At 41.8% G+C, this 556,429-nt stretch overlaps 7 protein-coding genes, 2 long non-coding RNA genes and 1 pseudogene across 13 annotated transcripts in view; 7 read left to right on the top strand and 3 right to left on the bottom strand.

The window, feature by feature from the left end:
- LOC120033782 (ferritin, middle subunit-like) overlaps positions 1-1,462 on the bottom strand; it is a 6,540-nt gene extending 5,078 nt beyond the window's left edge. Inside the window, exons 1-3 of the mRNA XM_038980234.1 lie at positions 1,179-1,462; positions 641-787; positions 294-419 (exon numbers count right to left, since the gene is read on the bottom strand). Of these exons, the coding sequence (XP_038836162.1) occupies positions 294-419; positions 641-787; positions 1,179-1,280 (375 nt within the window). The 5' untranslated portion in view covers positions 1,281-1,462. The remainder of the gene's footprint in view (positions 1-293; positions 420-640; positions 788-1,178) is intronic.
- Positions 1,463-3,875: 2,413 nt separating this feature from the next.
- On the top strand, positions 3,876-6,553 carry LOC120044441. The gene is made up of 2 exons (XR_005476551.1): positions 3,876-3,977; positions 5,865-6,553. It is a non-coding gene; the product is annotated as an uncharacterized LOC120044441 (long non-coding RNA).
- Positions 6,554-31,220: 24,667 nt separating this feature from the next.
- Positions 31,221-61,263, bottom strand: LOC120043955 (glutaredoxin domain-containing cysteine-rich protein 1-like). The gene is made up of 5 exons (XM_038988551.1): positions 60,864-61,263; positions 55,346-55,353; positions 35,737-35,976; positions 34,914-34,979; positions 31,221-31,400 (listed from the first exon to the last, which is right to left on the bottom strand). Exons 1-5 carry the CDS (start codon positions 61,261-61,263, stop codon positions 31,221-31,223), a joined length of 894 nt encoding a protein of 297 aa, XP_038844479.1.
- A 12,238-nt stretch (positions 61,264-73,501) lies between these two features.
- LOC120043954 lies at positions 73,502-202,922 on the top strand (annotated as a pseudogene).
- A 4,076-nt stretch (positions 202,923-206,998) lies between these two features.
- Positions 206,999-211,326, bottom strand: LOC120044440 (protein shisa-3 homolog). Its single transcript, XM_038989089.1, has 2 exons — positions 210,641-211,326; positions 206,999-208,430 (listed from the first exon to the last, which is right to left on the bottom strand). The coding sequence occupies exons 1-2, from the start codon at positions 210,909-210,911 to the stop codon at positions 207,844-207,846; spliced, it is 858 nt and encodes a 285-aa protein (XP_038845017.1). The 5' UTR covers positions 210,912-211,326; the 3' UTR covers positions 206,999-207,843.
- A 2,657-nt stretch (positions 211,327-213,983) lies between these two features.
- LOC120043953 (BEN domain-containing protein 4-like) lies at positions 213,984-262,470 on the top strand. The gene is made up of 5 exons (XM_038988549.1): positions 213,984-214,503; positions 237,205-237,801; positions 238,180-238,271; positions 259,202-259,442; positions 262,304-262,470. The coding sequence occupies exons 1-5, from the start codon at positions 213,984-213,986 to the stop codon at positions 262,450-262,452; spliced, it is 1,599 nt and encodes a 532-aa protein (XP_038844477.1). The 3' UTR covers positions 262,453-262,470.
- Positions 262,471-278,673: 16,203 nt separating this feature from the next.
- On the top strand, positions 278,674-279,824 carry LOC120044439. The gene is made up of 3 exons (XR_005476550.1): positions 278,674-278,904; positions 279,008-279,106; positions 279,235-279,824. It is a non-coding gene; the product is annotated as an uncharacterized LOC120044439 (long non-coding RNA).
- Positions 279,825-281,619: 1,795 nt separating this feature from the next.
- Positions 281,620-314,595, top strand: LOC120033722 (rab11 family-interacting protein 5-like). Of its 5 annotated transcripts, none has more exons than XM_038980166.1 (6): positions 281,620-282,357; positions 299,479-300,020; positions 300,283-300,904; positions 301,840-304,515; positions 305,504-305,654; positions 312,911-314,595. In XM_038980166.1, the coding sequence occupies exons 1-6, from the start codon at positions 281,978-281,980 to the stop codon at positions 313,169-313,171; spliced, it is 4,632 nt and encodes a 1,543-aa protein (XP_038836094.1). In that variant the 5' UTR covers positions 281,620-281,977; the 3' UTR covers positions 313,172-314,595. The 5 variants fall into 5 exon arrangements, with proteins under 5 accessions (XP_038836094.1, XP_038836127.1, XP_038836103.1 ...); XM_038980175.1 differs by lacking the exon at positions 281,620-282,357 and adding an exon at positions 286,179-286,361; XM_038980184.1 differs by lacking the exon at positions 281,620-282,357 and adding an exon at positions 287,134-288,152.
- A 29,036-nt stretch (positions 314,596-343,631) lies between these two features.
- Positions 343,632-355,372, top strand: LOC120043952 (sideroflexin-5-like). The gene is made up of 14 exons (XM_038988548.1): positions 343,632-343,637; positions 346,671-346,739; positions 347,121-347,198; positions 347,394-347,420; positions 348,908-348,962; positions 349,062-349,087; positions 349,315-349,368; positions 349,516-349,572; positions 350,129-350,194; positions 350,505-350,595; positions 351,473-351,588; positions 354,008-354,093; positions 354,396-354,513; positions 354,716-355,372. Exons 1-14 carry the CDS (start codon positions 343,632-343,634, stop codon positions 354,791-354,793), a joined length of 927 nt encoding a protein of 308 aa, XP_038844476.1. The 3' UTR covers positions 354,794-355,372.
- Positions 355,373-358,016: 2,644 nt separating this feature from the next.
- On the top strand, positions 358,017-372,120 carry LOC120044437 (SET and MYND domain-containing protein 5-like). Its single transcript, XM_038989088.1, has 13 exons — positions 358,017-358,121; positions 358,886-358,994; positions 359,218-359,357; positions 363,018-363,139; positions 363,434-363,503; positions 363,771-363,875; positions 364,172-364,234; positions 365,897-365,967; positions 366,077-366,183; positions 366,485-366,541; positions 366,685-366,779; positions 367,270-367,340; positions 371,043-372,120. Exons 1-13 carry the CDS (start codon positions 358,029-358,031, stop codon positions 371,173-371,175), a joined length of 1,236 nt encoding a protein of 411 aa, XP_038845016.1. The 5' UTR covers positions 358,017-358,028; the 3' UTR covers positions 371,176-372,120.
- The last annotated feature ends 184,309 nt before the right edge of the window (positions 372,121-556,429 follow it).

Here is a 556,429-nt window from a genome sequence, read left to right as displayed (position 1 = left end):
ACGCCTGCCAGGTGCAGAAATATTTTGACCTTGTCAGCTAGGGGATTCAATCCAGCAACCTTCGTTACTGGCCCAAAGCTCTAACCACTAGGCAACCTGCCACCCTTCATGCAAACTTATGTATTAGCTGCATTGTGTGTATAGTGTGCATCTGGACTATTGTGTGCGTGTGAAGAAGCAGGTCACACAATCCTGTGTCATTAGTTATCAGAGCTACAACCTGATCATCTCCTGAGACAGTACCTGTCTTCTATGTGATACATAGAAGTGATGTGCGGTTCCTCATAACTTACATGGGGGTCAACCTTGTCGGAGGCAATCTTGTGCAGGTCCAGCAGGGCCTGGTTCACATTCTTCTCCAGCTGCAGAGCACACTGCATGGCCTCCAGCCCATTGCCCCACTCATCTAGTTCTGGCTTCTACACAGGACAGAGTGAACACAGAAGTGTTAAGGACTACTAACAGACTTTACGGTTTGGATAAAGTGAACAGAGTTACACCCCTCAAAATCAATTCAGAGGTTAGTTCAGGACTCCAGGTTCTATAGATCAACTTAACGCTGTAAACACTCTCCTCCAAGAAGTAAAGACATTTATATCAGTCTACAATCTAAATGGTTGTTCGATGCTCAGGGGCTCACCTTGATGTCCTGGAGTAAAATGCGTCCACCTCTCTTGTTCTGGAAAGAGAGTAGCTTGTCGGCGTGCTCGCGCTCCTCGTCGCTGTTCTCCTTGAAGAAATGCGCGAAGCCAGACAGAGCCACATCGTCACGGGAGAAATAGAAAGCCTGGGTGGATAAACAAGACAGTGTGGTTAAAAGAAAACAATTACAACCTGAACGTGACTCGGCATTCTGTTATTGTTGTTGCAAATATGCTTGATGACAAAGGCATGGATCCCTCTAGTCCATAGTCTACTTGGTAACATGCCAAATAACGATGAGTTGTTACGCGCTCTGTCCAAGGTAGGATAGATTCCCAACTTCATTTGAACGTTATATCTACCTGAAGGCTGTTAATGGCCAAGCCAACTAAAACTCAAATATGTACTTCACGGAGTTGAGTTTATCGGCTATTAATTGTCTAGGACTACAGAAAAGGTGAAAAAAAGGCATTTAAACCCAGGCATAATAATAAACAGGTAGATCAACAAAACGGTAATCTTGGTAGACTCCTTACCATTGAAGTGTAGGTGTAGGAGGCAAACATCTCCATGTTGATCATCCGGTTGATGGCAGCTTCGCAATCGTGGTGATAGTTCTGGCGGATCTGAGACTCCATCTTGGCAGATTCTTTTATATCTAAATGAATGTTACAAAAATAGAGTTTCTTAAACTATTTTGGTATTATAGTTCAAGTAAGTTTTATGTTATCAATCCGGAATGTTCTATACTGCGGGACGAAGGCAGAGGAGTTCCGTTCAATCACTGTTGAAGCAAAAACGTCTTCATGCGTCTTCCCAGACTTGTGAATTGGAAGGAGCTTCGTTCGCTCTATTTATTGTTCCCGAACGGAACGCGTCAGTGAAATTCACCCTCATAGAGCGTAGCCAATCACCTTTAGAATTACAACAGAAACTAGGCGGATCATTTGATGACGAGCCCACTCCTCAGGAGTGAATGTAACATTGTGTGTTCTCATGAATTCTTGATAATCATATAGTTGGCCATCAATATTCAATAATTGTTTAATCCAAATAATGTTGTTGTCAAACCAGTCTTGGAAAAATAAAGACTTGTTTTTGTGTTTTAAGTCTTTCTTATTCCAGATTGTATACTTATGTTCTTATGTCAGAAGATGTTGGAGTGTTAGAAGATTTTATCTTAAAAGAGAAGACTATTAATGTTAATCTGAGAGACTCTGATATTATGTTTTATGATATGGACCCTGATTTAACATTCATTGTTCATTTGTTTATCTTTCATGGAAGATTCTTTATGCATAAAATGAAGTGGGCAGAGAACAAACCCCTCTTCACATTATTTAAGATAGAATTTAATTATTATTTTGAAATTATCAGTAAATGTAACAACAAAAAAGCAATGTGCACGATAGAGAGACTCATATCTCCCTCACTAACTTTAAACATCAGCTGTCAGAGCAGGTCACAGATCATTGCACCTGTACATAGCCCTACCTCCCTAATCATACCTCATTTGCACACACTGTATATAGATTTTTTTCTATTGTGTTATTGGCTGTACGTTTGTTTATTCCATGTGTAACTCTGTGTTATTGTTTGTGTCGCACTGCTTTGCTTTATCTTGGGTCAGGTCGCAGTTGTAAACGAGAACTTGTTCTCAACTGGCCTACCTTGTTAAATAAAGGTGAAATAAAAAATTTAATAAAAAGTGTTTAACAAATTGAAAAGGAATCTTGATATGTAATACCCCTCCCTGTCTGTTAGGTTCATGTACTCCTCTTTGTATATTTTTTGTATTGTTGTGTTCATAATAAAATAAAAAAATAAAAATATATATATATAAAAAATAAAAATAAATGATGATCCCACTCATTCACATGACCTAAAGCAAAGATATTTATTATATTGACAAGAAAGCCGAGTGACCCATCTAACAATGGAAATACATGTGCTCAACGATTGAAGACAGGCAAGATCAACACGCAGCACTAAACGTTGTTTTTTTTCAAAGTTGCCGGAATGCCACGTGCATCCACATATATTAGTACATTTGTTAAAGCGTAAACATTGCGAAACTTCTATTCGATCAAATTTCTCTTTTTCTTTTTCTCCTTTCTCCATTACTCTTTCTCCTTTTCTCTTTCTTTCTCTCTTTCTCTCTCTATCCTTTTCTCATTCTCTTTTTACTTCTCCTTTTTCTCTCTTTCTCTTTCTCCTTTACTCTTTCTCCTTTTCTCTTTCTTTCTCTCTCTTTCTCCTTTTCTCGTTGTCTTTTTATTTCTCTCTTTTCTCTTTCTTATTTCTCTCTCTTTCTCCCTCTCTATCCTTTTCTCATTCTCTTTTTATTCCTCCCTTTCTCTCTTTCTTTCTCCTTCTCTTTCTCTCTCTTTCTCTTTCTCCTTTTCTCTTTCTTTCTCTCTCTTTCTCCCTTTTTTCCCTTTCTCTTTTTCATCTTTCTTTCTCTCTCTTTCTTTCTTTCTCTTTCTCCTTTTTTCTCTTTCTCCCTTTCTCTTTTTCTCTCGTTCTCTTTTTTCTCTTTTCTCTCTCTTTCTCTCTCTTTATCCTTTTCTCATTCTCTTTTTATTCCTCCCTTTCTCTTTTTCTCTCTCTTTCTCCTTCTCCCTTTCTCCTTCTCTCTTTCTCTTTCTCCTTTTCTCTTTCTTTCTCTCTTTCTTTCTTTCTCTCTCTTTCTCCTTTTTTCTCTTTCTTTCTCTTTTTCTCTCTTTCTCTTTCTCCTTTTCTCTTCTCTTTCTCCTTTACTCTTTCTCTTTTTCTCTTTCTTTCTCTCTTTCTCTCTCTTTATCCTTTTCTCGTTCTCTTTTTATTTTTCTCTTTCTTATTTCTTTCTCTTTCTCCCTCTCTATCCTTTTCTCATTCTCTTTTTATTCTTCCTTTTCTCTTTTTCTCTCTTTTTCATCTTTCTCTCTCGTTCTCCTTCTCTCTTTCTCCCTTTCTCTTTCTTTCTCTCTTTCTCTTTCTCTCTCTTTTTTCTCTTTCTCTTTCTCTCCTCTTTTTCTCTTTCTTTCTCTTTTTCTCTCTCTTTCTCCTTTCTCTTTCTCTCTCTTTTTTTCTCTTTTTCTTTCTCTTTTCTCTCTCTTTCTTTCTCTTTCTCTCTCTTCTCTTTCTCTTTTTCTCTTTCTTTCTTTCTCTCTTTCTTTTTCACTTTCTTTCTTTTCCTCTTCTCCCCCCCCCTGGTTTTGTCTCCTTCCATCTCTCCGTTGGTGTGTGCTGCTCAGAGGATCGTGAAAGCTGAGCTGGTGGACTACCATCAGGACGAAGTCCCCGTTAGACAGGAGACCAATCAGAGCAAAATCTGTTCGGTTCAGTAGTTGGAAGTATGTCAACACACAGTCGCACACAGATATATTTTTCTCCTGAAATATACTGTATCTATTAGTACCTGGTACAAAACCGCAAGACCCCTTACGAAGTGGTTGTGGTAGAGGTCGTCGTTGTATTTTAATTGTGGGAATTAAAGTGGAACTGACAGCGTTTTAGCAACATGAAGTCTTATTCAAATATTTTTCTGTACACCCCCAGGTGTATAGAGAAGCGAGCACTTAGATATGGTCATTTTCATGTTTTCGTACTTTCAAAGAATGTTTGAGAATACTGTAGCTCTGAATGGCAAGGGCACAACGGTCTGTGTAGAGTCCAGTCCTGGATAAGAATGACATGTTTTTATTCGGTTTTATTTACTGCAGTGTCTATAAATTGTCCAAACGCACGGCCGCTTTCCCACTCTATATTGCTATAGAATTTTCACAAATGCCTTTAAGGTATTTTAGCTTGCTAAGTAAATAGCTACATAAATGGATGTTAGCCTATTAGACATGTTATGACTGACTTGTGATGATTGCCCTTGCTAGTTTGATTGTATTGATATTACCAGCCTTAGTTACATTCGTCCGTTTTTGTCTAAAACATTGAGTCATTGAAACTGAAACAGTGCATCCCAAAGGGCTGGAGGCAGCAAAACATTTACCAGGCCAGCTGTGATTTACAACCTGATAGCAATAAGTTTTGGTCTACCAAGTAAAGTATTGGTGAATTAGATATATTTATCACGCACTGAACTGCATCCATCTATTCTGCCAACGTTGCCTTACTCTACTTCATGGAATTTCTAGACAAACATAACCTATTTTTAATATAACCTCTTATAAAGGTTTGATATTATGATTGTCTGTTTTCATATCTGCAAAGTAGTTAACGCTGTCAGTTCCACTTTAATTGAGTTATTAGTTAGTTTGATTATTAATGGAGAAAGTCTTTGGTTGGTTTCGACTGGTCCTACAGTAGTTTGGCACAAACATTTTGTTGGGAGTAATATATTTTTAAGTCGCGTCATTAAGAGGAAAAAACATGAAATGACACTTGTGTAGAAGCTGTTGCCAGGGATTCCCGACTATTTTAGTGGGCTGCATCAGTATGATCCAGAGAAGTGGGCTTGGCCCCCGGACAGAGTTTGTGTCAGACTGACCTTTGTTTGACCTGTTTCTATGCTTGTGATTGGCGTTGAGCAAAAAGACTTGAGCAGATTCTCCATATTTTATTTTTACCACAACATTCATCCATTAACTTGTATACTTCAGTTGACATGTTTTTCTGAATGCGACAAATGAAATGTATTTGAATTATATAGGTATGGTCTGGGGCCTGGGAAGGGAGACCTGGGGCCTGCTTTGTGATCCATAGATTTCTGGACTATGCAGGAACAAATAGCAAATATTTTGTAGTATCAATTAGGTACATTTAATCTTAAATTGTATATAATTAGTGTTTAAAGGTGCACTTTGCAGAAATCGCTCCATTTCCTGGTTGCTAAAATTCTAATAGTTTACCTAATTTCAGTTTATGTGACAAAATAAGATGGTGTAGAGAATCACTGTACCTTCTAAACCGCTGTGAAATATATTTTCCATAACCCAAAGTATTGTTTCAGCTATTTGAAGCTGGTGTACAAAACCGAAAGTAAAAGACACGAAAACTCATTTTAGGAATGGAAGCATAGAAATAGCGCACATAGAACTGATATACCGCTTCTTAGACTTGCTTTCAAGTAGAATGATAGATCATAGATCAACAGTTCTATGTGAATTTGGTCAGGTCGCCCAAAAAGTTACATATTGCCACTTTAAATCAGATGGATTTTCTAGTGTGGTCGCAGCTTTCTCATATTTTGCCTCTGTTTATGTCTTTATGTTCGTGTGTTTCCATAGCGTGTGGTGAAGGCAGACATCGTGAACTACAGTCAAGAACCTGTGGCGAGGACAGTCAACCCCCCGCGCAGCTCCATGTGTGCGGTGCAGTGACCGCCTCTCTCCCCCACCTCCCCTCTTGCTCCTCCACAAACTGACTATAGCAGTGAGGGCTTCTGACCAGCAGGCTGCCCCCAACACACTGGCCCATAGCCAAAGCAGGGGAATTGAGCCAGCTTTTATTCTGCTACACACACACACCTTCTCTCTCTCTCTCAACGCACAAGTCTTTAGAAAGGCTTTATATCAGTATTTCCTTTTTTGAGGGTTTTCAGGGTCATCAGATATTTTAAGATTTGAATGTGAGGATCTCTCTGTATGTACAGTTTGTATATGTAAAGGGACCCCACAGTATATTCATGGCTTCAATACATTTAATCTATTTTCATGAATGGATTTCTTGAGTAGTAATCAGCTTTGGTTGCAGCATACGTCTGTTTAAATATGAAGTTATGCTGAAAGCAAATGGGCCCTCCACTTTTTCAGCAATATATTTTGAGCAACTGTTATATTCTTTTGTCATTTTTTTTCTTCTACTGTCTTCATTATTCAATTATTCTTCAAAGGACCATTTTTGATTGTGTGTGTGTATGCATGTATGTATTCAACAAAAATATAAACGCAACATGTAAAGTGTTGGCCCCATGTTTCATGAGCTGAAATTGAAGATCCCAGAAATTGTCCATAGGCACAGAAACGTATTTCTATCAAACGTTGTGCACAAATTTGTTTACATCCCTGTTCGTGAGAATTTCTCCTTCGCCAAGATAGTCCGTCCACCTGACAGGTGTGGCATATCAAGAAGCTGATTAAACGGCATGATCATTACAAAGGTGCACCTGCTGCTGGGGACAATGAAAGGTCACTCTAAAATGTGCACTTTTGTCACACAAAACAATGCCACAGATGTCTCAAGTTTTGAGGGAAGATGCAATGGGCATGCTGCCTGCAGGAATGTCCACCACAGCTGTTGTCAGATAATTTAATGTGTATTTCTCTACCATAAGCTGCCTTCAACGTTGTTTTAGAGAATTTGGCAGTAAGTCTAACCGGGCCTCACAACCACAGACCACGTGTAACCACTCCAGCCCAGGACCTCCACACCCAACTTCTTCACCTGCGGGATCGTCTGAGACCAAACACCCAAACAGCTGATGAAACTGAGGATTATTTCTGTCTGTAATAAAGCGGGGGAAAATGTATTATTATTGGCTGGGCCTATGCCCTCCAAGACCCACCCATGCCTGTGCCCCTGCCCAGTAATGTGAAATCCATAGATTAGGGCCTAATGAATTTATTTCAATTGACTGATTTCCTTATATGAACTGTACCTCAGTAAAATCGTAGAAATTGTTGCGTTTCTATTTTTGTCGACTAGATTTGGCATTTTTAACCTTGACAATGGACATTTAAGTATGTATTGGTGCAGCTTAAAGGTATGACAATTAATATATCTGTATCTTTGTAGCCCTTTTCATCTGTCTGTTGTAGAACAGAAAAGTCTGCAATGAAGAACTGCTTTGACACAAAGTGCTTCGTAGGATCTTCGTTTTTACCAAACAAGGTGAATAATAGCCAACCAACACTCTTAGAAAAAAAGGTTCTAAAAGGGTTCTTTGGCTGTCCCCATGAGAGAGTCCTTTGAAGAACCCTTTTGGGTTCCATGTAGAAAGGGTTCTTCAAAGGGTTCCCCCATGGAGACAGCCAAAGAACCCTTTTTTTCTAAGAGTGTACATAAATTATAGGCATGTGTTTTGTACGGATACTCATCCCTCAAGACAAGAAAATACATGACAACAATGTGACATGGTTGGATTTTACTCTGTAAACCATGGCGTTCGCCTTATGTGTGAATTGTCTTTATAAATGATAAATGCATTGCTTTGTGAAAGATCTTATTTTCAATGCTGCTCACATTTCAGTAAGATGTAAGGAGCTTCCCTCATTGGATGGAATAGCCTCTGTACTCCCTATAACTTTTGGTCATGAAAAGAAAATATCTGAAAGTTAAGTATGAAATCATAATGTTATATACTCTGTACACTTAGAAAAGGGTTGTCTAGTAAACATTCAAAAGTAGTACAGACTTTGTATATGAAAAATAAAAATGCCAGTAATTACTGGGCTGCTCGTGTATAGTTTGTGCAACGTTGTGCCTCCTTGGAATTCTGGAAATAAATATTATGTAAATGTGTGTGGTTGTGTGTATACTTCTTTACCTGTGTGTATGTGCGTGCGTGCGGCGCTCGCACTCCTGCATGCACACACACTTGTAATTCCAGCTTAGCCAGGTGTAACAGTGGTAAGGTGTCTGGACTGCTGTTGGGACAGCTTTATGTAGGCCCTAACAGTTTGCGGGCACCGTTTGTCACCGTTATAGTCCAATTATTGTATTGATTTGTGTTGTGTAGTGGCTTTGCTGGTATGCATCCCAATTAAACAATGTCGAGTTGGCCCCACCAAGGTTAACATCCTAAAATCACTGGTCATAGAGCAACGTGTGTGTTTATGCTTTTCATATCTGTCAAACTTCATAGTTTGCAGCTAAAACCATTCGGACTCTACAGATGTTTTTGTAAAAAAGACCTGGCCCCCTCCAATGGTACAACCCAGAAGTCTAACTCAAACACAATGTTTAAAAGCATCCAAATCACGCCAGCGTCATGGTGGGACTCATTGGGTTAAATAGTTGCTATGCCCTCGTAATGGCCGGTGCGCATTTCCATATCATATCAAACTTTATTTGCCACATGCGCCGAATACAAGTTTAGACTTTACCGTGAAATGCTTACTTAACCAACAATGCAGTTCAAGAAGAAGAAAATATTTACCAAGTAGGCTACAATAAAAAGTAATAATAAAAAGTAACACAATAAGAATAACAATAATGAGGCTATATTCAGGGGGCACCGGTACCGAGTCAGTGTGCAGGGGTACAGGCTAGTTGAGGTAATCTGTACATGTAGGTGGGGGCGAAGTGACTATGCATAGGTAACAAACAAACAGCAAGTAGCAGCAGTGTACAAGAGGGGGGGGTCAATGTAAATTGTCTGGTGGCGATTTTTATGAATTGTTCAGCAGTCTAATGGCTTGGGGGGTAGAAGCTGTTGCGGAGCCTTTTGATCCTAGACTTTGGCGCTCCGGTACCGCTTGCCGTGCGGTAGCAGAGAGAACAGTCTATAACTTGGGTGACTGGAGTCTATCTCAAAGCAATATCAAATATCTTGGTTGTAAAATAGTTGCGATTGAGTTGAATATTGAAAGTTGAGAAATAGAAATAGCTACAGAAAGCAGATACCCTCATCTCTTCGACAGGGACACGGGGACTAAGCTTCCAAAGCTGGGTTTTTCTCGCACATTTTGAAATGTTATACAATCAACACATTTTTCTCTTGAGGTCATGGTGGGAGAAATACTTGCTAATCAAAGCAGCAGATTCTTAACAGGCCAATGGGCCTCCTGCCCATGTCACATTTATTCAATTTTTTATAAAAAAAAAACAAAAACATTTTGGTGTGTCAATTTCGACCAGCCTACCCAACAAAAGAAGGACATCTTGTCCCCTATGGAGACAGTGATTAATGAACATGTCCCTTTCTGTGGTGATAATGGAGGGCTCTCATTATTGAGGAGGGCTGTGTGGGTAGTGTGTTTGATTAAGATCCTCCATTGGACAGAGCCACAGCGGTATTATTATTTAAAACATGACTGTAATTACAAAACTCCTGGGCACTTGTCCACTTCGGTGTGTCTTTGGCGCCAGAAACCAACCTGAGGTGGCGTGTCTGAACAATGAAGACAATTGCAGAGTGGCACCCGAGTTGGATGTCACTCCATGGATGTCCCATCCATAAGCAGAAAGACACAAAAAAGTGAATATGTGTGGTTAAAATGTCAGGAGTGAGGCAGATTACAAGGTCTTGTGCTTTGTGATTCCTTTCATACTGTTTCCAAAAATACTGTCGATCCTAAACATGATACTGGAGCCATTCAGTGCTTTTAAAGTCGAACTGACACTGTTTTAACTACTTTGCCGATATAAAACACAATCATACCAGGCAAAAATATCAAAATCCCAGTTTATGCTACAAAACCAACTTTATAAGAGGTTTTAAAAATAGGTTATGTTTGTCTAAAAATTCCATGAAGTAGAGTAAGGCAACGTTGGCAGAATAGATGGATGCAGTTCAATGCGTGATAAATATATTTAATTCACCAATACTTTTCTTGGTAGACCAAAACTTATTGCTATCAGGTTGTAAATCACAGCTGGCCTGGTAAATGTTTTGCTGCCTCCAGCCCTTTGGGATGCACTGTTTCAGTTTCAATGACTCAATGTTTTGGACGAAAACGGACGAATGTAACTAAGGCTGGGAATGTCCAGTGGTGTGTATTTATGGATGCCAAGGGAAGCCAGGCTTCCCCAAATATTTAACCAATAAAAATAATAAAATAATTTATCTTTAATTTCTCTGTGTTTTCAAAATTTTCCATCAATTCCTAAGTGGTTGAATCTCACCGGAGAAATCATCAGAGCGAGAGAAACAGCTCACCTCTGTCTCAGTATATGTAGTATCTGATGCTGTCTGGAACAAAAGAGGATGACATATTGCCTCTGTAGCATTTGATTGACGCCAGCAAACATTTGGCCTCCCTCGATCATTTATTTTTAAATAAAATAATTAGCCAATTAGCTTTGAGCTGAGCTCAACTGTGGGTTGTCCTGGTGCAGCAAAACGCCCCCCAAGGGAGGCCAGTTTGGATTTGGCTTCACACCAATCAAATCACATCCTAAGCTAAACGTCATCAATTTCAGACAAATGTTTCTGGTCTGCTTGTGTTGATGTCCTACAGTAGCTAGCTTGCTAAGTCGGACCTTTCCTAAGCCATGGATGGAGATGTGGATTTGGATTTGTGGTTTTGACTGAATTCTCTGTACAGGCCAATGATTACGATGGTGATTCTGATCTAACCCTAAATTCATACATTGTGCCTCTGGCCTGAGACGAATTAAGTTCAATTATGTAGCCTTGATGTAACGTAGTAGGCTCACGTTAACTAACTAGCTATCTTAGCTGATTCGTTTTTGCCCAAGCGAGGAAGTTAGGCTAGCAAGCATTTTAGGTAGCCTATGAAAACACAAACTAAAAGCGTACTGTATGACAGAGTCATAGACCGTTCTGCCAACATGAAAGAGAGGAAGATGGACATACACACACACAGAAATCAGTATAATGGACTGCCACATGATGTGTAGCAACATTCATTGGACTAAATCATTTTTGGTATCTTTAAGTTTGTTTTCAGTGTATTAAACTAAGCATATATAGCCTTGTTGATTTGATGATGTTGAAATGTTTAAGTTGAAATGGTGCTGGAATAGCGGAGCCAGTGCTCCTGTTGCCTTTGTGCTGACTTGCTTTAACTCTGTGGTTCTAAATCAGTAGCTAGTTTTTTTGTAAAATGTTGAAAAACATTGACTTGCTTGACCATGATTCAGGTCATATAATTGTTTGTTATGTGCAATGTTTGCTTTGTGGGCTTCACCGGACAGATATTGGTCTCCGGTTTTGTGAAGAAAAATATATGTGTAGTTCAATTTATTCCTCCACTGTGTGACTGTTGTCTTTTTGTTGTCACAGCCTTATTGTATATCACGGTGGTGTATGAACTAATGGGTTATAGAGCAAACAACGCAAATATCACAACATATTATGGCTATTTTATTGGTTTGGTTTCCCCAGTGATTTTACCCACACACCCCCACTGGGAATGTCAATACAACAAAACTAGTAAGGGCAATGACAACAAGTCTGTCATAACATGGCTAATAGGCAACCATACCTATTTAGCTATTTATTTAGCAAGCTAAAAACATGGAGCCTAACGCTATCTGCAGGGAGGAGGCCATATTATTGTACGAGTGCATGAGTGGCTGACTTTTCCCGCATATCGTTTTTCGGTGGCTACAGCTAAGAGATGCAGGTGTCATTTGGTTAGCTAGCAAGACATGTGAATCACTTTGCTAGCTAGCTATGCTGAACTTGAACGACTGTTATCCACAGTTAGCATATCCCTTAATCAAATGTATTTTGCATCGATCAAATGGGAGTGTAGGCAAGTTCCCATACAGTTGTCCAAACGTGGATTGGGACAAGCATGCATTGGCAGGCAAGTTGCAGAAAGGCGAGCAGGCTACTTTTCCCCATTGTTTTCAGTGCAATTTTGACGGCCAACTACAAGCTTTGAGAGAGTTTATCTACTGTTTCCTTGTTAGATTTGAACCAATCTCGTTCTGGCTAACATTAGTTGTTGATCTTGTTGTTGATGATGTGCAACTGAGGGATAGAGCCTACCTGTTCATGGCTGTTTGATCAATAGGACTGTAAAGTTCCCAAATGTAAGAGAATTACAGTGGTATTTACATATTTGCAGAAATTCATGTGATATTTGGCAAACTCTTTCTAATGATCTAAAGTCGCACAGTCGCTACTGCCTGTAAACACATAGTCCAGTTTAAAGTGAAAGATGGCAGGCCCCTGATTGGCTGTGGCGCACCGGTCTTTGTAGAGCCCGGTCCTGGACAAGACTAACATAGTTTTTATTTACTGCTGTGTCTATCAATTGTCCAAACGCACGGCCCCTTTCACACTGTATATTGCTGTAGAATTTTCACAAATGCCTTACTCTACGTCATTCACAAACATTGTACGAGAGTATGAACATGTAAAAATGACCATATCTAAGTTGCTTCATGTTGCTAAAATGCTGTCAGTTCCACTTTAAAACGTCTTAAGGCTAGGGGGCACTATTTTCACATCTGGATGAAAAGTGTGCCCAAGGTAAACTGCCTGCTACTCAGGCCCAGAAGCTAGGATATGCATATAATTGATCGATTTGGATAGAAAACACTCTAAAGTTTCTAAAAAATTATGTCTGTGAGTATAACAGAACTTATTTGGCAGGCGAAACCCCGAGGACAAACCATCCAGGAAAAAAAACATTTGAGGTCACTCTCTTTTCAATGGTTTTCTATGTGGATCTAGATTTCTAAGGCACTTGCTTGCAGTTCCTATCGCTTCCACTAGATGTCAACAGTCTTTAGAAATTGGTTGATGTTTTTTATTTTGAGAAATTAAGAAGTAGCCATTTCCTTTCTGGGAGTCGAGCCAAGTGTACTGTTGTGGTTGGGGCGCTCACAACCTGAAAGCTTGCTCCACTTTGTTTTGTCCGGTATTGAACACAGTTTATTCCGTCTTAAATTTTTATCAATTATTTAAGTTTAAAAATACCTAATGATGAATTAGGAAAGTTGTTTGAAATGTTTGGATCAAGCTTACAGGTAACTTATTAGATACTTTGTAGTCATGTTGCGCAAGTTGGAACCGGTGTATTCTCTGAATCAAATGCGCCAAATAAATGGACATGTTGGAGATATAACGACGGAATTTATCGAACAAAATGACCATTTGTGATGTTTAATGGACATATTGGAGTGCCAACAGAAGAAGATCTTCAAAGGTAAGGCATGAATTATATCGTTATTTCTGACTTTTGTGTCGCGCCTGGCGGGTTGAAATATGATTTTCACGTGTTTGTTTGATGGGGTGCTGTCCTCAGATAATAGCATGGTTTGCTTTCGCCGGAAAGCCTTTTTGAAATCTGACACTGGCTGGATTAACAAGAAGTTCATCTTTAAACCGATGTATCACACTTGTATGATTTATGAATTATTATTATGAGTATTTCTGTTTTTGAATTTGGCGCGCTGCTATTTCACTGGGTGTTACCGGGATTGGCGCGCGAAGCGATCACTAAGAAGTTAACCTCTCTGGGGTAGGTGGGACGCAATCGTCCCACCTGGCCAATAGCCAGGGAAAATACAGAGCGCCATATTCAAATAAAATGATATAAAAATCAAACTTTCATTAAATCACACATGTAAGATACCAAATTAAAGCTACACTCGTTGTGAATCCAGCCAACATGTCAGATTTCAAAAAGGCTTTCGGCAAAAGCATAAGATGCTATTATCTGATGATAGCACAACAGTAAACAAAGAGAGTAGCATATTTCAACACTGCAGGCACGACACAAAACGCAGAAATAAAAATATATTTCTTACCTTTGACGAAATTCTTTTGTTGGCACTCCAATATGTCCCATAAACATCACAAATGGTCATTTTGTTCGATTAATTACGTCGATATATATCCAAAATGTCAATTTATTTGGCGCGTTTCATCCAGAAAAACACAGCTTCCAACTTGCGCAACGTCACTACAAAATATATCAAAAGTTACATGTAAACTTTACCAAAACATTTCAAACTACTTTTGTAATACAACGTTGGGTATTTTTAAACGTTAATAATCGATCAATTTGAAGACGGGATGATCTGTGTTCAATACAAAAAGAAAACAAACCGACGCAACTTTTTTGGTAATGTGCCTCTCTCAAACAATATACTTCAAGTGACCCTCATTTAAGATGGCCGTACTTCTTCATTACACAAAGGAATAACCTCAACCAATTTCCAAAGACTGGTGACATCCAGTGGAAGTGGTAGGAACTGCAAACAAGTCCCTTAGAAATCTGGTGTCCCAATGAAAGCTCATTTAAAAGACAGTGACCTAAAAAAAAAAAAATCTGAATGGTTTGTCCTCAGAGTTTTGCCTGCTACATAAGTTCTGTAATACTCACAGACATCATTCAAACAGTTTTAGAAACTTCAGAGTGTTTTCTATTCAAACATACTAATGATATGCATATCTTATATTCTGGGGAGGAGTAGCAGGCAGTTGAATTTGGGCATGCTATTTATCCTAAAGTGAAAATGCTGCCCCCTACCCCGAAGAAGTTAAGTGCTATTCGTTATACCAATGAAAATAGCATTTATCTGTAGAAGGAGCTTTGTAGTTGTTCAAAGGGGATGTTGAAGTGTTTTCTTCGCTGAGAATTTTTTTTGAAAATCATGCTGTGGTGTTCACTCACATTTTGTTCTGGGAATAAAACACTTCAATCAGTTAAATGTATGCCTTTACTACTTATTGGAGGGCACAGCCTTTTACAGATTTGCACAAGTATGCTAATTCAATGTTCACTGGCACCTCAAAAACATCCCATTTCACTTGTGACAGGGTGGAACATTTGCTCCACGTTCTAATTTGGCGTGGTGTAGTCTACCAAGACTGGCCTTATGCAGTGGTGTAGTCTACCAGGAATAGCCTTTTACAGTGCATGCGTCCCATGCAGTGCATGCGTCCCAAATAGGCTGGGTTCTGGTCAAAAGTAGTGCACTATATTGGGTATCCACTGCAGTGTCTGTCTATTCTCATCTGTTTTGGAGGAGGAGGAAGAATGTAACATTAACACGACATCATGTCAAAACCAGCGTTGACATTGATGAGTGACGGGGCGTGCGTGTCCATTTCTGTCATTGGTGGGTGTAGCTGGTGCATGGAAGTCAGGCGCAGGAGAGCAGAGATGAGTGGACAAGGCACTTTACTTAGGCAATCATAATACAGAACGCAACCACGTCACAAAACAAATGCCCAGAGAACAAGTGAGGCAGCACAAAGTACAAAACCCAAGTACAAAGTACCGGCTGCCACAAAGCACGGGCATGAAACAAAACCCTGCGCAAACCAGCCAGAAGCCCGCCAACCTTAACAAATCAACAATACCCCTCACAGACATGGAGGGAACAGAGGACTAAATACACATAGTAATGATGATGAGATGTAAACCAGGTGTGCAGGAAAACAAGACAAAACAAATGGAAAATGAAAGGTGGATCGACGACGGCTAGAAGACCGGTGACGTCGACCGCCGAACGTCGCCCGAACAAGGAGAGGAACCGACTTCGGCGGAAGTCGTGAAAGTTTCCCACATGAGACAAGCTCTTATTAAGCCACTAAAATGTGTGGTCTGTCTGTACCCTCCCTATAACAAACTCGCTATAACAAAGACCGGGGTATCAGTGTGTATTCAAGTGCTTTGGGGAATGCTCTAGTTTATAAGGGTACACTAACGGTTCACACTGTTACATTGAATCTACTCAATGATTATCATTATGTGTCTTATTATGTGATGGATAGGAATCAAAATACTATCCTCAATACATTTTGAGACAGCTCATAAGTTGCCTATAACATTGATTGTTTAATAAGACATGTTCTTCCACTCCGCTGTGTTTTAGACGTTGACTGAAATGGAATTGAATGCAATTGAAAGTAACATAGATTGTATGTTGGAAAATGTAATTGCCTCCGTCATATTGAGAGTCAATAAACCCTTGACATAATGTGAAATTATTATTAATTCCTTTTTCTGTCCAACACAATTTGGGCAGTGTGGAAATGAGATTCTATATTTTGAGTAGCCACCTTTTTCCTTAATGACAGGTTCGCACACTCTTGGCACTCTCTCAACCAGCTTCACGAGGTAGTCACCTGGAATGCAGGTGTGCTTTGTTAAAAGTTAATTTGTGGAATTTCTTTCCTTAATGCGTTTGAGCCAATCAGTTGTGTTGTGACAAGGTAGGGGCGGTATACAAAAGTTAGCCCTATTTGGTAAAAGACCAAGTCCATATTATGGCAAGAACAGGTCAAATTAGCAAAGAGAAATTACAGTCCATCATCACTTGAAGAAATGAAACATTTCAAGAACTTTGAACATTTCTTCAAGTGCAGTCGCATGAGAACCGCCACAGGAAAGGAAGACCCAGAGTTACCTGTGTTGCAGAGGATAAGTTCATTAGAGTTACCAGCATCCGAATTTGCAGCCCAAATAAATGCTTCACAGAGTTCAAGTAACAGACACATCTGAACAACTGTGTGAATCAGGCCTTCATGGTCGAATTGCTTCAAAGGAATCACTACTAAAGGACACCAATAAGAAGAGACTTGCTTGGGCCAAAAAACACGAGAAATGGAGATTAGATGAGTCCAAATTTGCAATTTTTGGTTCCAACCGCCATGTCTTTGTGAGATGCAGAGTAGGTGAACAGTTGATCTCCGTATGTGTGGTTTCCACCGTGAAGCATGGAGGAGTGATGGTGTGGGGGTGCTTTGCTGGTGACACTGTCAGTGATTTATTTAGAATTAAAGGCACACTTAATAACCAGCATGGCTACCACAGCATTCTGCAGCGATACGCCATTCCATCTGGTTTGCGCTTAGTGGGACTATCCTTTGTTTTTCAACAGGACAATGACCCAACACACCTCCAGGCTGTGTAAAGTCTATTTGACCAAGAAGAAGAGCGATGGAGTGCTGCATCAGATGACCTGGCCTCCACAATCACCAGACCTCAACCCAATTGAGATGGTTTGGGATGAGTTGGACCGCAGAGTGAAGGAAAAGCAGCCAACAAGTGCTCAACATATGTGGGAACTCTTTCAAGACTGTTGGAAATGTATTCCAGGTTAAGATGGTTGAGAGAATGCCAAGAGTGTGCAAAGCTGTCATCTAGGCAAAGGGTGGCTACTTTGAAGAAAATATATTTAGATTTATTTAACATTTTTGCTTACTACATGATTCCATATGTGTTATTTAATAGTTTTGATGTCTTCACTATTATTATACAATATAGAAAATAGTAAAAATAAAGAAAAACCCTTGAATGAATAGGTGTGTTCAAACTTTTGACTGGTACTGTATCTTATTTTGAATATATAATAAATATACATATTTCCTTTATTATTTTCTCCTAACCCCACCACCCCTCCCCTAATTTGAGTAAACTAATGGACAACAACACTTAGGCTTCTACTTCCATCTTATAAATACTATATACATTTCAGGGACACTATATTTTACATTAGTTATCTGTTGTTTGTTGTGAATTTGAAAGAATGTGCTTTCTTTCAAAAACAAGGACATTTCTAAGTGACACTACCGTTTAAAAGTTCGGGGTACCTTAATTTTTTGGGGGGAGATGCGATGGATCTTTGGGATCATTCAATATTCCCTTTTGTTGTTCAGTGAAATCATCCCATGAGAAGAGTCAACTCATTTAATTAAAGTTCTATTTTAACTAGTCATTTTATTTCTATTGAAAGGATTGAATAATTTGCAGTTATGTCTACTTATGATAGGGTAAAAGGTTTATGTTTCGGTCTCCATATGTTATGGTAAATATATCCAATGCAAAAAACATTGACATTTTAAAAGGGTATTTATGTGTATGTATTTCGGTTAATTCCTGTTTGATTCCCTCTGAATATTCCCCAAAATGTGCAACCCTAGTTGTTAGCCCTAGTTTTGCTTAGCCCCGTTTTATTTTTCAATACACAACATATTCAACATGTGTCATATAGTCGTGGTTGTATATGAGTTACACCTACTGTAGTTGATTAAAGCTTGTCTAGTTTTCCAATTGTCTACTGGGTTCAGTTCTGTATTTCATCACTAGGTGGAGACATTGACCACAGCACATCACACCTTTAGTACTAATGTATGGTCTACCACTCTCTCTCATTAGCACTACCAGCGGAAGAGATTTTTTTCCCCTAATTCTTGTCCATGCCCTATATGAACTTGTTCATTCCCTTTGTGATTATTCTGAAGAAGGCCGAAACGTTGATCTTTAAACTTGTCTTAATAAAACAATTTTTAATAGTGAGCGAGCGTTGCGCTTTTCTCTGTCTAATGATGGTTAGTGATCAGAGCCAGAAATATCACTCATGGTATCACATTATCTTACAAGATGGTGGTTGTCAATTCATTCAATGCTAAAAAAGAAGTTGTAAGATTTAATGCGTCCTGTTTTTTTGTCCCTCAACAGCAACGTAATCCAGAGGTATGGCACGTCGACCTGAAGATTCTATAACACTACGAATCTATGAGGGAAAGTTGTGCTACAGCAAGAAGGAACTTGGGAGAAGAGCCAAGCCAACCTCTGCACTCTGCCTCCAATCTCCCTCCCATCCTCTCCAACCGACTCATCAAGTCTTACTGTAGAATAGTCCTGCATCACATAAGCATCAGACACAGGTGCTGGGACAGTGATTTTATTTTTTCCATTTCTTTCTATGTTTATTTAACCATGCCGTTATGCGCCTTTGACCAGAAACAGAGACATCAAAAACCCAAGGCATACCAGGTGTGGCAGTGAAGACGGCGCTCTCAGCACTGTCTTGAAATTGGACGTGGTTATAGTGCGTTGTCACGCAGGGAATGTACAGATTTACCTTTGAATATCGTTTTCGTTCGTTGACTTTTGTTCATGTTTCTGCGTGAAGTAAAACAATTCAGTTGAAAAATCATGTCTTTGGACTATTCAGAGTCAAACTGACCAGTATCATGAAGCAGTTACACATAAAGCTTATGAATATACATAGAACCACACTCTCGCTGCAACAATTCCCTTATGATTGCAAATAATTATACAAGTACACTTAACAAAAGCAGCATGGATGAGTTTTCTTGAGTATAAGTTTGAAGTATGTCGAGTGTATATATATTTTTTCCCCTTTATATTTTGGGGAAAGTACCCATGCACACTGCAAAGCTGGCATCTCACCAGTTCATTGATTGGCATTTTGAATTAATGTTCTAAGAATTGTGATTTTATATGTTAAAGAGTGAGCTGACTGATCTTGTGTACAGTAGCACTTAATGAGAAATCAAACCAGTCATCGCTGGTGTTAGACACCCTTAAAGATGCATACTTTCCTCATTCGTCGGTGTTGTAGGAAGTGGTGTCCCTTGCTTTTACCTCACTCCCTTTTGCTAGCGCTGCGGACCTCTGCGTGTTGCTATGACGTTCTGCAACTGTGGGGATGGTCACTCGTTCGCCGTCTCAACGGGCTTGTCAGCAGACAACAGATTTGTATGTTTTTTTGCTCCAAAGATGAAGTGGTCTTCGAACACCCAGTCCGAGCGAATGTCCCCTCCTTTACCAGTGTAAATAATAGTGGGCTGGAGGCAGCCATTTTTGTTTCAGCCTTTTGTGACATAATACAACTCTTTGTTTTACCATTGACAAGTTCAGTGTAAAAACTAAGACAAGCACAAATGATACATAATATTAATGCTCTGACTATCCACAAAAGATTGATGTTTGTACAGCCATTGTCCCAACTTCGACCTCCCCACAGCTTGATATTCCTGCTCCAACCCGGGGTGTATTCAGTGAGGTAAAACATTCACAACATTGCAGTTAAAAATGTAATGTATAGAGCTGACATGACTTCTATTCATTATGACAGAAAATCATAGCTGTGTGCTATAAAATTCATTTCTGTCTGAACGTTCTGTAAAATGTCACCCTCCTGAACAGACTTGTTGCATTCAGTGACTGCTTTTTTTTAGAATTCTGTGCTCATGTCTGTGTTTGTAACAGACAGTCTGGCCAATATACAGCAGGTTGCAGGGACACTGCTGTTAGCAAATACCCCAATGGTGAATACATACTCGGCTTTCTTTGGAAGCGGCCTGGAGTTGTTTCTGATTTGTCGGGTGTGTGTGTGCGCAGATGAAGTCGGAAGTTTACATATACAGTCGTGGCCAAAAGTTTTGCGAATGACACAAATATACATTTTCACAGTCTGCTGCCTCAGTTTGTATGATGGCAATTTGCATATACTCCAGAATGTTATGAAAAGTGATCAGATTAATTCCAAAGTCCCTCTGCCGTGCAAATGAACTGAATCCCCCAAAAACATTTCCACTGCATTTCAGCCCTGCCACAGAAGGACCAGCTGACGTCATGTCAGTGATTCTCTTGTTAACTTCTACTTGCACACAATCCCGGATCCGGGAGCACCCCCATCAGTAAAAAAGCTGACTAACATAGCCTAGCATAGCGTCACAAGTAAATACTAGCATCTAAATATCATTAAATCACAAGTCCAAGACACCAGATGAAAGATACACATCTTGTGAATCCAGCCATCATTTCTGATTTTTAAAATGTTTTACAGGGAAGACACAATATGTAAATCTATTAGCTAACCACGATAGCAAAAGACACAACTTTTTTTTCCACCATTTTTTTCCTGCATAGGTAGCTATCACAATTTCGACAAAATAAAGATATAAATAGCCACTAACCAAGAAACAACTTCATTGTCACGTTCCTGACCTGTTGTCTGTTATTTTTGTATGTGTTTAGTTGGTCAGGGCGTGAGTTGGGGTGGGCATTCTATGTTTTGTGTTTCTATGTTTAGGCCATTGGTAATTAGCCTTATATGGTTCTCAATCAGAGACAGGTGTTTGTCGTTTCCTCTGATTGGGAACCATATAAAGGTAGGGTGTTCACACTGTTTGTTTGTGGGTGGTTGTCTTCCGTGTCTGTATTGTATGTTCGTACCACACGGGACTGTAGCGTTTTGTTTGTAGTCTATTCCTGTTCGTGAGTTCTTCGTGTTATATGTAAGTTCTCTATTTCAGGTCTGTCTTCGTTCGTTTTGTTATTTTGTAATTATTCCAAGTGTTGTTTCGTGTTCGTCTTCGTGGTTGAATAAATTCATTATGTTCTCAAAACCCGCTGCATTTTGGTCTGATCCCTACTCCTCCTCTTCGGACGAAGAGGAGGAGAACAAGCGTTACATTCATCAGATGACAGTCTGATAACATATTTATTGTATAGCATATGTTTTGTTAGAAAAATGTGCATATTTCAGGTATAAATCATAGTTTACCATTGCAGCCACCATCACAACTCTCACCAAAGCAACTAGAATAACTACAGAGACCAACGTGAATTACCCAAATACTCATCATAAAACATTTATGAAAAATACACAGCGTACAGCAAATGAAAGACAAAGATCTTGTGAATCCAGCCAATATGTCAGATTTTTTAAGTGTTTTACAGCGAAAACACAATATAGCATTATATTAGCTTACTACAATAGCCAACCACACAACAGCATTGATTCAAGCCAACAATAGCGATAACGAATAAACCAGCAAAAGATATAAATTTTTTCACTAACCTTCTCAAACTTCTTCAGATGACAGTCATATAACATCATATTACACACTACATATAGAGTTTGTTCGAAAATGTGCATATTTAGCGGCACAAATCGTGGTTATACAATGAGAAAAGTAGCCAAGCTGCCAACAATATGTCGGGAGAAATCTTGGGAGAGGCACCTAATCTAATCAGTAACTAAATTTAAACTTGACTAAAAAATACAGGTTGGACAGCAAATGAAAGATACATTAGTTCTTAATGCAATCGCTGTTAGATTTTTAAAATTAACGTTACTACGACATACAACGTGCGTTAAAGCGAGACCGCACCGAAATTAATGGCGGAATATGAGTTTTACATTTTTCAACAGAACAACGAATTAACATCATAAATAGTTCTTACTTTTTGATGAGCTCCCATCGGAATCTTGTGCAAGTTGTCCTTTTTCCAAAAGAATCGTTGCTCGGTTGTAGATTGTAGCCTTCAACTTTGGAATTAGCAGTAAACATTAGCCATGTGGGCCAGACGTGCCCAACTCCCTAGAACGCAGCACAATTAAATACCCGAAAATCGCAATATACTGATATAAACTGATATAACTCGGTTTAAAATAACAACATTATGATGTCTTTAACACCTATATCGAATAAAATCAGAGCCGGATATATCTAAGGGCTATAACGGGAGCTTTCTAGAACGCCATCCTGAGGTCTGTCTTGCGTCATGGCGAAGGGAAGAAAGAAAGGACCCCACGTTGCCAGCCCATTTATAAGGCCTCAGATCTGCCTAGCAACTCCATTCCAATTCTCACTATTTGCTGACATCCAGGGGAAGGCGTATGCAGTGCATCTCAACCAATAGAAGACATGCAAATTAATAAACTGACCTCAGAACAGCCTGCAGATTTCAGCATTCTCACATCCTCATAGGAAAATTGCTCCAACTCGAGTTCTGTTTTACTCACAGATATATTTCAAACGGTTTTAGAAACTAGAGAGTGTTTTCTTTCCAATAGTAATAATAATATGCATATTGTACGAGCAAGGATTGAGTACGAGGCAGTTTAATTTGGGAACGAAATTATTACAAAGTGCAAACAGCACCCCCTATTGAGAAAAGGTTAACGCAGGTGTGAGTGTTGACGAGGACAGGTTGGCATCATTAAAACTAGTTTTTCAACCACTCCACAAATTTCTTGTTAACTTCTCTAGGATAGGGGGCAGCATTTTCACGTTTGGATGAAAAGCATACCCAAATTCAACTGCCAGCTACTCATCCCCAGAAGATATGCATAATATTAGTAGATTTGGATATAAAACACTCTGAAGTTTCTAAAACTGTTTGAATCATGTCTGTGAGTATAACAGAACTTATTTAGCAGGCGAAACCCCGAGGACAAACCATTCAGATTTTTTGTTGTTGTTGAGGTCACTCTCTTTTCAATGGATTTTCATTGGGAATCCAGAATTCTAAGGGAACTTCTTGCAGTTCCTACCGCTTCCACTGGATGTCAACAGTCTTTAGAAATTGGTTGAGGGTTTTTCCTTTGTGTAATGAAGAAGTAGCCCTGTTCAGAATGACGGTCGAGTGAAGTGTACTGTTTGTTAGAGGCGCGTAACCAGAAATCATGCTACAGTTTGTTTTAATCCTGTATTGAACACAGATCATCCCGTCTTCAATTTTATCGATTATTTACGTAAAAAAATACCTAAAGTTGTATTACAAAAGTAGTTTGGAATGTTTTGGCAAAGTTTACAGGTAACCTTTGAGATATTTTGTAGCCACGTTGAGCAAGTTGGAACCGGTGTTTTTCTGGATCAAACGCGCCAAATAAATGGACATTTTGGATATATATCGACGGAATTAATCGAACAAAAGGACCATTTGTGATGTTTATGGGACATATTGGAGTGCCAACAACAGAAGCTCATCAAATGTAAGGCATGAATTATTTTTTTATTTCTGCGTTTTGTGTCGCGCATGCAGGGTTGAAATATGCTTCTCTCTCTTTGTTTACAATGGTGCTATCCTAAGATAATAGCATCGTTTGCTTTCGCCGAAAAACCTATTTGAATTCTGACATGTTGGCTGGATTCACAACCAGTGTAGCTTTAATTTGGTATCTTTCATGTGTGATTTAATGAAAGTTTGATTTTTATAGTAATTTATTTGAATTTGGCGCGCTGCATTTTCTCTGGCTTTGGCCAAGTGAGACAGTAGAGTCCCGCCTAAACTCAGATTTTTGGATATAAATATGAACTTTACCGAACAAAACATACATGTATTGTGTAACGTGAAGTCCTATGAGTGTCATCTGATGAAGATCATCAAAGGCTAGTGATTAATTTTAACTATTTCTGCTTTTTGTTACTCCTGTCTTTGGCTGGAAAAATGGCTGTGTTTTTCTGTGGCTATGTACTGACCTAACATAATCGCAAGGTGTGCTTTCGCCGTAAATCCTTTTTTAAATTAGACACTGTGGCTAGATTAACGAGAAGTTTATCTTTAAAATGGTGTATAATACTTGTATGTTTGAGGAATTTTAATTATGTGATTTCTGTTGTTTTGAATATGGCGCCCTGCAATTTCACTGGCTGTCGGTTAGGTGAGACGCCACATATCCCAGAGAATTTTTTTAACAAACTGTCATTTTTTCAAGTCGGTTAGGACATCTACTTTGCATGACACAAGTTATTTTTCCAACAATTGTTTAGACAGATAATTTCACTTATAATTCACTGTATCACAATTACAGTGGGCCAGAAGTTTACATACACTAAGTTGACTGTGCCTTTTTAAACAGTTTGGAAAATTCCAGAAAATTGTCATGGCTTTAGAAGCTTCTGATAGGCTAATTGACATCATTTGAGTCAGTTGGAGGTGTACTTATTGATGTATTTCAAGGCTTACCTTCAAACTCAGTGCCTCTTTGCTTGACATCATGGGAAAATCAGCCAAGATGTCAGGATTTTCTTTTTTTAGACCTCCCACAACTCTGGTTCATCCTTGGGAGCAATTTTTAAATGCTTGAAGGTACCACGTTCATCTGTACAAACAATAGTACGCAAGTATAAACACCATGGGACAATGCAGCTGTCATAATGCTCAGGAAGGAGACGTGTTCTGTCTCCTAGACATGAACGTACTTTGGTACGAAAAGTGCAAATCAATCCCAGAAGAACAGAAAAGGACTTTGTGAAGATGCTGGAGGAAACGGGTACAAAAGTATCTATATCCACAGTAAAATGAGTCCAATATCGACATAACCTGAAAGGCCGCTCAGCAAGGAAGAAGCCACTGCTCCAAAACCGCCATACAAATAGCCAGACTACGGTTTTCAACTGCACATGGGGACAAAGATCATACTTTTTGGAGAAATGACCTCTGGTCTGATGAAACAAAAATAGAACTGTTTGGCCATAATGTCCATCGTTATGTTTGGAGGGAAAAGGGGGAGGCTTGCAAGCCGAAGAACACCATCCCAACCATGAAGCACGGCGGTGGCGGCAGCATGTTGTGGGGGTGCTTTGCTGCAGGAGGGACTGGTGCACTTCACAATATAGATGGCATCATGAGGGAAGGAAGTTGTGGATCTGTTGAAGCAACATCTCAAGACATCAGTCAGGAAGTTAAAGCTTGGACGCAAATGGGTTTTCCAAATGGGAAATGACCCCAAGCATACTTCCAAAGTTGTGGCAAAATGGCTTAAGGACAACAAAGTCAAGTTATTGGAGTGGCCATCACAAAGCCCTGCCCTCAATCCCATAGAACATTTGTGGGCAGAAAAACTTTAAAAGCATGTGCTAGCAAGGAGGCCTACAAACCTAACTCAGTTACACCAGCTCTGTCAGGAGTAATGGGCCAAAATTCACCCAACTTATTGTGGGAAGCTTGTGGAAGGCGATTTTTAAAATGTTTTACAGGGAAGACAAAATATGTAAACCACGTTAGCAAAAGACTCCACTTTTATTACTCCATCAGTTTTTGACTCCATCAGTAGCTATCACAAATTCGGCCAAATAAAGATATAAATAGCCACTAACCAAGAAACAACCTCATCAGATGACAGTCTGATAACATATTTATTGTATAGCATATGTTTTTTTCAAAAAATGTGCATATTTCAGGTATAAATCATAGTTTACATTGCAGCCACCATCATAACTCTCACCAAAGCAACTAGAATAACTACAGAGACCAACGTGAATTACCCAAATACTCATCATAAAACATTTATGAAAAATACACAGCGTACAGCAAATGAAAGACAAAGATCTTGTGAATCCAGCCAATATTTCAGATTTTTTAAGTGTTTTACAGCGAAAACACAATATAGCATTATATTAGCTTACTACAATAGCCAACCACACAACAGCATTGATTCAAGCCAACAATAGCGATAACGAATAAACCAGCAAAATATATAATTTTTTTCACTAACCTTCTCAAACTTCTTCAGATGACAGTCCTATAACATCATATTACACAATACATATAGAGTTTGTTCGAAAATGTGCATATTTAGCGGCACAAATCGTGGTTATACAATGAGAATAGTAGCCAAGCTGCCAACAAAATGTCGGGAGAAATCTTGGGAGAGGCACCTAATCTAATCATTAACTAATCATAAACTTGACTAAAAAATACAGGTTGGACAGCAAATGAAAGATACATTAGTTCTTAATGCAACCGCTGTGTTAGATTTTTTAAATTAACTTCTTATGGCTGCAAGGGGCAGCACTGAGTAACCTGGAAAGAGGTGGCCATTTCAAACGGCCTCCTACTCAATTCTTGCTCGTACAATATGCATATTATCATTTCTATTGGATAGAAAACACTCTCTAGTTTCTTAAACCGTTTGAATTATTTCTCTAAGTGAACCAGAACTCTTTCTGCAGCCCATTTCCTATCCGGAAGTGAGATTTCCAAATGCGAGGTCTTTTTTCAAGAGCTTGTCTATAAAAGGGCATGTCACTTGGGACCATAGAAACACGTCATACGCCTTCCCCTGGGTGTCATGCGGAAGTGAGAGCAGAAAGGACTTGAATATCTCGTTCAGGGATTGAATACAGCCTCTTGGAGTGAGAGGTCCGCCATAATTTTTTTTCTCGAAGGCGCGAAGTTGGACCTTGTATTGCCTCCTGGAAAACCGTCGTTATAGGTGAATATAATCTCCGGCTTCGATTTTACTTGATACATGTCACAATATCATCCTAAAGTATGTTTTTTCAATATAGTTTAATTATATTATTGAAATTTATTCGGGACTTTAGACGTGATGCGTTGGAAGAATTTTTTCAAGAAGGAGAGGTTAGCGCCGCACGGCCAGTGTGCTTGCTAATTCAAGAGGGAAATAGTTCGTTCTGGATCCATACAAAGACCGTTCTGGACAATGGACCCCTTTACAACATTCTGATGGAAGATCAACAAAGATAAGGACCCAATTTGGGATGCTATTTCATATATCTGTCGAGCTGTGCTATCGCTACCGATTACTTGGAATCAATGCTGTTGTGTGTTAGCCATTGCAGTAAGCTAATATAACGATGTATTGTGTTTTCGCTGTAAAACACTTAGAAAATCGGAAATATTGTCTGTATTCACAAGATCTTTGTCTTTCATTTTGCTATACACCATATATTTTTCTGAAATGTTTTATGATGAGTAATTAGGTAGTTGACGTTGGTGTCTGTATTTACTCTGGCTACTCCCGTGCTATTTCTGACTGTAGCTATGATGGTAGCATCAATGTAAAACTGATTTATAGCTCAAATATGCACATTTTTCGAACAAAATATAGATTTATTGTGTAACATGCTATAGGACTGTCATCTGAGGAAGTTGTTTCTAGGTTTGTTTGGTTGGATCTTGGTTAGTTAGGTTGGCTTTGTGCATGCTACCTGTGCTGTGAAAAATGTCTGTCCTCTTTTGTATTTGGTGGTGAACTAACATAAATATACGTGGTGTTTTTGCTGTAAAACATTTTAAAAATCGGACACGTTGGCTGGATTAACAAGATGTTTATCTTTCAAATGCTGTATTGGACTTGTTAATGTGTGAAAGTTAAATATTTAAAAAAAAATAGATTTTGAATTTCGCGCCCTGCAATAGAGCTGGATGTTGTCATAAGTGTACCGATGTCGGGACAGCCCGCCTAACAGGTTAACGTTACTACGACATACAGCGTGCGTTAATCTCTAACGCCTCCCTAACCCGGATCCGGGATCCCCCCCAACACAAAAGCTGACTAGCATAGCCTAGCCTAAAGTTACAGGGATATCATAAAATAAAATGTTCATGAAATCACAAGTCCAAGACACCAAATGAAAGATACAGATCTTGTGATTCAAGCCATCATCTCTGATTTGTAAAATGTTTTACAGGGAAGACACAATATGTAAATCTATTAGCTAACCACTGTTAGCAAAAGACAACAATTTTCTTACTCTACCATTTTCTTACTGCATCAGTAGCTATCACCAATTCGGCCAAATAAAGATATTGATAGCCACTAACCAAGAAAAAACCTCATCAGATGACAGTCTGATAACATATTTATTGTATAGGATAGGTTTTGTTAGAAAAATTTGCATATTTCAGGTATAAATCATAGTTTACAATTGCACCCACCATCACAACTCGACTAGAAAAAATACAGAGAGCAACGTGTATTACCTAATTACTAATCATAAAACATTTCTTAAAAATACACAGCGTACACTAATTGAAAGACACAGATCCTGTGAATCCAGACAATATTTCAGATTTTCTAAGTGTCTTACAGCGAAAACACAATAAATCGTTATATTACCATAGCACATGTGCAAACATTACCCCAGCATTGATTCACGGCAAAAAGAGCGATAGCATTATCACCACCAAAATGTATTAATCTTTTCACTAACCTTCTCAGAATTCTTCAGATGACACTCCTGTAACATCATATTACAACATACATATCGAGTTTGTTCGAAAATGTGCATATTTAGCCACCAAAATCATGGTTAGACAATGAGAAAAGTAGCCAAGCTGGTCAGAAAATGTCGGGCGCCATATTAGACAGTGATCTAGTCTTATACATAAATACTCATAAACTTGACTAAAAAATACAGGGTGGACAGCGATTGATAGACAATTTAATTCTTAATGCAATCGCTGAATTACATTTTTTAAATTATCCTTACTTTTCAATACAGGTTGCGCCAAGCGAAGCTACACCAAACAAAATGGCGGCATAAGCGTTTAACATTTTTCGACAGAAACACGATTTATCATCATAAATAGTTCTTACTATGAGCTGTTCTTCCATCAGAATCTTGGGCAATGAATCCTTTCTCCGGTCTAATCGTCTTTTGGTCGAAAGATCTCCTCTTGTCCCGTCGAAATGGCCACTAACGTTCACCATGCACTCGAAAAGTGCCCAGCTCTTCAAAGTGCATCACACAGAAATGCCATAAAATCGCCCTAAACGGATATAAATTGCTATAAAACGGTTAAAATTAACTACCTTATGATGTTTTTAACACCTATAATGAGTAAAAACATGACCGGAGAAATATTACTGGCTAAACAACAGCTTGGAAGGAGGCAAGTCCGATGTCCATCGTGCGTCAGGCGCAGGCAGGAAAAGAAAGCTACTTCCGGTCTTTGGTGTTTTATAGAGGCCCTGATTGCGCAATCGACTCCATTCAAAGCGTCACCACGTACTGACATCCAGAGGAAGACGTAGGCAGTGTTTGTTTCTCCATAGCATTTACAGGGACTTTACAACCGACCTGGGAACAGGGGCCAAGATTTCTGAAATCTCACTCCCTGTCATGAAAAGTGCTGTAGAAGGAGTTCTGTTTCACTCAGAGACAAAATTCCAACGGCTATAGAAACTAGAGAGTGTTTTCTATCCAATAATAATAATAATATGCATATTGTACGAGCAAGAATTGAGTAGGAAGCCGTTTAATCTGGAGCCCGATTTATGCTAAGTCGAAACAGCACCCCCTATATTCGCAAGAAGTTAACCTGTTTGGCAGAAAGTCAGAAATTGCACCTAAAGCAGCCATAATATTTACAGACACCAACGTCAAATACCTAATTACTCATCATAAAACATTTCTGAAAAATACATAGTGTACAGCAATTGAAAGACAGGCATCTTGTGATTCCAGACAATATTTCCGATTTATCAAGTGTTTTACAGCGAAAACACAATATAGCGTTATATTAGCGTAACCACAATAGCCAAAAACACAAGCAATTTCCCAGTAGCAAAAGTAAGCGATCGTAACAAACAGGCAAAAGATATATAATTTTTGACTAACCTTGATTTTCTTCCTCAGATGACAGTCCTATAACATCAGGTTATACATACACTTATGTTTTTTTCAAAAATGTGCATATTTAGAGCTGAAATCAGTGGTTACCCATTATGCTAACGTAGCTACTATTTCCCACAACGTTCGGATATTTTACTGACACTTTTTCTGACACACATATTCTGACCAAATAGCTATTCATAAACATAACTAAAAAATACATGTTGTATAAGAAATGATAGATCCATTAGTTCTTAATGAAATCGCCGTGTTAGAATTCTAAAAATAACTTCATTACGACATACAACTTCGGTATAGCTAGAGAGTACCCAAAAGCTGGGCGCCCACGACTAGTTCACATGTACGACAGATATATGAAATAGCGTCATAAAATGTTTCCTACTTTTGCTGATCTTTCATCAGAATGTTGGACAAGGGGTCCTTTGTCAAGAACAATCGTTGTTTGGATTTAGAACGGACTCTTTCCCTCTCGATTTAGCAAGCACACTAGCCAAGTGGCACGAATCTCTCCATGTCAACAAACGGAAGAGAACGGAACACGGTAAAACTCCCGAAAAAATGTCAATAATCTTATTAAACTATATTGAAAAAACATACTTTACGATGATATTGTCACATGTATCAAATAAAATCAAAGCCGGAGATATTAGTCGTCCGTAACGACAGCTTATCAGAAGGCAAATCCAGGTCCCATGACGCGCTTGATACATTTTAGGACAGGCTGATGAAAATGTCATATCATGAAGGAAAATTCAAACTTAAAATGTGTAATTGATCAACTAAGTGTACATGTGCCACAGATAAAAACCAATTTAAAGACTTATATTTTCTTGAAAACACAATTTTATTGACAATCTCCCATGGAGGATAAACCATGGTGTGAAAAATCAAGTCTTATCTCTGACACAGTCCAATCCGTACAGTGTCCATATTAGGACAGCCAGAAATACAAACAAGTCCTAGTGAGACTGAGGCTGTCCTAATATGGACACCATACATTGTGTGGCCTTGGTGAAGGGCCTGGGGAAGGGGGATATTTCGATCAGGCACTTAGTCATCATTGGCTGCAGCTGGAACAGGGCTGCAGGCCATTCTCGTTGCACCAGGTGCACTTCAGGGCTTTGAACGACTCTGTGAAGCAGTTGCGGAAAACTGACAACTTGCTACCATGGCACATGGGGCACGGGACGAAGGCAAAGCCCCCACAGGTCTGGCATGTGTGGGGGTGCTGTACCCTCTGGGGGGAAAACACACACACACACACAAACAATCATTGTGAGAGCAAAATTGTTAAAGTACTGTAATTGCATCAAATGGTTGGTTTATGCAACGGAATAGAGGGTTCTTATAACTCTATTGTGTCTGTGTGAACTGAAATTGGGCCTCTGGGATATTTAACACTGACAGAAGATTTACTATGTCTTTGGGTGATAAGCCTAATGAGTTAATGTGTCTTTACTGGGGTACCAGGGGGAGATGGCTCCAGTATGGAGTTGGGGGGCCAGATCCTGGTCTCTACACAATGAGAATAGTCTTTACAGCAGATACTGTCTGCTGTGAATTATTAGTGACCCATTCCATACATCTGTTGTTTGTCATGAACATCCAGGAGGATGGACTTTGGTATAAAATGCTAAGGCTCAAATCCGCTCGTTGGGCTCTCAACGAATCACCTATGGAAGGGTCGTTGACAAGCTCCATTACTGCAGTAATTAAATAATAAAGTTTGATTGTTTTGAAGAAATTTTAAAGTCTCCTTTTGATTACAATAATTCCATGACACAAGTCATGCCACTAGCTGAATTGAAAACTAATTAGCATAGTTCTGTAGTGTATGTAAGGGTTTATGTGCATCGTTGTATGCCTAATTGGGCTTTTTACTTTGAAAGCTTGTCAACATGGCCTTGTATTCTGCTGTTATTTTCCCTGATAGGAAAGGTGTTACGAATTCCCTGCCGGTGACCTCACAACCCTGAGCTGCACATTCCACTCCCCATCCCCCACACTTGGAGCCTGAGAGTCTAGGGGGTACCATAAACCTGCCTCTCAGACTCTCCCTGACCTGTGTGACCTGTGCCACGATACGTTGCTAGGGATGTTACTAGGGGGCCGGACATCTGCCCATCCTCTTGACCTATACAGGTGACACAATACTTTCAGTCTCCCTCAAGCAGCATCTCTGTCTCTGCCCATCAACAATTCACTCATATCTCTGGACTTGTGGGATGGTGTGTGTTGTGAGTTTTGTGACATGTATATATTGTTCTAAATAGTTAGTTCAGGGATTATATATAATTTATACAGTCCTTTATTACTGCTCTTGTGATATCATATGTACAGTATATTCATTGCCCTTCATTTCCTTCAACAGAACCACTACTTTTACCACTCTTCATTCCCATGTCCATCTTCCTCAGTGGGTTTAAATACAGTGTCTTGCGAAAGTATTCATCTCCCTTGGCGTTTTTCCTATTTTGTTGCATTTACAACCTGTAATTTAAATTGATTTTGATTTTGATTTCATGTAATGGACATACACAAAAATAGTCCAAATTGGTGAAGTGAAATGAAAAAAATTACTTGTTTAAAAAAAAATGAAAAATTTAAAACGGAAAAGTGGTGCATATATATGTATTCACCCCCTTTGCTATGAAGCCCCTACACAAGCTCTGGTGCAACCAATTACCTTCAGAAGTCACATAATTAGTTAGATTGCACACAGGTGGACTTTATTTAAGTGGGACATGATCTGTCACGTGATCTCAGTATATAACGGTAACTGTAAACTTCCAATCCATCATCCTTAAAGTTTCTCTTAGAAGATGTATGGTTATTGACTATTGTGATGGTTTTTGTTTGCCAGTATCATAATGTAATTCACTCAACATCACTCCTCACGGTTCTTTTTAAGTCTTTTTATATGTCAGCTCTTTTTACCTGTTCTGAAAGTCCCCAGAGTCTGCAACACCACAAAGCAAGGGGCACCACCAAGGAAGTGGCACCATGAAGACCAAGAAGCTCTCCAAACAGAGGGGAAAAGTTGTGGATAAGTACAGATCAGGGTTGGATATAAAAAAATATCAGAAACTTTGAACATCTCACGGAGCACCATTAAATCCATTATATGACACCACAACAAATCTGCCAAGAGAGGGCTGCCCACCAAAACTCACGGACCAGGGGGCATTAATCAGAGAGGCAACAAAGAGACCAAAGATAACCCTGAAGGAGCTGCAAAGCTCCACAGCGGAGATTGGAGTATCTGTCCATAGGACCCCATTAAGCCGTACACTCCACAGAGCTGGGCTTTACAGAAGAGTGGCCAGAAAAAAGCCATTGCTTAAAGAAACAAATAAGCAAACACGTTTGGTGTTTGCCAAAAGGCATGTGGGTGACTAACCAAACATATGGAAGAATGTACTCTGGTCAGATGAGACAAAAAATTTGCTTTTTGGCCATCAAGGAAATCGCTATGTCTGGCTCAAACCCAAAATCTCTCATCACCCAAGAACACCATCCCCATAGTGAAGCATGGTGGTGGCAGCATCATGCTGTGGGGATGTTTTTCATCGGCAGGGACTGAGAAACTGGTCAAAATTGAAGGAATGATGGATGGTGCTAAATACAGGGAAATTCTTGAGGGAAACCTGTTTGTCTTCCAGAGATTTGAGACTGGGACGGAGGTTCACCTTCCAGCAGAACAATGGCCCTAAGCATACTGCTAAACCAACACTCGAGTGGTTTAAGGGGAAACGTTTAAATGTCCTGGAATGGCCAAGTCAAAGTCCAGACCTCAATCCAATTGAGAATCTGTGGTATGACTTAAAGATTGCTGTACACCAGCGGAACCCATCCAACTTGAAGGAGCTGGAGCAGTTTTGCCTTGAAGAATGGGCAACAATCCCAGTGGCTAGATGTGTCAAGCTTGTAGAGACATACCCCAAGAGACTTGCAGCTGTAATTGCTGCAAAAGGTGGCTCTACAAAGTATTGACTTTGTGGGGGTGAATAGTTATGCACGCTTAAGTTTTCAGTTTTTTTGTCTTATTTCTTGTTTGTTTCACAAGAAAAAATATTTTGGATTTTCAAAGTGGTAGGCATGTTGAGTAAATCAAATGATTACAACCCCCCCAAAAAAATCTATTTTTATTCCAGGTTGTAAGGCAATAAAATAGGAACAATGCCAGGGAGGGTGAATTCTTTTGCAAGCCACTGTAAAGTTCCTGTGGGGGTAACTCTTGGTCTGCTTTATTCCCCTCTAACCGGGGGCGGTGTCAATGAGTCACAAACCAGTAAAATACATAGAGCCGGGTTGCTCTCTTTCAAAAACTTTTTCACAGTAGTATGTCTGTCAGTGTCTTTGCTCTGTTTGAAACACTTCAGTTCACACAACCCCAATTTTTGATATGACCCTCACACCAGTGTGTGAACAAATTTGTTGGATGCAGAATCAATAACAAGCTTTCCATTATCGATGCCCATTCATCATTTGTCAGTTCACTGATGTATTATTGATGCCATATCACTGTCGGCGAGTAGGCCTATATGGTATATCAGAATGATCAATACTATTTTCCTATCCTGTGTTTCATTTCTGTTTATTTTAATCATATTTAATTGCAAACATATTGGATTATTTTTGTAATTTGAGGCATCAGAGGCATCAGTTGAAACATGACATTGAATTTGTTAATAACTGTGTTATTACTGAATATATTGTCTCTGTTTGGTGGTAGTTGATTAAAAATTACCTCAATTTTGGCCAGACGATCCTGAAGTTCTCCTGATTCATTCATGTCCAATATTTTCTCAGCACCCTGTAAAGTTATTATCATAGTGTAAGATGCATCATATCAGTACTAGACCTTTGATAATTTCATAGCTAATATATTCATAACACTTCGATAGGATCAAGGTGGATCAGTGCTTGACTTGGACCGAAATAGGGCCGGTACAAATTTTGCGTGTCGGTACTGTTTATACTTTTGAGCTAATATCAAGTTTATTTTATTTTATATAGCCCTTCGTACATCAGCTAATATCTCGAAGTGCTGTACAGAAACCCAGCCTAAAACCCCAAACAGAAAGCAATGCAGGTGTAGAAGCACGGCGGCTAGGAAAAACTCCCTAGAAAGGCCAAAACCTAGGAAGAAACCTAGAGAGGAACCAGGCTATGAGGGGTGGCCAGTCCTCTTCTGGCTGTGCCGGGTTAGAAGCTAATACTTCTATAAGAGGTGCAGGAACTCAATCAATTGAAAATTTGACGTGCCGGTACTCAGCTGCAGTGAGCTCCTACCCAAATCAAGCACTGAGATGGATTGTACATTTCTTTTAAATGGTAAAACATGCTATAATGTTTCACAATAGGACGTTTGTCATTTCAAATGTCAACATTATTCATAAAGTGTCTCAGTGTAGGAGTGATGTATCAGGTCCCTCTGTACATGTAATCTTATTCATTATGATATAAAAGACCATACTGATTCTAAATCAGCACTCCTAGTCTGAGATGTTTTATGAATACAGGCCCAGGAATTGTAAAATGAACTGTATGACCAAGTGACCATCTCTGACCCCGAGATAGTGTCCATCGATGAACACGACTGGTAGAGAGGGAGGTTCGCCCACACGCTTGCATCGTTCCTCCAGGTCCTTCCCATACTCACAGTCCAGGGCTATGTTCTTTTCCAGAAACTTGACCCTGTGGTTTGAAAAGATCTTCCGGACCAACTCACACCGCTCAAACGTGGTCCTTACTACTCGAAAGCTGGTGGTGTAGATCACTACCCGCCCAAATTCTAGTGTCAACTCGGGCTTGTAAGGAAAACACACAAAAAATTAGATACTGTATGTGATCAACCTTATACTCTCCCCTACATACAGTATTTATTTGGACAGTGAAGTTAAAACATTTAATTTGCCGCTCTACTCCAGCGTTTTGGATTGTACATCAAATATTTTATGCGGTGACAGTATAGAATCTCACCTTTTATTTAACAGTATTTTCATACATATCTGTTTTACCAGTTAGATATGAATGCACTTTATGTATCTAGTCCCTCAATTTGAAGGTGTCATAAGTATTTGGACAAATTCACTTGTAGTGTATTAAATTTAGTAAAAAATGTAGTATTTGGTCCAATATTTCTAGCATGCAATGACTACATCAAGCTTTTAAAAGATTGGCATGGGCCCTCAACCTCAAACAGTTATACAGCTGCACCATTGAGAGCATCTTGACTGGCTGCATCACTGCTTGGTATGGCAACTGCACCGCCCTCGATTGCATGGTGCTACAGAGGGTGGTGCGGATAACCCAGTGCATCACTTGGGCCGAGCTCCCTGCCATCCCGGCCCTCTATATCAGGTGGTGTGAAAGGAAGGCCCGGAAAATTGTTAAAGACTCCAGTCACCCAAGCCATAGACTGTTCTTTCTTCTTCCGCACGGCAAGCGGTACAAGTCTGACACCAGCAGGCTCCTGAACAGCTTCTATCCCCAAGCCATAGACTGTTCTTTCTGCTTCCGCGCAGCAAACAATACAAGTCTGACACCAGCAGGCTCCTGAACAGCTTCTATCCCCAAGCCATAGACTGTTCTTTCTGCTTCCGCACAGCAAACAATACAAGTCTGACACCAGCAGGCTCCTGAACAGCTTCTATCCCCAAGCCATAGACTGTTCTTTCTGCTTCCGCACAGCAAACAATACAAGTCTGACACCAGCAGGTTCCTAAACAGCTTCTATCCCCAAGCCATAGACTGTTCTCTCTGATTCTGCACGGCAAGCGGTACAAGTCTGACACCAGCAGGCTCCTAAACAGCTTCTATCCCCAAGCCATAAGAATGCTAAATAGCTAACAAAATGGCTACACAGATATCTGCATTGATCCTAAATATACACATCCACACACACTCCACTGTATGCACATTCTACACACATACTCACTCACAGACACTCCAAAACAAACAGACACACACTTAATTTGCTCACACACACACACACACACACACACCACAACACGCACACACATTCTTACTGACTCTACACTCACAAACACACAGTCGCATACGATCATCATATATGGTACTGCTACTCTGTTTATCATATATCCTGATGCCTAGTCACCTTACCCCTATACATATAAATAAAAAAAACAATGTTTTAAGTGAAATATTAGCTATTGTCTGAAGTTTAACCTGTTGAGGATAGAGGGCGCTATTTTCACTTTGGGAAAAAATCGTGCCCAATTTATACGGCCCCGTACTCTATTCTTGCTCGTACAATATGCATATTATTATTACTATTGGATAGAAAACACTCTCAAGTTTCTAAAACCGTTTGAATTATATCTGTGAGTAAAACAGAACTCATTTTGCAGCAAACTTCCTGTCAGAAAGTGAAAAATCTGAAATCGAGGCTCTGTTCCAGGGCCTCCCTATAAATTTGCTTGAAATCTATTAGTATACATGCACTTCATACGCCTTCCACTAGATGTCAATAGGCTGTGAGAGGTGAAATGGGGTTTCTAGGTATATCTATGGTCAAAAGAGAGAGCTTGGAATGACATGACCCCAAATTCCTTTGTTCAGGAAGGCACAGAAAGGTCATCAGTATTGGCTTCTGAAAAGCATTCGTTATAGACGTCTAATATCTCCGGCTTTGATTTTATTTGATAAATGTGATAATATCATCGTAAAGTATGTTTTTTCAATATAGTTTTATCAGATTATTGAAATTTTTTCGGGAGTTTTGGCGTGTTCCGTTCTCTGCGTTTGTTCACGATGGACAGCTTCGCGCCACTTGGCTAGTTTTGCTTGCTAATTCGAGAGGGAAAAAGGACATTCTAAAACCAAACAACGATTGTTCTGGACAAAGGACCCCTTGTGCAAGATTCTGATGGAAGCTCAACAAAAGTAGGACCCATTTATGATGTTATTTCCTATTTCTGTCGAAAATGTGTTGTTGTGTTTTCCGCATTGATTTTTGGCGCTGTCTCGCTATAACGTAAGCTGTATGTCGTACTGAAGTTATTTTTAGAATTCTTACACGGCGATTGCATTAAGAACTAGTGTATCTATCATTTCCTATACAACATGTATTTTTTAGCAAAGTTTATGAATAGTTATTTGGTCAGAATAGGTGAGTGTCAGAAATATATCCGGAGATTCTGGAAAATAGTTGCTACATTTTCACAATGTATAACCACGGATTTCAGCTCTAAATATGCACATTTTCAAACAAACCATATATGTATTGTGTAATATGATGTTATAGGACTGTCATCTGATGAAGTTTATGAAGGTTAGTGAAATAATTAATATATTTTGCTGGTTTTGTCGCTATCAATACTGTTGCCTTGAATCAATGCTGTTGTGTGGTAGGCTATTGTAGTAAGCTAATATAATGCTATATTGTGTTTTCGCTGTAAAACACTTAAAAAACGGAAATATTGGCTGGATTCACAAGATGTTTGTCTTTCATTTGCTGTACACCATGTATTTTTCAGAAATGTTTTATGATGAGTATTTAGGTATTTCACGTTGGTCTCTATAATTACTCTGGCTGCTTCGGTGCTATTTGTGATTGTGGCTGTAATGTAAAACTATGATTTATACCTCAAATATGCACATTTTCGAACAAAACATAAATGTATTGTATAACATGTTATAAAACTGTCATCTGATGAAGTTGTTTCTTGGTTAGTGACTAATTTTATCTCTATTTTGTCGGTTTTGTGAAAGCTACCTATGCGGTGGAAACATGGTGAAAATATGCGGTTGTGTGTTTGGCTATTGTGGTTAGCTAATAGAAATACATATTGTGTTTTCGCTGTAAAACATTTAAAAAATCGGAAATGATGGCTGGATTCACAAGATGTTTATCTTTCATTTGCTGTATTGGACTTGTGATTTCATGAAAATTATATTATATGATATCCCTGTCCCGTTAGGCTAGGCTATGCTAGTCAGCTTGTTTGATGAGGAGGATCCCGGATCCGGGATGGGTATTAAGTAAAGTTAACATTGATTAATGAATTAAATGTGCTTTAGCAAGCTCATTGAGTCCAACTCCCACGTCACTGATCCAGTATTGATGGTTCATTAACGTTTTTAAATAGATTAAAATCATCTTTGCAGCATCCACCGAATAAAAAAAAAAAACTTTGAAAAAAACAAAAAACGTTTTTTTAAATAATGTGCAAGCTGTCAGAGGGGGTGGTTCCCAGTCCCCCGTTAATTGGTGAATCCTCACCCATTTAAGGATTTATCACTGACCTTATCAGCGATACAAACTCTAACTATGCCATTAGCGGAAAAACAGCAGAAATTGCGATAAACGTTCTCCAAAATCAACCATCGGGCGCAGCCATTGTAAAGGTTCTCTCCACTTTAGCCCTTATGTATCACCATCAAAGATTGGCATGGGTCCAGAACAGCAGTGCTCAGCGGAAGCACGAGCAAGAAATGACTGATATGATGGGATAGGTGGAGAGAACCGGCAACTAATGACAACAGCAGAAAATGTAAATATTCTGCTAGCCGAGGACCTGCGTTTGAAAACGGAATAATTAAAAGTAATTGCAAATACTTATGACGATGAACGAGCACAAACTCTTCAACAAAATTGTATTCTACAGGAACAACTTGATTTAGCCCAAACTAAATACGATGTAGTCCACTCCAAACTAGATACATCTGTCAAGTTATCTACAAACAGGAGCGCGCAATTTGATAACATGCATGCAGTTTTGGTGAACGTTACTCAAAGCAATAATGTTCGAGTCCAAATGCTGCACACCAAAGACGATCAGTTAATGAACACAATGACTAAATTGGATGACAAATCAGCAGAACTCATTGAAGTCGCTGAACAAATTAATGATGAGAGAAATCAAGGTGATGATGGAAATATTGATTTCTAAACAAGCGGAGGAAATCTCATCACTGAATCTCTTGCTCCGAACTCAATACCTCTACCTGCAAACCATGACAGATAAGTATGAGGCCGAACGGAGCAAGTGCGACACTCACGTTTCTAAAATCAGTACTCTAAGTACTCAAGTGGACTCTGCAATGCAGCAGAATACCACACGTAGGTACCATCTGGAGGAATTCCAGAACGGTCACGTGCTACAGCGTGACTACCCAACCAAGCAACCTGAGCTCGGTACTCAAAGGAGTGAAGTCGGAAGAAGGTTTCATACTTTGCCTTCATCATGTGTCACTCAGTCTTCTCCTTTTGGCCATTCGGCACAGAATAATATGGTCAGCCAAACGACACTGAGATGTTCCTAGCAGTCATAGAGGACGCCTTGGATGGCTACCCGAACTCTACGGGTTCTGACAGGCTTTAGCTTTTGAAGCGAACATCGAATAGACACTTGACGAGGTTAACTTCTTATGGCTGCAGGGGCAGTATTGAGAAGCTTGGATGAAAAGGTGCCCAGAGGTGCCCAGAGTAAACTGCCTGCTCCTCAGTCCCAGTTGGTAATATATGCATATTATTATTAGTATTGGATAGAAAACACTCTGAAGTTTCTAAAACTGTTTGAATGATGTCTGTGAGTATAACAGAACTCATATGGCAGGCAAAAATCTGAGAAAAAAATCCAACCAGGAAGTGGGAAATCTGAGGTTTTCAACTCATCGCCTATCAAATACACAGTGGGATATGGGTCAGTTTGCACTTACTACAGCTTCCACTAGAACAAAATTAACAAAAATTGTGGGAGTCCTGGGAGTGCATTCCGACGAAGATCAGCAAAGGTAAGTGAAGATGTATAATGCTATTTATGACTTTTGTTGACTCCACAATTTTGCGGGTAACTGTATGGCTTCCTTTTGTGGCTGAACGCTGTTCTCAGATTATTGAATATTGTGCTTTTGCCGTAAAGCTTTTTTGAAATCTGACACAGCGGTTGCATTAAGAACAAGTGTATCTTTAATTCTATGTAAAACATGTATCTTTCATCAAAGGTTATGATGAGTATTTCTGTAATTTGATGTGGCTCTGCAATTTCTCCGGATATTTTGGAGGCATTTCTGAACATGGCGCCAATGTAAACTGAGGTTTTTGGATATAAATATTAACTTTATCGAACAAAACATATATGTATTGTGTAACATGAAGTCCTATGAGTGTCATCTGATGAAGATCATGAAAGGTTAGTGATTCATTTTATCTCTATTTCTGCTTTTTGTGACTCCTGTCTTTGGCTGGAAAAATGACTGTTTGTCTGTGTTTTTCTGTGATTTTGCGGTGACCTAACATAATCGTTTGTGGTGCCTTCGCTGTAAAGCCTTTTTGAAATCGGACACTGTGGTGGGATTAACAAGAAGTGTATCTTTAAAATGGTGTGAAATACTTGTATGCTTGAGGAATTTTAATTATGAGATTTCTGTTGGTTGAATTTGGCGCCCTGCACTTTCACTGGCTGTTGTCATGTCGATCCCGTTAACGGGATTGCAGCCCTAAAAAGTTAATTATTCTTGTTAACGGGATTGCAGCCCTAAAAAGTTAATTTGTCTGCAACAGAAACACGTGAAAAATGACTACGCTAAACTTGCCAGAGCTTTGAGGTTAGAATTCAGGGGTTCTGCGACTTGCAAATACGATAGCTCCCTGACTAACACTGTCAAACAAGCTCGGAATGAACACTCACAAGCTTACTATCATAGGCTTCTTTCACCTTTCTTACAGCTTACTCACTGAAATAGGAATGGAAGAGCTGTTACCATTCAAACAAATGTTTCTGTCAAACATGTATCCCACCTTCCTTACCTACTTGGGCCCTACAGCCCACGTTGGCTTTCCTATTTTACAACTCAGAGAGCTTGCGAGCACAGCTTTTGAGGCATCAAAAGTACACAACGCTAAGAGCCCTGAAGTTTGACCAGGAGCACACACTCCAGTTAGAGAATGCATTATCAGGTATTGGAGCGTTTATAGATGACGCACAACATTCGAAGAAAAAGTTAAAAAGCTTTGCAAAAGCCAAGTCCACTCAAAACCCGATAAATCGATCTGCTTTCACCTTGAACAGAAATGACACATCACGTCGTTGCGAACAACCACTCCACTTTGTGGGGAATGTGTCCACTAAACAAAACTCAAAACAGCCATACCTGGAAACAGTCCTGGAAGACTACTGAACCCGTCATGCGCTAATTGATTCGGGCTCGACAATATCGCTCATCTCTCAAACATTGTTCAATGATCTCAAATGGGCTTTGAAGCCAACTAAACGTTGGTTAAAAGTGGAACGATGCAACACTACACTTCGAGGTTTCACCCAGACTACCTCTTCTCTCACATTGAGATTCATGCTGAAACTACACTTCCAGGACGTATCGCTTGTTCACCCTATGTGTGTTCTAGAGGATTAAGAAACGCACACCTATGTAGGCGAGGTGCTGGCTAGCAGAGTAGAACACTTAAAAGAACACTCTAGGAGCTCAGATGCAAAAATATTTATGTCCAATGTTTCGACAGACAAGCTGTCTTCATCAGGGTATAATGACAAACACTGCGAGATGACTAATTTATATAGTGTCAAAAGACACACACAGGTGTCTGTAATCATGGCCAGGTGTGGCCTGATATCATTGGCTAATTCTCATATATTAAAATAACATACAAAAACAATAAATGGATAGCGTACGATCATACAATTTGGCTACGTAAGCCTACAAACATTTACAATAGCGAAATCACAAGAATCACAAGAATGGCTTCAGATCAAAGTCTACGTTGAGACCGAAGGGAGCAAGGGTCTTTAAATGAAAGATCCAGGCAGCCTCTCGTTTAAATTAAAGATCCTGTGTATGTTATCAATCTGAACCCCTGCTTTTCGGAGCAGACTTGATGGATTGTTTACTCCCACTGATGGATTGGAAAACCAACCACGTATGGTCACAGTGCCTTCTCCACTGACCACACTGTCTTCCGCTAACGCTAGCTGCAATGCAGTCATCCACGAGGGGTATCTGTCGACAGCACCCCTTGGGAAAAATATGTTTTCGAAACCTTTTGGTGCAGAATCCGATCCAAGGAGATATTACGATATCTCAACACAATTCATCAGCAAACCTGATTGACCATTCTTTTCCTGATTTTGTAGGAGTAATTGTTACATATGTAGGTAGATATCACACTATTAAACAATAGACAGGTGTACATTAGAAAATAGTAGAAAAAGGCAGACATGAGTGCATTTGCCATTCTGGTAAACACAGGAAACCAAAGATTAGCAGATGGCCAAAGTCATACGTGCTTTAAAGCGCATTTATGGAAAGAGCAGGACACCATTATGCAGATAAAATAGACAGGAAAGGCCATAAGTGCTTAGGGTAAGAGAGACCTTCATTAATTTTAGGAGACAAGAGGGTCCTGCCTCCATTATAATCTAATCAAGAGCGAATACAGGCGTTATTGGGCGTAGACAAGCAGGAAGCCTGAAATGAAGGATAATGGTGGCAGATGACCATAGGAGAAGTAATTTAATTAATGTATGTAATGATCTAATGTGTGTGGATGTGTATAAAGAGAGAGCCGGTGCTCTGGGAAGGTGTGTGATCCGCGGATCGTTCCGGCTTGTGATACATTGTATTAAAAGTCTATTTGAATTTACAAGTTCTTGTAAGTGTTATGGTTTGAACCGATTTTCCACAACAATTTCAAGGCAGCAGTCTCTGTGAATGAGCAACTTACATCCTCCTTGAAGTTGTGCAATACTGTAGTTGAGATAAACTTCTCTTCTCTTGCTCAGTAATAAACTGATACATTTTCCGCTTTGTGGGGGTCTGTCACCCCTTACAATGACACTAACGGCGTCACTCCCGCAACTGACCCGATGACTCCTACTGGTAAAACACTTTGCCATATCACAGACAGATATCCTTGTCTCAGTTAGCAGGTACTGAAGAGGTTGCCACACGCGGACACTGTGGTGACTGACAGGCCTTGACAGCCGCTGAGTGGTTTGAAGCACAAACATCAGGAGACTTGGTTGAAAGGTTACAGCAAATCTAATAACAAGACTGCTAACAACTCGTACATAGGGTCCGATATTTTTGTTTGTGCCTCAGATACTAACACCAACCGCTGGTGGGGGAGGTCGAGACTACGTGCAACACAATTTGAGGCCGCAGGAAACAAATCTAGTTGTAAACTTCCCCATGAGAACAGAGAGGAGCAGACAGACCCCTCGGCAGGGATAACCTTAGAAAGGGAAAGGGGGATACCTAGTCAGTTGTACAACTGAATGTATTCAACTGAAATGTGTCTTCCGCATTTGAGTCAGAGAGGAGTGGGGGGCTGCCTTCGTCAACATCCACATCTTCTGTGCCCAGGGAACAGTGGGTTAACTGCCTTGCTCAGGAGCAGAACGACAGTTTTACCTTGTCAGCTCAGGGATTCGATCCAGCAACCTTTCGGTTACTGGCCCAACGCTCTAACCACTAGGCTATCTGCCGAACACATTTAAAATATTACTGAGGTGTATCACACTGGTCGTAAAAGAAGTCCAGTGGACTTTCCACCTCCAAAGCAAATGGCAACAATAATCATTCCTTGCCATGTGTAGTTTCAACTACAATGCAACTAGTAAGATGCTCTAATCATGTGGATAACTGCTCCCCCTGAGTACTAGTACCAATGCCAGCACAGTCAGTTCAGCAACAATCAGTCAGAGACCTCACTAGTCAAATTGCTATTGATAACAGCGACAGAGGAGTTAGTAGTCACTCAGATTACAACACGTGTAAGGGAATCTCCAGAACACTCTTCTGATGGTTAGCACACATGCCACTAATAAATAGAACCCTCCATTCAGGAGGAAAGTTATTAGGAGTCATAAACCATGACCGCGTATGACTGGTTCAGTGATTATGGAGTACTTCCGTTGTGAAGTTAGCTCCTCCGTGGATAACATAGCTATGAAATAGACTCCTTCATACCTATCACCACTACAATGGTGTAAGACATATTGACATGTAGTAAAAATGCTACAGGTCCCCTTAACATATGTCTCGAGGTCAACATCAATTCTTACTAACCTCCAGGCATCCATGATACTTGGTTCTTTCCCTTGGCATGTGCGCTTGTGTAAGCATAAACACACATGTACAACGGAACATTTAATGAGGATTTATGCTTGGATCAATTAAGGGTCCGAGCAAAATACCAGCCTTAGTAAAGTGGAAAATATACTCTGAGGCCTTTGACTCTACAGCTACAGAGAGTCATCCCTGTAGACTGCCCGAAGCTGGTGCCTTACAGCTGTAGACTTATCAGGTAATTATCAACTTAGGATAGTGCCCTAAGCAACACAACGCGAATTAGAAACATCCTAGATATGACATTAGATAATGCCATCATAGGTCATTTTGCCAAGACCTTGGACGTATACAGAATACAGTCCAATTAGATGTTTAAGGTGGATAACTATATTTTGTATATCTTTTGTTTATGCTTTTATTCCTTTTCGTTTCATTATCTTTGACACTTAGGTAGTGATAGAGCCATAAACACGTTCCCCATACAACCACCACTTAGCGCAACAACACCGCTCATTTGGGAAAGAAATGTAATTATGTATTTCGTGAGTGTGTGTGCGTTGTTAACATCTGCCCAAGTTACTTCCTAAATCCACCAGCCTGGACGACCACACAACGGGTCCGGAACGGCGATCCCAATCCGGACATCCGCTGCCCATCCTGGTGGTGGACTGCTCCGTTGGCAGAAGGCCAGGGTAAACCACCAGAGGGGGATGCAATGGCGATCACCAACCGAGACATCCCCTGGCCATTCTTGTGGTGCTTTGCAGCTTTCAGAAAGCCTACCCAGGTCAATCACCAGAGGGGGGCCGCAACGGCGATCACCAACCAGGACATCCCATGGTCATTTTTATGTTGGTTTGCAACTTGCAGGATAATCACAAGATTGAAACCACCAGAGGGGGACGGTCATGACTTGCCCTCTGGGGAGAGGATCATAGGCGCCAGATCACCCGCCCCCCCTTCCCACAATACTTTGTGGAAACTTTGCCTTTGGGCTCTGCAGGATTGAGAGGAAATAACCCTTTTGTTACAAGGAGATTCCTCCTGCCAAAACGATGACATCCAAAAGTGGAGAATGACACAATATTCCTAACACAAATAATGTGGGTAAATGGTTGGTGTGGACTTTAAGAACAATCATGTCCAATTCATGACTCATTTGTGATGTAACTAAGGACAGTAGAACAACATGTATCTCTGAATGTGCATATTTCCCAGTTATCAGATTAACATCTAAATGTTGTGTAATATGATTAAATACGAAACTATTTGTGAGAAGATGAAATGTGATCTTAGCTTTCTAAATGAGAAAAGGGTTTTTCATATGAAGTTTATCCAGTCAGTAACCACGCCCATGTAAGCACAGACATTATGCCAAACGTTATGGAACCACCCTTTTTCTAGTATATAAATGGATCTGTGACGAAATTCACATCAGACCAGTACATTGCCGGGTTGCTACGGGGTGTGTAAAATGGTTCTAGCTGTGCCCTGAATAATCAACCATTGGGGCCAGTATGGTTAGACTCTACATTAGACCAGCATGACCAACAGCGTGAGCTGAAAGGTATGAAATGGTTAGAAACTCTGAAACTCTCTCTCCAAGAAGAAGACGACACAGGAACATTCAATCTGCAGCTGTTTAAGTATTGTACTTTAGTCTAGTAAACTCAACCGAGAACCACCGGGTGGTACTTTGAAAAATCCATTCTAACGAACACTTCCTCTGGAAGATCTGTTCTAACAGACAGTCCGAGACGGAGAAGCTACAACTACAAAATACATTGTGACCTCTGGGGACAAACCAGAGACTTCTGTCGAACTACTCTCAGAAGATGGACCGGCGATTTCAACAGAGAGACAACTAAGACATACAATCGTAAATATGTACATTGCATTTCTAAATCCGAATGAGCTGTTGTTGGGGTGCTAAAGATCCATATTTACGATAAGCGTATTTTTCAGCTGTATGTACGATAAGTGAAGTACTTTGTCTCTTCTCCCGCTCTTTCTTACATGCCCCTCCCTTTTCATTTTGTAACAAGCCATCATATCGGGTTAGTCCACTAGGGACTTTTCATTGATTTATGTAGTAATCAATGTGTAAGCTATCCTGTTTATGTAATTATGTGTGATTACTTAGTTAGTTAGTAGGGTCAGACAGCCAGGAAAGACCAGTCTCCAGAGCTCAGGTGAATGTTGCAGTATATTATAACAATCAGTGACTGGATACAAAGTTCCATCTTGAGTTGATGGGTAGGCTACAGTCTGGGATCTGTGAATAAAAGGTAATTTTAATTATTGAACCACTGATTCAATACATAGATAATATAATGTATAAATGTACACCAAGGCAATTCTTTGTCATGCCTCATCTGAGGCGGATCAGATGGTGACAAGGGTCTCATCAGGGTCAGGCAGCCAGGGAAGCCAGCCTGTGACAGCGCAGAGGTGAACTTTTGCCGATACAACACTTTATTCTCTCTGTGCAGCAATCACTGGCAAGCAAGAGGCTTCAAAGATAGAAACTATTTTAAGGCAATCTGACAAACCTCTAAAGTTGATTTCCAAACTGTATCAATGGATGATAGAGTTTTTTCACGATGACACAAAACATGTCAAACAAAAATGTTAGGAAGACCTGGGAGGGCACTATTGATGATGATGAATGGATACAGATATGTTAGAATGCCCAGTCATGTTCATTTAATCTCAGACATAAATTACTGCAGTTTAAGACCATCCATAGAACCTACTACAGTGCATTCTGAAAGTATTCAGACCCCTTCCCTTTTTCCACATTTTGTTATGTTAAACCTTATTCTAAATGGATTAAATAAATGTTTTTTACTTCATCAATCTACACACAATACCTGTTACGTTCCCCAGTTTCTGTGTTGTAGTTTGTATATTTGAGTGTGTGTTTTTAAGGAAATGGCTTCCTGAAATTCTCCCCAAGCAGCTGATTGGTCGGCCCGAATTGATGATTGGAGAGCTGACCCCGCCCCCTGTCTTCAATTAGATTCCTTCTGAAGCTATATAAGCCAGTGTTCTGTTGCTCAGAGGAGAGAATGCAGAGAGAGATTGACTGTATATCCTGAGATCCTTGCTGAGAGGGATCATTGCAGAGAGGGATCATTGCAGAGGGTTATATCATATGCTGGTTGTGTTCTCAGAAAGAGATCATTGCTGATAGTGAGACAGGCAGTTGGTATGTACTATGTTAGTTGATGCTGGGAGAAGCTTTGGTATGTGCTGTGTTAGTTTGTTGCTCAGTCAGATAGAGCTTATTTGATGTCCTGTGTTTGTAAAATTGTTAAATATTCTGTTTCATTTGTTCCCAGGGGGAAAGGGGAAGGCACCTAGGGAGTGCTTAGGCAAGAGGCCACCCGTAGTATATTCACTGTCTAGGCACACTAGGTAAGACCTGGGCGGACCACCCCTTTTATTTTGGTTAGCGCTAAGTTAGGTAAGTAGTGGGTAGGTAGGAGAAGGGGCTTTGATATTTACTTTCTTTGCTTTGGTTCCGTCCAGCCCCTTTTCCCCATATTACCATGTGAAGGAATAAATTCCTAGTAAACGGTAAAAATTCTGCCTTGTCATCCTTACTCGCACCTACAGTCCCATACCTCTTTCACTTCACGGGGAGTTGAGTTTTAGCAGGGTGTTGCATTCCCTCGCATTCCCCCCCTTGAGAAACAAGATTCTCTGGTCTGATAAAACTAAGGATGAACTCTTTGGCCTGAATGCCAAGCGTCACGTCTGGAGAAAACCTGGCACCATCTCTACCGTAAAGCATGGTGGTGGCAGCATCATACTGTGAGGATATTTTTCAGTGGCAGGGCCTGGGAGACTAGTCAGGATCGAGGGAACGATGAACAGAGCAATGTACAGAGAGATCCTTGATGAAAACCTGCTCCAGAGCACTTAGGACCTCAGACTGGGGTGAATGTTCACCTTCCAACAGGACAACAAACCTAAGCACACAGCCAAGACAATGCAGAAGTCTCTGAATGTCCTTGAGTTGCCCAGCCACTCTATGTCTGGTACAGAGATCAAAATTCAAAAGTGAAACGTTGTTTCTGAGGTCGTATATTAACCCTGCTGTACAAACCCCACTGTACCAAACCAAATTGCTAGGCTAGAAGCAAGGGGAAATAATGTGCTAGTTGAGAAAAATACAAGAGATGATTTTGACAACAACATGAATATAAACATGATGATATTCTTATGAAAGCGCACTGTTCATTCAGATGGAATTGTTAGCAGGCAAAGTGTGCCTGTGACGGCCAGTACAGTACGGCTTGGAACACTGGCTCATCGTATCAGCATCCAGGATCCAAACAACCCATTTTATAATTATAAATCATTTGTACACTGCAAATTGACTGCAAGGAGCCGAAACAGATAGTATTTCACAAAAACATAATCATTTCGAACATTGATTACATTGGGAAACGATCACATATGTTTTTATAGTATTTTATGCTACTTTTTTGCTCTGAAAACTTGGGGGGCAAATATAACCACCCATGGTTCAAATTCGCCAGTTGGCGAACCCTGATACAAAGTGAAGTTAGTTCAGACAGTATGACCGGGAGATGTAGGTGAGGCCAAATGTAAGATTAAAGCCATTGCGATAGATGTGTGGCAGAAGACAGAAGGCACCTCTAATGTTTGATTGTGGAACGCCATAATACCATTGAAGAAGAAGACGAAAAGGATAACTTTTGCATTGTCATAAGAGATTGGATTATTGTACCAGGGTTGAATGTCCATACTGAAATAGCTAACTTGTCACGTTCCTGACCTTGTTTTCCTTTTGTATAGTTGTGTTTAGTGGGTCAGGACGTGAGCTGGGTGGGCAGTCTGTTGTTTGTTCTATGTTAAGTGTCAGGTTTAATTGACCTTGTATGGCTCTCAATCAGAGGCAGGTGTTTTACGTTTTCCTCTGATTGAGAACCATATATAGGAAGGTTGTTTCACATTGTTTGTTGTGGGTGGTTGTCTTCCGTGTCTCTGTATGTTGCACCACACGGGACTGTTTCGGTTTGTTCGTTCGTTTATGTAGTCTGTTCCTGTTCGTGTGTTCTTCATAGTTTGTAAGTTCTCAAGTCAGGTCTGTCTACATCGTTTATTTGTTTTTGTAGTCTGTTATAGTGTTTTCGTGTTTCGTTTTACTTTAATAAATATCATTATGTCAGAAAACTATCACGCTGCGCATTGGTACTCTGATCCTTCTCGCCTCTCCTCGTCTGAGGAGGAGGACGAAGTAGACAATCGTTACATAACTAGCTATTATGCTAAGGCAATAATTATTTGAGGTAAAAGTTGTTGCTTTGTTTGTTGAAACTGTCACTGGGAAATTACTTTGTTAATGTTAGCTAGCTAACGTGACCTTGGTTAAAAGATTCCTTGTGTGCCTTTTCCTGCAGATCATTCTATGCATCGTTCTGTTTGTGTCTAGCAACAGTATATGTTGAGGTAGGTACTAGCTAGCCACCTAGCAAGCTAACAATTGTCAGCTAAATTACCTAGATAGCTAGCTAGGTTAAGTAATGTTTGAACATTGATCGTTAGCTAGCTGCTGGAGCAAAGAAGCTATCCTGTTTGCTGACGTTACCAATAACGTTAATAGTTTTTCCTGTCCGTGAACATGTTTAGGTCCTAGCCAGTTATTTACCAATCAGAGAGACATTCAAGTCTTACCTAGCTACGACTCCTATTTAGTTGACTAACGCTAGCTGTAAACAGCCGAGTTTACTTACTATTACAATAGGCTTTGATGAGCAGAATAACTAGCTAACTAGCTAATCAACGTTAGTATTTTAAACCATCCAGTCCTATGATTAAGTGTCTATAATTTACAAAGTGTAAATTTTTTCTGGCAGTCATACCATACCTCATCTGACATAAAAAAAAATATATATAGAAATAGATCAAGAATATCCACCTGTAATCTGCCAAAACAGTACAACCCCGATCAAAGTATTGTACATTTAGCCTTTTCTCAATATTGTAATAGCATGATGTTCTACTGGAAACCTGTCTTTATCTATGTGCCAACACAAATGACTAAGTACTTACACAAATGACTAAGTACTTACACAAATGACTAAGTACTTACACAAATGACTAAGTACTTACACAAATGACTAAGTACGTATACAAATGACTAAGTACTTACACACATGACTAAGTACTTACACAAATGACTAAGTACTTACACAAAACGACTAAGTACTTACACAAAATGACTAAGTACTTACACAAAATGACTAAGTACTTACACAAATGACTAAGTGCTTACACAAATGACTAAGTACTTACACAAAATGACTAAGTACTTACACAAAATGACTAAGTACTTACACAAATGACTAAGTGCTTACACAAATGACTAAGTGCTTACACAAATGACTAAGTGCTTACACAAATTACTACGTACTTACACAAATGACTAAGTACTTACACAAATGACTAAGTACTTACACAAATGACTAAGTACTTACACAAATGACTAAGTACTCACACAAATGACTAAGTACTCACACAAATGACTACGTACTTACACAAATGACTAAGTACTTACACAAATGACTGATGATCAGCTGAGAGAAATTGATGAAAAGATTGTGGGAGCTGTTTTGTTTTACTTTAGTGCAGCCTTTTACATTATCAATCATAATCTGCTGCTGGAAAAAGATGTGTTGTGGCTTCACATCCCCTGCTATATTGTGGATCAAGAGTTACACCTTATGGAACAGTGGGTACTGTGAAGAGACACACACACTGGCACAGACACACGCATTCCCACACACATGATAACATACAGACACGTGCGCATGGATTTTGTGTTGTAAATATGTGGTAGTAGATTAGTGGGCTGATTGCACACACTTAATGTGTTGTGAAATATGTTTTGCAATGTATTGTAATGTTTTTAAAATTGTATATAACTGCCTTAATTTTGCTGAACCCAAGGAAGTGTAGCTGCTGCCTTGGCGGATGTGTTGTTGCCTACCCTCACCACCTGGGGGCAGCCCATCAGGAAGTCCAGGGGAGAGGTAGGCTACACCTGCAGTCAGACTGTTACTAGGAGGGTGTGTATGGCAACTACTCGGCAACTGACCGTAAGGCGCTACAGATGGTAGTGCGTATGGCCCATTACATCACTGGGGCCAAGCTTCCTGACACCCAGGACCTATATACCAGGTGGTGTCAGAGTGTTAAAGACTCCAGTCACCCGTCATAGACTATTCTCTCTGCTGCCACACAGCAAGCATTACCTGAGTTCCAATTCTAGGACCAAAAGGCTTCTTAACAGCTTCTACCCCCAAGCCATAAGACTGCTGAACAACTAATCAAATGGCCACCCGGACTATTTACATTGAACCCCCCCGACCCCCCTGCTACTTGCTGTTTATTATCTATGCATAGTCACTTTACAAATTACCTCGACTAACCTGTACCCTCGCACATTGCCTCGGTACCGGTACCCCCTGTATATAGCCTCGTTATTGTTATGTCATTTTCTTGTGTTTTTTTTTTTTTACTTTAGTTTATTTAGTAAATATTTTTTAAACTCTTTTTCTTGAACTGTATTGTTGGTTAAGGGCTTGTAAGTAACCATTTAACGGTAAGGTTGTATTTGGCGCATGTGACAAATAGAATTGTATTTTATTTTGATTTGTGTGGATGTGTATGTGTGTGGTCTTTCTTTATCTCAACTCTCACTGGTCATTTATCTCATATGCACTGGTCTCTCATTTCCCCTCTCTCTCCCTCCCCTACGACAGCAGTGCGTGATGGCGTAGCGCACACAAATATACTTTTTTGCTTAAGTTTTCATGTACTGAATACAAATCTAAAGTTCAATGTGTTTCCATCGCATTTTGAACTAAATAGCAAATGTGCCTACTCTGGTCTTGGCACGTGCGCTCTAGCCAACAGCTGTGAGAAGGCTAGTCTTGATGATGAGATTATTATGGATATTTCTATTTGTCAAATGGCAGTCAAGCATCGATCATTATCTCACCAGAATCAGACCCTCGATATTTATTGGAAAGGAGCATCAAGATCACAGTGCATTTTCATCATCCTGTGAAGTTCATCATAAGATATTTAATCTGTAGCCTAATAAACTGTATGGTTTCCCATATCACCGCGTGACTCGGTTTACTTCGAAATGATGGTTATTACATCAGTATTTGAGCATAAAGACTTTTCCACCGCCATTTCTCGCATAGTTCATTTTACCGACACAAAAGATCCCACCATGTCTAACTAACAAATTATCTGTCAACATTTATAAAGTTGTACTGAAACTTTCCATCACAGCTGTCGTGATTTTCTTTTAATACATTATGACCAGAGCTTGCAAACTGGTACAGGTTATCAGTCAACCTACCAGAGTAGCTACAAACAGCACAGGAATGCAATCATCAACATGTATTAATCAGATCTTTACTAATTCTGCAGAAATTTGCTTTAAAGCAGTATCCAGATCCATCAGATGTAGTGATCACAAAATAGTAGCCATATCTAGGAAAAACAAAGTTCCAAAGGCAGGGCTTAATATAGTGTAAATGAGGTCATACAATATGTTTTCTAGTGATTCTGATGTTGATGATGAAATTGCTTATTCCAGTTACAAATAAGCATGCACCCATTAAGAAAATGACTATAAAAACTGTTATATCCCCTTGGATTGACGAGGAATTGACAAATTGTATGGTTGAGAGGGATGAGGCAAAAGGAATGGCAAATAAGTCTGTCTGCACAACCGATTGGCAAACGTACTGCAACTTGAGAAATCATGTGACTAAACTGAATAAAAAGTATAAGAAACTATACAATGAAACAAAGATACATTATATAAAGAATGATAGTTAAATGCTTTGGAACACCTTAAATGAAATTTTGGCAAACTCGGCTCCATCATCCATTGAATCAGATGGCTCATTCATCACAAAACTCACTGATATTGCCAACTACTTTAATGATTTGTTCATTGGCAAGATTAGCAAACTTAGGCATGACATGCCAGCAACAAACGCTGGCACTACACATCCAAGTATAACTGACCAAATTATGAAAGACAAGCATTGCCATTTTTGAATTCCGCAAAGTGAGTGCGGAAAAGGTGAAAAAAATGATTGTTGTCTATCAACAATGACTAACCACCGGGGTCTGACAACTTGGATGGAAAATGACTGAGGATAATAGCGAATGATATTGCCACTCCTATTTGCCATATCTTCAGTTTAAACCTACTGGGAAGTGTCTGCCCTCAGCCCTGGAGGGACGAAAAAGTAATTCCGCTACCTAAGAATAATAAAAACTTTACTGGCTCAAATAGCCATCCAAACAGCCTGTTATCAACACTCAGTAAACTTCTGGAAAAAATAGCGTTTGACCAGATACAATGCTATTTTACAGAAAACAAATTGGCAACAGACTTTCAGCACGCTTATAGGGAAGGGCATTCCACAGGGCACAGCACTTACACAAATGACTGATGATTGGCTGAGAGAAATTGATGATAAAAATATTGTGGGGGCTCTTATGTTATACTTCAGTGCTGCTTTTGATATTATGGATCATAGTCTGCTGCTGGAAAAACGTTATGGTGGATAAAGAGTTACCTGTCTAACAGAACACAAAGGGTGTTCTTTAATGGAAGCCTCTCCAACATAATCCAGGTAGAATCAGTCATTCCCTAGGGCAGCTGTTTCAATATTTACTAACATTCATTCCACTGGCTTAAAGTAAAGCCAGTGTGTCTATTGAACACTTAACAAAGAGCTTCAGTTCGTTTTAGAATGGGTGGCAAGGAATAAGTTAGTCCTAAATATTTCCAAAACTAAAAGCATTGTATTTGGGACAGATCATTCACTAAACCCTAAACCTCAACTAAATATTGTGATATAAAATGTGGAAATTGAGTATGTTGAGATGACTAAAATAGCTTTAGGTAACCCTGGATTGTAAACTGTCATGGTCAAAACATAATGATACAACAGAAGCTAAGATGGGGAGAAGTCTGTCTATAATAAAGTGTGGCTATGCCTTTTAACAACACTATCAACAAGGCAGGTCCTACAGGCCCTGGTTTTGTCGCACCTGGACTACTGTTCCGTCGTGTGTTCAGGTGACACAAAGAGGGACTTAGGAAAATTACAATTGGCTCAGAACAGGGCAGCACGGCTGGCTCTTAATGTACACAGAGAGCTAACATTAATAATATGCATGTCAATCTCTCATAGCTCAAAGTGGAGGAGAGATTGACTTCATCACAACTTGTTTTTGTAAGAAGTGTTGACAGGCTGAATGAACCGAGGTGTCTGGTTAAACATCTCCAATCCAAAATCAAATCGGCTTTCTATTTCGCAACAAAGCCTCCTTCACTCACGCCGCCAAACTTACCCTTGTAAAACTGACTATCTTACCGATCCTCGACTTCCGCGATGTCATCTACAAAATATCTTCCAATACTCTACTCAGAAAACTGGATGCAGTCTATCACAGTGCCATCCGTTTTGTTACCAAAGCCCCTTATACCACCCACCACTGCGACCTGTATGCTCTAGTCGGCTGGCCCTCGCTACATATTCTTCGCCAGACCCACTGGCTTCAGGTCATCTATAGGTCTATGCTAGGTAAAGCTCCGCCTTATCTCATCTCACTGGTCATGATAACAACACCCACCCGTAGCACGCGCTCCAGCAGGTATATCTCACTGATCATCCCCAAAGCCAACACCGGCTTTGGCCACCTTTCCTTCCAGTTCTCTGCTGCCAGTGACTGGAACAAATTGCAAAAATCACTGAAGCTGGAGACTTATATTTCCCTCACTAACTTTAAACATCAGCTATCTGAGCAGCTGCTGTACATAGTCCATCTGTAAATAGCCGACCCAATCTACCCACCTCATCCCCATATTGTTTTTATTTACTTTTCTGCTCTTTTGCACACCAGTATCTCGACTTGCACATCATCATCTGCTCATTTATCACTTATCAGTGGTATAATCTGCTAAATTGTAATTACTTTGCTACTATGGCCTATTTATTGCCTACCTCCTCCATTTGCACACACTGTATATAGACTTTCTTTTTTTCTTTTGTGTTATTGACTGTACGCTTGTTTATTCCATATTTAACTTTGTTGTAAATGAGAATTTGTTTTCAACTAGCTTACCTGGTTAAATAAAGGTGAAATAAAATAAAAAAGTTTATTTTATTTTATGGAAGACGACTGATAAAATATTTTGTTATTCAAATGGTTTTTTATGTAATTTTTTAATGTTAAAATACCTTACACATTACACATTTAGTAAGGACAGAATTAGCTTTCCAAACTGGTCATTTTTCCCGCGATTGTATTTGGAAATTTGCGAAAGGCAAAATGTCAACCGCAACCAACCATAGACATATTATTCATAGATGGCAGTTCCCATTGAAGTCAAGACTGGCAGCCATTGCTAGTGTACCCATGAGTTTAACTTCTTCAGGATTGGTGGGACGGTTGATCTAACATAGGCTAATATGATTAGCATGAGGTTGTAAGTAACAAGACATTTTCCCAGGACATAGACATAGATATTGGCAGAAAGCTTACATTTATGTTAATCTAACTGCACTATCCAATTTACAGTAGCTATTACAGTGAAAGAATACCATGCTATTGTTTGAGGAGAGTGCACAGTTTTGAACATGAAAAGTTATTAACCTCTTGACGCTAGGGGTCAGATTTTTTAATTTTTAAAATAACGTTCCCAAGGTAAACGGACTATTTCTCAGGTCCAGATCGTAGAATATGCATATAATTTACAGATTAGGATAGAAAACACTCCAAAGTTTCCAAAACTGTCAAAATATTGTCTGTGAGTATAAAAGAACGGATTCTGCAGGCGAAAACCTGAGAAAATCTAACCCGGAAGTGATTTTTTAAATTTTTAATCTGTGTTTCCTGGCCCGTCTTTCTTCCATTTAAAGGGGTATCAACCAGATTCCTTTTCCAATGGCTTCCTCAGGCTGTGACCAGGCTTTAGACATAGTTTCAGGCTTTTATTTTGAAAAATGAGCGAGATTTTTCAAATGTAGTCAGGTGTCCTCAGAATAGTTCCTGCGCGCGAGAGTTGCGCGCCATTTCCTTTTTCTCTCTTATTGAGTAGGTTACGGTCCGGTTGAAATATTATCGATTATGTTTGTTAAAAACAACCTGAGGATTGATTATTAAAAACATTTGACATGTTTCTACGACCATTACGGATACTTTTTGGAATTTTCGTCGAACGGAACGAGGCTTTGGTTTTCTGAACATAACGCGCAACCCAAATGGCGTTTTTTTGTTATAAAAGTAATATTTTTCGAACAAAAAGAACATTTGTTGTGTAACTGGGAGTCTCGTGAGTGCAAACATCCGAAGATTATCAAAGGTAAGTGATTCATTTTATTGCTTTTCTGACTTTCGTGACCAAGCTAACCAAGCTAATATAAGGCTAACTGTTTTAGCATTGATTGATACACTCACAAAAGCTTAGATTGCTTTCGTTGCAAAGCATATTTTCAAAATCTGACACGATAGGTGGATTAACAACAAGCTAAACTGTGTTTTGGTATATTTCACTTGTGATTGCATGATTATAAATATTTTTAGTAATATTTTTGAATCTGATACGTTTGGGAATTTTCTTCTGGCTTTCAGGACCGAAACGAGGCTGTAGTTTTCTGAACATAACGCACAACTCAAATGAAGTTTTTTTTGTTATAAAAGTAATATTTATCGAACAAAAATAAAATGTATTGTGTAACTGGGAGTCTCGTGAGTGCAAACATCCGAAGATTATCAAAGGTAAGCGATTAATTTTATTGCTTTCTGACTTTCATGACCATGCTAATTTGGGGCTAGCTGTTCTAGCATTGATTGATACACTCACAAAAGCTTGTATTTCTTTCTCTGTAAAGCATATTTTCAAAATCTGACACGATAGGTGGATTAACAACAAGCTAAGCTGTGTTTTGGTATATTTCACTTGTGATTGCATGATTATAAATATTTTTAGTAATATTTTGCGCCCTGCCAGAGGTTGTTTAGGAAAATGATCCCGTAAAAGGGATCCGTAGCGCAGAGAAGTTAATAAACAAATTAGGCACATTTTTGCAGTCTTGATACAACATTTCAACAGAAATGCAATGGTTCATTGGACCAGTCTAAAACTTTGCACATACACTGCTGCCATCTAGTGGCCAAAATCTAAATTGCACCTGGGCTGGAATAATACATTATGTCCTTTCTCTTGCATTTCAAACATGATGGTACAAAAAAAATACCTTTTTTTTTAAAGTTTTTTCTTTGTAACCTAATGTGTTATATTCAACATGTCCCTGATTGAGTCTGTAATACCAACATGTTTCAGGCAGACCACCATAGTCCCTGTGCCCAAGAACACGGAGGCAACCTGCCTAAATGACTACAGACCCGTAGAACTCACATCTGTAGCCATGAAGTGCTTTGAAAGGCCGGTAATGGCTCACATCAACACCATCAACACCATTATCCCAGAAACCCTAGACCCACTCCAATTTGCATACCGCCCAAACAGATCGACAGATGATGAAATCTCTATTGCACTCCCCACTGCCCCTTCCCACCTGAACAAAAGGAATACCTATGTGAGAATGCTATTCATTGACTACAGCTCAGCGTTCAACACCTCAAAGCTCATCACTAAGCTAAGGATCCTGGGACTAAACACTGCAACTGGATCCTGGACTTCCTGACGGGCCGCCCCCAGGTGGTTAGGGTAGGTAGCAACACATCTGCCACGCTGATCCTCAACACTGGAGCCCCCCAGGGGTGCGTGCTCAATCCCCTCCTGTACTCCCTGTTCACCCACGACTGCACGGCCAGGCACGACTCCAACACCATCATTAAGTTTGCAGACGACCCAACAGTGGTAGGCTTGATCACCGACAACGACAAGACAGCCTATAGGGAGGAAGTCAGAGACCTGGCCGGTTGGTGCCAGAACAACAACCTATCCCTCAACGTAACCAAGACTAAGGAGATGATTGTGGCCTACAGGAAAAGGAAGACCGAGCACGCCCCATACTCATTTACGGGACTGTAGTGAAACAGGTTGAGAGCTTCAAGTTCCTTGGTGTCCACATCTTCAACAAACTAGAATGGTCCAAACACACCAAGACAGTCGTGAAGAGGGCACGACAAAGCCTATTCCCCCTCAGGAAACTAAAAAGATTTGGCATGGGTCCTCAGATCCTCAAAAGGTTCTACAGCTGCAACATCGAGAGCATCCTGACTGGTTGCATCACTGCCTGGTACGGCAATTGCTCGGCCTCCGACCGCAAGGCACTACAGAGGGTAGTGCGTACGGCCCAGTACATCACTGAGGCTAAGCTGCCTGCCATCCAGGACCTCTATACCAGGCGGTGTCAGAGGAAGGCCCTAAAAATTGTCAAAGACCCCAGCCACCCCAGTCATAGACTGTTCTCTCTACTACCGCATGGCAAGCGGTACCGGAGTGCCAAGTCTAGGACAAAAAGGCTTCTCAACAGTTTTTACCCCCAAGCCATAAGACTCCTGAACAGGTAATCAAATGGCTACCCAGACTATTTGCATTGTGTCCCCCCCCCAACCCCTCTTTTTACGCTGCTGCTACTCTCTGTTTATCATATATGCATAGTTACTTTAACTATACATTCATGTACATACTACCTCAATTGGCCCGACTAACCGGTGTCTGTATGTAGCCTCGCTACTTTTATAGCCTCGCTACTGTATATAGCCTCGCTACTGTTATTTTTCACTGTCTTTTCACTGTTGTTCACCTAATACCTTTTTTGCACTATTGGTTAGAGCCTGTAAGTAAGCATTTCACTGTAAGGTCTACACCATTATATGGATTTATTCAACTTTTTAAAGTGTACATTTTCCAAAGGTCTGCATCATTGGCTTGTAGGGTATGTGTGGAAGCCTGGACATGCTAAATATGTTTATGTTCATTAACGGTCAATTACCACGAGACCAACAGTTATTTGCTTGACAATCACAGGGTGACGAAATTTCGTGACCGCCACAGCCCTAGTATTGACGGAGAAAAAAAGGCGGGAAAAACTCACTTTAACATGCATTGGCCATTCAAAACTAATATAGCCACGAATATAGTCCCATCATACCACTCCAGTATCAGCAATTTGAGGGTTTTCTGTATATTTTATATCTACTCCTTTCACAGGCCTCATTCCATTACCACCAACTGGAGCTCTAGATGTAGGATCTTAATTTGATCACAGCTGCATCTGTTGTCAAACTGTGAAAGCTGTTCTGACTTTGTGGTTGTGTTAGCTCGTGGAATATCTAGTGGATTGCTAAAATACTACCCTAAAATACTACAAATGTCACTTTATGTGAGAAAACAAGCACTGAATAGTGTAGATAATGATTGTACCATCAAAATATTGTTTTTACAGCTGTTTGAAGCCAACCTAAACCTAAAGTAATTTTAGTTTTTTGTCCACCAGCTTCAAACACCTGTAAAAACTGAGAACTATGATCACACTGAAAATGTACAATACATATTCATCATACTTGAAGTGACCTAGATCACTTACCCCACATGCATTAGGGAGGTTTTCAAATAAGACCTGACCTGCACTGACTTTGTGCTTGACCCCCCTTACAGTCCCATTTTTGCTGAGGATGTTGACATGCTTGTGGCTAATCGGTGCTCTGTCCTTTGAGGCCCCAGCATACATGAGCAAATCATCCCGCTCGCTCTCGCTATCATCCAACTCGGAGCCCAGAAACCCATGTAGAAAACCATGTCCGTTAGCATCTCCACTTGTGGAAGGCGTACTGGCCCGGTCCACATCTGAACTACTAGTACAATCTGAATCCAACGAGTCAGATGGCCCCCTATCTTTAAAAATCTCCTTCAGCACCCGACCACTGTTCGCCGAAGCCACGCGGAACCTCACCCGCTTCTGGGGCTTCTCTTCGCCCGGCGGTGTCAACATTGTCTCCTCCATTGAAAAACCCAGTAGTAGATTACATGGTCCAGAAAGGTGCTTTGCAGTCCCCTTCTTATTTTCAATCAAAGCTTAACATAACCGCCTAGACTAGACTCACTATTTTTTCCTCATGGATTACTAGAGAGTAATCCTCAGAGTTTGAAGAGGTCTAAAAAAGACTGCCTCACTCTTGGAGTTACAGGACCAGTAAGTAATGCATGCATTTCTACCATGGTAACAGAGAAATCGACCTAAAGTAAACCGATAGCCCCTGCTGAATAATTCATCACACTTTGCACCGTTTTCTTAGAAGCTTTGACAAAACAGCTTTGAGCAAAACATGCCTTTTTTATGGGGTACATCAAACAACAACATTCTTTTTTCATTTTTCTTTGTAAAATGAATCAGTAAAGCAATAGGGTAGCTTATCTGATGGTCACAATTGGATATTCATCAACACTATGACTGTTGCAGTACTGTTTCGGGTCTCTAACCTGTCTCCAGCCTGCCAAAATTGGACAAAGTAACTTTTCCCTGAACAAGGTAAACTTTACATTGGACTTGTGTGACTGATTTTCAAAAGGGATCTGATTTGAACCGGTCATCATTCATTACATATTGTGTCTGTTTAGGAAAAACTTCCAATCTATTGTCTTACAGACGTCCCAAGTCTCCAACATGCACCCTGGATAAGCAAAATTGTGGCCATTGAATTGTGTGAAGGCCGGGGCATTGTGCTTTTCAGTAAGTACCTCCTCAGAATTCAGTTTTTACTGCATGAACACACCTGTTGAGCATGAATGAATGACATAAGGGGACGTCCGTTCATCCTTTGTCCTCATTGGTCTACATTTCCCTCCCTTTACACACAACGCAGGTGGCAGGGACAGGTGTTCGCCGAACACCCCTCACACAACAGTAGTGGACCAGACCATATAATGTGTCACGGCCACACAATACCACATCGTGTCTGCAGAGACACCTCAGCCAGTTATTGTGTCCCAGGTGAAGTGTCTCCCTGGAAATGTGACACGTCAGCTATAGCCTTAACAACACCACTCTGTTTGAGTGGCACAGGTTAGCCTCTAAAGTAAGCTGGGCCCTGCCCCCTCCAGCCCGTGCCCAGCTGTCCACCTCATGTCTTGATGAGGGGAGATGAGACAGACAAAGGGAAAAGTGCGATGGCTCAAATTAGGATCTACTGGCGCCTCAAAGGCAGAGTACTATTAGATCGGATGTGTTGCCAACAACTTACTGCAAGCATCTGAGATTATCCATGCACCCACTGTGCACAGACGTGAGTTCAATAACAAGCCAATATTTGATTGAGCTGTTAACTAACGTGAATTCGATGTGAAATCAACAAAACTTCCAGCCATTTTGGTTAAAAGTGGGTGGGGAAAAAACGTGTATGATATTTTGCAAACCTAATAGGTCTTCCATGTTGATACAATGTCATCACATGGACAATTTGCATAATTTTTTATTGAAATGACATGGGCCGTTATGGTATATTATTAGCCTAGACACAAAGTGTCCCTCCCTCTACATTCAACGGGAGTGTCTTTCCCTCTAAATGTCATGTTGGTTCACGAATGTACACAGCCGCAACAGTTGCAACTACGATTAGTCTCACTGCCTCTATGTCTTAGTTCGATCTATTGTTTGATGAGCATTGTAATTATAATGTCATTTTATTGTAACTGTAATATTTCATTTTAATACGTTTCAGAAAATATTTTGGGTTATTCAATTAACCAACTATACTCACAATATTGAACAGATGAGTGTTGCCTCATTTAGGGCTTGTGTGAGATAAACCATGTGCCATGTATCAAAGGGAAAGAGACTATAATCAATAATATCTATTATACTTGACTATATACTGTATTTTCTATTCTATTCTATTCTATTGCAATCAATTCCATTCTATTTTAGGTGTTAGGAGTCAAAGTCTGCATTCACTCAAAAGTCCCCTTTAGACAGCAATCAACCTGATCCATCCCCTAAAGGATAATGTAACGATGTCCACCAAAGGGCAGACTGGAATTACATTTGCCATGGAATGTCAGGCTGACCCATCACCTCCCAAAGGGCCAGAGAGACAAGGACTGATGGTTGTATCTATGAGCCTGGCTCAGCTCACTCCATGGGGCTGAACAAGGGATGAATATCCCTCAATGAGAAAATCGTTCAAACCCACTGAACAGGAGCTAGAAGAGAACACCCTTTTCCTTTCCCATATCGGTGAGAGACAACCATACTAAGAATCGGGAAGAGACTAAAATGCCAAAGATTTTCACCATGCATGCATGATGCCTCTAGCCTGGTTCCAGATCTGTTAGTGCTATCATGTCAACTCATTGTCATTCCAAACATTGGTATGGCAAGGAGTGGCACGATGGCACAGACTGGTTCCCAGGCTAGCATGCATCATGTTGTAGTATACTTTCTTTACTTCTTAAAATGAATGTCTTAGGTGTTTGTATCTCAGTCCTCTTGATATTCACATATTTATTAAGATCATTTGTCCTTCACTCCCTTACATTAGTTCAGCTCAGTGCTTGTCATTTACTGGGTTATTCTTATCTGATTATAGAGTAAGCTGTGAAAATAGAAGCAGCGTCCAGTGAACCTTCTACAAAAAGCTCTGAAAAGATGTGGCTTCCCATGTGTATGTATTACCATCACTAATCAATCTCAGGGAATGCAGAAAATAAAAAGTGAATCTGTTATCGTCATCATATAATTATACTTTACATTTTATCAGAAAAAAGCTTATATGGTTGTTTACCCTTTACAGTCTATCCTAATCATAACTGGCAAATGTAATGTATTACACGCACGCACGCACGCACGCACGCACGCACGCACGCACGCACGCACGCACGCACGCACGCACGCACGCACGCACGCACACACACACACACACACACACACACACACACACACACACACACACACACCACTCATCTCTTGAATCCTCATCCTCAGGTCTTCCTGTGTGATTTATGTTGCTTTGTCCTAGCTTGTGGTCAGTAGTGCTGCAAATGTATCAGACCCAAGACCTTTGACCGTAGCCAGAGGCAAAGATAATTGCAGGTCCAATTACAATGATAGAGGGCAGTAATGCCAGTGTAGACTGTGGTCAACCCGGCCAAATGGTCTCATGACTCTTTACAATGATAGGATGGTGCACTAGATTGAACTTTCTGCTTTATGGTAACTGTGTTTGTCTAAAGGATCATTCCTCGAATGGCACAGAATTTTCATTGAAAACCAGAAGTAACTGTAATCTCAAATCAAATGACATATATTAAATATTAGCAGTGGTGTAAAGTACTTAAGTAGTACTTCAAAGTATTTTTACTTAAGTAGCGTTTTTGAGTCTGTACTTTACTATATACTGTATATTTTTGACAACTTTTAATAATACTCGACTACATTCCTAAAGAAAATAATATACTTTTTACTCCATACACCCAAAAGTACTCGTTACCTTTTGAATGCTTAGCAGGTCAGGAAAACGGTCCAATTCACACACGTATCAAGAAAACATCCCTGGTCATCACTACTGAACATGTAGTGCAATAAAATGCAATAAAATGCAAATTAATTACTTAAAAATCATACAATGTGATTTTCTGGATTATTGATTTAGATTCCGTCTCTCACAGTTGAAGTGTACCTATGATAAAAATTACAGACCTCTACATGCTTTGTAAGTAGGAAAACCTGCAAAATCGGCAGTGTATCAAATACTTGTTCTCCCCACTGTATATAGTGTTGAGTCATCCGCATACATAGACACACTGGCCTTACTCGTTAGTAAAGATTGAAAAAAGCAAGGGGCCTAAACAGCTACCCTGGGGAATTCCTGATTCTACCTGGATTATGTTTGAGAGGCTTCCATTAAAGAACACCCTCTGTGTTCTGTTAGACAAGTAACTCTTTATCCACATTATAGCAGGGGGTGTAAAGCCATAAGACATACGTTTTTCCAGCAGCAGACTATGATCGCTAATGTCAAAAGCTGCACTGAAGTCTAACAAGACAGCCCCCACAATCCTTTTATCCTCAATTTCTCTCAGGCAATCATCAGTCATTTGTGTAAATGCTGTGCTTGTTGCGTGTCCTTCCCTACATGCGTGCTGAAAGTCTGTTGTCAGTTTGTTTCCTGTGAAATAGCATTGTATCTCGTCAAACACAATTTTTTACAGATGTTTACTAAGGGTTGGTAACAGGCTGATTGGTCGGCTATTTGAGCCAGTAAGGGGGCTTTACTATTCTTGGATAGCGGAATGACTTTAGCTTCCCTCCATTCCTGAGGGCACACACTTTCTAGTAGGCTTAAATTGAAGATGTGTTAAATAGGAGTGGCAATATTGTCAGATTGTCAGACCCCAGTGGCTTGTCATTGTTGATAGACATCAATCATTTTTTCACCTCTTCACACTGACTACAATGGACAATTCTTGTCTTTCATAATTTGGTCAGATATACTTGGAATTGTAGTGTCAGTGTTTGTTCCTGGCATGTCATCCCTAAGTTTGCTTATCTTGCCAATGAAAAATTAATTGAAGCAGTTGGCAATATCAGTGGGGTTTGTGATGAATGAGCCATCTGATTCAATGAATGATGGAGCTGAGTTGTTTTTTCCCCCTCAAATTTAATTTAACCTGTACATTCCACTGAAAAGGCAGCGCGCGAAATTCAAAAATTATTTTTTTGAAATATTTAAAACAGTCCAATCCAGCAAATGAAAGATTAACATCTTGTGAATCCAGCCAACATGTCCGATTTTTTAAATGTTTTACAGCGAAAACACCACGTATATTTATGTTAGCTCACCACCAAATACAAAAAAGCACAGACATTTCTTTCACAGCGCAGGTAGCTTGCACAAAACCCCCAAATAGAGATAGAATTAGTCACTAACCAAGAAACAACTTCATCAGATGACAGTCTTATAACATGTTATACAATAAATCTATGTTTTTTTTTCGAAAAATTTGCATATTTCAGGTATAAATCATAGTTTTACATTGCAGCTACAATCACGAATATCACCAAAGCAGCTAGAACAATTACAGAGACCAACGTGAAATACCTAAATACTCATCATAAAACATTTATGAAAAATACATGGTGTACAGCAAATGAAAGATAAACATCTTGTAAATCCAGCCAATATTTCAGATTTTCTAAGTGTTTTACAGCGAAAACACAATATAGCATTATATTAGCTTACCACAATAGCCAGAAACACAACACCATTTACCAGCAGCAAAGCTTAGCGATCGTAACAAACAGGCAAAAGATATATAATTTTTGACTAACCTTGATATTCTTCATCAGATGACAGTCCTGTAACATCATATTACACAATGCATATAGGGTTTGTTCGAAAATGTGCATATTTAGCGGCACAAATCGTGGTTATACAATGTGATTAGTGGCCAAAACTTCAAGCAATCTGTCCGGCGCCATCTTGGAGAGGCACCTATTCTAATCGATAAGTAATCATAAACTTGACTAAAAAAATACAGGTTGGACAGCAAATGAAAGATACATTAGTTCTTAATGCAACCGCGGTGTTAGATTTTTAAAATTAACGTTACTGCGCAATACAGCGTGCGCTAAAGCGAGACCGCACCGAAATTCATGGCGGAATTATTATTTGACATTTGTCAACATAAATACGAATTAACTTTTACCGAACCTCAACCCCGTATCCGGGATCACCCCCCACCCCCCACACACTGATTAGCATAGCTAGCATAGCTTCACAAGTAGATAGTAGCATCTAAATATCATTAAATCACAAGTCCAAGACACCAGATGAAAGATACAGATCTTGTGAATAAAGCCACCATTTCAGATTTTTAAAATGTTTTACAGGGAAGACAAAATATGTAAATCTATTAGCTAAACACGTTAGCAAAATACACCACTATTCTAACTCCATCAGTTTCTTACTCCTTCAGGTGCTATCACCAATTCGGCTCAACTAAGATATTGATAGCCAATAACCTATAAAAAAAACCATCAGATGACAGTCTGATAACATATTCATGGTATAGGATAGTTTTTGTTAGAAAAAAGTGCATATTTCAGGTAGAAATCACAGTTTACAATTGCACCGACCATCACAAATCGACTAGAATTACTAGATAGAGCAACGTGTATGACCAATTTACTCATCATAAAACATTTCATAAAAATAGACAAAGCATAGCAATGGAAAGACCCAGTTCTTGTGATTTCAGACCATATTTCAGATTTTCTAAGCGTTTTTCAGCGAAAACACAATAAATCGATAAGTTAGCATACTACATGTGCAAACGTTACCAGAGCATCGATTCCAGCCAAAGAGCGCTATAACGTCAACATCGCCAAAAGATATTAATTTTTTCACTAACCTTCTCAGAATTCTTCCGATGACACTCCTGTAACATCATTTTACAACATACATATACAGTTTGTTCGAAAAGGTGCATATTTAGCCATACAAAACCGTGGTTACACAATAAAAATACTAGGAAATCAAGCCTCAATATGTCTGACGTCATCTATCAGAGTGATCTAGTTTAATTGAAAGCTAATCATATACTTGACTAAAAAATACAGGGTTGACAGGAATCGAAAGACAAATTAGTTCTTAATGCAACCGCTGATTTACATTTGTAAAATTATCCTTACTTTTCAATACAGGGTTCGCCAAGTGAAGCTACACCAAACAAAATGGCGAAATATGCGTTTAAAATATTTCGACAGAACAACAATTTATCATATTAAATATTGCTTACTATGAGCTGTTCTTCCATCATATTCTTGGGCAATGTATCCTTTCTATGTTATAAACGTCTTTTGGTCGATAGATGTCCTCTGTCCTTCGAAATATCCACTAACGATCGAACGGGACCCCAAAACGTGTCCAAAGTTTCAGAGTGCACAACAAAGAAATTCCTCAAAATCGCACTAAACGGATATAATTTCCTATAAAACGGTTTAAATTAACTACCTTATGATGTTTCTAAGTCCTATATCGAATTAAATTACAGACGGATACATTTCAAGTTGATAACCGAGCCTGTGAAAATGGCGTCCGGAGGTCCCTTCCTGCGTAAGGGCGAGCGTCGAAAGGGGGGCTACTCTCACTCCTTGGTCTTTTATAACCTCTGAGAGCTACGGAGAAGGCCCATTCCACTTCTCATTGGTTACTGACATCCAGGGGAAGGCGGGTGCAGTTCGTGTCGTTCCATAGGATAGACAGAGACCTTAAAAACTGATCTGAAACCAGAGCTTCGCTCTCAGACCTTTCACTGTCTGTCATGGATTTCGCTGTAGAAAGAGTTCTGGGTCACCCACAGACATCATTCCAACTTTGTATGAAACTAGAAAGTGTTTTCTTTCCAATAGAATTAATAATATGCATATTGTACGAGCAAGAATTGAGTACTAGGCAGTTTAATTTGGAGACGACAAAATGCTAATTCGGAACAGCACCCCCTGTAGTCGCAAGAAGTTAACAGCATAAAGACTGCTTACTATTTGCTGAGCTTCCATCAGAATCTTGGGCAAGGTGTCCTTTCTCCAGAACAATGGTCTTTTGGTTGAAAGATGTCCTCTTCTCCTGTAGAAATAGCAGCTAACGATAGCCACCCACTGGAGAGGTGTCCAACTCGTGAAAGCGCGTCACAAAGAAATCCCAGAAAATCGCAATAAACTGCTATAAACTGCTATAAGTCGGTTTAAATTAACTACCTTATGATGTCTTTAACACCTATAACGAATAAAAACATGACCGGAGATATAGAACTGCTAAAACGAAAGCTTTTGCAGGACGCCATTGTGATGTCCCTCTTGCGCCAGGCGCCCCGTTGAAAAGAACGGTACTTCCGTTCCATGAGCTTTTATAGTCCCCCAGATGGTGCAACCCACTCCATTCAAATTCTCACCGCTTACTGACATCTAGAGGAAGGCGTATGCAGTGCATGTAGCCCCATAGCTTACATGGGGACTTATAAACTGACCTCAGAACAGGGACCTCGATTTCAGAAATCTCACTTCCTGACAGGAAATGTGCTGCAGAATGAGTTCTGTTTCACTCAGAGAAATAATTCAAACGGTTTTAGAAACTAGAGCGTGTTTTCTATCCAATAGTAATAATAATATGCATATTGTACAAGCAAGAATTGAGTACGAGGCAGTTTAATTTGGGAACGAAATTATTACAAAGTGCAAATAGCACCCCCTATTGACAAAAGGTTAAATTGGGCACGATTTTTTCTCAAAGTGAAAACAGCGCCCCCCTATCCCAAAGAAGTTTTAAGGGGCTTCAAAGCTTTTTACTATCATTCTTTATATAATTGATATTTGTTTCATAGTATAGTTTATTTTAATTTAGTTCAGTCATATGATTTCTTAATTTGCAGAAGGTTTTGCCAATCAGTTGGGCTGCCAGAGTTATTTGCCATACCTTTTGCCTCATCCCTCTCAACCAAACAATTTTTCAATTCCTCATCAATCCAAGGGTATTTAACCGTTTTTACAGTCATTTTCTTAAAACCTCTACTCAATAGGGGGAGCTGTTAGCACTTTTTTTTTCTGGACGTTGCCAAATTAAACTGCCCAGTACTCAATTCTTGCTCGTACAATATGCATATTATTATTATTATTGGATAGAAAACACTCTCTAGTTTCTATAACCGTTGGAATTATGTCTCTGAGTGGAACAGAACTCATTCTACAGCACTTTTCCTGACAGGGAGTGAGATTTCAGAAATCTTGGCCCCTGTTCCCAGGTCAGTTTTAAGGTCCCTGTGAATGCTATGGGGATACAAACACTGCCTACGCCTTCCTCTAGATGTCAGTAAGTGGTGACAATTTGAATGGAGTCGATTGCGCAATCTGGGACTTTATAAAAGACCAGAAGGCGGAAGTAGCTTTCTTTTGTTCCCTGCGCCTGACGCACGATGGACGTCGGACTGGCCTCCTTTCAAGCTTTGATTTAGGCACTTCTATATCCCCGGTCATATTTTTATTCGTTATAGGTGTTAAAGACATCATAAGGTAGTTAATTTAAACCGTTTTATAGCAATTTATATCCGTTTAGTGCGATTTTGAGGCATTTCTTTGTGACGCACTTTGAAGAGTTGGACACTTTTCCTGTAGATGCCGAACGTTAGTGGCCATTTCGACAGGACAAGAGGACATCTTTCGACCAAAAGACGATTAGACCGGAGAAAGGATACATTGCCCAAGATTCTGATGGAAGATCAGCTCATAGTAAGAACTATTTATGATGATAAATCGTTGTTCTGTTGAAAAATGTTAAACGCATATATCGCCATTTTTTTTTGTGTAGCTTCGCTTTGGCGCACCCTGTATTGCACAGTAAGGATAATTTTAGAAATGTAATTCAGCGATTGCATTAAGAACTAATTTGTCTTTCAATTGCTGTCCAACTTGTATTTTTTTAGTCAAGTTTATGAATAGTTTTCGATAAAAATAGGTGTCTTTCCAAGATGGCGCCGGGCAGATTGCTTGAGTAGTTGGACAGTATTTCCATTGTGTAAGCACGATTTGTCCCGCTAAATATGCACATTTTCGATCAAACTCTATATGGATTGTGTAATATGATGTTACAGGAGTGTCATCGGAAGAATTCTGAGAAGGTTAGTGAAAAAATTAATATATTTTGGTGATGATAACGCTATCGCTCTTTTAGCCTTGAATCAATGCTCGGGTAACTTTTGCACATGTGGTATGCTAATATAACGATTTATTGTGTTTTCGCTGTAAAACACTTAGAAAATCTGAAATATTGTCTGAATTCACAAGATCTGTGTCTTTCCATTACTGTGCGCTGTGTATTTGTAAGAAATGTTTTATGATGAGTAAATTGGTAATACACGTTGCTCTCTGTATTTATTCTAGTCGAGTTGTGATGGTGGCTGCAATTGTAAACTATGATTTCTACCTGAAATATGCACATTTTTCTAACAAAACCTATCCTATACAATAAATATGTTATCAGACTGTCATCTGATGAGGTTTTTTCTTGGTTAGTGGCTATCAATATCTTTATTTGGCCGAATTGGTGATAGCTACTGGTGGAGAGAAAAAATGGTGGACAAAGAAAAATGGTGTCTTTTGCTAACGTGGTTAGCTAATAGATTTACATATTGTGTCTTCCCTGTAAAACATTTTACAAATCAGAAATGATTGCTGGATTCACAAGAAGTGGATCTTTCATCTGGTGTCTTGGACTTGTGATTGAATGATATTTAGATGCTAGTATTTACTTGTGACGCTATGCTAGCTATGCTATTCAGCTTTTTTACTGGTGGGGGTGGTGGGGGGTGCTCCCGGATCCGGGTTTCTGAGGCGGTAGAAGTTAATGGGTGCATGCTTATTAGTAACTGGAATAAGCAATTTCATAAATGTGTCAAGTGCAGCGTCTGGTTGCTCCTCATTACACACCACAGATCAGCAAATATTCTTTACATCATCGTGCCATCTGGTTATATAAGGAATTTGGAATGATTTATACTTTTACTTTTGATACTTAAGTATATATTTTGCAATTACATTTACTTTTGATACTTAAGTATACTTAAAACCAAATACTTTTAGACTTTGACCCAAGTAGTATTTTACTGGGTGACTTTAACTTTTATTTGAGTAATTTTCTATTAAGGTATCTTGACTTTATTAGGATATTAAATCAAGTACTTTAAGGTAAGGTTTGTCTAGAGTGGCTCCAGCACTCTGGTTTTTGGTCTGTCAATACCATAGAATTAGGAATTAGAATACTACAATGGACATGAACCTTCTTATGATGGGATGAATGTCAGCCATTTTGGTCAGGGAGTTGGTCAACCATGGTTTGCCAGTGATGTGATAAGATATTGTGTAAAATAATATGTGAAGAATTATTTATCAATTTGCAAGTGTGTAACTGACGAGAAGTGACCATGAAAAAAACACATTTGTAGTTGTAATTATATTCGCAAACATTTGCAAAAATTGCATCTGTACACCTTCGCATGTCAATTTTGTACACTCAGACTTTTGCCAGTACTTTAGCATCCTAACATGACAAAAAGATTTGTAGATGTGCAAACAGTGATTTGCAAGCAAGGAGAGAGAGAGAGAGAGAGAGAGGAAGAGCTCTGGGAGATGGTACCTGTTTTGGATGAGGTTTTCATAGAGCAGCATACTCTACACTGGTTGGTGACAGCTCACATGTCGGTGCAACCACCTGTCAATCACGGTGGGTTACCAGGTTACCACTGAAGCTGATTGGCACCAAAGAAGCCAAGCTGGTAGCTGCCATGGCAGGTAAGTTTAAATGTCTTAGCGAGGCAGCAAGATTTTTTCTTCTTTGTAATATGTTTTTTGAAGCTATTGTCCAAGTCATTATTATAAAGAGTTTGTAACTCTAACGTTGTAGTCTGATGCTAGCTACCGAAATCAATTAGCTAAAGTTATTTTGCAAGCTATTTGATTCTGTATGGGGCAATGATGTATATAAACCCACAAGCACATATTGGCATTTCATTTAAATGTTTCAAGGGCAAAATTATATGTTTTTGGTATTATTTTGTTGTAGTGGGGACAGTAACATTAGCACTTTCAAAAAATACTTTAAAGGTCATCCAACGTCAGCGAGCTACGGAGTTTTCTAGGAATGGTGAACCAACTGGGAAAGTTCATCCCTCAGTTAGCAGAAAAGGACAAACCTCTCAGAGACCTACTCTCAAAGAAAAACCACTGGTCCTGGGGACCGACCAAGTCAGAGCCTTCAAAGAGCTGAAGGACGAGCTGACATCCACACCCGTGAATGTCTGGGGACGGCACTCTGACTCAGGCTGGCGCCTCAGTTAGTGTAGCTTAGACCCGTGCTGCGTTCAAGAAGGGCTGGAACGACAAGGTTATGTGTATGACCAACGTGTCGTTGCCCAGCGTTTCTCACAGAATGCGGCAGTTTTTCCTCCCCCTTTCGAGGGGGGCCACTGTGGGCTGTCCCACCACTTCAATGTTGGGGGACATAGAGGAATACAGGTCCTACCTACTGTCTGCACCACAGCGTCGCACTCTCCCGCTCTCAGAGCATTATTGGGAGTGGCATTAAAACTGCACCCTCTCCCCCTGGCTAAGCCAGACGCTGGAGAAGGGTTATGCCATCCAGTTTCACCGAACTCCTCCCCCATTTTCGGGAGTGGTGGAAACGGTGATGAAGACGCCAGAGAAAGTAACCGCTCTTATGAAAGAGATTGCGGAACTTTTGGCAAAGGAGGCGGTCACAGTATTTCCCCAGGAGCAACGGAACAAGGGATCCCCAGGAGCAACGGAACAAGGGATCCCCAGGAGCAACGGAACAAGGGATCCCCAGGAGCAACGGAACAAGGGATCCCCAGGAGCAACGGAACAAGGGATCCCCAGGAGCAATGGAATTTTAGCACTACTTCCTCGTGCCAAATACACGGGGGGGGGGGGGGGGGGATGAGGCCAATATTGGATTTACGCACTCTCAACGAGAGCGTAGCCAAACGGCCCTTTCCAATGCTTACGACAAAGCGTCTGCTGGACTGTATCCACAACATAGCATAGACCTAAATGACGCATACTTCCAAGTGCCGGTGCATCCTCGTCACAGGAAGTTCCTGCGTTTTGCCTTTCAAGCAAATGCGTGGAGGCGTCAATAAAGCCGTTGCGTCGTCAGATAATATAGCTGTTGGCCTACCTAGACAACCTACTGGTTCACACGGCGAAGGCGCATTTCGGCACAACACTCTTGAGTCTCATGTCGTCTGCCCACTTTGAGAGTCCGTTGGGACTCCTGCACATTGTCACCTCTACTTCCTCTCCGGCCTCTAGGTCATCAGGCTGCTGATTATCCCGCACACCTGTCACCATCGTCAAGCGCACCAGCGCCTCATGACACTCACCTGGACTCCATCACCTCCTTGATTATTTTCCCTGTATCTGTCACTCCCCTTGGTTCTTTCCTTTCCTTGGTTCTTTCCTTTCCTTGGCTCTTTCCTCATTGACTCTGTTTTCATGTCGGTGCGCTGTTTGTGTTACGTGCTTATTTATTAAAACACTCACTCCCTGTACTTGCTTCCCGACTCTCAGCGCACTCGTTACACACATGCGGTGAATGGAATGTGTTTTTCACATGCTAAGCAGCGCCCACCCTCCACCATTAAGGTGCTCGCGGTGGCGATTTCAGCTTGTCATGAGAGGTTTTTGGCAGAGACACTGTCTTCAGCCAACCCCTAGCGAAACGTTTCCCTATTGGGAACGCGGTGGCCTAGGCCGGTGTCTAGGGCCACGCTTCCTCAGTGGGATTTGACTTTGGTATTCGAAGCGCGTTGAGCCGCCGTTCGGGCAATTGAATTAAATCCCCCTCAAGATGTCAAAACTCTCTAGCTCAGTCTGTATTCAGGGTAACTGATGGAAGGACTTGAACTAAGAGGAAAGATGCAGGACCAATGGGCATGGTTCACATTAGGTCCGCTCTATTCTATGAGAGAGACATGTGAGTCATGTTTTTTACATTTTAAAATTGTATTTATTTTATTGAATATCCGAAACATACAATATACTTGCAGTGAAGCCGCTCAACAACTACACCATACCAGTCATCCAACAGATTCCCATTCAGAGCGACACACAGAAGCATCCAGGGTCAATGCCCTGCTCAAGGGCACGTTGAGAGATCTCCCACCAGGCCAAAAAACGTGAACCCGAACCCTCCAAGATCCCCACACAGTTCCCCAATAGCTGTCCCTCAACCATTCGAGAACCATTCGAGAAAGAATATTTTTTTTAAATACAATTAATTACATTCCCCAACCTCAAGAACCCCCAAATGCATCAACAACTAAGAGAATGAACTAAAGAGAAAAAAGAGACAGAAGAAAACAGCAATAAAAAAAATAAAATAACATAAAAACTAAAAAACAAAACAAAGGATATCAAGGACAACCAAAATCATAACAGCAATGCCAACTGTATATGATTGTGTGCATGTTTGGCACTAATACGTGTGTGTTCTTGTATGCGTTTATTTGAATGAGAGTGTGTGTATAAGCATGTGTACAAACACCTGCACGGCATCAGCCTCAGGCAAACTGGCATTAGCTGTAAAAACACTGCCCCTCAGTGTCATTCAAACATACTTTTTATTATGTTTTATTTTGACTTTATTTTGGACTTTTATCTTTGACCATCATTCTATCTCCCGCACAGCAACTATACTCCCACTTGTCTCCAATTCCACATCCCAACCCTCGGCTTCCCTCAGCCCATCCCACCTATCTCTGCAGGCCACTCTCTTCAGATTTCTACACAACATATATCTTTCAACTATGCTGTGATGTTTAACGTACAATTTCAATCTATCTAATCGAATAGAATCCACAGATTGCAAGTTGAAAATAAATAATTTAACTAAGAGTATTAGTAATTGACTGACCAGAAACAGGCTACCTAAGGGCAATACCAAAATAAATGATCTAATGACTCTGTATCCTCACAACAAAATCTGCAAAGCTTCGATGATTTTATGCCCCAAATATTCAACATTTTGTTGGTGGCAAGAATTCTACATAATAATTTTACCTGAAAAGCACGAAGTCTTGAATCTTACGTTTGAATCTTACGCTTTAGAAGCTTCTGATAGGCTAATTGACATCATTTGAGTCAATTGGAGGTGTACCTGTGGATGTATTTCAAGGCCTACTTTCAAACTCAGTGCCTCTTTGCTTGACATCATGGGAAAATCAAAAGTAATCAGCCAAGACTTCAGAAAAAAATTGTAGACCTCCACAAGTTTGGTTCATCCAATTTCCAAACGCCTGTAGGTAACCATGTTCATCTGTACAAACAATAGTACGCAAGTATAACCTTTTGTCAATAGGGGGTGCTATTTGCACTTTGTAATAATTTCGTTCCCAAATTAAACTGCCTCGTACTCAATTCTTGCTCGTACAATATGCATATTATTATTACTATTGGATAGAAAACACTCTCTAGTTTCTAAAACCGTTTGAATTATTTCTCTGAGTGAAACAGAACTCATTCTGCAGCACATTTCCTGTCAGGAAGTGAGATTTCTGAAATCGAGGTCCCTGTTCTAGGGTCAGTTTATAAGTCCCCATGTAAGCTATGGGGCTACATGCACTGCATACGCCTTCCTCTAGATGTCAGTAAGCGGTGAGAATTTGAATGGAGTGGATTGCACCATCTGGGCCACTATAAAAGCTCATGGAACGGAAGTACCGTTCTTTTCAACGGGGCGCCTGGCGCAAGAGGGACATCACAATGGCGTCCTGCAAAAGCTTTCGTTTTAGCAGTTCTATATCTCCGGTCATGTTTTTATTCGTTATAGGTGTTAAAGACATCATAAGGTAGTTAATTTAAACCGACTTATAGCAGTTTATATCAGTTTATTGCGATTTTCTGGGATTTCTTTGTGACGCGTTATCACGAGTTGGACACCTCTCCAGTGGGTGGCTATCGTTAGCTGCTATTTCTACAGGAGAAGAGGACATCTTTCAACCAAAAGACCATTGTTCTGGAGAAAGGACACCTTGCCCAAGATTCTGATGGAAGCTCAGCAAATAGTAAGCAGTCTTTATGCTGTTAATTCGTATTTATGTTGACAAATGTCAAATAATAATTCCGCCATGAATTTCGGTGCGGTCTCGCTTTAGCGCACGCTGTATTGCGCAGTAACGTTAATTTTAAAAATCTAACACAGCGATTGCATTAAGAACTAATTTATCTTTCATTTGCTGTCCAATCTGTATTTTTTAGTCAAGTTTATGAATAGTTTTCGATTAGATTAGGTGCCTCTCCAAGATGGCGCCGGACAGATTGCTTGAAGTTTTGGCCACTAATCACATTGTATAACCACGATTTGTGCCGCTAAATATGCACATTTTCGAACAAACTCTATATGCATTGTGTAATATGATGTTATAGGACTGTCATCTGAAGAATTCTGAGAAGGTTAGTGAAAAAATGAATATATTTTGGTGGTTTATACGTTATCGCTATGTTTGGCTTGAATCAATGCTGTTGTGATGTTTGCTATTGTGGTAAGCTAATATAACGCTATATTGTGTTTTCGCTGTAAAACACTTAGAAAATCTGCAATATTGGCTGGATTCACAAGATCTGTGTCTTTCATCTGCTGTACGCTGTGTATTTTTAAGAAATGTTTTATGATGAGTAATTAGCTAATTCACGTTGCTCTCTGTAGTTATTCTAGTCGATTTGGTGAGAGTTGTGATGGTGGCTGCAATGGTAAACTATGATTTATACCTGAAATATGCAAATTTTTCTAACAAAACATATGCTATACAATAAATATGTTATCAGACTGTCATCTGATGAAGTTGTTTCTTGGTTAGTGGCTATTTACATCTTTATTTGGTCGAATTTGTGGTAGCTACTAATGGAGTAAAAAAATGGTGGAGTAAGAAAGTGGTGTCTTTTGCTAACGTGGTTAGCTAATAGATTTACATATTGTGTCTTCCCTGTAAAACATTTTAAAAATCAGAAATGATGGCTGGATTCACAAGATGTGTATCTTTCATCTGGTGTCTTGGACTTGTGATTTAATGATATTTAGATGCTAGTATTTACTTGTGACGCTATGCTAGGCTATGCTAGTCAGCTTTTTTACTGATGGGGGTGCTCCCGGATCCGGGTTTGGGAGGAACTAGAAGTTAATTGACCCCCCATAAATGTAAAGGACATACAGTTGAAGTCGGAAGTTTACATACACCTCAGCCAAATACATTTAAACTCAGTTTTTCACAATTCCTGACATTTAATCCCTGTCTTAGGTCAGTTAGGATCACCACTTTATTTGAAATGTCAGCTTTTATTTTTTTTCATCACATTTCCAGTGGGTCAGAAGTTTACATACACTCAATTAGTATTTGGTAGCATTGCCTTTAAATTGTTTACCTTGGGTCAAATGTTTCGGGTAGCCTTCCACAAGCTTCCCACAATACATTGGGAGAATTTTGGCCCATTCCTCTTGACAGAGCTGGTGTAACGGAGTCAGGTTGGTAGGCTTCCTTGCTCGCACACGCTTTTTCAGTTCTGCCCACAAATTGTCTATAGGATTGAGGGCAGGGCTTTGTGATGGCCACTCCAATACCTTGTCTTTGATGTCCTTAAGCCATTTTGCCACAACTTTGGAAGTATGCTTGGGGTCATTGTCCATTTGGAAGACCCATTTCTGACCAAGCTTTAACTTCCTGACTGATGTCTTGAGATGTTGCTTCAATATATCCACATAATTTTCCTTCCTCATGATGCCATCTATTTTGGTTCACAGTTGGGATGGTGTTACTCAGCTTGCAAGCCTCCCCTTTTTCCTCTTAACATAATGATGGTCTGTAGCCCGATGGCTTACATGGGGACTTATAAACTGACCTCAGAACAGGGACCTCGATTTCTGAAATCTCACTCCCTGACAGGAAATGTGCTGCAGAATGAGTTCTGTTTCACTCAGAGAAATAATTCAAACGGTTTTAGAAACTAGAGAGTGTTTTCTATCCAATAGTAATAATAATATGCATATTGTACGAGCAAGAATTGAGTACGAGGCAGTTTAATTTGGGAACTCATTTTTACAAAGTCGAAATGGCGCCCCCATAGGCTCAAGAGGTTAAGGAAGACAATTTCTTCTGCAAACCTCTGGAAACCAGGACAGAAACCAGGACAGAGGATATTTTTAAAGTACTGGACAGTTTTGTGACATCAAATGGACTTTGGCGGTCAAGGTGTGTTGGTATCTGTACTGATGGTGCAAAAGCCATGACAGAGAGACAGTGGAGTGGTAACGCACGTGCAAGCAGTTGCTCCCGACGCTACTTGGGTACACTGCAGCCTCCACCGAGAGGCTCTTGCTGCCAAGGGAATGCCTGACAGCTTCAAAGATTTTTTGGACACTACATTGAAAATGGTTAACTTTGTTAAAGTAAGGCCCCTGAACTCTTGTGTATTTTCTGCACTATGCAATGATATGGGCAGCAACCATGTAATGCTTTTACAACATACAGAAGTGCGCTGGTTATCAAGGGGCAAAGTATTGACAAGTTTTTTTAAAATTGAGAGACAAGCTTCAAGTCTTCTTTACTGAACATTATTTTCACTTGTCTGACCGCTTGCATGTTGACGAGTTTCTCACACGACTGGCCTATCTGGGTGATGTTTTTTCTCGCCTGAATGATCTGAATCAAGGATTACAGGGACTTTCCCAACTATTTTCAATGTGCGGGACAAAATTGAGGCTATGATTAAGAAGTTGGAGTTCTTCTATGTCTGCTTTAACAAGGACGACAACACAGTTCTTTCCATCATTGTTAGATTTTTTGTGTGCAAATGAACTAAAGCTTATGGACAATGTCAAATATGATAAAGCGAAGCACCTGAGTGAGTTGAGTGCGCAGGTAGTTTCCCGAAACGGATGAGACAAACAACTGGACTCGTTATCCATTTCATGCCCTGCCTTCAGTCCACTTACTGATATCTGAACAAGAGAGCCTCTTGAAATTGCAACAAGCAGTTCTGTGAAAATGGAATCTAATCAGGAGCCACCGCCAGAATTCTGGATTGGGCTCCGCTCAGAGTATCCTGCCTTGTTGCAAATCGCGCTGTTAAGACACTGATGCCCTTTGCAACCACGTACCTATGTGAAAGTGGATACTCGGCCCTCATTAGCATGAAAACTAAATACATGCACAGACTGTGTGTGGAAACTGATTTTAGACTGAGACTCTCTCCAATACAACCCAACATTGCATAGTTATGTGCATCCTTTCAAGCACACCCTTCTCATTAACCTGTGGTGAGTTATTCACAATTTTCGATGAACAAATAAGGTTTCATATGTAAGATGGTTAAATAAAGAGCAAAATTATTGATTATTATTATATTATTATTTGTGCTCTGATCCTATAAGAGCTCTTTGTCACTTCCCACGAGCCGGGTTGTGACAAAAACTCACACTCATTCTTATGTTTAATAAATGTATCGTATGTGTGTGTGGCAGGCTTACAATGATGGCAAAAAACAACATTTGAGAGTGCGCTGACCCTGGTGCTAGAGGAGGTACGTAGCTGGAGGTTGAATGTTTGAAGGGGTACGGGACTATAAAAAGTTTGGGAACCACTGCAACAGGACAACAACCCTAAGCACACAGCCAAAACAACGCAGTAGTGGCTTCGGGACAAGTCTCTGAATGTCCTTGAGTGGCCCAGCCAGAGCCCAGACTTGAACCCGATCGAACATCTCTGGAGAGACCTGAAAATAGCTGTGCAGCAACTCTTCTCATCCAACCTGCCAGAACTAGAGAGGATCTGCAGAGAAGAATGGGAGAAACTCTCCAAATATAGCTGTGCCAAGCTTGTAGCGCCATACCCAAGAAGGCTCGATGCCGTAATCTCTGCCAAAGGTGCTTCAACAAAGTACTGAGTAGAGGGTCTGAATACTTGTGATATTTCATTATTATTATTTATTTTATAGATTTACACACCAAAAAAAAAGGTTATTGCTTTGTTATTATGGGGTAAAATGTGTACATTGATGAGGGGGAATTTTTTTAAATCAATTTTAGAGCAAGGCTGTAACGTAACAAAATGTAGAAAAAATCAAGGGGTCTGAATACTCCGAAAGCACTGTATATTCATGAACATCTATTCATAGACATACATATACACAGAGTGTACAAAACATTACTAACACCTTTCCCTAATATTGAGTTGCACCCTCTTTTGCCCTCAGAACAGCCTCAATTCGTCTGGGCATTGATTACAAGGTGTCGAAAGCATTCCACAGGGATGCTGGCCCACGTTGACTCCAATGCTTGCCACAGTTGTGTCAAGTTGGCTGGATGTCTTTTTGGTGGTGGACCATTCTTGATACACACGGGAAACTGTTAAACTTCTTATGGCTGCAATCCCGTTAACGGGATCGATATGACAACAGCCATTGAAAGTGCAGGGCGCCAAATTCAAACAACAGAAATCTCACAATTAAAATTCCTCAAACATACATGTATCTTATACCATTTCAAAGTTAATCTTGTTGTTAATCCCACAAGTGTCCGATTTCAAATAGGCTTTTCAGCGAAAGCACCACAAACGATTATGTTAGGTCACCGCAAAATCACAGACAAACAGTCATTTTTCCAGCCAAAGACAGGAGTCACAAAAAGCAGAAATAGAGATAAAATGAATCACTAACCTTTGATGATCTTCATCAGATGACACTCATAGGACTTCATGTTACACAATACATATATGTTTTGTTCGATAAAGTTAATATTTATATCCAAAAACCTCAGTTTACATTGGCGCTGTGTTCAGAAATGCCTCCAAAATATCCTGAGAAATTGCAGAGAGCCAAATAACATAAATACTCATCATAAACTTTGATGAAAGATACATGTTTTACATAGAATTAAAGATACACTTGTTCTTAATGCAACCGCTGTGTCAGATTTCAAAAAGCTTTACGGCAAAAGCACAATATTCAATAATCTGAAAACAGCGTTCAGCCACAAAAGCAAGCCATACAGTTACCCACCAAATTGTGCAGTCAACAAAACTCATAAAAGGCATTATAAATCTTCACTTACCTTTGCTGATCTTCGTCGGAATGCACTCCCAGGATTCCCACTTCCACAAGAAATGTTTGTTTTGTTCGGTAATGTCCATCATTTATGTCCAAATAGCTATTTTTGTTAGCGTGTTTGGTAAACAAATCCAACGTCAGGAAGCGCGTTCACTAAAAGCTGACGAAATGTCCAAAAGTTCCGTAACAGTCAGTAGAAACATGTCAAACGATGTATTGAATCAATCTTTAGAATGTTTTTAACATACATCTTGAATAACGTTCCAACCGGAGAATTACATTGACTTCAGATGAGCGATGGAACAGAGCTCCATCTCATGTGAACGCGCATGGTTAGAGCATGGTCAGGTCATGGCAGACCTGACTAATTCCCCTCTCATTCGGCCTCCCTTCCCAGTAGAGGCATCAGACAAGGTTCTACAGACTGTTGACATCTAGTGGAAGCCGTAGGAAGTGCAAACTCATCCATATCTCGCTGTGAATTCAATAGGATCTTGGTTGAAAATCGACCAGACTCAGAATTCCAACTTCCTGTTTGGATTTTTTCTCAGGTTTTTGCCTGCCATATGAGTTCTGTTATACTCACAGACATCATTCAAACAGTTTTAGAAACTTCAGAGTGTGTTCTATCCAATATGAATAATAATATGCATATATTAGCAACTGGGACTGAGGAGCAGGCAGTTTACTATGGGCACCTCTGTGCACCTTTCATCCAAGCTACTCAATACTGCCCCTGCAGCCATAAGAAGTTTTAAGCTGGAAAAACCCAGCAGTGTTGCTGTTATTGGCACAAACCGGTGCACCTGGCACCTACTACCATACTCTGTTCAAAGGCACTTAAATATTTTGTCTTGCCCATTCAACCTCTGAATGGTACACGTACACAATCCATGTCTCAATTGTCTGATGGCTTAAAAATCCTTATTTAAGCTGACTCCTCTTCATCTACACTGATTGAAGTGGATTTAACAAATTACATCAATGAGGGATCATAGCTTTCACCTGAATTCACCTGGTCAGTCTATGTCATGGAAAGAGCAGGTGTTTCTTCATGTTTTGTATACTCAGTGTATAAACTCAGATAATAAGATTGATAATGCTGTTATGAGTGTATACACTCAGATAATAACAGATTGATAATGCTGGCTAGATAGGTTACAGCAAACTATCAGACCACTACTTATGACAGAACTTTGATTACAATACAGCTACAGTATGTCAAGGGGCAGGGCTCCAGACTGCGACTATTTAATCCCATTTTGCGACCCTTTGACTTGGCTATGCAAGTAAAATGTTGAAATGGTAGCATCAGCTGAACATCCATTAGATGGTCACCTCTCTCAAAAGTTTCAAAATGCCTCATTTTTTGGGTGGCTAAAACATGATTTTGTCAAAAAGTAAACAAAGTGCATTATCCTCACAGTTCCTGTAATGAAAGTGTCTGCTGCTGCTGCTGCTGTGACTAGCGAGTCGCTCTCTTTCCCTCTCCCCCAATGTGCACCAGGAGAGAGAAAAAAGGCTTCTGATTGGATAACATTTCAAAATCCAATTGTTCGGGAAATTCACAGCTTTGGAAGCAACTACTGTTGTTCTCAGCTTTCTGTGGGTATATTTTTTATTTGTTATCTCTTAATATTGAGCTCAATAGCAACTATTTTACAACTGAGATATTTGATATCACTTTGAGATACAAAGTGCGGAAAATTCACAATTGCAGAACGGCCCCCAAAAAGTTTTTTTTAAGACGTTCATTATATTTAGTGTTAGCGAGTTAATGTGTTTTGAGTTTTCACTTCCTCATGTGTTTGAATTAGCCCCCAAATAAATGTACCTACGATATTAGTGCACATAAAGATGTAGGCAAATTCATCTCTGGAGCCCTATTTTAACAGTAAAATATAACAACAATAACCTATTGTCAAACCACAATTCATGACTATCACTAGTTTAGGTTGCACATCAAAATATCTTGAATCATGCATTCCTGCTTTCTTGAATAGTCTATAATCTCAGTAGTCTATAACACAGTCTAAAGCACTGTGAATGGCTTCATAAGGTGATTACAAATTGTTCCTATTGTGTGATGCTGAGGGGAAAAATTGGTGTGACCAAATCATGTGCTGCCACCAACTGAAAATGTGAGTGGCACCAGTGCCACCAGGGGAAAATGTTTGTCTGGAACCCTGTCAAGGGTATCATGTGTTCTTCTGCCAATTTGGCTGTTTGGAAGAGAATCTTGTGATAAGATGTTTTGCAGAGAAACATATTGGTAGGACAAGGCTATGTATGTTTGTGCAGTGATTTAGGTTTACTATAGGTTAATGAGGCAATCAAAATGTGATGTGACTAAAATGAAAGGGCATTTAGTTGACTAAAATGGCCCACTATTTTCATAATTTTGACAATAACTACACAGAATCATTATTCTAAAGACAAACATGTGAAAGTACAACCTTTTCTCTACGCCCCGTGGCAAAATGTTGTACTCGCAAGGTGTGCCAAAAGGCAAGGCTCTGACTGCGCGTGTGGGTATGGATATAGGTACACAGATTTTTTTGTGGCTCCCATCCCCAACAAAGTTGCCCATCCCAAACATACATCACTGGTGTTTGGTATCCAGTGATTTTACATTGTGGTTTGTTTACATGGCAGTTATTTGCTGGCTGTATATGTAATGACTGTGCTGTTTCCAACAGGACACGGTGGTCTACGACCGTTTGGCCGACAGTTCCAGGTATAAAGAGATCCCTCTGAAACACCTGGAGCAGTTTGCCACCGAGGCTGAGTGAGGGAACAGCTCCCCCTGTCTACCTAACACACATAGGACTGATTAAAAAAAGTTGAGAAAGGCATTCTTCCTTCCTTTTTCCATTGAGGTAAGCATAGATCTGTAAGTGATTGGATAGGTTTAATGTTACTACCCATTTCCTTTCACCAATCCACTCGATTATTTGATTACTTCAAGGCAGGAAGGTAGGAAGGAGGGATGCGTTTCTGTATTCAAACTTAATATTTTAGTAGATTGCATTGCTTTACCTCTATAAATATACTACCTTCTTGTGAGAGGTTGGCAGAATTGCATTAACATTTCCCTTGTGGAAAAATCTGCATATTTCTCGTTTCTGCAGCTTATAAACCACATCTTTTTTAAATGATGTAACTGAAGAGAAATGCAAAGTAATGGCACTCGCCATGAGCGGACACCTGTTGTGGAATTATTAGGTTACTTAAGCCTTCTGGGTTTACTCGGGTGAGTTGAGAAGTGACGATTATTGTGTAGATAGGGGAGATGGTGGATTGGGGTTAGATGGGGACTGATGTGGTGTGTGTGTCGTCTGTCCATTATGTCTCAGGGCTGCGTACTCTATGCTTTGCTGTGGCTGAGCTCAGCGAGTCATCCTATCAGCAGTGGCTGGAGGTGTTCCACTGGCCAGTGCCCTGCAGAAACGAGCCTTCAAACTGGAGGAGAGCTATGAGCTTATCGAGAAGGTCAGTCTCACACACACATGCCCGTTCGCCCTCGCACAGACACACACACCACATCAGTCCCCATCTAACCCCATACTAACCCCTATCCACCAATCACCATCTTCCCCTATCTCCACAATTATCCTGTAGGTCTGCACCACCAGGTAAAAGTTAGCACAGATTTCTTCACATTTTCAACCCTATGTGGGTCCTAGTGTGGACATTCAGCATATACCGGATAACATTCTCTTGTTCAGCTTTTTTGACAGCCCACTATACCAAGCAGAGCAGGCATAATCAACATGACACCGAATCAAGGTTGAGACAAGCAGTTTCTTAACTTTAATGTTAAAACATTCCAATTTCTTCGCCATTTTAGAAATAATTTTTGCAGCAATCAGGTCCCCAGAAAGGGATTGATCTAGGGACACACCAAGATAAGATACACTCGTTTTAGGTTAAATCTCCTTGCCTGCACAGTTTACCATTATCTTGTCTACCCTACAAACAAAATCGATTTAGTTTTTCCTCCTCTATGTAAACTGTATCCTTCCCTGATATCAGTATGGCTGAATCATATCAGCCAAGATATTCCAATGATGAGCGATCAGCTCTGCAAACAAGATAATTACTGCCTGCTTGGTTCACCCTAAGGACACCAACCCCTTACACAAGGCATCCATTTTAAAACTCTCCACCCATTCCATTGAGTGGTTTGCTGAACACAAATCAGTAGAACCGATTTCAGACCTTCAACTTGATTAAAGGTCCAACGTTTTAGAAATTGAGGCACACTTAACCAGTATGTCTACCACAGAATTTTGCAGCGATACGCCATCCCATCTGGTTTGCGCTTAGTGGGACTATCATTTGTTTTTGAACAGGACAATGACCCAAAACACACCTCCAGGCTGTGTAAGGGCTATTTGACCATGAAGAAGAGTGATGGAGTGCTGCATCAGATGACCTGGCATCCACAATCACCCAACCTCAACCCAATTGAGATGGGAAAGTAAAGTGAAGGGAAAGTAGCCAAGAAGTGCTCTGCATATGTGTGAATTCCTTCAAGACTGTTGGAAAAGCATTCCTCATGAAGCTGGTTGAGAGAATGCAAAGAGTGTGCAAAGCTGTCATCAAGACAAAGGGTGGCTATTTGTGTTATTGTGTTTTTTCATAATTTGGATGTCTTCACTATTATTCTACAATGTAGAAAATAGTAGAAATAAAGAAAAACCCTTGAATGAGTAGGTGTGTCCAAACTTTTGACCGGTACTGTATATAAAACACAGGAAAATAACGTTTTTGACTGCACTGGACCTTTAATGTGGCAGGTGTGATTGCCATAGGGGGAGTAGAACGGATGGAGGTGGACCAGCAGGAGAAATAATGTACATAGCGGGAGTAGCAAGTGAGAGTTGAGACAGTAGGAGGGAGTAGCGGAGGGAATGTCCATAGGAGGAGTAGCAGAGGGAATGTCAATAGGAGGGAGTAGCGGAGGGAATGTCCATAGGACATGATCTGGAAGTGCCAGTCAAACACAGGCGGCCACACTAGTAAATCAAGTGCAGGGCTCCACTGCCGCCAGACCTTCAGCTCTGCCCAAAACAAAATACTCAAATCACTGTGTCAACACAAAAGTTCTGAGAGGAGGGTGCAGGGATGTGATAAGTCCACTAGGTGGCAGTCTGAGAGAAGGGTCATGTCCCAAAATTCCCTCCTTCCTCCTGAAGTGTGCACTTGCTCACTTCTTCCCACGCCAAAAAGCATTGGATTGGTGGAGGAATGGGCTAATGGCAGTTTCCACCATATTTCTAATACCAGTCATTGCATACATCAGGTGAAGTAGAAAATTGGGATGTAGCTATGGTCGAAGGGTTTAGTAACTGTGACCTCAACATGTACTTTTAGAGCAAATCAAAAGGGAAGCACACCACCACATTACATCTCTTTGCAGAACACTCTTGACAAGCTACTCTCGGACAGCTATAACTTGGTCTTCATTGAAATAAGTTATGCACAAACACACCTTGTGGGGTGGCAGGTAGCCTAGTGGTTAGAGCGTTGGGCCAGTAACCGAAAGGTTGCTAGATTGAATCCCCGAGCTGGGCAGTTAACCCACTGTTCCTAGGCTGTCATTGTAAATAAGAATTTGTTCTTAACTGACTTGTCTAGTTAAATTAAGGTTAAATAAAATTGCAAATTAAACCTTATGCCTGTACATTTATTTTGTAGATGTTCGGGTGAATTTTCAGGGGTCGTCTTGATTGAAACCTATTTGCATTCTTGGGTTCAAATAGGCCTACTGTTTGAAATCTTGCTTTAGCCTGGCTGGAATACCTGCAACATTGTGTCAACGTTAAGACAATGTAGCAACATTCTTTAACGCATCCCTCCCCTCTCCGTGGGGTTTCATATGGCTAGTGGGTTACAGATATACTGCAGCTTGGCCTAGGTCACAAAAAGCATCGGGGTCTCCCAGGTACCCCAGGCCCTTTACTAGCAGATAAATCAAATCAAATTTATTTATAAAGCCCTTCTTACATCAGCTGATATCTCAAAGTGCTGTACAGAAACCCAGCCTAAAACCCCAAACAGCAAGCAATGCAGGTGTAGAAGCACGGTGGCTAGGAAAAACTCCCTAGAAAGTCCAAAACCTAGGAAGAAACCTAGAGAGGAACCAGACTATGAGGGGTGGCCAGTCCTCTTCTGGCTGTGCCGGGTGGAGATTATAATAGAACATGGCCAAGGTGTTCAAATGTTCATAGGTGACCAGCAGGGTCAAATAATAATAAATAATAATAATCACAGTAGTTGTCGAGGGTGCAACAAGTCAGCACCTCAGGAGTAAATGTCAGTTGGCTTTTCATAGCCGATCATTCAGAGTATCTCTACCGCTCCTGCGGTCTCTAGAGAGTTGAAAACAGCAGGTCTGGGACAGGTAGCACGTCCGGTGAACAGGTCAGGATTCCATAGCCGCAGGCAGCACGGCCAGGTGGACTGGAAACAGCAAGGAGTCATCAGGCCAGATAGTCCTGAGGCATGGTCCTATGGTTCAGGTCCTCCGAGAGAGAGAAAAAAAAAGAAAAAAGAGAGAAAGAAAGAAAGAGAGAGAGAGAGTTAGAGAGAGCATAACTACTCCAGATATAACAGACTGTCCCTAGCCCCCTGACACATAAACTACTGCAGCATAAATACTGGAGGCTGAGACGGGAGTGGTCGGGATAACGCGTCCCAAAGTCCCTCGCCCGTGACGGCCCCCTCTCTCTCTCTCACACAACCACTGTGCCGTGACTACAACTGGCCCCTAAGTTTCCCCCCTATTCCTGCCCCCCTCACCCTAACCCCAAATCCCCTAATCCATTCCCCAGCGTTGGAGGGGTGGAAAAACAAGCGCAGCAGACTCGAGTGAAAAAACAGGGAGTAAATGAATGAGTGACACAGTCCAACCCCTCGCATGATGTTGTAAAGCCCCTTCTCTTGTCAGATTTTCTCCTTCTTATTACCACATTTTTTGTTCTCTTCCTCTATAGAACGTGCATGTTCTAGGGGCCACGGCCATCGAGGACAAGCTTCAGGACAAGGTGCCTGAGACTATTGAGACCCTGATGAAGGCTGACGTCAAGATCTGGATTTTGACTGGGGACAAGCAGGAGACGGCCATCAACATTGGTAAGACTGGACAAAGAGTCGAAGTGGACCATAAGAAAGAGATCTGACCAGAAAACATCAAAATAACATCAAAATGATGTCCTTCCCTGACATTGTGAAATGAAACATCTATACCTGATTGTGATCTGGGTAGGTGATGTCTCTACGACCAGGAAGACAGTTGAGATGAGAAAATGACGCCATTAAGACGTTTCCTGTGGATATAATTCCCGCATCAGCCACATTGTTGTTGTATTTTATGTCCCTTTGGATAAAAGGATCCGATAAATGACCATATTATATTTTATTAGCTTACTTTTGAACAATATCCCAGGTATGAGTAGCTAATTTCAAGATTGGCATACATTTAGAGCACTCGAAAAACAGGCACGGATTAATTAATCATAAAAGTGTTCATTCAGATGTAGACACACAGGTGAGACGGTAAGGAAACGAGACATATCCTGGGCAGCCAGCGCAGTCAGCACTGTGGCCATTCCTCATGGAATGCAAAACGGTGTATTGACAAGCAGATTTTCTCTATAAAAGTTGGCAGCACAACTCGCTTCAAAATGCACGTGATGTGTTGCTACACCACATGGCATGGACAGGAATAACATAAGTATGTACACATACACACACACCCCCTCTCACATACATACCTGTCAGCCACAGGGGTTCCAACGTTACCGCTGCTGTCAACGCACCAGAGAGCTGACGTTAGGCATGTGCACCCTCCCCATGTTCCCCCTCAAAGCGCATGGTCACTATAAGTCCTCAGATGTGGCCGTTTTAGTAAAATGGCTAAGAATGTGCCGGCCTCGCTTAGCTAGCAAGTTAGCAAACCAAATGCATAGCTGGAGCCCTGAGCTGAAGATAATTTCTTTGGCACATCTTAGATAGTTAAGCAGTGTTGTAGCAACCACAAAAGTAAATAAATGCATGTTTTTGACAGTACTGAAAATCATACCGTGGGTATTTCAAAATGTATACGGTATTCTACCCAAGCCTGTTTTCTCCCTCCTCCTCCTCTTCCTCTGCCTGAAAATAAAACACCCTCTGCCTAGGTTGGTGGTTCACCTTTTGTGGCGAAGGGGGGCTGACGAACTAGACTCTGTCCCGTTCTCCGTGTTCTTCTGTTCCCAGCCTGCTTGTGGCAGCCGATGTCGTGAAAAGGCAACGCAAACACTGGCCTACCCTAACAACCCACTGGCCTACCCTAACAACCCACTGGCCTACCCTAAGAACCCACTGGCCTACCCTAACAACCCACTGGCCTACCCTAACAACCCACTGGCCTACCCTAACAACCCACTGGCCTACCCTAACAACCCACTCTCTCCTCAACTACACCCTAACCTCACCATGCCCAGATTAAGTTGAGTGCCACCCCCACCCTCCCCCCTAAAGCCCACTGCCCCGGCAGCAACTTTTTACCCCTTTTTTCTCCCCAATTTTGTGATATCCAATTGGTAGTTACAGTCTTGTCCTATCGCTGCAACTCCCGTACGGACTCGGGAGAGGCGAAGGTTGAGAGCCATGTGTCCTCCGAAACACGACCCTGCCGAGCCGCACTGCTTTTTAACACACTGCTCGCTTAACCCGGAAGCCAGCCTCACCGTACAGCTGGTGAACGAAGTCAGCTTGCAGGCACCTGGCCCCCCAGAAGGAGTCGCTAGAGCGCGATGGTACAAGGAAATCCCGGCCGGCCAAACCCTCCCATAACCTGGATGTGTATGTGTGTGTATGTGTGTGTGTGTGTGTGTGTGTGTGTGTGTGTGTGTGTGTGTGTGTGTGTGTGTGTGTGTGTGTGTGTGTGTGTGTGTGTGTGTGTGTGTGTGTGTGTTCAAGCACATGTGTGTGTGTGTGTAATTCTCTCTCAGACACAGTCCCACCCAAACACTCATGCAGATCTAGGTTTTATGGTAAGCCCTCAAATTGAAACAGGAGTCATTTCCAAGCTTGACGAAGACCACAGATGTTCCACTCTGATATTGCCGCTCACTAGGGAGCCATGTTTAACAAACAAAGGTCTAACTGCCCCCTTAAAACAGAAAACAGACATGTAACCCGGAGAATTAGTCTTGTCTTTATAGACTTTGATGGACTCAATACTGTTACTGTGCACCTAATGAAGTTCCAAGAATTTGTTGTCTTTTTCATCCCATTGGTACTTAAGCTAATAACATCGAAGTAAACAGAGAGCTCAATTTCAGGAGGGAGTACATATAACATATTACTTCTCCTACATTTGCTCTTTTGTATTAAAGTTTATTTTAAAAAGATAATCATAATACAGTAATCATAATACAGTGTATTCGGAAAGTATTCAGACCCCTTGACCTTTTCCATATTTTGTTACGTTACAGCCTTAATCTAAAATTGATTAAATCGTTTTTTCCCCTCATCAATCTACACACAATACCCCATAATGACAAAGCAGAAACAGGGTTTTAGAAATGTTTGCAAGTAAACACAAACAATAAACTGATTTCACATTTACATAAGTATTCAGACCCCTTTACTCAGTACTTTGTTAAAGCACTTTTGGCAGCGATTACAGCCTTGAGTCTTCTTCGGTATGACGTTACAAGCTTGGCACACCTGTATTTGGGAAGTTATCCCATTCTTCTCTGCAGATCCTCTCAAGCTCTGTCAGGTTGGATGGGGAGCATTGCTGCACAGCTATTTTCAGGTCTCTCCAGAGATGCTCGGTAAGGTTTCTAGTCTGGGCTCTGGCTGGGCCACACAAGGACATTCAGAGACTTGTCCCGAAGCCACTCCTGCGTTGTCTTAGCTGTGTGCTCAGGGTCATTGTCCTGTTGGAAGGTGAACCTTCACCCCAGTCTGACGTCCGGAGCGCTCTGGAGCAGGTTTTCATCAAGGATCTCTCTGTATTTTGCTCCGTTCATCTTTGCCTCAATCCTGACTAGTCTCCTAGTCCCTGCCACTGAAAAACATCCCCACAGCATGATGCTGCCACCACCATGTTTCACCGTAGGGATGGTGCCAGGTTTCCTCCAGACGTGACTCTTGGCATTCAGGCCAAAGAGTTCAATCTAGGTTTCATCAGACCGGAGAATCTTGTTTTTAGATCTTAAGGTGCCTTTAGTTGCCTTTTTAGCAAACTCCAAGTGGGCTGCCATGTGCCTTTTACTGAGGATCCTTCCGTCTGGCCACTCTACCATGAAGGCCTGATTGGTGGAGTGCTGCAGAGATGGTTGTCCTTCTGGAAAGTTCTCCCACCTCCACAGAGGAACTCTAGAGCTCTGTCAGTGACCATCGGGTTCTTGGTCACCTCCCCGACCAAGGCCCTTCTCTCCCGAATGCTCAGTTTAGCAGGGCGGCCAGCTCTAGGAAGAGTATTGGTGGTTCCAAACTTCTTCCATTTAAGAATGATGGAGGCCACTGTGTTCTTGGGAACCTTCAATGCTACAGACATTTTTTGGTATCCTTCTCCAGATCTGTGCCTTGACACAATCCTGTCTCGGCTCTCTACAGACAATTCCTTCGACCTCATGGCTTGGTTTTTGCTCTGACATGCACTGTGAACTGTGGGACCTTATATAGACAGGTGTGTGCCTTTCCAAATCATTTCCAATCAATTGAATTTACCAAATCAAGTTGTAGAAACATCTCAAGGATGATCAATGGAAACAGGATGCACCTTCGAGTCTCATAGTAAAGGGTGTGAATACTTATGTAACTAAGGTATTTCTGTTTTTTATTTGTAATAAATGTGCAAACATTTTGAAAAACCTGTTTTCACTTTGTCTTTATGGGGTTTTGAGTGTAGATTGCTGAGGATTTTTTTTGTTTTTATCAATTTTTTTCCATGTGGAAAAAATATAATGCATGATGGCATGAACAATCTTTTTCTTCATGACTTTAGTATGTTAGATGTTTGATGTTTGCACAAGATGACATTGCAGCTCATCTCTTGTTTCACTTGTCTCTCTCCAGGATACTCCTGCAAACTTCTGACCAAGAATATGGGCATTCTGGTGATAAACGAAGACACAATTGACGTGAGTACAGCAGACTGAAGATCTGTTTTCAATCTACATTATTATTATTATAACATTGAACAGGGGATGTGCTATAGTAACTGCGTAGGTCTATAGTGTGAACAGGGCCGTATGCATTTGTGCACACTGTAGCAAACCGCAGCAAAACTAGTGTCTTATCGGACAAGTTCAGGTAGTCCCTCTCCGTTTAGGTCATTTTTCTTCCATTTGTTAGTGAATAGAACCCTATAATACAGTCCCTTATTACTGTCACGCCCTGACCTTAGAGAGCTTTTTTATTTCTCTATTTAGTTAGGTCAGGGTGTGATTTGGGTGGGCATTCTATGTTTTCTATTTCTTTGTTTTTTGCCGGATATGGTTCCCAATCAGAGGCAGCTGTCTATTGTTGTCTCTGATTGTGAATCATACTTAGGTAGCCTTTTTCCCACCTGGTGGGAAAATTATTATTAATTACCGCAACCACGGTTGCGCCACGGTTGCGTCACGGTTGCGTCACATACTTAGGTAGCCCTTTTCCCACCTGGTTTTGTGGGTAATTATTATTATCTGTGTGTGTTTGTGTGCGCCACGGTTGCGTCACGTTCGGTTTCTGTTTACCTTTTTTTTTTGTGAAGGTTTCACTTTATTAAAAATGTGGAATTACAAGCTGCGCCTTGGCTCATCTATGACGGGGAGTTTGAAGACAGTGATCGTGACAATTACCCTTAAAAGTTATTTTGTTGAACTGTTTTCATGGAAATGTAGTTATTTTAGGATTGTTAGTGTTAATGCTGTCAATCTGCATAATCCAAACGCTCCATCTCAACCCCAATTATAATCATAATCCATCCCTGTGTGTGAAACAAAAACACGAATCTGGTTTGGCTTGTACCCTGGAGCCCGGTCAGAATGTAAAAAACACAGTCTTTGTGCCAAAGGTCGGTAAGTCACCACCACAATTGCCTTGACCGACAATGTAATCCCACTTAAACAGGGCTCGGTGTGTCCCCCAATCAGCTAGTGCTTTTGATGACTATTAGCGACGTATCCTGAAAACTCAGATGAAGGTAGTATAAATGACGGCTTCAGAAGGTTGTAATAGTGCAGAGTTCAGTTCATGCTAGGCACAACTAAGTTTGTTAATTTGTGTTTTTAAAAAGTTTCTAGAAGCGAAGAAGCTGGGTGTTCCATGATGTCATATCCTGTGTTTAATCGATTGGTTGCTTACTGTGTAATCAGTCATAACTTGCCATTGGCTAGTTATGACTGGTTAATCACTTTGTTTTTGTCATGATTTGTATTTGTCGTATTGTGGAATTCCCACCTGGTTTTGTGGGAACATTTACAAAAAAAGGGTCAAAATAGTTGACTAACAAACAATAATATGGTGCATTAAAACTCATTGCAGGAACAAGGCGTAATGTTAACTTTAAACCATAGTGTTTGCCTTAGTGTTTGAAGAAGACTAGTCCTGTCAGCGTGTTGTCAGACAAACTCTGACAAACCACAAATGTGATCTTGCATGTTGCTAAACCAACTACCGTCATAGTCGGTGACGTTGAACTTGGCTTTACTGTTGCTTTCTTTGTTCCTTAGTCTTTTTCTTCCTCTTCTCGTTGTCTTTGGATTCTCTTTCTCTTCTGTAACTGTCACGTTCGTCGTAATGTGGATGAAGAGAGGAAGACCAAGGCGCAGCGTGATACGAATACATTCTTCTATTTATTAATAACGAAACGAAGAACACTTAAACAAACTAATCAAAACAACAAAACGAACGTGAAGCTATATATATATATATACACTGCTCAAAAAAATAAAGGGAACACTTAAACAACACAATGTAACTCCAAGTCAATCACACTTCTGTGAAATCAAACTGTCCACTTAGGAAGCAACACTGATTGACAATAAATTTCACATGCTGTTGTGCAAATGGAATAGACAAAAGGTGGAAATTATAGGCAATTAGCAAGACACCCCCAATAAAGGAGTGATTCTGCAGGTGGTGACCACAGACCACTTCTCAGTTCCTATTCTTCCTGGCTGATGTTTTGGTCACTTTTGAATGCTGGCGGTGCTCTCACTCTAGTGGTAGCATGAGACGGAGTCTACAACCCACACAAGTGGCTCAGGTAGTGCAGCTCATCCAGGATGGCACATCAATGCGAGCTGTGGCAAGAAGGTTTGCTGTGTCTGTCAGCGTAGTGTCCAGAGCATGGAGGCGCTACCAGGAGACAGGCCAGTACATCAGGAGACGTGGAGGAGGCCGTAGGAGGGCAACAACCCAGCAGCAGGACCGCTACCTCCGCCTTTGTGCAAGGAGGAGCACTGCCAGAGCCCTGCAAAATGACCTCCAGCAGGCCACAAATGTGCATGTGTCTGCTCAAACGGTCAGAAACAGACTCCATGAGGGTGGTATGAGGGCCCGACGTCCACAGGTGGGGGTTGTGCTTACAGCCCAACACCGTGCAGGACGTTTGGCATTTGCCAGAGAACACCAAGATTGGCAAATTCGCCACTGGCGCCCTGTGCTCTTCACAGATGAAAGCAGGTTCACACTGAGCACATGAGCACATGTGACAGACGTGACAGAGTCTGGAGACGCCGTGGAGAATGTTCTGCTGCCTGCAACATCCTCCAGTATGACCGGTTTGGCGGTGGGTCAGTCATGGTGTGGGGTGGCATTTCTTTGTGGGGCCGCACAGCCCTCCATGTGCTCGCCAGAGGTAGCCTGACTGCCAATAGGTACCGAGATGAGATCCTCAGACCCCTTGTGAGACCATATGCTGACACATGCACATTTGTGGCCTGCTGGAGGTCATTTTGCAGGGCTCTGGCAGTGCACCTCCTTGCACAAAGGCGGAGGTAGCGGTCCTGCTGCTGGGTTGTTGCCCTCCTATGGCCTCTTCCACGTCTCCTGATGTACTGGCCTGTCTCCTGGTAGCGCCTCCATGCTCTGGACACTACGCTGACAGACACAGCAAACCTTTTTGCCACAGCTCGCATTGATGTGCCATCCTGGATGAACTGCACTACCTGAGCCACTTGTGTGGGTTGTAGACTCCGTCTCATGCTACCACTAGAGTGAAAGCACCGCCAGCATTCAAAAGTGACCAAAACATCAGCCAGGAAGCATAGGAACTGAGAAGTGGTCTGTGGTCACCACCTGCAGAACCATTCCTTTATTGGGGGTGTCTTGCTAATTGCCTATAATTTCCACCTTTTGTCTATTCCATTTGCACAACAGCATGTGAAATTTATTGTCAATCAGTGTTGCTTCCTAAGTGGACAGTTTGATTTCACAGAAGTGTGATTGACTTGGAGTTACATTGTGTTGTTTAAGTGTCCCCTTTATTTTTTTGAGCAGTGTATATATATATATATATATATATATATATATATATATATATATATATATATATATATTTGTTGCTTGCAGACACAAGCAACAAATACATAGACAATAACCCACGAAATACCCAACGGAATATGGCTGCCTAAATATGGTTCCCAATCAGAGACAACTATAATCAGCTGCCTCTAATTGAGAACCAATCTAGGCAACCATAGACATACAAACACCTAGACTAGTAAACACCCCATAAACATACAAAACCCCTAGACAAGACAAAACACATACATCCCCCATGTCACACCCTGACCTAACCAAAATAATAAATAAAACAAAGATAACTAAGGTCAGGGCGTGACAGTAACAACCCACTCTGTTGTGTAAGTTGCCTCTAGTGACCACAGTGCAGATGCCTCTATGTCAAACCCATAGTTGAAGAGATGTCTCGATCCAGAGTGAAGTGAACCCCAGCCAGTCACAGGGCCGGGGCCGAGGTTGGGGCTGGAGGCTCTGACTGTGCCCTGTGGGATGTCGGTCAGCACATAACCAGAGCCCAGAATGCCTTCTTTTGCATGATGTAGAAAACTCAACAGAAGGTGGCCCGGGTGGGCCTCCAGCCGAGCCCCTTTTAACCCTCTTTAAAAGCAGAGCAGTAGAGGGGGAAGAGGTAAGCGGGCCCCTGCAGGGACAGTCTTGTCTGTTGTCGTGGGGGACGGAAAGGAGGAGAAGAAACCACTGCTGCACTCCTCCAGGAGAGGAAGCGAGGGAACAGAGCCGTGGACGGAGGAGGAACCGCTCACTGTGTGTGTCGGAGCAGGAGGGAGGGATGAAGGGAGGGAATGTAGAAAGGGAGGAGGGGATACAGCGATGACGGACGGCCTTCACTCTGTCAACCGGCCGGTTGGCATGATAAATGAAGTGGAGGTAGAGAAGAGAGGACGGCCCCTTTGAAATGTCAGCTCCCATTCTCCTGTGGCTCAAGAGATGCTCATATAAGGTTGTTTGTAAAACATGGAGGAATTATGGAGGAATTATCTCACCCCACCCCTCCATTCGGGCTCAATGAACAGAGGTCCTGCCATCGGTGCTGCTGGGAATTGGAGTTGCTCTTATGTTGCGCCTGAGAGTAATTATTATATTTTTTCCCCCATGTTTACAAGCAGTTATCATGGAGATGGGGACGTGTTCGGCCGGTTGAAGCAGGCTGAAATCTCTTCAGTGCTAAATCTTCCAACCCCCCCGAGACCTGAAGTGAAATGTGCAGGAAGTAGAATCTTCAACTTCAGCTCAGTGACTGAGATAGTCAAAGAGAGTGAACGCGGTGCAAAGGAGCCTAGGATTGCGCTCACGCTTTCAGCTATCAGGGTTTCCATTAGCTGGTAATTGGCAGCTTTTGACTGATAAAATAAATGAAAAGCCGGTAAGTAAAATTATAGCCAGCCATATTGTCCGGAGAGAAAGCGAGAGAGGAGGCTTTGCCTAGGCTACTGTTTATTGCAAAGATTAACACCTTTTTCATTTAAGTAAAATGAACAAAAATATAAACGCAACATGTAAAGTGTTAGTTCCCTGTTTTTCATGAGCTGAAATAAAAGATCCCAGAAATGTTCCATGTGCACAAAAAACTTATTTCTCTAAAATTGTGTACACCAATTTGTTTACATCCTTGTTAGTGAGCATTTTTCCTTGGTCAAGATAATCCATCCACCTGACAGGTGTGGCATATCAAGAAGCAGATTAAATAGCATGATCATTACACAGGTGCACCTTGTGCTTGGGACAATAAAAGGCACTCTGAAATGTGCAGTTTTGTCACACAACACAATGCCACAGATGTGTCAAGTTTTGAGGGAGCGTACAATTGGCATGCTGACTGCAGGAATGTCCACCAGAGCTGTTGTAAGATAATTGAATGTTCATTTCTCTACCATAAACCATCTCCAATGTCGTTTTAGAGAATTTGGCAGTAAGTCCGACTGGCCTCACAACCGCAGACCACGTGTAACCATGCCAGCCCAGGACCTCCACATCCGGCTTCTTCACCTGCGGGATCGTCTGAGACAAGCCACCCTGACAGCTGATGAAACTGAGGAGTATTTCTGTCTGTAATAATGCTCTTTTGTGGGGAAAAATGAATTCTGATTGGCTGGGCCTGGCTCCCAAGTGGGTGAGTCTATGCCCTCCCAGGCCCACCCATGGATGCGCCCCTGCACAGTCATGTGAAATCTATAGATTAGGGCCTAATTCATTTATTACAATTGACTGATTTCCTTAAATGAACTATAGCTCAGTAAAATCATTGAAATTGTTGCATGTTGTGTTTATTTTGTGCAGTATAGTTCGGTCCTTGAACTGTTCTTGTCTATTAATGTTCAGTTTTATGTCATATTTCATGTTCTGTGTGGACCCCAGGAAGAGTAGCTGCAGCTAATGAGTATCCTAATAAAATTCCCCAAAAATACCAAATATTAATATTAAAGCCTTGAATCTTATAGGGATCTCACTGTGACCACTGGTCATCTAGCCAGCATGGTTGCATCAGTTTCCATTGGTATTAGGTAGGTAGCTAGGTATCTAACGCTGGCTAGCTAACGCAAGCTGATTATCATGTAGCAGCCAATGCTGACTAACGTCAATACACCATAGTCGTGGATCCGCAAAATCAAGCAAATGGTACTGAACTCATGACAAAATCATCTTTCGACATTGTAGTGGCTATTGGTGTTTTGGTTGTTTGTTTTTTGCTTAGTGACATTGAAAACATCTTTTTGGAATTTAACTCTGATTCACTATAAATACTGGTATGTATGTAATCCGGTTTTGGCATGAGAAAATTTGTGAAGTGTCAAAATACCTTCAAGTATTGCGAGAATTTGCGTAACTCCCTGTTATTAATGTATATCATTGTTGTTATTGTAGGCCTATTTATTAATCCAAACCAGTTCTTTAAATGTGACCGACCGGCTCAAATCGGTCTTATGTAGCAACATTTGAAATTGTGTTTTTTACATTGGATAAAAGTAGAGACTCAGAGCTACAAATGAACCCCCCACAAGGGTGCGTGCTCAGCCCCTTCCTGTACTCCCTGTTCACCCATGACTGCGTGGCCATGCATGCCTCCAACTCAATCATCAAGTTTGCAGCCGACACAGCAGTAGTATGTTTGATTACCAACCACGACCAGACAGCCTACAGGGAGGAGGTGAGGGCTCTGGGAGTGTTGTGTCAGGAACGTCTCACTCAACAAAGGAGAGGATTGTGGACTTCAGGAAACAGCAGAGGGAGCACCCCCCTATCCACGTTGATGGGACAGCATTGGAGAAGGTGGAAAGTTTTAAGTTCCTTGGCATACATATCACTGGCAAACTGACATGGTCCACCCACACAGACAGTGTGGTGAAGAAGGCGCAACAGCACCTCTTCAAACTCAGGAGGCTGAAGAAATTTGTCTTGGCACCTAAAACCCTCACAAACATTTATAGATGCACAATTGAGAGAATCCTGTTGGGCTGTTTCACTGCCTGGTATGGCCCAAAATCGCAGGGCTCTCCAGAGGGTGTTGCGGTCAGCATCACCGGGGGCAAAGCATCAAAGCTGGGACCGAGAGACTGAAAAACAGCTTCTATCTCAAGGCCATCAGATTGTTAAATAGCCATCACTAGCACAGAGAGGCTGCTGCCAACATACAGACTTGAAATCATTGGCCACTTTAATAAATGGAACACTAGTCACTTTAGTAATTCTTACATATCTTGCATTCTCATCTCATACTGTATGTATATACTGTATTCTATACTATCTATTGCATCTTAGCCTATGCTGCTCTAAATTGCTCATCCATATATATATATTTATATATTCTTATTCCATTCCTTTACTTAGATTTGTGTGTATTAGGTTATTTGTTGTGAAATTGTTAGATATTACTTGTTAGATATTGCTGCACTGTCGGATCTAGAAGAACAAGCATTTCGCTACACTCGTAATAACATCTGCCAAACACGTGTATGTAACCAATAAAATTGTATTTTTATTTTATATCTCGGCATGTCCAGCCCACTCATTATCTCAGCCAATCATGGCTAGCGGGAAGGTTTCTGACATTTTCTGTGGCTAAACCATTCTAGGCTTGAAATTTCACAAATGTATTTGTATTTACAGAGGGCATGGAAGTTTGTTATTAAGGCATATGAAAAGTTCACATGTTCAATAAGCCATTTCTGTAAAAAAAAAAACGCATTTTGATTAAACAAAAGTTTACGTTCAAACGGCTCTCCTGTGAATTAGTGAAACGGGTCACAAATATGCAAAATGTGTTTTGTTTCATTCTGTTGAGAGATTTTCATTGGCTAAATTACGTTCGATCTGTCTTAATTGTGTGGTCCGTATTTAGTTTAAGATAGGTTAGGTAGGCCTATTGTAAAATAAATGTCATTAGCATATTACTGTCATTTGTTGGGTACGATAGGCATTAGCCTTTCTTGGTAATTGATGCAATATAGCCTGTACAAAACTTTTGTGAATGTTTAAACCAGTTCACAAGTGTTTTGTTTCATTCTAATGACCCATTTTCTTTAGCCAAATTAAGTTCCAACTGTAATGTTGTGTTTGCCGCAATATAATATCCTGCTTGTATTTTCCCTATAAACAATTTTCCCCTAATAATGTTTAGAATTTTTGTGAAGGTTTGGTGTGGTGTGGCCTATGATATCACAAGGCACTGGTTCTCCAATTGACTCTGACAGTTGATCTTGAGATGAGGAAAAATGTTTTAGGTCTACCAGAGTTACTCCTATAATCTAGCAATATAATGCTTATCTTTAGATTCTAAATGAAAATGAACTAATTAGCCTCCTTCTGTACACCTATATCTGTATAGCAGACGCAGTAGCCTATCTGACAAGTATAAAGAAATGTATGCCGGTGTCGCAGCATGCCGCCGGCATATCTCTTCTCGCTTCCTCTCTCTGGGGCTATAGGCCTAAGCTTCTCCTCCTTTTATATACAGTATATATTCATATAATACAGTGGATGCCTAGGCCAATAGGCCTATGCATGCAATGCCCTTATGCATTTAGTCCTCAAATCTCTGACAGCTAAACCTTGAGTTGGACAATTATTGTTTTAGGAAAGTAAAAACGAATAAAACAATAGGCTATACGGTTTTGCATATGCTACAGTTTGAAATACAAGGAATTATGTTTTTGAAATTAGTTATAGGCTTTTTAAGGACATGTAAATGTGACTCAGTTAGCCAATATCCCTTGTTTATTGATTGTGCTGGCTGCGTGGATGGATGGCCTAATGGGTTACGCACCCAATGCATATGGATGACCGATACATTTCTGAAATGGCTGATAAATTAAAATCTTCCTGGTCACTTGTCAAGCGCCAAATGTTCCTGACGGAAACCCTAACTGCTATACACAATCACACAGTCTTTCTCACACTCTTCTAAAACTAAGGGTGTTCTTCTGACTTAAGATCCACTTGATTAATTTTTCGCAAATATCACATTGATTTAAATTCATGATTTATTCAAAAGTCTGAGTTGCACAACCTTATCTCCACTTTGAACTGGGCCATAAATGAGTCAACTGAATCAAAGCTTGAGTCAAGCCTATCTGAAGTTTTCTGTGCAGTGTGTGTGTATTGCAGAGAGAGGTCAGGGGTCAAACCAGAAGGGCAGAGGGGAATGTGTGTGAGCCACGGCTCATTGTTTTCTCAGACATCATTGACTGCTCTGCTTGATGCCCACTGACAGGTGGAGCTGCCGTGACTGAACACTGGGCCTAGAGGCAGCAGAATGACTGGGAAGTGTATGCGTTTGCCTGTGTGCGTGCATGAACGCACATGGGTTGTCGCTGTTGGTGTGCACGTATGTGCATAATATGTCTGTGCTTTATTTATCGGTGTATGCCCTCTTTGGGTGTGTCCACGGTTGTATAGAACTGTATGAGACTAATGGAGACACGTCCTCCAACTCGGAATGTCAAGTGTGTCACCTGTCAAGTGTGTCATGTCCTGTTTGCTACATTACTCAAGACTTACATCAACAATGGATCACAAAGTATTGATGGAATCTCTCGTGTTTTTTTGAATGGATGCCATCTAGCCACTCCTAAACCAAACACAACTGAGTCACATACATTAACTGGTCAGTCTATCCATAACTAAGAGGCTTTAGGAAGAGACACATAGCATTAGCACTAAAATACCTCAGTGGAAATGGGGACCCTACTTGAGCAAATGGCTGCACTGCTTGATTGCGGTTATCGTGATTTCGTGATGAATCGCTTGTACCCAAACATTCCCAGACATACACTGTACAAAGTCGGTACACTACACACACTTCCATACATTAGTGTTCAGTGGTGCCAGTTCACCCTGTGGTGCCAGTTCACCCTGTGAGGAATCACTGTTTTTGGTTCCAGGGTTGGATACATATGTCAAATGTGAGTCTATTCTTACTCTTGTGTGTAACACACACACACACACACACACACGTTGCTTGCCAGCCCGCATGCTGTTTTATGGCCCCCATCAGGGATTGACCACGCTCATGTGGAGAAGTCCTCACAGCTGCATTCCTCCCTGCCTCCTCTCATTCAATTTCTCTCCCTCTTTAGCTTCTATCTCTCTCTCTCTTCATCTCTTTCCCTCTTTCTCTTCATCTCTCTCTCTCTTCATCTCTTTACCTCTTTCTCTTCATCTCTCTCTCTTTTCATCTCTTTACCTCTTTCTCTTCATCTCTCTCTTCATCTCTTTCCCTCTTTATCTCTTTCCCTCTTTTTCTTCATCTCTCTCTCTCTCTTTCCCTCTTTCTCTTCATCTCTTTCCCTCTTTTTCTTTATCTCTTTCCCTCTTTCTCTTCATCTCTCTCTCTTTCCCTCTTTCTCTTCATCCCTCTTTCCCTCTTTCCCTCTTTCTCTTCATCCCTCTTTCTCTTCATCCCTCTTTCCCTCTTTCTCTTCATCCCTCTTTATCTCTTTCCCTCTTTCTCTTCATCCCTCTTTCTCTTCATCTCTTTCCCTCTTTCTCTTCATCCCTCTTTCTCTTCATCTCTTTCCCTCTTTCTCTTCATCTCCTTCCCTCTTTCTCTTCATCCCTCTTTCTCTTCATCGCTTTCCCTCTTTCTCTTCATCTCTCTCTCTTTCCCTCTTTCTCTTCATCCCTCTTTCTCTTCATCCCTCTTTCTCTTCATCTCTCTCTCTCTCTCTCTCTCTCTCTCTCTCTCTCTCTCTCTCTCTCTCTCTCTCTCTCTCTCTCTCTCTCTCTCTCTCTCTCTCTCTATCTGTGAAACTTGAGGCCCTTCTCTTAAAATATTGTCCTTCAAGCTTTGGTTTCAGAGCTTTGTTATGCCAGGAGAGGGTTGCATGGTCCCGTTCATGCCCTTAGTTATCTAACCCTCCTCACCTGACCCCTCCCAAGCCTCATTCATGACCACTAGGTCACCCCTGCATTTCATTATAGTCACACCCGGCCGAGCCATCTGTTCAATGTGTTAGGTGTGACCACCTTCGGGTGGAAGGGCCCACCTAGGTCTTGTAACCCAGCTGATACGCTCGCTCTCACACAAGCCCAGATGCAGATACTTGTGAGTCTCAACCTTACCTCACTCTTCAGACCACACCGGAGTCTGCCGGAGTCTGCGACTCCTATGGGGCAAACGGGGTGACTTTCGTCCCTTCTTTATGTGTGAGTTTACTTTTACAATCGTTTGAGTCACTTCTTAGTTATGGGCTGTTAGTCGTACAGGACAATTATTGAACTTCATATCACTATCCTCGCTCTTTTTAATACTCTCAATGTCTTTACATAGTAACCACAGCTGGTGTAAAGTTTAAATTACATGTTGGCAAGAACCAGAGTTATCCAGAGCACATCATGTTGTTCAAGTTGGCTGAATTCCTTAGCTTGGTTAGAAAATGTAGAAGGTCCTTTTCAGAGAGTGGGAAAGTCTGTCATTCAAAATTCTATTATAGGCATCTTTGTCGTAATCCAACTTGACCAAATATTGACGACCGCTGCACACAAATATTGTTATTTATTTTGTTTAATTCAATAACTACCATCACAAGGATGCATCTCAGTCACCAATTCCTCGCCAGACAACAACAGCAGCAGAAATTGATGGACAATTTATACCCAATTATACCCATGTCATTGATTAGTGTGGTCTGAGAGCAGCATGTCTGTCTCCAATCCCAATTCGAAACCTAAAGATTTAGTCTGTTTGGGGCATGTGCGACCTCTCCTGTAGTAATGTATGCACAGCCACATACTCTAGAAGATGTTATGTATCCTACTGCACAAATAAATATTACCAGAGCTGCGATCACATTTCATCCATGTTGTTTCAAGCAGTCTAATATCTTATTTCCATTAACCAACCCCTTGGCCCCAGAACCACATGCTCGCAATCCTCAGAACCCTCCCAACCCTCTTTTATAAGCACATCCATAGCTGTTCCGGTCTCTCTTGGAAATGGATCCTTGATTGGTTTTCTCTCCAGATGCACAGATGATGTCACCATGACTACAGTATGTCCATCTCCATCCTGGGCTTTCCTGAGTGCAGGATGTTGGCCTTAGCCGCTCCTATTAGATGGCACTTAATCTTACCCGCCATTTATGGCATTTCAACATCGCTTGTCATCGTATCACTATATCACAAACACAACGCGAGAATACATCCGTTCACATCCCAAACGTTTTGCACAGTTTGTGATTTGAGTAATCGTCTCTTGGCCAGGAGTCTGAATATGCTGTCCAATAGGCATGTAAAACATGGAGGACAGCTGCTATATGGCAGCTTAGTAAGAGAACGGAGAGTGGAGAGAGCAAGGGCTTATATTTTTAACCACCCTCATTGATTTAGGGACTTATAGAAGATGGAGCCTCCGAGGACGCTTGAAAGCCGGGTTAAGACTATGGACTTTCGAATGGGCTCTCCAGCACAGCGCTGAACAGAGATCTGTGGAAATTGTATCTAGCAGGGATGCTTTGTGTGACCCGTACATCTTCTTGGTTTTCAACATGAAACGCAAAGGATGACGAATCCCAATGACATACGTCTAGGGTGTCTGTCCTCACGGGAGCCGATACATTTACTAGCCCCGCTTATCGCTCCAGCAGATGATCCGGGAAATCACGTGGCTTTTTACGGGGAAAATGATATTGAGGTTCAGTGCATTCCCAAGCCAAACATGACCCATCCACCAGTACACCCTAACCCTTAGAATAACAGTCTCCTCTTTAAGGCCATAATTGCCATTTGAAGTGTAATTCTCAGAGTTTGAAACATTAAACTGACAGAGGGTTCATGTGAAGTATCCGTAGTATTCAAGTCAGCGGGGATTTAAAATAGTCCAAGTTTAGTCAGTAAATGGAAATATTCCTGGCTTTCAATTTGAACAAATTCAGATGGCTCGGGACATTCCTGAAAATTGGCTCGTAAACCCAGACAGCTAACTGTACAGTACTTGGTTGCTGAGAACTAAATTATGGAACTGCACAACGAGAGAATAGAAACACTTTGTTATTAATGCCCGATACCATGTGAAGGTATGCTTTTCCAAATGAATCATCAAACCGTTTCTAATGGAGCGTGCCTTATGTATTTTTGTGTTATTTTCTTATGTTCTATATTGCATGATGTTCTATCATCTGTAACAAACCTAAATTGTTTTGGCAAGCCTGAAAAATCTTTACCAAATGTAAAGATGATACTTGTCATATTTTTTGCACTGTAAAAATAATAAATGTATTGATGATAAGGTCAATGAAATCCCTGGAGAATAGGTTGCTATGTTCTCTTGCATTGAAAACATCAACTATATTTACTTTACTTCACTGTCACATTCACAGAATGTGTTCTGTTTAGATATGGTAGTCCTAATGATGAGAAAATGTGTGTCTTTACAGGCAACCAGGGAGACCCTCAGCCACCACTGTGGAATGCTGGGAGACGCCCTTCACAAGGAGAACGATTTTGCCCTCATCATCGACGGAAAGACTCTCAAATACGCCTTTACGTTTGGAGCACGGCAGTACTTCCTAGACCTTGCCTTGTATTGTAAAGCAGTGATATGCTGCAGGTAAGGCCCATTCACCCATAACAGCGTTACACCGAGTTTACAAAACATTAAGAACACCTGATCTTTCCATAACATAGACTGACCAAGTGAATCCAGGTGAAACCCTAAATCCACTTCAATCAGTGTAGATAAAGAGGAGGAGACAGGTTAAGAAGGATTTTTAAGCTTTAGACAATTGAGACTTGGATTGTGTATGTGTGCCATTCAGAGGGTGAATGGGCAAAACAAAATATAAGTGCCTTTGAACAGGGTATTTGTAGTAGATGCCAGGCGCACCAATTTGTGTCAAGAATTGCAAAGCCAATGGGTTTTTCACGCTCAAAAGTTTCCCATGTGTGTCAAGAATTTTTGCCTAATGTACCATAACAGCAAATCAGGACAAACCTGCACATTCAAAGGCTCGTGCACTGGACCTGAAAGGTAATCATTTAGTGTGTAGTTCGCTGTAGTCAAAATAAAAAATGGCAACGCTATAATTACGAAGGTGCGGTGTGTGTGTCGCACTGGCCACATAAATAAAAGGAAGTACTTAGGTGCTCAGGAGACCCTAACCACAACATCCAGTTTACAACACCTTCTCTCGAAAGTGTTTGTACTGTAGCTGTAGATCATGGGGTTGCATCACAATTGGCATAGGGAATATAGGGAATAGGGTGCCATTTTGTACACATACCATGTCTTAGACCCGGGCAGACGCAGAAGAAAGCTTGGAGCTCCAGGTGCCTATAAGACTCAGGCTGTCATTTCAGGGGTTAACGTTGGATAACTCGTAAAAGAGGGGCTACATGAAGGGGCAGATCCATCACATGACGAGTGGCTTTACAGGTGCAGGCAGCCAGGGAGGTCAGCCAGTCAGACAGAGGTCAGGGTTGGGGAGGTCAGTAGACAGGGAGAAAGAAAACATCTGTCGTTGAGAATTATCATCCATAAAATAACAAATTGCTTGCCTAATATCTAAAGCAATATTGTTGTAAAAGAGGTCGTCACAAAGTACAACCTTGGCCTCGTGTTTTGTTGTTAGTTGTCTTGCCACCAACCCACCTTGCAACTCCCTTTTTATTTTTTTTAAATGATTTCCTCACTATGTGCTTGGAACTCTACAGAATGCATTCTTTTTTATTAATCAGCATTGTCTATATGTCTGCGCCTAGCTTAGATTGGTTATGTTCTGAGAAATGGCTGAAAGTCTGAAGTTTGAAATGTGTATTGTGGACTTTCCATGAAAAATCAAGCATATCTTTAACGTATCTCATTCTAATGTCCTGCATCACTTCCTACTCTCCTTTAGGGTGTCCCCACTGCAGAAGTCGGAGGTGGTGGAGATGGTAAAGAAGCAGGTGAAGGTGATCACGCTGGCCATTGGTGACGGTGCCAACGACGTGGGCATGATCCAGGTGGCATACGTGGGCGTGGGCATCTCGGGCAACGAGGGCCTGCAGGCCGCCAACTCCATCGCACAGGTGAGGGTTCCGGAGTGAAGTTTCCCCTAGGTACAGATATAAGATCAGATTCCCCTCCCCCAATACTAACCTTAACCATTAGTGGGGAAAATGTCAAAATGACCCCATCTAGGAGCAACTCCTTACTCCCATACACTACCGGTCCAAAGTTTTAGAAAATCGACTCATTCAAGGGTTTTTCTTTATTTTTCCTATTTTCTACATTGTAGAATAATAGTTAAGACATCAAAACTATGAAATAACACATATGGAATCATGTAGTAACCAAAAAAGTGTTAGACAAATCAAATATATTTTATTTTTGAGATTCAAATAGCTACCCTTTGCCTTGATGACAGCTTTGCAAACTCTTGGCATTCTCTCAACCAGCTTCACCTGGAATGCTTTTCCAACTGTCTTTAAGGAGTTACCACATATGCTGAGCACTTGTTGGCTGCTTTTCCTTCACTCTGCGGTCCGACTCATCCCAAACCATCTTAACTTGGTTGAGGTCAGGTGATTGTGGAGGCCAGGTCATCTGATGCAGCACTCCAGCATGGAGGTGTGTTGGGTCATTGTCCTGTTGAAAAACAAATGATAGTTCCACCTAGCCCAAACTAGATGGGATTGCGTATCGCTGCAGAATGCTGTGGTAGCCATGCTGGTTAAGTGTGCCTTGAATTCTAAATAAATCACAGACAGTGTCACCAGCAAAGCACCCCCACACCATAACACCTCCTCCTCCATGCTTTACAGTGGGAAATACACATGCGGAGATCATCAGTTTACACACTCCACGTCTCACAAAGACACGGCGGTTGGAACCAAAAATCTCCAATTTGGACGCCAGACCAAAGGACAGATTTCCACCGGTCTAATGTCCATTGCGCGTGTTTCTTTGCACAAGCAAGTCTCTTCTTATTATTGGTGTCCTTTAGTAGTGGTTTCTTTGCAGCAATTCGACCATGAAGGCCTGATGGACTGTCGTTTCTCTTTGCTTATTTTATCTTATAAAATCCAAGATGGCGTAGCAGTTCAGACGTCTTTGTCTTTGTCTTGTCGTGTCCCGTGTATATATATATTTTTTCTTCGTATATATTTTGTTTACATTTTTTATATTTTTAACCTCAATTTCAACATATATTATATCTCCTGCAACCCGCCTCACCCAATGTGGTATGGATCTGCTATTTTTTACACTTTAGAACCGGAACCCCCAACAGAAGCTAGCCAGCTAACTAGCTAGTAGTCAGTTAGCCACTGCTAGCGGTCATCAGCTAACCTTAGCCGGGTCAACTCCTGCCAGTCTGCACAGCGCGATTCAAACCAGAGCATGCCGGACTGCTTTTTCTCCACCAAATCTCCACATCTCTAGATTCCTACCTCAAGCTCTGAACCTTTTCACCTGGATCATCGCAGCTAGCTAGCTAGCTGCTATCAGAGTGGCTACTCCGGGCTAATGTCTCTGTCCCGAAGCAAGCACCAGTTAGCCTGGAACTAGCCTTGTGCTAGGCTCATCTCCCGGCTAGCTGAAGAGGTCCATCAGCCACTCCTTGGGCTACAATACCTATTTTGCCATTTGGCCTGGACCCCTTTTACTGCCGACACGGAGCCCCGCCGATCCATCACGACTGGTCTACCGACGTAACCATCCGAGGGGGCTACAACAGACTCTAACATCGCTGTAGAGCCTCCAGCCCTGCTCAATATGCATTAGCTAGCCCTTTTGTTCCACCTCCCACACATGCAGTGACCTCACCTGATTTAAATGGTGTCTCTAGAGACAAAACCTCTCTCATCGTCACTCAATGCCTAGGTTTACCTCAACTACATTATGCCTTGAATCTATTCTTCCGCGCCCAGAAACCTGCTCCTTTTACTCTCTGTTCCGAACGCACTAGACGACCAGTTCTTATATCCTTTAGCCGTGCCCTTATCCTACTCCTCCTCTGGTGATGTAAAGGTTTATCCAGGTCCTGCAGTGCCTAGCTCCATTCCAATTCCCCAGGCGCTCTCATTTTTTTACTTCTGTAACCGTAAAAGCCTTGGTTTCATGCATGTTATCATGAGAAACCTCCTCCCTAAGTTTGTTTTATTCACTGCTTGAGCACACTCTGCCAACCCGGATGTCCTAGCCGTATCTGAATTCTGGCTTAGGAAGGCCACCGAAAATCCAGAAATTTCCATCCCTAACTATAACATTTTCCGACAAGATAGAACTGCCAAAGGGGGCGGAGTTGCAATCGACTGCAGAGACAGCCTGCAGAGTTCTGTCATACTATCCAGGTCTGTGCCCAAACAATTCGAGCTTCTACTTCTAAAAATCCACCTTTCCAGAAACAAGTCTCTCACCGTTGCCACTTGTTATAGACCACCTTCAGCACCCAGCTGTGCCCTGGACACCAAATGTGAATTGATTGCCCCCATCTATCTTCAGAGCTCGTACTGTTAGGTGACCTGAACTGGGACATGCTTAACACCCCGGCCGTCCTACAATCTAAACTAGATGCCCTCAATCTCATACAAATTATCAATGAACCTATCAGGTACAACCCCAAATCCGTAAACACGGGCACCTTCATATATATCATCCTGACCAACCTGCCCTCTAAATACACCTCTGCTGTCTTCAACCAGGATCTCAGCGATCACTGCCTCATTGCCTGTGTCCGTAATGGGTCTGCGGTCAAACGACCACCCCTCATCACTGTCAAACGCTCTCTAAAACACTTCAACGAGCAGGCCTTTCTAATTGACCTGGCCCGGGTATCCTGGAGAGTTCCAGCGTCGACAGAGATGGCCGCCTCGCGTTCCTAGGAAACTATGCAGTATTTTGTTTTTTTATGTGTTATTTCTTACATTGTTACACCAGGAAATATTAGGTTTTATTACATACAGTCGGTAGGAACAATTGGGTACAAGAGCAACGTCAACTCACCAACATTACAACCAGGAATACGACTTTCCCGAAGCAGATCCTCTGTTTGGTCCACCACCCAGGACAATGAATCGGATCCCAGCCGGCGATCCAAAACAACGGTGCCGCAGAAGGGGCAGACGGAGCGGTCTTCTGGTCAGGCTCCGTAGACGGGCACATCGCACACCGCTCCCGAGCATACTACTCGCCAATGTCCAGTCTCTTGACAACAAGGTAGACGAAATCCGAGCAAGGGTTGCCTTCCAGAGAGATCTCAGAAATTGTGACTTTCTTTGTTTCACGGAAACATGGCTCAATCGGGATACATCATTAGAGTCGGTACAGCCATCTGGCTTCTTCACGCTTCACACCGACAGTAACAAACATCTCTCTGGTAAGAAGAAGGGCGGGGGTGTATGCCTTATGATTATTGAGACGTGGTGTGATCATAACAACATACAGGAACTCAAGTCCTTTTGTTCACCTGAACCTAGAATTCCTTACAATCAAATGCCGACCGCATTATCTACCAAGACAATTCTCTTCAATCTTAATCACAGTCGTGTATATCCCACCCCAATCAGACACATCGACGGCCCTGAAAGAACTTAATTTGACTCTATGTAAACTGGAAACCACATATCCTGAGGCTGCATTTATTGTAGCTGGGGATTTTAACAAGGCTAATCTGAAAACAAGGCTCCCTAAATTTTAGCAGCATATCGAATGCGCGACCCGGGCTGGCAAAACCCTGAATCATTGTTATTCTAACTTCCGCGGCGCATATAAAGCCCTCCCTCGCCCTCCTTTCAGAAAATCTGACCACAACTCCATTTTGTTGCTCCCAGCCTATAGACAGAAACTAAAACAGGAAGCGCCCGTGCTCAGGTCTGTTCAACGCTGGTCCAACCATTCTGATTCGACGCTTCAAGATTTCTTCGATCACGTGGACTGGGATATGTTCCGCATAGCGTCGGACAATAACATTGATGAATACGCTGATTCGGTGAGCAAGTTTATTAGCAAGTGCATTGGTGATGTTGTACCCACAGCGTCTATTAAAACATTCCCCAACCAGAAACCGTGGATTGATGGCAGCATTCGCACAAATCTGAAAGCGCAAACCACTGCTTTTAATCAGGGCAAGGTGACCGGAAACATGACCGAATACAAACAGTGTAGCTATTCCCTCCGCAAGGCAAACAAACAAGCGTCAGTATAGAGACAAAGTAGAGTCGCAATTCAACGGCTCTGACACGAGCGGTATGTGACAGGGTCTACAGTCAATCATGGACTACAAAAGGAAAACCAGCCCCGTCGTGGACCACGATGTCTTGCTCCCAGACAAACTAAACAACTTATTTGCTTGCTTTGAGGACAACACAGTGCCACTGACACGGCCCGCTACCAAAACCTGCGGGCTCTCCTTCACTGCAGCCAGTAAAACATTTAAACGTGTTAACGTGAGTAAAACATTTAAACGTGTTAACCCTCGCAAGGCTGCCGGCCCAGACAGCATACCCAGCCGCGTCCTCAGAGCATGCGCAGACCACCATTGTTCCTGTTCCAAAGAAAGTGAAGGTAACTGAGCTAAATGACTATCGCCCCGTAGCACTCACTTCCATCATCATGATTTCCATCATGATGATTTCCATCATCAACATTTACGATAGCAAATTTCAATTTACAACAAAAAAAATGACGTTTTCGTCTTTTGAGCTTCTAATCATGAAATCTATGCAGCCTACTCAATCACTTTTTATAGCTACTGTTTACAGGCCTCCTGGGCCATATACAGCATTCCTCACTGAGTTCCCTGAATTCCTATCGGACCTTGTAGTGATAGCAGATAATATTCTAATTTTTGGTGATTTTAATATTCATATGGAAAAGTCCACAGACCCACTCCAAAAGGCTTTCGGAGCCATCATCGACTCAGTGGGTTTTGTCCAACATGTCTCTGGACCTACTCACTGCCACAGTCATACTCTGGATCTAGTTTTGTCCCATGGAATAAATGTTGTAGATCTTAATGTTTTTCCTCATAATCCTGGACTATAGGACCACCATTTTATTACGTTTGCAATCGCAACAAATAATCTGCTCAGACCCCAACCAAGGAGCATCAAAAGTTGTGCTATAAATTCTCAGACAACACAAAAATTCCTTGAAGCCCTTCCAGACTCCTTCTGCCTACCCAAGGACGTCAGAGGACAAAAATCAGTTAACCACCTAACTGAGGAACTCAATTAAATACCTTGCGCAATACCCTAGATGCAGTTGCACCCCTAAAAACGAAAAACATTTGTCATAAGAAACTAGCTCCCTGGTATACAGAAAATACCCGAGCTCTGAAGCAAGCTTCCAGAAAATTGGAACGGAAATGGCGCCACACCAAACTGGAAGTCTTCCGACTAGCTTGGAAAGACAGTACCGTGCAGTATCGAAGAGCCCTCACTGCTGCTCAATCATCCTACTTTTCCAACTTAATTGAGGAAAATAAGAACAATCCAAAATTTCTTTTTGATACTGTTGCAAAGCTAACTAAAAAGCAGCATTCCCCAAGAGAGGATGGCTTTCACTTCAGCAGTAATAAATTCATGAACTTCTTTGAGGAAAAGATCATGATCATTAGAAAGCAAATTACGGACTCCTCTTTAAATCTGCGTATTCCTCCAGGGCTTAGCTGTTCTGGATCTGCACAGCTCTGCCAGGGCCTGGGATCGGGAGAGACACTTAAGTGTTTTAGTACTATATCTCTTGACACAATGATGAAAATAATCATGGCCTCTAAACCTTCAAGCTGCATACTGGATCCTATTCCAACTAAACTACTGAAAGAGCTGCTTCATGTGCTTGGCCCTCCTATGTTGAACATAATAAACGGCTCTCTATCCACCGGATGTGTACTCACTAAAAGTGGCAGTAATAAAGCCTCTCTTGAAAAAGCCAAACCTTGACCCAGAAAATATAAAAAACTATCGGCCTATATCGAATCTTCCATTCCTCTCAAAAATTTTAGAAAAAGCTGTTGCGCAGCAACTCACTGCCTTCCTGAAGACAAACAATGTATACGAAATGCTTCAGTCTGGTTTTAGACCCCATCATAGCACTGAGACTGCACTTGTGAAGGTGGTAAATTACCTTTTAATGGCGTCAGACCGAGGCTCTGCATCTGTCCTCGTGCTACTAGACCTTAGTGTTACCTTTGATACCATCGATCACCACATTCTTTTGGAGAGACTGGAAACCCTAATTGGTCTACACGGACAAGTTCTGGCCTGGTTTAGATCTTATCTGTCGGAAAGATATCAGTTTGTCTCTGTGAATGGTTTGTCCTCTGACAAATCAACTGTACATTCGGTGTTCCTCAAGGTTCCGTTTTAGGACCACTATTGTTTTCACTATATATTTTACCTCTTGGGGATGTCTTTCGAAAACATAATGTTAACTTTCACTGCTATGCGGATGACACACAGCTGTACATTTCAATTAAACATGGTGAAGCCCCAAAATTGCCCTCGCTAGAAGCCTGTTTCAGACATAAGGAAGTGGATGGCTGAAAACGTTCTACTTTTAAACTCGGACAAAACAGAGATGCTTGTTCTAGGTCCCAAGAAACAAAGAGATCTTCTGTTAAATCTGACAATTAATCTTGATGGTTGTAAAGTTGTCTCAAATAAAACTGTGAAGGACCTCGGCGTTACTCTGGACCCTGATCTCTCTTTTGACGAACATATCAAGACTGTTTCAAGGACAGCTTTTTTCCATCTACGTAACATTGCAAAAATCAGACATTTTCTGTCCAAAAATGTGGCAGAAAAATTAATCCATGCATTTGTTACTTCTAGGTTAGACTACTGCAATGCTCTACTTTCCGGCTACCCGGATAAAGCACTAAATAAACTTCAGTTAGTGCTAAATACGGCTGCTAGAATCCTTACTAGAACCAAGAAATTTGATCATATTACTCCAGTGCTAGCTTCCCTACACTGGCTTCCTGTTAAGGCAAGGGCTGATTTCAAGGTTTTACTGTTAACCTATAAAGCGTTACATGGGCTTGCTCCTACCTATCTTTCCGAGTTGGTCCTGCCGTACATACCTACACGTACGCTACGGTCACAAGACGCAGGCCTCCTAATTGTCCCTAGAATTTCTAAGCAAACAGCTGGAGGCAGGGCTTTCTCCTATAGATCTCCATTTTTATGGAATGGTCTGCCTACCCATGTGAGAGAGACGCAGACTCGGTCTCAACCTTTAAGTCTTTACTGAAGACTTATCTCTTCAGTAGGTCATATGATTGAGTGTAGTCTGGCCCAGGAGTGTGAAGGTGAACGGAAAGGCTCTGGAGCAACGAACCGCCCTTGCTGTCTCAACGAACCGCCGGTTCCCCTCTCTCCACTGGGATTCTCTGCCTCTAACCCTATTACAGTCACTGACTTACTGGTGCTCTTTCATGCCGTCCCTAGGAGGGGTGCGTCACTTGAGTGGGTTGAGTTACTGACGTGATCTTCCTGTCTGGGTTGGCGCCCCCCCTTGGTTTGTGCTGTGGTGGAGATCTTTGTGGGCTATACTCGGCCTTGTCTCAGGATTGTAAGTTGGTGGTTGAAGATATCCCTCTAGTGGTGCGGGGGCTGTGCTTTGGCAAAGTGGGTGGGGTTATATCCTTCCTGTTTGGCCCTGTCCGGGGGTATCATCGGATGGGGCCACAGTGTCTCCTGACCCCTCCTGTCTCAGCCTCCAGTATTTATGCTGCAGTAGTTTATGTGTCGGGGGGCTAGGGTCAGTTGGTTATATCTGGAGTACTTCTCCTGTCTTATCCAGTGTCCTGTGTGAATTTAAGTATGCTCTCTCTAATTCTCTCCTTCTCTCTTTCTTTCTCTCTCTCGGAGGACCTGAGCCCTAGGACCATGCGTCAGGACTACCGGGCATGATGACTCCTTGCTGTCCCCAGTCCACCTGGCCTTGCTGCTGTTCCAGTTTCAACTGTTCTGCCTGCGGTTATGGAACCCTGACCTGTCCACCGGACGTGCTACCTGTCCCAGACCTGCTGTTTTCAACTCTTAATGATCGGCTATGAAAAACCAACTGACATTTATTCCTGATTATTATTTGACCATGCTGGTCATTTATGAACATTTTGAACATCTTGTTCTGTTATAATCTCCACCCGGCACAGTCAGAAGAGGACTGGCCACCCCTCATAGCCTGGTTCCTCTCTAGGTTTCTTCCTAGGTTTTGGCCTTTCTAGGGAGTTTTTCCCAGCCACCGTGCTTCTACACCTGCATTGCTTGCTGTTTGGGGTTTTAGGCTGGGTTTCTGTACAGCACTTCGAGATATTAGCTGATGTACGAAGGGCTATATAAAATAAACTTGATTTGATTTGATTTGATGAAGTGCTTTGAGAGACTAGTCAAGGACCATATCACCTCCACCCTACCTGACACCCTAGACCCACTCCAATTTGCTTAACGCCCCAATAGGTCCACAGACGACGCAATCGCAATCACTATGCACACTGCCCTAACCCATCTGGACAAGAGGAATACCTATGTAAGAATGCTGTTCATCGACTACAGCTCAGCATTTAACACCATAGTACCCTCCAAACTCGTCATTAAGCTCGAGACCCTGGGTCTCGACCACGCCCTGTGCAACTGATTCCTGGACTTCCTGACGGGTCGCCCGCATGTGGTGAGGGTAGGAAACAACATCTCCACCCCGCTGATCCTCAACACTAGGGCCCCACAAGGGTGCATTCTCAGCCATCTCCTGTACTCCCTGTTCACCAATGACTGCGTGGCCATGCACGCCTCCAACTCAATCATCAAGTTTGCAGACGACACAACAGTGTTCGGCTTGATTACCAACAACGGCGAGATGGCCTACAGGGAGGAGGTGAGGGCCCTCGGAGTGTGGTGTCAGGAAAATAACCTCACACTCAATGTCAACAAAACAAAGGAGATGATCGTGGACTTCAGGAAACAGCAGAGGGAGCAGCCCCCTATCCACATCGACAGGACGGTAGTGGAGAAGGTGGAAGGTTTTAATTTCCTCGGCGTACACATCACGGACAAACTGAAATGGTCCATCCACACAGACAGCGTGGTGAAGAAGGCGCAGTTGTTGGAAAAATTACTTGTGTCATGCACAAAGTAGATGTCCTAACCAACTTGCCAAAACTATAGTTTGCTAACAAGAAATTTGTGGAATGGTTGAAAAATGTGTTTTAATGACTCCAACCTAAGTGTATGTAAACTTCCGACTTCAACTGTAGAGCTGATGGAGGAAATTAAACTGGATCAGTCTGTATCTGGAGTTCAATATGGAAGTAACACCATCCCTACATAGGTCACTCAATAGTCCCTCATCAAGATTAATACCCAGATATTTTTCCCGTCTAAGTCGGGGTTTATCTAGCTCAGGCAGTGTTAGTCCTGACATAAGAGCATCGTAAACACAGGAAATGGTCTTGAACAGTGGTTGGTCTGCATGGCAGAGTTGTTCAATAGGTTACATCTTAGGTAGGTTCCATTGTCCTATGAGAGTCACCCTAATAAAATGTTGTAGTTGTAGGTAACTAAAGAAGTCCCTGTTAGACAAGTGGTATTTATGTTTCAGCTGTCCAAAAGACATAAGAACTCCCTCCTCGTAACAATGTTCCAGAAGAGTGATACATTTATCAGACCATCGTCTAAAATTTCTATTCTGGAAAAACATAGGAATCAATCTATTGTTCAATAAAGGGGTTTTAGGAGAAAGAAATCCCTCTCGTCTGAACAGCTCATGCAGTTTGCACCATGCCACGACAGAATGTATAATTTAAGGGTTGTCTGTGATGGTTTTATATAGATTTCCTGTCCCATTTCTAAATCAATTCTTCCCCAGTGTCCTCATCTACCTCAAACGTTTCAATGTTCAACCATGAGGGAGAAGGACCATTGTCAAACCTCTGAGCCAGAAATCTAGACTGCGCAGCCCAGCAGTACATTCTGAAATTGGGGAGGTTTAAGCCCCCTTGACCGTAATCAAGAAAGTCCATCCATTTACACAGGTCACCCTCCACCTTTTGCAACAAGCTGGCCAGATTGAGTTTATAGAGGTTGTTCAGGTTACCTTCCAGCATTATGCCCAAATATGTGAAGCCCATAGGCGACCATCTAAAAGGAAACCTATGCTTGATGGTATGATGTTTAAAGACAGATAACGGTAAGATTTAGCTTTAATCAAAATTGACCTTATATTCAGAGAAAGAACTATAATTCTGTAATAGGTTCTGTAAATGAGAGAGGGAATGTTCGGTGTTCTTTAGAAATAAGATAAGGTCTTCCGCAAAAAGTAATAACTTATGGGTATGGGGGCCCACCTCAAAGCCATGTATGTCAGGGCACGTTCTATTGGCCTCAGCCAACGGTTTGATGGAGAGGTGGGAGCTAATTGGGCAACCTTGTCTGTTCCCCCAAATTTACAAACACGGTGTCTAAACCAAACTTTTCCAAGACGCGAAAGAGATATGGCCGTTCAACCCAATCAAAGGCCTTTTTGGCGTCGAAGGAGACTGCGACACTAGGTTATTTGTTTTTGTTCGCAAATTGAATTATATCAAAGAACCTTCTGAGATTATTGGTGTACAATCTATTAATTATAAAGCCAGTCTGATCTGGGTTGACCAACAGGGGAAAACATGACTCCAGTCTCTTAGATAGCATCTTGGTGACCAGTTTACAATCTGTGTTAAGGAGAGAGATTGGTCTATAGGAGGTGCACTTTAGCGGGGTTTTCCCTTTCTTGTGAATTACTGTAATCACCGCTTGAGAGAAAGACTCTGGAAAGCAGTTGTCCTCCCCGGCTTTTTTAAGTACCTCCATAAGGTAGGGTACCAACAGCTCCTTAAATTCTTTATAGAAATCTGGAGGGAAGCCATCCTTCCCAGGAGATTTATTAGAATGTAAGGATTTAATGGCCTCCAACAATTTAGGGACTGAGAACTGTTCCCTCAGGCGCTCTCTGTCTTCCTCTGACAGGCATGGGAGGTTGAGAGGAGAGAAAAGAGTCGATCTCTGATCAATCAACGCTTGATTGGGAAGTGTAGAGGTCTTCGTAATATTTCTTAAAAGTATCATTAATATCAGTGGAGTTGAAAGATATCTCATTAGTAAGAGTTTCTATAGGATTAATTGTCCTCTTACTTTCCTCTGCTTTCAGTTGCCATGCCAATACTTGCTTTCTGTGTGCTTTCTCTCCAAGCTCGTAGTAATGCTGTTTTGATTTAGTGATGGCCCTCTCAGCTCGGTATGTGTTCAGAGTATTATATTTCAGTTTTTTATTTACCAAAAGCCTGTATAGGTCTTTAGTCGTGCCTCTTTGGTAGGTTTTCTCTAGCTAAGAGATTTCAGATTCAAGGACATTCAGTTCAGCACTGTGTTTTCTCTTCAACCCTTTAGTATAGGAAATGATCTTTCCCCTCAGATAGGCTTTCAATGCGTCCCAAAGAATGAAACTGTCAGGAGCGGAGGGTTTGTTTGTCAAAGTAAAAATATCGATCTGCTCATTGATGAATGCGCAAAATTCAGGTTGCTTCAGGAGTGTAGAATTTAGTCTATATGCTCCATTTACCTTGGTAGGAATGGAGATTGATAATACCAGAGGGGAATGGTCACATCAGTAATCTGGGGAGATAATCGGTATCTAACATTCTATGAAACAGTTTTGTCAATAGTAAAAAGTTATCTATGCGTGTGTGTGTGTTGTGTGGGTGTGAATAAAAAGAGTAGTTCCTATCCTGTGGGTGCATCTGTTACCAGATGTCTAGTAAATTGAGATCCTTCATGAAAGATATGGTGAGCTTGGTGACTTTGGTAAGAAGAGAGGGTTTATCAGAGGACCTATCAAGAACTGTATCTAAACAAAAATGTAAATCTCCTCCAGCCAGTAGCCATCCTGGTGGTGTTTGAGCAACCTGAAGGAAGACATTCTGAGTAAACCTATGGTCATCGAAGTTAGGAGCATACATATTCAACAGGGTCCAAGACTCCGAAAACATATGCCCCTGCACCAAAACAAACCTGCCTGAGGGATCAGAGATGGTGTTGTTGACGCAGAATGGGTTGTGTCTACTGATCAAAATTGCAGTTCCTCTTGCTTTGGAGTTAAAAGAGGATGCAAAAATGTGTCCTACCCATTCCTTCTTTAGTTTCTGGTGTTCACTGCCTAAAAGATGTGTTTCTTGTAAAAACACAATGTCAGCCTTTAATTTCTTAAGGTATGTATAGACAATTTTCCTCTTAATCGGGCTGTTAAAACCTGTTTGGGCTGCAAGCCCGACACCGGTACACTTATGACAACAGCCAGCTCAAAGTGCAGGGCGCGAAATTCAAAAGATATTTTAAAAAAATATTTAACTTTCACACATTAACAAGTCCAATACAGCATATGAAAGGTACACATCTTGTGAATCAAGCCAACATGTCCGATTTTTAAAATGTTTTACAGGGAAGACAAAATATGTAAATCTATTAGCTAACCACGTTAGCAAAAGACACCACTTTTCTAACTCCATCAGTTTCTTACTCCATCACTAGCTATCACAAATTCGACCAAATAAAGAAATAAATAGCCACTAACCAAGAAAAAACTTCATCAGATGACAGTCTGATAACATATTTATTGTATAGCATATGTTTTGTTCGAAAAATGTGCATATTTCAGGTATAAATCATAGTTTACATTTCAGCTACAATCAGAAATTGCACCGAAAGCAGCCATAATATTTACAGACACCAACGTCAAATACCTAATTACTCATCATAAAACATTTCTGAAAAATACATAGTGTACAGCAATTGAAAGACAGGCATCTTGTGATTCCAGACAATATTTCCGATTTATTAAATGTTTTACAGCGAAAACAAAATGTAGCGCTATATTAGCGTAGCCACAATAGCCAGAAACACTTGGGCGCCCACGACCAGTTCACATGCACGACAGATATTAGAAATAGCATCATAAAATGTTTCTTACTTTTGGTGATCTCCGTCAGAATGTTGGACAAGGTGTCCTTTGTCCAGAAGAGTCGTTGTTTTGATCTGGAACGGCAAATATCCCTCTTCATTTAGCATGGGCACTTGCCAAGTGGTACGGATCTCTCCAACGTAAACAAAGTCAGAGAACGGAACACGGCAAAACTCCCGAAAAAATTTCAATAATCTGATTAAACTATATTGAAAAAACATACGTTACTATGATATGGTCACATGTATCAAATAAAATCTAAGACGGAGATGTTAGTCGTTCATAACGACAGCTAAACAGAAGGCAATCCCACTGTCCAAGTCGCGCGCTTCAGAGTACCGGAAGTGGACGGTCACGTCAAAGAAATAGCTTTTATTCCACCTCAGACCAAGATAAACACAAAATTTCTTCTCTCACAGCCTCTTGACACCCAGAGGAAGGCGTATGAATTGTACGTAGACTCTTACGTATCATGACCATGTATAGGTAGGAAGTTAAACAGAGCATATATTTCTGACATTCCACTTCCTGGTCAGGAAAAGTGCTGCATAATTAGTTCTGTTTCACTCAGAGAAATAATTCAAACGGTTTTAGAAACTAGAGAGTGTTTTCTATCCAATAGTAATAATAATATGCATATTGTACGAGCAAGAATTGAGTACGAGGCCGTTTGAAATGGGCATCTTTTATCTGGCTACTCAATACTTTCCCTTGCAGCCATAACAGGTTTTAATTAAGACCCGTAGTGGATTAATCATAGGTTGGGTTTCAAATATATAACCGAATGGTAATCCCTCATATGTAAATAGTCAGGTAATGTTTCAACTTTAGTTTAACACAAGTGACCTATGTGTCTCTTTAGGAAGGAAACAACAATAAATATAGAAAAAAAACAGAAACCCCACCCACACTGATTATCGGACTAAAACCACAATCCCAACAATCAAACATGAAAACACTTGTAGAGATACGTTGTTGCTCGCTTTCCATCTTGCTCTTACTAGCTAAACCTTTTGGCGTAAACTAAAACCTACGAGATCTCTATATTGAAACAAACGTTGTGAATAGACATTTATGGCTGAATATTTACTGTCCACAATAAGGGCTGATTGAGTGTCTCTTTAGGAGAGGAGAAACATAAATGGGGGAAAAGCAGTGGGCCTAAGCCTACTAATTTGCTTCGCCCAGTGGATATTGACAAAACCACGATATACTCTCCTGTAAATGTAATAGAACTCACCATGGGGAAAAAACTGTTAGTTGAAAATGTCCAAATCAGCTGTAGCGACCGGATAGCAGGGTAAACATATCCAAATTACAAGAATACATCAGCAGTTATGTCCCAGGACAGCACGAATAAGAAGACAAAAACAATAAACTGCGTCTTATCCCACGGTAAGACCATCGTGAATCAAATGCGGTTCAGTTCTTTGAGAAAAGTGAACACTTCTCCCGGTGTGTCGAAGAGATGGCTTCGGCCATTGCACTGAACTTTCATCCGTGCAGGGTGAATGAGGTAGCCGGTGATGTTCCTCTCCTTCAGTGCTTTGGCATCTGGCCGGGGTTTCGGTGCTGGTTCTCTATCTGGTCTACCTTGTTTTTGAGATAGGCATTGTCCTTCTGCAGCTGTATTAGAACCTGGTCATGTCTAGTGACGGTATCTTCAACTGTGCTAATGCGCAACTCAGCCTCAGTCGTTCTCAAAAGGAGATAATTCAGGGAGGTTTTCAGGTCATCAATGGAGTTCAGCTGTTTTTTTGTCAATTTTCAGAAAAAGACCTTTGCTACCATTTTGAATTTCCTGGAGGAGAGTAGCAAGCATGTCAGCAGGCTCGGAAGAAGCTGCTGAGAGCAACAGTCTGGAACTGTCGTCTGAGTTATGAGGGCTAATGCTAATCTTGCTAGCTGTGGCGTTATCATTATCATGGGATTCAACAAAGATTTGGTCATCCTTCTTACCTTTCATGAAATCACAAGTCCAATACAGCAAATGAAAGATAAACATCTTGTGAATCCAGCCATCATTTCCGATTTTTTAAATGTTTTACAGCGAAAACACAATATAGAATTATATTAGCTTACCACAATAGCCAAACACACAACCTCATTTATTCACCGCAAAGGTAGCTTTCGCAAAAACCAGCAATAAATATAAAATTAATCACTAACCTTTGGACAACTTCATCAGATGACAGTCTTATAACATCAAGTTATACAATACATTTATGTTTTGTTCGAAAATGTGCATAATTAGAGCTGCAAATCGTGGTTATACATTGTGAATACGTAGCAACATTTTCCCAGAATGTCCAGAGATATTTTGGACACTCACCTAATCTGACCAAAGAACTCATCATAAACTTTACATAAAAATACTTGTTGTATGGCAAATGAAAGATACACTGGTTCTTAATGCAACCGCTGTGTTAGATTTTTTTAAATAACTTTACTACAACATACAAAATACATTATTGTGAGGCAGCGCTCACATATTCTCCGCCCTGTTGGATTCTACATATTCCAAAGAAATACGAAATAACATCATAAATGTTTTCTTACTTTTGATGAGCTTCCATCAGAATGTTGTACAAGGAGTCCTTGGTCCAGAATAAATCGTTGTTTGGTTTTAGAATGTCCATTTCTTCTGTCGAATTCGCGCCACAATGCTAGCCAAGGTTGCTAACATTCCCATCCTCTCTTGGCGCAAAGAACGGAAAACTCCAAAAGTCCCAATAAATGTTGAATAAACTGATAAAACTCGGTTGAAAAAACCTACTTTATGATGTTTTTCTAATATGTATCAAATAAAATCAGAGCCGGAGATATTCGCCGTGTAAACCGAACTCTTTTCAGAAGACAATGTGGAGCTCCTTCGCGCGCCTTGGAAAACTGACAAAATGGCAGACCTGTCACTCCAAAAGCTCTTGTTCAACCTCAGATCAGGCTAGACACCCCATTCCACCTTCCACTGCCTGTTGACATCTAGTGGAAGGCGTATGAAGTGCATGTATATCGATAAATATAAGCCAGTTGAATTGGCAGGCCCTGACACAGAGCCCCATTTTCAGAATTTTCGCTTCCTGTCTGGAAGTTTGCTGCCAAATGTTTTACTCGCAGATATAATTCAAACAGTTTTAGAAACGTGAGAGTGTTTTCTATCCAATAGTAATAATAATATGCATATTGTATGATCTAGAATAGAGTACGAGGCCGTTTAAATTGGGCACGATTTTTTCCAAAGTGAAAACAGCGCCGCCCTATTGACAACATTAACAGCCGATGTTAGAATATTGTTTCAGCGTTGTTATTTAAGTAATAATAGGATAACTTTGAGGAGCTCGGTTTGTCAACGTCTGCTCAGCTCCACGGCATCACGTGCTCTCCACAAATGAACTTTTAATAAGGCACACCTGTTATTTGAAATGCATTCCAAGTGACTACCTCATGAAGCTGGTTGAGATAATGCCAAGAGTGTGCAAAGCTGTCATTAAGGCAAAGGGTGGCTATTTTAAGAATCTCAAATATAAAATATATTTTTATTTGTTTAACAATTGTTGTTACTACATGATTCCATATGTGTTATTTCATAGTTTTGATGACTTCACTATTATTCTACAATGTAGAAAATAGCACAAATAAAGAAAAACCCTTGAATGAGTAGGTGTTTTTCACCTTTTCACCTGTAATGTAGGTGTTGAATTTGGAAGGAGTGTTAGGGTTAGGGCCAGTAGATTAGACAGGTCATCTTTGCTTACACAAGTGAGCAGCAGCAGGACAGGCATCTGTTGACACCGTATTCTACAGCCACAGTTAGGTAATTATAAAGAAACCAATTTTAAAAATGTCAACTCATTATTCTCTCTCAGTAACCAGTATCTCTGAAATTCAGAGATAACAAAACAAAACGACAAGGCTTCTATATCATGGATACATTTGGTCTCTTTCCATTATTTCATGGTATATACTGTCAATGCCTCACTGTACTGTTCATATAGCCAAGGGCTCTGTGAGCAAGGCAAGCCAATAGTTCATTAAAGCACAGTACAGTCTCTAAGCCGTAGCATTGGATTACTCTGAGAGCGACTCCGTCTTGTCTTAAGTGCCCCCACTATCTACATGCCATTCAGAATGACGAAAGCAGACGGCTTCATAGAACCGGTTTAGGTTGCAACCAAGCAATGTATTGAATTACCTTCCATGCCTCATTGGTGTGTAACAATTTGTTGCGTGATAAAAATCAATCTTCACAATTGCATAAGATGTTTTTATTTCCTTTAATTGTACTGTATAGGCTACAGCCCTGTCCAGACTCACTCCAGACAATGTATTTTATAGACTGTAGCATCATAGCTGTGTTAGCAAGTTATGTTATTCTTCAATAACACAAACTTCAAAGCAAATCGGGGAGAAAAATAGGTTTATTCAGAGAGGGCAAATCAAGATGTTGGGAGTCAGATGTTCAGTCTCCCTGTCCTCAGCTTTTCCCCCAGAACAAGGGACAGGATGCCACTTATAACCCCAGATGTTGAACTGAAACACAACTCCTATTTACAATTCACTATTGACCATGAGTACTATATTTAGTGTAGTACTCTCGTTGTAACGGCTTTCCTCCTCCTCCTCTGAGGATGAAGAGTAACAAGGATCGGAGAACCAATGCGCAGCGTGGTAAGTGTTCATGATGAAGTTTAATAGAACAAAACTGAACACTGAAAATACAAAACAATAAAGAGAACGAACTAAACCGAAACAGTTCCGTGTGGAACACACAGACACGGAAGACAACCACCCACAAAACACAACAGAAAACAGGCTACCTAAATATGGTTCCCAATCAGAGACAATGACTAACACCTACCTCTGATTGAGAACCATATCAGGCCAAACGAAAAACCCAACATAGAAACCCAAAACATAGATAACCCACCCAATTCACGCCCTGACCATACTAAAACAAAGAAAATACAAAATAACTAAGGTCAGAACGTGACACTCGTCCTCTCATTCTCTCAAACTCTCAAACTCTGCGTTGTGTATTTATCTTAAAAATATTCTTACATTCCCCCTAGACCATTTTAAAAATAAATATAGTTCAAATGTCTTTTTAGAAAACAATAGAAAACATGAAAAAATTGACAGAATAATAAACATTAGCAGTCAGCATAAAATCGTTCACATCAAACACCTTGCATTCCTATAAAACACAAAGGGCATATTCTACTTGCCGTTACAATAAGAAATAGATTTCACACAAAGTTATAGAAAGGGGTATTAACAAGTGTGATACCACATCTGAGAGAGCATGGTTCATTACAGCACCGAGGACAGTTACCACGGGCCCATTGACCACAATCATGAGGCTTGGTGTGATGATGGAGACCTTTATGATCCCCACCACATTCTGGTGGGACACCACTGACACCCATCTCCACAAAGACACAGGTGATGAATCTTATGATATCCCCTATCACGTAACCGTCAGATTTTAGCACACAAACGTCGGGCAATAACACACTTGATAACCTGGATGAGGATAAGAAAAATAACCACAACTCCCACTATTGGAAGTATCATGCCCACCAAAAAACTTCCCCATGTACCGAATGTGGAAGACAACCACACGACTAAGCCTAAATAATCTGGATTGTAATCATGATATTTAGCGCCCTAAATCCTGATCTTGTAGATTAGGTCAGTTATTTCCTCAGAATTATCAGGAATATAAGTTCAGCATTCAGCACCAATAACAGGACATGTAACCCTTGTGCGGACAGAAGATAATCAAGAGCCAAACGATTTTGCATCACCACAGTTCAAATGGCAACCATCTCAGCTGTAACTAACTCAAGACTCGCAGCTGTACTATTAACTACGACTTCCAAAGAGTCCGTGCTATTCTAGAAATAACGTAAGAGGAAAACACAAAAAAAGAATCTCTCCATTTCTGTAATCACATGTTTATGACGGTGTGAAAAAGGAGAATTCACAGAATGTCTTACGACGTATCCCAAATAACACAACCCTTGCCACAACTTTGGTAACCAGGAATAGGCATAGGATCCACAGATAAAGTCCCATTAGGAGCTATCATACCATCATTGATGATATTACCGAAGGTATTGGCATAAAAAGTAGTCATAGTGCCATTACCGAGAGTCAATTCAACAGACATTAGACATTCCTCAACCTTAGTACCGTCACAGGCAGATAGGTGGATATGTTGTCTGATCACACTGTCCTACTTTGACAAACGCGTCCTGGTGCAGTTGAGACAAATTCCCGAAAGAGTGACCTATTAAAACATAACCACCCAACAGGGGCATGTGTAATAACTAGGTAAGGTAGTCGCTGATTAGTGTTATTGGTAAGCTCAAGTGAAGGAAGGTACTGCAGAACTAGGTACTCTCGCATGTTGATACTCAACATTCTCACCCAAATCAGTACAAATAATCGCCTTATACCAATTAACATACCCAACATGTCACTCTGTTAAAAGGAATAGCCCCTAATGGAATACCTGCCCATGATGTGAATGGTGCATATGTACAAACCCAACAACTACTTTGATTGACTACTGTGACATAGTATAGAGAAAGAGCTAGAAATGTATTGACACCCAAGTGTCCCTCATCCTGCTGATGCATCTCTGTGTTAGAAATGGAAACACCACCCACATCCTGTATTAGGAGGAAACTCGCAAGGAAAATAATTTCAAACATCTTGCCTGCAAGACAATAATATTCAATCGTCCTATTGTCAAGGTAATCATTCACAAAGTCCTTTAAAAGTGACCATCTCTTCCACACGGGTATCAGTCCCACATAGATAACTATTAGAAATTATGTTGTGACAGTCTGCTGGTAGTGAGGAATTCTTCTTGATAAGGACTTCTCTAATGAACACTTCACCGGTGATCTTGTATCGTTTCAGGTACAGTCAAGGGATATGTCTGCAGCTTCAGACGGTAGATTCTCACAACCTGTAACGAAGGAACCAAAAAAGTGAAAGTAACATGTCCTGGTTTCAAGAGAAATGGGTATTTCACATGAATTTCCCAATGTCCCAATTTTCAGGAAAAGGTTGGACATTTCACCTAGATATCCCTAATATGATGACTGCGGTGTACAACATAGAAGCTTATCAGGTTCTGATCATCTTACTATGCTTCTTCACCCGAGATTGGCCCCTGATTGCTAATCAATCAGTTCTTTATTCTCCTGGCTCCACTTTGTCATCAACATGGACAACCTTGCAACGAATATGGACAACCTTGCAATGAATGACATGTATCCATCGTGATTTTCCCTGAACATTTACTGCTGACGTCGTTATGAGCAAAACTTGATAAGGACCTTCCCGTTTTGGCCCTAATGTGTCTGTCACCAATTTCTTTACCATCACATATTTTTTTACCTTCACCCACTACGCCACTACGTCATGTCCCCCCTCGGGAGTTATTCCCCATTAGAGAGTTGTATGCAATAGTTAAACATTGTGTCACTCATAACGTGAACGTCTGCTTTTCTTAATAAATATAATGTGCCTGTCAAGCACACTGGTTCCATATCCAAATTTCCACACAAATTTTTCTTCGTTGTCCAAATAGCATGGTTCTGAACTATAGATTCCGGTTCTGAACTGGAGATTCGTCCATCAATCTTCATTGGACCAAAAGAAATTGATAATGGTTTGGTCTGGTTCATATGTCTTCCCTCCCCACTCCTGTTGCTCTCATCTTCTTGCCCGTGTACTGAGGACATATATGTTTTGCATAAGATATGGGTAATACAGTGACTTCAGCACCCGTATCTACTAAAAAATCTACTGCAAAGTTGTTAACCATCATGTTCACATATATTCCAACCGATTTCATATGTACACCAGCTGAGATGGGACGTAAGAATTTAGTTAGTTTACCTCCACAGCATTTAGCAAACTCTGCTGCTGTGCTGGAGAGAGCTTCTTTAAATTTCTGCATCAGCATTGTGTATTGTGGCTGTTGTCTTGATTCCATTTTCCCTTAGACCCTTCTTCTCCTGGCCACTTCTCAAAAAAATCAAGTTTTCTTTTCCAACATTCTCCTTGCCAGTGACCAGAAATCCCGCAATAATAACATACACCAGGTTTCTTTTTACTGAACAAATAATGTTGTTGTTTTCTTTCGGGAACCTGCACAACTCTGATAACCACGTCTCGTGGATGCTTAAAAGCTTTCGACCATTCATCCATCTGTTTCGGAGATGCTGATTTATGTGTGATCACTATCTCTAGAAGTGTGTCTTCACTTCCTTTTACAGCCTGTGTTCTGGTTGTCCTAAACCATTGTTCGTCACTGCTGTCAGAATCTAATGAGTCAAAACCAAGCAGTGCTGACCAGTTGCTTGAAACCTGATCTGCCTTGCCCAATTCAGTGGGAGAGGGAACAGAGAGGCCACAGGTGGGAGTCACGTCTGACTTTTTCACCCGTGTCTCCTCCACTACTTTGAAATGGTTATAGACAGTGAGTTTCATGCTCACATCCGGAGGAGCTGATCCTCCCTTTTCCAGAGTGGTTTTCTCATTTAACAATGACATTACATTAACATCAAAAGTTGTATAATATATTTCTCTATGTTTATATATTTATTAACCCCCCCCCCAAAAAAAATATATATATATCTCTCTACATAGCACTTTTTAAGGACTCAAACCTCTTCTTGAACACATTGTTTCTGTAGGGCCTGGCTACCCATAACTTATGTTCACGCAAAGCTTGTTGAATGATTACAAGGCTTACATTAACCACATGTGTAAAAATTGCTACTCAACTAGCAATTCACTTCTATGCAACAAGGTTTCACCCCCCCAAAAATTGCTTGTCAACTAACAACTCACTTCTATACAACAAGAAGGTTTCACAAAAACAGAGGCCTCCAACCTTTCCATAGGGTAAGGACTCCAACCTTTCCATAGAGTAAGGCCTCCAACCTTTCCATAGAGTAAGGCCTCCAACCTTTCCATAGAGTAAGGCCTCCAACCTTTCCATAGAGTAAGGCCTCCAACCTTTCCATAGAGTAAGGCCTCCAACCTTTCCATAGAGTAAGGACTCCAACCTTTCCATAGAGTAAGGCCTCCAACCTTTCCATAGAGTAAGGACTCCAACCTTTCCATAGAGTAAGGACTCCAACCTTTCCATAGAGTAAGGCCTCTACCTTTCCATAGAGTAAGGACCCCAACCTTTCCATAGAGTCAGGACTCCAACCTTTCCATAGAGTAAGGACTCCAACCTTTCCATAGAGTAAGGACTCCAACCTTTCCATAGAGTAAGGACTCCAACCTTTCCATAGAGTAAGGACTCCAACCTGTCCATAGAGTAAGGACTCCAACCTTTCCATAGAGTAAGGACTCCAACCTTTCCATAGAGTAAGGACTCCAACCTTTCCATAGAGTAAGGACTCCAAACTTTCCACAGAGTAAGGACTCCAACCTTTCCATAGAGTAAGGACTCCAACCTTTCCATAGAGTAAGTACTGCAACCCTTCCATAGAGTAAGTACTCCAACCTTTCCATAGAGTAAGTACTCCAACCTTTCTATAGAGTAAGGACTCCAACCTTTCCATAGAGTAAGTACTGCAACCTTTCCATAGAGTAAGTACTCCAACCTTTCCATAGAGTAAGGACTCCAACCTGTCCATAGAGTAAGTACTCCAACCTTTCCATAGAGTAAGTACTCCAACCTTTCTATAGAGTAAGGACTCCAACCTTTCCATAGAGTAAGTACTGCAACCTTTCCATAGAGTAAGTACTCCAACCTTTCCATAGAGTAAGGACTCCAACCTTTCCATAGAGTAAGGCCTCCAACCTTTCCATAGATTAAGGACTCCAACCTTTCCATAGAGTAAGGACTCCAAACTTTCCATAGATTAAGGACTCCAAACTTTCCATAGAGTAAGGACTCCAACCTTTCCATAGAGTAAGGACTCCAACCTTTCCATAGAGTAAGGCCTCCAACCTTTCCATAGAGTAAGGACTCCAACCTTTCCATAGAGTAAGTACTCCAACCTTTCCATAGAGTAAGGACTCCAACCTTTCCATAGAGTAAGGACTCCAACCGTTCCATAGAGTAAGGACTCCAACCTTTCCATAGAGTAAGGACTCCAACCTTTCCATAGAGTAAGGACTCCAACCTTTCCATAGAGTAAGGACTCCAACCTTTCCATAGAGTAAGGACTCCAACCTTTCCATAGAGTAAGGACTCCAACCTTTCCATAGAGTAAGGACTCCAACCGTTCCATAGAGTAAGGACTCCAACCTTTCCATAGAGTAAGGACTCCAACCTTTCCATAGAGTAAGGACTCCAACCTTTCCATAAAGTAAGTACTCCAACCTTTCCACAGAGTAAGGACTCCAACCTTTCCATAGAGTAAGGACTCCAAACTTTCCATAAAGTAAGGACTCCAACTTTTCCATAGAGTAAGGCCTCCAACCTTTCCATAGAGTAAGGACTCCAACCTTTCCATAGAGTAAGGACTCCAACCTTTCCACAGAGTAAGGACTCCAAACTTTCCACAGAGTAAGGACTCCAACCTTTCCATAGAGTAAGGACTCCAACCTTTCCATAGAGTAAGTACTGCAACCCTTCCATAGAGTAAGTACTCCAACTTTTCCATAGAGTAAGGACTCCAACCTTTCCATAGAGTAAGGACTCCAACCTTTCCATAGAGTAAGTACTCCAACCTTTCCATAGAGTAAGGACTCCAACCTGTCCATAGAGTAAGTACTCCAACCTTTCCATAGAGTAAGTACTCCAACCTTTCTATAGAGTAAGGACTCCAACCTTTCCATAGAGTAAGTACTGCAACCTTTCCATAGAGTAAGGACTCCAACCTTTCCATAGAGTAAGGACTCCAACCTTTCCATAGAGTAAGGACTCCAACCTTTCCATAGAGTAAGTACTCCAACCTTTCCATAGAGTAAGGACTCCAACCTGTCCATAGAGTAAGTACTCCAACCTTTCCATAGAGTAAGTACTCCAACCTTTCTATAGAGTAAGGACTCCAACCTTTCCATAGAGTAAGTACTCCAACCTTTCCATAGATTAAGTACTCCAACCTTTCCATAGAGTAAGGACTCCAACCTTTCCATAGAGTAAGGACTCCAACCTTTCCATATAGTAAGGACTCCAAACTTTCCATAAAGTAAGGACTCCAACCTTTCCATAGAGTAAGGCCTCCAACCTTTCCATAGAGTAAGTACTCCAACCTTTCCATAGAGCAAGGACTCCAACCTTTCCATAGAGTAAGGACTCCAACCTTTCCATAGAGTAAGGACTCCAAACTTTCCATAAAGTAAGGACTCCAACCTTTCCATAGAGTAAGGCCTCCAACCTTTCCATAGATTAAGGACTCCAACCTTTCCATAGAGTAAGGACTCCAAACTTTCCATAGATTAAGGACTCCAAACTTTCCATAGAGTAAGGACTCCAACCTTTCCATAGAGTAAGGACTCCAACCTTTCCATAGAGTAAGGCCTCCAACCTTTCCATAGAGTAAGGCCTCCAACCTTTCCATAGAGTAAGGCCTCCAACCTTTCCATAGAGTAAGGACTCCAACATTTCCATAGAGTAAGGACTCCAACCTTTCCATAGAGTAAGGACTCCAACCGTTCAATAGAGTAAGGACTCCAACATTTCCATAGAGTAAGGACTCCAACCTTTCCACAGAGTAAGGACTCCAACCTTTCCATAAAGTAAGTACTCCAACCTTTCCATAGAGTAAGGACTCCAACCTTTCCATAGAGTAAGGACTCCAAACTTTCCATAAAGTAAGGACTCCAACTTTTCCATAGAGTAAGGCCTCCAACCTTTCCATAGAGTAAGGACTCCAACCTTTCAATTGAGTAAGGACTCCAACCTTTCCATAGAGTAAGGACTCCAACCTGTCCATAGAGTAAGTACTCCAACCTTTCCATAGAGTAAGTACTCCAACCTTTCTATAGAGTAAGGACTCCAACCTTTCCATAGAGTAAGTACTCCAACCTTTCCATAGAGTAAGTACTCCAACCTTTCCATAGAGTAAGGACTCCAACCTTTCCATAGAGTAAGGACTCCAACCTTTCCATAGAGTAAGGACTCCAAACATTCCATAAAGTAAGGACTCCAACCTTTCCATAGAGTAAGGCCTCCAACCTTTCCATAGAGTAAGTACTCCAACCTTTCTATAGAGTAAGGCCTCCAACCTTTCCATAGAGTAAGGCCTCCAACCTTTCCATAGAGTAAGTACTCCAACCTTTCTATAGAGTAAGGCCTCCAACCTTTCCATAGAGTAAGGCCTCCAACCTTTCCATAGAGTAAGGACTCCAACCTTTCCATAGAGTAAGGACTCCAACCTTTCCATAGAGTAAGTACTCCAACCTTTCCATAGAGTAAGGCCTCCAACCTTTCCATAGAGTAAGTACTCCAACCTTTCCATAGAGTAAGGACTCCAACCTTTCCATAGAGTAAGGACTCCAACCTTTCCATAGAGTAAGGACTCCAACCTTTCCATAGAGTAAGGACTCCAACCTTTCCATAGAGTAAGGCCTCCAACCTTTCCATAGAGTAAGGACTCCAATCTTTCCATAGAGTAAGGACTCCAACCTTTCCATAGAGTAAGGACTCCAACCTTTTCATAGAGTAAGGACTCCAACCTTTCCATATAGTAAGGACTCCAACCTTTTCAAGTATTGACTCCCGAAGTGGGTTGTGCACAGCCTTCTCTCTTTCTCTGGATAAACACACAGTTGATATGTTGTTGTTGTTGTTGTTCAGACCAATTCATCAATTCACCAAGTGTTAGCATTTTGTTATTCTTCAATAACACAAACTCCAAAGCAAATCAGGGGGAGAAAATGTTTATTCAGAGAGGACAAATCAAGATGTTATGCTGGGAGTCAGATGTTCAGTCTCCTCCCTGTCCTCAGCTTTCCCCCAGAACAAAGGACAGGATTCCACTTATAACCCCTCTACTCTCGCCTGGGGTTGACCAATTAGAAGTCTTTGCAGTACAACTTGGCCAATCGCCAAATAACAAGTATCCCACTCCAGACTCATTGTACAGACCAATGAAAATGTGGCCCACGTAGCTCTGAGTTCAGGAGTGACATTCCACAGATCCTAACAGATGTTGAACTGAAACCCAACTCCTATTTACAATTCACTATTGCCCATTAGTACTATATTTAGTGTAGTACTCTCATCCTCTCAAACTCTGCGTTGTGTATTTATCTTCAAAATATTCCTACAGCTGGATTGCAAGACAATTCAGCATTACACTACCTGAAAACGATATACAATATTATTGTCCATTTCCTTGGAAATCAATTTTGTCAGGTCAGCAATAAATTATAATGCTATGTGATTGAGCTCTACATACAGCACAGTGAAACTGTTTTGAGATCAGTTGAATGAAGTCTGAGGAAAAGTTCAGGGCCCAGGCGCCTCTGCTGTCCATCCGTCATCAGCTCACTGCTGTGGGAATACAGGCCGTTTAATCCCAGAATTCCCTCAAACATTTTCATTTACAAATTATACCGTCTCCTCCCTGCTGTTTCTCTGAAATATGACTTGGCCCTTCAAATAATCACAATTCTACATTGGCGTTTGACTTCATAAAGGCATGTACATTACATAGAAGTAAATTACTTAGAAGTTACATAGAACTCAATAGAGGTCCTTTTGTCGCCATACTGGAAAACGGGATGAGATATCATTGTTTGTAAAAGCTAAGCTTTTTAGTAATCAAGACTAAACAGTTGCCCAAGAGCAACCTGCTCAATCTAATCAACGTTATCAACAAGTGATTACATGATTATGACGTCCACGACATGCCCCAAATAGTAGGATTATCAAATAATCAAATTTTATTGGTCACATACACGTGTTTAGCAGATGTTAGTGCGGGTGTAGCGAAATGCTTGTGTTTCTAGCTCCGACAGTGTAGTAATATCTAACAAGTAATATCTAACAATTAATAATATATAAATATATGGGCGAGCAATGTCAGAGCGGCATAAGATACATTAGAATAGTATAGAATACAGTATATACATATGAGATGAATAATGCAAGATATGTAAACATTATTAAAGCGGCCAGTGATTTCAAGTCTATGTATATAGGCAGCAGCCTCTCTGTGCTAGTGATGGCTATTTAACAGTCTGATGGACTTGAGATAGATGCTGTTTTTCAGTCTCTCGGCCCCAGCTTTTATGCACCTATACTGACATCGCCTTCTGGATGTTAGTGGGGTGAACAGGCAGTGGCTCGGGTGGTTGTTATCCTTGATTATATTTTTGGCCTTCCTGTGACATCGGGTGCTGTAGGTGTCCTAGAGGTCAGGTAGTTTGTCCCTGGTGATGCATTGGGCAGACCGCACCACCCCCTGGAGTGCCCTGCGGTTGCGGGCTGTGCAGTTGCCGTACCAGGCGGTGATACAGCCCAACAGGATGCTCTCGATTGTGCATCTGTAAAGGTTTGTGAGGGTTTTAGGGGCCAAGCAAAATTTCTTCAGCATCCTGAGGTTGAAGAGGCGCTGTTGCGCCTTCTTCACCACACTGTCTGTATGAGTGGACCATTTCAGTTTGTCAGTGATGTGTACGCAGAGGAAACCCATTAAAGTATTATGTCGAGCCCTGGGAGAGCATACCCCTTTTCTGGCTCTCCCCTTTTCAACAACTTAAGGCAAAACTAACCCCCAAACTATGACAAAAAAATCCCTGTAATTTGTCCGTGAAGACCTTGTTCTCGACTGCCCTCTGGCCCTTCAGTTTCCTGCTGTCAAACGACGATAAGATTGTTTCTTTATTTAATCCAAGAGTTTCTCTCAAAAGCATTTTTTCCTCGAGGGACAGCCCTGGTCCTGGGTTGCCCAAGAAAACTCTGTGTACAAACTTTATCATGCCTGTGTTACAACTTTTGGGTTATTCATTTATCTTGGCCTTTCTCCTCCCTTTCCTCCCACGTAGTTCAAATAATTGAAGAATCTATTGCTGGTTCACGGTGCCTGGAATTACAACCGCGTCGCCAAGTGTATCCTGTACTGCTTCTACAAGAACATTGTCCTGTACATCATCGAGGTAAGTCATGCAGCCCTCAACACCAACAACCTTCGATGTCTCCCGTAGGGTTCCCATGGCAGTGGTAAGGCAGTAACCTCGATTGGCATAAAAAAAAATTGATTTTCCACATGACATTAACAAGTTGAAGTGAAGGGAATTTTTTTTAATGTTTTTATGACTAAGGCATATGCCCTATACGCTAGTTTGTCAATGTGTCCAAGTCTATATACAGATATATAAAACATGATATGATATGTAACAGAATCCGTGTATATTCAGCTTTACTGGAAGCCAGTCGTCAAGAATCCAACACCAGTTTCTTTGAAAACTGTAGTATAGATGGTAGGAATTCTGCTCCACTCGGTGTGTAGCTTCTTGGCCTCCGTGGCCAGTGATGTCATTTAACAGAAGCCAGGTCTTGTGCTAATTGCAGCTTCAGAGCTAAGACCAAGAGTGACCTGACAAGCTTTCAAGATATAGAACTTTAAAAATACAGGAATACAGCCAGTTTGCAAAATGCATCATACCAGCTGTATTTCTGTATTTTGAAAGTAATATATCTTAACTTGATTGTATGACATGCAAAACATTTTGGGACTATGTCAACAATGGACGAATGAAACAAATACCAAAAGATAGTTTTTGGGTGGAATTGTCCTTTAAGGCCTCTCGGATCATCCCAATTTTCATCATCCAATACTTTTTTCAACAACAGTTTTTCAACAACAGTTACCCCCCTCTCTTCTGACTGGCATTCCTTTGGCTGTAAACGTCTGCCCTCAGGCGCCAGTGATGCAGACATGGTGAATTAGATGCTCCCCTCTCCCCCCTGAGTGAGTCATCACTGTGTGCTCACTGGAGGATTGGACAAGGGGCTTCTGGGCCCAACTATTCAAGATCAGTGAAGATCATCCTGATGTCATGAGAATGTCACCACCACCACTGACTAAATGCTCCTGGCACATTACAGAGACCGAAGGGTTGCACGCTGTAAGCGACATAACCCGTACAGGAAATCTGAGCACTTAAAGATTACATTTTTTCCCCCCGCTCTTTTTCTGAGACACTTCACCTGTGAACTCCTCATCCTCGTTTTGGTGAATGTGCTACGGGAAATCTTGGCGTAACCTCAAGGATTACTGTGTATGTCTGTGCATAACCTCAAGGCCTCTATGTATGTCTGTGTCTATCTACACTCTGAGATAAAAAGGTGCTATCTATACTGAACAAAAATATAAAGTGTAGGTCCCATTTTTCATGAGCTGAATTAAAAGATCAGAGAAATGTTCCATATGCACAAAAAACATGTTTCTCTCAAATTTTGTGCATTATCCTATGCCAAGATAATCCTTTCACCTGACAGGTGTGACATATCAAGAAGCTGATTAAACAGCATGATCATTACACAGGTGCACATTGTGCTGGGGACAATAAAAGGCCACTCTAAAATGTGCAGTTTTATAACACCACAGATGTCACGCTCTGGCCATGGAGAGGCTTTTATTCTCTATTTTGGTTAGGCCAGGGTGTGACTAGGGTGGGCATTCTAGTTTCTTTATTTCTATGTTTGTGTGGTTCCCAATCAGAGGCAGCTGTCTATCGTTGTCTCTGATTGGGGATCATATATAAGTTGTCCTTTTCCTTTGGGTTTTGTGAGTAGTTCGTTTCTGTTTAGTGTCTGCACCTGACAGAACTGTTTTGGTTTTTCACTTTGTTATTTTGTTTGAGTGTTTTTGAGAAATAAAATATAATGAACACTTAACACGCTGCGCTTTGGTCCATGCCTTCCGACGAGAGACGATACAACAGATGTCTCAAGATTTGAGGGAACGTGCAATTGGCATGCTGACTGCAGGAATGTCCACCTGAGCTGTTGCCAGATAATTTAATCTTAATTTCTCCACCATAACAATTTGGCTGTACATCCTAATGGCCTCACAACCGCAGACCACGTGTAACCACACCAGCCCAGGACCTCCACATCCGGCTTCTTCACCTGCAGAAAAAATCTATAGATTAGGGTCTAAAAATTCCTAGAGTAGGGCCCAATTTATTTATTTCAATTGACTGATTTCCTTCTATGAACTGTAACTCAGTAAAATCTTTGAAATTGTTGCATGAATAAATGAATGAATGAGTGAAATTTTATTTTCGTGTCAAATCTCCAATTGACAACCCATCCCTTATGGGATTATTTGACACATAAACAAATATTACAGTAATTCACTATGGTAATTAAATGATCATTCTTCTTCTGGTGTTCTTTGCATTGAGCATCGGATAAAGAGTGAAAAAAAATCTATAAAAAAAATCAATACATAATAATAAGTTATCCAAACAATAATTACTTCCCTAGAGCAGTAAAATAATATACATACATATACTACCGTTCAAAAGTTTGGGGTCACTTAGAAATGTCTTTGTTTTTGAAAGAAAAGCAAATTTTTTGTACATTAAAATAACATCAACTTCATCAGAAGTACAGTGTTGACATTGTTAATGTTGTAAATGACTATTGTAGCTGGAAACTGCAGATTTTGAATGGAATATCTACATATGCGTACCGAGGCCCATTATCAGCAACCATCACTCCTGTGTTCCAATGGCACGTTGTTTTAGCTAATCCATGTTTATAATTTTAAAAGGCTAATTGATCATTTGCAAACCCTTTTGCAATTATGTTAGCACAGCTGACAACTGTTGTTCTGATTAAAGAAGCAATACAACTAGCCTTCTTTAGACTAGTTAAGTATCTGGAGCATCAGCATTTGTGGGTTCGATTACAGGCTCAAAATGGCCAGAAACAAAGACCTTTCTTCCGAAACGCGTCAGTCTCTTCTTGTTCTGAGAAATGAAGGCTATTCCATGCTAGAAATTGCCAAGAAACTGAAGATCTCGTACAACGCTGTGTACTACTCCATTCACAGAACAGCGCAAACTGGCTCCAACCAGAATAGAAAGAGGAATGGGAGGCCCCGGTGCACAACTGAGCAAGAGGACAAGTACATTAGAGTGTCTAGTTTGGGAAACAGACGCCTCACAAGTCCTCAACTGGCAGCTTCATTAAATAGTACCCGCAAAACACCAGTCTCAACTTCAACAGTGAAGAGGCTACTCTGGGATGCTGGCCTTTTAACCCTTTTAATGGTAATAAACTGCCTTTGTTGACACGGCAACAGGCAATCCTTTCATTTTCATAGGGCACAATAGACGCATAGATCATTGTGATTTTAGTGTCTCATTCATCATTCTCATTTTGCAAATGCAAAAGTACAGCTTGGATTTCCAACAAAGCATTTAGGTGTAAGATAAGGTACCAAATGTAAATGACAAAACAAAAATGTAATTCAAATTGCGATCAAGGGCCAACGGTGCCGAAGGCAAACACTAGAAATGAGACCTTTTAATGTAAACGCTGATGCCGTTCATGTAGTTGTCTTAGCTTTCGCGGTAATCTTGTTGCACCCACTGGGAAACACTGAAACAGTTGGCAAAACTTTTGACATGATGGCGAAAGGCCAGAGGTCCTCATCACACACCAGGCCATATGAACCTCTCTCTTTCCTTCATATAATTAAGAATAGACTTGTCTGGTGGCGGTGTGGATACTCTGAGCAAAGCACGCTCATTACAAAGTTTTCCTTTCTGAGTTCTTCTCCCACCTTATTTTGCCTCTCTTTGTGTCCAGCCACAAGCCCTCTTTCAAACATGTCAATTCCCTTTTGAAAGGACGCTGTCTCTCTCAGCATGCACAGTCTACAGTTCTGTCCGCAAGGCGAGTCCCTTCCCAGCACACCTTTTGTTATTCCTTGAAAATCGTGATTCAAGTACATAATAGGGGATTTCTTCACTGTTTTTGTTGCTTTGTAAAGTATCAAACACCCCTGTTTGTAAGGGCTTGACATCCAAGACACTAGCAACCCAGGAGAGGGCTCAAAGCTACATTTGTTTCTGTAATAGGTTTACTTCTGTGCACACATGTTTTTCCTTCTCCTCTCCCATGCCATGTCCTACCAGAAGAAACAGGGAGAAAAGAAGTAAAAGGGAATGTTCACCTTTTTCTGAGAACATTGTCTGTTACAGTGTGCATTAGAAATGAAATACCATGACTGGGACTGCTCTATAGCCTGGCCTGGCCTGTTCTGGCCTGGCTTGTTTTGTTTTCTCCTCTGTCTAGCATTTGCCTTTGGTTGTTTGAAAGGGTCTTTCCAAGGTCATTGTAGGGAATGTGAGTGTAGATGCAGCTCGCTCTTCTTTGGTGGTGGAATCAGCAGCTGTGTTATAATTGCTATTTTGCTGGGAGCCTGGATGGATGGAGGTTAATTGAGAGTCAGGAAGTGAGGCGGACACCGAACTGTCTGTTGGAGCAACAGGTTGGGCAGCCATGCAATGCCTCAGTCAGTTTTCTCATGGCCTGTTAGTCTCTCTCTCACTCAGTTAATGATCTGTCTTTTTATGACAGGGCACTCATTCAGAAGGAACATTCAAACTTCACAGAACTTAACGTTTTCATAACTTTGTGAGGTATAGTTGGAGGGAGATCATGATGGTCAGAAAATTGCGGGGGATATGAGGGAGCAGAAGATACTGAAAACAGTTATATATTACACACAAATGCCAAATGATATTTAACACAGCAGTCATACTTTATTTCCTTTGTCTATAATCTTGCAATGCTAAACAAACAAAAAATAACAATTGGACAAAATGAAAGGATTTGCCACATTTAAACTGAGAGACCTTTTCAATGATGTTGCCATAACGACCTAATTCAAATATTTGGTCCAGCTGGGCACGACTTTCCTTGATTGACGTATTGTCAAGCGGCCCCGGAGAAGCTGATTGACAAGTGGCATGAATGAGGTTATTACTAGAGGCTCAGAAAGCCTGGATAACACCTGGAGACCGAGAGACGTGGGCCTAGTGCTGAGCTGAGCACAGCCTGCCAACTGGTGCCACACTGTGAACATAACCACCACTCAGGGCCCCATTCAGTATGGTAAGACTGGGTGCCCTTCTCTTTCCAGCATATTTACTAGCTCCTCTTTCTTCATCCCTCTCTCTTTCTCCTTTGCCTACTTTTTTGAAGCAGGATAAGGACATCGTTTGCATTTTTTTCAGGAGCAAAGAGTACTGTCATTTTGTTGAGGACAAAATGTCACTCCTCTCTCTCCCTCCTCCACCCCCTTCCTCCCACACTGAGGCCTACGCATCTGTGGGACGGTGTCGCAGATTTTTTTATTCTGCTGATGAATATGCAACGGGAGCTTCTTTATTGGCGGGTCGCATTCCCTTCTTCCCTCTCCCTCCGTTTCCCCCTGCTCTGTTTTTCAGAATGTGCACTGGGGGAGAGAGGCCAGCCACACCCCTCTGCTGAGTGACACTCAATGAAGAGAGAGGGGGAAAAAAGACCCTGCCTGGTCCTTCTCCTAATGAGCAAATCAATGCATCTGTCTCTCAAGAGAGTGAGAGAGGGGCGCTAGCGGGACCCGAAGGACCAGGCCAAAACACTCACGCATAAGCCGTTACAGCATGCTCTGAATGGGCTTCTTTTTAAACTTAGCACAACAATATATCAGCCCGGAGTCCTTCATTGAGCCGGCCCTTAATTAATTCAGCACTTTGACCCCAGGCTAGTAGTGTTGTCACGATACCAGAATTTTGACTTCGATACAATACTCGATACCGTCACGATACTTGATACCAAAACATCACAGAATGGCACTTGATCCAGACAGCTAATTGCGCTAACGGTCTATTCAATCGTTGGGTATCTTTTGAGTTCAATATCATTACATTCAATATCATTACCCAATTTTTTAGAGACAGCCATGTACGCATTAACTGAATCAATTATACAATCATACAATCAATTTTACCTTTTTTTATCAATCTAACTACAAAACAACACAATGGTAGTAATTTATTTGAATGATAAATCTCTATTGATGAACTGGATAAATCAAGATGTAGCCTAGGTCTGTTCACAATACAGGTGAATGCATATTATTCAATAGGAGTGTGAGTATGCATTGAGTAATTTAGCTTGTTTTAGCTGATTTCATGGGGATACAGATGACAAATAATCCCTTCCTTTTAGGACTTATTTTATTGCTGACTGCAAAGAGAACATATTATTTTATTGTACTGATTAACAACATTTGCATAAAGTAATATTTTATTTCATAAAAGTGTACGCTGTCTGTTTAAGAAACATTTATGAACAGCAGGTGGCCTAGCGCTTAAGAGTGTTGGACCAGTAATCGAAAGGTTGTTGGTTTGAATCCCTGAGATGACTAGGTGAAAACACTGCTCGCTTAACCCAGAAGCCAGCCGCACCAATCGGTTGTAGGAAACACCATCCAGCTGGCGACCGAAGTCAGCTTGCAGGTGCCCAGACCGCCACAAGGAGTCGCTAGAGCACGATGGGACAAGGAAATCCCTGCCGCCCAAACCCTCCCCTAACCCCGACAACGCTGAGCCAAAATGGCCTTCAAACTGTATTTAGTTGCATTATTGAAGTGTGTTAACTTCTGTGCAGCATGAGTGGGGACTGGGGAGCTAATGGATCCCAGACAGCTTTAGCAATGAATGAGTAAGTGGAGCAGGCTCTTCGCGCTATAAAGGGGCTGCGCTGATAAACAGACTTGATGATCTCAATCAAGTGAGACACATTTTGACAGAAGTACCGAACATAACAACAATTCTAGTACCAAACTGGGGGGTTTTGAAATTTTGGTATACCGTGCAACACTACAGGCTAGCCACTCATTACCACGATGTCGGCCACACCACAGGTTTAACCTGCTCCATGTTCTTCAATTGAGGTGATTACCTTGTGTGTGTGTGTCTGAGAAAAAACGTAGTTGACCACCAGCGGCATCCCCTTTAAAAAACAACATCACGGTAGAATGCACCTGATGGAGGGAAGAGCAGGAGATGGAATGGGTGGGCGGGGTAGTAGGGTGGATGGGGTGGGGTGTATGGTTTAGGAGAGCGCATACACACACTTGCTTCTCTCTCCTTGCCCAAGGGAATGGGGTGTGCGGGAGGGGTGTGCGGGAGGGGTGTGCGGGTAACAGACATTTGTTTTGGGAACATTTTCGTGCATTCGCTTGCACGATTGAATGGGAAGGGCTGGTGGATTGGGAATTGGGCGTGTCCAAACCGAGAATTTGTAGCAATTCAGGCCTTCATAATGCAGTTAAATGAAGCAAGGAAATGTTTGCAGCCTGGCCATGGCACAACACAGCAACCCTGATGTCCCTTCAACAGCCATGGCCGATCCAACAGAGAGGGTCTGTTCAGTGCCACTGTCTGTCCACACAATAACACAGAGAGACGGCCAGACTGTTTCTCACACGAGCAGAAAATCTCACCCGGAAAATGTTCAGACAATAAGGCCTCTTTTTGCCTGACATATGCTGTTTTTGGGGGGGCTTTTATGTATCTCTGCAATGGTATTATAAAAAGTCAGGACAGGAATACATCAGTCTTCAATGCACCATCTGACAAGTTGTTCTATAGAGGAGCGTGAAGAAAAGTTAAACACATATCCTGTCTCACATCTCCAATACATTGCTAGATGTTTGTTTTTTTCCTTCATTTTTATTCAAGAGCGCATAAAGAACATGTACCATACATACACAACATATCTTTGCTGTCTTTACAAAGGAGCGTAATTACATTCACATGTTAAAACCTCTGCAGGATCGATGAGCTAACGTAGGCTAATGTGATTAGCATGAAGTTGTAAGTAACAAGAAAATTTCCCAGGACATAGACATATCTGATATTGGCAGAAAGCTTAAATTCTTGTTCATCTAACTGCACTGTCCAATTTACAGTAGCTATTACATTGAAAGAATACCATGCTATTGTTTGAGGAGAGTGCACAGTTATGAACTTGAAAATATATTAATAAACCAATTAGGCACATTTGGGCAGTTTTGATACAACATTTGTAACATAAATGCAATGGTTCATTGGATCAGTCTAAAACGTTGCACGTACACTGCTGCCATCTAGTGGCCAAAATATAAATTGCGCCTATATTCCCAAGTCATATATTGACCTTTCTCTTGCAAAGATGATGGGGGGGAAGAAGAAAAAAAATCATTTTTTTCTTTGTATTATCTTTTACAAGATCGAATGTGTTATATTCTCCTACATTAATTTCACATTTCCACAAACTTCAAAGTGTTTCCGTTCAAATGGTATCAAGAATATGAATATCCTTGCTTCAGGTCCTGCACTACAGGCAGTTAGATTTGGGTACGTCATTTTCGGCGAAAATAGTAAAGAAGGGTCAGAGTACATTTTATAGAGCAAATATTTCAAGAGTCTGAATAAGAATACAATTTGGATAAAGCCACAGAAAAACAACAAACAAACACAAAAAACTAAAATTACAGAATAAGACCAGGATCTCTGACCAGACACCTTCATTCCTATGCTGTCTATGTTACAAAATGTATGTAATTCTCTCCATGTTAGCAAGTTCCCTGCATAGACCTAACCACATATCTTTTGAGGGTGCATGTTCATTTTTCCGGCATTTTGTTACACATTTCCTTGCTGCTGCTAAAAGATAATCTATCAATTTAAGTGGAGATGATTGGAGTGTAATTCACACGAACAACACCTAGAAGGAGATGGGTCTGGTTGAATAATAATATCTGTGAAGTACTGTATAAAATTTAGAATTTCAGATCAAAAAGACTGGATTTTCAGACATTGCCAAAATATATGTGATAAAGTACCTTACAAAGTACCATGTAGAGCATATTCCTTTTTTCATTTTGAATTGAAACTCCCTTGTTCGGTTACTTGTAGTGGCTTTATTTAGTGTTTTCCATATATTCCCCCAGCTCTCCTCTGATATCTGCACCTGTAATTCAACCGGCCATGAGTTCCTAAGATTATCTAAAGATAATATTTGCATGTTAAGGATATTGTTGTAATATCTCTACAAAGCCCTTTCTCTTCCCATTCCCTAAATCCTTGGGCCATAGTAGTAGGAAGAAAGGCTGGGTTGTGGAATATAGGTGAGTGTCTAGACATGTCATTACTCAGTTTATATTGGCGTTGAACCTTCCTCCATGTCTTCAATGTAGGAGTAATAATTGGGTTTTGTTTAATCCTGTCAATAAAAATCTACTATGAAGAGAAGTCAATGTAAAGACATATCACAATATTGACTCTCAATTTCAAGCCATGACACATTTAGCAGGATTTTTAAACAGGAAGCATTGGAAACAGATAAAGCAGTCTTGGTAAGACATTCATTTTCACTGAAGCAACCTGACTTGCTAGAGATATAGGGAGGGTCTAGAACTTCAGTGATTTTACTAATCACAGGTGGGTAGTTCAAAGCATATAGTCTGACGTAATATTATCACCCAAGTAACGCATGCTTGTATCAGTCCACTTAAATGCATAGTTGTCTTTGATACTTGAGGGTGCATCACCAAATGTCATCATTGCAATAGTTTTACCAACGTAAATGTTACAGCCTAATGTAGCACCATACTCACCTAGTAATTTGAATATATTTTGAATCATTGTCTCAGCCTTATGTACAGGATGACATTGTCTGCATATAGAGATATCTTGTGTTCATTTGGCCCCACCTGCAGACCATGAATGTTTATGGCACTTCGAATAGCTTCCGCCAGAGGTTCTATACTAAGTCCAAATAACAGTGGCGAGAGACAACCTCCTTGACGATTTCCTCGTTGTAGTGAAAAGGAATGAGACATATTCCTATTCGTTCTAACAGATGATTTTAGACTTGAATATATCAACTCTATCCATTTCAAAAAGCACTCCCCAAAACCAAACTTCTTTAACGTTGCTAAAAGAAAAACCCAAAACCCCGTAATTCTTCCGGAAATTTTCCATGGGAAGTTAAGCTCGGGAATTTGGGGAATTTTGCTTAAATTCATCAAAAAAGTTAGCTTATAACAGCCAACCTTTTTTGTGGGATACACATAAGGCAATTCTAGGTCTTGTGGCATATTTTGGTTAAACTATCCCCAATTCAATGGAATTTCAACCTTCTGCATGCACAGTGCATTCTTCCATCACATGTGCAGTGCACTCTTCCATCACATGTACAGCTGATTCTCAAGATCTTGCACACACACCAATGAGATGCTATTGAGCCCACATTACTACACTGTCTGAGCCAAGGACTACATGCTTTCTGGTAAATTTTGATTACAATACTGGTGGGGTGAATATATTTTATATGACATACATTATTTTTTGTCAACTAGTAAATAGGAGCCTACAGCAATTTGTGTTTAAATCATTTCTAACTGTTAACAATTTCTGCTAGTTACTTTTTGCTACCATGTGGGTTTTAGCTTGCTTGAGCCTGCTAACTGAGGAGTGTTAATTCACCTGTTTCCAAACATGGTTCATTTTAAAACATTTTTCTTACAAAGGAGTTGTTTAATCTAACTGCTTAACTATTTATCTGTACATGGAATTGTATTTGTTGTTTTTTTACTCATTTTTTCCCTAATCTTTACAGGAAAATGATACAGGCTCTATCTGATGTGTGGAGACATTTCACTGCAGCTAATGTAGAAGGAAAAGCTGTGTACATTTGCAAATACTGTGTCAAATCATATGTGAAGAATGATTCTGCAACAAAGATGCAGAATCATCTGGCAAAGTGCATAAAGTTCCCTCAGCGCCCACAATAAGCAACCTCTGACAAAAGTCCTTCTACGCCTATTCAAGGTGAAATTTATGAATCAGACACCTTATCGATAGCAAAAGCTCATGGTCCTCCTGGAATCAGATGTTTTTTTGACTCAATGCAGGAACGTAGTCAAAAAATGCTGCAACTGGTTCACCTCTGATGCTCACAGGCAATGTGTATTGGAAGAGATTTCTGAATGTTCTTCGCCCAGCATACACGCCTCCAACCAGCCATGCTTTATCTACTCATTTTCTGGCTGCAGAGTTCAACAGAGTTCAAGTGAAGGTCAAGCAAATCATAGAGCAAGCAGACTGTATTGCGATCATCTCTGATGGGTGGTTGAATGTTCGTAGGCAAGGAATAATTAACTACATCATCTCCACCCCTCAACCAGCATTCTACAAGAGCACAGACACAAGGGACAACAGACACACCGGTCTCTACATTGCAGATGAGCTGAAGGCAGTCATCAATGACCTTGGACCACAGAAGAGATTTGCACTGGTGACAGACAATGCTAGGAACATGAAGGCTGCTTGGTCTAAAGTGGAGTAGTCCTACCCTCACATCACACCCATTGGCTGTGCTGCTCATACATTGAATCTGCTCCTCAAGGACATCATGGCACTGAAAACAATGGATACACTCTACAAGAGAGCCAAGGAAATGGTTAGGTATGTGAAGGGTCATCAAGTTATAGCAGCAATCTACCTCACCAAGCAAAGTGAGAAGAATAAGAGCACCACATTGAAGCTGCCCAGCAACACCCGTTGGGGTGGTGTTGTCATCATGTTTGACAGTCTCCTGGAGGGGAAGGAGTCTCTCCAAGAAATGGCCATATCACAGTCTGCCGATATGGACAGCCCCATCAAGATAATCCTCCTGGATGATGCATTTTGGGAGAGAGTGGTAAGCAGCTTGAAACTCCTGAAATCTATAGCAGCAGTCATTGCACAGATTTAGGGAGACAATGCCACCCTGTCTGATGTTCAGACAAATATGAGGTAGGTAGTTGGATGGATGGGCTATTTACAGATGGGCTGTGTACAGCTGCAGCGATCGGTAAGCTGCTCTGACAGCTGAGGCTTAAAGTTAGTGAGGGAGATAGAAGTCTCCAACTTCAGTGATTTTTTCAATTCGTTCCCGTCATTGGCAGCAGAGAACTGGAAGGAGAGGCGGCAAAAGGAATAATTGGCTTTGGGGGTGACCAGTGAAATATACCTGCTGGAGCGCGTGCTACAGGTAGGTACTGCTATGGTGACCAGTGAGCTGCGATGAGGCGGGGCGTCACCTAGCATAGACTTGTAGATGACCTGGAGCCAGTGGGTTTGGCGACGAATATGAAGCAAGGGCCAACCAACGAGAGCATACAGGTCGCAGTGGTGGGTAGTATATGGGGCTTTGGTGAAAAAACGGATGGCACTGTGATAGACTGCATCCAATTTGCTGAGTAGAGTGTTGGAGGCTATTTTGTAAATGACATCGCCGAAGTCAAGGATCGGTAGGATAGTCAGTTTCACGAGGGTATGTTTGGCAGCATGAGTGAAGGATGCTTTGTTACGAAATAGGAAGCCGATTCTAGATTTAATTTTGGATTGGAGATGCTTAAAACCTCTACGGACCACCCATCCCGGATCCGGGATCATTCTCATCAGAAAAGCTGACTAGCATAGCCTAGCCTAGTGCCACAGGGATATCATATAATATAATTTCATGAAATCACAAGTCCAATACAGCAAATGAAAGATAAACATCTTGTGAATCCAGCCAACATGTCCGATTTTTAAAATGTTTTACAGCGAAAACACAACATATATTTATGTTAGCTCACCACAATAGCCTAACACACAACGCCATTTTTTCACCGCAAAGATAGCTTTCACAACACCCACAAATAGAGATAAAATTAATCACTAACCTTTGAACAACTTCTTCAGATGACAGTCTTATGACATCATGTTATACAATACATTTATGTTTTGTTTGAAAATGTGCATATTTATAGCTACAAATCGGGGTTTTACATTGCCGCCATGGTCACAAATGGCACCAAAATGTCCGGAGAAATTTTAGACAGCCACGTAATCTAACAGAAAAACTCATCATAAACTTTGCTGAAAAATACATGTTGCACATATAATTAAAGATACACTGGTTCTTAATGCAACCGCTGTGTTAGATTTAAAAAAATAACTTTAGTACAAAGCACAGCATGCAATAATCTGAGACAGCGCTCAGCCATTGTCCGCCATGTTGGAGTCCAAAGAGTCCACAAAAATACGAAATAACATCATAAATATTCCCTTACCTTTGATGAACAGAATGCAGTGTCAGGAATCCTAGTTCCACAATAAATCGTTGTTTTGTTTTAGAATGTCCATTTCTTCTGTCGAATTAGCAACTTTGGCTAGCATGGTGTAGCTCACGTGTACATGAAGATTTTACGCATGAAGGAAAAATTCAAAAAGTGATAATAAAAGTCGAATAAACTGGTCAAACTCAGTTGAGAATCCATCTTTAGGATGTTTTTCACAAATATATCCAATAACGTCCCAGACGGAGCATTTCTTCGTGTCTACCTAACGCATTGCAGACAACGATATGAGAAACCTAAGTGCGTAGCCGAATACTGCCAATATGGCTGACCTCTCACTCCAATGACTCTCATCCGGTCACAGAGAAGGCTAGACACTTCATTCCACGTTCTACTGCCTGTTGACATCTAGTGGAAGGCGTATGAAGTGCATACAGATCCATAAATACAAGGCAATTGAATAGGCGATGCCTTTCACAGAGACCCATTTCAGAATTTTCACTTCCTGTTTGGAAGTTTGCCTGCCAAATGAGTTCTGTTTTACTCACAGATATAATTCAAACAGTTTTAGAAACTTCAGAGTGTTTTCTATCCAATAGTAATAATAATATGCATATCATATGATCTAGGACAGAGTATGAGGCCGTTTAAATTGGGCACAATTTTATCCAGAAGTGAAAATGGCGCCCCCTATTTCCAAGAGGTTATTAACCAAGAGGTTAATGTGAGTCTGGAAGGAGAGTTTACAGTCTAACCAGACACCTAGGTATTTGTAAGTCAGAACCGTCCAGAGTAGTGATGCTGGATGGGCGGGCAGGTGTGGGCAGCGATCGGTTGAAGAGCATGCATTTAGTTTTACTTGCATTTAAGCGCAGTTGGAGGCCACGGAAAGAGAGTTGTATAGCATTGAAGCTCGTCTGGAGGTTAGTTAACTTTTACCGCCTCAGAAACCCGGATCCGGGAGCACCCCCCACCACCCCCACCAGTAAAAAAGCTGAATAGCATAGCTAACATAGCGTCACAAGTAAATACTAGCATCTAAATATCATTCAATCACAAGTCCAAGACACCAGATGAAAGATCCACTTCTTGTGAATCCAGCAATCATTTCTGATTTGTAAAATGTTTTACAGGGAAGACACAATATGTAAATCTATTAGCTAACCACGTTAGCAAAAGACACCATTTTTCTTTGTCCACCATTTTTTCTCTCCACCAGTAGCTATCACCAATTCGGCCAAATAAAGATATTGATAGCCACTAACCAAGAAAAAACCTCATCAGATGACAGTCTGATAACATATTTATTGTATAGGATAGGTTTTGTTAGAAAAATGTGCATATTTCAGGTAGAAATCATAGTTTACAATTGCACCCACCATCACAACTCGACTAGAATAAATACAGAGAGCAACGTGTATTACCAATTTACTCATCATAAAACATTTCTTAAAAATATACAGCGCACAGCAATGGAAAGACACAGATCTTGTGAATTCAGACAATATTTCAGATATTCTAAGTGTTTTACAGCGAAAACACAATAAATCGTTATATTAGCATACCACATGTGCAAACGTTACCCGAGCATTGATTCAAGGCTAAAAGAGCGATAGCGTTATCATCACCAAAATATATTAATTTTTTCACTAACCTTCTCAGAATTCTTCCGATGACACTCCTGTAACATCATATTACACAATCCATATAGAGTTTGATCGAAAATGTGCATATTTAGCGGCACAAATCGTGCTTACACAATGGAAATAGTGTCCAACTACTCAAGCAATCTGCCCGGCGCCATGTTGGAAAGACACCTATTTTTATCAAAAGCTATTCATAAACTTGACTAAAAAAATAAAAGTTGGATATCAATTGAAAGACAAATTAGTTCTTAATGCAATCGCTGAATTACATTTTTTAAATTATCCTTACTGTGCAATACCGGGTGCGCCAAAGCGAAGCTACCCCAAAGAAAATGGCGGAATATGCGTTTAACATTTTTCTACAGAACAACGATTTATCATCATAAATAGTTCTTACTATGAGCTGTTCTTCCATCAGAATCTTGGGCAATGTATCCTTTCTCCGGTCTAATCGTCTTTTGGTCGAAAGATGTCCTCTTGTCCCGTCGAAATGGCCACTAACGTTCGGCATCTACAGGAAAAGTGTCCAACTCTTCAAAGTGCGTCACAAAGAAATGCCTCAAAATCGCACTAAACGGATATAAATTGCTATAAAACGGTTTAAATTAACACAGTGTCCAAAGAAGGGCCAGAAGTATACAGAATGGTGTCGTCTGCGTAGAGGTGGATCAGAGAATCACCAGCAGCAAGAGCGACATCATTGATGTATACAGAGAAGAGAGTCGTTCTGAGAATTAAACCCTGTGGCACCCCCATAGAGACTGCCAGAGGTCCGGACAACAGGCCATCCAATTTGACACACTGAACTCTGTCTGAGAAGTAGTTGGTGAACCAGGCGAGGCAGTCATTTGAGAAACCAAGGCTGTTGAGTCTGCCGATAAGAATGTGGTGATTGACAGAATCTAAAGCTTTGGCCAGGTCGATGAATACAGCTGCACAGTATTGTCTCTTATCGATGGCGGTTATGATATCGTTTAGGACCTTGAGCGTGGCTGAGGTGCACCAATGACCAGCTCGGAAACCAGATTGCATAGCAGAGAAGGTACAGGTACGGTGAGATTTGAAATGGTCGGTGATCTGTTTGTTTACTTGGCTTTCAAAGACCTTAGAAAGGCAGGGTAGGATAGATATAGGTCTGTAGCAGTTTGGGTCTAGAGTGTCTCCCCCTTTGAAGAGGTGGATGACCGCAGAAGATTTCCAATCTTTGGGGATCTCAGACGATACGAGAGGTTGAACAGGCTAGTAAGAGGGGTTGCAACAATTGTCTATCCCGGCTGATTTGTAGGGGTCCAGATTTTGCAGCTCTTTCAGAACATCAGCTATCTGAATTTGGGTGAAGGAGAAATGGGGGAGGCATGAGCAAGTTGCTGTGGGGGGTGCAGGGCTGTTGACCAGGGTAGGGGTAGCCAGGTGGAAAGCATGGCCAGCTGTAGAAAAATGCTTATAGAAATTCTCAATTATCATGGATTTATCGGTGGTGACAGTGTTTCCTAGCCTCAGTGCAGTGGGCAGGTGGGAGGAGGTGCTCGTATTCTCCATGGACTTTACAGTGTCCCAGAACTTTTTGGAGTTTGTGCTACAGGATGCACATTTCTGTTTGAAAAAGCTTGCCTTTGCTTTCCTAACTGCCTGTGTTTATTGGTTCCTAACTTCCCTGAAAAGTTGCATATCGCGGGGGCTATTCGATGCTAATGCAGTACGCCACAGGATGTTTTTGTGCTGGTCAAGGGCAGTCAGGTCTGGAGTAAACCAAGGGCTATATCTGTTCCTGGTTCTACATTTTTGGAATGAGGCATGCTTATTTAAGATGGCGAGGAAAGCACTTTTAAAGAATAACCAGGCATCCTCTACTGACGGAATGAGGTCAATATCCTTCCAGGATACCCGGGCCAGGTCGATTACAAAGGCCTGCTCGTTAAAGTGTTTTCGGGAGCGTTTGACAGTGATGAGGGGTGGTTGTTTGACCACAGACACATTACCGATGCAGGCATTGAGGCAGTGATCGCTGAGATCCTGGTTGAAGACAGCAGAGGTGTATTTGGAGGGCAGGTTGGTTAGGATGATATCTATGAGGGTGCCCGTGTTTGCGGATTTAGGGCTGTACCTGGTAGGTTCATTGATAAGATTTGTGTGAGATTGAGGGCATCAACCTTAGATTGTAGGATGGCCGGGGTGTTAAGCATGTCCCAGTTTAGGTCACCTAACCGCACAAGCTCTGAAGATAGATGGGGGCAATCAATTCACATTTGGTGTCCAGGGCACAGCTGGGGGCAGAAGGTGGTCTATAGCAGGCGGCAAGCGGCAATCATCACAACAAACTGTTGGTCAAAGATTGATGAATTAGTCCAGCATTAAGGTCCCAATTATAATCATAAATCCAGGTAGTTTTAAGTCCTTAAGAAGAAGGGGTCGCTTCAGTAGTCAATGTGGACTAGGCAATGTTCCACGGTTGATTTAGGCTACTTCTTGGGCCTTGAGTCCTTCTGTCTCTCACTCCTTCTGAGACCAACAATTTGCCACATAGTCGGCATATTTTTTCGTACCCTGTCCTTGGATCTGGAAGGTGGTGTAATCCCAATGGAGCGCGGGAAGGACTCGGAATCAGGTACAGAATCAAAGATGTGGGTCTTGCTCTCATGGGTGACACCCAGCTTCGCAGGGAACATCAGAGAGTATGTGATGTTTTTGGCAGCCAATTCTCTCTTGATCCCGTCGTAATCTTTTCTCTTCTGCAACAACTCTGCAGAATAGTGATTGAAGATAGACATGCGCTTGTCCTTGTAGAGTAGTTCTCCCTTGGTTCTCGACAGATGCATTATCTCGTTTCGTTGAGAAGGCGCACGATGATAGCGCTGGTTCTCTGTGTGTCCTTTGCTCCTGGCCTGCTCTGGGCTGCAGGTGCCATTCTGTGGGCCCTCTCCATGACAGCATCGATTTCCAAGACCTCCCTCGGCATCGTGTCCACAAATGTAGACAATTTCTGCACCCTTTCTGCACAAAAATGTAAACATTAATACGCCGCGAAAAGTTTTCCAACAAGTCTCCCTTCTTTTGCAATTCCTCTACTTGGCCCATCAAGTAATGAATAGCCTGATCTTGTTGCTTTTTGTCATGTTCTTCATTTTCTTTTCAATGTGAGTCATCTGTTTATAATTTTTCTCCAGAGTAGCCTTCATGCCATCGATAGAGATTTGCATTTTGTCGAGTGAGGTGGCCGTTTTCCTCGTCAAAATAACTTCTGTTCTGCCCTGAGAGATGAACCTCCGCCATCTCTGTCTCAACATCCAGCTAAATCTACACTTCACTGTTTTCCAAAGTGGTGTCTGTTTCTTGCCTGACAGGTGAAGCTGTGTCCAGACAAGTCTGACTAATCAAGATATCAAGTGATCAGCTGCATCTACCCCAGCATATGGTTTAGATACATGGTATCTTTACCTTCCCCTCTCCTTCATCGGCAAGCAGATCCAAGGCTGTCTTTATCCAGCCAGTCTCTCCACACCCATGGCTCCTGCCTCATCAGGCAGGATCAAGGATCAAGGAGGGAAGGATCAAGGGAAGGATCAAGGAGGGAAATGGCGGGCATTTGACATATGTTCAGATGTAGTGCTGGGCTAAATCCATGGGAAATATTACACTGTGGAAATGATATCTCTGAGGCTTTCCCACTCCCACTCGTCCCCACTAATTCAGTCCATCTCGGTCTTTGTCTCCCGTCCTCATCCCCCGAAAGTTTGAAAAGCTGCACTTTCAGAGACTAATGATGTGTTGAGCACAGTTCAGAACTTTAAAAAAACAAGATTCGATTTTCCACTCGTTTTATCTCTTTTTACAGTGCCTGGAACATCTCTTCCATTTTTTCCTTTAGTAACGATTCAATACGTATCTAGTTCCATGGGCTGCTATACGATACAGAAACAATACGTTTTAGTTTGAAATGATTTGGTAAGATTTGGTTTGATTAGAGGAACAAATCGATGCGATACACTGCGATAAACATATTCATTTTCCATTCTAAACTAAAATCGGCTGCTGATGGAGCTCATGAGCTGGGCCTCTGAGCTGGTTCTGTTTAAGCTAACGTCTGTGTGTTTGTGTGTGCCGCGTGCATGCATGCAAAAGTGTAAAGACCATTTGGAAGTTTTGACCAACTTGGAGTGAGCTTCTCTTCTTTTCCTGCTTCAACCATGCAGTGTGGGTAGCAAAAGTGATCGCTGTCCTTGTTATGAAATCCTCAACTTTGCCCTGTATATCTAAGAATGACATCTCCTTCTTGGTCAAACAGCCTTTACACAGCCTGGAGGTGTGTTGGGTCATTGTCCTGTTGATAAACAAATGATAGTCCCACTTATTTATGCTGCAGTAGTTTATGTGTCGGGGGGCTAGGGTCAGTTGGTTATATCTGGAGTACTTCTCCTGTCTTATCCAGTGTCCTGTGTGAATTTAAGTATGCTCTCTCTAATTCTCTCCTTCTCTCTTTCTTTCTCTCTCTCGGAGAACCTGAGCCCTAGGACCATACGTCAGGACTACCGGGCATGATGACTCCTTGCTGTCCCCAGTCCACCTGGCCTTGCTGCTGTTCCAGTTTCAACTGTTCTGCCTGCGGTTATGGAACCCCTACCTGTCCCAGACCTGCTGTTTTCAACTCTTAATGATCGGCTATGAAAAGCCAACTGACATTTATTCCTGATTATTATTTGACCATGCTTGTCACTTATGAACATTTTGAACATCTTGGCCATGTTCTGTTATAATCTCCACCCGGCACAGCCAGAAGAGGACTGGCCACCCCTCATAGCCTGGTTCCTCTCTAGGTTTCTTCCTAGGTTTTGGCCTTTCTAGGGAGTTTTTCCCAGCCACCGTGCTTCTACACCTGCATTGCTTGCTGTTTGGGGTTTTAGGCTGGGTTTCTGTACAGCACTTCGAGATATTAGCTGATGTACGAAGGGCTATATAAAATAAACTTGACTTAGCGCAAACCAGATGGGATGGTGTATCGCTGAGTAGCCATGCTGGTTAAGTGTGCCTTGAATTCTAAATAAATCACTGACAGTGTCACCAGCAAAGCACCATCACACCTCCTTCATGCTTTACAGTGGGAACCACATATGCAGAGATCATCTGTTCACCTACTCTGCGTCTCTCAAAAAAAAACTCAAATTTTGACTCATCAAACCAAAGGACAGATTTTCACTGATCTCATGTCCATTGCTCGTGTTTCTTGGCCCAAGCAAGTCTCTTCTTATTATTGTTGTCCTTTAGTTGTGGTTTCTTTGCAGCAATTCGACCATGAAGGCCTGATTCACGCAGTCTCCTCTGAACAGTTGATGTTGAGATGTTTCTGTTACTTGAACTCTGAAGCATTTATTTGGGTTTCAATTTCTGAGGCTCTAATGAACTTATCCTCTGCAGCAGAGGTGACTCTGGGTCTTCCTTTCCTGTGGCGGTCCTCATGAGAGCCAGTTTCATCATGGCTCTTGATAGTTTTTGTGACTGCACTTGAAGAAATGTTCAAAGTTCTTGAAATTTTCCACATTGACTGACCTTCATGTAATGATGGACTGCCATTTGCTTTGCTGTTTTTGCCATAATATGAACTTGGTCTTTTACCAAATAGGGCTATGTTCTGTGTACCAACCCTACCTTAGCACAACACAACTGATTGGCTCAAAGGCATTAAGAAGGAAAGAAATTCCCACAAATTAACTCTTATCATGGCACACCTGTTAATTGAAATTACTTCAAATCAAATTTTATTTGTCACATCTGTCGAATACAAGAGACCAATAGACCTTACCGTGAAATGCTTACTTACAAGCCATTAATCAACAATGTAGTTCAAGAAATAGAGCTAAGAAAATCTAAATCAAAAAGAAAAAAATCTAAAAGTAACACAAGAAATGAATATAACAATAACAAGGCAATACACAGGGGGTACCGGTACCGAGTCAATGTGCGGGGCTACAGGTTAGTCGAGGTAATTTGTTAAGTGACTATGTATAGATAATGAACAGCGAGTAGCAGCAGTGGGGGAGGGTCAATTTAAATCGTCCGGCCATTTGATAAATTGTTCAGCAGTCTTATGGCTTGCGGGTAGAAGCTGTTGAAGAGCCTTTTAGTCCAAGACTTGACGCTCCGGTACCACTTGCTGTGTGTGCGGTAGCAGAGAGAACAGTCTATAATTGGAGTCTTTGACAATTTTTGGGGCCTTCTTCTGACTCCGCCTAGTACATAGGTCCTGGATGTCAGGAAGCTTGGGCAGTACGCACTACCTTCTGTACCGCCTTACGGTCAGATGCCAAGCAGTTACCATACCAGGCAGTGATGCAACCGGTCAGGATGCTCTCGATGGTGGAGCTGTAGAACCTTTTGAGGATCTGGGGAGCCATGCCATATCTTTTCAGTCTCCTAGGGGGAAAAGGCATTGTCGCGCTCTCTTCACAACTATCTTCGTGTGTTTGGACCATGATAGTTCGTTGATGTGGACACCAAGGAACTTAACTCTCGACCCGCTCCATTTCAGCCCCGTCGATGTTATTGAGGGCCTGTTCGGCCCTTCTTTTCCTATAGTGCACGATCAGCTCCTTTGTCTTGCTCACATTGAGGTAGAGGTTGTTGTCCTGGCACCACACTGGCAGGTCTCTGACCTCCTCCCTATAGGCTGTCTCATCATTGTCTACGATCAGGCCTACTACTGTTGTGTCGTCAACAAACTTAATGATGGTGTTGGAGTCGTGCTTGGCCACGCAGTCGTGGGTGAACAGGGAGTACAGGAGAGGACTAAGCACACACCCCTGAGGGGCCCCAGTGTTGAGGATCAGCGTGGCAGATACATTGTTGCCTACCCCTACCACCTGTGGGCAGCCCGTCAGGAAGTCCTTGATCCAGTTGCAGAGGGAGGTGTTTAGTCCCATAGTCCTTAGCTTAGTGATGAGCTTTGTGGGCGCTATGGTGTTGAATGCTGAACTGTAGTCAATGAGCAGCATTCTCACATAGGTGTTCCTTTTGTCCAGGTGGAAAAGGGCAGTGTGGAGTGCGATTGAGAGTCTGTCATTTGTTTATCTGTTGGGGCGGTATTGGGAATTGGAGTGGGTCTAGGGTTTCTGACGTAATGGTGTTGTGAGCCATGACCAGCCTTTCAAAGCACTTCTTGACTACCGATGTGAGTGCTACGGTCCGGTAATCATTTAGGCAGGTTACCTTCGCTTTCTTGGCCACAGGGACTATTGTGGTATGTTTGAAACATGCAGGAATTACAGACTTGGTCAGGGAAAGGTTGAAAATGTCAGTGAAGACACTTGCCAGTTGGTCCGTGCTCGCTTTGAGTACACGTCATGGTAATCCGTCTGGCCCCGCGGCTTTGTGAATGTTGACCTGTTTAAAGGTCTTGCTTACATCGGCTACGAAGACCGTGATCATGCAGTCGTCCAGAACAGCTGATGCTCTCATGCATGCTTCAGTGTTGCTTGCCTTGAAGTGAGCATAAAAGGCATTTAGCTCGTCTGGTAGGCTCGCGTCACTGGCAGCTTGCAGCTGGGTTTCCCTTTGTAGTCCTTAATAGTTTTCAAGCCCTACCACATCCGACGAGCATCAGTGCCGGTGTAGTAGGATTCAATCTTAGTCCTCTATTGATGCTTTGCCTGTTTGATGGTTTGTCTGAGGGCATAACGGTATTTCTTATAAGCGTCCGGATTAGTGTCCCGCTCCTTGAAAGCGGCAGCTCTAGCCTTTAGCTCGGTGCGGATGTTGCCTGTCATCCATGGCTTCTGGTTAGTATATGTACGTACGGTCACTGTGGGGACAACGTCGTCGATGGACTTATTGATGAAGCTGGTAATTGAGGTGGTATACTCCTCAATGCCATTGGATGAATCCCGGAACATATTCCAGTCTGTGCTAGCAAAACATTCCTGTGGCGTAGCAGGTGACTACCTCATTGATTCCAGGTGACTACCTCATGAAGCTGGTTAAGAAAATGCCAAGAGTGTGCAAAGCTGTCATCAAAGCAAAGAGTGGCTGCTTTGAAGAATCTCAAATATAAAATATATTTTGATTTGTTTAACACTGCAGCTTATGCTTTCAGTGCTAGATTAATTATCTGATCCTTTGATTGGATGGACAACATGTCAGTTAATGCTGCAAGAGCTCTGATAGGTTGGAGGACATTCTCTGGAAGTTGTCATGATTACTGTGTAAGTCTATGGAAGGGGGTGAGAACCACGAGCCTCCTAGTTTTAAATTGAAGTCAATTTACCCAGAGGAGGACGGAAACTAGCTGTCCTCCTGCTACACCATTGTGCTACCCTACAGAATGATGTTGGGGCTACTGTAGACATTCATTGCAAAACTGTATGTTTGAATCAATTATTTGGTGACGTGAATATATTTAGTATAGTTTTATCTAAAAAAGATAACTTTTTTTATGTTTCACTATTTTTATGAAACTCACTGAGGAGGATGGTCCCTTCCTCCTCTGTGGAGCCTCCACTGTTGTAGGATCAATGACTGTCAACACAACAATTACATGCTTAGTTCGACACTGAAGGAGAGGACGCAGTTGTCACAAAGGGTGAGAGGTATTTTCGGAAGGTAGAAAGTAATTTGAGCAAAAAAATCTGTGAACCAGCGATTCGGAACATTTGACTCGATTTCTTGGCCAATGCATGCTACATTTGGACCAGTTTGGGGTCTCGTAGACCAATGCACCCGTCTGCACTCGTATCTTAAACATTTGAACATTTGAACATGGTGAATCGTTACATCCCAACCCTCTTAGAAAAAAATACGCTAAATAGAAGCATATAGGGTTCTTTGTTTTGTCCCCTTAGGGCAACCCTTTTTGGTGGGTTCTTCATTGAACCCCCTGTGTATGGTTCTGCCTAGAACCCTCTATAAAGGGTTCTACTAAGAACCATTTTATAATCTCAAGGTTCTTGCTAGAACCCTCTATGAAGTGTTCTACCGAGAACCATTTCATCTTTGGAGGGTTTCTCCTAGAACGATCTATCAATGGTTCCACCAACCTTATTAGCATTTAAAATTACGTTATTTATGACAATAATTACATATACCATAAGGTCTTTCTTTGAGGGCCTAGTTATACACTAACACAGTGGTGTTAGATAACTCCTGGTTTACAGGCCACATCAGGTCAACTGGAACAACCATCCCAGTATCGGGTCCAATGAATCCACAGAATGGATTAGTTTGTTATTTATCTTAGTGTAGCATATCATTAATCAACCAATAAATGTACATGCAAAAACAGACATTAAAACAAACAATTCTGAATATCACCCTGCAGTAGAGCATGCTGGGAAATATGGCTCTATGAAGATAGAACCCTTCTTGCCTTCCAAAGAATCATCAAAGAACCCTTTCTTCCAAAAATGTTTTTTTAGGATGTTAAAGGTTCTAGGTAGAACCCTTTGCCTTACAAAGAACCCTTGTATTCAGATCAAAGCGGTTCTTGGTAGAACGCTATCCCTTTTTTCTACGAGTGCAGTAAAGGGCATATTGCTTAATGTCAAGTGATGGAAAACATGCATCAAAACGGGAAGGGGATGAGACCAAATGCCTTCTTTGCTCTGCTCTTTTGTCTCCTTCAGATCTGGTTTGCCTTTGTCAATGGATTCTCTGGTCAGGTTCTGTTTGAACGCTGGTGCATCGGCCTGTACAATGTGGTGAGTGTTTATCCGATTTACTCTCCTCTCTCCATTACTGTGAAAGAGCCTGTTTTATAATTCCCCTCCCCTGTTGCTCTCTGGCAAGAAAACCCATTTGCTGTGGCACCCCAGACGTGTTCCCCTTACTGCAGGACCATATCATCATATCCTGAGACATTTCCCATAAATTTATGACCTGCTGTTAAGTCCATATTCCCCTCGTGCCCCGAACTATGTACTGACTGTGGAAAGAACAACAGCCCCCCAAAGAGTGTAGTTAGCGAAGGTGGTCATTTGTGAATGATAAAGGAACAGGTTGAATAGAGCAGCACACAACCAGCTCTGGGCAACGGATGTCCCACAGGGTCCGGTTTTGGATCTAACGAATCTATGTTTCCTGTCTGTCAAATGAAATGAGTGAGCGGGCGGAAAGAATGTGTATTTTAACACTGCAACAGAAAATGTGAATAATACATTGTTTCGGGTTTCAACGAGGTGACGTGTAGCTTTACACCCTCTGTTAAGGATATACCCAAGTCCATAAACAAAAGCGAGTGAGGGAAGTGAGAGGAGAGACGTGGCCCGCACACCGTTGACGGAACGCTAATGGCAGTGATTTCATCGCCGACCAAGAAATTAGAACATAGTCACCGCTCTGGCTGTTTTTTTAAAGCGACAACAGTGGTGGGCTATTCTTTCACGTTACCTAAAATGCAGGGAAATTCCACCGGCTCTGTGGTAGTCTGTCGGAGTCAGTGGGATGCTCGGCACCCTGAATGAGAAACGATGCAGTGGAGCATGTCCTCCTGCATCCCACCAGCTCCAGCCTGCAGTCTGGAGCCTGCAGATGGGCCAGTGGGGAACTCACACCACTGACCCGCAGAGTCCCCACTCTGTTCTCTCATTCCTCTCTCTCTCTCTCTCTCTCTCTCTCTCTCTCTCTCTCTCTTTCTCTCTCTCAGCAGCTGCTGCAGAGTGAAACGTTACAACAGCACATAGAAATTGCACTAGCTCCGCGAAAATACCTGCTAACTAGTCAAGGGCGTCGCAGATGTTTGTCTGAGATGGCTTTTGCATATGAATGGAGTGTGTCGAATCAAAATAAATCTCCAAAAGTGCTACACGCTCAACAGCCTCCACTCAATAGAATCAGGGCAAGTCATAACTTCAGCATATGGCAATCAATGGCAAAAGATAAGCAAAGGAAAGTTTTTTGTTTTCAATAGGCTGTGTTCACTGTTTACAAAACAAAAAACAGTTTACAATGTTCAGAAATGTGGGATGAACTGGCCATGAACTGTCTAATGGACAATGATGTATATGAGAGGCTTTGAAGCCACTTATTGTACACCTCCATAGGAATGAATGGAATTCTACAGTATTTCAATTACATATATTTAAGTATTTTTGTTGTTGTGGTGGGGACAGTAACATTAGTCATCGAAAAAAAAAAAGTAATGTATGGAAAATGTTTTTATATATATATTTTTAATATATGTTTAGATCACATAATATTATTTCAAAGTATATATTAAGGTGTCTGTAATAGAATAAACATGTAGACATTAAAACATTCATTTCTATAGCTTCCAAAATATTTTTTCCAATGGTGAGGAAGTGCCAAGATGGAGGCGTGGTGGCTTTAACATCTAGTGTATAAATCATTTGCTAATGGACCGGATTAATTGTATCTTATTGTTGATCCTTTTCTTGGTATTGTTTGGCCCATAGTAAGCAAACTGTTTCTTTCCAGACTTTTCCCACATTTTGTTACATCACAGCCTTATTCTAAAATAATTTAAATTGTTCTTCACACAATACCCCATAATGACAAAGCAAAAACAGGTTTTTAAAAACCCTTTACTCAGTACTTTGTTGAAGTACCTTTGACGGTGATTACAGCCTTGAGTTTTCTTGGGTATGACGCTTCAAGCTTGGCACACCTGTATTTAGGGAGTTTCTCCCATTCTTCTCTGCAAATCCTCTCAAGCTCTGTCAGGTTGTATGGGTAGCATCGCTGCACAACAATTTTCAGGTCTCTCCAGAGACGTTGGATCAGATTCAAGTCCGGGCTCCGGCTGGGCCACTCAAGGACATTCACAGACTTGTCCCGAAGCCACTCCTGCATTGTCTTGGCTGTGTGCTTAGGGTCGTTGTCCTGTTGGAAGGTGAACCTTTGCCCCAGTCTGAGTTCCTGGAACAGGTTTTCATCAAGGGTCTCTCTGTACTTTGCTCCATTCATCTTTCCCTTGATCCTGACAAGTCTCCCAGTCCCTGCCGCTGAAAAACATCCCCACAGCTTGATGCTGCCACCACCATGCTTCACCGTAGGGAGGTTTCCTCCAGATGTGACGCTTGGCGTTCAGGCCAAATAGTTCAATCTTGGTTTCATCAGACCGGAGAATCTTGTTTCTCATGGTCTGAGAGTTCTTTAGGTTTCTTTTGGCGAACTTCAAGCGGGCTGTCATGTGTATTTTACTGAGGAGTGGCTTCCGTCTGGCCACCCTACTATAAAGGGCTGATTGGTGAAGCGCTGCAGAAATAGTTGTCCTTCTGGAAGGTTCTCCCATCTCCACAGAGGTACTCTGGAGCTCTGTCAGAGTGTCCATCGGGTTCTTGGTCTGACCAAGGGCCCTTTTCCCCCGATTGCTCAGTTTGACCGGGCGGCCAGCTCTAGGAAGAGTCTTGGTAGTTCCAAACTTCTTCCATTTAAGAATGATGGAGGCCACTGTGTTCTTGGGGACCTTCAATGCTGCAGACATTTTTGGGTACCCCTTCCCCAGATCTGTGCCTTGACACAATCCTGTCTCTGAGCTCTTTGGACAATTCCTTTGACCTCATGGCTTGGTTTTTGCTCTGACATGCACTGTCAACTGTGGGACCTTATATAGACATGTGTGTGCCTTTCCAAATCATGTACAATCAAATTGTTGAAACATCTCAAGGATTATCAATGGAAACAGGAAGCACCTGAGCTCAAATTTGAGTCTGATAGCAAAGGGTCTGACTACTTATGTTTTTTTTATTTCTAAAAACCTGTTTTTGCTTTGTTATTATGGGGAATAGTGTGTAGATTGATGAAGGAAAAAAATATGTAATCCATTTTAGAATAAGGCTGTAACGTAACAAAATGTGGAAAAAGTCAAGGGGTTTGAATACTTTCCAAATGCACTGTATACTGTGCTGTGAAAAAGTATTTGCCCCTCTCTGATTCTCTTTTTTTTTCTTCATATTTCTGACAGAACGTTATCAAATCTTCAACCATAACCTAATATTAGATAAAGGGAACCTGAGTAAACAAATAACACAAAATGTTGATACTTATTTCATTTATTTAATTAACAAAGTTATGCAACACCCAATGCCCCTCTGTGGAAAAGTAATTCCCCCTTACACTCAATAACTGGTTGTGCCACCTTTAACTGGTTGTGCTCTGTATCAGAGAATTCTAAAGGAGAATGTCAGGTCATCCATCCGTGAGCTGGAGCTGAAGCGCAGCTGTGTCATGCAGCAGGACAATGATCCTAAACACACAATAAAGTCTACATCAGAATGGCTGGAAAGCAACACATTTAAAGTTCTGGAATGGCCTAGTCAAAGTCCAGATCTAATCCCGAATTGAGATGTTGTGGCAGGACCTGAAACGAGCAGTTCATGCTCGAAAACCCACAAATGTTGCTGAGTTCAAGCCGTTCTACATGAAAGAGTGGGCCAAAATTCCTCCACAGCGATGTGAGACTGATCAACAACTACAGGAAGCGTTTGGATGCAGTAATTGCAGATAAAGGCGGCACAACCAGTTGTTGAGTGTAAGGGGACAATAACTTTTTCACACAGGGGCATTGGGTGTCGCATAACTTTCTCACATTAAAAAAGTATCAATATATTGTGTTATTTGTGTTTATCTAATATTATGTTTTGGTTTAAGATCTGATCAAATTCAGTGTCCAAAATATTCAAACATTTTGAAAATCAGAAAGGGGGCAAATACTTAGCTGAATAGGCCATCATTAGTGTCCGTGTTTTCACTAATGCAGTAATGGAATCAATTATGTCTTGTGAAGGTCCTTGTGATTAGGAAAAGCCTGGCTTTCATTAGGTTACTCACTTAGGAACGATAAGACTGTTTTCCCATCCGAAGTTGTATCTGATAGCGTCTTTGCTAACAGGCCGTTAGTTGAGTCTACTGGTCTTTTGAGTTTACTACCTTTATCCTCACTTCTGGGTTTTGTGATGGGAAATGTTGAACAATGCAAAGCAGTGTAGTTTAATTTGACATGTGTGTTTGTGTGTTTAGATTTTCACCGCTCTGCCTCCTCCCACTCTGGGAATATTTGAACGCTCATGCAGGAAAGAGAACATGTTGAAGTACCCGGGACTCTACAAAACCTCCCAGAATGCCATGGGCTTCAACACCAATGTAGGTCTTGTGTCTGAACGTTAGAGGAACATTGTCTCAACGATTCCTTCATTTTCTGTCATTCCACTTTTACCCCTCATGTTGTTTGTCTGGGCCACATTTCCATTCATAGTGTAGTAAATTCTTAAGTATTTTCTAAGCTTAAATAGGTTTACTAAGGTTTACTTAGCATCAACAAACAACAAGGGAGATATAAGACTGCAATCAACCAGGCGTTTTTTTCCCTTCAAACCTCTGTTCTGTCTCCAAATTGACATCCTTTACACACAATGGAGACGAAATGCTCCAAACTGATTTTAGGTCAGTCTAATGAAAGAGAGTGAATCTGCTCGTCTGTCCCAATTGGTCTGTGTCTTACGCGTGGGGTCTCTCCACATAATGATCACCAGTCTTACCAGGTGCAGTGGTCAGAGGGTGTCTGCCTGCCTGTCTCTCTGTCTATTGGGGGGGGCTGTCTGTTAGCTTTCCCCTGCTGTCTGTTAACAAAGATGTCTCCCCTTCTCCATGCCTGCCCCCATTCTACGGCCTTTAACCCCCCCCCATCCACGGCACACCGAGCCCCCTTACTTTACAGGCGTGGAGACCCGGTTAGTGCCGCATGGAGACAGAAAAAAAAATAAAGCCTGAGTGGCCATGGAGGTCAGGGGCGACAGGGGGAGTGGGGAGATAGCGGGCCAGAGAGAGGGGCGGAGGAGGCGGAAGGTTAAAGGGAGAGAGTGTGCTCTGCTGTGAGGATGTGATGGCATAAACTGTGGGAAATTATGATTGTTTTTTAAGCAATGGGCTGTTTGAACTGGAGGCCTTCTGCCTGGTCGGGCTGGCTTAGCCTAAGTACTGTAAATAAGATAACCCCAGTCTACTGGTCTCTCCCCAGAGAGTTAGTCTGCATGGGGTCAGTCACCTCACAGTTAGAGTTGACCCATGGACCTCAGCCGGCATGTCCCCCTCACAGCTTTTATTTCTGTTTGGGTGAGAGAAGGGCTCCATATGGCCAAGTGTTATATGACCCTCCAGGGAATAGCAGGGTGACATTGTGCAAGGCAGGCCGCAGTCTCAGTTTTGTGGTTTCAAGTCGCCCTGCAAATCAAGACTGTCAAAAAAACAGACTTGTTGATTCAAATTGGTTTTCCTCCATTTTCGATTGACCCCTTGCTAAAGCCCTGTAATAACGACTTGTCCAGGTCACCGTGGTGTTTTCACAGACCTGTCCACTCTTTCCCTCTGAAAAATTTCCATGCCTCATGGCCCGAGGAAAGGTGCGAAAATCCAGCAGGAATTTGCCCGAAACCCCTTTCTTTCTGCACGCCTGTCTCTTTTGTACACAACAGATACTGTCTGAGCGAATTAGGAGGTGAGAGAGAGAGGGCCAGGGAAGGGTGTGAAATATTTCAGGCGTTGCCGCCTGCACCACTGTGTCCTTTCATTTTTAATTGCATTTTCCTGACACTTAAGTCACTCAAATAAACCTCAGTCCCCCGATGTGGCCCCCAGTAATTACACCGCCTCACCATTTCCCTCCATTTACTCCTCCCCCACTCCCTCCTCTCCTCCCTCGCTTTGCGCAACAGCATTAAAGAGGAAGGACAGGAAATATTTGGCCCGATATAAACGGCATCCTTTCATGCTTTTTTAAGCAATTAGGTGCAGCACAATGGGCCCGAATCTTTTAGCCAGGGCACGAACATGGACAGGCCGGCATTCATGCCAGAGTTCTTAGCAATCTGCCGGGATACAGCGGTGGGGGGAGGGGAGTGAGGCTTCACTATGACAAATGATTATGAACATTTATTGATTTAATTAGCATTCATTAGGGTGCTGGGCATTTATAAAGGCTTATTGTTCCACACTGGGTTGTGTTGGGGCAGAGTGAGGAGGGTGATGTGAGGTGGGGTTGTTGTTCCATACTGGGTTTTGTTGGGGCAGAGTGAGGAGGGTGATGTGAGGTCTGGGTTGTGTTGGGGCAGAGTGAGGAGGGTGATGTGAGGTGGGGTTGTTGTTCCACACTGGGTTGTGTTGGGGCAGAGTGAGGAGGGTGATGTGAGGTGGGGTTGTTGTTCCACACTGGATTGTGTTGGGGCAGAGTGAGGAGGGTGATGTGAGGTGGGGTTGTTGTTCCACACTGGGTTGTGTTGGGGCAGAGTGAGGAGGGTGATGTGAGGTGGGGTTGTTGTTCCACACTGGGTTGTGTTGGGGCAGAGTGAGGAGGGTGATGTGAGGTGGGGTTGTTGTTCCACACTGGGTTGTGTTGGGGCAGAGTGAGGAGGGTGATGTGAGGTGGGGTTGTTGTTCCACAATGGGTTGTGTTGGGGCAGAGTGAGGAGGGTGATATGAGGTGGGGTTGTTGTTCCACACTGGATTGTGTTGGGGCAGAGTGAGGAGGGTGATGTGAGGTGGGGTTGTTGTTCCACACTGGGTTGTGTTGGGGCAGAGTGAGGAGGGTGATGTGAGGTGGGGTTGTTGTTCCACACTGGGTTGTGTTGGGGCAGAGTGAGGAGGGTGATGTGAGGTGGGTTTATTGTTCCACACTGTGTTGTGTTGAGGAGGGTGAGGTGGGGTGGGGTAGGGGTGGTGGAGGCAGGGACAGAGGGGAAAGTTGTAGGCTACTTGCCAGTTGAGGCTAATTGGGTTTAAACGTGTAATTGTAACATTGGAGATAATCTATAACACATTGAACCACAGAGATGGGGGGGGCGAGGAGGGGTACATCCATCGGATGTAGTGATCACAATATACTAGCCATATCAAAGTTCCAAAGGGCATAATATTGTGTATAAGAGGTCATACAATACGTTTTGTAGTGATTCCTATGTTGTTGATGTGAAGAATATTTGTTGGTCCGTGGTGTGTAATGACGTTGCACTTGACACATTTCTGAAATGTCTTATCCCAGTTACTAATAAGCATGCACCTATTAGGAAAATGACCGTAAAACCTGTTAAATCCCCGTGGATTAATGAGGAATTTAAAAATTGTATGGTTGAGAGGGATGAGGCAAAAGAGAGGTCTGGCTGCAGAACCGATTGGCAAATGTACTGCAAATTGAGAAATCATGTGACTAAACTAAATAAAAATAAGAAATTACACTATGAAACAAAGATAAATGATATACAGAATGATAATAAAAAGCTTTGGAACACCTTAAAGGAAATTTGGGTCAAAAAGGCAAACTCGGCTCCATCATTCATTGACTCAGATGGCTCATTCATCACAAAACCCACTGATATTGCCAATTACTTTAATGATTTCTTTCATTGGCAAGATTAGCACATTTAGGCATGACATAACAGCAACAAACTACACATCCAAGTATATTTGACCAAATTATGAAAGTTTACGGAAATTCCGTAAAGTAAACGTGGAAGAGGTGACAGAATTATTGTTGTCTATCAACAAGCGGACAATATTGCCACTCCTATTTGACATATCTTCAATTTAAGCCTACTAGAAAGTGTGTGCCCTCAGACCTGGAGGGAAGCAAAAGTTATTCCACTACCTGTTACGTTCGTTGATGGAAGGATCGGACCAAGATGCAGCGTGGTAGGCGTACATTTTTATTTAATAAATGAACACTAAAAAAACAAGAAAGATAAACGACACGTAAAGTTTTGTAGCGCTAACACAGCAACTATACAAAAACAAGATCCCACAAACTAAGGTGGAAAAAAGGCTGCCTAAGTATGATCCCCAATCAGAGACAATGATAGACAGCTGCCTCTGATTGGGAACCATACTCGGCCAACAAAGAAATATAACACATAGATTGCCCACCCTAGTCACACCCTGACCTAACCAAATAGAGAATTAAAAAGGATCTCTAAGGTCAAGGCGTGACACTACCTAAGAATTGGAAATCCCCCTTAACTTCTAGTTCCTCCCAAACCTGGATCCGGGAGCACCCCCGTCAGTAAAAAAGCTGACTAGCATAGCCTAGCATAGCGTCACAAGTAAATACTAGCATCTAAATATCATTAAATCACAAGTCCAAGACACCAGATGAAAGATACACATCTTGTGAATCCAGCCATCATTTCTGATTTTTAAAATGTTTTACAGGGAAGACACAATATGTAAATCTATTAGCTAACCACGTTAGCAAAAGACACCACTTTTCTTACTCCACCATTTTTTTACTGCATCAGTAGCTATCACAAATTCGACCAAATAAAGATATAAATAGCCACTAACCAAGAAACAACTTCATCAGATGACAGTCTGATAACATATTTATTGTATAGCATATGTTTTGTTAGAAAAATGTGCATATTTCAGGTATAAATCATAGTTTACCATTGCAGCCATCATCACAACTCTCACCAAAGCAACTAGAATAAATACACGAGACCATCGTGTATTACCTAATTACTCATCATAGAACATTTCTTAAAAATACACAGCGTACAGCAAATGAAAGACACAGATCTTGTGAATCCAGCCAATATTTCAGATTTTCTAAGTGTTTTACAGCGAAAACACAATATAGCATTATATTAGATTACCACAATAGCAAACATCACAACAGCATTGATTCAAGACAAAAATAGCGATAACGTATAAACCACCAAAATATATAAATTTTTTCACTAACCTTCTCAGAATTCTTCAGATGACAGTCCTATAACATCATATTACACAATGCATATAGAGTTTGTTCGAAAATGTGCATATTTAGCGGCACAAATCGTGGTTATACAATGTGATTAGTGGCCAAAACTTCAAGCAATCTGTCCGGCGCCATCTTGGAGAGGCACCTAATCTAATCGAAAACTATTCATAAACTTGACTAAAAAATACAGATTGGACAGCAAATGAAAGATAAATGAGTTCTTAATGCAATCGCTGTGTTATATTTTTAAAATTAACGTTACTGAGCAATACAGCGTGCGCTAAAGCGAGACAGCACCGAAATTCATGGCGGAATTATTATTTGACATTTGTCAACATAAATACGAATTAACAGCATAAAGACTGCTTACTATTTGCTGAGCTTCCATCAGAATCTTGGGCAAGGTGTCCTTTCTCCAGAACAATCGTCTTTTGGTTGAAAGATGTCCTCTTCTCCTGTCAAAATAGCAGCTAACGATAGCCACCCACTGGAGAGGTGTCCAACTCGTGAAAGCGCGTCACAAAGAAATCCCAGAAAATCGCAATAAACTGATATAAACTGCTATAAGTCGGTTTAAATTAACTACCTTATGATGTCTTTAACAACTATAACGAATAAAAACATGACCGGAGATATAGAGCTGCTAAAACGAAAGCTTTGCAGGACGCCATTGTGATGTCCCTCTTGCGCCAGGCGCCCCGTTGAAAAGAACGGTACTTCCGTTCCACGGTCTTATATAGGGCCCCAGATGGTGCAATCCACTCCATTCAAATTCTCACCACTTACTGACATCTAGAGGAAGGCGTATGCAGTGCATGTAGCCCCGTAGCTTACATGGGGTCTTATAAACTGACCTCAGAACAGGGACCTCGATTTCAGAAATCTCACTTCCTGACAGGAAATGTGCTGCAGAATGAGTTCTGTTTCACTCAGAGAAATAATTCAAACGGTTTTAGAAACTAGAGTGTTTTCTATCCAATAGTAATAATAATATGCATATTGTACGAGCAAGAATTGAGTACGAGGCAGTTTAATTTGGGAACGTAATTATTACAAAGTCGAAATGGCGCCCCCCTATTGACAAAAGTTAACTGTCTCAAATAACCGACCAATCAGCCTGTTACCAACGCTTAGTAAACCTTTGGAAAAAAATGTGTTTGACCAGATACAATGCTATTTTACAGTAAACAAATTGATAACAGACTTTCAACACGCTTCTAGGGAAGGACATTCAACAAGCACACCACTTACACAAATTCTGATGATTGGCTGAGAGAAGTTGATGGGGGCTGTTTTGTTAGACTTCAGTGCGGCTTTTGACATTATTGATCATAGTCTGTTGCTGGAAAAACGTATGTGTTATGGCTTTACACCCCCTGCTATATTGTGGTTAAAGAGCTACCTGTCTAACAGAACACAGAGGGTGTTCTTTATTAATGGAAGCCGCCAACAAAATCCAGGTAGAATCAGGAATTCCCCAGGGCAGCTGTCTAGGCCCCTAACATTTTTCAATCTTTACTAACGACATGCCACTGGCTTTGAGTAAAACCAGTGTGTCTATGTATGCAGATGACTCAACACTATACACGTCAGCTACCACAGCAACTGAAATGACAGCAACACTTAAAGAGTTGCAGTTAGTTTGAGAATGGGTTGCAAGGAATAAGTTAGTCCTAAATATTTCAAAAACTAAAAGCATTGTATTTGGGACAAATCATTCACTAAACCCTAAACCTCAACTAAATATTGTAATGAATAATGTGGAAATTGAGCAAGTTGAGGAGACTAAACTGCTTGAAGTAACCCTGGATTTTAAACTGTCATGGTCAAGACATATTGATACAACTTTAGCTAGGATGGGGAGAACTCGGTCTATAATAAAGTGTTACTCTGCCTTCCTAACAGCACTATAAACAAAGCAGGTCCTACAGGCCCTAGTTTTGTCGCACCTGGACTACTGTTCAGTCTTGTGGTCAGGTGCCACAAAGAGGGACTATGAAAATTGTAATTGGCTCAGAACAGGGCAGCACGGCTGGCCTTGGATGTACACAGAGAGCTAACATTGTCAATCTCTCCTGGCTCAAAGTGGAGGAGAGAATCACTTCATCACCACTTGTATTTATGAGAGGTATTGACATGTTGAATGCTCCGAGATGTCTGTTTGAACTATGGCACACAGCTCCGACACCCATGCATATCCCACAAGACATGCCATCAGAGGTCTCTTCACAGTCCCCAAGTCCAGAACAGACTATGGGAGGCACACAGTACTACATAGTGCCATGACTACATGGAACTCTATTCCACATCAAGTAACTCATGCCAGCATTAAAATTTGATTTAAAAAACAGATAAAAATACACCTTAAGGAACAGCAGGGACTGTGAAGCAACACAACATAGACATATGCATGCAAACACACAATAACATATGCACTATACACACATGTACACATGGATTTTGTGTTATAGATATGTGGTAGTAGAGTAGAGGCCTGAGGGCACACACTTAATATGTTGTGAAATCTGTTATGAAGGTATTGTAATGTTTTTAAAATGTATAATTGCTAATTTTGCTGGACTCCAGGAAGAGTAGCTGCTGCCTTGGCAAAAACGCATTAACTTCAATAAGCCGGTCGGTTTTATAATTTGTCTTAAATTAGAAATTGTGTCTTCATAGACCAATTTTATGAAGTTGACAAGAGTGCTTTTTACGGAAGTGTGACATTCAATTGGTATTGTATCCTGCCAAACATGTATTAAAAAGTGAACATCTTGAGAGAGTAAAGTGATTTTTTCCCCCAACTCAGAATGTGGCTCCTTGCTGTTTTATAAAAATCTATTTAAAACTTTTCAGAATAACAGAGCAGTGAATGGAGCAGGGTAGGGGAACAAGGGGGCATGAATACAGACTTTTTTGGAACGGTTGATTACACGGCCATTTCATGCTACATCATCCTTTAGTGTTGTGTTTGGTGACATCTGTGCATAATGTACATTTGAATCAGTGTTTTTGGAAAAAGGACTATTGATTTAAACGTCTCATCCAAGGTCCACACACACAACAACAACGCGCACACATACTGTAGAGTCGCCTGTGTGGAAACGCACAACGCATATACACACACACACTACTGTTTTCTTACTTTCCCAGCTTCTTATGAATTACCGTAAAAACAAGTTCATCCACTTCAAACTTCTCTGTCTTTTTAGATTGATTTCTGCTTTCTGCTCTTAATTTATTTTTGTGCCATCTTAAATTCACATATGAAAGACTTTTGAAATTGATGAGGAAGTCTACAGGAAAGGAGGGGGAAAGGAAAACTACCCCCCACCACAAACCATCACACTGACATAGCCCACCCGACTTTCATGCACACACACACACACACACACACACACACACACACACACACACACACACACACACACACACACACACACACACACACACACACACACACACACACACACACACACACACACACACACACACACACACACACACACACCAAACCTACACACATCCCTGCACCCTCTCTCCTCCAGTACTACACCAACACACAGGAGGATATACAAAGTGTCTGTCAGCGGGGTGGCCATTCAAACAGGAGGCCCTACAAAACCGCCACTTAGCCGAGTGCTGAGCCAGGACAAAGAGCCCAGGTCAGGGGTCGCTAGGCAAGTTCAGTCAGCAACCGGGTTTCTCATGCTTTTTCTCTCCTTCTTTCACCCTGGAACCAACCAACCCACCCAACCCCCTCCCTCCTCCATTCCCCCCCTCCTTGCAGGTCTTCTGGGCCCATTGTCTGAACGGCCTCTTCCACTCTGTCATCCTTTTCTGGGTCCCCCTCCTAGCCTTCCAGCATGGTAAGCACCTGCCAGAGACTCATCTGTCTTTTAAGGGTGTTTCCCAAATGGCACTCTATTTGCTACAGTATATGGCAGGGTTCCCCAACTGGCAGCCCGTGGACCAAATTATTTTTTGATTTTATTTTTTGCAAATCAGCTCGAAGTGATTTTTGGGAAATCTGTTCCAAAGTATTCCCACGCATAATAGAGAGATATACTACTGTAAGTGATCATATACAAGCAAGGTTTGAAATGATTGTGTTTTAGTCAAATATTACATCTGTTTGGGATTAGTGCGGTCAATCTGCAGTCTAAAAATTATTTGTAATTATGTTCTGGCCCCTAACCATCCTCTGAAGAAAATAATTGTCTCACAGCTGAATCTAACTAAACAAAAATATAAACACAACAATTTCAATGATTTTACTGAGTTACAGTTCATAGAAGGAAATCAGTCAATTTAAATAAATTCATTAGGCCCTAATCAATGGATTTCATATGACTGGGCAGGGGTACAGCCATGGGTGGGCTGGGAGAGCATAGGCCCACCTACTTTGGAGCCTGGCCAAGCCAATCAGAATTAGTTTTTCGCCACAAAAGGGTTTTATTATACACAGAAATACTCCTCAGCACCCCACCTCCCCCTCCTCAGACAATCCTGCAGGTGAAGAAGCCGGATGTGGAGGTCCTGGGCTGGCGTGGTTACACGTGGTCTGCGGTTGTGAGGCCGATTGGATGTACTGCCAAATTATTTAAACGACATTGGTAGAGAAATGAAGGTAAAATTATCTGGCAACAGCTCTGTTGGACATTTGTGCATATGGAACATTTCTGGGATCTTTTATTTCAGCTCGTGAAACATGGGACCAACAATTTACATGTTGCGTTTATATTTTTGTTCAGTATAGTTAATGACCCCTGGTATATGGTGTACTGCTTTTGACGAGGTAGTGTTCTATATTGGGAATAGGGTGCTATTTGGGACTGAGGCAGGATGTCTCTACAGGCTCTGGGTGGAGTGGGATCCAGTTAACACACATACCTTGTCTCGATTACTGTTCTTTTCACCCACTAGCCTCATGAATTATAAACATTGGCATGCTTGAACATAAAAGTGCGTGCACACGTAGGCGCACGGACGTACACACGTAGGCGCACGGACGCACACACACACACACACACACACACACACACACACACACACACACACACACACACACACACACACACACACACACACACACACACACACACACACACACACACACACACACTTGAACATACACACAGACACTTTTAAGTTACACTGTTCAGCTCACACGGAGAGAATGGGGATCTCTGAGTCTATGTAGTCTTGGCTGCTGGACCCAGAGGACCACACAGGCTTGGGCCTGCTCTCCAAACAAAGCCCAGAGAGAAGCCCCTTCAGTCTGACTGACAGGTTGTCAGCAAGGCCTCAGCACACACATAGGCATGTGACTAGCAGGAAGCAAAGGGGAGCCAGACTCTCTCTCTCTCCCTCTCTCGTTCTTGTTCTCTCCCTCTCTCTCTCTCTCTCTCTCTCGCTCTCTCTCTCTCCCGCTCTAACACTCTCCCCAAGCACGCCCATGTGTTGAATTTGGAGGATATGTTTTATTTACATGTACATTTTATTCACTTGGCAGACACTCAGAAATTAGCGAGTGTTAAAGTAAATACTTCCAGTACAATCAAGGAGCCACATTTTTTGAAAATGTTCAAAAGTTGACCCTTTCCTTTACTGGTATTTGAGTAGCAGTTTGCTTTTATTTGAATACTCAATTTGTCAAAGATTATTAGACTAATTCTATTTCTCAAAGATTATTAGAGTAATTCTATTTCTCAAAGATTACTGGGGTCTTCTTGTTTTTGTTTTCAATAATAACCAGGAAAATTGGGTCATGTCAACCATAGTCCAGACTGCTTCCTGATTGCTCCATCAGGTTGCTCCATCAACCATATGCAATGGACATGCTTTGACACACACACACACACACACACACACACACACACACACACACACACACACACACACACACACACACACACACACACACACACACACACACACACACAGGACGGCAACTCAACAGTGCCGTTTTACTCCAGTGTCCAGTGTTACATCCCACTGCGTGCTCTAATGGGGCATTACGCTCGCCTGCACATAATGTACAGAGTACTGTACTCACAGTCTGCGCTCTTTTCTGTTTATAGTACACTGCTTTTGACCAGGGCCCATAGGGCTCTGGTCAAAAGTAGTGCAATGTATAGGGAATTGGGTGCCATTGGGATGCAGACACATTCAATGCCCTGGTTTGTTATTTGGGTTGTTTACTCCATAGCAGAGATTTCACATAATTCCCCCTGGTCTAATTGAACTCTGTTTCTTAATAACACGGCCCTGGTCCGAATTGGGAGGAGTCGTGAAGAGGGACATAACCACACATCTAAAAGGTTTTCATGTTGATCCTTTTCACAGATACAGTCTTTGGAAACGGAAAGACCCCGGACTATCTCCTCTTTGGCAATATGGTTTATACAGTAAGTATGCATCTGAAATGGCAATTTTCCCCTTTAAACAGTGCATTCAGAAAGTATTCAGACCCTTTGACTTTTTCCACATTTTATTACGATACAGCCTTATTTTAAAATTGATTAAAACAACTTTTCCCCCTCATCAATATACACACAATACCCCATAATGACAAAGCATGGCTGGGCCACTCAAGGATATTCAGAGACTTCTCCCAAAGCCACGCCTGCGTTGTCTTGGCTGTGTGCTTAGGGTCGTTGTCTTGTTGGAAGGTGAACCTTCACCCCAGTGTGAGGTCCTTAGCGCTCTGGAGCAGGTTTTCACCAAGGACTTTGTACTTTGCTCTGTTCATCTGTCCCTTGATCCTGACTAGGGTTGCACATTTTGGGGAATATTCAGAGGTGAAAACTTTCCATGGGAATTAACGGGAATATATGGGAATTAACGGAAACATATGCATATTAATATTAATACCCTTTAAATGTAGATGTTTTTTGCATTGGATATATTTGCCATATCATATGGAAACAGAAACATAAACCTTTTACCTTATCATAAGTAGACATAACTGCAAATGATTAAATCCTTCCAATAGAAAAAAAAAAAACGATTTAGTTACGATTTGAGCTTTAATTAAATGAGTTGACTCTTCACATGGGATGATTTCACTGAACATCAAAAGAAAGGGAATATTGAATGATCCCCAATGATCCATCGCATATCCCAATAACGTTTTCAACATACATCTGTAAAATGATAGTCTGGAAACTAAAGCTTTGGTTGTCTTCCTCTCAGGCTTCCATGTCTTCTCCCTGGACCTCCTCAATGTCCACCTTTGAACATCAGACTCTGAGGCCTCATCTTGACTGTCACTTTCCAACCTTATTGAGGATGGCTCGTTGTCAGGCTCAAAAAACCTCAAATTTGCCCGATTGACCACCAATCTTTCAATCCTTGTATTGGTCAGCTTGTTGCGTGCTTTGGTGTATGTGTTCCCAAACAAGGACCAGTTGCCCTCTGAGGCGGCTGATGCTGGTGGGATTTAGAGGATGATGGAGGCAAGAGGGGAAAGAGCCTCAGATCCACAAAGTCCCTCCCACCAGGTGGCTGATGAGATATGTTGGCACGACTGCCATATTGCATCTCCATCCCAAAGCCCTTGCTTGGAAGTGTACTTTGCCAGACTGCCAAGAACCTTGCCCTCATCCAGGCCAAGGTGGCTAGACACGATAGTGATGACTTGTTGATCTCTGCACCAGACAGGATGCTCTTGCCAGCATACTTGGGGGTCCAACATGTACGCTGTGGCGTATATGGGCTTCAGACAGAAGTCTTCACACTTTCTGATGTATTTCAGAACTGCAGTTTCCTCTACTTGGAGCAACAGTGAAGTGGGCAGGCCAGTACTGATTTCTTCTCTTACATCTGCAAGCAGAGTCTGAACATCAGACAGGATGGCATTGTCTCCCTCAATCCGTGCAATGGCTACTGCTATAGGTTTCAGGAGTTTCAGGCTGCTTACCACTCTCTCCCAAAATACATCATCCAGGAGGATCCTCTTGATAGGGCTGTTCATATCGGCAGACTGTGATATGGCCATTTCTTGGAGAGACTCCTTCCCCTCCAGGAGACTGTCAAACATGATGACAACACCACCCCAACGGGTGTTGCTGGGCGGCTTCAATGTGGTGCTTTTATTCTTCGCACTTTGCTTGGTGAGGTAGATTGCTGTTATAACTTGATGACCCTTCACATACCTAACCATTTCTTTGGCTCTCTTGTAGAGTGTATCCATTGTTTTCAGTGCCATGATGTCCTTGAGGAGCAGATTCAATGCATGAGCAGCACAGCCAATGGGTGTGATGTGAAGGTAGGACTCCTCCACTTTAGACCAAGCAGCCTTCATGTTCGCAGCATTGTCTGTCATCAGTGCAAATACCTTCTGTGGTCCAAGGTCATTGATGACTGCCTTCAGCTCATCTGCAATGTAGAGACCGGTGTGTCTGTTGTCCCTTGTGTCTGTGCTCTTGTAGAATGCTGGTTGAGGGGTGGAGATGATGTAGTTAATTATTCCTTGCACACAAACATTTGACCACCCATCCGAGATGATCGCAATACAGTCTGCTTTCGCTATGATTTGCTTGACCTTCACTTGAACTCTGTTGAACTCTGCATCCAGCAAATGAGTAGATAAATCATGTCTGGTTGGAGGGGTGAATGATGGGTGAAGAACATTCAGAAATCTCTTCCAATACACATTGCCTGTGAGCATCAGAGGTGAACCAGTTGCATACACAGTTCGAGCAAGACATTCATCAGCATTTCTCTGACTACGTTCCTCCATTGAGTCAAAAAACTTCTGATTCCAGGAGGACCATGAGCTGTTGTGATTGATAAGGTGTCTGATTCATCATTTTTACCTCGAATAGAAGTAGAGGGACTTTTGTCAGAGGTTGCTTGTTGTGACCGCTGAGGAAACTTTATGCACTTAGCCAGATGATTCTGCATTTTTGTTGCATTCTTCACCTATGATTTGGCACAGTATTTGCAAATGTACACAGCTGTTCCTTCTATATTAGCTGCAGTGAAATGCCTCCACATTTTCCTGTAAAGATTCGGGAAAAAATGAGTAAAAAAAACAACAAATACAATTCTATGTACAGATAAATAGTTAAGCAGTTCGATGAAACAACTCCTTAGTAAGATAAATGTTTTAAAATGAAACATGTATGGAAACAGGTGAATTAACACTCAGTTAGCAGGCTCAAGCAAGCTAAAACCCACATGGTAGCAAAAACTAACTAGCAGAAATTGTTAACAAGTTAGACATTATTTAAACACACTTTGCTGTAGGCTACTATTTACTAGTTAGCAAAGAATCATGTTTGTCATATAAAATACGTTCACCCCACCCAGTATTGTGTATTGTAATCAAAACTTACCAGAAGGCATATAGTCCTTGGCTCAGACAGTGCAGTAGTGTGGGCTCAGTAGCGTCTCATTAGTGTGCAAGATCTTGAGAATCAGCTGAACATGTGATGGAAGAATGCACTGTGCATGCAGAGGGTTGCAATTCCATTGAAGTTGGGATAGTTTAACCAAAATATCCCACAAGACCTAGAATTGCCTTGTGTATCCCACAAAAAAGGTTCGCTGTTATAAGCTAACTTTTTTGATAAATTTAAGAAATATTCCACAAATTCCAGGGCCTAACTTCCCATGGAATATTTGCGGGAAAATGCTGGATATTTACCGGAAAGTTTCCGACCCTTTGCAACCGTAATCCTGACTAGTATCCCAGACCCTCTGAAAAACATTCCCCCAGCATGATGCTACCAACACCATGCTTCACCGTATGGATGGTGCCAGGTTTCCTCCAGACGTGATGTTTGGCATTCAGGTTTCATCAGCCCAGAGAGTCTTGTTTCTCATGCTCTGAGAGTCCTTTCGGTGCCTTTTTGCAAACTCCAAGCGAGCTGTCATGTTCCTTTTACTGAGGATTTCGGCTTCCGTCTGGCCGCTCTATCATAATGGCCTGATGGGTTGAGTGCTGAAGAGATGGTTGTCCTTCTGGAAGTCTCTCCCATCTCCGCAGAGGAACTCTGGAGCTCTGTCAGAGTGACCATCGAGTTCTTGGTCACCTCCCTGACCAAGGCCCTTCTTCCACGATTGCTCAGTTTGGCCGGGCGGCCAGCTCTAGGAAGAGTGTTGGTGGTTCCAAACTTCCATTTAAGAACCTTGTGTTAGCCTCAGCGTCTTGCTGTGACACTATTTATCAGTTTGTTTTGGTTTCTTTATTTGCTGACCAAAGCGTCATTACTGTGTATAAGTAAAAAAAATAAAAAATAAAAAATAATCTAGTTCTAAGCCTAAGAATGCACCTTCAGTTACACATATAAATGCGATCTGTCAGTGCTTTCCGTGTCGAACTTCTGGTGACTTTGATTTGAACTTATTCTCAATGGCAGGGAAGATGTTGGTTTAGCATTTGACTTTGTGCTTTTCTGTTTCTGAGTTTGTGGTCATCACCGTGTGCCTCAAAGCTGGCCTGGAGACCTCGTCTTGGGCTATGGTAGGCTCTCTCCTCTTACTACAATATCTTGTCTATCCATCGTCTTTCTCATACCACAGACACCTATAACAATTGGGAAAAAAGGCAGATCTTAAAAGGTCCATAAAGATATGTTCCATCCATCTGTTCCTCTTCCTCCTTCAACTCTTTGCCACCATTCACATGACATAGGCCTTACACCAGAACCACTAGCAGAATAACTTAGTCATTGTGTAATTAATCTGTAATAAGATGGTAAGTACACTGTATTTACTATTGTAACCCTCACCTCCCACACTGTATTTATATATGTAGACAAAAGGATGTAACATGCTCTGTCTCCTCCAGTTCAGTCACATTGCCATCTGGGGCAGCATCAGCCTGTGGGTGGTGTTCTTCGGTATCTACTCCTCTCTGTGGCCGCTCATCTCTCTGGCTCCTCCAGTTCAGTCACATTGCCATCTGGGGCAGCATCAGCCTGTGGGTGGTGTTCTTCTGTATCTACTCCTCTCTGTGGCCACTCATCTCTCTGGCTCCGGACATGTCTGGCGAGGTAAACACTCAACTTAAACTCCACCCTCCTTTAAACCCAGCAAAACATGTCTGATAACCCCTGCATTCACAGAACATTAGTCAGGGCTCCATTGGAAAATAAACACGCATTGTAGAAATGTTCACTGTTTTCTGGGTATGCACCCAGCAGTGATAAACCCTTCTATATGATCACATCATTCATAACTCAACATAATGAACAGTATCTCCTATCTCATTGCTGTTACTGACTGTGGTTGGTGGGAAGGTTTCAATGTGTCTACTCCGTAACCCAACTGTCAGGACCCGGTTACGAACTCGGGTCTCCGGTGTGAGAAACAGTCACTTAGCAAACTGAGCCACTAATAGTCGGCAGAACCCAGAAGATGAGGCAGAGACAGCAGTACTTGAGACGGTGTTTTAATAAAGTAAAAAGAAAGATCTTCAGGCAGAAAATATAAATCCACAACGTCAAAAGTAATTCCAAGAAAAAAAGGTATATCCTCCAAGTCACAAGGTAAATCCACAAAGTGAAAAGTACAGCTGGGAAAAAACCTCAAAAGAAATAATCAAAAAATAAATAAATGAGAACAAAACCAGAGTACCTCAAGAGAATCCAACTGGTGAAACAAATGTTCACAGCATGGCTGGGGCTGGGTGCTAACATTCAAACACAGAGCAAAGAACTGAGGAAAACTAAGGGTTTAAATACATTCAAGGGAAACGAGGCACAGGTGCAAATAATAACAGGAAACAAGGGAAAACAAAAGGGTCAAAAAAGCACAATGGGGGCATCTAGTGACCAAAACCGGAACAATCCTGGCCAAATCCTGACACCAACAGTGTGTTTTTGAACGGAGGGCCAGAGTAAAAGGGCACAAGGCGAGACCCATATGCAGACACAGGAGGCAGATGGTTGAGCTCCGATAGTTATTATAACACAAGGGGGTAGGCAAAAGGAAGGTTGGGTACAGGCAAGAGTTCGTTAACCAGCTCTATCTGCCCCTCTCCATCACTCTTGCTCTTTGTTTTAATCTCTATTGATCTCACTCTCGCTTGATCTCTCACTTACTCTTTGCCCTCTCCTCTTTTTTCCCCGTCTTCTCTCTCCCTCCCTCTCTCTTTCTCTTTCTCTATCTCTCTCTCTCTCTTTTTGCTTGGAATGCCTGAGGACCATGGTGATATAGACATCACTACACCACTACTTGTTCTACAGTTTCTGCACACACTGACTCCACAATTCACCTCCTCCAAGAAGAGAGGTTGAGAAATGGCCGACTTGATGCAATAGCATTTGTCGGTGTCAGTGAGTTGACTGTAAAAATATTATTCAAAATGAAACGTTCTTCCAGGAGGTTGATTATGTGAAGTGAACTCTCCGTCTCCTTGGGCTCTGGTCAAAAGTAGTTCACTATGTAGGGAATATGGTGCCATTTGGGATGCACCCCTTCACTCCCTTCCTCTTTACTAAGATGTGTTTCGGGTTGGAGTTATTTATATTCAAGTGCACCTGCAGAGGCTCCAGCCCAGGCCGCTCATCAAGACTCACTTGCTTTGAAGCACAAGAATGGCCCTTCGGAATGGCACTGAGAAGCCAGCTCCACCTACTGTATCGCTAGATAACCCAACCTCTCTCCACTCACATGCCAGCTCAATACAGCCACCCTAGGACCCACAGAACAGAGACTCTCCGTAGTGTGTGTGTGTGTTTTGAGTGTGTTTTGAGTGTATGCGCGTGGGTGCGCGCCAGTGCGATGTGCGTTTGTGCGTGCGAGCATATCTACGCTTACCTGTGTGAGTGTGCTGTCACCAGTGCCCCCGCGATTGAAGTAGCAGGGCCGCAGATGACGGTTCTCCTCGCTATTTCTCCGCTCTGCCATATCTTTCCAAAACCACCAGGGACCCCTGGAAACTCCAGGGGGTGGATTGAAACATCAGACACCCAGTTCCCCGTGGTTTTATAGAAACCCACAAGGTTCCTCACTATTAGACCTGTGAACGACTCCATGTTGGAATTCGAGAGGCACTTCAGCGTTGCTGCTGAGATGACTTTGTACCCCTACGCTGTTTTCCCTCTGTCTCGGTGTTTTCGGAACACTTAACTTCTTATGGCTGCAGTCCCGGTAACGGGACCGATATGACAACAGCCAGTCCAAGTGCAGGGCGCCAAATTCAAAAACCAGAAATCTCATAATTAAAATTCCTCAGACATTCATGTGTCTTATATCATTTTAAAGGTAATCTTGTTGTTTATCCCACCAAAGTGTCCGATTTCAAATAGGCTTTTCAGCGAAAGCACTACAAACGATTATGTTAGGTCACCACAAACCCAAAAATAATCACAGCCTATTTTCCCAGCTAAAGATAGCTTCACAAAAACCAGAATAGAGATAAAATGAATCACTAACCTTCGATTATTTTCATCAGATGACACTCATAGGACTTCATGTTACACAATACATGCATGTTTTGTTTGATTAAATTCATATTTATATAAAAAAATCTGAGTTTACATGCAAAAACATCAAGTGACTTTGCATAGCCCATCGTTTCAACATGAATACTCATCATAAATATAGATGATAATACAAGTTATACACATTGAATTATAGATATACCTCTCCTTAATGCAACCGCTATGTCAGATTTCAAAAGAACTTTACGGAAAAATAATTGCACGCTATAATCTGAGACAGCGCTCAATAGTAGCATACCACAGCTGCAAAGATGGCGTCACTATAAACAATAAAATACATGATAAATATTCCATTACCTTTGATGATCTAGATCAGAAAGCACACCAGGAATACCAGGGCCACAATAAATGTTTGTTTTGTTCAAAAAAATCTGTTATTTATGTCCAAATACCTTCTTTTGTTAGCGCGTCTGGTTTACATATCCAAACGCTAATTCTGGTCAGCGTTATATCGGACAAAAACTTCAAAATGTGATATTACCGGTCGAAGAAACATTTCAAACTAAGTACTGAATCAATCACTAGGATGTTTTTAACATATAGCTTCAATAAAGTTCCAACCGGATTATTCCTTCTTGTCTGCGTGAGCAATGCAACGTCAGTGCCTTGCATGAAGAAAAGGCATGATCAGGACATGGCTGCTTGATGGACACCTGACTGATTCTGCTCTCATTCTCTCCCACAACATCATAGAAGTCTCATTGGAATTTCTATTGATTGCTGACATCTAGTGGAACCCCTAGGCAGTGCAACATCATTCATAACTCAATTGGATTTCTTAAGGGACTCTGGTGAATACAGACAAGCTCAGATTTCTGACTTCCTGTTTTGATTTCAACTCAGGATTTTGCCTGCCAATATGAGTTCTGTTAATCTCACAGACATAATTCAAACAGTTTTAGAAACTTTAGAGTGTTTCCTATCCAATACTAATAATAATATGCAAATATTAGGAACTATGACTGAGGAGCAGGCCGTTTGAAATGGGCACCTTTCATCCAAGCTACTCAATACTGCCCCTTCAGCCATAAGAAGTTTAAAGGCCGCGCATGTGTCGTAAGTTAGCCCCCTCTGTGATTAAAACCACACACACACACGGATCCATTAGCAGCCCTGAACCAATGATTTATGGAAGACTAAAGTGGCTGTGGAAGGCACAGGCTCATCCATGGTGTGTGAGACTTTGCACTGTGTGTGTTATTTGAATGAGTTGATGCATTATAATTCAAATGGATATGGGCGTACTTGTCGTGATCTAATTACATGTCAAACTAACCCTTTTGTCTGTCGGCTAATTTATCTCGCCACCATTTGAATAATTATCGAGATGCGTTGTAAATCACTATTGTACAGTTGCACCTGGATGACTTCTGTTGTGCTGTACCTGTTTTTGTTAGCATTCTTTCCCTCTGTTTTTTTCCCGGGATATCTCAGGGCTATTGTGAGGCGACACACAGAGCGTGTGGAAGCAACTGAGCAAGTCCAGTTTTTGTTTTCCAGAGTAAAAGCTTAGTGCGGTGGGGGTGTTAAGGGATTGTGAACTCGCCATTTGCTTTAGCGTTGCAATGACGTCGTGGGGAATTTTGTAGCGTTGTGGGCCGCATCCGATCAAGGCTCCTCTCACACACTCGTGCTCTCTTTCTTTCTCCTTCTCTTGCTTTTACTCACGTTTTCTCTCTTTCTCTCTGTCTTTCTTGATCCCACTCTCTCTTTTTCTCTTTCTCCCAACTCTCTCTCTCTCTCTTTCTCCTTCCAGGGCATTAAGTGAGCCGCCTCCATCTCTTTTCTCTTCCATCAAATCCTCAGGGACTGGCTTTTCTTTCTGCGGCTATGTTTACAGCCTGTCCAACAACACACTGACCCTAAGGATTTTGTTTGGGGAGGTAGCATGGAGCTGGTCATGAGGGATTGGGGGTCATTTTTGGCCACAACAAACACATCCAGCCTCAATTAGGATACAGTAGGATACAACTCTGAACCCTCAAATCACCCCATTTCCCGTCCCCTAGCTCCTTAGCGCCATAGCAGAACGGTCTACCCCTCTGTTCTAACTTCCATCCAAATTGTACAGTATGGTCCGGTAGAGCCAGTAGAATTTAGCCAAAGGGACATGGATGGAGGTAGACCAAATCACTCACTGGGACTGGATTTTACTTCAATGAATCTCATTTCATCGGGCCCAATAAAAAAGAGACGCACAAAGAGAGACTGCGCCCAGGCTCCTAGTGTCTGAATATTAGCATCCAGAGGCTTTGGCTTTGGCAACAACCAGGCTCATACAGAGAAAAGGGCAGAGGCTCAAATTTGACACCCTTACAGATATGACAGAAAGAGACGTGGTAAGAGTGAGGTGTGTGTGCGGTGCACACGGCTGTGGAAAGTTGACTTTTCTTTATCTATGCTTTCTAAAGTCAAAAGGTCTAGGAACAGGGTGAAAGCCAAGGCCTTGATTGTCCACCCTTCATATTTACCATCACAATGGCAGGCATTAACATTCTTGGAGTCTCACTTTCACTGTGGCCTGTCAGGCATGGTCAGCCAACTGCCGCTGCTGTGAGACCCCCTGATCAATGCATTCAGGCAAAGTAATCACACGCCGCTACTCTGAGCCGATTGGATCAGTCTGTCCCTTTGCCATCGCATGAAGGATGGCGTTGAAAAATCTATTTTCTTAGACTAAGACACAGTTTCAAGAATGTCAAATATGACAAACGACTGTATTGGCGTGTCCATATCATATTCAGAGTGAAACAACAGTCTTATTTGTATATATAAGTCAATTCCAAACTTGTACAGCAAACATGAGACTTACACCTCTATACGATGTGTACAAAACTGAGCTCTGCAACAGCAACAAAAGCTTACTCGTCTGCTCCAAACAAGATCTTAGGCCGTGTTGAGTGGCAGACTGAATGCTCTATGGCTATGAACGTTTCTGACTTGTTAGTGATAGACTGTGTGTGTGTGCATGTGTTTGAATGTGTGTGTCTGCGTCTTTGTGTGTCTGTGTCTGTGTCTCCAGTGGCTGTGAGAGGTTGACAGCCTGTCAAAACACTGCGGACACCACTGTCTGCCTGCCCAGATGAGTTTATTAGTTTGTCCTAAAAATACAATCACACCCCCCTGCACTCCAGCTCCCATAGGCCTCCAGGAATGAGCCATTGCTCGCATCTACCAAACACTGCTGGCTCGGCCAGGATTGGGTGTATCTGTCATCCAAATCTTTAACAGATAAACGTTTATTAAGATTAAGTTAAGCGTTGAATTTACAGATTAGCAAAGTAGTCAGACCTTCGATGCAGTTCATAAAATTTGTAACAGTATTTTTCAGAAGTTTGTTGTAAAATTAGAAGCTGGTTTATTTTTCATGCTCGTTGACTTAATTTAATGTACTTAAGGTGCTGAGCCTATATGCGCAGTTCATTTCCAAAATACTTTCAAGACAGTTTAAGTGCGGCTATTAAAATGTGTGATACACTGGATGAAAACGAAAATATTTACAGTGATGTTACGGGGGAAAAAAGTCTAGGTTTCTACCCGGGACTCTGCCGAACTTCAAACTTGACGTGAAAATGTCTTGTGCGCGCGCCTATGTTCTTTTCCCTCAACTTATGTATTTTGGTCATTGCCGGGGCAACATAGATAAAACTCCATTCATTCCAATACCATTTCAAACATTAGGAAAATGCCATTTTGATTTCCAGTTATTTGGGATTTCCTCTTTCCCAGATGTTTTGTCAGACATTAAAGTCCATTTCTAATAGCTCATTTGGGAACACCTGAACTCTTTGATATCTTTCACACTGATCCGTGTGTGTGTGTGCGTGTGCGTGTGCCCTAAGGCACCGTCCCAGGGTCCAGCTTGTTTCGTATTACAGGAAGACCATTGTCTTGTAAGGCCCAAATTGCTGATGCGAGGGGACGTGTGTTTTGCTCGTTAACATGTAATGACAGATAGTTTCAATGCAGCCGGTCCAAAGCAAACACAGCCCTGCGGAGACGACTGTATGGGACGGCCCACGGCAAGAGTATCCCTCCCTGTCTCCCTCTGACTTGCCAGACCAAATGGAACCTCCCGAGTCCTGGAGTTCCGACAGGGCCAATGCGTTTTGAGACTTTCGTCTAAACAGCAAACTGTTGTCTGACGATCTGTGTGTTTTTGATGACCAGGGAGAAGATGCTGTCTCCTAAAATGTCAGAGTTACGATATCTAGAGAGATGTAGGCCTACATCAGAGGTGGATGAAGAAGAGTTTCCTCCAAGCTTGTGTTTTCCCAATGATACCATATCAGTCTCAATGCACTCTTAGGGCTGCATCCTAAACGGCACCCTTTTCCCTATATAGTGCAATGCACTACTTGTGATCAGAGCTCTATAGGGCTCTGGTCAAAAGTAGTGCACTAAATAGAGAATATGGTTCCATTTGAGCCTTGGTTATCTCATGTCTCATCTGTGGATTTATCTTGGCACTCTGTAGACAATGAGAGCATTTAGAATATACTGCACACAAAAACATTGGGACAGTGTTTATTATTTGAAGGTTATAGAGCATAACAAATAGCTCTTTCTCTCTGTTGGCTGTCCTTACTACTACAAGTCAACGGGCATGAAGGGCAATGGTTCCAATGGTACACATACACAGCTGTAGTTGACCTCCATCTTTTTATAGGTCAATAAAAGACTACCTTTAGAACTTATATCAGTGGACTTTAATGTGTAGCTGCTCTGCCCTTCTCATGTTTCGCTGGAAAATGTGACGACAAGGGTGAATACGTGTATCCTACTGTATTTCCTCCCCTCTGGCTAGAAGTTGCCACAGATCTATAGGATTAGCTACTTGCTCACCTCAATCATTGGAAGGTTGAACGCAAAACTGACCTTATCTTTGTCTGAGGTCAGCTACAGTACATCCTACTCCATCCCCCTCTCCACTGGTATGGTGTGTGTATAATGCCTCTTCCTAGTCAGACATGGAGCAGTCAATCAATCAATCAATAAAAAAAATTATAAGGCCCTTTTTACATCCGCAGATGTCACAAAGTGCTTATACAGAAACCCTGCCTAAAACCCCAAAGAGCAAGTAATGCCGATGTAGAAACACGGTGGCTAGGAAAAACTCTCTAGACAGGTAGGAACGTAGGAAGAAACCTAGAGAGGAACCAGGGGTGGCCAGTCCTCGTATGGCTGTGCCGGGTGGAGATTGTAAGAGTACACGGCCATTAAGGCCAGATTGTTCTTCAAGATGTTCATCGATGACCAGCAGGGTCAAATAATAATCACAGTGGTTACAGAGGGTGCAACAGGTCAGCACCTCAGGAGTAAAAGCTTCCAATTGGCTCATTCTTCTCCCCCTGTAACTATTCCCCAGGTCATTGCTGTAAATGAGAATGTGTTCTCAGTCAACTTACCTAATAAAATAAGGGTCAAATAAAAAACGTCAGTTGGCTTTTTGAGACAGCGTGTGCTGTACCCAAGGTTTCTTCACTGATAGGGAATAGTTGGAATAAGGGGCTTGGACATACTTCCCATTTGTGTCGTTTGGAATGACCCCATTAAAGAGTGTAAAGGATACGACAGTACTGACTGACTAGCATAGTAAAGGACACTACAGGACTAACTAGCATAGTAAAGGACACCACAGTAACTAACTGCACAAAGCTACTTCCTCAGCCCTAGGGGGGTTCTAAGGATCATAGTTGAAACCAAAACAACACGAGTGTCATTTAGTCACGGTGGACTACCAACTATGGTCAAATTAGGTTGACCCATCATTTTATTGTTTGGAAATGCCATTTTATGTAATAGAAATGCCTAAAGCAAGGTGACCCTTTTATGTTCTGCTGAGGACCTCCTTTACTGCTTCACAAACTATTTTGGTTGCAATGACCCAAGGAATTTGTTCCTGTTGTTCTGTGTGTGTGTGTACATGTGTGTCTCAGGCGGACATGATGTTCAGTTCGGGAATCTTCTGGATGGGCCTGGTCTTTATCCCTGTCACCTCCCTGGTCTTTGACATGGCCTACAAAGTGTGCGATCCCCTCCATGCACCTCCATGTCCTGCTTTAGGACACCTTTTGAGGAAAAACTTCTTAGATCACAAATAGATCACATGCACTCTAACACATTTACATATACAGTTGAAGTCGCATTCCGCATTCCGCTTCGCTCCACAGGTAGTATTACCATTTCATTTTCATTTTCATTACAGTACAACGGTTTGATTTGTTTGATCTTAGCTAGCTACATAGCCGTCTTTGTATCAAAGATAATTGTGTAGTTATTGAGGTTCGCTAGCCAGCCATTTTCGTCCTAACGTAACGTAACGTAGTCAACACTGCTAGCTAGCCAGCTAGCCACCGAATAGCAGCACTGTAGAAACGATTACATTACAACGGAACGACTTGATTAGTGTAGTGTTAGCTAGCTACATAGTTGTCTTTGCTATCTTTGTATCTAAGATAATTGTGTAGTTTTGAGTAATTATCGGTTAGCTAGCCAGCTATTTTCGTCCGCCGCGCTGCCGTTCTCCTACCTAGTCAACACTGCTAGCTAACACTGCTAGCTAGCCAACTTCTACCGAATAGCAGCACTGTAGAAACTTACATTACAACGGAACGACTTGATTAGCGTAGTGTTAGCTAGCTACATAGTTGTCTTTGCTGTCCTTGTATCCAAGATAATTGTGTAGTTTAGAGAAATTTAGAGAAATTGTCGAGGTTACCTAGCCAGTTAGAGGTTACCTAGCCAGCTACACTTTCAAACAAAGTCAACAACGCAGCCACTGCTAGCCAGCCTACTTCACCAGCCAGCAGTACTATATCATTTTAGTCAATAAGATTTTATTTTTTTTTGCAACGTAAGCTTAACTTTCTGAACATTCGAGACGTGTAGTCCACTTGTCATTCTAATCTCCTTTGCATTAGCGTAGCCTCTTCTGTAGCCTGTCAACTATGTGTCTGTCTATCCCTCTTCTCTCCTCTCTGCACAGACCATACAAACGCTTCACACCGCGTGGCCGCCGCTACTCTAACCTGGTGGTCCCAGCGCGCACGACCCACGTGGAGTTCCAGGTCTCCGGCAGCCTCTGGAACTGCCGATCTGCGGCCAACAAGGCAGAGTTCATCTCAGCCTATGCGTCCCTCCAGTCCCTCGACTTCTTGGCACTGACGGAAACATGGATTACCACTGATAACACTGCTACTCCTACTGCTCTCTCCTCGTCTGCCCACGTGTTCTCGCACACCCCGAGAGCTTCTGGTCAGCGGGGTGGTGGCACTGGGATCCTCATCTCTCCCAAGTGGACATTCTCTCTTTCTCCCCTGACCCATCTGTCTATCGCCTCCTTTGAATTCCATGCTGTCACAGTTACCAGCCCTTTCAAGCTTAACATCCTTATCATTTATCGCCCTCCAGGTTCCCTTGGAGAGTTCATCGATGAGCTTGACGCCCTGATAAGTTCCTTTCCTGAGGATGGCTCACCTCTCACAGTTCTGGGTGACTTTAACCTCCCCACGTCTACCTTTGACTCATTCCTCTCTGCCTCCTTCTTTCCACTCCTCTCCTCTTTTGACCTCACCCTCTCACCTTCCCCCCCTACTCACAAGGCAGGCAATACGCTTGACCTCATCTTTACTAGATGCTGTTCTTCCACTAATCTCACTGCAACTCCCCTCCAAGTCTCCGACCACTACCTTGTATCCTTTTCCCTCTCGCTCTCATCCAACACTTCCCACACTGCCCCTACTCGGATGGTATCGCGCCGTCCCAACCTTCGCTCTCTCTCCCCCGCTACTCTCTCCTCTTCCATCCTATCATCTCTTCCCTCGGCTCAAACCTTCTCCAACCTATCTCCTGATTCTGCCTCCTCAACCCTCCTCTCCTCCCTTTCTGCATCCTTTGACTCTCTATGTCCCCTATCCTCCAGGCCGGCTCGGTCCTCCCCTCCTGCTCCGTGGCTCGACGACTCACTGCGAGCTCACAGAACAGGGCTCCGGGCAGCCGAGCGGAAATGGAGGAAAACTCGCCTCCCTGCGGACCTGGCATCCTTTCACTCCCTCCTCTCTACATTCTCCTCTTCTGTCTCTGCTGCTAAAGCCACTTTCTACCACTCTAAATTCCAAGCATCTGCCTCTAACCCTAGGAAGCTCTTTGCCACCTTCTCCTCCCTCCTGAATCCTCCTCCCCCTCCTCCCCCCTCCTCCCTCTCTGCAGATGACTTCGTCAACCATTTTGAAAAAAAGGTCGACGACATCCGATCCTCGTTTGCTAAGTCAAACGACACCGCTGGTTCTGCTCACACTGCCCTACCCTGTGCTTTGACCTCTTTCTCCCCTCTCTCTCCAGATGAAATCTCGCGTCTTGTGACGGCCGGCCGCCCAACAACCTGCCCGCTTGACCCTATCCCCTCCTCTCTTCTCCAGACCATTTCCGGAGACCTTCTCCCTTACCTCACCTCGCTCATCAACTCATCCTTGACCGCTGGCTACGTCCCTTCCGTCTTCAAGAGAGCGAGAGTTGCACCCCTTCTGAAAAAACCTACACTCGATCCCTCCGATGTCAACAACTACAGACCAGTATCCCTTCTTTCTTTTCTCTCCAAAACTCTTGAACGTGCCGTCCTTGGCCAGCTCTCCTGCTATCTCTCTCAGAATGACCTTCTTGATCCAAATCAGTCAGGTTTCAAGACTAGTCATTCAACTGAGACTGCTCTTCTCTGTGTCACGGAGGCGCTCCGCACTGCTAAAGCTAACTCTCTCTCCTCTGCTCTCATCCTTCTAGACCTATCGGCTGCCTTTGATACTGTGAACCATCAGATCCTCCTCTCCACCCTCTCCGAGCTGGGCATCTCCGGCGCGGCCCACGCTTGGATTGCGTCCTACCTGACAGGTCGCTCCTACCAGGTGGCGTGGCGAGAATCTGTCTCCGCACCACGTGCTCTCACCACTGGTGTCCCCCAGGGCTCTGTTCTAGGCCCTCTCCTATTCTCGCTATACACCAAGTCACTTGGCTCTGTCATATCCTCACATGGTCTCTCCTATCATTGCTATGCAGACGACACACAATTAATCTTCTCCTTTCCCCCCTCTGATAACCAGGTGGCGAATCGCATCTCTGCATGTCTGGCAGACATATCAGTGTGGATGACGGATCACCACCTCAAGCTGAACCTCGGCAAGACGGAGCTGCTCTTCCTCCCGGGGAAGGACTGCCCGTTCCATGATCTCGCCATCACGGTTGACAACTCCATTGTGTCCTCCTCCCAGAGTGCTAAGAACCTTGGCGTGATCCTGGACAACACCCTGTCGTTCTCAACTCACATCAAGGCGGTGACCCGTTCCTGTAGGTTCATGCTCTACAACATTCGCAGAGTACGACCCTGCCTCACACAGGAAGCGGCGCAGGTCCTAATCCAGGCACTTGTCATCTCCCGTCTGGATTACTGCAACTCGCTGTTGGCTGGGCTCCCTGCCTGTGCTATTAAACCCCTACAACTCATCCAGAACGCCGCAGCCCGTCTGGTGTTCAACCTTCCCAAGTTCTCTCACGTCACCCCGCTCCTCCGCTCTCTCCACTGGCTTCCAGTTGAAGCTCGCATCCGCTACAAGACCATGGTGCTTGCCTACGGAGCTGTGAGGGGAACGGCACCTCCGTACCTTCAGGCTCTGATCAGGCCCTACACCCAAACAAGGGCACTGCGTTCATCCACCTCTGGCCTGCTCGCCTCCCTACCTCTGAGGAAGTACAGTTCCCGCTCAGCCCAGTCAAAACTGTTCGCTGCTCTGGCACCCCAATGTTGGAACAAACTCCCTCACGACGCCAGGTCAGCGGAGTCAATCACCACCTTCCGGAGACACCTGAAACCCCACCTCTTTAAGGAATACCTAGGATAGGATAAAGTAATCCTTCTAACCCCCCCCTCCCCCTTAAAAGAGTTAGATGCACTATTGTAAAGTGGTTGTTCCACTGGATATCATAAGGTGAATGCACCAATTTGTAAGTCGCTCTGGATAAGAGCGTCTGCTAAATGACTTAAATGTAAATGTAAGTCGGAAATTTACATACACTTAAGTTGGAGTCATCAAAACTAGTTTTTCAACCACTCCACAAATTTCTTGTTAACAAACTATAGTTTTGGCAAGTCAGTTAGGACATCTACTTTGTGCATGACACAAGTAATTTTTCCAACAATTGTTTATAGACAGATTATTTCACTTTATAACTGTAACTGTATCAAAATTCCAGTTTACATAGACTAAGTTGACTGTGCCTTTAAACAGCTTGGAAAATTCCAGAAAATTATTTCATGGCTTTAACAAGCTTCGGATAAGCTAATTGACATAATTATTGACATAATTTGGAGGTGTACCTGTGGATGTATTTCAAGGCCTAGCTTCAAACTCAGTGCCTCTTTGCTTGACATCATGGGAAAATCAAACGAAATCAGCCAAGACCTCAGAAAAAAAATTGTAGACCTTCAAAAGTCTGGTTCATCCTTGGGAGCAATCTCCAAATGCCTGAAGGTACCACGTTCATCTGTACAAACAATAGTACGCAGGTATAAACAACATGGGACCACACAGCCGTCATACCACTCAGGAAGGAGACATGTTCTGTCTCCTAGAGATGAACGTACTTTGATGCGAAAAGTGCATATCAATCCCAGAACAACAGCAAAGGACCTTGTGAAGATGCTGGAAAAAACAGGTACAAAAGTATCTATATCCACAGTAAAATGAGTCCTTTATCGACATAACCTGAAAGGCCGCTCAGCAAGGAAGAAGTCACTGCTCCAAAAAAAGATCATACATTTTGGAGAAATGTGCTCTGGTCTGATGAAACAAAAATGGAACTGTTTGGCCATAATGACCACCATTATGTTTGGAGGAAAAAGGGGGAGGCTTGCAAGCCGAAGAACACTGTCCCAACCGTGAAGCATGGGGGTGGTAGCATCATGTTGTGGGGGTGCTTTGCTGCAGGAGGGACTGGTGCACTTCACAAAATAGATGGCATCATGAGGCTGGAAAATTATGTGGATATATTGAAGCAACATCTCAAGACATCAGTTAGGAAGTTAAAGCTTGGTCGGAAATGGGTCTTCCAAATGGACAATGACCCCAAGCATACTTCCAAAGTTGTGGCAAAATGGCTTAAGGACAACAAAGTCAAGGTATTGGAGTGGCCATCACAAAGCCCTGACCTCAATCCTGTAGAATATTTGTGGGCAGAACTGAAAAAGTGTGTGCGAGCAAGGAGGCCTACAAACCCGACTGTTACACCAGCTCTGTCAGGAGGAATGGGCCAAAATTCACCCAATTTATTGTGGGAAGCTTGTGGAAGGCTACCCAAAATGTTTCACCCAAGTTAAACAATTTAAAGGCAATGCTACCAAATACTAATTGAGTGTATGCAAACTTCTGACCCACTGGGAATGTGATGAAAGAAATAAAAGCTGAAGTAAATCATTCTCTCTACTATTATTCTGACATTTCACATTCTTAAAATAAAGTGGTAATCCTAACTGACCTAAAACAGGGAATTTGTACTCTGATTAAATGTCAGGAATTATGAAGAGCTGAGTTTAAATGTATTTGGCTAAGATGTATATAGTCTTCCGACTTCAACTGTACACTGAGTATACCAAACATTAGGAGCATCTTCCTAATATTGAGTTGCACCCCAATTTGTCGGGCATGTACTCTACAAGGTGTCGAAAGCGTTCCGCAGGGATGCTGGCGCATGTTGACTCCAATGCTTCCCACAGTTGTTTAGAATTGGCTGGATGTCCTTTGGGTGGTGGACCATTCTTGATACACACAGGAAACTGTTGAGCATGAAAAACCTGCAAGATCTGCAGTTCTTGACACAAACCGGTGCGTCTGGCACCTACTACCATACCCTCTACAAAGGCACTTAAATATTTTGTCTTGCCCATTCACCCTCTGAATGGCACACATACACAATCCATGTCTCTATTGTCTCAAGGCTTAAAAATACTTCCTTAACCCATCTCCTCCCCTTCATCTACACTGATTGAAGTGGATTTAGCCAGTTACATCAATAAGGGATCATAGCTTTCACCTTGTCAGTCTATGACAGGGAAAGAGCAATGTTTTGTATACTCAGTGTAGAAAAACATTTATAATATTAACTTACATATACAAGCAATTTATATTTATGAGGATTTATAGGATATCTGTGGTGTAACATTTATAGTGTTTGATTAATAACAAATTCTTAAGTTTGTAATAATTATAGTTATTTGATTTACAGCAAGAGATACTGACTGATTCCAAGTATAGATAAGTGTGTACAACTCTGACTTAAATCATTCATTGAAGTAAGTATAGGGATCTCAATCTTAATCAGCCTAATAGTCCTGGGAAAGACAAAGGAATTCAACTCACAGCAGATACAATTTGTTACAGACAACTGGCAAATTAAGCTAATAGGGTTTTTATATACAGTTCCTTTGGTAAAGTATTCAGACCTCCAGCCTTATTAAAAAATGTATTAAATAAATACAAATGCTCAGCAATCTACACACAATACCCCATGATGACAAAGCGAAAACAGGTTTTTAGAAATGTTTGCTAATTTATAAAAATAAAAAAAACAGAAATACCTTATTTACTTAATGGGATAGCCCACTTTTTTTCAATTTTCGCCTAAATGACATACCTAAATCTAGCTGCCTGTAGCTCAGGCCCTGAAGCAAGAATATACATATTCTTGGTACCATTTCAAAGAAAACACTTTGAAGTTTGTGGAAATGTGAATTGAATGTAGGAGAATATAACACAATAGATCTGGTAGAAGAAAATACAAAGAAAAAACCAACCAGTCTTTTTATACCACCATCTTTGAAATGCAAGAGAAAGGTCATAATTATAGCCATCACTCTGGTTGTAATTCCAATAGTGCCCACCTGATGGCAGCGGTGTATGTGCAAAGTTTCAGATGGATAACTTGACGTATGAGTGAACAACAAGACTTTTAGTGTGAAGTCCCCAGGCACATTTGGGCAAATCGTGAAGGAGACATTCGCATTCATATTCCATTTTTCTGCAAGAATATTGTCAAATCTCTATACTTGAACTTTGATTTAGCTTTCCAAGTATTTGTAGCCATATTATAAGTTCAACATTTGCAAAACAACAAGTTTTCATAACTTCATAACTCTGAATATCCTTATAATTTTTGTCCAAAATGAAAAGGCATGCTGTCGTACAAGGTTAGTAGCTACATTTTACGACATATACATGGTTTCCGGATACTCCCGTAAATCCCAGCTTATTGGCTATCTAGCTAGCTTTGTTTGACAAAGATTGGTGCTTATTTGACAAAGATAGTCGTTCAAGTGATGGCCGCCCGCGTCATCGGCGTGCCTTGAAGGCATCTCTCTCTCACAAAATATGGTGTCCTATAGGATATACTACACCCTTAATGAAATAGTGAAGTCTTGTTACCTTCTAGGATCTATGAGGAATAGACACAAATTTGATTTGACTCGTTGAAACAATGTTTAGCGTGAGATTTTCACAGATTCCTTTCTTTGCAAATTGAACGAGTGGAAATACAAAATCGATCGTGCATGCTATATGGACCTTTTTAGGATATGAAAAATAATTTTATCTAACAAAACGACACTTGATGTTATCTCTGGGACCCTTTGGATGATAAATCAGAGCAGGATTTCAGAATGTAAGTACACATTTCACCTTCAGAGGTGAACTTATCAAACCTATCGCATTGAAAAAAGTGTTTTATTGTTAGGAGCTCCCCTCAAACAATAGCATGGCATTTTTTCACAGTAAGCACCTGTAAATTGGACAGTGCAGTTATATTAACAAGAATTTAAGCTTTCAGCCGATATAAGACACATGTTTCCCGACATTTGTTGTTTCTCTAAAATCTGCGATCTTGACATAACGCGCTGCATGATTTACAACTGTCCAGTTGACGGAACGCCAATCCTTAATTAAGTATTCAAACCCTTTGCTATGAGACTCAAAATTGAGCTCAGGTGCATCCTGTTTCCACTGATCATCCTTGAGATTCTTCTACAACTTGATTGGAGTCCACCTGTGGTAATTCAATTGATTGGACATGATTTCGAAAGACACACACCTGTCTATATAAGGTCCCACAGTTGACAGTGCATATTAGAGCAAAAACCAAGCCATGAGGTCAAAGGAATTGTCCGTAGAGCTCCGAGACAGGATTGTGTCAAGTCACAGATCTGGGGAAGGGTACCAAAAAATGTCTGCAGCATTGACGGTCCCCAAGAACACAGTGGCCTCCATCATTCTTAAATGGAAGAAGTTTGGAACCACAAAGACTCTTCCTAGAGCTGGCCACCCATCCAAGCTGCGTAATCGGGGGAGAAGGGCCTTGGTCAGGGAAGTGACCAAGAACCCAATGGTCACTCTGACAGAGCTCTAGAGTTCCTCTGTGGAGATGGGAGAACCTTCCAGAAGGACAACCATCTCTGCAGCACTCCACCAATCAGGCCTTTATGGTAGAGTGGCCAGACAGTAGCCACTCCTCAGTAAAAGGCACGACAGCCCGCTTGGAGTTTGCCAAAAGGCACCTAAAGACTCTCAGACCATGATGAACAAGATTCTCTGGTCTGATGAAACCAAGATTGAACTCTTTGGCCTGAATGCCAAGCATCAAGTTTGGAGGAAACCTGGCACCATACCTACGATGAAGCATAGTGGTGGCAACTTCATGCTGTGGGGATGTTTTTCAGCGGCAGGGACTGGGAGTCTAGTCAGGATTGAGGCAGAGATGAAGAGAGCAAAGTACAGAGAGATCGTCAATGAAAACCGGTACCCGATAAAACATATCAGGAGAGACCTGAAAATAGCTGTGCATCAACGCTACCCATCCAACCTGACAGAGCTTGAGAGGATCTGCAGAGAAAAATGGGAGAAACTTCCCAAATACAGGTGTGCCAAGCTTGTAGCGTCATACCCAAGAATACTTGAGGCCGTAATCGCTGCCAAAGGTGCTTCAACAAAGTGCTTAGTAAAGGTCCTGAATACTTATGTAAATGTGATATTTCATTTTATTTTATTTTTTAATTAGCAAACATTTCTAAAAACTTGTTTTTGCTTTGTCAATATGGCGTATTGTGTGTACAGTCGTGGCCAAAAGTTTTGAGAATGACACAAATATACATTTTCACAAAGTCTGCTGCCTCAGTTTGTATGATGGTAATTTGCATATACTCCAGATGTTATGAAGAGTGATCAGATGAATTGCAATTAATTGCAAAGTCTCTCTTTGCCATGCAAATGAACTGAATCCCCCCCCAAAATTTCCACTGAGTTTCAGTCCTGCCACAAAAAGACCAGCTGACATCATGCCAGGGATTCTCTCGTTAACACAGGTGTGAGTGTTGGCGAGGACAAGGCTGGAGATAACTCTGTCATGCTGATTGAGTTCGAATAACAGACTGGAAGCTTCAAAAGGAGGGTGGTGCTTGGAATCATTGTTCTTCCTCTGTCAACCATGGTTACCTGCAAGGAAACACGTGCCGTCATCATTTATTTGCACAAAAAGGGCTTCACAGGCAAGGATATTGCTGCCAGTAAGATTGCACCTAAATCTACCATTTATCAGATCATCAAGAACTTCAAGGAGAGCGGTTCAATTGTTGTGAAGAAGGCTTCAGGGCGCCCAAGAAAGTCCAGCAAGCGCCAGGACCGTCTCCTAAAGTTGATTCAGCTGCGGGATCGGGGCATCATCAGTACAGAGCTTGCTCAGGAATGACAGCAGGCAGGTGTGAGTGCATCTGCACGCACAGTGAGTATTTTTTGGGGGGGAGGATGGCCTGGTTTCAAGAAGGGCAGCAAAGAAGCCACTTCTCTCCAGGAAAAACATCAGGGACAGACTGATATTCTGCAAAATGTACAGGGATTGGACTGCTGAGGACTGGGGTAAAGTCATTTTCTCTGATGAATCCACTTTCCGATTGTTTGGGGCATCCGAAAAAAAAGCTTGTCTGGAGAAGATAAGGTGAGCGATACCATCAGACCTGTGTCATGCCAACAGTAAAGCATCCTGAGACCATTCATGTATGGGGATGCTTCTCAGCCAAGGGAGTGGGCTCACTCACAATTTTGCCTAAGAAACACAGCCATGAATAAAGAATTGTACCAACACATCCTCCGAGAGCAACTTCTCCAAACTTTCCAGGAACAGTTTGGTGACGAACAATGCCTTTTCCAGCATGATGGAACACCTTGCCATAAGGCAAAAGTGATAACTAAGTGGCTCGGGGAACAAAACATCGATATTTTGGGTCCATGGCCAGGAAACACCCCAGACCTTAATCCCATTGAGAACTTGTGGTCAATCCTCAAGAGGCGGGTGGATAAACAAAACCCCACAAATTCTGAAAAACTCCAAGCATTGATTATGCAAGAATGGGATGCCATCAGTCAGGATGTGGCTCAGAAGTTAATTGACAGCATGCCAGGGCAGATTGCAGAGGTCTTGAAAAAGAAGGGTCAACACTGCAAATATCGACTCTTTGCATCAACTTCATGTAATTGTCAATAAAAGCCTTTGACACTTGTAATTATACTTCAGTATTTCATAGTAACATCTGACCAAAATATCTAAAGACACTGAAGCAGAAAACTTTGTGGAAATTAATATTTGTGTCATTCTCAAAACTTTTGTCCACGACTGTAGATTGATAAGGTAAAAAAACAATTGAATCAATTTTGGAATAGGCTGTAACCTAACAAAATTTTGAAAAAGTGAAGGGCTCTGAATACTTTACGATGGCACTGTACTTGGCACCTACTGTACTTTGCCTCTGTATATAGTCTTATGCAGAACGTTTGAGAAAAGCCTCGTGGACTGATTTGGGATGTTGGGTACATAGGCATATAATAATACTGTATAATAATATCAAATAGTGTTGTATTCAATTGTGGTTGTGAATGCCTGTTGGTGACGTCTGCTCCTTTTGACCAACAGTCTGAAGGGGTGTACTTTAAGACCATGGTGGATGAGGTACAGGAGCTGGAAGCCTTGTCCAAGGACCCCGGAGCCGTGGTGCGCGGGAAGAGGTACTGTACCATCTCAGACACTTTTCTCACCTTCCTTCTTTTCCCAGGGGTGTGTCCCAAATGGCACCCCTTTCCCTATATAGTGCACTACTTTTGACCAGAGCCCTATTGGTCCTGGTCAAAAGTACTGCATTAAATAGGAAATATGGTGTTTTTTAGGACTCATGCTATGTTTTATTCTTCACAATGCCTCATAACTCTAGGATATCTGAATTACTTTTCTTAATACCATACATTCCTGAATACTCGTTGTATTTCTTCTTACACAGCATGTACAACACATGATTTACAGTGTCATACAGTTTATAACTTCTAAACGTATACAGTGTATAGCTTATATTTGCTCCTTGTGGATTCACAAATATTTATCCTGGCTTCCCTATTGTTAGTATTTTGGCATAATTACTGTCTGCCTACTGTACACATACGGTACAGTTCACTCTGTACCGAAATGGCTGATTTTTAATGGAATATCTACATAGGAGTACAGAGGCCCATTTTCAGCATCACTCCTTTGTTCAAATGGCACGTTGTGTTAGCTAATCCAAGTTTATCATTTTAAAAGGCTAGTTGATCATTAGAAAACGATTTTGCAATTATGTTAGCACAGTTGACAACTGTTGTGCAGATTAAAGAAGCAATAAAACTGGCCTTCTTGGATTTCTATTTGCCGTATATGTTTTTGCTTGGAACATTATTCTTTCCCTCTGAAAGTGTGTGGCGAGAGGCTGTACTGTACTGTACTGTACTGTAGCACCTCCAGTATATTCAAGACATGCATCTTGAGCTGAGCTCCCGGAGATGGGGGTTGTCCCAAATGGCACCCTATTCCCTATATTGTGCACTACTTTTGACCAAGGCTCTGGCCAAAAGTAGTGCACTATGTAGGGAAATGGGTGCCATTTGACACAGTAATGGGCTCGTATCAGTAAGCCGGGGACGGACCCCATCGAAGGCCCGTGGAGTTCATTAGCATGGATCAGATCAGTGTGAAATCTCCTGCCGGCTGAAAGTCTTCCCCCATTGGCCAGAGTCCAGGGCCCAGCAGGCTAGGAACCTGGCCCTGGAGCTGAAGACACATACACTCAGTTCCTTTCTCACATGCACACACAAGTATATAAACACACATACATACATGCACGCAAACCACCATTGCCACCGCTCTCTCTTTCTCCCTTTCTCTCTTTTTCACACACACACACACACACACACACACACACACACACACACACACACACACACACACACACACACACACACACACACACACACACACACACACACACACACACACACACACACATCCTTGTTTTACTATCCTTGTGGGGACTTTGGGGATTTCTGGTACCCACGAGGATGGTACTACAAGCACACACAAACAAACACAGAATCCTCCCCTTCCTCCTCTCCCTACATGGTCTCTCCTCAGCAGGAAGTGCAGTTGGCTGGTCTCTCTTCTCTGGTCATGTGGAGTACATGCCTCACACACTGACCTGGAGGCAAGCCCTCATGTTGTTTTCTTAGAGAGAGAGACACATTTTCTCTCAGCACTGGTCCAAAGACTCAAGACAGGCATTTTGTATTGAGTATAGTTCCTATGTGGATACATAGCGCCATATTATGGGGATTCCATACATAGCTCTGAAGGGGACTCTGTGTGTCTCTTAAATGGCACCCTATTCCCTGTATACTACACTACTTTTGACCAGAGCCCTATGGGTCCTGGTCAAAAGTAGTGCACTGCATAGGGAATATGGTGCCATTTGGGATGCAAGCTCAGCATTGGGGATGTGCTAATACTCCGCTGATCCCAATGCTCTTTAGAATTCGATATGCATGTTCCACGTTAGCCAGATGCAGGAAATCCACATACATAATCCTGTCGTTAACCCCATTAAGTAACACAAAAGTGCTCCACTGTTCCCTGTTGGTGTTCCTCTGCCTGTTATTACAACCCCCCTAACACTATGTGTGTCCCAAATAGCACCTTTTTCCTTTTATAGTGCACTGCTTTTGAAAAGGGCCCAAATACTATTTGGGATGCACCCTAATGGACAGTCTTGTCCCATCTAGTACAAATTACATAGGCCTAGTAGTCTAGATAGAAGCTTCAAGACAATACAGATGGAATGGGTTTCATTTGGTTTGTTGGATTTGATTTATTTCTGTTCTTTTCGCCAACAGTTTATTTATTTTTTGTCTCGTTGGTGGGGATGGGATCGGTTTTGTGTGATCCATTTTATTTTTGCCTCCTTACCTGTAGAGAAACCATACCCCCGATCCCTATTAGAAACCCCACCTATGCCCTTTTCACAGTATCGCGCCGACCCGAAACACATTGTCCTTTACAACAGGCTTTCAGCAACTATGATGGATGTGTAACCAGGCCATCTCGGTACAGCTTGGTTTGGTTCGGCTCAGCTCGGTTCGGCTCAATACTGTGAAAAGCCCTCTATGTACCCACCTCTCCTTCCCTGTGTGCTGTGCCCTGTGTGAGTGGTGGTTAGAGCGAAAACCATTCAATAATCGTGTGCGATATTATTCCCACAATGCACTCCTCTCACTGGGCCTTTTGAACTCATCTGCTGGCCTGCAGGTAGTGACCAAGTCATTTGAGACCTAAAGGTGAGCTAAGGGATCAAAGGTTAAGGTTGCGATAAGTAAAGTAAGTAAAGATGGTAGGTGTCAGGTAACATGACTGACCCTCCCTCGCTTAGCACTGGTCAAGCTTTTTAGGGAGCATGTTGTTATTTTTCATTAATGTTGTTTTCATTCAATTGAAACTTACGTTGATTCTTGGTTTATTTAGAAAGTCATTCTTTAATTTATTTTTATTCAGTTAAAATCATTTTTATGAATTTTTGTTTTGAAATGGTTTACTTTAAACTAAGTTAGTGTCTTTCTAATCATGGTTAGAATTTGAACGTGTCAGCCATCGTTTCTCACTCTGTTCATCTGTTCTGCTTGCAGATGGATACGCCTTTTCTCAAGACGGAACGGAGTGGTCTCCCAGTCTGAGGTCATCCGGGCGTACGACACCACCAAACAGCGGACCAACGAGTGGTGAAACCACGCCGCTCTCGGCCAGGACAGCCAATCACGATTCACAGTCGTTTTCCGACAGCGATTTGAATCTGAAGGGGGCAGCCTCCAGATAACCCTAGCCCGAGCATCTCGGGAATTTGGAGATGACAGAGGGATATCTTGTACATCAAAAATGGAAAATAACTAGAAACAAAAAAGCATTCAAAAAGTATTCACTATGCTGTAGTTGTGTGTCCAGCAGACATAAGCACTGTGCTTGCATTTTTAACAGAGTCTGTGGTCTGAAATTCCTTATGGTTCCTGCTCAGTTAAATGTGTTGAAGTATAACCATCTTAATGTCTCCTCCTTTCATATTCATAGAAAAAATATGAGCATTGAGCCAAAACAATCTATCATTTTGTCAAAAACTGTCAACATTTTTAGGTATGTGTACTCCAATTGGTGACAGAATAATCCAGATTTGTTTTTGATAAAATATTTAAAAAATAAATGTAAATGCAGATTTAAAAAATATCCACCAAGCATATTAACAATTGACCACTTCAGAACAGACATTTTGTTTGTTTTGTTGTTCTTTTGCGTTTTGAAAAAAAAGTATCTTCTGTATAATAAGGCCTTACATTTGTTCATGCCTTCAGCCATCCATGTTTCTTTTTCTTCAAAATGTTTCTTTTTTATTTAAGAAGTATGTAGTTACCGTGCCTAAATTGCCTTGTCTTTTTAATGATAGAGTCCTGAAACTTCAAATTCCAAAAATGTTGTACAGCAGTTTGATTGCTTTTAACAAGTAATTGCATTCCACACATTACTCAGCTGTAACAATCACAATGGTGCCGAACTAGACTTTTTCCCTGATAGAATGCGTAAGATATCCTAGTTAGCTAGTTTAGAACAGTGCTCTACCCCTCGATTGGCAAGATGAGCTCACCACCCGTATTGTACTCGTGTATACAATGTGGTAACAAGTGCGGCACATATAAAATCAAGGTTCCGTTGTTACTTTCTACCGAGTGTTTTGGGGGGGTGTGGCTGTATGACGATCCTGTTGAATTTCCGTATGTGGCAACTTTTCTTTCACAATCTTATATTCCCTTGGAATAGAGAGTTAATTCTTCTAACATAAGTGCCATTAGCTTAAGAGAGAGAGAACATTTGCCAGAAAACTCCACACAGTATCAAAACTACTTTGTCTCTATAGTTATTCTGTGAATTTGTATTTTTATATTGGAGAAGTACGAATTTTGCATTGACCGGCTTTGTAATGAATTTTTGTCTTCTTTTTTTTGACAAACAAAAGAATGCTAGAGTGATGAGAAATATATTTCTTAAATGTCTTGTTGTTATTAATATTGTTCTAATAACTGCTTGGTTTATTTATTATTTGACTGTATGTTTGTTCTCTTCTCCCTATGGGAGATCAGTTTCCAGACTCTGTGTGTGCGTGTGTGTGTGTGTGTGTGTGCGTGCGTGCGTGCGTGATCTGTCGTCTGCATGTGCATCTTCTACTATGGATAACTTCTACGTATGCATGTCTGTGTCCTTAATGTGAGACTGGGAGCCCTTGGAACCTCAGGTCTTATTTTGCATTATTTGAGTGTGTGTTTGAGGATCTGTATGGGTGGGTGACTGACTGAGTGACTGAGTGTGCAATACATGGTTGTCCGTGTGTATGGCGCTGCTTGCTCCTCGTCTGTCTGCACGACTCCAGGTATAATGATGGTGTGCTGTCTGCTGCATGGCTCTCTGCGTGGCCAGACCTCAGCCGTGATAGCGTCAGGGCCCAGGACCAAGTCTCTCGCTTGACAGGAGATGTTGAACAATGCACAATGTTACCTTTCCAATGGTGGATATTTTGGTATTATCTGGTTATTGTCATTTCTCTGGGTGTACATGTTTGTAACTTTTTGTTTCTCTCGTGCAGTGTACCTCTTCTTTACAATAACTATTTTTGTGGTTTTTCCTGGTTTTAGTGAGGGTATCAGTAAAAATGTATTTGTTATGCTATACTTTCGTGTTTCGATTGATTAGTTATGAACTGCTGTCATAATTCCCAAATGCTGAATGTGGTTCTTCTGATGTGAAATTGGTCATGGAAGGCTTGGACTGTTGCTTTTTCAAAAACTGTTGTCTGTGATAATTGTGGGCTGCATAAATGTAAAAAATAAAACTTATTTGGTTTATTCTACTACAACACCCTCAAGTGTTGGTCACTACAGAAAAAAAATCACTTTTCAATTTGTTTGATTATTGTTTATTTTTAGGTCTTTCATTGAATGATTGTTCTGCATTTTGGGACTGCAAACGTAAGTGTTATGTCTTGGATGTCGATGAAGGTGGGGTTAAATGCAGAAGACACATTTCAGTTGAATACATTCAGTTGGACAACGGACTAGGTATCCCCCCCTTTCCCTTTCCTTTCCCTGCCATGAAGGACTACTACTAAAATACACTTTACAAACAAGGAAATCAACCTTTGGTCATCATCTCTGACCTACCGTCATAGAAATGGAACATTCCACTCCAATATCTATGGCTGTCTACGCTGCATCTCAAATGGCGCCCTAGATATAGTGTACTACTCTGGTCAAAAGTTTGGGCACTATGTCGGGAACAAGGTGCCATCCTTCATTTCGGACTTTGTAAACGTCCAAAATGAGGGGAGGCAGCTAGTTGTTTCCCCCATCGAATCATATGCCTATGTGTGTGGTAGCAAACAGGACCTGCAGAGCAATGAGAACCTAAACAGGAAAAGGCAGGGGAGACGGAAAACATAGTTCCCTTCCATGCGTGACAAACAAACAAATGTCGTCATTATGGTGACGTTGTACTCCCTGGTGACTGGTGATCTGAGGTTTACTGTGGGGCCGTGTGGTAGAATATCCTTTTTGTTATAATTACAATAATTTGTCTCTGTTATTGACAAAGTATCCACTATCATAGCAGTATCACAAAACCAACATAGATGGTTTCTCTTTAGTCGTTAGTTCATGAAATACATATTTTTCTGACTAGGTGTACCCTTGCTAGAGTATTCATACAAGAGTCCTTGGATTACTGTCAATGTAACTTCAAAAAGATTCAATCTGTGAGGTATTTTCTTTGAGTTCTAAATAGATTTAGAGCAGTATTATACAGGACCATCTAGAATACAGTATCTGAAAGAAGATGAATTTTTCATGTGTTTTTAAAAACCAGAAGTGTCCAAGCATACCCAAATGTATAGACAATGTGTTGACATCTGCGCAACTATAGCACAAATAGCTCCAAAGAGTAGTATGCATGTGCTACCAAAGGTTTCTATTGGAATGGGATGCTTGTCTGGGTAAACATTGTAGATTTAGAGCCTTCCAAAAAAAGAAAGAAGGACAGCAATACCCAAAGATTGTTGTGGCAGTCATCTCTGGGAATTGCTGGAATTTTTCCTTTGTTTGGAAGACTCAGTCTAGCGCCAAACATGATCCACTGTATGATCTATTGTATCTAATCTGCCATAATAGGTCAGTGATTGCCAAGTTTATTTCACACTTAAATGACTAGGGTACAGAGAAGTCTTTGGACTCTTGCCATACCTGCTCATCCAACCCAAAACTCTTCCCTATTTCTGGGACCAGTTGTTTTTAACACTGTGGCCATGACAGAATCATTTAGCATTGACAATGACTGATCTCGTTGCAACATTCCTCGTGTGAAGTCTGGCGCAAGATTGAGCGACAGGTAGCGAACGACTATGGCCTTTATGAACCGTTTCAGTTGCCTATATGTCTGAGGCTGGAGAAAGGGGGACTCCGCTATCTGTAAGCCAACATTTTGGCTTGTAGTTTCTGTATTTAAGGTTCAATGTGTCATTAATGTTTGTGAATATCTTTGCATCCCCTCTCTTCAGTATAATTAAGTAGTACATTAATAAACCAAATATGGAGGCTGCAGTTGGGCTAAAAGGTGAAACACAAACTCAGGATTGTGACTTTAACAGCATAAAGGAAAAAGTCGCAAGCCATTTTCAGAAGTTAGTACTATACAGTACAAAATATATCCGTTAGTGAGCAATTAAGCAATTCTCAACCATTCAATCTTGGATTACTAAAGAGTAGGTTTAATTTTCGGGAAATACTGACCAACTGTTGAGTGTCTTCTAGTTGTAGCATTGCATGACAAGTACTCACAATCATAGAATTAGTCATTAGAATACTAATTAGATACTGGTGTTGACTAATATTATCATTAAATATAAACAAACCTATAGTTCAGCCAGTGAGCACTGTACACACAGTACATCCTTTGGCTTTGTTCACCCTACTGCACAACTTGGTGTCAGTCCTTCCCCTCTTATAGGGGCTTGCAATTGTCAAAATTATAATTTGATTAAATGTCCAACAGCTCGCAACAAAATGTGTAGAACACTTATTAATAATGTTGCTGCCACAAAAGTTGTGACAATTTAACATCACCATTTAACCAAAGTGTGTTTAAAAGAGAAAGGGAAGACAGAATATTGTTTACAATAGAAATGTATATATAAAAAAGTGCATAACATTGAAAACAATATTGACCAATTAACAGTCCTGTCTGTTCTGAGCAGAAATCCATTCCTGTAATTTAGAGAGACAATACTCTCATGTACTCTGCTCGACTAGGAAGCTTTCTCGTGGTTTATCTTGAACACAGCCTCCTGTCTCCCAGTCTCCATTCAACAGGCCTACTGCAGTGCATGTCAGGGCAGTCCTTCCGGTAGCCGATGACTGTGTGTCTGTCCACAAAACACACCAGGGTCATGTTCAGTACAGTTCACTGATTTAAAACAAACTCATACTGGGCAGGTACAGGTAGTCCCTTCCTGTTGTTTCGGTCTGTTTTCTTCCGTTTAGTGCTTAATGAACATGACCCTACTCACGTCCCACAGTGTGCTCCTGTAATCCACCTCCTCGTTGCCAAGGAAGCCCCGTCAGCTCTGTCCAAAGTCTGCAAAGCCCTTAGCCCCGCCGGAAAAGGGCTCCGGCTGTAGGGGGAAGAAGTACTGCTGGGGCAGCAGGAAGCCTGTGCCCTGGGCCAGGTGAGGCTGTTGGTGTGGGTGCATGGGCTGGTGCAGCTGCAGCTGGGCATGAGGGTGCTGGCGGCCGCCTGGCACGCAGGCTGCAGGGGAGGTGTAGGGGGGCGGAGGGGGTGGTGGTAGTAGCGGCTGGGGTGTGGAGGTGAAGACACGGGTGCTTGGTGCAGACGCCGACACCAAGCACCCGTGCTGCTGCCCCTGACCTCCGAGGGAGAAGCGGCGCACCGAGCTGCTCCCGCCAGCTGAGCTTGAACTGGTGGCCGTGCTGGACTGGCGCGAGGGGGTGCGCAGGCCGGGTGGCGCAGTGGTCAGGATCATGGGGATGGTCTCGCCCTGGCAGTTGCGCAGCGAGAAGCGGATAGCCTGCTGGGTAGGCTGCTTGGGCCGCAGGCAGGTGCAACAGTAGACGGCAACCAGGGAGCCCACCACCACGAAGGCCACAAAGATGGAGCCCACCATCAGAAAGGGCACGTAGATAGGCTCTGCAAGGAGGAACAGGTGTTTGAATACTTGTACACTTAACTTGAGTACCTGTTTAAAAACTTGAAAAAGCACCCCTTTACCTTCCTTGAAGTAATCACAGATCTGAATACTGGTTTTATTGGTGAAAGCAATATGGTGGTAGCATTGCTTACACCTAACAAATCACTTACATACCTGTGCTCACCTCAAGGAAACTAGGAAGAATGTATTCATAAAGTAACAGGGCCAATGAGAAGTGGAGTTTATACTCAACTCTATTTGGAGTCAGTGGAAATATGTGTGTGTAATAAACTGTATTGCAAACATGCACAGACATATGGGAACATCTTGATTGAATAAGATATGCATCTGTGAAATCATTAATTTTTCTACAGAATCCAGAATTACACCTTTTTTATGGAAAGGTATTCAGGAGAAAATACATTTCTGAAGACAAAGGTCAAATGTTACTCTTTACCTTCCTAAATCCACTCAAAATTCAACATGTATTTACATGAACTCACAAGACATAGTTTTGTAATGTTGCAAAAATATTTTCAATAGCCCATTTTAATGTCAGACTGGTAGTAAACGTTTCTGGATCACAATACAATGTAAGAAGACTACTGGGGTGTATTACACAAACACTGTGCTGCAAAAACAACTATTTTGCGACTATAAAAATAAACAACTACATTTAGGCTGTCTTAATACAATGTATTCAAAGTGTTAAAAGGCATTATATATATTTTTATTTCATGTAACCCACAAAACCAGGCGTTTTGTAGTTATTAATAGGCCTATCATTTAGCTAAATTTTATTTCTTGGTTTTTGGTTAGTCATTGTCTCTATATTTATTTGTTTAAGGCCTGAATTGAACTATGCAAAAGGCTACTGTGCGAATGTTCATTCAGAAGCGTTTTTTCTGAAGACAATGTATTTTTCCAAAATGTAGATTAAACGTTCAGATTACACCTTAAATTAGCAATTGGCACCAGGGGAGGAAATTATTTTAAGTTGAATTATTATCAGAAAAAAGGAGGAAATTGTATTAAACACCCTATAGGGTTTAGCAACTTGGGAGACCATTAAATTGAGCGATTTGGTGTAATTCGTTTTTAATTTTTTTTATATATGTTTCAGTTTTACTCCATAAATGGTACACATTTGGAACTAATGCTGATAAATAATTCCATGTGAATGAAAACTCTTCTTTTTAAATTAGAAATGAATTATTAAGATAATAACCCCTGCTACACAGGCGTATCGAATACACATCTGATGGCGATTTGATGTCACCTTTGGATACAGTAGGGCATAGGCTATTCTGCTATTGGTGTGCAAAGTTATTATTTAGATTGCAGGATTATTACAAAGTTGCATGGTTTATATAGTGGTCAACATCAATCCACTTCTTTTCACAGCCTACTACTTTCCAGCCCTGGTCTCTATAAAAATAAAAACCTATGATTGGGTCTATGATTTCTTGATCCGGCCTTGATTGTAACACTCCAGGTGTATCGCATGCCCACTTTTCGTTTCCTTGTTTTGGGGCCGATAACAACACACCTAACCGGTTGTCACATGAAGCCCAAGCCCCCAAAAACTGGTGCCCCACATGCTTACAATCAGAGCTGCTTAGTGCTGACACCCCACAGAGTTCCTTTGTAAATCAAGATGGGCTGTCATTTCTGCATCTTGATAGTTATAACTAAATGAAAAGTTAGTTTTAGTGCTTATGTTAGGTTTCAAAATGACAACATACATTGTAATGAGATTCTTAGGACAATGTAGGTTTTGAAAACAAAACATAGGGTGTGATAGATATATAGATAACAGCATGATCCCCCCCCCCCCTCCCCTTGTATTATATGGATGTCATTTTTGCCATCTAAATTATTTAAAAATAGGCTAAAAAAAGATGATGGATTTATAGGTTAAATGTAATCTTAATAATATAGACTATAACTAAGACTGATTGAAAACAAAACAACTTTTATAATGAAATAGGTAGGCTATGCATGCCTGACACTGACCTGAAAAGGCTGAATGGTGAAACAAACTTCACTCTCATTTGAGTGACATGCATGGTTCATTAAAAGCGTATCGAGATATTGAATGTTGAACTATTTCACTACATTGAATCTTTGGAAATCCCACTTTTTTGAAGTTAATTGTGCATTAACTTGTCCACTCCTGCCAGGCTCTGCTTTGGTAGTCTAAACTTACGCGCTGCAAACTCCGTGTTATTCAGTTCTCGGTCGTTGGTACAGCTTCCCTGATCCAGCCGTGCGTCCACAGCCGCGCAACAGTACCGCAGGGAGCAAGACCCGCAGCACACGGTCGCGTCCATGGTGTCAAAGTCCTCCGGACACTGAAAGCCTTCGTGGTAATTTCCGTTACTGTCCAGCCACCCATGGCAGTACTCCCCTTGTGCGTCTGATATCCGTAGATTCCAGGTCAGGTAGCCCAGCAAGAGGTAGTTTAGCAGTCGCATCATCCCGACAAAACCTTATTTTAACCCAGTAGCCTACACAGTATTCCTTAACTCCTACCTTGACTTTAAAATATTCGCATGATGAATTCGGTTTGAAACAGTTCCACGGTTGAATTACCTACAGTTTCAATGGTGTTTTAATTGTCATCATTCGTTTGATTTTAATTCAACCATACGAATTTTTGCATTTATATCCATTTGGCATATACTCTCCTCATCCAAAATCGAACCAGTATCAGGTCACACGTGTAAAATAAGCTTGAATTGAACTCTCAAGTTTGTCCAGGTGAATGATTGTTTCAGTCTCTTCTCAACGTGTAATTATTGTGCAGGCAAAGACAATCAGATATGTAACCGAGAGTGTATCTGAACTTTACCCAGACATTTCTTCTCTTCAGAGCGTTCTTTTGGAAACCATTAAAATAAGTAATTAATCCATAGTTCTTCAGTTCCGTGAGATGTGATACGGATGGCTACGGTCGTATGGTGTCCAACCTAATTTGAAAGCTGTAGTGTTTTGTTACCGATTCAGTATAGGCGCGCACGCATCCCTTTGACCATCAGGCGTGCGCATTCATGATGGAGCGTGGCTTTTGCGTCACCACGCGGACGGTAGCATGTTGCAGTAATGCTTAGAGCTGCTCGTTTTCCTTAAACATAACAAGGATAAAAAATAAAATAAAAAACTCATAAATCTAATTGTGCTAATGGAAAAATGTCATATTCATCAATGTAAATTCAGTAATAAAAAAAACCTTCCGTGTTTCTAAAAGGAATTCGAGCAGTACCTTTCTACATTCTTCTAATAAGAAAGCTGTTAAAATCAAATCAAACTGTATTTGCCACATGCGTCGAAAACAACAAGTGTAGACTTTACCGTGAAAGGCGTACTTACAAGCCCTTAACCAACAGTGCAGTTCAAGAAAAAGAAAATATTTACCAAGTAGGCAACAATAAAAAGTAATAATAAAAAGTAACACAATAAGAATAACAATGACGAGGCTATATACAGGGGGCACCGGTACCAAGTCAGTGTGCAGGGGTACAGGCTAGTTGAACAATCAATATGTGTGTTTATTTTAAGGTCTTTATATAATCTGTAATTTGTTATACCCCATAGCATATGTTATCATTGTCTGTTTTTATACTTCTTGTATGCATGCTGGTTTTTCTGCAATAAAAAATAAATACAAATAAAAAGTGATGCTGAGAGGTCATAGGCTACAGTAGTCATGCGTGCCCTTCACTTTCCGTATCAATAGGACAAGGAATATTAATACAGAGCCAACCATTTCGATAGTGTTTTTTAATATTTGGACAATTAGTCTATAATTTCCAATAGCCTATGCCTACTGACCCTTATTTTGCATCCTGTTTGAAAAACACACATATACATGTTTTTTTGCAGCGTATCTTCACCTCTCCCACTGGGCACCGACGTCAATTCCACGTCTACTGCACGTTGGTTCAACGTAATGTCATTGAAACGACATAGAAACATCCTTGAATCAACCAGTGGGCTGTAACTTTCTCTCAAATCGCCAAACTTATATTGTTGTGTCGCCCTCTGGTGGCCTTAACTTTGACTGCCACCGTATTTTATTGCCATTGTACTTTATATAGGTTGAATTTCTTACCTTATTCGATTAATGGATTGTTTTTCCTTTCTAGATGCCAATTGATATTCTTCTATAGGCCAACATAAGCATATGTCAGCTAAATGTAGGTTAGCTAAAGGAAAACGTAGTCTACTCAGATGGCGTCTGAGTGTATAGCCTACCTATACTGAATATTCCGTTTTTGTAAAGTAGAAAATCGAATTTTAAAAAACAAATGACACCTTAATTTTGTATAATTTACCCCCTTTATTTGTTTTCTCTAATTCGATAACTTGGAATGTATGAGAAACTGTTGATTCGTGAATTAAACATTTTATGGACTGGCATAATGAGCAAAATAATGTCATCAGTCAGTAGGCTAGATGTGACAATCATGCCATGTTTGGTCTCTTGTAGGATTATTTCAAACATTCCCCAAAAGCCAAACACAACACTATTATCCAATTCATTTTAAGTGTCATTTTGAGTGGCAGCTTATTTGAGGCCATTGTCGTAGTGAAGGGGTGGCATATTCTCTATTTACCTGGCTTGTCTAGATGCAAAATGGCCGCTATAGTTTCATCGATTTAGCTTCCATACTGAAGTGGACCAGGTTAGAAATTACGCAGCATGTTAGGATAATTAACATAGCAGGTTAGGAAACTGAGGGATCCTGTAGTGGCACCTCTAGCACTGCAATGTAGCACCTTAGACCACTGCGCCACTCGGGATCCCTCAGTCCCATAGAGGCGCACAATTGGCCCAGCGTTGTCCGGGTTACGGGAGTGTTTGGCTGGGGTAGGCCGTCATTGGAAATATATATAACAAAAAAATATATAAACCGAGGTTAAGTTTAGGAAAGAGTTAGGGTGAGCGAAAATGATCTCCTAACCTGCTAGAGACAGTGTACTGTCAGCAGGGTGTGCAGTTCCCGCCTGCGTTTCCCTCTTGGCACAACCACTTTTCTTATACGGCGGCACCGTCTGGGGATTGGCGATGTGGCCTGTCAGTGATTTAGCCCACTCTGAATATTAAACTACTGTAGCCTAGTATTCAGAGGGTGTTCTAATTTACTGACAAGCCACAGTGCCAATCCCCAGACAGGGGCGATGCGTAAAAAAAGTGATTATGAGGGGAAAACTGAGCCAGACAACGAGACAGTGAGGAAAAATAACACAAGGACGCGCCAGGATCTGATCGAGGCAAACAGCGCCCCTGTGTCTTAGTATCTGTAGCCCATGTATCTGATGCTGTCTGCCCAAAAATAATATGACATGTCATACTCTTTTTTTACTGACAACCCACAGCGCCATTCCCCAGACAGGGGCGCTGCGTAAATAAAAGTGATTGTACCTAGAAGGGAAAACTGAGCCAGACAACGAGACAGTGATGAGGAAAAAAATAACCAATCACCAGACTGTCACACAAGCACGCGCCAGGAGCGAGCACGTGTCACTGCGTGTTGAAACTTGCAGTGATGGAAGGAGAAACGCAACCTGCTGACGAGGGTCTCTGCGCCCCAAATATGTGCGGTCAGCAGCGGGGTCCATACAGCAACCTCAAAACCTTCCCTAACAGGCGGTTGGCGGGGAAGGCGCGGTTCCACAGACCCACAATGGTCGATATCCCGCTGCTGGGAGACGGAGGCGGACAGAACTACACTCATCTCAGTCACCATCATCCGTTTCAGCAGCAGCATCAGCAACAGCGGCAGCAGCTCCACCAAACCACCCACACCATCAGCCAGCGTAACCCGACATCCCAGCTGCAGCATAACTTCCCATGCGATAACAGGCCCAGCAGCAGAGTCGCGACATCTACCTCGACCACAGTGGGGAGTGTGGCCCCAGCATCACTTTGCCTTCAGCAGACGGTCAGCCTTGGCACCACGGTGCACCGGGACCCCAACTATACAGGCCCAGCAGCAGAGTCGCGAGCAGAGGGACGAGCGGCGCTCAAACATGAATCACCTGATTGCGTTTACAGGATAAGCTCAGGTAAGTTTTAAAACTGGTTGAGAATGTGATATGAGCAAAAGTGAAGGTTTTATTTTGGTGTTGGACTAGACTAGATAATGACGCCTATTGCCTCTGCACTTAAATGGAATGAAATAAATGTTAGAAATACATTTTTCAGTTTAGTATTTAAGAACTTTCCAATGTTATTATTCAATATTAGTGTGTCCATAAGACACGAGTTTTGAAATATGCCATATGTATTTAGCCATATCCAGACCTTACCAGGCTATTTGTATAGTTGTCCTATTAGGACATACATTTCTTGACCTACAACCGTTTTTGATTGACTTTTTTGTATTGATTTGCCACAAGTAGGCCTATTGTCGGTGTACAGGCTAAAATGATGAAGATACCATAATAAAATAGAGATAAGACATCCTGGTTTAATTTGTTGTTCTATCAGTCGAGCAGAGAGGAGTAGCCTAACTTATTTACCAAGGTCAATTTAAGAACTGAAAGCAATCCCTGCCTTCTTAAATCCCATTCTATCTCTCTCATATCTCCATTAATCTCTCCTATTTCTCCATCATTTGCTGTGATTGATATTATGCATTACTGAGAACGAGCAGTCATGATTGATTAGGCCTACTATATGCGTGCGTGCACAAATTAGTGATAGAGTTGTGCAGTTGTTGAAGTGTGTTTCTGTTTCAGAGTTCGTGTTTATGCTTTGTGTATTTTTTTCTTCAGAAACTATCTGGAACATTTTGAATGGGGTGGCCAAATTGGGGCGCAGACCCCGTTTAGAGGGGCCATAACATCATGAACCTTAATCGATGCAAGGGGGATTTTTTTCAATATCATTTTGACGGTTCAACACATTAAATGCTTCAGCTTAGGTTTGGTACATTCCCCTGTTCAAATAAATCGTAAATCAATTCCAAAAGTCTCACTGTAGTGTTTGCATTCAATTAGCATACGGCAATAAATGAACTAGAAAGTGCCATCTCGAGTGCCAATTATACCGTGACATTCGGGGGGCTCTATTTTTTTCCACAAGACCTATGCACGTGCACAAACATGTTTTTATGGGCTTTATAGTGAAGACATGTCATTTAACTGTAAAAATGTATTACCTTTTAATGTGTCATGAACACACAACCGATCATTGTTTTCATCTGATTGTCCAACAAATCATTTCAAAAAGTTTGTCTACTCCAAAATAAGCATTTGAACAGTGCACCTGTGCACCCACCATTTGAATGGAAAGGGACATATTACAAACACCATAAGTGTAATGGAAGTGTAATGGAATTCAGCCTACAAAGTGGCGTGTGTCCATGGCTGCCAAGGGAAGCCATGCTTCCCCAAAATGTCAGCAATAGGAAAAGAAACAAAAGTATAAACAGCGCCCCAGCGCACATATTAAGACAGGAGGGTGCTGTTTTGCTTGCTCGGATGCTTGTCTGGTGAGGTTGATTAGTCTTACTATCAGTGGGTGTCTTAGTCAAAATTATCAATATATGCAGAGACGACCTATCAGACTTTAGGGGGGGGGGGGGGGGGGGGGGGGGCGGGGGAGTGGCCATCTCTGGACATTTGTATTTGCAGCTACTCTTTCTTGGGTCCAGCAAAATCAAGGCAGTTATGAATGTATTGTCATGTTTTTAAAATTGTATAACAGATTAATTTTGCGCCCTCAGGCCACTACTCTACTACCACATATCTACAATACAAAATCCATATGTACGTGTGTATAGTGCGTATGTCATCGTGTGTCACGTCAGAATGATTGATTCGGGAGACAGGCGCAGGAATGCGTAATAGTTTTTTTTATTATACCTAAATTACGGCGTGCTGTGTAAAGGCACAGGACGAAGACCAAACCAACACTATACAAAAACACAGGGTTGAAACCCAAACAAAAGAGTGAGGAGTACCTCGAATAAATAACACACACTCACAATGATTAACACACAGGCAATGTTAGAGCTCTGTGTACATCCAATTGCATGTCCCGTTCTGAGCCAATTGCATGTCCCGCTTTGTGGCACCTGACCACACGACTGAACAGTAGTCCAGGTGCTACAAAACTAGGCCCTGTAGGACCTGCCTTGTTGATAGTGATGTGAAGGCAGAGCTGCACTTTATTATGGACAGACTTCTCCCCATCTTAGCTACTGTTGTGTCTAGTGATGCACCGATATGACATTTTTGGCCGATAGTGATACTTTCCTTACAAATAAAAAGCGATACCGTTAACCGAAATTTGAGTGGCCTTTTAAGCTTTCTAGTACAATTAAATAGCGGTCAAGGCACTGCATTTCAGTGCAAGAGAAGTCACTACAGTCCCTGGATCAAATCCAGGCTGTATCTCATCCGGCCGTGTTTGGGAGTCCCATAGGGTGGCACACAATTGGCCCAGCGTGGTCCGGGTTTGGCCAGGATAGGCCGTCATTGTAAATAACAATTTGTTCTTAACTGACTTGCCTAGTTAAATAAAGGTTACACACACACACACACACACACACACACACACACACACACACACACACACACACACACACACACACACACACACACACACACACACACACACACACACACAGTCTTGTATTTCTAACCAATTTAGGACTCCTCACAAATACATACCTTTTGAGGACCATGCTTTCCAGACATCATAGAAGCACAGAAATTACACTCACGAGTTAGGGAAAGAATCTATTATGAGGAAATCACCTAAAGTTGCTGACTTCTTGAAAAAAGTTCACTTGTAATTTTACCAACTACTTGAGACCGCACATTGCAAATCAAATCAAATCGTGTTGGTCACATACACATGGTTAGCAGATGTTAATGCGAGTGTAGCGAAATGCTTGTGCTTCTAGTTCCGACCGTGCAGTAATATCTAACAAGTAATCTAACAATTTCACAACAACTACCTTATACACACAAGTGTAAAGGAATGAATAAGAATGAGTACATAAAAATATATGGATGAGCGATGGCTGAACAGCATAGGCAAGATGCAGTAGATGGTATAGAGTACAGTATATACATATGAGATGAGTAATGTAGGATATGTAAACATTATATAATGTGGCATTGTTTAAGTGACTAGTGATACATTTATTACATCAAATTATTAATTATTTAATTATTAAAGTGGCTAGAGATTGAGTCTGTATGTTGGCAGCAGCCACTCAGCCATCGAGAGAATGCCTCCTATAAAATCTATAAAAGCTATCCAACTGCCTACGTTGTACCTAATGGAAGCGTAAAATAATTATCAAATTTAAATTCTCGATATTTGATGCATTCATTCTATTTTATGACTGAAAATATTGCATGTAGATGCCACAATGATGCAACACAGATGGCAACTCAACGGCTGTAGTGTAGTTCTTCTGTAAAGGATTTAAACTGGAACAACCATTTCAATAATGGATTCAATATATCCAAGAAATAGATTAATAGTTTAGAAAAATGTTTTTTTATTTTTCTGTATCATTCAAAGTCAGCAGGCTTTCTATTCTTGAGACCTTAGTCACTCCAAAAGTGAACCGCCCACCTGGAAAAACTTCCCCCGAACAGAGTGAGATGGAGGACATTTGTCAACTGCCTATGAGCTTAAGTCAAGTAAGTCCCATTAAATCCTCAGAGGTACACCAAGATAGCCAGAAGCATCTCATACACTTATTTTCTCTGATCTGCAACTATTCTGTTGTGTACATAGAACTTTACTGCTCTCTAGTCCCTGTTTACTAGCGCTTGGGGAGAAGCAGCAATGCATTTCTCACAGTCTTGTTTTCCAGGCGTTTTTCCAATTCGGATAAAATTCATCAAGGAATCTTCAACTGCATCCACCTCTATTGTCGACCAATACCTTTTTGTTCCTTTGGCTCCTTTGGAAAGAGATGGCATTATGAATGACTACATTATATAAAGGTTGAGTACAATACAGTACTTGAACATCTCTGTATTAACTCTACAAGGTTGCAGCTGTATCTGCAGCTATGTTGTTAGTCTAACAATCCCAACTAAATAACTACATAGATAAGGATGTAAGAGAAGAATGTGCAATGCTGACATCAAGGCAGACTCAATCTGTATGAAATCTAAGCCCATCAAATTGTTTGCATCAAATTGTTTGCAATGTAAACCTTCTAATAAAAGCAATACTTATTAAATTAAGTTCCCTCCCCCAGGTAAAACAATGTAAAGCGTGGTAATCCTTCTGTGTTATCATCTATCCTGACACACTAGTTCCAGATCTAACGTCTTAGCTTCTGTACAATCCAAACTGAACCGTTCTGTACTGGCATGGTTGGAAATACACTAACTGATGAAGACAGAATTGATCTGGACCAGCACAGTATGGCCATAAGTTGACACTACAGAGTGAAAATGCACTGACTGAAGGCAGCAGGAAACATGCTTACCGTGTGAGCCTCTCCTTTGTCCCAGCTTTCCCTTGGTCATTGGCTGTTTGGCCCGAATCACTGACATCTCTCCTGGAAAACATCAGTGGAAAATATGTAATTTTCCAACAGGACATTGTAGTTAAGAATAGGTACATGTGTATGTAAGGTATAGGCATACCTGTCATGTTTTTCTTTATAGAAATTGCCTTCCTCTGATGATCCAGATGGCCCTGGGACATAACCATCTTTACTGTTGTCAATACTGGTTATTGAGTCATCAGTCTTGTATCCAAGCATAGCTTTGGTCAACTGTATTGGGTTAACCACAATCATGTATTCTAAATCAAAGACATGTTTACCATTTATGCTAAACTAGCACGCTAACCGCTAGCTAGCATGCTAATCATTAGCTAGCACGCTAATCATTAGCTACCACGCTAATCATTAGCAAGCAGTAAATAAGTATAAGGTAAAAACATGCAAAGTAACAATTGCACATTAATGAATTGTTTGGATAAGCCTACCAATTTCAATCTCATGAGGCAGTATATCTGACACAATGCGGTTTTCGGATACACCGAAAGACATGTGAGCTAACATTAATTACAAATAAAGACAACGGGAACAGGCATTGCTTGCCATTACAACAAATACAATTTTAGCTAAAATATTGGTTAACAGTTTAGTTAATAGCTTACCTTCTTGCATATATGTGAACGTTTGCAACCTTCCTCCTCTTCCTTAAAAAACGTGTTGCACAGCTACTTTAGTTGTGATCATGCTCAACACAGCCTTGCCAGGTCAATTTCAAATTTCTTAGGAGATACAAAAAAAAACACCTGCAAAGCCTAAAAACTATCACCATTTCAGCAGATTACAGGGAAATTAATGGATTTTTTAAAAATACCATTTTGGTAACGTTGCAATATAGAAGTAGTATAAAAACTTGCACCCAGCGACTAAAACTTTTCACCTGCAGCAAAGTTTTAAAAGTACCTCAATAAAAGACTAAATCGCATACATGGCAACCCTGGCAGAGATTTGTCACTACGGCATGGGGGAGGGGAACTGTGTTGACCTGTGAAACCTTTGGTAGTTTGGTACTTTTGTGCACTCTGCAGTGGGGGAGGGGCAGGTTCGTGAGCGGAAATTATGGCCAGTAGACATGCATAACAATGATTCCATCAGCCCAGATTTCTGAATATGTGTGCAATGTTATTACTGTTAGCTACATTTCCTTAGACAATTTGGGTTTGTAGCTTACACAATCAGTATCAGTGAGGTGTTAAGTGCAGCTACTTGAATGGTCTGTACATGAGAGATGGAGTGGTGGATATGGACATTTTTCACTGGGGAGACTTGCTGACACAAAAGTAGCTTATGGCAGGTTAAGATTCTATCTAGCAACCTAACCCATCAGCAATCAGGTTCACTACCTACCCACAGACCAAACAGCCTAGCAATATTAACAGCCATCTCTCACTATAGGCACTCAGTTACTCTCACAATCTTTCTTTCTCTCTCATAACAGGCCCTTTTTTAAATCCTATTTGCATTTACCCTCCACTAGACCCCTGGTTTCACTATGTGGAATAAAATGTAATGATAATAAGTGATTTCAAGTTTGTACTGCTGTGGAGACGTAGGCCTTTACATCAGACTTGATGTCTTCGCAAAAAGCCTCAAGAAAACTCATAATAAACTTGGGTAGCTGATGTTCATATCTTAAAGGACAAGTCCCTATAAGCTTTTGTCAGGAATCAGGACTAGGCTAATAAAGCCAACGCAACTGCATGTTTTACAAATGGGAGGCTATCTTATGGTAGGCATAGTTATAAAATGACATTATTGGCCGACACTGTACACTATAGGCCAATTCCTTTGCCGGATTGGAGAAGGTCTGCAATTGTCTTGCCTAGTGCAGCACAATGGCTGAAACATGGCCTTGTCATGAATGAAAAGCACCTTTTCAAAATGGGGTAGAACTGAGGGAACCTAAGGCAGACCCCAGTATTTCAACTTCCTGTGTTAGCTGTTGTAATCCTCTTGCTGCATTTATTTGTAGATAGACTCACCCCAACAGGGAGTTGTGGGGAGGGAGGTATAATCAAAATGTCTGCTTAATGCTTTTGAGGGAGCAGCAGAAAAGTGTACCCAACCTGGGGTACCCCTTGCTAGAATTGTTAGTTGTAGCAGTAGTAGTAGCTATGTAATGGCAGCAGTGTTGTAGTCGAGTCACTAAAGCATAAGACCGAGTCAATTCACAAGACCCTATGGCTAACTCTGAGTTGAGTCAAAGTCACCAATGTTTGAGTCAAGAGTCGAGTCACAAGTCCCTATGGCTGAAATCAGTCCCAGTGTTCGGTCCAAGAGTTCAAGTCTAAGACAATGGGTCCATATTAACTTAATGTTAATATTAAGTTATTAACCCAGTCAGATAGTGGCAGGATGAATTTGATCAATCATTTTTTTATATCCCCTTTCTTTCTGTGCCAACAAATGTTTATATGCTACAGGTAAACCAGATTGTCAGCTAGCTAGCTAATTAGGTAACATGATTGAACATGGTGTGGCAGCACAGCTTGTCTATATTTGATGTAGTCTAAACAGAAACTGAAAGACACAGACAGACAGATACACTTCTATAAACTATACTGATGTCAGATATTAGAGGCTAATGTTCACATTCTGTGGAGGTCAACTGCTCCTAGATCTGTTAAAAGGTCTACAGCAACAACAACACATTTTATGTTTGTGTTGAGCACATAACAGGCCTATCTGAATTTAACTTAATCATTTGAAATCACATATTTTAATGTTAAGCTTTGATTTGTAACATATTAAATGTTTTTCAGTGCATAGTAGTCTACAAGAGTCTGTGGAACATTTTCATATTAGTAGTACAGTTGAGTGAGAATTTGAGCTAGCAGTTGGAATTTTGATACATTGTATGACACACCCTACACTACAGCCAATCATTGAGCAGCCCCCCCCCCTTCTCTGCCCCCCCCCCCCCCCCCCCCCCCCCCCAAGTCATATGCTGTATATTAAGGCCAAATATAAGTCTTAATGAACAAACAGCTATAGTCTATACTGAAGTCAGATATTAGTGGCTGATGTTAACATTATGTGGAGGTCAACTGATCCTAGATCTGTGACTTTGTAAGTGCCTAAAGCCAACTCTAATATACAGTACCAGTCAAAGGTTTGGACACACCTACTCATTCAAGGGTTTTTCTTTATTTTTACTATTTTCTACATTGTAGAATAATTGTGAAAACATCAAAACTGAGAATAATACATATGGAATCATATTGTAACCAAAAAAGTGTTAAACAACTCAAAATATATTTTATATTTGAGATTCTTCAAACCCTTTGCCTTGATGACAGCTTTGCACACTCTTGGCATTCTCTCACCCAGCTTCACCTGGAATGCTTTTCCAACAGTCTTGAAGGAGTTCCCACATATGCTGAGCACTTGTTGGTTGCTTTTCCTTCACTCTGCGGACCAACTCATCCCAAACCATCTCAATTGGGTTGAGGTTGGGTGATTGTGGAGGCCAGGTCGTCTGATGCAGCACTCCATCACTCTCCTTGGTCAAATAGCCCTTGCACAGCCTGGAGGTGTGTTTTGGGTCATTGTCCTGTTGAAAAAGAAATGATAGCCCCACTAAGCGCAGACAAGATGGGATGGTGTATCGCTGCAGAATGCTGTGGTAGCCATGCTGGTTAAGTGTGCCTTGAATTCTAAATAAATCTCTGACAGTGTCACCAGCAAAGCACCACCACACTTCCTCCTCCATGCTAGATAATCCGTTCACCTACTCAGCGTCTCACAAAGACACAGTTGGAACCAAACATTTCAAATTTGGACTCATCAGACCAAAGGACAGATTTCCACCGGTCTAATGTCCATTGCTCGTGTTTCTTGGGCCAAACAAGTCTCTTCTTATTTTTGGTGTCCTTTAGTAGTGGTTTCTTTGCAGAAATTCGACCATGAAGGCCTGATTCACGCAGTCTCCTCTGAACAGTTAATGTTGAGATGTGTCTGTTACTTGAACTCTGTGAAGCATTTATTTGGGCTGCAATCTGAGGAGAAGTTAACTCGAATGAACTTATCCTCTGCAGCAGAGGTATCTCTGGTTCTTCCATTCTTGTGGCGGTCCTCATGAGAGCCAGTTTAATCATAGTGCTTGATGGTTTTTGCAACTGCACTTGAAGAAACTTTGAAAAAGTTATTGACGTTTTCTGCATTGACTGACCTTCATGTCTTAAAGTAATGATGGACTGTTGTCTCTGTTTGCTTACTTGCACTGTTCTTGCCATAATATGGACTTGGTATTTTACCAAATAGGGCTATCTTCTGTATACCACCCTACCTTGTCACAACACAACTGATTGCCTCAAATGCATTAAGAAAGAAAGAAATTCCACAAATGTACTTTTTACAAGGCACACCTGTTGAAATTAAATGCAATTGAATTGTAATTGAAATGCATTCCAGGTGACTACCTTATGAAGCTGTCTGAGAGAGTGCCAAGAGTGTGCAAAGCTGTCATCAAGGCAAAGGGTGTTTACTTAAAAGAATCTCAAATATAAAATATATTTTGATTTGTTTAACACTTTTTTGGTTACTACATGATTCCATATGTGTTATTTCTTAGTTTTGATGTCTACAATATTATTCTACAATGTACAAAATAGTAAAAATTAAGAAACCTTTGAATGAGTATGTGTGTCCAAACATTTGACTGATATTGCGGTTGGCTAAAGACTCAAGAATGAAGGTAGGGTGGCCACGCCCATCTCGTTTATGAACTTTATGGGCCTAAGGCCATTTCTAATATATAGATGCTGCTATTGGCTCAGTACTCAAGTATGATGTCGGGAGTGCCACGTTGTGCCACCCAGTTCAAGTGTTCAGGGGCAAGCCTTCTTATATCAATGGTCCGATTAGCTCGAGACTCACATATGCATCTCCCCTCATCGCCATAGACAGAAATCCCCTCAATAGCTTGAAAGACTAGAAATGTACGAATACCCTTAGTTAGATAGAAATTGTAAGCGTTCCAAAAAGGGCCCCCAAAAAAGTTTAAAAATCTGGTTTTCTAATATGTACCGGTTCATGAGGGTTGCTTAATCACACATATGACATTTTGGAAAGATGTGACCTTTTTAACCCTTTGAAACAGCCCCTATGACCCCAATTCAAGGCACTTCCGGGTTGTAACAGGAAGCTGAAAGTAAAGACATATCCTCATTGGGGTAGGCTTTTACAGAATCCTGAGTTTCAAGTCTTTACGTTAAGAACTGACTGATTTACAGAGGGTTGAATTCAGTGTTTATACAAACTGCAGGTTGGGTATATCAAAACCACTTTTAGGGTAATTTAACCACTTCCGGTTGCTCTAGGACGCTTAAACACAACACAGGTAATCCTCATAGTGGCCTGATGGATTGTCATTGAAGACAGCTTGAGATGGCAATCATAACCCACATAGGTATCAGGTTTAATTTATGGCAGCAGGCAATGTATTCCTATGGGGAGAGATGTCAATGTAAACTGTTAGAAAAAACACCCGGTTTTCACTGTTAAGGGTTAATTCCACACAGTCAAGGTTAGGCTTGCACAGATCGGGAGGACCTTAGGAAGGTTCCTGTGATTGAATTGTGCTTCTAGCCTCAACGGTTCTGCCGCTGTCACCCAAAAGCACCTCAAATTTAGGTCAGGCTTCGTTTTGGGCCTTGTGCTAAGACCTTTCTGGATGTCAACAAATGAGAGCGCCTGGGGAATGGGAGTAGAGCTAGGGGCTGCAGGGCCTGGGTTAACCTCTACATCACCAGAGGAACAGAGGGGGAGTAGGATAAGGGTACAGCTAAAGGCTATAAGAACTGGTCGTCTAGTGCTTTCGGAACAGAGAGTAAAAGGATCAGATTTCTGGGCGCGGAAGAATAGATTCAAGGAATAATGTACAGACAAGGGTAAGGTCGGATGTGAATGGCAGTGGCGGTAAACTTAGGCATTGAGTGACGATGAGAGATTTTGTCTCTCGAGGCACCATTTAAGCCAGGTGAGGTCACCGCATGTGTGAGGGGTGGAACAAAGGGGCTACCTAATATTGAGCAGGGCTGGAGGCTCTACAGTGAAATAAGACAATAATCACTAACCAAAACAGCAAAAGACAAGGCATATTGACATTAGGTAGAGGCATTTGTAGCCGAGTGATCATTAAGTCCAATGATTAGCTATGCGAGCTGGAGACACGGCTATTCAGACAGCTAGCGGGCCGGCTAGCAGATGGGCCTCCGGTGGACATTGCAACGAAAGAGCCAGTTGAAACCCCCTCGGACGGTTACGTCAGCAGACCAATCGTGATGGATCGGCGGGGCTCCATGTCGGCAGTAAAAGGGTCCAGGCCAATTAGCAAAATAGGTATTGTAGCCCAAGAATTGGCTGATGGACCTCTTCGGCTAGCCGGGAGATGGGCCTAGCTCAAGGCTAGCTCCAGGCTAACTGGTGCTTGCTTCGGGACAGAGACGTTAGCCAGGAGTAGCCACTCGGAAAGAAGCTAGCCTGCTGTGATGAGCCGGTGTAAAGGTTCAGCGCTTGCGGTAGGAATCCAGGAGATGTGGTTGAGAAAAAGCAGTCCGATATGCTCTGGGTTGATATCGCGCTGTGCAGACTGGCAGGAATTGACCGGGCTGAGGCTGGCTGATGTCCGAGTTAATGTAACAGTTTAACTTTAGTCCGTCCCCTCGCGCGAACCAGGGACCCTCTGCACACATCAACAACAGTCACCCACGAAGCATCGTTACCCATCGCTCCACAAAGGCCGCGGCCCTTGCAGAGCAAGGGGAACCACTACTTCAAGGTCTCAGAGCAAGTGACGTCACCAATTGAAAGGCTATTAGTGCGCACCACCGCTAACTAGCTAGCCATTTCACATCCGTTACACTAACGGTGATGACCGCTAGCAGTGGCTAACTGACTACTAGCTAGTAGCTAGTTAGCTGGCTAGCTCCTGATGGGGGTGCCGATTCTAAAGTGTAAAAATTTGCAGATCCGTACAACATTGGGTGAGGGTGAACGTTGCAGGAGAGTATGTTCAGTCCGTAGATGGAAAAATATGTACGAAATTTATATGAAGAAAACAATATATACATGGTACGGGACAGGACAAGACAAACAGACGTCCGACTGCTACGCCATCTTGGAACAAATATATATATGGGTTAGCTGAAAACGTCCTGAAAACGATGTGCCTGCTTCAATGGGGCAGAAGTCCGTGAGTTGTTGTGATTCTGGATGGCCAGATAGCTACCAACAATGACAAGAAACTGCCATGTAAGGAATCGTAAGTGACTCGTTTCAGCTAGTTTCATCTTGTTCTTGATACAATGTCTTGTTTGAGGTGTTTTGGCTGATTTCATGTCAATTCTATTCTGGCCAAAAATTTGCTAGCTAGCTAACCAACAACTGTAACAATGTATTTTAGAGATAAAATGTATTTTTAGAAAACAATAAAAAACATGAAAAAATAGACAGTATCAAAAACAGCAGTAAGCATAAAATCATTCACATTAAACATCTTGCATTTCTATAAAACACACTTACTTGCTGTTGCAATAAGAAATAGATTTCATACAGAGTTATAGAAATTTGTGTCTGACAGTCTGCCGGTAGTGAGGAATTCTTCTTCCGTTCCACTGGTTGATAAGGACTTCTCTAATGAACACTTCACCGGTGATCTCGTATGTTTTCAGGTATAGTCAAGGGATCAAGGAACATTGCTTCAGCTTCAGACGAGATTGGCCCCTGATTGCTAATCAATCAGTTCTTTATTCTCCAGGCTCCGCTTTGTCATCAAAATGGACAACCTTGCAATGATTGACATGTATCCATTGTGATTTTCCCTGGACTTTTACTGCTGACCTCGTTATGAGCAAAACTTGATAAGGACCTTCCAATTTTTGCACTAATGTCTTGATTTACATACCTTTTTTACCATCACCCACTGTCCTGGTACTACGTCATGTCCCCCCTCGGGACTTATTCCCCATGACTCTTTTACTTGTCTATCTGCTTCCCCTACTGCATTAGAGAGTTGTATGCAATAGTTAGGCATTGTGTTACTCATAAAGTAAATATCTGCTTTTCTCAAATCTAACGTGCCTGGTAGTGACATTGTCCATTGTAGTGTTAGGTTCTTATTTTTCAGAGTAAATAACTCACGGACACTAGAGAAGCTTTAACCAAGTTTAATCTTTCCCGAAGGTTCTGTACAGCTGAAATCAGACATCACAGTTTATATGCATCCTACTTAAGGCACTCCTCCTTACAGTTTATGGCTCCACAGGAAAGAAGGTAACCAGATACCAACCCTGATTACTCCCCTAAGGGGAACTGACCTCACCCCTCACCTCCTAATCCACAGATATCCATCTGTCTTCCCTATATCAACACATCGCTCTCCTCTCCTCCATCAAACACATTCCAAAGCCTTATGGCTTTTTACACTCTTTCTTTTCAAGGCTTTGTCTCTATCATTTATTTAATATCTCAATGTTCAAAGTTTAGCCGATTCCAACCGTAGTAACTGCCCATGCCCAGCCTGCCTTCCTCACACCTCCCTCCACAATGCTTGAACCGTCTGTGTATAAGATAAACTCAGGGTTTTTCAACAGATGACTCTTAATAAACCCATCAGAGAGCTGATCCAAAACCAACACACAACAGTCGTGTTCAAGTAATGTGGTATCAATCAATCAAGTTTATTTTATATAGCCCTTCGTACATCAGCTAATATCTCGAAGTGCTGTACATAAACCCAGCCTAAAACCCCAAACAGCAAGCAATGCAGGTGTAGAAGCACGGTGGCTGGGAAAAACTCCCTAGAAAGGCCAAAACCTAGGAAGAAACCTAGAGAGGAACCAGGCTATGAGGGGTGGCCAGTCCTCTTCTGGCTGTGCCGGGTGGAGATTATAACAGAACATGGCCAAGATGTTCAAAATGTTCATAAATGACCAGCATGGTCAAATAATAATCAGGAATAAATGTCAGTTGGCTTTTCATAGCCGATCATTAAGAGTTGAAAACAGCAGGTCTGGGACAGGTAGCACGTCCGGTGGACAGGTCAGAGTTCCATAGCCGCAGGCAGAACAGTTGAAACTGGAACAGCAGCAAGGCCAGGTGGACTGGGGACAGCAAGGAGTCATCATGCCCGGTCGTCCTGACGCATGGTCCTAGGGCTCAGGTCCTCCGAGAGAGAGAAAGAAAGAGAGAAGGAGAGAATTAGAGAGAGCATACTTAAATTCACACAGGACACTGGATAAGACAGGAGAAGTACTCCAGATATAACAAACTGACCCTAGCCCCCCGACACATAAACTACTGCAGCATAAATACTGGAGGCTGAGACAGGAGGGGTCAGGAGACACTGTGGCCCCATCCGATGATACCCCCGGACAGAGCCAAACAGGAAGGATATAACCCCACCCACTTTGCCAAAGCACAGCCCCCGCACCACTAGAGGGATATCTTCAACCACCAACTTACAATCCTGAGACAAGGCCGAGTATAGCCCACAAAGAACTCCACCACAGCACAAACCAAGGGGGGGGCGCCAACCCAGACAGGAAGATCACGTCAGTAACTCAACCCACTCAAGTGACGCACCCCTCCTAGGGACGGCATGAAAGAGCACCAGTAAGTCAGTGACTCAGCCCCTGTAATAGGGTTAGAGGCAGAGAATCCCAGTGGAGAGAGGGGAACCGGCCAGGCAGAGACAGCAAGGGCGGTTCGTTGCTCCAGAGCCTTTCCGTTCACCTTCACACTCCTGGGCCTCCTGGACTACACTCAATCATACGACCAAATGAAGAGATAAGTCTTCAGTAAAGACTTAAAGGTTGAGACCGAGTCTGCGTCTGTCACATGGGTAGGCAGACCCTTCCATAAAAATGGAGATCTATAGGAGAAAGCCCTGCCTCCAGCTGTTTGCTTAGAAATTCTAGGGACAATTAGGAGGCCTGCGTCTTGTGACCGTAGCGTACGTGTAGGTATGTACGGCAGGACCAACTCGGAAAGATAGGTAGGAGCAAGCCCATGTAACGCTTTATAGGTTAACAGTAAAACCTTGAAATCAGCCCTTGCCTTAACAGGAAGCCAGTGTAGGGAAGCTAGCACTGGAGTAATATGATCAAATTTCTTGGTTCTAGTAAGGATTCTAGCAGCCGTATTTAGCACTAACTGAAGTTTATTTAGTGCTTTATCCGGGTAGTTGGAAAGTAGAGCATTGCAGTAGTCTAACCTAGAAGTAACAAATGCATGGATTAATTTTTCTGCCACATTTTTCGACAGAAACTGTCTGATTTTTGCAATGTTACGTAGATGGAAAAAAGCTGTCCTTGAAACAGTCTTGATATGTTCGTCAAAAGAGAGATCAGGGTCCAGAGTAACGCCGAGGTCCTTCACAGTTTTATTTGAGACGACTTTACAACCATCAAGATTAATTGTCAGATTTAACAGAAGATCTCTTTGTTTCTTGGGACCTAGAACAAGCATCTCTGTTTTGTCCGAGTTTAAAAGTAGAACGTTTTCAGCCATCCACTTCCTTATGTCTGAAACACAGGCTTCTAGCGAGGGCAATTTTGGGGCTTCACCATGTTTCATTGAAATGTACAGCTGTGTGTCATCCGCATAGCAGTGAAAGTTAACATTATGTTTTCGAATGACATCCCCAAGAGGTAAAATATATAGTGAAAACAATAGTGGTCCTAAAACGGAACCTTGAGGAACACCGAAATGTACAGTTGATTTGTCAGAGGACAAACCATTCACAGAGACAAACTGATATCTTTCCGACAGATAAGATCTAAACCAGGCCAGAACTTGTCCGTGTAGACCAATTTGGGTTTCCAGTCTCTCCAAAAGAATGTGGTGATCGATGGTATCAAAGGCAGCACTAAGGTCTAGTAGCACGAGGACAGATGCAGAGCCTCGGTCTGACGCCATTAAAAGGTCATTTACCACCTTCACAAGTGCAGTCTCAGTGCTATGATGGGGTCTAAAACCAGACTGAAGCACTTCGTATACATTGTTTGTCTTCAGGAAGGCAGTGAGTTGCTGTGCAACAGCTTTTTCTAAAATTTTTGAGAGGAATGGAAGATTCGATATAGGCCGATAGTTTTTTATATTTTCTGGGTCAAGGTTTGGCTTTTTCAAGAGAGGCTTTATTACTGCCACTTTTAGTGAGTTTGGTACACATCCGGTGGATAGAGAGCCGTTTATTATGTTCAACATAGGAGGGCCAAGCACATGAAGCAGCTCTTTCAGTAGTTTAGTTGGAATAGGATCCAGTATGCAGCTTGAAGGTTTAGAGGCCATGATTATTTTCATCATTGTGTCAAGAGATATAGTACTAAAACACTTAAGTGTCTCTCCTGATCCCAGGCCCTGGCAGAGCTGTGCAGATCCAGAACAGCTAAGCCCTGGAGGAATACGCAGATTTAAAGAGGAGTCCGTAATTTGCTTTCTAATGATCATGATCTTTTCCTCAAAGAAGTTCATGAATTTATTACTGCTGAAGTGAAAGCCATCCTCTCTTGGGGAATGCTGCTTTTTAGTTAGCTTTGCAACAGTATCAAAAATAAATTTTGGATTGTTCTTATTTTCCTCAATTAGGTTGGAAAAGTAGGATGATCGAGCAGCAGTGAGGGCTCTTCGATACTGCACGGTACTGTCTTTCCAAGCTAGTCGGAAGACTTCCAGTTTGGTGTGGCGCCATTTCCGTTCCAATTTTCTGGAAGCTTGCTTCAGAGCTCGGGTATTTTCTGTATACCAGGGAGCTAGTTTCTTATGACAAATGTTTTTCGTTTTTAGGGGTGCAACTGCATCTAGGGTATTGCGCAAGGTTAAATTGAGTTCCTCAGTTAGGTGGTTAACTGATTTTTGTCCTCTGACATCCTTGGGTAGGCAGAAGGAGTCTGGAAGGGCATCAAGGAATTTTTGTGTTGTCTGAGAATTTATAGCACGACTTTTGATGCTCCTTGGTTGGGGTCTGAGCAGATTATTTGTTGCGATTGCAAACGTAATAAAATGGTGGTCCCATAGTCCAGGATTATGAGGAAAAACATTAAGATCTACAACATTTATTCCATGGGACAAAACTAGGTCCAGAGTATGACTGTGGCAGTGAGTAGGTCCAGAGACATGTTGGACAAAACCCACTGAGTCGATGATGGCTCCGAAAGCCTTTTGGAGTGGGTCTGTGGATTTTTCCATATGAATATTAAAATCACCAAAAATTAGAATATTATCTGCTATGACTACAAGGTCCGATAGAAATTCAGGGAACTCAGTTAAGAACGCTGTATATGGCCCAGGAGGCCTGTAAACAGTAGCTATAAAAAGTGATTGAGTAGGCTGCATAGATTTCATGACAAGAAGCTCAAAAGACGAAAACGTCATTTTTTTTTTTGTAAATTGAAATTTGCTATCGTAAATGTTAGCAACACCTCCGCCTTTGCGGGATGCACGGGGGATATGGTCACTAGTGTAACCAGGAGGTGAGGCCTCATTTAACACAGTCAATTCATCAGGCTTAAGCCATGTTTCAGTCAGGCCAATCACATCAAGATTATGATCAGTGATTAGTTCATTGACTATAACTGCCTTTGAAGTGAGGGATCTAACATTAAGTAACCCTATTTTGAGATGTGAGGTATCACGATCTCTTTCAATAATGGCAGGAATGGAGGAGGTCTTTATCCTAATGAGATTGCTAAGGCGAACACCGCCATGTTTATTCTTGCCCAACCTAGGTCGAGGCACAGACACAGTCTCAATGGGGATAGCTGAGCTGACTACACTGACTATGCTAGTGGCAGACTCCACTAAGCTGGCAGGTTGGCTAACAGCCTGCTGCCTGGCCTGCACCCTATTTCATTGTGGAGCTAGAGGAGTTAGAGCCCTGTCTATGTTGGTAGATAAGATGAGAGCACCCCTCCAGCTAGGATGGAGTCCGTCACTCCTCAGCAGGTCAGGCTTGGTCCTGTTTGTGGGTGAGTCCCAGAAAGAGGGCCAATTATCTACAAATTCTATCTTTTGGGAGGGGCAGAAAACAGTTTTCAACCAGCGATTGAGTTGTGAGACTCTGCTGTAGAGCGCATCACTCCCCCTAACTGGGAGGGGGCCAGAGACAATTACTCGATGCCGACACATCTTTCTAGCTGATTTACACGCTGAAGCTATGTTGCGCTTAGTGACCTCTGACTGTTTCATCCTAACATCGTTGGTGCCGACGTGGATAACAATATCTCTATACTCTCTACACTCGCCAGTTTTAGCTTTAGCCAGCACCATCTTCAGATTAGCCTTAACGTCGGTAGCCCTGCCCCCTGGTAAACAGTGTATGATCGCTGGGTGATTTGTTTTAAGTCTAATACTGCGGGTAATGGAGTCGCCAATGACTAGGGTTTTCAATTTGTCAGAGCTAATGGTAGGAGCCTTCGGCGTCTCAGACCCCGTAACGGGAGGAGTAGAGACAAGAGAAGACTCGGCCTCAGACTCCGACTCGCTACTTAATGGGGAAAACCGGTTGAAAGTTTCTGTCGGCTGAATGAGCGACACCAGTTGAGCATTCCTACAGCATTTCCCTCCAGAAGCCATGAGAAAGTTGTCCGGCTGTGGGGACTGTGCGGGGGGATTTATACTAACGTTACTATCTGTATTTACTGGTGGCACAGACGCTATTTCATCCTTCCCTACACTGAAATTACCCTTGCCTAACGATTGCGTCTGAAGCTGGGCTTGCAGCACAGCTATCCTCGCCGTAAGGCGATCGTTCTCCTGTATAATATGAGTACAGCGACTGCAATTAGAAGACATCATGTTAATGTTACTACTTAGCTTCGGCTGTTGAAGGTGCTGACGAACCATGTCCAGATAAAGCGTCCGGAGTGAAAAAGTTGAATGAGGGAAAAAAGTTGTGAGGGAAAAACTAAAAATATAAACGGTAATTAAAAACTAAAAAGAAAAAAACGTAGAGTTGTCAGCTAGCAAAGTAAGGTTGGCAACAAAACGCACAGCAAAACGCACAGCAACACGTCTGCAAGTTCAAGAGGAAGTGACGTGGTCCACTCACAAAAAACGTACCACTTGATGCAGTCAGTATATCTGGAGGAAGCATCAGAGTAGCTGGATTACATGGTGAGCCACGTGGTATGATGATGTTAGTAGCCTCCAACACCATTGACCATTTGTTCCAACGAGCAGCTGTGACCTGGGCAGCTCTATTCATTGTCAAAAGACTATGAACAGCATGTGGACACTTGATGGTAAGATGTTGGTCGAGAACAAGCGATGCCACCATCGACACAGCGACATAAATACCCTGCATAGCTCTGAGACAGGGACCCAATCCCAACGCCACATCATCCAATTTCTTCTAATAGTAGCCTACAGGTTTCTGATAATCACCATGGTCTTGTGTCAGCACTGAGGTCATTGAGCCATCTTTTTCAGCCACAAAGAGGGTGAACAGTTGGCCTGAGTCCAGAATTCCTAAAGCCAGTACTGATGACAAAGCTAGTTTGAGCTGGCCAAAAACCTATTTCTGTTCTTCCGTGAAGGCTTTTGAATCAGAGTCTCCCTTGAGGAGGTCATTCAAAGTATAGGCATACTTTGAAATGGTTATTCATATCACTAGACAGTGAATTTAAAATCTCTTTCATGCTCACAACCGGAGGAGCTGTTCCACCCTTTTCCAGAGTGGTTTTCTCACTTAACAATGGCATTACATTAACTAAAAAGTTGTATATTATATATCTCTATGTTTATATATTTATTTAACCCCAAAATATATCCCCTTTGAAGACTCAAACCTCTTCTAGAACACAAATTGTTTCTGTAGAGCCTGGCTACCAATAAAAATGTATGTTCACTTCAAAAAGCTTGTTGAAGGCATACATTAACCCCACGTGTAAAGATTGCTACTCAATTAGCAACTCCCTTCTATGCAACAAGAAGGTTTCATCAAAAGAAAGGACTCTAACCTTTTAATAGAGGACTTAAATCCCTATAATAGAGAACAAAGGCGTTGAACCTTATACATCACAGATACATATCACTCATTGCATGCACACATTTTACCCTGATTTGGTTCTTTTAAAATGATATTGGTCTACACTCACCCAGCACTTCTGCCATCAATTAGGAGATGAAGAGTTGACTCCCGAAGTGGATTGCGCTCAGCCTTCTCTCTTTCTTCTGGATCAACAGATTTGGTCATTTTTTTCTTGTTGTTGTTCAGACCAATTCATCCGGGTCACGGCACCAAATGTTAGCAGTTGATGTTATTCTTCAATAACACAGACCCCAAAGCAAATCAGGGGGAGGAAAATAGGTTTATTCAAAGAGAACACATCATGCGGTGAGGTAGATGTTCATGCTCCCCTGTCCTCAGTGATTCTCTCCACAGAACAAAGGGACAGGATGTAGTTTTATAACTCAGCCCTAGCCTGTGGTTGACCAATTAGAATTCATTGCAATAAAACTGGGCAAATGGCCAAATAACAAGTATCCTATTTCAGATGCAATGTATAAACAATTTGGTCCAATGAGAACTTGCCATGTAGCTATGAGTCCCGGACTGAATTTCCCCCCATGTCTCTGACCCATTGATATTACAGAAAAAACACTATTTCCATTGATTGTTTATTCTAGTCCTCTCGTCCTCTGCGTTGTGTATTATCAGCTTACATAAAATCAAATGCATTTGTCAAAAGTTCTCAACAGCAACCCAACCCTAAAAAGGTCCAATGCAGCCGTTTTTATCTCAATATCAAATAATTTCTGGGTAACAATTAAGTGATTGCTTTCAATTAAAATGGTCAAAAATGAACAAAAAATAGCTTCTTAGCAAGAGCAATTTCTCAAGCAATAATTTTGCTAGGACGGTCTGGGAGTGGGGAGGGGGAAATTGACAACTAGCTGTTGTTGGCAGAGAAGTTTGGAACGCTCTTTCTTATTGGTCTATTAAAGGCCCAATGCAACCGTTTTATCTCTATCAAATCACTTCTGGGTAACAAATATATACCTTACAGTGAATGGGGTCATACTTACAAACATAAGCATGCATTTAAAGTGAAATGGGTTCTCACGCACAAAATACGTATCAGCCAATGAAAAGCGTCGATTTACTTGCATGTGACCGAACGCTAAATTGTAGCTCGTCCCATGGGATAACATGGCACAAGTTAGCCCTATTCTAACTTCAACAGTAAGCACTGATTATATCCTGGCACAAGTGCATCAGCCATTTAAAGTCGTTGAGGTAGTTGGGAGTGTTCCAAAACTTGTTCATCAATGGAAGTGTCCTTAACATACAAAGTCCAACAGCATGTTCTGATGATCATTTGACTGACTGGGCAAAATTATCTCTGTTTAAAGTCATTAGTACACGTAATGGTCACATATTGTGGAAGGGTTTGAATCTCACATAAGTCCCCCCCCCCCCCTTTGAAATGTTGATTTACAGTTGAAGTCGGAAGTTTACATACACCTTAGCCAAATACATTTAAACTCAGTTTTTCACAATTCCTGACATTTAATCCTAGTAAGAATTCCCTGTCTTAGGTCAGTTAGGATCACCACTTTATTTTAAGAATGTGAAATGTCAGAATAATAGTAGAGAGAATGCTTACTTACAGGCCCTAACCAACAGTGCAATTTTTAAGTAAAAAATAGGTATTAGGTGAACAATTGAAAAGTAAATAAATAAAAACAACAGTAAAAAGACAGTGAAAAATAACAGTAGCGAGGCTATATACAGTAGCGAGGCTATAACAGTAGCGAGGCTATATACAGGCACCGGTTAGTCGGGCTAATTGAGTACATGTAGGTATGGTTAAAGTGACTATGCGTATATGATAAACAGAGAGTAGCAGCAGTGTAAAAGAGGGGTTGGGGGGGCGGGACAATGCAAATAGTCCGGGTAGCCGGGTAGACTTGAACCCACGGTTAAAGTGCAGTAGCTGTGAATCATCTGCTTTAGCAGTGCGTGCCACTGAGAAGCAAGTTTGATAATGATAGCCTACATGACTGCTATTTGCCAAATCTATAAGGTCATCCTTTTATTTATTTTTTTACAATATACAATAAACGTATTTTTCCCCATAAAAGCACATGGATGCGTGTGAAACTAATAAACAAAAAAATTGGGATTTACCTATTTTAAGAAATGCCATTGGTTGGCAGATATAAAGTCTAAGATCTTTTATAGGCTGATGAAGAAGTTGTGCCTGGATATAATCAGTACCATCTGTTGAGGTTAGCATAGTGCTAACGTGTGCCATGTTATCTGATGAGACAGCTACAATTTAGCGTTCTCTCACATGAAAGTTTAATCTACGCTTTTCATTGGCATTTTGTGCATGAGAACCCTTTGCACTTTAAATGCTTGCATATGTTCGCAAGTATGGCCCCAGTATTTTCAAATCAAAAAGAAACAAAAAATAGCTTCTTAGCAAGACCAATTTTGTCAAGCTGCAATTTCGCTAGGACTGTCAGGGAGTGGTCTGAGTGGGGAGGAGAACATGTCAAACTAACTGTTATTGGCATAAAGGTTTGGAACTCTTTCTTATTGGTCTATCAACTAATTCCAACCGCATAGTGTGGAAATATATATAAAACACAGAAAAAATTCTGTTTTTGACTGCACTAGGCCTTTAAGCCGCAAATAGGAACCAGAGGCAGCCATGGCAAGAAATAGAGAAGTACAGGCCTAGACATTGAGTCTGACTCAGCCATCTTCCTTTACAAGAGTGCAATTGAATAGAGGGACCCTGTACTATTGTAAAAGATGGTCGAACATTTTAAAGAGGAAAAGCCAGATAGAGAGTGGGAGAAAGTGGGTGATGAGGAAGCCAGAGCAGCGATGCAGAAACCAGTGTAGCACAGCTCAAATGGTTGACAGAACCATTTAGTAATGATGCCCGCCCCGGGCTGGAAACAGACTGGCTTCAACAGGATGTTGCACTGTGACACCGTTATACAGAATCTGAGAGTCAAGTAGAGGTGACTGAGAAAGGGATAAAACTCAAGCAATCCTACAGTAGTATGACGAACAACCAATCTAGTCGATGCTGATCTTAGTTTTTTGATCCATCAATTCAATGCCAAGTAAATCAGGACAAGTAATTCAGGACAGCGGAAATGTAGAAATGTGCTCAAAAAGTTGACGCCAAAATATACTGATTGACTTGAATGTCAATTGAATGCCTTGGCTATCATTGTGTCTTGACTCCTCTGCTTCCAGAAAACCGTCTCATCTTGAATGCTTTCGCACAGGATTGTAGCCGTGTGCTCACTCTCCTCAACGTTGGCCGGTTCGTGGAGCCCCAAGATCCTCTGCCCTCCTCCGTTACCTCCCACATCAAGCAGGAGGAAAGCTGCCTCTCTGGGCCTGGGGGGGAGTCAAAGCCAGACGCGGGTCAAGTGGGTCACTGCCCCACCCTGGGCAAGCCACAGCCCAAGGAGAGCTCCACCGTCGATCCTGATGAGGAAGCCCAGCGAGGTCACTGGAGCCAAAAACAAACATACGCATTCCTGCACATCTTCACAAAGTCCCTCCAGAGCTACCTGTTCACCGGGCCCCAGCAGCCCCACCCGGACCTGGGCCTCGAGGGAGAGCGAGGCCCATCGGCCAAGTCTAGGGTGTCACCCAGCAATAACCTTGGGGGCTGGAGCTCCCCAGCCCCTTCGGAGTCCTATGGCCACCCCTCGTCCACCCTGACGGAGGAGAAAGAGGAGGAAGAGGAGAGCTGCTGCCCTCGCTGTGTGGAGCTGGAGCAGGAGATGCTGTGTCTGCAGAAGGAGAATGAAGAGCTGCGCAACAAGCTGGACAACATACCAGGTACAGTACAGGGCTTTCGGGATAATAGAGCACAGTAATGGCAATTTCTACAGTTATGCAGATTCATGTGAGATGGTGACTTGGTATGTGGATACAAAATAAGCCCACGTCAGTCTTAACTTAAGTGAGACAATGTGCTCAATTTGCTGCCCAAGACAAAACACTCAATGGATTTGGGCTTTTACCCTGTGACTCAGCATACATGTGGCTAATAATTACACAATAATGACACAGCACCAACACAATGTGGTGTAGTACATTACTTTTCATGTCAAGATGAAGTAAATCGCATTGTTGCTGTGACTTTTGTCAGACGCACAATTTACAATGAAATATATTTGAGGGTTTTTATAAATGAAGCCCCTGATCTCCTTCCAGCTCCCTGCCAGAATGTGCTGGACTTCTTCAAGACTGTTCTCCAGCACCATAACCCGTTTATACAGCCCATGTCACAGGAGCAACAAACAGAGGTAAGCAAGCAGTTTGTCTCAAAACACACATGTTTTTATAAAAAGAAATACTCTTGGTCTGTTCCAGTTCTGTCAGATACTGTACTCTACTGTTTGATACTGTATGTTTTCGTGGTCATAATGTGTATATTATAGATGTTACTTAACAAATGCAAAATAAGACACCAGGGTGAACTTCTATATCTAAATAGCGCTCTCTCTCTCTCTCTCTACAGGAAGAAGAACAGACAACACATGAGGTTTGTGTTTTCGAGATGTGTTTTATGTGACTTAATGACCCTTTAATTTTTGACAGTTCTGAGCTATAGTTTGAATCAGAGTTCAGTTATTTGTGACATTGTATTTTTTTCATTTGGCCTGGTTGGTTTCACATTGCCAAATGTCAAACTAACTAAAATGCCTCAACAAAACCATGTGTCCTTTGTTTATTGGTGAAAAATGCTCACGTTAAATCTATCTATGATTCTCAAGAAGCATATCTTGTCTCAAACTTCGTATTACTTTTTTTTGGTCGTCCAACATGCGTGAGGAAACAGCGTAATAGCCGCTCTGAGACAGGAATAAGCTATAGTCAGTAGCCTGTATCCCCAGTATAGCTCCCTAATCTGCATCATATGCACTGCTACTCAATGTTTCAGAGAAAGTTATGGTACTGCGTGCATTTCATTAAATACTTGCAGTCAAACCAGCAATACTGCCCATCTCTGGTTCTTTTCTTGTGTTTGGTCCGGACTGTGTTCAAACCTGCATCGAACCGCACCACGGTATGAATGGAATCAGACCAAAATCCCCCTTTTTTAGCAAACCAAGCTTCATTGTTTAGTGCGCTCCCGGGTGCCGATAGTGTTCACACCAGTCTAAACTAAGGGGGAGTTTGGAAAATCCGCACAAAACCACTTTGGTGTGAAAGCCCCTTAGTTTTTGTCTTTAAGGAATTGGCCTTAATCAAATATCACCTAAACACCTGTGTTGCTTTCTCAACATGATTATTTTTTTATGGAGCTGATAGTTTTGCTTCTTGTTGTAAACATAAGAGTACATTCATTAATAATTAGCAGTTATGCAACAACAGAAGACTGTTGTTTTTGACATTCTCGAAACCCGGTGACTGGTTTTGATTGGGCTGCTCCCATACTGCCACAGGCTTTAGGATTAGGGAGAAACAAAACCCTGCAGAGGAAAATGACTAGGACAGAGTAATCTAGGTTCAGGACTGTTGTTGCCACCATGGAGCGTCAGTCAGAATGCAAATGAGGAGATTGCACAGGAATCCAGGTTTAGGGGTAACACACCCACAGTGGGGAGGGTTTGGAATGGTGGTTTTGTAGGGCTAGTAAGGCTAGTGGCAAGGTTAGAAAGGATGTCTTAGGAGTTGTGGCTTGTAAGGCCTTGGATATAGGATGTGGATAACAAGGATGTGGAAGTCTGGTAGGGAGATACATAAAAGGACACATTAGGAACATAACATTAAAATGTACAGACATTACAAAGTAGTGCCAGGTGACTATAGTGAATAGGCTTAACATACAGTGGTTGCTTCACTAAAAGTTTTGTGATTATGCTGCAGGCCTTAGAGGTAATTTATGGTTTAGTACGGTACCCGGCGTCACCACTTCATTACTCCAGACCAGCGCAAGGGGGAGTTAGAGCAGTGATTATGCTTTTGGGTCCTACTGTGTCTCTAACTGACAATGAATGGGCGACATAAACCTAAATAGAAACTGATAATTGTGCATGACTTCAGTATTACTTACTAAAACTGTTGTTACACTAAGGTTTTTATTATTTTATTTTGTTAGGATTATTTACTTTAAGGGGCATTGCACTAATAATGGCGCTGACTAGGTAAACATTCCCGCTGTTCTTAGTGCCAGTCTACACGTTCAAACTGAAAGAATGTAACTAATAATGGCATCTTCATGCTTTCGTTAATCAAATAATGATAAAATACACTTTCAAAATGCCGATGTTTATTTAGTTAATGTATCCATAACGAATTACTATGGGAATAGATATCACTGAATTACAGAAATATTGGAACAAAGTTGTCTAATGAAGGTAAACAAATTGTTGCTTACTGGAAAATACTCTTTCAAACACACACGGTCACGTTGTACAGTTGTGGCCAAAGGTTTTGAGAATGACACAAATATTAATTTTCACAAAGTCTGCTGCCTCAGTTTGAATGATGGAATTTGAATATACTCAAGAATGTTATGAAGAGTGATCAGATGAATTGCAATGAATTGCAATGTCCCTCTTTGCCATGTAAATGAACTGAATCCCCCAAAAACATTTCCACTGCATTTCAGCCCTGCCACAAAAGGACCTGACATCATGTCAGTGATTCTCTCGTTAACACAGGTGTGAGTGTTGACGAGGACAAGGCTGGAGATCACTCTGTCATGCTGATTGAGTTTGAATAACAGACTGGAAGCTTCAAAAGGAGGGTGGTGCTTGAAATCATTGTTCTTCCTCTGTCAAATATGGTTACCTGCAAGGAAACATGTGCCGTCATCATTGCTTTGCACAAAAGGGCTTCAAAGGCAAGGATATTGCTGCCAGTAAGATTGCACATAAATCAACCATTTATCGGATGATCAAGAACTTCAAGGAGAGCGGTTCAATTGTTTTGAAGAAGGCTTCAGGGCGCCCAAGAAAGTCCAGCAAGCGCCAGGACCATCTCCTAAAGTTGATTCAGCTGCGGGATCGGGGCACTACCAGTACAGAGCTTGCTCAGGAATGGCAGCAGGCAGGTGTGAGTGCATCTGCACACACAGTTGAGGCGAAGACTTTTGGAGGATGGCCTGGTGTCAAGAAGGGCAGCAAAGAAGCCACTTCTCTCAAGGAAAAACATCAGGGACAGACTGATATTCTGCAAAGGGTACAGGGATTGGACTGCTGAGGACTGGGGTAAAGTCATTTTCTCTGATGAATCCCCTTTCCAATTGTTTGGGGCATCCGGAAAAAAGTTTGTCCGGAGAAGACAAGGTGAGCGCTACCATCAGTCCTGTGTCATGCCAACAGTAAAGCATCCTGAGACCATTCATGTGTGGGGTTGCTTCTCAGCCAAGGGAGTGGGCTCACTAACAATTTTGCCTAAGAACACAGCCATGAATAAAGAATGGTACCAACACATCCTCCGAGAGCAACTTCCCCCAACCATCCAGGAACAGTTTGGTGATGAACAATGCCTTTTCCAGCATGATGGAGCACCTTGCCATGAGGCAAAAGTGATAACTAAGTGGCTCGGGGAACAAAACATCTATATTTTGGGTCCATGGCCAGGAAACTCCCCAGACCTTAATCCCATTGAGAACTTGTGGTCAATGGTCAAGAAGCAGATGGACAAACAAAAACCCACAAATTCTGACAAACTCCAAGCATTGATTAGGCAAGAATGGGATGCCATCAGTCAGGATGTGGACCAGAAGTTAATTGACAGCATGCCAGGGCAGATTGCAGAGGTCTTGAAAAAGAAAGGTACATACTGCAAATATTGAGTCTTTGCATCAACTTCATGTAATTGTCAATAAAATCCTTTGACACTTATGAAATGCTTGTAATTATACTTCAGTATTCCATAGTAACATCTGACAAATATCTAAAGGCACTGAGGCAGCAGACTTTGTGGAAATTCATTTTTCTGTCATTCTCAAAACTTTTGGCCACGACTGTACAGCTCCATTATGGCTTTTAGCAGGTAGCTGGATAATAGACTTGCCTGGAAGGAGGGTAGGGGGAGAATTCTATCGTCAAATGTATTTCTAAGTTAGGTTGGCTGTATCACAACCGGCCATGATTGGTTGCAATTTCAGTTTCATCCCCCAGAAAAAATAAATAATAATAATATCACAATTAGTATTATTATGTATCACATCCGATCGTGATTAGAAGGTTAGATTACTTGTTGGTTATTACTGCATTGTCGGAATTAGAAGCACAAGCATTTCGCTACACTCGCATTAACATCTGCTAACCATGTGTATGTGACAAATAAAATTTGATTTGATTTGAAGTCCCATAGGGCGGCACACAATTTTCCCAGCGTTTCTCTCCCTCAAAAAACAGAAATAAATGTTGGCCTTTGCAAATATTATTTTGGCCTTTTTCAGATTACAATCACTCACTTTAATTTTCTTTTCAAACTAAATAACCTCCAAAATATCGTTATATATTATCAAGTTGATGGCACGGTCATATAGCCCGGCACCTACATAAAGCTGAGTGACTCACTCATTCATGGCTTTGGATCAAAATAAATAAGTACCAACATTATTTCTGATAGCCCATTATGGGCTATTAGCAGGACAATATACCTTTACCAACACCTTTCTGTATTTTGATACTTTGTGGATGGGGCTCCGGAGTGGATGGGGGCTCCTACAGTGCAAACAGATGCAGGTTCAATACCCGTGCCGGCCACCACTGGGAGACACATGAGGCGGCTTTTGGTTTTTAATTTAGAATCCTCCAATTATTGGCGGAGAGTCACATCATATTTTCCGATATACTGTAGGCCTACTGCAGGCGACATGAATCTCACTAGTGTTCAGTAATGTGCTGTTAAAAGTGGTGTAAGTGTTATTTATTTTAAGAGCATATTGAAGATAGAAGCAATAGGATTTGAAGCAATAGCCTACAACTATTTCAGCACCTGTTTCACACTGCTCTGAGACAAGCATGGGGACTGGTCTTGATAAATCAATTAGATTTCTTTTTCACTGAATCTCCGTTTGGATATTGGTTAGACTACAATTAAACAATTAGGTGTAGAAATGTTATGCTCTTACGGCAACCTTTATTTAACTAGGCAGATCAGTTAAGAATAAATTCTTATTTACAAGGACAGCCTACTCCTTCCTCCCATCAGGGAATTGAACCCTGGTCTCTTTAGCTAAATAGCCAAGTACTGTATCCTACTCCCGACCGTCATGTTGTACAGTGCCATATTTTCCATTCCATTCTAATGGAAACCCAGAGGGTTTTTCGTTTTTCTTGGAATAGAAGCACCATAATTTTAATCAAATTAATTAACTTATTTGATATAGGGGGCAGCATTTTCACTTTTGGATGAATTGCATGCCCATAGTGAACTGCCTAATATTCTGTCCCAGATGCTAATATATGCATATTATTATTACTATTGGATAGAAAACACAAGTTTCTAAAACTGTTTGAATGATGTCTGTGTATAACAGAACTCATATGGCAGGCAAAAACCTGAGAAAAAATCCAAAAAGGAAGTGAGAATTCTGAGACTGGTCAATGTTAAAGTCATCGCCTATTCAATTCCCTGTAATATATGGATCTGTTTGCACTTCCTACGCCTTCCACTAGATGTCAACAGTCTGTAGAACACTGAATGAAGCCTCTAGTGTGATGTGGGGCCGGATGGGAGGTGTTTTAGTCATTGGTCTGGCAGATTGCCAGTTCTTGCTCACGCGCTTTCCTCATGATATCGCCTTGCGTTCCATTACTTATACAGACATGAAGGAATCCTCCGGTTGGAACGTTATTGGATATATATGATAACATCCTGAAGATTGATTCTCTACTAAGTTTGACCAGTTTATTCGACTTGTAATATAACTCTTTGAAGTTTTCGTCCGACGTTTGCCTGCATCTGCGCGAGCGTTTGGACACGTGTACTACACATGCTAGCAAAAGTAGCTAATTGGACATAAGTAATGGACATTATCGAACAAAACAACGATTTATTGTGGAACTAGGATTCCTGGCAGTGCATTCTGATGAAGATAATCAAAGGTAAGGGAATATTTATGATGTAATTTCGTATTTCTGTTGACTCCAACATGGCGGAGAAATGTTGTTAAATCTGAGCGCTGTCTCAGATTATCGCATGGTGTGCTTTTTACATAAAGTTTTTTTTAAAATCTGACACCGCGGTTGCATTAAGAACAAGTGTATCTTTAATTCTGTGTAAAACATGTATCTTTCATCAAAGTTTATGATGAGTATTTCTGTTATTTGACGTGGCTCTCTGCAATTACTCCGGATATTTTAGAGGCATTTCTGAACATGGCGCCAATGTAAACCGAGATTTGTGGATATAAATATGCACATTATTGAATAAAACATAAATGTATTGTGTAACATGATGTCCTATGAGTGTCATCTGATGAAGATCATCAAAGGTTAGTGATTCATTTTATCTTTTTCTGCTTTTTGTGACTACTATCTTTTGCTGGGAAAATGGCTGTGTTTTTCTGTGGCTATGTACTGAGCTAACATAATTGTTTGGTGTGCTTTCCCCGTAAATCCGTTTTGAAATCAGACATGCTGGCTGGATTCACAACATGTGTAGCTTTAATTTAGTGTCTTTCATGTGTGATTTCATGAAAGATTGATTTTTATAGTAATATATTTGAATTTGGCGCGCTACATTTTTTCTGGATTTTGGCCAAGTGGGACGCTACCGTCCCACCTATCCCAGAGAAGTTAAGCAAATACCAGTCAAAAGTTTGGACACACCTACTCATTCCAGAGTTTTTCTTGATTTTTAATATTTTCTATAATAATAGTGAAGACATCACAACTATGAAATAACACATGTGGAATCAGCTAAGAACAAATTCTTATTTACAAGGACAGCCTACTCCTTCCTCTTCATCGATTATTTTGCTAAACCGCCCTGACAATGTGGTTTGTAAACCAACCGAATGTAATATAATTCTGCCCACATGTTGACTCAGTGGCGCTTCTCCATGCAGGACGTGGGAGGGGGGAGGGACGCAACCTTTTTTTTTCAATGTTTTATTATTTTTTTTATTTTTTTTATTCATAATACAAAAATCTACTTACATTGCTACATCAAACATGTCTAGCAAACCAAACACAGGTATTAACAATACTCAAAAATACAAAAAATAAAAATACAAATAAAATGATACAAAGAATAAACAATTTAAGTGCAATTATATTCACTCTGAAAAGATCTTATTATAATGATTCATGAAGATGTTATTCTTGTTGTTATTCACTAGGGTTAATGTTTTAATAAGATAATTAAATTCAATCAAAAAAAATTGTAATTTTGGTATAGAATTTTGGAATCTTTGTTTGTGTATAAAGTATTTGGCAACAAAAATATAAAAATTAACAATCATTTCAGTGGTTTTGTTATCATTGCAATAGTAACATATTATATATTTCATGTTAAAAATATAGGCAGTGTTCATAAAGGTAAATAAGTACTTTGCAAGGTTTTCCCAAAATTCTGACACAAATTTACATTCAAAGAACAAGTGAGACAGATTCTCACCTTCTTTTTCACATAAAACGCAGATATCATCAATAGCCACAAATTTGGAAATCATAGAATTACATGGATATATCTTATGTAAAATTTTGAAGTGCACTTCCTTAACTTTGTTTGGTATACAGTATTTGTAAGGTGTTACCATGCATTTTTCCAGACAATGTCAGGAATAAGCATGTTCCAGAAACTTTCCTCTCAGTGTAAGTTGGTTTTGTGAATGAAGAATTTGTCTTATATATTTATTACAACAAGACTTCTCAAGTAAGTCCACGCCTTCCAATCTGAGTTCTGGATAAACTTTGTGATCATTCCCAAAATGAAGATGACTTTTCATAAGTGTAGTTAGACTATTGGGAACGGCTTTGATCACAGAAATAAACTCTCTGAAAGATATTGGAAACTCTTTCAATATTATAAATTGTTCATATGTGAGAATATTACCCTTGTTGTCGAAAATATCAAGAACAAAGTCAATATTCCTCTCATGCCAGCTGGGGTAGAACAATGACTTATTCCTTACAGTTATGTCTGAATTATTCCACAAAAGAGCTTTATGAGGGTAAAAATTGTGCAGGAAACATATTTTCCAGGCCATTAAAGCTTGTTGGTGAAACCTAGCCAATTTAGCAGGTAATCTTTCAGGAATATACTTTCAGTAAAAATTGAAGACCTCCCAATTTATTAAACACATTATTTGGAATGAAATACCATATTGAATCAGTATCGATCAAAAAAAAATTCAACCAGTTTATCTTGAAAGTGTTATTTATGTCAACAAAATCCAACACTTCCAGACCACCTTCAGCTGTTTTATTAGAGGACTGACTTTAGTTTGTGAGACTTATTTTTCCAGATGAAGTCAAGAAAGGTCTTATTGATCTCTTTACAAGTAGCTGGATTTACACATAATGATAATGAGGGGTACACAAAACGAGACAGTCCCTCTGCCTTGGACAGAAGTACTCTCCCAAGTATAGAAAGATCTCTTTGTAGCCAATTATTAAATCTATTTTTAGTTCTCTTAATTTTAGGAGAGAAATTCAAATGTTGTCTGACTAAGTGTTTTTTTGACAGATGTATTCCTAAATATTTAACACAGTCCTTTACAGGAATATTTTCGATTTCTTTATCATCAGAGTCAAATAAACATAAGATTTCACATTTAGAAACATTCAGCATTAATCCTGATGCAATAGAAAATGCAGTTATAGCATTAAGGGCATGTGCGACCTGGTCTTTGTCTCTTAAGAAAAGAGTAGTATCATCAGCCAGTTGGGAAATTTTGATTTCTTTGTTAAAAATGGTTAAGCCATACAAATTTGCATTATTCAGAATATCTAGAGATAGAAGTTCCACAACCAAAATGAATAAAAATGGCGAAATTGGGCATCCCTGTTGTACACTTCTGTTGATACTAAATCTTTTGGAAGTATTAAGGTTTAGTAGCACAGAACTATTTATATCTTTGTAAAACATGCGAATTACTTTAATAAAATTATCACCAAATCCAAAAGGTTTAAGAGACCTAAAGAGAAATTCATGTTCAATTGTGTCAAAGGCTTTACAGAAGTCCAGAAATAGGACAACTGCATCTGAGTCAATTGCATCTGAATAATCTATAAGGTCCAAGACTAAACGAATGTTAGAGCTTATGTGACGGCCCTTCATAAATCCTGTTTGAGTCTCATTTATAATGGTATCTATTCCTTTCTTTAATCTTTTGGCATAAACCAGAGCAATCAATTTGTAATCAACATTTAATAAAGTAATTGGTCTCCAATTGTCAATGAGAGAAGGGTCTTTATCAGGCTTCGGAATCAATTAAATAAGGCCCTGTTTCATAGTGGAGACCATTTCCCCATTTTTAATGCAATCTTGAAACATATTGAAAATCGGGTCTTCTAGCAACTCCCAATACTGTCTATAGAATTCAACTCTCAGGCCATCAGAGCCAGGTGATTTCCCTTTTTTCCTTGAATTCAGAGCCTCTCCAATTTCTCCAATTGACACAGGTGAATCACAAACTGAGTGGAAATCATCCTCAATTACAGGGACATACAGTGGGGCAAAAAAGTATTTAGTCAGCCACCAATTGTGCAAGTTCTCCCACTTAAAAAGATGAGAGAGGCCTGTAATTTTCATCATAGGTACACTTCGACTATGACAGACAAAATGAGAAAAAAAAATCCAGAAAATCACATTGTAGGATTTTTTATGAATTTATTTGCAAATTATGGTGGAAAATAAGTATTTGGTCAATAACAAAAGTTTATCTCAATACTTTGTTATATACCCTTTGTTGGCAATGACAGAGGTCAAACATTTTCTGTAAGTCTTCACAAGGTTTTCACACACTGTTGCTGGTATTTTGGCCCATTCCTCCATGCATATCTCCTCTAGAGCAGTGATGTTTTGGGGCTGTTGCTGGGCAACACGGACTTTCAACTCCCTCCAAAGATTTTCTATGGGGTTGAGATCTGGAGACTGGCTAGGCAACTCCAGGACCTTGAAATGCTTCTTACGAAGCCACTCCTTCGTTGCCCGGGCGGTGTGTTTGGGATCATTGTCATGCTGAAAAACCCAGCCACGTTTCATCTTCAATGCCCTTGCTGATGGAAGGAGGTTTTCACTCAAAATCTCACGATACATGGCCCCATTCATTCTTTCCTTTACATGGATCAGTCGTCCTGGTCCCTTTGCAGAAAAACAGCCCCAAAGCATGATGTTTCCACCCCCATGCTTCACAGTAGGTATGGTGTTCTTTGGATGCAACTCAGCATTCTTTGTCCTCCAAACACGACGAGTTGAGTTTTTACCAAAAAGTTCTATTTTGGTTTCATCTGACCATATGACATTCTCCCAATCTTCTTCTGGATCATCCAAATGCTCTCTAGCAAACTTCAGACGGGCCTGGACATGTACTGGCTTAAGCAGGGGGACACGTCTCGCACTGCAGGATTTGAGTCCCTGGCGGCGTAGTGTGTTATTGATGGTAGGCTTTGTTACTTTGGTCCCAGCTCTCTGCAGGTCATTCAATAGGTCCCCCCGTGTGGTTCTGGGATTTTTGCTCACCGTTCTTGTGATCATTTTGACCCCACGGGGTGAGATCTTGCGTGGAGCCCCAGATCGAGGGAGATTATCAGTGGTCTTGTATGTCTTCCATTTCCTAATAATTGCTCCCACAGTTGATTTCTTCAAACCAAGCTGCTTACCTATTGCAGATTCAGTCTTCCCAGCCTGGTGCAGGTCTACAATTTTGTTTCTGGTGTCCTTTGACAGCTCTTTGGTCTTGGCCATAGTGGAGTTTGGAGTGTGACTGTTTGAGGTTGTGGACAGGTGTCTTTTATACTGATAACAAGTTCAAACAGGTGCCATTAATACAGGTAACGAGTGGAGGACAGAGGAGCCTCTTAAAGAAGAAGTTACAGGTCTGTGAGAGCCAGAAATCTTGCTTGTTTGTAGGTGACCAAATACTTATTTTCCACCATAATTTGCAAATAAATTCATAAAAAATCCTACAATGTGATTTTCTGGATTTTTTTTCTCATTTTGTCTGTCATAGTTGAAGTGTACCTATGATAAAAATTACAGGCCTCTCTCATCTTTTTAAGTGGGAGAACTTGCACAATTGGTGGCTGACTAAATACTTTTTTGCCCCACTGTAATTCTGAATGTGGCAAATGTAGCTTTCACAACCATCTTCCTGAAATTGAGAGCTGTAAAGGTTTTCATAAAAGGTAAATTGACAAATGATGATATTGTAATGGGATCTTTGCATAAAACATCGTTAATTTTGAGTGCAGTTATAGATTTTCTTTTGTAGTTTCTCTTTTCAAGTGCAAAAAAGTAACTAGTGTTTCTTTCCCCCTCTTCAATCCATTTTGCTCTTGACCTTACAAAGGCGCCCTTTGCCAGATCCGTGTAAGTCTGTTCTAATTCTAGTTGTAAAGACCTGAGGGAGGGACGCACACTTTGTAAACAGGAATAGGTGCATCACCGGTCACTGAGCTGGCAAGCTAAAGTTAGCTAGTTAGTCACAGAAATGTACGTTCAATCTGTTAATTATTTATCTCACGAAGTCAGCATGGCTTAATATAGTTTATTTTGTTTTTGACCTCGAGATTGTTGCTGGATAGATACTTTCATATCTAACATGCTGGCGATGCTAGCTAGCTAATGATAACGGGGCTAGCTAACCTCGTATCAGGATTCCTCGCTCTAGGCCGATTTGATTTATTTTACGAAGTCAGCATGGCTTACCATGTTTTCTTTCGTTTTTGACTTCGACATTGTTGCTGGATAGATACTTTCATATCTAACATGCTAGCTAATGCTAACATTTCTAGCTAACCTCATATCTGGATGCCTCACTCTAGTTCCCGAGAGAGCAGCATACTGGTAAGTCAACTTTGTTTTCAAACTTTGTACTCATCTGTAAAGTTGTTTTACATGCAATCATACAAGCTAGATAGATATATATTTTTGTTTAAAAGCCTGTTGTCATTCATTGGTTGTTTCTATGGAGCTAGCTAAGCTATCACTAACTAGCTAGGTGGATAATAATGTGATGTATAACGTTAGTAGGCTACAGTAACGTTACACTATTACTGAATGACAACAATATAGCTTTGCTAATACTAGTTGGCAAGTTGGTTGATTATGGGATGCAGTAGGCTAGCGTCGTTGTTATTCGTTGGGTCCCTTGACAAAATTATGTTATTTTTGACTTGGTAAAATAAGTTAATGGTTGTGTGCACTCTCACTAGATAGAATTGTGTGGTTTGGTGGCAGATTTTCAAAAGAAAATAGACATATACAGTAGAGGTCGACCGATTAGATTTTTCAACTCCGATACCGATTATTGGAGGACCAAAAAAAGCCAATACCGATTAATCTTCCAATTGTTTTATTTTATTTGTAATAATGACAATTACAACAATACTGAATTAACACTTATTTTAACTTAATATAATACATCAATAAAATCAATTTAGCTTCAAATAAATAATGAAACATGTTCAATTTGGTTTAAATAATGCAAAAACAAAGTGTTGGAGAAGAAAGTAAAAGTGCAATATGTGCCATGTAAGAAAGCTAACGTTTAAGTTCCTTGCTCAGAACATGAGAACATATGAAAGCTGGTGGTTCCTTTTAACATGAGTCTTCAATATTCCCAGGTAAGAAGTTTTAGGTTGTAGTTATTATAGCAATTATAGGACTATTTCTCTCTATTTCTCTCTCATTATTGGATGTTCTTATAGGCACTTTAGTATTGCCAGTGTAACAGTATAGCTTCCGTCCCTCTCCTCGCTCCTACCTGGGCTCGAACGAGGAACACATCGACAACAGCCACCCTCGAAGCAGCGTTACCCATGCAGAGCAAGGGGAACAACTACTCCAAGATTTTTGGAACGCTATTAGCGCGCACCCCGCTAACTAGCTAGCCATTTCACATTGGTTACACCAGCCTAATCTCGGGAGTTGATAGGCTTGAAGTCATAAACAGCAGAGCTGCTGGCAAAACGCACGAAAGTGCTGTTTGAATGAATGCTTGCGAGCCTGCTGGTGCCTACCATCGCTCAGTCAGACTGCTCTATCAAATCATAGACTTAATTATAACATAAATACGAGCCTTAGGTCATTCATATGGTCGAATCTGGAAACGATCATCTCGAAAACTAAACATTTATTCTTTCAGTGAAATACAGAACCATTACGTATTTTATCTAACAAGTGGCATCCATAAGTCTAAATATTCATGTTACATTGCACAACCTTCAATGTTATGTCATAATTACGTAAAATTCTGGCAAATTAGTTCGCAACGAGCCAGGCGGCCCAAACTGTTCCATATACCCTGACTCTGCGTGCAATGAACGCAAGAGAAGTGACACAATTTCACAAGGTTAATATTGCCTGCTTACCTGTATTTCTTTTAGCTAAATATGCAGGTTTAAAAATATATACTTCTGTGTATTGATTTTAAGAAAGGCATTGATGTTTATGGTTAGGTACAGTCGTTGCAACATTTGTGCTTTTTCTTTTTGCAAATGTGCTTTTGTTAAATCATCCCCCGTTTGGCGAAGTTGGCTGTCTGTTAGGAAGAAATAGTCTTCACACAGTTCGCAACGAGCCAGGCGGCCCAAACTGCTGCATATACATACCCTGACTCTGTTGCAAGAGAAGTGACAAAGAAATTCATGTTAGCAGGCAATATTATGCAGGTTTAAAAATATATACTTGTGTATTGATTTTAAGAAAGGCATTGATGTTTATGGTTAGGTACCTTTTTCGCGAATGCGCACCGCATCGATTATATGCAACGCAGGACACGCTAGATAAACTAGTTATATACAAGCAATCTATCAAATGTATTTTATAAAGCCCCTTTTACATCAGCAGTTGTCACAAAGTGCTTAGACAGATACCCAGCCTAAAAAACCCAAAGAGCAAGCAACGCAAGCACAGTGTCTAGGAAAAACTCCCTAGAAAGGCAGGAACCTAGGAAGAAACCTGGAGAGGAACCAGCCTCTGAGGGGTGGCCAGTCCTCTTCTGGCTGTGCTGGTGGAGATTATATAAGAGTACAGCCATTTAGGTCAGATTATTCTTCAAGATGTTTGTTCACAATGTTCATAGATGACCAGCAGTGTCAAATAATAAGAGGGTGCAATAGTTCAGCACCTCAGGAGTAAATGACAGTTGGCTCTTCATAGCTGAGCATTTAGAGGTTGAGACAGTAAGTCCGGTAGAGAAATACAGGATCAAACAGCGGGTCTGGGACAAGGTAGTACCTCCGGTGAGCCTTGGGCAGGTCAGGGTTCCATAGCTGCAGACAGAAACAGCAGAGACTGGATCAGCAGCACGACTAGGTAGATTGGAGACAGGGAAAGTCAGGAGTCATCAGGCCAGGTAGTCCTGAGGCATGGTCCTCGAGCTCATGTCCTGCATCCTTTATTGAACTTGTAGACTAAGCCCTAGAGGTTTGTAACTTCACATGATTTAGCCTACTTGTCAGTCCAGATCTGACTATTTGAATATTTGATACCAAACGCGTTTGGTGTTCGTCAAAAGGCATGTGGGAGACTCCCCAAACATATTGAAGAAGGTACTCTGGTCAAGTGAGACTAAATCTGAGCTTAAGGGCCATCAAGGAAGATGCTGTTTCTGACGCAAACCCAATACCTCACATCACCCCGAGAACACCATCCCCACAGTGAAGCATGGTGGTGGCAGCATCATGCTATGGAGATATTTTTCATCAGCAGGGACAGAGAAACTGGTCAGAATTGAAGAAATGATGGATAGCACTAAATACAGGGAAATTCTTGAGGGAAACCTGTTTGTCTTCCAGAGATTTGAGACTGGGACGGAGGTTCACCTTCCAGCAGGACAATGACCCTAAGCATACTGCTAAAGCAACACTCGATTGGTTTAAGGGGAAACATTTACATGTCTTGGAATGGCCTAGTCAAAGCCCAGACCTCAATCCAATTGAGAATCTGTGGAATGACTTAAAGATTGCTGTACACCGGCGGAACCCATCCAACTTGAAGGAGCTGGAGCAGTTTCCCAGTAGCTAGATTTGCCAAGCTTACAGAGACATACCCCAAGAGACTTGCAGCTGTAATTGCTGAAAAAGGTGGCTCTACAAAGTATTGACTTTGGGGGGGTGAATAGTTATGCACGCTCAAGTTTTCAGTTTTTTAAAACGTATTTCTTGTTTGTTTCACACCAAAAAATATTTTGCATCTTCAAAGTGGTAGGCATGTTGTGGAAATCAAATGACAGAACCCCCCCCCCCCCCCCGCAAAATCTATTTTAATTCCAGGTTGTAAGGCAACAAAATAGGAAAAATGCAAAGAGGGGGTGAATACTTTCGCAAGCCACTGTAGTTGTATGATTATTGTCAGTTAAGAAAATGGTGCCTCTCTCTTTTAGATCTGCCACCGCCAGCAGTTCAGCTGCAGTCACAGCAGTCCTCTGCTTTGGTATTTCATTTATCAGCTGCACGAGTTCCTATTACACAGGCCGTGAAGGGAGAAACTTTTGAGGATTCCCACCAACAGATGTAGACACAGAGATGTTGTTGAGCTATATACTTACTGTCACTTTGTGCATTTCTCTTTCAGATCTGCCATGTACTCCACCACTGCCTGACAGCCTCACCCAGAAGTGCATACACTGGGCCTATCAAGACTGACAAAGTAGAGATGGGTGGCTGACAAGGAAAAATAAAACATATACACACACACACACTCATTATCCACAATGCAAATAAGTTGTAATTACTTGTTTATTTTATGTATGCTCCATTTTATTTGAGGGTTGAAGATATCTACTCCTATATATCCATGATCAATGTCTGCATAATTACTCTAAACATCTATCAAATCAAAGTGTGATTGATAATATTGTAAAAGACTGTTGCTTAATGTGTACAGTTTTAGGAAATTCTGTGTGCTTTTTTTCTGAGTTGAAAAACATGCCTCGCTCTCTCACAAACACATTAGACCCAATGTAAATAAATTGTAATAACTTGTTTATTTTGTCTATGCTCCATTTTATTTGAGGAAAATATCTGCAATAAAGTACATTCACAGTTAAAGCAATGTCTTTGCTTTATTGGATATTTCTCAGAATACAATGTGTGACCAGAAGGAAGTTGGCAGACCTGCAACCATTGGACCATGTGCAGGTTTTGTCATCTTAGCTGAAAAATAGAGAGATGGGGGGGAGGAAGAGTGCAGCTTAAAGGTTTATCATTAATAACTGACACAATTCTATAATGAATACATATTAGAATAATAATACATAATAGAGTGACCAGTAGTTACTGTATTGTGATTGTTTAGTGTTTTATTTACTCAATCAAGTAGTGCCCCAAGGAGGGATTGAACCGTGTCTCAAAAGCATAAGAAAAGGTCACCAAAATTTCAGGTACGGCTATACACGACTGGCCTCTCCGCACGACACGGGGATTCTTTAGCTAAATTGACCAGTACTGTAGCCTACTCCCGACCGTCACGTTGTACAGCGCCATATCTTCTGTTCCATCCTAACGGAACCCTGAGGGTTTTCTGTTTTTCTTGGAATAGAAACACCATAATATTAAGCAAATTAATTAAGCAACATTTCTTAAAATCAGTCCCATATAATATGTTCTTACAAAAAAAGGTTTTAAAATTCTCTAGTACAGCCACTATTGACGGCTGTCAAATGCTTCTCAAGGATCTCCTCTGGTGGTCAAACTAGCACTAACTAGCATTATTGGTACCAGTGGTTGACACTTAAATAACGTGCCATAGAATTCTGCGGCACCATGCAAGCTGTGCAGTTCGCTGCAGCTTTTAAAGGTGCTTTTAAAGGACGAACCACTGTACACTGAACAAAATTATAAACACAACATGCAATGTTTGTCCCATGTTTCATGAGCTGAAATAAAAGATCCCAGACATTTTCCATACTCACAAAATGCTTTCTCAAATTTTGTGCACCAAATGTGTTTATATGCCTTTTAGTGAGTATTTCTCCTTTGCCAAGATAATCCATCCACCTAACAGGCGTGGCATATCAAAAACCAGATTAAACAGCATTATCACTACATAGGTACACTTTGTGCTGGGGACAATAAAAGGTCACTCTAAAATGTGCAGATGTGTCACACAACACAATGACACAGAGTCTCAAGTTGTCCACCAGAGCTGTTGCCAGACAATTTTATGTTAATTTCTCTACCGCTTCAGAGAATATGGCAGAACATCCAACCGGCCTCACAACCGCAGACCACGTGTAACCCACGCCAGCCCTGTACCTCCACATCCGGCTTCTTCACCTGCAACCAGCCACCCGGACAGCTGATGAAATTGGGTTTGCAAACCAAAGAATTTCTGCACAAACTGTCAGAAACCATCTCAGGGAAGCTCATCTGTGTACTCGTCGTCCTCACCAGGTTCTTGACCTGACTGCAGTTCGGCGTCGTAACCAACTTCAGGGGCAAATGCTCACCTTTGATGACCACTGGAAAAGTGTGCTCTTCTCCAGTTTCAACTGTACTGGGCAGATGGCAGACAGCGTGTATGGCGTCGTGTGGGCGAGTGGTTTGCTGATGTCAATGTTGTAAACTTAGTGCCCCATGGTGGTAGTGGGGCTATGGTATGGGCAGGCATAAACTACGGAAAAAATTGCATTTTACCGATGGAAATTTGAATGCAGGGACAATGTGACAATATCCTGAGACCCATTGTTGTGTCATTCATCTGCCGCCATCACCTCCTGTTTCAGCATGTTAATGCACGTCCCCAAGTCGCAAGGATCTGTACACAATTCCTCGAAGCTGAAAATGGCCCTGTTCTTCCATGGTCTGCATTCTCACCAGGCATGTCACCCATTAAGCCTGTTTGGGTTGCTCTGAATCAACATGTATGACAGCGTGTTCCAGTTCCCGCCAATATCCAGCAACTTTGCACAGCCATTGAAGAGCAGTGGGACAACATTCCACAATCAACATCCTGATCAACTCTATGCAAAGGAGATGTGTCACGCTGTGTGAGGCAAATGGTAGTCACACCAGATACTGAGTAGTTTTCTGATCCACGCCCCTACCTTTTTTCCAAGGTATCTGTGACCAACAGATGCATATCTGTATTCCCAGTCATGTGAAATTCATAGATTAGGGCCAAATTAATTTATTTAAATTGACTGATTTACTTATATAAACTGTAACTCAATAAAATATTTGAAATTGTTGCATGTTGCATTTATATTTTTGTTCATTGAGGGTTTGAGCATAGTCTGAAGGTAGGGAGAGGCACTTCCCCTTGCTGTTCCGTAGGCAAGCACCATGGTCTTGTAGTGGATCCGAGCTTCGACTGGAAGCCAGTGGAGTGTGCAGAGGAACAGGGTGACATGGGAGAACTTGGGAAGGTTGAACACCAAATGGGCTGTGGCGTTCTGGATAAATTACAAGCGGGGAGACCAGTCAACAGAGAGTTGCAGTAGACCAGACGAGATATGACGAGTGCCTGGATTAGGACCTGCACCGCTTCTTGTGTGAGGAAAAGTCGTACTCTACAGATGTTGTTGAGCATGAACCTGCAAGAGCGAGTCACTGCATTGATGTTTGCAGAGAACAACAGGGTGTTGTTGTCCAGGGTCACACCAAGGTTCTTTGCACTCTGGGAGGAGGGCACCACGGAGTTGTCGAACATGATGGAGAGGTCTTGGATAATGGATTTATCTCTGACAAACTGACACACTTTGATTTTGGAGTAAACAATCACTTTAAAAGCCTTTAAGAAAAAATATACATATACAATTAAAATAGGGGAGTGGATGTATCTATTGATCTTGTGGGATGTTGTCGCTGACTCCCTTTAAGTAATGTTCAACTCAGTTGTGCAGTAGCTATAGTGCATTCGGAAAGTATTCAGACTCCTTCCCTTTTTCCACATTTTGTTACATTACAGCCTTATTCTAAAATGTATTTATTTATTTATTTATGAGCACAGACAGCTAGCTAACCATGGTGCCCTCGCTGCAACTGGGCGGGAGGAACGGTGCTTTGGCAGCCGGTGAGACGTGTCTATTGTCCTGGCATAACTTCTGACTGTCATCTCCAATGAAATGTGCTTTTACCACTGCAATCAGTGATACTTTTTGCAAATGTATTTTAAAAAATAAAACAGAAATAGCTTATTCACATAAGTATTCAGACCCTTTGCTATGAGACTCAAAATTGTGCTCAGGTGCATCCTGTTTCCATTGATCATCCTTGAGATGTTTCTACAGCATTGAAAGTCCCCAAGAACACAGTGGCCTCCATCATTCTTAAATGGAAGACGTTTGGAACCACCAAGACTCTTCCTATAGCTGGCCGCCCGGCCAAACTGAGCAATCTGGGAAAAGGGCCTTGGTCCGGGAGGTGACCAAGAACCCAGTGGTCACTCTGACAGAGCTCCAGAGTTCCTCTGTGGAGATGGGAGAACCTTCCAGAAGGACAACCATCTCTGCAGCACTCAACCCATCAGGCCTTTATGGTAGAGTGGTCAGACGGAAGCCACTCCTCAGTAAAAGGCACATGACAGCGCGCTTAGAGTTTTCCAAAAGGCACCTAAAGGACTCTCAGACTATGAGAAACAAGATTCTCTGGTCTGATGAAACCAAGATTGAACTCTTTGGCCTGAATGCCAAGCGTCACATCTGGAGGAAATCAGGCACCGCACATCACCTGGCCAATACCATCCCTACAGTGAAGCATGGTGGTGGCAGCATCATGCTGTGGGGATGTATTTCAACGGATTGGGAGACTAGTCAGGATCGAGGGAAAGATTAATGGAGCAATGTTGATGAAAACCTACTCCATAGCGCTCAGGACCTCAAACTGGGGGGCGAAGATTCACCTTCCAACAGGACAATGACCCTAAGCACATAGCCAAGACAATGCAGAAGTGGCTTCGGGACAAGTCTCTGAATGTCCTTGAGTGGCCCAGCCATAGCCCGGACTTGAATCCGATCTAACATCTCTGGCGAGAACTGTAATAGCTTTGCAGCGACGCTCCCCATCCAACCTGATAGAACTTGAGAGGATCTGCAGAGAAGAATGGAAGAAACTCCCCAAATACAGGTGTGCCAAGCTTGTAGCGTCATACCAAAAAAGACTCAAGGCTGTAATCACTGCCAAAGGTGCTTCAACAAAGTACTGATTAAAGGGTCTGAATACTTACATAAATGTGATTTACGTAGTTTTTTTAAAAAGTCTAAAAACCTGTTTTTGCTTTGTCATTATGGGGTATTGTGTGTAGATTGATGAGGGGAAAAAACTATTTAAATAATTTTAAAATAAGGCTGTAACATACAAATGTGGAAAAAGTCAAGGGGTCTGAATACTTTCCGAATGCACTGTACTGTATATAGTATCAATCTAAAACTAGTGGCACAAGATGTGAATGTGCCATTCAAATCAGCTTCTCTAAAAAGGTTTTGAAAATATTATCTTGCATCTGTGTTGCATAACACCGCATTTTCCTGGGAATTACTTAATGGTCTATTGGGAAATGGTTTTACAAATATAGGAATTGGTTATTGTTAGCTATACATCAGATGTGTAACACAAATAACGCTTTTGATTTAATTGAGAAATTGAAAAATATTATAGTTCTCCATTACACATTGAGCATGAAGTTAACGACCTTGTTCTAACACGTGAATGACTGCACTTCTGAATGCTTTGAAAGCATGAATGCACTTTTTATTACCCTGCTAGGGTATCAGGGTTGGGGTCAATTCCATTTAAATGTAGTCAATTCAGGAAGTCAACTGTAATCCAATTCTAATTTTATTTTCCTTTTATTGCTTTTCAACAAGGAAAAAAATGGAAAATAAATTTCAGTTGACTTCCTCAATTGGCTGAACTGAAATGGAATTGAACCCAAACCTGGTGGCTCTATGGCAGCGTACTCAGAGCTCATAACTAAGTTGTACCATTCTCACAAGTGCTGGTGGCACTTTAAATGGGATAATAAATGGAATGGTATCAAACACATGGTTTGATACCATTCCGTTCAACCCATTCCAGCCATTATGCACCGTCCTCCCTTTACTAGCCTCCTGTCATTCTCACCCTCTTCCGTTCTTCGTACCTCTCCTCAGGGCAGTAAACAGCTCCTGGGGAACTACCCCCTCTTCATCACCAACAAGCAGTGGGACGAGGCTGTCAACTTGTCCAAGAAGGACGGCCGACGGCTGCTGCGCTACCTGATCCGCTTTGTCTTCACCACGGATGAGCTCAAGTACTCGTGCGGCTTGGGCAAAAGGAAGCGCTCGGTTCACTCAGGAGAGCCTGGGCCGGAGAGACAGCCCCTCAACCCCGTCAAAGTCACCTGCCTCAGAGGTACTGGTGTTATTTCTACTGAATAGATGTGTACTAAAGCAACATGTATCCTACTAAAGAGATGTGTACTAAAGCAACAGGTATGCTACAGATATAGGATCTTAATTTGAGCCAGTTTGCTACAGCAGGAAAATAATCCTGAACCAACAGGAAATGTGAATTATTATGTGAATTATGGACATTTTTGTAGAGGTTCATACAATTTTCATAAGGGAAAATCAAATCAGAAATTTCAAATTGGAAATTACTAACTTCAAAAGCCTTTTTAAACCTCAAATACAATACAAGTTTAAAATGTCATGCATTGCAGGAAAGTTCTACTGCAACAGGTGATCAGATTAAGGTCCTACATCTGTATTAACCCTAAAAGCGCCAACAGTTTTTTTTTACCCCAAATTAGTAATAGTTGCAGACAATGTCTGTTAAGCAGTGACACTTTTTATTTTATTAACCTTTTGTTACACAATTAAATGGTTTAAATTTGCCAAAATAAGCATATATATATACACACATAAATAAAATCACACAATTCTAGTGAAATTTGATGTTGTATTTTTCATGTTTTGAACAGATTTTTTGATCAATTTCATCCATAGCCACTTGTTATGAACATTTGTCTGTTATTCATGAAAAAAATTGTGTTACTGTGATACTCAGAGGCGAAGAAACTGGCGATTGAGCTAATCTGACATACCGGTACGACCTAAGAAGGCCACCAATATGGGCGATATAGGCAGAGATTGTGGATATAATGACGAAATGCTCGTGTCTCTGCCCTAACAATGGCAGTCGTTGTCCACAAAGCCGGAAGGCAGCCAGGAGGAGGCAAGATCAGGTGGGAACATTCTAGCCAATGAGAGGGCAAATGCAGTTGAAGTCGGAAGTTTAAATACACTTAGGTTGGAGTCATTAAAACAAATGTTTCAACAATAGTTTTGGCAAGTCGGTTAGGACATCTACTTTGTGCATGACACAAGTCATTTTTCCAACAATTGTTTACAGACAGATTATTTCACTGTATCACAATTCCAGTGGGTCAGAAGTTTAAATACACTAAGTTGACTGTGCCTTTAAACAGCTTGGAAAATTCCAGAAAAGGATGTCATGGCTTTAGAAACTTCGGATAGGCTAATTGACATCATTTGAGTCAATTGGAGGTGTACCTGTGGATGTGGTTCAAGGCCTACCTTCAAACTCAGTGCATCTTTGCTTGACATCATGGGAAAATCAAAAGAAATCAGTCAAGACCTCATGAAAAAGTCTGGCTTATCCTTGGGAGCAATTTCCAAACGCCTGAAGGTACCACGTTCATCTGTACAAACAATAGTACACAAGTATAAACACCATGGAACCACGCAGGTGTCATACCGCTTAGGAAGGAGGTTCTGTCTCCTAGAGATACACATACTTTGGTGCGAAAAGTGCAAATCAATCCCGGAACAAAAGGAAAGGACCTTGTGAAGATGCTGGAGGAAACAGGTACAAAAGTATCTATATCCACAGTAAAACGAGTCCTATATCGACATAACCTGAAAGGCCGCTCAGCAAGGAAGAAGCCACTGCTCCAAAACCGCCATAAAAAAAGCCAGACTACGGTTTGCAACTGCACATGGGGACAAAGATCATTCTTTTTGGAGAAATGTCCTCTGGTCTGATGAAATAAAAATAGAACTGTTTGGCCATAATGACCATCGTTATATTTGGAGGAAAACGGGGGAGGCTTGCAAGCTGAAGAACACCATCCCGACCGTGAAGCACGGGGGTGGCAGCATCATGTTGTGGGGGTGCTTTGCTGCAGGAGGGACTGGTCCACTTCACAAAATAGATGGCATCATGAGGCAGGAAAATTATGTGGATATATTGAAGCAACATCTCAAGACATCAGTCAGGAAGTTAAAGCTTGGTCACAAATGGGTCTTCCAAATGGACAATGACCGCAAGCATACTTCCAAAGTTGTGGCAAAATGGCTTAAGGACAACAAATTCAAGGTATTTTTAGTGGCCACCACAAAGCCCTGACCTCAATCCTGTAGAAAGTTTGTGGGCAAAACTGAAAAAGCGTGTGCGAGCAAGGAGGCCTACAAACCTGACTCAGTTACACCAGCTCTCTCAGGAGGAATGTGCCAAAATTCACCCAGCTTATTGTGGGAAGCTTGTGGAAAGCTACCCAAAACGTTTGACCCAAGTTAAACAATTTAAAGACAATGCTACCAAATACTAATTGAGTGTATGTAAACTTCTGACCCACTGGGAATGTGATGAAAGAAATGAAAGCTGAAATAAATCATTCTCTCTACTATTATTCTGACATTTCACATTCTTAAAATAAAGTGGTGATCCTAACTGACTTAAGACAGGGAATTTTTACTAGGATTAAATGTCAGGAATTGTGAAAAACTGAGTTTAAATGTATTTGGCTAAGGTGTATGTAAACTTCCGACTTCAACTGTATGTGTGTGAACAGCATACACAACTCTAATATAAAATATATAATTTTGAGTTACAAGCTTAGTATACACCACTAGTATTCAAAAGATAGATTCCTCCATGTTAAAACAGAAATTATGGTAAATGTTTTTATTTTGTTGGCAACACGTTTATTGACAAAGTCATAACATTTCAAAAGGATAAAAAAGGGTTTAGAAATTATGACATTTTTGACCCCTTGGGATGCTTTTAGGGTTAAAGGGCAACTGGTATGCTAATAAAGGTACAGTATGTGTACTACAGCAACATGTACACTCCCAAAGAGATGTGTGAACAGATGTTTGCAAAATCGAATTGTTTTCATTGTTGATTATTCATAAAACCAAAAAACCTAATCTTAACAAATATTTACTTGTCTCTGTTTTACTCCTCAGAGTTTATCCGAATGCACGGTGCCTCCAACCCTGACTGGTGGTTGCCTTCCGAGGAGCAGATCAACAAAGTATTCAGTGACGCGGTGGGTCATGCGCGCCAGGGTCGGTCCGTGGGGGAATGTGAGAGAAATTACAAGATTATGTTATAATACTTTTATTGAATCAAATGGTTGTTTTATGCAACAGAATAGAGGGTTCTTATAACTCTATTGTGTCTGTGTGAACTGAAAGTGGGCCTCTGGGAGATGTAACACTGACAGGAGATTTTTGATGTCTGTTGGGTGATAAAACCTAAAGAGACTAAATTCCATAGCATGAGTTAATGTTTCTGTTCTATAAGGTACCAAGGAGAGATGACTCCAGGGCCAGACCCTGGTCTCTACACAATGAGATTTTTTTTACAGAAGATACTGTCTGCTGTGAATTATAAGTATCTTTCATACACATCTTAACCTTGTGACCCATTCCATACATCTGTTGTTTGGCATGTAGACTGAAGGGGGTGTATCTTGGCTATAAAATACCTTTGTATCTTTGTCTTGGGGCTCTCAACGTTGACCAGCCATCATTATCATAGAGCACTCAATCGATTCACTTTAAATGTGTGTGTTGTATTGACCTGCTCCCTTATTAATACGTGAATAAAGATTTAGTTTAAGTATAACTCTGACTTGTGTGATAAGTTTGTCTCTCCTCATTTGATAGTAAATAAATTAACCACCACACTGTCTGTGATTTATTTAGAATTCAAGGCACACTTAATCAGCATGGCTACTACAGCATTCTGCATCAATATGCCATCCCATCTGGTTTGCGCTTAGTGGGACTATCATTTGTTTTTCAACAGGACAATGACCCAAAACACCCTTCCAGGCTGTGTAAGGTCTATTTGACCAAGGAGGGTGATGGAGTGCTGCATCAGATGATCTGGCCTCCACAATAGGTTAGGTCACAAATAGAAAGGTTAGTGCGGTTAGTATGAGTAGTCGGATACCGCTCTAAGGTTACTAGCCACATAAAGCCTACAGTTAATTAGACTAGGTCAGCACCTGTCATCACATAATACCATGATTAATATAGGCTAGCCAGGCTATTTGCATCCCCTTCCATTAACACTTACTTAGTGTTTTAGTTTTTTCAATTTCAGAGGGATCAGTCTGCATCTGAAGCCGTTCAACGTGAGAGAGTGGTGGAACAGAGGCCTGTCACGTGAGAGAGTCGTACAGAGGCCTGTCACACAGGGGGACAGGACCGCCCTTCAGAACCGGCAGGCCCTGGTGAAGTGTATCACGCTGCGCTGTACGAAGAACAGCCGTGTGTGTGGGCGGCCTCTGGTCTCTCTGCCGGAGAGGAGCGTCAGTATATAAGAGGTGGAGCTGACACAGAAAGGGAGGAATACGAGCTGGCACGCACAGAGGGACACACCATAAATCAGAAGGTACGTTGCAGAAGGAACCGTCCTCAAAACTACACGGATGTTCTAGCTATGCTGGTCAGGCTGAGACAGTTCTGCAGCCACCCTGACCTACTGCAGCTATGTGGGTGTTACATTTTTTGAGCATTTTTTAAACCTTCTGGAAACAAAGCTAAGGAGGATGGGATCCACCCAAATCATTTGGGTTCCTGGATCCTTTCACAGCATTATAAGGCTGCGTTGAGACAATTACTTATAAATGACCCAAGCCCAGCTCAGTTAATCCCTACCATAGTGTCGCTGAGTTGTCATAATGCTTTGGCAAATGTACATTATCCCAGGGGCATTGCAATACACAATGTACAGTAAGTAACATAATTTATATCCCTCTAACTGCACTGAATGCCTCTGCTGATCCTACAGCTATTGTATGCAGTAATCATGTGCCTATGAACCAGAGTTATACTGTTAGCACTGTGTACCCTAGTAGGAAGTCCACTTTGTGCAGCTCACCCTGCACAAACATAAATACCACGAGCATGTCTACTTCTGATAAGCATCCCAGTAAAACAATGAAAACAATCAAGCATCCCAGAAAAGTGATAAAAATAGCCCAGGTTTACATATGTAGCTTAAGAAATATAGGTTCCTGAAATCAATAATTTGCTAGAAAACAGATGACATTCATATTCTGACAATCACTGATACTTACTTAGATAATACCTTTGATGATAGAGTGGTAGCAATACATGGTTATAAGATATACAGAAAATACAGAATTGCCAATGGTGGAGGTGTTGACATTTATATTCAGAACCACATTCCTGTAAAGCTCAGAGACGATCTTATGTTGAATACTGTTGAAGTAATATGGCTACAGGTTCATCTGCCTCACCTAATGCCCTTTCTTGTGGGAAGCTGCTATAGACCACCAAGTGCTAACAGTCAGTATCTGAATATCATGTGTAAAATGCTTGATATTTTATGTGATATCAACAGAGAGCTGGGGGATTTAAATTGACTGGCTTTCATCAAGCTGCCAACCCAAGAAAAAGCTTCAAACTGTAACTAGCGCCTGCTACCTGGCTCAGGTTATCAGTCAACCTACCAGGGTAGTTACATACAGTACAGGAATGAAATCATCAACATGTATTGATCACATCTTTACTAAGGCTGCTAAAATTTGCTTTAAAGCAGTATGCAAATCCATCAGATGTAGTGATCACAATTTAGTAGCCATATCTAGGAAAATCTAAGTTCCAAAGGCTGGGCCTAATATAAGAGGCCATACAATACGTTTTGTAGTGATTCCTATGTTGTTGATGTAAAGAATATGTGTTGGTCTGTGGTTTGTAATGAGGAGCAACCAGATGCTGCACTTCAGACATTTATAAAATTGCTTATTCCAGTTACATTAAGAAAATGACTGTACAAATTGTTAAATCCCTGTGGGTTGATGAGGAATTGAAAAATGGTCTGATTGAGAGGGATGAGGCAAAAACAATGACAAATACGTCTGGCTGCACAACCAATTGGCAAATGTACTGCAAATTGAGAAATCATGTGACTAAACTGAATAAAAAGAAGAAGAAACTATACTATGAAACAAAGATATACAGTGGCTTGCGAAAGTATTCACCCCCCTTGGCATTTTTCCTATTTTGTTGCCTTACAACCTGAAATTAAAATTGATTTTTGGGGGGTTTGTATCATTTGATTTACATAACATGCCTACCACTTTGAAGATGCAAAATATTTTTTTGTGTGAAACAAACAAGAAATACGTTTTTAAAAATCAGAAAACTTGAGCGTACATAACTATCCCCCCCCCCCCCCCCCAAAGTCAATACTTTGTAGAGCCACCTTTTGCAGCAATTACAGCTGCAAGTCTCTTGGGGTATGTCTCTGTAAGCTTGGCAAATCTAGCTACTGGGATTTTTGCCCATTCTTCGAGGCAAAACTGCTCCAGCTCCTTCAAGTTGGATGGGTTCCGCTGGTGTACAGCAATCTTTAAGTCATTCCACAGATTCTCAATTGGATTGAGGTCTGGGCTTTGACTAGGCCATTCCAAGACATTTAAATGTTTCCCCTTAAAACACTTGAGTGTTGGTTTAGCAGTTTGCTTAGGGTCATTGTCCTGCTGGAAGGTGAACCTCCATCCCAGTCTCAAATATCTGGAAGACTGAAATAGGTTTCCCTCAAGAATTTCCCTGTATTTAGCGCCATCCATCATTCCTTAAATTCTGACCAGTTTCCCAGTCCCTGCCGATGAAAAACATCCCCACAGCATTATGCTGCCACCACCATGCTTCACTGTGGGGATGGTGTTCTCCGGGTGATGAGAGGTGTTGGGTTTGTGCCAGAAACAGCATCTTCCTTGATGGCCAAAAAGCAACATTTTAGTCTCATCTGACCAGATGCCTTTTGGCGAACACCAAACGCGTTTGCTTATTTTTTTCTTTAAGCAATGGCTTTTTTCTGGCCACTCTTCCGTAAAGCCCAGCTCTGTGGAGTGTATGGCTTAAAGTGGTCCTATGGACCACTCCGCTGTGGAATTTTGCAGCTCCTTCAGGGTTATCTTTGGTCTCTTTGTTGCCTCTCTGATTAATGTCCTCCTTGCCTGATCTGTGAGTTTTGGTGGGCAGCCCTTTCTTGGCAGGTTTGTTGTGGTGCCATATTCTTTCCATTTTTTAATAATGGATTTAATGGTGGTCCTTGGGATGTTCAAAATTTCTGATATTTTTTTATAACCCAACCCTGATCTGTACTTCTACACAACTTTGTCCCTGACTTGTTTGGAGAGCTCCTTGGTCTTCATGGTGCCCCTTGCTTTGTGGTGTTGCAGACTCTGGGGTCTTTCAGAACAGGTGTATATATACTGAGATCATGTGACAGATCGTGTGACACTTAGATTGCACACAGGGGGACTTTATTTAACTAATTATGTGACTTCTGAAGGTAATTGGTTGTACCATATCTTATTTAGGGGCTTCATAGCAAAGGGGGTGATTACATATGCATGCACCACTTTTCCGTTTTCTATTTTTTAGGATTTTATGAAACAAGTTATTTTTTTCATTTCACTTCACCAATTTGGACTATTTTATGTATGTCCATTACATGAAATCCAAATAAAAATCTATTTCAATTACAGGTTGTAATGCAACAAAATAGTAAAAACGCCAAGGGGGATGAATACTTTTGCAAGGCACTGTATGATATAAAGAATGATAGTAAATAGCTTTGGAACACCTTAAATGAAATTTTGGGCAACAAGGCAAACTCAGCTCCACCATTTATTGAATCAGATGGCTCATTCATCACAAAACCCACTGGTATTGCCAATTACTTCAATTATTTTGTTCATTGGCAAGATTAGCAAACCTTGGCATGAGATCCCAGCAACAAACTCTGACACTACACAAGTATAACGTATTCAATTATAAAAGACAAGCATTGTAATTTTGAATTACATAAAGTGAGTGTGGAAGCAATAAAAAAATGACTGTTGTCTATCAACAATGACAAGCCACCAGTGTCTGACAACTTGGATGGACATTTTCGGAGGATAATAGCAGATGATAATTCCACTCATATTTGCCATATCTTCAATCAAAGCCCCATAGAAAGTGTGCACCATCAGGCCTGGAGGGAAGCAAAAGGAATTCCGCTACCCAAGAATAGTAAAGCTCCCTTTACTGGCTCAAATAGCTGACCAATCAGCCTGTTACCAACCAACTTTTGGAAAAAAATGTGTTTGACTAGATACAATGCAATTTTACTGTAAACAAATTGACAACAGACTTTCAGTACACTTATAGGGAAGGACATTCAACAAGCACAGCACTTACACAAATGACAGATGAGAGAAATTGATGATAAAACGAGAGCTGTTTTGTTAGACTTACGTGTGGCTTTTGACATTATCGTATTATGGCTTTACACCCCCTGCTTTGATAATGGTGCCGGAGGAGATAGCTGCTGTTTTACGGTCCCCTAACCAATTGTGCTATTGTGTGTGTTATTTCACGTTATTTGTAACTTATTTTGTACATACTGTTTCAGCCACAAGTCTCTTATGACCGAAAATAGCTTCTAGATATCAGGACAGCGATTACTCACCCCGTACTGAAAGAAGATTTTTCTTTAACGAGAAGGACGCAAAGGATTTACTCCAGACACCCTACAAGGCCCTCATTCCTGTCATTCGCAGGAGAAAGAGACAAAGATATCGGGGACGTAGGTCTGGTGCCTTGTAAGGATCCGACGGCGAGTGGGTAATCTTACCATCGGTCTTATTAGCCAACGTACAATCATTGGATAATAAAATAGATACGCGTGCACGTATATCCTACCAACGGGACATTAAAAACTAATATCTTATGTTTCACCGAGTCGTGGCTGAACAACGACATGAATGATGAACAACGACATGAATAACATACAGCTGGCGGGATTTACGCTCTTTCGGCAGGATAGAACAGCAGCTTCTGGTAAGACAAGGGGTGGCGGTCTATGTATATTTGTAAACAACAGCTGGTGCACGAAATCTAAGTAAGTCTCAAGGTTTTGCTCGCCTGAGGTAGAGTATCTCTTGATAAGCTGTAGACCACACTATTTACCAAGAGAGTTTTCATCTATATTCTCGTAGCTGTCTATTTACCACCACAAACCAATGCTGGCACTAAGATTGCACTCAATGGGCTGTATACGGGCATAAGCAAACAGGAAAACGCTCATCCAAAGGAGGAGCTCCTAGTGGTGGTGGACTTTAATGCAGGGAAACTTAAATCCATTTTACCTCATTTCTACCAGCATGTTAAATGTGCAAAACTCTAGACCACCTTTACTCCACACACAGAGACACGTACAAAGCTCTCGCTCGCCCTCCATTTGGTAAATCTGACCATAATTATTTTCTCCTGATTCCTGCTTACAAGCAAAAACTAAAGCAGGAAGCACCAGTGACTCGGTCAATAAAAAAGTGGTCAGATGAAGCAGATCCTAAGCTACAGGAGTGTTTTGCTAGCACAGTCTGGAATATGTTCCGGGATTCTTTTGATGGCATTGAGTATACCACATCAGTCACTGGCTTCATCAATAAGTGCATCGATGACGTCGTCCCCACAGTGACTGTACATACATACCCCGACCTGAAGCTATGGATTACAGGCAACATGCTCAATCGAAGATGGCGTAGCAGTCAGACGTCTTTGTCTTGTCTCGTCCCATGTATATATATTTTTTATATATTTTTCTTCACATTCTTTTTAATATTTTTCCTAAACCTCAACTTCAAAATACTCTCCTGCAACCTGCCTCACCCAATGTGGTGTGGATCTGTTTTTTTTTCTGAAGTATTTCTATTTACCTCCGAACTGGAATACCTCAACTGAAGCTAGCTAGCTAACTAGCTATCAGCTATCAGCTATCAGTCAGCTAACCACTGCTAGCGGTCATCAGCTAACCTTTAGCTCAAACAGCTCTCACCAGTTCGTAAAACGCATTTCAAACCAGAGCATACCGGACATATTTTTCTCTCCATATCCCCGGATTCCTACCGCAAACTCTGAACCTTTTCATCTGGATCATCGCAGCTAGCTAACCGCAACCCGGGTTGACTACTCCTGGCTAACGTTTCCATCCCGGAGCTAGCACCGACTAGCCTGGAGCTAGCCCATGCTAGACCCATCTCCCGGCTAGGGCTCCTGGGCTACTCCTAAAGCCCACTCCTCGGCTACAATATCCACACCCCTTCTACTGCCGGTACGGGGCACGGAAACCCGCCGATCCTTCACGACTGGAATACCGACATAATCTGCCCGAGGATCCCAACAGGCCCCTCAGGTGCTACGTCCCATGAAGGCCCATTCTGCTAACCGCGGCCTGCTAGCTATCTAGAGCATATTGGACTGTTAGCTGATCCATCGGCCAGTTTCTTGGACCACTATACCCATTTTGCCAATTGGACTTGGACCCCTCTGCTACTTGGAACCCTACTAATTCCACGACTGGTCTATCGACGTCACCGCACGAGGAGGCAAAAACAGACTTTCCTCCATCGCGACGTCCATCTAAGGCCCTTATGCTAGCTTGCTATCCCCGGCCTGCTAACTGCTAGCTTGCTAGCCCCGGCCTGTTAACTGTCTGAATTGCCGTGTCCCCAGCCAGCCCAACCACCCACTGGACCCATATGATCACTTGGCTACGCATGCCTCTCTCTAATATCAATATGCCTTGTCCATTACTGTCCTGGTTAGTGATTACTGTCTTATTTCACTGTAGAGTCTCTAGCCCTGCTCAATATGCCTTAACCAACCATGTTGTTCCACCTCCCACATATGCAATGACATCACCTGGTTTAAACATCTCTAGAGACTATATCTCTCTCATCATTACTCAATGCCTAGGTTTACCTCCAATGTACTCTCTCTCTTCCTACCATACCTTTGTCTGTACATTATGCCTTGAATCTATGCTATCGTGCCCAGAAACCTGCTCCCTTTACTCTCTGTTCCGAACATGCTAGACGGCCAGTTCTTATAGCCTTTAGCCGTACCATTATCCTACTTCTCCTCTGTTCCTCTGGTGATGTAGAGGTGGATCCAGGACCTGCAGTGCCTAACTCCACTCCTACTCCCCAGGTGCTCTCATTTGTTGACTTCTGTAACCGTAAAATCCTTGGTTTCATGCATGTTAACTTCTCTAGGGTAGGGGGCAGCATTCGGAATTTTGGATGAATAGCATGCCCAAATTAAACTGCCTGCTACTCGGGCCCAGAAGATATGATATGCATATAACTGGTAGATTTGGATAGAAACACTCTAATGTTTCCAAAACTGTTAAAATAGTGTCTGTGAGTATAACAGAACTGATTTGGCAGGCAAAAACCTGAGAAAAATCCATTCAGGAAGTATTTTTTTTGTTGGTTTTGTAGTTTTCTATTCAATGCCATTACAGTATCCATTGACTTAGGACTCAAATTGCAGTTCCTATGCCTTCCACTAGATGTCAACAGTCTTTAGACATTTTTTCAGGCTTGTATTCTGAAAAATGAGGGAATAAGAGCAGTCTGAATGAGTGGACCTGCCGTGTCACAGAGATTTTTCATGCGCGCGACCAGAGAGAGTGCCTTTCTTGTTTACCTTTTATATTGACGACGTTATTGTCCGGTTGAAATATTATTGATTATTTCGGCTAATAACAACCTGAGGATTGAATATAAACATCGTTCGACATGTTTCTATGAACTTTACGGATACAATTACAATTTTTTGTTTGCCTGTTTTGACTGCGTTTGAGCCTGTGGATTACTGAAGAAAACGCGCGAACAAAACTGAGGTTTTTGGATATAAAAAGAGACTTTATCGAACAAAAGGAACATTTATTGAGTAAATGAATGTCTTCTGAGTGCACCCATATGAAGATCATCAAAGGTAAGGGATTCATTTTATCTCTATTTCTGACTTGTGTAACTCTTCTACTTGGCTGGTTACTGTTTGTAATGATTTGTCTGCTGGGCGATGTTCTCAAATAATCGTAAGGTATGCTTTCACCGTAAATAATTTTTTAAATCTGACACCATGGTTGAATTCACAAGAAGTTAATTTTAAACCTATGTAAAATATGTTTTGTTTTCTGAATTTTTATAATGAGTATTTCTGTATTTGAATTTGGCACCCTGCAGTTTCACTGGCTGTTGAAGAGGTGGGATGCTAACGTCTCACGTACCCTAGAGAGGTTAAAATTAGAAGCCTACTCCCTAAGTCTGCTTTATTCACTGCTTTAGCACATTCTGCCAACCCAGATGTCTTAGCCGTGTCTGAATCCTGGCTTAGGAAAACCACCAAAACCCCTAAAATTTCCATCCCTAACTATAACATTTTCCGCCAAGATAGAACTGCCAAAGGGGGCGGTGTTGCAATCTACTGCAGAGATAGCCTGCAGAGTTCTATCTTACTATCCAGGTCTGTACCAAAACAATTCGAGCTTCTACTTCTAAAAATTCACCTTTCCAGAAACAAGTCTCTCACCGTTGCCACTTGCTATAGACCACCCTCTGCCCCCAGCTGTGTCCTGGACACCATATGTGAATTGATTGCCCCCCATCTATTTTCTGAGCTCGTGCTGCTAGGTGACCTAAACTGGGACATGTTTAACACCCCGGCCATCCTACAATCTAAGCTTGATGCCCTCAATCTCACACAAATGATCTATGAACCTACCAGGTACAACCCCAAATCCGTAAACACGGCCACCCTCATAGATATCATCCTAACTAACTTGCCCTCCAAATACACCTCTGCTGTTTTCAACCAAGATCTCAGCGATCACTGCCTCATTGCCTGCATCCGTAATGGGTCTGCGGTCAAACGACCACCCCTCATCACTGTCAAACGCTCCCCAAAACACTTCAGCAAACAGGCCTTTCTAATCGACCTGGCCGGTGTATCCTGGAATGACATTGACCTCATCCCGTCAGTAGAGGATGCCTGGTTATTCTTTAAAAAAGTGCCTTCCTCACCATCTTAAATAAGCATGCTCCATTCAAAAAAATTTGAACCAGGAATAGATATAGCCCTTGGTTCACTCCAGACCTGTCTGCCCTTGACCAGCACAAAAACATCCTGTGGCGTTCTGCATTAGCATCGAATAGCCCTTGTGATATGCAACTTTTCAGGGAAGTTAGGAACCAATATACACAGGCAGTTAGGAAAGTTAAGGCTAGCTTTTTCAAACAGAAATTTGCATCCTGTAGTACAAACTCAAAAAAGTTCTGGGACACTGTAAAGTCCATGGAGAATAAGAGCACCTCCTCCCAGCTGCCCACTGCACTGAGGCTAGGAAACACAGTCACTACCGATAAATCCACAATAATTGAGAATTTCTATAAGCATTTTTCTACGGCTGGCCATGCTTTCCACCTGGCTACCCCTACCCCGGTCAACAGCCCTGCGCTCCCCACAGCAACTCGCCCAAACCTCCCTGTCACGCCCTTAGAGAGCCTTTTTATTTGGGTGAGCATTCTAGTTTCTCTATTTCTTTGTTGGCCGGGTATGGTTTCCAATCAGAGGCAGCTGTCTATCGTTGTCTCTGATTGGGGATCATACTTAGGCAGCCTTTTTTCCACCTTTAGTTTGTGGGATCTTGTTTTTGGTTAGTTGCTGTGTTAGCGCTACAAAACTTTACTTGTCGTTTATTCTTTCTTGTTTTTGGTGTTCATTTAATACATTTATGATGTACGCCTACCACGCTGCACTTTGGTCCAATCCATCTTTAAACGAACGTGACACTTCTCCTTCACCCAAATCCAGATAGCTGATGTTCTGAAAGAGCTGCAAAATCTGGACCCTACAAATCAGCCAGGCTAGACAATCTGGACCCTTTCTTTCTAAAATTATCTGCCGGAATTGTTGCAAACCCTATCACTAGCCTGTTCAACCTCTCTTTCGTATCATCTGAGATTCCCATAGATTGGAAAGCTGCCGTGGTCACCCCCCTCTTCAAAGCAGGAGACACTCTAGATCCAAACTGCTACAGACCTATATCTATTCTACCCTGCCTTTCTAAGGTCTTTGAAAGCCAAGTTAACAAACAGATTACCGACCATTTCAAATCTCACCGTACCTTCTCCGCAATGCAATCTGGTTTCAGAGCTGGTCATGGGTGCACCTCAGCCACACTCAAGGTCCTAAACGATATCATAACCGCCATCGATAAGAGACATTAATGTGCAGCTGTATTCATCGACATGGCTAAGGCAATCACAACATTCTTATTGGCAGACTCAACAGCCTTGGTTTCTCAAATGATTGCCTCGCTTGGTTCACCAACTACTTCTCTGATAGAGTTCAGTATGTCAAATCGGAGGGCCTGTTGTCCTGACCTCTGGCAGTCTCTATGGGGGTGCCAACAGGGTTAAATTCTGGGGCCGACTCTCTTCTCTGTATACATCAATGATGTCGCTCTCGCTTCTGGTGATTCTTTGATACACCTCTACGCAGACGACACCATTCTGTATACCTCTGGCCCTTCTTTGGACACTGTGTTAACTAACCTCCAGATGAGCTTCAATGCCATACAACTCTCCTTCCGTGGCCTCCAACTGCTTTTAAATGCAAGTAAAACTAAATGCATGCTCTTCAACCGATCGCTGCCCGCACCTGCCTGCCCATCCAGCATCACTACTCTGGACGGTTCTGACTTAGAATATGTGGACAACTACAAATACCTAGGTGTCTGGTTAGACTGTAAACTTTCCTTCCAGACTCACATTAAACATCTCCAATCCAAAATTAAATCTAGAATTGGCTTCCTATTTCGCTACAAAGCATCCTTCACTCATGCTGCTAAACATACCCTCGTAAAACTGACCATCCTACCGATCCTCGACTTCGGCAATGTCATTTACAAAATAGCCTCCAACACTCTACTCAACAAATTGGATGCAGTCTATCACAGTGCCATCCGTTTTGTCACCAAAGCCCCATATACTACCCACCACTGCGACCTGTATGCTCTCGTTGGCTGGCCCTCGCTTCATACTCGTCGCCAAACCCACTGGCTCCAGGTCATCTACAAGTCTCTGCTAGGTAAAGCCCCACCTTATCTCAGCTCACTGGTCACCATAGCAGCACCCACTCGTAGCACGCGCTCCAGCAGGTATATCTCACTGGTCACCCCCAAAGCCAATTCTTCCTTTGGCCGTCTCTCCTTCCAGTTCTCTGCTGCCAATGACTGGAACGAACTGAAAAAATCTCTGAAGCTGGATACTCTTACCTTCTTCACTAGCTTTAAGCACCAGCTGTCAGAGCAGCTCACAGATCACTGCACCTGTACATAGCTCATCTGTAAATAGCCCATCCAATCTACCTCATCCCCATACTGTATTTTTTTTTTCTTGCTCCTTTGCACCCCAGTATCTCAACTTGCACATTCTGCACATCCTACCATTCCAGTGTTTAATTGCTATATTGTAAGGCCGCCATGGCCTATTTATTGCCTTACCTCTCTTATCCTACCTCATTTGCACATGCTGTATATAGATTTTCCTACTGTACTTTTGATTGTATGTTTGTTTATTCCATGTGTAACTCTTTGTTGTTGTATGTGTCGAACTGCTTTGCTTTATCTTGGCCAGGTCGCAGTTGCAAATAAGAACTTGTTCTCAACCAGCCTACCTGGTTAAATAAAGGTGAAATTAAATTAAATAAAAATCCTCACTGAGCTAAAGGGTAGAGCTGCCGCTTTCAAGGACCGGGACTCTAACCCGGAAGCTTATAAGAAATCCCGCTATGCTCTCAGATGAACCATCAAACAGGCAAAGCGTACATTTTCTTTTATTAGTAAAATGTCGCCAACAAAACAAGAATTACTATTACAGACTACAAAAGGGAAGCACAGCCACGAGCTGACCAGTGACACGAGCCTACCAGACGAGCTAAATTACTTCTATGTTCGCTTTGAGGCAAGTAACATTGAAACATGCATGAGAGCATCAGCTGTTCCAGACGACTGTGTGATCATGCTCTCCGTAGCTCATGTGAGTAAGACCTTTAAACAGGTCAACATTCAGAAGGCTGCAGGGCCAGATGGATTCCCAGGACGTGTACTCCGAGCATGTGCTGACCAACTAGCAAGTGTCTTCACTGACATTTTCAACCTGTTCCTGACTGAGTCTGTAATACCAACATGTTTCAAGCAGACCACCATAGTCCCTGTGCCCAAGAACACTAAGGTAACTTGCCTAAATGACTACCGACCCGTAGCACTCACATCTGTAGCCATGAAGTGCTTTGAAAGGCTGGTCATGGCTCACAACACCATTATCCCAGAAACCCTAGACCCACTCCAATTTGTATACTGCCCCAACAGATCCACAGATGATGCAATCTCTATTGAACTCCACACTGCCCTTTCACACCTGGACAAAAGGAACACCTATGTGAGAATGCTATTCACTGTCTACAGCTCAGCGTTCAACACCATAATGCCCTCAAAGCTCAACACTAAGCTAAGGACCCTGGGACTAAACACCTCCCTCTATAACTGGATCCTGGACTTCCTGACGGGCCGCCCCCAGGTGGTAAGGGTAGGTAACAACACATCCGCCACGCTGATCCTCAACACAGAGGCCCCTCAGGGGTGCATGCTCAGTCCCCTCCTGTACTCCCTGTTCACTCATGACTGCATGGCCAGGCATGACTCCAACACCATCATTAAGTTTGCCGATGACACAACAGTGGTAGGCCTGATCACCGACAGGGAGGAGGTGAGGGCACTCAGAGTGTGGCGTCAGGAAAACAACCTCTCACTCAATGTCAACAAAACAAAGGAGATGATCGTGGACTTCAGGAAACTGCAGAGAGAGCACCCTCCTATCCACATCGAAGGGACAGCAGTGGAGAAGGTAGAAAGTTGTAAGTTCCTCGGCGTACACATCACAGACAAACTGAAATGGTCCACCTACACAGACAGTGTGGGGAAGAAGGCACAACAGCGCCTCTTCAACCTCAGGAGGCTGAAGAAATTTGGCTTGTTACCAAAAACCTTGACAAACTTTTACAGATGCACAATTGAGAGCATCGTGTCGGGCTGTATCACAGCCTGGTACGGCAACTGCACCGCCCTCAACCGCAAGGCTCTCCAGAGGGTGGTGCGGTCTGCACAATGCATCACTGGGGGAAAACTACCTGCCCTCCACGACACCTAGAGCACCCAATGTCACAGGAAGGCCAAAAAGATCATCAGGGGAAACAACCACCCGAGCCACTGCCTGTTCACATCGCCACCATCCAGAAGGGAGGCCAGTACAGGTGCATCACAACTGGTACCGAGAGACTGAAAAACAGCTTCTAGCTCAAGGCCATCAAATTGGATTTGAATTGATTTTGACAACGATGAGACAGCCTATAGGGAGGAGGTCAGAGACCTGACCGCATGGTGCCAGGACAACAACGTCTCCCGCAACGTGATCAAGACAAAGAAGATGACTACAGGAAAAGGAGGACCGAGCATGCCCCCATTCTCATCGACGGGGCTGTAGTGGAGCAGGCTGAGAGTTTCAAGTTCCTCGGTGTCCACATCACCAACAAACTAACATGGTCCAAGCACACCAAGACAGTCGTGAAGAGGGCACGACAAAACCTATTCCCCCTCAGGAGACTAAAAAGATTTGGCATGGGTCCTCAGATCCTCAAAAGATTCTACAGCTGCACCATCATGACTGGTTGCATCACTGCCTGGTATGTCAACTGCTCGGCCTCCGACCGCAAGGCGCTACAAAGGGTAGTGCTGTCACGATCGTCGTATTGTGAAAGAGAGGAGGACCAAGGCGCAGCGTGATAGCAATACATCTTCTTTTTATTAGAAGACGAAACGAAAACGAACAACACTTTACACACTAAACAAAACAACAAACCGACGAACGTGAAGCTATACAAACAAATAGTGCTGACACTAAACACTACACATAGACAATCACCCACGAACTACCTAATGAATATGGCTGCCTAAATATGGTTCCCAATCAGAGACAACGATAGACAGCTGTCTCTAATTGAGAACCAATCTAGGCAACCATAGACATACATAACCCTAGACTACACACTGCCCCATAAACATACAAAAAACCCTAGACAATACAAAACACATACATCCCCCATGTCACACCATGACCTAACTAAAATAATAAAGAAAACAAAGATAACTAAGGCCAGGCTCAATACAGACGGGCGGCTTTGAAGGCTCAGGACAGATGGGCGGCTTTGAAGGCTCAGGACAGACGGGCAGCTCAGATGGCGCTGGGCAGACGGGCAGCTCAGACGGCGCTGGGCAGACGGGCAGCGCAGGCGGCAGCTCAGACGGCGCTGGGCAGACGGGCAGCGCAGGCGGCGCTGGGCAGACAGCAGATTCTGGCCTGCTGAGGCGCACAGTAAGCCTGGTGCGTGGTGCCGGAACTGGTGGTACCGGGCTAAGGACACGCACCTCAAGGCTAGTGCGGGGAGCAGCAACAGGACGTATAGGACTCTGGAGACGCACAGGAGGCTTGGTGCGTGAAGCCGGAACTGGTGGTACCGGGCTGGAGACACGCACCACAGGGCGAGTGCGTGGAGGAGGAACAGGGCTCTGGAGACGCACTGGAAGCCTGGTGCGTGGTGTTGGCACTGGTGGTAATGGGCTGGGGCGAGGAGGTGGTACCGGATAGACCGGACCGTGAAGGCGTACTGGAGCTCTTGAGCACCGAGCCTGCCCAACCTTATCTGGTTGAATGCTCCCCGTAGCCAGGCCAGTGCGGGGAGGTGGAATAACCCGCACTGGGCTGTGCTGGCGAACCGGGGACACCATGCGTAAGGTTGGTGCCATGTACACCGGCCCGAGGAGACGCACTGGAGACGAGATGCGTTGAGCCGGCTTCATGGCACCTGGCTCAATGCCCACTCTAGCCCGGCCGATACGAGGAGCTGGGATGTACCGCACCGGGCTATGCACACGTACAGGAGACACCGTGCGCTCTTCCGCATGACCTTCTGTTTGACTCCAAAAATCTGGAACCTACACAGGAAATAAAGGCGTTGCTGGATCCTAGAGCATTTGTAAGAGTGGACCTGAGTAATGTTCGCATTATAGACCCGCACAGGTGAGTGGTCACCAACAGATTTGGGATGAAAAACCATTGGACTAAGCATTTAATTAGCTTTAATTAACATCCTTAGAATGCGCTGGCTAGAGAACGTGTTAGGCTCTGAGGTTTATATGTCCATGCAGAAGATACAAATGATTTATATCAATATAGTACATTCTGATTAATAGCCTATGTATGGCTGTTTTCCCTTTAACTGTCTACATAAAACGTGTATGTTATTGTGAGTCACTCACTGCAAATGCACTATGTTGTTACCTGATGGAAAAGATTGCTCCGTGACTTTTGTGGCCCATACACTGGGGAAGCCTTGTGTTCAGTGGTAAGCAAGGCAGCATTCAACATGTTTTCATCCTGCATTGATCATTGTCAACTGCAACACTTTCCATTCATCAGAAGAGTTACATAATTGTGTGTAGGGTTAATGTGCTGGCCCCTCACTTCTCCTCCTGCACGCACTCAGACATGGTGTGCTAGAAGCTGCTGAAGAATGTCCCGGAGTTCTGGCTGGAGAGTGCTCACTGGGTTGGTGAAGGCTGTCAACAGGTAAGGGAAGTGGAGATAGCTTGAGGTTATAAAAAGGTGTCAAACTGTCTGCGTCTTTGTCCCATCTCTTTCTCTCATAGTGTAAGTGTTATTTTTCCTATAGGTCTGACAGAGATCCAGGATCATGGGGAACCTGGTGTTGAAGAAAAAGGCCCGGTTTGTCGTCGCCCATAAACTGCTGCTGCTCCAATACAAGAATGAGGTGAGACTGTGAACTGATGTTGAACTGGGCAGTCAGTCATTCATTCTGTACTATGCGTCTATTCAATCTGTCATTGTTGGAATTGAAAAAGCCTCTGTTATAGCTGAAGTGTTTAACTTAATTCCCAGACTGGTGTTTTGAGGATTCTTCTGGGGTAACTGGCTCGGGACAGGGAGAGACCACTACTTATACAGGTGAGTGTACAACAACATATTTAGTGTTGTGATGATATATGTGTATTTATGACAATGTTGTTGATTGTGTGTGTGACTGTGTGTGTGTCCATGTGCTGCGAGCGATGTGCCACGCCTGGGCCAACCCCCTCTGGAGCAGCAGCAGAGTGTGGGACTACTGAGTGATGCAGAGCTACAGGAGCTACGCTCAGGAACATCCCCAACTGTGGAACCTTTTGAGGATCTGAGGACCCATGCCAAATCTTTTCAGTCTCCTAGGGGGGAATAGGTTTTGTCATGACCTCTTCACGACTGTCCTGGTGTGCTTGGACCATGTTCGTTTGTTTTGTGTCACACGATCAGAGCTGTTCACACTATTTTCTGAACTGTCCACCTCCGGGTTGTATTCATTTGAGAAATGAAAAAAAATCTTATGAAAACAACTGAGCGTTTTGTTGTGGGAATTGTCCATGTAAGCTACCCGGGGCGGCAGGTAGAGCATTGGGCCAGTATCTGAAAGGTTGCTGGATCGAATCCCCGAGCTGACGAAGTAAAAATCTGTTGTTCTGCCCCTGAGCAAGGCAGTTAACCCACTGTTCCCCGGTAGGCCGTCATTGTAAATAAGAATTTGTTCTTAACTGACTTGCCTAGTTAAATAAAGGTTCAATAAAGAAATGTAGTCCCATCTTGTTGAAGAATTCTGTAAATTAAATATCAAAACCGAATGGAAACCCCTTTGTTAATACTGTATGTATTTGCAATAATTCACTTAATGTTGAGGCATGGCATAATAATAAATGTATATTTTGTCACGCTGGATATTTAAAATATGAGTAGTTGATTGGAGTCATGCTTCAGTAGTGGAATAATGACAATTAGCACTTTTGTAAATAAATGCTGTGTAAATATTGGGGTAATGTATGATTGTTAAGTTTGGGTCAGTCTGAGTGGTCAGGTATTCTGCCACTGTGTACTCTCTATTTAGGGCCAAATAGCATTCTAGTTTGCTCTGTTTTGTTCATTCTTTCCAATGTGTCAAGTAATTATCTTTTTGTTTTCTCATGATTTGGTTAGGTCTAATTGTGTTGCTGTCCTGGGGCTCTGTGGGGTCTGTTTGTGTTTGTGAACAGAGCCCCAGGACCAGCTTGCTTAGTATAATTGTTCATAGACAAATATTTGATATTGTGTCTGTAACACATGGAGGGATTTGTGAATCTGAAAGTAGATTGGACGTGGGGCATATTCGTCTTTTCAACAACATTTTGCTAGGTGGGCTTTAGCATTTTCGCTGAATATTAATTTCTCAACTACTTACTACTTTTTAGCTACTTAGCATGTTAGCTAACTAATTCCTAACCCCTATCCAAGCTAATGTTAGCCAACTAGCTAACGTTAACATTAGCCACTTAGCTAACGTTAGCCACAACAAATTGTAATTCAAAACATATCATAAGAAATGGCTGATGGACATCCACAAATTAATACTTACCATAAGAAGCTTAAAATATCATACTAAATGGAGAGTCTCGGATTTATATACAGAATAATACGAAATGCTCTGAGCTTTATATCTATGTCTATTTCTATGGCAGATTCCAAAACTTTGGAGATAACAATAGATGGATGGCAATGTCAAAGATACAAGTTTCCCTTATCCATCTGTGGCTATAACATTAGTTAGCTAAATAAGGTTAGCATGCTAGCTAGCTATACTGACAGCTACTGACAGCAGTTATTTCTCCACTACACATGGAAATCACCCACAATGTTCACATCCCCAATTCGTGAATATGTATTAGCAACCTGCATCATCCTTCAGAGGTGGAACCTAAAGGACATTTTATGGTATAGGCCAGGAGTTACGTCGAAATAGGGTGGCATTGCCCTCTTGTGGAGACCTTTAAACTATAAACTCTAATCCTCCAGATATTTATTTACATGATTGCACATGTGTCATCTTGATGCTGCAAAACAGTCAAAACCCAATTGTTAAGCCTTTGTTTTCCGTTTTTTAACAATTCCTGTATGGGACGTTATAATATCTAGCCTACATTGCGCAGTCGCCCAGAGTTGCTTTCCCGCTAGACTAGGACAACATGATTGGGTGGGATCTTTTTTATCCAACTTTTGCGATATCGACAATGAAAAACTCATATTGTAATTGCATGGATGATTGTAAAATAGTAGTCTCACAGTCACAATAATGCCACAATAAGGATTTTGATAGTTCTAGTTTAGCTATCTCATTCCACCATGTAGGTAGGGAGGGGCGTGTTTCTCTTTCATTTTGCAGTATTCGTACTGTATGCGGGGCTCTTTTGTTAGGGAGGGCGGGCCGCAGGAGCACAATGACTTTTCAGATAGTAAAATAGTAATGCGATGAAGACTGACCAAAGCAGAACAATGACATGCGAGTGCCTCAAGCGCGGCATATCCAGCATTTCCACAAACTGACGTCGGTGACGTGCCGGAGCATTTTGGAGAAATTCTGCAGAGGTCCTGCGTCTGTTTGAGCAATCAAACATAGTAGCCCAAGTAACGGGTGATCCAGGCGCAAGGGCGAGGCGAAGACATTGGATAGCATCGTCATCAGATGCGCAAACCGGTGGGACAGGTTCCAAAAAAGCAGTGGCAAAGGATGTCTATTTAGGACTTTTTACGCATTCACGCTTCCCCACTCCAGGCAACGGAATTTAAAATGATGTCACTTATAGAGTTGAACGATGACCAGAGATGGGTGCCTACACATGTGAATGTAACTGTCCTTCGTGCAAGGGGTTTGCGGACGAAGGGCAAGCACGGGAGCCGTTATGTTTACACCATCATTCAGGTTGGGAAGGAGAAATACACCACCGGTTTGGTCGAAAAGGCGACTGTGCCAGAGTGGAATGAGGAATGTTGTTTCGAACTTCTCCCCGGAATACTGGAGGCTGGGGGTCGCAGTGCATTTCCCTCAGGGAGCGGCGACTTGGTCCTCACGGTCATGCACCGGGTGCTTATCGGACTTGACGTGTTTCTTGGTCAAGCAATCGTCCCTCTGGATAAAATATTTCAAGATGGAATGTGTCCCAGAGATGAGTAGGTTCTTTTCACTTACTCATTTAATATGCTAGTGACGAGGAAGGTATTTCCACTGATTAGGCTACATGCAAGCCTAGGCTAAATGATCATATCCCACGAATTATATAATTTTATTGCCATTAATTTGACGTGATTGACAGTAACATTTGTAGGCCAAACTATGGTATGTTGGTAGGGTGGGGAATTCCGACAAAATATGAGAAGAACTGGGCGTTTATTTACGGTGAAGATCAGTGGGCCGGGCCACCCCTGGATTACTGGTGCATAGTTGAACTACACTGAACAAAAATATAAATGTTGGTTCCATCTTTCATAAAACATATTTCATTCAAATCATTTTGTGCACACATTTGTTTAAATTCCTATTAATGAGCATTTCTCATTTGCCAAGATAATGCATCCACCTGACAGGTGTGGCATATCAAGAAACTGATTAAACAGCGTGATCATTACACAGGTGCACCTTGTGCTGGGGACAATAGAAGGCCACTTTAAAATGTGCAGTTTTGTCACACAACACAATGACAGAGATGTGTCAAGTTTTGAGGGAGCATGCAATTGGCGTGCTGACTGCAGACATGTCTACCAGAGCTGTTGCCAGATAATTTAATGTTCCTTTCAATACCATAAGCAGTTTCCACTGTTGTTTTAGAGAATTTGACAGCACGTCCAACCGGCCTCACAACTGGGGGGATTTCTGTCTGTTATGAAGCCCTTTTGTGGGGAAAAATGTATTCTGTTTGGCTGGGCCTGGCTCCCCAGTTGGTGGACCTGGCTGCGAAGTGAGTGGGCCTATGCCCTACAAGGCCCACCCATGGCTGCACCACTGCCCAGTCATGTGAAATCCAAAGATTAGGGCCTAATGAATTTATTTCAATTGACTGATTTCTTTATATGAACTGTAACTCAGTAAAATCTTTGAAATGTTTATTTATTATTATTTACCTTTATTTAATCAGGGAGTCACCATTGTGATCATTTTCTCTTTTACAAGGGAGCCCTGCATATACCATTTCATACCATCCATATGAAATCCAATATACCATATGAGAAACAATATAAAACTAATCAAATACAGCACAACACATATTGCATAGACAAACATAAATATACACAATATACACAAAACCCCTTACAATCAGAAAGAGTGGTTACATAATAATCATATTTAGCCTTTTTGATCAGTCTTACACATTGATTCCTCAGTTGGCTAAAATATTGACAATTTAGGCCTAAGCCTGTGTTACTGGTGACCTTGTATAATTCAGGAATGAACCAGACATTTGTTCTACCTTTATCTTTCAGAGTTTTGAAGGGGGCATGACTATCTTCAATCATATTGAAGTCACTAAAATAAAGATCATGAAAAAAAGCTTGTTCACTACATTTTTTAAAGTTCCTCTTAGTGATGACACAAGGCAGATTTATGCATTTTCACATCTCTGACACAGACAACTGGGCAATGGTCACTACAATCCAGGGGGAAAACCCCACTAGAAACATACACTACATGACCTAAAGTATGTGGACACCTGCTCGTCAAAGATCTCATTCCAAAATCATGGAGTTGGTCCCCCCTTTACCTCTACAACAGCCTCCACTCTTCTGGGAAGGCTTTCCACAAGATGTTTGAACAATCCTGCGTGACTTGCATCCCTTCAGCCACAAGAGCATTAGTGAGGTCGGGCACTGATGTTGGGTGATTAGGCCTGGCTCGCAGTCAGCATTCCAATTCAAGGTGTTCAATGGGGTTGAGGTCAGGGCTCTGTGCAGACCAATCAAATCAAATGTATTTATAAAGCCCTTCTTACATCAGCTCATATCTCAAAGTGCTGTACAGAAACCCAGCCTAGAAGAAACCTAGAGAGGAACCAGGCTATGAGGGGTGGCCAGTCCTCTTCTGGCTGTGCCTGGTGGAGATTATAACAGAACATGGCCAAGATGTTCAAATGTTCATAGGTGACTAGCAGGGTCAAATAATAATAATAGACTCTTGATCTACTCGCTGTTGGGACATCGGTCCGAGTACAGTCGGCTGTGTACCTCAGTGGGAGATTTGGGTAGGGTAGTGATACTTACTACCCGGAGCTATAGCCTTTTCCCCCTTTTAGGCTTAGCGACGTGTTTCATTTTGGAATATGTTGGGCATGGTTATTTTGTTCTATTTTTGTGTGGTGTCTGTGGACTGAGCAGTTGTCTCGGGGGCACATCCGTGGCTTGGGGGAATCTGCCAGCGTGCTGGGTGGTTTATTTCCTTGCCAGCGGGCTACAGTGCGTAATTACCCACCACAAATCTCCACGAAGACTAGGGTTGAGTTACTATAGGTTTTGGGGAAGCTCCATATATATCTCATCTCTCTTCTGTGGTGCCCAGTGTGATTGTCATTTTTCTTGTGGTCTGGTGTGTTCAGCAGAGGGGAAGAGCAAGAGATTTTTATTTTTTGTATTTACTTTTGACTATGGCGTCTAATGTAGATGAGTTCATTCGCTTTCCATCAGAGGAACTGTTAGAATTATGTACTAAAGAACAGCTGTTGTTGATTGCGGAACACTACAAGGTTTAAATTAGTGATAAACGTCAAAAAAATTATATTAGGTTAATATTGAAGGCCAATCTGATGGAGAGTGTTATTCTTGAAGTTACCACTGGGGCAGCCTCTGCTGAGGACTCGCCGTCTCCCCGTAACGTTACAATGGCCGCTCCATCGGTTAGTCTAGTAGTCTTCTTTTTGAACAGCAGAAAGAACTGCTTCTGTCACAGCTAGGACATGACCGTGTAAAGTATGAAAAGGAGTTGGAAATTAAACAGGATTTGGAGCATGCTAAAGTCAAGCTGCAACAAGAGCGGCTAGAGCTGGTTAGGGAAGGAAAGCTCTCAGGGGAGAGTTTGCTCTGGGAAGGTGACCCAGATTTACCTCGGGGTCGTTCCTCTTTTGGTCGTGCCCCGGACACATTTGATATTGTTGGGAACTTACGGTTGTTGCCTAAATTTAATGAGCAGGACCCTAAGACATTCTTTTCATTGTTTGAGCGTGTTGCTGGTGCTAGGAGTTGGCCTGATTCTGACCGCACTTTAATGTTGCAGTGTGTGTTGACTGGTAAAGTGCAGGAAGCATATTCAGCTCTTAGTGTAGGTTAAAATGGCTGTGTTACAGATTTACGAATTGGTCCCTAAGGCTTACCGCCAATGATTTAGAACTTTAAAAAGGGATAATAAACAGACTCATGTTGAGTTTGCGCGAGAGTTATCTTCACAGTTTAATCGCTGGTGTTCCGCCTCTGCAGTTATAACTTTCCAAGGGCTGTGTGATCTGATTATGCTAGAGCAATTTAAGGACACAATCCCTGATCATATAGCCAAGTACATTAACGAACGAAAAGTAAAGACTGTCGCTAAAGCTGCGGTTTTTGCGGACGAGTATGTTTTGACTCACACAAGTGTTTTTGTACAGCCCCGCATTCGGAGTGAATGGGGGCGTTTGGAGAGATCTGGGCCTCGCTCACCGAGATACTTTGGTTCACGGGCAGAGTTTGATTCAACTAGGGTTGAGCCTGACAACCGTGGTAAAGTTGATTTTGGTCAAGAGTGTCACTACTGTCAAGGTTCGGGTCATTGGAAAAAACGAATGTCTGGTTCTCAGGGCTAGGGGTAAATTCAGTGCTTACGTCAAATCTAAGCCTACATAGCTGCGCCTGTTCCACATCAGTTCACTCCTGACACAGTGTCTCATGCCCAGGGGCATGTGAAAGTCCATATTGACGCAGACTATTTACCTTTCATTACGGAGGGTTTTGTGTCTGTTAGGAAGTAAGGACCTAGTGCCAGTGAAGATCCTGAGAGACACAGGTGCCTCTGAATCGTTTGTGTTGGAGTCTGTGTTACCTTTCTTTGCTGAGACTGATTCGGGGAATAGTGTTCTAATTAGGGGAATAGGTTTGAACACTCTGTCAGTTCCATTGCATAAACTGATGTTGGATTGTGGACTGGTGAAAGGTGAAAGGTGAGGTTGTTGTGGGAGTGCGTCCTTCATTGCCTATTTGAGGGTATCGACGTTATCCTTGGGAATAACTTGGCTGGTGAGCGTGTATGGCCTGTCGTGTTTCCATCTCTAGTGATTTCCACTAAGCCGTCATTTCTAGGGATTCCCGATGAGAGTGCGCAGAGTTTCCCAGAGGTGTTCTCTGCGTGTGCAGTGACGCTTTCTATGAGCCATGGCGACCTGGTCACTGCGCCGGCTAACGAGAATGCCACAAAGAAATCTGTCACTATTTTCCCTGTTATCCCGTTATCTGTACCCCGCTCCGATCTAATCTAATCAATGTGGCTGACCCCACATTAGAAGAGTTGCATGACCAAATTGTGCCTGTGGAACAGTTGGGAGATGTCGCCCATGGCTATTTTCTCCAAGAGGATGTCCTGATGAGAAAGTGGGTGTCTCATGGTAGTTGTTTTCTGGGGTAGGCGATTAGTCAGGTTGTACCAGTTAAGCTTCGTGAGTTGGTGTTGACAACTTCCCACAACAATGTTGCTGGACATATGGGTGTGTGGGAAACCTACAACCACGTATGTATTAAGACATTTATTTTGGCCTAGGTTAAAGAGGGATGTTTCTGAGTTCATCAACTTGTCACACCTGTCAATTAACTGGTAAACCTAATCAAGCTATTAAGCCGGTACCACTGTTTCCTATTCCTGTACTCAGCCAACCTTTTGAGTAACTGATTATTGACTGTGTTGGTCCTCTGCCTCGTTCTAAAAAAAGGTAGTAGTTACCTATTCACTGATGTGTCAGACCACTAGGTTTCCTGCTACCTATCCTCTCCGGTCTATCACGACTAAGTCTGTGCTAAAAGCTGACTCAGGGATTCCAAACAGTGAGATAAACTAAGGTCATTCAGAGTGATTAAGGATAATTTCACCTCTAATCTGTTTGATCAGGTTCTCCGACAGCTCCATATTAAACACAATTTGTCTAGCGCCTATCAACTGCAAAGTCAAGGAGCGCTGGAACGTTTCCATCAAACACTTAAATCTTTGTTGAGAGCTTATTGTACTGAGATGGATAAGGATTGGGAGGAGGGGTTGCCTTGGTTACTGTTAGCCGCTAGGGAGGTTTCACAGGAGAACACGGGTTTCAGTCCAAATGACCTTGTGTTTGGACATAGAAGTCCACGCACCCTATCTGTTCTCCAGGATGACTGGTAGTCTCCCGAGCCCCCTCAGTCCCTGTTATCTTATGTGTGTGATTTCAGGCAACAACCGGTACGCTGCTGGTGAAATGGTTAAAGAGAAGCTATCATCTTCACAAGAGAGGATGAAGGGCATATTTGATTGGCAAACTGAGCCTCGTCACTTTAGTCCAGGTGATCAGGTTCTTGCTCTGCTGCCAATTGTTTGTTCTCCTTTTCAAGCCAAGATTCAAGGTCCATATACGGTTGTACGCCAGTGCACTGAGCAAAACTATCTAGTTGCCACTCCAGAACGGAGAAAAGAACACCAACTGTGCCATGTAAATTTGTTAAAACCCTATTATGCACGTTCCTCTGAGGCTGAACAGTGGGAGTCTACAGAGGACGGTAAAACCTGTTCTTTTGGCCGATACCGTTATTTCGCTGGGTTCTTGTCATGCTAGGTCCGTACATGAGGAGGAAGATGTTCCTGGTCCCGACGATTGCATACTGCAGGGTAGATTGAAAAAATTCAGAGACACTGGATATTTTAGACAGCCTTCTCGCTCATCTACCTGTTGATTGGCGGGAAGAGATGGTCGGTCTGATTTGGAGATTTCCAGGTTTGTTTTCTGATACACCTACACACTTAATAGAACAAAATATTGACGTTGGAGATGCTGACCCCATTCGTCAGTGATTCTATAGAGTTTCTTCAGAGAAACTGCGTTGTCTGGATGCTGAGGTCAGGTACATGCTGGAGAGTGATATGGCAGAGACTTTCTCCAGTTGGGCTTCTCACTGTATCTTGGTCAGTAAACCGGACGGGACAAACAGATTTTGTACGGAGTACCGTAAGGTAAACAGTGTCACTAAGCCAGATTCATTTCCTCTTCCTCGGATGGAGGACTGCGTGGATCAAGTCGGAGCAGCTAAGATTGTGAGCAAATGTGACCAGTTAAAGGGCTATTGGCAGGTGCCACTGATGAGTAGGGCATGTGAAATCTCTGCCATTATTACACCCTCTGGTCTGTACTTGTATTTGGTTATGAGTTTCGGCCTGCGTAAAGCACCTGCCACTTTTCAGCGACTTATGAACAGGGTTGTCTCCGGTCTGGCCGGGTGCGCTGTTTATCTGGACGATGTAGTGATATATGCAGATACTTGGGAGGAACATCTGTCCCGTATTCAATCCTTGTTTGACCGCCTAGCTGCGGGTCGCCTTACGATCAATCTGCCTAAATGTGAGTTTGCTCAGGCGACCGTTACATACCTTGGAAAGGTGGTTGGGCAGGGTGAAGTGCGTCCTGTTTGGGCTAAAGTGGTAGCTATTGATGCTTTTCCACCACCAACTACTAAAAAGGAACTGATGCGTTTCGTGGGAATGATTGGTTATTACTGTAGTTTTTGTAGGAACTTTGTAGGAACACTCCCTTGACAGATATGCTGAAAGCTAAAGCTGTTTACGTATGGTCTTCTCGTTGTCAACAGACTTTTGAAGATACAAAGAGGTTGCTTACCTCAACTCCGGTGCTGGCTGCTCCTCGTGTGGATTTGTAATTTACCTTGCAGGTGGATGCTAGTCATGTGGGGGCAGGTGCAGTTTTACTGCAAGCAGATGTGTCTGGTGTTGAGAGGCCTGTTAGTTTCTTTTCCAAAAAGTTGAACCATTATCAGTTGAGTTACTCGGTCATTGAAAAAGAAGCGCTAGCACTCATATGGGCGCTACAACACTTCGAGGTGTATGTCGGCTCGGGAGTAGTACCTATTGTTGTATACACCGACCATAACCCTCTCACCTTTTTGAGGTCCATGATGTGCCCTAACCAGAGGATAATGAGATCTTGATGTGTGGCACATCCGGGGGACTGATGCGCTCTCTCGTGCGCCCTGTTCCTGAATGTCTACGTGACTGACCACTGTTATTTTGTGTTTGGTATTGTTCTATTTCTCCTGTCTGTTCCCTTCTGGTCTCGTTTTCTTCTTTCCTCTTAAAGGTTACTTCCTGTGTGCAAAGGTTGCTGAGGTCTGGGGAGGACGAGGTTGGCTGTGGCAAGTGGAAGTGTGAACACGTAACCCCCTCATCAATTTGGGACGCAGAGGCTGGGTCAATTTGTTTGTGTGACTGGTATGTTGTTCCGGGGTTGTTCCTTGTTGGTCCCCGGTTTTATGGGGGGGGGGGGGGGGGGGGTGTGACGACTCTCCCACTCTGTCTGCCATATTCTCTCGTTGCTCTTGTTTTCCGTAATAGGATGTCAGTGGGTGGAGCTGGGAGGGTCGTCAGCGAAATGGGACACACCTGGGCTCGGGTGTGTCCCGGGATAAATACACCTCGTTCCCATTCAATGAGGAGACTCTCTCCATGCACATACTGATCGATTTTGGTTGTAGCCGGTTTGTTAGCATTGGCACCTTTCTACACCACTCATTGTCACATTTATGCATGCAAACACTCACTTACACTACTGACTACACACACACACCTTTTTGTTCATTGTATTTAGTTTACTTTAGTTAATAAATATATTTTGATATTCCTCATCTCCACGTTGTCTCCCTTTTTGTTACGAACTTTGAGCCGGTTCGTGACAATATATAGTGTATTTATCTGGATTATTGTCAAAATAAGATCACTCAGGGTATATTTCGATGGATCTTTAGGATTTGGCCGTGTAGGCTCAGTTATCAGCTGAGATGGGTTTAGCTCAGAGCAAATCTGACATTGGCGTTCTCCAAATAATATAAAAAAATCACCCATAATTAATAGTTCAGATTTACCATACTTAGATAGAAATTCAGATAAAGCTGCGGGATTTAAGGTCAGATGGAGTCTCTAGTACAAGCATGCTATGATCAGTAGGTAACCCCTTATTTGAAAATACCATAGAATTGGTATAGATACAAGATTGTCTAGAACTGAACCATTGGGCCTATGCCTCAAGCGAGGACATGGTTTTTCTAGGCTGCCTGCCCATAGTCCCAATAATCATAGCACATAGCCTACTGTACAATACTATTGTGTACCATAACCCAGTTTAGATCACAAATTAGTGATTATTGTTGCAAGATGCAGGCCTCGTTGGCTTGCCCTTTCTCCTACACAGTCATCTGCCATTCAGCATAAATAGCGATGATGGTGCAGTACTGCCATAAACCATATCCGGCCATCACAGAGAGCCTGGTCTCATAGACGAAACGTAACATATTTAAAAGTACATCCGGGACACTGTAATTAGTATGATATGTTATGTTTGGTATGGTTACATAAAACAGATTACTTAAGGCAAAAACAAAAGGAGGGTGGTTGGTCGGAGTGGATGGGTGGGCGTATAACTCAAACGTCTAGTCACCCAAAGGTTGCATGTTTGAATCGCATCACGGACAACTTTAACATTTTAGCTAATTAATGACTTGCAACTAATTACTACTTTTTAGCTACTTTGCAACTACATAACATTTTAGCTAACCTAAAATGCTGTAGGTAACCCTAACTCCAACCTCAAACATTTAACCTAACTCCTAAACTTAACCCTAGCTTAGCTAATGTTAGCCATCTAGCTAACATTAGCATTAGCCACCTATCTAACTTTAGCCACAATAAATTGGAATTCATAACATACGTTTAGCTAGTTCGTAACATATTGTACGTTTTACAAATTCGTAACATATCATACGAATTGTAATTCGTAACATATCATATGAATTGGATGATGGACAACCAGAAATTAATACATACCATATGAACATAACATATCATACTAAATGGGGTGTCGTGGATTTATGTACAGAATAATATGAAATGTTCTGAGACCAGGTTGTCACAGAAGAAACAGGTTGGCTGTAAGCAAGAACAGATCAGTACACATATCAACCTGAACTCAGGTGTAGACGTAACATAGTATACCTAAATCAGGGAACGCAAATTAGTGTGATATGTTACATTTCTTATGGTATGTATTAATTTGTGGATGTCCATCCATTTTGTATGATATGTTACGAATTGCAATTCGTACGATATGTTACAAACTGCAATATATGCAATATATTAAGAATTTCCAAAAAGTATGATATGTTTCAAATTCCAATTTTTTGTGCCTAACATAGCTAGGTGGCTAACATTAGCTAGGTGTTAGGTTAGGTTAGCTAACATGCTAAGTAGTTGCAAAGTAGCTTAAGAGGTAATTACAATGAACAAAAATATAAATGCAACATGCAACAATTTCTAAGATTTTACTGAGTTCATATAAGGAAATCAGTCAATTGAAATTAATTAATTAGGCCCTAAACTATGGATTTCACATGACTGGGAATACAGATATGCATCTGTATACCTTTAAAAAAAGTTAGGGCCGTGTATCAGAAAACCTGTCAGTATCTGGTGTGCAGCGTGACATCTCCTTCGCATAGAGTTGATCAGGCTGTTGATTGTGGCCTGTGGAATATTGTCCCACTCCTCTTCAATGGCTGTGCGAAGTTGCTGGATATTGGCGGGAACTGGAACACACTATCGTACACATTGATCCAGAGCATTCCAAACCTGCTCAATGGGTGACATGTCTGGCGAGTATGCAGGCCATGGAAGAACTGGGACATTTTTTGCTTCCAGGATTTGTGTACAGATCCTTGCAACATGGGGCTGTGCATTTTCATGCTGAAATATGAAGTGATGATTGTGGATGAATGGCACGACAATGGACCTCAGGATCTCATTACGGTCTCTTTATGCATTCAAATTGCCATCGATAACATGCATTTGTGTTTGTTGTCTGCAGCTTATGCCTTCCCAAACTATAACCCCACCACCACCATGGGGCACTCGGTTCACAATGTTGACATCAGCAAACCTCTTGCTCACACAATGCCATGCACGTGGTTGTGAGGCCGGTTGGACGCACTGCCAAGTTATCTAAAAGGAAGTTGGAGGCAGCTTATGGTAGAGAAATGTGCATTCAATTATCTGGCAACAGCTCTGCAGTCAGCATTCCAATTTCACTCTCCTTCAAAACTTGAGACATTGGTGACATTGTGTTGTGTGACAAAACATCACATTTTAGAGTGGCCTTTTATTGTCCCCAGTACAAGGTGCACTTGTGTAATGAGCATGTCGTTTAATCAGCTTCTTGATATGCCACACCTGTCAGGTGGATGGATTATCTTGGCAAATGAGAAATGCTCACTAACATGGATGTAAAGAAATTTGTGCACACAATTTGAGAGAAATAAGCTTTTTGTGCATATAGAACATGTCTGGGGTCTTTTATTTCAGCTTAAATTAGGTTTTAGCAACCAGGAAATGGCGGAGTGATTTCTGCATGAGTCCAAATTTGGGATGGTGTATCGTTGCAGAATGCTGGGGTAACCATGCTGGTAAAGTGTAACTTGAATTCTAATTAAATCACTGACAGTGTCACCAGCAAAGCACCCCCACACCATCACACCTTCTCCTCCATGCTTCACGGTGGGAACCACACATGCGGCGCTCATCTGTTCACGTACTCTGCGTCTCACAAAGACACAGAGGTTGGAACCAAAAATCTCAAATGTGGACCAAAATACAGATTGCCACCGGTCTAATGTCCATTGCTCGTGTTTCTTGGCCCACTTAAGTTGCTTCTTCTTATTGGTGTCCTTTAGTAGTGTTTTTTTTGCAGCAATTCAACCATGAAGGCCTGATTCCTGCAGTCTCCTCTGAACAGTTGATGTTGAGATGTGTCTGTTACTTGAACTCTGTGAAGCATTTATTTGGGCAGCAATCTGAGGTGCAGTTAACTCTAATGAACTTTTCCTCTGCAGCAGAGGTAACTCTGGGTCTTCCTTTCCTGTGGCAGTCCTCATGAGAGCCAGTTTCATCATAGCGCTTGATGTTTTTTGCGACTGCACTTGAAGACACTTTAAAAGTTCTTGACATTTTCCAGATTGACTGACCTTCATGTCTTAAAGTAATGATGGACTGTCGTTTCTCTTTTGCTTATTTGAGCTGTACTTGCCATAATATGGACTTGGTCTTTTACCAAATAGGGCTGTCTTCTGTATACCACCCTGTAGTGTCTTTAGTATCATTAAAGTTGAAGACTGTTATTTTATCAAATCAATTCTCTGTAATTATTATTACGTGATTAAACTAATCATGTAAATGTAATTAACTAGAAAATCTTCAGATTACAAAGTTAGAATTTTCCGAATATAACTTCAGATATTTTAATATCTGATCAATTAGTCTTCTATTAATGAATTATTCTTTACCTTACGTCAGTCTCATTTAAAACGTCGTAGAATTCTTAGTTATCTGCACGAACCCAGCCTAAACTATGAATCATCCATACACCAATTGGCTTAATCATTTATTTACTAACGAACTAAATAATCACAGAAATGCATAACAAACAAACAGTAGATATTGGTTACTAACAACGATAGGGAAAAATCCCCTAGTGGGCTAAACCAATAAATAAACCAATATGATGGCTTGTTATACAAAGAAAAGGGGGTGTGGACCGATAAAGGAGCGGGAAAGACAAAATGGATCACTACACACAGTGGATAATTATATTAATTGAAATGCTACTCCTTTGCACATGAACGCTCGCTCATTCGGGAATAATTGCAAACAATATATTTACGCCCATATGTCGTTGTTGTCTTCTCTGTTGGACTCGTCGGTCTGTCTGCTGGAGAGTCGATTCATCAGAGAGTCTCTGGTTACTTCCCCAGAAGTCACAATGTCTTTCATGGTTGTAGCTCTATCTGCGGCTCCTGATAGTGTCTGTTGTAATGGATACGTCAGGCGTCCATTGTTCTTAGAATAGATGTTTCAGCGGTTGTCGGTACTCGCATCCTAGGTTTACATCATTTCTAGCTGCAGTCTAGTAATTACTATCTAAGATTTGCTCTTATTCTGTAGGGATCGATAGTCTCAGAGTTTAACCACTTCCAGCCATGTAGCCAATGCACGTGGTATGGTTAGGAATTCAACAACCATTGCAACCTCAGCTTACACCGGGGTTTGCGTGGTCTGATGTGAATTTCCTCAGAAGTGGGTTTTATTCGTAACAATAGAAAAGGGTGGTGCCATGACGCCTGATCCTGTCTGTGCTCACGGGGGCATGGCCACTGACTAGTTAAACTTTACAGGGAATACAATTCTCTCAAATTAAAGGTTAACCTCACATTACATCATTTCACAAATAGTTTCATCTTTACTCATTCATTTTATACAAGAGTTAGATGCAAACCTCATAACTGAGGCACCTGTATAAACAGAGTTATGGTAATGTGGCTGTATTCTCTTTCATGAGGTCACAAACATGAAACAAAATGGACCGGGTCGTAGCTGGCTTCTCCACCGACTGTTTACACATTCTCCAAAATGGACATATTTTTTAATTCTCCCATTTTGGGGATTTAGGAGTTCGGCGAAGTGAAATCCTTTGTTCACCGTGTGGTCTCTCTCTCTGCATGACCAGTTGGAGAGAGTCTCCGCCAGGAATTTATGGCCTGAGATAACAGAACCTGGGTGTAGGAGAGAGTGAGAGAGAGGGGGAAGCCACAATCTACACCCAGAAAGGGCCACATCATGACAACCCCTACCTTGTCGCAACACAACTGATTGGCTCAAACACATTATTAAGAAGGAAGGCAATTCCACAAATTAACTTTTAACAAGGCACATCTGTTAATTGAAATGGATTCCAGGTGAATACCTCATGAAGCTGGTTGAGAGAATGCCAAGAGTGTGCAAAGCTGTCATCAAGGCAAAGGGTGGCTTCTTTGAAGAATCTCAAATCTAAAATATATTTTGATTTGTTTAACACTTTTTTGTTTACTACATGATTCCATATGTGGTATTTCATAGTTATGTCTTCACTATTATTGTACAATGTAGAAAATAGTAAAAATAAAGACAAACCCTTGAATGAGAAGGTGTGTCCAAACTTTTGACTGTTACTGTATTTCACAGCGGTTTAGATGGTACAATAATTCTCTACACTGCATTGCTTGTTTTGACACATAAACTGAAATTAGGCAAACTATTAGAATTTTAGCAACCAGGAAATGGCAAGTGTTTTCTGGATATTGCACCTTTAAACAAAAATGTTGCGGCAGTGAGCAAATTTCAGGTCTGCTGAGCGCAAACTTGAACATTGTGAAAATTCGGTGCAACTTCCAGCGTGCGTTTACTGTGAACACTGAGGCTGTACCTGCTTTAAGTTACAGTTTTAACAGTGGCCAAGTAGGCTACTGTGTCTATTTGATCATAATGTAGGCCTACCAGAGTGGACTACCATCAAAAACCTATGGAGAAAAAGCATCCCTTGACATTTTAACATGGAAATAGCTTTTCTATCATTCAGCCTACATTAGCAGCCAATGTGTGGTGTTTAATGTAGGCCTACATTCCACGAGACTTGAAAAAACATGCAGGGCTTGACATTAACCTGTTTAGATAAGGAGGTGACTGAAAATGTTGTTGTGTTGTTTGATGCAAGAAACCACTTTGCAAAAAAAAATGCATTGTTATTCCCATACTGTCACGTTCCTGACCTGTTTTCTGTTGTTTTGTATGTGTTTAATTGGTCAGGGCGTGAGTTGGGGTGGGTAGTCTATGTTATGTGTTTTCTATGTTGGGTTAATGGTTTGCCTGGTATGGTTCTCAATTAGAGGCAGGTGTGTGTCGTTTCCTCTGATTGAGAGCCATATTAAGGTAGGTTGTTCGCACTGTTTGTTGGTGGGTGATTGTTCCTGTGTCAGTGTATACCACATGGGACTGTTTCGTTTGTTCGTTCGTTTTAGGTAGTCTGTTCGTGCGTTCTTCGTCTATATGTAAGTTCGTTTGTTTCAGGTCTGTTGCCTTCGTTTATTGTTTTGTAGTTTGTTCTAGTGTTTTGTCAGTGTTTTCGTCTTTCTGTTAAATAAATTAGTATGTATTCCTCACCTGCTGCGCCTTGGTCCGTTCATGCACCACAAGACGAACGTTACACATACCATTATTACAGAGAATTAGACAAATTATGCTACCCTCTACTTATCTTATTCAAGCCTGTCTCAAAATACAACACTGCGCCTTAAAGACAAATAAAAGCTTTTTAGCTGACTCACTTTTCAAAGATGTCCAGAAATGTACAAGTTTTTGTGCTCTTATAGGAAGAAATCACTCCCCTATTGCTGACTACAAATTTTCTATAACTGAGCTAATGACGTACTAACTAGCAAAGGATATGAACAAAATATGCACACGTGGCTACATGCAGCTCTCGCTTTGATCTCAAAACAAGCGCATCTACTCACAAACACTCATGCTGTAAACCCAGTCCAGTTCCAAGTAAATGGCACAGATCCATATATGGCAATGGTCTATTTGCATATAGGCCTACTGCAGCTCTGATTGTTTATGCGGCACCGGTCTGTGTAGAGTGCCGGCTTGTCAGTGCAATAGAATCCTACTCCGATGCGTTCTGCCTACAACAAAATCTCTTGCATAGTCAGTTTTGTTTCGGTATGCTGCATTGAAAGTGGCCAATATTGCGTTGATTCGATCACAATCACAATTGCCACATTAAACGGAAATGTTGATAGTGTTAACAGGGAAAACTCTAGAACAGTGGACACTAACCTTTTCTGATTCAAGATTAATTTCTGAATCAAATTGCAAGCCGAGATCTACCGCTCAGATTTTTTTTAACATGACTTCAAAAAATTAAGCCTATGCAAGATTAACCTATTAAAAGCAGTACTGTAGCAGTGAGGTATAGGCCCAATACATTATCACCGCATATTGGATTTGCTTGAATTGCCCTGCCAATGCATTGTTGTTCTGGCCATTTATATTTAAACATTTGAGGTAGGCTATGTGATCACACCGGTAATAGATCCATTGTTGTATTACTTGTGAGGCACAGCTGAGTGAGCATACATTTAAATAATTAGCTTTTTACTTTTATTTTACTGGGCTTCACAACCGATGGAAAAACTGCATCTGATGGTCAGTCTCAGTGGAGGGAGAGAGCATCAAACTGAGGGTCTGCCTCTCAACATCCCTCCGCTCTCCCTTTCTTCCACTGACACGGACCAAAAGGCCACAGGAGGTTGGTGGCACCTTAATTGGTAATGGCTGGAGCGTAATTAGTGGAATGGTATCAAATACATCAAACACATGGTTTCCATGGTTTCGAAGCCATTCTATTTGCTCTGTTCCAGCCATTATTATGAGTCATCCTCCCCTCAGCAGCCTCCACTGATCTGAGCCAGCGGTAGGCCTATAGTGCACTTGATTTGCTCTCTGGGCCCGTCGGGAAGGCAGAGTTTGTACCTTCAGACGTGAAATGGTTCAACATGGCAACAGTTCGCCTACCCGGCGCTCATCGGGTGCACCTACCGAGACAAATAACATTTTTAAAAAGTATGAACATAAGGCTATATCGTTGGTTTTTTTACAGAAATGTTTGGTGATCAACTAGGAATGCTTTGTTGAATCCAATGATTCCCACAGTTGTGTCAAGTTGGCTGGATGTCCTTTGGGTGGTGGACCAATCTTGAATACACACAGGAAACTGTTTAGCGTGAAAACCCCAGCAGCATTGCAGTTCTTGACACAAACTGGTGCGCCTGGCACCTAGCCTACTACCATACCCCCTTCAAAAGGCACTTAAATATTTTGTCTTGCCCATTCACCCTCTGAATGGCACACATACACAATACACGTCGCAATTGTCTCAAGGCTTAAAAATCCTTCTTTAACCAGTCTCCTTCCCTTCATCTACACTGATTAAAGTGGATTTAACAAGTGACATCAATAAGGGATCATAGCTTTCGCCTGGTCAGTGTATGTCATGGAAAGAGCAGGTGTCCTCAATGTTTTGTACACTGAGGTTTTTGTCTTGTGCCCGCCATCGGTTGTGATGCAACATGCTCTTGAATACAGGGTGGGTCAATGGGTAGGAGCCGAAGGAGGCAAATACAACAGTGTCTGTGCTGTCAGTCCTGGAAAACAGAATAAGGAGACACAAAACACCTGAGAAGAGGGCGTGGTTTCCATGTGCATTTTAGCCACTGTCAGTCCCATACGATATCCAGTATGTTATTATAGGGTTTCGATGTTTAATTCGATGTATAATTTCTCTTGCACTTGTACCTGAAACATCTCTTGCACCTGAAACATCTGCCCTTCAGACTGCTCTGCATGCTCCCAACATCTGCCACATTCTGAGACACGTAGCAGAAGTTACAGTAGAGGTAACAGGTGGAGATATTCAAAGGGGAATTTCGGTAGTATGCAAACAATGTCCATAGTCAACAGCTCTGAGTATAGTAGTAGAGAAAAGCAACACCACACATCTGGCTTTAATTGTGTGACCACTGTTCTTCCAGCTCTCTGTATGCAGTGAAACTCCAATTGAGTAGCAGTGTTGTTTTGGCTCCAGAATACATGGTTTCAAGTCCTCTCAGAAGGACTTTGTGAAAGGAAAGGATTTCCGAGGTGGACCCATCAGCACGTCACAGACAACAGGAGTGGTGGGTGGGAGGAACCCCAGGAATGTGGAATTAGTTCCCGGATGCTAAAGAAACAGTTTGTTATCATACTTGGAGAAACACGATGGTCAAATAAAAAATGTAACACCCTCCCCTCTTTGAATTGGCTACTGCCACATTACGCAATATGCTACTGGCTGCCAGGCAGAACAGTGAATGTTTTGTTTCAGTGGTGTTTTCTGTTTTGTTTGTCTCCAATGTGGTCAGTTAAATCATGTCACTTTCGGTCTGTACTTTGTGTTTAAATGTATCCCATAACAGTGAAAGTATGCATTGAATGGTGTTTACGCTAGATGAAACAAATGGGAGGCCATATGCATTCTTTTATAGACCTTTATGTAAAATAATGTTGGTCACAGGTATGCATGTGTGGAGCGCTGGGGATGTTTGACCCCTGACAGTCTTCTCTCTCTGTGGCTCCAGATGGCTCAAACTCAACTCCAAGGCCAGCCGGAAGGAGAAGGAGCGTGGCGAGATACAGGTAACGGTCCAGTTCACGCGCAACAACATGACGGCCAGCATGTTCGACCTTACCATGAAGGACAAGCCGCGCTCTACCTTCGGCAAACTCAAGGACCGCGTGACAGGGAGGAAGAGGGGCGACGTGGAGTCCTCCTCGGCTATTGTGCCGGGACGCTTCGCCGCCCTGTCGAGTTCCCTGGGGCAGCCATTCGGGGAGGGGGGCGGAGGGAGAGGGGGAGAGGACCCCGGGGAGGTAGAGGTAGCCGAGGAGAAGCGGAGCAAGGTGAAGGATTTTTTCCTGGGTAAGGGAAAGCTGCGGAGGTCCTCTGACACGAGGTCGTGTTCGTCGCTGGCCTCAGAAAGCAGCGTGTCATCCACGACCAGTGAGAGCCACTGCCCCCCTTCTCTGGGTCTAGGCCTCCTGGTGGACCCCCCCAGCTCCCCCATCTACAGCAGCAAGGTCAAAGACACCCACCATGGAGATACAGACCTAGCTAAAAAAGGTAAGCCTGCAGATTTCCTCTGTGTTTTAGATAAAAGATTTGCTCTATTTTTGTCCAAGGGTTTCATTTTCTTTTGAAATTGCCCTAAATGTCTGTAATATGCACAGTAATTCACAAACTGTATTTAGATGATATGCTGACAAAATGTTTAACAGACATGGAAAAAGCATTTACTATATCTCAAGGACATGGCATGCTTATGCATTTTAAGGAATTGTTTTGGAATAGAGGTTATTATTATACTTTTTCCCCCTCCAAACAGTGCTTACCACCACACAGTCTTCCCCAAAGATACTGACCCACAAGCGAGCCTTCAGCGACGAGGCGAGTAGGATCACCACGACTGCCATTCCCCGGCCCTGTCCTGCTGTGGAGTCCCTCAAGGGTCAAGGTATGGCTCTCTCCCAATCCTCTCTGTGCATCAATGGAAGCCACGTCTATGGATCTGAACCGGTGGGTCCCAAGGGCTCAAGCACCCTTCCATCCAAGCTGGTCCTGCTCGAGAAGTGCTCCCCTCTCTCTCGTTCGCTGCAGAACCTCACAAAGCGGAGCGAGGACAAGAGTTCCGCAGGCGAGGGCCGGCGCTGGTCCTTCGACAAGGTAAAGAAGGACGAGAAGGATGAGGAGAAGGAGGCCGAACCTCCAGTCTCCCAGTTTCAAAGTGCTCGGGTGGGGGGTCGGCCGGTGCAGGCAGCAGCCCCGATGCTGTCTTCTACTACCACGGTGGACTCAGCAGACAAAGGGAAGAAGCTCAGAAAAACGTTATTCTCCGGAGGGAGGAGTGATTCTCTACCTGCCAAGTCCGAGCTGAGCCAGGGTTCTCCTCCCCCTGAGGGGAGACTGCGAGGCTGGTTTGGCTCCAGTGACTCCCAGAACAAGCCAAGGTGAGTGGAGGGTCATTTCAGCTCTGTGTCTCCACTCTCCAGAGCTTCATACAGTTTTGCCTTCCATCGAAAGCACACAATAGACATCTACATCTTGGAAGGTTTTGATTTCCTTGTTTTCAGTGTCTATGCTTCCCCCTGTTCCTTTAAAACGGAAATGTGGCAAGTTCATCCACCATTTTACAGCAATCTCATATAGGCCATCATTTGATGTTCATACTGTCCTCATAACACAGCATAATAGTTGACATCTAGGCCATTTGTATAAAAATGTACTGTACTTCCAATCAAAAGAAAAGCAAAGACTCAAAGAGTCTATGTGACTGGAGTTGGAAAGGACATTTTGGCATATGTATATTTCACTCTTAAAATTGCTTGGGGTTCTCAAGTACTAATGCCAGAGGATCTACCTGAACTTAGGTTTGGTATGTTGTGGAACATTGATCTAGATGTGCACTAATCATCTGGTTCAGTATTCATAATGTCTCGGAAAAGCAGTGCTGACCCCCACCCCATGTAACCACATTCATTATGATCTAAAAGGCAAAACTGGTCCTAGATCAGCACTCCTACTCTCTTTATGAATACTGGCTCAGTACACTAATCACCTGTTCTTGCTATTAGATCATTCTGCAGTATTACTGTCTCTAACCTGACAGTAATTCCTGAAATACCAAACTCAGTACATCTTGCTCTTCACCTTGCTTCAGTAATTTGCTAAATGCAGTTTTGCTTTTTGTAGTAAACTCTTGTTGCTGTTTTCCATAACCCATTATTGTTTAAATTTTTGGCATATTCACAAGATAGTCCTCGAATAGACAGTAGTTGGCTGGTTTGCCTTTTTCTCTTTGTGTTAGACAAATGGAACCCATATTTTTAATGGGCCAGCTGGCACAGAATTAACAAAGAGGACTGCTTGTGCCTTCCCTCCACAGGCTGGAAGTTTCTCCTAAGGTAGAAAGCGAATCAGACACCCCTCCTCCAATCCCCCCTCGCTCCCCCATTCCCCTCCAGTGCTCGTCTCCCTCTGCTTCTTTCACTGGCCATGCCTCGCCCGACAGTGCCCATCCAACTAACCCCTTCACTCCCTCTCTGACCCCTGACCCCATCTCTCCCTTCAACCCCTTCCTCCCGCATATGCAGTGTAACCCCTTTTTTGAGGACCTCATTGCAGAAGAGGGCCAGAGGTCCCCCCCTCTTGCTATCTGCTCCCCCGTCACACCCCTCTGTCATTCCACAGCTTTGCCTTGCGTCCCCAGTCCCACCCACGATCCCGTCGTGCAAATTGAAATGGCCGCCATATGGCGAGACCGGCCCAGGCCTGTAGCCAGGCAGACGTCCCTCCCTGCCTTACTTCCGACAGCAGCGACGGCTAGCCCCCCCAATCCGTTTACGTCTCGCTCCATATCAGAGAGTGGGGGAGGAGAATGGGATGAGTCCTTTGACGCCTTTGCCTCCAGCAGGCTGAATTCACCAAAGGGCTCTGCTACCAATCACCCTTCAATAGCAACCTCAAGGCAAGCCCAAGTAAGAAGCACTCCTCCATATGAGAGTTACACTATTCCACCCATTGAGGAGATGAGGATGAGTGAAGAAGAAGAGCCTCCACCATTGCCTCCACGGAGGCCCATAATACGGACTCTGGTGAACGAGAGACCCTCTGACAGCTGGTTGCACAGGGGTCAGGAACTGGCTGTGCAGAAAGAGGCCTGTCTCCTGTCACAAACAGGCGCAGCTTCCCTACAGCACACAAGAGAATGGGGGCACAAGAGACACACACCAAGTCCCCACCTGTACCCAAGCCCAGGCAAAGACCTTGTCAGCAGTGACCTGTTGGACTTTCATACCGTACACTCACAACATTATGCCAACATGTCTCCAGAGTCTCCATCTCCATTCAAGTCTGAAGATGAGTTCAAGAAGTTTGACTATGAACCATTACGAGATGAAGATGATAAAATTAGATTTACTGAGCAGGACTTATGGCCAGATGCAACAGATTCAATAATATCGTTGGCCTCAGAGGATACAACGGACGCCAGTCCCACTGTAAGAAAATATGCTATTGTAAAGAACACTTCACATTCTGAACTCAAAGACTTACCTCTGCCAGTAATGCTTCTTAATAGTGAAATGACTGTAGCCGATCTACTGAATAAGTCTTCCCCAAAACACTCTAAATCAGGTCTTAAGACGCTGGACATTGCTTCAACTACACCAGACCCAACAACGGACTCGTTCTCAATTCACCCAGATAAGCCCAAGTCCAGAAACAACAATTATGAATCACCTCCGCTAACCTTAGAAGATCTTAATAAAAACAAAAGTAACTCAGATTTTTGTTTTATTGACTCTGCTTCTGATGCTTCCCCATCTCCATCTGACATGATGACAGTGCATACCCTCAAAAGTTTAGGTGGTATTTTCCCTCAAACTCCACAAGATACTCCCATAGCATTATCTCATGAGCAGATGATGCTATATGCAGAAGATATGTTAATTTTTCAGAAGACTAGTACAATAGACGTCAACTCTGCTGTAAAAGTGAATTTACCAGAAGTCTCCTCGCTTTGTCAAGACAATTGTCAAGATGGAGGTTGTGAATTGAATACATCACGCAGAGATTCTGCAAGCGATATGAAGAGCATTAGCATTTTTACGCCTGACAGTCTTAACATAGAGAGAGAGACTGTAGAATTAAAAGACACTCAATCTCCAATGGATAGAAATGGCAACATGACAAAATCAAAGATAGACCGTTCAAAACTAGACCCTTCATGTCATGTTAGATCTTTTCCAGTTTCGCACCAGATGGAAATGCAACAGGAAGTTGTACGCAATAAACAGGAAGTGAGTCAGCCTCTGGCCAAACAAACCAATCCTGTCAATGAGTCTTCACCAAGGGGCACTAGTTCTCACAGAAGTCTCAAGGGAATGATACGAGAGCTCCACGGCAACAGTGGTGCAAATAGCCCTGGCAAAGGATTAGGTGAGAGCCCTCTTCACCGATCACCGTCTCCTGGACAAATAATCTCAGAGAGCATTGAAGGACCGTTCTCATATCAACCCACCAAATCTCCTTTTTCCTCACCTTTGTCCCCGAATAGAGAGACAGCGCTCAATGTAGCTACATTATTTGTGTCCTTGCAAAAAATAAACACAAATAGTTCCACTCAGTCAATTCCAAAAGGAAACTGCTTAACGGAACATTCCTCGTCCAAATATGCTGGGACGATCAGCTTTGAAGACCTCCACGCCAAAGTAGCCCCGAACGTGAGAAGCCCCATGAGTGCCAGGTTAAGGCCTGGCATCCCAGTGCATGCTTCCAACCCCTGTGCTTCCATCCCCTCCTCTGCTACCCCCTCCCTGGCAACTGAAACCAATGGCCAGGCTAAGCTGCCCCCCACCCCTGTCCCCTCCTCCATACATCACCCCCCGACCGTGAGGCCCAGTACCGGAGCCAGTGCCACCTTGGCTGTGGCCCCCTACACCTCTTCCTCCTTCTCCTCCTCTTCCTCCTACACCACTGCCCAGCCCTTGGTCGATGCACGGCACACACTTTTGCCTGAGGAGACACAGCCAGCTAGCAGCCTGCCCCGACAGGAGAGCAGGTGAGACTTCTCCTCACACTTAAGCGCTGCAGAGTGTACCCACTCAAACTCCTCTTGAGAAAATACAAATACCAGGTTGGGTTGCCAGTTTGAGTTACCAAATTGGGTTGCCAGGTTGTAGTCAACAATGGGATGAAATAGTTAGACATAGCTCACCTGTTGGCATAACTTGAAAATCGACATATTGTTAGACTGTATTCTCATTTTTCCAAACAAAAGACATTGATTTGGTCCCTTTGATTTAATCTATTCAAGTAGCTTCCTTAATTAAGAGGGGTTCTCTAAATTAATCAGTATATCTCCCCTGCCAGTACCACCTGCCCATGCAAACCCATTGGTTGCGACAGTGCATTGTTTTGTGAATTGCTTAATCTTTTATGTTGCTCATCTCACTTCTGTGTTGTTCATTTATGTGTCATACATTTGTGTTGCTGACTGTCCCATCACATCAAGGAGTCCGCAACCACAATCAAAGTCATCATAATGAGAATCTCAGCCTAACCTTGATTAAACAACTGCTTTAGCTCTCTGTGCTGCCATTCTGACCATCTGTAAATTAAAGCAAAATGGAAGTGCCTTCACTCTCTCATTAGGTGTAGGGTGAAGTTGCCTCTATACGCTGATTTCCCACACTAATGGTTAAGGTTAGGATTGGGGGAGGGGAAGCTGTTCCTAGATCTGTATCTAGGGGGAAACTTCACTCTGGAGCCTGTCATTACTGATACGGCATACCTGCTCTGTGATATACACAAATCAGACAACATGAGCTCTTTTTACGCTCTCTTGCTGAACCCTGATGCTAAACACATGTTGTTATCATGTAGAGAACTGATTTGAGGTCTGCCTTATATACTGAAAATTCTATACCCAAGCCAGAGAGCATTGTTATGAATATTCCCACATATGATGCCAGGGCCTCATATTGTACTGTACTGATTTTCATGTGAAAAAGTATATGTATGTGATGTATGTGATGTTTCCTCTGCAGCCCCCACCCAGTGAAGCCCTTGACCACCACAGCCAGTCAGGGGGAGAAGAAAGAGGGCCGGTCAGTTCTGGAGAAGCTCAAGTCTTCCATCCATCCAGGCCGCTCTGCCCAGCAGACACTGGCCGTGGCTGAGACTGAGAAGAAGATTGAGGTATTAAAAAGGCCACAAACTCTGTGTTTAGACGGGCAGCCCAATTCTGATATTTTTTCCACTGACTGGTCATTTGACCAATCACATCTAGATCTTTTCACGTCAGCTCTTTTTCAGAGCGGATCTGATTGGTCAAAATACCAATTAGTGGGGAAAATAGCAGAATTGGGCTGTCTGTCTAAACGCAGCCAAACTATCACTGCAGAAAAAAACAGCATAGACCAGCATAAATTTCAAGCTGGTCTATGCTGGTTTATGGTGGTCAGTGCTGGTATGATGCTAGTCAATCTGGTCTGACCAGCATGGTCTAGCTGGTTCTTCTGGCAGACCAGCATGGTCTAGCTGGTTCTTCTGGCAGACCAGCATGGTCTAGCTGGTTCTTCTGGCAGACTAGCTGGTCAAGTTGGTCTGACCAGAATGGTCTGGGCTGGTTATGCTGGCAGACCAGCCTAAGTTGTGTTTTCATTTTCTGTATTGCTGGTGACTAGCCTTCACTGTGTTTTTCATGATGACCAGCCTTTGCTATGTTTTGGACACTGGTGACCAGCATAAGCTAAAGCAAAATCAGCATCAAGTTCCATTATGTTGGCTTCCAAACTGATGTTTAAATCCTATTGGAATTCAGCCAGAGTGGATTCCCACAATCTGCATTCAGAATGACTTGCAGGATTAGAAAAATGAATGAATGAATGAAAGTACCTAAACCATCTAAACTGGAACAACCATTTCAGTAACGGGTGCAATAAATCCAACTAACAGATTGGATAAGTTTATAAAAATGTATGTTATTTATCAACACTGGCGTACCACATACCCCGCAGGCCGGGGGGCCCATGGGGGTCTTTTCTCTCAGCGTCATGGGAAAATGTGTAGAATAGCATGAGATTAGCTTTAAAACTGCACATTTTCCTCTCTGCCCCATGGTAATATGTGTAGAATTGGAGGAAATTCGCTTCAAAAGCGCAACATTTTCTCTCAGCCTCATGGCAAAAAGAAAAGTATGAGATTAGCTATACCTTGCTCACACCTACAGTATACCTTGCTGAGACCACGGGGCCAGTGAAACTGTGGTACGCCACTGTCAATCAATGTACATGCAAAAACACAGATATTGACAGAAACAATTTTAAAAATCTAACTGCAATAGAGCATGCTGGGCAATATCCTAATGATGCCAAGCAGTCTCCTCATGGATTGCAATATAATCAGTCATAATCTGCGTCCAAAAATGGCGATTACCTATTGTTATGAAAACTTGAAATTCGTCCCTAATTAATCGGCCATTCCGATTAATCGGTCGACCTCTACTTTGGAGTCAACCTCACTTGCAATTTGAACTCACAACGTCTTGGTAACTGGCGTAGCACACACCCGCACAAGGCTTGTATTAGAAACACTAAAACAGCCACAGAGCGATTTTCAATTTTTTTGTTTCAAATTAACAAATTATTGTATTTTGTGGAATTTATACAGTGCATTCAGAAGGAATTCAGACCCCTTCCTTGACTTTTTCCACATTTTGTTACGTTACAGCCTTATTCTCAAATGGATTAAATAAATACAAATAATCCTCAATCTACATACAATACCCCATAATGACGAAGTGAAAACAGGTTTTTAGATTTTTTGGTATATTTAAAAATAAAAAACAGAAATACCTTATTTACATAAGTATACAGACTCTTTGCTATGAGACTCGAAATTGGTGCATCCTGTTTCCATTGATCATCCTAGAGATGTTTCTACAACTTGATTGCGCTCCCCTGTGGTAAATTAAATTGATTGGACATGATTTGGAAAGGCACACACCTGTCTATATAAGGTCCCACAGTTGACAGTGCATGTCAGAGCAAAAACCAAGCCATGAGGTCAAAGGAATTGTCCGTAGAGCGAGACAGGATTGTGTCGAGGGACAGATCTGGAAAGGGTATCAAAATATTTCTGCAGCATTGAAGGTCCCCAAGAACACAGAGGCCTCCATAATTCTTAAATTGAAGAAGTTTGAAACCACCATGAGTTTTCCTAGAGCTGAGCAATCTGGGGAGAAGGACCTTGGTCAGGGAGGTGACCAAGAACCCGATGGTCACTCTGACAGAGCACCAATGTTCCACTGTGGAGAAGGCTGTCCTTCTGGAAGGTTCTCCCATCTCTGCAGCACTCCACCAATCAGGCCTTCATGGTAGAGTGGCTAGACGGAAGCCACTCCTCAGTAAAAGGGACATGACAGCCCACTTGGTTTGCCTTAAGGAACCTAAAGGACTCTCAGACCATGAGAAACCAAGATTGAACTCTTTGGCCTAAATGCTGGTAGCCGCATCATGCTGTGGGCATGTTTTTCTGCGGTAGAGACTGGGAGACTAGTCAGGATTGAGGGAAAGATGAACGGAGCAAAGTACAAAGAGATCCTTGAAGAAAACCTGCTCCAGAGCGCACAGGACCTCAGACTGGGGCGAAGGTTCACCTTCCAACAGGACAACGGCCCTAAGCACACAGCCAAGACAACGCAGGAGTGGCATCGGGACAAGTCTCTGAATGTCCTTGAGTGGCCAAGCCAGAGGCCGGACTTGAACACGATTGAATATATCTGTAGAGACCTGAAAATAGCTGTGCAGCGACGCTCCCCATCCAACCTGATAGAACTTGAGAGGATCTGCAGAGAAGAATGGGAGAAACTCTCCAAATACAGGTGTGCCAAGCTTTTAGCATCATACCCAAAATAAGACTCAGGCTGTAATCGCTGCCAAAGATGCTTCAACAAAGTACTGAGTAAAGGGTGTGAATACTTATGTAAATGTGTTATTTCAGTTTTTTACAAACCTGTTTTTGCTTTGTCATTATGGGGTATTGTGTGTAGACTGATGAGGGGGGGAAACTATTTCATCCATTTGAGAATAAGGCTGTAACGTAACGTAATCTGTTGTGATGTGTTGGACAAACATACAATTCAATGGTTTTACATGCTAGATAGCATACCTTTTGCACTAGTTGTAAGTGAATAGCCTATATTTTGGTACAGATACTAATTAATTGAATAGCATCCGGGAACTTGCAGGTGCCTTGGTGGAAGAGTGGGGTAACATCTCCCAGCAAGAACTGGAAAATATGGTGCAGTCCATGAGGAGGGGATGCACTGCAGTACTTAATGCAGCTGGTGGCCACACCAGATACTGATTGTTAATTTTGATTTTGACCCCCCCTTTGTTCAGGGACACATTATCAAATTTCTGTTAGTCACATGTCTGTGGAACTTGTTCAGTTTATGTCTCAGTTGTTGAATCTTATGTTCATACAAATATTTACACATGTTAAGTTTGCTGAAAATAAATGCAGTTGACAGTGAGAGGATTTTTCTTTTTTGCTGAGTTTATGTACTGTTCATGTAATTGAACATAGGATATGAAGTACAGTTGAAGTAGGAAGTTTACATACACTTAGGTTGGAGTCATTAAAACTCGTTTTTCAACCACTCCACAAATTTTTTGTTAACAAACTATAGTTTTGGAAAGTTGGTTAGGACATCTACTTTGTGCATGACACAAGTAATTTTTCCAACAATTGTTACCAGACAGATTATTTCACTTATAATTAGTTGTATCACAATTCCAGTGGGTTAGAAGTTTACATACACTAAGTTGACTGTGCCTTTAAACAGCTTGGAAAATTCCAGAAAATGATGTCATGGCTTTAGAAGCTTCTGATAGGTTAATTGACATCATTTGAGTCAATTGGAGGTGTACCTTCAAACTCAGTGCCTCTTTGCTTGACATCATGAGAAAATGAAAAGAAATCAGTCAAGACTTCAGGAAAAAATTGTAGACCTCCACAAGTCTGGTTCATCCTTGAGAGCAATTTCTAAATGGCTGAAGGTACCACGTTCATCTGTACAAACAATAGTACGCAAGTATAAACACCATGGTACTGCGCAGCCATCATACCGCTCAGGAAGGAGACGTGTTCTGTCTCCTAGAGATGAATGTACTTTTGTGCGAAAAGTGCAAATCAATCCCAGAACAACAGCAAAGGATCTTGTGAAGATGCTGGAGGAAACCGGTACAAAAGTATCTATATCCACAGTAAAATGAGTCCTATATCGACATAACCTGAAAGGCCGCTCAGCAAGGAAGAAGTCACTGCTCCAAAATCACCAATAAAAAAACAGACTACGGTTTGCAATTGCACATGGGGACAAAGATCATACTTTTTGGAAAAATGTCCTCTGATCTGATGAAACAAAAATGGAACTGTTTGGCCATAATGACCATCATTATGTTTGGAGGAAAAAGGGGAACGCTTGCAAGCCGAAGAACACCATCCCAACCGTGAAGCACGGTGGTGGCAGCATCATGTTGTGGGGGTGCTTTGCTGCAGGAGGGACTGGTGCACTTCACAAAATAGATGGCATCATGAGGTAGGAAAATTATGTGGATATATTGAAGCAACATCTCAAGACATCAGTCAGGAAGTTAAAGCTTGGTCACAAATGGGTCTTCTAAATGGACAATGACCCCAAGCATACTTCCAAAGTTGTGGCAAAATGGCTTAAGGACAACAAAGTCAGGGTATTGGAGTGGCCATCACAAAGCCCTGACCTCAATCCTATAGAACATTTGTGGGCAGAACTGAAAAAGTGTGTGCGAGCAAGGAGGCCTACAAACCTGATTCAGTTACACAATTTCTGTCAAGAGGAATGGGCCAAAATTCACCCCTTATTGTGGGAAGCTTGTGGAAGGCTACCCGAAACGTTTGACCCAAGTTAAACAATTTAAAGTTAATGCTACCAAATACTAATTGAGTGTATGTAAACTTCTGACCCACTGGGAATGTGATGAAAGAAATGAAAGCTGAAATAAATAATTCTCTCTACTATTATTCTGATATTTCACATTCTTAAAATAAAGTGGTGATCCTAACTGACCTAAAACAGAGAATTTGTTTTTTTTTTAAATATAATAAATATATTGTGATAATGACAACTGTGAATTTATATTATTCTTCAAAGCAATTGTAATACACCAAATAATTGACCCTTGACACTAATGAGAGAGCTTTTCCTGAAACCAGCCAACTTTCTCTTGTCTCATAATTTCTCCTGTTTTACAGGACACATATGATCTGTTTTCCTGGTCTCAATCCTGGGACTTTTAACAAATACATAATTAACATGATATTTATTTTTTATTACAGGATATTTGCTTTAAAGAATTTCTCTCAGCCTTATGGCAAAATGTGTAATAGCAGGAAATTAGCTCTAAAACAACAACATTTTCTCTCAGCCTCATAGCAAAATGTGTAAAATAGCATAAGATTAGCTATAAAACTACTTTTTTGTAAGAACATAGTATATGGGACTGATATTAGGAAATTTTGCTAAATGAATTTGATTAATATTATGGTGTTTCTTTTCCAAGGGGTTCAATTCCCCGACGGGGAGGAAGGAGTAGGCTGTCCTTGTAAATAAGAATTTGTTCTTAACTGACTTGCCTAGTTAAATAAAGGTTACACTAAGAGCATAACATTTCTACACCATAATTGTAGTCTAACCAATACCCAAATGGAGATTCAATGAAAATTAAAATCTCATTGATTTATCAAGACCAGTCCCCATGCTTGTCTCAGAGCAGCGCGAAACGGTGCTAAAATAGTTGTAGGCTAATGCTTCAAATCCTATTGTTTCTAACTTCAATATGCTCTTTAAATAAATAACACCTACACCACTTTTAGCAGCACATTACTCAACACTAGTGAGACTCATGTCGCCTACGGTAGGCCACCAGTATATCGAAAAATATGACGTGACTCTCCGCCAATAATTACATATAGAGGATTGGAGGATATTCGTTATGGATCCATAACTAAATAAACACTGGCATTTTGAAAGAGTGTTTTTATCATTATTTTATTAATGAAAGCATAAAGATGCCATTATTAGTTATTGTTTTAGTTTGAACGTGCAGACTGGCACTAAGAACAGCGGGAATGTTTCCCTAGTCAGCGCCATTATTAGTGCAATGTCCCTTAAAGTTTTGCTCTGTGCTACCCAGTGTGGCGGGGTGGGGTTCCACTCCCCCTCCCCCTCCCCCCTTCCTCCTCCTCCCTTCCCCATGGGCTAGGTCCGTCTTCTGTGCACGGCTCTGTGGCCCATCCCGTGCCCCCGTGCCTTGAACCTTGCGCACTTTCAGTGGATACAGCTGGAGAACTGCAAGGCAATCCCATTGTGCGCCACTCGGGAACCATGACCAATTGTCCTGCTAATAACAGGGTTAATAATATATCTGTGAGAATATCCAAGGGGCTTTTATGTAAAATTAATAATAATAATTGCTTTGTTTAAAAAATAATATTTTGGAGGTGATTTAATTTTCTAATAACATAAAATGAGCGGCCTGCTGGAGGTCATTTTGCAGGGTGCTGGCAGTGCACCTCCTTGCACAAAGGCGGAGGTAGCGGTCCTGCTGCTGGGTTGTTGCCCTCCTACGGCCTCCTCCACGTCTCCTGATGTACTGGCCTGTCTCCTGGTAGCGCCTCCATGCTCTGGACACTACGCTGACAGACACAGCAAACCTTTTTGCCACAGCTCGCATTGATGTGCCATCCTGGATGAACTGCACTACCTGAGCCACTTGTGTGGGTTGTAGACTCCGTCTCATGCTACCACTAGAATGAGAGCACCGCCAGCATTCAAAAGTGACCAAAACATCAGCCAGGAAGCATAGGAACTGAGAAGTGGTCTGTGGTCACCACCTGCAGAATCAATCCTTTTTTGGGGGTGTCTTGCTAATTGCCTATAATTTCCACCTTTTGTCTATTCCATTTGCACAACAGCATGTGACATTTATTGTCAATCAGTGTTGCTTCCTAAGTGGACAGTTTGATTTCACAGAAGTGTGATTGACTTGGAGTTACATTGTGTTGTTTAAGTGTTCCCTTTATTTTTTTGAGCAGTGTATTTGTTCAGTATAGAAACAGTATCCACACATTACAAATGAATCATTGAATATAGTAAAGGATAAAAAGTCCATGAATTCACATAATGAAACATTATTGTCTACTTTGGGATAACTGGGCAAATTATATGGAAAAGGTTTTGGTCATGTTCTATTACCTGACAGCAATATATTTTATTAATTGGGTCCCTCTTCTTGTTAATCTGTGTTTCCCCATTCTATGTCACAGATCCAGATCAGTGATTACTTCAAGATATGAATGAATGACGTATTCTCAAAGTATTCATACAGGGCCTGTGTTTGTCTTCTCAGGAATCGTTAGCAGACAGCTCTGCCCAGTACGAGCAGCTGACAAACATGGAGCTGATTTCCCTTCTGCTGCAGCAGGAGATGGATATGGAGAAGCAGCAGGTGGCCTCTGACCAGCAGGCGTCGATGCTGGAGAAACACGAGGCGGAGCTGAAGAAGATCAAGGCACAGGTGCGCGACCTAGAGGACTACATCGACAAGCTGCTGGTGCAGATCATGGAGCAGACACCCACACTCCTCCAAGTGCGCTCCCGGCACAAGTGACCACTAGTGCTAGTGTGTGCACTTATAATCAGTATAATATAGGGCCATGGTCACCATCAAACCCTGGTCCTGGAGAGCTCCTAGGATGAGCAGACTATTGTTCCAGCTCAGTCCCTACAATAGTGCATTTAACTACATTTGGTGGTCAGTTGTTTAGCCAATCATGTGTTATAGTGCAGGGCATGAAACAAAAGCCTGCACATCCAAGTAGTTATTGCGGACCAGGGTTGGTTACCAATGTTCCAGGGTCAGGTGTAGTCCAACACATCCCTAAGCAAATACTAAATCTCACAACCATCCAGGTTTCACTGCTGATACCCTGCCCTGTTGATATAGACACAATATTACCCATGTGCATGCTTGCTATTGCTTTACACTCGCTACTTAGGATAAGGAAAGTGACAGCTTTTATCAAATGTACTGCAAGAATTCTTATAAATGTGCATTGATGAAGAATATAGAAAATGTCTTCCTATTCATAAAGTGTACAGTAAATGTAATATTCAGTGGTATAAATTGTTCTTACGTGATATGACTTTGCATACAATTCTGAAAACATTGAAGTGTTTGAATTAGTATAACAATGACCCAAATTGTCTTCATCATGGTAAATACTGTCATTATTTGGCATAAGACTCAAAAACAGACTGACCCGAGGAGAATTCCACTGAACTTAAATTTGTTTACATGGAGAAATGTGAGCTTCAGCTAGTGTCATATTGTGTAAATTATTATAAAAAATATATAAAAATGAAAATGCATGAAGACAGATGTCTTAAACAGACTGCTTTGAAGGAAATTCCGCTGAATTCAAATTTGTTAAAATGGAGAAAGAATAACTTGAGCTAGTGTCATATTTTGTAAATTATTGTAAATATATATATATATATGTGAAGAATATATAGGAAAACCATGTGAAAATAGATAAACATTTGGTAAGAGAACAATGGTTTCTTTTCAAAGCTGCTGTATGAAAAGCCAAAACTAACAAGCGCTAATGATTTTTTCTCCTATTTAAGAAAAATAATAATAATTAATTTTGCAACATATGCAACGCATGACACCTTTCTCTCAACATGAATTTGAGAATGTATGCAAGTTGAAATATCCTCGGCTTTGATATAATTTACTATTCATTGATGAAGTGTGTGCAAAGAATAAAGTGACAAATGTTCATGTGAAAAGGTAGGTACTACAATGAATTCAAAGGCATTGATTTATGCTAAGTTAGGTATGTTTTCACGTTTTGGTTTAATTTGCAAAGAGAATGTATACAATTACAGATATTTTTTGGGCAAATCATTTTTTATATGGCATTGCCTGTATTATTTAGTACAGTACGTCAATACAGTACTATAATTTAAATGCTATTCATGACCTAAGCACTGTAACATGTAAAATAAAGAAAATTGCTTATCAAGTGATTCATAATTTTTTTTATCCTCAAACTTGTTTACATTATACTTCTACTAGTCCTTATGCATTAGTAGTCTAAATATTGTGAAAGTCCAAGCTGCCCTTGTTTTCACAGCCCATATATAATGAAAGGAATGCTGATTGCTGACAGTATAATATTATGCTGACAATGAAGTATTGCAGATGTCTTCTTTCTAATGGCAACTTTACTTTCTCTCCACTGCAGGGCACTGCTATGCCTGCTTAGTATTGATTTCCACTCCCCTTGTTCCATTTTGGTTTGAGCACATTATCAGAATGAACGTACAGTAGGAATCTGCACGCTGTTTTACCCCATGCCCTGTGACTTCCATTTTTGTTTTCATCACTTCCATCCAAACTCGCAGGAAAAGCTCCATGAGATACAATATCATTCATTTCCCCCAGTAATTACATGTACAGGTAACTGCCAAAATAATGGAAATACTTGTAGAATCTATGCCAATGTGCATTGAAGCTGTTCTGGCTCTTGGTGGCCCAACACCCTATTAAAGACACATTATGTTTGCGTTTCCTTTATTTTGTCAGTTATCCGTACGTCTCAGAGTATAAAAGAAGCCACTTAGATGTGAATTTCTGAAGAATAAAACAGGTTCACATAATCTAATATCAGTTTAGTATCAGTGTACGCATAGTAAATGTTATTTTACTTCATTGGCTGTTTGCTCCCAACTCATAGGAATCCCCACCCAGTTGACTACTTTAAAATGTTTGAAGCCCTCAGTGGCAATCTCCATGTCAAAATGGGCTATATTCATGATGACTCCTCTCTCTCTATGACAAGAGGCACAACTCCGATATTTTCAAAATTCCCCAAATGCAATGTGCATCAGCTTATATCATTTGTAACAACCTAACAATTACGAAACTTATATTCGATCAAATAAGCCTCACATACTGTAGCAAATTAGCAATTATATTTTTTTGTGGAGCAAATTCTCATTGACCTCCATACAAAATCTCCTTACTTCATGGGTTTATTTTCAGAGACACTCTTTTCACGCCATTTTGCCCGGTGGGCGGTGATATCCACCAACATTTAACACTTTTAGAACACGGAAGCCAATGCGGAAACTATGGATACAACTTCCGTACCTATACATCCTGACAAAATACACCATATTACTGGCCTGATAATGTGACTGGACCTTGTGGGCTAAACGGTCGAGAAAACCCCCATAAATGACCCAAATGGTTGCCCAATCAGGCAGGCTTTTGGGAGGTTATTCAAATGGGATAGGCTATTCACTGCAATGTACAGCCTAGAATATAGATTTGAACTAACTTGAAAACAATAATTCTAAACAACATGATACATTTTTTGTCCCTAAAAAACTGAAACAATATCACAAGCTTTTTGAGCTGAGGACTGGGAGGGAACGCACTCAGCACAGCCTTATGAGCGCAGTGTAGGCTACCTATAGTTGCAGCCTGGTCTCATAGACAACGTAACATAGTAAAAGTAAATCCGTAACAACAAAATTTGTATAATGTTACGTTTGGTATGGTTACATAAGACAGATGGTTATTTAGGGGGGTGGATGCATGGGTGTTTTGTATAATATGAACGTCTATCAACCCAAAGGTTGTGAGTTCAAATCTCATGTTCGCTAATTAGCAACTTGGCATCAGTTGCTGGGACCTCTACTATCTGTCCAGTGATCCTGCCGACCAAGGCCGGGTCTGAGGAGCTGCTTGGCGTAGCAATCATTGAGAGAGGACATCAGTTCTGTATGTGAATCCATGATAACAATGACAGAGAAATCAGATTATCTCGAGGGACAATCAAGGCGGAACATGGTTGTGGACAGAATTGCAGAATCTCCACGAGGCCTGGACAGAGTCTGAGGACAAAGTGAAGAAAATGATCTTGGAGAAACTGAAGATGGACCACAGGAAGATTGAGGTGGAGCACGCCCACAAGACTGGAAAACCCACCACCGGCCCAGGTGACAGGCCCAGGCCGATAATGGTCAAGTTCCTGAGGTTCAAGGACCAGGCAGCTGTTCATCTATCCTGAACATCTATCCTGAAGCTGTGCGCCAGAAGAAAGAACTTATCCCAGCCATGAAAGCTGCCAGAGCGTGTGAGGACATTGCTTACATCTGCTATGACAGGCTCATTGTTCACCCTCCCTCCCAAAAGCCTGGAAGGGGTGAATGAGTGTCAACCGCGCAGCCCAGCGCACACACACACACACACGCCAACTGATTAATGCACTGCTGAATGTATATCTTTCGGGAGGATGAAATTGAAATTGTAGCCAGCTCTGCAATGCTTCTTTGAAAAAGAGAGAGACTTTGAAAAAGTATCATTTTCAATTAATCGAATGAGACATGGCAATCTGCTCAAAGGCAAAATGGCAATTTTTAAACAATGGATGAGCTTTTCTTAGTAATCTACTTGAGAACCATCTAGGGTTCAAATAAATCTTTTGAATGACTGAAGCTTTTAGATAGGTTTAGTGCTTTTATATAAAATAATCTCAAACCACCCAATTCATATTCATTATATAGATAGGCACGTTTTATTTTGTCTGGTTTAGCGTCCCAGATAAAGAGCAATATTTTTTGCTCATATGATTTGAAAAACGAATCATCAGGATTAGGCAGCGCCATAAGTAAGTGCGTAAACTGAGATATGACTAAGGAGTTAATCAGGGCAATTTTTCCATAAATAGACAGGTATTTACCTCTCCATGGTTGCAGGATCTTGTCTATTTTTACAAGTTTTCTATTGAAATTCATGGAGAACTTATTTATATCTTTTGTGATATGAATACAGAGTATGTCTACTTCACCATCAGCCCATTTTATAGGTAAACTGCAGGGTAATGTAAAAATTGTATTTTTTAAAGATCCTATATGTAATATTGTACACTTATCATAATTAGGTTTTAGTCCAGAGAGTACAGAAAAGTTATCTATATCTTTAATTAGACATTGCAGGGATCTAGCTTGCAGACTTAATATAAAACTTGAGTCATCGGCATACATGGACACCTTTGTTTTTAAGCCTTGGATTTCTAATCCTCTAATGTTGTTATTGGGTCTGATTTTAATAGCTAGTATTTTGATGGCCATAACGAATAGATATTGTGACAGCGGACACCCTTGTTTAACTCCTTTTGACAATTCAAAACTCTCTGAGAAGTAGCCGTTATTTACTATTTTACACCTGGGATTGCTATACATTATTTTTACCCATTTTATAAGAGAATTACCAAAATTGAACCCAAAATCCAGGCATTTATAAATAAAATCAATTTTTTTTATATTATTTGGAAAGAATTCCTTACCATAATCTTCATTCAGTGGGAAAAGATGAGACGGAAAAGAGAACATCTGCCTAAAATAATTAGCTTCCTCTTTTAAAATATAATTAGGAGAATGACTGAAGACAGAGTCATCTATAACGAGTTTCTGCAAATTCTTTTTGTTAGCGTTCCTGTATTGGAGATTCAGGAAGAATTTTGTATATTTTTCTCCAAATTCCATCCAGTTTGCTTTATTTTTGTAATAGATTACATTAGATCGTTCTTGAATAAGTTCCTCAAGTTCTTTTTGTTTTTCCTCTAACTTATTTTGTATCTCTAGTATCATTTTATTGCTATCTACCTGTACTATTAGTTAATGGATTTCCCTTGTTAGTCTTGTCTCTTCAGTCAGAAACTGCTTTTTTATTATTGATAAATATTGAATTGAATGACCCCTGAAGGTACATTTAAAGGTATCCCAAACAATAAGCGGATTCGCTGAACCTATATTATACTGGAAGAATTCAGTTATCATTTTTTTGTCTTAGTTAAAAATAAGTTGTCCTCCAGTAAACTTTGATTACATTTCCAATATCCCCGTCCACGTGGAAAATCTATAAGAGTTATGTGAATGCCAATTAGATGATGATCCGATCACATTCTGTTTCCTATTAAACCTTTTTTAACCTTTGATGCAAGAGAGAAAGAGACAAAGTAGTCAAGACGACGAGCTTAAGTCTCCTCCATATATCTCACTAGGTCAGGGGGTTTTTTGTCTCCAAATATCCACTATTTCTAATGTGTCCATAATATTTGTGATTTCCCTAATGGCATGGTGATTATAGTTTGTAGAGTGATTAACTTTAGTCCATTGAGGTACTTAACACTGTGTTATAGTCCACTACCATAATGATTAGATAATTTGTTGCCTGTAAGCTCAAAAAATTGGTATAAATGTTTTCAAAGAAGTGTGGATCATCCTGATTTGGACCATATATCTTAATGAGCCAAATCTCTTTATCGTCCACTTTCATATTCAAAAGGATCCACCTTCCTTGCGAATCAATCCTGACTATTTGCACATTCAGATCAACATTTTTGTTAATTAATATCATCACACCCTTTGAGTTCCTTTGTCCATGACAGAAGATTATTTCACCACCCCATTCCCTTTTCCACGCAACTTCTTCTAAGGATGTAGAGTGAGTTTCCTGTAAACAGTATATGTTATATTCCTTTTCTTTTAGCCATGTAAAGACTGATCTTTTTAAAAAATCTGCTAAACCATTACAATTATAACTGGCTATACTTATTTCACCCCTTATTACACCCCTTATTTCACCATAACTAGATACTATTCTCAGTCTAAATTGACCATAATTAGTGCTTGTAAAGTTAATGCCATCAGAGGTATTATGAAGGTCAAAACTAGAGCTTTCAAATGTCTGAAATCTAGAATTCAAGAAATAGGTTCTAGCCATATTTGTTTTATTTCCTTGCCTGTTTGCCTGTGAGCCAATGCCACAGGTGTTAGAAAATTGAGACAAGACATTATGTGTGTAGCAAATCTGAGTAGGTTGATGTGTATGATATTGGATGTGATATAGTGAGAGTGTATGACGTCTGTATAAGAGTAAGACTATAACCTGTGATGTCCAAATAAATAGTAACTCTGCCAATTTGCATGGTTGAGTGTCTATGTGTGTAACATGTAGTGCGTATAAATCAAATCAAATCAAATTTTATTTGTCACATACACATGGTTAGCAGATGTTAATGCGAGTGTAGCGAAATGCTTGTGCTTCTAGTTCCGACAATGCAGTAATAACCAACAAGTAATCTAACCTAACAATTCCACAACTACTACCTTATACACACAAGTGTAAAGGGATAAAGAATATGTACATAAAGATATATGAATGAGTGATGGTACAGAACGGCATAGGCAAGATGCAGTAGATGGTATAGTGTACAGTCTATACATATGAGATGAGTAATGTAGGGTATGTAAACATAAAGTGGCATAGTTTAAAGTGGCTAGTGATACATGTATTACATAAAGATGGCAAGATGCAGTGGATGATATACAGTACAGTATATACATATACATATGAGATGAGTAATGTAGGGTATGTAAACATTATATTAAGTGGCATTGTTTAAAGTGGCTAGTGATAAATTTTTACATAATTTCCATCAATTCCCATTATTAAAGTGGCTGGAGTTGAGTCAGTATGTTGGCAGCGGCCACTAAATGTTAGTGGTGGCTGTTTAACAGTCTGATGGCCTTGAGATAGAAGCTGTTTTTCAGTCTCTCGGTCCCTGCTTTGATGCACCTGTACTGACCTCGCCTTCTGGATGATAGCGGGGTGAACAGGCAGTGGCTCGGGTGGTTGTTGTCCTTGATGATCTTTATGGCCTTCCTGTGACATCGGGTGGTGTAGGTGTCCTGGAGGGCCCCCGGTGATGCGTTGTGCAGACCTCACTACCCTCTGGAGAGCCTTACGGTTGTGGGCGGAGCAGTTGCCGTACCAGGCGGTGATACAGCCTGACAGGATGCTCTCGATTGTGCATCTGTAGAAGTTTGTGAGTGCTTTTGGTGACAAGCCGAATTTCTTCAGCCTCCTGAGGTTGAAGAGGCGCCTTCTTCACAACGCTGTCTGTGTGGGTGGACCAATTCAGTTTGTCCGTGATGTGTACACCGAGGAACTTAAAACTTTCCACCTTCTCCACTACTGCCCCGTCGATGTGGATAGGGGGGTGCTCTCTCTGCTGTTTCCTGAAGTCCACAATCATCTCCTTTGTTTTGTTGACGTTGAGTGTGAGGTTATTTTCCTGACACCACACTCCGAGGGCCCTCACCTCCTCCCTGTAGGCCGTCTCGTCGTTGTTGGTAATCAAGCCTACCACTGTAGTGTCGTCCGCAAACTTGATGATTGAGTTGGAGGCGTGCATGGCCACGCAGTCGTGGGTGAACAGGGAGTACAGGAGAGGGCTCAGAACGCACCCTTGTGGGGCCCCAGTGTTGAGGATCAGCGGGGTGGAGATGTTGTTACCTACCCTCACCACCTGGGGGCGGCCCGTCAGGAAGTCCAGGACCCAGTTGCACAGGGCGGGGTCGAGACCCAGGGTCTCGAGCTTGATGACGAGTTTGGAGGGTACAATTGGGTTAAATGCTGAGCTGTAGTCGATGAACAGCATTCTTACATAGGTATTCCTCTTGTCCAGATGGGTTAGGGCAGTGTGCAGTGTGGTTGCGATTGCGTCGTCTGTGGACCTGTTGGGTCGGTAAGCAAATTGGAGTGGGTCTAGGGTGTCAGGTAGGGTGGAGGTGATATGGTCCTTGACTAGTCTCTCAAAGCACTTCATGATGACGGAAGTGAGTGCTACGGGGCGGTAGTCGTTTAGCTCAGTTACCTTAGCTTTCTTGGGAACAGGAACAATGGTGGCCCTCTTGAAGCATGTGGGAACAGCAGACTGGGATAAGGATTGATTGAATATGTCCGTAAACACACCAGCCAGCTGGTCTGCGCATGCTCTGAGGACGCGGCTGGGAATGCCGTCTGGGCCTGCAGCCTTGCGAGGGTTAACACGTTTAAATGTTTTACTCACCTCGGCTGCAGTGAAGGAGAGCCCGCAGGTTTTGGTAGCGGGCCGTGTCAGTGGCACTGTATTGTCCTCAAAGCGAGCAAAAAAGTTATTTAGTCTGTCTGGGAGCAAGACATCCTGGTCCGCGACGGGGCTGGTTTTCTTTTTGTAATCCGTGATTGACTGTAGACCCTGCCACATACCTCTTGTGTCTGAGCTGTTGAATTGCGACTCTACTTTGTCTCTATACTGGGACTTAGCTTGTTTGATTGCCTTGCGGAGGGAATAGCTACACTGTTTGTATTCGATCATGTTTCCGGTCACCTTGCCCTGGTTAATAGCAGTGGTTCGCGCTTTCAGTTTCACGCGAATGCTGCCATCAATCCACGGTTTCTGGTTTGGGAATGTTTTAATCGTTGCTGTGGGTACGACATCGTCAATGCACTTTCTAATGAACTCGCTCACCGAATCAGCATATTCGTCAATGTTGTTGTTGGACGCAATGCGGAACATATCCCAATCCACGTGATCGAAGCAGTCTTGAAGCGTGGAATCAGATTGGTCGGACCAGCGTTGAACAGACCTGAGCGCGGGAGCTTGCTGTTTTAGTTTCTGTTTGTAGGCTGGAAGCAACAAAATGGAGTCGTGGTCAGCTTTTCCGAAAGGAGGGCGGGCGAGGGCCTTATATGCGTCGCGGAAGTTAGTATAACAATGATCCAAGGTTTTACCAGCCCTGGTAGCACAATCGATATGCTGATAGAATTTAGGGAGTTTTGTTTTCAGATTAGCCTTGTTAAAATCCCCAGCTACGATGAATGCAGCCTCAGGGTGTGTGGTTTCCAGTTTACAAAGAGTCAGATAAAGTTCGTTCAGGGCCATCGATGTGTCTGCTTGGGGGGGAATATATACGGCTGTGATTATAATCGAAGAGAATTCCCTTGGTAGATAATGCGGTCGACATTTGATTGTGAGGAATTCTAAATCTGGTGAACAGAATGACTTGAGTTCCTGTATGTTGTTATGATCACACCACGTCTCGTTGATCATAAGGCATACACCCCCGCCCCTCTTCTTACCAGAAAGATGTTTGTTTCTGTCGGCACGATGCGTGAAGAAACCAGCTGGCTGCACCGACTCCGTTAGCGTCTCTCGAGTGAGCCATGTTTCCGTGAAGCAAAGAACATTACAATCCCTGATGTCTCTCTGGAATGTTACCCGTGCTCGGATTTCATCAACCTTATTGTCAAGAGACTGGACATTGGCGAGTAGTATGCCAGGGAGTGGAGCGCAATGTGCCCGTCTCCGAAGCCTGACCAGGAGACCGCCTCGTTTGCCCCTTTTTCGGCGTCGTTGTTTAGGGTCACCGGCTGGGATCAGATCCATTGTATTGGGTGGAAGGCAAAACACCAGATCCGCTTCGGGAGAGTCATATTCCTGGTTGTAACGATGGTGAGTTGACGTTGCTCTTATATTCAGTAGTTCCTCCCGACTGTATGTAATGAAACCTAAGATTACCTGGGGTACCAATGTAAGGAATAACATATAAAACAACAATATACTGCATAGTTTCCTAGGAACGCGAAGCGAGGCGGCCATCTCGGTCGGCGCCGGAAGTCTAGCCTTGATATTCATGATGATAATTGTAATCCATATCGTATCACCATCATAGTTCCATCATGATTACCTTAAACATAATTGAAAAACACATCCCAGCATTTCCATAGCAATTGACGTTTCACATGATCATGAAAGAGACCTTGCATTACTCTAGAGACGGCTTCAATACAGTACAAATGTATTCCATAGAATGTGTTATTATTCCCCAATGCCCCTATTCTGATATCTTCCCCTTGCTTGTTGTAAACATATATAAACTTGTAGACAAATACATAAAAAAGATAGACAAACAATAAACACATTAAATTATAAAACAGTTCTCGACAATAGAGAAGGAGAGAAGAGAAGAGAGAAAGAGAGGGAGAGCGAGATCAGGTGTGTGTGTGTGTGTATGTATAAGTCTGTATGTGTAAGCAAGCATGTAATTGAGTATGTGTGTTTTCATATCCACTTCATAATGTTCAGATAATTTTACAGTTCCCATACCTTCTTTTTTTCGTAACCTGAAGTCCCTGTAGAATTTAGTACAGCCACGGTGTTATGGAGCTGTCTCGGAATAGCTGTCCATCTATAAAGAGTTTGTCCACAATGATAAAGGCACGCCTACCATCCTTCCTTTGTTGTCTTTGTACTGGATACAGTCTCTTAAGACATTTGTTTATCTCCCTTGGAAATTGGTCATTGAGACCTAATTTGGTCCCTTTAAGCTCCCTTCCTCTACTTTTGATCAGCTCCTTTTGTTGGTAGTCTTCAAATTTTGCGATGATCGGTCGGGGACCGGTCTTGTCGCTCTGAGCTCCAAGTGTGTGTAGTTGGTGGAAAGCCACCTTGTTTACAGTCTCTATAGGAAGTTTCAAGGCGAATTGCATGAATTCTCTGATCGCGCCCTCTGGATTATTGGATGCGTCCTCAGGAATCCCCGAAAAAAATAGATTTTCACACATGCTACGACTTTGTATGTCTAGTAGCGACTCCTTCATCACCCTGTTATCCCTGAGTAGACAATCCATGATGGAATCGTGAATTCTTACCTTGGCTGTGAGTGTTTTGTTTTCTCTTTGGAGCGTGAGAATTTCACTCTGGCTGAACTCCAAACTCCCTCTCAGCCCTGCTACCTCCTCACACAACCTTTCCAGTGTTGCATGGATTCCATCCAGAGCACTAGCCTCTACCTCAACGGTAAGTAAATCGTCCGTGTCTGTAGATTCATCTTTTTTTGGGGGGGGGTTAAAGTTATTTTGTGAGGTGGTCGGATCTTTCCATGAAGGAGTATGTTGTTCCTCCATAGCATAAAGCTGTTGGTACTCGTCGATTTCCCTCAGGATCTCCTTAGTATCCAGATTGGCTCTTTACTGCAACCAGTTGTTTTACGAAAAGATAACAATGAGTCTTTCCCACGATGATGACAGGTGTCTGTAATACAGCCAGCTAAGCACTCACGGAATCCAAGCAAAAAAAGGAACACAAACTTGCAGTCTCTACTGTAAAGGCTAACCGCGTCGTGGAACAAAACTTTAGTTCGGATTAAAATCGATTTAATGAAAATGTTTTAATATAAACAACAAACCGAGAGTAGATAGTACAATGTCCTTTTGCGCGCTCTGATGACATATTGACGCTGATGATGCATTGACGTATGGCCCTCCTGGCGAGACAGGGGTTTACCTCTTCATTAACTCCAACTGGTGTGCTAATTTCAGGGCGGTGGAAGTGTCGACCCACTGTTCACCTGTCTTGGAATATCTGATGGTCAAATGAGGACCCTTCTACCTCCTGAGGAAGTTTTCAGCTGTTATTGTGTCTGCTGTATACATTCCACCTCAGGATGATAAAAATAAGCTGCCGCTTAACAAACTGTACCAGGCTATAAACAAGCAGGAACCCCTATACCCAGAGGCTGCCTTTATGGTTGCGACAATTTTAATGTCACGTCACTGAGACACATGATTCCCAACTTCCATCAACATGTCTCCAACGCCACGAGGTGCAATAAAGTTCTAGACCACTGCTATTCTACTTATAAGCAAGCATACAAGGCCCTCCCTCGTCCGCCATTCGGCAAATCAGATCATGCCTCCGTACTATTGTTTCCTGTTTACAAGCAGAAGCTGAAACAATATGTACCCGTGATTCGCTCCGTTGAGAAATGGTCACCGGAATCAGAGGGTATGCTACAGGGCTGCTTTGCTAGCGCTGATTGGAATATTGTTTTGAGACTCCGCCGATAATGTAAACGAGCTAACCACCTCTGTCACCAGCTTCATTAGAACATTGTACCCACGGTGAGGGTTCGCTGCTTCCCAAGTCAAAAGCCCCGGAATAACACTGAGGTTGGTGCTAAATTCCAATTTGTAAGTCGCTCTGGATAAGAGCGTCTGCTAAATGACTTAAATGTAAATGTAAATGCTAAACTAAAGAGCAGGGCTAACACGCACAATTACAGAAGACAACTCTGGTGCTATGGCCGAAGACAGGAATAAGTACAAGGCCCGCTATAACCTCTTCAGAGTAATCAAATGAGCAAAAGGACACTATGGGAATGAGGTGGAATCATAAACTCAGCAAAAAAAGAAACGTCCTCTTCACTGTCAACTGCGTTTATTTTCGGCAAACTTAGCACGTGTAAATATTTGTATGAATATAACAAGATTCAACAACTGAGACATAAACTGAACAAGTTCCACAGACATGTGACTAACAGAAATGGAATAATGTGTCCCCGAACAAAGGGGGGGTCAAAATCAAAAGTAACAATCAGTATCCGGTGTGGCCACCAGCTGCATTAAATACTGCAGTGCATCTCCTCCTCATGAACTGCACCAGATTTGCCAGTTCTTGCTGTGAGATGTTACCCCACTCTTCCACCAAGGCACCTGCAAGTTCCCGGACATTTCTGGGGGAATGGCCCTAGCCCTCACTCTCCGATCCAACAGGTCTCAGACGGGCTCAATGGGATTGAGATCCGGGCTCTTCTCTGGCCATGGCAGAAGACTAACATTCCTGCCTTGCAGGAAATCACACGCAGAACGAGCAGTATGGCTGGTGGCATTGTCATGCTGGAGGGTCATGTCAGGATGAGCCTGAAGGATGGGTACCACATGAGGGAGGAGGATGTCTTCCCTGTAACGCACAGCGTTGAGAGTGCCTGCAATGACAAGCTCAGTCCAATGATGCTGTGACACACCGCCCCAGACTATGACGGACCCTCCACCTCCAAATCGATCCCGCTCCAGAGTACAGGCCTCGGTGTAACGCTCATTCCTTCGACGATAAACGCGAATCCAACCATCACCCCTGGTGAGACAAAAGTGTGACTCATCAGTGAAGACCACTTTTTGCCAGTCCTGTCTGGTCCAGCAACGATGGGTTTGTGCCCATAGGCGACGTTGTTGCCGGTGGTATCTGGTGAGGACCTGCCTTTATAACAGACCTACAAGCCCTCAGTCCAGCCTCTCTCAGCCTATTGCAGAGAGTCTGAGCACTGATGGAGGGATTGTGTGTTCCTGGTGTAACTCGGGCAGTTGTTGTTGCCATCCTGTACCTGTCCCGCAGGTGTGATGTTCGGATGTACCGATCCTGTGCAGGTGTTGTTACACATGGTCTGCCACTGCGAGGACGATCAGCTGTCCGTTCTGTCTCCCTGTAGCTCTGTCTTAGGCGTCTCACAGTACGGACATTGCAATTTATTGCCCTGGCCACATCTGCAGTCCTCATGTCTCTTTGCAGCATGCCTAAGACACGTTCACCCAGATGAGCAGGGACCCTGGGCATTTTTCTTTTGGTGTTTTTCAGAGTCTGTAGAAAGGCCTCTTTAGTGTCCTAAGTTTTCATAACTGTGACCTTAATTGCCTACCGTCTGTAAGCTGTTAGCGTCTTAACGACCGTTCCACAGGTGCATGTTCATTAATTGTTTATGGTTCATTGAACAAGCATGGGAAACAGTGTTTAAACCCTTTACAGTGAAGATCTGTGAAGTTATTTGGATTTTTACAAATTAGCTTTGAAAGACAGGGTCCTGAAAAAAAGACGTTTCTTTTTTTGCTGAGTTTATTACACATGCTCCGACGCCCGCCGCATCTGGCAGGTGCTAAAGTCCATTACTGATTACAAAGGAAGACCCAACTGTGATCTGCCTAACGATGCCTCTCTAACAGATGCATTTTATGCACACCTTGACATCAACAACATCTAACCAGGTGTGAGGATCCTCACCGTCCTAGAGGACTGGGTGAGCTCGCTCTCCAAGGCTGACGTGAGAACGATCTTTAATCAGGTCATGGGGCCCGACGGTATTCCCGGGCACGTTCTCAGAGCATGAACAGAACAGCTGGTCCGGCATAATCACAGTAATTTTCAACCTCTCTTTGTCCCAGTCTGTTTTAAAATAACCACAATCATCCCTATTCATAAGAACTCTGGCTCTAGACCCACTCCAATTTGCATACCGCCCCAACAGAGCCATAGATGAAGCAATTTCAATTGCTCTCCACACTGCCCTCACCCACCTAGATAGGAGGAATACCTATGTGAGAATGCTGTTCATTGACTACAGCTCAGCGTTCAACACCATTATCCCCTCCATCCACATCGACGGGGCGGCAGTGGAGCAGGTAGCCAGCTTGAAGTTCTTGGTGTCCAAATCACTCGATTTAAAATGGTCCACACACACCTACAGTCGTGAAGGCGCAACAGTGCCTATTCCCTCTCAGGAGGTTGAACAAGTTTGGCATGCTGTACCATTGAGAGCATATTGACTGGTTTCATCACTGCTTGGTATGGCAATAAAACCGCCCTCAATTGCATGCCGATACAGAGGGTTGTGCAGACAGCCCAGTACATCACTGGGGCCGAGCTCCCTGCAATCCAGGACCTCTATATTAGGTAGTGTGAAAAGAAGGCCCGGAAAATCCTCAAAGACCCCAACCACTCAATCCACTGATTATTTTCTCTGCTGCCGCACAGCAAGAGGTACCTGTGCGTCAAGTCTGACACCAACAGGCTCATGAACAGCTTATCTCCCCAAGCAATACGACTGATAAATAGCTAACAAGTTTACCTTGTATATTTATTGACCTTTTATTTCAATATTTCACTATGCACACTCACAGGGCCCACAGACACTCACTCACACATAATATGCATATACATTTATGCTGACTCCACACACACACACACACACAAACTGCTGCTACTCTGTTTATCTTATGTCCTGTTGTCTTGTCCCATTACCCCTATACATATCTACCTCCATCACTCCAGTATCCCTGCACATGTATGTTATTAGAATTTACTTTTTAAATATTTCCTGCATATAGTATGCTTACTTAGTTGGGTATTTCATCATTCTTATTCCTTGTGTGTTATATTTCTAGTAATACATTATTACATTGTTGGGTTGTGAGTCTGCAATAAAGGCATTCCTCTGTACTTGTGCATGTGACATTAAAACTTGAAGCAAGCGATGCAGAGGCAGACACGTAGATGGAAACAGAAAAGTCTGAGCCTTTTGGGTAACATGCTGAGGTAAATCCTGTATGGAAATGCTTCACAAGAGTAGGAGTCGAGATCTAGGGCCAGGTCTTATCAGTCAATACAATTGTATTCATTGTGATCTAAAAGTAGTCCTAGAGCAGCACTCTTTGTGAATACAGGTCCAGACAAGACAAGTTTACCCAACTAATATGAGGCCGTGGTTGTGTGGCTAGCAGAGGCGTGCTTAGCAGGTATGAAAGGGGCACAACATCATTTGAATGAGAATTCAGTCAACTTGACAATTAAAACAGAATTCAGTATTCTGCATGCTGATGATTTGTACAAAATGAGACACAGCTATACAGTACAAGTATTTTAAAACAATATGGAACGTAACACAGATACAGATGTGCATGAGGTGTTTTAAAATAATACAATTACTGCAGGTAGCTAAGCTCTATCCAGGTTTTTCCTTTTATTTCTTCTGATATTATAGCAAACTAGTTGATGTTGTTCTAGCTAGCTCACCCAACACAGGCTTTTCTCTTCCTCGCTGGTCTGCAGATGTATGACTACATGATGTTGTGGTCCCAACATTTAACGGACACTATGACAACTATCTATATCAGATAGATATTTTTCAGGAAAAGCAGCTCATATAGCAAGCCAGTAAAAGTAGTACCATTGTATTGGTTCGACATTGACATCTAGCTCATCAAGACAACCTGAGATATCTCACCTTTTTAATCTATGTAGCAGTTAGCACTCATCTTGTCTGGGCACTGCATCAGTCAGATGAAGCAACTGCACATCTAATTTTCTTCCCCATCCCCTCTTGATTCTACAGGGAGCTAGCCTGTATGCGTAAAAACATTAGCAAGCTAGATCATGTTGGCCAACTTGAGCAGAGATCTCAGCTTGCTAACTAGCAAAGCCAACCAATTACACACCCAGTATATAGAGCAAACAATTATTTTCTAAAACTAATGATGTTAGTCTCAACCAAATGACAAGTACATATGGGTGTGTAACCTATTGCACTGTTACACAAGGCAAGAACCGCTAGATACAGGCTAGCCAGAATGTTCTGTTAGCTAGCTAGCTAACCAGCCATGTAATGTCAATAGAAGAGGCTAGCTAGCGTCAGATTTGTAGCAGTTATGTGGAAACAATTCCCTTCATCTTCCTCACCAACACTTTGTTGCAGCTTCCAAATTCTGTTAATATCATTTAGCTTGCTAGTAATCTTTACAAACGTGATCCATATTTAGTACAGTGGAAAGCGTGCTAGAATAACAACACCTCTCCAAATTTGTCAGAAGAAAAAGACCCTCTCCACCAGAGCTTGTGTATCTTTTTTTTTTTTTTTTAACTACAAAACTTTTGGCCGAGGTAAGTCACCAAATTTTTTGCCAAAACTGAGCGCACATTCGACATCTGCGAATGTAGTTTTGATTCACCCGTCGCAGGTTTAGTAAATTTTGTTGTAAGCTTGCAAACATAATTTAATTTATTCACTGGCAGGAAGAGCGGTGTGTGCCAAACTACAACAAAAAAAGGTCAAGTTTCAGATGCTTTTACTTTTAGTGTCTCTGGCGTTCTAGTCCACAAGCCATTCAGGAAAGAGAGTGGTTAAAGATGACAGCCACCTGTAGTCTCTTGCGTCGGCGTGTCCATAACTCTCCTTCTGGGGAGTCTGTGGGAGACTAGGCACGCTGTGTCTTCCTAACTGCTCCACTTGAATGTGCTCCAGCCAGCACTCTGTGCTAGTCAGTTGATTAAGGAATGCCTTGCAGGTGTGCTGATTAGCAATCCTGCACAGGTGTGTTGGGTGAGCAGGGCTGTGGCACTGTCTTCAGCTGGCCTGGTGCTGAAAGTAGTGCAGCCTTCTACAGTGTTGAACTGAGTGCTGCTGTCTGTGGTGCTGAAGTGAGCACACCTGTTTCCTGTGCTGAGGTGGGTGGCTCTGTCCATGACACTGCACTGGGAGTCCTTCAGCCACACCTATGCCCATGCCTCTCACGGTGCCACATACACACATCGCCAAAGCACAGCCCCCACACCACTGTGCTTAGGAAAAATGGGTGGGGTTATATCGTACCTTGTTGGCCATGTCCGGGGGTATCGTCGAACAGAGCCACAGTGTCCCCCGACCCACCGCTGTCTCTATAAATTGACTCTTTCAAATAATTGACTCTGGCATGTTTCCGACCAGCGCGCTGCAGTAGGGAAGTAAAGCGGAAGTCGAATCCTTCACGTGGGAGTAGATTTTAGCACGCAATGAGAGGCTTTGAAGCCTTATTGGAACTGCTCAGAAAAGCAGTCCTCCATAGGAATGAATGGAATTCTACAGCATTTCATTTAAATGTTTCAAGGACAACAGTACATGTATTTAAATATTTTGGTTGTTATAGTGAGGACAGTAACATTAGTACTTGCTACTTTAAGGACTTTTTTAAATATATTTTTTTATTTGAAATGTTTATGTTTAGCTCACACAATATAATAAAAAAGTATGCATTAAGTGTCTGTAATAGAATAAACGTGACAAAACAAAGGTAGATATTTTTGAATGCATTTCTATAGCTTCCAAAATATTTTTTACAACGTGGGGGAGTGCCAAGATGGAGGCGTTGGTGCAGTGTAGAACAGGGGTAGGCAATTCGATTCTGCTGCTGACACTTTGTGGCCGAGCCGATGGTCAGCGGGCCAGAACATGATTATAATAATTTGTACACTAGGAACTGACCACAAGCCCAAAAAGAAATTGCATTTGAAAATAACAATAATTTTCTTACCTTGATTACGTTGAGGCACAATCACATATCTCTCTTTTTTTATTCATGGGAATACTTGGGAACAGATTTCCTGAAATTAAACTAGTTTTTAGCTGAATTTCTGGTGATTTTACAGTCTTTCTTTTACCAAAAACAATAATCACAAAATTATATTTAGGCATAATCATTGATCATACTGACCTGAAGGATTGGTTAGCATTTTTTGTAGTTTAGGGTACATCACAGTCACTCAAAAGTTAGCGGGAAAGGGTAGCTCTGATCTTGTTCATCTAAACACAAATACACTATATATAGAAAAGTATGTGGACACCCCGTCAAATTAGTGGATTTGGCTATTTCAGCCACACCCGTTGCTGACAGGTGTATAAAATGGAGCACTCAGCCTTGCAATCTCCATAGACAAACATTGGCAGAAGAATGGCAGATAGCCTTGTGGTTAGAGCGTTGGGCCAGTAACCGAAAGGTTGCTGGCTCGAATCCCCGAGATGACAAGGTAAAAATCTGTCATTCTTCCCCTGAACAAGGCAGTTAACCCACTGTTCCCTGGTAGGCTGTCATTGTTAATATGAATTTGTTCTTAACTGACTTGCCTAGTTAAATAAAAATACAATAAAAATGACCTTACTGAAGAGCTCAGTGACTTTCAATGTGGCACTGTCATAGGATGCCACCTTTCCAACAAGTCAGTTATTCAAATTTCTGCCCTTATAACCCAATTTACCTACCTCACCCCCACGGGTGTGGCTGAAATCACCCCCATACTGCTTTTATTTATTTACTTTTCTGCTCTTTTGCACACCAGTATCTCTACTTGCACATGATCATCTGATGATTTATCACTCCAGTGTTAATCTGCTAAATTGTAATTATTCGATTTATTGCCTACCTCCTCATGCCTTTTGCACACATTGTATATAGATTCTCTTTTTTTCTACCATGTTATTGACTTGTTTATTGTTTACTCCATGTGTAACTCTGTGTTGTTGTCTGTTCACACTGCTATGCTTTATCTTGGCCAGGTCGCAGTTGCAAATGAGAACTTGTTCTCAACTAGCCTACCTGGTTAAATAAAGGTGAAATTAAAAAAATGTAAAAAATTAAAATAGAGCTGCCTCGGTCAACTGTAAGCGCCGTTATTATGAAGTGGAAAGATCTAGGAGCAACAACGGCTCGAAGTGGTAGTCCACACAAGCTCACAGAACGCGACCACCAAGTGCTGAAGCTCGTAGCGTGTAAAAATCGTCTGTCCTCAGTTGCAACACTCACTACCAAGTTCCAAACTGTCTCTGGAAGCCACGTCAGCACAGAGGCAACGTCAGCACAAGAATGGAAACTGTTCGTCGGGAGCTTCATGAAATAGGTTTCCATGCCAAGCGTAGACTGGAGTGCTGTAAAGCTTGCCGCCATTGGACTCTGGAGCAGTGGAAACACTTCTCTGGAGTGATGAATCACGCTTCACCATCTGGCAGTCCGACGGATGAATCTGGGTTTGCCGTATGCCAGGAGAACACTACCTGCCAGAATGCATAGTGCCAAATGTAAAGTTTGATGGAGGAGGAATAATGGTCTGGGGCTGTTTTTCATGGTTCGGACTAGGCCCCTTAGTTCCAGTGAAGTTCTTAAATATACAGCATACAATGACATTCTAGACAATTCTGTGCTTCCAACTTTGTGGCAAAAGTTGTCATGTTTCAGCATGACAACGCCTCCGTGCACAAAGTTAGGTCCATACAGAAATGGTTTGTCGAGATCGGTGTGTAAGAACTTGACTGGCCTGTACAGAGCCCTGACCTCAACCCCATTAAACACATTTGGGATGAATTGGAACGCAGACTGCAAGCCAGGCCTAATCGCCCAACATCAGTGCCCAATCTCACTAATGCTCGTGGCTGAATGGAAGCGAGTCCTCACAGCAATGTTCCAACATCTAGTGGAAAGCCTTCACAGAAGAGTGGAGGCTGTTATAGCAGCAAAGGGAGGACCAACTCTATATTAATGCCCATGATTTTGGAATGAGATATTCGACGAGCAGGTGTCCACATACTTTTAGTGTAATTAATTAATCTCAGTCAGTGATTGACAGTAAGTAGCCTATAGGTTTTATTGCATGTTAAATGAGATTCAATCTAGTTTAATCCGTTTAATTTCGGCCTATTTCATTCAGGTAAACTAGTATATTGGCTTGATAGCGGAATTGGTCTTTTTGGTTTGCTAGACATTACACATCGAGGGTTCTCGGTTGAACGTGGACGCAACGTGGACGCACGCCGAGCAGTCCTTGCACACCGGGCGAAATGCAGTGAAAAGAGTGTGTCCCTTATTTTCATGGACAGATTTTGGGCGAAGTAAAACCTCTCGCTTCGCCTCTTCCTCTCTGCCATACCACAAAAACAGTTATGCAACCTATTTTCAAATGATCAATTATTTGGGATGTGTAGTCATCTTGTATAACTTTCGCTGTGTAACTGGAGATGGCAGAAACTACACCTCCCAAGTAACATTGCGATTAATTGCTTTTCTAGTTTCACTGGAGTATAGCCAGTTCACTACTTAGAAATCCCGTTTCATGATTGACTTTATTTATAACCAAATACTTATCCGTTCTCATGGCGGAATCTGCAGCCTGTCCTGCATTCCAACTTGGAAGACCTCGATATGATCAGGTAAAGCATATTTTTGGACTTTTTTTGTATCATTAATCCCATTGTTTGGTGTCTCTAAGAATGCAAAAAAACACTATAGATCCGACCTCTGCCAAAAAACACTATAGATCCGACCTCTGCCTGCGATAACATCATTATGCTCGCTGCTTGTGCCTTTGTAGCGAAAGTTGCCTCTGATGTCCGCTCGATACATGTTTGTAAAATCTTTGTAACGCAATCCTGTTTATGTGCTGTGCAAATGCAAGAAAGTATCCTACTTTCTTGAAATTAACAAGTAGCGAAAACGAGGGGTGGGGATGTGTTTCGGAGATGATAGCAGGGTTGGCCGCCCCATCCTATGGTCCTAATAATGGATCCAATTTTTTTGCGTACCTGACCTGTAAATCAGCATTATTCTTACTTAAAGAAAAATTGCTAAAATGTTCTAGATTTTTTTCAGGTTCTTTATTACACTTGAGTAGACTGCACTGAATAGGCATATAGAACAGCCTAAATATAATTGAATAGCTTTATTATTACTTTTTATGTGACATCCGGATTATTTTTGCGCCTTTTTATCTCTCGGGCATAATCTGAAACTTTCATGAGGGATAAAAAAGTGACAAGTAAGAATTTATGTAGGCCTCATCATTTTGTTTAAAAAAAAAAGTGTTCCTTCCAGCTAGTGATGCACCGATATGACATTTTTGGTCAATACTTATTTTCCTTGCCAAAAAAAACGATACCGATAAAGCTAACTGATATTTAAAATTTTAGTGGCTTTTTAAGCATTCTAGTACAGTTTAAATAGTTAACACACACGGACGCAGAGGTCTAAGGCACTGCATCTCAGTGCAAGAGGCGTCACTACAGTCCCTGGTTCGAATCCAAGCTGTATCACATCCGGCCGTGATTGGGAGTCCCATAGGGCGGCGCACAATTGGCCCAGCCTCGTCCGGATTTGGCCGGGGTAGGCCGTCATTGTAAATAAGAATTTGTTCTTAACCAACTTGCCTAGTTAAATAAAGGTTACACACACACACACACACACCACACTGACCAAAAAGTTATTTTGTTGGCATTTACGTATATGTCCCCATTACCAGTAAAACATATTCAAAACAATTTTTTTTCACTTACTTGCTGTGCTGTTTCGTTGATCAGTTGTTCAGTCGTTTCATTCTCAACCAGGATTTCTATGGAACGGCGTTTGGGTCTTTGCGTGTCAAAAAATATACTATTTAACACTATTTGACGTGTCAAATAAGCTTGTTGACCAATCAGGACCTGAATATGACTGCACGTCACATAATAATTTAACGCGTTCATACATTTTTTACGTAGTTATTACACATTGATTACACTATCACTCGTATTTCATATGTCACAACGATTCATCGATACGTATGCTATGATGCTGGTAAGTTGTCTCGCGCACCTACAGTGCTGGTCATAAAATAAAAGCTTACTAGCTCATGGATGCAAACAATGTTCTTCCCCAAAAACATAGCAAAACGACATAATCTGTTTCAGTAGCTATAGTTAGCTAGCTAACTATATAACTAGGTGTCATCGTCTAAAATAACCCTCATTTATAATTCGGTTCTTATTTGATTAATGGTCGGACCCATCTATGTGAAGCTAGCCACAATAAGGATTAGCCACAATAGTGGACTTTGCGGTTAGCCTTCAAAATAAAAGTATGGCATAATTTTACTATTTGTATTTATTTGCATCACTGTCAATGATATACTTTTATTTTGAAGGAAAACCGCAAATTCCACTATTGTGCCTAATCCTTTTTGTGGCTAGCTTCACAACACATGACATGGTCCGGTCACGCCTCATTAGCCAGATGAAGCTAGCTGGCTGCTTATAACGTTAGCTTTGGGCAACAGGGTTAAGTTGCTAAAGCTAGCTACCTCAGAAGTTGCGGTCGAACAAATTATACTTTATTACCAACGCGGTATTGTAAACACATCGTTCGTGGCCGGTGTTTGCTTTTTTACAGACTTTTTTTTGTACAGCTTTTCCAGTGCTACTGTATCTTTTTTGACACGCAAAGAACCAAACGGCGTTCCATCGTATGTATGTCGTGAAGCTAATAGCAGTGATGCTATTAATGTGTAACTCTGGTAGGGCAACATCTGAAAAATAGAGCACTTGAAAGCCAACATCACCCACGACAGAGAACGGTTAATTGTCAAGGGCAATGAATACCATTATCTTGGCTTTAATGGATTTCGCCTTTGAGTTGTCTCGCTGAAATTTTGTTACTCTTTCAAATGACTGCTCGACTTGTTGACTGCTCGATCCAAACAGCAGACATTGTGGGCTTGTTTAGGAATGCTGTGTTGCATGTATAGCGCCAAATTTTACGTGACGTCATTGTAAATAAGAATTTGTTCTTAACCAACTTGCCTAGTTAAATAAAGGTTACACACACACACACACACACCACACTGACCAACAAGTTATTTTGTTGGCATTTACGTATATGTCCCCATAACCAGTAAAACATACTTTTTTTCCCACTTACTTGCTGTGCTGTTTCGCTGATCAGTTGTTCAGTCATGTACCTACGTTATATATGTATACACGTCAGCTTTGACATCGGTTTTCCACATCGGCGTTAAACTAGACATCGATACCGATGTTGGCATTTTTAGCTAATATCTTCCGATTCCGATATGTTCACCGATATATCGTGCATCCCTACTTCCAACCATTTAAATATACCTCTTCTAATGACTCAAACTAAATTATTCTGCTGCGCTATGTTTGAGGTGAGGGGTGTTGTACAAAATGAGGGGTGTTGTACAAAACAAAGTCATCAGTGATTGAATAATCTGTAACCAATCAGATTATCAAAGCTAATGACATTTTTAAATGGCGCTTTACCCATTTGTGTTCTGGCTCTGGCCCAACCCACCGGTTGCTGGGACCAATCAGAACGGTTAGAAAGTGTTTGCGTTCTAGAAATCGTCAGGGAGGTATTCAGGTCTTAAGGAACTACTCCCCCAAATTGGAGAAAGCAAACAACAAAACATACCGAAAAGCTGCTGTCTTGTTCAATGTAACCAGGTCAAAAATCCCGACCTATGGTTCGCAGTGCTCCCACATAGGGAAATAGAGCCTGCGAGAAGAGCCCTGTGGCCTCAGGCTATTCTGCATGGGAAATGTGGGGACCCGGTGCCCAATTAGGCTACATGTAGCCAATGGGGTAACCCCAGGTTGTTTTCCCCATAGGCGGCGGGACCTCGTCGTTCTATCTAATACCGACTGGGACTATCCAGACTCATTGCGAAGAAGAAACTATCCTCCATGGGTGTGGCGTAGTGTTCGGCTGGAGCAAGGAGTTTGGATAGCCAGGCAAACATCAGATAGTTCATCTCCTAAGAATCTGGGTCATCCTGTTGCAATGTGTGCAAGATTAATGGTCTGTCTACCCTTAGACAGACTATGCCCTTCCCTGGACCACCCATGGCTGTGCCCCTGCCCAGTCATGTAAAGCGCCATTTAAAAATGAAATCCATAGATTAGGCCCTAATGAATTTATTTCAATTGACTGATTTATTTCCATTGACTGATTTTATATTTCGAGGTTGGACGTTAGCACGTTGTGCGTACCACTAATATTGGCCGATTCCGATATGCTCACCCGATATATTGTGCATCCCTAGTCTGAATACTTTCCGAATGCACTGTATGTGAGAATGCTGTTTATTGACTACAGTTCAGCATTCAACACTATTGTTATCTCCAAGATGTACCCTTTGTTCACCCACAACTGAGTGGTTTTGAATGACACAACTCCATCAAGTTTGCTGACGACACCATGGTTGTAGGCCTGATAACCAACAACGACGAGTCAGCCTATAAGGGGAGGTATGTGAACTGGCATTGTGGTGCCAGGACAACAACCTCTCCCTCAACTTCAGCAAAACCAAGGAGTTGATTGTTGACTTCAGGAAGCAGAGTAGGTAACATGCCCTGATCCACATCAACGGGACTGCAGTAGAGAGAGTCAGCAGTTTTAAGTTTCTTGGCGTCCACCTCACGAGGACTTGACATGGACCACAACACCACCACTCTTGTCAAGAGGGTGCAACTGCGTCTCTACACACAGCTGAAGAAAATCGGCATGCCACCCAGTCCTCTCCAAATACTACCTCTTCAAAATATAGAGGGTCCTGACCAGTTGCATCACGGCCTGATACAGGAATTGCTCCATCCACAACCACATGGCCCTCCAGTGGGTGGTGAAGACATCTGTGTACATCACTGGGACCATGCTCCCACCCATCCAGGACATCTACTCAAAATGGTGCCTGAGAAAGGCCTGCAGCATCAAGGACCCACACACCCCAGCCATGAGCTATTCACTCCCTTACCATTGGGCAGACTGTATCGGCTCATGAGGTCTGATGCCAACATGCTCAGGGACAGTTTCCATCTACAAGCCACTAGAATGACCACTTGCACTGACTCTCCGCACCTCAGCACCAGGGTTGGGGTGTAACGGATTACAAAAAAACTAACTGCAATTCATTACCAGCTAAAATATTGTAATCAGATTACAGATATTTTTGAAAAACTAGAATATTACTTCTAGGATAACTTTTAAATTCAGAATTATTTTGGGGACACCTTTCTGTTTTCTCAATGACATTCCAATCAGTATTTTTAAAAAGGCGCATGTTTTAAGTTTGTTCTGCCTGAGCGAGTCTGACCACAAATCAGAGACCACTATGACGACGCACCAAATGCATTTGATGGATCACGGGAAAAGAGAAGGAATAGGCTTTTGTAGGCTACAGTCCAAGCTTTGTATTCCAATGGTGCGACTGCTGTCGGCATCCAAAGATAATCCTACTTGAATAAACGTTTGGAGATAAGGACTACAGCCTTGGTACGTAACCAACGGACGGAAGATACTGATATCTGTTATTATTGATATCTAGACTACATAGCACATTGATGTGAATCACACTGCTGCTCTCATTTATTTGCGCCTTACGGATTGTGGTTGTTGTGGATTGCTGTTCACAAATGTATGTGTATTTTAACCCAATAATGGTTGAATTGAAGAAGTTTAAGCTGCCTATCAATCATTGTTTTTGCGACCATGGGTATATTTATTAGAGAAACCGTTTACAGTTTAAGAATCACACGGAAGCAAGAAGAGCAAAACAAGAGTTTCTATTGAACAAATTCAGGCAGGTCCCTCCCTGTTTCATTCCGTTTGCTTCTGTTTAAGAAACGTTTTGCATCAGAATCAGAGTAATGAATATGCCTCCGGTGGACAGCCAGTGAAAAATACGCTGTTGCAACAGCTGCATAGTCCGGATCCCAGGCTATGGAATGAAAGTTTGAGTTCCATACTGTCAAAAACACGTTTAATTTAAGAAGACCAGGAGTGGGGCTTTTATTTTCTTCATGGAAAATGACCATCTTGTTTTTCACGCGCAAATAGCACTTTTTCGGTAGTGTTCAAGCATGCCATTCCGAGAGCAGCATTTATTTTTCAACTCAAAGCAATGAGCCCAATCAGTCCTCCATAATAAAGGCAGAACTGAGCGATTTCTGTTAGCTGCAAAGTCAAAATAAGCTATATTGTAAAAGTATTTTTGGTATTAATTTAAGGTTATAGTTAGGCATTAGGGTTAGCAGTGTGGTTAAGGTTAGGTTTAAAATCAAATTGTATGACTTTGTGGCTGTGCCAGCTACTAACCTGAGCCTCTTAACCTGTCTGGCACCGGGGTTCCGCTAGCGGAACTCCTCCCACATTCCACTGAAAAGGCAGAGCGCGAAATTCAAAAAATATTTTTGAGAAATATTTAACTTTCACACATTAACAAGTCCAATACAGCAAATGAAAGATACACATCTTGTGAATCCAGTCAACATGTCCGATTTTTAAAATGTTTTACAGCGAAAACACCACATATATTTATGTTAGCTCACCACCAAATACAAAAAAGGACAGACATTTTTCACAGCACAGGTAGCATGCACAAAGCCAACCTAACTAACCAAGAACCAACCAAACTAACCAAGAAACAACTTCAGCAGATGACAGTCTTATAACATGTTATACAATAAATCTATGTTTTGTTCGAAAAATGTGCATATTTGAGGTATAAATCAGTTTTACATTGCAGCTACCATCACAGCTACCGTCAGAAATAGCACCGAAGCAGCCAGAGTAATTACAGACACCAACGTCAAATACCTAAATACTCATCATAAAACGTTTCTGAAAAATCGATGGTGTACAGCAAATTAAAGACAAACATCTTGTGAATCCAGCCAATATTTCCGATTTTTTAAAGTGTTTTACAGCGAAAACACAGTATAGCATTATATTAGCTTACTACAATAGCCTACCACACTACCGCATTCATTCATCAAGGCACGTTAGCGATAGCAATAGGCACGTTAGCGATAGCGAATAAACCAGCAAAAGATATTAATTTTCACTAACCTTCATAAACCTTCATCAGATGACAGTCCTATAACATCAGGTTATACATACACTTATGTTTTGTTCGAAAATGTGCATATTTAGAGCTGAAATCAGTGGTTATACATTGTGCTAACGTAGCATCTTTTTCCCAGAATGTGCGGATATTTTTATGACACTCAACTATTCTGACCAAATAACTATTCATAAACGTTACTAGAAAATACATGTTGTATAGGAAATGATAGATACACTAGTTCTTAATGCAATCGCCGTGTTAGAATTCTAAAAAATAACTTCATTACGACATCCAGCTTAGTTATAGCGAGAGCGTGCCCAAAATCTGGGCGCAAACTACTATTTCACATGTTCGACAGATATATGAAATAGCATCATAAAATGGGTCCTACTTTTGATGATCTTCCATCAGAATGTTGTACAAGGGGTCCTTTGTCCAGAACAATCGTTGTTTGGTTTTAGAATGTCCTCTTCTCCAGTCAATTAGCACGGAAAGCTAGCAAAGTAGCGCAAAGCTCTCCTTCCTGAACAAAGGCACACAACGCAACACGCCTAACGTCCCGAATAAATTTCAATAATCTAATAAAACTATATTGAAAAAACATACTTTACGATGATATTGTCACATTTATCAAATAAAATCAAAGCCGGAGATATTAGTCGTCTATAACGACAGCTTTTCAGAAGGCAATACCAGGTCCCTTCTCGCGCTCTCCAGAAAACAGGAAACTGGTGACACGTCATGCCGAGAGCTTTTATTCGACCCCAGATCAAGTTATACACTCCATTTCTTCTCTCACTGCCTGTCGACATCTAGTGGAAGACGTATGAAGTGCATGTATACTAATAAATATCAAGGACATTTATAGGCAGGCCCTAGAACAGAGCATCGATTTCAGATTTTCCACTTCCTGTCAGGAAGTTTGCTGCAAAATGAGTTCTGTTTTACTCACAGATATAATTCAAACGGTTTTAGAAACTAGAGAGTGTTTTCTATCCAATAGTAATAATAATATGCATATTGTACGAGCAAGAATTGAGTACGAGGCCGTTTAAATTGGGCACGATTTTCCCCCAAAGTGAAAACAGCGCCCTCTGTCCTCAACAGGTTAAGGGGAAAGTGATCAAAAAGTACCTGAAAGTAATCAGATTACAATACTGAGTTTGGTTAATCCTAAAGTTATTACTGATTACAGTTTTGGACAGGTAATTAATAACTGTAGAAGATTACATTTAGAAAGTAACCTACCCACCCTGCTTAGCACACACACACACACACACACACACACACACACACACACACACACACACTCATTCATGCAACACTAGTGCGATTAACCAAAATGTCAATTCGTTTTTTTTCTGAGGTCAATGGACAGCTTTTCTAGAGATATATCAGATCAAACCAGAACTATGTGATGTAGTAGGGAGTTGTAGATTCCAATAGGCCTATATTCTACATAGTTTTGCACAGAAAACGTGGTAATTAATTACAATGACCATAATCCATTGCACGCCTACTTGTCCGTTCTGTGTTTCTTTTACGCCTGCTACGTAAAAGAGACAGAATGCGTGATCGAGAGGGATAGACACCGAGGTATAATAAGGGGGTAGAGAGTATTTGCTTCATGAAGTATCTTTACCTGAAAATACATTAACTAAGCGATTAATAAATAGTATTCAGCAGTCATAAAAGTATGCCTTATTTACATTGAAGAACTACTAAAATAGTGATTTTTGTCAGACAGCATAGCTTGCAGCTCAGAGATTATGACTTGGAATGAAATAATAAAGTCATCAAATTAAACAAATGTAGTATACACAATTTAAATATTTTAAAGTAATGTGAATAAATTAGACTGGAGTTAATAAGTGATAAGCAGTAATGGGCAGTCACTACCATCATGGGACTTATATTAGTGCATTTAATGTTGAAAAAAAAGTAGCGTAATCGAAAACCAACCGACACAGAATCGACCTCAAAAAACACCATTCGCTCAGCACTTTGACACACACACACAATGCCCCCTTCCCCAAAACATGTGTAAATATTGGACAAAATTGTGCCTTCCTGTATTATACTTATGCTAAAATGTTTATTCTACTGAGCCATTACTTTGTGTTCTTATTTCTTATTGTTGCATTGTCGGGAAGGAACCTGCAAGTAAGAATTCCGTAGGACGATGTATACCATGTGTATCCCGTACATAAGACTAATGAACTTGATACTTGAAAGATAGTCATTTACACGGGCTATTGCATGGCTCCAAGTAGTCTCTTCTCACAGCTCCAAGAGGCTTAAGTCTATTTAGACCTCCATTTCGCAACCTCTGATGCAATTGCAAAACCAAAATAATTGTGTTCATGTGAAACATTGAATCATCCTGCAATAGCAATTTAGATTTTTATCATTACAAGCATCCAGTCATTTGATGTCAAACGCTGCATTTATCAATGGGTGATGGAAGGTTTCATTGTTTCACGAATAGAGCATCCGTCCATATGTTGTGGCCCAAAAATCTTCAGCACAGGTTGGCTTACAGTAAAAAAGGCATATGCAGTAACATTTTCAGTTTGTTGCATTATACCAGTTAAAATTAGGCCAGGTCTTGAATCTCACTGACTCCTTTTGCTGCTGCCCGTGATACATCTCTGCTAGCTGTGTGTTGTGTATTCTCTGGAGAACTGTAGCACATGCATAATTAAAGCAGTCTTCTCACATGGAGCCTGTGCTCTTCTCCCAGACAAAACTGGAGCTACAGCAGCGCTGCAGATGTAGGAACTTAATTTGAGCCAGTTGGCTACAGCAGAAAAACAATCCTGCATCAACAGGAAATTTGAATTATATTGTGGGTTATAATTAATGGACAGTTTTGTGGGGATTGATACATTTTTCATAAGGTAAAATCAAGTCTGAAATTTCAAAGTGTAAATTGCTAACTTCAGAAGCCTTTTTCATCTTCAAATACACTACAACTATCTGTATACATGGGCTGTGAAGACATTTATATATGGGCTGTGAGGACACTGAATAACAAGGATACACAGATTTACAGAACGGTAGCTACTGCATTCTTCACAATTACATGTCATTAGAGGTGGAGGAGTGTGTTTTCAATTAAAACGGAATGTAGGAAAGATAATGAAGATGGAGGTACGAACTCTCCTGTCTTTTGCCTTTCGTCTCCTGCCTTTCATAAGTGATGCATGGCTTGAAGGCATCTGATTGAAGCTGCCATGTTTCAGTCCATCTGGTTTGCTAAATTGAATCTTGGCATGCACTGCCATCAGGCCTTTTCAAACTGTTGGCTCACAATGTACGGCCGGGCCCATCTAGTAAGGGGAAGGGGAAAACAAAATATTTCACCACCAAGTTTAGTTTAGTTCATTAGGATCCCCATTAGCTACTGCACATGCAGCAGCTACTCTTCCTGGGGCCCACATAAACGTACAAATACATTAAAGTTCAGAATAGTTAGACAAGGGTTTTTATATATACAGTGGCAAGAAAAAGTATGTGAACTCTTTGGAATTACCTGGACTTCTGCATAATCTGTGTATCCTTTTGTTATTCCGTGTCCTCACAGCCCATATATAAATGTCTTCACAGCCCATATATAAATGTCTTCACAGCCCATATATAAATGTCTTCACAGTCCATGTTTACAGAGGCAGGATCTTAATTTGATCACCCTGTTGCTGGATAACTTGTAGTGTATTTGAGGATGAAAAAGGCTTCTGAAGTTAGTAATTTACACTTAGAAATTTCAGACTTGATTTTACCTTACGAAAAATGTATCAACCCCTACAAAACTGTCCAGATAATTCCAAAGGGTTCACATACTTTTTCTTGCCACTGTGTGTGTGTGTGTGTGTTTGCCAAGAAACTGCCAAGAAATTGCCAAGAAACTGAAGATCTCGTACAACGCTGTATACTACTCCCTTCACAGAACAGAGAAAACTGGCTCTAACCAGAATAGAAAGTGGAGTGGTTTGAGAAACAGACGCCTCACAAGTCCTCAACTGGCAGCTTCATTAAATAGTACCCGCAAAACACCAGTCTCAACATCAACAGTGAAGAGGTGACTCCGGGATGCTGGCCTTCTAGGCAGAGTTGCAAAGGAAAAAGCCATATCTCAGACTGGCCAATAAAAAGAAAAGATTAAGATGGGGGAAAAAAAACACACACTGGACAGAGGAACTCTGCCGGTACGAGATCTTCAGTTTCTTGGCCATTTGGAATAGCCTTCATTTCTCAGAACAAGAATAGACTGACGAGTTTCAGAAGAAAGTTATTTGTTTCTGGCCATTTTGAGCCTGTAATCGAACCCACAAATGCTGATGCTCCAGATACTCAATTAGTCTAAAGAAGGTCAGTTTTAATGCTTCTTTAATCAGAACAACAGTTTTCAGATGTGCTAACATAATTGCCAAAGTGTTTTCTAATGATCAATTAGCCTTTTAAAACGATAAACTTGGATTAGCTAACACAACGTGCCACTGGAACACAGGAGAGATGGTTGCTGATAATGGGCCTCTGTACACCTACATAGATATTCCATAAAAAATCTGCCTTTTCCAACTACAATAGTCATTTACAACATTATCTACACTGTATTTCTGATCAATTTGATGTTATTTTAATGGACATAAAATGTGCTTTTCTTTCAAAAACAAGAACATTTCTAAGTGACCTCAAACTTTTGAACGGTAGTGTATATCTCATTCTAAAAATAAATATAAAATAAGAGCAGTGGTGAAAAAAGTACCCAAACTGTCATACTTGAGTAAAAGTAAAGATCCCTTAATTGAGAATTACTCAAGTAAAAGTGAAAGTCACCCAGTAAAATACTACTTGAGTAAAAGTCTGAAGGTTTTAAATATACTTAAGTATCAAAATTAAATGTAATAGCTAAAATATACTAAAGTATTGAGAGTAAGTATAAATCATTTAAAATTCCCTATATTAAGCAAACCAGACTGCACCATTTTCTTGTTTTAATTTATTTACGGATAGCCAGGTTCACACTCCAACACTCAGACATCATTTGCAAAAAAACTAAGCATTTGTGTTTATTGAGTCCGCCAGATCAGAGGTAATAGGGATGACCATGGATGTTCTCTTGATAAGTGCATGAATTTGTCCTGCTAGCCATTCGAAATGTAACGAGTACATTTCAGGGAAAATGTATGGAGTAAAATGTACATTATTTTCTTTAGGAATGTAGTGAAGTAAAAGTTGTCAAATATAAAAAGTAAAGTACAGATACCCCCAAAAAATAATTAAGTAGTATTTTAAAGTATTTTTACTTAAGTACTTTACACCTCTGAATAAGAGTTATATATTGGAAAGATACCAAGAGACACAAGAGACATATAACCAAGTAAGAAGGACTCTGCGATAGAGGGGTGACGAAAACATGCTCAAGTGCACTGTCTTAAGAGTCAACCCACACATCTGTTCTGTCTTACTTTGTATCCCTCACATATTTTCTAGTAATTTAACTCTAAACAACAGTTAGCAGCTTAACCACTTCTCTTCAATCCACATCATTTGAAATTGAGACGTTGATTCATTATTTAAATGTTGAATTTGGGTACCCACAAACGACACGTTATTAAAGATCATCTGCTTAATGACTATACGACAAATGTATTAAGGCATTCATAAAGTATTCATAAGCCCTACATAGCTTCACAAAGCATTTGTAAGTAATATAATACTACTTAAAGGTTGATATAAATTGTCCTTACGTCTGCTGCTTTGGAAAATGTTGCATAACCTTTTTGTCACCCTTCACATAACATGTGATTTGGAGGATTTCTGAGGCATCCATATTTGCCTTATGAAGGGTTTATGAAGGCTTCATTGAGCCTTAAAAGTTATCTTTTGTTTAGAGTGGGACTGGATTATTGAAGATGTGCACAAGCAATTTAGTTACTATCATTAATGGTATTCAATAAAGGAATGAATTGGGTGGTTTGAGTTTTGTCCTGCGAGGTCCCACCCACTCTGTGCACCACTGATAATGTACGTAGCCATTGAAGATGTTCTCTCCCTCTTTCCCCTGATTTCCCCCTCATTCTGTCCCCCTCACGTACAAGTGTGCTACCTATTTACAGAGAGATGGGGTGTTAAGATTTGGTTAGCTCATCAAGAATTAACTACTTGCTTTGTCTTTTCCAGAGTTCATTTCTTGGCCGGCTGAAACACTTTGTAGAGATCATTGACCCCAGCACACTCTTTGTGTCTGAGGTAAGGTACAGTTGAAAACATCAATCCACGTACTGTTTTACTTCTTCAGCAATTGGTTTTTGTAAAAGACCAGATTTATATATGAGACTTGGGAACTGTGGCAACAGGAGAATACCGTCCAATACTTTAGATCTGGAATCAAATCAGATAACACAGGGTCGGACTGGGAACAAAAATTGGCCCACAAATTTCTCATACACCAGCCCATTTTTCCCTCAAAGGCCCCATTTAGCCCATTGTTAATTCTGCTCAAAATAATTTTGGGACAGGCCCACTGGGCAAAAGAAGCCCTATTTCCTTCTATGAGATAACACATTAACTCGAAACCTAACTACCTATTTTTAATTATCTTGTTGACTCAAATGACACTTATCTCTCCAGAGACGATTGACAGAATGCATTAAGCTCCTGGATGAATTTAAACATGGAACACTACCACCTGGAGTTTCTGATCTACAGGTTAGCTTTTTGTTATCAGAAATTCCTTTGTCAGTGTTACAGAATATATACTTTTCCAAAATGTAATTTGATGTTAAGCATAATGTTTATGACACTTGCAATATGTAGCTGTAACACACTCCATACATTCAGCTGCCCAACATTTCCCCTCACTGCTCTGCACTGAAACAGCTGTGTTTTTTTTTTACTATTTAGCTATGGGAAGCCCAAAAGGTCAAGCAGGTAAGTTGTGGCACACGTCTGTTCGTATAAAGCAGTCTGACCACATTTTGACCCCATGTACAGTTGAAGTCGGACGTTTACATACACCTTAGCCAAATACATTTAAACTCAGTTTTTCACAATTCCTGACATTTAATCCCAGTAAAAATTCCCTGTCTTAGGTCAGTTAGGATCACCACTTTATTTTAAGAATGTGAAATGTCAGATTAATAGTAGAGAGAATGATTTATTTCAGCTTTTATTTATTTCATCACATTCCCAGTGGGTCAGAAGTTTACATACACTCAATTAGTATTTGGTAGCATTGCTTTTAAATTGTTTAACTTGGGTCAAACGCTTTGGGTAGCCTTCCACAAGCGTCCCACAATAAGTTGGGTGAATTTTGGCCCATTCCTGGTGTAACTGAGGCAGGTTTGTATGCATCCTTGCTCGCACACGCTTTTTCAGTTCTGCCCAGAAATGTTATATTGGATTGAGGTCAGGGCTTTGTGATGGCCACTCCAATACCTTGACTTTGTTGTCCTTAAGCCATTTTGTCACAACTTTGGAAGTATGCTTGGGGTCATTGTCCATTTGGAAGACCTATTTGCGACCAAGCTTTAACTTCCTGACAGATGTCTTGAGATGTTGCTTCAGTATATCCACATAATTTTCCTTTGTTTCATCAGACCAGAGGTCATTTCTCCAAAAAGTACGATCTTTGTCCCCATATAGATACTTTTGTACCTGTTTCCTCCAGAATCTTCACAAGGTCTTTTGATGTTGTTCTGGGATTGATTTGCACTTTTTGCACCTAAGTATGTTCATCTCTAGGAGACAGAACGCGTCTCCTTCCAAATCAAATCAAATTGTATTTCCTGAGTGGTATGACGGCAACATGGTCCCATGGTGCTTGTACTTGCGTACTATTGTTTGTACAGATGAATGTGGTACCATCAGGCGTTTGGAAATTGATCCCAAGGATGAACCAGACTTGTGGAGGTCTACAATTTTCTTTCTGAGGTCTTGGATGATTTCTTTTGATTTTCCCATGATGTCAAGCAAAGAGGCACTGAGTTTGAAGGTAGGCCTTGAAATACATCCACAAGTACACCTCCAATTGACTGAAATTATGTCAATTAGCCTATCAGAAGCTTCTAAAGCCATGACATCATTTTCTGGAATTTTCCAAGCTGTTTAAAGGCACAGTCAACTTAGTGTATGTAAACTTCTGACCCACTGGAATTGTGATACAGTGAAATAATCTGTCTGTAAACAATTGTTGGAAAAATTACTTGTGTCAAGCACAAAGTAGATGTCCTAACAACTTGCCAAAGCTATAGTTTGTTAACAAGAAATTTGTGGAGTGGTTGAAAAACGAGTTTTAATTACTCCAACCTAAGTGTATGTAAACTTCTGACTTCAACTGTATGTATTGCCATACATACATTTTCCCTCTCTTCTTTGAAGCATGATGATGTCACACTCTTTCTCATATCTGAATGCAGGCCATTATTCATCCTGACACAGGAGAGAAGATTTTCATGCCTTTTCGAATGTCAGGTATGGAACGAATGTCAGGAAGATTTTCACCAGAGTGACTTTTATTTTGTTAATGGTAATTTTGACACTGATTTTATATATATTTTTGCATCTAAACAGGTTATGTCCCATTTGGAACACCAATTGTAAGTCTTATATGAAATTATTACTGTATTTCATATGTGTCTATGGATACAATATTCAACTTTGTCCTGAAGTTGATTACTGTATGTAAATACGTGTAACAGCTGTTATGGTTATTTGTTTAACTGTTGGTTGTACTGACTTTTTGGGGTTGAGGGAAGCAGTCATTCTGGAGACCTTGCAGGACTAGAGCAGTTGCACTATTGTCTCTCTATCTGGCCTCATCTAGGTTGTGGGCCTTCTTCTTCCAAATCAGACTGTGGTATCCACCATTTTCTGGCAGGTAAAGACACGACAAGCAACCTTTTCAACAATAACGGTCCCATGTTAATATCCACATTGGATACGCTCTCCTTCCCAGTGAGGTAAAGTGATGTAATTGAATTTCACTGATTTTTTTATTTATTTTTATATATTTTTCTCCTTTCAGTGGCTTAACCAGAGTCACAATGCCTGTGTCAACTACTCAAACCGCAATGCTACTAAGGTAGTGTATGATGCTACTAAGGTAGTGTATGATGCTACCAAGGTAGTGTATGATGCTACCAAGGTAGTGTATGATGCTACCAAGGTAGTGTATGAGAGGACCATTTATATTATTTATGGCTTGATTCTCAGAAAAGCTATTGAATTACAATTCTATGTAAGTGTTTTTTGGTCCACATACTGTGCTGCTCCATAGAAACTAGCACTGCGTCTCCTGCATCTGGTACTGTAGATTTCCTTCAATTTAGCCATGGCTCATGTCCATTAGGCACCAAATAGAAGGAAATGGACTGAAACAGCGAGGGACTACCTGGACTTGTGCAATAAGAGACATACATGTTTGTTTTCCGTTGCAAAAACGTTTAGCTATGGTTTGCTCGAATTAACACCACCCAGATGTACAGTATAGAAAGTGTTTTGAACATATGACTGACGTCAAAGTGTACATTTTTTCATTCACGGTTTTGGTATTCAAGAGAGCGATTTTAGCCGGTGTTAGTGAGTCTTACGTAAGAGGCTGTGAGATACTAAGTCATTCATGTTGTTGTTCATATTAGCCTACACCGTCATCCACGTTTCTTCAAGGTTACTTCGGAGCTGTGACCAGTGCTGTCTCCCTTGCGGTCAGTTGATGATTATTATACATTTATGGTAATGAATATTCAGTTTCAGCGATTCTGTCCTGCCTATTTCTGCTATATGTAACGTGTTAAATGGGTTTAGAGCACAGGCGGCCAATAGCACCTTAATTGGGGAGGACAGGCTCATAGTGATGGCTGAAACGGAATGAATGGAATAGTATGAAACACATCAAATACATGGTTTCCATGTGTTTGATACCATTCCATTCCAGCCATTATAATGAGCCGCCCTCCCCTCAGCAGCCTCCTGTGGTTTTCGAGTGTATCCTAACATTTGTGCTGTGTTGTTTAGGTAGGACTGAATGTACTGATTCAGAAAGCCAACAGGTTGAGTCCAGCATCCCGGATGATAATACAGAGACTCATCCCTTTCCCAGCTGTGGGTAAGTATTCGTAAATAATTAAATAAAAACACATTAATATAGTGTTAATGTGAACATCTAGGCTTGATTTAACATCAGTTTATCACAATGTAATATGAGCTACAGGTGCAAATTAATAGGCTGCACTGCGTTTACTTTTGGGATCATTCTCCGTCTGTCCTGTATGTAGGTCTGCTTTTTATTAATAGAGCTTTGCTATAAATGCATCAATCACAGGGATAAATCACCTTTAACAAGAGCCGCAAATAAATTGGTGTCAGAGGAGGCAGAGTTTTGCTGCTGGTTTCTTCTCCATACGCTTTGTATGGTTAGCATTGTGTAGCTAATAGCTATCCTCCTACTACATAGATCTCTGTTCAAGATTGTCAAGGTTGTACTATACGCTCTCCCCAGTTGTAAATGTGAAACCTATGTGCTTACTAAGAGCCTGTCTATAGACCTCACGTGCTGAAGTGGAATACGCCAAACAAATCAAGATGAAATGGATACATTGGCCCTGTTGGAATACTCTTAAAATGCATCCTTCCTTCCTGCCATCCCTTAAGTAGTCGGCGGCAGGGAGCCTAGCGGTTAGAGCGTCGTTGGTTCAAAAACTGGAGTTGACAAGGTGAAAGATCTGATGTGCCCGTGAGCAAGGCACTCAACCCTAATTTTCTCCTGGGTCGCGGTACTATTATGGCTGACCCTGTAAAAAAATAAACATTTCACTGCACCTATCCGACTATTCTAGTTGTCTCGTAGTGTCAGATTAGTGATTTACTTCAAGAATGGGAGGAAGGAAAGATATGTTTTTAAGAGTATTCAAATGGGTAGGTCTCAATCTCAGCTGAATGTCAGGCATTGCCACTATCACGACCAGTATTCTCTGCTTACTCAGCCAGTGCCAACATTTGCAACGTGGGCCTCATGAGGCACAATGAGCTGTCGGAGGGCGTCGACGTGCTGGACGAAAATGGGAACATATTGGGCTCCTCAAAGATTGCTGCCAAACATGTGAGTGGCTTGTCATCAGTGAGACCTCTCACACAAGCCTTTATAAGAACACTGTTTCCTTCCTGGCCATAGAGAGAAAATGAATGGAGTCATTCCACTAGCTAGCTATCAAGCATACTGTGCAGATACAGTGCCTTCAGAAAGTATGCATACCTCTTGACTTATTCCACATTTTGTTGTGTTAAAGCCAGAAAAAAGACGGCTAAATCGGTCCGCTAATATACAGCATCAGTCAAAAGTTTGGACACACCTACTCATTCAAGTGTTTTTCTTTATTTTTACTATTTTCTACATTGTAGAATAATAATTATGACAAGAACAGCTCATAATATGGACTTGGTCTTTTACCAAATAGGGCTATCTTCTGTATATCAACCCTACCTTGTCACAACACAACTGATTGGCTGAAACGCATTAAGGCGGCACACCTGTTAATCGAAATGCATTTCAGGTGACTACCTCATGAAGCTGGTTGAGAGAATGCCAAGAGTGTTCAAAGCTGTCTTCAAGGCAAAGGGTGGCTATTTTGAAGAATCTCAAATATAAAATATATTTTGATTTGTTTAACACTTTTTATGCTTACTACATGATTCCATATGTGTTATTTCATAGTTTTGATGTCTTCACTGTTATTCTACAATGTAGAAAATAGTTCAAATAAAGAAAAACCCTTGAATGAGTAGGTGTGTCCAAACTTTTGACTGGTACTGTATATTTTTATTAATATATTTTTTGAATTGAGATTTTTCAGGGGGCGCCCCTACTATGACAATATTTGTACATTTATTACATGTATTATTAATCTTTAAGCTCTGTCAAGTTGGTTGTTGATCATTGATAGACAGCCATTTTCAAGTCTTGCCATAGATTTTTAAGACGATTTAAGTCAAGACTGTAACTAGGCATCTCAAGAACTTTCCATATTGTCTTGGTAACCAACTCCATTGTATATATTTGGCCTTGTGTTGTAGGTTATTGTCCTGCTGAAAGGTAAATGTATCTCCGTGTTTGTTGGAAAGCAGACTGAAACAGGTTTTCCTCTAGGATTTCCCCTAGCTCTATTCCATTTATTTTTATTGAAAAAAAACCTCCCTAGTCCTTACCGATGACAAGCATACCCATAACATGATGCAGACACCAACATGCTTTAAAATGTGAAGAGTGGTACTCAGCGATGTGTTGGATTTGTCCCAAACATAACACTTTGTATTCAGGACATAAAGTTAATTTCTTTGCCACATTTTTTGTAGTTTTACTTCAGTGCCTTATTGCAAACAGGATGCATGTTTTTTGAATATTTTGTATTCTGTACAGGCTCCCTTCTTTTCACTCTGTCATTTAAGTTAGTATTGTGGAGTAACTACAATGTTGTTGATCCATCCTGTTTTCTCCTATCATGGCCATTAAACTGTTTTAAAGTCACCATTGGCCTCATTGTGAAATCACTGAGCGGTTTCCTTCCTCTCCAGCAACTGAGTGAGGAAGGACACCTGTATCTTTGTAGTGACTGGGTGTATTAATACACCATTCAAAGTGTAATTAATAACCACCGTGCTCAAAGAGATATTCAATGTCTGCTTTTTTATTTTTACCCAACTACCAATAGGTGCCCTTCTTTGCGAGGCATTGGAAAACCTCCCTGGTCTTTGTGGTTGAATCTGTGTTTAACATTCACTGCTCGACTGAGGGACCTTTACAATTGTCTGTATGTGTGGGGTACACAGATGAGGTAGTCATTCAAAAATCATGTTAAACACTATTATTGCACACAGAGTGAATCCATGCAACTTATGTGACTTATTAAGCAAATATTTACTTATGAACTTATTTAGGCTTGCCATAACATTTCAGCTTTTCATTTTTAATTAATTTATAAAAAATTCTGAAAACATAATTCCACTTTGACATTATGGGGTATTGTGTGTAGGCCAGACAATTTTAAATTCAGGCAGTAACACAAAATGTGGAAAAGTCAAGGTGCTTGAATACTTTCTGAAAGCACTGTATATCAAATTCATTGTTTTAGCATATTCAATCAGTATTTAGAATGAAAGATACCCTGACCAAGATGGCCATCCTGTAATCATGGCCATTCTAGTGTTCTATTTAGTTCTCTGTTCCTGGCAAAATATTTTGTCTGCAAACTGTTGATATTTTATATTCGATGCAAAATGTGTATTTTTAATGTGTGGAGAATCAGTTTCTGAATAGTCTGTCTGTGACTGAAGTCAGTACGATTCTTCATATGAGGTTCAATAAAGGAAGTAAATTATAATTTATTATTAGTCTAACATATTTGTGTTTTTCCTCATATGTCCATATGCTGCATCCTTCAAACCTCATGGGATGTGGAATTTAATCCAACATATTGCAATGTTTTGAATTGAAGCATGTGCACAATATTGTTCTTTCCCCCCAGGCAATTATGGAGACGGCCTTTACCAGAGTGGTCCTCCCGATGCCAATCTTTGTCCTTCCTCCCATCATTATGTCCTACCTAGAAAAGTATGTCATGCTTCTAGATGGGTCAGAAATATTTAGTGTACTGCCTTGTCTAGTCCCTGCATTAATGTCAGAATAGTGTCAGTTGAGTTATGGTCATCCCAATACGTAAAGCCTGAAAAATAGGGTCCCGGATAAGACAATGTTTTCAACAGATGAACATTCTGTGCCATTTCATTTTTTGGCAGGGTGGAGGTGTTGACAATTACTATTGTAATCATGTGTAAGAAATGTTGTATTAGTGTTGAGATTGTACTCAATACAAATGCCAATATCAAATGTGTGCTTCCCTTCATGTCTGTTAGACTTCCATTGCTGCAGACGAATCGGAGGCTGTTGCTGCCCATCCACAGCCTGGTGTGTCTGGCTACCTTCAGCCTCTCCCTGCCCCTGGCCATCAGCCTATTCCCACAGATGTCTCAGGTACTACTGCTGCTGCTATCCCTGAAGGCTCGCTGGACAGCTGGGAGGAATTAACCTCATACACACTTCACTTGTCTCTCTTGTAATTAAGAACGAATGATAAAGGTTCTGGGTTTAGAGGTACTGTGACGGGCTATTAGGTGTTGCAGACGGTTGGTAGGCGTATTGTGTGCTTACATCTTTCTCTGGCCAACTTCAACAGATAGAGGTGTCTCAGCTTGAGCCGGAGATTGCAATGGCAACCGATTGCAAGGTGGTGACCTACAACAAGGGACTGTGATGACTGGCCCCCGAGGAGAGAGTAGAGGACAGGGCACTGAACAGCGGTGCAAATTAGCCTCCTTTTTGACTGGCTGTAACGGACACTCCAGGTCTCTCTCTGGTGTAGGGTGAAGTTGCCCCTAGACGCTGATCTTGGCTCAGTTTTGTATTTTCCCACTAATGGATTGGGGAAGGGAAGCTTATCCCAGATCTGAACCTAGGAGAAACTTCACCCTGGATCTCTGTCTCCCATAGCCTAACATGGTAACAGCTCCAGGCACTTTTTGCTGCATTAAAATAGTGTAGCATAGATAATGTACTGTCTTAATCAATGGTTTTAATACAACACATTCCATGGATTGTGAAAATTATGCAAATCAGTAAGGATTGAGGGAGGTTAATGGAACAATATCGTAGTAATATGTTATGATGAAACTTTATAATGTTATGCCCATACCAGCTATTTCGCAATTGGTCATGCTGATCAACCCAATTGTTTACATTTTTAAGAGATGTTTTTATTGTTGACCCAAAGTTGTTTTTTCTAAAGTAAAAAATAAAATCTAAAATAGTTTTACAATCACATCAATCAGTGTTGAGTGATAGATCCAGATAGACTGTTACATACCCCTTGACTTATTCCACATTGTCTTGTTACAGCCTGAATTCAAAATGGATTAGATAGATTTGTTTTCTCTCACCCATCTACACACAATACCCCATAATGACAAAGTGAAAACATGTTTTTAGAAATGTTTGCAACTTTATTGGGAATTAAATACAGAAATATCTCATTTACATAAGTATTCACACCCCTGAGTCAATCACATGTTAGAATCACCTTTGGCAGTGATTACAGCTGTAAGTCTCTAAGAGCTTTGCACACCTGGATTGTACAATATTTACACATTCTTTTTTTTTTTATTCTTCAAGCTCTGTCAAGTTGGTTGTTGATCATTGCTAAACATCCATTTAAGTCTAGCCATAGATTTTCAAGCCTAATTAAGTCAACTGGAAGTAGGCCACTCAGGAACATTCAATGTTGTCTTGGTAAGCAACTCCAGTGTATATTTGGCCTTGTGTTTTAGGTTATTGTCCTGCTAAAAGGTTGTTGATCCATCCTCCGTTTTCTCCTATCACAGCCATTAAACTCTGTAACTGTTTTCAAGTCACCATTGGCCGGCCTCATGGGGTAATCCCTGAGCGATTTCCTTCCTCTCCGGCAACTGAGTTAGGAAGGACGCCTGTATCTTTGTAGTAACTGGGTGTATTGATAAACCATCCAAAGTGTAATTATTAAGTTCACCATGCTCAAAGGGATATTCAATGTTGTTTTTTTTTTTTGTTTTTTTTTGCCATCTACCAATAGGTGCCCTTATTTTGAGGCATTGGAAAACCTCCCTGGTGTTTGAATCTGTATTTGAAATTCACTGCTCGGCTGAGGGACCTTACAATTATCTGTATGTGTGGGGTACAGAGAGGAGGTAGTCATTCAAAAATCATGTTAAACACTATTCTTGCACACAGAGTGAGTCAATGCAACTTTATTATGTAACTTGTTTTGCAAATATTTTCTCCTGAACTTATTTAGGCTTGCCATAACAAAGGGGTTGAATACTTATTGACTCAAGACATTTCAGCTTTTCATTTTTAATGAATTTGCTTTTAAAAATCTAAAAACATTCCACATTGACGTTATGGGGTATTGTGTGTCGGCCAGTGACACAAAATGTGGAAAAAGTCAAGGGGTGTGAATACTTTCTGAAGTCACTGTATATCAAAAGATGGCCATCCTGTAATCATCTCCATTCTACTGTTCTATTTCATTCAAAATATATTGTCTGTAAACATAATCTCAATTTAATCCATTTTAAATTCAGGCTGTAACATAACAAAATGTTGGAAATAGTCTAGGGGTGTGAATACTTTATGAAAGCATTGTGTAATGTGAAAGAGCAGGCTAGGCTACTCTGTAGGCTACTTGAGTCTGATGTAAAGAGTACAAAGAGGGCCCTGTCCAGCAACGGCCCCTAGCCTCTACACCCTGTACCACAGGCTATGGTTGAATCCCAGTTCTCCACCCTCCTCCCGAGGTGTGCACCATCATGGATTTAAAAGCATTGGATTGGTGTAAGCGTTGGCTGGAGTAAGATTCCACCACTATGATGGGGAATGTGCAAGTGCACACTTGGGGAGAAGGGTGGAGAATCGGGATGCAGCCTAGGTATGTTTCTTGACTAGGGCCATTCTAGGACATTCTAGAGGAAGTCGGTTTGTGGACCATGGTTGCTAAAAAATAAAGTTTTCTATTCTACGTTTTTAGATTTTTGTACATTCCTTTCCCGATGATAATTGAATGAGAAAGGGTACAATACAGTATTGACTGTTTGAAGAAGTTAAATAACTGGTGCACAGTTATATTGCACAGTAAAATGTTTTTGTGTGTATATAACATTATTACCAGAATATATTGTACTAACCAATGTGCTATCCATTACCTCCTGTACATATTTAAAACTGGAATACTTAGTTGCTACATCCATTTTTGGACTTAACTTAATTATATATATCCATTAATTCTTGAAGAATATAACTTATAAATGCCTCATTAGTTTAGTTCAACTGTACCCCATCAGAACCCAAAATATAAGATTGTTTTACTCCAATGTTTGTAAACAATGTAAATGTAAACAAATACTGTGTAGCCTCAACATGATTAAAACTATAATTGTTATATCATGGATGGTCAGTCCTTGCATCAATAGCTCTGTCTATGATTTTGAAAGTGGAGACATTTTTCCAGACCCATCATCACTCAGCTTTTAACCAAATCAGAGGTAGGGTGACCGCTTTATTGTTTCAATTAAGGATTCTATTCTATGTATTTTCTGCTACTCAAAATGTACTAAATGTTATCTATGATTCAATGGCATGTCAAAATGTTTAGTAATATGGTAAAATATATGAACTTTTATTTGTCTTCTGTCAAATGCATGTATGTGTGACAGTGAGCCATCTACCTTTGCGTGACAATGAGGGTGCTGTAAAATATTGGAAAAAAGTTTGGCGTTCATGATATAATTCATTACATTTCATCGAAGATAAAATCATGTCAGAATTTTGCAGGGCACTAATTTTAGTCAATCTGTTTACTAGAAAAACACTACCTAAATCAACCGCTAGAGGCCACTAAATGCCTACGGGTAGACGCTTCTAAAAACGTCAGAGTTGAAAGGGCGAAGGTTGTTTTGAAGATGGCTGCCCCCCAAGATGACATGTTTTCTCTCTGCGTCGACCCCACTAAAGTTAGCAGTTGTGTGGAAGTCCGATTTATTGACAAGATTAAGGTAATGTGCAGACAATGATTATTTTGAAAAGGCTAATTTCAAGTTTCTCGGATCTAGCACCAAATTCATTGACACGCATGCTGTCGGTCTGTGTGGACTAGCTGGGCAAATCAAAAAATTATTCGCGAGACAGCATTTTTTGGCATTTTGTTGACGTTTTCTGGCTGGCTGTAGCTACGTAGTTACTTGCTATCTGTGTTAATGTTTTAGATTCATCATGGTGTAACCGATGTGAAATGGCTAGCTAGTTAGCGGGGTGCGCGCCAGTAGCGTTTCAATCGGTGACGTCACTCGCTCTGAGCCCTTGAAGTAGTTGTTCCTCTTGCTCTGCAAGGGTCGCGGCTTTTGTGGAGCGATGGGTAACGATGCTTCGAGGGTGGCTGTTGTAGATGTGTACAGAGGGTCACTGGTACGAGCATGTAGGGGCGAGGAGAGGGACGGGAAGGTATACTGTTACAATGGCTTATTGTAGTTAGCTAGCAAATTACATTCACCACATAGTACAGTCACCACCTTCATGCCACATGGATTGCTATCTGATTCATTTTAAAGCTAGCTAAGCTTTTGTCTAGTTAAACAACTAGCATCTTGACACGTTAACTATCTAGGTATGCACAGAGATACCTTTTGGGGGGCTAATAAAGTTCAAAGGCTAGCCTGTTCTGAGTCAATAGGATACACTTTGTGTGGATAAAGTATGGGCAGGTGCATATTACTGAAATTGACATTGCTTTTTATATCTAAACATTTGGTTTTATTTTTAGGGCAAGGGATTATTTTCCAAGAAGGCCATCAAGAAAGGAGACACCATTTTTATTGAGCGCCCTCTTGTCTCTGCCCAGTTCTTGTGGAATTCCCTGTACAAGTACAAAGGTGAGGTGTTACAGGTTCAAGATTTAGGTGATTGACAGACTGAACACATCCTCGTTTTATGTTCCTAAAATTGTGGGTCAAAATGTTCCAGCATGCTTTGCTTTTTAGATGAACATAGGCCAAGGGGAAAACCTCACATTTTGAGTCTTTTGAATGGTCTTTCATATTTAGTGATATGACCCTTAGTTCTCTCATTTATCATCCATCCCTGTCTCTTCTCCAGCCTGTGAGTTCTGCTTGCGTGCTCTGGAGACGGCCGAGGATAATGCCCGTAGACTCAGTGGCATCCCTGACCTCAGTCTACCCCACCCCGAGCTGTGCAAAGTGCATCCAGAGCTGCACCAAGCTTGCCCACAATGCCAGGTGTGTGCCTCTCACAAGTCCTCCTCATCTGCACTGCCAATTAAGGACTGGACAGTACTGATCTAAAAACACATTGTAACCAATTTTTGAAAGTGGAAGCAAAGTACTTTTAGCATATATTTTCATTTGTCTCCTGCATCTTCGCAAATTGAAGTTTAATTGTAAGGATGTTTTTTCTATTAATAGCGTAAAATTAAGATGTACAGAAAGACTCATGTGAAGGCCAAATTACAGAGGAGGAACTTCTTGATGCATTTAAAGCCTTTAAGTCCAGTAAAACTCCAGGGCTGGATGGCATACCAGTTGAGGTACATCAAACCTTTTTCCATTATTAGCATGTTTTGATCACTTCTATAAAAATGGTAGACTATTGAATAGTCAGCAAGAAGGTCTGATTTTACTATTACTGAAACAGGACCCAGGTGGTAAATCCAGCCCACCTAAAAAACTGGAGGCCCCTTACACTTCACTATTGTGATGCAAAAATTCTAGCAAAATGCATAGAATTTAAAAAAGTATTGTCAGACAAGTTTTTTTTACATGGACGATACATAGGAGATAGTATAAGAGAAGTACTGGAAACAATGGAACACTATGAAAAATCGGGGAAACCGGGCCTAGTGTTCATTTTGAAAAGTACGACTAGGATTTATATATAAATGGACTATTTTAATTTTGGAGGATCTCTTATACAATGGATTAAAGTTATGTATAGTAACTCCAGTTGTAAAAGAGTAAATAATGGCTATTTCTCAGAAAGTATTAAACTGTCAAGAGGAGTGAAACAATGTTGTCCACTAGAGAGAAACTCTCACCACAATACATTTTAATAGAAAGTTAGCAAAATTATATATATATTGCGCCATGAAAAGGTAAATACCTGTCTATTTGTGGAAAAATCACCCTGATTAATTATTTAGTCATATCCCAGTTTACATATTTACTTATCAAATCAAATCAAGTTTATTTTATATAGCCCTTCGTACATCAGTTAATATCTCGAAGTGCTGTACAGAAACCCAGCCTAAAACCCCAAACAGCAAGCAATGCAGGTGTAGAAGCACGGTGGCTAGGAAAAACTCCCTAGAAAGGCCAAAACCTAGGAAGAAACCTAGAGAGGAACCAGGCTATGAGGGGTGGCCAGTCCTCTTCTGGCTGTGCCGGGTGGAGATTATAACAGAACATGGCCAAGATGTTCAAATGTTCATAAATGACCAGCATGGTCAAATAATAATAATCACAGTAGTTATCGAGGGTGTAGCAAGTCAGCACCTCAGGAGTAAATGTCAGTTGGCTTTTCATAGCCGATCATTAAGAGTATCTCTACCGCTCCTGCGGTCTCTAGAGAGTTGAAAACAGCAGGTCCATAGCCGCAGGCAGAACAGTTGAAACTGGAACAGCAGCAAGGCCAGGTGGACTGGGGACAGCAAGGAGTCATCATGTCCGGTAGTCCTGACGCATGGTCCTAGGGCTCAGGTCCTCCGAGAGACAGAAAGAGAGAATTAGAGAGAGCATACTTAAATTCACACAGGACACCGGATAAGACAGGAGAAGTACTCCAGATATAACCAACTGACCCTAGCCCCCCGACACATAAACTACTGCAGCATAAATACTGGAGGCTGAGACAGGAGGGGTCAGGAGACACTGTGGCCCCATCCGATGATACCCCCGGACAGGGCAAAACAGGAAGGATATAACCCCACCCACTTTGCCAAAGCACAGCCCCCGCACCACTAGAGGGATATCTTCAACCACCAACTAACAATCCTGAGAAAAGGCCGAGTATAGCCCACAAAGATCTCCACCACAGCACAAACCAAGGGGGGGTGCCAACCCAGACAGGAAGATCATGTCAGTAACTCAACCCACTCAAGTGACGCACCCCTCCTAGGGACGGCATGAAAGAGCACCAGTAAGCCAGTGACTCAGCCCCTGTAATAGGGTTAGAGGCAGAGAATCCCAGTGGAGAGAGGGGAACCGGCCAGGCAGAGACTTATGGCCCTGGCTACACTGAACAACTTGTTTTTTAAATGATATGAGCAAAGAATATTCTACTTTATTTTGAACGGCAAGCCAGACAAAATGAAACGTGCCTATTTATATAATTAATATGAATTCAGAGGGCTGAAATTTAAATATTAAGGCATTGAACCTTTCACTAAAGGCTTCAGTCATACAAAAGTTGTACTTCAATCCGAACTGGTTTTCCAGCAGATTAGTAAGAATAGCTCATCCCGTGTTCGTAAAAAAACTTTTTTCCCTTTATTCAGTTTACAACACTTTCGGTTATTTGAAAATTAAATAATCTCTAGAATATCCCTATTTTTTAAACAAGCCATGGAAAGCTGGTTGCAATTTCAGGTTAATCCACCATAAAAGACGCAACAAATATTACAACAAATATTATGGTTAAACTCCTATACTAATTGATACAAAAAAATATATATATTTTGGGAAAAATTGTTTAATAATCTTTGTTAATGATATCATAAATGCAGCTGAGGGAGTTATGTCACACATACAGCAAACAAAAATAAATGGAAATGTCTGCTCTATTCAAAATTACAGCCAACTGATTGCAGCATTACCGCGGGAAGGGGGAGAAAGTAAGGAACTTGTCTGTCGGCCCTACATTAGACCAAAATTGGTTAAAGAAAAAATAAATATACCAGTTTAATTTAAGGATCAAAAAATGAACAGCTGCGCCATAAAGGTTGCAAAAATAGTTGGGAAGAGATTTTCGATGTGCCGATTCCATGGTACATGGTTTATGAACTGATGGATTAAAAACGTATAGCTTTCCCATTTAAATGATTTTGCTAAATTCTTGCAACCATTAGAATTGTATATGGGGGAAACATCCATCCCAGCTCTGTATATTTTGCTGTGAAGATACAGAATCATTAGATCACTTGTTTTGGTACTGTCCACATGTAGCTTGTTTTTGGTCACAGGTTCAGAAATGGCTTAAGATTTACAATATTTACCTGGAGATTGCACTGCAAATAGCACTGCTGGGTGACTTGAAAAGCCATAGTCAATCGATCAATCTAATAATACTCTTAGTAAAAATTTTAATCTTTAATTTCTTTCTATCAGAATAGAAAGGTTCAGAACTTTTGTGAAACATTACAGAAGAGTTGAAAAATATTTTGGAATGAGATTGATGGGAGGATTTGAGGGTAACAGAAGTTGAGACAAAAAAAGATAACTAATGTCAAATATTCTGTGACTGTATATTTTATGTATAAGCTTTAAGTAGAGGCCTAAGTATTGTTGTCCATTAGTTTACCTCAATTAGGGGAGTGGGGTTATGGGAAAATAATAAAACATATGGGGGATTGGAAATTATGATGACAATTACATAGATTGTGGGTTCTATTAATCTTCAATATTCAAACTGATCTACCCCCTTAAAAATACAAATAAATAAATACATTGTAGTGGAAAGCAATATGGAAGATTCCTACTTAGCCTGTGTTTTCAGATCAGTAAAGATGAAGGATTAGAAGCCACTTAAATAAGATAAATGAGATGCACCTACCCAATGCCTGTCTGACAACCACATGGAGATGTGTTGATGTACTGTAGCTCCTTCCTCCAATCTAGTCCAGTGTCTCGCTTTGGGTTTCAGTGAGACTTTGTTTCCCCTTGCAGGTGATGTACTGTAGCAACGAGTGTCGGCAGGCTGCAGCAGACCAGTACCATCGGGCCCTGTGCCTAGGCTCCTCCCAAGAGGACCCAAACCACCCCATCAGCAAACTAAAGGATGCCTGGAGGTGAGATATGGATTTTCTGTTTAATTGAATACCACTAGATGGGGCCCATATTTTTCTTGGGCTGGATTTAACATTTTTACTAGCTGTCAAATCCTTGCTTCCTCATTTCCTCTAATTCCTCACCTCCCTCTCAAAGCACCCTCCCTTGCAACTCCGCTTTCAATTAGATTTGAGTAAACGAGGACGAGAAAGCAAGGATTTGACAGCCAGTAACGTTTTCAGATCCAGCCCCAGTAATATTTTGTCTGTGATTGCTGCAGTATGAACTGACATTGTCCCTTATCTGTCCCCTAGGAGCATGCACTACCCTCCTGAGACCTCCAGCATCATGCTCATGGCCAGGATGGTGGCCACTGTCAAACAGGTGAGCCTCCTCTGCCTCCTGCCTCTGACTTTTTTGTTGTTGAGCTTCTCCAATTCCAAAGTGGGTTGCACTTTGTATTTGCATTCTGTCTTTGTAGTGAATGTTAGTTTGAGATTAAGGTTTTTGGAGATTGAAAGATCTTCACAATGCCTGGAGAAGCATTTCACCTGTCAGCTTGCTATAATAATCCTATATTCTTTGCATACCTGTGCATAATATGTATTTCTCAAACATAATAATAATGTTTGAATCATTTGTGTCATGCAGGCCCAAGACAAAGGGCACTGGCAGAAGTTGTTCTCTCAATTCTGCAGCCGTGCGGCCAACGAGGAGGAGGAGATTGCACATAAGCTGCTGGGAGAGAAGTTCCAGGTAAGCATGGAGATAATGGCTGTCTAAAAATGTTAGCTACAAGATGTTAAATCCTTGCTTCCCCCATCCTTGTTTCCTAAATTCCCCTTAAGGCTCATTGGAGGAGGTCTGAGGAAAGGACCTTGGAACACTCCTCCAATGTGCTTTGAGAAGAATTGAGGAGACCAGGTTTGAGCTTCAAATTTGGTTTAAAAAAATGTGGTCAATATTAGCTTTGAGTCACCATTGGAATAGATTTCAAAACGGTTACTTATAGACTGTTACCTTCATTTTGACATATTGTATTGGGTTTGTAGGGGCAGTTGACCGTACTACGAACCCTGTTTACAACGGCACTTTACGACGATCATCTCAATCGGGTGAGTGTGGCACCATTTCCCCTTTCACGACCAATTTATTTATAGACACAAAGTCGTGGCCAAAAGTTTTGAGAATGACACAAATATACATTTTCAAAGTCTGCTGCCTCAGTGTCTTTAGATATTTTTGTCAGATGTTACTATTGAATACTGAAGTATAATTACAAGCATTTCATAAGTGTCAAAAGGCTTTTATTGACAATAAAATGAAGTTGATGCAGAGTCAATATTTGCAGTGTAGACCCTTCTTTTTCAAGACCTCTGCAATCTGCCCTGGCATGCTGTCAATTAACTTCTGGGCCACATCCTGACTGATGGCAGCCCATTCTTGCATAATCAATGCTTGGAGTTTGTCAGAATTTGTGGGGTTTTGTTTGTTCACCTGCCTCTTGAGGATTGACCACACGTTCTCAATGGGATTAAGGTCTGGGGAGTTTCCTGGCCATGGACCCAAAATATCGATGTTTTGTTCCCTGAGCCACTTAGTTATCAGTTTTGCCTTATGGCAAGGTGCTCCATCATGCTGGAAAAGGCATTGTTCGTCACCAAACTGTTCCTGGATGGTTGGGAGAAGTTGCTCTCAGAGGATGTGTTGGTACCATTCTTTATTCATGGCTGTATTCTTGGATGTATTCTTGGATGGTCTCAGGATGCTTTACTGTTGGCATGACACAGGACTGATGGTAGCGCTCACCTTGTCTTCTCCGGACAAGCTTTTTTCCGGATGCCCCAAACAATCGGAAAGGGGATTCATCAGAGAAAATGACTTTACCCCAGTCCTCAGCAGTCCAATCCCTGTACCTTTTGCAGAATATCAGTCTGTCCCTGATGTTTTTCCTGGAGAGAAGTGGCTTCTTTGCTGCCCTTCTTGACACCAGGCCATCCTCCAAAAGTCTTCGCCTCACTATGCGTGCAGATGCACTCACACCTGCCTACTGCCATTCCTGAGCAAGCTCTGTGCTGGTGGTGCCCCGATCCCGCAGCTGAATCAACTTTAGGAGACGGTCCTGGTGCTTGCTGGAATTTCTTGGACGCCCTGAAGCCTTAACAACAATTGAAACGCTCTCCTTGAAGTTCTTGGTGATCCGATAAATGGTTGATTTATGTGCAATATCCTTGCCTGTGAAGCCCTTTTTGTGCAAAGCAATGATTACGGCACATGTTTCCTTGCAGGTAACCATGGCTGACAGAGGAAGAACAATAATTCCAAGCACCACCCTCCTTTTGAAGCTTCCAGTCTGTTATTCAAACTCAATCAGAATGACAGAGTGATCTCCAGCCTTGTCCTCGTCAACACTCACACCTGTGTTAACGAGAGAATCACTGACATGTCAGCTGGTGATTCAGTTCATTTGCATGGCAAAGAGGGACTGCAGTTAATTGCAATTCATCTGATCACTCTTCATAACATTCTGGAGTATATGCAAATTGCCATCATACAAACTGAGGCAGCAGACTTTGTGGAAAATGTATATTTGTGTCATTCTCAAAATTTTTGGCCACGACTGTACATCGTTTTTTCGAGCTGATACTTGGCTACTTCTTCGCTCCCAGTAGACAAGACTGTAAAATAATGTCTTTGATAGAACAATTTCTTATGGACGTGTGTGATTATGATGCAGATAGTTTATGCTATAAGGTGTGTGTCCTTGCATGTTACAGTGGTTTACACCTGAGGGATTTCGTTCCCTCTTCTCCCTTGTGGGGACCAATGGACAGGGTATAGGTACCAGGTAAGGTTAATCTCTAAATCTCCAACTCATAAATAATGCACTGTGCCATTAGTCTGAATATCATTAAATTTAAAGTGCTGACATTGTTTTCTTATGTCTCGTTATCTAGTTCTCTCAGCCAATGGGTTCATGCATGTGATGCTTTGGTGCTGACTAGCCAGCAGAGGGAGCAATTGGATTCCTTCATTGACCAACTATACAAGGATGTCGAGAAAGGTCACAATTCCCTCCCTACACTCAAATACAGTGCTGTTTCCTGTGACATCTGTACCGTTTATGAGGAATACTGCGGAAAACTGTCTGATAAATATATTTGAGTCTAAACCTACATTACCAAGAAAGTTTTTCAGAGGCTTTGTACAGCTCACATTTTATGATAGATCGTAAATAATACTTTCTCTACGCGCCTCTGAATTGGGGTGGCTTGACTCAGGCATATTTTAAATCGTTACTAATATGGAATGAATCTCCTCTACTGACAATGGAGGTCAGAGCTGAATTAGATTTGTCTCCACAGAGACCGGTGACTTTCTGAACTGCGAGGGTTCCGGGCTCTTCCTACTGCAAAGCGCATGTGAGTCGTCACTATCAGATGGTTTCTAACCCCAGCTCCCAGAATCCTCAAACTCGCACAACATACAGAATCAATTAAATGAACTACAAATACATTTCACTGGTCAAAAGTTTGATTGTTTGATTATTTCGTCTACTCTCTAGGTAACCATAGCTGCATACCGAATGCGGCGGCATCTTTCCCGAGCAACAACTTCTTGCTTCATCTCAGTGCCCTAAGTGACATCAGCCCTGGAGAGGTCAGAAGAGGATGCTGGGGAGGGGGGGCTGGCGATAAATTCTGGCCGTGGATAGATGGGACAGAACATCCTGGCTTGCTCTGTTGTCAGCCGGTATTAGGGGTCTGAGACTTTAAGGATTAGAGCGGTTGTGTCAGGCTGTCAATCAGGCTGATTGAGAAGGCTTGCATCTGCCCGTTACAGAAGCGTCAGAAGGGGCCAGAGAAATGTTTTGCCAGCCAATTAAATTCTGGCAAAAAATGTGTGCGCTTTAGTTTCGTTCTTATGACCATGGCAGGATAGTGACGAGATTTGGCGCCTGCTGCTGAATAAACATGAAACAACCAGATAAAGTAACAAAACTTGAACGATAACTCCAGGAGTTTGAAGTGGCTAACTGTCATTCATTGTTGTGTAAATTAATCCCTATATAGTAACTGTAATGGGAGGTCTTTTGATGTGAATGTCCTCATCTGCTAACATGTTAAACTCTGTTTCCTCACATCTCCAGGAGATCGGTATCAGTTACTTGGACTGCTGTCAGCGTGACAGGAGCCGTCATAGCAGACACAAAATCCTGAGGTAAACAACTGAAATCCCCTGTGTACCAATCCTTTTGACAGACTCAAACTGTTCCTAGTTCAGTCATGATCAATGGCCACCCTCCCAGGCAATAAGGGGCAGTCCTGGGCCAGCACAGCCAAGGGGGTCTGGCGGTTATTCCGGTGCCTACCTACGCTCCGGTACTGATTTTTACCCCCTTAAAACCAGGGCTGGTTTGCTCTGCGGGAACCCATTTTGGATTCATATTCACTGTATCCTGTTGAAAGGCACTTCACCTTGAAAATCTGCCACTCCCACAAACTGAAGGTAGTGAAGCATGAACAAAGACTGGTCTCGGTCTCTTTTCTCAGAAAATGAGAACCAAAGATGGTGGATAATTTAAGATGGTTCACTCAGGCGGTTTACCGTTGAAAAAAAAAAAAAGGTCCATTCCAGTCTACTTAAAGGCCCAGTGCAGTCAAACATTTCCTGTGCTTTATATACACTTTAGATACAAAAGTATGTATACACCCCTTCAAATGAGTGGATTCGTCAATTTTGACAGGTGTATAAAACCGAGCACACAGCCATGCAATATCCATAGACAAACATTGGCAGTAGAATGGCCTTACTGAGAGCTCAGTGACTTTCAATGTGGTACCGTCATAGGATGCCACCTTTCCAACAAGTCAGTCCGTCAAATTTCTGCACTGCTAGAGCTGCCCCGGTCAACTGTAAGTGCTATTATTTTGAAGTGGAAACGTCGAGGAGCAACAACGGCACAGCCGCAAAGTGGTAGGCCACACAAGCTCACAGAACGAGACCACCGAGTGCTGAAGCACTTTCCGTGTAAAAATCGTCTGTCCTCGGTTGCAACACTCACTACTGAGTTCCAAGCTGCCTCTGGAAGCAACGTCAGCACAAGAACTGTTCGTCGGGAGCGCCATGAAAGGGGTTTCCATGGCCGAGCAGCCGTACACAAGCCCAAGATCACCATGCGCAATGCCAGTGGTGTAAGTGGTGTAAAGCTCATCCCTATTGGACTCTGGAGCAGTGGAAATGCGTTCTCTAGAGTGATGAATCACACTTCACCATCTGGCATTCCGACGGACGAATCTGGATTTGGCGGATGCCAGGAGAACACTACCTGCCCGAATGCATAGTGCCAGCTGTAAAGTTTGGTAGAGGAGGAACAATCGTCTGGGGCTGTTTTTCATGGTTCGTGCTAGGCCCCTGAAGGGAAATCTTAATGCTACAGCATACAATGATCTGTGTGGAAGAACTTGACTCTCAAACCCATCAAACACCTTTGGGATGAATTGGAACGCCGACTGCGAGCCAGGCCTCATCACCCAACATCAGTGCCCAACATTAAAGCCTTCCCAGAAGAGTGGAGGCTGTTATAGAAGCGAAGGGGGGACCAACTCCATATGAATGTCCATGATTATGGAATAAGATGTTCGACGAGCAGGTGTCCACGTACTTTTTGCCATGTATTATACACTGCTCAAAAAAATAAAGGGAACACTAAAATAACACATCCTAGATCTGAATGAATGAAATATTCTTATTAAATACTTTTTTCTTTACATAGTTGAATGTGCTGACAACAAAATCACACAAATGATCAATGTAAATCAAATTTATCAACCCATGGAGGTCTGGATTTGGAGTCACACTCAAAATTAAAGTGGAAAACCACACTACAGGCTGATCCAACTTTGATGTAATGTCCTTAAAACAAGTCAAAATGAGGCTCAGTAGTGTGTGTGGCCTCCACGTGCCTGTATGACCTCCCTACAACGCCTGGGCATGCTCCTGATGAGGTGGCGGATGGTCTCCTGAGGGATCTCCTCCCAGACCTGGACTAAAGCATCCGCCAACTCCTGGACAGTCTGTGGTGCAACGTGGCGTTGGTGGATGGAGCGAGACATGATGTCCCAGATGTGCTCAATTGGATTCAGGTCTGGGGAACGGGCGGGCCAGTCCATAGCATCAATGCCTTCCTCTTGCAGGAACTGCTGACACACTCCAGCCACATGAGGTCTAGCATTGTCTTGCATTAGGAGGAACCCAGGGCCAACCGCACCAGCATATGGTCTCACAAGGGGTCTGAGGATCTCATCTCAGTACCTAATGGCAGTCAGGCTACCTCTGGCGAGCACATGAGGGCTGTGCGGCCCCCCCAAAGAAATGCCACCCCACACCATGACTGACCCACCGCCAAACCGGTCATGCTGGAGGATGTTGCAGGCAGCAGAACGTTCTCCACGGCATCTCCAGACTCAGTGTGAACCTGCTTTCATCTGTGAAGAGCACAGTGGCGAATTTGCCAATCTTGGTGTTCTCTGGCAAATGCCAAATGTACTGCACGGTGTTGGGCTGTAAGCACAACCCCCACCTGTGGACGTCGGGCCCTCATACCACCCTCATGGAGTCTGTTTCTGACCGTTTGAGCAGACACATGCACATTTGTGGCCTGCTGGAGGTCATTTTGCAGGGCTCTGGCAGTGCTCCACCTGCTCCTCCTTGCACAAAGGCGGAGGTAGCGGTCCTGCTGCTGGGTTGTTGCCCTCCTACGTCCTCCTCCACGTCTCCTGATGTACTGGCCTGTCTCCTGGTAGCGCCTCCATGCTCTGGACACTACGCTGACAGACACAGCAAACCTTCTTGCCACAGCTCGCATTGATGTGCCATCCTGGATGAGCTGCACTACCTGAGCCACTTGTGTGGGTTGTAGACTCCGTCTCATGCTACCACTAGAGTGAAAGCACCGCCAGCATTCAAAAGTGACCAAAACATCAGCCAGGAAGCATAGGAACTGAGAAGTGGTCTGTGGTCACCACCTGCAGAACCATTCCTTTATTGGGGGTGTCTTGCTAATTGCCTATAATTTCCACCTTTTGTCTATTCCATTTGCACAACAGCATGTGAAATGTATTGTCAATCAGTGTTGCTTCCTAAGTGGACAGTTTGATTTCACAGAAGTGTGATTGACTTGGAGTTACATTGTGTTGTTTAAGTGTTCCCTTTATTTTTTTGAGCAGTGTATATTCCCACACTGAAGTTGGAATAATACTGTGAAATGTTAAAATTATGATAATGCCCCTTTGGTATAAGAGCCGTTTGGAAATTTCAGCCTGTTTTTGTGGGATGGCGTTTTGGCCTGCCTGGTGACATTGGTTAGTTAGTAGACCAATAACAAAGAGTTCTAAACCTCTGCCAATAAGAGCTAGTTTTCAGTTTCCCCCTCCCAACTCAGACCCTCCCGGACAGTCCTAGCTAAATTCTTGCTTAAGAAATTGCTCTTTTGCTTCTTTTCAACGGTTTTAATTTATAACAATCACAGTAACGTACTTAGTTGTTACCCAGAAATGATTTGCTATTGAGTTTAAAATGTCTGCATTAGACCTTTAACTGGTTGTCTCCCCCATGGACACCAATGCAATAGCAGCTGAGTCTGTTCTACTTAGTTCATTGACTTTCATTGAACCAGAAAAGAACAGCGAGTAGGGCGTCTCACTTCCTCTTCCTATTCACACCCACATTGTGTTGTGCAGTATGTTTACAGTGTTGAATCATGGCATTTATTTTTGAGGAGCTCACAGATTGACGCAAATGTATTTTATCAGTCTGTATTATATTCCTTATTCTTCCTTTTGCTCTCTCGCTAAGACAATCTTTGTCCAGAACGAGACAGGCAGCCATGTGACTTATGTAACTTCGTTATTCTCTTCCCAGGGATAACTACCTGTTCATCTGCTCGTGTCCAAAATGTGTGTCTCAGATGGATGAGTTGGATCTGACGTCGGACGACGAGGAGGAGGAGGAGGAGGAGGGGGATGACATGGAGGACGAGATGACGGACGTCTGAGGGGGTAAAAAGACCCGCTCTGCTCCCACTCACCCCCTCCCTAATCCACTCACTCAGCCATGCTAGCTAACTGCACAGTGAAAACCAACCTTAAAGAAGACCTTGCATATCACCAAACATCAAATTCATTGCGTAACTAAATCTTTTTGTCAATGAAAATAAGTCACTCACTGGCCCTACGCTTTGGATCTCCCCCTTGAAAAGTGTTTTCTCACATTACTGTACAGTAGCAGATGTTTTGGCTGTCACCTCTCGTGTATCTTCTGCTTATTGGAAAAGTTTACATGGAAGACATCCAGTTCACTAATGTTTTTCATTTATCACAGTTTTTAGTACCATTAAATTGGCAAGATGTCATTTATTCCTCGTGTTGAGTGCATTAGGTGTAGATTAATTCAGACAGAATATATGGTGCTTGTTCTGTGAAGGATAATTCACTTGGCGAACCTAGTAGTGATAACATTACAGTATGGACAGTGTAGAAGAAGTAACTGACCCTAATTAAGTACATATATTTTCATATGAGATTAGAAACGGTCATTGCAAGCTATGAGGTAACCATCAGCCAGGATATTACTCTGAGACCTTGAGCTGTAGAAAGCTTTTGTCAGTTAACTATTTGCCCTTTATTGAGTAGAGCAGATTTTCACTGCAATGAAATTGCTGCTACTGCCCACACATGAATCAATACAACCGCAATGACTGTAATCTTCAGTGCCAACATTTTCAATGTTACCGAACAAATATGGCTAACATCGAATGACTAACTTCAATTATCTCAGTTGGCATTTCAGAGCAGTGGTGCATGAGAACAAATTGCTTTTGATGTCACACAATGAAATGCTGCAATATAAGAGCAGCAGTAAATATTGTATGAGAATCCTTGAAATTGTAATTTTTACTGCTCTGGCATAAACCATTGAGATTAAAATGTCTCGTCTCTTATTTGCTTTATTTGTGTTCTCCTTAGTACAATTTGGTTTTATGCAGAAGTTAAGCCAACTGGTAATTTCTCAGTCTTCATCAAATATGAACCACAAGTCAACACTGTTTGAAGCAGCACCGATATCCCGTGGATAACTATCCCGCCAACATCTTTGAGAGCATGACGATTTGACAACTATTCCTTTCTAGTTATTTTCTACTTCATTCGTGGGTCTTTTAACGACTGTTTCATTTGTGTGCCTGTTATTATATAGGCTATCTATTTGCCTGATGACTCGATAAACTGAATTATTCTGCTGCTCTATCGTTTGATACATTAGTCAGACTGCCATCATTGAAGTTGTTTGTGGTCACCTCAAAATGAGGGGTGTTGTACAAAACAAAGAAATCAGCAAGTGGATCATCTTTAACCAGTCAGAGTATCAGAGCCCATGACTAATTTTCATGTGTTCTTGCTCTGGCCCAACCCATCATCGTTTCTATTATAATGGATTTCCATTATAAAAAATCTTCAGGGAGGTACCCGATCCAGACTCGGAGAAGAAACTAACGTCCGTGGGTGTAGTGTTTGGCCGGAGCAAGGATTTTGGGTAGCCGGGCAAATTATTGATACTAGATTAATGTGGCTGATACCTATCATGTGATTTCACACAAGCTCCCATTTTTCAGAAACACAAATGTTCATCAGTGTCAGCCTATCTTCCCTATGGGAATGGTTTAGATGAGTCAAATGCAAATTTCCATTGGAAGAGAACGCATGTTTTTCTTCCATGAGAGGATGCACATAGCTGGAGCCAAGCATGGTGGGAGGCTGGACCTCTGAACAAGTCCAACACCCGTTGGTCGTCATCCTCAGAGCTCATGCCAGTATCCCCACTGGACCTCTTCAGCTCTGGAATGTGGCCGGGCTTTTGGCAGAGCTGTCCATTGAAGGGGTCGAGGGCAGGCAGTCACACACATGCACAACACACAGCACTATTGCTTAGTTTGTTCCACTGTATAGAGGTCATGTTAATAACCTATTCATAGACCCTTACTACCTTTAGCGCCTATTGATAATAGTATATTCTGGTCAGGGGAGGTTTGTTATGAGCCCCGACGCTAGTTCTGAACGTTAAACTCATCGTTTGCGGTAAGGTTTTCATATCAGCGACAAATACTTTTCAAAAAACAAAAGGTTAAATTACTTCACACCTTTATAGGGTTAGTGTTCCCGTACGGCCATATCTCCATGTTATAGTGCTTGTTTAAGGAAGTTAGATGGAATCAATAGGCAGCCACCTTTGTTAATTATGTTGAACAAAAATATAAACGCAACATGTGAAGTGTTGATCACATGTTTAATTTTTCTCAAATGTTGAGCATTTCTTCTTTGCCAAGATAATCCATCTGCCTGACAGGTTTGGCATATCAAGAAGCTGATTAAGTAGCATGATCATTACACAGATGCACCTTGTGCTGGAGACAATAAAAGGCTACTCTAAAATGTGCAATTGTCACACAACACAACTCCACAGATGTCTTACGTTTTGAGGGAGCGTGCAATTGGCATGCTGACTGCGGAATGTCCAACAGAGCTGTTGCCAGAAAATTGGATGTTCAGTTCTTTACCATAAGCCACCTCTAACATTGTTGTAGCGAATTTGGCAGTACATCTGACCGGCCTCACAACTGCAGACCACGTGTAACCACGCGAGCCCAGGACCTCCACATCAGGCTTCTTCACCTGCGGGATCGTCTGGGAGGGCTCTTTCTGTCTGTAATAAAGTCCTTTTGTGGGGAAAAACTCATGCTGCACAACTGCCCATTCATGTGAAGTCCATAGATTAGGGCACCGAACACCTGTGTGTAAGCCACAGACGGCAGGCGGCACATTAATTGGGGAGGACGGGCTCATAGTAATGGCTGGAACGGAATAAATGGAATAGTATCAAACAAGTGGTTTCCATGTGTTTGATGCCATTCCATATACTTCTTTCCAGCCATTATTATGAGCTGTCCACCCTTCAGCAGCATCCTGTGGTGTAAGCATAACTGGGGAGGAAGTGTAGTTCATCAACTGGAGGCACACACAGCGTATGGATCTGTGCAAAACTGCTACAGTAAGTATCTTTCTCGCTGATATGAAAAATACATATCAGCATATGTTTCAAAAACCGTTTTGCAAGCAATAATTATTTACATTTCTAAACGTTAAAACACAGCATCGGGATTGTTCACATGCAGACAACCGTGGGCAAAGCTAACCACTGAAAACCCTCCGGATAAGGTTTTTCGTGATCGGTGTGGCAGCCACACACATGCACAACAGCACTGTCACTTTGTTTGGACCTCTGTAGGGTTTGAGTGCAGGCAGTGCCACACATTTCAATTTTGGAATGTGGGCTTTTGACGGGGCGGTCCAATTTGGTCCACAGTAGGGGTTGAATGCAGGCAGCCACACACATACACAACACACAGCATTGTCCCTACAAATGGAGAAAGTGTGAGGTTCAATGGGCACGCCCCAGGAGAAAGGGGCTGACCCAGATCTTCATTTGAAGATAGAAGGGGACAGGAAGTGGGTTGAGGGGGGTGGTGGTGTCTAAATAAAAGCCAATTTTATGTACACAGAGAAAGAGGCCTTTATTCTATCTAACCAAGGCCAAAACACTAATAATCTACATTTCAATAAAGAGATTGGAAAGGAAGAGAAGTGGGCACATAATCATGCAGATGGAGAGAAATTATAAAATTAACATCTCATGATTTAAAACATGGTTAAATCAGATAAATTTATGTCAGACTTACATGTGCAGGCTTGACATTTAAATTATAATGAATAATATAAACCCTTCAGTATCTGATTAAATATTCATACATTAGAGGCTCATCTTTTCACAGGTAACTATGAAACATGTAGCCAAATTCCATAATACGCATCACTTATATGAAAAGCATGGCGTTATGCTGATTGTCACAGTGAAATTAGTTTTCTCTTTGGAGATCAATGGTACATCTAAATAACTAACATTTTCAATTACCAGGAGTCCCACACACTAGTAATCACAAACGTTCAAATTCATCACTTACAGATGTAGGTTTTATGACTCCCAGTCTTTTTTGACTGAATGTGCACCTACTTGTAAAATATTGGATTATGTTCACATTGGATTAGGCATCAGATTACTTTTTCTTATATTTTTGGACAACATTTTCTCTTTTGTCAGTCCCTTTCCTCGAGGTGGACAGTGATATTATTAATAATTGCCAATACTATACATTTCTACCAAAACTTGTTTGAAGTGGGCACACCATGATTGATGGGTCAGTGCTGAAATGGAAGCTGTTTTGAGACCAGAACGAGTCACTGGGCTTGAAATGGGTACCGTATGGAAACAATCTACAATATATATACACATTAGGCCCATCCAAAAATTGGTTTCCGAAATGGATACCATGACTGCCTTGGAAGGCTACTCCAAGGGTGAGTGATAGATGACCAGTCGAGCTGGGACCAGCCAACCTGAGGGAGGGCGGTTGCACCGTAGCTCACCATGTATGAGTACAAACATGATGGAGAGCAATATCATGATCACTGTCAGTACCGTAGTAAAATAACACTTTTAGGGTTTAGATAGAATGCCTTGGATACAGTTGAAGTCGGAAGTTTACATACACCTTAGCCAAATACATTTAAACTCAGTTTTTCACAATTCCTGACATTAAATCCTGTTTTAGGTCAGTTAGGATCACCACTTTATTTTAAGAATGTGAAATTTCAGAATAATAGTAGAGAGAATGATATTCTTCAGCTTTTTATTTATTTTATTTTTTTATTTATTTCATCACATTCCCAGTGAGTCAGAAGTTTACATACACTCAATTAGTTTTTTGTAGCATTGCCTTTAAATTGTTTAACTTGGGTCAAACGTTTTGGGTAGCCTTCCACAAGCTTCCCACAATAAGTTGGGTGAATTTTGGCCAATTCCTCCTGACAGAGCTGGTGTAACAGTCAGGTTTGTATGCCTCCTTGCTCGCACACGCTTTTTCAGTTCTGCCCACAAATTTTATATTGGATTGAGGCCAGGGCTTTGTGATGGCCACTCCAATACCTTGATTTTGTTGTCCTTAAGCCATTTTGCCACAACTTTGGAAGTATGCTTGGGGTCATTGTCCATTTAGAAGACCCATTTGCAACCAAGCTTTAACTTCCTGACTGATGTCTTGAGATGTTGCTTCAGTATATCCACATAATTGTCCTACCTCATGATGCCATCTATTTTGTGAAGTGCACCAGTCCCTCCTGCAGCAAAGCACCCCCACAACATGATGCTGCCACCCCCGTGTTTCACGGTTGGGATGGTGTTCTTCGGCTTATAAGCTTCCCCCTTTTTCCTCCAAACATAACGATGGTCATTATGGCCAAACAGTTCTATTTTTGTTTAATCAGACCAGAGGACATTTCTCCAAAAAGTACGATCTTTGTCTCCATGTGCAGTTGCAAACCGTAGTCTGGCTTTTTTATGGCGGTTTTGGAGCAGTGGCTTTTTTCTTGCTGAGCGGCCTTTCAGGTTATGTCGATATAGGACTGTAAAGTCATTCAGAATAACTGTCTTGTGGAAACATTATGGGCTGCTCAATGGCCTCTCATTTATCATTGGAGAAAACATTTGGGACTGCAATGGCATCATAGAAATCTTATTGTGCACTCTGAGCCAATGAAAGAGGATAGGAAGGATTGTTGTGATTCATTCAAATTGATGCTTGAAAATGGAAAATGTTACACTAGTATAGCTTATATGCCACAATGGGTACATGGTTTTCAAAGGGCTGGAAGTTGAGAAAAACATTTTTACTTCAGTATTGTGACAGGGTTAATGTTTCCTGTGGGACCCTAAATATTGGGGAACGTTTAAAATAACATAAAACCACCCAGTAGACTTGTCCATGTGAGAGATTTTGTCCCTGAAAGTCATGTGTAGTATGTGCTGTCTAAGTTTATTTCTGTGAGAGCATACATTTTGGAACAATGCTTTTTTGAATAAATGTTTGGGGTGTGATTGAGTGTTCTAAAGCCTTGTTTACATTGGCAGTTTGAAGTGACTCAAATACAATTTATTTGCATACAGTACCAGTCAAAGTTTGGACACACCTACTCATTCAAGGGTTTTTCTTTATTTTTACTATTTTCTACAATGTCGAATAATAGTGAAGACATCAACACTATGAAATAACACATATGGAACCATGTAGCAACCAAAAAAGTGTTAAATAAATCAAAATATACTTTATATTTGAGATTCTTCAAAGTAGCCAACCTTTGCCTTAATGACAGCTTTGCACACTCTTGGAATTCTCTCAACCAGCTTCATGAGGTAGTCACCTGGAATGCATTTCAATTAACAGGTGTGCCTGTTAATTTGTGGAATTTCTTACCTTCTTAATGCGTTTGAGCCAATCAGTTGTGTTGTGACAAGGTAGGGGGTATACAGAAGATAGCCCTATTTGGTAAAAGACCAAGTTCATATTATGGCACGAACAGCTCAAATAAGCAAAGAGAAACGTCATTACTTTAAGACAGATTGCAGCCCAAATAAATGCTTCACAGAGTTCAAGTAACAGACACATCTCAACATCAACTGTTCAGAGGAGACTGCGTGAATCAGGCCTTTATGGTCGAATTGCTGCAAAGAAACGACCACTAAACGACACCAATAAGAAAAATAGACTTGCTTGGGCCAAGAAACACGAGCAATTAGACCGGTGGAAATCTGTCCTTTGGTCTGATGAGTCCAAATTTGAGATTTTTGGTTCCAACCGCCGTGTCTTTGTGAGACGCAGAGTAGGTGAACGGATGATCTCTGCATGGGCGGTTCCCACCGTGAAGCATGGAGGAGGAGGTGTGATGGTGTGTGGGTGCTTTGCTGGTGGCACTGTCATTGATTCATTTAGAATTCAAGGCACACTTAACCAGCATGGTTTAGTGGGACTATCATTTGTTTTTCAACAGGACAATGACCTAAAACACACCTCCAGGCTTTGTAAGGGCTATTTGACCAAGAAGGAGAGTGCTGCATCAGATGACCTGGCCTACACAATCACCCAACCTCAACCCAATTGTGATGGTTTGGGATGAGTTGAACCGCAGAGTGAAGGAAAAGCAGCCAACAAGTGCCCAGCATATATGTGAACTCCTTCAAGACTGTTGGAAAAGCATTCCTCATGAAGCTGGTTGAGAGAATGCCAAGAGTGTGCAAAGCTGTCATCAAGGCAAAGGGTGGCTACTTTGAAGAACCTGAATTATACAATTTTGATTTGTTTAACACTTTTTGGGTTACTACATGATTCCATATGTGTTATTTCAGAGTTGTGATGTCTTCACTGTTATTCTACAATGTAGAAATTAGTCAAAATAAAGAAAAACCCTTGAATGAGTAGGTGTGTCCAAACTTTTGACTGATGCTGTATCTGATTTGAATCTGTTATTTTTCCTGCAGTCTGAACAGCCAAAAAGCACATGGAATCAGATATTTCAAACCACATATCAAACCACCTTCGCTCTTTAGTGGTGAATGATTGGTGAATGTGCTAGCCAAAAAGGACTAGTTTTGAAAGTTGGATCATGTTATCCTTTGAGGCTTTAAAAGTGTTCTTACTCTATTATTTTGATCATTCAAAGCAACTTGGAAATTTCCATGGCAGGCATTGTCACCTTAGCTTGCTACATAACTTCTGAGTGATAGGAAGCACAAGCACCACCACCAAACAGCCTTCACCACACAGGTGGTTGGTGACACCTTAATTGAGGAGAACAGGCTTGTGCTAATGACTGGAGCGGAATGGTATCACACACATGGTTTCCAGGTGTTTGATGCCATTCCACCTGCTCCTTTCCGTAAATTATTATGAGCCGTTCTCTCCTCAGCAGCCTCCTATGCTACACCACACACCTGTCCTTACTATGACAACTAGCATAGCCTTGTCAGCAAATGCCGGCTGTCTGAACACACACACATCCGATTTGGTCATTTGTAACTTGCTGTTTGGACAGTCAGTAGTCCAAAACAGATTTAAAAAACAAAGCTGATTTGACCATTAATGCCCACAGTGTAAACAAGGCTTTAAAAGGTATATGTGTTCATCTGCATCAGTGTTTTTTTTAATTAACATTTGAAAAAATGCAAAAGTTTGAAGTTATGCCACTGAAATAGTGTCCTTTATTTTCTGTTTATTCCATGTTTTGATGGGAAACCGAGGCTTTTCTGAACCCCTTCTGGGCTTTTACCAAATTGTGCTGAAAAACTGTTCATTCCTCAGAGCTTTTAACAGTGCAAATTAGTGACACCTGCTGGTCAGGAATAAATATTAGCACCTTTGATGTTCTGATATAGACTAGTTTTCCCATTGTGTCCAACAAAACATCATGGCGCAACGGATAGGTGTGAGCGTTAAAGGTCAATCCGTCATCTGCATTGGCCGTACAGCATTTACAGTGATACGGCCTGTAGAAGACTGTAGAAGTCAAGGCATTCATACTTCTTACGCTTCGCAGAGCAATTTATCAGAGCTGTTGTGAAGTAAGTTGTCAAGGAAGTGAGTTTGTGTTTATACAGGACCTCCCACCCCCACCGACCATCAACTAATCATGTCAATGCGGAGTTATACAGAGCCCTTTGGGAGGCACATGGCGATGTGGTGCAGAGCTCGATTTGGCCTCCACAAGCTTCCAGAAGCACCACAATTGAGTCACACCCTCCATACTGAGCCTCCAGGACAGCAATGCCAGATCAAGCATAAAAGGCTCTGCATAGTCAATCTGAGTCTGCAGTTGCCGTTCAGCATTTTACTGTGATTTGGCCTCAGCTGAAGTCAGAGCGTTCATACCTCTTGCGCTTCACAGAGCTGTTGTGTAGTACGCTGTCAAGGAAGTGAGTCTGTGTTTATACAGGATCTCCCATCCCCACCTACCGTCAACCAATCATGTCAATAGAGAGTGATACCACAGGAGGTTGGCTGGAGCGGAATCAGGGGAATGCTATCAAATACATCAATCACATGGTTTCCATGTCTTTGATGCAATTCCGTTTGCGTCGTTCCAGCCATTATTATGAGCCGTCCTCCCCTCAGAAGCCTTCTTCCCATTAAAGAAAGCACCGGCACCACAGCTGAATCAGTGGGGATCTCGCATTTTGCCACACACTGTTTGAAAAACCATATGATCAAACGAAGCTTCGGACGTCATTGATCACGTGGTGGCGTTACTTTGAAACTATTGTGTATGCTTTGAAACCTGTTTGAAATGAGTAACCTAGATTTTTTTAAACAAAAAATACATTAATGAAAGACTGTGGCTAGGGCTGTGTTGGTCACGGAATTTCATCAGCCGGTGATTGTCTAGCAAATAGCTGTCGGTCTCACAGTAATTGATCGTTAATTAACGTTAACACATCCTGGCATCCACTGATGCAGACCTTTGGAACATCTAGATTTTAAAAAGTCTAATAAATCCATGTAATATAGCCTACACCTTGACAATAAATCCATTATTTATTTTAGACAGGTCTGAAGAAACATGATATGAAGAAAATGTAGTCTATTTCAGAAGAACAGAATCACATACTCTGAGTTGTCCTTATGTTAGGTCCTGATCTGGCTATGCCAAATGGCTGTGGGCTACACCAGTTCATTTAGCAGACAAGATTTTCTAAGAGTTAATTCTGTGGCATTATTTTATGTTATGAAGAATACAATTGAACAAAGCTGAATAAAATAGAAAGGACATTTTCTCCAAAAGATTTGAGGGAGTGCACACATGCGGCAATTCTGTGTTGAGCGGTTAACAAAGAAATATGTACTCCTATATGCTTAATTTAGAGTTATTAATGTAACTTTAGTTGTTTTACAAACGTTGGGCTATATGTTTTGATTTTTAATACATTGTAAGGCTGCATGATGCGACTCTAATGATGATTTGAAAAAAGTTGCTTGAAAGTGATGCTTTGTTGTACAGTGCTGTAACGATCGTCGTAATCCTCCTCCTCGGACGAGGAGGAGAGGCGAGAAGGATCAGACCAATATGCAGAGTGGTTAGTGTTCATATTTAATGAAAATAGACTGAACACTTCAACATACAAAACAACAAACGTGACAAACCGCAAACAGTCCCGTGTGGTACTAACACAGACACGCGATACAACCACCCACAAAAACCACGTGAATCACCGGCTGCCTAAGTATGATTCTCAATCAGGGACAACGATTGACAGCTGTCTCTGATTAAGAATCATACCCGGCCGAACACAAACATCCCAACATAGAACAAACACATCGACAACCCACCCCAACTCACGCCCTGACCAACTAAAATAATACAAGAGAAAGGAAAAACAGGTCAGGAACGTGACAAGTGCAGGTCGTACACTTCATCATTCTCTCATTCACAATTTGACAAGAACTTGCTAATGCCTCGAATTTGCCAGCGGCGTCCCCTTTGTGTGGCCGTAATGCACCCTAAAAACATCCATGCCTTTTGCGGCCAGTGGCCGTTGTGCCCTTGGCCCGGAGTGCTGCCTGCTCAGAAGTGCCTCTCATTCACATGGCTCACTCACCTGGCTCACAGGTCTTTCTCACAGGCTACAAGTGAAGACAGACACATCGCGGACGCAACTGCAGGCGTCCTTATCCTATTCCGAGGTGCATATTAAAGATTTTGGAAGCTGTCCACATTTACTTTTCGGCAGCCAACAAGATGAGTAGGCCTAACGAACAGCAAAGCACTAGCCTATGTCAATCTACTATCCCCCATAGTACAAAAGTTGACCTATTCTATTCTGTGCAAGAAATAAATATTCCAAACATAGTCTGGAACAGTCGTGGGATGCGATAGATCCCAAATTAATACAACCTCTAGCATGAAAAAACATTGTTTTATGCAATTTGGCTGACAACAGCTCAGAACGTTTAGCTTAAAATGTTGATAAACTATTAGGCTATTTCTTCACATTATAAGTGCAGCAATGCGCACACAACAGTAGGCTATAAGCGCGAATATTCCATTATTAGGGAAAACACCATTATCAAAAGTGACGCAAATGCGATTATGCATGTAATGCTTTATTTAAAAAGGTGCATTTTTATGGTGAAAATGATCTTCCCCAAGCTTTAAACTCACACGCTGCTTATGTATGCAAGTTAAGCCCTACACCCCTTGTAAAGCTGATTAATGTGCTTAGTTTTAATGAGTTTTTTGGCCACTTTAGTTGTGATACAAACCTTATCAATACATATAGGCCTATGGGCTAGGCTACATGAGGTGTGCGACTATGATTAGAAAATGTTTTTTTAAAAAGGAATTGCTTCTTGTCTTATACTGGGACTCATTCAGAAGACCATTATCATGCACCTGTCTCGAAACAGGAGCAGGAGAATAAATACATGTCACCTATGCACTTAAATAACAAATGGAGCACGAGTTGCCCATGGTTCACTTTCATGCCAACCGGGTAGGCTATACTCCTGTTGTAAAGATAAGCAATGTGCTTACTATTAGGAAAGTTGAGAAATAAATAGCCTATAGAAAGCTGATGGGATCCCCCACTTTTTAATAGAGGCCATCACTCTGTTTTCTCACGCAATTGCATTGCCTATAGAAATATTGCGCAACATGAGCTCATGGGCTCTCAATAAGTGTTTGATTAGATTTTCGATTACATTTGCGTTGATGTCAGAGTGATTAGATGGACAATAGAGTGGTGAGTACCAGGCAGTTAGCAAGTTTGGTAGGCTACTAATGACCATCAGCAGCATCAGAGCTTGGAGAAGCTTAATTACCGTGACTAAATTGTCAGGTGGAATTTGACTGCCTTCATGACTCGTGACCTCGGTAGTACAGTTACTCCAACAGCCCTAACTGTGGGCCCATTGCATGATTTAGGATGTTAAATAAAAAAACTGAACAGCCTAGGCTTTGTTTCCAGAAAACAGGATCCCCCATTATAGTGAATGGGGAAATGGCGATCTTGATGGTCAGTGTTTGTGGATATATATATCCGAGACAAGAGACAACGAGAGCATACGAGAGCATACAGGTCGCAGTGGTGGGTAGTATATGGGGCTTTGGTGACAAAACGGATGGCACTGTGATAGACTACATCCAGTTTGCTGAGTAGAGTGTATTGGAGGCTATTTAATAAATGACATCGCCGAAGTCATGGATCGATATCGCCCTGCAGCACTCACTTCCTTCATCATGAAGTGCTTTGAGAGACTAGTCAAGGACCATATCACCTCCACCCTACCTGACACCCTAGACCCACTCCAATTTGCTTACCGCCCCAATCACACTGCACACTGCCCTAACCCATCTGTACAAGAGAAATACCTATGTAAGAATGCTGTTCATCGACTACAGCTCAGCATTTAACACCATAGTACCCTCCAAACTCGTCATTAAGCTCTCGACCCTGGCTCTCGACCCCGCCCTTTGCAACTGGGTCCTGGACTTCCTGACGGGCCGCCCCCAGGCTATGGTCCACCCACACAGACAGCGTGTGAGGGTAGGTAACAACATCTCCACCCCGCTGATCCTCAACACTGGGGCCCCACAAGGGTGCGTTCTCAGCCCTCTCCTGTACTCCCTGTTCACCCATGATTGCGTGGCCATGCACGCCTCCAACTCAATCATCAAGTTTGCAGACGACACTACAGTGGTAGGCTTGATCACCGACAGGGAGGAGACGGCCCACAGGAAGTAGGTGAGGGCCCTCTGAGTGTGAGGTTATTTTCTTGACACCACAGTCCATGTCAACAAAACAAAGGAGATGATCGTGGACTTCAGGAAACAGTAGAGGGAGCAGCCCCCTATCCACATCGACGGTACAGTAGTGGAGAAGGTGGCAAGTTTTAAGTTCTCGGTGTACACATCACAGACAAACTGAAATGGTCCACCCACACAGACAGCGTGGTGAAGAAGGCGCAGCAGCGCCTCTTCAACCTCAGGAGGCTGAAGAAATTTGGCTTGTCACCAAAAACACTCACAAACTTTTACAGATGTACAATCGAGAGCATCCTGTCGGGCTGTATCACCGCCTGGTACGGCAACTGCTCCGCCCACAACCGTAGGCTCTCCAGAGGGTAGTGAGGTCTGCACAACGCATCCCCGTTGGCAAACTACCTGCCCTCCAGGACACCTACAGCACCCGATGTCACAGGAAGGCCAAAAAGATCATCAAGGACAACAACCACCCCAGCCACTGCCTGTTCACCCCGCTATCATCCAGAAGGCGAGGTCAGTACAGGTGCATCAATGCGGGGACCGAGAGACTGAAAAACAGCTTCTATCTCAAGGCCATCAGGCTGTTAAACAGCCATCACTAACATTGAGTGGCTGCTGCCAACATACTGACTCATCTCTAGCCACTTTAATAATGAAAAATGGATGTAATAAATGTATCACTAGTCACTTTAAACAATGCCACTTTATATAATGTTTACATACCCCCCATTACTCATCTGATATGTACATACTGTACTCTATACCATCTACTGCATCTTGCCTATGCCGTTCGGCCATCGCTCATTCATATATGTTTATGTACATATTCTTATTCATTCCTTTACACTTGTGTGTATAAGGTAGTTGTTATGAAATTGTTAGGTTAGATTACTTGTTAGATATTACTGCATGGTCGGAACTAGAAGCACAAGCCTTTCGCTACACTCGCATTAACATCTGCTAACCATGTGTATGTGACAAATAAAATGTGATTTGATTTAGGATAGTCAGTTTTACGAGGGTATGTTTGGCAGCATGAGTGAAGGAGGCTTTGTTGCGAAATAGGAAGCCGATTCTAGATTTAATTTTGGATTGGAGATGCTTAATGTGAGTCTGGAAGGAGAGATTTTTTCCAAAGTAGTCAGGTGTCCTCTGAATTGTTCCTGCGCGCGAGAGGGGAGCTCTCCATTTTCCTTTTCTCTCTTATTGAATAGGTTACGGTCCGGTTGAAATATTATCGATTATGCTTGTTAAAAACAACCTGAGGATTGATTATAAAAAACATTTGACATGTTTCTACGACCATTACGGATACTTTTTGGAATTTTTGTCGAACGGAACGAGGCTGTAGTTCTCTGAACATAACGCGCAACCCAAATGGCGTTTTTTTGTTATAAAAGTAATATTATCGAACAAAAATAACATTTGTTGTGTAACTGGGAGTCTCGTGAGTGCAAACATCCGAAGATTATCAAAGGTAAGCGATTAATTTTATTGCTTTTCTGACTTTCGTGACCAAGCTAACCATGCTAATATAAGGCTAACTGTTCTAGCATTGATTGATACACTCACAAAAGGTTAGATTGCTTTCGTTGCAAAGCATATTTTCTAAATCTGACACGATAGGTGGATTAACACCAAGCTAAGCTGTGTTTTGGTATATTTCACTTGTGATTGCATGATTATAAATATTTTTAGTAATATTTTTGTATCTGATACGTTTGGGAATTTTCTTCTGCCTTTCAGCACCGGAACGAGGCTGTCGTTTTCTGAACATAACCCGCAACCCAAATGGCGTTTTTTTGTTATAAAAGTAATATTTATCGAACAAAAATAACATTTATTGTGTAACTGGGAGTCTCGTGAGTGCAAACATCCGAAGATTATCAAAGGTAAGCGATTAATTTTATTGCTTTTCTGACTTTCGTGACCATGCTAATTTGGGGCTAGCTTGATTGATACAAAAGCTTGGAAATCTTTCTCTGTAAAACATATTTTCAAAATCTGACACGATAGGTGGATTAACAACAAGCTAAACTGTGTTTTGGTATATTTCACTTGTGATTGCATGATTATAAATATTTTTAGTAATATTTTTGAATTTGGTGCCCTGCAATTCAGCGGTTGTTTAGGGAAATGATCCCGCTAAAGGGATCTGTGCGCAGAGAGGTTAATCCAGCCGCTTTGTCAGATTTCAAAAAGGCTTTACGGCGAAAGCATACCATGCGATTATCTGAGGACAGCGCCCCGCTTACAAAAGCATACAAACATTTTACAACCAAGTAAAGGAATTACAAAAGTCAGAAATAGCAATAAAATTAATCACTTATCTTTGAAGATCTTCATATGGTTTGCAGTCACAAGAGTCCCAGCTACACAATAAATGTTTGTTTTGTTCGATAAAGTTCCTCTGGCTCAAAGGCGGTCAAAACATGCAGACGAATACATCCTAATAGTGCCTGTAAAGTTCGTCAAAACATGTCAAACGATGTTTATAATTTATCCTCAGGTTGTCAATTGTCAAAATAATTGATAATATTTCAACCGGACAATAGCGTATTCATTAGAAAGGAAAAACAACAAAGGGCGCGCACTCGGTCACGCGTGCAAACCAGCTCTGCATTCTTCCTCAGTCCACTGACAGAAAGGTCTCATTCTTCTTCATTTTTCAGAAAACAAGCCTGAAACAATGTCTAAAGACTGTTGACATCTAGTGGAAGCCATAGGAACTGCAATCTGGGTCCTAACCCATTAGATACTCTATAGGCATTCAATTGAAAAATCCCCACATCAAAAAAATCCCACTTCCTGGATGGATTGTCCTCAGGTTTTCGCCTGCCATATGAGTTTTGTTATACTCACAGACATTATTTTAACGGTTTTGGAAACGTTAGAGTGTTTCCTATCCAAATCTACCTATTATATGCATATCCTAGCTTCTGGGCCTGAGTAACAGGCAGTTTACTTTGGGCACGCTTCTCATCCAGACGTCGAAATACCCACACCTATTGAATCTGCCGATAAGAATGCTGTGGTTGACAGAGTCGAAAGCCTTGGCCAGGTCGATGAAGACGGCTGCACAGTACTGTCTTTTATCGATGGCGGTTATGATATCGTTTAGGACCTTGAGCGTGGCTGAGGAGCACCCATGACCAGCTCGGAAACCAGATTGCATAGTGGAGAAGGTACGGTGGGATTCGAAATGTTCGGTGATCTGTTTGTTAACTTAGCTTTCGAAGATTTTAGAAAGGCAGGGCAGGATGGATATAGGTCTATAACAGTTTGGGTTGAGAGTGTCTCCCCCTTTGAAGAGGGGGATGACCGAGGCAGCTTTCCAACCTTTGGCGATCTCAGATCATACGAAAGAGAGGTTGAATAGGCTAGTAATAGGGGTTGCAACAATTTCGGAGGTTCATTTTAGAAAGAGAGGGTCCAGATTGTCTAGCCCAGCTGATTTGTAGGGATCCAGATGTTGTAACTCTTTCAGAACATCAGCTGTCTGGATTTAGGTGAAGGAGAAGCGGGGGGGCTTGGGCAAGTTGCTGCAGGGGGTGCTGAGATGTTGGCCGGGGTAGGGGTAGCCAGGTGGAAAGCATGGCCAGCCGTAGAAAAATGCTTATTGAAATTCTCGATTATCGTAGATTTATTGGTGGTGACAATGTTTCCTATCCTCAGTGCAGTGGGCAGCTGGGAGGAGGTGCTCTTCTTCTCCATGGACTTTACAGTGTCCCAAAACTTATTGGAATTAGTGCTACAGGTTGCAAATTTCTGTTTGAAAAAGCTAGCCTTAGCTTTCCTAACTGACTGAGTATATTGGTTCCTGACTTCCCTGAAAAGTTGCATATCGCGGGGGCTATTCGATGCTAATGCAGAATGCCACAGGATGTTTTTGTGCTGGTCAAGGGCAGTCAAGTCTGGAGTGAACCAAGGCCTATATCTGTTCTTAGTTCTGCATTTTTTGAATGGGGCATGCTTATTTAAGATGGTGAGGGAAGCACTTTTAAAGAGCAACCAGGTGTCCTCTACTGACGGGATGAGGTCAATATCCTTCCACGATACCCGAGCCAGGTCGATTAGAAAGGCCTGCTCGCTGAAGTGTTTTAGGGAGCGTTTGACAGTGATGAGGGGTGGTCGTTTGACCATGGATCCATTACGCACGCAGGCAATGAGGCAATGATCGCTGAGATCCTGGTTGAAGACAGCAGAGATGTATTTAGAGGGCAAGTTGGTCAGGCTGATATCGAAGAGGGTGCCCATGGTTACGGATTTAGGTTTGTACCTAGTAGGTTCCTTGATAATTTGAGATTGAGGGTATCTAGCTTAGATTGTAGAACGGCCGGGGTGTTAAGCATGTCCCAGTTTAGATCACCTAACAGTACGAACTCTAAAAATAAGTGGAGGGCAATCAATTCACATATGGTGTCCAGGACGCAGCTGGGGGTTGAGGGGGGTCTATAACATGCGACAACGGTGAGAGACTTATGTCTGGAAAGGTGGATTTTTAAAAGTAGAAGCTTGAACTGTTTGGGCACAGACCTGGATAGCATGACAGAACTCTGCAGACTATCTCTGCAGTAGATTGCAACTCCGCCCCCTTTGGCAGTTCTATCTTGGCGGAAAATGTTGTAGTTGGGGATGGAAATTTCAGAATTTTTGGTGGCCTTCCTAAGCCAGGATTCAGAACCGGCTAGGACATCAGGGTTGGCGGAGTCTGCTAAAGCAGTGAATAAAAGAAAACTTAGGGAGGAGGCTTCTAATGTTAACATGCATGAAACCAAGGCTTTTACAGTTACAGAAGTCAACAAATTATAGCACCTGGGGAATAGGTGTGTATTGGGAGCTACAGGGCCTGGGTTAACCTCTACATCACCAGAGGAACAGAGGAGGAGTAGGATAAGGGTACGGCTAAAGGCTATAAGAACTGATGGATGGGCGGGACAATTGGCAAAATATGTATTGTAGCCCAAGAATTGGCTGATGGACCTCCCAGCTAGCCGGGAGATGGGCCTAGCTCGAGGCTAGCTCCAGGCTAACTGGTGCTTGCTTCGTGACAGAGACGTTAGCCAGGAGTAGCCACTCGGATAGTAACTAGCTAGCTGCGATGATCTGGTGTAAAGGTTCGTAGCTTGCGGTAGGAATCCGGAGATGTGGTAGAGAAAAAGCAGTCCGATATGCTCTGGGTTGATATTGCGCTGTGCAGACTGGAATTGAGCGGGCGGAGGCTGGCTGATGTCCGAGCTAACGGCGATGAGCGCTAGCAGTGGCTAATTGACTACTAGCTAGTAGCTAGTTAGTTGGCTAGCTGCTGATGAGGGTTCCGGTTCAAAAGTCTAAAAAATAGCAGATCCGTACCACATTGGGTGAGGCGGGTTCCATGTTCAGTCCGTAGATGGAAATTGAGATAAAATATATATATAAAAAAAATATATGAAATATATACGAAGAAAAATATATATACATGGGACAGGACGGAACAAGACAAACATACCACAAACTAGAATCAGGGCGCCCACTCTGACAATGTTAATTGACCCACAGTCCCGCACGGTGACATGATATGATATCATTGAGGTGCAAATGAGCGTTAGAAAACCTATCGCTCAAATGTCACCATTCGGAATAGTTTTTCTTTATTTTGTATTATTATTATTTATTTATTTTGTTTGGGCGCACCATGCCACCCCCGGCAAAATGCCGCCCTGGGTGGCTGCCAATGTCGCCTATGCCTAAATCCGACACTGCCTCCAGGTGTCGCCCATCTTCCCCATTATCCCTAGTGTATTTATATCTGTGTTCTCCGTTTGTCTGTTGCCAGTTCGTTTTGTTCATCAATCCTACCAGCATTTTCCCCTCACTCTTGTCTGTTTCTAGTTCCTGTTTTCTAGTTTTTTCTAGTTCCTGTTTTCCCGGTTTTGACCATTCTGCCTGCCCTGAGCCTGCCTGCCATTCTGTACTTTATTACTCCACACTGGATTATTGACCTCTGCCTGCCCTGACCCTGAGACTGCCTACCGTTCTGTACCTTTTGGACTCTGATCTGGATTACTGACCTCTGCCTGCCCTTGACTTGTCGTTTTGCCTGCCCTCTGTTCTAGTAATAAACTTTTGTTACTTCGACACTCTCTGCATCTGGGTCTTCCCTAAAACGTGATAAACACGGGTAGTTGAAGTTCTCATTATTTTGGGAACTTTTTGACATTTTCAGAATTTCTCCAACCTTTTCAATTTTTTGTTGTAGACAATCAAAATAAAACCGTCCAACTTTTTTGTGAAAGAAGCGAAGCCTGGATGTCCAAAATGTGAAAGAAGCGAAGCCTGGAGTCCAAAATGTGGTCTGACACTCAAATAGACTTTTGAAACACTCTGGCTATTCAGGTTAATCTACTCTCGATTTCAGATCCTTTTCTGTGGGACATTCTACACATCCTTTCTGGATGAAGCCAATTACGTCACGCTAGTAGCCAATTACGTCATGCTAGTAGTCAGAATATTTAGCAGGCTAGCGAGATGGCTCTGCTAGATAATGCATTTTTCAATATCAAGAGCTACCCTCACATCCAGCGGCTAGCTTCCTGATGGGATATTCATCATACTAAATGTCACATTCATGAAGCAATTATAACAGAAGTATTTTTTGGGACTTGGACAGCTCTATAAGACAATCCTGTTATTTTAATAGCACATGGTTTCTAGACCCGAGTCATCATCTATGATTGAAATGAACACCATTGTATCCATTGAGATATATGATTGCATTAAATTACAGTACGGTATTAGAGAGGATGGGCCAGTTACACATTTGGGAATGTTGGTGATTGAAAATATGTTTTTATAGTCTGAAAGTTTATTGATACTTAATTCCCCACGGGGAAATTAGTTTATTTTGTGGGAAACATGATAAGTTGTAAAAGCACATCTTTTTTGCAACCAGAAAAGTATGGCTTTAGCTGGTTTACTGAAAGATAACAACTAAGATATGAAACCTTTCCATTACGTCTTTTTGACATCATTAAAAAAGTCTGAAGTCTCTACAACCAGAACCAGTTTAAAACCAAATCTTATCTTGTAGCTTTTGATAAGATCTGTGCATCTCTCTCCTAGGGTCACAACCTCACCACAGAGGCTTGGAACTGAAACCAAGAGGAGAGGCTGAAATATAAAGAAAGTGAATTTGAAAATCAAACATGTTCATTAGCTGGTCTCACTGGACCAGAATACTTGGGCCCAAACAATGTGGGCCTAAGTATAATTTCAATACCCGTTTATGAGCTCATTAGAGAAAGACTGGCTGAAAAATAATAGCCACTCAATTTAAGCCTTACTTTCAAACATTATAGTGAAGTAGACTTGATTCCATTGCATTTTCTCTGGATTTGCCACTGATTTAATTGCACTTCAGTGATCTAAAGACATGACACTGACTGAATGTTCTAACTTTCACCTTAATTAGCATAGCTTTGTGTTCTGTGAAATTAGTTCAGTGATAGCAAAGAGCTAAAGTGGAGAGGTGGTGGTGATGAGCAACATTAATGAAAGTGGTTGAGAGATTTCTTAAAAAAAGGTTTCCATGGCACTGAAAGCCACAAGCTTTTTGTCATGAAATTGACTAACGTTTATGACAAAGGCCCTCAGACATCTCACTGACTTTGTATGATGTGAGCGTGCTCCTTCCTGGCTATGAATATTAGCCAGTAGCTACAATGTAGGTATGCGTTGATTGAAGTCAAGGCCGTTGACTTCAGAAGACTTGGTGATTTTCCATTAGACAGTAGAAATAGTCAATATGGACGAATACCATCTGTTTGGGAGTCTTATTGATTTCAGGAGGTTTCTATTGAGGAGGTTTCTATCTACCACTGCTCCTGAGTGGCGCAGGGGTCTAAGATGCTGCATCTCAGTGCAAGAGGTGTCACTGCATCACATCTGGCTGCGATCAGGAGTCCCATAGGGCAGTGCACAATTAGCCCAGCGTCGTCTGGGTTTGGCTGGGGTAGGCTGTCATTGTAAATAAGAATTTGTTCTTAACCGACTTTACTGGTTAAATTAAATACAGTATGCAGTTGGTGTTTTACACTTCAAACACCATGTACGATGTCGCTTGTGTTGAATATGGTTTATTCTTTTTTTATTTTTATATATGTGAATATTCTGAAATCTGGGCCAGCATCTCAGATTAGGGGTGCTGAACTAGGATCAGTTTTAGATCGTACTGAATATGATTATATTCATGATCCTAAATCAGCACTTCTACTCTGAGATGCTTCAAGGCCCTGATCGATAGCCGTGAGTTGATTCTAATAGTAGGGGTGTAAATTCAACTTCTGTTCGTTGTGTGTACCCCCACTCACTTTTCCCACTCATGGGAACCTCTTGTTACTGTCAATCTCTCATGGAAATGCGCTAAAAAAGGCTTCAGTGCCACTGTGAACTGACCCTTTCGTGATGTATGGCGTCCGTTTTTTGGATCCAAAAGAAACCGATCCCTTCTGTAAATATTAATTCTCTGTCCCAAATGAAAAAGCCTGTGTCATACCATTAAAAATACCAGTGCTTTGAGCAGTTATTTGTGGGTCCCACATTTTGCATTGATCCAGGACCACATAGGGCGCATGGCCTTTTGGAAAATGTGGGTCCGCAAACATTCAGTTTGATTAAGATGAGCATAATCTGTTGATACAGTTATGTCGTTCAGCTGCACGTCCTTTTAAGTAACTGAAGTTTAGTTCATAGAATTGTCACAATTTAGTCAGGAAATGACTGTACTAAGCAACATGATGATTTCAACAAACAAACAAGCAGTTGATACAGCATAAACTGAAGTCATTAGGAGTGGTCAGTGGGTTCAGTTGATTTCCTTTATAATTACTATGCAGAAAAAAAGGAGTGATACTGTACATACAGTAAATAGACATGAGATATCTGGATTATTCGGTAGGAGGATGTCCTTTATATAACCCAGACGCGAGCTGCCCATTGACGCAAGCCTACCAGACGAGGTAAATGCCTTTTATGCTTGCTTCGAGGCAAGCAACACTGAAGCATGCACAAGAACACCAACTGTTCTGGATGAATGTGTGATAACGCTCTCGGTAGACGATGTGAGCAAGACCTTTAAACAGGTCAACATTCACAAAGCCGCGGGGCGGGACAGATTACCAGGACGTGTACTCAAAGCATGCGCAGACCAACTGGCAGTGGTGTGTTCACTGACATTTTCAACCTCTCCCTGACTGAGTCTGTAATACATAAATGTTTCAAGCAGACCACATAGTCCCTGTGCCCAAGGCAGCGAAGGCAACCTGCCTAAATGATTACCGCCCCGTAGCACTCAAGTCGGTAGCCATGAAGTGCTTTGAAAAGCTGGCTCATATCAACAGCATCCTCCATGATACCCTAGACCCACTCCAATTCGCATACCGCCCCAACAGATCCACAGATGACGCAATCTCAATCGCACTCCACACTGCCCTTTCCCACCTGGAAAAAAGGAACACCTATGTGAGAATGCTGTTCATTGACTACAGCTCAGCATTCAACACCATAGTGCCCACGAAGCTCATCACTAGGCTAAGGACCCTGGGACTAAACACCTCCCTCTGCAACTGGATCCTGGACTTTATGATGAGCCGCCCCAAGGTAGTAAGAGTAGGCAACAACAAGTCTGCCGCGCTGATCCTCAACACTGGGGCCCCTCAGGGGTGTGTGCTTAGTCCCCTCCTGTACTCCCTGTTCACCCACGATTGCATGGCCAAACACGACTCCAACACCGTCATTAAGTTTGCTGACGACACAACAGTGGTAGGCCTGATCACCGACAACGATGAGACAGCCTATATGAATGAGGTCAGAAAACTGGCAGTGTGGTGCCAGGACAACAACCTCTCCCTCAATGTGATTAAGACAAAGGAGCTGATCGTGGACTACAGGAACAGGCCCCCATTCACATCAACGGGGCTGTAGTGAAGCGGGTCGAGAGTTTCAAGTTCCTTGGTGTTCACATCAAAAACAAACTATCATGGTCCAAACATACCAAGACAGACATGAAGAGGACACGACAAAACCTTTTCCCCCTCAGGAGACTGAAAAGATTTGGCATGGGTCCCCAGATCCTCAAAAGGTTCTACAGCTGCACCATTGAGAGCATCCTGACCGGTTGCATCACCGCCTGGTATGGCAACTGCTCGGCATTTGACCGTAAGGTGCTAGAGGGTAGTGCGTACGGCCCAGTACATCACTGGGGCCAAGCTTCTTGCAATCCAGGACCTATATAATAGGCGGTGTCAGGGGAAAGACCATAAAACTGTCAGAGACTCCAGTCACCCAAGTCATAGACTGTTTTCTCTGCCTCCGCACTGCAAGCGGTACTGGAGCACCAAGTCTAGGACCAAAAGGCTCATTAACAGCTTCCACCCCCAAGCCATAAGACTGCTGAACAATTAATAGAATGGCCACCGGGCTATTACATTGAACCCCCGCCCCCTCCCCCCTCCATTTGTTTTGTACACTGCTGCTACTCACTGTTTATTATCTATGCATAGTCACTTCACCCCTACCTACATGTACAAATGACCTCTAACCTGTACCCCCGCACACTGACTCGGTACCGGTACCCCCTGTATATAGCCTCGTTATTGTTATGTTATTGTGTTACTTTTTATTCTTTTTTACTTTAGTTGATTTGGTAAATATTTTCTTAACTCTTCTTGACCTGCACTGTTGGTTAAGAGCTTGTAAGTAAACATTTCACGGTAAGGTCTACAGTTGTTGTATTCGGCGCATGTGACAAATACAGTTTGATTTGATTGGCAACTTTGATGGGGTGGGGGACACAAAATTACGCTTGATATTATTCTAAATGTAATCTCAATGCCTGTGCACATATATGCATGTTCAACTAGCCTACCCTAATGTTGATGTTATGCTGGCACAGTTCAACTGTAGTTTAAACTGTACAATAGTGTCATGACTGTCCACGAGAATCCAAATAGGTCAGATCAGGTTTGCAATGAATGACTAGTGGGGGTTAACAACTCACGTCCTGTGGTAAATCAAGGGAGAAGATCCAGGCTTGCGCTCTCAAGATTCACTAAAGGAAAGTACTTTGTTTCAACAGACTTTTCCCCGCTGAAACTCTAACACAGGGGTGTCAAAGTCAAATGGACGGAGGGCCAAATAAAAAATTTAGCTACAAGCCGAGGGCCGGACTGTTCGAATGTTCATTGAAAAATTTTTAAATGACGCATATAGTCTAGTGAACCTAATTGAACCTACTGAAAACCTAACAAATATATTCCAATATGATCAGATAAATAAAGCAATATTTTCTTATGGCTCTGTCAGTAATCTTTAATTTTCAACAGACACAAAAGACAAATTTCCTTTATATAAAAATCCCCATAACATGAACATTAAATGAAAGAAACCGGTATTCAAGGCACCATCAGTAGCCTATATTTTCTATTTTAGCAAAAGTGGGCTAAATTTACTTCAAAGAAAAAAACAATAATAGCAATTTTCTATCATCCACTCAACTGAAATATTTTTAAAATATAATTGGATTGAAATACAATAAAATAAAGTGCAAAAATCTATTAATCAAAAACAACACTTTGTTTAAGGAGAAGTAACATGCAGTGAAAACAAATATTAAACTTTAACTTTTAAACTTGAACTGAGTAAAAACTCTAAATATGTGATTGCACAGTAATGTTCACTTGTTTGAGGTTGAGGGTGATACTTGGTGGTGTCCCATCTTTTCCACAAGTTCATCAATGTTCGGGGTAAGGCTCTGAGCTGAGGAAATCCTCAGAATTGAGTGGAGGTGTTCAGCAGTAAGTCGACTTCTGTGTGATGTTTTGTTCAGGTTCATCAAAGAAAACAGTTGTTCACACAGGTATGTGCTGCCAAACATAGACAACGTTTGAGCAGCCTGGATGCGCAGCTGGGGCATTGTGTCGGGGAGGAAACGGGCGAACTCCGCAGCACCCACTGCCGCATATTTTGCCCTCAGTGCATCATTGCATTGGAGGTCAATCAACTCCATTTGGAGGTTTGGTGGTGAGCTTTCCACGTCAACAGCAAATGGGTTACCGAGCAGTTCCAACCTGCTTTTTTGTGCTTCAAAGTCAGCAAATCGGCGTCGAAAGTCAGCGGCAAGCATACCTATTTTATCAGCCAACTGTGCGCTCGGGAACGCACTGGTAGAGAGCTTCTCTTTCATGGTCTGGCAGCTGGGAAAGTGGCTCAAATTTTCTTTCCGCATCTGCGTCTCCCACAGAGTCAGTTTGGTTTTAAATGCCTTCACTGTACTGTACATATCAGAGATGACATGATCCCGACCCTGCAGCTGCAAGTTCATTGCATTCAGATGACTCGTAATGTCACACAGAAAAGCCATTTCACACAGAAACATTTCGTCTCGGAGTTGTGTTGTGTCTTTCCCTTTGCTGTCCAAGAACAGACAAATCTCCTCACGAAGCTCGAAACATCTTTGAAGCACCTTTCCCTGGCTTAGCCATCGCACCTCTGTGTGATAAGGCAAATCACCATGCTCCGTTTCTAACTCCGTCAGAAATGCCTTGAACTGGCGGTGATTCAAACCTTTGGCTCTGATAAAGTTAACTGTGCGCGTGATGATGCTCATTACATGCTCCATTTTCAAGGCTTTACCGCACAACGCTTCCTGGTGTATGATACAATGATAAGCTGTCAGCTCACCTGTCGCGTTTTCCTCTTGCATCTTTTCCCGTATCTTCGCCACCAGTCCGCTCCTGTGTCCACACATCGCAGGTGCTCCGTCGGTTGTCAAACCCACGAGTTTTTCCCAAGGCAGCTCCATCTCATTTACACATCTTGACACCTCTTCATACAAATCATGCCCCGTAGTTGTGCCATGCATAGGACGTAAAGCCAAAAACTCCTCTGTCACGCTTAGGCTGGAGTCCACTCCGCGGATGAAAATTGACAACTGGGCAATGTCAGAAATGTCGGTGCTCTCATCCACAGCCAAGGAATATGCAATGAAATCTTTTCCCTTTTTCACAAGCTGCTCTTTTAGATTGATGGACAACTGGTCTACTCTCTCGGCAATGGTGTTTCTGCTCAGACTCACATTTAAAAAGAGTTGCCTTTTTTCTGGGCAAACTTCGTCACAAACTTTAATCATGCAGTTTTTGATGAAATCCCCCTCCGTAAATGGCCGGGCTGATTTAGCGATCTCTTCTGCCAAAATAAAACTGGCCTTGACAGCAGCCTGGCCTTGTGATTTGGCTTTTTTGAACAGAGCCTGTCGAGATTCCTCTGCCTTTTGTAGCCTTTGTTCCATGTCCATATTCTTGTTTTTGTCCGCGTGTTTCGTTTCATAATGTCGTCTCAGATTATACTCTTTCAGTACCGCCACACTTTCTCCACACAGAAGACACACAGGTTTTCCAGCTACCTCCGTGAACATATACTCCGACTCCCACCTTGTTTGAAACCCCCGGTTCTCAGTGTCCACCTTCCGTTTTGCCATTTTTGATGGGTATCTGAAAGTTAATTTTACTGTGATGCTGACGACTGCTGTGCCAATAAATATTGAAATGAAGCAGCCTACTGCTCGGTGCGTCACCGTTGCATTGTGGGAAATGTAGTATTGGTGCGTGTAAAAGATCTGCGGGCTGCCGGCTTGCTGCGGTCTGCGGGCCGGTTCTAATAATAAATCAAGATCATCCCAGGGGCCGTAAAAAACCTTCTCGCGGGCCGGATGTGGCCCGCGGGCCTTGACTCTGACATATGTGCTCTAACACGTTCAAAAGCGAATACTGAAACACAATATCTAACATAGAACGTGAGTAATGGTCAGAGGCGATCTATAGAACACTAATGTCATTTTGTTTGTTATTTTGTGATGTCATAAAAAATGTTATAAAGGAAATATTGTAACTTGGAAAGTATACCCACTACATATACGAAGAGTCCATACTATGCGTTGTGCATGTAATATGAACAATTATGAAAGTATTTTTGTTAAGAGAGGGATGTGATTTGAGAAGCTATAAGAGATAATTGTTTTCCATAAACTTTGCACAGTGAGTAGTTACCACATGGAGTGAGATCAGGGAGCGTGCCAGCCTGCTGGAACCGCCCCTGTTGAGCAAACTGTATAAATGATGGGTTAAGAAAAAAACACAGGAGACCAGAAAGACGTGAAGCTGCAGCTGCACGTTTTAAAGTGGTTTGAACTTTGAATCTCAACACGAGGTGGAGACGATAAACTCCCCTCCCGGACACTCACTGGTACGGCGGATTAGCTGTCCTAAGTAAAGTATCTTCGAAAGCGAATTTAAGTAGGACCATCCTGTTACTCTGCTCAGACCATTGATATGGCCTGCTAGCCTATCTTCAAATAAGCCTCTTCAAGAGTGAATGGAAGGAAAGTCAACTCTGTAGTTTTGTTCAGGACTACACGACAAGTCACCGGATACCGGACAACTACAGAGGAGGACAACAGTAGAAGACTTGTCGGAACCATTTCAGACAATCAGAGCCTTACAAGTGTGCCACAAAAAGGCCCAACTCCCTTTCCAAGGCTGCTCTGTTCACCGAGAGATCCCCAGTGAACTCAGGCATTTCACGTAAATACATTAATGATTTCTTACTCAAAGCGGGTGGCTTTTCGTGTGCAAAGTATATGGGTACTGTAGGTGAGAGTAGTTTCTGAATGAACCAATGTTAAGTGTCTCTGTTTCTCTCTCTCTCTCCCTCTCCATCTCTTCTTTAACAATCAGCCATGTTGTTGTCATTCCGGTAGGGACCTGTTTTCAGAGTATTAAGTCCCCAGTCAATAACCGGTGCAAAGTGTGTATGTTTATCCTGTGTTCCCATTTAACTAGCTTGTAAATAAATAATTAAACCAATTTGTGTTGTACTGAATCATAAGTAAGGCTCAGGTTTTTCCTGATGCAAAGAGGTATTTGACTGTTCAGAATGATTATATGATACGAGGTCATGATTAATAAGTTGACTGTTTATAGACGTTTTAGGTAAAGACCTTTTAGAGTTTAATTCGGGAGATGGTAACTCTTTAAAGAACCGCTCTCCTGGTTCCCCAGATCCTAATTAGTTAATTGTTACATGATTAATTTAATCGGGGAACAATTAAACAAGTTAGTTAACCTTTTCATGTGTGAGTTCCAAATGTCTCTAATGGTCGCCCCAGCGTGAGTTTTTTTATGCATGTGATGTTAGAACGTTCTCTCCATTCCAGAATGTGATTGTTACGCAACAGTTCATTTAATCCGCGCTGCCCTCAAACCAAGGCACGCAGACTGTTTTTATTTATAGGCTGTTTTCAACTTGTTAGAAAATAATTTGAAATTGACAAGTTTTTTATTTTCTAAAAACAGTTTGAATTGAGATGTGTTCCGCCTCATTCATTCACATAAAAGTAGTCATTTTTACTTTTGCAGAGCAATTCATGTTTTTGACATTTCTGACACGGACAAAATTCCCCAAACACTTCCCAATTGTTTGTGCAGTTCAAGTCTGCAGACATCTCCCGTCCTGCACACACGTGTTCACATTTTCCGTCTATTGCCTGCATCGCAGTCATAGTTGTTATCGTTACCAATAATAACTTTGGAAATGTGTGCGTTTCTATCAAAGTAAGTGCCTTATTACGTTATAATAGTTTCTGCATGTCGTGTTATGTCGTTTCTACTGTAGCATAATATTTTTGTGTATATTCATTATATCCACGGACACGCGAGGTAACGTTACTCATTTCATAACCTTTATGGTGTTATATTCAGTCGTGCTTATGTAGCTAGCTACATTCTTCAATTAGCTCTGGAAAACAATGCTAATTGCGTCAGAGAAGTATTGGCTTGTTGTATTTTGAAGCTACCCTGGCCTTATGACTCCCAAGTGGCGCAGCTGTCTAAGGCACAGCATCTCAGTGCTAGAGGCGTCACTACAGACACCCTGGTTCAATTCTGTGTTTCTATCAAAGTAAGTACCTTATTATGTTTATAGTTTCTCTATGTGATTTACATGTGAACTCTATGTCCAATTACAAAAAATCCCTTGTTCAATAATCATCTCACCTGTTAGTTGGCGGTGAACTATGTGGCCATTGAGGGCTGTGTTGATCAAATGGAACAATATCTTCTTCTTTTCTGAGTGCATTCCACAAAGCTGTTTATCATGTCCGCCTTATCCACTGCCCCCGTTTTGATGTTATAGTCAAGCACGCAGTCTGGTTAGATTTTTCTCTCTCCCGTCAGGTGGTCCACCTTCCCTGTGGCCAACATGGTTGCTGTATGGACAGTGGAGAGGACGTGGATGTCTCGTTTGTCATGCTACTTTACTGCCAGCTGTTGACATTCCTCATTCTGTGTAATGGATCATTTAGGATGGTAGTAGCATTGTTGATGAAATGCAGTCATCGCAGCAGAACTAGGAAGCAGTTTTGGAAAAAGAGGGTGGCAAAGAAGGGAGTTGCAAACATAGGATCTGTGGCCCAGTATTCTATTAGGGAGTTCTTCTTTACTATCCCCATGAGAAGGACTGTCACCAGGAAGGTATACATTTCACTAATTGTGGTTGTCCCCCCCACTTCTGGCTCTCTCTTCTCCTGTCTTCTCTCTTCTCCAAGGCATAGCAATTGGACTGTACTATGTCAACCACCAGCTCCTCTATCAGAAATGACTTGAGGCACTCTGCCTCAGATGGAAATGGCAAGGGGCTTTGCACTCCAGACGGGGACTCATCAAAGCAAACAGCAGGGCCAGGAGGGGTGAATGGCTGGCAGCCTTCCAGCTACCACAGAACTCCTGTACTTCATCCACTGTTGGTCTGCCTCCATCACCACCAGCATCTTCAAAGGGAACTGGGACTTTGTCAGTGGACAAGGGGTCCTCAGATTCAGAGTTCTCAATGGCTGGGGGGCAGCTTCTCACTGTCAGAATCTGATTCCTGACTTTCAGACTCATTGTCAGAATTGTAAAAAATCTCCAGGATTTCCGCATTTGTGAGTTGTCTTCTTTTGAAAACATTGCTAATTGCTACAGCTTAGCTCACTAGCTACATAGATAAACAACAACACTGAATGGCTCAGAGTGGGAGTGAGAGGTTACGTGATTGACTGCCTGCACGCGCCATTTGTATCCATAAATCACTATCAGAAAATATTTTGTGTGGTAATTATTGATATATTTACTGTTTTATTCACATGTTTTCAAGTTCCGGTGATAAATCATGCATTCCAATTCTTGCATATTATGTGTGTAAAATACTTTTTTTGAAGGTTGTACTGATTATGATGAGCTAAGCTAATTCCAGCTATATGTGGAGCCATGTTTGTTGACATACAATGCATTCTGGGTTTCACATAATCGTCTGTCGGACCAAAGATGCTATAACAAAATGAGGTGGGTAAGGGTTCACTCATTTTTTGAGAACTTCAGGAAGTGAATGGTGGGATGTGAACGATGGTAGACGACACACCCCTTCAACATGCATACTATAAACAGACCAAACTCATCTTGTCTTCTATTATCTTTGGTTTCTGTGAGGAAAAAAAAGCATGGTGGCGCGCTGAAACTAGTCATCGTCGGATTACTTTCGATTTCTAGAAAGTGTTTTACTCAATTATTTCGATCAATGGTGAGCTCACCCGTGATGTGATTTATTATAAATAGTAATTGCTATTAGCTAATTCATATTGTAGTTTATGGCAGCCAAGAGTTATAAAAGATGACCGCTTGTGTTCCGTCAATCTTTCCTCAGTTAGCGCTAGGATAAATGTAGCCTACATTTTTCTGGTTTGGATGATTGTGTTATGCTATAGATACTTCTGTGAATATCTGAACATTGCATCCCCCCAAAAAACTGCTCACAATCTGGACATAACTTTGTAAGGACTGTGTTTGTGTAAATAGTTTCTGAAAATAGTGTGGCCAGCTCAAATGCTGATTGTTTGGTCATTCGAAACTGGCCGTTCTAAATAAGCGTTCTAAATTAGCATTCTAAATCACACGGGTGTGATCGTACGCTTCAGGGACCACTGTAGAACGATCACACCCGTGTGATGGTACGTGTGAAAGGGTTAATTAGATAAATGACAGTCTTCAGGTTAATGTTAAAGTCAAGTCACGACAACAGAGTATTATTTTGTATCTTTTTTTGTCTTACAGACAATACCGTGTGGTGCCTGGGCTTCTTCCTGGAGTGGATTCTAGATATAGAGAAACATAATTCCTTTGCCTGCGTGTGTCATTGTAGCAGAACTGTATCCCTCTTGATTGATTGGACATTATGCTGGATTTCAAAGAGAAGATGACTCAAGAGGAGCTAAATGACAGTTTGATCGTGACTACCTCCCTCCCATCATTTGCTGATCAACAAATGTCTGCAATTTACACCTCAGAAAATACAACACAGCAGCGGCTGCTAAGTCACACAGCTGTACAAGTATTCCGTGAATTTTACTACACTGATCATACTGTATTTTCTTACTGTATGTTTCTTTGTGAATGTCAATTTCATCATGACCACCTCTCCCATCATCTGTTGAGCACCAGTTCTCTTAGCTACAGACTGTTACACCAGATAATGTGATTTAACTAAATATTTTTGGTTAGATACTGTTTGGTGTAGCAGATCATTTTTGACCAACCGTAGCTTGGCAATGATGACTTTGTCCTCAATTCATGGGAAACAGGAGTCTCAAAATGTCCATGTCCAGTTGCAGGGGATCGGTTATTTAAAAAAAAAATTTGCTCCATGAAGTAATCCAACAATGTGTACGCTGCCACCGGCAATTTGTGGTGGACACCCACATATCTCGATCAATGAGAGAACACTTGAAATAGACAAGATGGCGGCATACACATTTTCGGATTAATTAATGGTTGAGCAAAATATATATATTTTTTAATAACTGAGCGTTTTCTAAATTCAAACGGGCCCCCTTGCAACTGGACATAAACATTTCATGAGACTCCTGAATTGAGGACGAAGACAGTATCGCCAAACTAAATTCTCTGTGCTACAATCAATCACATTTATGCACAGCAAGCAATGCAGGTGGCACGGTGGCTCGGAAAAACTCCCTAGAAAGGCCAGAACCTAGGAAGAAACATAGAGAGGAACCAGGCTATGAGGGGTGGCCAGTCCTCTTCTGGCTATGCCGAGTGGAGATTATAACAGAACATGGCCAAGATGTTCAAATGTTCATAGATGACCAGCATGGTCAAATAATAATAATCACAGTGGTTGTCGAGGTTGCAACAGGTCAGCACCTCAGGATTAAATGTCAGTTGGCTTTTCATAGCCAATCATTCAGAGTATCTCTACCACTCCTGCTGTCTCTAGAGAGTTGAAAACAGCAGGTCTGGGACAGGTAGCACGTCCGGAGAACAGGTCAGGGTTCCATAGCCGCAGGAAGAACAGAACTGGAGCAGCAGCACGGACAGGTGGACTGGGGACAGCAAGGAGTCATCAGCCAGGTAGTCCTGAAGCATGGTCCTAGGGCTCAGGTCCTCAGAGAGAGAAAGAAAGAGACAAAGAGAGAAAGAGAGAGAGAAAAAGAGAGAGCATACATAAATTCACACAGGACACCGGATAAGACAGGAGAAATACTCCAGATATAACAGACTGACCCTAGGCCCCCAACACATAAACTACTGCAGCATAAATACTGGAGGCTGAGACAGGAGGGGTCGGGAGACACTGTGGCCCCATCCGACAATACCCCCAGACAGGGCCAAACAGGCAGGATATAACCCCACCCACTTTGTCAAAGCACAGCCCCCACAACACTAGAGGGATATCTTCAACCACCAACTTACCATCCTGAGACAAGGCCGAGTATAGCCAACAAAGATCTCCGTCACAGCACGGGGGGGCGCCAACCCAGACAGGAAGATCACATCAGTGACTCAACCCACTCATGTGACGCACCCCTCCTAGGGACGGAATAGAAGAGCACCAGTAAGCCAATGACTCAGCCCCTGTAATAGAGAATCCCAGTGGAGAGAGGGGAACCGGCCAGGCAGAAACAGCAAGGGTGGTTCGTTGCGCCAGTGCCTTTCCATTCACCTTCACACTCCTGGGCCAGACTACACTCAATCATAAGACCTACTGAAGAGATGAGTCTTCAATATAGACTTAAAGGTTGAGACCGAGTCTGCGTCTCTCACATGGGTAGGCAGACCATTCCATAAAAAGAGAGCTCTATAGGAGAAAGCCCTGCCTCCAGCTGTTTGCTTAGAAATTCTAGGGACAATTAGGAGGCCTGCGTCTTGTGACCGTAGCGTACGTGTAGGTATGTACGGCAGGACCTAATCGGAAAGATAGGTAGGAGCAAGCCCATGTAATGCTTTGTAGGTTAGCAGTAAAACCTTGAAATCAGCCCTTGCCTTAACAGGAAGCCAGTGTAGAGAGGCTAGCACTGGAGTATTGTGATCAAATTTTTTGGTTCTAGTTCTATAGGATGATCGAACAACAGTGAGGGCTCTTCGATACTGCACGGTACTGTCTTTCCAAGCTAGTCGGAAGACTACACCACTTTCTAGAAGCTTGCTTCAGAGCTCGGGTATTTTCTGTATACCAGGGAGCTAGTTTCTTATGACAAATGTTTTTTGTTTTTAGGGGTGCGACTGCATCTAGGGTATTGCGCAAGGTTAAATTGAGTTCCTCAGTTCGGTGGTTAACCTGTTGAGGACAAAGGGCGCTGTTTTCACTTTGGGGGAAAATCGTGCCCAATTTAAACGGCCTCGTACTCAATTCTTGCTTGTACAATATGCATATTATTATTACTATTGGATAGAAAACACTCTCTAGTTTCTAAAACCGTTTGAATTATATCTGTGAGTAAAACAGAACTCCTTTTGCAGCAAACTTCCTGACAGGAAGTGGAAAATCTGAAATCGATGCACTGTTCTAGGGCCTGCCTATTAATGTCTTTGATATTTATTAGTATAGATGCACTTCATACGTCTTCCACTAGATGTCGACAGGCAGTGAGAGAAGAAATGGAGTGTGTAACTTGATCTGGGGTCGAATAATAGCTTTCGGCATGACGTGTCACCAGTTTCCTGTTTTCTGGAGAGCGCGTGAAGGGACCTGGATTTGCCTTCTGATAAGCTGTCGTTATGGACGACTAATATCTCCGGCTTTGATTTTATTTGATAAATGTGACAATATCATCGTAAAGTATGTTTTTTCAATATAGTTTTATTAGATTATTGAAATTTATTTGGGACGTTAGGCGTGTTGCGTTGTGTGCCTTTGTTCAGGAAGGAGAGCTTAGCGCCACTTTGCTAGCTTTCCGTGCTAATTGACTGGAGAAGAGGACATTCTAAATCCAAACAACGATTGTTCCCGACAAAGGACCCCTTGTACAACATTCTGATGAAAGATCATCAAAAGTAGGACCCATTTTATGATGCTATTTCATATATCTGTCGAACATGTTGTACTAGTCGTTTGCGCCCAGATTTTGGGTACTCTCTCGCTATACCTAAGCTGGATGTCGTAATGAAGTTATTTTTAGAATTCTAACACGGCGATTGCATTAAGAACTAGTGTATCTATCATTTCCTATACAACATGTATTTTCTAGTAACGTTTATGAATAGTTATTTGGTCAGAATAGTTGGAGTGTCATAAAAATATCCGCACATTCTGGGAAAAAGATGCTACGTTAGCACAATGTATAACCACTGATTTCAGCTCTAAATATGCACATTTTCGAACAAAACATAAGTGTATGTATAACCTGATGTTATAGGACTGTCATCTGATGAAGGTTTATGAAGGTTAGTGAAAATTAATATAGTTTGCTGGTTTATTCCCTATCGCTAACGTGCCTATTGCTATCGCTAACGTGCCTTGATGAATGAATGCGGTAGTGTGGTAGGCTATTGTAGTAAGCTAATATAATGCTATATTGTGTTTTCGCTGTAAAACACTTTAAAAAATCTGGAAATATTGGCTGGATTCACAAGATGTTTGTCTTTAATTTGCTGTACACCATCGATTTTTCAGAAATGTTTTATGATGAGTATTTAGGTATTTGACGTTGGTGTCTGTAATTACTCTGGCTGCTTCGGTTCTATTTCTGACGGTAGCTGTGATGGTAGCTGCAATGTAAAACTGATTTATACCTCAAATATGCACATTTTTCGAACAAAACATAGATTTATTGTATAACATGTTATAAGACTGTCATCTGATGAAGTTGTTTCTTGGTTAGTTTGGTTGGTTCTTGGTTAGTTAGGTTGGCTTTGTGCATGCTACCTGTGCTGCGAAAAATGTCTGTCCTTTTTTGTATTTGGTGGTGAGCTAACATAAATATATGTGGTGTTTTCGCTGTAAAACATTTTAAAAATCGGACATGTTGACTGGATTCACAAGATGTGTATCTTTCATTTGCTGTATTGGACTTGTTAATGTGTGAAAGTTAAATATTTCTAAAAAATATCTTTTGAATTTCGCGCTCTGCCTTTTCAGTGGAATGTGGGAGGAGTTCCGCTAGCGGAACGCCAGAGCCAGACAGGTTAACTTATTTTTGTACTCTGACGTCCTTGGGTAGGCAGAGGGAGTCTGGAAGGGCATCTAGGAATCTTTGGGTTGTCCGAGAATTTATAGCACGACTTTTGATGATCCTTGGTTGGGGTCTGAGCAGATTATTTGGTGCGATTGCAAACGTAATTAAATGGTGGTCCCGATAGTCCAGGATTATGAGGAAAAACATTAAGATCCACAACATTTATTCCACGGGACAAAACTAGGTCCAGAGTAAGACAGTGGCAGTAAGTAGGTCTGGAGACATGTTAGACAAAACCCACTAAGTTGATGATGGCTCCGAAAGCCTTTTGGAGTGGGTCTGTGGACTTTTCCATGTGAATATTAAAGTCACCAAAAATTTGAATATTATCTGCCATGACTACAAGGTCCGATAGAAATTCAGGGAACTCAGTGAGGAACGCTGTATATGGCCCAGGATGCCTGTAAACAGTAGCTATAAAAAGTGATTGAGTAGGCTGCATAGATTTCATGACTAGAAGCTCAAAAGACAAAATAGTCAGTTTTTTTTTGTAAATTGAAATTTGTTATCATAAATGTTAGCAACACCTCCACCTTTGCGGGATGCGTGCACCCTATCTCATTGTGGAGCTAGGGGAGTTAGAGCCCTGTCTATGTTCGTAGATAAGAAGAGAGCACCCCTCCAGCTAGGATGGAGTCCGTCACTTCTCAACAGGCCAGGCTTGGTTCTGTTTGTGGGTGAGTCCCAGAAAGAGGGCCAATTATCTACAAATTCTATCTTTTGGGAGGGGCAGAAAACAGTTTTCAACCAGCGATTGAGTTGTGAGACTCTGCTGTAGAGCTCATCACTCCCCCTAACTGGGAGGGGGCCAGAGACAATTACTCGATGCGGACACATCTTTCGGGCTGATTTACACGCTGAAGCTATGTTGCGCTTGGTGACCTCTGACTGTTTCATACTAACATCGTTGGTGCCGACGTGGACAACAATATCCCTATACTCTCTACACTCGCCAGTTTTAGCTTTAGCCAGCACCATCTTCAGATTAGCCTTAACGTCGGTAGCCCTGCCCCCTGGTAAACAGTGTATGATCGCTGGATGATTCGTTTTAAGTCTAATACTGCGGGTAAATGAAGTCGCCAATGACTAGGGTTTTCAATTTGTCAGAGCTAATGGTGGGAGGCTTCGGCGTTTCAGACCCCATAACGGGAGGAGTAGAGACCAGAGAAGCCTCGGACTCCGACTCGCTGCTTAAATGGGGAGAACCGGATGAAAGTTTCTGTCGGCTGAATGAGCGACACCGGTTGAGCATTCCGACAGCATTTCCTTCCAGAAGCCATGAGAAAGTTGTCCGGCTACGGGGACTGTGCGAGGGGATTTATACTACTATCTGTACTTACTGGTGGCACAGACTCTATTTCATCCTTTCCTACACTTAAATTACCCTTGCCTAACGATTGTGTGAGCCCAGCTATCCTCGCCGTAAGGCGATAGTTCTCCTGTATATTATGAGTACAGCGACAGCAATTAGAAGGCATCATGTTAATGTTACTACTTAGCTTTGGCTGGTGGAGGTCCTGACGAAGCACGTCCAGATAAAGCGTCCGGAGTGAAAGAGTTGAATGAAAAAAAGTTGAGCAGGGAAAAACAAAAAATATAAACGGTAATTAAAAAGTAAAAACCGTAAAGTTGGCAGGTAGCAAAGTAAGGTTAGCAAGAAAATGCACAGCAGCACGTAAACAAGTCTACAAGTTATGACCGGAAATGACATGCTCTGTCATATCATTGTATGTTTAGAAAACCGTTTCACAGGCACATCTTCACATGGGGGTGAGTGGAGTCTTTTTTTATGGAGGAAGAGGAAACCAAACAGTATCTATCCTATAACTCCCAGTAATCAACGTGGTCTCAGAGTATTTCATATTATTTTGTACGTAAATCCGAGACACTCCATTTAGTATGATATGTTATGTTTTGTATGGTATGTATTAATTTGTGGATGTCCATCATTCATTTCGTATGGTAAGTTACGAATTGCAATTCGTACAATACGTTATGAATTGCAACATATGATGTGTTATAAATTTGGTTTCATCAGACCAGAGAATCTTGATTCTCATGGTCAGAGTCTTTAGGTGCATTTTGGAAAACTCCAAGCGGGCTGTTATGTGCCTTTTACTGAGGAGTGCTTTCCGTCTGGCCACTCTACCATAAAGGCCTGATTGTTGGAGTGCTGCAGAGATGGTTGTCCTTCTGGAAGATTCCACCATCTCTACAGAGGAACTCTGGAGCTCTATCAGAGTGACCATCGGGTTCTTGGTCACCTCCCTGAACAAGGCCCTTCTCCCCCTGATGGCTCCGTTTGGCCAGGCAGCCAGCTCTAGGAAGAGTCTTGGTGGTTCCAAACTTCTTCCATTTAAGAATGATGGAGGCCACTGTGTTCTTGGGGACCTTCAATTCTGCAGAATGTTTTGGTACCCTTCCCCAGATCTGTGCCTCGACACAATCCTGTCACGGACAATTCCTTCGACCTCATGGCTTGGTTTTTGCTCTGACATGCACTGTCAAGTATGGGACCTTATATAGACAGGTGTGTGGCTTTCCAAATCATGTCCAATCAATTGAATTTACCACAGGTGGACTCCAATCAAGTTGTAGAAACATCAATGCAAACAGGATGGACCTGAGCTCAATTTCGATGCTCATAGCAAAGGGTCTGAATTGTTATGTAAATAAGGTGTTATTATAATATATATATTTTTTAAATTAGCAAACATTTCTAAAAACCTGTTTCGCTCCGTCATTATAGCTATTGTGTGTAGATTGATGAGGAAAATGTTTTATTTAATCCATTTTAGAATAAGGCTGTAACGTAACAAAATGTGGAAAAAGTCAAGGGGTCTGAATACTTTCCGAATGCACTGTATCTGAATGTCTAACATCTGTTTGACGCTACAGAGGCCTGTACAGCTTAAATAAATATCTTCTGTGAATCCATAAAGGGAGACAAATTTCAAAAATTGATAGAAAATATCCATATTTATTTAACGGTGGTTCTACGTGTTCTTGTGCTGAGCCACACTGTCCTTTATCCGGTTTCTGTACACTGGCAATGGTGTTTGCCATGGCGGGCTGGGAAAGCTGAGACTCTTTGCTTGTGGCAAATGGTCTTGTCCTATCTGCAGTGTATGGCCAGCTGGATAAGACTCTGCTGGAAGTGGTGTAGGGCTCGTAGACCTTCTTAACCACCAGCTGTTTGAACCTCTTACAGAAGATTGGCTGGTACTGGAAAGACATGGTTGTGGTGTTAGCATTTTACGTTTTTTGTGGACGGGACGTAGGGCAACACGCCTTTGTTGGTAAAGTTTTTGAGAGGAAAGATCAGTCAACGAAGTGAATGGGCTGGTGGCTGCAGAAGGTCTGAAAAGTCTTCAGACGTCAGTTCTTACACAGTATGTATTGTTGTGTAGGGGAGACTGCGAAGAAATGACACCTCTCAATCGCTCTCGTACACCATACATTTACTGTCTAAGCACAACCCTCTAAGCACAACCCAGCCCATTGACTTTTACAGATCATTTTTGTCAATTGTAGCCCTTGGCAGGGGATTTTTGTAGGCATGTCTGTATTCTGTTTTGAGAATCTGCAGAGAGAAGAATGAGGTGGTTGTGTCATTATTGTTGTCGTCTTGATTGTATACCATTCAGTGTCCCTTGCTGGTTTCTGTCCCACAATATTGTTGTGCTCCATAGCCGCAAGGTGTGTCCCCTCCCTCATGCTCGTGTGAACGAAATGCAGCTGCTTTGGGGTATTTTTGAGCAGGGCACTGTGGAAGGACTCCAGATAACCAGAGTTTTACAAAGAGAAAGGGTAAAAAGAGAAATGGGGTAGACTAAATTGATTACATGATCTGGAAGGTACTCTGAGGTCACCTCTAACCACCTGTAAGACAATTCCAAACAAACACTACATAATTCATGTTTATGCCATACTTACTGTAAATTGAGCTATTTTAGCCATCAGCTTGTGAATATGTTTGCCAACTTACCATAAACTTGTGCAGAGCTAGGGGTTGGAAGCACATGCTGGTGGAATCAGATTCTATACCACCTACAACAAAATACACAACAATACACAATTGAACCACCCCACTAATTGTATTGATCCCTACTAGACTAGCTAGCTTAGCACACCTAACATGGACATTTCAATATTGTCAGCTTGCTGTTACCTAGCTAGCTAGCGTCACTAAATTGGCAGCAAGATTGCAAGGCAGTTGAGAACCAACTAACCAGCCATAGACGATTTATACACATTCATCATTGCTACCAACACACAAACAGAGAGTGAGTTAGCTATATCGACAATTATATTGCTTAGTTTAGCTAACATTAGTCAAAGATAAAATGAACGAACAAACATGTTTACTGTCACACCAGCCTTCGCTTTGGCTCCCCCTCCTGTCCAGCTCAGACGTTCGGCGTCGCCGGCCTTCTAGCTGCTGCCGAACCTACTGCTGGCAAACGCCCTTCACTCATCAACCCCGGACTTGTCTCGTCATCATTACACACACCTGGTTCCAATCCCCACTCTATCACTGTATATACACTCCCTCTGCCATTTGTCTTTGTCAGTCATTGTAAATGTTACTTGTTTTCCTGAGAGGAATCTCTACTATTTCCTGAGTACTTTATATTTAGCACTTTGGGTTCGCCCTGTGCCTTTTTGTTTATGAAGATATATTTCAAGCACAACAGCTTTTGGGTTTCGTCCCGCTTTGATCTATGGTGCTTAAATAAATTCAGTAGTTCTTAACCTGCCTCCTGCCTACTCCTCTCTACACCAGTGACATTTACGCTGCTGAAGGTAACTACCATGGCATAGGCAAAAGCAGCCAAGTGCTCAGCATATGTGGGAACTCCTTCAAGGCTGTTGGAAAAGCATTCCAGGTGAAGCTGTTTGAGAGAATGCCATCCACTGTCAAGGCAAAGGGTGGCTACTTTGAAGAATCTAAAATATATTTTAATTTGTTACACTTTTTTGGTTACTACATGATTCCATGTGTTATTTCATAGTTTTGATGTCTTCACTATTATTATACAATGTAGAAATGATTGAAAAACCCTTGAATGAGTCGGTGTCCTAAAACTTTTGACTGGTAGTGTATTTCCTTTAGGGCAGTAGGGACATGCCGGACCAACAGCTGATAGCTGTAGTGTGTAGAAGTACAATGAAACATGTACGCTGGACATTGAGTTTATGAGAAGAAAAAAAATTACAAATCTGGATACAACTCTGGAATAATCTTTCTATGTGGTTCAGAAGTTAAACATTTGTCAAATTGTCAAACAAGCCGCAGAGTGACCGGTTTCGTGACATCATTAAATGCTAAGATGAAGAAGATTTCAAGCATACCAAAGACACAGTGATATGAAAACAAAGTATAGAATAACTATCTTCAAAGTAATGACTCGGGACGTCGGGTTTCAAATGAAAGCTTATTTTAGTAATACTACTTGTTCACGTTACATTTAACAACTTTAGATTCTACAAAACAATAAAATAAAGTTGCTAGCGAAAGTCAGGATAATCACCTGTACATAACTGGCGCGTTATCTCTCTACTACCTGTCGCAAGGCATTCTGGAACTTGCAGTCAAAAGCGTAATCCAATACTAACCAATACAACAAAGATATGTATGTAGTTCTCTCAATCTCCAACACACGAATTCTAATACAATTACATACGTAAATAACTAAAGAAAATATCTTTAGATACAGCTCAATGAATTAACTGTAAACATTAACTCTGAAACCCATTAAAGTTACAACACAAAGGGCAAATTACTTGGTTTTCTGAGTGTTAATGTCTGTGATAACTTCAAAGAGTTTGAGATGGCACACACGAAGATTCTGTGAAAAAATGCCTCAATATGAGATGGGTGAAGGGAAGCGTGTGAGCAAGAGGGATAGAGAAGAGAAAAACCTCCACCAAATTATTAGAAAATTAGCACACACAATGCAAATAGTCTGGGTAGCCATTTGATTACCTGTTCAGGATTCTTATGGCTTGGGGGTAAAAGCTGTTGAGAAGCCTCTTCACGTCGGCTACAGAGAGCGGGATCACACAGTCGTCCGGAACAGACACGGACCAAGATGAGGCTGTAATATACCCTACATTTGTTAAAACAACCCAATGTCTCTATTTCTAAACAGATTTCTAAACAGGCATTACATGAATAGATTCATATGAGGACATCAAAGTCTCTCACACACACACTGACACACACACCCATTCAGCAGATGATGAGTTATGGATCTGAAAATACAGAGCTGTTGATTCAGGTGCCATCTGATTATTTGTGGCCAGCAGGAGTGTCTGGGAATCAGTGATGAATGTTCCCCGCTCAACCTGTAAGAAGCCCAGCGACAGTGAGGGGCCCTGCTGCACAAAGATTTTATCAATCTAGCATCTGATACTGCCAGGGGAACTTGATCTTTATGCTATTTTTCTGAGTCTCTACTCATCTCTCATAAAACGGGCATTTATGGTTGAAACCTGAGGTGCCATCAAAACAAAGGGAGCAGCGTTAGAGGAGCCCTGCGAGAGAAGCCCCATACAGAAAATATGAAATGCTGAGATATGACAGGGAGATTTTATGTTTTATATTCTGCTTGTCATAAGACAAGATGGGATGGGGACATTGTCGCCTTAAAGTAGCAAGGAGGCAAGGAGAGTCTAGCACCTCACAGGTTGTGCTGGGGCTGCACGATGGGGCCAAACTTCAATGTGCTTCCTGTTGCAGTACAAATGTAGTGTTTTTATCAACACCTACTGCTTGATTAATTATTTCCCCCTCCTCTTTCTTCCTGTGTGTGTGTGTGTGTGTGTGTGTGTGTGTGTGTGTGTGTGTGTGTGTGTGTGTGTCCCAAATTAGATTTAAAGACAGAACTAGGCATCTACAGCACTGTAACCTAACCTTCCCACACAGTAGGCATGAAACACACCATCTGTTGTTGCGAGAGGATAACGAGTCACTGCATGTGTGAATGCCCACCATGTGCATTTAGTGCATTTAAACAATGTTCTTTTTGAGTGCAACTGTGAAATACCCCTTTTCCATTTTGTGAGATAGAAAATTAGGAGAAATGTCTCCATCCTTAGAAAGTGTTCCCTTTAACAATAATGGTCACACAGGGGGAAAGTATATCAAATCAAATCAAATGTTATTTGTCATGCTTACTTACAAGTCCTTAACCAGCAATGCAGTTAAGAAAAAATAAGTGAAAGTATTTACTAAATATACTGAAGACAGTAAATAAATAAAAATGAAAAAAATAAGAAAATAGAAAAATAATTAAAGAGCAACAAATACAATAACACTAACGAGACTACAGGGGGTACCGGTACAAAACCAATGTGCGGGGGCATATGTACATGTAGGTAGAAGTAAACTGACTATGCATAGATAATAAACAGAAAGTAGCAGCAGTGGGGGGGGGGGGGGGGGGGGGGGGTCAATGCAAATAGTCCGGGTAGCCATTTGGGTAGCTGTTCAGGAGTAGAAGCTGTTAAGCCTTTTGGACCTAGACTTGGCGCTCCGGTACTGCTTGCCGTCCGGTAGCAGAGAGAACAGTCTATGACTAGGGTGTCTGGAGTCTTTGACAATTTTTGGGCCTTCCTCTGACACCGCCTGGTATAGGGGTCCTGGATGGCAGGAAGCTTGGCCCCAGTGATGTACTGGGCTGTACGCACTACTCTCTGTAGTGCCTTGCGGTCGGAGGCCAAGCAGTTGCCATACAAGGCGGGGATGCAACCAGTCAGGATGCTTCGATGGTGCAGCTGTATAACTTTGAGGATTTGAGGACCCATGACAAATCTTTCCATACTCTTGAGGGATTGTCGTGCATTGTCGTGCCCTCTTCACAACTGTCTTGGTGTGTTTGGACCATGACAGTTCGTTGGTGATGTGGACACCAAGGAACTTGAAGCTCTCAACCTGCTCCACAACAGCCCCATCGATGAGAAGGGGGCTGTGCTCGACCCTCCTTTTCCTGTAGTCCAAGATCAACTCCTTTGTCTTGATCACGTTGAGAGAGAGGTTGTTATCCTGGCACCACACTGCCAGGTCTCTGACCTCCTCCCTGTAGGCTGTCTCATCATTGTCGGTGATCAGTCCCATTACTGTTGTGTCATTGGCAAACTTAATGATGGTGTTGGAGTCGTGCTTGGCCATGCAGTCATGGGTGAACAGGGAGTACAAGAGGGGACTGGGCACGCACCCCTCAGGGGCTCGCGTGTTGAGGATCAGCGTGGCTGATGTGTTTTTACCTACTCCTACCACCTGGGGGCGGCCCGTCAGGAAGTCCAGGATCCAGTTGCAGAGGGTGGTGTTTAGTCCCAGGGTCCTTAGCTTGGTGATGAGCTTTGAGGGCACTATGGTGTTAAATGCTGAGCTGTAGTCAATGAATAGCATTCTCACATAGGTGTTCCTTTTGTCCAGGTGGGAAAGAGTAGTGTGGAGTGCAATAGAGATTCCGTCATCTGTGGATCTGTTGGGGTGGTATGCAAATTGGAGTGAGCCATGACCAGCACCTCATGACTACAGACGTGAGTGCTACGGGTCGGTAGTCATTCAGGCAGGTTACCTTGTTGGTCTTGGGCACAGGGACTATGGTGGTCTGCTTGAAACATGTTGGTATTACAGACTCGGTCAAGGACAGGTTCAAAATGTCAGTGAAGACACTTGCCAGTTGGTTATTGCATGCTCGGAGTACACGTCCTGGTAATCATTCTGGCCCTGTTTAAAGGTCTTACTTACATCGACTACGGCGAGCGTGATCACACAGTCGTCCGGAACAGCTGGTGCTCTCATGCATGCTTCAGTGTTGCTTGCCTCGAAGCACGCATAGAAGTAATTTAGCTCGGTTGGTAGGCTCATGTCACTGGGCAGCTCTCGGCTGTGCTTCCCTTTGTAGTCGGTAATAGTTTGCAAGCAATGCCACATCCGACGAACGTCGGAGCCGGTATAGTAGGATTAAATCTTAGTCCTGTATTGACACTTTGCGTGTTTGATGGTTCGTCGGAGGGCATAGCGGGATTTCTTATTAGCGTCCTGGTTAGAGTTGCGCTCCTTGAAAGTGACAGCTCTACCCTTTAGCTCAGTGCAGATGTTGCCTGTAAACCATGGCTTCTGGTTGGGGTATGTATGTACAGTCACTGTGGGGATGACGTCATTGATGCACTTATTGATGAAGCCAGTGACTGATGTGATGTACTCCTCAATGCCATTGGAAGAATCCCAGAACATATTCCAGTCTGTGCTAGCAAAACAGTCCTGTAGCTTAGCATCTGCGTCATCTGACCACTTCCGTATTGAGCGAGTCACTGGTACATCCTACTTTAGTTTTTGCTGGAAGCAGGAGGATAGAGTTATTGTCAAATATACCAAATGGAGGGCGAGGGAGAGCTTTGTACGCATCTCTGTGTGTGGAGTAAAGGTGGTCTAGAGTTTTTCTTCCTCTGGTTGCACATGTGACATGCTGGTAGAAATGAGGTAAAACGTATTTAAGTTTCCCTGCATTAAAGTGCCCGGCCACTAGGAGCGCCGCCTCTGGATGAACATTTTATTGTTTGCTTATGGCCTTATACAGCTCGTTGAGTGCGGTCTTAGTGCCAGCATTGGTTTGTGGTGGTAAATAGACAGCTACGAAAAATATAGATGAAAACTGTCTTGGTAAATAGTGTGGTCTACAGCTTATTATGAGATACTCTACCTCAGGCGAGCAAAACCTTGAGACTTCATTAATATTAGACATCGCGCACCAGCTGTTATTGACAAATAGACACAAACCGCCACCCCTTGTCTTACTGGAGGCAGCTGTTCTATCTTGCTGATGCACGGAAAACCCAGCAAGCTGTATGTTATCCATGTTGTCATTCAGCCACGACTCAGTGAAACATAAGATATTACAGTTTTGAATGTCCCGTTGGTAGGATAGTCTTGATCGGAGCTCATCCAGTTTATTATGGCTAATAGGATTGATGGTAGAGGCGGGTTACCCACTCACCGTCAGATTCTTACAAGGCACCCCGACCCAGGAACCCATATCTCCGTCTCTTTGTCATGCAAATTATGGTGTAACTAGTACGCTAAAACTCTGGAAGCAAGTACAGGGAGTGAATGTAATAAATAACGGAACATGGAACAAAACAAGAAACACGAGTAGCATACAGACATAAAACATAGGAACAGAAACAATGACGCCTGGGGAAAGAACCAAAGGGAGTGACCGATATAGGGGAGGTAATCAGAAAGGGGATGGAGTCCAGGTGAGTCTCAGGAGGCGCAGGTGCGTGTAACGATGGTGGCAGGTGTGCGTAATAATAAGTAAACTGGCGTAGTCGAGCGCCGGAGAGGGGGAGCGCGAGTAGACATGACAGACAGTGATTTGGGTCTTGGCCGGTGTCTGAAGTAAATCCTTCAAGTCCGACTAGTTAATGAAAAAATCTTTATCCAGTACTAGATGAGTAATCGCTGTTCTGATATCTAGAAGTTCTTCTCGGTCATAAGAGATGGTGGCAGAAACATTTTATGTACAAAAGAAGTTACAAATAACGCAAAAAACACACACAATTGCACAATTGGTTAGGAGCCCATAAAACGACAGCCATCTCCTCTGGCACCATTGCATATAACTAGTTTGCAGACTGGTAATCCCAGTGGTAATGTATTTCTCACATTTGAGAAATAGACTGCCATTTCGAATGAGGCAAGTACTCTCCTTGTATGTTGTTTCAAGTATCAGCTGTAGCCTTGCTGAGCAGTTGGCTACAAACAAAACAAGGAAAATCTATCTCACAGTTCATGCAGAACAAGCACCACTGTGTGCAATGGAGCCTAGCCCTGATATCACTGTCCTGAGACGTACACGTATGGCAGACCTTTTAAACGAGCCAAATGAATGTTTGAGGTGTAGAGTAAAGTGCTGCAACATATGTAGTCATACTTTCACTCTCTAAAAGATTCACTACAACAACTACCTCTGGCTATACTGTACCTCTCAACATAAAACTCTCAACGTTATTGGTCTACTTGAAAATGAGAGTATCCAAGTGGGAAATCTCCACTGGGGGAAATGTCGAGAAAACACACAAGCACTTTGATTTACCATGCAAATGTCAAAACTGAATTTAAGTCTAAATTCGGGATTAAAAGTGGCCATTATTTTGTGCAACAAACATTTTACAGCGCGCCAGCACCCACATCCTCCATCCAGCTCTATATTGCATTGACACAGCAATGGTCACAGATACAGTATGTAATCCCTCATTATGAAATGTTCACTCCGACTCAGCTCCGAATGATAGGAAATCAATGTACCCTCGCAGGCGGCTAGAAAGTGATGCCTGTCCATCTCCTTTGCCTTCAAACCTGACCCACCATCCCTTATGAAAGCTAAACAGTCCAGAGGACTGAGAAGTGATTGGATTAATTGAGAACCCGGGAGAGCAAAGCCTTTCAGATTGAGAGGGTATGTACTGTATTATGTGGAGCGCTTGCCTTGACAAAGCATTCATCTCCTTGATGGTATCCTTATCGGAGGGGGTTCTGGCTAGGTTAAGTCACCCCTTCTAAATGTGAGAAAAAGACTAACAAACCCTCAACACCTACAACGTCCCTCAGAGAATGTTGGGGAGACCTCACGGCTTAAGAAGAAATTATAAACAAGCTCTACTCCTTTAAAAGCTCCCTTTCCCTCAGAGAGAGCTTTCTGCTTTTCTTTCAACATTAAGTGTTGATGTGAATAACAAATTCCAAATGCACAGTGCAAAAATGTAATTTACTGAAAGATCCCCGAGGCACATTCTTTCTGTTCAAAAAAAATATTCAAACATGCTCAGAGCTCCTTTAACCTCTAGTCTAAGTAGTACTCACTTCCCAACTGAGATGGTAATGTTGTATTGTTTCAAATCCTAAAATGGTACGCTTATTAGGAAGTTAACTTGTACAGACAAACGTAAAGGGGATTAGGTTGTACATTACAATGAGTGATTCCTCTGGCTGGGCTGCATGTCTATAGAAAATGGGAAATTAAATGGACAGCACTCCAAAATATAATCTTCAGTAATTCATTTATTGCCCTGCACGGACACGTTAAGGACTACAATTTCGGCACTCAAAATGAAATAAACCATCAATATAATTTCCCCACATTATCATCCATGCCGGTATGGTAAAAATGTAACCCACATTGATTGTTATTATTGTACACTCAAACTCACCAAAAATATGTTCCATGAGCTCATATAAAATATGCCAGAAATGTTCCATACGCACAAAAACCTTATTTCTCAAATTTTGTGCACACATTTTTACATCTCTGTTTGTGAACATTTCTCCTTTGCCAATATAATCCACCTACCTGACAAGTGTGGCATATAAAGAAGCTGATTAAACAGCATGACCATTATACAGGTGCTGGGGACAATAAAAAGCCACTCTAAAATGTGCAGTTTAGTCACACAACAGAATGCCACAGATGTCTCAAGTTTTGAGGGAACATGCAATTGGCATGCTGGCTGCAGGAATGTCCACCAGAGCTGTTTCCAGATAATGTAATGTTAATTTCTCTACCATAAGACAATGTCATTTTAGAGAAATTGTCAGTCTGTCCAACTGGCCTCACAACTGTAGACCACGTGTATGGCAATGTGTGGGCGAGCGGTTTGCTGATGACAACGTTGTGAACAGAGTGCCCCATGGGGGCAGTGGGGTTATGGTATGGGCAGGCATAAGCTATGGACAACAAACACAATTGCATTTTATCGATGCACAAAGATACCGTGATCCTGTGGCCCATGGTCGTGCCATTCATCTGCCGCCATCACCTCATGTTTCAGCATTGATAATGCACGGCCCCATGTTGCAAGAATCGGTACACAATTCCTGGAGGCTGGCCCAGTTCTTCCGTGGCCTGTGTACTCAGCAGACATGTCACCCATTGAGCCTGTTTGGGATGCTCTGAATGGATGTGTATGACAGCGCGTTTCAGTTCCCGTCAATATCCAGCAACTTCGCACAGTCATTGAAGAGCAGTGGGACAAAATTCCGCAGGCAACAATCAACAGCCATTAACTCTATGTGAAGGAGATGTGTCGCGCTGCATGAGGCAAATGGTGATCACACCAGATACTGACTGGTTTTCTGATCCACACCCTTACCTTTGTTTTAAGGTATCTGTGACCAACATATGCATATCTGTATTCCCAGTCATGTGAAATCCATAGATTTTTGCCTAATGAATTTATTTCAATTGACTGATTTCCTTATATGAACTGTAACTCTTGTCGCATGTTTTGTTTATATTTTTGTTCAGTATAGTTTTTTAGTATATATTTTAATCTCACTTTCTATCTACGAACTAAATATACTTTCCTGCAACCCGCCTCACCCAATGTGGTACAGATCTGCTATTTTTATTCCTTATAACTGGAATCTCCATCAGGAGCTAGCCAGCTAACTAGCTACTAGCTATTAGTCTTTGTTAGCCATGGCTAGCGGTCTTCATCTGTAGCTCGGACACCAGCCAGCTTTAGCTCGGACAATACCTGCCAGTGTGCACAGCGCGATATCAACCCAGAGCATGTCGGACTGCTTCTCTCTACCACATCACCGGATTCCTGTCGCTCTGGATCATTACACCGGATCATCGCAGCTAGCTAGCTGCAACCGAGTGGCTACTGTTAACTAACGCCTCTGTCCCGAAGCAAGCACCAGTTAGCCTTGAGCTAGCCTCGAGCTAGGCCCATATACCAGCAGGCCTAGACCCTTTATTGTCAACACGGAGTCCTGCCGATCCATCACGACTGGTCTGCCGACGTAATCACCCGATGTGGTCTCAACAGGCTTTTCCGTTGCGATGTTGCCGAAGACCCATCTGCTAGCCCCGGCACACTAGCTTTCTGAATGCCGTGTCTCCCGCTCGCCTAGTGTAGTAGTGACTACCGAACGGCTCCCTGACTCACCTATTGCTGCTCATTGAACCCTACGATCACTCGGCTACACAGCTGATGCCCCCTGGACTGTTTCAATAACACGGTACCACATTTTGTTTATCTGTCGGCCCCAGACTCGAACTCAGGTTCTGTATGTACCTAACTGACCCGCTCTGCCCATTCATCGCCATTTACCTATTGTTGTCTTAGCTCTCCCGATCAACACCTGTGATTGCTTTATGCCTCTCTCTAATGTCAATATGCCTTGTCTACTGCTGTCTCAGCTAGTTCTTATTGTTTATTTCACTGTAGAGCCCTCAGTCCTGCTCAACTTGCCTTAGATAGCTCTTTTGTCCCACCCCCCACACATGTGGAGACCTCACCTGGCTTAACTGGTGCCTCCAGAGACAAAACCTCTCATCGTCACTCAACGCCTAGGTTTACCTCCACTGTACTCACATCCTACAGTACCCTTGTCTGTACATTATGCCCTCCTGGCTAACGTCTCTGTCTCGAAGCAAGCACCAGTTAGCCTGGAGCTAGCCTTGAGCTAGGCCCATCTCCCGGCTAGCTGAAGAGGTCCATCAGCCAATTCTTGGGCTACAATACATATTTTGCCAATTGTCCCGCCCATCCATCACGAATGGTCTGCCGACGTAACCGTCCGAGAGGGTTTCAACAGGCTCTTCCGTTGCGATGTCCCCCGGAGGCCCTCTGCTAGCCTGCTATCCCCGGCCCGCTAGCTGTCTGAATCGCCGTGTCTCCAGCTCACCTAGCTACTCACTGGACCCTATGATCACTCGGCTACACATGCCTTTCCCTAATGTCAATATGCCTTGTCTTTTGCTGTTTTGGTTAGTGATTATTGTAATATTTCACTGTAGAGCCTCCAGCCCTGCTCCATATGCCTTATCTAGCCCTTTTGTTCCACCCCCCACACATGCGGTGACCTCACCTGGCTTAAATGGTGCTCTAGAGACAAAACCTCTCATCGTCACTCAATGCCTAGGTTTACCTCCACTGTATTCACATCCTACCATACCCTTGTCTGTACATTATGCCTTGATTCTATTTTTCCACGCCCAGAAATCTGCTCCTTTTACTCTGTTCCGAACGCACTAGACGACCAGTTCTTATGTAGAGGTTAACCCAGGCCCTGTAGCCCCCAATACCACACCTATTCCCCAGGTGCTATCATTTGTTGACTTCTGTAACTGTAAAAGCCTTGGTTTCATGCATGTTAACATTAGAAGCCTCCTCCCTAAGTGTTCTTTTATTCACTGCTTTAGCAGACTCCGCCAACCCTGATGTCCTAGCCGGTTCTGAATCCTGGCTTAGGAAGGCCACTAAAAATTCCGAAATTTCCATCCCCAACATTTTCCGCCAAGATAGAACTGCCAAAGGGGGCGGAGTTGCAATCTACTGCAAAGTTCTGTCATGCTATCCAGGTCTGTGCCCAAACAGTTCAAGCTTCTACTTTTAAAAATCCACCTTTCCAGAAATAAGTCTCTCACCGTTGTCGCATGTTTATAGACCCCCCTCAGCTCCCAGCTGTGTCCTGGACACCATATGTGAATTGATTGCCCCCCATTTATCTTTAGAGTTCGTACTGATAGGTGACCAAAACTGGGATATGCTTAACACCCCGGCCGTCCTACAATCTAAGATAGATGCCCTCAATCTCTCACAAATTATCAAGGAACCTACCAGGTACAACCCTAAATCCGTGAACACGGGCACCCTCATAGCCTGTTTATTCTTTAAAAGTCCATTCCTCACCAAATTAAAGAAGCATGACCCATTCAAAAAATGTCGAACTAAGAACAAATATAGGCCTTGGTTCACTCCAGACTTGACTGCCCTTGACCAGCACAAAAAAATCCTTTGGAGTACTGCATAAGCATCAAATAGCCAGCGCGATATGCAACTTTTCAGGGAAGTTAGGAACCAATATACACAGTCAGTCAGGAAAGCAAAAGCTAGCTTTTTCAAACAGAAATTTGTATCCTGTAGCGCAAATTCCCAAAAGTTTTGGGACACTGTAAAAGTCCATGGAGAAGAAGAGCACCTCCTCCCAGCTGCCCATTACTCTAAAACTAGGAAACACTGTCACCACTGATAAATCCACGATAATCAAGAATTTCAATAAGCATTTTTCTACGGCTGGCCATGCTTTCCACCTGGCTACCCTTGCCCCGACCAACAGCTCTGCACCCCCGCAGCAACTTGCACAAGCCCCCCCGCTTCTCCTTCACCCGAATTCAGATACCTGATGTTCTGAAAGAGCAGCAAAATCTAGACTCCTACAAATCAGCTGGGCTAGACAATCTGGACCTTCTCTATCTAAAATTATCCGCCACAATTGTTGCAACCCCTATAACTAGCCTATTCAACCTCTTTTGTATTGTCTGAGATCCTTAAAGATTGGAAAGCTGCCACGGTCATCCCCCTCTTCAAAGGGAGACACTCTAGACACAAACGGTTACAGACCTATATCTATCCTGCCCTGCCTTTCTAAAGTCTTCGAAAGCCAAGTTAACAAACAGATCACCAACCATTTCGAATCCCACCGTACCTTCTCCGCTATGCAATCTGGTTTCCGAGCTGGTCATGGGTGCACCTCAGCCAGGCTCAAGGTCCTAAACATGATCATAACCACAATCCATAAAATACAGTACTGTACAGCCATCTTCATCGACCTGGCCAAGGCTTTCGACTCTGTCAATCACCGCATTCTTATCGGCAAACTCAACAGCCATGGTTTCTCAAATGACTGCCTCGCCTGGTTCACCAACTACTTCTCAGATATAGTTCAGCGTGTCAAATCGGAGGGCTTGTTGTCCGGACCTCTGGCAGTCTCTATGGGGGTGCCACAGGGTTCAATTCTCGGGCCAACTCTCTTCTCTGTATATATCAATGATGTCACTCTTGCTGCTGGTGATTCTCTGATCCACCTCTACGCAGACGACACCATTCTGTATACTTCTGGCCCTTCTTTGGACACTGTTAACTTCTCTGGGACAGGTGGGACGGTAGCGTCCCACTTGGCCAAAATCCAGAAAAAGTGTAAAATTCTAATTCAAATATATTACTATAAAAATCTATCTTTCATGAAATCACACATGAAGGACACCAAATTAAAGCTACACATGTTGTGAATCCAGCCAAGATGTCTGATTTCAAAAAGGATTTACAGGGAAAGCACACCAAACAATTATGTTAGCTAAGTACATAGCCACAGAAAAACACAGCCATTTTCCCAGCAAAAGATAGTAGTCACAAAAAGCAGAAATAGAGATAAAATTAATCACTAACCTTTGATGATCTTCATCAGATGACACTCATAGGACATCATGTTACTCAATACATTTATGTTTTGTTAGATAATGTGCATATTTATATCCACAAATCTCGGTTTACATTGGCGCCATGTTCAGAAATGCCTCCAAAATATCCGGAGTAACTGCAGAGAGCCACGTCAAATAACAGAAATACTCATCATAAACTTTGATGAAAGATACATGTTTTACACAGAATTAAAGATACACTTGTTCTTAATGCAACCGCTGTGTCAGATTTTAAAAAGACTTTACGTAAAAGCACACCATGCAATAATCTGAGACGGCGCTCAGATTTAACAACATTTCTCCGCCATGTTGGAGTCAACAGAAATACGAAATTACATCATAAATATTCCCTTACCTTTGATTATCTTCATCAGAATGCACTGCCAGGAATCCTAGTTCCACAATAAATCGTTGTTTTGTTCGATAATGTCCATTACTTATGTCCAATTAGCTACTTTTGCTAGCATGTGTAGTACACGTGTCCAAACGCTTGCGCAGATGCAGGCAAACGTCGGACGAAAACTTCAAAAAGTTAGATTACAAGTCGAATAAACTGGTCAAACTTAGTAGAGAATCAATCTTCAGGATGTTGTTATCATTTATATCCAATAAGGTTCCAACCGGAGAATTCTTTTCAGTCTCTATAAGTAATGGAACATATGGCGATATGAGGAATGCGCGTGACCAAGAACTGGAAATCTGCCAGACCACTGACTCAAACACCTCCCATCCGGTCCCACATCACAGTATAGGCTTCATTCAGCGTTCTACAGACTGTTGACATCTAGTGGAAGGCATAGGAAGTGCAAACAGATCCATATATTACAGGGAATTGAATAGGCGATGAGTTTAACATCGACCAGTCTCAGAATTCTCACTTCCTGTTTGGATTTTTTCTCAGGTTTTTGCCTGCCATATGAGTTCTGTTATACTCACAGACATCATTCAAACAGTTTTAGAAACTTCAGAGTGTTTTATATCAAATAGTAATAATAATATGCATATATTAGTATCTGGGACAGAGTAGGAGGCAGTTCACTATGGGCACGCAATTCATCCAAAAGTAAAAATGCTGCCCCCTATATCAAAGAAGTTAACAAACCTCCAGACGAGCTTCAATGCCATACAACACTCCTGTGGCCTCCAACTGCTCTTAAATGCAAGTTAAAATAAATGCATGCTCTTCAACCCGATCGCTGCCCGCACCCACCCGCCCGACTAGCATCACTACTCTGGACGGTTCTGACTTAGAATATGTGGACAACTACAAACACCTAGGTGTCTGGTTAGACTGTAAACTCTCCTTCCAGACTTAAGCATCTCTAATCCAAATTAAATCTACTAGAATCGGCTTCCCATTTCGCAACAAAGCCTCCTTCACTCTTGCTGCTAAACATACCCTTGTAAAACTGACTATCCTACTGATCCTTGACTTCGGCGATGTCATTTACAAAATAGCCTCCAACATTCTACTCAGCTAATTGGAAGTAGTCTATCACAGTGCCATCCGTTTTGTCACCAAAACCCCATATATTACCAACCACTGTGACCTGTATGCTCTCGTTGACTGGCCCTCGCTTCATACTGTATTCGTCGCCAAACCCACTGGCTCCAGGTCATCTATAAGTCTTTGCTAGGTAAAACCCCGCCTTATCTCAGCTCACTGGTCACCATAGCAACACCCACCCGTATCATGCGCTCCAGCAGGTATATTTCACTGGTCATCCCCAAAGCCAACTCCTCCTTTGGCCGCATTTCCTTCCAGTTCTCTGCTGCCAATGACTGGAACGAATTGCAAAAATCACTGAAGCTGGAGACTTACAGTTGAAGTCTGAAGTTTACATACACCTTAGCCAAATACATTTAAACTCAGTTTTTCACAATTCCTGACATTTAATCCCAGTAAAAAATCCCTGTTTTAGGTCAGTTAGGATCACCACTTTATTTTAAGAATGTGAAATGTCAGAATAACAGTAGAGAGAATGATTTATTTCAGCTTTTATTTATTTCATCACATTCCCAGTGGGTCAGAAGTTTACATACACTCGATTAGTATTTGGTAGCATTGCCTTTAAATTGTTTAACTTGGGTCAAACGTTTCGGGTAGGAATTTTGGCCCATTCCTCCTGACAGAGCTGGTGTAACTGAGTCAGGTATGTAGGCCTCCTTGCTCGCAGGCCTCCTTTAATTTTACTGTGGATATAGATACTTTTGTACCTATTTCCTCTAGCATCTTCACAGGTCCTTCTGGGATTGAGTTGTACTTTTCGCACCAAAGTACGTTCATCTCTAGGAGACAGAACGCGTCTCCTTCCTGAGCGGTATGGCGGCTGCGTGGTCCCATGGTGTTTATACTTGCGTACTGTTGTTTGTACAGATGAACGTGGTACCTTCAGGCGTTTGGAAATTGCTCCCAATGATGAGCCAGACTTGTGGAGGTCGACAAATTTTTTTCTGATGTCCTGGCTGATTTCTTTTGATTTTCCCATGATGTCAAGCAAAGAGGCACTGGATTTGAAGGTGTGCCTTGAAATACATCCACAGGTACAACTCCAATTGACTCAAATTATGTCAATTAGGCTATCAGAAGCTTCTAAAGCCATGACATCATTTCCTGGAATTTTCCAAGCTGTTTAAAGGCACAGTCAACTTAGTTTTTGTAAACTTCTGACCCACTGGAATTGTGATAGTGAATTATGTCACAAGCCGGCTCATAGCCTGTGACAAAAATGAGGGGACACGAACAACAGGTATAGGCCAATTAAAAGTGTTCTTTATTATAAACCAAACTATTAACTTTAAACTAAGAAAAAGGAATGAGGTGTGGAAGTATCATAATGTAAGGTGTATGTAAAGTGCATGGATGCGTGAATCTGTGTGTGTGAATATGACTGAGTGAAAACTATGCAAAACTACAAAGGAACAAACAAAACAGGATCATACCTGGAGGAGCAGAGAGAGAGAGAGAGAGCAGTGATTAGTGAAGCAGTTTTATACCCTGAGCCCAGGTGGTTCCAATCACTAACGACCCTCCTCTGCCTGCAGGAGGAACCTCCCCTGCAATGCAGAGGAGGAGCCGTGACAATTATAAGTGAAATAATCTGTCTGTAAGCAATTGTTGGAAAAATGACTTGTGTCATGCACAAAGTAGATGTCCTAACAGACTTGACAAAACTATAGTTTGCTAACAAGAAATTTGTGTGGTGGTTGAAAAACAGGTTTTAATGACTCCTTCCTAAGTGTATGTAAACTTCCAACTTCATCGGTATATCTCCCTCACTAAATTTAAGCATCAGCTGTCAGAGCAGCTTACCGATCACTGCACCTGTACACAGCCCATCTGTAAATAGTCCACCCAACTACCTCATCCCCATATTGCTATTTATTTTTGCTCTTTTGCACCTCAGTATCTCTACTTGCACATCATCATCTGCACATCTATCACTCCAGTGTTAATGCTAAATTGTAATTATTTAGCCACTAATGCCTATTTTTTGCCTTACCTCTCTAATCCTACTACATTTGCACACACTGTATTTAAAGCCCAAATGCACTTCCTGGATGACTGCTGTCATTTCATTAGGGGTTGGGCCATAACATTCACATATTAACGTCCCCGCCCTTAACTTTCAGTAACATTTTACATTTACATTTTAGTCATTTAGCAGACGCTCTTATCCAGAGCGACTTACAGTAGAGTGCATACATTTTATTACATTTTTACATTTTACATACTGAGACAAGGATATCCCTACCGGCCAAACCCTCCCTAACCCGGACGACGCTATGCCAATTGTGCGTCGCCCCACGGACAGTATAACTACATAATGAAAAGCTATTTTAAATATGCTGCAGTGCCATCAGCATCAATAGCCAATCCCTGCAATAGCCTCTAGCCTCAGGTTCTATCTTCTGGTGGAGCATAGGTGGGCTATTCCAGTATCGTAGGGCTGCATTCTTTGCACGATTTTGCTCCAGCTCAGTGCAAACATACCTGATAAAAATAATCATGGTCCAAATTGAAGACTATGATTATTTGAACATTTGAATCCAGTGTGGGACCAATGCAGCTCTCCAGGACCAGAGTTGCCCACTCTTGCACTCTAGAAGATGCTGTGAGTCTCACATCAAACATAGACTTGAGACAATAGTCAAATTTCAAACCATTCAAGAAGCAATGTCATTATATTAGAAGACAGCTTAATTTCCACTCTTCTATTTGCTATATTTTATAGAGATTTTTTTGTTTGTACTACAAGCCACATATTCTAGATATTCTGCAGTGCAGGAAGACACCCATCAATCCAACCCCCTCCCATATCCAACCCCCTCCCTCATCCCTCCCCAGGCATTTTTAGGCTCCTCTTAATGACAAAGTCATGATTACTCTCTAGGGTGATTCTAACAAAACAACCTAGAAATTGACCAGCTGTCATGGAATCTGGTAGTCTCCTCCAAGATAGCACACAACAAGAGCCAAGAATGGAAAACAAAACTATGACTGAGAAAAGTACTCTATAAACAAGATTGAAATAATAAACAGATATGGAAGTAGACAGGATCAAATTATCTTAGTGCCCAAAAACAAATATTAGTTCCCCCCCAGGAGCTTATCTATTATAGATTTGATATCAATTGTTTTAGCACCCCTTTTTATTACTCTCATTCATTTTCCCTACTGAATTCTGTCTCAGAGTAATTTCAGGGTTTATTGTTTGTATTTACAATTGACTTAAATCTGAATAAGCAATGCTGCCACAGTTTCCACACGAAGCTGGGACAAACATTGTTTTAAATTGATTTGAATTCAACACCTAGTATTTAAGTGCAGGAAAAATGTAATACATCTTGTTGAATTGAGTCAGACCATCTATTTTTGTGGTGTTCAGCCATCATTATCTGTCAGTTTCACCAAATTAGTAGTTATCTTCTTTTCCAGCTGGATCTGAGAACGACTGGGAAATAGTACAATATAACTTTAATTACATGACTGTAGGCTTGTAGAGGCAATGTTATGTTGTGTGATTTTTTACTCTAACATTGGACGTGTCACTGTCCCTAGAACCATTCCACTCTACGTAACCCGCTGCGCTCCCTCTGTACTCCCTCATCCTAACCCATTCGCTTATGCTCACCTACGTCGCTCTCAACAGTTCGTCCATCCGACCACTCTCTCTTCGATTTACCAACAGCAAATACGTTCGGAGACGACTTGCTTTCCGTGGAGAAAGAACAGCAGCGGGCAAACACAAAATCTCACACACCGGACCCTACAGATGTAGCCTAAATAACTTTCAGTGAGAATACCAGGTTTTATTTTCGTTTTACATAACAATTACCCCGTAATTATTTGATTTATGTCCATGACATTTGATTAATCCATCCACATTTCGGGAAATTTACGGAATTCTGAAAAATGTTGCGAACAAGGTTCGCTCTTGTTCATCAATTCCTTTTGTAACAATTTAGTCCACATGTAGGCAGGCCTATGCCACATGATGTATTTGAGTGTAATTTCGAATATGTAAGTGTAACGTTAGTGGTGGTTTACCTGGAATTATTTTAACAGAATCGTACGACATCGTAAATGAAATGGATCTTTGGGGAGTGTACCTATTTCATCTCGTATTCATTGGTGAGTACTGCTGTAAGATACGTTGTAATTCATTAATATTGATGGACCCGTTTCTTCCATTACACCTGTGTGTAACAGAAGAAGGCCGCCAGAAACTTGTCACTGAAAAATACTGTCGGCTGCAACTGTGCTAATGCTGGTTAAAACAGTGTACAGTAAGTGTATATTTAACATTTAGGAAATTATTTTAATGTGATATGAAAGTAAAGGGCTTTATGTTTCTAGAACCATATCGCAATTGAGAATCAATTCACGTCTAGATGGAGTATTTGGCTGTTTGGGCTGCCAGACGAAGTCAAGCTGTGAAAATAACAAAGTCCTTGGACCTTAAGTAGTAACAGTTGGCACCTTAAGAGTACATTTTAGTTGTAGGAAATGATGGTTTTGCCATCTAGAGAATGGGCTCCCGAGTGGCGCAGCAGTGTAAGGCACTACATCGCAGTGCTTGAGGCGTCACTGCAGACCCTGGTTTGATTCCAGGCTGTATCACAACCGGCCGTGATTGGGTGTCCCATAGGGCGGCGCACAATTGGCCCAGCGTTGTCCGGGTTAGGGTTTGGCCGGGGTAGGCCTTCATTGTAAATAAGAATTTGTTCTTAACTGACTTGCTAGTTACATAAAGGTTAAATAAAAAATAGAACATAAATTAAAATGTGATTGCAATGTATGCCACATTGAAAATCAATATGAGGTTGAAATCAAGTGGCTCACTAGCACTTCATAAATGTTCTGATACCCAATAATCTGCATACACCCATTATGATGGGTCAATTTCAACATGTAGGCAATTATTGGAATTCATCAAAATTGTGGCGCGTGTGTATATCAACTTGTCGGACAACATCAGCATTAAGCCAACCCCTGTGCACCGATGAAGAACCTTATGACAACACTTTGCTTAAAGCTAACAGGTATAATGCTTTATGACTTATTATACACATGTACGATGTGTTTATTTTAAGGCCTATAATATGTCCTGTCTATATGTTGTAAATGTCTCTCTATTGTTGCACATTTTCTACGGACTCAAAATGGCTATTAGGCCTATGCCTAATTTAGTCAGGATAAATAAAGATGATAATAATGCATTTTCTATCCTCTTGAAGTTGTTCATACATGCTTATGACAAGTGTAAGAATGCATTATACCTGTCCACTATACGTAAAGTGTTTACTTATATATTCAATACATTATGTAGGATGAACTGCTGCCTTTCCCCTCAGGAAAGGTGTTAGAACATGAATGAATTTAATGAAACAAGGCCATCAGTCTTGTCCCATCTAGTTGTAGCATACACATGACTCCAATGGATTGTATCCTACTAGAATTGATATCTAATCCTACTTTGAAATAGACTTCAATGCAAGGGTGTAATTTTGTGTTGTATATTAGAGAAGGGTCAAGGTAAATGGGTTCCGAGGTCAATACCCTTCTAGGGGGGTCCGAGGGTATGCCCACCCAGATATAAAAAAATAGCTGGGAAATGGTTGTTTCTGGGGAATTTGAAGGGGAAATACATCCCAAACTTCTCTGATAATTTGGTCAATATATCTCAACCACAACTGATATACCAATCAATTTCTGTGTTACTTTAAACTGTTGGTCTAACAGTTTAGAAAGTTGCAACCAAACACCTGCTTTGACTACATTTAAATGTCATAACCCATTTTGCTTATTTGTGTACCCTTCAATCAAGTTGCAGCGGGTTCAGACAGGAAACCTGAGTGTTGCATCAACTGATGGCATCAGCTGATATTGCACCAATTAGATTAATCAATCTACGTTAATATGGCGGTTTTGCACACATATTCTCTGATGTCTGCTGCGCGCAAGCTATGTACTGGTGTTCTTGGTGACATGCTATTGCTGTAACATGCGTTACTCCCCATGCATGTCTGTTTTCCCACAGCTCACCCTAGCCTCCAGCTGTTTGGGCTCTGCTTTTGTTTCGGTCAGAGGGATTGTTATAGTGTACATTGCTCACTGCCTGTATTATCATCATCTTAACATGATGCATGCTCTGACAGGGAGCTTCTCCAAAGGAGCAGAGCCTAACACCAAGACTAACATATTGCATGTATTGTAATCTTTTCTAATCAAAGGTTCAACGGGGTGTTTTCTGTCTGAACCATGCTTGGCATGTAATTGTTTTGAGGAATGTCTATGAGAAAGTCAGTTCTGGTGACCTTTCTACTCCAAATTTTATGAAAATAAGATGCTGCACCATTTAAAATAATCTCCCCCTTCAAAAATGAACCTAACAACATTTTGGTCCATATTAATCAGGCTGCTGTGTTATTTAGCAATAATCATTATCACCTGTAGCCCAACTGATGCAGCACAGTGGCTTTAAATAAAAAAGGCTGAAGCCCATCTGTATTTGTGCAAATCATTAGCTAAATCAGTGCTTCCCAAACTTTTTCAGTCATGCCCCCTTTCATCATGGGGGAACATCCTGTGAGGGGTGCTCCAAAATAGGGAGGGTTGTCAGACTTTGTCAAACTTTATTTTTTGTTGCTTTGGGGAGGGTTGTGTATTTTTTGGGGGGGTACAAGGGAGGGTAGTGCGGTTTTTCCCTGGTTTACATTCGCTTTTTTGCAGGGTTTTACAATATAATTTCTTCCATCCTAGCCACATTTCCTTGTGTGCTTGCATGCACCGCCTCTATATCAAGATGTTTTGGTACTACCCTTATGCAATATTGCTTTTCCGTGTGCTAACTTTTATTATAAACTGGTTGGTTCAAGGCCTGAATGCTGATTGGCTGACAGCCGTGGTATACAGCCGTGGTGAACAGCCTTTAGCCGTGGTATATTGGCCATATACCACACCCACTCGGGCCTTATTGCTTAAGTATACCGCAGGTCAGTATAATCTACCAGTCTAACGGTCTATCCTGCCGTCTATCCACCATTCATAGTGACAATAGCGGTATGTGGATCGTTTGTCCAGATCTGCAGTAGGTTAACTAGCAATCATACCACACATGAAATCATTCAAGGCTACATAAATTTTTATATGAATCGACAAAAACAAATAGGAATAGCTGATAGGCAGCGGAGAGGCCAGGTGCATCACTCCGCATGAAGGAACAGGGAAGACATGAGACACACAGCTCAAAATTTGATTTGGATCAATTGTGGGCCTACTTTCAACAGTTTATATGGTCTAGAAAGGCACAGTAGCAGGCCAGTCTGGCTATATGTTTACTTCGGATACTGATTGCGTTGTCTTTTGCAGATCATCATTATCCTCTGTCGTCCTATAATAATGTGGCTCCCGGCAGGTCCTGGTATTCAGGAAAGCTTAACTCATGCTCTGCCTCTTCTCCAAGCCGAGCAGCTAACTTTTTAAACGCATTACCTTTTATATATATGTCATAAACACAACCAGTCACACTGTTTCAATCTGATTAGGCTACTTCAAAAGTATCCCGTAGGCGTGCGCACGTTCATCCAAAATATAATTCCAGTATATAAAGTAGCTTAATGTCTGATAAAAAAATGTCACCACATCATGGGAAAGTATGCAGTTTATTAGGCTACAGATTATATAAATGATGATGAACTTCCACAGGGTGGTGAAAGTGCACAGTGATGAGGTTGATGGTCCTTTCTATAAATATCGAGGGTCTTATTCTGGCTGTCTATCATAACCTACACCCTGAATTTGCGCGGCGGCGCAGTAGGAAGCCTGAGAGGCAGCCCCAAAAATTTATTGGGGGGTGGCACACGGGGAGTGTGGCGAAGTCAGGTAGGAGACCTGCGCCAACTTCCCGTGCTTACCGTGGAGAGCGAGAGTACGGGCAGACACCGTGTTATGCGGAAGAGCGCACGGTGTCTCCTGTACGTGTGCATAGCCCGGTGCGGTACATCCCAGCTCCTTGTATCGGCCGGAATAGAGTGGGCATCGAGCCAGGTGCCATGAAGCCGGCTCAACGCATCTGGTCTCCAGTGCGTCTCCTCGGGCCGGTGTACATGGCACCAGCCTTACGCATGGTGTCCCCGGTTCGCCAGCACAGCCCAGTGCAGGCTATTCTACCTTGCCGCACTGGCTTGGCTACGGGGAGCATTCAACCAGTTAAGGTTGGGCAGGCTCTGTGCTCAAGAGCTCCAGTGCGCCTTCACGGTCCGGTCTATCCGGTGCCACCTCCTCGCACCAGCCCAGTACCACCAGTGCCAACACCATGCACCAGGCTTCCTGTGCGTCTCCAGAGTCCAGTACGCCCTGTTCCTCCTCCCCGCACTCGCCCAGTGGTGCGTGTCCCCAGTCTGGTACCACCAGTTCCGGCACCACGCACCAGGCCTACTGTGCGCCTCCAGGGTCCAGTATGCCCTGTTCCTGCTCCCCGCACTCGCCCAGTGGTGCGTGTCCCCAGTCCGGTACCACCAGTTCCGGCACCACGCACCAGGCCTACTGTGCGCCTCCAGGGTCCAGTATTCCCTGTTCCTGCTCCCCGCACTAGCCTTGAGGTGCGTGTCCCCAGCCCGGTACCACCAGTTCCGGCACCACGCACCAGGCCTACTGTGCGCCTCGGCAAGCCTGAGCTGCCCGTCTGTACAGCGCCGCCTGAGCTGCTTGTCTGTCCAGCGCCGCCTGAGCCGCCCGTCTGTCCAGGGCCGCCTGAGCTGCCCGTCTGTCCTGAGCCGCTAGAGCCGCCCGTTTGCTCATGACTGAAGGGCGGCTCATGACTGGCGGGCAGCTCTGGCGGCTCCTGACTGGCGGGCGGCTCTGGCGGCTCCTGACTGACGGACGGCTCTAGCGGCGTCCGTCAGAGCCGTCCGTCAGTCAGGAGCCGCCAGAGCCGCCCGCCAGTCAGGAGCCGCCAGAGCTGCCCGCCAGTCATGAGCTGCCCTTCAGTCATGAGCTGCCCTTCAGTCATGAGCTACTCTTAAGTCATGAGCTGCCCCTCAGTCATGAGCTGCCCCTCAGTCATGAGCTGCCCCTCAGTCATGAGCTGCCCCTCAGTCCGGAGCTGCCCCTCGGGGGGGGGGGGGGGGGGGGGGTACTGTCACGCCCTGGCCTTAGTTATCTTTGTTTTCTTTATTATTTTAGTTAGGTCAGGGTGTGACATGGGGGATGTAGGTGTTTTTGTCATGTCTAGGTTTTTTTATGTTTATGGGGCGTTGTCTAGTCTAGGTGTTTGTATGTCTATGGCTGCCTAGATTGGTTCTCAATTAGAGGCAGCTGTTTATCATTGTCTCTGATTGGGAACCATATTTAGGCAGCCATATTCATTGGGTATGTCGTGGGTGATTGTCTATGTGTAAGTTGCCTGTGTCTGCACTTGTCATTATATAGCTTCACGTTCGTTTGTTGTTTTTGTAAGTCTGTTTAAGTATTCTTCGTTTCGTTATAATAAATAGAAGAATGTATTTATATCACGCTGCGCCTTGGTCCTCCTCTCTTCATCCAAACGACGAACGTGACACGCCTTCTTAGGGCTAGCGGGACACCTAGCCCTAAGAAGTTTTTTTAAGAAGGAAAGAAATTCCACAAAATCAACTTTTAACAAGGCACACCTGTTAATTGAAATCCATTCCAGGTGACTACCTCATGAAGCTGGTTGAGAGAATGCCAAGAGTGCCTTGATGACAGCTTTGCACAAAGTGTGGCTACTTTGAAGAATCTCAAATCTCAAATATATTTTTATTTGATTTACACTTTTTTGGTTATTGCATGATTCCATATGTGTTATTTCATCGTTTTGATGTCTTCACTATTATTCTAAAATGTAGAAAATAGTAAAAGAAAGAAAAACCCTTGAATGAGTGGGTGTGACCAAACGTTTGACTGGTAATATATATATATATATTTTTTTAAAATATGAATATCATACAGTGGACACCTAAGCCTAAAGGCCTATGCATGCAATGCCCTGAAGCATTTAGTGCTCGAATCTCCCGACAGCTGAACCATGAGGTGGACACAATTATTGTTTTAGTAAAGTAGCCAAACCCCCCCCCCCCCAAAAAAAATTGGAAATAAAGTTTTGCATATGCTACACATTGAAACACAAGGAATAGTGTTTTTGTAATTTGTTATAGGCTGTTTTTAAGGACACATAAATGTGGCTCATTTCACCAATATTCCTTGTTTATTGATTGCACTGGCCGCCAAGTCGGATCTGAATGCATATGTGTGTCAAGTAAATTAAAATCTTCCCAGTCACATCGTCTGGCTCCACATTTTCCTAAAGGAAACCCTGAAATGTGTAAGGACAGACGCTTGGAGACGAGAAGCAAGTACAGGGAGTGAACATTTAATGAATAAACAGACATGAAACAGGACAGGACAGCATCTGTACATGAAAAACATAACATTAATGCTGACAAAGGGATGAAACAGAGGAACAGACAGATATAGGTAAGGCAATCAAAACGTGAAGGAGTACAGGTGAGTCCAATGAAGCGCTGATGCGCGCAATGAAGGTGACAGGTGTGCGTAATGATGGGCATCCTGGCACCCTCGAGCACCAGGGAGGGGGAGCGGGGGCAGGCGTGACAGTACCCCCCTAGAGGGGGCCACCGGCGTCCCACCTGGGCGAGCCTGACGGGCCGGGTAGAAGCCCGACCAGCCGACTGAGGCTGGTGGGAGCCCGACGAGCCAGCTAAGGCGTGGGAGCCCGACGAGCCAGCTAAGGCGTGGGAGCCCGATGATCCGGCTGAGGCATGACGTAGGATGGGAGCCTGATGAGCCGGCTGAGGCGTGGGAGCCCGACGAGCCGGCTGAGGCATGATGTGAGATTGGAGCCAGCTAAGGCGTGGAAGCCCGACGAGCCAGCTGAGGCACCCCCGGTTCCTCCGGCAGTGGCACCCGGACTCAACGTCACCAACAACAACAAAAAACCCTGATGCTTCACATTGTGTGGTCAGCATTCTGTAAGGACAGACGCTTGGAGACGAGAAGCGGCGGGAGCAGGCATGACAGAAATGTTTTTATGCAGATTTTAGAATATTCGCATGAAAATCTGTTTCTAATTGGATGGACACCTATAGACACCCTAAAGACTCTGGCAAGTGCACTAGTTCAGTGTCACTTTGATTTTGCCTGCACACCATGGTGTACCAGCAGCCCAAAAACATATAAAGAATAAGCTACAGACTAAGGTTTAATATTTTTCCAGTATATTACAAATGTTCCATCCCGAGAATAATAGCTTTTCTCCCAGGTAACCCGGAATTTCCCACACAAACCAGAAGTGTCATTCTAAAGCAGGGTTTCAAACTCATTCCACGGTGGGCTGAGTGTCTGCAGGTTGTTTTTTTCTTTCAATTAAGACCAGGTGAGGGGAGTTCCTTACTAATTAGTGACCTTAATTCATCAATCAAGTACAAGGGTGGAGTGAAAACCCACTCGGCCCTCCATGGAATGAGTTAAGCAGGGTTGATCCTGGTCGGTCCCTGGATGGGAGACCAGATGCTGCTGGAAGTGGTGTTGGAGGGCCAGTAGGAGGCACTCTTTCCTCTGCTCAAAATATTATAAAAAGATCTCAATGCTCCAGGGCAGTGAATGGGTATATTGCGCTGTGTAGGGTGCCATCTTTCGGATGGTACGTTAAATGGATGTCCTGACTCCCTGTGGCGTAAGAGTAGGGCTGTTAACCCCTGTGTCCTGGCTAAATTCCCAATCTGGCCCTCATACCATCATGGCCACCTAATCATCCCCAGCTTCCAATTGGCTCATTCACCCCCCCCCCCCCCAAATGTTACTATTCCCCAGGCCGTTGCTGTAAATGTGAATGTGTTCAGTCAATTTATCTGGTAAAATTAGGATTAAAATAAAACATTACGCATGACAGAAAAACCCATAGATGTAGCTATGTTAAAAGATAAGGTGACCCCTGAAAGCCAGGTGGAGATGTGTAAATTAGACACGCATTCAGTCCTTATACAGGGCTTTCGAAAAGTATTCAGACCCCATGACTTTTCTACATTTTGTTACGTTACAGCCTTCTAAAATGGGTTAAATTGTCCCCCCCCCCACCAATCTACACACAATACCACATGATGACAAAGTAAAAACAGGTTTCAGAATTTTATGCAAATTTATAATAAAAAAAAAAGATTACATTTACATAAGTATTCAGACCCTTTACTCAGTACTTTGTTGAAGCACCTCTGGCAGCGATTACAGCCTTAAGTCTTCTTGGGTATGACGCGACAAACTTGGCACACCTGTATTTGTGGAGTTTCTCCTATTCTTCTCTGCAGATCCTCTCAAGCGCTGTCCGGTTGGATGGGGAGCGTTGTTGCATAGCTATTTTCAGGTCTCTCCAGAGATGTTCGATCAGTTTTAAGTCCGGGCTCTGGCTGGGCCACTCAAGGACATTCAGAGACTTGTCCGGAAGCCACTCCTGCGTTGTCTTGGCTGTGTGCTTAGGGTCGTTCGCCCCTAACCTTCGCCTCCCAGTCTGAGGTCCAGATCGCTCTGGAGCAAGTTTTCATCAAGGATCTCTCTGTACTTTGCTCCATTCATCTTTCCCTCGGTCCTCACTAGTCTCTCAGTCCCTGCCACTGAAAAACATCCCCACAGCATGATGCTGCCACCACCATCTTTCACCGTAGGGATGTTGCCAGGTTTCCTCCAGACGTGACGCTTAGCATTCAGGCCAAAGAGTTCAATCTTGGTTTCATCAGACCAGAGACTCTTGTTTCTCATGGTCCTTTAGGTGCCTTTTGGCAAACTCCAAGCGGGCAGTTATGTGCCTTTTACTGAGGAGTGGCTTCCGTCTGGCCACTCTACCATAATAGCCTGATTTGTGGAGTGCTGCAGAGATGGTTGTCCTTCTGGAACTCTATCAGAGTGACCATCAGGTTCTTGGTCACCTCCCTGACCAAGGCCCTTCTCCTCAGATTGCTCAGTTTGGCCAGGCTGCCAGCTCTAGGAAGAGTCTTGGTGGTTCCAAACTTCTTCCATTTAAGAATGATTGAGGCCACTGTGTTCTTGGGGACCTTCAATGCGGCAGAGATGTTTTGGTACCCTTCCCAATATCTGTGCCTTGACACAATCATGTGTTGGAGCTCTATGGACAATTCCTTCGACCTCATGGCTTGGTTTTTGCTCTGACATGCACTGTCAACTGTGGGACCTTATATAGACAGCTGTGCCTTTCCAATTCATGTCCAATCAATTGAATTTACCACAGGTGGACTCAAATCAAGTTGTTTAAACATCTCAAGGATGATCATTGGAAACAGGATGCACCTGAGCTCAATTTCGAGTCTCGTAGCAAAGGGTCTGAATACTTGTTTTTATTTTTAAATCATTTGCAACAAAAAATTCGACCTGTTTTTGCCTTGTCATTATGGGGTATTGTGTGTAGATTAATGAGGAAAACATTTAATTTTAGCAATTTTAGAATAAGGCTGTAACGTAACAAAATGTGGAAAAAGTCAAGGGGTCTGAATACTTTCTGAATGCACTGTATTACTGTAGCATATGCTGCAGCAAATGTAGGGTCCAAAATGGAAATAAGTCCCCGACTTTATTGTGCAATCCCGGTCACTTTTTTAATTATTTGTGTATATATATTTTTTAACTGACAAATAAAATCAATCAGTCCAAACTGTGCAGTGGCAATTTGTTGAAAGGAAAGAAACATATTTTACAAAACACCACAACCATGATATTGAACTGCCCGAAGTTGGTATGTTTTGGTTTTGTTTATTGGTTGTGTGGTGCATTGGCACAGAAACCTGTTTGTGGATAATATGCATCAAAATGTTGAAAATCATATTTCCCCCTAGCTGATCATTGTCTGCAACCGGCTCTGATCGTGAACTAATGAAACAGTTAGGGAGAGTGAGCTCCTCTGTGGTGGTCGGCGAACCCTCAACCTTCTGGCCCATAGCCTTGTGTGGCATCGACTGTGCCACAAAAGTGAAATACATATCCACATTTATAAACACAGTTATTGTTATTTGTAGTCGTACAATTCTTTTTAGTTAATTTTATGAGGGGGGATGGTGTTACATATATTTTACAGTACAAGGGGATGGTCATGTGAAAATATTTTTGTAATTACAACCCAGTGGGCTACCCAAGAGGAAATGCCGGCGTTACAGAGTGTGATTAAGGGTGAAAACCGGCCACCTCTTCCATCCATTCTACTGGTGAATGTAGTCACTTGATAGTAAGATGGATGACCTCTGATCGCGGATTCACTACCAACGGGACTCTCGGAACTGCAATATTCTTTACTTTTCAGAAACATGGCTCTCAGACAAGATAACCCCCACGGCTATCCAACTCGATGGATTTCCCATTCACCGGGCGGACAGGACATTGGAGTCTGGGAAATCGAGGGGGGGAGTGATTTGGCTCTTCATTAACTCCAACTGGTGTGCTAATTCCATTGCGGTGGTGTCGACCCACTGTTCACCCGTCTTGGAATACCTTATGGTCAAATGCCGATCCTTCTACCTCCCGAGGGAGTTTTCAGCTGTTATCATGACTGCTGTAGACATTCCACCACAGGACAATAAAAATAATAAACTGGTGCTTCACGAACTGTATAAGGCTACAAACAAGCAGGAAACCCTACAGAGGCTGCCTTTCTGGTTGCCGGCGATTTTAATTCGGCATCACTAAGACACCTGATGCCCAACTTCCATCAACACGTCTCCAACGCCACTAGGGACGATAAAGTCCTAGACCATTGCTATTCTACCCACAAGCAAGCATACAAGGCCCTCTCTCGTCCGCCATTTGGCAAATAAGATCATGACTCCGTACTCTTGCTTCCTGTTTGCAAGCAGAAGCTGAAACAGGAAGTACCTGCGATTCGCTCCGTTGAGAAATGTTCACCTGAATCAGAGGGTATGCTTCAGGACTCCTTTACTAGTGGTGATTGGAATATGTTCCGAGACCACCTCCGTCACCGGCTTCATTATAAAAATGCATCAGCGATGTTGTACCCATGGTGAGGGTTCGCTGCTTCCCCAATCAAAGCCCTGTATTAACACACAGGTTGGCGCTAAACTAAAGAGCAGGGCTACCGCACACAAAGCTATCGCAGACAACCCTGATGCAATGGCCGAAGACAGGAGTAAGTACAAGAAGGCTCATTATGACCTCCGCAGAGTCATCAAACGAGCAAAAGGACAATATAGGAATAAGGTGGAATCAAGTCTGACACCAAAAGGCTCTTGAACAGCGTCTATCCTCAAGCAATACGACTGATAAATAGCTAACAAAATAGCTACATGGACCGAGTTCACCTTGTATCTCTATTGACCTTCAATTTCAGTATTTGCACTGTCTCTATGCACACTCACAGGGCCCTACACACTAGCACACACCGTCATTCCAACACACATGCCACCATTTGCTCACTCACACATAATATGCACATACATTTACATTGACTCTACACACCCACTCAGTCTGTTTATTATATCCTGTTGCCTAGTCACCTTGCCCCTATACATATCTACCTCCATCACTCCAGTATCCCTGCACATGTAAATATGGTATTGGAACTGACTTTTTAAATAATTCCTGTATATAGTGTGCTTACTTACTTTTGTCTATTTCATATTCTTATTTCTTGTGGGTTCTTTTGTTGTAATACATGATTATTGATTATTGCATGGTTGGGCTCTGAGTTTGCAAGAAAGGCATTTCACTTTACTTGTGCATGTAACATTAAAACTTGAAACATAATTTGTTTTGACACTCTGAGTTGGACCAGCCCCTCCTTCCCCCCAGTAAATGTAGATATGTCCCTAACAAGGCGACACTCCATCTTAATTCCTTTTGCACATTTACTGGATTGGTTGAACAGTGCAGAAGACCAGTATGTAGGGGATGTAGTTTCAGGAGTTTCTTTTACACATGCTTTGATAGGTTTCTTAACATTTTGTGATATTTATTTATTTTACATGAATTGATACTATTGGTTCCCCCTTTTTTTTTACGTTTACGACCCCTTGACTAATGAAACGCATTCAAAATAGCTTGTCATCAAAAAGTCCATTGGCTCTCAAAGTTGTCCGTCAAACCCTTTATCTCCACCATGGCTCATGAAGTGGTCTTCACTTCTGAGAAGATTTCTGTTTTTGGGTTCTTAATCAGACGTGAGGTAAGTTGCACTTTAATTACCTTCGCAATATTATACATTTCTGGAGTAAGATAAGTATTTCTCAGATATAATTCTGCTGTTGAAATTGTGTTTTGAGGGCAAGTGCAAATGAAATGGCTAACGTTAGGTGGCTATCCTGGAATCTGACAGATAACTTATCTTCTGTTTTTAGCTACCCATATGATCTCTTCTTTTTGGCTAACTAGCTAGCCACCTTGTCATTGGCATAATGAGTGAACAAATTAATCAGATGAGTGTGGCGATAGCTAACTAACTATCACATTAGCTTGCCACTAGATAACGTTAGGTAGCTAGCTAGCTCAGCCAGCTTATCTAAATCAACCGGTCAGCCCAGCTCAGCATCCTCCCACTCCAATGCTCTTTCTCACTGTGTGTGTGTGTGTAAATGTCATTCTACAGTGCATGATCTCAGTAAGCTTTTTGTGCCATATACATTTAATACATTTTTTTTTTTTTACAACCGAGGGGGAGCAAAATGGGCCAGCCAAGAAAAGAAAAGACCCTTCAAAGTGGAAAAGAGAGAAGGTGGATGCAGGGTAAATCCTACCTTGGCAATCCTACCTTAAATCCTACTTTCACTATTAATAACTTACATGATTCTTACCAGTGTTGCGATATTGTATTTAGAGGTAGGTGAAGGAGTCAAGCACAGGAGAGCAGAGATGTCCAAGTAACGTCTTTTAATAGGCAAGTCCACAACAATAGGGTCAGGTACAATACCAAATAAACGCCCACGACAAAAGAGAACACAGTTACTCACGGAAGGAGAAAAAACAACGCTCCTTAAACTTATACACAATCGGTATATACGTGAAAATAACTGAGGCACAACCTCAATGAGCAACATGACACAAATAATCCTGCACAAACCTAAGCAGGAAACAGGGGTAATTATACACACAGAAATTAAAGCAAATGAAACCAGGTGTGAAAGAACCAAAGGAAAAGGAAAAGTGGATCGGTGATGGCTAGTAGGCCGGCGACACGACCATCGAGCACCGCCCGAACAGGGAGAGGAACCACCTTCGGTGGAAGTCGTGACAACCAGAATACCTACCTTGATGTTTCATTCCATGCTGAACTGTGTCTTGATGATTTGCATACTTGGAACTTTGATAGTGAAATGTTGATATTGATTGTTGTTTGACTAGTATTCTGAGTAAAACATTTAACATCACATTTGGTGTAAATCATATTAGTACTCATTCATCATCACATGTACTTGAAATAATATTGTGAAAAACATTTTCAGTAATGCTATTGAAATTGTGAAATTATTCTAATGTCTTGAGTACCATTTACCTTTTTATGAAATTGAGCACATTGATATTGATACTAAGTTAACTTTGAATACGAGAATAATTGAAACTGTACAGCCTATGGACTCTGTGTCACGCCCTGACCGTAGAGAGCTTTTTATGTCTCTATTTTGGTTTGGTCAGGGTGTGATTTGAGTGGGCATTCTATGTTCATTTTCTATGTTTTGTATTTCTTTGTGTTTGGCCGGGTGTGGTTCTCAATCAGAGGCAGCTGTCTATCATTGTCTCTGATTGAGAACCATACTTAGGTAGCTTTTTCCCACATGGTTTTTGTGGGTAGTTGTTTTCTGTTTTGTGTTTCTGCACCTGACAGGACTGTTTCGGTTTCGTTCATTCGCTTTGTTATTTTAGTGTTCAGTTTAATAAAAAAGCATGAACACTTACCACGCTGCGCTTTGGTCCGATTCCTGTTCTTCAGACGACGAAAACCGTTACACTCTGTTTATGTCAGTCTTCATTGGAGATATCTGCAAGATGGTGCCGGCAGGCTTAAATAATAAATTCATGTCAAATCAGTTTCACTAATTTGTTGTTCTTTTTAATTGCTTTTACAGTTTGCCATACGGTGTAAAGAATTACCTAGTTACAAGCTACAGTACATTTGTAACTAGTACTGAAGTAGGTTTCTGACCAGATACTTATTTTGCCTTAATTGAGTAGTTTCTTAAGAGGGCTACTTTTACTTAAGTAGAGGTTTTCAGGGGGGGGGGACAATGACCCCCCGGAACTTACGAACCTGCTTCAATGTACATTATATTTGTTAGTCTGGTCTAACTTCCACAATTTACTGGTACTCTAATGTACTGCCGCTGCATTGAACTGTTAGCCTGATCATTTCACATATTTCAGAGCACCAGTTGTAGTACAGAAACGGTGACGCATTCCCCCATATTAATAATTTCAGACAATGCTTCGCCATCGTTGCTGAATGACAGAGACTCTCCTTATGATTGGATGTAGTCGCCATTGATTTTGTGTCCCTGAAGCGTGCGAGTGAGAAAGGAGAGTCTCATGTTGTGAGCGATCTATTAGTCAAGACAACACTGACATGTTAATCCTGACCTAATGTTAATTTTATTATGGTTATTGACACGGTCATGACACCAGAGTTGATCATTCCTATCTGAATTCGGGCCCTGCCACTCCCAGCTCATCAACAGAGGGCTAACATGAGAATAGACATTTGCACTATAGCCTGCCTCAGTATTGATATTATCTTCAGCAACTCGAGGACTGTCTTCTTTAGAGAAATGTAGAGGTTGGAGGTGAGGAATGCCGAAGTGAAATTAATACAGTTATGCATTGAGAATCATAACATAATATGATTTGATGTCCATTCAATTGGCATAAGGTAGAGAGGATGTCTGTTTAAGTCAATTAGATTGTTTGCCATTTTCTTCTCTGAAAACAGAAGGTCAATGTGTCACGTTCTGACCTTAGTTCCTTTTTTATGTCTTTGTGTTAGGTTGGTCAGGGCGTGAGTTGGGGTGGGTAGTCTATGTTATTTTTTCTATGTTGTTATATTTCTATGTGTTTGGCCTAGTATGGTTCTCAATCAGAGGCAGGTGTCGTTCGTTGTCTCTGATTGAGAAGCATACTTAGGTAGCCTGTTTTCCCCATTTTGGTTGTGGGTGTTTAATTTCTGTTTAGTGTCTGTTCACCTGGCAGAACTGTTTCGTTTTCGCGTCGTTGTTATTTTGTGTAGTGTTCAGTTTTTTCAATTAAAATATGACGAACACTTACCATGCTGCATTTTGGTCCTCCTCTCCTTCCACCAACGAGAATCGTTACACAATGGTCTTAAAATCCTTGAAACTAACCACGTCATCTACAGTAATTATGCGCAATCGCTAGTTAGTTCCATTGGGGTTAGCGTATACTAGCCTTTCAATTAGATTTTGAATCCAGGGTAGGGCAGAAGTGATGTATAATTAAGGGGTTTGGGGCTTTTGTCGATAACAGTTGGATCTTGCTGGTATACATCCATAACTGTAGCTTTACCTTAACAGAAGCATAATGATGCAATGTTCCAGCTTACGTATTCAATCATTGTCTTTCGTTTTCACATTAGCTTGCAGTATAATTTCTGAAGTAATTTCAGTCTGTGTTGTTGAGCCATCTGTCCTACCTAATTGAGCAAAGGCAACAATTCAATACTCCAGATCAACAAAGGCACAGTGTAGATAGATCACCTCCTATGTAGACGACCTTATGCATTTATATGGCCTACTGACGAGGCAGCAGTGCGGTTGATGTGGATTGAGGTTCAACTCGCATAATAATCTCAATCTTAAAATAGAACACCTGTTTGATCAAACTGCCAGTGGTGGAAAAAGTACCCAATTGTCATACTTGAGTAAAAGGAAAGATACCTTAATAGAAAAGGACTCAAGTAAAAGTGAAAGTCACCCAGTACAATACTATCTGAGTAAAAGTATTTGGTTTTAAATATACCTTTATTTTTTTTATTTTACCCACTTTCTCCCCAATTTTCGTGGTATCCAATCGCTAGTAATTACTATCTTTTCCCATCGCTACAACTCCCGTACGGGCTCGGGAGAGACGAAGGTCGTCCTCCATGCGTCCTCCAAAGCACAACCCAACCAAGCCGCACTGCTTTCTTAACACAGCGCGCCTCCAACCCGGAAGCCAGCCGCACCAATGTGTCGGAGGAAACACCGTGCACCTGGCCCCCTTGGTTAGCGCGCACTGCGCCCGGCCCGCCACAGGAGTCGCTGGAGCGCAATGAGACAAGGATATCCCTACCGGCCAAACCCTCCCTAACCTGGACGACGCTAGGCCAATTGTGCATCGCCCCACAGACCTCCCGGTCGCGGCCGGCTGCGACAGAGCCTGGGCGCGAACCCAGAGACTCTGGTGGCGCAGCTAGCGCTGCGATGCAGTGCCCTAGACCACTGCGCCACCCGGGGGTTTTAAATATACATAAGTATCAAAAGCTAAAGTAATTGCTAAAATATACTTACGTGTCAAAAGTAAAAGTATAAATCATTTCAAATTCCTTATACTAAGCAAATTATATGGCACCATTTTTCTATTTTTTATTTACGAATAGCCATGGGCATACTCCAACACTTCATTTAAAAGCGAAGCATGTGTTCAGTGAGGATGATCAGGGATGTTGTCGCGCCCTGACCTTAGAGATCCTTATTTATTCTCTATGTTTGGTTGGGTCAGGGTGTGACTCAGGTGGGAAAATCTATGCTTTCTATTTCTTTGTTGTTTTGCCAGTGTGGTTCCCAATCAGAGGCAGCTGTCTATCGTTGTCTCTGATTGGGGATCATATATAAGTTGTGATTTTCCATTTGAGTTTTGTGGGGTGTTATTTTCTGTTTAGTGTCTGACGGAACTGATCGCTTTAGTTTTTGGATGTGTTATTTTTGTTTGAGTGTTGCTTGTAAATAAATATCATGAACACTTTCCACGCTGCGCTTTGGTCCACTCTTCCTTCCACTGACGACGAGCATTACAGATGTTCTCTTGATAAGTGTGTGAATTAGACCATTTTCCTGTCCTGCTAAGCATTCAAAATGTAACGAGTACTTTTCGGGTGTCATGGTAAATGTGTGGAGTAAAAAGTACAGATATCCCTAAAAAACTACTTCAGTAAAAATACTTGAAAATACTAATTAAGTTCTTTACACCACTGCAAACTGCTCCCATTGCACATCGCTAACACTGGGGATTCAAAATTATGGCAATTTCCAAGTCTGCACATGGTGGTGCAATAAAAGGGAACATACTGTACTAAAGGAAACACTGGGTCTTGGATTGTAAGAAATAAGCCCTCAGATATTTCCAATTCGATGGAGAGCATTGTGTGCATTTAGGTTGATGGTTAAAGATAGAATAATATCATAGAGCTGAAATTGGATAAGTTTATAATGCACCGATAGAAAATATAATGCCAAACCACACTAGAGTGCATACTTTATCTCAGGTTGCTGTAAACCTCAGTGATTACTCATTAAGGCCAGGGGTGAAAGTAAGGCGGTATGGTCCGGTACGGTGTCCCGGCAAAATAAAAAGTGGGGGTACGTCGTACCTGTAAAATGCCAGCCTATCACAATTAATACAACATGCCCAAAAAAACTATAGTCTATTGCAACATTATTTTACATTACTGCATAGCCGCATGAAAAATGTGCGAATTGACAGGGAACCGGGTGGTATACGCTCAAAATTGCGTTGTGGTTTGAGTACACTTACATTTTGTCAAGGCGGAGATGGGTTGCGGAGACGCTTGCAGACAAGGCAGAGATGAGTGGCCAAGACCGCGGCGCGCGTGGACAACAGTAGATGGATCAATTTAGGCTACAAGTGTAGGCCTAATGACAATCGCAGAATGTCATTACAATGCAAGTAAGGGTTTTGTAACTGATGTCTCTTTCCACTCATCAAATTGCAGGTGCACAGTGCACAGTTGGGGTTTAACCTGAGCGGAAACCAGATTGCATACCCAAGAGAATACTATAGACATCAAGAAAGTCAGTCAGTTGATTATTAATATGTTTTTCCAACACTTTTGATAAACAGGACAAAATAGAAATAGGCCTATAACAGTTAGGATCAGCTTAATCTCCCCCTTTAAATACAGGACGAACTGTGGCTGCCTTCCAAGCAATGGGAACCTCCCCAGAAAGGAGTGATAGGTTAAAAAGGTTGGAGATAGGCTTGGCGATGATAGGGGCAGCAACCTTAAAGAAGAAATGGTCTAAACCATCTGACCCAGATGTTTTGTTGGGGACAAGTTTAAGGAGCTCATTTAGCACTTCGGACTCAGTGACTGCCTGCAGGGAGAAACTTTGTAGCGGGGCAGGGGAAAAAGAGGGAGAAGTATCAGGGATAGTCGCATTAGATGGGTTGGGAGATGAGGAAATGTTGGACGGGCAAGGACGCATGACTGAGTCAAATAGGAATCCTGACTTAATGAAGTGGTTATTAAAGAGCTCAGCCATGTGCTTCTTGTCAGTAACAACCACATCATCAACTTAAAGTACATGGGCAGCTGTGAGGAGGAGGGTTTATTCTCCAGAAAACTTTAACCGTTTTCCAGAACTTCTTGGTTTAGACCCACAGAGAGAGAACTGCTACTTAAAGTAACTAACTTTGGCCTCCCGGATAGCCTGAGTGTACTTATTTCTAATTTGCCTGAATGATAGCCAGTCAGCCTGAGTATGCGTGTGCCGAGCCTTTCGCCAAATGCAATTCTTGTGGTGGAGTAACTCTGCAAGATCACGGTCGAACCAGGGGCTGAACCTGTTTTTAATTCTCATTTTCTTTATGGGGGCGTGTTTGTTAACAATACAAAAAATATCAAAAAAGAAGGTGCAACCGTCTTTGACAGAGGGGATCAAGCTGATTCTATACCATTTTACAGAGGCCAGTTCATGAAGTAATCATCTGCCAGAGAGTAGCCCCAATCTGCCCGAGCCCCAAGTAATACATTTGGGCCAGATAACTATCCCCGGAATCGGTCCGAGCCCCAAGTATTATATACATTTGGGCCAGATAACTCTCACCGGAATTGGACCGAGCCCCAAGTAATACATTTGGCCCAGATAACTCACACCGGAATCGGCCCGAGCTCAATCCCCGCATCCTAGCCATAAGTAGTATTGCCGAAGGCAGCCCAGACTCGGGCCACATGACGTCGGCCGACTCTGACTCTCAGCCGAGTGCCCCGACTCTCAGCCGGAATAGGCCCAGATCCCCTGTGCTAGCTGGGGCGCCTTTGTTAAGTGATTGTTTGACAATCCGATGAAAACATCATGAATGGTTGTGTTTATGACACATTAAAAGGCATAGGCGGCGTGCCCATAAGGCTAGTGAAAGCTAAGTTTTCCCTAAAGTAAATTTAATGAAATAGACAAAATTATAGAGCCTAATTAGCTTACTCCTGTCTATACAGAAATAAATAAAATCATTCAAAATAGGCTATTATATCAGAAATCATGATTTGGCCACAGAGGATTATTAGCTTCGCCCTGGCCTTAGTTATCTTTGTTTTCTTTATTATTTTAGTTAGGTCAGGGTGTGACATGGGGGATGTTTGTGTGTTTTTGTCTCGTCTAGGGTGTTTGTATTGTCTAGGGGGTGTTTGTAGAGTTCATGGGGTTGTGTTCATTGTAGGTGTTTATGTAAGTCTATGGTTGCCTAGATTGGTTCTCAATTAGAGACAGCTGTCTATCGTTGTCTCTGATTGGGAGCCATATTTAGGCAGCCATAGTCATTAGGTAGGTTGTGGGTGATTGTCTATGGGTAAGTTGCCAGTGGCTGCACTTATTGTTTGTATAGCTTCACGGTTGTCTGTTTGTTGTTTTGATTAGTTTGTATAGTGTTTGTTTTCGTCTTCATTAAAGAAGAATGTATTGTTATCACGCTGCGCCTTGGTCCTCCTCACTTAAATGTTATGACGAACGTGACAGCTTCTTTTAAAAAAGAGGCTGTGGATTGTTTTAAATCGCATAGCCTACAGTCGGAAGGGCCTGCAATTTGCACAGCGTGTGCTGCAAATGCCAAATAGGTGATTGTTGAGTTGCGACTGTCAGTGAAAGGCAGAGATACTCAGCCAGGCGTATCGCAATGTTTAAAAATACAATTTCGGAAAAACTGTTTGGAAAACAAATGGCTATTGCTGTAAAGAGATGGCAATGAAAAGACTCCAATCTGTCTTTAAGTTATCAAAATTCTTAATTTAATTGAGGAAACAGTGGCCTATCTTATTGGCGGTGTGTGCATATTCCCTGTCTTTATCATTGGGTCATTGCCACTTTTGTTGGTTTTTGGACACTAATTTCCTCCTCTGGTTATATGGACGTCATATTGTATTTGTGTCACCCTTTTTCATAGGCCGATTATATGGATCAGACAACATCGTTTTATTGATTTATTTGTCAGTGTCAAGCAGAATAGGCTACCCTGTAATTTTTGTAGTCTAAAAAAAATGTGTGCGCACACTTGGGTCTCTGTACCGGTAAGAAATGAAATCTACTTTCACCCCTGATTAAGGCTAGCTGGTTTTGTGGACCTACAGTACTATATCTGTAACTCTTTGGGATAGAGAGAGATGTAGACCAAGAGGGATGATGATCTTCCATCCAGGGCCCAGGGTCTCCAAGAAGAAATTAATCTAACAGGATGGCCAGATACTGCATTTAGATGAGTTGGAGCTCAGTGTGAATAGCCAGGGTGTCCACCCCAATGAGAAAAGGTAAGAATTTTAAAACCAAGAAGAGACAGTCCAAGCATTGATTGTATCTGCATGATGAATGTGCACAATGGTTGCGTTTGACAGATCCATATAGGGGCCAAAATGATAGAGTTAAATGCGTTTGTGCAATGCAATGATCCCTTTTTGTTTTTTCTAATTATTCGCCCACCATGTTTAGAGCTATGGTACATCAGTCAGATCACAACCAATTCATCTCAAGGAGCCACGTCCAACTGTAGTGCGCAAGGTGATTTATGCCCGAGCCCCATGTTAATGGTTAATGTTAATTGTTCATATTGTCACGACTGTCCTGTGAGGATCACAATGGGTCAGATCAGCGTGGCAATGGCTGACAATAACCAGACCTTCTCTCACCCACACGGGGGGAGGAGGGAACTGTGTTTTTTTGACACCCTCGTAAATTAAGCAGGTGAGAACTCTCTCTCTACCCTTTAGTATCAACCAAAGGAATGCCTTTATCTCCAGAGACTTTAGCCCGCACAAAACTCTAACGTGGATCATGTAACAATATTTCCAACATAATGTGGGGAATGGTCAGTGGAAAATGAATGTAATATTGGTTTTCATGTTGTGATGTCATTAAAAACTGTATGGATGAAATAATGTAACTTGGAAAGTACACATCCTTTATCTGTAAACTTTCCATCAAATACGTTGTGCATATAACATGAAATTTGATTAAAGTATTTTTGTTAAGATAGATTCTCTAATACCTCCTAAAATCACATTCCTATCTCCTATAAACTGTGCATAAGTAAGTAGCCATGCCCCGAGTGAGGTCGGAGAGTGTGTCAGATGGACAGAGCCTTCCCCTTTGTTCAGACTGCATAAAACACATTGCCGACAAAATTAACATTAGACCAGGAAACATGAGGCGGAGAGCTGCACCTTTGTAATGGTTGACGCTTTGAACCTCAACACGATAGGAAGAAATGAACTCACCTTCCTTTGGACTAGAGAGACGAAGAGCTGCAGCTCATGTCCATCTTGGTCCGAATCCTGAATGCCAACACGATGAGGAAGAGGCGAGAAGCTCATCTCAGACAATCATTGGTACAGCTAAGTAGCTGTTCTGAGGAATGAACACACATGGAGATGAGACAACTAAGAAGAAGGACATTGTGACCTCTTGTGGACAATCAGAGCCTTACACCCACAGGTGACCCCACCAAAACCCTTTCCAAGAAGTCTTGGTTCCGACAGATATAAATGACAAACGAAAGCATTTCACACGTAAATACATTCATAATTTCTTACTCCAAACGGGCGGAGTATGCAAAGTATAGTACAAAGTATATGATTAATGGGAGAATAGTTATAGAATATGTCCACAATAAGTGTCCCCTTTGCTCTATTTCTATCTTTTCCCCACCCCTCTTCATTCGTTGTGTATAAGCCACCATATTTTGTCAGTCCACTAGGGACCTTTGTCTCATGTAAGTGTGTGTGTATTCTGTTATTATTTAGTTAGCTAGTAAGTAAATAATTAAGCCAATTTGTGTAGCTTAGTGATGCGCTTGGATGTCACTATGGTGTTGAACACTGAGCTGTAGTCAATGAACAGCAATCTCACATACAGTAGGTGTACCTCTTGTCTAGATGGGAAAGAGTAGTTTGGAATGCAATGGAGATTGTCATCTGTTGGTATGCGAATTGGAGTGGCACCGGGTTGTCTGGGATGATGGTGTTGTGAGCAATGACCAGCCTTTCAAATCTCTGCTTTCTTGACATCTGTCGACCAAACAGATCCTACAGGCCCTAGTTGTCGCACCTGGACTACTGCCCAGTTGTGTGGTCATGTGCAGCAAAGAGGGACATAGGTAAATTTCAGTTGGTCCAGAGCAGCACCTATTGCACTTAGATGTACACAGGTGGTGAATGTTAGTAACATGCATGTCAATCTCTCCTACACTATATATACAAAGGTATGTGGACACAAATGAGTGGATTCAGCTATTTTAGCCACATCCGTTGCTGACAGGTGTAAAATCGAGCACACAGCCATCCAATCTCCATAGCCAAACATTGGCAGTAGAAGAGCGATAAATCACGCTTCACCGACGGACAAAGCTGTGTTTGGCGAATGCCAGGAGAACTCTACCCGCCCCAATGCATACTGCCAACTGTAAAGTTTGCTGGAGGAGGAATAATGGTCTGGGGCTGTTTTTCATAGTTTGGGCTAAGACCCTTATTTCCAGTGAATGGAAATATTAATGCTACAGCATACAATTGATTCTGTGCTTCCAACTATGTGGCAACAGTTTAGGGAAGGCCCTTTGCTGCTTCAGCATGACAATGACCCTGTGCACAAAGCGAGGTCCATACAGAAATGGTTTGTCGAGATCGGTGTGGAAGAACTTGACTGGCCTGCACAGAGACCTGACCACAAACACATCAAACACCTTTGGGATGAATTGGAACACCGACTGCGAGCCAGGCCTAGTCGCACAACATCAGTGCCCGACCTCATTAATGCTCTTGTGGCTGAATGGAAGCAAGTTCCAACATCTAGTGGAAAGCCTTCCCAGAAGGCTGTTATGGCAGAAAAGGAGGGACCAACTCCATTTTAATGCACATGATTTTGGAATGAGATGTTCGACAAGCAGTTTCCATGTTCTTTTGGTCCTGTAGTGTAGCTCAACGTTGAGGAGAGATTGACTGCATCACTATTGGTCTCTGTGCAAGGTGTTGATGTGCTGAAGGTACCGATCTGTCTGTTCAAGCAGTTTGCAAACAGTTTAGACACTCATCGGTACAATTCAAAACATGCAATCAGAGGCCTATTCACAGCCCCCTGGTACAGAACAGATGTTGGGAAATGCATGGAACTCACTGCCATCACAGGTAACTCAAGATAGCAATGATTCAAAAACCAGATAAAAGAACACCTTGCGGCACAATGGGGATTGTGAAGAAACACAGCCATGTTTTATATATTTTGTATCGTAGTTTGCACTGTATTATGTATTGTATTATGTAGGTGTGTGGCCTTGCACAAGCTGGAACAGCTCATGGGACAGGAGCCATCTCTTTTTTTTCTGAAGTGTGATGCAGAGGCAGGAGATTATATATTGTTATGTACAGTGCATTCAGAAAGTACTCAGACCCCTTGACTTTTTCCACATTTTGTAACGTTACAGCCTTTTTCTAAAATTGATTAAATTGTTTTTCCCCCCCTCATCAATCTACACACAATACCCCATAATGAAATATCATATTTACATAAGTATTCAGACCCTTTATACTCAGTACTTTGTTGAAGCACCTTTGGCAGTGATTACAGATTCAAGCCTTCTTGGGTATGACGCTACAAGCTTGGCACACCTGTATCTCTGTCAGGTTGGATGTTGAGCGTTCCAGAGATGTTCTTTTTATTTTGTATTTTATTTTTTTTCCGAAGGCATATTGCATGTTAATATGTTGGCATACAGTGCATTCAGAAAGTAGTCAGACCCCTTGACTTTTTCCACATTTTGTTACGTTACATACAGCCTTATGGAAGCAAAGCTGTAATCGCTGCAAAAGTGCTTAAAGGGTCGTAATACTTATGTGAATGTGATATTTACACAATTTTTCCCTCATCAATCTAAACACAATACCCCATAATGACAAAACAAAAACAGGTTTTTATAAATGTTTGTAAATGTATTACAAATAAAAAACAGAAATACCTTATTTACATGAGTATACAGAACCTTTGCTATGAAACTCAAAATTGAGCTCAGGTGCATCCTGTTTCCATTGATCATCCTTGAGATGTTTCTACAACTTGATTGAAGTCCACCTGTGGTAAATTGATTGGACATGATTTGGAAAGCCACACACCTGTCTATACAAGGTCCCACAGTTGACACTGCTTGTCAGAGCAAAAACCAAACCATGAGGTTGAAGGAATTGTCCGTAGAGCTCTGAGACAGGATTGTGTCGAGGCACAAATCTGGGGAAGGGTACCAAAAAATGTCTAAAGCATTGAAGGTCCCCAAGAACACAGTGGCCTCCATCATTCTTACATTTAAGAAGTTTGGAACCACCTGATGGTCACTCTGACAAAGCTCCAGAGTTCCTCTGAGTTAGACCACACACTGAATACACACATTTGTGGCGCCCAAATAAAACAATGACAGTTGGAACTCCACAGCAGAAAATACGTGGTTCTTGTTGCTAGGCTACCACTTGCAGTGCTTTTTGTTTACATGCGCCTTTACGCAGAGGGAATACAACAATTATAGCTAGTGTCTGAAAGAATGATATGGATTTAGTGTAGGGGTTACCGACCGACCGACCATCAACATCGCTGACTTTGGAGTGATCGGAGGAGGCGGCGCAAGTCAACGCAATGGAGCCTGAGGTAACGTTAACCGGTCATGACTGTTGTTGACTAGGCTAGCGTTAGAGTGGACAACTTTGTTGCAACTCGTTGATGTAACTAGCTAATTGCGTCTGAAGTGTTTTGTGTAACACCTCCCCAACAAATAATGTTAGCAAGCAACTCATCTGCAACTAAAATTGCAACAGTTTCTCTGTGCACGCCTGTAATTAGGTAGTAACTGTAGCTAGCTATCACCTCAGGTAGTCAAGTACTGTAATACATTTTGTTGACAGAGTTGTTTTTGTAATGTTTTATTAGCTCGACCTCATTTAGCTAGACTGAAGTTGACATAGCTAATGTTTGCTGAAAAATAAATGTCCCTGTATTTGCTGATCTGCCGCTTTCAAGGAGCGGGAGACTAATCCGGACACTTATAAGAAATCCCGCTATGCCCTCAGACGAATCTTCAAACAAGCACAGCGCCAATACAGGATTAAGATTGAATCCTACTACACCGTCTCTGACGCTCATCGGATGTGGCAGGCTTGAAAACTATTACGGACTACAAAGGGAAACCCAGGCACGAGCTGCCCATTGATGCAAGCCTACCAATTAAGTGAATTGCCTTATATGCTCGCTTTGAGGCAAGCAACACTGAAGCATGCACGAGAGCACCAGCTGTTCTGGAAGACTGTGATAACGCTCTCGGTAGCTGATGTGAACAAAACCTTTAAACAGGACAACATTCACAAAGCCGCTGGGCCAGACGGATTACCAGGGTGTGTACTCAAAGCATGCACGGACCAACTGTCATGTTTCTTCACTGACATTTTCAATCTCTCCCTGACCGAGTCTGTAATACCTACATGATTCAAGCAGACCACCATAGTCCCTGTGCCCAAGGAAGCGAAAGGAATCTGCCTAAATGATTACCGCCCCGTGGCACTCACGTCGGTAGCCATGAAGTGCTTTGAAAGGCTGGACATGGCTTACATCAACAGCATCTTCCCGGACACCCTAGACCCACTCCAATTCGCATACCGCCCCAACAGATCCACAGATGACGCAATCTCAATCACACTCCACACTGCCCTTTCTCACGTGGACAGAAGGAACACCTACAGTGGGGCAAAAAAGTATTTAGTCAGCCACCAATTGTGCAAGTTCTCCCACTTAAAAATATGAGAGAGGCCTGTAATTTTCATCATAGGTACACTTCAACTATGACAGACAAAATGAGAAAAGAAAATCCAGAAACTCACATTGTAGGATTTTTTATGAATTTATTTGCAAATTATGGTGGAAAATAAGTATTTGGTCACCTACAAACAAGCAAGATTTCTGGCTCTCACAGACCTGTAACTTCTTCTTTAAGAGGCTCCTCTGTCCTCCACTCGTTACCTGTATTAATGGCACCTGTTTGAACTTGTTATCAGTATAAAAGACACCTGTCCACAACCTCAAACAGTCACACTCCAAACTCCACTATGGCCAAGACCAAAGAGCTGTCAAAGGACACCAGAAACAAAATTGTAGACCTGCACCAGGCTGGGAAGACTGAATCTGCAATAGGTAAGCAGCTTGGTTTGAAGAAATCAACTGTGGGAGCAATTATTAGGAAATGGAAGACATACAAGACCACTGATAATCTCCCTCGATCTGGGGCTCCACGCAAGATCTCACCCCGTGGGGTCAAAATGATCACAAGAACGGTGAGCAAAAATCCCAGAACCACACGGGGGGACCTATTGAATGACCTGCAGAGAGCTGGGACCAAAGTAACAAAGCCTACCATCAATAACACACTACGCCGCCAGGGACTCAAATCCTGCAGTGCGAGACGTGTCCCCCTGCTTAAGCCAGTACATGTCCAGGCCCGTCTGAAGTTTGCTAGAGAGCATTTGGATGATCCAGAAGAAGATTGGGAGAATGTCATATGGTCAGATGAAACCAAAATAGAACTTTTTGGTAAAAACTCAACTCGTCGTGTTTGGAGGACAAAGAATGCTGAGTTGCATCCAAAGAACACCATACCTACTGTGAAGCATGGGGGTGGAAACATCATGCTTTGGGGTGTTTTTTCTGCAAAGGGACCAGGACGACTGATCCGTGTAAAGGAAAGAATGAATGGGGCCATGTATCGTGAGATTTTGAGTGAAAACCTCCTTCCATCAGCAAGGGCATTGAAGATGAAACGTGGCTGGGTTTTTCAGCATGACAATGATCCCAAACACACCGCCCGGGCAACGAAGGAGTGGCTTCGTAAGAAGCATTTCAAGGTCCTGGAGTGGCCTAGCCAGTCTCCAGATCTCAACCCCATAGAAAATCCTCTAGAGGAGATCTGCATGGAGGAATGGGCCAAAATACCAGCAACAGTGTGTGAAAACCTCTGACCTCTGTCATTGCCAACAAAGGTTATATAACAAAGTATTGAGAAACTTTTGTTATTGACCAAATACTTATTTTCCACCATAATTTGCAAATAAATTCATAAAAAATCCTACAATGTGATTTTCTGGATTTTCTTTTCTCATTTTGTCTGTCATAGTTGAAGTGTACCTATGATGACAATTACAGGCCTCATCTTTTTAAGTGGGAGAACTTGCACAATTGGTGGCTGACTAAATACTTTTTTGCCCCACTATGTGAGAATGCGGTTCATTGACTACAGCTCAGCGTTCAACACCATAGTGCCCACGAAGCTCATCACTACGCTAAGGACCCAGGGACTCAACACCTCCCTCTGCAACTGGATCCTGGACTTCCTGACGGGCCGCCCCAGGTGGTAAGGGTAGGCAACAACACGTCTGCTACACTGATACTCAACACTGGGGCCCCTCAGGGGTGTGTATTCAGTCCCCTCCTGTATTCCCTGTTCCCCCACGACTGCGTGGCCAAACACGACTCCAACACCATCAGTAAGTTTGCTGACGGCCTGATCACCGACAACGAGACGGCCTATAGGGAGGAGGTCAGAGAACTGGCAGTGTGGTGCCAGGACAACAACTTCTCCCTCAATGTGAGCAAGACAAATGAGCTGATCGTGGACTACAGGAAAAGGTGGGCTGAACAGGCCCCCATTAACATCGACAGGGCTGTAGTGAAGGAGGTTGAGAGTTTCAAGTTCCTTGGTGTCCACATTACCAACGAACTATCATGGTACAAACATACCAAGACAGTCATGAAGAGGGCACAACAAAACCTTTTCCCCCTCAGGAGACTGAAAAGATTTGGCATGGGTCCCCAGGTCCTCAAAACGTTCTACAGCTGCACCGTCGAGAGCATCCTGACCGGTTGCATCAGTGCTTGGTATGGCAACTGCTCGGCATCTGACCGAGCAACAGAGGGTAGTGCGAACAGCCCAGTACATCACTGGGGCCAAGCTTCCTGCCATCCAGGCCCTATATAATAGGCGGTGTCAGAGGAAGGCCCAAGTTATGTTTTCTCTGCTACCGCATTGCACGCAGTACCGGAGCGCCAAGTCTAGGACCAAAAGGCTCCTTAACAGCTTCTATCCCCAAGCCATAAGACTGCTGAACAATTAATAAAATCGCCACCAGACAATTTACACTGACCACCCCCTCCCTTTTGTACACTACTGCTACTCGCTGTTAATTATCTATGCATAGTCACTACATGTACAAATTTCCTGAACTAGCCTGTACCCCCGCACACTGACTCGGTACCGGTGCCCCCTGTATATATCCTCGTTGTTCTTCATATTCTGTTACTTTTTATTATTACTTTTTATTTTAATCTACTTGGTAAATATTTTCTTGAACTGCACTGTCGGTTAAGGGCTTGTAAGTAAGCATTTCACGGTAAAGTCTACACTTGTTGTATTCGGCGCATGTGACAAATAAAGTTTGATTTGCTTTGAGTCCTGCCCCTATACGCCACAGATGGAGCAGATGGAGAGTGAGATCAGTGAAGACCATAACTCACTATCAACCTGAGAGCTCAGAATCACAGTGTGCGCCAGTATATACTATCAATCACTTTAGGGGAGCTGGCTGGTGTTCCGAAAATGGAGATAGAGCAGGCCATTCAACAGAATTCAAAGATACACCCATCCATAAAGGGAATCGGAATGGAATTGTTTTTCCAATGATTTTTTTTTTAACCCGTTTCAATGGATGTGCTACCTTGTCCCGGTCCTGCTGTATCGACTCGCTCTCAAGCTTTGAATGCTCAGCTATGAAAAGCTATCTGACATTTGCTCCTGAGGTGTTGAACTGTTGCACCCTCTATAACCACTGTGGTTATTATTTTGATATAAAAAGGGCTTTTGTTTAATACATTGAATTATTGATAATTTGCTGTGCTGGATGCTGTGTATTCACTAACTGTCTGAGTGATGGGACATTTTTATAGTTTCTGTAACATATTTTGGTGTATATTTAATCTGCATCATAACTTCTTAAAGTGGCAATCAGCAGTAGAAACAATAACAAAGTGTCTCCCTGCTCCTCTTTTGATAAAAAGCTGAGGGATGGGGCTGGAGAAGTGTAACCCACTCTCAAATTCATAGACAGAGGTGTAGATGCAAGGACTGACCATCCATGATATCAAAATTGTAATCATGTTTCTATGATCTGTTTCCACTATTGGTGACACGTCCAATACATACATTGCCTGCCAGACAGACTGACATAAACCTCTGACTGGATGTAATACAGCCACCATCTCTCTACAACACACACACATACTCTAGCCATGATCTGGCAGCATCCCCGCTCACACCAGTTTGTGTTTGGCTATGCCGACCCTCTAGCTGAGGTGTTTCAGGCGGCATATCTGTGTTACTGCTACGAGAACAAACTCTTTGATCTGGGGCAACGATCGGCTCAAACACGAACGGCTTCAGTAGGTTTATTGGCTCCTTAACTAATATGATTTAATTCTCTGTAAAAACTCATTCTCAGACTCTGAGCTACTCTAAATTCAGCCATTTTTGGGAGTTCCAAAATCTTCTCTCCTGCCAGTGATGCAACAATGCCAATATGGCAATTTACAATTAGTTAGCTGACGTCCTAAATCCTAGTGTTTTCAGTCCCCTTTAATATTAGTCAAATTAGTGAGCATGTCCTCAACTCAAAAGTATCAGAAATGGTCCATATTTAGCATATCAAGATCCTGATATGGACCTCAGTCAAAAGCATATGCATTGTATGTGCTGAGAAAATATACTACGTAGGCCTTTGGTCAGTATTTGTCATCATAGAGCAAATAATGTCCACATATGCCTATATCTCGGGATATCCATTGAGTCAATATCAGACCATACCATGTATGATATCTGGAGGGAATCCAAACATGATTTGTGCATGAAAGAAATATGGATTTCATATTTATCAAATTATTGAGCATGTGCTGAAAACCCAGAAATGCATTAGAAATTGTCCTTATTTTCAGCATTTCAAAAAGCATATCAAGATCCGGATATGAACTTCAGCCAAGAGAAACCTATCTGGAATCAATTTAGCTTAATATATTGAATGTGCTGAGAAAACGTAGGTATATTCAATGTATACACAGTATTTGTCAACATGAAGAGAGAAAATAGGATATTGAATGAGTCCATATCCGGCCATAAGAAATGTCCATGTGTGATATTCGGAGTGATCCCTATATAATTTATGTCTAAAAGGCACATCTGGATTTAGAATTTGTCAGGATATGGAGCATATCCACAAAACTAGGATATCAAAAACATGTCATGTAAAGATATCCCCTGATATGGACCATTTTCCTCTAGTGTTGAACTTTAAAAAAAAAAAAATGTCAATACAGCTGTTATGTTTCAGTTTGTTACTTTTTGGTTGTGCATTTCTAAGTGGAGTAAGCATGTACTTCTTAGCTGATTCAAATGTATTTAATACGTTTTGACATTTTGAGTGAGTTGAAGTCTACTCAACTTAGTATTTTTTGTGAACTCGACAAATGTACCAAATTTAGTTGACTAGATAAAACAAGTCATTTTGACTGAATATCATTATCTTTGTATCTAAAGGAGACATATTGAGCATCCAATTATCAATTCAGACCCTGACATTATTGCTTGAGATCCGATCATCATGATGTTCTTGCTGGTCGAACACAACGTTACAAAGCTACAGAGACAGGATGGCTATTACGTTCTCGCTACCTGTTGGCTCCCTCTGTTCCCTTGCCATTGTCTGGGCCTTTAAAACTGTCTTCATATTTAATTATATTTAACCTCGCTGTTGAGCCCAACACTTTTCCATTTATCTAGTGTCAGTCAGTTTGATGGCTTTGTAGTTGAGTGAGAATGAGTATGTTTACTTAATATTCCATCTGTGATGAGAGCGAATGTGATTAAGTGTTTAAATGCTGACTTACTCCCCCTCAGATTTGGCATCAGCAGTCGGTTTACCTGTGTCAATTGGAAACAGGGCTGCGGACCGGTGGTCCACTATAGTTTTGTAAGATCCTAAGGGAAATAATTCCTTGAATTAGATGTCAGACTTGAAATTGCAGCCTGTCGGTTTTGAAAAAGTTGAGATTGGAGGTGGAAACCATGGACCTCTTTCTGTCCCTCCTGGGATACATTTTTTTTTAAATAACTTCCATCATAGTGTTTTGGTTTCGCATTTCTTTCAACTTCTCTTGCATCAGTAAACATGAAGAGGTACTGTGTACAGTTGATATCTTTCGGATTAAATGGTTGTGTCCGCTAGGTATCCCTCATCTTCATTTCCAAAAAATCTAAAATTACTGCTGACAGGATGCATCCCTTTTTCATCCCTTTTTAGTGCCTGAAGTTTTGGAGATGTGAGCCAAAAACTGAGGAAAACAGGGGGAAGAGTACACAAAATACATAATTGAAAACGGGAGAAAGAGCCTGGAAGTGAGCTGTAAGAAGACATCGCTGGCAAAGCTATGATGGATGCAGCTGTCTAATTTCATTGTGGTTGCAACACAGCTTTTATGACAGGCAGGATGAATGGGCTCCACTAACTGAACAGGTTTTATATTCACCACTATGCATGTATTAATTTATTTTCTTATTAAACATATGTGGCCTCAATCTCCATGGTATTTAATTACTATGGGGCCATTACAATGTTTGCCTACAAGCACAGTGAATAAAATAGTCTTATCAGTAGGCACAGCCCAAAGTGTGTATATATACCAGTCAGGCCATGGCACCAAATAGTTTTTCACCTAAATTAATCCAGTGACATTTATTTTCATGAGGGGCTCTTCAGTTATTCAAATCAATTAAACCAGTCAAGTGGACTCATTGTGGTTGTTGATATAAAAGTCTGACTGGAAATGTTTGGCTCCAAATAACAAATCGGATCAGTACTATCTGGCCTATACCAACAAATCTGATGTCTTTGATGGACAGCAGCCTAAATATAGGAAATGGCGTAATGGCAACAATATACAGACATAGCGTTAATCCTTTGACCCAACAGGCCCAGCTCTCTTCACTTTGGTCACTCAGTAATTGTATCTATTACAAAGTCATAGGACATCAATGCTGGCATTGGAAATGCTGTATAACCTTGTAATGATTGAGATTGGAGTGGTGCTGCCGGATTACTCCAGTGTTCCAGGAAAGGAAACAAACCATTACCGGCTGGGGGGCACCTGTCTCTGGAAGATTCAGTGGATTTACAACAGCTGCTCTATGCAGGATAGGCTGCCACCTTCGCTCACCGCTACTTGATTCATTATTTAAGCCTCAGGGAAGAGAAGGCAAATGGTTATTGCAAATCCTATATGCACAGAACAAGTCTTCCCCTCGTCCAACATTGTGATATGTCCAATTTGGTCTTAGTCACAAAATTATTATATTGCAGCTATGCTCTTTATTTCGGTTTGGTGATGTTTCACAAAGCCATGCAGTGCAATCAGAGCGTTACTATAACTGTGACTGACTCTGACCAGGATTTGACATTTAAGCACTCTAAAGTGTTACAGGGGGAGAAACCCCCAAATTTACCCCAGACGTCGCTAGTACATCTACCCTCTAGGTCAGCAAAGGTACATGACACGAGCCACCGAGTTCCTTCACCCACCTCATTATTGTGAAGTCTCTGACATGCTGTCGGGTGGATCTGTAAAAGGGTTGTGCCTCTGTCATCACTCCAGCTTGTTAGGCCCTAATTAATTGGATTGAAAGAATGTCAGTAAGCATTTGACAGGTCTGTGTTGAGTGGCGGCTAACACAGGTCCACTGCCAGGGATCTGCCCCTGGAGAAGAACCACTCCATATTAGGCCCATTGGCTCTCTCTTTCTCAGAGGCAGGGGATTTAACACAGATGTTGTATGAAGTAGCACTGGCCGTCCTTTGTTTGCTAATGATTTTCTTGAAGGGTTTGCAATATAGGCAACGACAATTATGGTCTGGACGACTGGTCACAATGATTGTAATATTAGAGGCCTTTTTTTCAGAGCACTAGTCCTTCATGCAATAACAAAGTTTGTTGATAAAAGTTCAACAGATTTGGTGTCATTTTTCACAAATTGATACTTTAATTGCACTGTAAAGTCAGTGCTGCTGATCTTCTCTAAAGGCGTGAGGAGGAAGGACATTTCACAGATAGGGAGTAAGCCATGCCTGCCCAGTCCCATGGCCCATATACTGTGCATTGCTTCCATCCATAGCAGTAGTTGAGGAAGTTTGGGAGGCCCTCGTGCCAGCCTCTGTCACCCATTGACTTTCGATAACATTACCGGTCGGAGCTGTGACCTCATGTGGGAAAAAGCCTTTGGCAAACAATCCTTTCATCAGCCTCCCAAAAATGGGCAGTGGAAACTACAAGAGCCCGAGTCTCAGTCCCACGCAGCTTTGTTATCTCTTTGCAGTTGATTCATTGCCCTGCAGATCCTATGGCCTGCATCGTAATAAGCCTGCGCCTGATATTTTTTTCAGTGCCTGAGCCATGTTGGAGGGAGGCAGCAGTGTAGATGCAGAGAACCAGCTGCTGCTTGAGATTACCTGCCTCAGTAGTCTTGTACATGCCCTTTGAACCTGAGAAACCTGTTTGAGGTTAGACACAACATATGGCGGCGCTGTGTGAAACAAATCGTTTTGTTACGATTCTGAACGTCAGATTGCAAGCAAAAATGACAAGAAGCTGCCATGTGGGGAATTGTAGTTGGCTCGTTTCAGCTCGTCGTTGTATCTTGTTATTGATATCAAGTCATGTTTTGAGGTGTATTGACTGATTTCATGTCAATGCTAATATCGCTAAAATTCGCTAGCTAGGAAACCAATAAATGTAACAATGTATTTGAGACAAGTGCTCATTGGGCAAAAGTATTTGTTTTCAATAAACATTTGGAGACTAAATATAGTTTACATGTTGTCAACAATCTGAGCCAATCCTGTCTGTTTTGCCCCATAGTTGCACACGCATCAGGTTTGGGTGCTAAACAACCAATCCGTCTATAAGGTATGTTGAAGTATATTGAAGTGGGTAAAAAAAACAGCAACAAGCAAAAACTGTTCATTTTATGTATTGTTGGTGATTCTACAGACTGTTCGCCAAACATAACTGGGCTGTGTCATAAGAATGCATGGCTGCATAGTTGAATCGACAAACTATAAAGCAACTGAGATTAAATAGAAAATCAACCCAGAGCCAGAAGGAAAAAAAGAAAAACGACTCTCCCCTTTCATTTTTGCTTGAACGGTTCATTTCAGGAGCAAAGTTCAATCATTTCAATTTAACAAGTAGTGTATATACAGTACTATAAGGAATCAAGGTAAGACCCAGATGCAGACACGTCAAATTGACAATGGTTTAATATTCCAACAGGGGCAGGCAATAGACAGGTCAAGGCAGGCAGGGGTCAGTAAACCAGAGGTGACAACGGTACCGGACGACAGGCAGGCTCAGGGTCAGGGTAGGCAGAGGTGAACAATCCAGAGGTGGGGCAAAGGTACAGGTCGGCAGGCAGGGTCAGGGGCAAGCAGAGTGGTCAGGCAGGCAGGCTCAGTCAGGACAGGCAAGGGTCAAAACCAGGAGGGCGAAAAAAAAGGAGAGACTGGAAAAAGCAGGAGCTAAGAACAAAAACGCTCGTTGACTTGACAAACTAGACGAACTGGCAATGGACAAACAGAGAACACAGGTATAAATACACAGGGGAAGATGGGCGGCACCTGGAGGGGGGGTGGAGACAATCACAAGAACAGGTGAAACAGATCAGGATGTGATACAGTACACTGGAGTGGCTTACCAAGATGACATTGAATGTTCCGAAGGGGTCTAGTTACAGTTTTGACTACATCGGCTTGAAAATCTATGGCAAGACTTGTGGAAACTTGAAGAGAGCTTGAAGAATTTCATAAAGAATAATGTGCAAATATTGTACAATCCAGGTGTGCAAAGTACTTAGACTTACCCAGAAAGACTCACAGCTGTAATCGCTGGCAAAGGTGATTCTAACATGTCTTGGCTCAGGGGGTTGAATACTTACAGTTGAAGTCAGAAGTTTACATACACTTACGTTGGCGTCATTAAAACTCATTTTTCAACCACTCCACAAATGTTTTGTTAACAAACTATAGTTTTGGCAAGTCGGTTAGGACATCTACCTTGTGCATGAAACTAGTAATTTTTCCAACAATTGTTTACAGACCGATTATTTCACTTATAATTAACTGTATCACAATTCCAGTGGGTCAGAAGTTGACATACACTAAGTTGACTGTGCCTTTTAACAGCTTGGAAAATTCCAGAAAATGATTTCATGTCTTTAGAAGCTTCTGATAGGCTAATTGACATCATTTGAGTCAATTGGCGGTGTACCTGTGGATGTATTTCAAGGCCTACCTTCAAACTTAGTGCCTCTTTGATTGACATCATGGGAAAATCAAAAGAAATTAGCCAAGACCTCAGAAAAAAATTGTAGACCTCCACAAGTCTGGTTCATCCTTGGGAGCAATTTCCTAAATGCCTGAAGGTACCACGTTCATCTGTACAAATAATAGTACGCAAGTATAAACACCATGGGACCACGTAACCGTCATACCGCTCAGGAAGGAGATGCGTTTTGTCTCCTAGAGATGAACGTACTTTGGTGCGAAAAGTACAAATCAATCCCAGAACAACAGCCAAGGACCTTGTGAAGATGCTGGAGGAAACAGGTACAAAAGTATCTATATCCACAGTAAAACAAGTCCTATATCGACATAACCTGAAAGGCCGCTCAGCAAGGAAGAAGCCACTGCTCCAAAACCGCCAAAGAAAAGACAGACTACGGTTTGCAACTGCACATGGGTACAAAGACTATTTTTGGGAGAAATGTTCTCTGGTCTGATGAAACTAAAATAGAACTATTTGACAATAATGACTATCGTTATGTTTGGAGGAAAAAGGGGGAGGCTTGCAAGCCGAAGAACACCATCCCAACCATGAAGCACGGGGGTGGCAGCATCATGTTGTGGGGGTGCTTTGCTGCAGGAGGGACAGGTGCACTTCACAAAATAGATGGCATCATGAGGGAGGACAATTATGTGGATATATTGAAGCAACATCTCAAGACATCAGTCAGGAAGTTAAAGCTTGGTCACAAATGGGTCTTCTAAATGGACAATGACCCCAAGCATACTTCCAAAGTTGTGGCAAAATGGCTTAAGGACAACAAAGTCAGGGTATTGGAGTGGCCATCACAAAGCCCTGACCTCAATCCTATAGAACATTTGTGGGCAGAACTGAAAAAGTGTGTGCGAGCAAGGAGGCCTACAAACCTAACTCAGTTACAGCAGCTCTTTCAGGAGGAATGGGCCAAAATTCACCCAACTTATTGTGGGAAGCTTGTGGAAGGCTACCCAAAACGTTTGACCCAAGTTAAACAATTTAAAGTTAATGCTACCAAATACTAATTGAGTGTATGTAAACTTCTGACCCACTGGGAATGTGATGAAAGAAATAAAAGCTGAAATAAATCATTATCTAATATTATTCTGACATTTCACATTCTTAAAATAAAGTGGTGATCCTGACTGACCTAAAACAGGGAATATTTACTTGGATTAAATGTCAGGAATTGTGAAACTGAGTTTAAATGTATTTGGCTAAGGTGTATGTAAACTTCCGACTTCGTCTGTATCTAATCAAGACATATTAGTGTTGTAATGCCCGGGGTGTAGTGGATGAAAGGAGTCAAACGCAGGAGACAGAGTTCAGAGTAGCGTTCCAAATTTAATTCCCCACACGGGTGAAAACACGACGCTACTCTAAAACAAATGCTTCACCACAAACAAAGTGAGAAACACGACAATCACAAACCAACGTACACGTACCCTGACACACAAGAATGTACAGACTGTACACACAACAATCCCGCACACCCAGCAGGCCGGGCTGCTGGGTAATAAAGCCCCACAAATCATCCTAACCACAAACAGGTGTCACTACTCAACAAAAAGGGAGGGGGAGGAAAAGTCAGTAGCAGCTAGTAGGCCGGTGACGACGACAGCCGAGCGCCACCCGAACAGGAAGGGGAGCCACCTTCGGTGGGAGTCGTTACAAGTGTTTGTTTTATTGATTTGTTTTTTGATTTTTTACAAATGTTAGAATTTGTCTTTCACTTAGAGTATCTTGTGTAGATTGTTGACAAAAGATGACAATTAGTCCCAATTTGCAACACAAACAAATGTGGAAAAATTCAGGAGGTGTGTATACTTTCTGAAGGCACTGTAGATACACTTGGTGAAGCATGGTTTAAGGCATCAGCATGCAGGCACTTAGCTGTACTCGGCTAGAGGAACTGAACGAGTGTGCTCGCATACTCCCTTAAAAGATCTTCGCTTGAAAAACAAGAAAAAAGACAGCAGAGTTCCAATATTATTTTTGTTGTTTACATTTTAACTATAAAACAACATGAGCAGGTCTCATTGCCAACAATATTGCCAACAATAACAAAGCAGGCATTGTGACGTTGAACAATAAGCTGGGAATAGAACGTTCAGATGGCGAGTTGGTACCACGGTGCTCAATAAATCTAATAGGATAGGTGAAAAATGCATTAAAATAAGGCCTGTTTTTTCACGATTACTTCAAAACGATGGCAAGCAGCTGGGAAATTTGGTCATATTACGAAACTGGGCTCCACGGCGGATGCAATGAACTAGTTTTTATCAGAAAAGAACGTTTAAATTGAATGTGTCCATCCTATTATCTACACGGATTTCAGAGCACTCTCGTCTGAGTGTACCAGAGTGCAGAATAATTACCTTACGAGCGCTCAACACCCGTTGAATATGGCTGGTGTTAGTAAACGTCGGAAAAAAAGCGTAATGAAAATGTTTCCAGCAGCACATTTACAGTCACCAACGCTCTTGTTAACATGAAAACTGCCTTACCAGCTCTGCTAGGGCGAGTAAAATGGTCAAGTGGTCTCATTTGTGTCTGGAAGTAGCTAGCCAACATTAGCTTGGGTGCTTGACTGCCGTTGTAAGGCCAGAACGCTCAAATCAACCCTACTCCTCGGCCCGAACATCCAGTGTGTGTGCTCCGAGAGCGAAACGTTCTGAATTTACAAACTGACAATCTGACAATGCTCTGAATATATGAGCGTCACGTTGTACAGCGCCATATTTTCTGTTTCATCCTAACGGAAACCCAGAGGGTTTTTCATTTTTCATGGATTAGAAACCCCATAATATGAATCTAAGTAAGTAAGTACCAGTCATAATGTTGGACACACCTACTCATTTGGTTAATAAAATAAAGATTTTAAAAAATCTTTCAAAATGCAGATGTTGATTTTTAGCTATGGATCCATAACGAATTACTATGGGAATAAATATCACTGATATACATAAATATTGGAACTAAGTTGTCTCATGAATGCAAACAATTGAATCCTCCAATCCTGTAGCCTACTCCCGACAATCACGGTGTACAGCGCCGTATTTTCCATTCCATCCTAATGGAAACTCTTAGGTTTTCGTTTCTCTCTGAATGAAAACACCATAATATTAATCTAATTAATTAAGCCAAATTTCTTAATATCAATCCCATATTCTATGTTATTACAGAAAATGTTACTATCAAATGCTTCTCAAATATGCCCTCTGGTGGTCAAACTAGCAATAACTTGCAGTAACAGAAGAAATGGCTGAGAATTAAATGACGTGCCACAGAATGCTGCAGCAGCACGCAAGGTGTGCCGCATTATGACGCAACTTTTAAAGGAGGAACCACTATGTTCATAAATATACTTGAGGCTGCTGAAAGTTTTTTGAAACAACAAAAAAAGAGTCAGTAGTTTGCTTTGGATCACGCCAAAATTAGGCTAATTACATGGGAGTAATGGAAGTACCCTAGGGTTGTACCCTACTCGGGGGCGTGGTCACGTTAAGTCACACCTCAACGTGTTTATCTATTGCACATTAACATCCTCTTTCACTTACACTTTAAACGCAATTACATTTCCATCTTAATACACATTATTTAACTCAATGTAATTCATGTCATCAGCTATTAAGGGGTCTCTAATCATGACATGGTCATGATACCCATCATTCCATTCAATGCAATAATGTGACACAGAGGTTGGTAAATTACATAACCCCTTGTAATATCATCTGGTATGTAGAGTCTTATGCAGGGATAAAAGTAAACAGGAACAGTCCTTAAGGAGAACCGGCAGAATAAATAGTGGAGGTACGCCGTTCCGGTAAAACATGAGCATATCACAATAATTAAAACATAGATTTCAAGAAAACTGTAGGCCATTTCACTTTCTCATTACCACATGTCAGTTGCATGAAAAATTTGCAAATAGACTTGATTCGATGATAACACTGACATTTTGCCAAGGCAGAGATGAGTGGCCGAGACCGAGACATGCGAGGATAGTAGTGTACGCATAAATTCAGGTTACAAGACTTGTGTAGGCCTAATGAATAACAATCACTGAATGTCATTCGTAACACTTTTTGGTGTTTTGTAAGTGATGTCACTTTGCATTTATGAAATGGCACTGCATGCATGCCGAAATTACTTTAGAGTGGAGTAGCCTAATAGTTTGAATAGTAACTGAAGTCTGGAATCTGACTGTAGGCCTCACATGTAGCCTATTATAATATTAACTCATGCAGAATTAAGTGTTCCTCGCAGTAAAATGATAGGCCAAATGTACATTTTGTCTTTGGAACAGGAGTGGAGAAACATGATTTCTTTCTTTCAACACCTTGAGAGAATGTGATTGCACGCTTGGGGACCTGTTGTGTAGCCTAAACGTTCAAGTTCTTCCAGCGACATAAAAGCTGACAGTATTTCATTTTCAACCACATAAAATATGCATCCAAGACGAACTGAAATACTATTGTTTTCACAGCTTTTAATTTCCCTTAAACCAGTCAAACTGATGTCATTTGGAAATCTCACCGGTCCCTAAACATCCTCGCTCATTGAGAGAAGCAGAAATGAAAGAACTTTACCGATCTCAACTAGACTGTTGATGATGCATTGATCATTCTATCGATTTATGATACTATTCTGGGGAGTAAGGCTTTATTTAGTATCTAGACGAGCATCTAGTAATGACGGAAGAGAAGCTGCATGTATCTAATTACAGACAGGTTGACGAACAAATGGCCTACCAAATATCAGAAATTACAAGCAGAAAAATATCTAAATGAGGCTTAGGAAAGGAGAGAGAGACACACGAAACAGCAGGTCTGAGACAAGGTAGCATGACCGGTGAACAGGTCAGGGTTCCTGACCGCAGGCAGAACAACAGCACGACTAGGTGGACTGGGGACAGCCAGGAGTTGTCAGGCCAGGTAGTCCTGAGGCATTGTTCTATGGCTCAGGTCCTCCGGGAGAGGAGAGGGAGATGGGAGAATTAGAGGGAGCATACCTAAGATCACACAGAACACCAGATAAGACAGAAGAATTAGGGAAAAGGGTCCGTTGTCCAACTGAATGTATTCAACTGAAATGTGTCTTCCACATTTAACCCAACCCCTCACTGCCTTTAACAACATCCAAATTTTCAGCACCTGGGGAATATTGGGTTAACTGCCTTACTCAGGGGTAGAACAGATTTTTACATTGTCAGCTCGGGGATTCGATCCAACAACTTTTCAGTTACTGGCCCAACGCTCTAACCACTAGGCTACCTGCCACCCAAAGGGAAAGAGGGATACCTAGTCAATTGTACAACTGAATGCCTTCAACTGAAATGTCTTCCGCATTTAACCCAACCCCTCTGAGAGGTGCGGGGGGCTGCCTTAATCGACATCCAGATCTTCGGCACCCGGGGAACAGTGGACATATGACAGACTGACCCTCTGGCACATAGACTATTGCAGCATAGATACTGGAGACTGAGACAGGGGGGAGTCGGAGGACACTGTGGCCCCGTCCAAAGCTACCTCCGGACAGGGCCAACCAGACAGAATATAATCCCACCCACTTTGCCAAAGCACAGCCGCCACACCACCAAAGGAATATCAACAGACTATAAACATACTACCCTGAGACAAGGCCAAGTATAGCCCACGTTTGCTTAAAAATTCTAGGAACAATAAGGAGGCCTGCGTCTTGTGACTGTAGAGTACGTGTAGGTATGTACGGCAGGACCAAATCGGAGAGATAGGTACGAGCAACTCCATGTAATGCTTTGTAGGTTAGCAGTAAAACCTTGAAATCAGCCCTAGCCTTAACAGGAAGCTACGCTAGCACTGAAGGAAAATGATCAAATTTTGGGGTTCTAGTCAACTATTAGCTGTTGACATTAAAGTATACGACAACAGAATGAACAGTCATCTATGACACCCATTATAATAGGTTTTATAACATCTTCTGTCATTGCGCATAACTATTTAAACCTACTTATCACAGCGTATGACAAATGCTGTTAAAAAGGCTTTATTAATGCATACATAAGGACACCTACAGTAAAGTGTTACCATTTCCATATCACAAATGGTAAATATTGATGCACAGGAAATGATCCTGACACTAGTAGTTTGCTTTTCATCCCCCCAAAAAATGACTTGAAAATGTAATAATTATCTTCGTTACACAGATGAACAGTAACTCCCCGCCTGTCTAAAACCAGTGGGGACCAGGTGGCTTCTGTCACATTTCCATATTATGAATGATTTGTATTTTATGCTAATGAGGAGAGGGGGAAACTTTGGACTCCATTTTCTCTGAGTCGGTTCCCGAGTCTCAACATGATTTTCTGTTTCACTCTCCGTGTTACAAGAGCAAGTATCACTCCTGAATGAGAGTCATGTTTTCCTTCTTAAATCTTAAAACCGGTTGTCATTCATTCCTTAACTGGATCTTATGATACTGCACCACATTAAAGAATCTGTTTTCATCAAAGCCCGATTGATTGACCCCCTCTTGGCCGGACTTTAAAGAAGAGTTTAAAATGTCTTGTACAAAAGCTATCTTGACTCAACAAAGTCGGTATCCAACTTATTTGATTCCAGCTCGTATTGACATAGCGAAGTACTTTCCTTTTGATCTTGAGGTTAAAGTTGTAAAAGGGCCCCTGCGATCCGTGCTTGGCCTTTCCATGGGGAGCTCTAATGCAATGAATCACAAGAGACCCAATGGGGGCCTTGTAATTCAACCACTGCAAATCACCATCGGCTCCCAAAGGGCCCCTGTGATGCAGGTTGATGTTTATTGTCTTGCCCTGGAGGCAGAACCAAATCACATTTTATTTGTCACGTGCTTCATAAACAACAAGTGTAGACTAACAGTGAAATGCTTACTTACTGGATCTTCCCAACAATGCAGAGAGAAAGAAACCAGAGAAATAATAGAAAAGTAATAACACATAATAATAATAATAATAAATACACAATGAGTAACAATAACTTGGCTATATACACGGGGTACCAGTACCGAGTCGATATGCAGGGGTATGAGGTAATTGAGGTAGATATGTACATAAGAAGGAATGAAGTGACATGGCCCAATGATGTATTGGGCCATACGCACTACCCTCTGTAGCGCCTTGTGGTCGGATGCCAAGCAGTTGTCATACCTAGCGGTGATGCAGCCAGTCAAGATGCTCTCAATGCAGCTGTATAACTTTTTGAGGATTTGAGGGGCCCTGACATCTTTTCAGTCTCCTGAGGGAAAAGGGATGTTGTGCCCTCTTCACGACTGTGTTGGTGTGTGTGCACCATGATAGATTCTTATTGATGTGGACACCGAGGAAATTGAAGCTCTCGTCCCACTCCACTACATCCCTGACGATGTGAATGGTGTGCTCGGCCCTCCGTTTCCTGTAGTCCACGATCAGCTCCTTTGTCTTGCTGACGTTGAGAGAGAGGTTGTTGTCCTGGCACCACACTGCCAGGTCTCTGACGTCCTCCCTATAGGCTGCCGGCCCGTCAAAGTCCAGGATCCAGTTGCAGTGTCCCAGGCTCCTAAGCTTAGTGATGAGCTTGGAGAGCACTATGGTGTAGACCGTTGAGCTGTAGTCAATGAACAGCATTCTCACGTAGGTGTTCCTCTTGTCCAGGTGGGAGAGGGCAATGGGGAGTGCAATAGAGATTGTCATCTGTGGATCTGTTGGGGCGGTATGCGTATTGGACTGGATCCAGGGCGTCTGGGATGATGGTGTTGATTTGAGCAATGATCAGCCATTTTAAGCATTTCAGGTTACCTTATTGTTCTTGGGCACAGGGACTATGGTGGTCTGCTTGTGTCAGTGAAGACACTTGCCAGCTGGTCAGCGCATGCTCTGAGTACGCGTCCAGGTAATCCATCTGGCCCTGCTGCCTTGTGAATGTTAACCTGTTGAAAGTAGCGATTAACACCGGTAACCGGGATCCTGTGACTTTCCCGTGACCTTCCTGAAAAAATGTAAGTCTGGAAAAACTTGAGACTTCCTTATCAGTAGAGATCGTGCACTAGCTGTTGTTTATTTATTTATTTATTTGTTATTTTATTTAACCTTTATTGAACTTGGCAAGTCCGTTAACAACATTCTTATTTACAATGACGGCCTACCAAAAGGCCTCCTGCGGGGACAGGCGCTGGGATTAGATTTTTTAAAATAAATTAAATAAAAATATAGGACAAAACACATATAACGACAAGAGAGACAACACTACATAGAGAGACCTAAGACAACAACATAGCATGGCAGCAACACATGACAACACGGCAACACATGACAACAAAGCAAAACATGACAATACAGCATGGTAACAACACAACCTGACAACATGGTTGCAACACAACATGGCAGCAGCACAACATGGTAGCAGCACAAAACACAGTACAAACATTGGGCACAGAAAACAGCACAAAGGGCAAGAAGGTAGAGACAAGAATACATCATGCAAAGCAGCCATAACTGTCCATGATTGAGTCTTCAAATGAAGAGATTGAGATAAAACTGTCCAGTTTGAGTGTTTGTTGCAGCTCGTACCAGTTGCTAGCTGCAGCGAACTGAAAAGACGAGCAACCCAAGGAAGTTTTTAAATTCTTTTATTTCACCTTTATTTAACCAGGTAGGCAAGTTGAGAACAAGTTCTCATTTACAATTGCGACCTGGCCAAGATAGAGCAAAGCAGTTCGACACATACAACAACACAGAGTTACACATGGAGTGAAAAACATACATAGTCAATAATACAGTAGAAAAATAAGTCTATATACAATGTGAGCAAATGAGGTGAGATAAGGGAGGTAAAGGCAAAAAAGACCATGGTGGTGAAGTACATACAATATAGCAAGTAAAACACTGGAATGGTAGATTTGCAGTGGAAGAATGTGCAAAGTAGAAATAGAAATAATGGGGTGCAAAGGAGCTAAATAAATAAATACAGTAGGGGAAGAGGTAGTTGTTTGGGCAAAATTATAGATGGGCTATGTACAGGCGCAGTAATCTGTGAGCTGCTCTGACAGCTGGTGCTTAAAGCTAGTGAGGGAGAAGTGTTTCCAGTTTCAGAGATTTTTTTACTTCTTCTGGCTGCAACCCCGAAGCCGGGCACAATATGACAACGGACACTTCAAGTGCAGGGCGCGAAATTCAAAATATATTTTTTAGAAATATTTAACTTTCACACTAACTTCTAGTTCCTCCCAAACCCGGATCCGGGAGCACCCCCATCAGTAAAAAAGCTGACTAGCATAGCCTAGCATAGCGGCACAAGTAAATACTAGCATCTAAATATCATTAAATCCAAGTCCAAGACACCAGATGAAAGATACACATCTTGTGAATCCAGCCATCATTTCTGATTTTTAAAATGTTTTACAGGGAAGACACAATATGTAAATCTATTAGCTAACCACGTTAGCAAAAGACACCACTTTTCTTACTCCACCATTTTTTTACTGCATCAGTAGCTATCACAAATTCGACCAAATAAAGATATAAATAGCCACTAACCAAGAAACAACTTCATCAGATCACAGTCTGATAACATATTTATTGTATAGCATATGTTTTGTTAGAAAAATGTGCATATTTCAGGTATAAATCATAGTTTACCATTGCAGCCACCATCACAACTCTCACCAAAGCGACTAGAATAACTGCAGAGACCATCGTGTATTACCTAATTACTCATCATAAAACATTTCTTAAAAATACACAGCGCACAGCAAATGAAAGACACAGATCTTGTGAATCCAGCCAATATTTCAGATTTTCTAAGTGTTTTACAGCGAAAACACAATATAGCATTATATTAGCTTACCACAATAGCCAGAAACACAACACCATTTACCAGCAGCAAAGGTTAGCGATCGTAACAAACAGGCAAAAGATATATAATTTTTGACTAACCTTGATATTCTTCATCAGATGACAGTCCTGTAACATATTACACAATGCATATAGGGTTTGTTCGAAAATGTGCATATTTAGCGGCACAAATCGTGGTTATACAATGTGATTAGTGGCCAAAACTTCAAGCAATCTGTCCGGCGCCATCTTGGAGAGGCACCTATTCTAATCGATAAGTAATCATAAACTTGACTAAAAAAATACAGGTTGGACAGCAAATGAAAGATACATTAGTTCTTAATGCAACCGCGGTGTTAGATTTTTAAAATTAACGTTACTGCGCAATACAGCGTGCGCTAAAGCGAGACCGCACCGAAATTCATGGCGGAATTATTATTTGACATTTGTCAACATAAATACGAATTAACAGCATAAAGACTGCTTACTATTTGCTGAGCTTCCATCAGAATCTTGGGCAAGGTGTCCTTTCTCCAGAACAATCGTCTTTTGGTTGAAAGATGTCCTCTTCTCCTGTAGAAATAGCAGCTAACGATAGCCACCCACTGGAGAGGTGTCCAACTCGTGAAAGCGCGTCACAAAGAAATCCCAGAAAATCGCTATAAACTGCTATAAGTCGGTTTAAATTAACTACCTTATGATGTCTTTAACACCTATAACGAATAAAAACATGACCGGAGATATAGAACTGCTAAAACGAAAGCTTTGCAGGACGCCATTGTGATGTCCCTCTTGCGCCAGGCGCCCCGTTGAAAAGAACGGTACTTCCGTTCCATGAGCCTTTATAGGGTCCCAGATTGTGCAATCCACTCCATTCAAATTCTCACCGCTTACTGACATCTAGAGGAAGGCGTATGCAGTGCATGTAGCCCCATAGCTTACATGGGGACTTATAAACTGACCCCAGAACAGGGACCTCGATTTCAGAAATCTCACTTCCTGACAGGAAATGTGCTGCAGAATGAGTTCTGTTTCACTCAGAGAAATAATTCAAACGGTTTTAGAAACTAGAGAGTGTTTTCTATCTAATAATAATATGCATATTGTACGAGCAAGAATTGCGTAAGAGGCAGTTTAATTTGGGAACTAATTTTTACAAAGTCGAAATGGCGCCCCCCCCTATTGCCAAAAGAAGTCCAATACAGCATTTGAAAGATAAACATCTTGTGAATCCAGCCAACATGTCCGATTTTTAAAATGTTTTACAGCGAAAACACAACATATATTTATGTTAGCTAACCACAATAGCCCAAAACACAACGCCATTTTTTCACCGTAAAGATAGCTTTCACAAAACCCACAAATACAGATAAAATGTATCACTAACCTTTGAACAACTTCATCAGATGACCGTCTTATGACATCATGTTATCCTTTCAGTGCTCCCATCCCGGATCCGGGAGCATCCTCAAAAAAGCTGACTAGCATAGCCTAGCCTAACGGGACAAGGATATCATATAATATAATTTCATAAAATCACAAGTCCAATACAGCAAATGAAAGATAAACATCTTGTGAATCCAGCCAATATTTCAGATTTTCTAAGTGTTTTCCAGCGAAAACACAATATAGAATTATATTAGCTTACCACAATAGCATTTATTCACCGCAAAGGTAGCTTTCGCAAAAACCAGAAAAATAGAGAAAATTAATCACTAACCTTTGGACAACTTCATCAGATGACAGTCTTAATACATCATGTTATACAATACATTTGTTTTGTTTGAAAATGTGCACATTTAGAGCTGCAAATCGTGGTTATACATTGTGAATACGTAGCAACAATTCACCAAAATCTCCGGCGATATTTTGGACAGTCACCTGTAACCAAAGAACTCATCATAAACTTTACATAAAAATACTTGTTGTATGGAAGATACACTGGTTCTTAATGCAACCGCTGTTAGATTTTTTTAAATAACTTTACTACAGCATGCATTATTGTGAGACAGCGCTCCCCTATTCTCCGCCGTGTTGGAGCCAACATATTACACAAAAATACGAAATAACATCAAATATTCTCTTACTTTTGTTGTTCTTCCATCAGAATGTTGTGCAAGGAGTCCTAGGTCCAGAATAAATCGTTGTTTGGTTTTAGAATGTCCATTTCTTCTGTCAAATTAGCAACTTTGGCTAGCATTGTGGCGCGAACATGCCCATCAACTCTTCGCCTGAAACTAAAAATTCCAAAATTCCCAGTAAACGTCTAATAAACTGGTCAAACTCGGTGGAAAATCCTACTTTATGATCTTCTCATATGTTTCCAATAAAATCAGAGCCGGAGCAATTCGTAGTGTATACCGAACGCTTTTCAGAAGACAATGTGAGGTTCCCCGGCGCGCAGATAAACTGACAAAAGCTCTTATTCGGCCTCACATCAAGCTAGACACCCCATTCAAATTTCTACTGCTTGTTGACATCTAGTGGAAGGCGTATGAAGTGCATACAGATCCATAAATAAAAGCCAGTTGAATAGGCAGGCCCTGACACAGAGCCTCATTTTCAGAATTTTCATTTCCTGTTTGGAAGTTTGCCTGCCAAATGAGTTCTGTTTTACTCACAGATATAATTCAAACAGTTTTAGAAACTTCAGAGTGTTTTCTATCCAATAGTAATAATAATATGCATATCATATGATCTAGGACAGAGTACGAGGCCGTTTAAATTGGGCACGATTTTATCCAGAAGTGAAAATGGCGCCCCCTATTTCCAATGGGTTAAGATATCATTTAGGACCTTGAGCGTGGCTGAGGTGCACCCATGACCAGCTCTGAAACCAGATTACATAGCGGAGAAGGTGCGGTGGGATTCGAAATGGTTGGTAATCTGTTTGTTGACTTGGCTTTCGAAGACCTTAGAAAGGCAGGGTAGGATAGATATAGGTCTGTAGCAGTTTGGGTCAAGAGTGTCCCCCCCCTTTGAAGAGGGGGATGACCGCAGCTGCTTTCCAATCTTTGGGAATCTCAGACGACACGAAAGAGGTTGAACAGGCTAGTAATAGGGGTTGCAACAATTTCGGCAGATAGTTTTAGAAAGAAAGGGTCCAGATTGTCTAGCCCGGCTGATTTATAGGGGTCCAGATTTTGCAGCTCTTTCAGAACATCAGTTGACTGGATTTGGGAGAAGGAGAAATGGGGAAGGCTTGGGCGAGGTGCTGTGGGGGGTGCAGTGCTGTTGACCGGGGTAGAGGTAGCCAGGTGGAAAGCATGGCCAGCCGTAGAAAATTGCTTATTGAAATTCTCAATTATATGGGATTTATCGGTGGTGACAGAGTTTCCTATCCTCAGTGCAGTGGGCAGCTGGGAGGAGGTTTTCTTATTCTCCATGGACTTTACAGTGTTTTTGAGTTTGTGTTGCAGGAAGGAAATTTCTGCTTGAAAAAGCTAGCCTTGGCTTTTCTAACTGCCTGTGTATATTGGTTTCTAACTTCCCTGAAAAGTTGCATATCACGGGGTCTGTTTGATGCTAATGCAGAACGCCATAAGATGTTTTTGTGTTGGTTAAGGGCAGTCAGGTCTGGAGAGAACCAAGGCTATATCTGTTCCTGGTTCTACATTTCTTGAATGGGGCATGTTTATTTAAGATTGTGAGGAAGGCATTTAAAAAAAATAACCAGGCATCCTCTACTGATGGGATGAGGTCAATATCATTCCAGGATACCTGGGCCAGGTCGATTAGAAAAGCCTGCTCGCTGAAGTGTTTCAGGGAGCGTTTGACAGTGATGAGTGGAGGTCGTTTGACCGCTGACCCATTACGGATGCAGGCAATGAGGCAGTGATCGCTGAGATCTTGGTTGAAAACAGCAGAGGTGTATTTAGAGGGCACGTTGGTTAGGATGATATCTATGAGGGTGCCCATGTTTACGGCTTTGGGGTGGTACCTGGTAGGTTCATTGATCATTTGTGTGAGATTGAGGGCATCAAGCTTAGATTGTAGGATGGCTGGGGTGTTAAGCATGTCCCAGTTTAGGTCACCTAGCAGCATGAGATCTGAAGATAGATGGGGGGCAATCAGTTCACATATGGTGTCCAGAGCACAGCTGGGGGCAGAGGGTGGTCTATAGCAGGCGGCAACGGTGAGAGACTTGTTTTTAGAGTTGGATTTTAGAAGTAGAAGTTCAAATTGTTTGGGTACAGACCTGGATAGTAAGATAGAACTCTGCAGGCTATCTCTGCAGTAGATTGCAACACCACCCCCTTTGGTTGTTCTATCTTGTCTGAAAATGTTGTAGTTAGGGATGGAGATTTCAGAGTTTTTGGTGGTCTTCCTAAGCTAGGATTCAGACACGGCTAGGACATCCGGGTTGGCAGAGTGTGCTAAAGCAGTGAATAAAACAAACTTAGGGAGGAGGCTTCTAATGTTAATTTCTTGTCAATAGGGGGTGCTGTTAGCACTTTGTAATAATTACATTCCCAAATTAAACTGCCTCGTACTCAATTCTTGCTCGTACAATATGCATATTATTATTACTATTGGATAGAAAACACTCTCTAGTTTCTAAAACCGTTTGAATTATATCTGTGAGTGAAACAGAACTGGACTTAGAGCAATTTTCCTGTGTGGATGTAAGAATGCAAAATTTTGCTGGCTGTTCTCAGATCTGTTTATAAATCTGCCTGTCTTCTATTGGTTGAGATGCACTGCATACGCCTTCCCCTGGTTGTTAGCGAATAGTGAGACTTGAAATGGAGTCTCTAGGCAGATCTGAAAGGTTGTAAATGGCTTGGGAAGAAAAGTACTGGTCTTTTCCCTCTTCGCTCTGACGCAGGAAGGAGCTTGGCATATCGTACTAGAACCTTCGGTTATAACTCTTAGAAATATCCGGCTGTGTTTTTATTCGATATAGGTGTTAAAGACATCATAATGTTATTTTAAACCGAATTATATCAGTTTGTCAGTATATTGCGATTTTCGGATATTTATTAGTGTTGCGTTCTAGGGAGTTGGTGATGTCTGGACCACATGGCTAATGTTTACTGCTAATTGCAACGTTGAAGAGGACATTCTACAACCGAGCAACGATTCTTTTGGACAAAGGACACCTTTCCCAAGATTCTGATGGGAGTTCATCAAAAAGTAAGAACTATTTATGCTGATAATTCGTTGTTCTGTTGAAAAATGTTAAATGCATAAGCCGCCATTAATTTCAGTGTAGCCTCGCTTTAACGCACGCTGTATGTTGTAGTAACGTTAATTTTAAAAATGTAACACAGCGATTGCATTAAGAACTAATTTGTCTTTCATTTGCTGTCCAACCTGTATTTTTTTGTCAAGTTTATGATTATTTATTGATTAGAATAGGTGCCTCCAAAGATTTCTCCCGACATTTTCTGGGCAGCTTGGCAACTTTTCTCATTGTATAACCACGATTTGTGCCGCTAAATATGCACATTTTCGAACAAACTCTATATTCATTGTGTAATATGATGTTATAGGACTGTCATCTGAAGAATTCTGAGAAGGTTAGTGAAAAAATTTATATATTTTGGTGGTTTATACGTTATCGCTATTTTTGGCTTGAATCAATGCTGTTGTGATGTTTGCTATTGTGGTAAGCTAATATAACGCTATATTGTGTTTTCGCTGTAAAACACTTAGAAAATCTGAAATATTGGCTGGATTCACAAGATCTGTGTCTTTCATTTGCTGTACGCTGTGTATTTTTAAGAAATGTTTAATGATGAGTAATTAGGTAATACACGATGGTCTCTGCAGTTATTCTAGTTGCTTTGGTGAGAGTTGTGATGGTGGCTGCAATGGTAAACTATGATTTATACCTGAAATATGCACATTTTTCTAACAAAACATATGCTATACAATAAATATGTTATCAGACTGTGATCTGATGAAGTTGTTTCTTGGTTAGTGGCTATTTATATCTTTATTTGGTCGAATTTGTGATAGCTACTGATGCAGTAAAAAAATGGTGGAGTAAGAAAAGTGGTGTCTTTTGCTAACGTGGTTAGCTAATAGATTTACATTGTGTCTTCCCTGTAAAATATTTTAAAAATCAGAAATGATGGCTGGATTCACAAGATGTGTATCTTTCATCTGGTGTCTTGGACTTGTGATTTAATGATATTTAGATGCTAGTATTTACTATGCTAGGCTATGCTAGTCAGCTTTTTTTACTGATGGGGGTGCTCCCGGATCCGGGTTTGGGAGGAATTAGAGGTTAACATGCATGAAACCAAGGCTATTACGGTTACAGAAGTCATCAAAGGTGTCACGGCCGTCGAAAGAAGTGGACCAAAGTGCAGCGTGGTGAGCGTCCATCTTACTTTTATTTTAATGTCGCCAACAAAACAAGAAACAAAGAAATGACCTTGAAGCTTAACAGGGCAAAGTGCCACTAACAAAGATAACTACCCACAATCACAGGTGGGAAAAAGGGCTGCCTAAGTATGATTCCCAATCAGAGACAACGATAGACAGCTGTCCCTGATTAAGAACCATACCCGGCCAAAACATAGAAACACAAATCATAGAAATAAAGGACATAGAATGCCCACCCAAATCACACCCTGACCAAACCAAAAAGAGACATAAAAAAGGCGCTCTAAGGTCAGGGCGTGACAAAAAGAGAGCGCCTGGGGAATAGGAGTGGAGCTAGGCACTGCAGGGCCTGGATTCACCTCTACATCACCAGAGGAACAGAGGAGGAGTAGGATAAGGGTACGGCTAAAAGCTATGAGAATTGGACGTCTGGAACAGAGTAAAAGGAGCAGGTTTCTGGGGGCGATAAAATAGCTTCAAGGTATAATGTACAGACAAAGGTATGGTAGGATGTGAATACAGTGGAGGTAAACCTAGGCATTGAGTGATGCTGAGAGAGATATTGTCTCTAGAAACATCATTGAAACCAGGTGATGTCATCGCATGTGTGGGTGGTGGAACTGAAAGGATGGATAAGGTATAATGAGCAGGGCTAGAGGCTCTACAGTGAAAGAAGCCAATAAACACTAACCAGAACAGCAATGGACAAGGCATATTGACATTAAGGAGAGGCATGCTTAGCCAAGTGATCATAAGGGTCCAGTGAGTAGTGAGGATGGTTGGGGTCACGGCGATTCAGACAGCTAGCCGGGCCATGGGTAGCAAGCTGGCAGAGGATGGAGGTCTGTTTTTAGCCACCTCGTGCGTTTCCGTCAGTAGATTAGTGGGGTTCCGTGTGGTAGAGGGGACCAATCCAATTGGCAAAATAGATATGGTTATAGTGACCCAAGAAAATTGTCCGATAGACCTATTCAGATAGCAGCTGATAAGACAGCTAACGATTAGCGGGCCGCAGATGGGCGTTCAGGTTACGTCGCGACGGAGGTGCCAGTTGGATAACTCCCTCGGGCAGATAACGTCGGTAGTCCAGTCGTGAAGGCCCGGTGGGGCTCCATATCGGCAGTAAAACGGGTCCGGATAGGTGATGGTAGCCCAGGAGTGACTGATGGAACTCTTTAGCTGGCTAGCTCTGGAATAATTTATGTTTGCTCTGGGACCAACGTAAGCCAATAGTCACTCGGATAGCAGCTAGCTAGCTGCAAGATCCAGGTGTAAATGTCCAGAGCTTGCGGTAGAAATCCGGGGATATGGAGAGAAAATAGGTCCGGTATGCTCTGGTCTGAGTCGCGTTGTACAAAACTGCCGATGGCTTTTCGAGCTAAAGGATAGCTGATGACCGGCAACCGTGGTTAGCTGAATACTAACGTTAGCCAGTGAACTGACTAGCTTCTGGCTAGCTTCTGTTGTGGATTTCAGATTTGAGGTGAATAATACTTTTTAATTTTTTTATTGGTGAGGCAACCCGCCTCACCAATAAAGGAGGAGAGTAGGATAAGGGTACGGCTAAAAGCTATGAGAATTGGTCATCTGGGACGTCTGGAACAGAGAGTAAAAGGAGCAGGTTGAGTTGAGTTTTTAGAAGAAAAAAATATATACAGTGGGGAGAACAAGTATTTGATACACTGCTGATTTTGCAGGGTTTCCTACTTACAAAGCATGTAGAGGTCTAATTTTTATCATAGGTACACTTCAACTGTGAGACGGAATCTAAAATAAAAATCCAGAAAATCACATTGTATGATTTTTAAGTAATTCATTTGCATTTTATTGCATGACATAAGTATTTGATCACCTACCAACCAGTAAGAATTCCACCTCTCACAGACCTGTTAGTTTTTCTTTAAGAAGCCCTCCTGTTCTTCACTCATTACCTGTATTAACTGCACCTGTTTGAACTCGTTACCTGTATAAAAAACACCTGTCCACACACTCAATCAAACAGACTCCAACCTCTCCACAATGGCCAAGACCAGAGAGCTGTGTAAGGACATCAGGGGTAAAATTGTAGACCTGCACAAGGCTGGGATGGGCTACAGGACAATAGGCAAGCAGCTTGGTGAGAAGGCAACAACTGTTGGCGCAATTATTAGAAAATGGAAGAAGTTCAAGATGACGGTCAATCACCCTCGGTCTGGGGTTCCATGCAAGATCTCATGAGGAAGGTGAGGGATCAGCCCAGAACTACACAGCAGGACCTGGTCAATGACCTGAAGAGAGCTGGGACCACAGTCTCAAAGAAAACCATTAGTAACACGCTACGCCGCCATGGATTAAAATCCTGCAGCGCACGCAAGGTCCCCCTGCTCAAGCCAGCGCATGTCCAGGCCCGTCTGAAGTTTGCCAATGACCATCTGGATGATCCAGAGGAGGAATGGGAGAAGGTCATGTGGTCTGATGAGACAAATAGAGCTTTTGGTCTAAACTCCACTCGCCGTGTTTGGAGGAAGAAGATGATGTGTCCTATAAGGAGCATTAGTGGCAAATCTGATGGCCGAATGGTAAAGAACATCTAGCCGGTCGAGAGCACCCTTACCTGCTGATCTATAAATGACATGTACAACCCCAAGAACACCATCCTAACCGTGAAGCATGGAGGTGGAAACATCATTCTTTGGGGATGCTTTTCTGCAAAGGGGACAGGACGACTGCACCATATTGAGGGGAGGATGGATGGGGCCATGTATCGCGAGATCTTGGCCAACAACCTCCTTCCCTCAGTAAGAGCATTGAAGATGGGTCGTGGCTGGGTCTTCCAGCATGACAACGACCCGAAACACACAGCCAGGGCAACTAAGGAGTGGCTCCGTAAGAAGCATCTCAAGGTCCTGGAGTGGCATAGCCAGTCTCCAGACCTGAACCCAATAGAAAATCTTATGAGGGAGCTGAAAGTCCGTATTGCCCAGCGACAGCCCCGAAACCTGAAGGATCTGGAGAAGGTCTGTATGGAGGAGTGGGCCAAAAGCCCTGCTGCAGTGTGTGCAAACCTGGTCTACAGGAAACGTATGATCTCTGTAATTGCAAACAAAGGTTTCTGTACCAAATATTAAGTTCTGCTTTTCTGATGTATCAAATACTTATGTCATGCAATAAAATGCAAATTAATTACTTAAAAATCATACAATGTGCTTTTCTGGATTTTTGTTTTAGATTCCGTCTCTCGCAGTTGAAGTGTACCTATGATAAAAATTACAGACCTCTACATGCTTTGTAAGTAGGAAAACCTGCAAAATCGGCAGTGTATCAAATACTTGTTCTCCCCACTGTATATATAAATGATATGCGAAGAAAAGATGTTAATATGTGTATATATATACACGGGACACGACAAGATGAGGACAAAGGACGTCTGACTGCTATGCCATCTTGGAAATATGTGTGTGCTTTGGGGACCTTTAACAGAATGTGACTGGCAGAATGGGTGTTGTATGTGGATGAGGGCTACAGTAGATATCTCAGATAGGGGGAGTGAGGCCTAAGAGTATTATAAATAAGCATCAACCAGTGGGTCTTGCCATGGCTATATAGAGATTACCAGTTTACAGAGGAGTATAGAGTGCAGTGATGTGTCCTATAAGGAGCATTAGTGGCAAATCTGATGGCCGAATGGTAAAGAACATCTAGCCGGTCGAGAGCACCGTTACCTGCTGATCTATAAATGACATGTCTGTAATCTAGCATGGGTAGGATGGTCATCTGAATCACGGTTCGTTTTGCAGCTGGGGTAAAAGAGGAGCAATTACGATAGAGGAAACGAAGTCTAGATTTAACTTTAGCCTGCAGCTTTGATATGTGTTAAGAGAAGGACAGTGTACCGTCTAGCCATACTCCCAAGTACTTGTATGAGGTGACTACCTCAAGCTTTAACTTCTTGAGGGCAGGGGGCAGAATTTTCACTTTCGGAAAAATAGCATGCCAAAATTCAACTGCTTGCTACTCATCCCCAGAATATAAGATATGCATATTATTAGTATATATTGGATAGAAAACACTGAAGTTTCTAAAACTGTTTGAATCATGTCTGAGAATAACAGAACTTATGTAGCAGGCAAAACCCTGAGGACTAACCATTCAGAATTATTTTTTTGATGTCACTGTCTTTTCAATTCGTTTTTTTTAGAGACACCAGATTTCTAATGGACTTGCTTGCAGTTCCACCGCTTCCACTGGATGTCACCAGTCCTTGGAAATCGGTTGAGGTTATTCCTTTGTGTAGTGAAGAAGTAGGGCTATCATAAATGAGGGTCACTTGAAGTACATTTTTTGAGAGTCACGTTATGAAAAAAGTTGCGTCAGTTTGTTTTCTTTTTGTATTGAACACAGATCATCCCGTCTTCAAATTGATCGATTATTAACGTTTAAAAATACCTAACGTTGTATTACCAAAGTAGTTTGAAATGTTTTGGTAAAGTTTACATGTAACTTTTGATATATTTTGTAGTGACTTGGCGAAAGTTGGAAGCTGTGTTTTTCTGGATGAAACGGTCCAAATAAATTGACATTTTGGATATATATCGACGGAATTAATCGAACAAAAGGACCATTTGTGATGTTTATGGGACATATTGGAGTGCCAACAAAAGAATTTCGTCAAAGGTAAGGCATGATTTATATTTTATTTCTGCTTTTTGTGTCGTGCTTGCAGGGTTGAAATATGCTTCTCTCTTTGTTTACAATGGTGCTATCATCAGATAATAGCATCTTATGCTTTCGCCGAAAAGCTTTTTTGAAATCTGACATGTTGGCTGGATTCACAACGAGTGTAGCTTTAATTTGGTATCTTACATGTGTGATTTAATGAAAGTTTGATTTTTGTATCATGTTATTTGAATATGGCGCGCTGTATTTTCCCTGGCTATTGGCCGTCCCACCTGCCCCAGAGAAGTTAAACCCTCAGAGGTAGTAATCACATCTGTGGGGAGAGGGGCATTCTTCTCACCAAACCACATGACCTTTGTTTTGGAGGTGTTCATTACAAGGTTAAGGGCAGGGAAAGTTTGTTGGACACCAAGAAAGCTTTTGTTTTAGAGTGTTTAAGACCAAATCCGGGGAGGGGCCAGCTGAGGATAAAACTGTATCTGCATATATATGGATGAGAGAGCTTCCTACTGCCTGAGCTATGTTGTTGATGTAAATTGAGAAGAGCGTGCGGCCTCGGATCGAGCCTTGGGGTACACCCTTGTTGACAAGCAGTGGCTGACACTGTACTCTTTGAGAGAGGTAGTTAGCAAACCAGGCCAAAGACCCCTCAGATACATTTATACTCCTTAGCAGGCCCACAAGAATGGAATGGTCTACTGTATCAAAAGCTTTGAACAAGTCAATAAAATTAGCAACACAACATTGCTTAGAATCAAGAGCAATGGGGACATCATTGAGGACCTTTAAGGTTTCAGTGACACATCCATAACCATATTGCATACCAGAGAGAATACTATAGACATCAAGAAAGTCTATAGTTTTTCCCAACACTTTTGATAAACAGGGCAAAATAGAAATAAGCCAATAACTGTTAGGATCAGATTGATCTCCCCCTTTAAATAAAGGACGAACCGTGGCTGCCTTCCAAGCAATGGGAACCTCCCCAGAGAAGAGAGACAGGTTGAAAAGGTCAGCGATAGGCTTGGCGATGATAGGGGCAGCAATCTTACAGAAGAAAGTGTCTAAACCATCTGACCCAGAGGTTTTTTGGGGGTCAAGTTTAACCTCTCTTGGGTAGGGGGCAGTATTTTCACGTCCGGATGAAAAGTGTGCACAAAGTAAACTGCCTGTTACTCCGGCCCAGAAGCTATGATATGCACATCATTGGTAGATTTGGATAGGAAACACCCTGACTTTTCTAAAACTGTTAAAATTATGTCTGTGTATAACAGAACTGATATGGCAGGCGAAACCCCGAGAACAAAACAACCCCCCAAAAAAGAATTCGGCCTACCACTGTTTTCAATGGCTGTCACTTTTATTATAGGGCGAACTCCTCCCAGATTGCAGTTCCTAGGGCTTCCACTAGATTTCAACAGTCTTTAGAAAGAGTTTCATGCTGGTTTTTGGAAAAATTAGCCAGAAATTGTAGTTTTTCTAGGTGGCTCCCATTTTGGCTGTAGTGTTTCCAAGCGCGTGGAAGAGAACGCTTTCTTTGGTATTTTTCTCAGGTAAAGACAATAACGACTCTCCGTCTTAAATTGTATCATTTATTTACATATTAGGGTACCTAAGGTTTGATTATAAACGTTGTTTGACTTGTTTGGGAAAGTTTATTAGTAACGTTTGGGATTAATTTTGTATGCATTTGAGGGAAACTGGTTGGATTATTGACTGAAGCGTGCCAGCTAAACTGAGTTTTTATGGATATAAAGAAGGACATTATCGAACAAAAGGACCATTTGTGATGTATCTGGAACCTTTTGTAGTGGCAACAGAAGAAGATCATCAAAGGTAAGGCATTTATTATATCGCTATTTCTGACTTTCGTGGCGCACCTGCCTGGTTGAAATATGTTTTTTATGCTTTTGTATGCGTGGCGCTGTCCTCAGATAATCGCATGGTGTGCTTTCGCCGTTATGTCTTTTTGAAATCTGACACAGCGGCTGAATTAACAATAAGTTATGCTTTATTTTGATGTATTACACTTGTGATTTTATGAAAGTTAGATATTTATAATTCTGTAGTTTGAATTTCGCGCTCTGCAATTTCACCAGATGTTAGCCAGGTTTCGCTTTATTCAGATTATAACCTCTCACTTTCAGTTATTTGAAAACTTTGAAATTATTTTTTTTATTAAACAAGCCATAGAAAGTTGTTTGCAATTTCAGTTTAATCCACCAGAAAAGACAGAACAAATAATACAACAAATATTGTGGTTAAACTCAAATATACTAATTGATTAAAAAAATACTTTTGCAATTCGAATCTTTATCAAGTGGAAGGGGGAAAAAGTAAGGAACTTGTCTGTCGGCCCTGCATTAAAGACCAAAATTGTTTAAAGAAAATGTTATAAATTAAAATATATACCAGTTTCATTTAAGGACCAAAAACTTGACAGCTGTGCCATATAGATTGCAAAATAGATAGGAAGTGATTTTTGATGTAACGATTCCATGGCACATGGTTTATGAATTGACACACAAATTTCAGTTTATTATAACCTACTGCAGGCCTAATAGCTATGGGTTTAACCTTCTGAATTGATGATTATATTGAAGATAGAAGCAGCCTCTTGAGTTCCGATAGCCGATCTGTTATCCAACGATTATTTTTATTATTATTATTATTCTTAACCATGCATTGTAATTATATAAAAGCTCCTTAGATATTCTGTGTTTTTATTTACAGTAGTGATGGACAGCTGGAGGCATTTTGTTTTTCACATGCGTAGCACCTGTGAATTCTGCAAACAACGTTTCCAGGATGGGCTATTAGCAGGACAATAGACTACAACCTTTACAAAAAGATAGTCTAATAGCTCGGCTACAGTAGGTGTGAAAAAAAATCCCCCCAACTTGCAATGTATTAAGTTCTACATTTCTAACTCCAGACCTCATGCAACCGCAAAATGTCAAATCAAGCATATACTGTACAGTATTTATGCTTTTGTTAATAAAATAATGATAAAAGAAACATGCAGATGTTTCTTTCAACTATCAGCAGGACAATAGGGAATAAATATCACAGAAAGACAGAGCATGGGGATTGATCTTGATAAATCAAAGTTTTATTTGGAAATGTTAGGATTATTTTGCTCTTCACTTGCAGTCACTTAGTAGCTTAGGCCTACTCCCGACCAGTCCCGTTGTACAGTGTCATATTTTCCTAACTGAAACCCTTAATTAACTTCTACTTGCACACAATCCCGGATCCGGGAGCACCCCATCAGTAAAAAAGCTGACTAGCATAGCCTAGCATAGCGTCACAAGTAAATACTAACATCTAAATATCATTTAAATCACAAGTCCAAGACAAGAATCTATTAGCTAACCACGATAGCAAAAGACAACTTTTTTTTCTCCACCATTTTTTTCCTGCATAGGTAGCTATCACAAATTCGACCAAATAAAGATATAAATAGCCACTAACCAAGAAACAACTTCATCAGATGACAGTCTGATAACATATTTATTGTATAGCATATGTTTTGTTAGAGAAATGTGCATATTTCAGGTATAAATCATAGTTTACCATTGCAGCCACCATCACAACTCTCACCAAAGCAACTAGAATAACTACAGAGACCAACGTGAATTACCTAAATACTCATCATAAAACATTTATGAAAAATACACAGCGTACAGCAAATGAAAGACACAGATCTTGTGAATCCAGCCAATATTTCAGATTTTTTAAGTGTTTTACAGCGAAAACACAATATAGCATTATATTAGCTTACTACAATAGCCAACCACACAACAGCATTGATTCAAGCCAACAATAGCGATAACGAATAAACCAGCAAAAGATATTAGTTTTTTCACTAACCTTCTCAAACTTCTTCAGATGACAGTCCTATAACATCATATTACACAATACATATAGAGTTTGTTCGAAAATGTGCATATTTAGCGGCACAAATAGTGGTTATACAATGAGAATAGTAGCCAAGCTGCCAACAATATGTCGGGAGAAATCTTGGGAGAGGCACCTAATCTAATCAGTAACTAATCATAAACTTGACTAAAAAATACAGGTTGGACAGCAAATGAAAGATACATTAGTTCTTAATGCAATCGCTGTGTTAGATTTTTAAAATTAACGTTACTACGACATACAGCGTGCGTTAAAGCGAGACCGCACTGAAATTAATGGCGGAATATGAGTTTTACATTTTTCAACAGAACAATGAATTAACATCATAAATAGTTCTTACTTTTAGATGAGCTCCCCTCAGAATCTTGGGCAAGTTGTCCTTTGTCCAAAAGAATCGTTGCTCGGTTGTAGATTGTCGCCTTCAACTTTGGAATTAGCAGTAAACATTAGCCATGTGGCCCAGACGTGCCCAACTCACTAGAACGCAGCACAAATAAATACCCGAAAATCGCAATATACTGATATAAACTGATATAACTCGGTTTAAAATAACAACATTATGATGTCTTTAACACCTATATCGAATAAAATCAGAGCCGGATATATCTAAGGGCTATAACGGGAGCTTTCTAGAACGCCATCCTGAGGTCTGTCTTGCGTCATGGCGAACGAAGGAAAGAGGACCCCACGTTGCCAGCCCATTTATAAGGCCTCAGATCTGCCTAGCAACTCCATTCCAATTCTCACTATTTGCTGACATCCAGGGGAAGGCGTATGCAGTGCATCTCAACCAATAGAAGACATGCAAATTAATAAACTGACCTCAGAACAGCCTGCAGATTTCAGATTTCTCACTTCCTCATAGGAAAATTGCTCCAACTCGAGTTCTGTTTTACTCACAGATATAATTCAAACGGTTTTAGAAACTAGAGTGTTTTCTATCCAATAGTAATAATAATATGCATATTGTACGAGCAAGAATTGAGTACGAGGCAGTTTAATTTGGGAATGAAATTATTACAAAGTGCAAACAGCACCCCCTATTGAGAAAAGGTTAAATCGCTTTAGCCGTGAATGTAAAATTAATCACCTGATGCATTGGTCCAGAGCCAGGTGGTATTGGCGGAGAGTCACGCGTTGTTGGCGGTGAGTGTGGCAGCATTGGCGGAAAGTCAGGCGGAGAATGGCGTGTTGAAGAGGGCGAGGAACGAGATGGAGTCACAATCCATGCTAGACACACCTGTGAGCTCTGGAACTCCACCTCCTGTTTGTGGACTCGGCAAACAATGTGTCCTTGATGGGCTAGAAGCCATCCACCCTTTATGGGCTATCAGCAGGACAATAGACTCTTGCCGAGATTAGGGACTTTAAATGTACATTATTAATGTCACTTCTCCCATATAATTTGCATAGCCCACCAATTCTAACCATATTTGGATGGATCCATAATGAATTACTAAGGGAATAAATATCACTGAATGACAGAGCATGGAGACTGGTCTTTATAAATCAATCAGATTTTTATGTGGAAATGTAAGGATTATTTTACTCTTCACTCGCAGTCACGTAGGTGCCTAGGCCTACTGCCGACCGGTCACGTTGTACAGCAACATATTGTCTGAACTGAAACCCTTAATTAAATCACTTTAGCAGTGATTGTAAGATTAATCAAGGCTCCCTTTGTTATTTAGTTTTATAATTAAAATGCTTGACTGTATTTAAAGACATGGATGACTTGTATATTGTGTGATGACATGCACAAATTAATGAGTGATTGATTGTACTGTATATTTAAGTAGGTCTTTATGGCAAAAAGTAAGTTACGCTAAAACAGCTACAGTAACAAATGCATTTTCATTTTCTTGGAATAGAAACACGTACAGTGCCATATTTTCTTAACAGAAAACCTTAGGCCTACAGTACATCGGCTACAGTAGGATATGCGTTTTTCTTGGAATTGAAAAAAACATAATATTCATCAAATTAATTAAGCTATATTTCTACAAATCTATCCCATATAGTCTGTTCTATTCAAGGCTCCCTCTCTTAGGCTTACAGCGCCATGTCATTTCAATAACTTAGCTTCTCAAAGATGCCCTCTGGAGGGCAAACTAGCACTAATGGCAACAATGGCTGACACTTAAATAATGTGCCATAGAATTGCAGAATTTTGCAGAACCACTGTATATTATCATGTCCTTGTTCAGCCAGGAACATGGAATATTACAGCTCTTCAGGTCCCATTGATAGGATAGTGTCGAACCGAGCTCGTCCAGTTTGTTATCCGGTGATTGTAGGTTCGTCAATAGAATGGATGGTAGAGGCAGTTTATTTACTCTCCGACATAGTTTTGTCAGGGTGCCCGCACGTCGGCCTCTTGTGCCGTCTCTTTCTCTTCCGAGTCTCGGGGATTAGGGGCTGGTCCGAGGTGAGCAGTATTTCCTGCGCTGCCGACTCATTGTAGTAGAAATCTTCATCCAAATCGAGGTTAGTGATCACTGTTTTGATGTCCAAAATCTCTTTTCGGTCATAGGAATTGATGGCAGAAACATTATGTACAAAAAAAAACACACTAAATAGCATGTAAAACGGCAGGTTAGGGTTAGGTATTATGGTTAGCAGTGTGGTTAATGTTAAGTTTAAAATCTGATTTTATGACTGTGGCTGTGCCAGCTACTGACTACTCTGCAGAGTTGGCCTCAAGAACATGAGTCATGACAATAAATGTGCCAATGGAATAATAAAATGGGGATCTGGGTGAAGATTAAGACCGAACCAGATGAAACCAGATTCTACCTTATTCACCTGACCTCAATTAAAGCTGATTGTCATCAAGCCTCATAAATGAAGAGTATCGCAATTAATTGTCTCTCTCTTTATTACCCCAAACACACATTATGCCTGCTGCCGGTTCCATAGCCTGCGGGTGTCACAAGTGTAGAGAGGAGTAGGCAGGAGGCAGTCGCAAGTTTAGAACTACTGAGTTTATTAAAAAACTATATATATATATAAAAGCGGGACGAAACCCAAAGTGCAAAATAATAAGGTATTCAGGAAACAGTAGGAGAGATTCCTCTCAGGAAAACAAGCAACATTTTCAATGACCGACAAAGACAAATGACAGAGGGAGTAAATATACAATGATAGAGTGGGGATTGGAACCAGGTGTGTGTAATGATGACGAGACAAGTCTGGGGTTGATGAGTGAAGGGCGTTTGCCAACAGTAGGTTCGGCAGCAGCTAGAAGGCCGGCGACACCGAACACCTGAGATGGACAGGACGGGGAGCCAAAGCGAAGCCTGGTGTGACAGCGGGCACTTTACCCGTAGTTAAGAGTCTCATCAGCAAGGGTGCTCATTATTCACACTGATCGAATAGTTAACGTCTGGCTCCTCCCTCCCACTGCGATGGCTCTGGAGTGACAGCCACAACTGGTGGTTCTGTCTGCTACATCACCGACCGAGGTTACCTCTCCGTCACCATTCATATTGGAGAACTCAGGATTGAGCTTTTTCCTACAAGTAATTTATTCAGTATCACACTATTTGTGTGGTCTACAAGACTTTGTGGAACCCATAATAAGACATTTTTCTTAGTGTGTTTGTGTGTGTCTGTCTTTGTGTGTCACAGCCTGTGAGATAAAGATCATGTTTCTTCTTGGATGTGATTAGAAAAGTGTTACTTGCTCTGCACTGTGCATGAGATCCCATTGATGTCTGAAGTGAATAGTTATTAGGCTACTCCTAATGGATTGATTAATGATATAGACTAAGATAACTTGTGGCATATTTTTGTGAGGAAACATCGGTCTCATTATAAATGTGATTGTTAATTGCCCCCCTCTTACTTTATGTTAATATGTGCAAATGCTCTATTGATGATTCAGGGAAAGTGTGAATGTCACATTCCGAAACCCTTCATCTTGGCAGTCCGAACAACTGGTGTTCTGGACACCATGTGACCCTCTGCTATGTGCTGGTGGGCATTAATTACTTTCAAAGGAAGAAATCCGGTGAGTCACGCTCTCACTCTCACCAAGCGTAGGACGATATGCTAATAAGTTAATTGCGACCATTGCAATCCAATAGACTATGCTGTTATGTCACCGTTTCATTCTTGAGATAAAGCGCCATTGTGGCGTGACATTGAGACTCGACAAGCCATCACACACATCATTAGAATTGGTCACCACTTGATACCATCAAAATCTCCAAGGCAGAGTCGGAAGAAAATATGCTCTATTTTGCATACATAAATGAATGCTTCCACGATTACACATTTTCATTAACGACTAGTTGTGTCTCCTCCTCGTGAAATGTCAGCAGCTGTTTCTTCCTTTAAAGGGAGTTGCAACGTGAAGGGCTTCCAGGTGGCAATTATTGTTGTTCTAGATGTGATTGGAATACGTTTCTTTCAACAAATCAACATGGCATGAATGAATAACTAATCAGCATGCTAGCTTCACACATTAATCCATCCTCAAATCTCCTAAGAAACACCCTCCGCTTTGAAATTATTTGACATTGTCACGCCCTGACCTTAGAGATCCTTATTATTCTCTATGTTTGGTTAGGTCAGGGTGTGACTCAGGTGGGAAAGTCTGTGTCCCACTGTGTCTCCAGTGCGCATTCACAGCCCGATGCGCTCTGTGCTAGCTCCCCGCATTTGCCGTGCTAGAGTGAGCATTCAGCCAGGACATTGTGCCAGCTCAGCGCTCCTGGTCTCCTGTGCGTCTCTTCGGCCCAGGATATCCTGCGCTGGCTCTGCGCACTGTGTCTCCGGTGCGCCTTCACAGCCCAGTGCGTCCTGTGCCAGCGCCCCGCATTTGCCGGGTGAAAGTAAGCATCCAGCCAGGACGGGTTGTGCAAGCTCTACACTCGAGACCTCCAGTGTGTCTCCCCAGCCTGGTAAGCCCTGTGGCAGCTCCACGCACCAGGCTGCCAGTACGTCTCCTCCTATTTTGTTTTGGTGTCATCAATAAAAAGACGATGTACGCCTACCACGCTGTGCCTTGGTCCACTCTTCCTTCGACAAACGAGAGCCGTTAACATGAAATAAATGTCTGTTTCTTTTCTTCCATTTTGTCCCTCAAATAATATGTATCTTACTGAACTGTTTCATGCATCTTCCTCTGTTCTCCACAGGACACTGTTCTGTCTCTGTAGATAGCGTTAGCATTGATAATTCAGACGCCTCCTTTGCATTGACGACATCTGCCAGGCCATGTACTGCCCTTGTGTACCATTCTCTAGTGCAGTACATAAACCATCGAGCCATTGTGATCTCCTGCATTGTCCTTTCATCGCTTTATGTGTGCCTTTAGATGGGGGAGATACATGATTGCTGTCACAGTCCAACCACCTACCTATTATCCTTAGCAAATTGGCTGTGAATGTAGATGGTTGTCACCCTTTGAGGTGGCAAATTGTCTGTCACTAATTGTATATACAGGGTCCAGAGTGCCTATTCTGTCTTCCTTGCAGTTCGATCAAATCAAACATGCCATGGGTTTCGAGAGTTATTAGCCTATTGCCCCAGAACGAAGGTTTGTTGTCCTTATGTATGTTGTGCTGTGTGTTTGACTGTTTGGCAATGAGCAATGTGCACCCTGACCGCTAGTAGCCATGCTGTGATATATAAACCCCTGGCAGTTTGGAAAACACCTGAAGGGGAACCGGGGGTTAAGGCTTGGGCACACAGGCTGTTACATGTGTTCACACATGGCAGACTCCACAAACATTCCAGCAAGCCTTGCGTGCAGCCGGCTACATGGCTACAGCTTCAATCATTCAAAATCTAGCCTTTGGATCAAGCTGATATGGATGCTCGTTTGAAGCGCCCAGTTCAGGCTGAATAATAACTGACCGAGGGTGTCTCTTGATATAATCTTTTGTTTATGTTCGCTTACCATGATTTCAAAGAAGCAGCTGCATTACACTGCAATTTATAGGCATTTGTAGATGTGCACTGGGGCTTGGAATTTGGAATATGTTGAAACTTATCGGGTAAACAGTGCTATGTAGGAAATCAACGGGAAGATTGCGAGGCACAGATGTGCTCTCATATTCCCAGAGGAGCCTAGTCTGTGTATTTATTGAGTCCCTGTAATGGGAGTTTGAGATTATGGCAACGTAATGCTCCTGCCTCCAGTGACGGGCCATGATTAATAACTAGGACCATGTTTGTCAATGCCAGAAAGCCGTGGGGAAAAGGCATACTGTACGAGCAGGCACAGACTACACAATTAAGGAGTGGAAAGGGGGCAGGGGTGTGGTTAATTCACTGCTACTTGGTTGATTACCAAATCATTACGTGGATGTACTGTATTGTGCACTTACAATATTGTTTATGATGGACGGATTTGAATACCCCATGGTAATGTTGCACAGCACACTCATGCCCATCTGCAGACTCGAGGTGATGTTTGGAGATACGAAAGCGGTGTGTGTTCGTTTCAGTTCGGCTTTCCCATGGGCAAAACCCTCACCTCTCAAATGAAAGCACTTCTCAGCAAAGGCATCGACTGGAGATCGGGAAAAGAGATTGTTATCAGAGACCTACACAGTTGTCATTCTTGACATGATGATTTTATCAAGGTGGAGCGTAAGATGCCAATTAGGGGAATCAAGATCTTTCGATGTCTAAATCTTGCTGCCTCTCACACTTCATCAGATATGAGGTTGGGGATGTGTGTGTGTTTTTGGGGGGCAAGTGCGTGTGGGCGCGTGTGTGTGTGTTGTGTTCAAGCTGCCATCTTCCTAATGGGCCCATGATCTCAAACTTCTAGATTGCATACACTACAGCGCTCGGTCCTGGGACCCCCTGGGTGCACGTTTTGGGTTTTGCCCTAGCACTACACAGCTGATTCAAATAATCAAAGCTTGATGAGTATGAGAGACCCTAAACTACAGTACCATTTCCTTTCAGGTGCTCAATTGCTTTGATTCATGTGACTGTCCATGCCCATCGCACAGTCATCCTTCATTCCTGGATTGCCTTTGTATGAGATCAAAGGTATAGGAGCTATGCTGAAAGTCACAGCGCTATTGAATGGCTATAGTTTACGAGTGCATTATTTTTTCAAGAGACTAATATTACAGTTGACAAAGCATTTTGCAAATCTGCTCTATAATATCGCACGAGGACACATTTCCCCATGAAAATCAGCGTGAGAAAAGTTTATTCTCTGTAAAAGCAATGCAGGTTAATCTGTCTTTCCTTTTGGCTACCTCTCCAGCGTACCAGAATATGTTTGATGTTGAATATGGAGATTGAGTAGAGCTGACATTGCCTCCATTTTATGAGGACTTCAGTGTTTTTCATTCTCAGTTCTTCAAAAGCCATCGATTTGCCTTTGATGTCTGTAATTCATGTTTTTTTGTGCCAGAAATGTCTCATCCTGTGCACCAATTCACAAGATTTAATTTACAAGAAACAACCCCACACCCCCTGATGTTAATCCTTTGTGGCCAAACAGTATCATATTACTTTACAGTAGAGAGGGGATGAAGAAAGCTAAATGCAGTAAGTAATTCTCTGCAGCCCCTCTTTACTGTAAAGTATGCTGATTTTATTGAATTTATTAGATCATTAACAGTAGTATGCTGCTCCAGCCAGAGACATTACATACATTAAAAATCAAGGACAAAAACACAACAAAGTAAAGCCTAAAGGCTTTTTGGGCACACAGGGTTAATGTCATATTATGATGAAGGAAATATAAATATAGTTTTTATTTTTAACAATCTCTGCAGATTACATTCATTGGGTATTAAAAGGGAAACCAAATTAATGATTCAATCAAGCACGCAGCACCATTGTGAGTTAGCATCACCAAATCGATTCACAAAATAATATAAGGTAGACCCCTCACATATGCTTCTAGTTCTCAAAATAAGGCTGTAGGCACATAGCTACATAAATGTCTGAGGAATCTCAAGTGGTGCATGTGGATACTATAATGGTACCCATGATTAGATGCCTTATGCTCAAAGCATTCTGGGAAAGCTCAAGAACATTTGGATGAATCATCATTACTCACACAACCCTTTATTTTGTCTTTCCAGTGGCGAAGTACTTCTAAACTCAGCAAAAAAAGAAACATCCTCTCACTGTCAACTGCGTTTATTTTCAGCAAACTTAACATGTGTAAATATTTGTATGAACATAACAAGATTCAATAACTGAGACATAAACGAAAAGTATCAGTCAGTATCTGGTGTGGCCACCAGCTGCATTAAGTACTGCAGTGCATCTCCTCCTCATGGACTGCACCAGATTTGCCAGTTCTTGCTGTGAGATGTTACCCCACTCTTCCACCAAGGCACCTGCAAGTTCCTGGACATTTCTGGGGGGAATGGCCCTAGACCTCACCCTCCGATCCAACAGGTCGCAGACATGCTCAACGGGATTGAGATCCGGGCTCTTTGCTGGCCATGGCAGAACACTGACATTCCTGTCTTGCAGGAAATCACGCACAGAACTAGCAGTTTGGCTGGTGACATTGTCATGCTGGAGGGTCATGTCAGGGTGAGCCTGCAGGAAGGGTACCATGAGGGAGGAGGATGCCTTCCCTGTAATGCACAGCGTTGAGATTGCCTGCAATGACAACAAGCTCAGTCCGATGATGCTGTGACACACCACCCCAGACCATGACAGACCCTCCACATCCAAATCGATCCCGTTCCAGAGTACAGGCCTCGGTGTAACGCTCATTCCTTCGACAATAAACGGGAATCCGACCATCACCCCTGGTGAGACAAAACCGCGACTCATCAGTGAAGAGCACTTTTTGCCAGTCCTGTCTGGTCCAGCGTCGGTGGGTTTGTGCCCGTAGGCGACGTTGTTGCCGGTGATGTCTGGTGAGGACCTGCCTTACAACAGGCCTACAAGCCCTCAGTCCAGCCTTTCTCAGCCTATTGCGGACAGTCTGAGCACTGATGGAGGGATTGTGCGTTCCTGGTGTAGCTCGGGCAGTTGTTGCCATCCTGTACCTGTCCCGCAGGTGTGATGTTCGGATGTACCGATCCTGTGCAGGTGTTGTTACACGTGGTCTGACACTGCGAGGACGATCAGCTGTCCGTCCTGTCTCCCTGTAGCACTGTCTTAGGCGTCTCACAGTACTGACATTGCAATTTATTCCCCTGGCCACATCTGCTGTCCCCATGCCTCTTTGCAGCATGCCTAAGGCACGTTCCCACAGATGAGATGAGCAGACACTCTGGGCATCTTTCTTTTTGGTGTTCAGAGTCAGTAGAAAGGCCTCTTTAGTGTCCTACGTTTTCATAACTGTGACCTTAATTGCCTACTGTCTGTAAGCTGTTAGTGGCTTAACTGTTCCACAGGTGCATGTTCATTATTTGTTTATGGTTCATTGAACAAGCATGGGAAACAGTTTTTAAACCCTTTACAATGAAGATCTGTGAAGTTTTAAGGATTTTTACAAATTATCTTTGAAGGACAGGGTCCTGAAAAAGGGACGTTTCTTTTTTTGCTGAGTTTATTAAGGACTTTAATAAGACCAGCAGGGAATCAATAAAAATGAGAGGAAATTTAAAGTTCAATTGAAGAAGTCTCTCAAAGTACTTCCTTCCACCTCTTCCCATTGTAATTGTATTGCATTTTCCAGTTCTGACTTGTAAAAGAAGTATTCTGACCTCAATGGTACTTCCTGCATAAATAAATGTTAAAGTAATAATAAAGTTCAACGCTGACTCATACTTTTCCTGACATATCAGATATGCAGTCCCATACCAGTAGGCTAGATTAATAAATACTAACAAAAAAGGATCCAGCATTGTTTATTTGGGTTTGGGTGGTTGTGAAAGATTTATCTCACTGATACTTCAGTATCAGATATTGGTTATGTATACTGAACAAAAATGCAAACGCAACATGTAAAGTGTTAGTCCCTTGAGCTGAAATAAAAGATCCTGAAATGTTTCATATGCACAAAAAACATATTTCTCTCGAATTTTGGCCACAAATTTGCTTACATCCCTGTTAGTGAGCATTTTTCTTTTGCCAAGATAATCCATCCACTTGACAGGTGTGGCATATCAAGAATATGATTAAACAGCATGATCATTATACAGGTGCACCTTGTGCTGGGGACAATAAAAGGCCACTATAAAATGTGCAGTTTTATCCCACAACACAATGCCACAGATGTTTCACGTTCTGAGTGAGCGTGCAATTGGCATGATGACTGCAGGAATGTCCAACAGAGCCGTTGCCAGATAATGTAATGTTAATTTCTCTACCATAAGCAACTTCCAATGTCATTTTAGAGAATTTGGCATTACGTCCAACCGGCCTCACAACCGCAGACCACGTGTAACCTCTCCAGCCCAGGACCTCCACATCCGGCTTCTTCACCTGCTGGATTGTCTGAGACCAACCACCCGGACAGCTGATAAAACTGTTGGTTTGCACAACTGAAGAATTTCTACACAAACTGCCAGAAACTCAGGGAAGCTCATCTGCGTGCGCGATGTCCTCACCAGGGTGAGCACCTGACTGTAGTTTGGCGTCGTGTTCAACTTCAGTGGGCAAATGCTCACCTTCGATGGCCACTGGCACGCTGGAGAAGTGTGCACTTCATGGATGGTTTCAACTGTACCGGGCAGATGGCAGAGCGATGTCAACTTTGTGAACAAAGTACCCCATGGTGGGGTTATGGTATGGGCAGGCATGAGCTACAAACAACAAACACAATTGCATTTTATTGATGGCAATATGAATGCACAGAGATAGCGTGATGACATCCTGAGGCCCATTGTCATCCCATTCATCTGCCACCATAACCTAATGTTTCAGCATGATAATGCACGGCCCAATTTCACAAGGATCTGTACACAATTCCTGGAAGCTGAAAATGTCCCAGTTCTTCCATGGCCTGCATACTCACTAGACATGTCACCCATTGAGCCTGTTTGTGACGCTCTGGATCTACGTTTACGACAGTGTGTTCCAGTTCCCAGCAACTTTGCACAGCCATTGAAGAGGAGTGGGACAACAGGCCACAATCAACAGCCTGATCAACTTTATGTGAAGGAGATGTGTCGCGCTGCATGAGGCAAATGGTGGTGACACCAGATAATGACTGGTTCTGATCCACGCACCTACTTTTTTTTTAAGGTATCTGTGACCAACAGATGCATATCTGTATTCCCAGTCATGTGAAATCTATAGATAAGGGCCTAAATAATTTATTTAAATTGACTGATTTCCTTATATGAACTGTAACTCAGTAAAATCTTTGAAATTGTTTCATGTGGCGTTTATGTTTGTTTCGTGTAATTATTACCCAGAATGTGTTATTCCAGAGGACAATTTGCACGGGATTAGTTTTTCCAAACTGCCCCTGTCATTGTTTTTTCTCCATTCAAATGTACTTATGACAGACGCCTGGAGGTTTTTATTCTAGACATGAAGGTATTTCAACATAATGTGTAGATGACAATAAGCTACGCTGATAACTTTTGCTTGGTGTCCTCATATTATTTAAATTGAGGAAGGGTGATCATAATCATTATTTTAGCGACGTCCCTACTAATGAAAATGCCTCCCCCCATCCTGCTGATATGTGCTGCTAAACAATGCATTTTCACTTAAGATGCGTTTACGGATGAGAAAGTGAACTTGCCATTTCCAAAAAGTTTTGCTTACTGGGGAATCAGGGATGACCTGCTTTGCGAACTATTGCCTACATCTACAGTCAGGGTTTCCTTAAATAGGGCTAGGCACAATTGTTTTTTATTGCACATTTAATTAACGGACGCATTTGGCAAGGTTCAGCTTCAAATAATTGGCACAAAACAAAAGTATTCACTGTGAAAGTTGATAAATGCAGGCCAGTCATATGAAATGTATGCGCAGCAATTTGTTTTAAGCATCAATTTATTTAAAGCAGTTATTGTTTTCTTGCTCAAACTGCGAGCAGCACCTGTCAAACACAGGGATGGCAATACGCAAAGGACTAGTATTATCAGATGACCTTGGAGTTACCCGACGGACAGTTCTTTTTATTTTCTTGCTGGAATTGGTACTCTCCCACCATGTAAAAAATAACTGAAATGGCAGATTCGCATGCGACTAAATTTACGATGTGGTGTTTTGTGCTCGTGCAAATAATTACATTACCCAACCTCCCCCAGTAAAACTAATCCCGCTCGAATATGGCTTTTATGTCAAACTCAGTAATTGTACATTCAGAGTTCTAAAACTCTTTCTGACAGGCATTAAGTACACCGATACATTTCCTCACAGCCGTACTGCCTTGTAGGTATGTTGGAAAGAGGGATAGGCAAGGTCTAACATTCCACCAGAGTTCATTAAGTTTCCTTTTCCATTTGATCTCTGCTGAAGGGGGCCATTAAGTGCATCTGGCTAACTGATCGGCTAATCTCCCCATGATTTATGTGGCAAGGAAACTGAGGACTTAACTAAGGCTCTAAAGGCATTGATTACTGACATGGTTAATTGGCTAAACTCACTGGTACATTGAGATGGGGCTTATTGGAAATGTCAAATCAAGCGCCTCATTTGCATTCATGATGTATGGTGTCTATTACAACTTCTGCCCAGGCAGCACAAACTGACACAAATTGTGATAGAAAAGGGCTGGGACTTTTGCCTCAAATTTGTAACTGTAACTGACCATCCCGCCTTCCGAGCAGTTGGCTCGCTTTTGAGATTCCACTTTTTTGTTCAACAAGGGCTAACATTAGTCTATCCAATGAGCTTAGCTGACTTTGGTTGAATAGAGGACAAGTGCCATGCTGTGACTCAGGGTCAATACTCCTATAGGGGTTAAGGCAACGAACAGTGTTGTTACACTTACACATAACATGATAGAAAGATGTTGACGATACCGGACCCTTTTAGGTGCCCCTCATCGAACAGTGTGTCGGTGGGAAATTGATAGAACTTTCACGGTGTAATTTTGCTCCACAATTTCCCACAGTGTAGAAATGGAGGAAGCATGTTCAAATGGAGCATTGTTGTTGTCATGGCGATTGTAGGTGGTGGTGTTGACTGGAGTTATTGTTGTGGGATCTCCTTTTGTCTCAGGAAGTTAGTTCCACACAACCTGGCTCATATTGTATATGTAGTAACCTGGTATATTTATGTTTACCAATAGATGGCAGTATTGCCTCAAGACGGGGGTTTGCTTCCCGCTATCCGTAGCTATTTCCTATGTCTGCCTATATAACTGTGTTGAAGAAATCTTCAGGTAGTTTAAGCCAGGTGCATTAGAGAATGTAATTCTAAGTTACAATTAAATACTAAACCGTACTTACGTCTCATGAGTCGTCAATCTTAGAAGTCTCTAAGGATACTATAGTATATACAAAACAAATTCCTCATTTGGATCAATAATGTATTTAACAAAGTGACAGACTCCTCTACTGAAACTACAACTTGCTCTCTATCTATTTGGTATCCATAGAACATCTTTGTTGTGAAGCATGTGGTGCTTTGGTGACCGACTGGGTTCGAACTTGGGTATCCTGTATGCCACAAGACTTTGTAAGACCACTAAATGAATGTCTAGACATTGGCTTGGGGAGCTCATTTAAGTCTTCAGGTCTCAGGCAAGGTTACCCACAGTGCACAGATGTAATTTCAACATCTAGTTTTGATTTACATTTGGTTGAGTGAGTTGTCAACTAACGTGAAATCAACAAATGCCACAACGTCATTGGTTAAAAATGTAGGTTAAAAGTTGGGTGATTTTTTTTTTAAAGTCCTTATGTTGATTACTTTTTTCACTGTTTTCACCACATTGAATTTTTTGTTGTTGAAATGACATGGAAACAATGTTGATTCAACTGGTTTTTGCCCACCTCGGCTCCATTTCACCCCCCTTTGACCTCCACTTCCCAGAGAACCATCTGGGTCACGGCACCAGGTCTTATGTTAGCCAGCTGAGCTAAAGCCTAGGTATGAGCTCAGGGAGCTACCATAAGTCTTCAGGTCTCAGGCAAGGCTACTCACATAAACGTGGTACACAGTACCACCTCCGATACACCTTGGCATATCTTGTTGCTTCATATGAGTATAGTCTGGAATTACGTAACTGTCACGCCCTGACCGTAGAGAGCTTTTTATGTCTCTATTTTGGTTTGGTCAGGGTGTGATTTGGATGGGCATTCTATGTTTTGTATTTCTTTGTGTTTGGCCGGGTGTGGTTCTCAATCAGAGGCAGCTGTCTATCGTTGTCTCTGAGAATCATACTTAGGCAGCTTTTTCCCACCTGTGTTTTGTGGGTAGTTGTTTTCTGTTTAGTGTTTTGCACCTGACAGGACTGTTTCGGTCATTCACGTTGTTATTTTTGATTAGTGTTCAGTTTAAATAAAAAGTCATGAACACTTACCACGCTGTGCTTTGGTCCGATTCCTCTTCATCCGACGACGACACCCGTTACAGTAACACTTCAGAGCACAATGAAACTGAAGAAACGTTCAATGTGAACAACTGTTTCCCTTTTGAACGCTCTTTCGAATTGCGACTCCTATATAGCCAATTAAACACTAGGCACTGCGTACCACTAAATCGCTGCTCTACAGCTATACCTGAATGCTGCTCTACAGCTATACCTGAATGCTGCTCTAAAGCTATACCTGAATGCTGCTCTACAGCTATACCTGAATGCTGCTCTACAGCTATACCTGAATGCTGCTCTACAGCTATACCTGAATGCTGCTCTAAAGCTATACCTGAATGCTGCTCTACAGCTATACCTGAATGCTGCTCTAAAGCTATACCTGAATGCTGCTCTACAGCTATACCTGAATGCTGCTCTACAGCTATACCTGAATGCTGCTCTAAAGCTATACCTGAATGCTGCTCTACAGCTATACCTGAATGCTGCTCTACAGCTATACCTGAATGCTGCTCTACAGCTATACCTGAATGCTGCTCTACAGCTATACCTGAATGCTGCTCTACAGCTATACCTGAATGCTGCTCTACAGCTATACCTGAATGCTGCTCTACAGCTATACCTGAATGCTGCTCTAAAGCTATACCTGAATGCTGCTCTACAGCTATACCTGAATGCTGCTCTACAGCTATACCTGAATGCTGCTCTACAGCTATACCTGAATGCTGCTCTACAGCTATACCTGAATGCTGCTCTACAGCTATACCTGAATGCTGCTCTACAGCTATACCTGAATGCTGCTCTAAAGCTATACCTGAATGCTGCTCTACAGCTATACCTGAATGCTGCTCTAAAGCTATACCTGAATGCTGCTCTACAGCTATACCTGAACGCTGCTCTACAGCTATACCTGAACTCTGTAAGAAGATATCGGCACTCAAAATGTTTCATCAGCAAATAAGCACCTTCTAAAACAGGCGGGGGTCAACTTGTTAATGTTAAGTTCTCGCAAGTGTATCTATTTATATCAATGTTAAGCAATTCACATGTATTCTCATTAAAACTTTGTAGATGACTGTAGCTGTTCATGTGCTGCGATAATTACGCAGATGTGAATTAGTGTGCTGTCCATGTGGTTCAAGACTTAATCGTGATTTCATGGCACATTTCCATACAGGATTTACCTCAGTTTTACCCAAAAGGCTCAGACTTTTCTGTTTCGATCTACGCGGGCCGCCACGCATGTCTCACTGGGCCATGCCTCCGGCGAACCTGCTGTCTCTTGGGGCCAAAGCCAGGCCAATGGTACTTTTCAGCCACCATTTACATAACAATGGCTAACTGTGAATCTTAACACCTTCTCTCAAAGCAACTGTTTTGTTATGCAGAGGTTGTTGATTCTGCTCTTCACAAGTCCTCACTGTCAGCCCTAGCTATGGTAACACAATTTCCCATAGTATAACACAAGGGTGTACTGTATACACTAGTGTAACACTGATGTTACAGTCAAAACGCATCATCAGTGTACTCTAGCCACTCGCCGTTGTTTCCCCATTTAATTCCACCATCCAGATCCACCATTTGATCATTATCTTGGCATGCTCAGCGTGAAGACCCCTGTACTTCACTACTGTTTGTAAAAGCCTCAGCAATGAGCACCCATCTACATCAACCATGTTCAATCATGACAACCCTTTTCATTGTTTGATCACGCGGACTGGGATATAGGATATGTTCCGGGTTGCCTCAGAATAAAATTGTAGTATACACTGACTTGGTGACTGAGTTCATCAGGAAGTGAATAGAGGATGTTCCCACTGTGACGATTAGAACTTATCCAAACCAAAAAAACGTGGATAGATGGCAGCATTCGCACAAAACTGAAAGTGCGACCCACCGCATTTAAGCACGGCAAGGTGACTGGGAACGTGGATGAGTACAAACAGTCCAGCTGCCTTTCATAAGGCAATCAAACAGGCAAAATGTCAGTACAGAGACAAAGCGTAGTCGCAATTCAGCGGCTCGGACATGAGATGTACAGTATGTGGCAGGGACTCCAGACAATCACGGATTACAAAGGGAAACCAGCTGGTGGTAACTGGGTGAACAGGATGTCACGGACACCATGCCTTGCTCCCAGACAAGCTAAACACCTTCGCTCGCTTCGAGGAAAACAGTGTGGCCAACATGGGCCAACACCGCTCACGAGGACTGTGAGCTCTCGTTCTCCGTGGCCAATGCGAGTAAGACATTTAAGCATGTTAACCTTTGCAAAGCTGCCGGCCCAGACAGCATCCCTAGCCACGTCCTCAGAGCATGTGCAAAGTGTTTATTCAATCTCTCCCTATCCCAGTCTGTTGTCCCCACTTACTTCAAAATGTCCATTGTTTCCTGTACCCAAGAAAGCGAAGGTAACTGAACTAAATTATTATTGCCCTGTAGCACTCACTTTTGTCATCATGAAGTGCCTTGAGAGGCTAGTTAAGGATCATATCCCTGCAACTGCACCGTCTGCAACCGCAGAGCTCTCCAGAGTTTGGTGCGTTCAGCCCAACGTATCTCTGTGGGCACACTGCTTGCCATACAGGACATCTACACCAACCGGTGTCACAGGAAGGACAAGAAAATCATCAAGGATCTCAGCCACCTGAGCCATGGCCTGTTCACCCCGCTACCCTCTAGAAGGCAGAGACAGTACAGGTGCATCAAAACTGGGCCAGAGAGACTGAAAAACAGCTTCTATCTCCAGGCTATCAGACAGTTAAATAGTCACTACTAGCCGGCCTCCAACCAGTACCCTGCCCTGAACTTTAATCACTGTTACTAGCCGGCTACCACCCGGCACTCAACCCTGCACCTTAGAGACTGCTGCTCTATGTACACAGTCATTGAACACCAGTTGAACACTTTCTTGCTTATTACATGATTCCATATGTGTTATTTTTCTTAGCTTTGATGTCTTCACTATTATTCTAAAATGTAGAAAATAGTAAAAATAAAGAAAACCCTTGAATGAGTAGGTGTGACAAACTTTTGACTGGTATTGTCTGTAAACAGTTGAAGTCGGAAGTTTACATACACGTTAGCCAAGTACATTTAAACTCAGTTTTTCACAATTCCTGACATTTAATCCTAATAAAAATTCCCTGTCTTAGGTCAGTTAGGATCACCACTTCATTATAAGAATGTGAAATGTCAGAATAATAGTAGAGCGAATGATTTATTTCAGCCTTTATTTCTTTCATCACATTTCCAGTGGGTCAGAAGTTTACATACACTCAATTAGTATTTGGTAGCATTGCCTTTAAATAGTTTAACTTGGGTCAAATGTTTTGAGTAGCCTTCCACAAGCTTCCCACAATAAGTTGGGTGATATCACAATTCCAGTGGGTCAGAAGTTTACATACACTAAGTCGACTGTGCCTTTTAAACAGCTTGGAAAATTCCAGAAAATGATGTCATGGATTTAAAAGCTTCTGATAGGCTAATTGACATCATTTGAGTCAATTGGAGGTGCACCTGTGGATGTATTTCAAGGACTATCTTCAAACGCAGTGCCTCTTTGCTTGACATCATGGGAAAATCCAAATAAATCAGCCAAGACCTCAGAAAAAGAATTGTAGACCTCCAGAAGTATTTTTCATCCTAGGGAGCAATTTCCAAATGCCTGAAGGTACCACGTTCATCTGTACAAAAATAAAATTTGATTTGATTTGAAACAATAGTACTCAAGTATAAACACCATGGGACCACGCAGCCGTCATACCGCTCAGGAAGGAGACTCGTTCTGTCTCCTAGAGATGAACGTACTTTGGTGCGAAAAGTGCAAATCAATCCCAGAACAACAGCAAAGGACCTTGTGAAGAAGCTGGAGGAAGCATGTATAAAATTATCTATATCCACAGTAAAATGAGTCCTATATCGACATAAGCTGAAAGGCCACTCAGCAAGGAAGAAGCCACTGCTCCAAAACCGCCATAAAAAAGCCAGACTACGGTTTGCAACTGCACATGGGGACAAAGATCGTACTTTTTGGAGAAATGTCCTCTGGTCTGATGAAACAAAAATGGAACTGTTTGGCCATAATGACCATCGTTATGTTTGGAGGAAAAAGGGAGACGCTTGCAAGTAGAAGAACACCATCCCAGCCGTGAAGCACGGGGGTGGCAGCATCATGGTGTGGGGGTGCTTTGCTGCAGGTGCACTTCACAAAATAGATGGCATCATGTTGCAGGAAGATTATGTGGATATATTGAAGCAACATCTCAAGACATCAGTCAGGAAGTTAAAGCTTGGTTGCAAATGGGTCTTCCAAATGGACAATGACCCCAAGCATACTTCCAAAGTTGTGGCAAAATGGCTTAATTAAGGACAACAAAGTCAAGGTATTGGAGTGGCCATCACAAAGCCCTGACCCCAATCCCATAGTTCTGCCCATTTGTGTTCGAAAAAGTGTGTGCGAACAAGGAGGCCTACAAACCTGACTCCGTTACAACAGCTCTGTCCGGGGGAATGGGCCAAAATTCACCCAACTTATTGTGGAAGGCTACCCGAAATGTTTGACCCAAGTTGAACAATTCAAAGGCAATGCTACCAAATATTAATTGTGAGTGTATGTAAACTTCTGATCCATTGGGAATGTGATGAATGACATAAAAGCTTAAATAAATAATTCTCTCTACTATTATTCTGACGTTTCACATACTTAAAATAAAGTGGTGATCCTAACTGACCTAAGACAGGGATTGTTTACTAGGATTAAATGTTAGGAATTGTGAAACTGAGTTTAAATGTATTTTGCATGTAAACTTCTGACTTCAACTGTACATACATATATACATACACACACACACACTCAGTGGACAGTTTATTAGGCACACCCATTTAGTACCGGGTCGGACCCTCCTTTGCCTCCAGAACAGCCTGAATTATTCAGAGCATGGAAACGTTACTCAATTGATATCAAGGGACCTAGCATGTGCCAGGAAAACATGCCCTGCACCATTACACCACCACCACCAGCCTGTACCGTTGACACCAGGCAGGATGGGGCCATGGACTCGTGCTGCTTGCGCCAAATCCAGACTCTGTTATTTTTTTTATTTTATTATTTTATTTTTTATTTATTTTTTTGGGGTGGATCAGCTTAATATTGCGGAAAGAATGTTGCTTCCAATGTAATTGTCTGCATCATTTCCAATCCCCCATATTTTTTTGGGGTAAATATATATATCCATACACGCATGCATACATATATACATATATACATACACATACCTATATAGACATACATACTTTTTTAAAGAATATACCTTTATTATTATTCCCCGCAACCCTACCACCGCTCCCCCAATTGGAGTAAACTAATAAACACTTCTGCTTTTACCTTCAATTTATACATCTTATACCTATTTTACAGACACAGACTACTTTATAATAGTTCTCTCTTGTTTGTTCTTAGTCCTTCCTCTATTTCTGTTGTCCATCCAATTTTATTTCCACTTGTAACTGTGCTATTTCACAAAAGCTCCGCACCTATACACATTTCACAGATCCCGTATGCCCTACATTGTTTATCTTGTTATTAGTCCCACCCTTCAGTTCCACTCAACCCTTCCCATCTATCTTCCAACATCATCCATTTCGGATTTTTATTTGCCATATATTTTTCAACTGTGCTGTGATGCTTCACAAAAGATTTGAACCTTCCTATTCTCATAGCTTCTACAGATTGTAAATTAAAAATAAACATTTTTGCTAAAATAATTATTATATTATTGATTGATTGACTATGGCTTTTCAAATCCCCCAGTATTGCTATCTGTAGCGTTAGTTCTAGGCAAATGTTGCAATTCTTCAGCCATTCCTGGACCTGTAACCAAAAACGAGCTACATATGGACAATACCAAAATAAATGATCTAATGACTCTGCCTCCTCACAACAGAATCTGCAGAGCTGGGAAGATTGTATACCCCATATATATAACATTCTATTAGTTGCAAGAATTTTGTACAGTAATTTAAATTGAAAAATTCGAAGTTTTGAATCCGGCGTTGTTTTGCGTATCAATTCATAAACCATGTGCCATGGAATGGGTACATCGAAAATCTCTTCCCAACTATTTTGCAATTTATATGGCACAGCTGTCAGTTTTTTGGTCCTTAAATGAAATTGGTATATGTTTTTATTTATCACACTTTTCTTTAACCATTTATGTTCTTTAATACAGGGCCGACATACAAGTTCCTTACTTTTTTCCCCTTCTACTTGCCTCTTCCATTTTTGTGGTAATGCTGCAATTAATTGGTTGTAATTTTGGGTAGAGCAGACATTTCCATATGTCTGTGTTAGCTGCATGTGTGACATAACTCCACCAGTCCTATTTATGATATCATTCACAAAAATTATACCTTTTTTAAACATTTCTTCGATAAATACAGTTTTTTTATCAATTACTATATTTGAATTTAACCACAATATTTGTTGTACTATTTGTTCCGTCCTTTCAGGTGGATTAAACTGAAATTGCAACCAACTTTCTAAGGCTTGTTTAAAAAATAAGGATATTTTGGAGATTATTTCCTTTTCAAACAACCGAAAGTGAGCAGGTGTAATCTGAATAAAGGGAAAAAGGCCCTTCTTGAACATAGGATGAGACATTCGTACCAATTTACTAGAGAACCAGTTTGGATTTAAGTATAACTTTTGTATGACTGATGCCTTTAGTGAGAGGTCTAATGCTTTAATATTTAATAATTTCTGCCCTCCGAATTCATATTCGTTATATAAATAGGCCCTTTTAATTTTATCTGGCTTGCCATTCCAAATAAAATGGAATATTTTTTGTTCATATAATTTAAAAAGCAGGTCACTAGGTGTAGGCAAAACCATAAGCAAATAGGTAAACTGTGATATGACTAAAGAGTTAATCAGGGTGATTTTTCCACAAATAGACAAGTATTTTCCTTTCCATGGTAGCAAGATCTTATCTATTTTTGCTAACTTTCTATAAAAATTTATTGGAGTGAGATCATTTCTTTCTTTTGGGATTTTTATACCGAGTATGTCCACATCTCCGTCAGACCATTTAATTGGTAAACTACATGGCAATATAAAATGTGTATTTTTTAGTGATCCAATACGTAATATGGTACATTTATCATAATTTGGTTTTAATCCAGAGAGGATAGCAAAGGTATCTAGATCCTCTATGAGGCCGTGGAGAGACTCTAGTTGTGGTTTTAAAAGAAAACATGAATCATCAGCGTACAATGACACCTTAGTTTTTAAGCCACGGATTTCTAATCCATTAATATTAATGTTTGATCTAATTTTAACAGCTAACATTTCGATGGCAATAATAAATAGATATGCCGATAGTGGACAACCTTGTTTTACTCCTCTAGATAGTTTAAAACTTTCTGAGATGTAGCCATTATTTACTATTTTACACCTAGGGTTACTATACATAATTTTAACCCATTTTATAAGAGATTCCCCAAAATTGAAATATTCTAGGCATTTATATATAAACTCCAGTCGTACTTTATCAAAAGCCTTTTCAAAATCAGCTATGAAAACCAGACCTGGTGTCCCCGATATTTCATAGTGTTCTATTGTTTCCAGTACTTGCCTTATATTATCTCCAATGTATCGTCCATGTAAAAAACCTGTCTGATTAGGATGAATAATATCTGACAAAACTTTTTTTATTCTATGCGCCAAGCATTTTGCTAGGATTTTTGCATCACAACACTGAAGTGTAAGAGGTCTCCAATTTTTTAATTGGACTGGATCTTTATATATACCACTTGGGTCCTGTTTCAGTAATAACGATATCAGACCTTCTTGTTGCGTGTCTGATAATCTACCATTTATATAGGAGTGGTTAAAACAAGCTAATAATGGTCCTTTGAGTATATCAAAAAAAGTTTTGTATACTTCCACTGGTATGCCATCCAGCCCTGGAGTTTTCCCATCCTTAAAGGCCCCAATTGCATCAAGCAGTTCCTCCTCTGTAATTTGGCCTTCACATGAGTCTTTCTGTACAGATGTTAATTTTACATTATTAATAGGAAAAAAATCCATACAATTAGTTTCAGTTAGTGGAGATGGAGAAGCCTGAAACAAAAACATATTCTTATAGTACTTTACTTCCTCTTTCAAAATATCATTTGGTGAATCATGCGTGACTCCATCATTTGTAACAAGTTTTAATACATTTTTTTTGGTAGCATTTCTATATTGAAGATTGAAAAAGAATTTGGTGCATTTTTCCCCATATTCCATCCAGTTCGCTTTATTTTTATAATATATTACACTGGATCTTTCTTGAATAAGTTCCTCCATTTCTTTTTGTTTTTCCTCTAACTTATTCTGTGCCTCTATGGTACCGTTTTTATTGCTATCTAACTGTACTGTTAGTCCTTCAATTTCCTTTGTTAATATGGACTCTTTTGATCTAAATTCCCTTTGTTTTATAGATGAGTACTGAATTGCATGGCCTCTAAAGGCACACTTAAAAGTGTCCCATACAATAAGGGGATCTGCTGTACCTATGTTATGTCTGAAAAAGTCAGTTATAAAATCTTCTGTCCTAGTTCTAAACAATTTATCATCTAGTAGACTTTGATTAAATTTCCAATATCCTCGCCCACGTGGAAATTCTGTAAGAGAAATATATATGCCAATTATGTGATGATCCGACCGCATTCTGTCCCCTATCAACACTTTTTTAACTTTTGGTGCCAGAGAGAATGGTATAAGAAAGTAGTCAAGACGACTAGCTTGATTCAGCCTCCGCCATGTATATCTCACTAAATCAGGGTATTTAAGTCTCCATATATCCACTAATTCCAATATATCCATGACATTCATGATTTCCTTAAGTGCCTGAGGGTGATAGTTTGTAGTGTGATTTCCTTTCCGGTCTATAGAGGTATTTAAGACCGTATTAAAATCTCCCACTATAATAATAGAGTCTAGTGTTGCTTGTAGAGTTGATAAATTCTTATATATATTTTCAAAGAAGCTTGGATCATCATTATTCGGACCGTATAGGTTAACAAGCCATATTTGTTTATTGTCCAATAACATATTTAAAATAATCCATCTACCTTGAGGATCTGTTTGGACAATTTGCACATTTGGATCAAAATTATTGTTAATTAAAACCATCACCCCTTTTGAATTTCTTTGCCCATGGGAGAAATATATTTTGCCCCCCCAGTTCTTTTTCCACAAAACTTCATCTAAAACTGTTGAATGGGTTTCCTGTAAACAATAGATATTATAATCCTTCTCTTTTAGCCAGGTAAATACTGATCGTCTTTTCTTATTATCTGCTAAGCCATTACAATTGTAACTGGCTATACTTATTTCACCACTTACCATAATGAGACACACCTTTCATTCTTTTAATCAGAATATATTTTTGTAAACGTACTATTAAAAAGTAACATAATGATTGAGTGTCTATATAGTTGTACCATGATATTTGCATTTCTACTAAGTAAACCTCCAATTGGTCCCTACTATTCCACCCGCTAAAAGGCCTCATCTCGAGATGGCTTGTCATCCCAATGCCCGGTAGACCACCCTCGACCCCCTGTATCCCATAGCCCTGAACTGACTGGGATCCATTCTTTGAAAAGAGCATACAGTGCCATTTACCGAATTGAAGAAGATCAATTACCATATGCATTTCCATTGCCCTCACCTCGATTTGTATTATATATATCTGTGGATCATCCTCTATTGTCCCTAACATCTTTTACTTCTTCCTTCGCAACAGTTGTGGGATACACACATACACCCACACACACTCAGCCCTTACCCCCACACAACCATAAGCTCACTTTCTCAACAATTGCACCATCCCAGAGCCCAACTCAAGATGGGTCATGATTTACAAATGCACTTGCAGTTGCAGCTGCATGAGAAGGCCTGCAAGACCGCACAAAAAATTAGCAAAAATTGAGAGATTTATTTACCATTGTCATATCCTAGATAATGGAGGTCAAATGTACACCTTATTCCTGAAACACCCACAATACGGCCACCCGTCATGACCATGTCCCCACGCATCTCCATGCAGTCCGACTTTGATTTTGTGCCGCCAGGGCCACAATAATATACCCCCTCTCTGAATGTCCGAGTGTGACCCCCTCCCCATGGGTTACTGCAGCTAGTGTTGCCAGCACTGCCACTGCCTGGGTGGGGGCACCCCACCGGAATCCCCACCGGCTAGGTACAAGGTCGTCAAGGTTCTCATTAGCAGCTTTGAGAATTTCCTTGTATATTATGCTCTCCCTTTATGGGGCTTTGGCTTTGCAGGACCAACCCTGCCAAGCAGGCTCAGAATCTTGAGGGGGCAGTGCTGCTCTTGGTCTCTGACCTCATTTTAGCTGCATACAGACCGCTTACAGCGGGCACATAAAACAGTTAGGGACTTCTCCTTAGTATCTGGGTCATTCAGGTGGGTGTCTAGGGTATAGTGCCATGGACCGTACCATTAAAATAGGATAATAAATAATTAGATATAATTTATAAAAAAATAAATAAAAAATGTAGTTCTCCATGATAGGACAATAAATAAATAAGACGTATAATTCATTATAAAGGTATATCCATCATCTGAACAACATTGAAAGCCCTCTCATACCCGGCTCACAGCAATACATTGGCTCTGGGATATGCAACCATTTCATTACTCACTCACTCAACTTTCCAAACATAACAAATAAAATAAAAAATAAACACAAACCATACCATCCACACATACTGTGCCTTCTGTTTACTTAGTTTTTATCTTCACTATGTTGAATTAGTGCTTGTGTGTTCAATTAGTTATATGTGAAGATTTATAGAAAAGCTATATTTTTTATTGTATTGTTACAATCAGTAACCGGGCTTGAATTGTGTTTATTTCCCTCGTCTATGAGAACTTTGTAATTTTTAAAATAACCATGGAGTAGTCTTTGTGTCTCTGAACAACTGGTTATCAATATATAGTTTATCAACGACGAGAGCTACTCGTTTCGCTTTTAATCTATTTTCTTTGAAAATTGGATACAGAACTTTGCGCCGTTCTGCAATTTCCTTCGGAAACTGATCATTCATGCCAATTTTGGTCCCAGCAAGTCTTTTACCCAGGCTTTTAACCATTATTTTATCTTTAAATGAAGCAAATTTGGCAACGATTGGGCGTTCGTACCTCTGCCCTCTCTGTCCGAAGCGGTGAACGCGTTCAAGTTGGATTTTGTCGATAACTTCGCGTGGAATCTGAAGCGCTGTAAGGAGGAACTCTCTAACTATAGATTCAGGAACTTCTCCTTCTTTTTCTTGGATACCTGTAAGTACCAAATTCTCTCTCATGGATCTAGTTTGTATGTCTAGTAAGGTTTCCTTCAGAACGGTGTTCTCCTTTTTAATTCCATTCATTTCGGTTTCAATCTTATTGACTGTCCCTTTTAGCGCGTGTTTGCTTCTCCAATGTCGCAGCTTTTTCATCACTCATCTCTAGGCTTGCCCTCAACTCTTTTATATCCTTACTAACTAATTCAAGTATACCCAGTTTGTCATTTATTGATTTTAACAGATCGGTTTCGACCTTTACCATTCCCGGTGGTGAGAATATTAAGTCATCAGTGTCTGTAGAAGAGTCACGTTTTCGTTTTGTAATCGGTTCCCCTGTCTTACTCTCCGTCATGTTTGGTTGTTGCCTGTTTTCGTAATATTTGTCGATAAATGTCTCTAGTTTTAGGATTTGTTTTGTGTTATTGTCCAGATTGAAGGTTATCACTCACCAGATTAAGTAGTGCTAATATTTTAGTCTAATTTAGCAGATATTTCGAATATTATGTTTTATCTTGAGGTGCTCTACATAAATCCCTTCAGTCCGCCATTACCCTTACGTTACCTTTACGTCATACGTCAGCTTGTTGGTGACTCTGTTATTTGCATGATGCAACATGAACCGGGATTTGTTGGACCAGGCAAGGTTTTTCCACTCCTCAATTGTCCAGTGTTGGTGAGCGTGTACCCACTGGAGCAGCTTTTTCTTGGAGTGGAACCTGGATCCTGGTGTAGTCTGCTGCAATAGCCCATCCATGACAAAGACAGACGAGTTGTGCTTTCCGAGATGCCGTTCTGCACACCACTATTGTACTGTGCCATTATTTGCCTGTTTGTGGCCCGCCTGTTAGCTTGCATGATTCTTGCCATTCTCTTTCGACCTCATCAACGAGCTGTTTTCACCCACAGGATAGCCACTGACTGGATATTTTTTGTTGGTCGCACCATTCTCGGCAAACCCTAGACACTGTCGTGTGTGAAAAGCCCAGTTGGCCGGACGTTTCTGAGATACTGAAAGCAGCGCCTGGAACCGACAATCATACGACGCTCAAAGTTGGCATAGGTCACTTGTTTTGCCCATTCAATCGATCAGTAACTGAATGCTTTGATACCTGTCTGCCTGCTTTATATAGCAAGCTACGGCCACGTGACTCAATGTCTGTAGGAGCGAACCGTTTTAGTGAATGAGGTTGTGTTTATTAATTCGACCATTTAAAAAAACAAGCACACATTAAACTTAAAAGCCATACATGCACATTAATAAAATCATCGAGGATAACACACAATAAAGTCTGGGAGTTATTTCCATTGTGGTCCTCTTGAGACAAGATGGCTAGACAAGATCAAACACAGTATGGCTGTGAAATAATAAAACAAAATCATAGAAGAAGAACATCTATCTCATTCCAGTTACATCATAGGGGTTATTCATATGGGCACAGAAGACATCAAACATATTTTTACTTTATTTTTAAAGCTGTCCAGAGAGGACGTTGTTTTTATAGGCAGAGGCAACTCATTCCATTCTGAGGCTCCAGTATACAAGAAAGTACCTTTCCCAGCATTACTCCTGAATCTGTATAAGCACACATCCAGCAACACCTGATCTGGTGCTGTGATTGTGTGCATCCCTAACATGAGGAAAGTAATCACTTAGATATCTGGGCGCAGGACCATAAATACTCCTGTAAACCAAACCTAGTCTAATCTGGGACATCCTTGCCTCAACAGGCAGCCAGTTTAGTTCCTGAACGCAGCTCCTGCCTATGTGAGTACGTGGACTCACCTTCAATACTACCCTGATCAGCTTATTCTGGGCTATCGGGAGCTTCCCCTTCATACGTTTAGATAAGCCCCCAAACCAGGAAGTACTAGCATAGTACTTGTATCTAATAAACTGGCCACTGAGTGTATATTCATATTCCAGACTCTGACATTACTTGTTCTAATATTTATATATTTCTTAATTACTTTATTTTCATTTTTGTGTGTTTTGTATTAAGTATTACTGCACTGTTGGATCTAGGAATATAAGCATTTCGTTACACCCGCGATAACATCTGCTAAATATGTGTACGTGACCAATAACATATGATTTGATTTGATCAATCAGCACAAGGCTCCCTGAAAAAAACAGACTACTCTCAAATTAAACTGAGAAATACAAATGAAAAGACTGTGTATGAAGAGTAGCTTAATGAATTGTATTTGAAAATCCCTCATTATGCTTCAAAGCAGCATGGAAAAGAAAGGGAATGTGGAAGTCGGGTATAAATCATGTATTGTCTCATTGCGTTTCATTTGATGAGTCTAACACCGGCCAGGGTTGTATCAAGTGCGCTTATCCCTGCTTAGTCCTTCTACAGAAAGAGCAGATTCAGAAAAAAACTTGAAGATAGAAGTCTCATTTTGCCAGCTGTCATGTCGCCGTATTGAGACAGATAGAGAGCCTTAAAAGGACTTGGGATACAGCCGAGAGAGATATATATCTACAGTGCTGTTACAGTCTTTATGTCCTCTGAATGCTCCACACAAAACATACAGTGGGTCCAAAATTATTGACAGCCTAGAGAAAGATGAGTAAAAATTATAAAATCATAAATAATTCAAAGACTGAGCTATAAAAAACTGGGAAATGTTATAATTGTAAACTAATGCAATTTCTCAAAGAATAAAATTGTGTTTAACAAGCAGTATTTGTTTCTCTCAAAGGTAAGGGTCAAAATTAACACCCCTGTTTTCAATAGCTTTCAATACCTCACCTGACAAGGTTAACGGCACTGAGCCTTTTTCTAAAATGTTTTGAGATTGGAGAACACATTGAGAGTGATCTTAGATCCATACAGAATATTTCCAGATCCTTGATATACTTAGTCTGCGTTTATGGACTGCCCTTTTCAATTCAAACCACAGATTTGATGCAGAGATGGCCATTGCTGTAACGATTCTCTAGCTCTTCCTCCTCCTCGGACGAGGAGAGGAGAGACGGATCAGATGACCAATATGCAGCGTGGTAGTTTGACATGATTTATTTAAACAAGACAAAAAACGAACTATACTTGATACTAAACAAAATAACAAAACGAATGTAGACTGACCTGAACGTAAGAACTTACATGTAACGAAGAACGCACGAACAGGAAAAACAGACTACACAAAACGAACGAACTAACGAACAAACAAACCGAAACAGTCCTGTGAAAACACCTACCTTAATATGGCTCTCAATCAGAGGAAATGAAAACCACCTGCCTCTAATTGAGAACCATATCAGGTCACCCTTTAACAAACATAGAAACACATAAGATAGACTACCCACCCAAACTCACGCCCTGACCGTCAAACACATACAAAATAACAGAAAACCGGTCAGGAACGTGACAATTGCAAAATGTTGATTTGTGGCCAATTTAAGCATTTATTTTGGGATTTTGATATGTGCTTGGGGTTATTGTTTTGCTGGAAGATTCACTTGCGGCCAAGTTTCAGCATCCTGGCAGAGGCAACCTGTCACTGATGTAGGCAGGAGGCAGTCACAGGTTTAGAACTACTGAATTTATTTAAGCACCATAGAACAAAGCTGGATGAAACCCAAACGATATTGTGCTCAAAATATATCTTCATTAACAAAAAGGCACAGGGCGAACCCCAATGTACAAAATATAAAGTACTCAGGAAATAGCAGGAGAGATTCCTCTCAGGAAAACAAGTAATATTTACAATGATCGACAAAAACAAATGGCAGTGTGTGTAATGATGACGAGACAAGTCCGGGGTTGATGAGTGAAGGGCGTTTGCCAGCAATGAGTTCCCAAATACCAACGAAGCAATAGACAGCGCTCACATTGCCATAAAAGCACCATCCCAAAATGAGTTCAGCTATGTGAACAGAAAAGGCTACCACTCACTTAATGTGCAGGTGATGTGTTATGTGATGTGCAAGAGACGGTGGTGGCCAGGTGGAATGTACAACCCCTTCATTCTGCAGAAGAACAATGTTGGTCTATATGCCTACAGGAGGGAGCTGTTGAGGATGGATGGCTTATTGGTGAGTGTCATTGCTAAAGCAACTTGAATTGTCCTGATGGTCCTCTCTTTGTAGCTGTGTTTAGATTTCTACTGGTCAAGCCGCAACTAATCGAGCCAAATAAAACCTTTTTGGTTGTTCTCAACCTCTGACACTAGCACCTCCTATTTCAGTAAGTAAAATAATTAAAAACGCTTTTTTTGGTTGCGCCGTTGTATTTCATGGTACGCATTGTATGTCCCCACAGACTTTAAAGGGATGATTTTGACCATATATGGTTAATTAGGGGCGTTTTGAAAGGCAAATAGCCAAGGTTGTGCACGAGCACTGAGGCCGAGAACAATTGGTATTTATCAATGGTGATGATCTTAGGATTGTTTGATGCATTTTCTATGCCTTTGAACATTTTAAATTCCGTTCGTAAGTAGTATTTTAGAATCATTTATATGCAATATTGATAAATAGGCCCCTAAAACACCCCAAAACACATTTACTTGATGAACAGTTCAGATGCAAAGTTTGGTAACAGAATGACAGTAAAATCTCCCTCTTTTGTAGTTGAACCTTTTAACTTCTTGCCACTAGGGGGGTGCCATTTCGACATAGTACAAATTCGTTTCCAAATTAAACTGCCTCGTACTCAATTCTTGCTCGTACAATATGCATATTATTATTACTATTGGATAGAAAACACTCTAGTTTCTAAAACCGTTTGAATTATATCTGTGGGTGAAACAGAACTCGACTTAGAGCAATTTTCCTATGTGTATGTCAGAATGCAGAATTTTGCTGGCTGTTCTGAGACCTGTGTATTAATTTGCCTGTCCTCTATTGGTTGAGATGCACTGCATACGCCTTCCCCTGGTTGTTAGCGAATAGGGAGACTTGAAATGGAGTTTCTACGTAGTTCCCAAAGTTTATAAATTGCTTGGGAAATAGGTGGCTCTTTCTTTTCACCTTCGCTCTGGCGCACAAAGGACCTTGGGACGTTCTTTTGGAAACATCGGTTATAGGTCTTTGACATTTCCGGCTGTGTTTTTATTCGATATAGGCTTTAAAGACATCATAATCTTGTTATTTTGAACCGAATTATATCAGTTTATGTCCGTATATTGCGATTTTCGGGTATTTATTTCCTTGGCGCTGTAGGAATTTGGGTCTCTCTGTCTTTCGTGCTAATGTTTACTGCTAATTGCAACTCTGAAGACGACGTTCTCCAACCTAGCAATGATTCTTTTGGACAAAGGACACCCATCCCAAGATTCTGATGAGAGTTCATCGAAAAGTAAGAACTATTTATGCTGATAATTCATTGTTCTGTTGAAAAAAGTAAAATGCATGAGACGCCATTTCTGGCAGTGTAGCCTTGCGTTATCGCAGCCTGTATTGCGCAGTAAGGTTAATTTTAAAAATGTAATTCAGCGATTGCATTAAGAACTAATTTGTCTTTCAATTGCTGTCCAACCTGTATTTTTTTAGTCAAGTTTATGAATAGTTTTCGATAAGAATAGGTGCCGTTCCAAGATGGCGCCGGACAGATTGCTTGATATTTTGGACACTATTCTCAATGTATAAGCACGATTTGTGCCGCTAAATATGCACATTTTCGAACAAACTCTATATGAATTGTGTAATATGATGTTACAGGACTGTCATCTGAAGAATTCTGAGAAGGTTAGTGAAAAAATTAATATATTTTGGTGGTTTATACGTTATAGCTATTTTTGCCTTGAATCAATGCTGGTGTGATGTTCGCTATTGTGCTAAGCTAATATAACGCTATATTGTGTTTTCGCTGTAAAACACTTAGAAAATCTGAAATATTGTCTTGATTCACAAGATCTGTGTCTTTCATCTGCTGCACGCTGTGTATTTTTAAGAAATGTTTTATGATGAGTAATTAGCTAATACACGATGGTCTCTGTAGTTATTCTAGTTGTTTTAGTGAGAGTTGTAATGGTAAACTATGATTTATACCTGAAATATGCACATTTTTCTAACAAAACCTATGCTATACAATAAATATGTTATCAGACTGTCATCTGATGAGGTTGTTTCTTGGTTAGTGGCTATTTATATCTTTATTTGGTCGAATTTGTGATAGCTGCTGATGGAGTAACAAAAAATGGTGGAGTATGGAACTAGTGTCTTTTGCTAACGTGGTTAGCTAATAGATTTACATATTGTGTCTTCCCTGTAAAACATTTTAAAAATCAGAAATGATGGCTTTATTCACAAGATGTGTATCTTTCATTTGGTGTCTTGGACTTGTGATTTCATGAACATTTTATTGTATGATATCCCTGTGGCTTTAGGCTAGGCTATGCTAGTCAGCTTTTGTGATGGGGGGGGATCTCGGATCCGGGTTTGGTAGGCGTTAGAGGTTTTAACTAGGCAAGTCAGTTAAGAGCAAATTCTTATTTACAATTATGGCCTACCGGGGAACAGTGAGCTAAATGCCTTGTTCAGGGGCAGAAGGACAGATTATTACCTTGTCAGCTCAGGTAATCGATCCAGCAACCTTTCGGTTACTGGCCCAATGCTCTAACCACTAAGCTACCTGCCACCCCGGTGTTTATGTGAAGGTAGAATTTTTTGGTTGTTTTAATGCTAATTTCCAGCAATTCTATCCATTTTGCCATGGGGTGGAGAATTTGTTTTTCTGTTTTAAAGCTAATTTCCTGCAATTATACACATTTTGCCATGATGTATGCAATGGTAATGATATCTGAGTCAAAGTGACCAACAAAATCAATGGGTGCCCCCTGCAGGTCAGGGCCCCTGGGTCGTTATTCGGCCATGATTACTACAAGTTTAGTTAACTGGCTAGACTAACTTATCAATATATAAATTGTCAGCTGACATGGCTAATTGACTGTCAGCGACTGACAAAACAAGAGAACTGCTGATGTCAAACTTCCGTATTCTATTACTCTAACTCTTAACAGTAAGTTGAGTTGTTTACATTTGAATAATTTAGCCGACGCTCTTATCCAGAGCAACTTCAAATTTTATTTGTCACATACACATGGTTAGCAGATGTTAATGCGAGTGTAGCGAAATGCTTGTGCTTCTAGTTCCGACCATGCAGTAATATCTAACAAGTAATCTAACAATTTCACAACAACTACCTTATTCACACAAGTGTGAAGGAATGAATATGTACATATAAATAAATATATGGATGAGCGATGGCCGAACGGCATAGGCAAGATGCAGTAGATGGTATAGAGTACAGTATATACATATGAGATGAGTAATGTAGTGTCGTGACGTTGTATTAGTTAATGTGGCGACTGTTGCTCATCGAATGATTACAAGTTTCTAATTACATGATTAACTGAATCAAGCAATTATTAACTCATTAACCTGGGGCACCATGGGAAAACTAGTTTTTATTGAGTTTCAAATTAACTCAAAGAATATCAGAATATCGATTTTACCACAGCCGCTAATTAACCAGTCGCCTCTAACAGTCTCGTTCTGAACGTCGTATAGCCCGGGATTCTGCACGGACCCGGGTCTCACTAATGAATTCGCACCACACCAATCTTAGTTGAATGTTTATTTACTAAAAAGCTAAAATGATGATAAAAGATACACATACACAAAAACACATTCTAGGCTATTGATTAGAACTTAGTATAACGGGCCAACATACTAGGGCGCGTGTTACCCAAAATGGGGATTTAAAAGAGAGAGAAAGAGAGAAAGTACACAAGAGGAATATACATTTGGGTGAAATTGTCAGCTATGCTCATTCTAACCCTAGCCTTGCCCCAAACTGCCGCTGTTATGAGTCAGAATATAATGATGTAATTTACTTGTGGAAGGTCTCCGTGGATTTTCCCGCGTGGACCGTTCAAGCTGCTCAATGACGCACTTCTCCTGCGCACCTCTCTAGGTGTCCTCACGATGTCCGTGTCCTTTGGCTTACTGGCCTGTTGACTTGTCCTTGCTCTGGAAGGGGTCTTCGGAGGACAGATAGCTCTGTAGCTCAGAGCTCACAGCGTAAAGATGAAAGAGTGTAGATACCACGATTCGATGGGGAGTGGAGGCTAGGTGGTTCGGCTTGATTTCACCCGCTTAGACACCGCTACTCATCCGTAGCTTGGGTAGAAAAATATTTCTTTGTCTTCAAACTTGTTGCGTTTTGGGTTCGTTGACCTTTTAGACCTTTGGCTGCAGCTCGGGTCACTTAGTCTAATCTGTTAATTCTGCACTCACAGGTTTTATACCCTCGGGTCAGAAGTCGGCGTAACCGCCTTCAGGGCAATTCTCTGGGCGTACCAAGTTTAAGGGGCAAGGTATAGATTTTACTGGAATCCAATTGTAGACAACTAACTTCACATTTCATCTTTACCGAAACATTCTCTTTGATTTGGACATTTTCCACACAACGTACAATGTATAAACATCAAGCATATACGAAGAAAACTCTTAACGTTACAATGTTTTCATAATAACGTCATCTATTAACCTTTAATAACAAAACAAAAATGACATATTTTCATATTCCATCTATCGTCATGACCACCATTGTAGTTGACGGAAACCATTGTTCCAAAGTCCCTTTATTGCATGTTTACAGTTCTGAGGCTGGTTCTCCATAGTGAGAGGGAAGGGACAAAGGAATGTTGTCCGTGGTCTAAGAATTACCATGGGTGTGAGGGGTCATAAAACCCCCACATCTTCAGACCCCTAGATCTCTCCTCCTCTGTTGGGGTTGAAAGATAATCTGTAGGGTTGTGGTCTCCTGTAACCTGACCTGATCAGGACAGTCATGACAGTAGGTTATGTAAACATTATATAAAGTGGCATTGTTTAAAGTGACTAGTGATACATTTATTACGTCCAATTTTAGAGATTTGAGCTAGAGATTTGAGTCAGTATGTTGGCAGCAGCCACTCAATGTTAGTGATGGCTGTTTAACAGTCTGATGGCCTTGAGATAGAAGCTGTTTTTCAGTCTCTCGGTCCCAGCTTTGATGCACCTGTACTGACCTTGCCATCTGGATGATAGCGGGGTGAACAGGCAGTGGCTGGGGTGGTTGTTGTCCTTGATGATCTTCTTGGCCTTCCTGTGACATCGGGTGCTGTAGGTGTCCTGGAGGGCAGGTAGTTTGCCCCCGGCGATGCGTTGTGCAGACCTCACTACCCTCTGGAGAGCCTTACGGTTGTGGGCGGAGCAGTTGCCGTACCAGGCGGTGATACAGCCTGACAGGATGCTCTCGATTGTGCATCTGTAGAAGTTTGTGAGTGCTTTTGGTGACAAGCCGAATTTCTTCAGCCTCATGAGGTTGAAGAGGCGCTGTTGCGCCTTCTTCACCACGCTGTCTGTGCGGGTGGACCATTTCAGTTTGTCCGTGATGTGTACGCCAAGGAACTTAAAACTTCTTATGGCTGCAAGGCAAAGTGTTGAGTAGCCAGTGAAATCGTGCCCATTTCAAACGGCCTCCTACTCAAATCTTTCACGTACAATATGGATATTATTATTCTTTTTGGATAGAAAACACTCTCTAGTTTCTAAAACCGTTGGAATTATTTCTCTGAGTGAAACAGAACTCCTTTGGCAGCACTTTTCCTGACCAGGAAGTAGAATGTCAGAAATATATGCTCTCTTCAACTTCCTGCCTATACATGGTCATGACACGTAGGAGTCTACGTACACTCCATACGCCTTCCTCTGGGTGTCAAGATGATGTGAGAGAAGAAATTTTGTGTTTATCTTGGTCTGGGGTGGAATAAAAGCTATTTCTTTGACGTGACCGTCCACTTCCGGTACTCTGAAGCGCGCGACTTGGAAGTGCGATTGCCTTCTGTTTTGCTGCCGTAATGGATGACTAACATCTCCGGCTCGGATTTTATTTGATACATGTGACCATATCATCGTAATGTATGTTTTTTCAATATAGTTTAATCAGATTATTGACATTTTTTTGGGAGTTTTGCCGTGTTCCGTCCTCTGACTTTGATTACGTTGGAGAGAATTGTGCCACTCGGCTAGTGCCAATGCTAAGTGAAGAGGGAAATTTGCCATTCTGAATCCAAACAACGACTCATCTGGACAGAGGACACCTTGTTCAACATTCTGATGAAAGATCAGCAAAAGTAAGACCCACTTTATGATGTTATTTCATATATCTGTCGTGCATGTGAACTGGTCGTGGGCGCCCAAGTGTTTCTGGCTATCGTGGCTATGCTAATATAGCGTTACATTTTGTTTTCGCTGTAAAACATTTAATAAATCGGAAATATTGTTTGGAATCACAAGATGCCTGTCTTTCAATTGCTGCACACTATGTCTTTTTCAGAAATGTTTTATGATGAGTAATTAGCTATTTGACGTTGGTGTCTGTAAATATTATGGCTGCTTTCGGTGCAATTTCTGATTGTAGCTGAAATGTAAACTATGGTTTATACATGAAATATGCAAATTTTTCGAACAAAACATATGCTATACAATAAATATGTTATCAGACTGTCATCTGATGAATTTGTTTCTTGGTTAGTGGCTATTTATATCTTTATTTGGTCGAATTTGTGATAGCACCTGATGGAGTAAGAAACTGATGGAGTTAGAAAAGTGGTGTCTTTTGCTAACGTGGTTAGCTAATAGATTTACATATTTTGTCTTCCCTGTAAAACATTTTAAAAATCGGACATGTTGGCTTGATTCACAAGAAGTGTATCTTTCATCTGGTGTCTTGGACTTGTTAATGTGTGAAAGTTAAATATTTAAAAAAAATATCTTTTGAATTTCGCGCCCTGCACTTGAGCTGGATGTTGTCATAGGTGTACCGGTGTCGGGCTGCAGCCATAACAGGTTAAAACTTTCCACCTTCTCCACTACTGTCCCGTCGATGTGGATAGGGGGGGTGCTCCCTCTGCTATTTCCTGAAGTCCACTATCATCTCCTTTGTTTGTTTTTTTACGTTGAGTGTGAGGTTATTTTCCTGACACCACACCTCCTCCCTGTAGGCCGTCTCGTCGTTGTTGGTAATCAAGTCTACCACTGTAGTGTTGTCTGCAAACTTGATGATTGAGTTGGAGGCGTGCATGGCCACGCAGTCATGGGAGTACAGGAGAGGGCTGAGAACGCACCCTCGTGGGGCCCCAGTGTTGAGGATCCGCGGGGTGGAGATGTTGTTTCCGATCTATGTGACCGCTTATGTCGCTTATGCCTGGAGGCGGCCCTGATTTTAACCAAAAACCTGGTTGCTTCTGCCAGGAGGCTGACATCTGTCCGCAAGTGGATCTTCCAGCAAGTCAATAACCCCAAGCACACATCAAAATCCACAAAGAAATAGTTAATTGACCATAAAATCATCGTATTGCAACAGCCATCTCAGTCTCCGTACTTGAACACCTTTGAAAACCTGTGGTTTGAATTGAAGAGCATATGAAGGTATGGAGGAATGGTCTAAGACCACTCCCAAATCTCTTTCTCTGAGCATTTTATTAGTATTAAAGAATATAATTTCCCAATTTTCCCCAACCCTGTCGTAAAGTCAGGGACTTGATCAAATAGAATGTCTTCCTAATGAGGATTTTACAGTGCCTTTAGAAAGTATTCATTTAGGAACGTTTAGGAACATACAAGTGTCTTATATCGGTTGAAAGCTTATATTCTTGTTAATCTAACTGCACTGTCCGATTTACAGTAGCTATTACAGCGAAAGCATGCGTTTGTTTGAGGACGGCGCCCCACATCAAAATATTTTTCCACCGGCACAGGTTTCATAAATTCACAAATAGCGATTAAACATTCACTTACAGTATATCACAAAAGTGAGTACACCCCTCACATTTTTGTAAATATGAGTATCTTTTCATGTTACAACACTGAAGAAATGACACTTTGCTACAATGTAAAGTAGTGACTGTACAGCTTGTATAACAGTGTAAATTTGCTGTCCCCTCAAAATAACTCAACACACAGCCATTAATGTCTAAACCGCTGGCAACAAAAGTGAGTACACCCCTAAGTGAAAATGTCCAAATTGGGCCCAAAGTGCCAATATTTTGTGTGGCCACCATCATTTTCCAGCACTGCCTTAACCCTCTTGGGCATGGAGTTCACCAGAGCTTCACAGGTTGCCACTGGAGTCCTCTTCCACTCCTCCATGACGACATCACGGAGCTGGTGGATGTTAGAGACCTTGCACTCCTCCACCTTCCGTTTGAGGATGCCTCACAGATGCTCAATAGGGTTTAGGTCTGGAGACATGCTTGGCCAGTCCATCACCTTTACCCTCAGCTTCTTTAGCAAGGCAGTGGTCGTCTTGGAGGTGTGTTTGGGGTCGTTATCATGTTGGAATACTGCCCTGCGGCCCAGTCTCCGAAGGGAGGGGATCATGCTCTGCTTCAGTATGTCACAGTACATGTTGGCATTCATGGTTTCCTCAATGAACTGTAGCTCCCCAGTGCCGGCAGCACTCATGCAGCCCCAGACCATGACACTCCCACCACCATGCTTGACTGTAGGCAAGACACACTTGTCTTTGTACTCCTCACCTGGTTGCCACCACACACGCTTGACACCATCTGAACCAAATAAGTGTATCTTGGTCTCATCAGACCACAGGACATGGTTCCAGTAATCCATGTCCTTAGTTTGCTTGTCTTCAGCAAACTGTTTGCGGGCTTTCTTGTGCATCATCTTTAGAAGAGGCTTCCTTCTGGGACGACAGCCATGCAGACCAATTTGATGCAGTGTACGGCGTATGGTCTGAGCACTGACAGGCTGACCCCCCCACCCCTTCAACCTCTGCAGCAATGCTGGCAGCAATCATACGTCTATTTCCCAAAGACAACCTCTGGATATGACGCTGAGCACGTGCACTCAACTTCTTTGGTCGACCATGGCGAGGCCTGTTCTGAGTGGAACCTGTCCAGTTAAACCGCTGTATGGTCTGGGCCACCGTGCTGCAGCTCAGTTTCAGGGTCTTGGCAATCTTCTTATAGCCCAGGCCATCTTTATGTAGAGCAACAATTCTTTTTTTCAGATCCTCAGAGAGTTCTTTGCCATGAGGTGCCATGTTGAACTTCCAGTGACCAGTCAGTATGAGGGAGTGTGAGAGCGATGACACCAAATTTAACACACCTGCTCCCCATTCACACCTGAGACCTTGTAACACTAACGAGTCACATGACACCGGGGAGGGAAAATGGCTATTTGGACATTTTCACGTAGGGGGTGTACTCACTTTTTTTGCCAGCGGTTTAGACATTAATGGCTGTGTGAGTTATTTTGAGGGGACAGCAAATTTACACTGTTATACAAGCTGTACAGTCACTACTTTACATTGTAGCAAAGTGTCATTTCTTCAGTGTTGTCACATGAAAAGATATACTCAAATATTTACAAAAATGTGAGGGGTGTACTCACTTTTGTGATATACTGTACTTTTTGAAAATCTTCCTCTGATTTGTCATCCAAAGGGTCCCAGCTATAACATGTAGTGTCGTGTTAGAATCCTTTATATCCCAAAAAGTCAGTTTAGTTGGCGCCATCCATTTGAGTAATTCACTCGTTCACCATGCAAAGAAAGGAGTCCGAAAATCTACCCCTAAACTTTGTTTCAACAAGTCAAAATACGTTTCTATCTACTACTCAGATACTTCTTTCCGTAAGAAATATTATAGTATGTTCAATAGGAAACCGAATTTAGCAGGTTCTTCTTGGCGCGCACAAACATGGATTTCCAAGCCGGTGTCCTTGTACAGAAACTGTTGCTTCTTATTCGTTAATCAAGTTACAAGCCTGAAACCTTGAACATAGACTGCTGACACCAAGTGGAAGCCATAGTAATTGCATCCTGGGAGCTAGAATTGAGTGCATTGGCCATTAAGAGCATGGTCTCTCTCCAATTTTTTTTATTCTTGTTGGTTTTTCTTTGGATTTTCTCCTGCCATATCTATTGTGTTATACTCCCCTACATTATTTTAACATTTCTACAACCTTCAAAGTGTTTCCCTTCCCCAAGTATATGCCTATCCTGGCTTCAGGGCCTGAGTAACAGGCAGTTTACTTTGGGCACGTCATTCAGACAGGAAGTGGAGAAAAAAGGGGCCTAGCCTGATGACCCCTTAACTTATTCCACATTTGTGCTACAGCCTGAATTGAAAATGTGTTAAATATCTCACCCATTTACACACAATAACCCATAATGAAAAAGTGAAAATGTGTTTTTGGAATTTTGGCAAATGTTTTAAATTAAGTACAGAAATATCAAATTTACATAAGTATTCACACCCCTAGTCAATACATTTGTAGAATCACCTTTGGCAGCGATTACAGCTAAGATTCTTTCTGGGTATGTCTTTAAGAGCTTTGCACACCTGGATTGTACATGTTAGTATTTTTATTCTTCAGACTCTGTCTCTGATTGTTGATCATTGATAGACAGTCATTTTCAAGATGATTGAAGTCAGAACTGTAACTAGGCCACTCAAACATTCAATGCTGTCTTGGTAAGCAACTCCAGTGTATATTTGACGTTGTGTTTTAGGTTATTGTCCTGCTGAAAGGTGAATTTGTCTCCCAGAGTCTATTGGAAAGCAGACTGCACCAGATTTTCCTCCAGGATTTCGCCTGTGCTTAACTCGATTCCGTTTATTTTTATCCCCCCAAAAAATCCTAGTCCTTGACGATGACAAGCATGCCCATGATATGATGCAGCCACCACCATGCTTGAAAATATGAAGAGTGGTACTCAGTGATGTGTTGTGTTTGGCCCAAACATAACACTTTGTATTGAGGACATAAAGTTAATTTATTTCCTTTTTTTAAATAGCAAATAGGTGCAAGTTTTGGAATATTGTTTAGTTCTGTACAGGCTTCCTCCTTTTCACTCTGTCATTTAGATTAGTATTGTGTGGGGTAACTACAATGCTGTTGATCCATCCTCAGTTTTCTCTTATCACAGCCATTAAACTCAAACTGTTTTTTAAAGTCACCATTGGTGACTATCTACCAATAGTTGCCCGAGGCATTGGAAAACCTCCCTGGTCTTTCTGGTTGAATCTGTGTTTTGAAAACACTGCTCAACTGAGGGACCTTACAGATGTGTATGTGTATGTGTAGGGTACAGGGATGAGGTAATCATTCAAAAACCATGTTAAATACAATTATTCCACACAGTGAGTCCATGCCACTTATTATTTGACTTGTTAAGTAAATTTTTACTCCTGAACTTATTTAGGCTTGCCATATCAAAGGGGTTGAATACTTATTGACTCAAGACATTTCAGCTTTTCGTTTCTAATTAATTTGTTAAAATTTCTAAAAACATAATTCCACTTTGACATTATGGGATATTGTGTGTAGGCCAGTGACACAATTCAGCCTCAAACATCTTTTAGGACAGAGAATGGGCTCTGGTGTAATAGACCAACAGAAACCAACAGATAGCCTGTAGTCAAATTTTCTACATTTCATCAGATGTTTTCACAAGCCTCATGCTTTTCATTTCATTGGATTATACAAGTGGTTTAGGTGATGGGTTGGGTGATCTGCATAATGAGAAATTAGGTTTCCAAAATTGAAACCGTGACCTGAAATAACCTGTATACGCAATGTGTATCATTATGAACCGGCACTGAACATTAGATGAGTCTTTGTGTTCAAGTCAAGTCCTATTCTTCCCATATCTATAAAGCACATCATAATTGTTCTCCACTCCCTGCTTTCTCCTCTTCTTTTCTCTCCACCACCCTCCCCATCCCCTTCTCTGTCCTGTAGCCCTGCATGAGGTCCTGTCCACAGGCAGAGACTGTCTGGTGGCGGGGGACTCATGCTCCAGCGACGAGACCTGCAGCCCACGTCTGCGGACCCTGCGTCAGTGCGTGGCGGGCGACGGCAGCATGAAGCTGGGCCCCGGGGCCCGGAGCCATTGCGCCAACGCTGTCTCAGCCCTGATTTCCAGCCCCCTGCACGGCTGCCAGTGCAAACGGGGCATGAAGAAGGAGAAGAACTGCCTCAGCATCTACTGGAGTCTCCATCAGTCTGTCATACACGGTGAGCAACTTGGCTCTGTCATTTGTATCGGATGGCGGCCAAGTCCATTTATGTAACACAGGTTACAGATTTAACTCTCTACCCACAACACAATCTGGCTGATGCGGCTTAGTCATGATGCCTGGCACACAGTCAGTCATCAGTCACCACACCTGGCGTCACCGTGTAACAAATTACCGAAGGTCCTTGGAGAGGGGGAGTATTTGCTGTATTAACCTGCAGGAGTCATAATAAACAACCACAGGAAATGAACAATGTGCAAGTCCTGTTCATTAGCTCCAAAGGGATACCGTGTCATTACTGTGTCATATAATGTGTCATTCCGTATCCCTTCAGGACTCAACCTGGTGGAGAGTTACCCTTACGAAACCGCAGAAAGAGACTACAACTCCGTTCGTCTGGCCTCCATCACGGCTGGTAAGTACATGGACCTCGGTTTATTTTAATCTTACCGCAACCTTTTGACCATGACCCAGAGGTTTCATGTTGAAAATAACCCATCTTTTAGGTCCCCCTGGAGGGCAGCCTTAGGCATAGAATAACCCACATTGTATCCTGGAGGCACAGTTAAAAATGACTACAATTAGCATTATAAAAAATGTGATGTTTTGCTTCCAAGCATCTCATTCACATCTGATTTAACATTCCATTTGCAGGAAGAGAAGTACAGAGGAACAATGAATACCCGTAAATAATTATTTAGGTTTCTCAAGACGTTTCCTACTTTTAAATGGCAATTTCCCCTCAAGACTGATGTATGTCTGAATGTGTTGATTCACTTATAATGAGATTATTGTTTCATGCTTTGGAAATTCAAATTAGGATTGAATGTTCTAAATAGGCTCGAACCATCAAATATATCTACCCATAACTTACATATTTGTTTGGTTATTTGAAGAGGTTAGGACTACAGTATGACGGTGTGCCTCCTCAGAGGAAAGAATCCAATGCATTCAAACAAAAAATACCACTAACCTTAGAACAAGAGAGGAACCTGATTATCTATCTGTATTGTTTCAACATGTAACACTGATAGGTGATATAGCATTTACCAAAAATGTTTTGCTTGCTCATTCTCTTATTCTATGATACTGATTCCTAGTTCCTCCTATTCCTTGCGCCAACAGACTCTGAGGCCAACGTGGCGACGGTGAACCGTTGCCTGGACGCAGCCAAGGCGTGTAACGTTGACGACCTGTGCCAGAAGCTCCGCACAGAGTACGTATCTGCCTGCATCAAACCCTTGGCCAAGTCAGGCCTCTGCAACAAGGCCAAGTGTAACAAGGCCCTACGCCGGTTCTTTGATCGCGTCCCTCCAGCCTACACACATGAGCTGCTTTTCTGCCCTTGCACGGACATGGCGTGCGCCGAGCGACGCAGGCAAACCATTGTTCCCGGCTGCTCCTATGAGGGCTCAGACAAACCCAGCTGCCTCATACAGATGAGTTTGTGCAAGGGTGACTATGTGTGCAGGTGAGTTAGAAGCTCTAATAACACAACATACTGTTAATGTGTAATGTACTGCACCTATTTACTTACTTTTCTCTTTTGGGACATAGGCCACAATGAGCTACTACCACTTCTTTCTGTTTTTGGCAACATATTGTGACTCGCTCCCAGAGAGGTTGATCTCTGCCAGCTCATCTCTCACAGCCTTGTACACTCAGTGTAAGACGTATAACACTGGCTCCCAAATGTATTTTCGCTTTTACCGAAAAACTGTTGTTCATATTTATTGTGAACCACCAACTCAACAAACCAATGCTTCAACCCAGTCTTTAGTCATGAGTCTCATGACCCAGACAGTACCAGCTGTGACCCACCAGTGGTGGGGTCGTGACTGATTATTTGGGAACCACATCTGTATCAGGTCAGACAAACCGAACAAGCAATCAACAGTGGTTCAATATTCTACCCCCAAGCTGTCCAACATCGTTTAGAACACCCCTGAGTCTGCTGGATAAACACATTAAATATATTACGCAGATAAAATGTAAGATTGATTAAAGTTATTGCTCATTGCGTTCTCTTGTCATGACCATTATTTCTACCCACCCTTTTTCTGCTCTGTGGCTGTACTAATGATTCTGGATTGTGGAATGAAATAAATAAAATAAACAAATGCCCCTCACAGCAGTATGCCACATAGCCTTACACATAAACTTAGCAAAAAAGAAACGTCTTCTAACTGTCAACTGTGTTCATTTTCAGCAAACTTAACATGTGTAAATATTTGTATGAACATAAGATTCAACAACTGAGAAATAAACTGAACAAGTTCCACAGACATGTGACTAACAGAAATGTAATAATGTGTCCCTGAACAAAGGGGGGGTTCAAAATCAAAAGTAAGTCAGTATCTGGTGTGGCCACCAGCTGCATTTTAATTAATACATTTTTTATTTCACCTTTATTTAACCAGGTATGCTAGTTGAGAACAAGTTCTCATTTGCGACCTGGCCAAGATAAAGCATAGCAATTCGACACATACAACAACAGAGTTACACATGGAATAAACAAAACATACAGTCAATAATACAGTAGAAAAATAAGTCTATATACAATGTGAGCAAATGAGGTGAGATAAGGGAGGTAAAGGCAAAAAAGTCCATGGTGGTGAGGTAAATACAATATAGCAAGTAAAACACTGGAATGGTAGATTTGCAGTGGAAGAATGTGAAAAGTAGAAATAGAAAATAATGGGGTGCAAAATAAATGCAGTAGGGGAAGAGGTAGTTGTTTGGGCTAAATTATAGATGGGCTATGTACAGGTGCAGTAATCTGTGAGCTACTGCAGTGCATCTCCTCCTCGTGGACTGCACCAGATTTGCCAGTTCTTGCTGTGAGATGTTACCCCACTCTTCCACTAAGGCACCTGCAAGTTGCCAGACATTTCTGGGGGGGAATGGCCCTAGCCCTCACCCTCCGATCCAACAGGTCCCAGACATGCTCAATGGGATTGAGATCCGGGCTCTTTGCTGGCCATGGCAGAACACTGACATTCCTGTCTTGCAGGAAATCACAGAACGAGCAGTATGGCTGGTGGCATTGTCATGCTAGAGGGGCATGTCAGGATGTAACCTTCCTGCAGGTTCCACATGAGGGAGGAGGATGTCTTCCCTGTAACGCATAGCGTTGAGATTGCCTGCAATGACCACAAGCTCAGTCCGATGATGCTGTGACACACCGACGGACCCTCCACCTCCAAATCGATCCCTTTCCAGAGTACAGGCCTCGGTGTAACGCTCATTCCTTTGACGATAAACGCCAATCCGACCATCACCCCTGGTGAGACAAAACCGCGACTCATCAGTGAAGAGCACTTTTTGCCAGTCCTGTCTGGTCCAGCGTCGGTGGGTTTGTGCCCGTAGGCGACGTTGTTGCCGGTGATGTCTGGTGAGGACCTGCCTTACAACAGGCCTACAAGCCCTCAGTCCAACCTTTCTCAGCCTATTGCGGACAGTCTGAGCACTGATGGAGGGATTGTGCATTCCTGATGTAACTCGGGCAGTTGTTGTTGCCATCCTGTACCTGTCCCGCAGGTGTGATGTTCAGACGTACCAATCCTGTGCAGGTGTTGTCATGCCTCCTTGCAGCATGCCTAAGGCACATTCACGCAGATGAGCAGGGACCCTGGGCATCTTTCATTTGGTGTTTTTCAGAGTCCGTAGAAAGGCTTCTTTAGTGTCTTTAGTTTTCATAACTGTGACCTTAATTGCCTACCGTCTTGTAAGCTGTTAGTGTCTTAACGACCGTTCCACAGGTGCATGTTCATTAATTGTTTATCATTAATTTAAACCCTTCACAGATCTTCATTGTGAAGTTATTTGGATTTTTACAAATGATCTTTGAAAGATAGGGTCCTGAAAAAGGGACTTTTTTGCTGAGTTTACTAGTGCGGTACCAAATTCATAGCACAACCCTATCATCCACCAGTGAAAACCATTGCATAAAACATTAATATTTTTTACCATCATTGTAATTTGTGTCCGGCCCTTGCTCACTACTAAACAGTGCTAGTTGTATTGGATCTGTGTAGGTCCCGTCTGGCTCAGTTCCAGTACGACTGCCAACCAGCCGAGTCATCTGCCAACAGCTGCAAGCAGGGGAACTATGGAGACTGTTTACTTGCCTACACAGGCCTGATAGGTGGGTACAGAGCCTGAGAGAGCAAATTAAGAATGAGAACGGATTTGAGAAAGCAAAATGAGTGGAGGAGAGAGGGGGTAAATCGATAAAGAGAGAAAAGGAAGTTTTTAAAATTTAACTAACCTACAGTGTACTGAAAAAGGAGAAAGCAGTTAGAGGGGCAACGAGAGAAGGATGGAAAAGGTAAACTAATGAATAAAAAAAACAAAGATTGTCAGGAAATATTTGATTTGGAGGGAAATTAAAGTTACTATTTAAAGGAGCTACATGTAACAATTTAGCTATAGTATATATATATCTTTATTGTTTCAAAGTACATCCATAAATAGTGTATGCACTTCTTTCTGATCTTATTATAACCCCAAAAACATCTGCTGCATGGGTGTGAGGTTATGATATTTATGTTTGCAAACTTACGGATGAGAACCAATCATGAAACTGAAAGATGCTGATGTATGTACACACAAGGAAAGTATTTGCCATATGGAGGTGGAAATGCTACATTTAGCTTCTTTAATAGTGTAGGCCTAAAATAAATGAGTATGATTTGAGTAGATCCTATTTGTGGAGGTTTAAAGCAGTATGTACCCTGAGTATACAAAACATTAAGAACATGCGCTTTCCACGACAGACTGACCAGGTGAATCCAGGTGAACGCTATGATCACTTAATAATGCCACTTCAATCAGTGTAGATGAAGGGGAAGAGACAGGTTTAAGAAGGATTTTTAGACAATTGATTCTTGAGACAATTGAGACATGGCTTGTGTATGTGTGCCATTCAGAGGGTGAATGGGCAAGACAAAAGATTGAAGTGGCTTTGTACAGGGTATTGCAGTATTTGACAGGCGCACCGGTGCCATTCAGTGCCATTCAGAGGGTGAATGGGCAAGACAAAAGATTGAGGTGGCTTTGTACAGGGTATTGCAGTATTTGACAGGCGCACCGGTTTGTGTCAAGAACTGCAACGCTGCAGCGTTTTTCACGCTCAAGTTTCCCGCGTGTATCAACAATGGTCCACCACGCAAAGGACATCCAGCCAACTTGACACAACTGTGGGAAGCATTGGCGTCAATATGGGCCAGCATCCTTGTAGAGTCCATGTCCCAACGAATTGAGGCTGTTCTGAGGAAAAAAGGGGAGGGGGGGTGCAGCTCAATATTAGGAAGGTGTTCCTAATGTTTGTTCAGTGTATATACTATATACAGTTGAAGTTGGAAGTTTACGTACACCTTAGCCAAATACATTTAAACTTGGTTTTTCACAATTCCTGACATTTACTCCTAGTAAAAATTCTCTGTCTTAGGTCAGTTAGGATCACCACTTTATTTTAAGAATGTGAAATGTCAGAATAATAGTAGAGAGAATGATTTATTTCAGCTTTAATTTATTTCATCACATTCCCAGTGGGTCAGAAGTTTACATACACTCAATTAGTATTTGGTAGCATTGCCTTTAAATAGTTTAACTTGGGTCAAATGTTTTGGGTAGCCTTCCACAAGCTTCCCACAATAAGTTGGGTGCATTTTGGCCCATTCCACCTGACAGAAATGGTGTAACTGAATCAGGTTTGTAGGCCTCCTTGCTCACACACGCTTTTTCAGTTTTGCCCACAAATTGTCTATAGGTTTGAGGTCAGGGCTTTGTGATGGCCACTCCAATACCTTGACTTTGTTGTCCTTAAGCCATTTTGGAAGACCCATTTGCGACCAAGCTTTAACTTCCTGACTGATGTCTTGAGATGTTGCTTCAATATATCCACATAATTTTCCTGCCTCATGATGCCATGTATTTTGTGAAGTGCACCAAAGCACCCCCACAACATGATGCTGCCACCCCCGTGCATCACGGTTGGGATGGCATTCTTCAGCTTGCAAGCATCCCCTTTTTCCGCCAAACATAACGATGGCCATTATGGCCAAACAGTTCTATTTTTGTTTCATCAGACCAGAAGACATTTCTCCAAAAAGTACGATCTTTGTCCTCATGTGCAATTGCAAACCGTAGTCTGACTTTTTTATGCTAGTTTTGGAGCAGTGGCTTCTTCCTTGCTGAGTGGCCTTTCAGCTTATGTCGATATAGGACTCGTTTTACTGTGGATATAGATAATTTTGTACCTGTTTCAGACAGCATCTTCACAAGGTCCTTTGCTGTTGTTCTGGGATTGATTTGCACTTTTCGCACCAAAGCACGTTCATCTCTAGGAGACAGAACGCGTTTCCTTCCTGAGCGGTATGACGGCTGCGTGGTCCCATGATGTTTATACTTGCGTACTATTATTTGTACAGATGAACGTGGTACCTTCAGGCATTTAGGAAATTGCTCCCAAGGATGAACCAGACTTGTGGAGGTCTACAATTTTTTTGAGGTCTTGGCTAATTTCTTTTGATTTTCCCATGATGTCAATCAGAGGCACTAAGTTTGAAGGTAGGCCTTGAAATACATCCACAGGTACACCTCCAATTGACTCAAATGATGTCCATTAGCCTATCAGAAGCTTCTAAAGCCATGACATAATTTTCTGGAATTTTCAAAGCTGTTTAAATGCACAGTTAACTTAGTGTATGTAAACTTCTGACCCACTGGAATTATGATACAGTGAAATAATCTGTCTGTAAAAAATTGTTGGAAAAATTGTTGTGTCATGCACAAAGTAGATGTCCTAACCGACTTGCCGAAACTACAGTTTGTTAACAAGAAATTTGTGGAGTGGTTGAAAAACGAGTTTTAATGACTCCAACCTAAGTGTATGTAAACTTCCGACTTCAACTGTATGTCCTAATATGCCGTACACATAAGGACCTCAAGGCAGACTCTGAAGTGTAAAGGCTGTTATTACGCTTTGAGAAGTGTCTTTGATGAAATGTAGACTTTGTTTTATGCACTCGCTCAAAGATTGGCCATTTTTCTTTAATGCTCTCGAAAAAAGAGCACAAGCGACCTAATACATTTCAAGAGCTTCCTGTGGTGCCCTTCAGCAAACAAACAAACAATTGGCATTTTCATTCCTGGTCTGTATTTATTAAGCACTTAAACTCTCCATTTCAAAACTTGAGAGAGAAATGGCACACAAACACTTCCAAAGAAAGCGCAAATTAAAGTGTCTTTGACTCCATAAAAACGAGCAACAGACAGCTGGCAAGAATTACCCTCAACACACTTGTACTCATAGCTGCATTTTTGCTCATTTCTTAAATAACATCCCCACTTACATTGTGCGATTGAACAGTGAATTGCAAATAAGGTTCATAAATGTTTTAGGTTACATAACAGTCTTATAACAACGAGTCTTTCGAGGCAATGAATATTTGATACTAAACTGAGAACATATTGTTTCTGCAGGCAGTTCGATAACTCCCAACTATGTGGATAACTCCACATCTAGCGTGGCCCCATGGTGCTCCTGCTCTGCCAGTGGAAACCAGAGAGTAGAGTGCTCCGATTTCCTGGAATACTTCACCAACAACGTCTGTCTCAGTGAGTGGCTCCCATCAAGTCATCACAAAAAGCAGTCTCCAGTGACTTAGCCTGCATCCCAAATGGCCTAGTTTTAACTAGGTTCCATAAGGCTCTGGTCAAGAGTAATGCACTACTTAGGGAATAGGGTGGCATTTGGGATATAGCCTTAGTGTAGGGTTGTGTTCACTAGGCACACAATGGAGGAAAACGGCCCAAGGTACTATCTGAACTATTGGAAACCTTTTGCTATGGCATTCCCTAATGAGCATGTTACACTACCCAGGTTTATAGGGGAGAAGAACAAGAGCAACATCTTCTTGTATCTCAAGATGCCCTATTTCTGTAAAATATTGTTCTGTATATTCCAATGGTAAATTATATAGGACGATTTACTCCATGAGTTCTGGGGATTTTGCCCTTTAGTTTTTTGTCGTGTCTCTCATATGCTGTCTCCCTTTGAGGAATGATTTATCCAACATCTCAAAAACAACACTTTGGTTTTCCATTACGATAATTGGTCTACATAACAATGCTTTTGCAATTATTCTACAAAAAACCTTCACAGAGCTCCCATTGAAACCAAGCATAATTTGATTTGTCTAATTATCTGTTGGATTGAATGCAGCTTTTCTCTTATTTCCAAATGTTATTTATTGGATGATGTTACTCCTCGATCATCCTAGCCTATTTGCATTGAATACCTGTGCCAAAGGACTACAGCAAATTGGGCTCACAAGGAGAAGTCATTTGACTAGGGGAAAATTTGATACAATGAGGCAGATATGTCCCACAGCAGTTAGTTACCTGTAGGCTCAATAGCAGTGAACGATTGTGTTAAATAGAGTTATCCCCTCTGTGGGACAATTACCAGTCAGAGTATGATCTTGTGCTTTTTTTTTCTCTCTCTCTTCCTTTCGCTTTCTCGCTCCTCTCTCTCCCTTTCACCCCTCTCTCTCTCTCATTAATCATCCCCTTCATGCCTTATCCTTGGTAATTCCACCTGGATGTTCAGTGCCTTTCCTGAGTGAAAAGGAAATAGAATCACAGGGCTAACCTAAAGTAATAACATATTTATTAATTCACCCCTCCATCTTATTGGCTTATGCATAAATACCCATTTCAACAGTTGATGTAAATATTAGCTGATAATATGCAACTTGTATAAAGTTCCTTATGGAGACCATTTGTGTCGATTACAGACTTACCCGTAATAGTAATGTTATTACATGTAATGATTGTGTAATATCTCATGTTGGGAGACAAGCTAGTTTAACCTTCTGATGGTTTTAAGCAAATGTGTGATGTGTTCATGATCCATCTTAGAAGATGAGGAGCTTCATGCATCATTGCGGGTGACTCACTCACCCTGACGGTCATCCATTTCTATTCCAATCTTGCGCATGCCCTTTCTAATAATTAATCATCCTTATTATTGACTTTGCTACAGTGTTTATCTGACCTCTTTAAACAGACAGGGGCTATCTTCCTCCCGGGTAAATCTAGTGCCATCAGATAGCAACCTGTCCTGTGGCCTCTCCTCTCCATGACAAAAAAGGACACAGAGAGAGGTCTCAGACTTGCCACTAGTCTGTGAGCTAATGAGAGGATGTGGAGAGGCAGGTGCAGTTGGGGAAACATGAAGAGAATACCAAGTATTTTTCTTCTCCACTGAGCAAATCCAAATTGGTCCTAGCCGAGCCGCTCAGGCAGAATGCAGAATGAGTCCTGTGCAGTAATTGAATGTGGGCGTGATTGTAAATTCATTAAGACGTATCAGGTCCATTTCGGGAGCCTCAGGTTAATTGTCTCCTCTTCTCACACTGTGCCTTTTCTCATCTTGTGAAACAGGGAATGCCCTCCTGGCGTTTGGGAGCGGGACAGACGTGATGCCCACGTCCAGCAAATCGGGACACCTCAGCCCAGCCACTGGCAGAGAGAGCCATGCCATCAACCCTCTGCCTGCTACTGTGGAGACCACACGGAACATTCCGGAATCAATTATTCCAACACAGGTGTGATTGTTTCGCTGATTGTTTCATCAGGGTCAGAGATAAAATGTAATATAATAGTTTTTCAGTTTGTACAGCATTTCGGCATTGAATAATACCTACCTAGTTTTGTTATGTTATGTTTCAGGCTAACCATTTGGGGCTACAATGTTTTTGGTCACATTGATTTCTCTTTCTCACCCTTAGGCCAGCGGAAACGACCGATTGTGGAGAGATTCTACCCTCCCGTCAGATGGGCTCCCAAACTCTGCCCCCGCACTTGGCCTACTGCCTCCAACTTCCTTTACTGGCCTTTTGGTCCTACCTCTGCTCTTATATAGTCACTAAATTAGGAAGCACTGCCAAGGACCACCCATAAAGCAGGAGTATTTGTTCACAAATTCTGGATACATTTTTGTCTTTAGCATATAGGCTACTCCGTCTCCTAAACATATACAGCATAGTTCTTTTCCTATTTTTTGTGTTAGTGGTTCAGTTGCAAGTCCCTTAGGTGTACGACTTGGAGAGACTGAGACAGATTGAAACCAATCTGTATACTTGTACATTGTTATCGCTTCGAGTCAAGATGAAAGTACTTTTTGTGTGGACTCACCTACCATCCAGCTATCCAAGCACAGGACTGAATTCTAAAAATGCCATCGGGAACTACACGGTTATTCTTTAAGATCTATATATATATATATATATATATATAACGGAAAGCTCACGAGAAACGGACTCTAGTGAACTGTCTTTATTTCGTACTCAACTGCACAAACTGATTGGAAAAGACCCTTGCGGATATAAGGGCTTTAATATCGCTCTCTTCGACTTGACTGACGGAGGAACAATGTTTCTGATCAATACTGGAATGGTAGAGATGGACAATGGAGCTACGGCTTAATCAGCCATTCTGGACAAATACCCTGACTCTGATCAGTCCAAGTGCTGTCGGCTGCAAGAGATGTAGAAACTTTAGAATACGTGGGATAGCTCTGACCTAATGATTATCATGCACGCAGTGAAGATTGGGCTCTTTGTCATGCTGTCATCGCCAGTTCATTTGTTCTCGCTAATGCTTAGCTAAGTGTTCATGTATCAAACACTTTCTTCTCCTAGAACTTTGTTAAAATTAAGTTATGAGCAAACATGTTCTCTGTGTACAGTACCATTGTTCTGTGTTTGTGTGGAAGGACTGCCTTCTTTTCCTCATTGTGTAAATGGACATTTCTCAAAGGGTGTCTGAATTAGTACGCCATATAGGAACAAGGGCTTGTGTCTCAACATTTTGGCCAATATTGAACCCTTTTCACACTACTGAGCCTAGCCAAGACAAGCCGAAATGTATTGAGCTGCCCTCGATACACGTCAACCATAGTTGCTGAAACCATGCTGGAATGCATAATGTGAAAAGAAAATACCAGAGACAATAGCAGAATACAGTACAGTTTGTACAGTAGAAAGGGTATATGTGACCTGCTTATGGTAAGATGGTCATGAATGATGCTATGTTCAATGGGTTTCTGATGACACGGATAATATAGAGTTGGCTGGGTTTACTGTGCATTGGCAGGACAGATAAGCTACGTCTGTTAAGACGAGGGGTGGGGATGTGTGTATTTGTCAATAACAGCTGGTGCGTGATGTCTAATATTAACCTCTCTGGGATATAGGGGGTGCTGTTTCGACTTTGCGAAAATTGATCTCCAAATTAAACTGCCTAGTACTCAATTCTTGCTCGTACAATATGCATATTATTGTTATTATTGGATAGAAAACACTCTCTAGTTTCTATAACCGTTGGAATTATGTCTCTGAGTGAAACAGAACTCATTCTACAGCACTTTTCCTGCCAGGGAGTGAGATTTCAGAAATCTTGGCCCCTGCTCCCAGGTCAGTTCATAAGTCCCTGTGAATGCTATGATGCTACAAACACTGCCTACGCCTTCCTCTAGATGTCAGTAAGCGGGGAGATTTTGAATGGAGTGGATTGCGCAATCCGGGCTCTATAAATAGACCCTGGAGCGGAAAGAACGTCCTTTTCAACAGTGCGCTCGACGCAGAGTGGTCGTCGGACTGGCCTCCTTCCAAGTTTTGGTTTAGCCACTTATATATCGCCGGTCATGTTTTTATTCGTTATAGGTGTTAAAGACATCATAAGGTAGTTAATTTAAACCGTTTTATAGCAATTTATATCCGTTTAGTGCGATTTTGAGGCATTTCTTTGTGACGTACTTTGAAGAGCCGGTCACGTTTCCAGTACATGCCGAACGTTAGTGGCCATTTCGACAGGACGAGGACATCTTTCGACCAAAAGACGATTAGACCGGAGAAAGGATACATTGCCCAAGATTCTGATTGAAGATCAGCTCATAGTAAGAACTATTTTTGATGATAAATCGTTATTCTGTTGAAAAATGTCAAACGCATAAGCCGCCATTTTGTTTTGTGTAGCTTCGCTTGGCGAACCCTGTATTGCACAGTAAGGATAATTTTAGAAATGTAATTCAGCGATTGCATTAAGAACTAATTTGTCTTTCGATTGCTGTCCACCCTATATTTTTTAGTAAAGTTTACGATTAGTTATTCATTACGCCAGATCACTGTCCAAAATGGCGCCCGACATTTTCAGGCTAGTTTTGCTAGTATTGTCATTGTATAACCACGGTTTTTTGTGGCTAAATATGCACATTTTCGAACAAACTCTATATGTATGTTGTAATATGATGTTACAGGAGTGTCATCGGAAGAATTCTGAGAAGGTTAGTGAAAAAATTAATATATTTTGGCGATGATTACGTTATCGCTCTCTTTGGCTTGAATCAATGCTCGGGTAACGTTTGCACATGTGGTATGCTAATATAACGATTTATTGTGTTTTCGCTGTAAAACACTTAGAACATCTGAAATATTGTCTGAATTCACAAGATCTGTGTCTTTCCATTGCTGTGAGCTGTGTATTTTTAAGAAATGTTTTATGATTAGTAATTAGGTAATACACGTTGCTCGCTGTATTTATTCTAGTCGAGTTGTGATGGTGGGTGCAATTGTAAACTATGATTTCTACCTGAAATATGCACATTTTTCTAACAAAACCTATCCTATACAATAAATATGTTTATCAGACTGTCATCTGAGGTTTTTTCTTGGTTAGTGGCTATCAATATCTTTATTTGGCCGAATTGGTGATAGCTACTGGTGGAGAGAAAAAATGGTGGACAAAGAAAAATGGTGTCTTTTGCTGACGTGGTTAGCTAATAGATTTACATATTTTGTCTTCCCTGTAAAACATTTTAAAAATCTGAAATGGTGGCTTTATTCACAAGATCTGTATCTTTCATTTGGTGTCTTGGACTTGTGATTTAATGATATTTACATTTTTACATGCTACTATTTAATTGTGCTATTTAATTGATGCTAATCAGTGAGGGGGGGGTTGGGGGTGCTTGTCAGTTGGGACGCTAGCGTCCCAACTATCCCAGAGAAGTTAAAGAAGTCTCGAGGTGGAGTACCTCATGATAAGCTGTAGACCACACTATCTACCAAGAGAGTTCTCATCTATAGTATTCGTAGCCATCTATTAACCACCACACACCGATCCTGTCACTAAGACCCCACTCCACGAGCTATATAAGGCCATAAGCAAACAAGAAAAAGCTCATCCAGAAGTGACTCTCCTAGTGGCCGGGGACTTTAATGCAGGCAAACTAAAATAATGTTTTACCTCAATTCTAGACAACCTTTACTTCACACACATACAAAGCTCTCCCTCGCCCTCCATTTGGCAAATCTGACTATAATTTTATCCTCCTGATTCCTGCTTACAAGCCAAAACTAAATCAGGAAGTACCAGTGACTCGCTCAATACAGAAGTGGTCAGATGACACGGATACTACGCTAAATGACTATTTTGCTAGCACACACTGAATATGTTCAGCCGATGTGTGCAAGACCTTTAAACAGGTCAACATTCACAAAGTCACGTGGCCGGACGGATTACCAGGACGTGTACTCCTGGTACACGTCCTGCTAAGTGTCTTCCCTGACATTTTCAACCTCTCCCTGACCCAGTCTGTAATATAACATTTTTCAAGCAGAACACCATAGTCCCTGTGCCAAAGGAAGCGAAGGTAACCTGCTGAAATTATTTCCCTCCCCGTAGCACTCACGTCGGTAGCCATGAAGTGCCTCGAAAGGCTAATAATTGCTGACATCAACACCATCATCCCGGAAACCCTAGACCCACACCAATTTGCATACCGCCCCAATAGATCCACAGACGACACAATCTCAATCGCACTCCACACTGCCCCTTCCCACCTGGACAAAAGGAATGTGAGAATGCTGTTCATTGACTACAGCTCAGCGTTCAACACCATAGTGCCAACAAAGCTCATCACTACGCTAAGGACCCAGGGACTCAACACCTCCCTTTGCAACTGGATCCTGGACTTTTTGATGAGCCGTCCCAGGTGGTAAGGGTAGGCAACAACACGTCTGCCATGCTCATCCTCAACACTGAGGCTCCTCATGGGTGCATGCTTAGTCCCCTTTGGTACTCCCTGTTCACCCACGACTGCTTGGCTAAACACGACTCCAACACCATCATTAAGTTTGCTGACGACACAACAGTGATGGGCCTGATTACCGACAACGATGAGACAGCCTATAGGGAGGAGGTCAAAGACCTGGCAGTGTGGTGCCAGCACAACAACATCTCCCTCAATGTAAGCAAGACGAAGGAGCTGATCGTGGACTACAGGAAAATGCAGCCCGAACAGGCCCCCATTAACATCGACGTGGCTGTAGTGGAGCGGGTCGAGAGTTTCAAGTAGTTGGTGTCCACATCACCAACAAACTATTATGGTCCAAACACACCAAGAGAGTTGTGAAGAAGGCACGACAACACCTTTTCCACCTTTATGAGACCGAAAAGATTTGGCATTGGTTCCCAGATCCTCAAAAAGTTCATCCTGACCGGTTGCATCCACACCTAGGATAGCAACTGCTCGGCTGTAAGGAGCTACAGAGGGTAGTGCGTACGGCCCAGTACATCACTGGGGCCAAGCTTCCTGCCATCCAGGACCTATATACTTGGCGGTGTCAGAGGAAGGCCCCAAAAATTGTCAAAGACTCCAGTCACGCAAGTCATAGACTGTACTCTCTGCTACCGCACGGCAAGTGGTACCGGAGAACCAAGTCTACGACCAAAAGGCTCAACAGCTTCTACTCCCAAGCCATAAGACTGCTGAACAATTAATCATATGGCGCCACCCGAACCGCCCCCTTCCATTTGTTTTATCACTGCTGCTACGTGCTGTCTTATCTATGCATAGTCACTTTACCCATAACTACATGTACAAATTACCTCAAATAAAACCTGTTGTCACAGCCTGATCTGATTCACCTGTCCTTGTGATTGTCTCCACCGCCTCCAGGTGTCGCTTATTATCCCCTGTGTTTCCTGTCTCTCTGTGCCAGTTTGTCTTGTTTGCCAATTCAACCAGCAGTTTCTCTTGCTCCTATTTTTCCCAGTCTGTTTGTTTCTAGTCCCCCTGGTTTCGACTCTTGCCTGTTCTGACTCCGCACCCGCCTGCCTGACCACTCTGCCTGTTCTGACTACCAGCCTGCCTATCCCCTTGTACTGTTTTTGACCTGGTTTATGAACTCTTGCCTGTCCCCGACCTGTCTTTGCCTACTCCCTTTGTTATAATAAATATCAGAGCTCTACCATCTGCCTCCAGTGTCTGTATTTGGGTCTCGCCTTCTGCCCTTATACCTGTACCCCCCGCACATTGACTCGGTACAGGTACCTCCTGTATATAGCCTCGTTAATGTTATTTTATGTGTTACTTTTTATTAATTTTTTACTTTAGTTTATTTAGTAAATATTTTCTTTACTCTTTCTTGAACTGCATTGTCGGTTAAGGGCTTGTAAGCATTTCACGGTAAGGTCTACTACACCTGTTGTATTGGCGCATGTGACAAATACAATTTGATTATGATGTTCATAGCAGATTTCTATCCCTTAGCTTTTTACGGAGTACAGTAATGTGTGTATTTGTTAACGTTTTTTAAATCTTAATTGGACCAATATGAGTCTAGTCTGGACGCAATTAATAGCTTGATTAATTAAAGTACAAAAGTTGAGGTCTTATTGGGCACAGAATATGCAAAGAACACGAATGACAACTAAGCATTTTGTACACTTCAATAATGGAACAGAATGATGCCTTGGAGAGGGCTATGATTAGAAAATAAAAAGAGTGAAGTAGCTATGGGGTAAAGATAGTCAGGTGAATCCAAGCCATTTCCCTCTCAAAAAGAACAGTCTGGTGGCTAGTTCTTCTCTGGAAAAATGAGTTGGAAATGAGGGAGTGGGTTGGCAGTGTGTATTACTACTGTAAGTCAAGGATACCGTGTTTACGTCAATGTGAGATTTTGCCAAGGGTATCGGTGGTTAAATCACTCAAAAGGATTTTATGGGGAAAACCCCTGTTTGTATTCGTAGGCCTACTTTGTTGATGTGGAACAGATTGCAGAAATCAGTATGAACACTCAGAGTGGAATACAGTGAGGAATACATTGGTTTGGTGCGACTATACTCAACGCATCGCATGACTGATAGCTTTACATTTTCATACACAAAGTTCTGTGAGAGAAACATGAAATCGGTCCACATGGCGTACCTCAAATGGTACATGGCTACAATTGTATTAAATGGAATTTGTATGACAAAAAACGTCTCGCTCTCTCTCTCAAATATAATTACGCTGACCTTTCATTGTGGTGTATCATGCCATGCATGCATAACACACCACAAAATAGAACAATGGTGTGACTATGATTCTGAATGTGGTTGATAGCAATATTGGAAGTGTGGTGTTGAACACCACTGGACTTGGCTGCACTCCCAGGTATGCGTCTGTCACGTTCTGACCATAGTTCTTGTGTGTTTTACTTGTTTTAGTGTTGGTCAGGACGTGAGCTGGGTGGGCATTCTATGTTGTGTCTAGTTTGTCTGTTTCTATGTTTGGCCTAATATGGTTCTCAGAGGCAGGTGTTTTGTGTTGTCTGATTGGGAATCATATTTAGGTGGCTTGTTTTGTGTTGGGGTTTGTGGGTGGTTGTCTTCTGTCTTTGTGTTCTGCACCAGATAGGACTGTCTCGGTTTTCACGTTTGTTATTTTGTATAGTGTTCACGTTATCGTCTCTTTGTTTATTAAACATGTTGAACACTAGCCGCGCTGCATTTTGGTCCTCTCCTTCATCAACGGAAGAAAACCGTTACAGCGTCGGTATTGCTTTCACTATCCTCACTGACAATACTTTTGATTAGCCCAAGAAAACATGCATAAGGAATAAAGAAAACACACAACAGAATTCAGTGGGAGTATAAAAGGAACATTAATAATTCTAGGTTTCAAAATGTTTTTACTGAGCAGAAAATAGATCTTGACATTTAAAGACTACAGAAGTAATAGCTGTCCTCTGAAAAAGTTAAATCAAATCAAACTTTATTTTTCACATGCGCCGAATACAACAGGTGCAGACCTTACCGTGAAATGCTTACAAGCCCTTAACTAACAATGCAGTTCAAGAAAGAGTAAAGAAAATAATATTTACCAAATAAACGAAAGTAAAAAATAATAAAAAGTAACACTGTAAAATAACAATAACGAGGCTAAATACAGGGGCAACTGCTTGCTATGTAAATGGTCCGGGTGGCCATTTGATTAATTGTTCAGCAGTCTTATGGCTTGGGGGTAGAAGCTGTTAACTTCTACTTGGTACTCATCCCGGATCCGGGAGCACCCTCATCAGTAAAAAAGCTGACTAGCATAGCCTAGCATAGCGCCACAAGTAAATACTAGCATCTAAATATCATGAAATCACAAGTCCAAGACACCAGATGAAAGATACACATCTTGTGAATCCAGCCATCATTTCCGATTTTTAAAATGTTTTACAGGGAAAACACTATGTATTTCTATTAGCTAACCACGATAGCAAAAGACCCAACTGCATATTTTCACCATTTTTTTACTGCATAGGTAGCTATCACAAATTCGACCAAATAAAGATATAAATAGTCACTAACCAAGAAACAACTTCATCAGATGACAGTCTTATAACAGATTTATTGTATAGCATATGTTTTGTTCGAAAAATTTGCATATTTCAGGTATAAATCATAGTTTTACATTGCAGCCACCATCACAAAATCTCACCAAAGCAGCTAGAATAACTACAGAAACCAACGTGAAATACCTAAATACTCATCATAAAACATTTATGAAAAATACAAGGTGTACAGCAAATGCAAGACAAAGATCTTGTGAATCCAGCCAATATTTCAGATTTTAAGTGTTTTACAGCGAAAACACAATATAGCATTATATTAGCTTACTACAATAGCCTACCACACAACCGCATTCATTCAAGGCACGTTAGCGATAGCGAATAAACCAGCAAAAGATATTAATTTTTTCACTAACCTTCTCAAACTTCATCAGATGACAGTCCTATAACATCATATTACACAATACATATATGGTTTGTTCGAAAATGTGCATATTTAGCGGTACAATTCGTGGTTGAACAATGTGAATACGTAGCCAAACTGCACAAAATAATCCGGATATATTTCTGACACTCACATCATCTAATCAAATAACTAAGCATAAGCTTTACTAAAAAATACAGGTTGGACAGCAAATGAAAGATACACTAGTTCTTAATGCAACCGCTGTTAGATTTTAAAAAATAACTTTAGTACGACATACAGCTTACGTTATAGCGAGACAGCGCCCGAAATCTGGGCGGAATATACGTCTAAACATTTTCGACAGAAATACGAAATAACATCATAAATTGTTCCTACTTTTGATGATCTTCCATCAATCTTGTACAAGGGGTCCTTTGTCCAGAATAATCGTTGTTTGGTTGTAGAATGCCCTCTTCATCTGTAGAACGCAAGCAAACGCTAGCCATGCGGCACAGAAGTGTCCAACTCACCAGAACGCATAACAAAGAAAATACCGAAAATCGGAATAAACTGATATAAACTGATATAAGTCGGTTTAATATAACTAGTTGATGATGTTTTTAACACATATCAAATAAAATCAGAGCCGGATATATCTAACGCCTATAACGAAAGCTTTTCAGAACGCAATCCTGAGGTCTGTCTCGCGCCAAGCCGAACGGTGAAAAGACTACACCCACCGTTCCAAGAGCTCTTGTTCGGCCTCAGATAGAGCTATACACCCCATTCCAATTCTCACTGCCTACTGACATCTAGTGGAAGGCGTATGCAGTGCATGTAGACCCATAGATTTCATGCAAAATAATAGGCTGACCCTGGAACAGAGCCCCCGATTTCAGATTTTTCAGTTCCTGACAGGAAGTTTGCTGCAAAATGAGTTCTGTTTTACTCACAGATATAATTCAAACGGTTTTAGAAACTAGAGAGTGTTTTCTATCCAATAGTAATAATAATATGCATATTGTACGAGCAAGAATTGAGTACGAGGCAGTTTAATTTGGGAACGATTTTTTACAAAGTGAAAACAGCGCCCCCCCTACGGAGCCTTTTGGTCTTAGACTTGATGCTCTGGTACCACTTGCTGTGCAGTCTATGACTTTGGTGACTGGAGTCTTTGACAATTTTTGGGGGCCTTCCTCTGACTCCGCCAAGTTATACAGTTGAAGTCGGAAGTTTACATGCACCTTAGCCAAGTACATTTAAACTCAGTTTTTCACAATTCTTGACATTTAATCCTTGTAAAAATTCCCTGTATTAGGTCAGTTAGGATCACCACTTTATTTTAAGAATGTGAAATGTCAGAATAATAGAGAGAATTATTTAGGCCTGCATATTGCTGTAGTCCACAATCAGCTCCTGTGTCTTGCTCACATTGAGGAGGAGGTTTTTGTCCTGGCAGTGTCTCTGACCTCCTCCCCGTAGGCTGTCTCATCGTTGTCTGTAATCAGGCCTACCACTGTTGTGTCGTCAGCAAACTTAGTGATAGTGTTGGAGTTGTGTTTGGCCCCGCAGTTCTGGGTGAACAGGGAGTACAGGAGGGGACTAAGCACGCACCCATGAGGGGCCCCAGTGTTGAGGATCAGTGTGGCAGATGTGTTGTTGCCTACCCTTACCACCTGGGGCAGCCCGTCAGGAATTCCAGGATCCAGTTGCAGAGAGAGGTGTTTAGTTCCATGGTCCTAAGCTTAGTGATGAGCTTTGTGGGCACTATGGTGTTGAAGGCTGAGCGGTAGTCAATGAACAGCATTCTCACATAGGTGTTCCTTTTGTCCAGACGGGAAAGGGCAGTGTGGAGTGCGATTGCGTCATCTGTGGATCTGTTGGGGTGAATTAGGAGTGGGTCTAGGGTATCTGGGATGCTGCTGTTGTGAGCCATGACCAGCCTTTCAAAGCACTTCACGGCTTCATGGTCTGTTTGAAACATGTAGCTATTACAGACTCGGTCAGGGAGAGGCTGAACATTTTGGTCCGCACATGCTTTGAGTACTCGTCCTGGTTATCCGTCCCGCGTCTTTGTGAATGTTGACCTGTTTAAAAGGTCTTGCTCACATTGGCTACCGAGAAAGTTATCACAGTCGGCCGGGAACATCTGGTGCACTCATGCATGCTTCAGTGTTGCTTGCTTCGAAGCGAGCATAAAAGGCATATAGCTCGTCATTTAGGCTCGCGTAACTGGGCAGCTCGCGGATGGGTTTCCATTTGTTGTCCATAATAATTTTCAAGCCCTGCCACGTACGACAAGCGTCAAAGGCGGGGTAGTAGGATTCAATCTTAATCCTGTATTGACGCTTTGCCTGTTTGATGGTTTGTCTTAGGGCGTAGCGGGATTTCTTATTAGCGTCCGGGTTAGAGTCACACTCCTTGAAAGTGGCAGCTCTAGCCTTTAGCTCGATGCGGATGTTGCCTGTAATCCATGGAATCTGGTTGGGATATGTACGTACGGTCACTGTGGGGACGATGTCGTCGATGCACTTATTGATGAAGCCAGTGACTGAGGTGTAATACTCCTCAATGCCATTGGAGGAATCCCGGAACATATTCTAGTCTGTGCTAGCAAAACAGTCCTGTAGCATAGTATCTGCGTCATCTGACCACTTCCGTATTGAGTGAGTCACTGGTACTAGCTTTAGTTTTTGCTTGTAAGCAGGAATCAGGAGGATAGAATTGTGGTCAGATTTGCCAAATGGAGGGTGAGGGAGAGCTTTGTCTCTGTGTGTGGAGTAAAGGTGGTCTAGAGTTTTTTTCCCCCTCTGGTTGCACATGTGACATGCTGGTAGAAATGAGGTAAAACAGATTTAAGTTTGCCTGCATTAAAGTCCCCGGCCAGTAGGAGCATCGCTTCTGGATGAGCATTTTCTTGTTTGCTTATGACCTTTATACAGCTGGTTGAGTGCGGCCTTAGTGCCAGCATTGGTATGTGGTGGTAAATAGACAGCTACGATTAATATAGATGAGCACTCTCTTGGTAGATAGTGTGGTCAACAGCTTATCATAAGGTACTCTACCTCAGACGAGCAATACCTCAAGACTTTTTCAATATTAGACATTGCGCACCAGCTGTTACTGACAAATAGACACACCCCCCGCTTACCAGACGTAGCTTCTCTGTCCTGCCGATGCATGGAAAATCCCCCCAGCTCTATATTAACCGCGTTGTTGTTCGGCCACGACTCGGTGAAACATAAGATATTACAGTTTTAATGTCCCGTTGGTAGGATAGTCTTGATCGTATCTCATCCATTTTGTTTTCCAATGATTTCACGTTGGCCAATAGAACGGATGGTAGTGGAAGTTTACACACTCGCCTACGAATTCTCAGAACGTAGCCTGACCTCCGCCCCCTTTTCCTCTGTCTTCACGCAAATGACAGGGATTTGTGCCCGTTCCCGAGAAAGCAGTATATCCTTTGCGTCGGACTCGTTAATAAATAAAAAATCTTTGTCCAGATAGAGGTGAGTAATCACTGTATAGATGTCCAGAAGTTATATCGGTTTTAAGAGATGGCAGCAGCACCATTATGTACAAAATAAGTTAAAAAAAAAAAATTAGGTATGTTTCCCATTAATTTTAGGTGGTCCGTTTTACTTTTGGCTTACTTTGCTCAAATAATGTAAACGCTATTTCAAGGAAATGACAGGGGAGGAGGAAATAAGAGTACTCCTTTAACCAAGAGATCTTACTAAAAGAGCTATAATAGAACATTAGAACCAACATAAAAACTAGGTTGGACATCGTCGAAAGTACTGTAAAATTCATATTGTCATTGACATTTTCTTTTAAAATGGTCATGATATAACTGGATTTATTTTAATTGGGATACACAAAAGTGTAAACAAAAAATATCAAATGTAGGCCTATGCTTTGATGCTGATTTTTGTAATTTATTTGATGGTGCTTTTAGCAGTCAGTTGGGACATATCAAATCTCCCTTGACAAACATCAAAAAAGTTACCTAAAATTCAACAGTATGAGTAGAGTTTAATTAATTGGATAGCTGAAAAATCGCAGTCAGGGGGTTTCCAAACTTCACAAGTAATTGAAATGGTTGCACTATCTCCCATATAAAAGCTCCAAAGGAATGCACAGTTAATGGACATTTCATGGTATAACGTTAGTTATGGATTGATGTGGCCACACATGGAATCCCTCAATTATGTATTACCAGACACTGCATGGACACTGCTTTGATGGCCTCCCTTTAAGATGGGTCTGATATTACATGATTTACGTACTGCAAGGTGATTACATTACCCCCTGCAAGAAGATACAACCTATGTACACTACAGGATGAGTGAAATTTGACAAACCACACTTGTTTTACTCTAACAGTGATGAAACTCAGTGGCGGTTGGTGGCCTAACAAGTTGAGGAGGATGATGGGATGAAAATGATTTTGAAGAATTAAAAAAGCTGATGGGGTGACCATCTTTTATGTTCCAAGCCACCCTCTTTTTTGAACTACAAATCCGATTGTGAATTGAAGATCAACATCATAAACAGATAGGTGAAAGAAAGGAACAGCCATCATTTTTACCCCCCCCCCCCCCCCCCATGTTCATGAAACATGTACATTTTATTTTCTCTGTGCTCTACTCTCCTATGTAATGACTTGTTTGTAGCCATTTCATGATTTCAACCCCTAACAATGAAACACAGAGGTAAACCCCATTGCATGCCTTCTCTAAAGCCCGTAACAATTGCTCACATCAACTGTGTATTTTCTCTCAATCTGGGAATTGGGGAAAGGTAATACTATACTGACCCTGTACGTACATAAAAAAACACATTACAAAAGCATGCCCGTTTTTATTGTTGTCCATTGAGATGGGTGTTTTTTTAGGCTTTGCACAGCTTCTCCTATTTCCATCATACACTCAAACAACTAATTGTACTTCATTGAGACGAGTGAGAGTTATGTGTTTTGTACACCTTTCATCATAAATTCTGAGCACTACTTTCCCTAGTTGTCTAAGAAGGACATGCTGAGAGCAGAGCGAAGCTGTGCTGTGCTTTGTGTTTGAACTTTATTTGGCTGAAGCTTTATAATCCACATACTGGAGCTTGTTTGCACAGTTTGGCTTTAAATCAGTCCAACTCAGCGCTAATAATATTCTGTCTGAAGGGCATTGCTGTGTTTCCCAAGCAGGAGCTTTATCACTGCTCTATAGCCCAGTCCTGAACACTGACTGAGGCCAAACATGTCACCACACTGCACTGTCTGGAACATTCAACCAGCATACAAAGACATTTGACGAAAAATGTTTTTAACATCAGCCTACTGTAGCAGACCTGGATATTTGTGCTGAGCTTGATTTGGTTTGCCCGATACAATGGAATAGTCCCCAAAGTGCAAACGCCAAGATAAATCAAGCGCATCTCCAATACTTTGAAGTATTTCACCTAGGCCAGGGGCCTGTTGCACAAAAGTAGAATTAAGACATCCGGGATAAATGACTCAGCTGAGCTCAATGAAGCCAAAACATGTGCGTCCAGGCTTAATTGGTTGCACAAAGACCAAGCCAGGATGAGCAGACACGGATTCATTAAGCCAGGTGAAACCAATCCTGGATAGGTGCGCGCTCACGGCTCACTCAAATAGACCCCGCCACAGATCACAGATTAACTGATTTACCATGGCAACTAGAGCCGCGTACTTTTCCCCGTCGGAAGCACAAATCCTCATGGAGGCATACGAGGAGGTAAAATATATAATTAAGAAGAAAGGCAACACCGCCACAGTGATAAAGCAAAGAGAAAAAGCGTGGCAAAGTATTGCAGACCGCCTGAATGCGTAAGTAGTGCACAATTACACACTCACCGCTCCGCTGAAACATCACAATTACAATTCAAATATTTAATTCACATCTCCAAAAATGCAGTTGTACTGTAATTATGAAACGGTTAAATTTTTAATTGAAATGCACTGCAGATATGAGTGAAATTGTGTAAAGTAACTCCATCACACTGTATAAAGCTATGATAAATTTTTTGATATTTTTACTGAAAACAAGACAAAAATACCAAGTAATTTTTTGCAGTGTGACTCCATTAAATGTGTGTGTGTGTGTGTGTGTGTAGATTAAACATGAACGGGCCAAAACGGACATGGCAGCAGGTCAAAATCAAATACAAGAACATTCTGCAGAATGGTATGGTCCCTGACTAATATTTAACAAAGCACAAGCATATATTGTACCCAGAAGGTGCCTGCTCACACATTGTCTGTACTGTTTTAGCAGTGAAAAAGAATACCCACAGACAAGGCACGGGTGGTGGGTCACCAAAGGCTGACCTTACCCCAGCAGAGGACATGGCCTTGGAGATAAATAAAGGCAGGCCCGTCTTAGAGGGGATCCCTGGGGGGAAAGAGACGAGCATAGGTTCCTCCCAAGATGCCACCCGCTTCATTCAAGGTATGTCCTTCCATCTCTACATGGGATACAACCACATTCATATTGAATCAATTTGGACTGTCTGACTTTGGTTTACCTATTGCCTTGCAGTGTCTGGCAGCACTGTGTTCCTGTCAGAGCCACC

Source organism: Salvelinus namaycush, chromosome 3 (genome assembly GCF_016432855.1).
Source record: "Salvelinus namaycush isolate Seneca chromosome 3, SaNama_1.0, whole genome shotgun sequence".
Lineage (NCBI taxonomy): Eukaryota > Metazoa > Chordata > Actinopteri > Salmoniformes > Salmonidae > Salvelinus > Salvelinus namaycush.
The sequence above is the reverse complement of the archived record's forward strand: the minus strand, read 5'-3'. Positions and strand labels throughout refer to the sequence as shown.

Bases quoted from the DNA above. Each gene is read 5' to 3' on its own strand.
- LOC120043955 (XM_038988551.1), bottom strand. From the start codon at position 61,263: ATGTTGACACCGCCGGGCGAAGAGAAGCCCCAGAAGCGGGTGAGGTTC. The intron at 34,980-35,736 runs GTCAGAGATGGT...ATAACTTTACAG, and splicing joins TCGATGGACACTATCTCGGG to GGTGCTGAGAAAATATTGGA. The intron at 31,401-34,913 runs GTAATTTTTAAT...TTTTCCCCCCAG, and splicing joins ATCGTCTGGCCAAAATTGAG to AGGGTACAGCACCCCCACAC.
- LOC120044440 (XM_038989089.1), bottom strand. From the start codon at position 210,911: ATGATGCGACTGCTAAACTACCTCTTGCTGGGCTACCTGACCTGGAAT. The intron at 208,431-210,640 runs GTAAGTTTAGAC...TCCTCCTTGCAG, and splicing joins TAACACGGAGTTTGCAGCGC to AGCCTATCTACGTGCCCTTT.
- LOC120033722 (XM_038980166.1), top strand. From the start codon at position 281,978: ATGATGTCACTTATAGAGTTGAACGATGACCAGAGATGGGTGCCTACA. The intron at 300,021-300,282 runs GTAAGCCTGCAG...CCCTCCAAACAG, and splicing joins TACAGACCTAGCTAAAAAAG to TGCTTACCACCACACAGTCT. The intron at 305,655-312,910 runs GTATTAAAAAGG...TTGTCTTCTCAG, and splicing joins AGACTGAGAAGAAGATTGAG to GAATCGTTAGCAGACAGCTC.
- LOC120044437 (XM_038989088.1), top strand. From the start codon at position 358,029: ATGGCTGCCCCCCAAGATGACATGTTTTCTCTCTGCGTCGACCCCACT. The intron at 363,140-363,433 runs GTGAGATATGGA...TCTGTCCCCTAG, and splicing joins AAACTAAAGGATGCCTGGAG to GAGCATGCACTACCCTCCTG. The intron at 366,780-367,269 runs GTCAGAAGAGGA...TCACATCTCCAG, and splicing joins GTGACATCAGCCCTGGAGAG to GAGATCGGTATCAGTTACTT.
- LOC120043952 (XM_038988548.1), top strand. The intron at 349,369-349,515 runs GTAAAGACACGA...TTCTCCTTTCAG, and splicing joins TATCCACCATTTTCTGGCAG to TGGCTTAACCAGAGTCACAA. The intron at 350,195-350,504 runs GTCAGTTGATGA...TGTGTTGTTTAG, and splicing joins CCAGTGCTGTCTCCCTTGCG to GTAGGACTGAATGTACTGAT.
- LOC120043953 (XM_038988549.1), top strand. From the start codon at position 213,984: ATGGAAGGAGAAACGCAACCTGCTGACGAGGGTCTCTGCGCCCCAAAT. The intron at 214,504-237,204 runs GTAAGTTTTAAA...CTCTGCTTCCAG, and splicing joins CGTTTACAGGATAAGCTCAG to AAAACCGTCTCATCTTGAAT. The intron at 238,272-259,201 runs GTAAGCAAGCAG...ACCTCTCCTCAG, and splicing joins CACAGGAGCAACAAACAGAG to GGCAGTAAACAGCTCCTGGG.